Below are 525,399 nucleotides of genomic sequence, written 5' to 3'. Positions count from 1 at the left end.
GTCTCTCTCTGTTGCCAGGCTGGAGTGCAGTGGCGCGATCTCAGCTCACTGCAACCTCCAGATCCCGGGTTCAAGTGATTCTCCTGCCTCAGCCTCCCAAGTATCTGGGACTACAGGCGCATGCCACCATGCCCAGCTAATTTTTGTATTTTTAGTAGCGACGGGGTTTCACCACGTTGGCCAGGATGGTCTCTTGACCTCGTGATCCCCCCACGTTGGCCTCCTAAAGTGTTTGGATTACAGGTGTGAGCCACTGCGCCCAGCCTTTTACTAAGTCTTAAAAAAAAATAAAATTGACACAAGAATGGTACATATTTGTGGGGTACAATGTGATGTTTTGATATGTATACACATTGTGTAATGATCAAATTAGGGTAATTAGCAAATCCATCTCAAACGTTTCTTTGTGGCAAGAACATTGTAAGTTCTCTCTTCTACCTATGTTGAAATATACAATACATTATTCAAAAAATAACAGATGCTGGTGAGGTTGTGGATAAAAGGGAAGGCTAATGTACACTGTTGGTGGGAATGTAAATTAGTTCAACCATTTGGGAAAGCAGTGTGGCGATTCCTCAAAGAGCTAAAAACAGAATTAACATTTGACCCAGCAATCTCATTACTGGGTATATATAGGAATATAAATTGTTCTGCCATAAAGACACATGCACTCATATGTTCATTGCAGTGCTATTCTCAATAGCAGAGACATGGAATCAACCTAAATGCCCATCAGTGGCAGATGGATAAGGAAAATGTGGTACATATACACCATGGAATGCTATGCAGCCATAAAAAAGAACGAGATCATGTCTTCTGCAGGAACATGGATGGAGCTGGAGGCTGTTATTCTAAGTGAAGTAGCACAGGAATAGAAAACAACATTCCGCATGTTCTCATTTATAAGTGGGAGCTGAATGATGAGAACACATGGACACATAGAGGGGAGCAATAGACACTGGGGCCTAGATAAAGGTGGAGGGTGGGAGGAGGGAGTGAATCAGAAGAAATACCTTTTGGACACTAGGCTTAGTAGCTGGGTGAGGAAATAATCTGTACAACGAACCCTCATGACACAAGTTTACCTCTATAACAAACCTGCACGTTTACCCCTGAACCTAAAATAAAAGTTAAATAAAAAGAAATACACAATACATTATTGTTAACTATAGTCAACTCTGCTGTGCAACAGAATACCAGAACTTATCCCTCCCATCTGACTTTAACTGTGTACTGGTTGACCAATCTCTCATCATCCTCCCTCCCCACTCCCCTTAGAGAGTGATTCCCTTTTTATTTTATTTTATTTTTCAGAGACAGGGTCTCACTTTACTGCCCAGGCTGTCGTGCAGTGGTGCGATCATTGCTCACTGCAGCCTTGACCTCATGGGCCCAAGCGATCCTCCATCTCAGCTTCCTGAGTAGCTGAGATTGCAGGCGTGCACCACCATGCTTAGCTAATTTTTTATTTTTATTTTTTGTAGAAACGGGGTCTCGCGACGTTGCCCTGGCTGGTCTTGAACTCCTGGGCTCAAGCAATCCTCTCACCTTAGCCTCCCAAAGTTCTGGGATTACAGGCATGAGTCACCACGCCAATTTGAGAGTGATTCTTAATCACAGGCCACAGGATACTGCTCTTGCCCATTCCTAGTTTGTTCCAGCTGTATCAAACTGTTGGCTGAGCTGTGCTGCTCGTGGTGCTGAGCCAGACAAAGCCTGGTTGGGGATGTGTAATAAGGACACTGCGTAGCGAAGCAGCCCCAGAGACATCCAGGCAGCCAGAGATGGCGCACAAAGCATAAAGAGATAAACAGATAAATGCAAGGGTCTTTACATGTCGCTCCCTGGCCCTCCCCATGGCCCCGACTCTCCAATAAAGGAAATCAAGCTAAAGCTATGATGGGAGACAGAGGATAAAGCAGCAGCACCTGCCAAGAAGATGATGCATTCTGTATGAATCAGCCCAGTGACTCAGCATCTGATAAAGCTTATTTGGAGTGTTTAGGGCAAGGGAAGGAGTGATTCTGCTCTGCTTTGTGTGCTCAGGCCCCCAGGCATTGGCTGGCCCAAGGCTCCCCGCTGACATTGGCTGGCCCAGGGCTGGGCCAAGAGTTTCAAGAGAGATGAGGTCCAGAATGCCAAAGGGCTGGGGAAAAGTCTGCAAACCATGGCAAGGCAAGGAGCTGCAAGCTTGGAGGTCACTGGGAAAAGCAGACTAAGTTGCCTTCAAATATCAGAAGGGGCACTATGGGAGAGAGAAGCTGGATTTTCTCTCTGTGGCTCCAGAGGGCAGAACTGGGCTCGGGATTGGCCCATACATGAGCCAGACTGTGACTCAATCAAAAAAGGCCCCAACTTTATCAAAAGCTTTACTAGATAAATGATTGCACGGAAGGTAGTGAGCTGCCTGTTATTGGTGGTGTTCAAACACGGGCAGGATGACCACCTGGTGCAGATGTTGGGGATGGAGTAGGAATCAGGCAGTGTGCAAGTCCTGAACCAATCAATCTCTATGATCTACTTAGAATATTAAACATCTGGTGATGCATTTATGGCGCTTTCAAAATTCACCCTTTTTTTCCCTCAAAGTTTGATCTTCTGAACCTTGTTTGATTAGTAGTGGGAATAATCAAGTAGTTATTCCCAAGGGATCAACTGTGACTCTGTGAATCATGCTATGTTCTCCCAAATCCTTTCTTCCTCTCCTCCCTTCCCCTAATTCAGATGGCTAAGGCAGATCTCACTGACTGACCTCCAAAGTCTAATTTTTAAAAATATAACTAGATTTATGCCTCCTGTTCCGGATGCTGGGGGAGCTACAGAACAGAAAAGTTACAAGGAGCGAGCTCAAAAACAATTCTGCTAACCTCAGGCATTGATAAGGAGGAGGCGCTGTCCACAGAAAATGTAGCTGTTACTGATAATTAGACTTCCTTTTTTTTTTTTTTTTTTAAAGAAAAATAAAGTGAAGCTTCTTCTGGGGCATTGTTTTTTTCTTCTGGGCTAATGTTCTTATACTTGGTTTGGCACTAGGTTAGGTTGCAGGGAGCCATGGAGATGATACATTCCCGATTCTTTATTGTCCAGATGGAAGAAACCAAGGCCCAGGGGCAAAGTGATTGGTCCAAGGTCACCCAGTGTCTCGGGGCACACCTAGGACTGTAATCAGGCTTTCATGGACCTGGTCCGGGTTCTCCCACTTTTTCATGGACCTCAAAGATTCCCCCAGGCTGCCTCCTGAAAAGGGCTGGGGTCCTAGCGGCCCTAGGACATTGGGCAAACAAGGCGCTGGGCCTCCATGTTGTGCTTCCATAGTCCTGATCCTGAACGGGAAAACTCAGCCCCTGACCACACAGCTCTCCTTTAAGCCCCTTTGTTTCACACGGTTTTCAAAGTCTGCCACCCCCAGTGGGGCTGCCTGTGCCCACCCTGTCGACCCATTGCCCCAACTGTCAGCCCCTTGACTTCTCTCCTGGGGCTCAAACATCCCTGGCTCCAAAATGGACGGCTCAGTTTCTTCCCCAAGAATTAGCTGCACCTCCAGGGTTCCTGGATTTCCCCCTCCTTGTCAGGGGTTGGGGTGGCTGCCACAGGATTCTCCCTGCTCTCAGCAGAAGGAACTTCAGCAGTTGGAGACCAGCAAACCCCTCTGGACACAGATCTGATTTCTTAATTGGGAAGGCTCAGTGCAAAATAAAAATTCAGGGCCACTGGTTCAAAAACTATGAAGAATTTCAAGACTGTCACAGTAGCCCCTTAAACCAAACGTGGATCTGCGAGGGTCCCACACCCATGAAGCCCACCCTGCTTGGCTGGGTTCCAAGAGGATGGGGACAATGATTGCTTAAGCTCCAGCAAGGAGCCCAGAGAGGCCTTCAGGCTCTCCAGGTATCTGCTCTGATCACTCCTAAACACAATTCTGTTTCTTCCAGGCCTGGCGGCTCAGTCCAGGGACCTCATCAGTGTGATGTTTCCAGGAGAAGGCGTTTCAATACCTCCTGTGCCCTCTTCTCCAGCACAAGGCCCCTCTCCATCCCACCCTCTTTATGTCTGACTCTTTACTATTTAAATGGGCCAAGTGGCGCGTGTGTAATGTGAAGGTTAAGTTCAATGGGGCCAGGGAACTGTGAGACTGTGTTTTGGACTGGGACAGAGGGCCGGGCTAACCGCGTGAGAGGGGCGCCCAGCTGGGCAAGCGAGTTCAGGCTCTTCCCTCCCGGGAGCACCAAGCGGCCGCACCTCAGGGTCTCCCCTGGAGCCAGCACAGCCATTCGCGGTGATGATGCGCCCCCCGGCGCCCCTAGCCCGGTGCTGCACCGGCCCCCACCTCCCGGCTTCCAGAAAGCTCCCCTTGCGTTCCGCGGCATTCTTTGGGCGTGAGTCATGCAGGTTTGCAGCCAGCCCCAAAGGGGGTGTGTGCCAGCCGACCGCTATAAATACGGCGCCTCCCAGTGCTCACCACGCGGCGTCGCCAGGAGGAGCGCGCGGGCACCGGGTGCCGCTGACCGGTGAGATGTCCCCATCTTCCCTACCCTTGCGCAGAGCTACACCGGGACGGAGGGGCGGGCAGGGTTTGGTAGCCAGGCAGAGAGGGATGACAGAGCTCGCAGTCACAACCCTTGCGCTTTCGACGGAGCCCAGGAAGCCAGGGAGGGGAGGTGGCCGAAGCCCCATCACCAGGCAGCTGAACCAGGGGCCCCGGCGCAACCGCTGCCTGAGCGCACGAGCTCCAACCACAATTCTGTGGGGGATAAATAGAGCGGATATAATGATCATCCTTTCGCAAAGATGGGGAAACTGAGACTTGGAGACCTGCCGCGTTGCGGGAGACCCAGGCTAGCAGGTGACGGAGCTGGCCTGCACGGAGCTCCTTCCTGCAGCATGTCCCCTGCGAAGATGCGGATCTCTCAGTTGTGGCTCTCGGCTTGCATGCATGAGTCATCCAGTCTTCTTCTAAATTCTCTAGCTCTCTGGACACTGTGCCTGTAAGTATGAGCCTGCGGATTTAAGCATATGCTGCAACCACCGAAATCCTACTTTTTCTGCCTCCTAATGCATCTGAGGTGCATCAGAGAAAAGTCACACAAGCTCCACCAGGCCTCAGACCTCTGATTCCACGGTTTCATTTTACAGATGATAATCTGAGACCTGGAGAGGTTTAGGACTGGTGCCAACACTAAACAGCAAATAAGTATCAGAATTGGGATTACAGCCAAAGCCTCCTGACCTTCCAGAATTTCTGGACCTGGTTAAAAAAAAAAAAAAAAGAAAAAGAAAAAGAAGCTGATTTTTATTTTTATTTTTTAAAGGGAGAGGTTAGGAATTTAAAGGTAAGTACAGATACAAAAAAAAAAAAAAAAGATGCCCATGAGAATGTAAGTTATAATAGTAGTGGGGCATTGGGCACAACTGAAACGGCCAATCTTGTGAGAATAGTAAAATAAACTTGGGTCCGTGAGAAAGTGGAGTATTACATAGCCACAAAAGTACATTGTTAAAGAATATTGAAGATGGTGAATGTGAAGGATCTGATTGTATAAACTGCATGGAAGACAGAAGGAAATATACCACGGTGCTAACATTTGCCTCTGGGTGGTATGAATTACAGGTGACTATTTTTCTTATTTTCCTTTTGGTTTAGTTTTCTCCATTTGAAGAGGCAGATAGGAGCCGGGGCTTTGGGATTAAAACCCTCACCAGCCGTTGCCCTCTTCGCTGTCTTCCCATCCTCCCCATAGCTCCCTGTTCATGGTCATTGATTTTCTTTCTTTCTCTTTCTTTCTTTCTTTCTCTTTCTTTTCTTTCTTTCTTTCTTTCTTTCTTTCTTTCTTTCTTTCTTTCTTTCTTTCTTTCTTTCTTTCTTTCTCTTTCTTTCCTTCTTTCTCTCTCTCTTTTTCTTTCTTTCTTTTTCTTTCTTCTTTCTTCATTTCTTTCTATTATTATTATTATTATCATTATTATTTCTGAGATCAAATCACACTCTGTTGCCCAGGCTGGAGTGCAGTAGCACGATCTCGGCTCACTGCAACCTCCGCCATCCAGATTCAAGCAATTCTCGTGTCTCAGCCTCTGAGTAGCTGGGACTACAAACACAAGCTGCTACACCCGGCTTATTTTTGTATTTTTAGTAGAGACAGGGTTTCACCACCTTAGCCAGGCTGGTCTCGAACTCCTCAAGTAATCTGCCTGCCTTGGCCTCCCAAAGTGCCGGGATGACAGGCGTGAATCACTGCACCCCACCAGGTCATTGATTTTCTTAAGCCTCCAGCCCTGCCCTGCTTGGAAATGTTTTGGGAAGTTGCTCAGTTCAAAGCTCCCAGGAGAGTGTGCCTGGAGCAGAGTTGCTCTCAAAGTCAGCCTGCTCCCCACCCCATCTCCTCCTCCTCTTCACCTGCACAGCCCCTTTGTCCACAGAACTGGCCTTTTCTGGTAGAAGGAGCAAGGCCAGGTGGTTTAAGCCTTCTTAGGGGGAATAAGGCTGTGTGGGAGTGCTGGGGACTCGAGGGCCTTGGCCTTGACATGGCTCTTCCACCCAGAGCAGCTGGCAGCCAGGCTCCCAGGAGGCAGAGGAGATGAGGGGGGAGGTGAGTCTGAGCAAAGGAAAGGAGGTCGGCTCTGTAGTCATGGTTCTAGAACATTCCTCGGATCAGCAGCATCCACATCACCTGCAGACTGGCTGAAAAAGCCGATTCTGACTCAGAACCAACATTATAACCAGCCCTGCAGTGATTCATAAGTACGTTAAAAAGTGGTCAATCATTTCACCAAAGCAGAGCCACACAGTCCGGGGGACCACAGGTGGCCTCTGTGTGCTTGTCTCGGTTTTCCTGCCCCTCTCCAGACATGTTGATTAGACACTGCCAATGCCCAGCCTCAGACCTCAGTCTAATTTTGAAGTAGTCAGAATTTACTATGATTACATAAGACCCTCTTGTTTATAGAACACATTCTCCTCTCTGAGGTGTGGATTAGATCCATTTTACAGATGAAGAAACTGAGGCTCAGATATTTAAGTGACTTGGAATCAAGGAAAGAACACTGGACTAGGGGTCGGGAGGGCTGGGAGCTCATCCTGGGGTTACCATGAGCATGCTGTGGGCCCTATGGAGTCCCATGCCCTCTCTGGGCTTCAGCCTCACTGCTAAGGTGGAGGGGTTGGGTGAGAGAACGACCCCCTTCCCAGCTCTGAGCTGGATGGCTCACCAGGGACCCCAGGCTCTCTATGCCCGCTGCTGAGTCTGGAATTCCTTTCCTGTATCTTGCCTTTGGCTGCCCCATTCTTCAGGGCCCAATACCCTGTCTTCTGGTCAGAACCTAGTTCTGAATGGGTTTTTCCAGAAGTTGTTGCTTTCAGGGGCCCCTGGCCGAGATGTTTCTGGCTGGCTTTTTCTCTCCGGCATGACAAAGGCTCTGTTCCTGCTGGAGGCATTTCAGGGCTCAGTGGGCAGCTGGGGCAGAGCCCGTGAGACCACAGCCTTCCTGATGAGCCCGGTCTCCACCACCCACCCCGTCTGTGGGGAAGGCGCTGACCCCATCTCGTCTCCCACGCTGCTCCCTGGCTCTGTGTGTCTGATTACTTCTCGTGAGAGGCACTCCTTGCTAATGTGCTACTGAGTGTCCAGATGGGCCTGCTGAGTTGAGCGGGCTTTGGATGTGAACCATTTCAGGAAGGGGAACCCCACCTTCCTGTTGGTTTTGTTATGGGAAATGGGTGAGCTCAGATAAGCAGTTCTTAGGAGGGGAGATGGTAGGGGTGGAGTGCAGGGGGAGGGGTTTCTGTTTTATGCAACAGCCTCAGCTTCTGGGAAAGGGTCCATTGTGTAAGACCGGGGCTGTGGCCTGTGCCCCCTGGCTCAGGGCAGCCAGCCCAGTGGTGGCAGGAACACTGGCAGGGCAGCCTGCTGTGGGCTTAGAGGGGATGGGCCGTGTGGAGCGCCTGGCAGAGCAAAAGGACTCATCCTTCCAAAGGGAGTTTTCTCTGGGAAGGTTGCTCCTCGGGCTACTGCGAACTCGCTCTACTCTCTGAAGGGAATTGTCCTTCCTGGCTTCCACTACTTCCACCCCTGAAAGCACAGGCAGCCAGGTCCAAGCCTCCCACTAGGGATGCAGATGGATTCGGTGTGAAGGAATGGCTGCTGCTGCCTCCGGCTCTTGAAAATCAAGTTCAGGTGGTGCTGAGACCCCCTGGGGGCTGCAGCGCTGTGGTGGATGGGGAGTGTCTGCTGGGGTGAAGATTTAGATGCACAATGCAGAGGACGTGGCTGGTCTGTGGGATGCAGTCCCTCTGTGGAGGTGGCATGGGGAGGGACGGATGCGTGACCTAAGGCGGGTATTTTCAGTGTCTGACATGATCGATACCACTCTGGACAAGGAGGCCAGGATGCAGAAAGCCTGTGTGCCTCGCTGATTGCGGGGGAGGATGTGGCTTGGACAAGAGCCTGGCTCCTCCAATGCCAGGGTTCTTGTTTTGGCCACTCAACGTTGCTGTCCTGCAGTCCCTCCCTCTCTGCACCTCCTGCCTTCGCTTTCATTTGAGGTGTCCATGGCAAGTCTGGTTCTTTCCCCCATTTCCTCAGGAATAAAAGTGCAGCAGTGCCTGCTGTGGGGACAGCCGAGGGCAGTGAGGCCCTGGGGAGCTGCTGCAGGCGGCAGGTGGGCGGGACGCCAGCAGGCTGTCTAAGCTGTTCCCATGATGGTCTCCTGTTCTCTGCAAACAGAGGCGTGCGAGGACTCCAGAATTGGAGGCACGATGAAGACTCTGCTGCTGTTTGTGGGGCTACTGCTGACCTGGGAGAGTGGGCAGGTCCTGGGGGACCAGACGGTCTCGGACAATGAGCTCCAGGGTGAGTACACCAAGCGTGATGTTCCTCTGGCCACAGGGTGATGAGGTCAGAGGGCAGGGTAGCCAACTCCGCTCAGTGCCTCTCTATCAGGCCCCAGTGTTACAGACTGTTTTTATCTTTTGCACTGGGTCTGGGTGCCTGTGTCTGGGCCCCCTCTGAGCCTCTGCTCCCAGGCCCCTGGTTCAGGCTCTGCGTGCATTAGACTGCCGGCATTTGCAGGCATTTCCCAAGCACTTTCAGCTGCTGCATTTCATTCAGCTGTTCCCTTTCCAGGCCCCTTGGCCCAGCTCCCAGGCCTCCTCCACGAAGCTGTGTCTGGACCACTGGAGCTCTTATCCCTCTCCCCTTTGGAGTGCCCAGAGCTTGTCCCTCCTGTGAGCTGACTGCTTCTGCAGGATCATTGTTAAAAACCCAGATCAGACATGGGTGTGAGTCTGTTTCACCTCTTCTCAGCTGGGTGACTTTGGGCCACTATCTTGATCTCATGACACTTCCCCCACCCCCCGTTTTATTGAGATACAATTAACAAATAAAAATTGTGTGTATTTAAGGTATATGACATGATGTTTTGAAATGCACGTACATTGAAATGATGACCACTTTGTATGGTGGGATGGTGGGAAGACTTAAAATCTACTCTCTTAGCAAATTTCCAGTTATAATATGGTGTTATTAACTATAAGCACCACCTGTATGTTAGACCTCCACAATGTACTCCTCCTACCTGATTGACACTTTGACCCTACCTATCATATCACACTTCCCATGTCTCCCTCTGCGAAGTGGGCATGGTAGGGGGCTGGAGCATTATGTAAACTGCACATGAAGTGTTTGGCGCAGTGCTTGGCATGGGATAAATACCAGTGAAGTAGCACTTACGTGACACAGTGTTTCACTGCATTTGTTATCAGTGCTACGCCTTATTTACTCATCTTATTCCTGTCACCTGGCACTGCATTGGAACAAAGAAATACACATGTCTGGTTAAACTGAACTCTAGAAAGATTTGTGTCCAAAATGACAAATTTTATATTTTGATGCTTCAGAGCTGACACTTCTGGGTTTTTTTTTTTTTCCTTGACAAGTTTCTTCTGCACCCGGCTCATTCTCCAGGGGCTCATGGCAGTGGTTGGGCATAGCTCTGGGTGTGCCAGCTCCCATGGTCTGCATTTCTGAGCAGTAGGGTGTAGTCAGCAAGGAGCCTGTGATGGGAGCCTGTGCCAGGGAAAGGCTGGGGCCATGCTGCTGCCTGCCGGCGGGGGTGGGGGTCCCAGCCTTGACAGCCCCTGAACTGAACGGGCCTTTCTGGCCATTCCAGCTCATTCCAGGGTTACATCCCGAGGCCACGTCTTCCTCTTGCCTCATGCTACCTCTTGCACTTCTCTTGCAGAAATGTCTGATCAGGGAAGTAAGTACCTCAATAAGGAAATTCAAAATGCTGTCAACGGGGTGAAAGAGATAAAGACTCTCATAGAAAAGACAAACGAAGAGCGCAAGACACTGCTCAGCAACCTAGAGGAAGCCAAGAAGAAGAAAGAGGTCAGGAGAAGCCACGAACGCCGCCCTGCCTCGACCATCCCACTGGAAAGGAGGGAGGGGGTCACTGCACGGTGCCTTGCTGGGTTGCCATGGTGACCCGCGGTCCTCCCAGGCTGTGTCAGCTGATGCTGGGGCTGTAGTTAAGAAGTAGGAAAGGTTCATTCGCTTTTGAAAGCATCAGGGAGTGAGATCTTGGATCAGGTTTTGTTATAAGCCTGGCCCAGGGCCTAATGCCCAGATTCATTTCAATAGATGCTTCTAAACCCTGACCACGTAGTAGTTCCAAGCAGGCTCTGGATGGGGTGGCGGCGGGGGCCCAGACGGGGGTGGTGTCCAACCTTCAGGAAGCTTATCTAGTCGGGTTGATACGGTTAGGGTTAAGGCAGGCACACTGCACCCCACGTCTTCCTAGAGTTCTGGACTACTTCATGAAGAAACATCTTAAGCCCAGTAGTGGATATAGCAGGTCTAGCCTGTGCTTAATGATTCGACAAAACTAAAACACTATAATTCAATGAACAACTTATTTAAGAAATCAAGTCTCCTTAAGAGTATCCTACAAACCTCCGCTCACGGTCGCCCTACTTCAGATGCTAAGATGTAGCTACCTGCCAGCTTCATGATCCATCATGCATGTTAAAAGCATTTCAAAGGCTCTGAGATGTTGTGCAGTAAAGAAACCTGTGTAACTCCATGAAACCCAGAGTTTTCCAAATTGACCAGGGAATTCATTTTTTTTTTTTTTTTTCTGGCTGCTTTGAGCACAGCTCCATGGAAGCCACTTCAGGGAATGCTGGCCTGGATGCAGCTCTACCTTTTTTTCAAGCTTCATGCCCTTTCTTGGCCTCAGTATCAGTTCTCACCGTTCTTTTTTTTTTTTTTTTCTTTTTTTTGAGATGGAGTCTTGCTCTGTTGCCCAGGCTGGAGTGCAATGGCACAATCTCAGCTCACTGCAACCTCCACCTCCAGGGTTCAAGTGATTCCCCGCCTCAGCCTCCTGAGTAGCTGGGATTACAGGCACGCGCCACCACACCCAGCTAATTTTTTGTGTTTTTAGTAGAGGTGGGGTTTCACCATATTGGCCAGGCTGGTCTCGAACTCTTAACTTTGGCCTCTTGGTCTGCCTGCCTTGGCCTCCCACAGTGCTGGGATTAACAGGCCAGTTCTCACCATTCTGTGAGAATCCTCAAATAGCTCCTGGGGAAGGAGCATGTCTCATGCTCACACTTTTGTGGTTATCACTGGAGTTTGACCTTCAACAATTCTGGTTTTATAATAAAGCACATCACATTTGGAGAAAAGAGCGTGTCTCAAAGAGCTACAACTAAGAGCTACTTCTTAGTTGAGGAGTAGGTGAGCCAGAAGGAAAGGAAGTAGGCAGCATGGGTGGCACTTGTGTCTTGGCTCAGAGGGAGGTGGGCTGTCTTTGCCCAGCAGGGAACAGGGGATGATGGAGCAGGACAAAGACCTCACGTAACTCTGGGGTGTGGATAGGCTAATTTTTTTTTGAAGACTAACACACTTATTTATAGAGACTTTAATATAGAAAAGTAGAAGAGGAAAAGTTTTTCCATAATCCTTTTGCCCAAGGACAAGTCACTGTTAACATTTGATCTATTTCTTCCTATTCTTTTCCTCTGTGCTTTTTTGACAGTGGCTATGCACAAAATTATGAATTTTTCACATAAACAGTACATATGATAATATTCAAAATGGACTATAAACATCCTTTGTAATGATGTACCATTTACTCTTTGTAGGAACCACAGTTTGTTTAACCTGTCTCTTTTAAGCATCTGGGTTGATTCTGATTTTATTTTTTTTGCCATAAGTTAATACTGTACCGAATATTTTTAAGCATCTTTTTCTTTGTCAGGGGATTCCTTTGAGATAGAGTCTTTGTTTTGTTTTGTTTTGTTTTTTGAGACAGAGTCTCGCTCTGTCACCCAGGCTGGAGTGTAGTGGTTTGATCTCGGTTCACTGCAACCTCCGCCTTGCGGGTTCAAGCGATTCTCCTGCCTCAGCATCCCAAGTAGCTGGGAGTGCAGGTGCGCACCACCACACCAGCTAATTTTTGTATTTTTAGTAGAGACGGGGTTTCACCATGTTGGCCAGGCTGGTCTCGAACTTCTGACCTCAAGTAATATGCCCGCCTTGGCCTCCCAAAGTGCTGGGATTACAGGTGTGAGCCGCTGCACCTGGCCTGAGATAGATTCTTAGAGAATTATTGGGTCAAATGGCAAGGACCCATTAGAGAATTTTGACAGCTGGTGTGGCTTTGGTGTTGAAAGCCTGCCATTCCCTTTGCATGCCAGGGGGCATGGTTGCAATAGAAAGATAAGATTCAGGGAGTCTGCAGCCTGCTTTGGAAGATGAAATTTAAATACCAGAAGCAGAGAATAGAAAATGAGGCTTCAGTGAGAGGGTAGTCACTGAGTAGATGATCAGCGCACTAAATCGGAGAGAGGTGCTGTCCACATGGGTTCCAGGAGCTGGGAAGCTTCTAGGAGTTAGGGAACAGTTGGATCTTAAAGGGTGAGTGGATTCTTCAAGCCGGTGGGAAGGGGATTCCAGGTGGGTGAATGAAGGGAAGCCTGAACTGGAGCAGGGGTGCACACTTGCATGCTGGGTGGCCATCCTGTGGGAAGGCCTGCCCTGGGCAGAGGGCCTGGCACCCAGCACCTCCTTGAGTGTGTGAGCCTGTGGTCTCTGTGTGGCTCAGCCAGCCTCGTGTCTTCCTGTAGGATGCCCTAAATGAGACCAGGGAATCAGAGACAAAGCTGAAGGAGTTCCCAGGAGTGTGCAATGAGACCATGATGGCCCTCTGGGAAGAGTGTAAGCCCTGCCTGAAACAGACCTGCATGAAGTTCTACGCACGCGTCTGCAGAAGTGGCTCGGGCCTGGTTGGCCGCCAGGTGAAAAGGGACACATCAGTGGCCAAGGCTGAGTGGGGAAGGACGGGAGCCTAGTGAAATATGCTTCATTCCACATGCCAGATGCAATTGATTAGTATTGGCTGGCTGCATTGGGTCCCAGAGTGCCATGCTCCATTGGTGATGTCTGGCATGAGTAGTGAGAGTGGAGTCATCAAAAGGATGTAGGCCAGGTATCTACCTTCTCTTAGAAAACTCATGCAGCAGTGCTTAGCTGGATGACATAACCACTTTGTGGGATGGCAGAGCCCTGTGTCCACTTATGTGGAAGGATTTAAGAATTTTTTTTTTTTTTTTGAGACAGGGTCTCACTCTGTCACCCAGGCTGGGGTGCAGTGGTGTGATCATGTTTCACTGCAGCTTTGACCTCCTGGGTTCAGGTGATCCTCCCACCTCAGCCTCCTAAGTAGCTGGGACCAGAGGCACACACCACCATACCCAGCTAAGTTTTGTATTTTTTTTGTAAACATGGGGTTTGGCCAAGTTGCCCCGGCTGGTCTCAAACTCCTAAGCTCAAGTAATCCTCCTACCTCAGCCTCCCAAATTGTTGGGATTACAGATGTGTGCCACTGTGCCCAGCCAATGTAAGATTTTTTTAGTGTATTAGTATTGCTCCTGTCCTCTGCTGCAGGGCTTTTTTGATTGGGACTCAGTGAATTGCTCCAGTCCCTGAAGTCACATCAGTTGGCCCTTAGCTGAGCAGGGGGTGGATATCATTGGTGGCCAAAGATGACCGTGGATGAACCTGAAATGTTGGGCCTTGTGACTCTTATGGCCTCCCAGGTGTCTCAAAACTGTCCCCCATGGAGGGAGGTAAAAGGAAAGGGCGTGGACCTGACAGTTGGGGTGCTGGGGGCTGGTCCCGCTGGGCTGTTGGTCACTTGCTGTGTGACTGTTACAGCCATGGGCAGGGCCTGGCCTGGCTCCCGAGGGAGTGGGAGGCCAGAAGGCCATGGCCTTGGTGAGCTTCTCCTAATTGTGCCCATGCTGGCTGTCCCAGCTCGAGGAGTTCCTGAACCAGAGCTCACCCTTCTACTTCTGGATAAACGGCGACCGCATAGACTCCCTGCTGGAGAACGACCGGCAGCAGACACACATGATGGATGTCATGCAGGACCGCTTCAGCCGCGCATCCAGCATCATGGACGAGCTCTTCCAGGACAGGTTCTTCGCCCGGGAGCCCCAGGACTCCTACCACTTCCTGCCCTTCAGCCTGCCCCACCGGAGGCCTCACTTCTTCTTTCCCAAGTCCCGCATCGTCCGCAGCTTGATGCCCTTTTCTCCCTATGAGCCCCTGAACTTCCACGCCATGTTCCAGCCCTTCCTTGAGATGATACATGAGGCTCAGCAGGCCATGGACATCCACTTCCACAGCCCGGCCTTCCAGCACCCGCCCACGGAATTCATACGAGGTGAGAAGGGGTGGAAGCTCACGGCCTTTTGAGTAACCCGTTAGATGCTGAGAACCATGCCGAGGGCTCAGTGGGTGTCATCTCGATTTTTCCCCAGCAATATCACAAGGGTGATATTATCCTTATTTAAAGAGGAAGAAAACTGAGCTGGGCATGGTGGCTCATGCCTGTGATGCCAGCACTTTGGGCGGCCAAGGCGGGAGGATCACTTGAGGCCAGGAATTTGAGACCAGCCTGGCCAAGACAGTGAGATCCTCTCTCTACAAAAATAAAAACTTAAAAAAATTAACCGGGTGTGGTGGTGCACACCTGTAGTCCCAGCTACTTGGGAGGCTGGGGCAAGAGAGTCACCTGAGCCTAGAAGTTGGAGGCTGCAGTGATCTATGATTGCACCATTGCACTCCAGCCTGGGCAACAGAGTGAGACTCTGTCTCTAAATAAAAAATAAATAAAAATAACAATAGGAATCAGTGGGTTCCATCTCTGCATGGCTGGATGACTGACTCTTCTTCCCTCGTGTGTCCCCAGAAGGTGACGACGACCGGACTGTGTGCCGGGAGATCCGCCACAACTCCACGGGCTGCCTGCGGATGAAGGACCAGTGTGACAAGTGCCGGGAGATCTTGTCTGTGGGTGAGTCGGGGTCCAGACCACAAGCTGCCCCTTCCTATACCTTTTGTCCTGGGGTCACTGGGGCCTCACTGGTACTGCCTTTATGGTGTCAGACAGATAAGCGTTTGGATTCCAGCTCTGCCGCCTTTGAGCTGTGACCTGGGGCAGGTCCTGAGCTTCACGCAGCTTGGGTTCCTCATCTTAGAATGAGAGGATGATGCGAAGCTGTCCCTGAAGTCGGTGAGACGTCGATAGAGATGTAAAAGTGCCCTCCACCCCATCGGGCCCGTGTTGAAAAAAGCTTGTCGAAAAAAGTCATCCCCCTGGGACTCCCCAGTGATTCTGTTCCCAAGTGCCAAGCATTGTAGGCATCTTCATTTTCCTCTGCAGATTATGAAATTGCAGACAGTATGTATTTTGTTTAACAAAACTGACCAGAGGCCAGGCACTGTTCTAAACACTCGACATACATTTCCTCAGAATGACCCTCTGAGGAAACTGAGCCGTAAAAAGGTTAATAACTTATCCAAGATTGACCCCGACATGGGTGAGCTGGGCTTCAATCCTAGGGCACTGTGTTCTCTCCCAGGGCCCCTCGCAGCCTCTGGCCACAGAAGTCACAGATCTCAGTACCTGGGAATCCAAGCAACAGTCCCTTTGGTTGGCTGGTTGGTCCCCTAGGCAAAGGGAATATTTCCCTTCAACTGTCTCCCTCCGTTTCATCAGCTCTCTTTATGGGTTAACTTCTTTCCACTTAGAGATAACAGCTGTGACAGTGTTCGGACTAGTTCCTGGTACACAGCAGTTCATACTCAGAAAGAGTTAATTGTTTCCCCTTGTAAACAGCTCATCGGTCTGGTGGCTTTGCTCTTACTTAATGCTTAGTTTGAGTTTCCCATGGCAGGCCGCCAGGGTCTAGTTAAACATTCCTAGCCTCACTCCTGTAATTTTAGAAGCCACTGCAAAATAAACAGTCGTGCTTTAAGAGGCTGAAGTGTAAGTCGCTGCAGATGAGTGCACAACCAGGCCTTGGGGTTTTTCTATAAAAATATCATAGAGTGGCATCAATTACATGGTACCTCACCACAAGAAAGTTAGTCACGTTAGGGCCTGAAGAAAAGATGTCCAGATGCCTGGGCCCAGGTTGGACCTCTTGTGCTGATTTTTACTCTGTTGTTGCAGGCTGGGCTCAGGTCTGGCGCCAATCTTAATCGTCATTGATTACAGCTGAGAGTGCAGCTGGTGCCAGTCTTACCAGTCATTGATTATAGCTGGAGTACAGTGGTTCTATCTTGGCTCACTGCAACCTCTGCCTCCTGGGTTCAAGTGATTCTCCTGCCTCAGCCTCCCCAGTAGCTGGGAGTGCAGGTGTGCACCACCACACCTAGCTAATTTTTGTATTTTTAGTAGAGACAGGGTTTCACTTTGCTGGCCAGGCTGGTCTTGAATTCCTGACCTCAAGTAATCTGCCCACCTCAGCCTCCCAAAGTTCTGGGATTACAGGTGTGAGCCACCGTGCCTGGCCTGAGATAGATTCTTAGAGGATTATTGGTAAGAGTAATTCTGTAAGCTGAGCTAAATAGTCCACACTGAAGAGGACTGCCTACTGTTATTTAAGGTGCTTGCAACCATATAAGCATGTACTGCCTGGGACCTCTAGATCAGGATTTCTCAATTTCAGTGCTATTGATTTTTTTTTTTTTTTTTTTTTTTGAGACAGGGTCTCTCTCTATCACCCAGTGGCTGCAGCCTGATCCACCTGCCTCAGCCTCCTGAGTAACAGACTACACGGGTGCGCCACCATGCTTGGCTAATTTTTTTATTTTTAGTAGAGATGGGGTCTTGCTATGTTGCCCAAGCTGGTCTCCAACTCCTGGGCTCAAGTGATCCTCCTACCTCGGCCTCCCAGAGTGCTGGGATTACAGGTGTGAGCAGTGCCGACATTTTGGGCCAGGTCATTCTTTGTCGTGGGGGGCTGTCCTGAGCAGTCACGGGTGTTTGGCAGCACTCCTGGCCTCTACCCACTAGAGGGCAGCAGCTCCCTTCCCTTCGTTGTGACAACTAACTTCAGAACTTGCTAAATCTCCCTGGGCGACAGCGTCACCCCAGTAGAGAACCTCTATTCTAGACTAATCCTCGGCTCTCAAGGATTTTTCTTATTTTATTTTATTTATTTATTTTTTTTAAGACAGAGTCTCACTCTATCACCCAGGCTGGAATGCGGCAGCACAGTCTTCACTCACTGCAACCTCTGCTTCCTGGGTTCAAGCGATTCTCCTGCCCCAGCCTCCTGTGTAGCTGGGATTACAGGTGTGCGCCACCATGCCTGGCTAATTTTTGTATTTTTAATAGAGACAGGGTTTCACCATATTGGCCAGGCTGGTCTCAAACTCGTGACCTCAAGTGATCAGCCTGCCTCAGCCTCCCAAAGTGCTGGGATTACAGGTGTGAGCCACCACGCCTGGCTGATTTTTTTTATTTTTAAATTATTTTTTGGTAAAATAGTGAAGATTATTCATTACATGTTTATTTTCAACCTGGCATCTTGTTAGTAATTCTGTTTCTTTCCCCACCTAACATTTTATTTTACTATAAATAATTGCAGTCATCATCCTAAAGCATAGGCACAATCTCCCTTCCCCTAACTCACATCTGATATACCTGCCTCTGGATATTTTTGAAATAACTTAGGGGGAGAAAAATAGTAGTTTTAAGAGCTAGTGGGCAGTTTCCAGCTCTTAATGAATCTGGCAACCTGCAGCTCAGGGCCAAGAGGAATGAATTCTCTTTTCCCTGCCCTCTTGATGAACTCAGTGACCAGCCATGGGCGGGCAGGTGGGCGGGCAAGGACCCCTGGCCACCAGGTGCCAGTGTGTCAGCTGCATGAACTCTTGGCACCGGAACTGCCACCTCTGCAGACATGCTCAAAAGACAAACTTGGACTGGGTGCATTGGCTCATGCCTGTAATCCCAGCACTTTGAGAGGCCGAGGTGGGCAGGTCCCCTGAGGTCAGGAGTTTGAGACCAGCCTGGCCAACATGGTGAAACCTCGTCTCTCCTAAAAATACAAAAAAATCACCCGGGGGTGGTGGCAGGCACCTGTAATCCCAGCTACTCTGGAGGCTGAGGCAGGAGAATTGCTTGAACCCGGGAGGTGGAGGTTGCAGTGAGCCAGGTCATGCCATTGCACTCCAGCCTGGGCAACAAGAGTGAAACTATCTCAAAAAAAAAAAAAAAAAAAAAAAAAGACAAGCTTAGAGGATTGTCCAGAACCACAGACCCAGGGTAGGAAGAGCCCAGGCTTTGGAGCTGAAGACCCTGGTTCGATCCTGGGCCCAGAGATCATTTCTTCTATGGCTGTAGGTAAGCTACTTATTACTACTTCTGTGGGCCTCAGTTTCATTATTGGTCAAATAGGAGTGCTAATCCTTAAGTCAGAACAGATCCAATTCTTAGGGAAAAAGGATATCCAGAGAGAACTTTCTGTGGTGTCTGGGACACAGGTGGTACCACACAAATGGCAGCTGTGAGTAATATTCCTCCTCTTTGGAAATGATTCCTGGGAGGGACTAGGGCAGTGAGAGCCACTCCAGATCTGAGAACATGGAGAACTTGAGATCAGTGCTTTTGGAAGTGTGGTCAACACAGTTTGTCACCAAAGAGATAAAGGTCTGGCACCCAAAGATAAATCAATGATGTCATGAAGCACACTGTTTAGGTCAGTTGACATATTTTTCCAGAGCAAGGCTTCTCAGGCTGGGCATGGTGGCTCACACCTGTAATCCCAGCACTTTCGGCAGATTGGTTGAGCCCAGGAGTTTGAGACCAGCCTGGGAAACATAGAGAAACCCCATCTCTACAAAAAATGCAAAAATTAACTGGGCATGGTGGCATGTGCCTATAGCCCCAGCTACTCAGGAGGCTGAGGTTGGAGGATAGCCTGAGTGTGGGAAGTCGAGGCTGCAGTGAGCCAAGATCTCGCCACTGTACTCCAGCCTAGGCAACAGAGCAAAACTCTGTCTCAAAAAAACAAAAACAAAAACAAAAAACCCAAAAGACTTTCTGGATGATGGAAGCAGCATCTAGATTCATAGTCTGAGGCAAAACCTTTATTTTGTTGTGGACAATTCCAGTTTGTGGCCCTTCCCTTAGGGAAGCACTGCTTTTGTTCCCGGCTGCATGTCCTGACTTCCATTCATTCATGCTTCTATCCCTTTGTAGCCTTTCCTTCACACCTCTGCCTTTCATTTCTTCCATCTCTGGGCAGACTGTTCGGCCAACAACCCCGCCCAGGCTCAGCTGCGGCGGGAGCTCAGTGAGTCCCTCCAGGTCGCTGAGAGGTTGACCAGGAAATACAACGAGCTGCTGCAGTCCTACCAGTGGAAGATGCTCAACACCTCCTCCTTGCTGGAGCAGCTGAACGAGCAGTTTAACTGGGTGTCCCAGCTGGCAAACCTCACGCAAGGCGAAGACCAGTACTATCTGCGGGTCACCACGGTGAGCTGTGTCCCAGCCACATGCTGTGGTTGGGGACCCTGAGCTGTGATCGGGAGCAGGGGCACGTGTGCTTTTGACCAAGCATTTCTCACACGGCAGGAAATAGAACTAACGTTAGGTGCCCTTGTTGCCTTGAAGCCTCATCACCCACTCAGGGAAAATATAACTCTATTTTACAGAGGAGCAAATTAAGAGAGGTTCCACAGCTTGGCCCAGGTCCAAGGTGTGACAGCTGATGGGTGACTTGGGTGGGTGTTCGAACCTGACTGCCTGACTGCCAAGCCTGTATTTTGTTGTTGTTGTTTTTGTTTTGGTGCACAGACCTATGAATAAACCAGAAGCCTCTGTTCTTTCCTCAAAGCTACATGGCTGCCCTCTGGCATGTAAAATGGCTTGTGAATTAGTACATCATTCTCTGCCAGTGATAAAAACTTCTCTCTCGGCCAGATATGGTGGCTCATGCCTGTAATCCCAGCACTTTGGGAGGCCGAGGCAAGAGGATTACTTGAGGCTAGGAATTTGAGACCAGTCTGGGCAACATAGCAAGATTCCCTCTCTACAAAAAATACAAAAATCAGCCAGGTGTGGTGGCACACACTTGTAGTCCCAGCTATTCAGGAGGCTGAGGTGGGAGGATTGCCTGAGCCCAGAGGTGGAGGCTGCGGTGAGCTGTGATCACACCATGGCACTCCAGCCTGGGTGAAGAGTGAGACTCTGTCTCTTAAAACAAACAAACAAACCAAAAGAAAAAACCAAAATAAAATATAAAATAAAAAAATCAAATAAAAAACACTTATTTCTAGTACTGGGCACCCTTCTTTTTCTTTTCTTTCTTCCCTCCAGGTCCCCTGGATTCCTTTTCTACTCTAGTCTGACCTACTCTAGAGTAGACATCTACTCTAGTCAATGGCTGCCCAGAGCAAATGTTTGGAAACCACTTTTATTCTTTGGGGTGCTCCCTGGGCTGGTCATTTGCAGATGGCATTTGCCCCAACACATGAGTGTCTGGGAACCAGCTCACTTGTCCACTGAGCTGTAGTGATGTCTAGATGCGTAAGAAGCACTGGGGTCAGCGCTCTGGGTTTTCTCAGAGGAGCGGGAGGACTTTCCTATCAGAAGCCTGACTTCTGTTGCAAAATGCACACATTTTGACCACAGTGTTTCAGCTCTTTTCTTTTGTTCAATTTAGGTGGCTTCCCACACTTCTGACTCAGGTGTTCCTTCCGGTGTCACTGAGGTGGTCGTGAAGCTCTTTGACTCTGATCCCATCACTGTGACGGTCCCTGTAGAGGTCTCCAGGAAGAACCCTAAATTTATGGAGACTGTGGTGGAGAAAGCGCTGCAGGAATACCGCAAAAAGCAAAGGTGAGCAGGCGGGCCTTTCCTGCCAGCCTGCAGGGCCCAGTGAGTCTCTGGGAGCCAAAAAAACAAAAACAAAAAACCAGACGAAGTGCAGACTCCATAGCCTGGTGGGAATGACTCCACCTGGAGCCAGAGCCCAAGAACAAAGCCAGGAAGTTACTGGGAATTTTATTTTTCCTTTGGAGGATGTTTTATTTGGTGGATAACTCTTTTTTATTTCAGGGAGAAGTGAGATGTAAATGTTGCTCTTGGACCTACGGGGGCATCTGAGTCCAGCTCCCCCGAGATGAGCTGCAGCCCCCCAGAGAGAGCTCTGCATGTCACCAAGTGACCAGGCCCCAGCCTCCAGGCCCCCAACTTCGCCCAGCCACTCCCCGCTCTGGATCCTGCACGATAACACTCGAATCTGCTGCTCATGGGAAGAACAGAACTGCTCCTGCATGCAACTAATTCAATAAAACTGTCTTGTGAGCTGAGTGCATGGAGGGTCCTCTTTTTATGTTGAGTTGCTGCGTCCCGGCATGCCTTCATTTTGCTACTGGGGGTGGGCGGTGGGGTGGGGGGGTTGGGGTGGAAAATAAGTAAAAACAAAAAAGCAGTGGCTAAGATGCTACAGGGACTGTCATACGGTGGAGAATAAAAGGGATATGATGACAAGGTTGATCCACTTCAAGAATTGCTTGCTTTCAGGAAGAGAGATGTGTTTCAACAAGCCGACTAAAATATATTCCTGAAAACTGAAGCTTTTCTGTTCTATTATAAAACTGTCGGCCGGGCGCGGTGGCTCAAGCCTGTAACCCCAGCACTTTGGGAGGCCGAGACGGGCGGATCATGAGGTCAGGAGATCGAGACCATCCTGGGTAATACGGTGAAACCCCATCTCTACTAAAAAATACAAAAAACTAGCTGGGCGAGGTGGCGGGCGCCTGTAGTCCTAGCTACATGGGAGGCTGAGGCAGGAGAATGGCGTAAACCCGGGAGGCGGAGCTTGCAGTGAGCTGAGATCCAGCTACTGCACTCCTGCCCGGGTGACAGAGCAAGACTCCGTCTCAAAAAAAAAACAACAACAACAAAACTGTCGATGTATTCTGACCAAGGCGTGGCAATCTCCTAAAGGAATATGCTGAAAGTTAAGGTGAAGAAGCAGTAACAGTAAGGTATACTTGGTATTATAATGCAAAATTGATGTTTTCCTTGTGAAAACATTTGGTGCCCAGAAGTCCAAATGACCAGTTTTATTTGTAAGAGCTGTTACTTCTGCAGCAGTTTTATTTATAAGAGCTGTTGACTGCGAGTTGTAAGAGCTCAGCATCCCAGGGGCACCTTCTTGACTGGCATTTCCTGTCCACTGCCAGTTTATATGGTCTTCCTATCTTTCCCTGGACCACAGCAGTTTCTCTGCTTTTAGTCTGAACCATAGCTGGGCTGCAGCACCCTACGCTGCCAGCAGGTGGCCATGAGGCCATGACTACTCATGGTACCAATCTCAGTCTTAAAGCTCAGGCTTTTCGTTCATTAATGTTCTCTATAGAATTCTGGTCATCAGACGTACTGCAATGGAACAAAACTCATCTGTCTGCATCCCAGGTGTGTAGCAAAGTCCACATGTAAATTTATAGCTTAGAATATTCTTAAGTCACTGTCCCTTGTCTCTCTTTGAAGTTATAAACAACAAACTTAAAGCTTAGCTTATGTCCAAGGTAAGTATTTTAGTATGGCTGTTGAGGAAATTCAGAGTAAAGTCAGTGTGATTCACTTATTGATATACGTTAATTAGGATTATGGGGTCAGAAGTATTTGTTTAAGTGATCATAATTGTAAAGTATATGTCACATTAATGTCACACTGGTTCAAAAGTTACTTTCTCTCTTCCATTTTTATGTTACTAGACTCTGGCAGTCACTATATTCAGTGGGGTTTTGGTTGCTGCTTTTTTTTTTTTTTTTCGAGACGGAATCTCACTCTGTTGCCCAGGTTGGAGTGCAGCATGTGATCTTGGCTCACTACAACCTCCAACTCCAAGGTTCAAGCAGTTCTCCTGCCTCAGCCTCCTGAGTAGCTGGGACTACAGGCACATAACACCACACCCAGCTAATTTTTGTATTTTTAGTAGAGACGGGGTTTCACCATGTTGGCCAGACTGGCCTCGATCTCCTGACCTCAAGTGATCCACCCGCCTCGGCCTCCCAAAGTGCTGGGATTATAGGCATCAGCCACCATGCCCAGCTTTTATATCCAGTGTTTTGGATTTTTTTTGTTTGTTTGTTTTACACTCTTATATACTAGCACCCTGAAAGATCCCAGAGCTGGTTCTGAGGCTTCCTGAGACCCCTTCTCTGCACCTCCTCCCTCTGCACAGTGACCTGGGCTTGGGGGTCCTTAGATGTCCCTCCGTCCCTGACAGAGGTTCCAACCTGAGGCACTGGGAAGACTGAGTCATGACATGACTTCACCAAGGTGTGGGGATGAGATGAGGCTCATTCTGGCTGGGGGACTGCGGACTCTGAGCCCTCAGTGTCTGGCTTCTAGGACTCTTGTGGCAAAGCGGGAGCAGGGCTTGATGTGCTGAGAAGAGAGGGATCTGACATCTGTCTGGAAAGGGAAGCAGCACCAACCCTGCTGAGCCCCTATGTTGACACTTGACTGTCATCTGCCAGAAAATCGTAATAAGATACAATCTCGCATGGATACAAGGTGAAACGGCGCTGGACTTGTGCAGTGCACGGTGTGCACAACTGTAACAGTGGCCCTGGGCCAATTACTTCACGTAATTTCACTAGGTTCCCATAATTCTCTCCAAGGCAGGGGTTATTTTCCCCACATTACAAAGGCTTCCCAGAATAACCTGCATCAGATAAGTGTCTTGTGGCTAGTAAGGCCAGAATGTGGGAGTGCCACCCCAAGCCTCTGTGGCCCACAAAGGCTGCTGAAGGGACTTTGGGGTTGCCCGCCCCTCACTGTGAAGTGGCCCAGAGTAGGAAAGGGGTGAGAGCCGGGAAGCCACCCAGGTGTGCAGAGCAGAGCTCTGGTGTAGAATCGGGGGCAGCAGAGTGGGAGGCAAAGCGCTTTGATGTGGAAATGCCTGACAGTCTCAAGCAAACGGCTTGTTCTGTTAACTGTGGAGTTATCTGGAAGTCATAGAGTCTGCTTGAGATGTTACCAGGTGATGGAACACTGTTTAAAGTGAATAAAAGGTTCACATTTGTGTCTTCAAATGAGCTGAGCCTCCACAATAAACCGGTCCCAGGAGCTGTTATCCACAATGAAACATGAGGCTGAGACATGACGCATCACAGGGCGAGGTCACTGTGAGAGAGGCTGGGCTGTGGGAATAACAGGGACCACGTTTTTGCAGTTGTGCCACTGGTAAGTGCTGAAGCTAGTAATGAACCCAGGTCTGACTCTGAGGTCACAGGGCCTCATTAGAAAATAGGATAGTGGCAAACCCAGGAAGTACACAGTAGTTCTAGAGACAATGCAGAGGGCTTGGGTCTCCAGGGTTTATTAAAGAACCAATGATTACTAAGTCAGCCGATGTGATAGCAACGAAGGCCAAGCCTGGGGACACATTTACAAGGTTAATAATGAACGCTTTGTTTGCTCTTCTCCTATGCTGATCTGGTTAATCTGTAATCCCAGCTCCTTGGTCCTAATCCTCCTAGATGACAGCATCTCTCAGTGTTGGCTGGGGCCACGTCGCAGTGTGGACAGCTCCTCCTGCCCCGGCCCCCACCATCCCACGCTGAGGGCTAGCTCACTGGGGCTCCAACAGCTGCCACTAGCTAGCTCTGGTCCAGCCCAAGGCAGGGTGGGGACCTCCTCAGGGTAGGACAGGGGACAGGGAGAGGTATAGCAATACTACCTGCCTGTCCTCATTTGTTGCCATCAACACCCAGAGGAACAAAGACCATGGCCTTGAACTGGTACCAGACATTCTCCCAGAACCCCACCTTCACCCCTAGTCCTACTCAGATGCCCAATACTATAACGACTAGCCCCCATCCTTCAGGTTAATCATGAGGAGGGGGTGGCAGGGGGACACTTACTCCAGCCTCACATTCATAAGAAGACATTGACGTATTTACAAATGACTTCATGAGTATAAAACCACAGAGATGCACTGACACCGTCAAAGGAAGGCATTTGTTTTCCACATTGAAACCTGTGCCCTTCACTAGCCCACATGCTTAGAGAACACGAGGTATTTTTGTTTGTTTGTTTTTAAATAGAGATGAGTTCTTGCCCTGTTGTCTAGGCTGGAGTGCTGTGGTGGAATCATAGCTCACTGCAGCCTCCAACTCCTGAGCTCAAGTGATCCTCCTGCCTCGGCCTCCCTAGTAGCTGGGACTACAGGTGCACACCACCACGCCTGGTGGTACTGGTTTTTAAAACTGTAATTGCAATTACCTCGAGCACAGCACAAAATCATCTCTGTGTGCGTCAGAAATTTTCAACCAAAATGTCAGTAAGTCTGTTTTAGAATTTTCTGGAAATGTCTGGACTTCTCTTAATCTCTGAAAACCCCTGCCACATGGGGAAGAAAACCAGGGTGGAAACTAAGATACACCACCAGGCTCAGATATTTATTGCGTCTTTGCTGAGATACTGCCTTGAAGTTCTTCCTTTTTACTGACTCAAGGCCCCACCCTGGACTTTGTGGTGAGGGTACTCAGCTATTCTTCTGTCTTCCATTCTTCCATTTTGGGAATAGCTCCCAACTTTGGCCTCATTCTAGTAACCGCAGACCTGGCCGGGCACGGGGGCTCACGACTGTAATCCCAGCACTTTGGGAGGCTGAGGCGGGTGGATCACTTGAAGTCAGGAATTCGAGACCAACCTGACCAACATGTGAAACCCCGTCTGTACTAAAAATACAAAAATTAACTGAGCATGGTGGCGGGAGCCTGTGATCCCGGCTGCTTGGGAGGCTGAGGCAGGAAAATCGCTTGGATCCAGGAGGCGGAGGTTGCAGCGAGCCGAGATTGCGCCATGCACTCCAGCCTGGGCGACAGAGCGAGACTTGGTCTCAAAAAACTAAACTAAACTAAATAAAATAGTAACCGCAGACCTAAGGATAAGACCTTTCTCGCAGGGGACTCGGAGACATCCCTTCCAGTTTGAAACCAACTGTCCTGTAGCGAACTCTTCCTTTTCGGCAATTCCCCTGGTGCCTGCCTGGGGGTCCGCTCCCGTCTCTGTGCCATTCCTCAATCACTTTAGCGTGGGGCTAGCAGGCTGTGCAGGGTTGAGGTCGGAGGCCGGGGCTTGGTGTCCTCCTGTGTGCCTCGCCTGGGTTCAGGCAGCTGCCACCAGGGGCCACCTGAATCCCCCCGGGCAGGGGCCAACAGGATGCTACCCCTGTGAAGGCCCAGAGTGAGATTCCTTCAGCTGAGCGGTGACCCTAGGGATGGGGGCTTCACTGGCCCCTCTCCCCCGTCAGCCCGACCTACCCGCCTTCCTTAGGTCACAAAGCCTCATCTTACCCCGGGGCCCCTCCCATGCAGGTGGCCAGGTTGGCTCTGCCGAAGTCCGGCTATCCCCACCCAACCCCCACTAGCGAAGTGAGGTGGCGTCTGTCTCCAATTCCCAGTCTTTGTATTTTCGTGGGGGGGGGGCTTTCTGAGTGGTGGTCAGGTGCTGTATACCCCGGGACGCTCAGAGCTCACCTGGACCCCTCCCTTTCTCTGCCCTGCACCTGAGGAGTGCGGGGGCCAGGTGGCCGCCTGGAGGGGAGAGGCCACTCACTCTACATGGTGAGATTTGCGCATGTCCTGTTGGCAGGCGACCTCTCACCTCAAATTCAGCTTTGAGAGCCGCTCACGGCCAACAGTCTCAATGCTGTGCTGTGGTTGAGTTCCACGCTAGCCAGGGAGGCGCCGTTCCCCATCCTTCCACGCGATTGCAACTTCTTGGATGCTACCCGCAGAAGCCGGGTTATGCGCACGGACCCCCTCCCAGCCTGGCCGCCACGCGTTCCCGTTTCCTGAACTGGGAAGGGCTTTGGCCACAAGGGGGCAGCGCGGGCTCACGGCGCCTTGGGCTTAGATGGGGACAGCAGCGCTGGGAGAAGCGAGGGCCTGGAAACCAGGAAAGGAAGCGGCCTGAGGACGGGGAGGCAGGTGGATGGAATCAGCTATGCCCCTCAGCGCCCAACTTAGGGTCTCTATTCACGCCGCTCTATATCAAAAGATCTCTGCAAGGAGAACTCTCTGGAAAGACGATCTCAAGCACCAAAAAAATCCCACATCAAAGAAAGAGTGTCTTATATGCCTCTAAAAGCTGAACCGAAAGTGCATTGGTTCTGGAAAGTCTATTTCCAGAACATTCGATTGCCTTAGGCTTCTAGGAATTGAAGTTTTACTGAGCCTCAGGGTTTCAGGCTTAAGCCACTGTGCTGTGCGTCCCTGCTGTCTTCACTACTTCCATCGGGTTGGCGTGCGGGGTCAGAAGGCCGCGGAACAGGCGTGGCACTCCTTCCTAGAGCAGAAATGTTAGGGAAAACGATTTGGAAAATAAAACACTACTTAAAAATGGAAAACGCAATAATATAATGGAATAGAATGCAAAATTCATAGACGTTTAGAAATTAAAATATAAACTATAGAAAACACACGGCTACCAGGCACTCTTTGGTGGAGAAGTGTGAAGACACTGCCTTTCCTAACTTGCTGTGTGACACTGGACAAGTTTCATCACTTCTCTGAACCTTGGTTTCCTCATATGCAGAACATCCGGGTGATTTGGACTTGATGATTTTCAAAACCTGCTGTGCTTTTGTTTTAATTAACTTCACCAATCCATTTTTCTTTCTTTTCTTATGTATCAGTCAGGGTTCTTCAGAGAAATGGAACCTATATATATTTCTATTAAGAGAGTTATTTCAGGGAATTAGCTCGCATAATCTTGCAAGCCTGAAATCCGTAGGGCAGCCCCAAAGACTGGAAACTCAGGCTGAGTTAGTGCTCTGGTCTTGAGGCAGAATTTCATCTTCTCCTGAAAACCTAGATTTTTGCTTTTAAGGCCTTTTAACTGATTTCATGGGATCCACTCACAGTATCAAGGGTAATTTATTTTACTTAAAGTCAACTGATTGTTAACGACATCTACAAAATATCTTCACAGCAACACGGAGATGTGTGTTTGATTAAATAACTTGGTACTGTAGCCTGGTAAGTTGACACAGAAAACTAACTGTTACAAACCTCCCAGCCAGGCTGGCTTCATGAGGGATGACCTGGGTAAGTGCTCCAAAGGACCCTGTACTCGGTCTCATGGGGGATGGCCTGGGGAGTGCTCCAAAGGACCCTGTGCTCATGGGGGATGCTCCAAAGGACCCTGCACTCGGTTTCATGGGGGATGACCTGGGTAGTGCTCCAAAGGACCCTGCACTCAGTTTAATGCACTGCTGTCACCCTCTTGAAATTCTTAAACATTTTGGAACAAGGGCTCCTCCATTTTCATTTTGCACTGGGTAGGCCTGCAAATTATGTAGCCGGTCCTACTGCCCCGATAGAAATAGAGAAATATATAGAAATACAGAGAACCTAAATTTTACCATCGTGAGCACTCTAAGCATACAGTTCAAGGACTTTAAGTTCCTTAGAACTATTGCACAACCATCACCCCCATCCCTCTCCAGAAAATGTTTTCATCTTCCCTAACTGAAGCTCTGTACCCATTAAACACTAACGGCTCTTTCCCCAACACCCCCAGCCTGTGGGAACCACTGTTTACTTTGCTTCTGAATTGGACTCTTCTAGATACCCTGTATAAATGGAATCACACAGTATTTATCTTTTTGTGTCTTGTTTATTTCAGTCTGCACAATGTCCTCAAAGTTCATTTTGTTGTTGCATGTGTCAGAATTTCCCTCCTTCTAAAGCCTGAATAATACTATTGTATGAATATACCTCATGTTGTTCCTCCATTTGTCTGTTGATAGACATTTGACTGTTGTAAATAATGCTGTTATAAAGATGGGGGTACAAACACCTCTTTGAGATCCTGCTTTGAGTTATTTTGAATATATATCCAGAAGTAGAATTTCTGGATCATATGGGAATTCTGTTTAATTTTTTGAGAAACCACTGTGCCATTTTCTACAGTGGCTGCCCCATTTTACATTTCTGCTACATTTCCATTACATTTGTGCTTTGAGGGAACCCCCAAGGCAGAAGAGTTCCAGTTTCTCCATATCCTCACCAGACACTTGTTATTTTCTGTTTTTTTTTTTTTTTTTTTTTTTTTTTTTTTTATTCTAAGGAGTGTGGTCTCTCATTGTAGTTTTATTTGCATTTCCCTAAGATGCTCAATGATGTTGAGCATCTTTTAATGTGCTTTTTAAATATTATTTGTTTATCTTCTTTGGAGAAATGTCTATTTTGAATCTTTTCCCCACTTTTTTTTGATTGGATCATTTGTATTTTCACTGGTGAATTGGAATTCTCAATTTATTTTGGATATTAATCTCTCATGAGATAAATGATTAGAATATGCATTGCTTGAGGGTAGGAGCCTACCTTAAGGTTCTTTTTATTCCCCTCAAGCACTTGCTGCATGGCCTGTGATCAAGGAATGCGCTCCATGAAGTCTGCAAGGCATGGTAGATCAGAGGCAAATTGAAATGAGGTTTGAAAAAAAGGGATATGCAAAGCATTTTCTAGGCAAGTCCAAGACTGGTTACCCTAGGAGGGAAACCTCCTGGGGTAATCAGTGAGCCTCCTGCTTCCAAAGAATGACCTTGGAGGTGCAGAGGAGGAGACAGGAAGGGAATCAATTCTTGGTCTTTATTAAGAAGAAGGTGAGAAAAGTCCCATTCCCCAAACACCCCTGAAATAGACATGCTGCTGGTCAGGCTATGGGAGAGCTGATGTCCAGGCAGACCCCGCTGGCAGAGGGCAGCCCCGGGCAGGTGGACTTTCACCTGAGCACCTGAGAGACCCTCAAGGGTGAGAGAAATCAGAGCAGGGTGCACACCACCCCTGTGCCCCAACATTTGCCAAGAAGCCTCCTTCCAAAGAGGGCTGGAGAGGGAACCCCCAAGGCTACAGACCCTGCGAATTTTACTTCCACACCCGGGTGGAATCTGTGAGTGACTGAACCCCTGACCTCCTAGTCAAACATAACACATCAGGGCTCCTCTTTCTCCTGGGAAAACAGGAGGATGTGGCGATTGCAGGTGACTGCAGAATGGGGTGCCTGTTGAAGATGTAAACAGGGATGTGGGTGCCGGGCCACCTCCAGCTGCGGGGATTGGGAGGATGAAGGGGGCCCCTATCCAGGACCTAGTTCATCACTGTGGGGTTGGGACGGGACATCTGTTCCCCCATCATTGGGCCAATGGTACGCTGGGGCTCCAGCCTTATCAAGGGGGGCCTGGGGAGAGGCGTGGGGGTGGCTTGTTTTCTGCTCTGACTTCAGTAGAACACCTTATCCAGATGCAAATTAAGGAACATCCCAGTGGGGTCTAGCTTTTCTCAGATGGCACAGAACTTTGGGAAGGCAGGATGCATTTTCTCAGAGTTGTTTGGGGTACAGTGTGGCACCTGTAGAAGCAACCAGGTGCAACGGGCCTGGTCCCAGGGCTGGCATGTCAGCAGGGCTGCAAGCCAGGCACGTATGCGTCCAGGACCCTCCATGTGCGACACTAGTACCCTGAGACAAACATGTGTGCACCACACGCACACACAATGTAGAGATCCCAATAGAACGGAGGAGCATTTTTGACAGTAAAGAAGGGGGATGTTAAAATGCAGTATTGACCTCCCTATTTCCATTGTAACCAGCAGTGTGATACATAGTGGAGGAGGTTCTGGCCCCAGTTCCACTGCTAATTAATACATAAGTCCTGTCCCCTCTGAGAGACCTTCACTTTCCTATCTGTTCAATGGGCTCATGATGCCTTATCCTGCTCATTGGGTTTCTATGAGAATCAAATAGACTGAAAGATGAGAAATTTCTCTGAAAACTCTGAGTGCATCGCAGTCACTGCGCTGTTGGAACAAGAACGCAAGAGAGGGGAGATGGGTAGCTGGGGCTCAGCCCCGTATCTCCCAGGTAGTGGGTAAGGCAGAGGCTCAGAGAAGAGCAGTGCCCTCTGCTGGACATGGCAGTGCATGGTGCACCGCAGCTGCCCCGCTGCTCCACGAGGCTCTCACCTGCAGTCCTACCTGGGTGCAGTGGGGCTGGCCCCTTAACCCTGCCTTTTTCATGATCAACTTCTTTTTTTGAAAAAGGGTCTTGCTCTTTCTCCCAGACTGGAGTGCACTGGCACAATCATGGCTCACTGCAGCCTTAACCTCCTGGGCTCAAGCGATCCACGTCAGCCTCCCTAGTAGCTGGGACTACAGGTGCAAGTCACTGTGCCTAGCTAGAGACAGGGTCTTACTATGTTGCCCAGGCTGGTCTCGAACTCCTGGGCTCAAGCAATACTTCTGCCTTTACCTCCCAAGGTGCTGGGATCATAGGTGTGAGCCACGGTGCCCAGCCAAGATCAACTTCTTAAATGACCCGGGCACATAAGCCTCATCTGGGAGAACACTGCCTAAACAACTGGGAAAAGAACACAGTCAAGGGCGTGGGCATAGCACAGGTGCAGGCAGGGCTGGCTGATGGGCAAATGAGTCCGTGATGGGCACCTGGCATTGAATGTGATGGTCTCTTCTGCTGAACTTCAATCTGGCCCCAGAATCCTTCTCAACACAGCATTCCAGGCTGTCAGGATCACTGACTAGAGGAGGTACATGAGATAGAGTACATTTGTCATTCCAGCATATCAGCTTCATAAATGGTAGCTATTCCTATTATCTATGAATTCATACGATTTTTATATTAACACAATACAGTCTGGAAATGGTATGTGAAGGAAAGGTCTATGGAGCAGAAGAGCTATAGAAACTCAGAAGAGAGAGAGACTGTCCCCAGCTGCCAGGATCAGGGAAGTTCCCCTAGAGAAGGTGACATTAGAAGTGACATTGAGGCCAGGCGCAGTGGTTCATGCCTGTAATCCCAGCACTTTGGGAGGCCGAGGTGGGTGAATTGCCTGAGCTTAGGAGTTCGAAACCAGCCTGGGCAACATGGCGAAAACCCACCTCTGCTAAAAATACAAAACGTTAGCCAGGTGGGGTGGTGCACTCCTGTAATCTCAGCTACTAGGGAGGCTGAGGCAGGAGAGTTGCTTGAACCCAGGAGGCAGAGGTTGCAGTGAGCCAAGATCGCACCACTGCACTTCAGCCTGGGTGACAAAGCAAGACTGTCTCAAAAGAGAAAAAGAAGTGATACAGAAAAATTGGAGAAGGAGAGGGGTCCGTTCAACTCTGAGGGCTGACTCCCAGGCCTATCTCCACTTCCCAGTGAGCTGTCACCTGTACAGGTTGATGTTCAGGTAGCAGCTGTTCTGCTGGAAGCAGGGGCTCAGTATGATGTCATCCCTTGGGTGAAGCGCACCCCCACCGGTTAGTGGGACACCACCTCAGGGTGGGCCTCCAGCATGGCCTTCATCTCCAGCAGGGCCCCTGTGGTCTTCTTTCTGCATTCAGCCCAAGGGGACAGAATCCAGAACTCAGGGTGGGAAGGGATCTCTGGGAGCCTTCCCTCAAGACTCTGCGCAGGTTCCCAGCTTCGGAAGGCCTCAGCCGCCCTTGGACGTGGCTGTGACAGGGGCTCCCAGCTCTTCCGAGGCCCCTTCCTCATAGCAGCAGAGCCTGTGGGGGTGTCTCCCTGAAGATCTACCTGTTGCTCATCTGGCCCCCGGGGCCCCATGGAATCCGGGGCTCCCTTCGGATCTCTGGCCACAGTTGTCTCATATCACTAGGCATCCTCCTCTTCAGAGGAGAGTCCCTCTGTTCTAATCCTCCTTCTTCCTAATATTCCCACCTGAAGATCTGGAGGGCCTCATCCTTGAACACAGTGACAGAGGCATTCCCCTGAGAGTCCCAGGCACCACCCTCTCCTCCCACGGAGAAAGAGACAAGGAGAGGAGAATTGAGAGAGAAAGCCACAGGGAACCAGGCTCTGGGCCTATCCTTAAGTCTTTGCTGGGGAGTCCCTCCCAACACAGAGTACCCGGTCCCTAGCACGCAGGGTGGGGAGAGGGATGGGTTCTGTGTCTATTTTCCTCATGATGCCAAGAGGTGTGGTCCCAGGAGCTCTGCGAGAGGACTCAGGGCCCCTGGTCACCCACAAAGAGTGGGCAGGACTTGGAGCCGGGTTTGCAAATGAGACCTGGTGTTCTGCCTGCTAGGGCCACATTGGGGACCGCCCAAACTGACCCCGTAAAGTGGGTCCACAGGGAGGGATGGTTAAGGCATCAGGTTCTGACTCCCTGCAGTCCAGCCTCAGGGCAGAGCCCCCCTGGGGATGAGCCAGTGCTAGATGTGCTGCTTGAAGCGCCACATGTGGGTGAAGATCTTGGGCTTGAGGTTGCTGTTCTCCTGGCAGGCAAACAGGAGTCAGAAACGAAAAGCCATTGATCCAGCCCACGAGGCACTGCAAGAAGATGCTGCAGGGGACAGGGTGGAGGAGGGTGTGGGGCCAGGCAGGGTGGGGGTGGGGGACACAGTCATCTTGATACCTGACATTGATTGAGTGCAGGCTCTGAGCAGAGTTCTTTACAAACCAGGGCCTCATTCTCAGCAGGCTGTGCCCCTTAGCTCGCCTTTGTGGCTTCCCTGTAGCTTGGGAGTCCCTCCGGGCCATGCAGACATTGCTGGAGGTCATTCTTTCAGTGGCTGTGTGGAAGTCCAGGCTGGGGAAGGCCCACAGGCTATTCCACCGTTTTCCTCTCGGTGTTTATGCGGGATGTTTTCAGTGTCGCGCCACCACACGCCACACTATAGCAAATGTCTTAATCCCAAAGCCTCTCCAGATTGTTGGGGCAAAGGGAAAGTGGAGTTTTAACTTCAGCAGGTTCTTGCCAGATTAATTTCCTTACAGACAGTGCTAATGCATCTCCTTCTACACCTTGGGAAGCCTTGATTGTTTTAAGGGTTGAGCGGCCAATGGGGACTAGAGTTCTGGGTTGGGGTCTGTGGTCACAGATTCTTATCCTTAGAAATGATGGCAGAACTGCCCCAGTAATTGCAAAGGGAGGGCTCCATGCTTCTTGGGCCAGGAAGAAACTCACCTACCAAGGCACGACCATCCAAATCTACACCTACACACACACACTGAAGCTCTCCTCCCACTACCCCCTTAATAAAAGAACTAAATGTTCATTATAGATATTTTGAAAAGCCAAGACCACAAAGTCAACATTCTCAATGCCAGTGCAATGTCAGACCTAGCATTTGTATCTGCATTTTTGATGGATGGAGTAACTAGGGCATCGATCCCAGCCAGGTCTGCCTGACACCCAGAAGTCCAGGCTCTCACACTATTGTACATGCACTCGGGGAACAGCGACATGGGAAACATGGTGAGGATCATCCAGGGAAGTGAGCAATTCACAGCTGTGTCCTTGAAAATGTAACGTCTTCTGCATATTAAGGGCGGAGAGCTGAGGCTGTGAACAGAGAGGCTAAAAGGCAGCCTCAGAGAAGGTCAGCCTCAGATTTGCAGCCAGGAACTCTAGGGTCAGGGGACAGAGGGGACAAAGTCCAGTGGCTTGTTGTGGGGATGTTTGGGTGAAGGGACAACTGATAGGAGGCCCATCCAGCCATCCCATTCATGAACTCAGCTCCTGTCCACTTGGCCCTGGGGAAGTCCAGAGGGACAAAGGCCAGCTCAGGCCTGCTGAGTGGAGCTGGGGCTAATCCCCTCCCATCGTGGCTCCTGCCTCTCCTGGAGCCACTGACGACCTTGTGCAATAGGACTGGGACTGGAGCTGGTGGCCTCCGTGGCTTGGTTAATATGTGAATGCGTTGCTGCCTCATCTGGGCCTGCATTGCCAGTGTCCAACCCCTCCTCTGGATTCACTGGCGAGGTCGTTCATCCCCTCCCACCCCACAGGCCTGTCCCGCTGTCTCATCCCTGCCATCTCACTGTGTGCCATAAACCAGATGCCCAGGGCACCTCCTGTGGGGTTTCGGATGACACCAGAGGTGGGAGTCTTGTGTGGGGAATGAGGAATCTTTGTTTGCCATCGTGAGAAGGGAGGGCACATCTGGTGAGCACCCTTCATGAGAACTGGACACTGAATCCTCCCAACCTCAATTGTTGCTACCAGCTCTACTTTACATATGGGCAAACCACAGCTCAGAGAGGCAGAGTGATTTACCCAGAGTCACACAGCAGGTAAGTGAGGGGCGAGGATCATAGGTTAGGTCCACTTGAATCCACAGCCTGGGCATCTTCCACTGTCCCAAGGGGCCGGAGATTCCAGGCATCAGGTCTGGGTAGATGCAGAGTACACGCTGGGGAAGGGCACTTGTCTCTCTCTAGGCAGACGCTCTCTGGTGTCTTGGGGACAAGCTTGGCCATGGCAGAGCTTCCACAGGCCCCACGGCACAGGGTTATTCTAACCACAGGCGCTGAGTGTGTCTGTGGCCTTGGCTCACTTCCCAGAGACAATTCGCTGAAGCTGCTAGGCCGGAGCCATGTGGGCTGAGCTCAGATGCCCTGGAGCTCTCTGGGAGCTTCTGGCTGTTCGCCGGAAGGTGGCAGCTGTGATTTAGAGTTTAATTTATTGGGACGCTCCCTGGCTCAGCTCCGGCTCCACAGACACAGGCACATAAAGCTGTCAGCTGCTGTGACGGAGCTGAGGCTGCAGAGAGAAAGCCTGCGGGGCACTTTCCATTCTCACCCCAAATCTGTAACCCAGACAGAGCAAGGGCCTTTGGGCTGGTCTCCCTCGCTGCTCTTTGGCCCTTCCCTGCCCAGATCCGTTATGTGGCTTCTTCTGTTTCACTTCCCAACACCTTTCAGGCAGTTAGTCTTTCTCGTGGTTTGTTTAGTGGGGGGTCCCTCTGGTGCCACCTGTTGTCCCCCTCCCTTGGGGAGAGGCCGATCCTCTGAAGGAAAGAGGCTGACTTGTCCCTTGATTCCTGGTTCAGACCTAAAGCGAAACAATTTCAGCCACACCCAGAAATGCCATGAACTTCCAGCAGGTCCCCGAGGTTCTGCTGTTGGTGCAGACTCTGTCAGGCTGCCTGGCTTGGGAGAAAACACTACAGCCCAGCCCAGGGCTCAGCTGGAGCCAGCGAGGCCCGTGGTCTCATCCTGGCTGCTCATCAAGGACCCTCTGGTGATACCTCTGTGAGCCTCAGTTTCCTCATCTGTAAAGCAAGGGCAATGTGCCACTTTCTAGGGATGCTGCAAAAATTAAAAGGAGTGAAACACCCAGTGCAGGCCTGGCATACAAAGAACACTCGGTACATGTAAACCCTTAGCTGCTGGCTGGGTGCAGTAGCTCACACCTGGAATCCCAGCACTCTGGGAGGCCGAGGCGGGAGGATTGCTTGAAGCCAGGAGTTCAAGATCAGCCTGGGCAACACAGACCTTGTCTCTACTAAGAAAATAAATACATAAATAAATAAATAATAAAAAAAATTAGCCGGGCATGGTGGCATGTGCCTGTGGTCCCAGCTACCCAGGGGAGGCCAAGGTGGAAGGATCGCTCGAGCCCAGGAGTTCAAGGCTGCAGTGAGCTGTGATTGCACCACTACACTGCAGCCTGGGTGACAGAGTGAGACCCTGTCTTTAAAAATAACAACATAAAAAGAAAACAAGAAACTCTTTACTGCTGCTGATGGCTGCTGCCCACTGGTAGAGTGTGGGGGACAGGGGCGGGGACAAGAACAGGCGTTAATAGATGTTTGCAGCCTCAGTTGATCTTGTGAAAAGGAAACTACGATGTGCGTTCTTCTCCACCAGGCTCAGTGCCTCAGGGCTGGACTGGGCTTCTGCTTCAGGGAAGCAATGGTTGGCAGTGTCTGGGTCTCAGTAAAGGAGAAAGGAAAAGGGGCTCTACTCTGGCTCTACTCTGGCTGGAGAATTCCCCTAGATCAGAGCCCAGACCTTGGCCTTTGGCTTATCCCCTTCGATTCCACATTTCTTTGAGGCTGTAGCAACATGAAGAAGCACAGTATCATGGAGTAGACCAGGCCCCTGGGGGAGGGTGTGCTAGCTCTGTTTCACCACAAGGGTGCAGGTCCATTGTCATCTGTTGGATTTATGCAAAAAAAAAACACTGGGAGGACCTTCGGGTTAAATCATGTTGGCCAAGTAGCATCTGGGACTGAACCTGAAGGCAGAGGCCTCTCAAAGCAGGGCTGTGGTGTCTCTGAAGATGACACAACTGCATACCATTGCCTGCCACCCCCAACAGAACCTTCTCTTGTTTTGTCACACCCTGGCTTTCTAAATTCACAGGGTGGCACTTGTGACAATGCCACAAAGAAGTGGTTGTCTGTATATTTTTCTAATCATCATTCTAAATTCCAGAGCTAAGATTCAACCTGTTGAGCTGACACTGACTATTTGGTGAAATCTGGAAGTTCCTCCTAAGTTGAGTCCCCCTGGAGTTTCCCCATTGCACATCCATTTCTTCCATGGGTCCCAGATATTTCACCTGTTTATGCTTCCATTTCTCTGAGTGGTCCTTTGGTGCCAGGCCTTGTGCTGGGTGCTGGCAATACCAAGATGAAGTAGGCTACCTCACTGACCTTAAGGAGCAGGAAGGAAAGGCCTACAACTTTGGTGCAGTGGGTGGCTTTGTGGTTTACTACAAAGGTGGGAAACACAGAAGAGGGATAACCATATGACTTGAGAGGCTCCAAGAAGTTGGGAAGTTTTAGCTGGGCATTTTGGGATAACTGAGAATTCATCAGGTCAAGAATGGAAGGCCTTCCAGGCAGAAGGAAACACAGCAGTAAATGTTGATTTTGTCCCAAGGCTCGCAGAGCAAGAGGGGAAACGGATGGAGAGAGTGTGGGCTCAGATTGACTCACTCCCTGATGTAAACACTTACTGCAAAGCTACAGGAATCAAGATGGCTGGGTAGTGTGCTAAAGACTTACATATAGGTCAATGGAATGAAATTAGGAGCCCAGAAATACACCCTTACATTTGTGGCAGTTGATTTTTGACAAGGGTAGCAAGACAAATAAATGAGGAAAGAAGTCTTTTCAACAAAGGTGCTAGGACAACTGGATATTCACATGCAAAAGAATGAAGTGGGACCCCTACCTCACACCATGTACAATAAAAACAATGTAAGAGCTAAAACTATTAATCTCTTAGAAGAACACACAAGTGCAAATCTTCATGATCTCAGGCTGGGCAATGGTTTCTGAGAACTGATACCCAAAGCACGAGAGACAAAAGAAAAAGAGAATAAGACTTCATCAAAATTAAATTTCATTGTGCTTCAAAGGACACCATCAAGAAAGTGAAAAGCCAGCACACAGAATGGGAGAAAATATTTGCAACTCCTATCTCTGATAAGGGATTGGTATCCAGAATGTATAAATAACTCTTACAACTCAGTAATAAAAAGACAACCCAATATTTTAAATGGCAAAAAAACTGAATGGACATTTTTTCCCCCAAAGAGACTGACAAATGGCCAATAAGCTCATGAAGAAGTGCTCAACATCATTAGTCATTAGCAGAATTCTAATCAAAACCACAATTCACACTCATTAGGATGGCTTCAAAACAAAACAAAAAAAGAGCAATAAGTGTTGTGAAGTTGTGGAGAAATTGGAACCCTCATACATTGCTAGTGGGGTTGTAAAGTGGTATAGCCCCTTTAGAAAACTGTCTGACAGTTTCTCAAAATGTTAAGCATAGTTACCGTGTGACTTAGCAATTCCACTTCTAGGTATATACCCAAAGAATTGAAAACATGCCCATATACAAACTTATTTGTGAATGTTCACAGCAGCATTATTCAGTATTGCCAAAAAGTAGAAGCAACCCAAATGCCCATCAATTACTGAATGAATAAACAAAATGTGATCTATCCATATAATGGAATACTATTCAGCCATTAAAAGGCATGAAATACTCACGCAAGCTACAACATGATGAATCTTGAAGACGTTATGCAAAGCAAAAGAAACCAGTCACAAAAGACAACATATTGCCTAATTCTATTTTTATGAAATGTACAGAACAGACAAATCCATAGAGACAGAAACCAGATTAGCAGTTGCCAGGGGCTAGGGTAGGAGGATGGGGAATGATTGCTAATGGGCTAGGGCTTTCTTTTTGGAGTGATGTAAACGCTCTAAAATTAGATTGCAGAAATGGTTGTACAACACTGTGAATATAAGAAGAACCACTGAATTGTATATTTACAAGGGTGAACATAAGGTATGTAAATTATACCTTAATAAAGCATCTGTTTGTCTTTAGTCAGGAGATGACATGATCTGATCTGTCTTTCGGAATGATTACCTTGGCTGCTCCGTGGAGAGTGCAGGAGTGGAGGTGGGAGGCGGGGAAGGAGCCTCCCTGTGGGAGGCCACAGGGAGCCAAAAGAGAACATAGCCAGTGTGCAGCAGAGATGAGAAATGCATGCATTTCAGATCCACGTGGCAGATGGGCTGGATCTGACTTGAGAACCATTCAATTGCAGGTGTCCTCCTGCACAGCTGACCTGGCTCTGCAGGGTCCTACGAGAGCTTTCCTCTAGCAAAGGAGACACAGGGGAGGCAAGAGCTGAGAGAAATGGAAGAAATGCAAATGGCTACACTTGTGGCAAAGCATAGATGATACCCTCCATGCACCAGGTGCTGTGCTAAGAGCTCCATCTGATGTCACTGAGTCCTTGCAACCCTATCAGGCTGATAATCTTACGATTTGTTTCACAGAGGAGGAAACTTAGGCATGGAGAGATTATACAGCTTGCCCCAGTCCTCCCAGGTGGTAGAGCAGGAACCTGAAGCCAGTGAGTTGGACTGGCTGGAAAGGTGCTGGGAATGAGAGAGGTCAGAGTGGGGTTAGGACTTGGCTCTCCATGGCGGAAGGTTCTGAGATGCCCACGGTGGGAGAATGTAGGCTCAGCCCTCAGAGGTGGATCTTCTCTTACAACACAAGGACCCACACAGTAGTTCCCAGAGCTGCAGCAAACACCTGCCAGAAAGGACTTAACTGTGATGGTTGGAGAATTTGATGGAAACTGAGAGGTGAGGGCCAGGCAGGGATGTAAACTCAAGGTAAAGTTCCAGCAATGGGTTAAGAGCAACCAAGATGCTTCTGAAAGTCAACAAGGTGGGGGACTTGTTCTAGCAGATTTTAAGCCTTCTTATACATTTAGTCTGCCTTCTGTATCTGCAGGTTCTGAATCCATGGGTTCAACCAACCACAGATAGAAAATATTCAGAAAAAAATTCCACAAATGTCCAAAAAGCAGAGCTTGAATTCACCATGCACCAACTCCTACATTGAAGCCACGCACATGAAGTGATGTGTAAGTATTGTGTTAGGCACCCTGAGTCATCTAGAGATGATTTAAAGTATATGGGAGGGCCAGGCACAGTGGCTCACACCTGTAATCCCAGCACTTTGGAAGGCCAAGAGGGGCGGATCATGAGGTCAGGAATTTGAGACTAGTCTGACCAACATGGTAAAACCCTGTCTCTACTAAAAATACATAAAATAGCCAAGCGTGATGGCACGCACCTGTAATCCCAGCTACTCAGGAGGCTGAGGCAGGATAATCACTTGAACCCGGGAGGCGGAGGTTGCAGTGAGCCAAGATTGCACCATTGCACTCCAGCCTGGGCAACAATAAGAGTGAGACTCCATCTCAAAAAAAAAAAAAAAAAAAAAAAAAAAAGCATATGGGAGGATATGTGTAACTTATATGCAAATACTACTTATTCTATATCAGGGACTTGAGCATCCATAGATTTTGGTAGTTGTGGGTATTGGTCCTAGAACCAATCTACATGGATATTGAGGGATTACTGTAGTGATGATGACAGTGTGGTGTTGGGAGAGAGAGAGAAGGAGAGAACAAACTAAAGACAGAGATAGAGAGCCCAGTAACCATCTGACATATACAAAGACATGTTGTATGTGACAGGAGGGATGGCAGTTCACTCATGTAAAAATTAAGTGTTGGCCAGGCGCAGTGACTCACGCCTGTAGTTCCAGCACTTTAGGAGGCCGAGGCGGGCGGATCACCAGGTCAGGAGATTGAGACCATCCTGGCAAACACAGTGAAACCCCGCCTCTACTAAAAATACAAAAAAATCGCTGGGCGTGGTGGCGGGCACCTGTAGTCCCAGCTACTCGGGAGGCTGAGGCAGGAGAATGGTGTGAACCCAGGAGGCGGGGCTGGCAGTGAGCTGAGACCGTGCCACAGCACTCCAGCCTGGGCGACAGAGAAAGACTCCGTCTCAAAAAAAAAAAAAAAAAAAATTAACTGTTAAATAGACAGTGTCAGGACAATAGGTTAGCCACTTGGAAAAACTGAAATTGCTTTGCTACTTTAAACTATAGGCATACACCAACTCCAGGAGACTTACATGAAAAGGCACAATTAAAACTTTAGGGAGAAATACAATATTTTATGACCTTAGGTTAGAGAAGAATTTCTCAATAAGACCCCAAATTTCCAAAGATAACATATTAGATGGGTAGATTTGAACTGTATTAAAATAAAATACATCTGCACACCAAAAGACACCATAAAGATGAAAGGCGAAACACAAACAGAAAGAAGATGCTGTAATACCTACAACCAACAAACAACTAGTGTTCAAAATATATGTAAATAAAACCCTGTAAAACAGTAAGAACGAGAAAAACAACCCAAATTTTAACAGGGCAAAATACATAAATAGACACTGCACGGGAGAGGAAACTTGAATGATCAATAAACTGAAAAGATATGATACCTTGTTCATCACCAGGGAGATAAGAGTGAAAAACCAGAATGAGATATTGTTTAAAATTCATCAGATGAAAATCTGAAAGTCTGACAACTCCAATTTTGACAAGTGTGGGAAGCTTGTAGTGTTGGGGGTCAATTTGTTGTAAACACTTTGGAAAACAATTTGGTTTCTGATAAAACTGAAGATGCTCCTGATTCATATTCAGAGGGCCCAGGGATGCCCTCTGAATATGTCCTTGAGACAGAGAACGTGCCATACAGTTCCCAAGAATGCTCACAGTGACATTATATACAATGGCAAAAAGAAAAAAAATCCTGAAGCATCCCCACTGTCCATCACAAATACGCCATGGTAAATATTTACAGTGAAAAATAAATAATTAGAACCATGCAGTCTTCCCTCTCAGCAACATGGATAAAACTCACTCACAAAGCCAAGCTAACACATTTGTTATTTGGGGATTCATAATACTAGAATACAAACAGGTGCAGGCAGGCTCTGCAGCTACCTTGCTGGTGTGGTCCTGGTGGATGGCACTGACGTTCTCGCTGTGTGGGAGTCCTCAGATTTCTTCCAATGCTGTCCAGGCTATGGAGGACCTGACCTCAGCATGAGGAAAAGGGAGAGCCTGCATTGGCCATAGGAAGGTGGTGGGAGTAATGGCAGCCAGGGCCTGGGTGTGCCTCAGTTTCTCTTCATCAAAAGGAAATACTTAAAGATGTCATAACATTGCAAATAGCATGGAATGAGTCTTATAAGATGCTGGGCATTCAAATGGTCCACTTACATGAGGACTTTCCCGAGTAGCTTAGAGGACAGAAGTGATTTCTTCTTTGTCCTGGCTTGAGCAAGTACTAGCTGTATGAGTCTGGGCAAGTTATCTAATGTCTCTGGGCCTCAAGTGCCTCATCTGTAAAATGGGGTTAATAACAGTACCCATGTCAGGATTGTTATGGAGAGTAAATGAGCTAATGCCTAGAAGGTGTTTAAAATGGTCAGGCACATGGTAAGCAATATATAGGCATCAGCTACTGCTTCTAGTGCTATTATTCTTTTTCTTTGAAAGGGCTGTCTTGCTCTGTCACCCAGGCTGGAGTGCAGTGCCGCAATCATAGCTCACTGCAGCTTCAAACTCCTGGGCTCCTTCAGGTCTCAAGCAATCCTCCTGCTCCAGCCTTCTGAGTAGCTGGAACTATAGGTGCACAGTACCATGCCCAACTATTCTTATTTTTATTTTGTAGAGATGGGGTCTTGCTATGCTGCCCAGGTTGGTCTCAAACTCCTGGGCTCAAGTGAGCCTCCCACCTCTGCCACCCCAAATGCTAGGATTGCTGGTGTGAGCCACCGTACCCAGTTCTCTAGTCCTATCCCTCTTACGTTGTTGTCATCATCATCTCGTATCCCCTGACCGATAGTGAGTCCTTAATAAAATGAACAGGAGAGTCTTGCTGTGTTAGAGCTAATCACTGCACACATCCACGTAATATCACAAAGCAAATCATGCCTCCCTGAAGCCCAGCAATCTGTTACAGGATGAGTGTGGAGCCCAAGTATAGATTTAGGGTTTGTCAGGCAGCTGTGGGGTTGGAGAAGAGCACTGTTCTTGGAATAACTCCTAGAATCAAGTCTAGGATCCCAGCAGTAACCATAGGGGCGCCCCCTTCTCAGCTGCAGTTCAGCTTCGTACTTGGGTAGTTCTACTATGTGATAAGCACTTAGAGCTAGATTAGGCACAGTGCCCTCCACGGCCCCTGACTTAGCACCGAATGGTTGCTAAGGCCCATCCCATTGTGAATTTAACCCCCTCTCATCGGGGTTCGCAAACTGTCTTGTCTGGGGAAGGGCATTCCCTGGGCTCATGGAGTTCCCTGGATCTGACTTGTATCTCCTGGGGACACAATCAAGGGAGATTCCTAGAGGAATGAACCAACAAAGCTGGCGTGTCCCCAGCTCCAATCCTACTGCTGGGGTGGGGGGGCCGGGGTGATGCAGGCAGCCAGCTACACTCGCTGCATCATGTCATGGTTTGGGTGGCATAAAGGTTGACAACGATTTCTAAAATCCCCATCTTCCAGCTGTGATTCCATACTGACCAGACCACCCAGAATTGGTAATGCTGAGAATCTGTCACAAAAAGCCACAAGGCAGCCTCGATCTCAGCACCACCTTCACAAAACTGAACTAGACGTCTGTCTTCACCCCACTGCCCTACATCTTGAAGCATGAATCCCAGCTCTCTCTGGGGTCTGAGAATGATCCTTTTCCTTAACAGGGCTTTGAGTAGCACTCACAGTCATACTGAGATGCGTTTAATAGACTCAGTACAGGGGAACGTGGACCACAGACAGCATGGGTGGGAGTACATGGGGACTGTCCCAGAAAACCATGGATTTTTACTCAATTATTGATCAACTGACCATTGAGTCTTCTTAGATTGAGAGTACTTAGTGGATCCTGAGGAGTTAAAACTGCCTCAGAGAAGACTTCCGCCCCCCAGAAACTGACCATCCAGCAGGAAGACGGAGGAACAAATGCCAGGAGGAGGTGACAACGTTCTTGAGCAAAATGGACACGACCAGCACATCCAGCCAGGAAAGTCCAGCATTGACTCTGATCCTAGAATCCACACAACCCCACAGAGCCTGGGCCAGGTGTCCGGCATTATCTCCCGAAAAAGTCAGAGGTAGAATTGCGGGTTTCTCTCTCTGAGGCTGTCTGTAAAGGGCAGCAAGACAGCGGATCCCTGTGCCGTCCTCGCTCTCAGCCTGACCAGAGTCCCAGGAGGACAGCGGAGCTCTCATTCACCACGTGGGTGAGGAATCCAGGCCCCAGAAAGGCTGGTGGACTTGTGCAGAGTGACAGCAGGTTGGTGGGGACCAGATGGTCTGACTCTGGAGATGCGATCCTCCCCCTGCCTCGACTGCTACACTGAGGGAGAGACCCCTCCTGATGGGCCTCCTGGGGCTCTTCCAGAACTTGGGGCAGAAGATCCACTGTAGTGATTCCATAGACATGTGTTAGATGGAAGGAAGGAAATGGAAAAGGAAAGGAAGGGAATATAAGGGAAGAAGAAATGGCTGCAGAGCTGAATCTTCAACCCTAACTACATGAGCAGGAAGCAATCATCATGCCTCCCTGTCCAGGCGTCTGTGCCCCTCACAACTTCCTCCCGTGACTCAGAACCCGCCTGCCCGGAGAGCTTGGCTGTCAAGACAGCAGCTCTATGCTAAAGAGAGGACCTGGGGCTGGGGAGCTGTATGCTTCCCGTGGTAGCATACAGCTACCTAGATAGAGCCCACATGGGAATTTTCTGATTCCTGACTTAGAAATCTATCCTTCCCTCTCCTCTATGGGGTTGTTTCCTTTGTAGGAGCAAGGCCTGTGCTGTGTTTGCCCATCTTCAGCTTAGCTCTCCCCCCTCCCACCCCGCCCCCTCCCTGGTGCATCCCAAGCACTCTTAGCTTCTCGCAGATGCCCTTTACAGGCTGCTCTGAGTGGCAAGCAAAAGGCAATTAACTACAGAGCTATTTATTGCACACACCCCTTGCAGTGAATCACAGGGCTGAAATTGCCACCCACCCTCCGTGGCAGTCCTTGTTTATGGCCTGCCAGTGGAGGTGGGGAGGGCAGGGGGGAGTGACAGAAACTAAGGATGGCTTCTAAGACTAGTGCTGGGTCTGCAAAGCAGGGTACGGCAGCAGCTGCCACTTCAGGTGCAGGGAAGAGAATCCATCCAGAGTGGATGGATGAGTGAGCACAGATGAGTGAGCAGGAGAGCAATGTCCTGCTCCATAAGCCCTTTGGGATGAGCTGAGGTCAGCAGTGGGGACTGCAGGGACATTCCCAACAGGGTTCACGTCCTCCTCAAGGATAGCCCAAGAACTTTCACCAGATCTTCTAAGGAAGAGAAACAGTAATGCAAGAGATGGCCTTGTCTCCAGGGTGGAGCAATAAGGTTGGGGGGATAGTTTTGCATCCTAGCGCTGTGCTGGTTTTCAGAATGTCAGAGCTGAAAGTGACCTTAGGGATTATCCAATCCAACCTCACTGTTAAAAGACACAGAAACCGAGTGCCCCAAAATTGGAGGAACTTGATCAAGGTCACACAGAGTCAGCGGCACAGCAGGGCTTGGGGATCTGCCTCCCTTCCCAGAGTCCCTGCTGTCGCACCTTGCTGAGAGTTTTTGCTTGTGCAATTGTGTGTGGGTGCACACATGCATGCAAGTGTGTATTTTGTCTTCTAGGGGAGGAGATTATAATTGCTATTTCTCATGCATCACAGCCTTCTAAAGTTAAAGAAATTGGTAATTTTGAAAAGGCAATCTATTGCCTAAGAGTCACTTTGAGTTTTCAAGGATGTCATGTTTGAGAAGCCTCCATGTCGAGGTGACCTGGAGGGCACAATCTTGAGCTCTGAACAGACAGAAAGGTCAGTTGTGTGTGTGCGTGTGTGTGCGCGCGTGTGTGTACGTGTGTGCGCGCGTGTGTGTGCACACGTGTGTACGTGTGTGCTGTGTGTGCGTGTGCATGTGCGTGTGCATGCATGTGTGTGTGTGTGCGTGGTGTGTGTGCATGTGTGCACGTGCGCATGTGCGTGTGTGCGTGTGTGTACGTGTCTGCGTGTGTGTGGTGTGTGTGTGCCATGTGGTGTGTGCACGCGTGTGTGCGTGCATGTGTGCGTGTGTGCGTGTGTGGTGTGTGCATGCATGTGCACGCATGCGTGTGTGCGTGGGTAGTGTGTGCATGTATGCTCGTGTGCATGTGTGCCTGTGTGGTGTGTGTGTGCAGAGTGTGCGTGTGTGGTGTGTGCATGTGTGTGTGAGTGCCTGTGTGTGCGTGTGCACGTGTGCGTGTGTGGTGTGTGTGCATGTGTGTGTGTGCATGTGTGGTGTGTGTGCGTGTGTGTGGTGTATGTGCGTGTGTGCATGCATGCGTGCAGGTGTGTGGGTGTGTGTGCACACGCACGTGTGTGTGTGTATGCATGGCAGCCGAAGCTTAGGCTCTGATAGATACAGGATTTGGCTGTAATCAGTCAGCCCATCTCAGCCAGGTCAAAGAGAGGGTGGAGAGAGGGTGGGCAGGTACCAGGAGACTGTCCATCTTCCACCCACTTCTAATATCCTAGCGGGAGAGTGGGGGCCAAAGCCAATCCTCTGGCAAAAAGAAACATCCCTTTATCTCTGAGTCAAAACATTCAGCTTAAAGATTAATACATTCTGATCTGAGTGTGAGGTAGGAAAATTGATTCTATAACTAGGCAGGGTTTTGGCAAGAAAGAGGTTCTGCCACCCGTCTTTTCCTGGCTTGTGATGGTCATTCACCCCTCACCCTGCCCAGTGCCCCACTCCAGCTGTTCTCGCAGAGAAAGGTCAGCAATGGCTGCGAATAATCAGCTCCTGGTGCAGGTCCCTGATTCCCTGCAGCATTGACTGATGCTCAGAGTCTGGGATGGCTCCAGGTAGAGCCGTGTGGGCCAGTGAACATCCAGCCTCCCTTCCTCATTCCAGTGTCCTCCTCCCTGCCCCTTTCCTCACAGGGCTCCGTGACTCAGGCATGCCTTTTCACAGCCCAACAGTTCTATGGAATGCTCTTGTCCTGAACTTGCCCCACTCTCTTGGGCTAAGACATCAGGCATCTCATTTGCTAAACGATTTCTGCAGGCTTTGCATTGGCACCTCAGGGATCCTTGCTGTACCCCGGGAATTGTGGAATCACTTTTTCAGCCACCAGTTGGGAGTTCTGGGTAAAGATTTTCCCCAAAGTCATGCATCTGAGGAGGGGCCTTCTGGAGTGAAGGTATTTGCCCCAAGTCTTAAAGTATTAGAAATTCCAGTGGGAAGGATTTTAGATTGGGGGCCAGAAAACAAGTTTCTATTTATCACCTACTGAGTGCCATGGGGGGCATGTTTTAACACTAAACTAGATGCTTTACATGTATTATCTGGCTTAATCCTCAGATTTAATACTTTAAGGTAGAGATTATTAACAGTCTCCATAGATGAGGAAACTAAGGCTCAGCAGGATTAAATGACTGGCACATGCTCACAGCTTAGAAGTTGCAGAGCCAGCATTCAAGGTTGGGTTCATTTGATTTCAAAGCCCATGATCTTCATCATGTTGAGTCAGTACTGCTTACATTATTGCCAACTCCATCTGCACAGAGGATCGGCTCATATTGAACAAGGTGATTAGAGAAGAGCCCAAACTTCAAGGAACTTGAAATCATAGATTTGAATCCTATAGCTTAGTGAATATGAAGAATGGATCTAGGATTCCAGGCACTTCAGGTATGCTGCATACCACCCACCCATCCATTCATCTCTTCATCTATCCATCCATCCATCCATTCATGCATTCATCCATCCATCCATCATCCATCCTTCCCCTTATCCATCCATCCAGCTATCCATCCATCCATCCATCCATCCATCCATCCATCTCTTCATCCATCCCTCCAACCAACCATCCATCCATCCATCCATCCCTTCATCCATCCCTCCAACCAACCATCCATCCATCCATCCCTTCATCCATCCAATGATACATCCATCATCCATCCATCCCTTCATCCAACCATCCAGCTATCCAGTTATCCATCCACCCCTTTATCCATCCAACCATCCATCCATCCAGCTATCCATTCATCCATCCATCCCTTCATCCATCCATCTATTAATCCATCCATCCCTTCGCCCATCCCTCCAACCAACCATCCATCCATCCATCCCTTCATCCATCCATCCAACCATCCATCCATCTGTCCATCCATTCATCCATCCCTCCATTGATCCATCCATCCATACATTCATCCATCCATCCCATCATCCATCCCTCCAACCAAACACCCATCCATCCATCCATCCATCCATCCCTTCATCCATTCAATCATCCATCCATCAATCCATCTATCCTTCCCTTCATCCATCCCTTTATCTATCTCTCCACCCATCTAGTCCTTCATCCATCCATCCATCCATGTAGCCATCCATCCATTTGTCCATACAACACTGTTTTTCATTCATTCAAAAAGCACTGCTATAAATTACAAGCCCCCCATTATCCAGATCCAAATACCCTGCATGTAACCTTAAGCAGCCAAATAAGCCTGAAAGTGACTCCACCCATCTTGCTGCGAAGAAACCATTATAAAGGGAATCCCAGGCATATCCTCTGGGGCTCAGTGCAGCTGACGGTTAATGCCCTCCCAGGAGCGGCAGCTCACACCAGCCCCATGTCTCCTGTGGCAAGTCTCTACTCAACCCCTTTTCCTGCCCATACCTCTGCCACCTCCTACAGTTCCTCCAGGTTCACTGAGTTGCTCAGAAGAGTCCTGGCCACAGTGTCCCTAGGGCCAAAGAAGGGGTGGTGAGGTCATCTCCTTTGCCCCAATTCAGGGGACCTGAAGAGCCAGGGTCTACTGTCACATCCCGAGGGGTCTTATTGTCATGAGAAAGAGGAGTGGAGATGGGGAAAGGGAGGCTGTGTTTAAGTGGGCATCAGTCCCCTGCAGGGGGTGGGCCCAACACTGCATGAGGGGACCTGGATTGTCCTCCCAGAACTGCTGCCCACACATCCTGTGGGCCTCACAGTCAGGATGCAGCGAGGCCTCCTCTGCCCAGGGCAGCTCTAAGAGGAGACTAGGCTTCAAGGAGCCATGGGTTCCTGGGGGAAGGGCCTTGGGAAGACAAAGTGGAATGTGTGTGCATCTGGCGTCAGGCCAGCCCAGGAGCCAGGGTCCCAGGCACTTCTCTGCCTATTGCTCTTCCTGGGCAACGTGTTGGCCAAGCTGTCCCTCCCCTCATCCACGGACCCATCCACCTGGGGAACTAGATCCTCCCACTCAGCCACACCCAGCCAGATGCCTTTGGGTTTCTGCAAAGACCAGGGTGTCCAGTAGAAATCTAATGACTGACTTCCACACCTTCCCCTGGCATCTCCAGAGAAAACCTCTCTTGATGCTGTTTAAACACTTCACAGTCCGCTACCTGCTAATTTGGATGGAAATTGCTTTTGACATGTGCAGTTGGTGGCCAGGAGCTTGGGGCGAGAGAATAGATAAAGCTGAACTAATTCTCATTAACAGTGAGCAAAGACCAGAGATGGGAAATTGGCAGAAATGGGGCATGGTGGCCACCTGGGGAGCGGGGTGAGGGCATCAGAATGAGTTTTACAAAAGCTAGCTTTTGTCTAAGATGCAGAGAAGCGAATGAGAGCTGGCCTGCAAAACACTTCCACAAGATCCAGGAACCAATCCACAGCAGGGACTGTCTTTGCTAGCTGTATGACCTCGGGTGTGTTACTCAGCCTCTCTGTTTCCTTGTTTGTAAAATGGAGATAACAGTTATAACTACTGAGGTAAGGATAAAATGAGGGAATATCAGGATAAAGTGTGAAAGAAAACAGCAGCCCCTTCCACTGGCTTCCAGGCCTGCCCAGCTGGGCGCCTAAGAAAAGCCAGTAACTCTTGTGTGCATTTTGATCTGCGGCCACTCAATGACTTTCTTTTTCTTTTTTATTTTTATTTTTATTTTATTTTTTGAGACAGAGTTTTGCTCTTGTTGCCCAGGCTAGGGTGCAGTGGTAAGATCTCGGCTCACTGCAACCACCATCTCCCAGGTTCAAGCAAGTCTCGTGCCTCAGGCTCCCAAGTAGCTAGGATTACAGGTGCCCGCCACCACACCCAGCTAATTTTTTTGTATTTTTAGTAGAGTCTGGGTTTCACCATGTTGGCCAGACTGGCTTCAAACTTCTAACTGCAGGTGATCGCCCGCCTCGGCCTCCCAAAGTGCTGGGATTACAGGTGAGCCACTGCGCCTGGCCTCAGTGACGTTCATACTTTGCTGATCATTTGTAGAAACTGAGGCAACCGGTTTGACATAAGTCCTGGATAGTGGACTAGGACTGGGGCCAAATCTTGAGGAAGGGGGTGGCTCTCATGTCATCCTTCACCCTCAGCTACCACTGGGCTCCCTTGGGCAGTGAACCCAGATTTGAGGAGGAAATGAGAATGTCCATGCCGGACTCTGGCGAATCAGGACCTACGCATCCCTCTATGCTTTGCTGCAAAGCCTCTTACCTGGGAGGGCGCAAGAATGATGGATGTGAATGGCCTCGGTCCTTCCCCTTCCCCAGCCCCATCCCCTCAGATGCTCCCCTTCTGCCTGGTGATTTTTTGAGGACTTTGTGGTGAAAGAGGGAGGAGGAGAAGGGCAAGGAGCAACCAGGGTGTGTATGCGAGGCCCAAGAGAAAGCAGAGTGAGTTTTAAGGAGCAGTCACTGGGAATTAGGTTTCCCTTCACAGAATTCAAGAAATATAAATAAAAACAAAGTGCGTCCCCTAGAAATTGCTTTTGGGCTGTTTTTATTTATTTACTAGAGACAGGGTCTCATTCCGTCGCCCAGGCTGGAGTGTAGTGGCATGATCTCATCTCATTGCACTCACTCTCGTGGGCTCAAGTGATCCTCCCACCTCAGCCTCCCAAGTAGCTGGGACTACACTGGGACTACAGGCATGCGCCATCACACCTGGCTAATTTTTAAATTGTTTTTTTGTAGAGACGGGGTTTTGCCATATTGGCCAGACTGATCTCAAACTCCTGGGCTCAAGTGATCTGCCCACCTTGGCCTCCCAAAGTCCTGGGATTACATGCATGAGCCACCACGCCCAGCCTTGGGCTGTTTGCTTTTGGTCTCAGTGCTGCTCTGAGCCTGGACTACCTGAGTCAGACTCCTAGAAGTCAGTCAAACAGTGCTTGCTTGGCTACTTGCCTTCATCAGAACCCCTGCACAAGGCAGGGTGTGCTTGGTTGGGAGGAAACATATGCAGAGTCAAGAGGAAATTTGTGTAGTCGAGAGGAAACTTAGATGACCCATGTGGTCTAATCCCTGGCAATGCTGAAGCTTCTAAGACAGCACCGAGTGTGGGCTCTGGAAAAGGCCTTGTCTTACAAGCAAAACCGTCACAAACATTTATTGGGCACTAACAGTATACACTCTTCTAAGTCCCTCACATGCATGGCTATCCTAAGCATTCCCATTTTCCAGGTAAGCAAACTGAGGTAGCCAGAGGCAAAGAGACCTGCCCCAGGTCACACAGACAATAGTGGTGGAGCCCCAGTGCTTAGCCATGATGCTCCAGGGGCCAGAGACACACAGCCCCTAGTGCAAATGCGCTCACGCAGGAGAAAGAAAGCACAGCTGAGTGTGTGCACCGCTGCACCGGCACAGGAGTGTCTCGCACATCCCCGATGAATGAGCAGCCAGCCTCTGCAAGCACCCCAGCACCCTGCTCCAGGGAGGCCCAGCCTGGCAGAGAGGAAGCCCCACCTAACATTCAAAGCTCAAGGTGATTGCCCTCCAAAGGTGGCTCCTGACACAGGCATCCTCTGAAGTGTCCTCTGGTCGGCCACACGTGTAACATGTGCTATCTCAGTTCCTCTTCGAAGAGCTGAGGATTACTCTCCCCATTGGGGGTGATTCTTTTTTACAGAGATGTCCAGAGAAGCTAAGCAACCAAATGTGCATTCCACACCCAGTGGGTGGTGGAGCCAGGCTTTGAACCCAGGGCTGAGCCTCAGACTTGTGCTCTTAACCAGTTCCCCAAATGGTCTCTTGTGAAGTGTAAGAAATGCTTTTCAATGACTATACGGCAGGGGTTCCAGGTCCACAAGCACCGGACTCCTATCCTGACCCCTCCCTGCACCTGGTAACCTGGACAGCCCCATCCCCTGTGCAGCTCTGGCTCAGATCTTCAGTGGAGACGGCACCCCTTCCCTGCACCCCATCCCTGCCCATCCCTTCCCACAGGGTGGCTGTGAGGATCCTAAGAAGCGAAGGTGGGAGGGCACTGTGCAACTGGCAGAGCACCGACATGCAGGAGGGCCCCTTCCTCATCGTGACTGTCAGCCGGAGAAGGCAGTGATGCACCTGGAGGGCACCTGTCACATCTCTGCCAAAGGGGGCCAGACGGACTGGGTGTGAGGCCCCCACAGAGCTGGGCCAGCACTGCAGGGGAAGCAGGTGGACTCACGTGGGTGGCCAGGGTGCCAGGCCTGATTCCCGTGTTTTGCATTCCAGACCCAACGACGCCAGCTGCCGTCACGTCTAACACCAAGCCCAGGCTGGGCTCAGCAAGAAGCAGCAAAAAGGACACAAGAGACCAGTTAGGCTTTCCAGGACAGCAGGCACACTCCCAGGCCCATCAGATTGAGGTGCGAGGCCCCTTAGGGCAGAGAAGTTTATTCGGCGCCTGTCTGGGTTCTCATCCCAGATCTGCCACAACTTAGCTTGTGTGACGTGGCCTGCCCGTCTTCTCTCAGGGTCTCAGTTTCTTCATCTAAGTGGCTTGTTAGATGAGCCAGTGGCGACATGGTTCAGGGCTGAGGGGAGGCCTGCCTGCCTGGCTTTGGGGGTCTCTGCAGCCCACAACACCCCTTTCTTCCTTTCCTCCAACCTCCATCTGCCAACAATAAATACGCTCTCCACCAACCAAAGGCCAAAATGCTCCTGCTGAGGCTTCTCTTAGGTACCCAGCCTACCAAGGCCTGCAACATCCTCATGGAACCAACCTGGTTCAAATCTCCCAAATAAATAACACGGAAAGGTTTGGGGAGATAAGAAAGGAGGAGGAGGTCCTGCCACCTCTCCTGCTCAGAAACCTTCAGGGGCTCCAGGAGAAAGGCCTCATGCCTCAGCCTGGCGTTCCAGGCCCTAGAAGGAATAACGGGAGGCTTCCATGTGCACAGGAGGACGAGATCATGAAAGGATCACAGTACCCCTTAGGAGGCATGCACCACGGGGGCTGGAATTAGAAAGAGCTGCCAATCTTAAGGTCAAGGATGAAGAGCGGATCCAGAGTTTAAAAAATCTTACTTCCCAGGAACTTTCTGAGTCACCTCAGCCCTAACTTAAAGGAGAAGGAAACAGGTATTTTCTGAAGACCTCCAAGGGCTCAGGCGCCTGGAGCTTCACAAGCTGTGAGACAGCTTCTCGAGAGCCCAGCTGTCCTCAGCTCACACACAGTGCTCTACAGGTAAAAGATGGGAGGGCAAGGATGTGGCAGGTTCCTCCAGTGCAGACCAAGGCCCCTTGAGGGAGGCTGGAGGACACCAGAGGCTCCACATCTCCCACTTTCAACCCAACATGACAGTGATTAGGAAATATCACCTCATGCCTTCCCAGGGAGAGAAGATGAGACCTGGGGCTGCCCTGGCTGAATGAGGAGAGGGTGAAAGACACATAAGCCTCTTCTAGCCTTCCCTCACCCACCTGCTCACCCTCCTGGCTACTCTCATCTCTTTGTCCATATTGGTGGGGTTAGTGGGTGATAATGCCTCTTCTGAAAATGGCAGAATGTAAAAAGATCTCAGATATTTCTGAAAAGAAGACACACACGGCCAACAAATATACAAAAAATGCTCAACATCACTAATTATCAGAGAAATGCAAATCAAAGCCACAGTGAGATATCATTTCACCCCAGTTGGAATGGCTATTACTTAAAAGTCCTGGCTGGGTGCAGTGGTTCACACCTGTAATTTCAGCACTTTGGGAGGTTGAGGCAGGCGGATCAGGGGGTCAGGAGTCTGAGACTAGCCTGGCCAACATGGCAAAAACCTGTCTACACTAAAAATTAAAAAATTAGCCAGGTGTGGTGGTGCACATATGTAGTCCCAACTACTCAGGAGGCTGAGGCAAGAGAATCGCTTGAACCCAGGAGAAGGAGGTTGCAGTGAGCCGAGATCACACCACTGCACTCCAGCCTGGGTGACAGAGCAAGACTGTCTCAAATAAATAAATAAATAAAAATAAAAAGTCCCAAACAGTAGATGTTGACAATGATGCAGAGAAAAGAGAATGCTTATGCAATACTGGTAGGAACGTAAATTAGCATAACCTCTATGGAACGCAGTATGGGGAGTTCTCCAAGAACTGAAAATAGAACTACCATTCCACCCAGCAATCCCACTACTGGGGATTACCTAAGGGTAAAGTCAGTATATTAAAAAGACACCTGCACTTGTATACTTGTTGCAGCACAATTCACAATTGCAAAGTCATGGAACCAAGCTAAGTGTCTATCAATGGTTGATTGGATAAAGTAAATGTGGTACATATATACTATGGAATACTATGCAGCTGTAAAAAAGAATAAAATTATGTCCTTTGCAGCAACATGGATGCAGCTGGAGGCCACTATCCTAAGTGAACTAACTCAGAAGCAGAAAATCAAACATTGCATATTCTTGCTTATAAGTAGAAGCTAAACAGTGGGTACACATGGACATAAGGATGAAGATAATAGACACCTGGAACTCCAAAAATGGGGAAGGATGGGGAAGGGGGAGAGTTGAAAAATGATCTACTGGGTCCAATGTTCAGTATTTGGGTGATGGGTACACAAGAAGCCCAATCCCCACCATTACACAATATACTTATGTAACAAAACAAGCACATGTGCTCCTGAATCCAAATTTTAAACAATGATTAAATAGAAGAGGACCCTAGAAATTCTGCCCTAGGAAAATACTCCAGTACATGGCAGGCACACATGTGAGGATGTCCCTCACAGCATTGTTTATAACAGTGAAGAATGAGAGTGACCCAAATGCCAACAAAGGGACAGTGGGAGCTTCTCTTCTCCATGAAGTGTATGAAGACTAAAAAGGAAGAGGGAAGATGCTTAGGACCCTGTTAAAAGACAGAGATAAAAGCGAGGCTTTCAGCAAAAAGGGGTCAATTGGAAGGAAAATTGGACTTCGGTCCCTGAGAGGGTGGAGATAACAGTGGGAGAAGAAAGCCCATGTCCGGAGTCCCCGGATTGAGGCCTTGACAGAACCAGAATGAAGGAGGCTAACGTTTACCGAACCATACTACGAGGGGCATCTCTAACTCAACCAGCCCTCCGAATACCCCTATTTTAGAGACCTGTTTTCTAAGGCAGGACTCTGTGGCCCCGACGCACAAGCACTTGCCTAACAGCTGGTGCAAGGTAGAGGCAGGCTCGCGCCCAGGCAGACTGCTCCCAGAGCCGGGCTTCACCATCACGCTGCCCTGCCCCGCCTGGCACCAAACATACGGGGTCTCAGAGCCTTCCAGCTGCATGACTTTGTCAGAGGCATGTGAACCAGAACGACTCCATTTTGAATAGGAGCTGGGTAAAATGAGGCTGAAATCTACTGGGTTGCCTTCCCAGACAGTTAAGGCATCCTAAATCACAGAATGAGATGGGAGGTTGGCACAAGATACAGGTCATAAAGACCTTGTTGATAAAACAGGTTGCAGTAAAGAAGCCAGCTAAATCCCACCAAAACCAAGATGGCAATGACAGTGATCTCTGGTCGTCCTCACTGCTACATCCCACCAACGCCATAACAGTTACAAATGCCATGACAATGTCAGGAAATTACCCTATATGGTCTAAAAAGGGGAGGCATGAATCATCCACCCCTTGTTTAGCATATCATCAAGAAATAACCATAAACATAGGCAACCAGCAGCCCTCGGGGCTGCTCCGTCTGTGGAGTACCCATTCTTTTATTGCTTTATTTTCCTAATAAACTTGTTTTTGCTTTATTCTATGGACTCACCCTGAATTCTTTCTTGTGCGAGATCCAGGAACCCTCTCTTGGGGTCTGGATCAGGACCCCTTTCCTATAACATCTTTGGGTAAGACTCTGGCTTCTGTGTCTGTAAGTGAGACTCTCATGCTTTCCCTACAAGGCTGGTGTGACAGTGAAACCAAAGAGGGCATCCAGACTCCACATGCAGCCTTCCTCTTCCTGACAGCGCCCCAGCATCCTTGGAACTACAGTCCCAGGCAGCCCCCTAGGACATACAGGATGGGACACCCCAGCTGCCTTTGGAGAAGCAGATGGGCCCCATCCCAGGAGCCACTTGAGGAGGACGGGGCCCCTAGGGGAGGACAGGGACACATCATAGACGGGCAAGGATGCTTCAGGGCCCAGAAGCTGATGTCTGTAATTAAGAAGAACACATTTCCTCCCGTTAGTCATTGGTCACGGGCTGTTTCCACTGTCTGCTTCCAGGCTCCGCACACCTCACACTCTGTCCCTCTCCTGGGCTTTGCTACTGTGGCTCCCTCTGCCTGGGATTCCTCCCTCCTCTCCTCTTGCTGGTTAATACCTAATCATCTTTTGGGGCTCAACCTGGGGGTCCCCCCGAAGGGATCCTGTTCCTATGCTCACCGTCTCACACATTCCCCTGCCTGCCAAAGCTGAACTTGGGCCCCAGGCTGCCCTGAATGCTCCACTGACATCGAACCTATTGCTCTGTGTGATGCCTGCCAGTTCCTCATCTATGTGGCTGCTTGCTGGGAGCTCCTTGCTTGTGGGGTCTGGGATTTGTTCATCTTTGCCTCTCCAAGGCCTGAACAGGCAGATATTCTATAAATGTTTGCATTGCCATGGCCCTTAGAGAAGCCAGAACAGAGGGTTTCCAGAGTGCAGAGGAATCATGATGCCCCAGGCCCTGTGATAAGAAAGCTAAGGTGTGCAGACCACCCCCACGTGAAAACCAACCACAGGTTTCCATGGCTATGAGTTCCAGCTGCAAAGACAATGCTTACACCACTGTTCCAAACACCTGTCACCCTGTTTTTAATGGTAGAAATTCCACAGTTAGAGATTCACTCCTTTGGCTGTGTTTGGCTCCTATTTCAAAGGAAATCCCCTGATATTAAACCTGAGCCATCACTGATACCATGTTTGGATGGAGGGACAAGTGAAGCCATGGATAGGCATGCCAGGAAACCCTGTGGCTCAGTCATCAGGGTCTTCTGTTCCTCTGAGAGTTTATTTGCATTTTCTTGTGTTTGGATCCCTGGAGTTGTTTGTTGCAAGTTTTCAGAATGACTTAATCCAGGGTTGTCCCATCTCTGAGACTGTTATTTAATGCTTATCTAATTTCTGGCCCATTTCTTTCTATTCCCAACACAACAGCCCCTGAACTCATAGGGGATGGGAAGACAGGCACCCCAAGGGGGAAGAACAGGAGCCTAGAGAAAGGGGTGCACATTGGGAGGCGCTCCTCTGTGGCTCCTGCCAGATCCTTGAGTGTCCAGCCAGGCCAGGGTGGGGGATAGGCAGGCTGTGTTGGCCCACCCAGGAATGGGAGCATGGGCTCTTACCTGGACAGGGCCAGGCCATGCTCATCCAGCTGTGGGTGCAGGTTGGCCAGGAGGATGCCAGCCTCCATGGTCACCTGCTTCTCCTCATCCACCTGTAAGAGACCAGTGCAGGCCGGGAAGAGCCAGGTGGTTGCCCAGCCCTCACTCCTGCTGCCAGGCTTCTTGGGAGCATAAGTGGGTCTGTCCCAGCCTGGGGTCAGCTTGAGCCACGTCCTCTGTGGGAGTGTGAGAATGCTGGAGCTTTAGGAATATTCTGGGTAATGCGTTCTGTTCGAAGGTGAAGATGAGGCACCGGGTGGAGGAGAGATTGGCCCAAGTTCACTGGGCTGAGCCGGGTCTAGCATTCCTCCACCCCTGTGCTCCCACCACCACTCAGACTGGGAAGCCAGGATTGCTTTGTGTAGTTGCACAGTCACCAACCAAAGAGGGCGTACTCCTGGAGGGTCTTGACTTTGCTAGATGGACTTCAAATTCTCCACTTATTCTCACCCTGGGAGGTGCGAGGACCTAGGCAAAGACTAAGAGCTGGAAGGGAGAGGAGGAGACGTAATGTCTGTTTGGTGCCTGCCATGTGGACTAGGGTACTATGTCATGAGATCCCCATGGCAGCCCTGGGCTGTGGGAATGGTCTCTTCACTTTACAGGGAGGGGACTGAGGTCTGGGACTTGAAGTCACTTGCCCAAGGTCACACAAACATCAGTGGTGGAACTGAGATAAGAAGGCACATCTGTCTTACTCTAAAGCACCAGCGCATTCCACGGACCCGGGTCACAGAGCTTAGTGAAATCGATTGCTGGAGCCCAATTCTCACTAATGAGCAATCAGAGTTCATTGCCACCATGACTGATGTCTCGGCCGGGACGTTTTCTACAAGTTAGAGACCATCAGCCTGAGCAAATAAGGAAATAGCAGAGAGAATCCCAGAGCCTTGCTGGCAGGCATAGGAGAAGGGGAGATTATCTGGCAAAAATTACAGCTGAGGGGAGCTGGCCCCAGCAGGTGAGAACCGGAGCCCTAACATGCAGCACACCTGCTCGGCACGCTGACACGCTGGCAGGCACCTGGGGGCACTCACCAGGTACTGGTTCAATTGCATGGACAGTAACTGAGCACAGAGCTGGCATCAGTCCTGAGTCTGTGCCCAGCCCTACTGCTGATTGGCTCTGTGACCCCAGGCAAATCGCTCACCCTCTTTGATCCTTAGTTCCTCATCTGTAAAGCCAGCTAAATGCCACTTTGTGCCTTTCTGCATCTGTCAATGTGAGTCTGTTTTTTGGGCCTTGCTCACTGCTCTTGCTCCTGAGAAGCGGGGAGGGGTCTCTGGCAGGAGAGGCAGGTGAGCAGCATTGAGACAGGCTCCACTTAGGCAGGATGAAGGCCATAAACAAACAGCTGCTCAGGCCTGACCCCCGCCCTGGGCTCCCTCTCTGAGGGAAGGTGGGAGGGCAGGGTTTAGCTCTCTGAACTCTGACCCCAACCCTAGGGATTCTGGAGCCAAAGGACACCCCCAGCCTCTAACTAGGTGCTTAACACCACAGATCAGGGGAGGCTGTGATGTTGGGGCTGCTGGGGGGTCTTGATGTGGGGCTGCCAAGGCACCCTGGGCTGGAGGAGGGCGCAGGCCTGTGCAGCTGAAACCTGGGTCCCTGCGTGTGTTCATTCCCTTGCCAGACCCGGGGGGTGACCAAGGCCAGCACCCCCCACTGTTAGGGAGACAGGACAGGATATTGGTGGCTGTAGCACCAATATGTGGAGGTAGGGCCCTCGTCCAACATGACTGGTCTCCTCATAAGAAGAGCTTAGGACACACACACGGAGGAAGACCATGAGAAAAAGACTCAGGGAGAAGGTGGCTGCCTACAAACCAAGGAGAGAGGCCTCAGAAGGAACCAGCCCTGCCGACACCTTGATCCCAGCCTTCCAGCCTCCAGAACTGTGAGAACACAAATGTCTCTGTTTGTTACCTGATCTGGGGGACTTTGTTATGGCAGCCGTAGCAGATCGTGTCTGCATGCCAGAGAGCCTGGGGTCAGGGCCTCAGGAGAGAAAAGGGCAAGGCCAGGCCTCTTCCCTTTGCATATGCACACTTGGGGCTATCCCTGAGGGAGGGGCAGGGCTTGCGGGGCCCCAGAACTGCCAGCTCCACGGCCCAGGGGTAGACCGCAGACTCCCCGCTGGAAAAGGCAGGACTTGGGGTGCAGAGGCCTTGGGGCTGAGACTGGAGAAAGCAGTTGTTAGGTTGGCAGCTGTCCCTTCTCCACACTCACTGTTCCAAAGTTCTGCAAGGGGCCCAGGGGCTGTGGCCAACACAAGGACTGACTGGCATCAAGTCCTGGGGACAGAGAGGCGCCTGGCAAGGGGGGAGGGCATGTTAGAGGTGTAGCCTGGTATCACCCCAAACCAAGAACTTGCTTCTGCAGACCCTAAAGGAAAGAAGCTGCAGCGAAATTAACCTGAGTAGAGGGTTTATTTGGGTCAAGCTTGCAGATTGCAACCTGGGAGCATAGATTCAAGTTGCCCTGAATAGACGCTCTGATTAGCAGCAGTTACACATGGACTTTTAAAGGCAAAAAAGGGGGACAGGGAGTGGACTGATACAAAATTGTTTGTCAGCATTTCTCATTGCTTTACAGAAATAACACTGATGAGTTCGCTAACAGCTAGGCATTGTTAAGCTATAGGGTATGGGTCCGAGTGTCCAGGATGGCACTGTTAGGTTAATTTATAGGTACCTGTGGCAGAAGCAAGCAGCTTCAAGAGATGGAGACAGAGCTCAAAGCCGGGAGGAGGGCATGATTGCTGTATCGTTTTAATGTGTCTTTGGGCCTGGTCATTAAAAGGATTGTGTTCCTCAGATAAAAGTTCTTTTCTTTTCTAACTCCCCTCTTCCTTCTCAAACCCTGTCCTCATAATTTCAAGGCAAGTACATCCTCCTCTCCACCCACAAATTCTGCTTTCAGCTGTAGTCCAGTCAAAGCGCTCCTCTTTTTGTGACTACATTTTGAGCCTAGTGCTTGGGGGTGTGGGTGGGCCTGGTCTATTCCACAGCCCTGGGACCCTTGTGGACTCCCTGCCCTCCTCCCCTGAAACTTCCAGAGCCTGGATCCACGCAGGTTTCCTTTCTTCCCCCGGCATTACTGCCCTTGGATGGAACGCTTCTACCCCCACCCTAAGCCAAGCACATCAATTTTATAAACTGCCTTTATTGAAAAAAATAAAATTACATGAGAATATGAAACTCAGCAAAAATAGCGTGAATCAGTTCATTGGATCTGTGTTGCCACCCTCCCATGATTGTGGTCGAGGGGTTATTTATTTCTCGTCTAAAGGACTCAGCCTGTTCTGGGCTTGCTGAGTCTTAACTTTTACAAACATTTCTTGGCAAGGAAAATGAATGTTACTGCCTTAGTGGTCACCGAAGGGCTTGTTTTTAGATCTTTTCCCCTGCCAGGCTTGTTAATCATTGAGAATGCCTCCTTAATACACCATTTGTACCTGGGAACCTAACATATTTCTGTGAACACCCGTGTCCTTACTGTGGACATCATGAAGGGTGTTTAACCATTTCTGGTCTGCAGGTCTCCCTTCCCTGCCTCATTCCACCAGCATGTTCTCTTTAAAATACAACGTAGGGCATAACATTCCTTCAGCACATGAGACAAAGTAGACGAGGCTGCCTAAAGTACTTCGGACTTCTTTTTCCATCTGAGTCCAAGATAATTGATAAAGATGATAAATACATATTTATCCTTTAATACATTCAAATGAAAATGATTATCACTGCTTGGGGCTTTCTCAGGAATTCTCTTACTTTGAGTCGCATAAATAAAAAGTTGTTTCTGTTGGGCTGGGCGTGGTGGCTCACGCCTGTAATCCCAACACTTTGGGAGGCCGAGGCGGGTACATCACCTGAGGTCAGGAGTTCGAGACCAGCCTGGCTAACATGGTGAAATCCTGTCTCTACTAAAAATACAAAAATTAGCTGGGCATGGTGGTGGACACCTGTAATCCCAGCTACTCGGGAGGCTGAGGCAGGAGAATTGCTCGGGAGGTAAAGGTTGCAGTAAGCCGAGATCATGCCACTGCACTCCAGCCTGGGCAACCGAGTGAGACTCCATCTCAAAAAAAAAAAAAAAAAAAAAAATTGTTTCTGTCTTTGAAACTCTGACATAAGCCCAAGTCACATTGGAAGGGCCTTAGAGCATGGGCTATTGGACCTTCTCCTGCCAATGAGTAGATAAACACAATGTGGTCTATATATACAATGTAATATTATTTGGCCTTAAAAAGAAAGAAAATTCCCACACATGCACATGTGACAACATGAATGAACCTTGAGGACATCAGGCTATTTATAGAGATGGAATTTCCCTCATGTCACCCAGGCTGGAGTGCAATGGCATGATCTTGGTTCACTGCAACTTCTGCCTCTGGGTTCAAGTGATTCTCCTGCCTCAGCCTCCCAAGTAGCAGGGATTACAGGCGCCCGCCACCACACCTAGCTGATTTTTGTATTTTTAGTAGAGATGGGGTTTTGCCATATTAGCTGGGCTGATCTCGAACCCCTGACCTCAGGTGATCTGCCCGCCTCGGCCTCCCAAGGTGCTGGGATTACAGGTGTGAGCCACCATGGCTGACCAAATTTTAATTATTTTAACTTGAAACTAATGCATTTGTCCATTCATCCATTTATGCATTTACTCTCCAATTTATTCAGCAAATGTCTAATGAGCATTTTCAATATGCCAGGCCAGTGCTGAGTTGGGTTCAAAGACGAATTACTTAAGACAGGCAGCCTCCGATCTCAGGGCCCTCACAGTCTAACAAGGAGACAGACAGTTATACATTTGGGTGCAGGAGTTGATACTCCACAATTTCTCAGGCAAGAAAGTATTTTATCATTTGTGACCAGATGGATTCCTCTGAACAGTGAGGCATAGTATTTGTCACCCAATTCCTGTTGGAAAAAACCCTTTGAGCCTCTGACCTAGATATTTTAACCATTGTTTGCTTTTAATTTGTGTTGATGGTAATGTGGCTGTGAACGATATGGAAACTGGCGGACAGTCATGTCGAGGCCTAAAACCATGGATTCCCTATACCCCAAGAGAGATGGAAATAGTTTTTTGTCCTGCCTAGCCTAATAGACTCACTTTTTAGAAAATGGGTCTCCTGGAAACCTTAGATGTTGCTAATTGACAGCCACTAAGTGGTCCTTCCTTGACAGACTATATGAGTGATCTCAGCCTCCTGGGAGCAGCACAACCCACTGATGGAGGGTGTGAAAGAGAATATGAAGACTGTTGGACCTCTTTTTAAAGCGCCGATTTCTTTTAGCAGAGGTGAATATATTTGTAATCTATTCCCTTTGTAATCATGACATAAAAATAACATGTTTTTTACTATTCAGCCACAAAAAAAGAATGAAATCTTGTCTCTCGCAGCAACATGGATGGAAATGGAGAGCATTCTGTTAAGTGAAATAAGCCAGGAACAGAAAGTGAAACACCACATGTTCTCACTCATATGCAGAAGCTAAAAAAAAGTTCATTTCCTAGAAGTAAAAAGTGGAACAGAGGACAGGAGGCTGGGAAGGGCTGGGGGAAGAGGTGGGGGATAGGGAGGGATTTGTTAAGGAATGTCAATTCCAGCTCGGTGGGAGGAGTAAATCCTAGCGTTGTATAGCACTGAGCAATGACTACAGTCAACAATGATACATCGTTTCAAATAGCCAGAAGGAGGTTATTAAATGTCAACAGAAAAATGATAAACGTTTGAGATGACAGGTGTAATTACCCTGATCTGATTGCTACATATTATGTGTATCAAAACATCACTATGTACTCCATGAATATGTGCAACTAGTATGTTAATTAAAAATTTAAATTCAATCCCAAAATATAGCATTTTATAATTAAATCATTTTGAACACACTCCTTGCCATTTGTACTTAAAATGGCATCTGAAAATCTTCCCTGCTTGTTCCAGGGAATGCCCCGATACCACCACTGCAGCAGGTGATGTGTGGCCCAAAGGTCCTCAAAGCAGACCAGGAAACATAGCCCTGGACATTCCAGTATCTTCTTGAAAAACCTAAAGACCTCCTCTTCCAGTCCACTGTCCTTTATGGCCCTTGATATGGTTTGGATTTGTGTCCCCACTCAAATTGTAATCCACGATGTTGGAAGAGGGGCCTGGTGGGCGGTGACTGGATGGTGGGGGCGGATTTCCCCCTTGCTGTTCTCATGATGGTGAGTTCCCACGAGATCTGGCTGTTTATAAAAGTGTGTAGCACCTTCCCCTTCTCTCTCTTCCTCCTGTTCTAGACACGTAGGATGTGCCTGCTTCCCCTTCACCGTCTGCCATGATTGTGTTTCCTGGAGCCTCCCCAGCCATGCTTTCTGTAAAGCCTGCAGAACCGTGAGCCAATTAAATCTCCTTTCTTTATAAAGTAGCCAGTCTCTGGTAGTTCGTTATGGCAATGGGAGAACAGACTGATACAGCCCTCAATCTGGTATAACTAGTTATATTTTTGTGACAATGCTATGGACTGGAGTTATTCAACTCTTATCTGCTAAAGGAGCAGAATTTCTGAGGCCTTTTTGATGGCTGATGGAGATGACTGGATAGAACATTAAAAGCGAGACTTTTGGGAAGACAGGTTTGCTGTTTGTGCTCCTTCTAGTAAAGGACACTCTTAGGTTTTGATTATTTCCTTTCCCCCAACTGCTCCCTTACAAATGAGCTTGAATACACCCAGTTAGGAAAATCATGTGATCTGGTGTAAGCCTTTCCCCCAGGCCCCATGCTTGCCTTTAAATTCTCAGATGCAAAAGACTGAGATGGTGGTGGCTTGGCTCGAAATGGAAAGCCCTTATAGGTCTTGTCCTAAGAGAAGCTGGAAATCTTACAGCTGATACTTCTATAGCACTTCCTCCATGCCAAGCACTGTTCTAGAACTCTGTGTATATTAACATACTCGATACAACCACCCATGAATTAGGTCCTATTAACATCCCCTTTTTTATAGATGAGGGAACTGGGGCACAGACCTCCTTTTTCAAGGTCACACAGTGAGTATGCAGCAGACCAGAGACCTAACCTAGGTGGTCTGCCTCCAGATTTAGAAAGGATAACTTTTTTTTCGTAAAGAAAGCTCAGCCTTAGGAGCCAGAGAGCCTGCTTCTGAATCCAGGCTCTGCCTCCATGTAGCCAAGTAGTCCTGGGCAAGTTATCTGAACCTCAGTTTCCCTTTCTGTCAAATGGGAAGGACTCTCTGGAAGGATCAGAGGTGGTGCATGGAAGACTCCAGGTGCGCTAGGGCAGTGAAGAAACGCCAGCAGTCTCCATTTCAAACCTCCCCTGGCTTTCTCCCCATACACAGACACTCAGGCCCTTGTGGCCTGGCCAACTCATGCCCGTCAGCATGCCGAACTCAGCTTGGAGGGGCCATTTCTTCAGCAAGCTTCCCCTCGCAAGTGCAGCGAGGCCATTGTGTGTGCATCTGTGAGCCTGATAACCATGCAAGGCGGGCAGGGAGAAAGGGCTCGGGACCCAGCTTATGGGCTTGGAGGAGGTGGCAGGAGGAACATTCCAGGCAAAGAATGAGTAAGTCGGGCAGAGGGTTAAGGAGGACCAGCACCTGCGAGTGTGCTGCTGGAGGGCAGTTAGGAATTGGAGGGTGATGGGGCCGGGCTTGGGGTGGGCAGGGGCAGTGGGGGAGGCCCTGCAAGGTTCAGGATCCAACCACGTGGGCGGCAAGACCCGTGAAGAGGCTGCTGCTCCAGCACTCTGGGGCCAGAAGCAGGGCAGGGGAGAGACCACTGCAGGAGACACATCAGTGAGACAGGCACCTAACTGGATGTGACAGGAGGGAGGAGAGGGCAGAGGGGAAGACGGGCTGGATCTGCCTGAGCCTCATGGCAGCTGCTGCTATTTCACTTTAAACTCATTAAAATTCAATGGAATTTAAAATTCGCTTCCTCAGCCTCACTAGCACATTTCGCATGCTCAAGGTGCGCATTTGTGCCTGAGCAAAATCTGCTAGGGAAGCTGGGAGAAAGGCAGGTGGCTACCTGTAGCCAGTGGCTGCTTTAGGGGACAGAGCACAAGAGACACTGCCATCCCCGTAGAAGTGTCTCCTGGCCAGCAAGGCCTAGATCATGCAGCACCTCGGAGCCCAGAACAGGGCTCAAAAGCAGAGAGAAAGGGCTCATCCCAACGCCATGCATTCTCCTTGAACGGTCACTCCACCTCTCCAAGAACAGCGACCAGCAGCATAGTCATCTTAGCTTTATTGAGTAACGCATCCCAATCTCTACTAAGATTCTTCTCAGTGAATGGCTGATTTTTCTGCAAAACTATGGATTGGTCAGTTAAAGAGAAATCACCACCTCGCCACCCCATTCTGTCCCCCAACAGGACACTAAGGGTTCTTAGAGATAAAGGGACGATGCATTCATGCTTGGAGAACTAATCACACCTGATTTCTCTGGGATCTAAAATAATGTCAAATTTGATTCGCTTTAGGTAATGAAAATCTTTTTTTTTGCAAACCTCTTCAAAGCAATGCTGCCATCCATGAGAGATGTGTGTAAGGCCACCTCTGTATACTAAGAATGATGCCCCAGCAGGCGGAAGGACGGCACACCTGCTGAGCGTGGATGCACGCTGCGTGCTACATCTTTGAGACCACCGGTGGGTTCCGGGCATCAGACTCCAGCCACTTAATGAGGATCTGATTCACCTCGGCGGGCCTGGAGGAAAGGGAGAAGAAAAAAAACAAAGCCATTCACACTTGTCTGTGCCTACCCACCCAACTCGAAGGCAGAGGTAAGTGATATGAGTGGCTAAGCCAGGCCAAAGCCACCACAATGAAACCAGGAAAGCTTTTATGGAAGGTGAACAGGGGGCCCTGCTCTCCCTGACCCCAGGAGCCCCCAACCTCCTTACTTGTCCATCTGTGTCCAGTGCCCACAGTCCTCAATGTGTCCCCTTTTCAGGTGGGGAATCTGAAAGGAAACCCCATGCAGGAAGGTAAATGGAAGAATGCAGATGGGTGTGTCTCAGGTTAGAGCAACGGGAAATGGACGCCTTCTCTCTGCTCCCCGCAGGCCACCCTGCCCGAACCCTGCATGACTTAGGAAGGGAATAATGAGTGAACGAAACCCCACATCCATGCAGGGGAAAGGAAGGCACAGTCACGGTTGCTGCTTGCAAGCGGGGGACAGTGATGTTACTGAAGTGCTTCAACTGCGGTCCCATCCACATGACAAGGTGTATCCTCTGCTGCCATCTTCCCTCTGAGCACCCTTGCCCGTGCCCTCTCCCGGGGGGCACCGATGACCCCTGTGCAGGGCCATTCCCTCACCCAGTCCTCCATGTGCTTGGACATCTGAGGAACGAGCACGAAGTCCTTCTCCGCCGTGACCATCAGGGCCGGAATCAGGATCTGGGGAGAGAACAGGAAACAGGAGTGGCTGGCACTCCACAAGGGAAGCCCTCCCTTCTCCCATGAAAGACCCCTGCCCACCGCCCTGCTGTGGTCCTGACGTTGTATCTGCCAAACTTTGCACAACAGACTCATGGTTATTACTGGAGATCTTTAAAATGACAGCTTCAGCAGTGCAGAGGCCAACATGGGTCTGGTGTGTGCAGACGTGTGTGAGTGAGAACGTGTGCAGAGCTGCGTGTAACTGGGAGAACTGAATCGACCGCACCAAGAGGGAAGACACCCTTGAATGAAGATCAAGATTCCTCTTCTCTGAATTAAACAGACGCTTAAAAGGGGCAGCCAAGGTTCCAGAGAGAATGGGGGCAGTCACAATAGTTATCAATGTGACATGAACAGCAGCAAAATGACTTCCCTTTTAACTGCAGGCAAATGAGTTGAACGCAGGGAGGCAGGCACAGGAAGGCCAGGAAACCTCTGTGTTTTTTTATTTGTTCTCGCTCCACCATTACCCTAGTTTCCAAGCACCTTTGACCCATCCCTGGTTGAGGAACTTGCACTATTTTCATTTACACATGGACTGATGGGCGTCTCTCCGCACCCCTCCCTCCTCCCATAACCAGGAGCCAGGAGAAGGTCAAAAATGATTTTGTGGCTACAATGAATACTGAGGCTTCTATGAGGTTTGTAAACTCTAGAATGTTCCAAGCTAAAATGTGAACTGGGTAGGGGGTGGCAGGGGGGCGGGATGGGAGGAGGTGGGGGAGGAGAGAGGAAGATCCGACCGGAAACTGCGGAAGAGAGGCTGGGCGCAGTGGCTCAGGCCTGTCATCCCAGCACTTTGGAAGGCCGAGGTGGGTGGATCACCTGAGCTCAGGAGTTTGAGACCACCCTGCCCAACATGGTGAAACCCTGTCTCTACTGAAACACAGAAAATTAGCAGGTTGTGGTGGTACACTCCTGTAATTCCAGCTGCTTGGGAGGCTGAGGCAGGAGAATTGCTTGAACCCAGGGGCAGAGGTTGCAGTGAGCCGAGATCACGCCACTGCACTCTAGCCTGGGCAACTGAGCAAGACTGTTTCTAGAAAAAAAGAAATTGCGGAAGAGGAGGGTTTCTGACCTTAGCACCATTGGCATTCACCTTTCCAGTGCCTTTGTCAATATTTTCCTCCACGCTTTGAGAGATTTTGTCTGTCCAACTGCAGTTTGGTCATTTTCGTCAGTCATATGATGACAATGACAAGGAACACTAATGGAGCTACTAGGTTCCCAGTACTGCTTGTAACAGGTCATGTGCCTTCACCCATTTCATCCTTACACAGCTCTATGAGGGAGGCACTGTTCTTGCCACTTCCATATTGCAGAAGAAGCAACAGTGGATCAGAGGGGTTAAGTACCTTTCCCAGGGTCACACAGGGATTAGACTCAGCCCATGTGCTTCCCAGCCTGCTCTTAACCACGATGTTATCTACTCTAGTGCCTCAAGACCTAACTTCGGGAGGTCAAGACCTGGTCTGTTTACACACCATGGTATCCCAGGGTCTCGCAGGAAGCCTGGCACGTAGCAGTGTGTTCACTTACAGAGTGAACCAACAAGGTAACCAGGGTTACTGAGTGAGCTGATGAAGGCCTGGTGACCTGCGCAATCACACTGGGGAATAATTTGACTTCCCTTAGATTTTTAAACATTTTGAATGTAAACTGGGGACCTCTATTACTCCTTCTGCAGACCCAGAGATTGGAAACCCATCTTCTGCTTGACAAATGAGGAAACTGAGACTCAGAGATTCGCTTGTGCAAGGTGACTCAACCAGAGGCTAAAGTCACATCTCTGAGAGCGCCTAATGCTCCTCCGGGGCTGGGAGCTCCAGTATCCACATCGCTTCTGGGAGGCGCCCTGGGCCATCTGCAGCCCTGGCTTGGGGTATCACCAGGGGACCTGGGGATTCCGGATGGATGCTGCAGTAACCTGGACACACCCCACCTCCATCCCCAACGTCACCCTCTACCATCCCAAGGGAAATACCAGCAAGAAAGATCCTAATGGGAAACCCCTGAAGGGAGTCACTTCCCAAACCCCAAAGGGAAAGGAGGTAGCCAGCAGTTCTGTCCATGACCAGCTGTGGCCCAGGTCATATCAGCTCAGGCCAATGGGAAGCCCCATGGGTGGGTTCTGGGGTGCAGAGGAGACCACACTGAACCTGGCACTCACCTTCCGCCCCAAGCTTTTGCAGGCCCACTTCCAGTTCCTTTCCATGTTTCGGTACCAGTTTAGAGGACCTCTGGGGAGAGATCAGAAAGTAAAAAGAGGGAGGCGGTAAGTAGACGGCTCTGCTACACACACCAACAGAAACCTGCTCTGCACGGCCAGTCATCCTGGGAAGAGCAAAGCCTCCTGCAGGGGCAAGAGAATAGAGCCCAGGACCCACGCCGTGCTGTCGGGCGCAGTTGCCAGGCTCTAGCAGCGAGGCCTTATGCAAGGACACAGGACTCCACTGAGTGAACTGGCAGCCTCTGGGTGGTCTTCTGGGACACACAGAAGCCGGCCCTACAGGACTGTCCAGGGAATGTCATCGTGTCGCCTTGGAGGCTGGGGAGGTTGCTGATGCTGGGGACCTTGGTTGAGCAGCCTCACCATCCAGAGGCCGCTCGCCTGCCCCAGGGAGCCCACTTGAGAGGGACACAGGGAGGTGGAGCAAAGATGCCCCCTCCTAATATGACATCGGGAAGTAGGGCAAATGCACCAAAATGTATGCACTTTTTGAGTTTATGTGGATTTTTATGTTTTTCTGAAGAAAGAGCCGAGTTGCCATCTGATTCTGTGAGGAGCCATGACTGAAAAGTAGTTGACAACCTCTGCCCTATGGGGGCTCCGCAAGCATAAGGAAGAACAAGCTGAGTGTCCCAAACTAGAGCAGGCTGAGCGCCATAAAGTAGTGAGCCTCCTGACACTGGAGGCATTCAAGCAGAGGCCAGCCTGGCACCCATGAGGGCTGTGGTGGAGGAGAACTGGGCCTCACCCTCCACCCTGAGGGCTGAAGATCACTCTCTGTCGATCGTCTTTCATCTGTGTCTGGGCCCTGCGCTCTCTTTACCTGAAACCAGACTTCTTGAACTGCTGCACATAGAACTGGATTTCCTCCTCGGTGACCATCCTGCTGAGGCTGGGCTCTTCTGGGGTCCTTACAAAAAGTCCTCCTGCAAAAAAAGCCACCTGAATGGGGAGGCTGAGGCAGGAGAATGGCGTAAACCCGGGAGGCGGAGCTTGCAGTGAGCCGAGATCCGGCCACTGCACTCCAGCCTGGGCGACAGAGCGAGACTCCGTCTCAAAAAAAAAAAAAAAAAAAAAAGCCACCTGTTGACTTTCCCGTCCCCGGGCCAGGGTTCTGCGTTTTAAGGCCTCTAACGGAGGCTGGGTACCTCACTGCCTCTCACAGACCATCTGAACTTGCGCAAGGCCTTGTGAGCGCCTCCATCTTTTGTTCCCTTATCCTTTGCCAGAGTGAGCCCACCTCCTCGAAAGCTCCAAGCTGTGATCTCACGGTCACACTGCAGGCTGATGTTCCCTCCCACCTAGCCATGACATCACCGGCTATTATCACAGCTCCTGGACCAACCACAGTCGCCGGCTTTTTCAGGCACACAGCAGCTATATCCCAGACCCTACCAGCCCCCAGATCCTGCTCTCCCCCCGTCTAAACCTTTCCCAGCCAGCTTAACTGTGACCCTTCGGAGATATTGCCAGAGATTCTTGGAATTTTCCTACGGGCTTGCTCTGTTTTTCCTCTTAGGCAGGAAGAGAACCCAGGCCAGAAGGCTGGATCCTGTCGCCTCCCGCGCGCTGCACAGACCCTCTATGGTATCCCACTGTGGACCCCTATCTTGTCTTCAAGGTGCTGCACAGTCCCCCCAGAGGATGGCCTGTGATGACCCTTGGCAGCCCAGGGACCACTGCAATTTCACAGGGCACAGCCTCAGTGCTGGTGCCTGAACAGGGCCAGTCGGCATTTTCAGATTCACGAAGACCCAGAGGCAGAGCAGCTGGCCATTCCAGGCTTTTGTGAGACATATCAAAGGGGTATGTGACCAGTGTGTCACCCTGTGATGAAACCACCCTAAGCCTCCCCACTAGGCGGGTGCCCCAGGCTCACTGTACCTCAGGGCCCCTCTGCGTGCATCCCAGCTGCTCTGCCTCCCATGAGACAGTGGGCTCACCCAGGGTGGCCACGCTGCTTCATGTGTCTGGGTGTCTGAGCATGCAGCCCTGGCCTCATACCCAGCGTGTGCTCACAGCATTTGAGGAATGAATGAATGGGTGAATGAATGAGTGACAGACAGGGTGAAGGAATAAAGGAATGTGGGTGTGGGGGAGGGAAGGGAGATGTTCTTTGAGCAGTGACAAGAGCATGGCCTGCAGGGTCAGAGGAGTTTAATCCCAGCCCAGCCACTTTGGACAAGTTACTTAACCCTCTGAGACCTGTTTTCCTCTTTGGAAATTAAAAATAGTAGCACTTTTCGGAAAGCTTTGAGGATCATAAATAATTTATCTAAAGGGGGTTAGTCCAGAGTTTTATACAGATGGTCAGCACGTGCCCAGACAAGTGACAGTGGTCATCATTATTCACAAAAATACAAGTGAATGATGTCAAGGCCACAGTGCTGCAGCAAAAATAAGGTCTTGTGGGAAGAGTGCTGGATCTAGGGGCCATGGGGATGAGCTCCAGTCAAATCTCAACTCTGACCCTTCACTCATACCCAACCCAGGAGGGAGACAAGGATGGGCTCCATGTGGGGGAACTGGAAACGTGGCACCTGGATGGAGAGGGGCCAGTGGACTGCAATGGAGGAGACCTGGGCATGGGACCCACCCACTCCACCTGTATACACCGGGTGACCCCCGTAGAGGTAAGATCTCAATCCTGGGGTCCTTATCAGCAGAGGGTGGATTTTGCCCTGGACAAGCTCTAAGACTCCTCCAAGCTCTTACTGTTTAAGATCTTGAAGCCACAGCTCCCTCAAGAGTAGGAACTCCAGGCTGTGTGCTCAGGCCTGGGGTTAGAGTCAGCCCTATGCAGGCCAAGGAGACCCTGGTTGGGCAACTTTAAGTTCAGAGCTGGAGGGCTCAGGCCTTCTGCCCATAGCAGTTACAGGCAGAAACATCCATTTAACATTCAGCTGGTTCCCAATGTGGCTCTCCCAAGCATGTCTCTTACCCATTTCACAGACTTTATGCATGGATAAAACACTCTGTAGGAAGAAAAGAGAAGAGTTACAAATGACGTCATGGGTGATGCAAAGGAAATATGCTCATCTGAAAACGCTGTTACGACAAATGACCTCTAAGTACCATGCAGACTGTAACAAACACATGGAACTCCCAAGAGAGCCAGGGACCCCCTCACAGGAGTCAAGTAAAGAGGGAGCTCACAACCAAAGCTCTGGGCTGAGACTGCCCCAGGGCCCTTGCAGACCTTGGTAATGTGAAGACCTAGGTTTATCAACCAATAGGAACAAGAAAAGAGACCTTAGGCCTATGATGAGAAGTCGGAGATGTGATATTCCATGCCACTCCATGGTAAAGCCAGTAAATCTGGGGTCTCTGACATGCTATACCTTCAGTGAAAAAATTGATGAGAAAAAAAACCCCTCATGATGATAAAGATGTTAAAGGAATTCGTCTGTTTCAGCTTGGTACTAAGAGGAAACCAAAAGACACCCCCTTGGGAATTCACAGCTCTAGGCCTGCCTTCCCAACTGCTTGGATTTGAGTTTGCATTCTCTGCATGATCTGGAAACCCCCAAGGTGTGAAGTAAACAAGAACAACAACAACAACAACAAAGTGAGCCTAGGCTGGTAATGCTCCCAGGATGCTTGGCAGAAGAAATCCTTAACCACTCAAGGAGTCATTTCCTCAAGCCCAACTGAAGCAGACAGGTACAGATTAAGTACTGCTGAAGATGAGTTTATAAACCAAATTTACAAAACCCACACTCACATAACAAGGCCCCACAGCAAAAGGCAGCAAAAGGAGCAGTGAAATATGACTCTCCAAAAACATCAAATAATAGAGCTTGCAAGAGGGAGAGAGAGACAGAGAGAGAGAAAAAAAAAAAGAATTAGAAATGAATATACTTCAAATAATTGAAGACATAAAAGGAACTGAAAAATAAGAATACAAGACTCTATCAAAAGAGATCAGAATGATTTGAAAAAGAACCAAATAAAACTTTCACAAATTAAAAAAAACTATTTATTGAAATTAATACTTCAAAGATGGGTTAAACTGCAGATCAGACCTGCAGTGTCCAGGATAATTAATTGGCTTAGACAATTAACATACAGGGGGTTAGACCCGAGGCTGACTCACAAGCAAAGACAGAATTTTCTAAAAGAAAACACCCTAAAATTCTATACTCAGATAAATGATTCTTTAAGATTAAAATTAAGATGTCTTCAGGCACCACAATCTGAATTTACTACCAACAGACTCTTATTGAGAGAACTACTAAAGGGGATGCTTCAGGAAGAAAGAAACTGAACTCAATGCAAATGAGTGAGATGCAAGAAGTAATCAGTAAAGAAAGTGGAAAATATGGGACAGGGAGCAGGAATTGACTGTATATAAAACAACAATAGTGATGATGACTCCTAACACGTAAGACAGGAGGGTGCAGGTTACAGAGTTAAAGGTTTTTAAACTCCTCTGCTTCAAGAAGAGAGTTGGGGACAGCAATTAATTTTGGACTTGGGTAAACCAATTATGCATGTTAAAATGGTAATGGTAATAGCATAATTTCTAAGCTATCATTATTATAATCATTCTCTGACCTTGTGTGTCAGTGGGGATATAAATTTTCCCACTAAGGACGGACCAGGAGAGTGGGGACCTCAATTACCCTGACTACAGAAACGAAAGAAAAGGAGGCCAGATTGCTACTCCTGGTCCCTGCCACACACTAGGTACCCTACTTCCTTCACAACTGCCCCCTCCTGTTTTTCTGCCCCCGTCCCCACCCCTCACCTCATCGCTTGCTCTGAAGAGGCTTTTGAAAGTCCGACTCAGGTTCTGTTCCAGTTCAGCCTCAGCCACTCCCTAAAACAATCAAGAAAGCAAAATGAAGGACCCTCTAGAAATTGTGGAAACTGTTCCCCTCCTTCATCTGACTGAAAGCAAGAAGCCCCTACTTGTGCCCCATCTAGCCCAAGTCTCATCAGAATAGCATCCATTTGAATTTTCATCTTAAAACATTTTTTAAAAGGTTAACATAAAATACAAGATGCTAACTGTAGTTTCCCATGGGAGGCAGATTCATAGATGCTGCTTTCTTTGTGTTTTTCAATATTCCTATAATGAGAAGGTACTACTTATAAGAATCTCTCAAAAGGAGTTGGGAGGAGGCTGGTAGAGGAACGGGTTGGAGGCTGACTGGTGGTAAGAAGAAGAGCGGGGCTCCAAGGATTCTGAGAAACCAAGGGGAAAAGCCAAAAACTATAAGCCAAATGCTCTTCCATCCAGGCATCTAAATTTCGCTATATTGAGGCCAGGAGTTTAAGACCAGCCTGGGAAACATAGGGAAACCCCATCTTTACAAAGAAATTTAAAGAATTTTTTTCTGCTCTAGAAACTTCAAAACCAACTCCTTTGATTTGGGTCTTAATTGTTACAGACCATTAGATTGCCGATGGATTATATTCCACAAACAGGACAGCGAGGTTTCTACTGTTAAAGAGCTGGGACACGTAGCCTTTCTGGTGACAAATGACCAGGTTCTTCCAGTTCTTGAGAGCGGTATGGCATTGAATTACCCAGTCGACACACAGTTCTCTGGCTGTTTCCAGGTCTCTGGTTTGTGCATGGGGGGAGTTCTCTGACCTGAACTTGCTTCATCAGTTCCACAGACACTGAGCTCCTTCTCTGGCAAACTGGACCAAGAGATGCCAATGTACAAAATACGCTTCAGAACCTTCTTGGTGGACCAGAGGATGGGGGAGGGGCTTGGATGAGGACTAAAGTGAAGTGTCCAGGTCACTGAATGTCATGTGCTGAGGGCTAGAGAGGAGATTCCTACTGGAGACTCAGGGTGTGGAGTCTTCCTCTCCTGCTTCCCCTCTCCTTCCTACCCCAACACCCTCCAGGAACACTTCAGCAAAGCAGACACCAAGAACAGGGGCATGGCTGGAAGGTGATGAGAGATCCATCCATGGATCCTACTCTCCTAGTAGGGGTAGCCTGGTTCATGGAGCATAAGAGGACAATGTTAATTCAATCTGTCTTTTCCAGAAGTTGAAAGACGGTGAACCTGAAAGCTATTCCAGATGCACTTTAGGAGAAAACAGCTGTCCTGGAGGCAGAGATCCACTAGGGGCAACCATTCAGAAATAATAAAGATCTTGGCCGGGCGCAGTGGTTCACGCTGTAATCCCAGCACTTTGGGAGGCCGCGACAGGCAGATCACCTGAGGTCAGGAGTTCGAGACTGGCCTGGCCAATACGGTAAAACCCCATCTCTACCAAAAAAACAAAATTGGTCAGGCATGGTGGTGCACGCCTGTAATCCCAGCTACTCAGAGGCTGAGGCAGGAGAATCACTTGAACCCAGGAGGCAGAGGTCACAGTAAGCCAAGATCTCACCATTGCACTCCAGCCTGGGCAAAAAGAGCAAAACTCCATCTCAAAAAACTAAACTAAACTAAACTAAACTAAACTAAACTAATTTCTGCAACACAGCTGCTGCTGAGGGACTAGTGCTACAGGAGGGAACTGAGTTAAGTGTGGTAATGCCAACTGACTCTCCTCTCCTTCCTTCTAACCACCCACCTGCACGCACCCAAACACCAGCTGAACTGGTCTGCAGGTGTTTTCTGAGCAGGCTTCCTACTTGCTGGCCTCCCTGGTTTAACACATTGTGACCTTCACCAACAGCATGGACTTCTATCAGTTTGGCCTTCGACACCAGACCCAAACGCTGCCTTCTCCATGAGGTTCCACCTTTCCCACCACCAAGGGGTAACTCTGCTTTTCTTGGATCCTGCAGAGCCTTGAGTGTGCTCTCCTGGGATCCCCTTAGGGGCAGGGACTCATCCTGTTCTCAGCAGCATCTGTGGCTACCCTTGAGATAGAGTCAGAGGAGAGGAAGATCCTAAGGCCACATACACGAAGCATTCGTTCCAGCGACCTGCAGTCCTCAGTGCTTGCACATGTTGAGAGGTTACTTTTTTTTTTTTTTTTTTTTTTTTTGAGACGGAGTCTCGCTCTGTCGCCCGGGCTGGAGTGCAGTGGCCGGATCTCAGCTCACTGCAAGCTCCGCCTCCCGGGTTTACGCCATTCTCCTGCCTCAGCCTCCTGAATAGCTGGGACTACAGGCGCCCGCCACCTCGCCCGGCTAGTTTTTTGTATTTTTTTTAGTAGAGACGGGGTTTCACCGTGTTAGCCAGGATGGTCTCGATCTCCTGACCTCGTGATCCGCCCGCCTCGGCCTCCCAGAGTGCTGGGATTACAGGCTTGAGCCACCGCGCCCGGCCTTTTTTTTTTTTTTTTTTTGAGACGGAGTCTCGCTCTGTCGCCAGGCTGGAGTGCAGTGGCGCGACCTTGGCTCACTGCAAGCTCCGCCTCCCGGGTTCACGCCATTCTTCTGCCTCAGCCTCCTGAGTAGCTGGGACTATAGGTGCCCGCCACCACGCCCGGCTAATTTTTTGTATTTTTAGTAGAGACGGGGTTTCACCGTGGTCTCGATCTCCTGACCTTGTGATCCGCCTGCCTCGGCCTCCCAAAGTGCTGGGATTACAGGCATGAGCCACCACGCCCGGCCGAGAGGTTACTTTTTTTAGTTTTTTTTTTTTTTTTAGATGGAGTCTTGCTCTGTTGCCCAGGTTGGAGTGCAGTGGCGCAATCTCAGCTCACTGCCAAGATGGGTTCAAGAGATTCTCTTGCCTCAGCCTCCCAAGTAGCTGGGATTACAGGGGCCCGCTACCATGCCCAGTTAATTTTTTTGTATTTTTAGTAGAGACAGGGTTTCACCGTGCTGGTCAGGCTAGTCTCGAACTTCTGACCTCAAGTGATCCGCCTGTCTCGGCCTCCCAAAGTGCTGGGATTACAGGCGTGAGCCACCACGCCCGGTGAGACATTACTTTTTTTTGTTCTGCTCATCACTCCTCACGAGAGCTCTGGATCTGTACAGTGGCAGCACAGAAGAAACGGAGACGTTGATCATCTGGTGGTGCTGGATCTAGGGTTGGAGATTTTCTGATGAAAGCCATGTCTGCCTGTTAATGACAGTTCCCTCCATTTTGTAAGATTCAATTATAATGGTGTCAATGGCAGCCTTCTGCAACATGATGATGAATGCCACAGTGAGAAATAGCCATGGGAAGAAGCACATTTAAGTGATGGATGGAAGCCCAGGTCAGCTCTGTGTGTGTGGCTGTCGGTCATCATTCCTATTTACTGAGAGCAGTCCTCATCACAGAAACAGCTGCTGTTCATGAGCTCAGGGGTGCATTTCAGTGTTTGAAGGAACCCATGGAAGCCTAGAGAGGGCTTTGCCTCAAATGACCCTTAAAAGGGCAAACGATGTCAAAAAGTCAGTAAAGAAAATCAAAGAGAGGCTGGGTGGGGTGGCACAAGCCTGTAATCCCAGCACTTTGGGAGGTCCAGGCAGGAGGACTGCTTGAGGCCAGGAGTTTGAGACCAGCCTGAGCAACAATAGAGACCCTGTCTCTACAAGAAAAATTTCAAAAATCAGCTGGGCATGGTGGTGCATGCCTGTAGTCCCAGCTACTGGTGAGAGTGAGGCAGGAGGACTGATTCAGCCCAGGAAGTCAAGAACGCAGTGAGCTACGATTGTGCCACTGCACTTCAACCTGGGCAACAGAATGAGACCCTGTCTCTTAAAAATAGTCAGAGAGAAAAAAGGTAAATAAATCTGTTCACTCACATGAAAGTGCAGCAGAGCAATGGAAAGAATAAGATGAAGCTGGGAGCCAGAAAGGAGAGAAGATGACAGAAGATAACGTTTGTCCTCTGCTTATGAACTTAGCTGAGACCTTCCGACTCTCTTTAATCTACAAAGGTAAGACTATATCTTTAAATCCTACAGACCAATGACAAATTTCCTGTCTGCCCTGGATAGGGGCTCCTCCTTTTATGTTTCTGTGCACAGAAGTTAAAGGATGGACTTTAGAATCCAATAAACATGGTTTCAAGCCCGAGTACTGATAGTTACGAGCTGGGGAATTTCTTTCCCTAGAGCCTCAGTTTCCTCATCTGTAAAATGGGGATTTTGTAAGGATTAAATGAGATAATGCCCATATCTTACAATGCCTGACACGCAGGAGGCATGCCAATAAATATTAATATCACTACCTCCATTATTATTATTATTTGTTTAGAGACAGGGTCTTGCTCTGTTGCCCAGGCTGGAGTGCAACCTCAAACTCCTGGACTCAAGTGACACTCCTGCTTCAGTATGCTGAGGAGCTGGGATTACATGTGCGTACCACCATGCCTGGGTAACTTTTAAAAAATTTTTGTAGAGATGGGGTCTGGCTATGTTGCCCAGGCTGGTCTCAAACTCCTGGCCAAGTCATCCTCCCACCTTGGCCTCCCAAAATGCTGGAATTATAGGCGTGAGTCACTGCACCTAGCTGATTTTTAAAAATTTTAAATTAATATCTAATTAGGGCTCTTTAAATGATATCATCTTGGCTTTAGATTGGGCCCTAGATCTAATGACCCGTGTCCTTATGAGAGAAAGAGGGAAACTGAGACATACAGAGACACAGAAAGGAGGATGCCACACAAAGACGGAGGCAGGGACGGGAGGGATGCGTCTACAAGCTGAGGAACACCAGGAATTGCCAGCAACTGCCAGGGGCTGGGAGACAGGCATGAAACGGACTCTCTCTCAGGAGCCCCTAGAAGGGACCAACCCTGCCAAGACCCTGATTTTGGACATCTAGCCTCAAGAACTGTCGAGAATTCACTTCTGTGGTTCTAACTCACCCAGCTTGTGGTACTTTGTTATGGCAGCCTCGGGAGTGGGAACACAAAAGGAGGAGCCCCTATCCAGAGCACACAGGAAATTTGTCATTGGTCTGTAGGATTTAAAGATATGGTCTTACCTTTTGTAAATTAAAAAGAGTCAGAAGGTCTCAGCTAAGCACGTAAGCAGAGGACAAATGTTATCTTCTGTTATTTTCCTCCCATTCCTGGCCCCCAGCTTACACTAAAGCATGTCTCCAGGGAGTATCTTGATGTGGGGGCTGAGGGGAGAGGGTGAGGAGGGAAAGGGGCCAGGGTCTTCATTACCCTGGGCTCAGAGGGGCCAGGCACTGTCCCCAGCAGCAACAGGCAGCAGGTGTGCCAACCACAGGGTGGGGTCTGGAGGGTCCCAGGATCCAAGATGCCCTGGACTTCCTCATCCCCTCAATTTACTTTCCATGTGCGTATTCAGCTCGCTGTCAGAGGAGCCCCCAGAAATGCAGGGCGCCACCAAGAAGATGGAGCTTTGTCTAGACTTTCCACTCAGCGCTGGTAGGGGCGGCGCTGTCAGTCACCTAATTTGCTAGGGAGGTGCCCCCACATCGGTGGGGGGCACAGGATTGCCTCCTGTGCTCAGCCCTCCTAACAGGGAGCGCTCCCCTCCACCATCCCAGGAGTTTCTCCTCTTTAATCTTCTCTTGTGTCCTTTCCAAGGTAGAGAACAGGTCTGCTGAGAGACTGCACTTAATTGTGGCTATTGTTTCGTGGGTGAGACAACGGAGGCAGCTGTTGAAGCCAAACTGCAGGTCCACGAAGCCCCCGCTCAGCCCTCCTGCCCTTTATAATTAATGCCAAAGGACGCCATCCAGGAGGGGAAGTGAACCCTCCGCTGGTCAGCGGGCTGGGCCAGTGATTCCGTTTCATGCTCCGTCTACCTTGCCAAAAATGACTCCAGTTCCTCTGGAAGTCTGCACCAGTGTTCTCCAAGACAGGCCAGGAGAAACAGTGGGGTGGTTGTCCCTGAGGTCAAAAACGCCAGTGGCTGGAAGCATCCGAAATCTGGGCAGACAGCAAACGGTGGACCTTTGACTCTCTGCGGTGTGGCTGGCCAGATGAGAGAGAGGTGTAAGACTTGGAGGGCTCTACAGGGACCCAGGGCACTGGGGGCCGCCTGCCACGTGCTGATGGTGCCAGCTCTTTCTGTCCATAACAGCACTGAGCTGGGCAGCCCATTTCACAGAGGAAGACGCTCAGCTCAGGGGCCTTAAGTGCCTCGTTGAAGGTCAGACAGATTATAAATGAGAACATCGGACTCCAAACCCCTCCATACTTGGTTCTTTTCACCACAACCTAACACAACACTGCCGATTTAAGACAATGAAAATAACCCTGCCAAGGGTTTCCTCCATAAAGGGCATAAAAATTAAAATAACGGCCAGGCATGATGGCTCATGCCTGTAATCCCAGCGCTTTCGGAGGCCGAGGCGGGCAAATCACCTGAGGTTGGGAGTTCGAGACCAGCCTGACCAACATGGAGAAATCCTGTCTCTACTAAAAATACAAAACTAGCTGGGCGTGGTGGTGCATCTCTGTAATCCCAGCTACTTGGGAGGCTGAGACAGGAGAATCACTTGAACCCAGGAGGTGGAGGTTGTGGTGAGCTCTGAGATCATGCCATTGCACTACAGCCTGGGCAACAAGAGCGAAACTCCATCTCAAAAAAAAAAAAAAAAAAAAATGTTAAAATAACAATAATTAAAGCTCGGTGTGTAAGGTAGCAAACAGTGGCACTTTCTTTTAAACTATAATTATTTGGCTGTAAAAAAAAAAATCACAATAATGTCCCTTAACAGAGGATTACATAATCCATAGTCTACCTGTTACAAAACCCCATGCAGTCATTAAAAAGAATGAGATAAATCTATATGTGCTGACAAAAAAAAAAATCTGTGCAATATGTACTAAAGGAAAAAGCAGCATGATTCCATTTATATGAAAAATCATATGTGTGTGTGCGCTCATACACACATGTATTTGCTTAAAAATATTCAAAAATAGTTTTAAAATATTTCAAAAAATGTCTGGGAAATACCAGACTATTAGTAGTAGCTACTAGTAGGTTGTCGGTGGGCAAAGGGGGATTCAGCTTTTTCCTTTACACAACTCAGGACTTTTTTTTTAATAGCAAGCATGAATTACTTCATAATTTCAAAACAAAAACAAAACCTAAAAATTAAACTCTGTAATTAATCACCAGCTGTCCCCATGGCCTGAAGGAGCTACTGTGTTCTAGAGACTAAGAAAGACTCAACAATTAGGCTGGCATGGCGGCTCTCACACCTGTAATCTCAGCAGTTTGGGAGGCTGAGGTGGGAGGATCAGTTGACACCAGGACTTGGAGACCAGCCTGGGCAACACAGCAGAAAAAAAAAAAAGAGAGAGAGAGACTCTCAATGTTTTGAGGGGAAACAAAATCATTTGTGGATGATTTTCAGCCAGGTAAAACTTTCTGCCTGTAATTTTTCTTTTCCCACATTTTCTCTCTGATCCTTAGTTTCTCATCTGGTTAAATACTTAAACAAAAGGGCTAGGTTTTTTTCTTCCTTTTTTTTTTTTTTTGCTCAGGTTGGAGTGCAGTAGCGCGATCTCGGCTCACTGCAACCTCCGTCTCCCAGGTTCAAGAGATTCTCCTGCCTCAGCCTCCCGAGCAACTGGGATTACAGGCACGCACCACCACGCCCAGCTAACTTTCGTATTTTTAGTAGAGACGGGGTTTCACCTTGTCGGCCAGGCTGGTCTTGAATTCCTGACCTCAGGTGATCCGTCTGCCTGCTGAGATTACAGATGTGAGTCACCACGCCCAGCCCAAAAGGGCATTTCTTTTGCCTGAAATCTGCCTCTAGCTTGCTATATGGTTCCAGACACATACATAGGTGCCTGCCACCCAGTCTTCCTCAAAGAAATACAAATACACACGTGCGGTTTCAGGAGGGAGAGAGCAGGGTTCACAGGATATCCTAGGCACATTCTGGTATGGGGGGCTGAGGGGGCGTAAGTATCCCCCAGGCCAAGTGAGGACTTTGGGAATCCTTAGAATTAAAACATGGAACAACTCAGCTGAAATGACCCAGCCGATTCCACTGGCCTTCGCTGTCAGAGCTGCCTGGTCTTCATGCTTTCTCACTATACACATGGAAAGCTGTCACCTCTTCTCTGAGAAGGAAAGAAAAACACGCCTTCTTTGTTTCCAGCAGACTTGGCAGATTCCCAGGCCAAGACTCAGCACATTGGCTAAGGGTTCAAAGAGCTATATTGGAGCTGACTCTAAACTTGGGAGTTAATCTAAGCCTCACCCTGCAGTGCTCAGCAGAGTTGAGCCAGAAGTGGGGAAGACAGGGCTGGATGCAGTGGCTCACCCAGCACTTTGGGAAGCTGAGGTGGGCGGATCACCTGAGGTCAGGAGTTCAAGACCAGCCTGGCCAACATGGTGAAACTCTGTCTCTATTAAAAATGCAAAAATTAGCCAGGCATGGTGGTGGGTGCCTGTAATCCCAACTACTTGGGAGGCTGAGGCAGGAGAATCGCTTGAACCCGGGAGTTGGAGGTTGCAGCGAGCTGAGATCGTGCCACTGCACTCCAGCCTGGGCGATACAGTGAGACTCGGTCTCAAAAAATAATAATAATAAAAAAATAAGTGGGGGAGACGGGTGTACCCACGGCACAGAAGGAGTCTTCCTTAGGCTGCCTGGGTCTGGAGCAGCCTCAGTGCTCCTAGGGAGAAGGAGGAGATGTCAGAAATGCCTCCTTCTGGCCAGGGAGGGAGTGGGTTAGGAGGTGGCAGGAAGGAGTAACTCCCAGCACCCACTATGCATCCAAGAGCTGTTCTCCACGTTATCGGCTTTATTTGCTGGAGTCAGCCTAAGTTTGACCTGGAGTCAGCTTAAGTTTGAAGCTATTACTTGTTTGAAAACCACCCAAAACCAACCTTTTGCAGATGAGGAAACTGAGGGTCAGAGATGGGAAGTACCTTTGCCTAGTCATTCCTTAGGGAGTAGGTACCAGGCAGGCTGGCAGGAACCCCTGCGAGTGATTTCTCCTCCAGTCCCAGTTCTGTGCCTGTTGAGTGGTTCCAGTGGCTGGATGCAGCCCAACCTGGTTGCTGGGTGTCTTTCTGTGGCCAGATCACAATTTGAATATCTAACATTTCCCTGCCAAGGCGCTTTGTTCTTAAGAACAAAACTGTCCCCGAAACTCTCACTGCAGATTTTAAACCCAGCTGCTACAACAGAATAGAGGTACTGATTTTTCCACAATAACTGTTAACAACCTTTGAAACAAAAAACTGTGCCTTGACGAGGGCTCTAATTACTAAGCATCTTTCTCCTAAGGTCACTTTTGCCATCAGGATTTTGAGCTTATCCCGATTTATCCCTCCTCTCTCTGCTTGACTCCCCAGAGCACACAGAACAAAGCCCAAGCTCCCCGCCAGCACAGCTTAGTTGGAGGCATGGGCTTGGGAGTCAAACAAGCCTAGGTCGATATCCCGACCCAGTTATGCACCTGGTCTTGGGCCAGTTGGAGTTAAGCCCTCTGAGCCTCTGTTTGCTTGGCTGAGAAGATAGGAGAGGATTCTTTGTGTTTCTGTGAAGATGAGAACCATGTGGCATATGAGAGCTCAAAACCAGCTGTAGCTGTAACCCACTGACAGATGACTGGATTAAGAGAAGGTGGTCTCTACACACCATGGAATAGTATTCAGCCTTAAAAAGGAAGGCAGTTCTGGCCCCTGCTACAACATGGGTGAACCTTGAAGGCATGATGCTAAGCGAAAGAAACTAGTCACAAAAGGACAAATACGGCATGCTTCCACTTATACGAGGTTCCTAGAGGAGTCAAAATCATACAGACAGAAAGTAGAATGGGGGCTGCCAGGGCTGGGAGGAGGGGAGATGAGGAGTTAGTGTTTAATGGGTGAAGAGCTTCAGTTGGGAAGATGAAAAAGTTCTGGAGGTGGATGTGGTGATGGCTGCACAACAATGTACATGTGCTTAATGCCACAGAACTGCACACTTACAAATAGGTAACATGGTCAGTTTTACATTACATGTATTTTACCACAATTAAAAGTATTTTAGGCCATGTGCAGTAGCTCACACCTGTAATCCCACCACTTTGGGAGGCCAAGGCATGTGGATCACCCGAACCCAGGTGTTTGAAACCAGCCTGGTTAACATGGTGAAACCCCATCTCTATATATTTACGCCTGTAATCCCAGCACTTTGGGAGGCCGAGGTGGGCAGATCACAAGGTCAGGAGTTCGAGACCAGTCTGGCCAATATGGTGAAACCCTGTCTCTACTGAAAATAAATAAATAAATAAATAAATAAACAAACAAACAACAACCAAAAACAAAAAACTAGTCAGGCGTGGTGGCATGCACCTTAGTCCCAGCTACTTGGGAGGCTGAGGCAGGAGAATCGCTTGAACCTAGGAGGTGGAGGTTGCAGTGAACCGAGATTGCGCCACTGTACTTCAGCCTGGGCAACAGAGGGAGACTCTGTCTCAAATAAAATAAAATATAAAATAAAATAAAAATAAAAAATACACACACAAAAAGTTAGCCAGGTATGGTGGCATGCACCCATAGTCTCAGCTACTCAGTAGGCTGATACAGGAGAACCATCTGGGCCTGGAGAGGTCGAGGCTGCAGTGAGCTATGATCACACCACTGCACTCCAGCCTGAGTGACACAGCGAGACCCTGTCTCAAAAAAAAAAAAAAAAAAAATTTTTAATGGCTAAATACTGTACGAGGACACAAGGACTACCCACAAACCAAGGAGAGAGGCCTCAAGAGAAACCAACTCTACAAATACCCTGATCTTGAACTTCCAGCCTCTAAAACTGTAAGACTATGAATTTCTGTTGTTGAAGCTGCCCAGTCTGTTGAGCTACCTAGCCTTTGTTATGGCAGCCCCAGTAAAGTAATATGCCCTCTACACCACACACCATACCCATAGTCTCACCATCGAGACTGTCTTACACTAATGAAGGACATGGTGCTTTCATTCAGGCCAAAGGAAGCTCGTGGATTCCCACACCGCAGGCTGTGGCACATCAGGGCCCAGGCCTCCCCGCAGGATGCGGCCATGTGGGATGCGATATGTTGAGGTCTCTTCAAAATGCTGCTGGGAGCTTTTGGTGAATGAGTCCAGTTATTGCCTGAATCGCAAAGCTCCTTTCACACAGATGCTGTCTCATTAATGAAAATAATTGTTGGAGAAGAGTTACTCATTGAATCACAACTGGGATGGTTGTGGTCTTGCTGGAAATGGTCCCTTCTAAGAGGATAAGAGGTGGAGGCTGGGAGAGGACCTGATTAATTAATTACTTCCATTCCTCTCTCTCTGGAGTGTGCAGGAAACATCTTTTATTCTCTCTGGATAATTCCCGCAAGTGGATGACCACAGAAGAGGGCAGATGCAGCGGGGGCACCAGGCCAGGTGACGTTGACTCCTGATGCTGCTCTCAGTGAATTCCAGTTAACGGTGGCAGGGATGCCCCAATACACATATCAGCCACGTCCAGGGGCATCTCTGAAAGGCATCTTCGTGGCACATATATTAATACCAAGAAACTTCTCAGATTCTTCAGAGCACACGTGGGGCCTGCTGCAGGACTCTTTGACCCTGGTGCCATCATCACCAGCCTTTCAGCCAGAGAGCCAGGAGCGGTGGCTCTACCTGAGCACTGAGCCCCCAAACTCTGCAATTGCAGAGACACTGGAGAAGCCATCCCCCCAGGGTACAACATCCCCCAGCCCTTCACCACCCAAACACACACGGAAATGTGCCATTGCCTGGGAAGGACCAGCTGGGCACGGCAGCCAGTTTCACCTGAGCCCATCTGTAAAATTGTTTCTGACTAATGCCACATAAAATTGAAGGGGACAGAGATAAAGCAAACGCGAAGGAGATAGGCAGGGGAAAGGCAAACACGAATGCTCCCATTGTTGCCCTTGGTGCCACACTTACTGGTTCTTGGAAGTAGAGCTGGTAATCGAATACCGGGTTGGCTTTGATACTCTCCAAAGGGGGCACGTTGGGATTTGCCGGTATGAAGGGAGTATTCAAACTGGCCACCGCCCTACAGAAATAAGAGGCAGCAAGATATAGCCCCTGTAAGAAGACAGTCTTACAAAAGCCAGAAAGGACTTTGAAGTTCAAAACTGAAGCTCAGAGTGGGAACATTCTATGCACAAGGTCACACACTAGCAGTGAACGGGAGAATGGGATCAGAACATCAGAACTCAGGATTTTCTATTCCTAGTTCAGTGCTTTCTTTTCCCCCACTAAACTGCAGTATTTCTCACCAACTTGCCTTAGACACATAGGAACATGCACACACACACACACACACACACACACACACCCACTACACATACTATAGCAACCCTGAATAGAATATGGAGACATGAATCTCTCTCTAGTTTTAAAATATGCATTCATTTTTTTCCTCCCTTTATTCACTCATTGTGTCTCCTCTGGATTGAGCATAATTCTATGGTATATACTAGAGGAGAGAAAATGTAAAATGAATAAAAATGTCATTTCTATCCTCAAGGAACTCATTATAATTTAATAAGGAGAAATAGAAAAACACACAATGACGTTATGAGATGACTGTGACATGAGCCATAGAACAGCACAAAATAGCATGGGAGTTGGAAGGAGATAAGAACTTCCTGAACTGGGCGCCATGGAGGACCCTGTGGAAAAGGGAGCATTTGAACTTGGCTTTTCAGAATGGGGAGAGTTGGGGAGGGGAACAAGGCCTGGGAGGGGAACAACATGAGGTAGCCTAAGCAAATTCTAGAAGGGGGCAAAGCTTGCAGCTGTGTTCAATGGAGCAGAGTCAGAATGGTTAGAAGCCAAGCGTGGAATGGGATATGTTGGAAAATAACAGCAGAAAGGCAGTAGGGAGCCTAGACATGAAGGGCCCTGAGTCTGAATTTGATGCTGTAAGAACCAAGAAAACCATGAGGGCTTCTCAGAAGAAGGGAGGGTGGATTCGAGTTGCAGTCAGGATGATTAATCCAGCCCTTAGAGACCACGTGGACACAGAGGGAGCAGTCAGGAAGATTAATCAAGCACTGATAGACCATATGGACGCACACAGAGAGGCCAGAAGCCAGGAATCTAGCCAGTAGACCACTGACTTATCACCCGAAGATGGAATAGAATGCTAACAAAAGGAATAGAAAACATGGACGGGCGTAGTTGTCTCATGCCTGTAATCCCAGCACTTTGGGTGGATCGCTTGAGGCCAGGAGTTCTAGACCAGCCTGGCCAACGTGATGAAGCCTTGTCTCTACTAAAAATACAAAATTTAGCCAGGCATGTTGGTGCACGCCTGTGGTCCCAGCTACTCAGGAGGCTGAGGCAGGAGAATCACTTGAACCCAGGAGGCAGAGCTTGCAGCTACACTCCAGCCTGGGCAACAGAGTGAGACTCTGTCTCAAAAAAAAAAAAAAAAAAAAAGGAATAGAAAAGGGGGTGAATTTGAGGGGCAAACACAGCTCATTGCTATCTTTCCTTTTGTTCACTTTAACCAGTATGTCGTGCAGTCTGTAGGGTAACTTTTTAGTGAACCCAATTCTTAAGAATCAAGCTCTTATTTCCACTTTGAATGAGAGAGGGGACAGAGAAAGAGAGAGGGAGAAGCTAGAATATGCCATGTACCCACAAGAAATTTTTTAAAAACATTTAAAAAGCTGGAGAGATGAACATAACAACAGCATGAAAACTTTAACAATATTTTAGGAAACATTTGATTCTTTTTATTCTTTGATATAATCCTATCATTTGAGCCAGGAGAGAAGCAGAACAGTTTCCTGGTAGTTCCAATCTCAGAAACTTAGCCAAATACAAAATAACTGGGTTAGTTAGGGAAATTCAGATGGGAAATGAGGATGATGTTTCTTTTCTTTTTTTCTTTTTTTTTTTTTTTGAGACGGAGTCTCGCTCTGCCGCCCAGGCTGGAGTGCAGTGGCCGGATCTCAGCTTACTGCAGGCTCCGCCTCCCGGGTTCACGCAATTCTCCTGCCTCAGCCTACCCAGTAGCTGGGACTACAGGCGCCCGCCACCTCGCCCGGCTAGTTTTTTGTATTTTTTAGTAGAGACGGGGTTTCACCGTGTCAGCCAGGATGGTCTCGATCTCCTGACCTCGTGATCCGCCCGCCTCGGCCTCCCAAAGTGCTGGGATTACAGGCTTGAGCCACCGCGCCCGGCCGATGATGTTTCTTTAACTTGCTAAGATCAGAGGCTGAAATGGGAAGTCAGGTTTAACTGCAGCTCACCAGCTCAAACGGCCAAAGAGACTACAGAGTCTCTGGGCCCAAAACCTGCCATCTGATAGCTCTCACTCAAGCCATGAAATGCTGGTCTAAGAATGATTATGAATGAAATGGTGGGGACCATGACATGCTGGGCTCACTGGACATTTGCACAGCATTTTCTGGTTGTGGAGTCAGGCAGGAGTTACCATTACCACTTTGTGGTTGAGAAAGCCCAAGCCTAAGAAGCGCAGTGACGTGTCACACAGCCGATCAGGGCAGATTGAAGGCCACACTTACTGATTCTCAGTCCGGGACTGAAGGCACACCTGTTGTACCCCTCAAGCTCAGCTATTATCCTCCTGCATTCCCACTGGCCACTCGGGCCCTGAATTATCTGTCCCATGGCCTGTAAGTGGAACAGGTGCTGCTTCCTAACACATTAGCTCATTAGGCCCCTTTTTTTTTTTGAAACGGAGTTTCACTCTTGTCGCCCAGGCTGGAGTGCAATGGCACGATCTCGGCTCACTGCAACCTCCACCTCCCGGGTTCAAGCGATTCTCCTGTCTCAGCCTCCAGAGTAGCTGGGATTACAGGCACCCACCACCATGACCGGCTACTTTTTGTATTTTTAGTAGAGACGGGGTTTCACCATGTTGACCAGGTTGGTCTCGAACTCCTGACCTCAGGTGATCCACCCACCTCAGCTTCCCAAAGTGCTGGGATTACAGGCATGAGCCACCACGCCTGGCTAGGCCCTCTTTTCAATGTGTCACCAGATACTAAAGAGTGAAGACATCACCTTCCCAGATTACCTACTTGTTTTTGAGAAGTTTTCTGGGGTTAAAGATCTGAGGAACAATTCTCACAGGAGCCCAAGTCCAGCCTCCCCCAAATCCTTATTGCCCGAGGCCCAATTACCTCACTCTCTCGGGGTAGAAGAGAGCCATGTACCACACCAGCACACCTCCCCAGTCATGGCCAATGAACACTGCTTGAGAGAGGCCCTAGAGAAGGAAAAAGAAGGGAGGCGCATGTGAGGAGGTTTCTGGAATGGGGTGCTGAGAGGTTCAGCCCTCAGCCAGCCCCTTGACACCAGGGCCTCCTCCCCCAACCCACAGCAGCTCTCCAAATGCCCACCCTTCAAACCTCTCCTCTCTCCACCAGCCACAGACCCTCAATACAAATAGCCAGCCTTTTACATCTGCTTAGGAGACCGAGGCCACAGGCCATGGGTTCCTTCTCCCTCTCCACCTTCTCTCAAATCAAATTTTCCTTCGTTCTTTTCTCCTTTTTCCTCTCTTCTATCTTAAAAGAACTATAACTTACCTCTTCATGTTCCAAGTACATCTTTTATCAAATGATTATGCTTCTACCCCCCAAAACCCTACTTTTTTTGGAAGCTCTCCTCCCTTAAACAACCATTAAAAGTCCCAAAGCATCTTTAATCTCTCTTTTTCTGCTGCAGGTACTGACAATGACAACGTCAACGCCTCTTCATGGAGCAGCTGTAGCCACGTGTCGCTTAACAAGGGAGACACATTCTCAGAAATGTGTCAGGTGCTTTCGTCACAGAGCAAAACCTAGCTAGCAGAGCCTATCCACACCTCCCTCCACACTGACTCCGCCGGCAGCAACCACAGAGTCACTCTCTTAACAATAAGGGGCACCCTTCTAGACAGAAGACTGTACAGAGTCAGGACTGGATGGCCACTCTGGGCCATGCCCTGTTCCCTGTCCCCATCACACACAAGAGTTCCAAACCTAATCCCAGGAAACTGAGAATCCGCAGAGGGCAGGGACCATGATATCCTCACAATCTCTTCCCTGCCGTGTCAGGCACAGCGCCCCGCTGGTGAACCAGAGGTCAGCGTCCTAGATCCTCTCTGACTCCCACATCCAATTAAGAGGCCCTAAGTCCCACAGCTCCACAGTCCTTCCCTGTCCTCCACTGCTGCTGTCCTGGCTGAGCCTGACCCCTCCGTCCATTCCGCCCCGCTGACCTCACTTGGGGAAGGGGAGGCTGTTATACCACGCAGTCTTGGGAGTGGGAAGTGTACTCAGCCAAAGCACATTCTCAGCTCACTACTGCTGATTTGCTTTCATTCGGTATCATTGAGTTTGACATTCCCGACAATGTCAAATGCAAGCAGTCGGTTCTAGGAGTTTCAGAAGGGATGAAAGTTTAAAGAGATGGGAAATATTAGCCTATGGGGTATTTTCCAAACTTCTCTACCTGATACTCAAGGCTGTCCTCCCTGGTCCCATTCCCTGGAACCTGCCCTTCATTAAAGGACAAAGAAACAAGCTAATCTCCTCCTTGCTCTTTGCCATCTGTTTCTGTGATTTTCTCTGCCCATGTCCACTCTGCCCTCGACTGCCCCCAAATGTGCCCTCCCTGCCCGTGCACCTCTGCTTGAGGCTGACGCCTTTTCTTTAAATACCCAGGTCCCAAAGGAATTCTCCAAAGATATCAGTTCAAAATAATGACTTACCAATTTATCCAGGAAGGCTACCATCTCCTAAGAAAGAAGACACACATAGGCAAAATCAGCAACCGCACCCGCCTGCCTCAGCCTTTATGATGGGCTGAACTGTGTCCTCCCCAAAACTGCTGTGTTGAAGTCCTAAGCCCCAGGGCCTCAGAATGGGATTGTTTTTGAAGATACAGCCTTTAAAGGGGTGATTAAGGTAAAATGAGATTATATGGGTGGGCCCTAATCCAACATGTCTGGAGTCCTTATAAGAAGAGGAGATTAGGCCGGGCACAGTGGCTCAAGGCTGTAATCCCAGCACTTCGGGAGGCCGAGGTGGGCGGATCACAAGGTCAAGAGATCGAGACCATCCTGGCCAACATGGTGAAACCTCACCTCTACTAAAAATACAAAAATTAGCTGGGCGTGGTGGTGCATGCCTATAGTCCCAGATACTCGGGACGCTGAGGCAGGAGAATCACTTGAACCTGGGAGGCGGAGGTTGCAGTGAGCCGAGATCGCACCAGCCTGGCGACAGAGTGATACTCCATCTCAAAAAACAAACAAACAAACAAACAAACAAACACCCAAAAATTAGCCAGGCACGGTGGCAGGCGCCTGTAATCCCAGCTCCTCAGGAGGCTGAGGCAGAAGAATCGCTTGAACCCAGGAGGAGGAGGGTGCAGTGAGCCCAGATCGTGCCACCATACTCTAACCTGGGTGATAGATCAAGACTCTGTCTCAAAAAAAAAAGAAGAAGAGGAAGAGATTAGGCTGGGCGCAGTGGCTCACACCTATAATCCTAGCACTTTGGAAGGCCGAGGCAGGAGGATCCCTTGAGCCCAGAAGTTGGAGACCAGCCTGGGAAATACAGGGAGACCCTGTCTCATATTTAAAAAAAAAAAAAAAAAGAAAGAAAGAAATGAAAAGAGAAGAGGAGGAGATTAGGACACAGACACCCACGAAGGGACGAGCATATGAAGACACAGGAAGAAGGCAGCATCTACAAGTCCAGGAGAGGCCTCAGAAGAACCAACCCTGCTGACACCTTGATTTTGGACTTCCAGCCTCCAAAACTGTGAGAAAACAAACATCTATTTTTGAAGCTGCCTGGTCTGTGACACTTTGTTACAGCAGCCAGGCTGAGTAGTGCAGCCATCCATCATTCAGCAGCCTTCATGACATCACCCTTCCCTTCCTTCCTAGCATCCTCTCAGGAACCAAGCTGACTCCAAACATGCACAGTGAATTATTCAGTGTACACCAATACATATCCCTAACTATCCCATCACCACTGTAAGACAGCAAGCCTGGGCTCTTCCCTGGAGGGGGATGGAAGACAGCTGCCCTGTAGAGCTTGCGCCCGTGCTGCTGCAGGGGAGCAGTGAGAGGCTTGTTCCATCCCGGGGACAACACATTCCTGCCCCCACTACCCACGGTCCTGACACAGAAACTGGCTTCTTTTGCTGAGCATCATCTTTTGAGGGTTCATTCCTGCTGAAGCTTGCACCAGCACGTCATTCCTCTGTACCCAACTGAAGAGTGTCCCACTGTAGGGATAGGCCACATTTTATTTATCCATTCATCAGCTGATGGACATGTGGGTTGTCTCCATTTCTGGCTGTTGGGAATAATGCTGCTGTGAACATTTGTATCTGGGGTTTTTTTTGTGGACATATATCATCGATTTTCTTGGGTAAATACCTAGCTGTGGATGTACTCATGATTTTTCAAAGTTGGAACAGGAGGATGGGAGCACCATCTTGTTTGTTTTTGGTTAAAGGACTTTCTTCAAGAGACTAGTTCTCCTAAGTGACCCAATGTGCCTGTCTCAAGAATGGATTTTGATGGAAATAAGCAAGGTCCAGGTTAGAGGACAACAGCAGGATAGGGGCTCCTGGGGTCACTGGTGAGACCTTGGTAGGACTTTGGGGGAGACACTTGGGATCAGGAGCAGCAGAGTGCAAGAGGCAAAGACTGGGAAACTGAGGAAGGAGGAGCAGCCCTGCCTGGAAACGGAACTTTTACTCATGATTGCTTCTGAGATGCCAAAGCCAGCACATGAAGCTGGGGGACACACATGAGGGGCAGGAGCCCCCCCCAGGGCTGTGACTCAGAGATGGAGGCTTTTGTAATCCCCGTGTTACCAGAAGCATTACTAGTTCCCCAGCCAACCTGGGGACTGTTTCCTCCCCTGGGCTCCCCCAGCCTTTGCTTTTGCTCCTGAGCTGCATGGAGGTTTGGGACCCAGTCTCTCCTCACCTTGGCCTTGGCCTTGGCCTCCCTGCCAGTACTGAAGTGAGGGGCCCCTCTACAGGATGGTGCTTACACCCGTCTTAGAGCAGGAACTCCATGCTGGTCACCAGTCTGCAGAGGTCTGGCCTAGGTCTGGCCAACAACGTGTTTACCAGAATAAAGTGACTTTTTTCAATGCTCTAGATGGTGAGGCAATCGAATGCAGTACTGCAGGCTTCCAAAATGGCTCTACTGGCTGTTGACCTCAGGCAACTACCTTTAACTTCCCCTGACTCAGTTTTCTCTTCTGTCAATTGCTTGAAGGAAGACCTGGCACACAGTCAATGCTGCATACATATTGGCTCTCAATCGGAAATACTGTTCTACTTTCAGTAGGAATTTATACCCAGAGGCTGTGAAATGATGCTTCCCTAAAATTTGAATGGATACCCCAGCTTTGGGTTCATAGCAACAAAAAAAAGCAGGATGGGGAAGATGTTACCCAAGATCCTTCTTACCTTACATAACACTTCCATGCAATATTCTTCTATTTCTGCAATTAAAAATAAAAGAAACATATTTAATTCACATTACTTAAAATATATCAACACATCAAAAGGGCCGTTTTGCAAAGAAAACCAAAAACCAAACAACAACAACAACAACAAAAAACCCACAAAAACTTACTAAAGCCTTAGTGTTTATTTTTGCTTTTGTTGCCTGTGCTTTTGATGTCATATCCCTCCGTGAAATCACTGCCAAGACCAATGTCAAGCTTTCCCCCTGTGTTTTCTTCTAGAAGCTGTACAGTTTCAGGTCATACATCTAAGCCTTTCATCCATTTTGAGTTGACTTTTGTGTGTGGTGTAAGATAAAGGTCCAATTTCATTCTTTTTCATGTTTCCCCACCACCATTCGTTTGAAGAGAGTGTCCTTTCTCCACTGTGTATTCCTGGTACCCTTATCAAAGATCAGTTGACCACATATATGTGGATCGACTGCTGGGCTTTCTATTCTGTTCCACTGAACTACGTCTGTCTTTATGTTTGTATCGTACTGTTTGTATCATACTATAGACTTGTAATATAGTTTGAAATCAGGAAGTGTGCTTCAAATGCCTCCAGCTTTTTTATTCTTTCTAAAGGTTGCTTTGTCTATTTGCGGTCTTTCGTGGGTCCATAAGAACTGTAGAATTGCTGTCTCTATCTTTGTAAAAAATGCCATTGAGATTTTGACAGGAATTGCATTGCATCTGTAGATTGCTTTGGGTCATATGAGTACCCAAATCAATGGGTAGTATGATTTTTAAATAATAGCAATTTTAACAATAACAGTATTTTAACAATAGCAATTCCAGAAAGCAAAAAGAAAAAGAACAAAAATAGAGAAAATCCAAGAGAAAAAAATATCAAAGAACTAATTCATGAAAAGTTACAAGAACTGAAAGATAAATGTACCCAGCAAAGTAGGTCTCTACTAAAAATCCAAAAATTAGCTGGGTGTGGTGGCACACATGTGTTATCCCAGCTACTTGGGAGGCTGAGGCAGGAGAATCACTTGAACCTGGGAGGCAGAGGTTGCAGTGAGCCAAGATCACGCCATTGCACTCCGGCCTGGGTGACAGAGTGAGACTCCGTCTCAAAAAAAAAAAAAAAAAAAAGAAAGGAAATTGTGGTGCCATCTGTAACATGGAGGAAACTTCAGGACATTACGCTAAGTGAAAGAAGCCAGGCACAAGAGCAGAAATACTGTATGATTCCACTTATATGAGGTCTTTAGAGGAGTTAGATTCATAGAGACAAAAAGTAGAAAGGGGTTGCCAGGGGCTGGGAAGAGGAAGAACTGAGGACTGAATATAGCCTTTCAGTTTTGCAAGATGAAGAATGTTCTGGAGATGGATGGTACATTCTATGTCCGCCATCCTCCATGATCAGTGGGAGATCCCTTGGAGCATGGGTCTTTGGGGCTGCTGTATTCATTCAGAGTGTGGGGGCAGGGGCATCTGAGGCCCAAAGTGCAGAGACACAGGGCACTGTAGGAGAGGAAAGAGGTGAAGTCAGATTCCCTTAAGGGGAAGGCTACTCTGATCTGGGACCAGGGAAAGCACTGAGGCGTGGAGCGCTCAGGCAGGTAGAAGGCAAGACCAGCACAAGACAGCTGCAAGACAGCGCACCCACCAGGAGGAGCAGACGACTCTCCATAGCCTTTCATGTCCATAGCTATGACCCGGTAACCTGCCTGGGCCAGAGCAGGGATCTAGAAAACAAACAGGCACACTCCAGCACAGTCCCATTAGTTCTAGGCGGATACTCCCTCTTTGCTTCCCTCCATCCCCTTCTTCCTGTAAATGGCTCAAACGAAAGAGCCACAAGGCACTACCTAGTATATTTGCCACGGGGCTGCAATGAGCCCATTTATACAGGGCTACTGTGGGTGGTGGCGGGGCTTGTGCACCGGAGAAATGCCACATCTAAGAGAGCATCTTTCCTGGCAAAGCTCTTGCAGCTTTCTATACTCATTACAGAGAGTTGCCAGCAGGGGGCATGGAATGTCTTAAAGAAGTCTGCCCTTTTCTAATCTGCAAAGGTGCCTCGTGGCCTAGCACAGCCCTGAGGTCTGGAGTCACCCTCCTGCCCTGACCTGGTCACACTTTGGAGACAATGCTCCACTGTAAGGTTTCAGCTTCCTCACGACAGTCCACATCAGGCCACACCATCTAGACCCCCTCCACCTCACCCTGACCGGCTGCACCTTCCCCCAGCTTTCCTCACCTGGTACCTCCAAGAATACCAGCTCTCGGGAAATCCATGGCAGAGGCACACAGCAGGGCCGGAGCCCAGCTCCACAAAATGCAGACGGACCCCAGGCTGTGGAAGGGAAAGAGGAGCGGGCAGTGACGAAGCACCAGGCCCAGTGGACCCAGGCCCCACAGCGTCTACAGAATGCCAGGGCCATTTCAGTCCATTGCTGGATTGCGTATGACCCAGATTTCTCAGTGAAGGACCCCAGTGTTAGATGAAAATGGCTGAGAAGAGGCCCTGGTCAACCTACTCAATAAAAACAAGTGGCTCTCACTACAACCTAAGAACTCTGCAAAGATTATGATGTTGGAAAACAAAACAACACACTTCCCTTTCCTCTCTACAAGCCCCCATACTCTCAGAATTTCTGGTGCTGTTGTGATGCGTTTTCAGTATATTAAACAGGGGGCTGATATTGTGCAGAGCGTAATATTCATGGTCATGTGCAGAATACCATTGCAAGACTTTTCCTTAGTTCAGCTAAAGACGGGGTCCTTGTCCCACGGTCATGAAAATATAGGCTTGCAGACAATTTGAAGCGTGAGTCAACAGCAGGGTTTTATTGGGTGAAAAGGTGAAAAAGGGGGAACAGGGACTCTGCAAAGCCAGAGTTCCCTGCCAGAGCACTTCCCGCCTCACTGTTGGAATCCCAGTTTCCACACAGGAAGAGGAGGGGCCAGGCTCCTCCCTGCTGCAAAGGGCAAGAACTTCCTGAGGCTCCACCCCAGTGCGCAGGCTGTTTGGAGTTTCTCTGGGGACCCCCTCCCACCTGGCTATCTCAGTACCATGAGTGTTTCATTAAGAGCTGTTTACTTCTTAAATATGAAATCTGTTCAAGCTTTGCCACACCCACAGTCTTTTTGGGGGCTATGGGTGTGGGAGAGACTGCGAGGGCTTGAAAAGGTCTGTGTTCCCTCTTCTTTCAGGCACATGGTAGCATCTTGCAGAGCACCTCCCCCTCCTACAGTCGCTGTGGCCATACAACTGAGCTCCGGCCAGTGTCTCCCAGAGGAAATGTGACTCTGATTGTTCTTTTGCATTTCCTTTAGGATAGTGGAGATATGTAATTGGGGTAAGAACAGGGCACTTTGATTATTTGGTTCATTTGGCTGGATCCCACCATAATAGTCAAGGCTGGTTAGTGGCTGTAACAAACACCCTGCATCCAGGAGGTTTGATCCAGAAGGTGCTGCATCCAGGGCTCACAGGAACCTCCTGTGCGTGGCCTCTCTCCCTTCGCCTGAATGACATGGGCCTTGAGGAAGGTGGAGGCAGCAGAGAGAAGGAGCCTGGTGGTTTGAATGGCTGCATGGACAGAGCCCACCGCACTGCACTGTGCTGTAGGCCAGAAACACATTTGGTGTGAAGCCACTGAAAGGAACAGGGTGTTTGTAACAGCCACTAACCAGCCCTGACTAGTATGGTGGGAGCCAGCCAAATGAACCAAATAATCAAAGTGCCCTGTTCTTACCCCAATTACATATCTCCACTATCCTAAAGGAAACGCAGGAGAACAATCAGAGCCACATTGTAGAAATTCACGGGGAACAATTTCACTTGGCTGTATCTCAGATGACTCCAAGCTGTGCCCTACACTGGAAGTTTCTTTTTTGGACAGTGCAGGGACATGGTCTCACTTTGTGGCCCAGGCTGGAGGGCAGGGGCATGATCATAGCTCACTGCAGCCTCAAACTCCTGGGCTCTAGCGATCCTCCCACCTCAGTCTCCCAAGTAGCTGAGACCACAGACGCGCACCACCACCCCAGCTAATTTTTACATTTTTTTGTAGAGATGGGGGGGTCTCACTATGTTGCCCAGGCTGGTCTCAAACTCCTGGCATTAAGTGATCCTCCTGCCCTGGCCTTCCAAAGTGCTGGGATTACAGGTATGAGCCATCACACCTGGCCCCACACGACGTTTCATTCATAATTCCCAACAAGCTATTTTGCCCAAGAAAACATTAGGTGGGCATCTGGCAGTCCCTCTCACAAACTAGAGTGTTTATCAGAGTTGGTTCCATAGTCTTTCCTTCAGCACTTGGCAAAAGTTGACTTTAAATTTGATCTACCTTACACTGAGAAATGTTTCACGTTCTAGGATCAAACGATCCTAGTTCGCCTGTGTTCTAGCACAGATCCCAGCTAAACAGCTCACTCTTGAGCTTTATCATCTCATTAGGAAGCTGTGGATACTGAGGCTCACAGCTTCATACTGACTCAGCCGAGGAGCCCAGCAAACACATGTCCTTTCTCATCTCATTTTTTTTCTGTGTTAAGAAAAATGTCCATAAAGCCAGAACACAAAAACATCTATTATCAACCCAGTTTAGGATTCAGTGGCTATCAATGTACCAGCCCCCTGAGAGCCTGGCGCAGCTGGGACTCCCCAGAAATTCACTGCCTGCTCTTAAATATGGGGTGGGGGAAAGACAAGGCGGGGTAAAGCGATTCTGATCACACTCCTTCAAGGTCAAATAATCTCTTGAAACTGGCTGGATATGCAAACCCTAAGGGAATTACAAGACTAACCCTGTCCACGGTTACAACCCAGCCCCCAACTCTGGGCGAAAAGCCCCTCACTCCTTTTTAGCACCAGAGAGATGAGACCTGAAGTCCCTGATTAAACATTCACCCCTTCAGGAGAACCCAGAATTATAGAAGGGACGTCAGTGATGCTGAGCAGTAGCTTTAAGTCCCAGAAAAGCCTTTTCTTACTATGCAAACCCACTCATGCTTGGATGCCCACTTTACGTTTATGGTGGCTGCCTCCACCCTTGCAGAACCCATTCTGAGCACAGATCCCATGCTGAGCAGACACCTCATCCTTGCTGTAACCAAACCACCGAGGCTGTGAATGTAAAATCCCTGGGGCCACGGAAGATCCTCCATTCATCTCAGAATTTCTCTCTGAGGTTCTCCTCCAGGACAGCAAAGGTCCCCAAGGTCTCCAAGGCCAGCACAGCCATAGCCTCCAGCTCTCCTGTTTGTCAGCTGCAGTTTATGGAGCACATGGCTGTTGGATACTATGCCCTGTGGTCTGCATATAACATTTCATTTAATTTTCACAGAAACAGCATGGAGAGAGATTGTCATTTCATTATAAAGGTGTGGATACTGATGCTCAGAGGGATAAGACGTTTGTCCAAGGCTGCAATCTCAGTTAAATGGCAAAACGTAGATTCCAGCTGGGTCTACCTGGCTGCACAGTAGCTGTCTGGCCTTTTTTGCTGATGAGTTGGACCCACAGATTTAGGTCCTTTCACATTTAAATGAGGCCAATGACAAATGAGGAAAAATCCCAAAGTGAATCCATGAGGATATACTAAACCCCTGCTCTGCGTCAGAAAGCCAAGTTAGATCTCCCAGCCAGGTCATAAGCCAGGACCCTCTGTGTGTGGCCTTGGCCTTACAATAACCCTTTAAAACAAAAAGAACATTTTAATGACCCTTTCCCTCTCTTTGCCCTCAATGTGGGCAACTTGAGGACAGGTCTGTCTTGATCATCACTGCACCCCTTGTATCCGGCCTGTGCCTGACACAGAGGAAGTGCTTGATAAATGCCTGTTGAATGAAAACATGTTCTCCCCGAACACAGGCCAGCTGTGTGTGTGCTTTAGCCCCCCAGGCTGCCCAAGCCCCCTAGCCTGCTGTTCTGCAGGGGTTTGGCCACATCAGTCACACTGCTTTACAGAATCTGAGGCAGGGTCTGTCTTTCGTTGATATCTGAGGAATGAGATTTGCAGGAAATATCATCTCCTTATAAATAGCGGATGTTCAACCACCCTCGATATTTAACAAATGTCACTGCTGGTCACTTTTTCTTTTTTTTTTTCTTGAGACAGGGTCTCACTCCATCACCCAGGCTGGAATACAGTGGTGTGATCATGGCTCACTGCAACCTCCACCTCCCAGGCTTAGGTTCCGGTGATCTTCCCAGCTCAGTCTCCTGGGTGTCTCTGCTGGTTGCTTTAGGTGACCTGGTGGGACAGCACTCAGCTGACTGAAAGACAAAACTGACTCACCTTTATTGTCACGTACCCATGGCTCATGTCACTTGGATTGCAACAGGTCGGCAGAGGGGCCGGGGTATTGAGAAGCTGTAAGCAGGAAAGGTACAGTGAGAGAGACTGCCGCAGCCTCCTTCCATGAGAGGCTCTCCCGAGTACTGGTGCCAGGGGAGGCCTCAGAGATCACCTTTGCCGCTCCATCCTGAGCCCAGCTGGCGACTGACCAGCCCATCTCCCTCTCCTGCCAGCACAGCCAGACTCCATTATCCCTCCTGCCTTCGGGTTAAGTGGAGCCCCAGGACTGAGTTCTGGCCAATGGACGCAGATGGAAGAGTGCAGCCTGGCACATTAAAACCCCCACACAATTCTCTACATTCCTAACTCCCCATCTTCCGGCCAGGTGTCCAGTGTGACCTCGAAAACCACACGTAGAAGACAGTGCATCCTCCATCACCCTGATCCCCAAATGACTGTGTGAGGCAAAGCCCCTGGCCACTGCCCACTGAACTTCATATAAGCAAGAAGCAAAAATCACTTGCTCTAAGCCAGAGAGTTTGGACTTTAATTAATATTATTCGCTTCTGTGGCAGCTCCTCAGATGGTCGCCCAGGCTCATGTGGGACACCATGCAAAGCTCACAGAGCAGTCACTCCATGACCGCTCCCCTCTGTCGAAAGGTCTCTCCTTCAAGTTGGCCAAAATCAAACTTTCTGGGCCTTTGTATTAGTTTGCTCCGGCTGCCATGACTAAATACCAGTGTATGCGGTTTCAAGAACAAATATTTATTTCCTCACAGTTCTGGAGGCTGGAAGTCCAAGATCAAGGTGCTGGCGGGGCTGGTTTCTCCTGAGGCCTCTCTCCTTGGCTGGCAGACAGCCGTCTTCTCCTTGTGTCTTCACATGGACTTTCCCTTGTGTCCTCATGCTCCTGGCACCTCTCTGTGTGTGTCCTAATCTCTGCCTCTTATCCCTTTTTTGGGAGTCTCTGCTCTGTCATCCAGGCTGGCATGCACTGATGTGATCACAGCTCACTGCAGCCTTGACCTGCTTGGCTCAAGGGATCCTCCCACCTCAGCCTCCTAAGTATCTGGAACTATAGGTGTGCACCACTATGGCCAGTTATTTTTTTTTTTTTTTTTTTAAAGACAGGATCTTACTATGACGCCCAGGTTGGCCTTGAACTCCTGGCCTCAAGTGCTGGGAATGCAGGAGTGAGCCACAGCTCCTGTCCTTAATCTCTGCTATTTCTAAAGAGACCAGTCACATGAGATTAGGGCTCAGCCTTGTGACCTCATTTTAACTTCATTACCTCCTTGAATGCCCTTTTTTCAGACCCAGTCACATCCTGAGGTATTAGCGGTTAGGACTTCACTGTATTAATTTTGGGGGACACAGTCTAGCCCCTAATAGCCTTCCACCAGCAGGTCCCAGGCCTGTTCTCAGGAGTCCTTGAGGGCTTAGACTAACCCGTCTCAGTAAATAGGAAATTCCTGAACAAGCAGTCCTTATGGTAGCTTTTGTACCTTACTGGAATCAGTTTCCCTGAGGCAGAAATAACAAGGAGCCTGCTACTGAGCACACGTGTGTGAATATCACCTTACATGTGAACTCTGCTGCCAGACACGCTGTCAATCCTATTGCTGGAATGGTCACTTTTAGTCCTAAAGGTATAACCCAAGAAAAAATTCATTCTCCTCAGTGACTCGGTTTTGTTACCTCTAAAATGGGGACATAAGCTAAGAAACCTACCTTCTCTATAACCATAGGAGACTCTGCCTGGGTGTCTGCAGAGGGGGACACAGGAGATGAGTCTCCCCACCTCTGTGGCATCTGGAGAAGACTTGGGGGCAGGGAGGTACTCAGCGTGATGGGGGAGGGCATCCTGGTGTCCCCTGATGGTCATGAGTCCATAGTCAGGGGGAGCCAAGGCCCGTGAGCAGGGCTGGTGCCCCTTAGGGCCCCTCCTGCCATGTGTCCTCAGTTAGCTAGATCACACACCAGGGGATGCCTCTGCTTTTGGGGGTGAGAAAAGTGGGGGATTCCTACTTTAATGATCCTCTTGTATGTTTGTGCAATTTACAAAGCCTGTTCATGACTGATGCCCACTGCCTTCCTCTGAGAGAGAGACATAGTCTCCCCTGTTTAAAAAGGGGTGATTTTTCTGTGGGGATATAAAAGGGTATAGCTGCTGTGAAAAAAAGCACAGCATTTCCTCAAAAATTCAAAAATAGAATTTTGGCCAGGCACAGTGGCTCACGCCTGTAATCTTCATGCTTTGGGAGGCTGAGGCGGGTGGATCACATGAGGTCAGGAGTTCAAGACCAGCCTGACCAACATGGGGAAACCCTGTGTCTATTAAAAATACAAAAATTAGGGCCGGGCGCGGTGGCTCAAGCCTGTAATCCCAGCACTTTGGGAGGCCGAGACGGGTGGATCACTAGGTCAGGAGATCGAGACCATCCTGGCTAACACGGTGAAACCCCGTCTCTACTAAAAAATACAAAAAACCAGCCGGGCGAGGTGGCGGGCGCCTGTAGTCCCAGCTACTCAGGAGGCTGAGACAGGAGAATGGCCCGAACCCGGGAGGCGGAGCTTGCAGTGAGCTGAAATCCGGCCACTACACTCCAGCCTGGGCGACAGAGCGAGACTCCGTCTCAAAAAAAAAAAAAAAAAAAAAAAAATACAAAAATTAGCCAGAAATCACTTGATCCCGGGAGGCGGAGGTTGCAGTGAGCCAATATTGTGCCACTACACTCCAGCCTGGCCAACAGAGCAAGACTCCATCTGAAAAAAGAAATGATAATAATAAATAAAAGAAAAATAGAATTTCCATATGATCCAGCAATTCCAATCCTAGGTATACACCCAGAAGCATTGAAAACAGGGCCTCAAAGAGAGACATGCACACCCACGTTCATAGCAGCGCTATTCTCAATAGCCAAGAGGCAAAAGCAAGTCAGGCGTCCTTGAATAGCTGAGGGGATAAACCCAATGTGGTCTATCAATACAGTGGAGTAGTTAGTATTCTATCCTAAAAAGGAAATTCAGACCCATGCCAGGACTTGGGTCAACCTTGGAGACATTATGCTAAATGAAGTAAGCTGGTTACAAAAAGACAAATATTGTGATTCTACTTACATTAGGTCCCTACAGGAATCCAATTCACAGAGGAAAAAAGCAGGATGGCAGGTGCCAGGGGCCGGGGCAGGGGGAATGGAGAGTTCGTGTTTGATGGTGCAGAGTTTCATGTGGGGAAGATGAAAAAGTTCTGGAGGTGAATGGTGGTGATGACTGCACAACAATGTGCATATTCTTAACATCACTGAACTGTCCACACACACACACACACACACACACACACACACACACACGTGGTAAATTTTATATTATATGTATTTTTCCACAATGAAAAAAATAGAAGGGGGATGATGTTCATTTTTCCTTCTATCTTCCTCTTCCTCCTACCCTGAGACAAAGAGAAGTGAGATATGATTTACTTTCCCAGTTTCACAAGACAGGTATCTGTGGCTCAGGTATGCTGAAGGGACAGACCTAGCAAGTGACACAGGCACATGGGTTCCCTGACCCCAAGTCTGATGCGCTTTCTTCTCTGTTGCCTGAGACTTGTAGGTTTAAAGAAGGAGAAATGAACAAAGCTTGGGCAAGATACTTTAAGGTTATGGAGTCATTGGGTGTACATTTTAATTTATTCATTAAAGACAAAAAAATCAATCTTATCATGGGCTGAACTGTATCACTCTCAAAATTCACATGTTAAAGTCTTAGTGCCCAATACTTTTTTGTTTGTTTGTTTTTGGAGACAGAGTCTCGCTCTTGTTATCCAGGTCGGAGTGCAGTGGCACAATCTTGAATCATTGCAACCTCCACCTCCTGGGTTCAAGCTATTCTTGTGCCTCAGACTCCAGAGTAGCTGGGATTACAGGTGCCCACCACTATGCTTGGCTAAATTTTTATATTTTTAGTAGAGACGGGGTGTAGCCATGTTGGCCAGGTTGGTCTCGAACTCCGGACATCAACTGATCCGCCCACCTCGGCCTCCCAAAGTGCTGTGATTACAGGAGTGAGCCACTGCACCCAGCCTTAGCCCCCAATACTTTAGAATGCGACTGTATTTGGAGATGAGGCCTTTACAGAAGTAACTAAGGTTAAAGGAGGTCATTAGGGTGGGCCCTAGTGCAATCAGACTGGTATCCTCATAAACAGAGGAAGTTCGGAAGCAGAAAGACACAGGGAAAAACAAAGTGAGGACACAGGGAGAAGGCGGTCATCTGCAAACCAAGAGGCCTCAGGAGAAACCAACCCTGCTGGCACCTTGATCTTGGACTTCCAGCCTCCAGAACAGTGAGTGAATACGTGTCTATTGTTGAAGCCACACAGTCTGTAGTACTTTGTTATGGCAGCCTGAGCAAACTAACTCAGTTTCCTTTGAGGCAATGGCTGTGCATCCTTGGATGTGTGGCAGGCTCAGCTGAGTGCCAGCTCTCTCCTGCCTCTTCCTCCCTGTGCTCACAGGACGAGGGTGCTGTACTTCTGCAGGAGGCTGCGGACTAGGTGAGATCAGCGATTTTAGGTCAACCCAAACAAAGAAAGGTGCCTCAGACCTGGAGGAGCAGGCTAATACCCAGGCAACCCCAGGGACATCATGACGGCTGTCCCATCCACCTCAGGGAGGGACAGGCTTTTCTTAAGAGGCTTCGTTCTGAGCTGGGTGGAACTAAAGGGCTGCACCTGAGTGCCAGCAGCACACTCGGGCATGCCAGGTAGGGGCCCTGAAGCTTAGGGTAAACGTTCTCCACACTTACTCTCAAAAGTGAAGTCAGGATGGCCTTGAACATCCCACTCTTGCTGCCAGTTATCTGGCCCTGGCACTAGCACTAGTATAAATTCTTGTCTCCCTGTTCACTGACTGCAGAGAAAGAGACAAGATGCTCCTTAGGGACATCATGCTGACTGCACGGCGAGTGACGGACTTCCAACTAGCAGCACCCGAGAGTCATACATGGACTCCATGGACAGCAGTTTCTCTGCTCGTGGTTTTCTCCTGAGTCCAGAAACCACAGACAATTGCAGGAAGCTTGGCTCGCTCGGAAGTCAAATTACCTGGATTCCAGTCACTTTTTCCAGTTCCCTCAGGGCTGTGTCAGTGTCCTGGACCAGGATGGTGACCATTCCCAAGTCACGGGCTGGCTTCAGATTAGACCCCACGTCATCCAAGAAGACAACCTAAGCCCAAAACAGCATGGAAGAATTCCAGAAAGAAACTCACCAGAATGCAAACAGGGGCTATTTTATGATGAGATTAAAAACTCTTTTTCTTTTGTAACCATCTACTGCAAAAATGGAAAGCATTTAATGACATCACATACGCATGAAAACACAGGTACATACGACCCCACACAGACCTACTGGCTTCAGCCACTTCTGAAATTGCAAGAGGATTAGGAGAGGATACACACTTATCAAGGTGACATTAATTCATCTGGGAAAATGAACAGGCATCAGTAGACCAAAAAATGTGTCTGGAAAAGAACTGTAGTGAGTGAGGGCTTAGAGTCAAACAATTGATGAAGTTACAAAAGGTAGAAATTTGGCACTAGAAAAGAAACAGACATACGTATGAAATAGACTCAAATACACATAAGAATTTAGTTTCTAAGAAAAGTGTCATGTCCAATTGGTAAGGAAGATTGTTTAATGGCCTTGGTATGACTGGTTAACTGTTCAGGGGAATAAAGTAGATCCTTACTTTACATCTTACCCCCAGATAGATTTTTAATGAATCAAAAATTTGTATGTAGTAAGAAAGTGCTAGGCTTGGTGGCTCACACCTGTAATCCCAGCACTTTAGGAGACTGGAAGGATTGGTTGAAACCAGGAGTTCAAGACTAGCATAGACAATATAGTGAGACCCCTCGTTACAACAAAAAGTAAAAAATTAGCCATGCATGGTGGCATGAACCTGTGGTCACAGCCACTTGGGAGGCTGAGGCAGGAGGATCACTTGAGCTCAGGAGTTTGCGGCTGCAGTGAGCTATGATCGCACCACTGCACTCCAGCCTAGGTGACAGAGTGAGACTCCATCTCTAGGAAAAAATAAATTAATTAGTTAATCAATAAAAAGAGAGGAAAATCCTGGAAGTCATAGAAAGCAGGGATGCATGCATTTACCATCTTGGACAAGGGAAGTCTAGAATTCCAAGCAGCTCATCCAACCTGGAAGCCATCGATAGGAAGACTGATATATTCCTGTGCAGGCATAGATTCATAGCCCTGCTCTGAGGCTGACTGCAGGCACTGAGAAGAGCAGAAGCAAAGTCCAGGAGGAGAAAGGGGAGGTCCCAGGATGGAGCATGACGAGGACTCCAAGGTTTGCTCTGATCAGCTTGTGGGGAGGTGGAGGGTTGGAAATGTGAGGGAAAAGAACTTAATCTCCATCCAATCACCTTTTGCAGATTAAAGTAGGGACACCCAAAGAGAAGAGAGCTTTAGGATAGGTGATCTCTGGAGACAGGCTCAGGGCACAGGGTGTCTGGTGGCAGACCGTGGCTATACCAGAGCCCATCCCCACTCACCCTTTGTGGGGATGAACCTACTACTAGTCTTGTGGCCTTGCAAGTCTCCTAGGATCTCCATTTCTTTGTAAGTAAACTGAGGCAACTGGGCTAAAACAGCTTTTACTGATGCCTATTTTGACCAAAGTTCTGTAAGAGCTATACAGTGGAGCCAAATGCCCACCTCTGGGAGAACTTTCTAGATCAAAGAATGGGTAACAGTCTTTTAGGAGAAGCCATGGTCTGGGAGAAGTGGACTCAGAGCTGTCCTGCCAGGCCCGAGATGTATCCCACCTGCTCACTCCTCAGTTTTTCTCTGGTTGCAATATCTCTGAACACCCTTCTCCACTGTAAGGAAGTGTCTCCATACCTCACTGGGGCTGGCCTTCAGGGTGTCCAGTAGAAACCTGTAGATCTGAGGTTCAGGTTTGACCATTCCCACCTGACACGACTCTATCAGGAAGTCAAAGTGCGTCTTCAGCTCACACATCAGTTGGGCCAGGCCATCTCTCTCAGCACGGTCATCCAGCCAGGTGTTGGTGAGGATGGCAGTTGTGAATCCTGAGCAAAAAGCCACCAGTAGATGGACCAGCTATAGACCTTTGCCCTGAGATGCTCCAGATGCCCCCAGGGGACCCCAATGATGGGCCAAGCAGGTTGTGCTCACTTTTATCAATCTCTTATGCCCAGCTTTCAACCTACAAATTGGAAAATAATCATTTTGACCCATGAACACCTCTGACAGACACAAGCATGAGCTGCATTCATTCAAGGCCTTCAGAAGCCCAGATGGAGACACTACCCTCCTTCCTCCTTGACAACAGTGGAGCAGCACTCTTACATTCATCAGCTCGTTTGATCTCTACCACCTCAGGGGTGGACAGGGCCGATCTTCCCCTCCCAGATTCACAGATCAGCAAACAAGCTCAGGCAAGTTAGGAGCCGCCCAGAGCCACACGGCGAAGGTCCAGCGTTCTTTCTAGTCCATGCTACCGAAAACTCTGCTTGACTAAATTCCAGAATACCTGCCTTGGCAATCAGGGACTAGGTTCCTATTTCAAAACTAGAGAACTGTACGTAGAGATAGGATTATCCTCTGGCTTTATGTGCCTAACCAGCGAGGGTGAGAACTAGGCAATGCTGGAAAGAAGACGCAATAGGAGGGAGGAATTGCAGACACAGGATGGCTCAGCCACAACCAGGTAAGTCTACTGATAAGGGGGTGGAATGGTTTCAAGTATGCCTATGACAAGAGTCAGGTGCTCACACCAAGTCAATGCCTACGGATGAACCTGACCTCATGTCTTAGACTATGTGACATAATCTGAGCCCATGTCAGCGAACTCACAGCTCGGGCACTCTGATACCCAGAGGCTGAGAAAATCACAGTTGCTAAAAAGGCCTTGTTTTTTAATCACTGTAACAAAAGATCGTGTCATTTGGGTCATTACTAAAGTGCCATTGAAGGGGAGAATGATGCTCACGAGGCAGTCATGGGCATCAGTTGCTTTATTAAATAAAATTCTGCCATTTTTCCAGCTATTCTAATGGTGCTGCTTTTGCCATTGGATAAAACTTGCTCTGGGGCCATGTTTAAAGAGGCTTTCCATCATAGCTCAGAAGATCTGTGATCTTAAAACTCACTTCTATGGATTCTGACCTAATGCTCCCAAGGGTTCTGTGTGGTCAGGTCTGAGAATGGCCAGTATCAGATCCTTACCTTTCTTCCTGAGCATGAGAGCTGCCTGGAGCATGGGGCGGTTGATCTTTCTGGCTGAAATCGCCTTGCCAAAGATTTCATTTACAGAGAAATTCTTGGGGAGGCTGACTTCAGAGGTCTCGGAGCACTTCCTGCAGTTTTCTTCCATGAGTGGTATCCACTGTCAAAGTGAAGTGAGGGGACAATTTGTACAGCCATTCAGAAAAGCTCTGGCAGGATCTACTATATCTAAACATATGCATTCCCTGTGACCAAGCAATTCCATTCCTGGACACATACCCACTGGAAATGCCAACATATATTCTCCAAGAGACATGGCCAAAAATGTTCATAGCTGTACTCTTCCTAGGAGTCCCAAACCAGAAACCACCCAAACGCCCACTAACAACCGAATGGACAGACTGTATTATATTCACCCACAGTCATAGCAGTGCTATCCCTAAGAGCCCATCTCAGCTGCTATACTCTTAGCCCATCTCAGCCGCTATAACAAAAGACCAGAGTCTGGGTGGCTCATAAACAGCAGAAATTTATTTCTCACAGTTCTGAAGGCTGGGAAGTCCAAGATCAAGGCTCCAGCAGATTTGGTGTCTGGTTAGGGCCTGCCTTCTCTTTCACAGATGGCACCTTCTTGCTGTCTTCACATGGCAGAAGGGGCTCGATAGCTCTCTGGGATCTCTTTTAAAAGTGCACCGATCTCACTCCTGAGGGTTCCACCCTCATGACCCAATTACATCCTGAAGGCCACACCTCTTAATTACATCACCTTGGGTTTTAGGATTTCAACATAGGGATTTTGGGGGGGACACAAACACTTGGACCATAGCAAGCCCCAAACTGGAAACTACCCAAATGTACACTGTTATGGGCTAAACTGTGTCGTCTAAAAATTCCTGTGTTGAAGTCCTAACCCCCAGAGCCTCATGATGTGACTATATTTTGAAACCAGGCCTTTAAAGAGGTATTTAAGGTAAAATGAAGTCATTACGATGAATCTTAACCCAGTATGACTGGTGCCCACATAAGAAGAGGAGATGAGGACATAGACACACACAGAGGGATGACCATGTGAGGACACAGGGAGAAGATAGCCAAGAACTTGCTTTTTTCCCCTCTTTCTCTGCTTTCTACCATGTGAGGATACAGTAAGAAGGTGGCCATCTGCAAACCAAGAACAGAGCCCTCACCAGACACTGAACCTGCCAGTGCCTTCATCTTGGACCTCCCAGCCTCCAGAACTGTGAGCTATACACGTTTGTTGTTTAAGCCACACAGTCTATGGCATGTTTGCTGTAGGTAGCAGCTGAAGGTGCTATATAAGACACAAATACAATCGTATTAGCAAACTAATACACTCACTAATAGCAGAATGGATTGTGATATCTATACATCATCATAGCAGCACTATTTGTAATAGTCCCAAACTGAAAACTACCCAGGCCCCCATCAATAGAAGAATGGATAGATTGGGGTATATCAAAGTGATGGAATGCCATGCAGCAATGAGAATAAAATGATCAATGGCAGCATGCAACAACTATGAGTCTCACTCATACAATGTTGAGCAAAAGATGACAGACACAAAAGGGCTGATCTGCACCATGCCATTTACATAAAGTCCAAAACAGGTAAAATGTTCTGTTGGGATAGAAGTCAGAAAGGTACTACTCTTGGAGGGATGGTGTCCAGAGCGGGGATATGTGTTGCCTACAGCACTGAGAATGTTTTGTTTCTTGATCTGGGTGCTGGTGACAGCGGTATACTCAATGTGTGGAAAGTCATCAAGCTATACGCTATGTGTACTTTTCTGTCTGTATAGTATATACTTTTCTGTCTGTATAGTATATACATGTATATGTATATACATGAAAAGTTAAAAGATGACATTCATTCCCAAGATAAGACTTTTTTTTTTAAGACAAGTCAAGTGTAAATAGACTTTAGCATGATATAATTTAGTCTTCCAGGCTTCTTCCCTCTAGCCATGCCGGTTTCCTAGAAGTTACACACAGACTATCAGAAACCACTAAAGGAGTCTAAATGAAACACAGGATTTTCATAGCAATTACTAGAAATTCACTCTAAATTCTGTATATTCATTGAAAATATAGGCCGGGCATGGTGGTTCATACCTGTAATCCTAGCATTTTGGAACACCAAGGTGAGCGGATTGTTTGAAACCAGGAGTTCAAGACCAGTCTGGGTAACATGGTGAAATCCCATTTCTAGCAATAATAATAATAATACAAAACAGAGCTGGGCATGGTGATGTGTGCCTGTAGTCCCAGCTACTTGGGAGGCTGAGGTGGGAGGATCATCTGAGCCCAGGAGGTAAAGGCTGCAGTGAGCCATGATTGTGCTACTCCACTGCAGCCTAGGCAATAGAGTAAGACCCTGTCTCAGAAAAAGAAGAAAGAAGGAGAAGAAAATATATAGCATTTCCCTCTTTCTTACCTTCCAACAATATTACTGAGGTTTTTTTATGGATTAAATAAAGTCAATAATTCAATAATGTTCTTCCCAATAGTTTCATCACAGTTTTCATTCACCGGTTGACACAATATATTAGCATGTATGTTTTAAGGTGACTGCAATATTCCCATTAATACCATTAATACAACATTTACCTTCACAGAAAAGGTGGGTGTTTGCTATTATGGTGGGCCCTAAGTTCGGGGAGATAGGCACATAGGCAGAGAATGTCCATCCAAAGGGCTCTGTGTGGTGATGTCCCCTCACCTGGGAAAGTGTGATCTCTCCTCTCATGAGCCGGGTAGTGGCACCCTCCGGGCCCCCTTTATGGAAAGCATCATTCAGAAGGCCTCTGGAAAACACAAAGAACATCAGGAACGTTCTGTGGATTTCGTCATGGCAGCACATGGAAACAGACGCTGTTCATATTCATTGAGAAAATATAGGCTGGGCCACTAGAAAGGCATACTGCCAGGAACCGGAAAATGCAAACGCAGTTCAAATTGGGATCTTTGTCCACAAGGACCCAATCAGCTGAGGATATGAGACCACACAGTAAATCACAATGTGTTCCACGGAGAAGCTGCTCATGGGAAACCACCTGATAGCAGCTTCAACCAGAGGTGCTTCCTACTTTACCATTTAAGGGTCAGAACCAAGAGTGGGCACATGGCCATTACTGTCCTCGTGTGCACCAGGCATGGTCTGGAAGAACTTTTTCATGAGTTCACCTTCTTCAAAAAGAATGGAATATGTTTTTTTCTGGTTTTGATTCTGCCTGTCTAGTTTCTATTTTATCTTAATCTCATCTTCTAACCTTTAAAAAGTTTCCTGTATTAGTCTGTTCTCACACTGCTATAAAGAAGTACCTCAGATCAGGTAATTTATAAAGAAAAGAGATTTAATTGGTTCATGGTTCTGAAGGCTGTAGAGGAAGCATGGCTGGGGAGGCCTCAGGGAACTCACAATCATGGTGGAAGGTGAAGGGGAAGCAAGGCACGTCTTACATGGTTGGAGCAGGAGGAAGAGAGAGAGGGGAGAAGTGCTACACGCTTTTATAAACTAGATCTCATGAGAACTCACCATCACGAGAACAGCAAGGAGGAAATCCACCCCCATGATCCAATCACCTCCCACCAACTCCCTCCTCCAACATTAGGGATTACAGCTGGACATGAGATTGGCGTGGGGACACAAATTCAAACCATATCAATGTGTTAAGTTGTGTGCCCCCATCCCAAATACATACATTGAAGTTCTAACTTCCAATACCTCAGGATGTGACTGTATTTGAAGAGTGGGTCTTTAAGGGGTAATTTAAGTTAAATAAGATCATACAGGTGGGCTCTAATCCAACAACAGGACTGGTGCCCTTATAAGAAGATTAGGACACAGACACACACAGAGGGTCAACCATGTGAGGACACAGGGAGAAGAACACTGTTAACAAGCCAAGGAGAGAGGCCTCAGAAGGAACCAACCCTGCTGACATCTTGATCTTGGACTTCCAGCCTCTAGAGCTGTGAGAGAAAACATTTCTATTGTTGCCATGCAGTCTATGTTTGCTGTTATAGCAGCCCCCGTAAATAAATACACTGAGTAACAGAACAAATGTATTTATGTGTACAAATGCATTTGTTCTGTTACTCATGTCTGGAAAGTAATTTTAACTGGCTTGCCAATTCCAGATGAATTCCAGTTGAATTGGCAAGCCAGTTAAAATTACCAGCCCTGAGTAACAGAACAAATATCCCCATCCCGGGAGCTTTATTTTTGATAATAGTCAAGTATACCCTTTATCAGACAGCCTCTTGCAGGTAACAGTGGTCAGCTCTGGACCAACTATAAGGAGACGTATACCTAATATCTGTGGCCTTGCTCAACTTTTCAATGTCAGCAATGGTTTGCCCATACCTTTGCCAACAGTTTTTGGTTTTTTAAAACAGCTTTCTTAAGGTATAATTACTGCTATGGTTTGAACATTTGTCTCCTCTGAAGCTCATGTTGAAATTTAATCCCCAATGTGGCAATATTGAGAGGTGGGCCTTTAAGAAGTGACTGGGTCATGAGGGCTCCACGTTCATGGATGGATTAATTCATCCATGGGATAATGGGTTAATGAGTTAATGGGTTATCATGGGATTGGGACTAGTGGCTTCACAAGAAGTGGAAGTAAGGCCTGAGCTAGCACAGTGAGCCCCCTCACCATATGATGCCCTGTGCTACCTTGAGACTCTGCAGAGAGTCCCTACCAGCAAGAATGCCCTCACTAGATGCAACCCCTCAACCTTGGAATTCTCAGCCTCCATAACTGTAAGAAATAAATTCCTTTTCTTTATAAATTACCCAGTTTCAGATATCGTGTTGTAAGCAACAGAAAATGGACTAAGACAATTACATAGCATTAAATTTATATATTATGATGATTCAATGATTTGCAGTAAATTTACAGTTGTGTAAGCATCACCACATTCCAATTTTAGAACATTTCCACCTTCTCCAAAAGACTCCTGGTCCCTTTCAGTATCTGCTCCTCAGTATTAAGAAGCAATGTAATAGTCAACTTAACAATCCTATTGAGCATCTTAGGTATGCGAGGCATTGTACTACGTGCTGTGATGCAAAAGTGGAAAAATATGATGCTATTCATAGGAAGCTCACAGAAGAACAAGGGAGGCAAAGTATAAACAAATAACTACAACACACTAGGTGAGTGGGAAAAGAAGGGGAAAATTATTCCTTCTTCCTGTAGAATGGCAGATGATAAAAGAAGAGGAACTAAGGAAAGAATATAACTACAAGCAAGACGATACCACTGAATCTATAAAACAAGGGCAGGTGGTCATTAAAAAAAAAGCAACCTGATACAACAAGAACATTCTTGGTATTGGAAAACATAAATTCCCAATTTTAAGGATGCTTAATGAAGGCAGCGAACAGTAAAATGGCTTTCATAGAAAATGAAATTGTTGAATCAAAGGACAAGGAATGCTCTCTTTGGCCTTTGTTACAAGCAGGCTTTAAAAAAAAGGGAACTAGGAAGGGGTGGATGGAAAGTTATCTGACAGGAATTCTCGCTGGTTTACAGAAACAATATTGGTTAGTGATTGGCTAGGTGGCAGGCCACGTTTCCATTAGCAACCAGAACAGTCAGTTTCCTTGAACCCTTTACTATAATTTTGATGAATGCATAAGTTAAACAAAGAATTGGAGAAACTAGTGCCTGAGTATGAGGGGTAGGTTGTGAAAAGAAACCCATAAAGATCCCGCCAGGATTTTTTCAGACCCCAAAGTCTGACTGAATAATAATAGCATTCTTACACATACACCTCCTATCAGGGTCCACTAAGATTAAGAAACTGTCCAAGACTCTCGGGAAAGCTTTCCAGACCCTACATCCCAAAAATTAGATAGCGATTGAATGAAACACTCCTGCTTGTAGGTACAATCCCACACATAGCATGGAGCTTAAAATGTATATAAGCACTAGAAAAAAACTTGCAACTTTGAGCCTGGTGAGTTACTCCAACCTTCTCCCATAACAGGTTGCAGAAATAAACTCCCTTCTTTCCCAGTCTTGTCTGCATCTTGTTATTGGACCATGGGAACAAGCAGCTGGACCTCATTCTGTTCAGGAACAGCTACACATTTGTGGAAGTTGATCATCTGAATTGATTCTATACTCAACTAAAACAGAGTGGAGAAGTTGATCATCTGAATTGATTCTATACTCAACTAAAACAGAGTGGAGAAGCCAAGGGGAAAAAACATCCAAGGTTCAAAACATTGTTCCAAGAATGTAATTCTGAGAAAAAGAGAAAGGAAGAAACCAGTCAGGCAGACAGTTAGGGTGAGTCCTCCGTTAAATTATTTCAAACAAAAGTGCAGCCAGTGAAATAAAGTTGTAAGCACAGATAACGGAACTTGCCTAAGACATACCCACAGCCGCACAGATAAGAAAGGTTATACAGGTGACTTGGCCAGATATCCCCGCAATGGAAAATTCCATCCCCTGACACATGCACAGTAAGGGCAACAAAGCAAAATGGAGTAACTCAAGCTAAGAGCCCGCAGCTGTACTAGGAGGATGGGGTGGAACTACCAGAAATGCACACCTTATGCAAATGAGACGCCCAGCCCCATATGGATTTCTTACAAAAACCTCTCTATCCAAACTGTGAATCAGCAACCCATTTTTCCAGGACCCCTCTCTGTGGCAGACAGCTTTCTTCTTTCACTTACTAAACTTCTTTCCTTTGTTAAACTTTGGCTCTAACCTCATCCTTGGTGTCCATATTCCTTAACTTTGGTTGTCAGACAAAGGACTCAGGGTACCACCTCAGCTAACAAGAAGATCGCTACATTGTGATGCACTGGTGAGACTGTAACAATTCTCTGCAAGCCCAACTACTAGAACTGCTTGTTCTAACTGGAAACCAGTTTTAACTCTAGCTTCTCAGATAATTTGCTACAACTCTAGGACCAATTTTTCCCATGGCTGTTGCTCACCAATCAGAGCTTGGCAGCTCCCCAAACTCTTAGAGTGCCAATGAACTTTCTCAAAGAGCAATTCACACCATTTCTCCTTTTTCATAAAACCTCTAACTTTGTCTTTGTTCTTGGGACATAGCAAAGACCACCGGATCTGCATGTGTGCCCCAAATTGCAACTCTTTCTTCCCAAATAAAACATTAAATTTAGAGATTAATCTCTACATCTCTATTTTGACTTTGACACACTGTTGAATTATAGGGTGTGAGTTATGGTGTCCAGTGTATGGCATTTTATGGCTACTTGGCTTCAGTTAGTCTACAGCCTACCTAGCCAATGACTTCAAGAAGTAATTAGCTAAAGGCAGAGAGTGAGCTGTGTAAAGCAAACTAAATATGGCCTGAGAAGGACTCTGTACTTCTATATTTGAGTCCTTGTAGACGAACTGCAACCTAACTTAATAGGTAGACAAGACTGAAACCCTAACTTAGGAGTAGCACCTGTAACAATAGCTGAATCTTGGCCAATCCGAGTGGCTGTACGTCAACCATTCATACACTGCTGAGTGTTCAAACTGTGTTCAAATAAGGCAAATGCTGAGCTGTAACTAATCCAGCTATTCTGTACCTCACTTCCAGTTTCCGTAGGTCATTCCCGTTTTTTGTCTGTAAATCTTCTTCTACCACCTGGCTGCGTGGAAGTCTCTGTGAATCTGCTGTAATTCTGGCGGCTGCCCAACTCGCAAATCATTCATTGTGAGACCTGAGGCCAGCTGGACTTCTGGGGACACGGGGAACTTTCCTGTCTTACAAGAGGATTGTAAAATGTACCAATCAGCACTCTGTAAAATGCACCAATCAGTGCTCTGTAAAACGCACCAATCAGTGCTCTGTACAATGCACCAATCAGCAGGATTCTAAAAGTAGCGGGGAAGATTGAAAAAAGGGCACTCTGATAGGACAGAAACGGACATGGGAGGGGACAATAAGAGAATAAAAGCTGGCAACCCCAGCCAACAGTGGCAACCTGCTTGGGTCCCCTTCTACACTGTGGAAGTTTTGTCCTTTTGCTCTTCACAATAAACCTTGCTACCGCTCACTCTTTGGGTTTGTGCCATCTTTAAGAGTGGTAACACTCACCGCAAATGTCCGCGGCTTCATTCTTGAAGTCAGCAAGATCACGAACCCACCAGCAGGAACCAACTCCCGACGTATCTTGGTGGCTCGTCTAGGATATCACCATGCAGTAAGTACCATCAGACCTCTTTTGCTTGCTATTCTGTCCTATTTTTCCTTAGAATTCAGGGGCTAAACACCAGGCACCTGTCATCCAGTTAAAAGCAAGCAGCGTGGCTGTCAGACTAAAGACATGGGTGACAGGCTTTCTGGGAAAGGCAAGGGTGCAGGTTTTCGAGAATGCATTGGTGAGGGCCACTAAATCTGACTTTCACTAAATCCGACCTTCCTCGGTCCTCTTTGTGGTCTGGAAGGAAAACAAGTGCTTCTGCTGCTGCTTCGGTGAGTGCAACTATTTGGAAGAGCAGGGCTCAGGGACCATTGCAGGTTCTTGGGTGGGGTGGGCATGGGGAGCAGACCAAAACTGCAGGCGGTATTTTACTTTCAGATGAGAAACACTCAGGCATCAACAAGCTCACCCTTGAAATACATCCTAAGCCATTGGGACTAATTTGACCTGCAAACTCTGAAAAAGAAGCAGCTTATTTTTTTTCTGCACTATGGCCTGGCCCCAATATTCTCTCTCTGATGGGGAAAATTGTTCACCTGAGGGAAGTATAAATTACAATACTATCCTGGGGCTTGACCTTTTCTGTAAGAGGGAAGGCAAATGAAGTTAAATACCTTATGTCCAGGCTTTCTTTTCATTAAAGGATAATCCACAACTACGCAAAACTTGCAATTTACATTCCACAGGAGGAGCTCTCAGCTTACCTCCATATCCTAGCCTCCCTACAGCTCCTCTTCCTGTTAATGATAAGCCTCCTCTAATCTCCCCCACCCAGAAGGAAACAAGCAAAGAAATCTCCAAGGGACCATAAAACCGCCGGGCTATCGGTTATGTCCTCTTCAAGCTGTAGGGGGAGGGGAATTTGGCCCAACCTGGGTACATGTCCCCTTCTCCCTCTCTGATTTAAAGCAGATCAAGGTAGACCTGGGGAAGTTTTCAGATGATCCTGATAGGTATACAGATGTCCTACAGGGACTAGGGCAAACCTTTGACCTCACTTGGAGAGATGTCATGCTATTGTTAGATCAAACCCTGCCCTTTAATGAAAAGAATGCAGTTTTAGCTGCAGCCTGAGAGTTTGAAGATACCTGACATCTTAGTCAAGTAAATGACAGAATGACAGCTGAAGAAAGGGACAAATTCCCTACCGGTCAGTAAGCCATCCCCAGTATGGATCCCCACTGGGTCCTAGACTCAGATCATGGGGACTGGAGTTGCAAACATCTGTTAACCTGTGTTCTAAGAGGACTAAGGAGAATTAGGAAAAAGCCTATGAATTATTAAATGATGTCCACCATAACTCAGGGAAAGGAAGCAAATCCTACCTTCCTTGAGCAGCTAGGGGAGGCCTTAAGAAAATATACTCCCCTGTCACCCGACCCCCTTGAGGGTCAATTGATCCTAAAAGATAAGTTTATTGCCCACTCAGCCGCAGATATCAGGAGAAAGCTCCAAAAGCTACCCTTGGGCCCTGAACAAAATTTGGAGGCATTATTAAACTGGCACCCCCAGTGTTCTATAATAGGGACCAAGAGGAACAGGCCGAAAAGGAAAAGTGAGATGAGAGAAAGGCTGCAGCCTTAGTCATGGCCCTCAGACACACAAACCTTGGTGGTTCAGAGAAGACAGAAAATGGAGCAGGCCAATCACCCAGTAGGGCTTGTTATCAGTGTGGTTTGCAAGGACACTTTAAAAAATATTGTCCAACAAGAAACAAGCTGCTCCCTCACCCACGTCCACTATGCCAAGGCAATCACTGGAAGGCACACTGCCCCAGAGGACAAAGGTTCTCAGGGCCAGAAGCCCCCAACCAGATGATCCAACAACAGGACTGAGGGTGCCTGGGGCAAGCACCAGCTCATGTCATCACCCTCACTGAGTCCCGGGTAAGTTTAACCATTGAGGGCCAGGAAATTGACTTCCTCCTGGACACAGGTGCAGCCTTCTCAGTGTTAATCTCCTGCCCCAGATGGCTGTCCTCAAGGTCCTTTACCATCCAAGGAATCATGGCACAGCCTGTAACCAAGTATTTCTCCCACCTTCTCAGTTGTAATTGGGAGACTTTTCTCTTTTCACACGCCTTTCTTATTATGCCTGAAAGTCCCACACCCTTATTAGGGAGGGACATATTAACCAAAGCTAGATGTATTATCTATATAAATATGGGGAACAAGTTACCCATTTGTTGTCCCCTGCATGAGGAGGGAATCAACCCTGAAGTCTGGGCATTGGAAGGACAATTTGGAAGGGCAGAAAATGCCCGCCCAGTCCAAATCAGACTAAAAGACCCCATCGCTTTTCCTTATCAAAGGCAATATCCCTTACGGCATGAAGCTCATAAAGGATTACAGGATGTTTTTAGACATTTAAAAGTTCAAGGCTTAGTAAGAAAATGCCGCAGTCCCTGCAACACGCCAATTCTAGGAGTACAAAAACCAAATGTTCAGTGGAGACTAGTACAAGATCTTAGACTCATCAATGAGGCAGTAATTCCTCTATATCCAGCTGTACCCAACCCCTATACCCTGCTCTCTTAAATACCAGAGGAAGCAGAATGGTTCATTGTTCTGGACCTCAAGGATGCCTTCTTCTGTATTCCCCTGCACTCTGACTCCCAGTTTCTCTTTGCCTTTGAAGATCCCACAGACCACACATCCCAACTTACATGGACAGTCTTGCCTCAAGGGTTTAGGGACAGTCCTCATCTGTTTGGTCAGGCACTGGCCCAAGATCTAGGCCACTTCTCAAGTTGAGGCACTCTGGTCCTTCAGTATGTGGATGATTTACTTACGGTTACCAGTTTGGAAGCCTCATGCCAGCAGGCTACTCTAGATCTCTTGAACTTTCTAGCTAATCAAGGGTACACGGCATCTAAATTGAAGGCCCAGCTCTGCCTACAACAAATCAAATATCTAGGCCTAATCTTAGCCAGAGGAACCAGTGCTCTCAGCAAAGAGCGAATACAGCCTATACTGCCTTGTCCTTGCCCTAAGACATTAAAACAGTTGCGGGGGTTCCTTGGGATCACCACCTTGGGATTCCTGGATACAGCGAGATGGCCAGGTCACTCTTTAATCAAGGAGACCCAGAGGGCAAGTACTCATCTAGTAGAATGGGAACCAGAAGCAGAAACAGCCTTCAAAACCTTAAAACAGGCCCTAGTCACAAGCTCCAGATTTAAGCCTTCCCAAAGGACAAGACTTCTCTTTATATATCACAGAGAGAGTGGGAATAGCTCTTAGAGTCCTTACTCAGACTCATGGGACAACTCCACAACCAGTGGCATACGTAAGTAAGGAAATTGATGTAGTGGCAAAAGGCTGGCCTCACTGTTTATGGGTAGTTGTGGCAGTGGCCATCTTAGTATCAGAAGCTATCAAAATAATACAAAGAAAGGATCTCACCGTCTGGACTACTCATGATGTAAATGGCATACTAGGTGCCAAAGGAAATTTATCGCTATCAGACAACTGCCTGCTTAGATACCAGGCGCTACTCCTTGAGGGACTGGTGCTTCAAATATGCACGTGTGTGACCCTGAACCCTGCTACTTTTCTCCCAGAGGATGGGGAACCAATCAAGCATGACTGCCAACAAATTGTAGCCCAGACTTATGCCAGCGAAGAGGATCTCTTAGAAGTCCCCTTAGCTAATCCTGACCTTAACCTATATACTGATGGAAGTCCATTTGTGGAGAATGAGATACGAAGGGCAGGTTATGCCATAGTTAGTGATGTAACAGTACTTGAAAGTAAGCCTCTTCCCCCAGGGACCAGTGCCCAGTTAGCAGAACTCGTGGCACTTACCCGAGCCTTAGAACTGGGAAAGAAAAAAAAATAAATGTGTATACAGATAGCAAGTATGCTTATCTAATCCTACATGCCCATGCTGCAATATGGAAAGAAAGGGAGTTCCTAACCTCTGGGGGAACCCCCATTAAATACCACAAGGAAATCATGGAGTTATTGCATGTAGTGCAAAAACCCAAGGAGGTGGCAGTCTTACACTGCCAAAGCCATCAAAAAGGTGAAGGAGAAAAGGCAGAAGGAAACAGGCAGACACTGAGGCCAAAACTGCTGCCAGGTGGAACCTCCCATTAGAAATACCTAGGAAGGACCCTTGGTATGGAACAAGGCTCTCCAAAAGATTAAGCCCCATTATTCCCCAACCAAAACAGAATGAGGACTTTCACGGGGGCATAGTTTTCTCCCCTCTAGGTGGTTAACGACAGAAGAGGGAAAGGTACTCATACCCGAAGCCAGCCAGTGGAAAATACTTATGAACCTCCATCAAACTTTTCATATGGGTATTGAGAACACTCATCAAAAGGTCAAATCCCTATTTACAGCGCCAAATCTCCTCCAGACTGTCCAACAAGTAGTCAAAACCTGTGAGGTGTGCCAAAGGAATAATCCCTTGGTCCATCATAAGGCCCCTCGAGGACTAGCAGTTAGACTTCACCCATATGCCTAAGTCAAGGGGATTTCAATACTTGTTGGTCTGTGTTGATACCTTTACAAATTGGATAGAAGCCTTCCCCTGAAAGACAGAGAAGGCTCAAGAAGTAGTTAAAGTCCTAATTCATGAAATAATTCCTAGATTTGGGCTTCCCCAAAGCTTACAAAGCGACAATGGTCCGGCTTTTAAAGCCACGGTAACTCAGGGAATTTCCAGGGTGCTAGGGAGACAATATCACCTTCACTGTGCCAGGAGGCCACGATCTTCAGGAAAAGCCCACACAAGACCCTGTAACCATGAATACCATCTTAACTTTCCAAGCCCCTTTATGCATCCAATGCAACCTGTTACCAGGCCTGCCCCTGGGGCACCTACTATCCCATCAGTGTAATTACACCCTATAACTTCAAGCCCCAACTGATCATACCAACTCCCGAGTCACCCAAACAGCTCCATTCAGATGGCTTGTCTGCTTCTCAGGGCCCCCAAAAATCATCACCTCCTCCCTGCTTAACAAACAGTCCAGGTTTTGTAATGGCAAACATACTCCCTGCATGACCATTCACCCCTGGACCCCCTGCAGCAGCGCCCCCACCACTAGTGAATGCCTTCGTATCCCTCTTTCAAATACTCTCTTGAATGGTTCCTAGTAGACACAAAACGTTTTTTTCTCCAATGGGAAAACAGAACACATGGAGCCACTCAGTTTGCTCCCAACACCCCTTTCTAGCCGCTCACGGGGAGCTACCTTGGCAAGTACTCTAGGAGTGTAGGAAAACGAAAACAACAAACTCACCTACCTTTTTAACATACACAACCAGTGTCTACCCAGCCAAGGCATATTCTTATGTGGAACTTCAACCTATATCTGCCTCCCCACCAACTGGACAGGCACCTGCACCTTAGTCTTCCTAAGTCCCAACACTGACATTGCCCCAGGAAATCAGACCCTATCAGTACCCCTCAAAGCTCAAGTCTGTCAGCACAGGGCCATACAACTAATACCCCTACTTATAGGGCTAGGAATGGCCACTGCTACAGGAACCAGTATAGCCAGTTTATTTCATTATCCTAATACCACACACTCTGAAAGGATTCCTCAGGCAGTTTGCAAGAAATAAATCTATCCTTACTCTACAATCCCAAATAGACTCTTTGGCAGCAGTGACTCTCCAAAACCGCGGAGGCCTAGACCTCCTCACTGCTGAGAAAGTAGGACTTTGCACCTTCTTAGGGGAAGAGTGTTGTTTTCACACTAACCAGTCAGGGATAGTAGAAGACACCCCTTGGCATTTACAGGAAAAGGCTTCTGAAATCAGACAAGGCCTTTCAAACTCTTATACCAACCTCTGGAGTTGGGTGACATGGCTTCTTCCCTTTCTAGGTCCCGTGACAGCCATCTTGCTATTACTCGCCTTCAGTCCCTGCATTTTTAACCTCCTTGTCAAATTTGTTTCTTCCAGGATCGAGACCATCAAGCTACAGATGGTCTTACAAACGGAATCCCAAATGAGCTCAACTCACAACTTTTACCAAGGACCCTGGACCAACCCACTGGCCCTTTGGCTGGCCTAGAGAATTCCCCTCTGCAGGACACTACAACTGCAGGGCCCCTTCTTTGCCCCTATTCAGCAGGAAGTAGTTAGAGCAGTCACCCAGTTCCCAATAGCAGGTGGCGTGTCCTGTAAGGAGGGGGGATTGAGAGGTGAGGCCAGCTGGACTTCCTTGGTTGAGTGGGGACTTGGGGAAATTTCCTGTCTTACAAGAGGATTATAAAATGCACCAATCAGTGCTCTGTAAAATGCACCAATCAGTGCTCTGTAAAACGCACCAATCAGCAGGATTCTAAAAGTAGCTAATCACAGGGAGGATTGAAAAAAGGGCACTCTGATAGGACACAAATGGAACATGGGCGGGGAGAATAAGGGAATAAAAGCTGGCCACCCCAGCCAGTAGAGGCAGCCGGCTCAGGTCCCCTTCCATGCTGTGGAAGCTTTGTCCTTTCCCTCTTCACAATAAACCTTGCTACCACTCACTCTTTGGATCCGTGCCATCTTTAAAAGCTGTAACACTCACCACGAAGGTCCATGGCTCCATTCCTGAAGTCAGCGAGACCACGAACCCACCGGTAGGAACCAACTCTGGACACAACTACAGCCTCGAACTCCTGGGCTCAAGCAATCCTCCTGCCTTAGCCTCCCAAGTAGCTGGGGCTACATGCATGCACTAATGTCTAGCTAATTTTATTTTTATTTTTGGAAAGACATGGTCTTGCTATTTTGCCCAGGCTGGTCTTGAACTCTCAGCCTCAAGTGATCCTCCTGCCTTAGCCTCCCAAAGCACAGAGATTACAGGCCTTTCCCTCAAGCTACTTGCCATCTCATCTTCCTTACTATATTAAAAGCAAAGGCTCCAGACACGGACTGCTGAGGTTGGATTTCTGGCTCTGCTCTTTAACAGCTATGCGATCTGGAAAGCTGGTTTCTTTCTGTGCCTCAGTTTCCTCATATGTAAAAGGAGGATATGAACAATGGCTTCCATGCCTGGTCTTCTTTTTTCACTTTATAAATAAGTGTACTTCTTTCTGAATGCAGGAATAATACATTGTTTGTTAATTTAAAAGTTGGAAACTACAAAAAAAAAAGAGAGAGAGAAAGAAAATCATTACATTATTCCTCATCCCATTTGATGTACTTTGGCCTACTTCTTCCACGCATTTTTCTGCATGTACCTTTTTTCCATAGTTGAAACCATATTGTATAAACAGCTTCAGATTCTGGTGGGCTGTTTTTTTCATGTAGTAGAACAAGTATTTTCCCAAGTCCCTGAACTCTCACTCTGCACACCCCATCTACCATTTCCCAGTGATGTGGCTTTGGGCAGTTGCTGCAGTTTGCTATTACACAAGTAAACCTGCAACCCACACCTGGGGAGAGAACTTTCTTCTCTCCTGAATCTCAGCGCGCATGTTTAAGCGCCTCACCATTAGACAGGACGCAGCAGCAGTAGAAAGCTCCGTAACTCCTCTCCCTTTTGGAAAAGTTCACAGAGAGCAATTTTGGAGTCCTTAGCAAGGTTTAATTATGAACGTTTAGAAAGACAACGGATCGCCTCATCCGCACTGGGACTTCAGGGCCAGGTCTTCAGTTTCATGATTCGCATGAATCGCAGGGCTCCGGTACAGGAGCCATCTGAAAGCAGGGCTGCAAGCCCAGCCCGGCCTGCCTCCTGAGGCCCCGACCCATTGCGGCGGTGGCGCTGGGCCCCCTTACCTGGGCAGCGCCAGGGCCTCCTCCGTGCGGCCGAGGACGCCGAAGACCGCTGGCAGCGCCAGCACCCCGTCAAGGTCGAACACCGCCGCGCGCAGCGCCATGGCGGCGGGTCTGCAGCCTCGCACCCGGACACGCAGCTCACCCGGGTCCGGAGCGCAGGACCCGCCCAACTTGGCCCGGCTCTGCCCCGCCCCTGCCCTGGCCGCGTCTCCTCCCCAAGCCGCCTTAACCTGGCTCCGCCCCCTGCCCGGGTTAAGGCTGGATTCTGTCCGGCCGAGAAAGAGGCAGGGGGAGGGGCATGGGAAAGGGAGTCAGAGGGAGAGGTAGAGGAGACCAGGAAGGCGGGGACCCCAGGCTAGAATCTCGCCTCCGGTTGTAATACCTTCTACTGTCCCAAAGGAAAGTCCAAAGTCTCATATGCCCCCTCCCCACGCCCCTGCAGTAACTGCTTGAAGAGGCAAACCCAGGCCCGGGCCTTCCTGGACGGGCTGACATCTCCCTGCGAAGTTGCCAGACTTGGAATGCCTGGAAAAGAGGCCACAGACCGTGTGTGTGTGTGTGTGTGTGTGTGTGTGTGTGTGTGTGCGCGCGTGTGTGTGTGTGTGTGTGTGTGTGTGTGTGTCTTGGAATGCCTGGAAAAGAGGCCACCCTGGAAAAGAGGCCACAGACCGTGTGTGTGTGTGTGTGTGTGTGTGTGTGTGTGTGTGTGTGTGTGTGTCTTGGAATGCCTGGAAAAGAGGCCACCCTGGAAAAGAGGCCACAGACCGTGTGTGTGTGTGTGTGTGTGTGTGTGTGTGTGTGTGTGTGTGTGTGTCTTGGAATGCCTGGAAAAGAGGCCACCCTGGAAAAGAGGCCACAGACCGTGTGTGTGTGTGTGTGTGTGTGTGTGTGTGTGTGTCTTGGAATGCCTGGAAAAGAGGCCACAGACCGTGTGTGTGTGTGTGTGTGTGTGTGTGTGTGTGTGTGTGTGTCTTGGAATGCCTGGAAAAGAGGCCACAGACTCTGTGTGTGTGTGTGTGTGTGTGTGTGTGTGTGTGTGTGTCTGCGCGCGCGCAGACCGTGTGTGTGTGTGTGTGTGTGCAGACCGTGTGTGTGTGTGTGTGTGTGTGTGTCTGTGTGTCTGTGTGTCAGCACATCCAGTGGCTTTTCTAGATTCAGAACATAAGACCGTGTGTGTGTGTGTGTGTGTGTGTGTGTGTGTGTGTGTGTCGGCATATCCAGTGACTTCCAGATTCAAAACATAAGACCCTGTTGGGGTGGCAGGGAGGGGGCATATCCAGTGACTTTCCTAGATTCAGAACAAAGGATCACAGATCCCTCACTATTCTGACCACTCCTCTAGGCACGCTCTTCTTTGCCAAGGCAAATGTGTTTCTAGAATAAAATGTGATGTTCCAGCTATGGTGTGCCAGGCCAGAATACTTCGATTTCAACCTCTTGTGGAATGAGGCTTAGAAGGACTAACTGTATGCTATTATTTTCCTTTTGTACATGCTACTTGTAATAATTCTGTCTAAAAATGTGCGAGGTTTGTTTTTAATCACCGATTTCCACACTACTGGCTCATTTATATTCCTAGAAAAACTAGAACTTTGGCTGGGAGTCCTTGAGCTGTTGTAGTGCAGCTCCATGAATTAAAAACCATGTCTTTGGTGAAGACCAGACAGAGTGAGTGAGGTCTCCAACAGCGGAGAATTTACTCTTGAATGTGTCTCTGTGGATTTATCCAACATACCCTCTACCACGGAGCTTCAAGAACCTCGTGAGAGGTTGTCAGATACGTCACTGTAACTGGGAGGTCTACAACAGTCTCTGGATCTAGCAATCAACAACAGGATTGACCAGAGCCGTGGGTTTCCTCTGGGCTGTTTGCTCTTGGCAAGCTATGCTGTTGCTTCCTTCTCTAGCTTGGTAACCTCTTCTAGGCTCCTGCCTGGAGCAGTTATTAGTGTGTTCTGAGATTCTTGTCAAAGAAGCAGAGAGTGGCCAACACTGCCAAATGTTACAGGAAGAACTGAAAACAAAAAACTGTCCAATTTTGAATTTGGATGACACTGGATGTTTCAGAACAATTTTTGTGGGCCCTTTGTGGTAGGAACTAGATTACTCTGGATTTGAAGACTGAAAGATTGGCAGAGAATGGAATACAGTAAGCTAGTTCTCATGAAGTTAGTTGATCTCAAAGGTATAATTGAATTTAAAAAATAGAAAGCAAATTGCAGCCTGACCTATATAGTATGAAACCTCTTAAATCTCCAGATTGGGCATGGTGGCACACACCTGTAATCCCAGCACTTTGGGAGGCTGAGGTGGGAGAATTGCTTGAGGCCAGGAGTTAGAGACAAGCCTGGGCAACAAGACAAGACCTCCTTTCTATAAAAAATAAAAATAAAATATTAGCTACGCATGGTGATGAATGCCAGTAGTCTCTGCTATTCAGGAGGCTGAGGTGGGAAGATCACTTTAGCCCAGAAAGTGGAGGCTGCAGTGAGCCATGACTGTGCCACTGCACTCCAGCCTGAGTGACAGAGCAAGACTCTACCTCCAAAAAAGAGAAAAAAAATTAAATCTCCAGCTTAGAGTTTCCTTTGGGCTCCAGACTTGCCAATTTCTTACTCAACATCTTACTCAACGTCAATCCAACTTCTTACTCAGTATCTTCTCTTGAGTGTCTAACAGGCATCTCAAATTTATCATGGCTAAAACGGAACTCTTGCTCCATTTCTACTTCCCACGTCTGTTCCTCCTAGTGTACTCCCTATCTTACAAACTGGCATCCCCATTGACTCAGTGGCTCAGTCCCGAGACCACAGAGTTGCTTCCAGATCCCTGGCTCCCAGCCAAACCATATGTTCGTGTTTCTAGTGGTGGGCCGCTGATTGAGGCAGAGATATGGTTCTATGGTGATGTTTTCTGGGAGTCCTTCCTAAAGGCCCAGTCTGGAGCTCACTCCTCCATTCTGTTCAAAGATTTTGTAGGTTTGTAGTCTCTCATCTTAAATCCCTTTCTTCTCTTTCTGTTTAAAATAGCTACAGTGATTTCTGTAGCCTGCATCTGAATTCTGCATCTAGCACAGTATTGCTTATGAATACATAAGTATATTTATACAAGCAATAAAGTGTAGAGGAACAACATACCTACAGAACTAGATTTCATAAAGCCCCCCTTTGAGACAAAAAATTTAAAAACGTAGAAATATGAGTTTTACTTCCCTCTTTGGTTAAGAGAAAGCCATGAAGCTATCACATGAACTTTTATTTATTCAGGAGCGATTAACCTGTAAATAGCTCTAGTGTGGAATGTTTTATAATGCCTTGTGAGTTATAGAACTTTCTGGATGAATTGCTTAGGCAAAGATTAAAGGTTTTGATTGCATTTCACTGCACTTTGCCCTTTTTCATGGGTCGTGCTTTTCCTGTGTTTTCTGCTACTAAGGTAGAGAGATAAGTGCTTACCCAGCAGGGCTATGGGAACTGGGTGGCTTTTTGAAATGTAAATCCTAACCCCTGTGTCTTCTAATTTTAATATTTATGAAATATGTTTTAGGTGATAGCATGAATCATAAAAGATAGCTAATGTAGTAGTGAAAAATTATAAATTACACCTGATTTCAATCACTAAATTCATAATGAACGTACAGTGACCTCATTAAGGTTTATTTTGGGTTTCCTGCCATTCCTATGCCTTCCCTCGCTTCCTGCTAGTCCTTGATTGTCCAACCCTATTTTGTAAAATCTATTTAACCACTAGGGTTTGAGAGGGAAGAATTTACACTGCTGCTTCTCTCTACTGTAGATACTTTAATCAAATTCAAAGTAAAGCTACCTCTGGCAGTTTTCTAAAACTACAAACCACTTGAAATTTTGTCCTTTTTTCAATGCAGTAAATGAACGAGTGTCTTTAATTCCATCAACAAATATGTATCAAGCACATTCTATGTGCCAGGCACTGTTCTAGGCACTTGGAATCAATTGTTAAATAGATCAGACAAATATAGGGGCCATCAAGGATCTTCCATTTTAGTGGAATAATGAATTCAAATAGTAGTGGCTCGTGGCTTCTGGGGCAGTGAAAAGAATGAGATTGGGAATAGTGGTGGCGGCTACTTGTCATTTTTCTTATTTGTCCTTTTCCAGCTTCCCAACATCTATAACATTTTCTTACATACAGAAAATTCCACCTGGGCATGGTGGCTCACGCCTGTAATCCCAGCACTTTGGGAGACTGAGGCGGATGGGTCACCCAAGGTCAAGAGTTGGAGACCAGCCTGGCCAACATGGGGAAACCCCATCCCTACTAAAAACACAAAAATTATCTGGGCATGGTGGCACACACCTGTAATCCCAGCTACTTGGGAGACTGAGGCAGGAGAATTGCTTGAACCCAGGAGGCAGAGGTTGCAGTGAGCCAAGATCATGCCACTACACTCCAGCCTGGGAAACAGAGCAAGATTCTGTCTCAGAAAAGAAAACAAAAGAAAAGAAGAGAAGAGAAGCGAGAAGAGAAAGAGAGAAAGAGAGAGAGAGAAAGAAAGAAAAAGAAAGGAAGGAAGGAAGGAAGGAAGGAAGGAAGGAAGGAAGGAAGGAAGGAAGGAAGGAAGGAAGGAAGAGAAAAGAGAAAATTCCACCTGGCAGTGATGAAGTTCTGCTTCAGAGATACACAACATCCTTTGAACATCTTCTATTTTGATAGTTCTCAGTGTTTGAGAGCTACTACTGTTTTGAGTTCTACCCTCTCACAGTAGAATCCACAAACAACATGTTGTCCAGGCACCCTTAATGCTGGCCAGGTGCACGGGCTCTGCCAATTGGGGCACACACTCGCCAGGGATTTGGAGATGGAGATGGGCAGCCCAAAGCCACAGCTGTGTGCGCGGGAACTTTCTTTCAGCAAAGGCAGAAGCAGCAGCCTCTAGTTTTTCTGGGGAGGCTGTGATGGAGCTTCTCCACTCTGGTCCTGAGTGTACTTGGTGCCCGCGCTGGGGCACAACGGTAGCTTTCTTAAAATTGCACTAAGGGTGGCCTGCGGTCACTGTGCTGTTCTTGGCTATATAGTTTCCAAAACTGCATCTCTTGTCCTCCCTGAGATTCTGTGAGCTGTTAATGTCCTATGATAAGCCCCTTTCTGCTTATATGACCCAGAGGAAGCTCTGTGGTTGTAATAAAAACCCGATAACGCATGCCCGCCTCATGAATGTTGGTAGAAGGAAGAACTGCATGCACTGTAGAATTTGGAAATGCCGTGTGCCCACTCCCCAGCCTGCTTGGAAGTGAGGATGAAGGCCCATGAGTTCGACTCAGCAACTCAGGCGCACCAGCCCAGCCTTTTACAGTGGGAGCAGGTGAGGGAAACAGGCCAGAGGAGAAGGGCATTGGTCGGCGGTTTGAAGGGCAGCAGCAGCAGCGGCCAGGGTCCCCGACTGGCAGGGATGGTGCAGGCCCTGAGGTCCTCAGCGCCCAGCTACAGCAGTGGTGTCTTCACAAGTCCATTTCTGTGCTATGAATTTGGCAATGGCCTTGCTCTTGTTTTCCAGGCTTAGTTCTCCAAGCTCCCAAGGGCCCTCACCGATATCCTGTCCTTAGATGCTGTGCTTACGTCAGTCAGAGTAGACACTTCTCACTCTTCACCAACTCCAAAAACTCTTCTACTGTGCCATCTGGAACTTTCTGGAACTTGGGAATATCATCAGCAAAATTCACCATTTCCTCAACTTCTTTTCCATTCTCTTCCCCTCCTGCTGTACCTGAAATCTGGCTCTGCCCTGAGGAACCTGCTTCCACTTCAGTCTTTTTTTTTTTTTTTTTTGAGATGGAGTATCAGTGTGTTACCCAGGCTGGAGTGCACTGGCATGATCCTAGCTCACTGTAGAGAGCAGCAGGAGGCAGCCAAACGCCTGGGCAGATAGGAGCGGGTCCCTGGTGAAGCCCCAACTCCAAGCCGAAGACAGTTTAAAGCCTCAGCACCAAACTACAAGTTAAATCCCCAGACCGGATTTGTCTTCCTGTTAGGCACACCTTCCTCTGACTGTTCCCACCCTGCACCTATTAGACATATACCTACCCTTTCCTAATTTGTTTTCTACACTGTCATGCCCACCTTTGAGTGGTGTCTTCACTTTACCCTTTTTTGTATACTCACAAACCAATCAGCATGCACTCCCCATTCTGAGTCCATAAAAGGCCCCAGACCCAGCCACACGAGGGACTTTCCCACCTTTGGGTAAGGGGACCACCCCTGTGTCCCCTCTCTCCTGAAAGCTGTTTCATCACTCAATAAGATTCTTCTCCACCCTTCTCACCCCTCAATGTCCAGCATATCCTCATTCTTTTTGGGTGCAGTACAAGAGCTTGGGAACCACCAAACATGGGTACAAGCTATAACACAGGCAAGCTGGGGCACGCCAGCTTAGCCAGCGGGGCCTGGGTGGGGTGTCACTGGCAGGAAGTCCCCAGCTTGCAAAGTGATCAAGAAGAAAAATCCTACATCACTGTAACCTCAAACTCCTGAACTTAAGCGATCCTCCCACTGTAGCCTCCTGAATAGCTCAGACTACAAGCATTAGCCATTGTGCTTGGCTAATTTTTAAATTTTTTGTAGAGATGGGGTCTTGTTGTGTTGCTCAGGCTGGTTTCAAACTCCTGGCTTCAAGCTCCTGCCTCGGCTTCCTAAAGTGTTGGGATGACAGGTGTGAACCACCATGCCTGACCCCCACGGCACGCCTGGCCCCCACAGCAGTCTTTGCAAATGCTCAGTGTTCTCTCCTCTCCTCCCCTGTGCCACTGGGCAAGGACAGGAAGCTATGCTTCTTGGCCCTCATCACAGCTCCTGAATTGTCCCTGAAGACCCACTAATTCTACTATTCTTCTCTAATCTGTTTTCTCTCCTAATCTCCTAGAAGACTATGTAAGCTCCCTTCTCTGCTTGCATCTCCAATACTCTCTCCCTTATCCTTACTCTCAGCCAATACCTTTTCTTCCTATTTCTTTGAGAAAATTGGAACAATCAGAAAACCCACTGGATCGCAGCCCCCTGTCAACCCACCTACCTGCACCTAGGCAGATTCCCTGCTGCCACAATGTCCAGGCCCCACCACTCTTAGCCGAGGCCAGCTTTCTACTGAGGCAGTAGATTTGGTGTGCCTGTAGGCAAGAGGACAATCCCCCATCTCCCACATTGTTGGTTATCTCCTCTACGGGATCATCTCATTCTCATACCAACAAAAATAACATATTGAGCCCACATTTCCCTCCAGTTACCATCGTATTTCTCTCTTTTAAAGGGAAAGTCTGTGAGAGAATTGTTTCTGCTTTTTATCACTTAGCCTTCTTGGCCCATTCGCCCCGAACTCGTTGAAATCATGCTTTTGTCTTTACTCCTAGCTGAAAGTCATCTTGCCAATGTCCCAAAAAAACCTCTACATGGCTAAATCCACAGGACAATGGAAGTCCTCATGGCACCTGGCCTATCAGCAGCCTTTGGCCCAGCTGCTCCTCTCTCTTCCTTAGCAGGCTGTCTTTCCTGGCTTCTGAGATCCTTTCCTCCTCTCCCCCGGGCTGCTCCTGCCTGATTTCTTTTGCAGGCTCGTCATTGTACCGATCTCTAAATAAAAAGTTCATCCTTGGATCTCTTCTTCTTCTTATCTACAGTCACCCTTTTGGTGATCTTGGCCAGTCTCTTCTTCCTAAATGAGTTCTTTTGTAGTCTTCCTCATGCGTGTCCTCTGGCCACAGTCAACTGCAGGCAGATCACGTGGGTCTCTGGTTTCCATGTCAAGAGGGCCTCAGAAAGGGGACAGCCTGACCAACATGGAGAAATCCCATTTCTACTAAAAATACAAAATTAGCCGGACATTGTGGCGCATGCCTGTAATCCCAGCGACTCGGGAGGCTGAGGCAGGAAAATCACTTGAACTCGGGAGGTGGAGGTTGTGCTGAGTCGAGATCGCACCATGGCACTCCAGCCTGGGCAACAAGAGCGAAACTCCGTCTCAATAGCAGCAGCAACAACAACAACAACAAAAGAATTGGGAAGGTTTCCATGATAAAAGCCATGGAGACTTCCTTATCAATGAAAAATGTTTCTCTTTCTCTGCCTCGTGAGCCTGTTCCTGCCTAAGCTGAAATTCCTATCATATCCTTGCCTGAAGGATATACCACACACCCCAGGTAAACCCATTTTCTTCATGGTTCACCCCTCCCTGCCTCCGGACTTGAACTAGAGTCAGATCCCCACATGTCCTGGCAGGTGGGGCATGGGAAAACCTGATAAGAAACATAAAACACACCCCAAGTCTGAAAGGTGCTGCTTGTTTGTGGTCACAATCTGGTGAACATACACAGGAATGGACTCTTAAGGTCCTAGACCAAGGACAGAAAGTTGAAGTAGAGTTTGGCTAACTTCAAGTAGGGTGTGCTTTCTTAAGATTTGGGTTTAGTCTATAAAGTCAAACAGCTGAAGGAAGTACTCACAGTTTGCTCAACTGGTAGTCCATGCAAAGTGAAGATGAGATACCAGAAATTAGTTCAACGTAATGGAAGACTTTGAGGAACAGGAATATTGGAATGGATTCCTTAATATATGATCTGCTCGCCTTCCTCTTGATATGGAAGGACTCATCAGAGACTTCTTTTTCTAGGACCTTGAGAGGTACGTTGGTGAGGAAGAACCATCATTTCAATTACTGGAAAGTGCAGGAAGTGGTTTGGACCTTCGGTCCCAAGCTTAGAGTTAGGGAAACTTCTCAGTACATGGCTATATTAGTCCATCCTTACACTGCTGTAAATACCTGAGACTGGGTCATTTATAAAGAAAAGAGGCTTAATTGGCTCACAGTTTGCAGACTGTACAGGAAGCATGGCTGGGGAGGCCTCAGGAAACTTACAGTTATGGCAGAAAGCAAAGGGAAAGCAGGCACGTCTTCACATTGCTAGAGCAGGAGGAATAAGAGAGAAGGGGGAGATTAAACACTCTTTTAAACACCAGATCTTGTGAGAACTCATTCACTATCATGAGAACAGCAAGAGAGAAATCCACCCTCATGATCCAATCACCTCCCACCACGCCCCACCTCCAACATTACAATTTGACATGAGATTTGGGCGGCAACACAAATCCAAACCTGTCAATGGCACATGTCTATCATCCATCTGCTGAAGGAGGAAGCAAGAGGAAGCTGTGTAGTGCCTCCTACCCGACAAAACCATAAATGCAATTAATACAATATCTCCAGAAGAATCCCAAGAATTAGGGCCACCAGCAAACACTGTAAGGATGCAGAAGTGGTAATTTTGATGATCACCAAATGCTACCTTAGGTAGATGGGTCTCAGACTGTCAGTGGTTCATTGTAAACTTAAGTGATTCCGATTACAGGAGCTGTTCCCAATGCGGCCTGAATGCTCATTTTCCCAGCAGCAGTGGCAAACCCTGGTTTCTAGATGTGCTGGCAGAGCCCAGAGGTTCAAATTATTCACTTGGTGGCAAGCTGATTGTAGTGAATGCCTTACATGCTTGAGAAGACAGCAAACTGGCTTTTATGGAATACCGTAGATGCTTATTCTGGAGAATGGCTGGAGGGGAAAGCAATACATCCCGACCCTAACCTCATGACCTATTACTACAATGAGCACTGTACCTGTCTGTATTTTCTTACTGACTTTGCAATTTATTTCATTTTCTGCCCACCCCATTACTTTCTATGTGTGTGTTTTGGGTGAACGTTGTCATTTACTCCATAGAAAACAGGATTTCAAGATGGCCCCAGTGTCAGGACTAGAGCAAGAATAGAATTAGAGCAGGAGGCTGGACTTGGAGCTGGATGGTCACTGGTGAGACTTGGGATTCTATCCCTGTGGAATTAGGGTGGGGTTAGGGGGAGCCTTTTTGCTTGTGTGAGGAATGGTTACATTCTGTTAGGTTCTGTATTTGTCTGTTTGGCATCCACTATGTGCAGAGCCAAACTAACAGCCAGCATTGTTTATATCTCCCGTGCAACCAGCTTTTGCAGGTGCACTAAAGTTACAGTACAAGCCCTCTGCCTAATCTTGACTCAGTATCTCCAACAACCCTGTTTGTCTAACTCTCACACACTGAGCCAATATTCCTCCTGCCCCAAATCACCTCAGAGCCAGGTACTGGGCAATCACAGACCACCCCTATAGCCCAGAGCCCACCAAGATTATTCAAACCATCTCATCGCAAGCTGCTTCCTTGCACTGCCCTGGCTTTCCCGGGAAACCTCATGAAGGCTGGGGGCCAGGCTTCTCGCATTGTGCCCTCCACCTCCTGACACTCCCTGGTGCTGCTCTGTGTGACCCTGCGGGGATGTGCCACCCCTCCTGTTTCTAGGGATCTGTCAGTATAAACTTCTTCCTTTATGACAGTCACTTATGTGTCTGCAAATCTTACCACACCTGATTAAACAATTTTTTTCAAGGTGTGATGATGGAAAGTTGAGTGTGCACTGATATTAGGAGCCAAAGAGCTAGATTTCGGGTGTCGGGGAGGGGGGCTTTCCAGCATTGAAACAACTTTCAAATATTTCAGGAATGTCCCCCCTCTTGAAGTGGGCAGAGCCCACCTTCCACATAGAAGCTCAAAACCCCAGATTCCTGCTTCCTTGGCCTTCCTGGCATCTGGTTTGGGAGCACATGCTTTAATCAGATGCATCTGTTTTAACTTTTGTATGCAGAGCTAGTGACACAAAGGAGCAGGGCTGGAGGAGAATTAACTGTGGCAGCAGCGGCAGCAGCAGGGACGGCTGCTTCCAGGGACAGCGGTGACAGCGGCACCCGTGATGGTGCCAGGTTCTCATGCAGCTCTGTAGCAGCAGGACCCACCACGCTGGCCGGGGGGCAAAGGCTTCCCTCTTCTTCCTGCTCTCCAAGCAGCCCCTCCAGCTTTCTAGGTGCTTCTGTGGACCACCCGTTTTCCCTCAATAAAACCATTCTCCACTTAAAGTAATTGGTAGGTTTTATTGCTTGCAACCAAGAATCCTGATGGATACGATCTGTGATTTTCTTTTCTTTTCTTTTTTCTTTTCTTTTCTTCCCTCCCTCCCTTCCCTCCTTTCTTCCTCCCTTCCCTCCCTCCCTCCCTTCCTCCCTCCCTCCCTTCCTCCCTCCCTCCTTCCTTCCTTCCTTCCTTGCTTCCTTTCTTTCCCTCCTTCCTTCTTCCAGTCTCCAGATGGAAAATGTATACATCTAACTTTATATATGTAAATATGGTGAAATATTAACATTTATTAATTATGAATAGTGGAAATATGAGTGTTTATGGTTTTTTGGTATTTTATGTCTTTTAATTGTCTCAAAAGATGATGCTAACAATCGCATGCACATGTGTACACACAATGCATGTGTGTGTTTGTGTTTATTTGTGCTAATTGACTCCTCATAGTGAACCTATGAGGCGGGAGCCATTGTTCACATCTTCTTTTTACATCTGAGGAAACTGAGGCATAGGAGGCTGAAGAGGCCTGTCCAGGATTATGCAGCTGTTTAAGAGCAGAGCTAGAAATTCAGTCTCAGCAGTTCGTGGCCGGGGCAGGTCCAGGGACTTTGCTTTTAACAAAATAAGGGAGAAGAGCTAGCAAGTAACTTGAGGGAAAAGCCGAAACCAAATAGCGTTTTTAGGATTGGGGATAAGCTTAGTTAGGTTCTGAAGGGAATGAACAAGTGGGGAGGAGAGGGAGGGTCTGAGAAAACCCGGGCTGTTAATAGATGGGGTGATGTCAAGATCACAGCGGGCCAGGATTTGCCATGCACAGGAGGAGACAGGAGTCCCGATCTGATGCTGGAGAAAAGGAGACTTCTCCGGAAAATCAAAGGCAAGGTCACCTGCAAGGAGGCTGAGGGGGTGAGAAGGAAGCAGCCACACTGGGTGGCCACGCGAGTGACTAGTGGTCCTCTAGGGTGGTGGGGGGAGGGGTCTCACAGGGGAGGAGGGCAAGGAGAGAACTGTGGGCTGACTGGCCAGCAGCTCTGTCCTTACTCCAATTTTTCCGATGCTATTTACTGACTTAGCAGGTAAATACTTTCCAAGGTTCTTCAATTTCTTTACAGCTGGGCTTGTTCCAAGGCTGGAATTTGTGAAGTGGATTCCTCATTTCAAAACTCTACTGCTATATTGACAGACAGACCCAGGACCCAGGACCCAGAACCTGTGTTTGCATTCAGGGGCCCCAGGCAGTGATCCTGACTCAATAACATATTGAGCCCACATTTCCCTCCAGTTACCCTCATATTTCTCTCTTTTAAAGGGAAAGTCTGTGAGAGAATTGTTTCTACTTTTTATCACTTAGCCTTCTTGGCCCATTCGCCCCTGAACTCATTGAAATCATACTTTTGTCTTTACTCCTTGCTGAAAGTCGTCTTGCCAACATCCCCCAAAAAACTCTACATGGCTAAATCCACAGGACAATGGAAGTCCTCGTGGCACCTGATCTATCAGCAGTCTTTGGCCCAGCTGCTCCTCTCTCTTCCTTAGCAGGCTGTCTCTAGGGGTCCAGAGAGCAGGGAAGGGAGCGTCGTGGTGACTGGACAGAGGGAGGGCAGAGCTGCCACTGTCCCCACCAGACACAGGCTGGAAAGTCACAGGCTCCTCCTCCTTCCCCTCCAGAGAGGCTATGTGTGTGTGTGTGTGTATGTGTATGTGTGTGTGTGTGTGTGACAGAGAGAGCGGCGTGAGCCTGTGAGCTTGTGTGCTGAGTGCTGAGCCCTCATCCCCTCCTGGGGCCAGGCTTGCGTTTCACCTGCTGAATCGCTTGTGCTGGGCTGCCTGGGCTGTCAGTGGTGCCCGCATGAAGCTGCTCTGGCTGCCAGAGCTGGACAGCCCCAGGAAAACCCACCTCTCTGCAGAGCTTGCCCAGCCGTCCCTGGGAAGCCAGCTGCCTCTCACGTAAGTCCTCCGCTCGACGGGGTGTCTCTAAACCCTCACTCTTCAGCCTCTGTTTGACCATGAAATGAAGTGACTGAGCTCTATTCTGTACCTGCCACTCTATTTCTGGGGTGACTTTGTCAGCTGCCCAGAATGTCCAAGCCAGGCTGGTTCTCTGCATCCTTTGAATGACCTGTCTTCTTCTGTAACCACAGGTAAGAAAGGTGCCCAAGGCTTATGTTGCGGGTGGCATGCATGTGGAGAGATTGTGGATGTGGGGTCAAAGAAATACTAGCAGTTTCTGGGTACTCAGGAGAAATACTAGCAGTTTCTGGGTAGCAGTTTCTGGGTACTTATGTCGGAATGCTGGATGTCACCTGCTCCTAGAAATATTTTAGTCTCCTGGTTGTCCCTGCTGAGGCTGTCCACAGCCAGGTGACGATGAACACCTCCTGGCTAGGATGGCTAGCCCAGTCTCAGGAATAGTGGCTTTATTATACTGTATCTGCTCCTATGTCTTTATTACTGCTGTCTGTTCTTTTGTTCATTTATTTATTCATTCAGTAAATTGTCTATGTGCTTTAAAAGGGCTAAAAGACACCAATGCTATTTACTCACTTAGAAGGCAAATACCTTCCAAGGTTCTTCAAGTTCTTTACAGCTGGGCTTGTTCCAAGGCTGGCGTTTGTGAAGTGGATTCCTCCATCAGCTGGTGTGGTAGTTCAGATGACCTTCCAGATCCCACCCAACCTTGAGATGTTAAACTTCTGTGATTGAGCAAAGCAGATATAAAAGCTAGAAATATACCCTCTAGCCCCTAAGCACCTCTAGTGAATTTATTGGGAAGAAGAAACAGTACCAGTTGGAGGGGCTTCTTTGGGAGTGTAGTGTTGCCAGTTGTGAAAAAGCTGAGACCCGTATGCTTGGGGAGGTTCTGGACGGTAGAAAGGAACCAGATGGGATGGAAGCAGCCTTTCGGGAGAAGGAAGTATTAGTAAAAAGAGGAGAATGTGGGCTGGTGGGTGGGAAGTTGAAAACAGCAGTAGTAGAATCATGGGCAGGGAAGTGAGCTCAAATCACCTTGACTTCCATAGAACCAGGATTCAAGCAGGCTAGAGATGCTGCAGTGAGTGTGGGGGTGGGGTGGGGGTGGCTGGCACTGGTGTACATGAGCAGCGACACAAGCCCAATGGGGACACTGATGTCCGAGCACTTTACATATGCAATCTCTTTTACATAGGCTTCTCTGTACACCCCATTCACCTAGACCCACTTTACAACCAGGGACCTCATTCCATTCTCTCCTCTTCCCCAAATCTGCCAATCCAGCCACTTAGAGGGTCAAAGTGTGCAGCTCTTTTTCTTTTGACATCTTCCTAACCAGAGGTGGAAGTTCCCTCTAATTACTGTCAATCACCTGGAACAATTCCTCCTTTGGTTTCCAGTGATAAGTTAAATGAAATGATATAGTGGGCTCATCACAGGGGGTGCAGATTTGAGGCATCTTGCTGGGAATACATCCTCTAGAGTCACCGCATCTTATTTGCACATTCTTCTGGGGGGTCCAGGGTGGCTCTCCTTGGATCTCTACATGATGCAATTTTAGTATGCCTGGATTCCTATCCTCACTAATGGAGAAAAAAAATCTCCTTTTAAAAAAATGCACTTGGTTAAAAGGTGAAACACATGATAGCTTTGGAATTTGCAACGATATTGATTGGCTGGATAAGAAAGTGAATCTGCACTAGAGGAACCTCCTAGAATCTGGGATCCAGGTGGACCTAGCTTTGGGGTGAGGTGCCTGTTCCCTCTCCTCACTTGTCCTCAACAGACCTCAGTCCTGATGGCGGCTTAACAATGACAGACACAGTGCTAGGGTCTACAGAACACAGGTGAGTACTGGCTGAGTTGCTTATATGAAATTGCCCCCCTAGTTAACACCACATTATAATTTATCACATTCTAGTTTCGAAGCTAAAGATCTTAGCTTGAATCTCAGCTTCATCACTTTTTATCTATGTGGCTTTGGTCAACTTCTCTGAATATCAGTTTTTTTCTTTTTAACTTACATGAAAGAGATAATAATATCTCTTCCCCACACCCTCCTAGGGGTCATGTGAGGCCCAAATAGGTCAAAGCTGCAAAAGTACTTTGTAAATCTGAAAAAAACATAAATGCATGGTGTTCTTAGGAAGACCTTTTAGGAATTAACATCAGGGGGGATTCTGAAATCCTCATTCCCTGCACCAAATCAGCCCTGTGTTCTAATATCTAGCAAAAACTTTATGCCTGTATGAAAGTAGACATAAGCCATGGAATTTCACAACTCTTCTTTATTTTAACTAGCAAATGAAACTTCTAGATGGCACTGAGTCACATGTAAATGGGCATGAGATCTTTGAGGATCTTAAATCCTCCAGGGTAGAAAGGATGAAAGAGACAAGAGACAAGGAACCAGAATGGCAGCTTTGTGATTATCAGGTGTTTGAATGATTGTGGAGAGCAGAGAAAAAACCTCACCTCCTCTGCAGTTTCCCCTGGGTGTTAACGAAATTTAATCTCTGATGACAACACTAGGGTCTCTAAACTCAAGTCAACCCAACTCAAGCATCTCTCAGACGCTGATGCAGATTCAGACTCCGGGAAGAGCTTCCCAATGTGGAGAGTTGTAAAAAGCCTGGAAAGGATGCCTTGGGGAACTTGGGACCTCCCTGGATGGCTTTGGAAGCAATGGGGCTAAAGGAATAAAATCATGCCCCACATTAGGGGTGGATGAGTGGATGAGACTCTAGCATTTTCCTTCCTTTTGGTTCTTCTCTATTCAAGTTCACTCAGTTCCCTGTCCCTGGTGCCTGGCACACTGTTGGCCCTGATGTAGAATGAGGCAGTACATTCTCTTACAGTCCAAGCATGAAACAACAACAACATCACAAAATGAATGAGGTAGTGGAAAGATAAACAAAGAAAAGAGTCAACAATCACACTATGAGTGCAAATGTTTGACGCCGTGCTGCTCCCCAAATTAAGTGACAAGCCTTGGTCTCCTTCTTCAGGCTCTCAGAGCCCTCCTCCTGCCCTGGGTACCTTTTGCAGGTGGCTCTGAATACGTGGAACCCACAAAGTGGGCTGGGGCTTTGCTTGGGGCTGGAGGGAAGAGGTGAATAAGATACAGTGGTCACCCTTAAGGAGCGACCTCACGACAGGAAGTTCCACTTTTCTCTGAAAGCCCCCATTTGACCTTTGAGATCAATGTGGCAATCCCATTTCCCGGGCCTCAGCCCTAAGGTGATTCCAGATGAACACAGCTGACTTTTAAAAAATTATTATTGTGGTAAAATATGCATAACATAATTTACCAGTGTAACCATTATTAAGTGTATATACTTCATCGTGTTAAGAACATTCACATTGTTGTGCAGACATCACCACTGCCCATCTGCAGATTTTTTCATCATCCCAAACTGAAATTCTGCACCCATTGAACAACAGCCCCTCACTCCCCTCGCCCTAGCTCCTGGCACCCCCCCATGCTACTTTCTGTCTCTATGAATTTGACTATTCTAGGAACCTCCTATAAACAGAATCACAATGTCTTTGTCTTTTTGTAACTGGCTTATTTTACTTAGCATAATGTCCTCAAGGTTCATCCGTGTTGTAGCATGGATCAGAATTTCTGTCCTTTTTGAGGATAAATAATATTCCATTGTATGGATAGACCACATTTGTTTAACCATTCATCTGTCGCTGGATACCGGAGTTGCTTCCACTTTTTACACAGCTGATTGATGAACTGCACTGCATTCCGACGGAAGAGTGGAGTCAAATCTACAGAGTTTGGGTGAGCTCCTGCTGCTGTGAGAAGAGGGGAGGGTGCGTAAAACACACCACAGGTATTGCTGTCCACTTGAAAATTATTCTGATATTAAGTAACCGATACATGCTGATAGTGGGAAATTTGGAAAATGCAGAAAACTGTCAAAAAGAATAATATTCGCCTCTAATTCCTGTGCCCAGAGATAACACAGGTGATCTATTTATATGTAGAAAAGAGATTAAAAGAGAAAAGAGCAAGATGGTAATGCTAGCCCTCTCTGGTAATCAGGTAGCTGTGCTGTTTCCTTTGCAGTGGTCTGCTTGGGGGAAGTCCCTTGGGGACAAGCCCCTGCACCTTCGAGGGCCAGAGATCCCAGACCCTGCCACTGCGGTTCACCCGAGCCACAGAAGCTGCTGATGCCCAGGCTGGGGTGGGTGCTGTACAAGCATTCTGCATAATTTGCAGGGCGATGTGAGTTTAAACATTATATAAAGCTGCACTCCTGAATGAGAGCTCTTGTGGGGCTGTGTATATCAGGCCTATCTGTGGAGAAACTTCCCACTGCCAGGACTCCCTGCTTCTTCCCCATGGAGGCACCGTTCTGGGAGAGCTTTGGGAGGCTCTCTCGGGCAGCTTATTCCATATGCTGGGAACCACCAGCCTTTTCCACTTGCCAGCTGGGGATTTTCAGAGCCAGGTAGGAACCAGGAACCTCTAAGACTGAGACAAAGTGAGGAATCCCAGGGCAGGGTGGGGTGTAGGGTGGCACGGAAGATAAGGGCAGCGGGTGGACAGGGGCAATATTCTCCCAGATGTAATCCTCTATTTCCAACAAGTCTTTGAATTGAAACCTTCTGGGGAAATTGATGCAGGAGGGCCCTTTTCCCCCCAAACACTCTGGTGTCTGTGCTATAGTCAGTATACGACAGCAATTCCAACACATGAAATCCTTCCCACATTCCTCTTCTCCTACTTGACACAAACTGTCATTGTGCGATGCCACTGGGTCATGGGCCCTGACAACCACAAGAGCAACCTGTTCCCTGATCAGCCCTCTGCAGTTCCCCAGGGACTTTCATGGACACAAATGACCCCGTTTGCTCCCGTCACTCCTCCCACAGGGCAGAAAGTGTTCGATCTTTATCTTAAGACAAAATCCCAGGGGGATTGAGTGACCTTTCACAGATCACCACCAGCCAGTGGTGGGGCCAGGACTCGAAGCCACGTTTGCCAGCACCAGCCCTGCTCTCATCTCCTGCCAGGAGGGTAGGATGGGTTGGTGCAACAGGCCCTGGGAGAGATGGAGGATTAGTGGCACCAGAAACACTGTTGAGAGGCTGGGTCAGGGTGGGTGGGAGGATGAGAATGACCAGATAAAAGTGGTTTCACAACTCCATGAATAATAATTCTGATTCTCTCATACCTGGTGGTTTACTTTGATTTTTACTTTCTTTTTGAGATGGGATTTTGCTCTGTTGCCCAGGCTGGAGTGCAGTGGCATGATCATAGCTCATTGCAGCCTTGATTTTCCCAGGCTCACGCGACCCTCCCTTCTTAGCCTCCCCAGTAGCTGAGATCATAGACACACGCCACTATGCCCAGCTAATTTTTAATTTTTTTTGCAGAGACGGGGGATCTCACTATGTTGCCCAGGCTGGTTTTGAACTGCTGAGCTCAAACACTCCTTCTGTCTTGCTCCAAAAGAGCTGGAATTACAGGCATGAGCTACTGTGCCCAGTCCTTGGTTTATATTTTTAAAGCCACTTTTACCCTTATTCTTTTTTTAAAGTTGTGATTCAGTACACATAACATAAAATTGATCATTATTGGCATTCAGTACAACTGGAACAGTGTGCAGCCATCAGCACTATCTAGTTCCAGAACATTCTCACCCTCCCAAAGGAAATCCTGCACTCACTAGTTGTACCAAGAGCCATTGTTATCTCCCTAGACCGCACACACGATGTGTCCCTGAACACAAGGCCTTGCTCTTCTCCCCATGGGGGGCTGTTTCAAAAAATGCTAATTTGAATGTGTAAGCTTGTAAGGCAATAATGTTATTTTAGTGATATATATATATGATTTAAATCACACACTATATAAAATAATATTTTAAAATACTGCTTTTCCCGACTTTCCCAATTATGAAACATTCATTTCACATGAAACATTATGTTTACCCCGATCTTTGACATCCGTGTCCTTCTGGTCACTAGAACCCTTTGTGTATCGATTCTTCATGTTTGGCAAATATCATTGTCACCACAGTCAAGAGAGGTAGCTGCTGCTGCTTTTTTTTTTTTTTTTTTTTTTTTTTGAGATGGAGTATTGCTCTGTCACCCAGGCTGGAGTGCAGTGGCATGGTCTCGGTTCACTGCAAGCTCCGCTCCCGGGTTCATGCCGTTTTCCTGCCTCAGCCTGCCAAGTAGCTGGGACTACAGGCGCCCGCCATTACGCCCGGCTATTTTTTTGTATTTTTAGTAGAGACAGGGTTTCACCATGTTAACCAGGATGGTCTCGATCTCCTGACCTCGTGATCCACCCGCCTCGGCCTCCCAAAGTGCTGCGATTACAGGCGTGAGCCACTGCGCGCCGGCCTAGCTGCTGCTTCTTAATCCACGAGGTGTTTGTTTATTTTTTAATAAGTTTTTTTGAGATATAATTAAAATACCATAAAATTCACCCATTTAAAGTGTGCAATTTGGTGAATTTTAGTATATTCACACATCTGTGCAATACCACACCATCTAGTTCCAGAGCTCTCTTATCCCCTCTAAGGGAAACTCAGTGATCATTAAGCAGTCACTTCCCATCCCTCCCTCCTGCCACCCCACAACCACTAATCTACGTCTGTCTCTATAGATTTGCCTGTTCTACATATTCCATATCAATGGGATCATACATTGTGTAGGAAAAACCACAAACTGTTTTTCTCTGCTCTCACTCCACAACAATCAACACGGAAAACTTCTGTGACTTCTCCCCACCCACAAGCAAGCAGTCAGTTCTGCAGCAGAGATCAGCTGGGTGCCTTCTAATTCAATTCAGACACCATCCACCTGGAGACAGCTCAGATCCCACACGTCGAGGGCTCAGTTCCCAACACTGCCCCCCAATGTCAATGCCGATCACAAGTCCTGGGTTGTTTTACCTGTGCTTCCAACCCACTGGCTATAAATTGGGGTTCCCATGACCCCCTCCTTGGGTTCGACTAACTTGCTAGAATGGCTCACAGAACTCAGGGAAACACTGGTTTACTAGCTTATAAGAGATAGTGTAAGATACAGGTGACAAGATGCATACAGCAAGGTTTGGCAAGGGGCACAGAGCTTCCATACCCTCCCTGGGCTCATCACCCCTCAGGAACCTCCAATGTTCTGCTACTTAGAAACTCTTTAAAACCTGTTCTTTCAGGTTTCTATGGAGGCTTCATCATGCAGCATGATTGATTAATCCAGTGGTCATTGGCGATCAGCTTAACCTTTAGCTCCTCTCCTGTCCCTGGAGGTTTGAGGGGCGGGGCTGAAAGTCCTAACCCTATAAAGCCTGCCTTTGTCTTCCTGTGACCAGCCCCATCTTGCAGCTGCCTAGGGGCTGCCAGCCACCGGTCATGCAAAAAGACATCATTTTGCAGATTCCAAGTATCTTAGGAGTTGTATTCCAGGAAATAGGATTGAAGACCAAATACATATTTTACATATCATCTTCAGTACGTGGCTTTTTACCACTGGCTTCTGGTACTTTGCAGAATGCTTTCTAGGTTCCTCCATGGTGTAGCAAGTGTCAGCACCTCAGTCCTTTTTACGGTGGAATCATGTTCCGTTGTAAGGATTTACTGCCTTTTGTCCATCCATTCATCAGCTAATGGACATTTGTTTGGACAAAAGGCTGTTTCCGCCCTTTGGATCTTGTGAATAGTACCCTGATTCTTTTATTGATCACTCTTTGCAGTATGATTATCCCCATTTTACAGATGACCACTGAGGCAAAACAATGGGGACCTCGGTCCCATCCTGTGCCCTCCTTTGTCCAGCAGGTCAGGGCTGGTCTTAGGGCAGAGTCGCTGGCTGACTGGAGAAAGAGGAAGAGGCTGATTCCTCAATAAGCCAGGGAGAGCCCAGGAGCGCTTAACTGCTGAGAAGCCTGCTGAGGGCCTTTTGCTCACATTTCATGCCTGTGTAGAACGTGAGAAACAGAAATATGCCTGTGTCAAGGATACACGACCCTAAGAGCCCTTTCTTTGGCTTGCTCAGGTTTGGTGGTGAGAGGAAGCCTCGCAGAATCCAGCAGCAGCTCTGCTGGGGACATGGTCTGAGGTGCAACCCACAGTGAAGCCCTGACCTGACCTCCTGATGCTCAGGGGAAGCCATGGGCCCCTCCCGTCCTGCGTTCCTGTCCTTCACAAAGCTCAGTCTGTGGTGGCTCCTTCTGACCCCAGCAGGTGAGTGCTTGTCACCTGTCATTGTAAGACTTCATCTCACGCCTGTTGGCTCACAAACTGTAGGAAGGAGTCTGCAGGTGGACTCGTTGCAACCGTCAAAGCTGCAGGGGACTTCAGAGGCCATCAGCCGGGTTGCTGGTTCCACTGGGAGAGGTGGAGGGGCGGTCACAGCTCTGACGTTAGCATCTGTGTCACCTTAAATGTCCCCAAGCTTCAATGTCCTCAGCTGCAAAATGCAAATAGTATTGTGTACCTCCCAGGCCTATTGTGAGGATTAAACGAAAGTTTGTGACCAGAATCCGGGATACAGGAGGCACTCGGGATGCAGCGCTTTCTGTCCCAGATGGTGCTGACACGTTTTTCTGGGATTTGGAGCTGTAGTTCTCGACTTGCTTGGACAGCAGAGCCCTGAAGGGGTGAAGCTGTTTGCTGAACACAGTGAAAACTGACACGAGTGATGTCATAGAAACATTTTGAAAAGCTTTGTTTATCTGATAGGAAGTGGCACATGCCCACGGTTTAAGAAAAAATTGGGGAGGATCCCAAAGCGGTCTATTTCCCTGTTAGCATTAATGGTTCATCCAACAAGCGGGTGGGAACGGGAGACCGCTGACCCTGGCCAGGCTCACTGCAATGCCGGAGCCCTTCTCCCTGCAGCCCCCGACTTAGACCAGGCATCTCTTTCACTTCCCTGTCTCCGCAGGGGCTCCTCCATATGGGGCTGAATCTTGTCTGTAGATTCATGTTTCCCTACTTCCCTGCCTCTGCCCCTTCCCCTCGACCCCTGCAGCACTAGTTCCCACTCCTTTCTTCTCCAACATCACAAAGCAGTTGACCTTTCCTGAGCTCCCACGACCCCACAGCCTATCATGCTGTGCTCAGCTCTGATAGACATTATCATCTGCCATCTTCAACGGTGTTTTGAGATAGGTTCTGGATAAGTATCCCCATTTTACAGATGAGCAAACTGAGGCTCAATGAGGCTGAGTGGCTCTGATTTGATAGCAGGTGGAGAGGAAGCCAAGCGCCCACCTCCCAGGGCTCCTGGAGACCCCCTCTCCTCTCCCAGTCCCACGGCATTGCCGCAGGGAGGATCCCATACCCAGGCTGAGGACCAGCTCTTCAAACACCTCTTCCGGGGCTACAACCGCTGGGCGCGCCCGGTGCCCAACACTTCAGACGTGGTGATTGTGCGCTTCGGACTGTCCATCGCTCAGCTCATCGACGTGGTGCGCCTGTCCTCCCACCCCTGGCCCCGGGGAAGGAGATCCCAGACCACCCACCACTTCCCGCCACCCCCAACCTCTTCCCGCCCCGCTCCCCCTTCCTCTACCCCGGCCCAGCCCTCACGCACCGCAGTGACCTGGGGTGGCGGCGGGGACGGCTCTTCCCGGGGCTGCTACACCCTTCCCTCTCCCAGCTCTGGAGCTCCCTCCTAGGAGGGCATTGATTGGCAGCAGTGCCTGTGCGATCCTGGAGAATCTGAGTCAGTGTGGGGTTTCAGAGCGGATGGTGGGCGGGATGGGCTTGGAGTGTCCTATCAGAGGGTCTGAAACAGCCCATCCCACTCCACCCTGTCTTCTGGGACTGGGCCAACCCCTCTAATTGCTCCTGTCTGTCTCTGGGCCAGGATGAGAAGAACCAAATGATGACCACCAACGTCTGGCTAAAACAGGTGAGGGCCCCTCCTCCCGTCCAGGCAGGAGCCTACTGGGAATCCATGGACCCCAGACCCCCCTAGGACTTCTTCGCTAGTGAAAGACCAAGGGACAGCAAGACCCTGAACTTAGTTTACCAAGCAGATGCCACATGGGATGTTCCCAAAGCTGACTTTTTCCACAGGGCCTGTGTTCTTGGTGGCTAGACTTGAGTCTAGTGCCTGAGAAGGTTGCCTCAGGCACTAGAAAGCCACGTGGTGCTCTCCTGGGAGCAGGCATCCATTCATCCCTGCTACTTCGGAATCCTCCCCAAAGCCCGAGGAGGGGTTCATTCTGTCCATTTTACAGCTCAGGAGAGCAGGAAGCAGAGAGCAGCTGGCCTGGAAAAGGGGGCCCAGCTGTGCCTGACTCCGATCCCCAGGCTCCTACGAGAGAACGCTGAGTGCTTAATGTCTATGCTGCCACCCAAATACCCCCAAACTTACAGGCTCACAGCAGCTCCTAGCTCACTGTATCTTATGGCTTTATGGCCAGGAGTTTGGGTGGTTTCTTCTGCTTCACATGGTGACCACTAGGGTTACTTGGTGGTATTTGAGTGAGGGTTCATCTGGTCTGGAGGGTCTAAGACAGCTTAATTCACACATATGTCCCTTAGCGGGGATGTCCAGAAGGCTCTGGAAGGTGCTGGAAGGCTGGACTCAGATGGGCCCCTCGTCCCCTTCAGGCACCCTCAGGGTCTCTCCAGCAGGGGAGTCAGATTTCTTGCCTAGTGGTTCAGGGAATCCAGAGTGAGGGTCCCAAGAGACAGGGAGTAAAAGAAACTGGGCCAGCATTGATCTTGTTGTATACTACTGGTCAAGACAGTCATAGAACCCAGTTAGACTCAGGAAAGGACGCACAGATCCCGCTCAGGTCGGAATCTTCCCTCCCTCTGATGCCATAATCCAGGAGCTGTTAGGGGTCACTTGGCTCATCTTTACGGATGTGACAACTGAGGGCCAGAGGGAAGCAGGAACTTGGAAGCTACCCAGTCATGTGGTGTGTGTGTGTGCAGGGAGGCAAGACTAGAACTTGGGTTGACCCAATTGTCCCCATGGGCTGGTCACCTGGGTTTCAGGGTTGGGGTGGCAGGGCAAGGAAGGAGTACTGGAGTATGAGTCAGGCCAGTCAGCAATGCCTCTGATTAGCTTGTGATACTGGGTGAGCTACGTAACCCCTCAGAGCCTCAGTTTCCTCATCTGCAAAATGAGGATAACGCAGTCTACTACCACATGCCTGGGAGGATTAATGTACCCCAATTTGGTGTGGGTGCCTCAAAATGTTGGTTGGACCTGAAAACTTGACAGATGGAATACAGAGAGAATATGAACCTGATGGAGGCAGGGGGACTGACTTGGACCTGCCTTGGTGGAGGCCTTGGAGGCAGGGCTCCGATTCCATCTCTGGTGGAACTCCTGTGGGGCACTTGGGAGTGCAGTTGGAAGGTCCCAGGGTAACTCCCCTGCCTCACTGTATGCCTCTGGCAGGTTGATTTTCCTGTCTCTGGTCCTCAGTTTGCTCATCTGCTAAATGGGGGAGGTGCTTTCACTTGCTCTGCATTCCCTGCTTAGCTGTCCCATGGAGGCTTTTGCTAGATGGAGAGTATAAAACAAACCATAAACTCTGATGCACTAAAAATGAGAGACTTCACTAGAGATGAGTGAGGTGGCCCACCAAGGTCATCCAGCCAGGGATTGGCAGAACGAGGACTAGAGGCAGGACAAGGGTGAACTTCATGTGCCCAGGACCTTGACTACTAAAGTCCAGGCAAAGCGAGAAGGTTGGTTACTCGCTAAGAGCCCGTTCCCAGCACCGCAGCTCCCTCCACTATTCTGGGCTGGGTGGGGAGCCCTGGCTGCTCCAAGGGGGCTGCTTGGCCCAATTCTGGGCATCCCTGGGGTGTGCTAGCTTTGCCCTAGGCTGCTCCCTGAAAGCGAGGTTGACACAACTTCCTCCCCACGCACAGGAGTGGAGCGACTACAAACTGCGATGGAACCCCGCCGATTTCGGCAATATCACATCTCTCCGGGTCCCTTCTGAGATGATCTGGATCCCCGACATTGTCCTCTACAACAAGTAGGAAGCCACTGGGGTCCTGGGGGGATGAGGGGAGGCCAACTGGCAGGGGCCGGGTCCATGGCCTTGGGAGGGGCACCCCTGGTGTCAGCTTCCTCGCCTCCTTCTCGACTGCTTTGCTGAGCATGTCTCCCCCACCTCTCTCTTTATTCTTTCATTTCTTTTCTTTTGTTCTCACTCTACACCAAAATGAATGGCAGATGAGCACCTGTTAGGTATCGATGCCTGGCACTGTGCTAGAGGAACAGAGATTTGTCAATACGGAGTATTCTTTGAGAAATGTGGTGCAGGCTCTAAAAACAATGCCTTGGGGTTGAAGTTGTGAGGGGTGGCAGTGTTGGTCAGACAGGCAGGCAGCATCGGCCAACACCTTCAAAGGCCATGCACTTCCTTGGCGTGCAGTTTCCTTTTTCCCAATCACGTTATTTTGTAGTTGTCTTCAAGACTAAAAAGGAGTAATCTTTGACCGCAATGTCAAGAAGTTAATTGAAGGCAGAGGAGTCTAAAGAGAGCCCCAGTGAACAAAAGAAAAATCAACAAAAAATATTTTGATGGAATAAATAGACATCTATAATTTCATTTCTGTATTTGGTATCAGGCAATTCTTCCCTTAGAAGTTAAGAAGTTAAAATGAAAAGATGTTTGGTGTTACGTTCATCTAAAAATGTTTTCTAAGGTGGGGCTATAGAGCATGGCTTCTTTGAGTTATAAATAGGTATGAAAAAGGGTTCTGTGGTCAAGTAATTTTGGATAACATTGCATGTAACACCCACCCCCATCCCCACCCAAGTCTTTTGGAAAATGGCAGAGCACAATAGCGTTTTAAAAATGTTATTAGAAGTCCTGCAGCAAAGACATCCACCCAGCCCAGCATTTCCCAATTCATTTGATCCTACTTTGGAAATGCTATTTTTAAAGAAAGAAATAAAAGGAAAAATGACCCATTTCTGGATTGTTTGTCTTCAGATGGGTCAGATGGTTTTTTTACACTGTCCAGTTCTGGTCAGAACTAAGCCCTTTCACCTAAGTCACTTTGGTGAACACGTGTTCATCCTGAGTTCTCACACTGGCAGCTCTCACATCTCAGGTGCCTAGTGTTTGTAGCTGCTGCGGGACTCACGAACTCCCCACCCTGTCATATCTCTGTGCCCCATAGCTGGCACCCAGGATCCTCTGGTTTCTGTTTTCTTTAGGGGTGGCAGAGGTCAGGAGCAAAGTCCTACATCAACTATGACTTTGAGTTTGAGGGTTACCCAATAAGACTTCAGCTAGTGTTACTTGATTAATTACAAGAAATTTTTTTTTGGGGGTACAAAATTCCAAGCCAAAGTCCTGCTGACATTTAGAAAAGGCTCCCCTCCACCCAGATACCCCACTCAAGGTTAACAGGAAGGCGTCAAAGAGTTTGCCAGGTTCCTTCCCCCAAATGAGCACATGTTGCCATCTAGTGGTCATTGTGTGTGACACAATGCTTTAAAACAATTTTGTTTTTGCCTGGGCGCGGTGGCTCACCCAGTACTAATCCCAGTACTTTCGAGGCCGAGGCGGGCGGATTACGAGGTCAAGAGACTGAGACCATCCTGGCTAACATGGTGAAACCCTGCCTCTACTAAAAATACAAAAATTAGCCGGGCATGGTGGTGTGTACCTGTAGTCCCAGCTACTCGGGAGGTTGAGGCAGGAGAATCGCTTGAACCCGAGAGATGGAGGTTGCCGTGAGCCGAGATCACACCCCTGCACTCCAGCCTGATGACAGAGTGAGACTCCGCCTCAAAAAAGAATTTTTTTTTTTAACTTTTGTCTCAAGGTATTTGTTACTCTCTTACAAAGTTCCTATTTCCAGCCTGCCTATATCTCTACCATGGAACTACTCCATGGGGGAATAAGGCCCCCTGTTCCCAAGGACTCCTCTGATTTCTTGGATTTTAGAATTGGCTGTGGGAATTAGAGGGGGAGGGAGGATGGTTAAAGACTAGAGCAGGAGTCCACTGAGCCACCTCCTGGTGGAATCAGGGGCTGAGGCTTCCAGGAAGTGCTGCCTGACTGGTCACCACTATTCCAGTGTCCCCAGACTCCTTGTGGGCCCTTGAATGCCTAGTCCCACAATACCCCTGATTCACACTCTCTGTCCCTGTGCGAGCCTCTACCGGAAAGCTCTCTGCCCATGTCTCAGCCAAATGCTACCATCAGTCAAGGCCTTTTCCAAATGGCAGGGTTCTCGATGACCCTGCTCACCTCCCAGATTTCCCCCAAAGGGCCCGAGGAGCACCCAGACCGCCCTCCTAGTGTTGCCAGCTGCCTCCCTGATGTTGCAGTGGTTCCTGGAGACGTCTCATCTCCTCATGGCTCCTTAAGGGCAGGGACCTTTCTCATATTCCTCTTCTGCACAGCTCTGGTACCGGCCCTAGTGGATGAGGGGCTCAAAAACGCATGTTAAATGGATACATTCAAGGGAGTATCTTCACCCGCAAAGATGTTAGGTCTCTTCTGAGCAAGGATGATCCCAGGTGGAAAGGGATCGCCCTCCTGAGGGGCTGACTCATCATCTGCTAGACTCATAGATATCACTCTGAAATATTAAATGTTCAGCGCACAGGAGGACAGCTTTGACCCACTGCAATATCATCTCTGCCCAGCCAATCAGCAGCAAGCACCTGGCCACACCCCCCTTCCCCAAAACTGCCTTTGAAAAACCCCTAACCTGCGAAGTTTGGAAGAGATGCTTTGAACGCTATCTCCATCTCCCCTGTGGTGTGGCTGGCCTTGTGTCTATTCAACTCTTTCCTTACTGCAAATGAAATAAAATATTAAATGACTAAAAATAGGCAATCAAATGGCATATACCCCATGATCACAAATATATATGATTGTCATATATTGATAATGTATATATAATCGTTTTACATTTTATATACACATATTTATCATCAAAATGTTATTAGTGGTTGTTTTTAGAATTCTTGGTACTTCACTCTATTCCTCACAATTCCTCCTTTTGTATTTAAGAAGGTAGTAATTGACAAGACAGCTCAGTGGCTATAAATGTGTGTGCCGGGGGAGACTTACACACTTGTATAAATAAACCCCACCAGGGTGGCCGGGTCTGACTTGGTTCTTGGGGTTCCCCTGCTGCCAGCTCTCTGAGTAGCTTGGCTCAGGCAGGTGGGTGTGCAGGGGTCTCCCCAGCTCCTCTCCTCTCCCCAGTGCAGATGGGGAGTTTGCAGTGACCCACATGACCAAGGCCCACCTCTTCTCCACGGGCACTGTGCACTGGGTGCCCCCGGCCATCTACAAGAGCTCCTGCAGCATCGACGTCACCTTCTTCCCCTTCGACCAGCAGAACTGCAAGATGAAGTTCGGCTCCTGGACTTATGACAAGGCCAAGATCGACCTGGAGCAGATGGAGCAGACGGTGGACCTGAAGGACTACTGGGAGAGCGGCGAGTGGGCCATTGTCAATGCCACGGGCACCTACAACAGCAAGAAGTACGATTGCTGTGCCGAGATCTACCCTGATGTCACCTACGCCTTTGTCATCCGGCGGCTGCCACTCTTCTACACCATCAATCTCATCATCCCCTGTCTGCTCATCTCCTGCCTCACCGTGCTGGTCTTCTACCTGCCCTCCGACTGCGGCGAGAAGATCACGCTGTGCATCTCGGTGCTGCTGTCGCTCACCGTCTTCCTGCTGCTCATCACCGAGATCATCCCGTCCACCTCGCTGGTCATCCCGCTCATCGGCGAGTACCTGCTGTTCACCATGATCTTCGTCACGCTGTCCATCGTCATCACCGTCTTCGTGCTCAATGTGCACCACCGCTCCCCCAGCACCCACACCATGCCCCGCTGGGTGCGGGGGGCCCTTCTGGGCTGTGTGCCCCGGTGGCTTCTGATGAACCGGCCCCTGCCATCCTTGGAGCTCTGCCACCCCCCAGGCCTGAAACTCAGCCCCTCTTATCACTGGCTGGAGACCAACGTGGATGCCGAGGAGAGGGAGGTGGTGGTGGAGGAGGAGGACAGATGGGCGTGTGCAGGTCACGTGGCCCCCTCTGTGGGCACCCTCTGCAGCCACGGCCACCTGCACTCCGGAGCCTCAGGTCCCAAGACTGAGGCTGTGCTGCAGGAGGGTGAGCTGCTGCTGTCACCCCGCATGCAGAAGGCACTGGAAGGCGTACACTACATTGCCGACCACCTGCGGTCTGAGGATGCCGACTCTTCGGTGCGTTGGGGTTGGGAGAGGGGCCAGCCTAGGTGACCCCATCTACTTAGCGGGGAACCACCTTACCACAGAGTGTGAGCTTGGGCAGCCCAGGCCCCTCCCGTGAGGACCCACTTCCCTCAGTCATGGTCCTTAGAAGTATGGAATAACGCGGTGGCTCAAGCCTGTAATCCCAGCACTTTGGGAGGCCGAGGCGGGCGGATCACAAGGTCAGGAGATCGAGACCACGGTGAAACCCCGTCTCTACTAAAAATACAAAAAATTAGCCGGGCGCGGTTGTGGGCGCCTGTAGTCCCAGCTACTCAGGAGGCTGAGGCAGGAGAATGGCATGAACCCGGGAGGCGGAGCTTGCAGTGAGCCGAGATCGCGCCACTGCACTCCAGCCTGGGCAACAGCGTGAGACTCCGTCTCAAAAAAAAAAAAAAAAAAAAAAAAAGAAGTATGGAATAAATAGTGAGAGAGCACATGTAGCTGGCCCCTCTGAGGACATTTATTGGCAGGTGGCAGTTTACACACCATGGGGTCAGGCATGAGCAGCTCAGCCTAATAGGGAGCCTGAGAGCCAGAGAGGGAGGACCCCAGATGCTGAACCCCATGCCTCCCTCAGGCCGCCAGCTCCCACCATTGCCTTGGAGGTGGCGGGAAGCAGGGGGAGCATTTCAGGAGAGACCTAGAAAGTCAGCTGCTGCAGCGTCAGCCTTTGTCTTTTGTCTTGGATGGTCTCTTCCTCTGCTTTCTTGTTTATGGACTCTTGAGGATCTTGCAAACTTCACTCTTCAACCACAAACCCTGCAGATTCTTGGTTGTGCCAGGTGGACTCCACTCCCCTGCCCCTGCCATGGCATTGGCCACACCCTAACCCCTGCCCCAGCCCCTGTCTGCCATTGTTACATGAGCAGGCCACTACTGTAGCACAGGCCTCCTCCTGATGGAGACAGGCACAGGGAACAGGGTTCCTGGGGAGGAAGGAGGGCGGAGGGAGGGAGGGAGGGAGGACAGGCTGAACCAGATGAGTTTGAGTTGGGTCAGGGCCACTACTCTACCACTACTCTTATCAGCCTAGGGAAGGATGAAAGGCTGGGAGGTTATTATGAGTGGCCTTGGTGAATAGATAAGGAAATTAATCATGATGTCATCCAGGAGCAGTGAAGAATCCAGGCTCCATTGTCTGGGCTGTGAGCCCAAGTTCTACAAAGCCCCTGCTCCACCCCCAGCCTGCCAGGGGTCCCAGCCACCTTCGCCTGTTTCCCTCTCCCCAGCTCCAGCAAGTGGGTGAGGAGGCAACCTGTGGGCAGCAAAGTCCGGTGTTGCATTGAAGTCACTGCAGACTCCCTAGAAGGGCCCATGCCCCTGGGTGGTCCTGCCGCCTCCTTGCGTCCCTCTAGCCTCCTTTACCTATAGTCTGGGAGCAAAACATGGACATGTGAAGGGGCTGGGATGGGAGGGGAATCATCAGGGGAGCCTTGAAACTGCCCGTCCCTCCCCTCCACCCACCCTGCTCCGTGCGCTGACCTTTGCTCCCCAAGGTCTCTGTGGGGCAGTTACTGCTGCCCCCAGTGGCCATCTGTGCAGGGGCTGTGCATGGGGGGAACCCATCCCCTTTCCTGGGCCTGGGCCCCGTCACTGTGTGCTGTCTTCCCCACAGGTGAAGGAGGACTGGAAGTACGTCGCCATGGTCATTGACAGGATCTTCCTCTGGCTGTTTATCATCGTCTGCTTCCTGGGGACCATCGGCCTCTTTCTGCCTCCATTCTTAGCTGGAATGATCTGACTGCACCTCCCTCAAGTTGGCTCCCAGGGCACCCCCGCTGGCCATCTTTTGACCATCTCTGCTGCAGCTGCTTCTAGTGTCCTCTTTGGGGTGAGCAGGTGTCTCTCTGCGGAGTCTGGACACTGACCCAGGCATTGCAGGCTTCCATCCAGCTTAACATTATTGTACCAGGGCTGAGAGCCTGCTGGGTGCAGACTCCTGTTTTGGATACTGAGGAGCTAGGGAAGCTCTGCAGAAGGTCACAATAGTGTGGTGACCAAGTGGGGCAGAGTAAGATTCTCCTGGAGGAGCAGTGCAGACCCTAAGTGACAGAAGGGTCAACCAGGGGGACAGTGGGGCCAGGGTGACAAGGAAGGGAATGCAGACCTCAAAGGAGGGGCCATGGGGGCAAAGGGGAGGGTTCCTTGGGGGTGGAAGGGCTCTGAACAATGTTTAGACTTGGGAATGAGCCCGAAGTGCCAGGGAGAACAGCCAGGTGAGGTAGGAGGTTGGAGAGCCAGGTGGGGTCTCTCTCAGCCAGGCTGGGGATGAAGTTCGGAGTCTGTCCGAGTTGCAGGGTGCTGAGCTGTACGATCCAGCAGGAGAGTAATAAGGGCTCTTCCGGAAGGGGAGGAAGCGGGAGGCAGGGCCTGCACCTGAGGTGGATGTGCAGGGCAGATCTTCCCTACCGGGGAGGGACGGATTGTTGGATACAGGTGGCTGGGCTATTCCATCCATCTGGAAGCACATTTGAGCCTCCAGGCTTCTCCTTGACGTCATTCCTCTCCCTTCCTTGCTGCAAAATGGCTCTGCACCAGCCGGCCCCCAGGAGGTCTGGCAGAGCTGAGCCATGGCCTGCAGGGCCTCCATATGTCTGTACATGCGCAGCGGGCAAACGTGAAAGCCCATCCTGAGCTGCTCCTGACCCAACTCAAACTCATCTCGTTCGGCCTGTCCTCCCTCCCTCCCTCCGCCCTCCTTCCTCCCCAGGAACCCTGTTCCCTGTGCCTGGCTCCATCAGCATGAGGCCTCACTTGGGAGTTGAAGATCTTTGCCTTTAGTTCCTTTGATTCTGAACTTCTCAAGGGCAGGACCTCTGCCTGTTATTTTTCCCATCCCCAGCACCTAGCACAGCACCGGGTGAGTGGGTCAGCACTTAAGGCGTTTGTTCTGAGTGGCTGAGGGGAGCAAGCTGGATTGTTTGGGCCCCAGGACTGCTATGTAGATGGCAAAGCTGTGATCCCATCCCTTATCAGCCTGGCCCGTCTCTCCCAGAGCCCCAGGGTGTGTTGACCTGCTCTGAACCCCTCAGAGCCGCCTGTGTGTGCACTTTGGAAGGCACCACCCCAAAGCCTGAGGCTGCACCCGGGATCCCAGGCCTAGCTGCTGCTCCTGGGATCAGGCAGCAAACCTCTCCCCAGCTCTGTCCAGACCAGAGGGTGGGACCTTGGCAGCTAACAGATGTGGGCACTGGCTTCTTGGGACAGTGTGGAGGCTCCAGGCAGGAAGCCGACCAGGGCGAGCTTCCAGTTTCCTTTTGGTCCTAGGGGTCCCCTCCTTCCAAACCCCGAATATCTCTCCCTGACACTCCCAGCCTGCCTGTGACACCCTGGCCCACGCCCTGCCATGCCTCATTCCTCTCCCACTATCCCCTGCTCATGGCCCATCTGGTTTCTGTCTCCTGTCTACTCCTATGCATGCAGCCCCCAGCCTCCCCTCTCCTCCCGCTTGCTCTCCGGAGGCCTCAGGCTCCCAGACCCACTCTCCTGAGACAGTGAGGTTCACTCCTGTTGTCCACATCTCCCATCCGTCTTGCATGTGAATAAAGAGATTAAATAAAGCTGCACCTACTGCTTACTCAACTGTGTGGCCCCCTCCCTGCCAGCCACACTTCAACATCACCAGTGTCACCCAAGCCCCTCTGGAACCTGGGTGGTTTGGGGGCCCACTGAGAGAGAAATGACATGGCATTCCTCATGTGGCCATGGAGGGGACTGCTCTGGGTCCCTCCTGGAAAGTCGCCCCCCACGGCCCCTGCAAGGGCAAAGAGGCCAGCGCACACCCCTGACCCACTGCCGGGCATCGCCGTTTGTCCCTCCTTGGCCGATGCCCAGCGCTGGACGGCCCTTGATCTCCATCCAACAGGAACACAATCGGTTTCTTCCAAGGCTTGGCTCACAGTCTCCATTCTCCCACAAAGGGCGGGTCAAACAAACAAAACAAACCGCAAAGCAAATGGGACAATTTTAATTCAACCACAAGTCAAATAGAAAGACGTTAAAAGAATGTTTATGCAAACACGTGAGAAAATGGGGTGCAGATGAGAATGGGGGTCGGGGGGAGAAAAAGGAGGAGTAAGAAAAGAGGGAAAAGAAGAAAGGGAAAGTAAAGGAAGAAAGAGAAAGAGGGGCAGGAAGAGAGTGGATTTGGTCCAAGGTCCTATCTTGGCCGCATCTCTCTGCTTCTTCCCTCTGATGCTTGGTTTGCTGACAACACAGTGTCCTGTGCCTGGACTCCCATTAGGTTGTTCCTGGACTATGCCCCAGGTCCTCCCTCAGGAGGGCACAGGCTGTCAGTCCAGACCAAACTCACATTAAATAAATTCCAATATACACTGTACAAGAATGCCAGGCCCATCCCTCATCTCACTGGCTGCTTGACCCCCAAAACAAAGCTTCTCCCCAGCTTCTCTGTGCATCAGGGGACATCTGAGGGCCGAAGAGGAAGGAAAAGGAATAGCTTGGTTCCCAAATCGGCCTGCCATGTCCATATATAAAGCTAGGGGCACCGCGTGACACTCCCCCACCCCCAGGAGCCCTCTGCACGGACCAGGCTGGCGTAGGGAGGAGTGGCCAGGCAGCAGCAGTGCCCCCTCCGAGCCATCTTTGTCACCCTCACCCTGTGTCCATAGCCCAGAGTCCCCTCTGTCCAGCTGCAGCCTGAGCAGTACAGCCTGGGGTAGGGGTGGGGAGAGGGGGTCGTGCAAAGTAGCAAGGGAAGGTGACTCCCCTCGGCCTTCCCCCTGGAAGACCCACATGACCAACAGCAAGGCAGGGGAGGTACACGGCAGGCAGGGGCGGAAGATGCAGGCAGGTGGCCCCCACCCTCCGTCACTCTGCAGGCGGGTGGGCCAGATTGGCCAGAACCTTGGCCTGGTCCACAGCGTCGAGCAGGTTCTTGGCGTCCACGGCCAGGGTGTGTGAAGCCGTCAGCATCTGCCTCTTGCACTCCTCACTCAGGGAGGTCACGGCGTTCTGCTGGGCCAGCCGCATCTTGTTGATGAGCTCTGCCAGGTCTTTGTTGAGCAGTTTCTGGGTACCCTCGATCTGTAGGAAGATCACACAGGACAGGTTGAGGGGCCACAAAGTCTATGCCTGGAGGATAGGGAAGCCACAGAGGTGTCCACCTGCGTGCTGGCCAAGGCAATCAGAAGTTCCCTGGAAGCAAATCAGACTTAGGAGTGGGCTGAATGCAACACCTGGTGCAGGGTGGAGTCAGGTCTACAAGGACTAACATCTCAGACCCCAGCCGACCCTGTGTAGGCCCAGCCTGACCATCCCTTCATGGAAACATCCTCTCATGCTTTCTAAAATGCGAATCTGATCTTTTTTTTGAGACTGAGTTTTGCTCCTGTCGCCCAGGCTGGAGTGCAGTGGTGCAATTTCAACTCACTGCAACGTCCGCCTCCTGGGTTCAAACAATTCTCCTGCCTCAGTCTCCTGAGTAGCTGGGATTACAGGCACTTGCCATTATGCCTGGCTAATTTTTGTATTTTTAGTAGAGATGGGGTTTCACCATGTTGACCAGGCTGGTCTCAAACTCCTGACCTCAGCTGATCCTCCCACCTCGGCCTCCCATAGTGCTGAGATTATAGGCGTGAGGCACTGCTCAGCCATCCACTGAAGCCTTGAACCTCTCAAAATCATCCATGAGGGTTGGAATCAACTTCTTCCAAATGGTTAATGATATTTTGACCTCTTCCCATGAATCACAAATGTTCCTAATATTATCTAGAATGGTAAATCCTTTCCAAAATATTTTCAATGAACTTTAGTCAGATCCATAAGAGAAATCACTATCTATGGCAGCCATGGCCTTAGAAATGTATTTCTTAAATAATAGAAGTTGAAAGTAGAAATTACTCCTTGATCCATGGGCTGCAGAATGGATGCAGTGAAAACATTAATCTTCTTCTATATCTCCATCTGAGCTCTTGAGTAGAGGCATTGTCAATGAGTAGTAATACTTGAAGATAATCTCTTTTTTTTTTTCTGAGCATTAATCCTCAACAGTGGGCTTATGATATTCAGTAAAACATGCTGTAAACAGATGTGTGGTCATCGAGGGTTCATTGTTCCATTTATAGAGCATAAGAAAAGTAGATTTAGGTTAATTCTTAAGGGCCCTAAGGTTTTCAGAATGGCCAATGAGCGCTGGCTTCAATCGGCATTAGCCCCTAACAAGAGAGTCAGCCTGTCCTTTGAAGCTTTGAAGCCAGGCATTGACTTCTCTTCTAGCTATGAAAGTCCTAGATGGCATCTGCTTCCAATAGAAAGTCGTTCATCTACACTGAAAAATCTGTGGTTTAGTGGAGCCATCTTCATCAATGATCTTAGCTAGATCTTCTGGAGAACTTGCTGCGGCTTCTCCATCAGCACTGGCTGCCTCACCTTGCACTTTTATATTACAGAGGTGGTTTATTTCCTTAAACCTCATGAACCAACCTCTGCTAGCTTCCAACTTTTCTTCTGCAACTCCCTGAACCTCTCTCAGCCTTCATAGAATTGAAGGCCTTGCTCTGGATTAGGCTTTGGGAAAAGGGGATGTTGTGGCTGGCTTGATCTTCTATCCAGACCACTCCAACTTTCTCCATATCAGCAATAAGGTTGTTTCACTTTCTTATCATTCATGTGTTCACTGGAGTAGCTAACTTTTCCTTTGCATTCACAACATGGCTAACTGGGACAAGAGGCCTGTTTTTTGGCCTATCTTGGTTTTCAACATGCCTTCCTCATGCAGCTTAATCATTTCTAGTTTTTGATTTAAAGTGAGAGGTGGGCGACTCTTCCTTTTACTAGAACATGCAGAGACCACTGTAGGGTTATTAACTCGCCTAATTTCAATATTGTTGTGTCCCAGGGAAAAGGGAGGCCCAAGGAGAGGATAGGGGAATGTATGGTCGGAGGAGCAGTCAGAACACACACAACATTTATTGATATGTCTTCTGTGGGCACAGTTTATGATGGCCCCTCAAAATGATTACAATACTAACATCGCTGATCACCGATCACCAGTCACCAACCATAACAGTTATAATCATACTGAAAACATTTGAAATATTGTGACAATTACCAAAATGTGAAGAGACACAAAGTGAGCATGTGCTGTTGGAAAAATGGCACCAATATGCTTGCTCATTGTACGGTTGCCACAGATGTTCAATTTGTGAAAAATGAGATATCTGGGAAGTGCAACGAAAGCAAAGTGCAATAAAATGAGGTGTGCCTGTTTGTAGCTGGTGCCCAAGAGGTATTTACAAATGAAGTAGATGAATGAATGAATGGGTTGGCATCCCAAGGGTAAGGAGCTCTTAACTGAGATAAGACAGCCCCACAGCCCCACCTAGGGCTCCTGCATGGGTTGTCACTGCCCCTGAGAGAGAGGCCAGGAATTGGCCCAAAGTCTCCTGCCTTCTCCTGCCTTGGGCAGCCACTGACAGTAGGGACAGTGGCGGGATGTGGTAGTCATCTGTGCTGCAGGGCTGGCCGCTGGGAAGCAGGGGATCAAAGGGCTCCAGGCGGACAACCAACAAACGTCCCATGGCACTGTATTGTGTGCCTATGGCTTTGACAACTAATTACCAGAAATTTAGTGGCGCAAAACAACACAGATTTATTGTCTTATAGTTCTGAAGGGCAGAAGTCTGAAGTGGGTCCAACTGGGCTAAAGTCAAAGTGGCCACAGGGCTGGTTCTCCCTGGAGGCTCCAGAGGAGAACCTGTTCCTTGCCTTCTCCAGCTCCAAGAGGCTGCAGCCTTCCTTGGCCTGCGACCTCCTTCATCCATCACATCTGTCACTCTGACCGTGTGTCTCTTGTCACACACTGCCTCCCTCTTGTTTTATTCATTTATTGTTTTGAGATAGGGTGTCGCTGCTGCCCAGGCTGGAGTGCAGTGGTGTGACCATGGCTCACTGCAGCCTCCACCTCCTAGGCTCAGTCTATCCTCCCACCTCAGCCTTCTGAGCAGCTGGGACTACAGGCACAGGCCACCACATCCAGCTAATTTTTGTATGGTTTTGCCATGATGACCAGGCTGGTCTCAAACTCCTGAGCTCAAGCAATTCACTTGCCTTGGCTTCCCAAAGGGTTGGCATTCTAGATGTGAGTTGCCACACCCAGCCAGTGTTGTCACAGAGATCCCGGTAAGATCAGGACCCCTGACCCCGGGATCTCTGTGACAACACTGGGCCCAGTCTGATAACTGAGCACAATCTCCTAATCTCAAGGTTCTTAACTTTATCACATTTGCAAAGTCTCTTTTGCCATGGAAGGGGGCATGTTTCCAGGTGCCAGGGCTTAGGATGTGGACATCTTTGGGGGCCTTTACTCTCCCTACCGCAGGTACCATCTCGTGGAGCACCAAGACTCTTGTTTTGATTTTCAGTGATTGTTTCTCATTTAAATAAAGAAAATCAGATTAAATAATTAAAGAAACCTTAAGTGCTATTTCTATGACTCATCCATGTTAATCTTAACACAGACGGCAAGGCAACCAGACAAATGATAATAGGAGGGGGGAAAGGAAGGTGTGTCCCCTTTAGCATAACCTCAGTAAGAATTCACTGCCATCATCTGGAGACCTGAACTAGGAAATTCCCGCTAGCATCTGGCCAGGTCCCTGGGTGCCCTCTTAGCCCTCTGGTGGTAGCTGATGGGATGAGCCACACAGAACCCACCTGGTGGGGACTCCGTGGACAGACATGACGTTGCCCAGGCAGCCCTTGTGAGCCTCTGATGGAAGCATAAGCAGGAATAGGTGGGGGTGCAGGAGCAAAGCAACAGCCTTTGGCGCTGTCTGGGATAGGACACTCACCTCTGTCCGTGAAGACGACGGCAAGGAAGGCAGGAGATCGTCCACGCTCCCGATGAGCTTCCGCAGGGTAAGCCCCACGTTCTGAGGAGAGAAAGGGGCAGGATGGCTGCCACTCGTGGCTTTTGGAGACAGCCAGGTTTCCCCTGGGGAGAGCTCTCCTGGGGTGGTGCTTGGCCCCATGAGTGGCCTGGGACTCAATTCCCCTGGCCCAGCTTGCTCTAACAGGATCTGCTGGGCCAGCCAACAGGAAGCGCAGTTCTCCTTCCTTCAGGGCAGAGTTGAGCTGCCTCCACCTCCCCGACCCGGCCCTGCTCTCACCTTCACCACTACCACATAGCCCTCGGGAGGCAGCTGACAGAGCTCATTCTTGAGCTCCAGCACAGCCCGCACCAGCTCCATGACATTGAGGTACACCAGGTCATCGGTCCGGTCCAGGTTAGCTGTGGGCTGGATGGACTGAGGGGAAGACACAGGTGGCCAGTGAGTGGAGGAGAGCCAGAGCGTGGCACCATTCTCTCCTGGGCAGGCACTACTGCGGCCACCTCCACCACCAGCCCGATTTGAAAGGACTATTCTCTAGAACAATCATGCCCTGTCCCATGATGCAATGCCCCTGTCCACTTCTGGGGCAGTTTCCAGCCAAGGAACCTTAACAAAATACTAGTGGTAGCCTCACAACAGACTAATAGAACCACCGCCTGGACATAGGGTGCAGGTAGGCTTTTTTTCTTTCAAGAGACAGGGTCTCACTCTGTTGCCCAGCCTGGAGTATAATGGCACAGTCATAGCTCACTGCTGCCTTGATCTTCTGGGCTCAAGCAATCCTCCCGCCTCAGTCTCCTGAGTAGCAGGCATGCCACCAAGTCCAGTTAATTTTTAAAAACAATTTTTAGTAAAGACGGGTTCTTGCTATATTGCCCAGGCTGGTCTTGAATTCCTGGGCTCAAGCAATCCTCCTGCCATGGCCTCCCAGAGTGCTGGGATTAAAGGTATGAGCCACTGCACCTGGCCTGTGCAGAGGGTTTCAAAGTTCCTTGGGTGATTGTAATGGACAGCCAAGGCTGAGAATCACTGTTCCAGAGGAAAGAAAGCCAGCACCACCCCAGATGGATGTAAGAAAAATGGATGCTGGAAACCAAGTGAGGAGGCTCAGAAGAGGGAGGGAACCCACATCCCTTTCCCTGAGGCTGGACCAGGGAGTTCTACTCCAAGTCTGGTAGGGGGATGAAGGGTGGGAGATTGGTTCTTCCTCTTGCTTTTTCATGAATTAGCTGTGTGGCCTTAGGCAAGGCACCCCACCCCACTCCCCCTGCCCCGGGCTTCATCTGTGTAATGAGGACACTGCACTGCATTCTGAGAACTGTGAAGCTTTCATAGTCCATGGTCTTCAGTCTTGTGCAACTCTCACTCTCATTTCTTATCAGTTTCAGCAGAGCCAACACATACCTGCGCGCCCAGCCTTGGGGGCTTCTGTGGGGGCCCTGTGAACTCCACTGCAACAAAAAGAACAGCAAGTGGGGGGCAGTTCTCAGCACTCCAACCCTTCCCTTCGTACCTGCTGACATCAAATGAACCCCCTCCCCTCTACCACCAGGAGACCTCAGGGAAATTAACTCTGAATCCAGGAAGCAGGAAGGAGAAAGAACCTCCTGGTCTCTCTGGTTTCGCAGTCGTCAGGGACAGCACTGTTGTCCCTTTTATAGGAAGAAAAAGGCAAAGTCCCAGCAAGATGGGGGGATTGCAGTGGTGCCCCAGCTCTGGCTTGGGGTTCCTGCCTGATGGACACAAGGCCTGAGGGACAGTGCTGGGTAATCTGAAGGGAAGAAACCTCTCTCTGAAGCCAGCAGGTGCCTGTGGTGCCCCCGTCCTGGGGAGACAGCAGCTCATGGAGTAAATTTGTGTGGATTCTCTAATGGTTTTCCCGGAGTGTTTGGGGCTGAAGGAAGCAAAATTGCAGCAGAAGCATGCTATTCACTCCCACTTTGAAGAGCAAAGACATACACAAGTCCACTCAGCACACTTTGTTCCATTTTTTTTTTTTTTTTTTTTTTGAGACAGGGCTTGCTCTATCATCGTGGCTGGAGCACAGTGGCGTGATCACAGCTCACTGTAGCCTCAACCTTCTAGGCTCAGGCAATCCTCCTGCCTCGGCCTCCTGAGCAGCTGGGCTTGCAGGCATGCATCACCATGCCTAATATTCTTAATCTTTTGTAGAGATGAGGTCTTGCTATGTTGCCCAAGCCAGTCTCAAACTCCTGTGCTCAAGTGATCCTCCCACCTCAGCCTCCCAAAGTGCTGGGATTACAGGTGTGAGCCATCACACCTGGCCTTCTATTCTCACCTCTGCCACCAAAGAGCTCTGCGACCACCCCAGGCAGCTCACACTCCCAGGGCCTTAATTTTCATTTGTAAGATAAGAGAGTGAGCTCAGAAGGGACCCTAAAGTCAGAAGACTTGGGTTCAAATCTGAGCTTTGCTAACTATTAGCTGTGTGACTTTGGACAAGTTACTTAACCACCTTGTACCTCAGAAGATAATAAATGGTCCCAGGCCCATGTCTGACTTGTGTCCAGTTCTGTGACTGCTGTCATCCTGCTCCTCCTCAGTGCCACCCCTCCAGGCCCCGGGCTTACTGCTGGCTCTTCCCTCCCTGCCTTCAACAGGGTCTTCCGGAGAGAGCCTGAGGGCTCAGCTGCCCCTCCCACTTTCTCTCCTCTGTCCCTCAGGCCTACAGAAGATGAATCTGAACTGGGAGAGGCAGGTGGCACTGCTTAACTTTCCCCGCAGGAGCCTCTGACAGAGCAGGAAATAAGGAAGAGAGAATTCCCAACTCCTCAAAACTAATGCAGGAGGGGGATGACTTGAGGAGGGGCCTGAGGATGTGGCCGCTGAGAGAGAGATGGGCAGGGCGCTGGACAGGGAGAGGAATGGGGTGGAGGGAGCAGAGGAGAAGCTGGCCCGCCCCACGTGCTCTGAATTAAATCACGGCTGATGCTACAGGAAACGCAGACAGACTCTTCTGCTCCCTGCCCTGGGCGGTGGGCAAGGATGGCGGTTCTGAGCAAGGTGCCAAGTGGAAACCCCCCGAAGAAGGGCGGGAACACTCACTGTAGCCGACCTCCTTCTCTGGCGTCTGGAGGAAGGAGGAAAGAGAGCGTGAACGTCACTCATGCGGCTCTGGAGACAGCCCCCTCCCCTGTTACCCATTCCCCAGTCCCTCCACTGTGTGTTTAGAGATTACAGCCGTGGGGTCAGGGGTGCTTCTGGGAGCAGCTTGTGACCCAAAGCTACCATTCTGGGAGGCCGAGGGGCCTTGGGGAGGGCCACAGACAGCGTTAAGGGTGCAATCACAGGAGACTTCAGGAAAAGGGCCACGTAGGGGTTGGCGGAAAAGGAAAAGACACCCTCCCAACACGGGAAGCCACTGAGGAGGAGCTGGGCAGGCCCGGGGGTAGGAGCAAGGGTGGGGTCCTATGGTGGACGAGGCCTTCCCAGGCCTTGGCATGAAGGAAGAGGCCTCTACTGGCGACTCACCAACGGGGACTTATCATTCATATAAACCATGGGGTCCTGCAGAGGAAGAAACAAGAGCAAAGGACTTAGAATTCTGGAGCTGAAAGCACCAAGAATGCAGGGGACCCTTGCCCCAGCCACCTGGGGAGGTGGAAGAGGACACAGATGGGTGCAGGGCACCGACATCCTTCCTGGGTGCTCACCAGGGACTTCTCCTCCTGCCTGAGCCACTGGTAGTCCTCCACCATCTGCTTCTGCTGCTTGTCCAGGATTTGTCGCATCTTGATCTTCTCGGCCTCCCACAGCTGCTGGGCCTCTTCTCGGCTGCTGGGTCGGATGAAGTCCTCCTCCTAGGAGGACGGCAGAGAGAAGGGAAAGGATGCAATGAGCCGTGCTCTCAGACTCAGGCAGGGACAGTCCTCTGAAGAACCTCATGGCAGCAGCAAGCCTTGGCCCGGCCAGCTGCTTTTTTCTCATAAGTTTGTTCTTAAACCCAGAGCTATATGTGCAGATGGTTACCGGATATCAACCCGAAGCATACGCCTGTGTTGCAATGTGATACCAAACCCAAGAACCCATATTGCTCAACGTGCGCTGTATTCAAATGATTACATGATCTGCTCATGATATTTTATCAAGTGACTGCTCTACCATTATCTCAGTATTTGTGATGGTTGCTCTCATTTAATAGATTTAAAAAAGAAAACTATTATCTCAATGTTTGTGATGGTTGTTGTCATTTAATAGATTTAAAAAAGAAAACCTATTAAAGTCTATTAAAATCTACTTTAAAATCTACTAAAAGCATCCAAAGGGTTTCCAAGGGGCTGGCTTTGCTTAGTTGGAGAGCATCACACCGTTCTGATGCTATCTCCACCTAAGGACCAAGGTGGCAGGTCTGGAAGCTTTGAGAGACAGGGGTGCTGCCTCTAGCCTCACGGTGTGCAGTCCCACGTGTGTCCATGAATGAGCAGAGCCTGAGAGAACAAGCAACAGCATGCACCCACCAATCATGCCTTCCTATTAAGACATACTCTTTATTAAGATAATAGCTTGGGTTATTTAACTAAATGTTAGGAGAAATGCATGAGCTAAGGGATAAAATAGGAACAAAATTTCATGAAATACAGCACTACAGAGATAAGATAAATGCAATCATAGCTTGAGTTATTTAACCAATGATTAGAAGAAATGCATGAACTAATAGATAACATGAAAAACAAAATTCAAAGAAATATAGTTTGATAGAGATAAGATAAATGTTTCCTCTCCCTAGATCTAGTAATCTAACTCTTGCCTTAACTTACCTCTAGGGCATTGGACCTATTCATAGTTTTAGCTGCTAGTTCCTAAATAGAAAGTATTCCATGTCTTCCTATTTTCCTTCAATCTTCCCCCATGGTTCATTTGTATAAATATCTGCTCAGTGCCTCTAAACTATTTTTCTCTTGTTGTGCAGCACATGGTGACCCTGACCTCCTGGACAGATGGAGGAGGAATATTATTGGCATCCTTTTCATTGCACAAAACCCAGGAGTTGCCTTTGCTAGGGCAGGATTTTTCTGTGACATCTAAGCTGGCAGGTCTCTCAGTTCCTTGCCTTTGAAGTGGCCATTTGCATACAAGTCACTTGCAGAAGATGCTAACAATTATCTCTATCTACTTTTAGCAAGCAATAATCCCTACCAAGCCTCTTAAAAGACTTTCCTCACTAAGCTCTACAAAACACACTTGAATATTACAATATGGTTTAAAAGTGGTTATATTGGGATGTTTTACTTAGTGCACACTGAGCCTCAATTACTAACCTCAATTTCTAATCACACGTTTCCCCACAAGTTAGGTTCCTTGCTGAAATATTCTTTATTCATTAATCTATTCAACAATTATTTATTAAGCAACTACTATGTGGCAGGGCTGGGTGCTGGGAGGACAGTGATTTTAAACTGTGCAATATTCTTGTTCTCATGAGGTTAAATAAATACTAGTAAGACCAGGGCTCCTCAACCTAAGCACTGTTGACATTTGGAACCAGACAAGTCTTTATTTCCAGGACAATTTCCTGTACATTGTAGGATGCTGAGCAGCATCTCTGGTCTCCCCACAATATATGCCTATAGCACCTCCCCAGTTGTAACAAAAATGCCTCCAGACATTGTCAAATGTCCTCTGAGAGGGAAAACAACTTAGCTGAGAACCACTGAGCTAGACTTTATTTTAGGAAAACAGATTCCAGCATTTAAGAGTATTTTATAATCATGGAATTGATAAAAATGAAATAGGTTTTGTTGATCAGAGGCTGATACTCCAAAATGAGGACATTTTAAGGCCATAAAAATCCCCAGTTAAATGTCAACACCTGCAGACACAATGGCATGGCTGCCCCAGGCTGTTGACAAATAGTGACAAACAGGAACTCAGTGTCAAAAGTTCCAAATATAGAGCTAGGGATTTCTGGATGTGAGAAAAATGTATGGGTTAAGGAAGAATATGATACCAGTACTCTTCATATCAGTATGGTACTTAATATACTGGTTAAGTACCAGTGGGATGCGTTACTAGAATCAAGAAAATTCTACAAGCATTTATAAGTATTTGTAAGTTTATAAGTGTTGAGAGAAGATTCCACCACTAAAATGCCTAGCATGCCCCAGGCCTGATCATACCATGTATTTTAACAAACACAGATTAGGAGACATCCTGATGCCTTCCAATTTCATAATAAAACTCAAGGAGAAAAATGAACACTTAAAAAAATGGAATCTCTTTGAGGTTGGTTTTGCTGAAATGCGTCTCCAATATTCTTATTAGATAATAGATACTTACATTGCTAATTACATTCTATTCTTAAAAGGAATTGGGTACTCATGGTGTTTTAAAATGACTCTTGTAAGTCGTGACACCTTCCATAATTTGGCTATGACCCATCTGTTGGCCTTATTTCAACATCCACAAGTACCCTTCCTGTTGTAGTCCAACAGTTCTTGCACTTGTCCTGTGGTTTCCCACCACTCAGTCTTGGCTCCTACTGAAGCCTCTGCCTCTTCTATTTCCTGAATCTCAGTTTCCTCCTGTCCACATCTTTCCCATCTTTCAAGGCCCAGCTTTTAAATAGAAGCTGGAAAGGGTTATCCTCCTCTCTGAACTCCCACTTTGTGATACCCACGACCTTCTGGCTTGCATCACAGGTAAGTGTGTACCTGGCCTGATCCTTCTGGTCGACTGTAAGCGCTTTGAAAGCAGAGCCTCCCTCCTTCAGCACCGAGGACAGCGTCCACCAGTCACAGCAAGCCGTACTGTTTATTGAATTGTATTATTTTTATTTTTATTTTTATTTTTATTTTATTTTATTTATTTTTTTGAGACAGAGTTTTGCTCTGTTGCCCAGGCTGGAGTGCAGTGGTGTGATCTCAGCTCACTGCAACCTCTGCCTCCCGGGTTCAAGTGTTCTCCTGCCTCAGCCTCCCGAGTAGCTAGGATTACAGGTGCACACTACCACACCTGACTAATTTTTTGTATTTTTAGTAGAGACGGGGTTTCACCATGATGGCCAGGCTGGCCTCAAACTCCCGACATCAAGTGATCCACCCACCTTGGCCTCCCAAAATGCTGGGATTACAGGCATGAGCCACCGTGCCCAGCCTTGAATTGTATAATTTTTGTGAGGTCTTCAAGAGAGAGACTGCTGCCATCCCAATGCTGGTATGGCATCCCACAGACTCCCTGATGAGTCAGGCTATAGAGCCACTCAGTAGAAAAGTTGTTTTTCTGGGAAAACCACCTCTGAATTTTTGTTAAATGCTTCCAAATGCTTTGTGAGGAGCCTATTATACCTTCTCAGCATTCTACCTGGAAGAGACTTTCTCAGTGTTTCTGATCTGTGTCATAAAATGGAGCTTATATTTTTAACTTTTTTAGGTTTGTTTATTTAAAGACATGCTCATTATGTTCTTTTCGGCAGATTTTCCTTATGGCAATTACTTCTAAAGCCCTGATACAAAAGGTCTTTTTTCCTACTACACAATCTCTTTATGGAACTGAACAAGGTCCTTGTGGAGAAGCAGAAATTGGATAAAGGCAATGCTACCCATCAAATGTGCAAATAGCTTCATTCTAAAATAACACAATTTAAAGCAAAACTTACTAAAACAATCAATTATGAATAGAGAGTCAAAGGCAGGCGGGTGGAGGAACTGAACACGGCCTAAATTATAGCACATGCTTAAAAATGCAGTTTTATTATTGTTAAGCACATGCAAAGACAGAAATTGGTTAAATTAATATAAAAGAGAAACACGAGGTAGGTCAGAGGAAAATTTATTTCACAAAAAATCTTAGTGCCTGGAATTCTAAGTTATCATGCTCATTTCAAAATTCTACTAAATTAAGCATAATGGCACGAAAGTAATATCAGCATACTTGCCTGTATCTTCCAAATATGTTATGATAAACGTCTAATTTTTTTCAAAAAAAAGTTTAGTCATGTTCAGTGAGCCTGAAATACTATGCATGTATGCAGAGTTAGAGCTAAAATAAGTGTTTTAGTTGGTTTAGTAACATAGATTAAGTGTTCATGACAACTGACCACCAGGGGCCATTTGTATGGAAGAAGGTGGTTGGTGACCAGTGGGCATCTGGTTATAAGCAAAAGTGTCTTTTTCACACAAGACTTGACAATCAGAAGCCAGCCATGAAGCACTCGGGGCTTCACCAGCAGTTAACAACACCCAGTGACAAAGAGCTAACAAGAGAGGTGGCTTAGGCCCCTGCTTTAGCCAGTTAATGAGCCTGTATTCCCACTAACCCTAAACTCCTCACCCAGCAGCAACCTGAACGAAAGCAGAAGGGAAAAAAGCCACAAGGAAGCCTTTCCTTTGACTGAGGAGAGATTTCATACCCAAAGCCATCAGGTAGGAAGGATCCTTTACTCAAGCACCACTAAGCTGTGCTGTGCCCTGCCTAGGAGCCTCCATGCTGCCACGGATCTCCCTACCCCTGGGGCTCAGGAGAGGGAGAGATTTGTATATCTCTAGCCATAGCACCAGCATGGCCAAGGGCAGGTTAGGTCCAGCTGGTGTTCTCCAGAGCAGGGCCTGGTGTGGCTGCCAGCCTCTGATGTGTTTGCAAAAGGAAGGAAGTCAGAGAGTTCCTGCTTGGTGGCCTGACTGGTGCAGGGGAGCAGGGAGGGCCCTCCTGAGCTGAAGACGTGGGGTTTCCAGTGTCCCCGGCCACCTCCCTCCAGCAGCCTCCTCAGTCCGGGCAGGGACCAGCATGCAGAGCCCTCTTACCCGCATGCTGTGGCGTTTGAAGACATTGTGCCGGTGGAGAGGTGGGGTGTGCAGTGAGTTAACGGGAGATGGATACTCCATAGGGCTGGTGAGCGTAGGAGAGCTGGCACACAGACCCTCAGGGACCTATTCAGGAAAAGCAAAGAAGCACAAGGCACGGGACAAAGCGAGAAGGTGGACAATTAGCTGCTACAAACATGAGCACAAAGAAACCACACATGAGCACCATGGGGGATAGGGCTTGCTCTCCAGGAGTTAATAAAGAACACGACGTGGGCCTTCCATTGCTCCGAGAGAGATGGTGGAGCAGCGTGGCCTCTCATTCATCCAACATTCCCCTATGATGCTCTGCACACAGTGGGGTCCACGCTGGTTACTGACCCGCTGAGACCAGGGTTCCTCCCTCAGGACTCTTTCAAAAACAGTTATGTTTCAGTTGCATGACAAACTGACTGATGTGGTTAACACACCGATTTATAGAGATATGTATGAATTATTTTTTAAAAATTCAGACAGGCTCTTGCTCTGTTGCTCAGGCTGGGATACGGTGGTATGATCATAGCTCACTGCAGCCTTAAACTCTTGGCCTCAAGCCATCCTCCTGCCTCAGCCTCCCACATAGCTGGGACTACAGATGCATGCCACCATGGCTGCCTTGAATTTTTTTTAAATTAAAAAATAATTGTATCACAATTTTATTATTCTTTGCTTTTAGAGATGGGGTCTCACTATATTGCCCAGGCTGGTCCCAAACTCCTGAGCTCAATCAATCCTCCCATCTCACCCTCCTTAGTAGCCAGGACTACAGGTGTGTGCCACCCCACCTAACTCTCTGTTTTAAATATCACATATGGGTATATTTCTTTTTTTTTTTTTTTCCAGAACATGTTTCCATCTTCTGAATCAAGCTTTCTCTTCACATGAAGAGGATTTATCTATTAGTCCTTAGATGGTCTTGTTTCGGCACTCAGGCATTTCCTTGAGAACAGATACAGGACCATGGGACACCACCTTTCTATAAAGGGCACCAACTAAATGGACATTATTTCTAGTGGTGGAGGGGATTGGTTTTTGAGCAGTGACTCTGAGCTGGGGGATGCAAGAGAAGAAATAAGAGGAGACTGTACTCCCTCTCTCCTAGAGGCAAGAGAGACACAGAACAGAGACGTTCAGGGTCAGGGACCCATAGCCTGGGAAAGAGTCATGGTTGGGGATAATGGAGCTGGGAGAAAGCTCAGGTAAAACCCTGCTGTCTCTTCAGTGGCCACCCAGGTTCTGGATGGGGCCTCTTTGGGGAGACCCATGGAGCCACTCCATTTGCTGGGGAATATTCCCTGGGATTCCTTTTGGGAAGGAGGCCTGGGAGGCCTTATATGTGGGGAGAGAGCAGCAGGCAGGCACACAAAGCAGCAGACGCTGTAGACAGAGGGATGGGGCTTAAGGCAGGTCTCAGCTGAGCACAGCCTGGGAGACCAGTATTTTAATTCTTGTGATCTGAGTCTGCATTCTGTTCTGGATGCCAAAGAAGAGTAAACCTAGGCAATCTCCATCACCCAAGTGAGTGACAGCTGCTCCTCTAAGGCACAAGAATGGAGTTTCAGGAAGGACCTGGATGAGAGGCAGACCTGAAGTTCCCATCATCTGGTTCTATCTTTACCTGGAACTGCAGCTTCGGAGCCAGGAGGTTGGTTTGCGGAGGGAGTCTGTACTTAGGTCGGCTGGGCTGGAGAGAGAACACAGATGGGTCAGTCTCTGTCCCTCTCCTTGAGTGAACACAACTCACTAAGGGGAACATCAGGTCAAAGACACCTCAGACTTGTTCTGAAGGAAGGAAAGTTGAGGGACAAAGCTGTCATAAAACTCCTTTTGCATCCATTTATTGAGCACTGATTATCTACTGAGTGGTGGAGGGTACAAAGAAGCCACCTCGCTGCCCTCCTGGGGCTATGGCTAATTGGAGGGTTAATGATCGGTACATTGTTGCCTCCCTATATGCGGGAGCACCCGCCAAGTCAGAGCTCCAGAGCACAGGCATGCAGAGGTAGGAGCTCACCAGGGGCTTGGGCACTCACAGAAGCCACATGGAGGAGATGAACACTGAGCCAGGCCTGAGGGGAGGGGTGGGACACGCCAGGTAAGAGGGACAAGTGAGAAAAGGCCTTAGATGGGATCAGACATTGTTATGGACTGAATATTTGTCCTCCTTTTCGATCTGCATGTTGAAGCCTGAACCCCCAATGTGATAGCATTAAGGAAGTGCAGGTTTTTGGAGGTAATTAGGGTTCGATGAGGTTATGACGATGGAGATAGGATTAGTGCCCTCATAAGAAGAAAAAGAAAGATGACTCTGTGTCTGCCAGGTGAAAACATAGTGAGAAAGTGGTTGTCTGTAAGCCAGGCAGAGAGCCCTCACAAGAAACCAACGCCTTGATCTTGGACTTCCCAGCCTCCAGAACTGTGAGAGATAAACATCTGTTGTTTAAGCCACTTGGTCTGTGGTCCTTTTGTTGCAGCAGCTCCAGTTGACTAGGACAGGCATGGCCTCTCAGACCTACCCACCTAATGGCAGCAGGGCCCTGGTTCCTGAGCTCAGGGTGGCCATGGGGGGTATAGATGTAGGGACTGGACCTAAAAGACCCAGGATACTTCCCATCCATGTGTCCTCATGGGGATCTCATTTGTTCCTAAGAAAACACCTAGAAGACAAGCCCAGCCTCTCAGGCAACACTTTTGAGGAATGATTCTTGACCCACAAGGTGGCTGCTATCTCTAAGTCCACCTGCCAGAGCACTGATGTGACACACCGATAGTGATGGTGGATGCCAGGTGAAGGACTGAGAGAGGGCTGTAGGGGGCATTCTGCCTGTGCAGTAAGGGGGGCAAGGATCAGACAGGGACCTGGCTCTGCTTTGACTCACAGGATCCATGAGGCCACGGCTTGGCTTACCTTGGGTGGGGGTTCCTGGAAGGCTGTGGGCTCCAAGATTTTAGGGGTTCGGTAGCGAGCATTCCTCTCTTGCTCCATGGCAATGTCCTTCTCCATCTGATAAATGTCACTGCAGTGAGTCAGGTCAGATAAGGAGAGAAACAAGGTCAAAGTGAGACGCTCCTTGGGGTTCCTCTTTGTACTCCGTGGAAGCCCAGAGAGGCCTGGGCAAGGCTGCTAGGTCCCATTTCTGTTTCCATCTCCACTGCAGAGTGGCCTGGGGAGAGCCCCCTGAGACAGGCTTGGATATGGGCCCTGAGGCCACACTGAAGTTGGGAGGATCACAGGAATAGATCCAAGGTGGAAAAGCATCCTTGTTGAGCCAGTCCCAGCCCAAACATGCAGTAGGAGCTTGACTGCAGCCCCACTCCCCAGGCCTTGTGCCCTCCTGGGCTTGTGATTGGCACCAAACCCTTATGTAGATTTCCAAAGTCCCAGCCAACTTCATGGCCCTGGCCTAGAATCTACATCTCCTGTTTCTCATGAAACATCCCCCAACGCATCCCAGGTGTGTGCTAATGAGGCATGTGGGTTCACTCCCAGGCTAGCCATGTGCACGCCTCTCACCTTTCTTACCCAATCCAGTGCTCCTAACCTGGAATCACAGACCCCAGAGGACTCTGGAATTATTACTGCCCATGAATCCACATGTTCATATGGGTAGCAAGTATTATATACTACTGAATATGTGACACTTAATATTATATTTTCAAGTGTGTATGTATTTTAAAATGCATTATATAGCCCACTATATTTTGTTCAGCAAAAGATTTTAAAAATATAATTATTGTTACACAGAGACACTCAAAATTTGAATTAGAAGGGTCTTTCCTCCCTGGAACGATTAGCAAACACTGATCAAATCCCTTCTGAACTCTAAGGAGGAAGTGTCAGGTGGTGGCCTGAGGAAGCAACCTGGGGTCTTCTGAGTTTTTTGGTGTTTTCCAGACCACACCAGAAACCAGCTCCCACCTCCACTTGGGGCGGGGGCCTGGCCAGTGCCTCTGATGGGAACACCTCTCAGCCCAGGAGATCATGGGAACACCTCTCAGTTCAGGAGATGACGGGAACACCTCTCAGCCCAGGAGATGACGGGAACACCTCTCAGCCCAGGGGATGACGGGAACACCTCTCAGCCCAGGGGATGACGGGAACACCTCTCAGCCCAGGGGATGACGGGAACACCTCTCAGCCCAGGGGATGACGGGAACACCTCTCAGCCCAGGGGATGACGGGAACACCTCTCAGCCCAGGGGATGACGGGAACACCTCTCAGCCCAGGGGATGACGGGAACACCTCTCAGCCCAGGGGATGACGGGAACACCTCTCAGCCCAGGGGATGACGGGAACCCCTCTCAGCCCAGGGGATGAAGGGAATCCCTCTCAGCCCAGGGGATGAAGGGAACCCCTCTCAGCCCAGGGGATGATGGGAACACCTCTCAGCCCAGGAGAGGCACCTGCACAGCTCCCTGTGGCTCTCAAGGCCTCAGAGTGAATCAGAACCCCCAGCTCCATCCCCCCAGGGCTTTTACCCTCCCAAATTACATCTTTCAAATACTTTTATCCTGCAGCCCTTTGGCTTCTCAAACGTCCCATACAAGGGACCAACAGAGGAGTCTAGAATTAACTGGGAGGCTCACTGAAGGGATAGACAGGAACAGAGAGGCCTTTTAAGCCAGAGGTTTTGCAGATGATGTTGAAGGCCCCGCCCCACAGAAAACATGCAGGGTCACCCCCAGTGCCCCTGGCCTGGGCATTGCTGGCATCCCCTGGGGTGCCTCCCCACCAGGCAGTTTTCAGGGGCTGTTTTCTCGCCCTAAAATTGAACAAGGCAACATGTTGACTACAGTATTTAAAAATCACAATATCTCAAGTCAATTAAGTTCCAGACTCCCTAAAGTAGGGTTCAGCAAATAAGAGCCCAGAGGGCAAATCTGGCTTCTCATCTATTCTTGTATGGCCTCAAATGAAGAATGATTTTCACATGGTTTCAATGACTGAAAAAACTAAAAGACAAAAAATATTTTATGACACATGAAAATTATTTGAAGTTCAAATTTCAGCATCCGAAATGACACTGGAGCCCAGCTACACCCATTCATTGATGTATGGTCTATGGCTGTTTTTGAGCAGCCATAGTTAAGAGAGTTAGCAGTTCTGGCAGAGACTTGCATAAACTGCAAAGCCCCAAATATTTACTATTTGGCCCTTTATAGAAAATGCTTACTGACTCCTACCCCAGAGGAAGCCAAAAGAAGTCAGATCTCCCGCAGGAGGGCTAATGGCAGGCTTGCCACCAAGAAAACTGGAGGACCCTGAACCTCCGAAACAGATGACCTTCTTCCCCAGTGACCTCCCCAGACCTAGGGAATCATGGCTCCTAGGCACCGACGGGTCCTCAGGTCCCTTATCCCCCATTCAGAAGGGAGAGGTGGCCCCTGGGTCATAGTCTTGAATAACAGGTCAAAGATCACTCCCTTCCTTGCTATCTGGGAGGAAAGATCAAAGTCGAGAGATGAGGCGAGAGGAAAGCAGGTGGGACGCCTCAATACCACAAAGAGCACAGGCACTTCAATGAGAGTCTGGCTCAGGCTTCTAAGTCTAACCTAGAAAATATTTTCTGAGCACATCCTATGAACAAGGCTCTGTGCTCTGTGTTGACAGATGCCCAGATAAGCCAGACTTCCCCAGGGCCGCCTTATCTCTAAGCTCATATCTGACAGTGAACCTGGCTTCAGCCTCCCATCCTTGACCCTGGCCTGTCTCATTTAGGGAGATGCGGTGCAAATGTCTCTGTGTGCTGGTCTTGCTCCCTGGTGCAGCCGGGTGGGCCCCCAGCCCCCAGCCCACACTCCATGCTTACCTGAGGCTGCACACTAGCTCGGTGAAGCGGGGCCGGTCACTGGGGTCGTAGTCCCAGCAGCGGGTCATGAGGGTATAAAGGACTGGTGGACAGAGGTCGGGCTTGGGCAGCCGGTCCCCTTTCTCCAGCACCCCGATGACATCCTTGTTCTCCAGCCAGAAGAACGGCTGCTTCCCAAAGCTCAGGATCTCCCACATGCACACGGCTGGGGTGGAAGGGAGTGTCAGGTCCCGGGTGGGGAGACCAGTCCCTCCCACCCAGGAGCACTGTCACCATTAGTGCTCGGTCTTGACCAGAAGCAGCTCCTGTGGTCCTTCCTCCCCCTCCAGCACCGTGGGGTCCTGCCCACCATGGTGGTCTGCCCGAGGGACAAGTGACCTACATCTGCAGTAAGTGACCTAAGACTTTGCTCCCTAGACCCTTGTCAGGGTACTGCAGGATCAACAGGTGGCAGTCATGGCATGTCATTGGGACCACAAGTGTCTTCTCTTGGGAGGGAGGGGAGCCACTGCTTAGTAAAGCTGGAATTGGAAGCCTCGCACCAACGCTTGGTGCCTATGTGATTGTGGGCAGGCTCCTGACTCACCTGAACCTCAGTTTTCTTAACTGGAAAATGAGAGTAATAATAATATTCTATGGGGCTGACTGCGGGAGAACTAAGTGAGATGGTCGGCGGGAGGTGTTCCCTAAGGAGCTGTCTCTACACCTGCCTTTGCTCTCTCCCCTTCCTGCACCTCTCTCAGAACCAGTCACAGAGTTCCATCTTAGTTTCTGGGGCTGGTAGGTGGAGCACACACGTCACAAGAACCTCTTCCAGGAGGATGAGCCTGCACAGCCCAGGCCAGTCCTTAGCCTGGGTCACCCCCCTTCCTACCCCTACTGGCCTCCCTCACTCTGAGACTTCTCAGGGGCCACAGAAAAATTGAACCCTGGGAACGGGAGGTGGAGGTCACACCCTGCTCCCTGCACCCACCCCCTTAGCTTGGTTCAGAGGTGAGAATCTGAACTCTTTTTCATACCCTCCCAAATCAGCACTCACCAAACATCCAGACATCACTGGCTGTCGTGAAGCGTCGGAAGTTAATGGACTCTGGGGACATCCATTTGATGGGGAGACGAGTCACAGAGGCTTTGGGTGGGCAAAGAGGTTAATTTTTAGGGAAGAAAGATCAGAATTATCCAGAAATACATCCTACTTTCTGAAGACCCTTAGGCTGGGCTGTCCAACTGTAGACTTCCTTCTTCTAGAATTTTTGGCTTCAGCGACCCCTCCAAGGCCAAAGCAGAGGCTGGGAAGTCCTCCTCACCTTTGTAATAGTCCTCATCCTCAATGTACCGGGAAAGACCAAAGTCCCCCAGCTTCACACACTCAGGGGAGGCCACCAGGATGTTCCGGACAGCAATGTCCCTGGAAATAGGGCATCAAAACCAGGATGAGTCACTGCCCACCCCCATGGGAGCAGGAACACTCAGAGAGACGGACAGACAGATTGAAAAAGAGACCAAGAGTGTAAGCCAGGGACTCAGCCTCCAGAGCAGAACTGGGCAGCTTCTGTGGGTCACTGTCTCCCCCGAGTGGTCTTGCTATAGCACAGCTCAGGTAGGAGCCCAGCTGGCCCCTCTGCACCCCAACATGCACAGGTGCTTTGCCATCTCCTTCCCTCTTGCTGTCGGGTTCTGTCTCCCATCACCCCTTCATGCATCTCCAGCTTGAAGCCTGGCTCAGATTCCTGGCATCAGCTATACTCCACTTCTGTGCTGTTGCCTACACTGTCCCCCATGCCAGGGAGGCTGTCACCTGGTGATTCTTTAAGGATAAACTCCAACCACTTCCCTGAACACAGGTATTCTCTCTCATCTGCGTTTCCACAGTACGGGTTAGGCCTTTGGTATAGCAGGAGTGGCAGCGGCGGCACAGCTAACTCTGATGGGGCACTTAGGATACTAGGATCGCACGAGAGCTTCACACACCATGAGTCATGACAGAGAGACCCTCAGACCCCCCTGGTGCAGGGGAGGAGACCGGACCCAGGGAGCTGAAGGAACTTGCCCAGCAGGTCACCGGTGGAAAAGGGTGTTGCCCAGGTAGGCTACTCCAGAGCTGAGCTCTCTCTCCTCCCAGGAGACGCACCACTGACTCAGTTTACCCTGTGTTCTTGCCATCACTCCCAACCCCAAACTAGTTTGCCTGCTTGCTTCTCACAGGCAGGCTCCACTTTCTAGTGTTTGTTTTATAGTTGAAATGATGACTTAAAAGCACGGCAACTTCAAATGAACAAACCAAAGAAACGAATCTATCCTCCCACCACCTTTGTCCTGACAATTGATTTCTCTAGTTTGACACTCATGCTAGAAGGTAAGCTTCACAAGGAAAAGGAGTTTTGCTTGTTTTCAATGCGACTTTGTCCCAGAGCCTAGGTCAGTGCCTGGCACTGAGAGGTGTTCCATAGTGCTTGTTGGACGGATAAATGAATGAACAAACGAACGAACAAATGAATGAATGCACGTTTTTATACCCTGATGTGGCTTTCCATAGAATCAGGCACAAGGCCACAGAGCCAATGTCAATGGTTGGTAATGTCCAACCACTAACTCTCTCGGGGGTCAGGCTCTCATGGCAGGGAATGGGAACAAAGCCAGGTAGAACAGCGGCCAACTCCTGGGCGCGGTGGCTCAAGCCTGTAATCCCAGCACTTTGGGAGGCCGAGACGGGCGGATCACGAGGTCAGGAGATCGAGACCATCCTGGCTAACATGGTGAAACCCCGTCTCTACTAAAAATACAAGAAAATTAGCCGGGCGAGGTGGCGGGCACCTGTAGTCCCAGCTACATGGGACGCTGAGGCAGGAGAATGGCGTAATGCAGTGAGCTGAGATCCGGCCACTGCACTCCAGCCCGGGCGACAGAGCAAGACTCCGTCTCAAAAAAAACAAAAAAACAAAAAAACAAACAAAAAAAAAAAAGAACAGGGGCCAACTCTGCCATAGCCACAGGGAGGCTTGGACTCGGCAGGCCAGGGGTGCCAGGAACCAGGATGGTGTTCGGGTCAGGATTTTTCTGGCCCTGCTCCAGCCCAGTCCCTTCTTCCTGGGCCACGTGCCACCAAGCCGGTGAGCTGGAGGTGAGTGAGCTCTAAGGAAGGTTGGGGGCCATTTCCTGGCACTCCCAGGGGAGGGGCTAGAAGGTCTTGAGCTATAGACAGACACCTCAGACTTCAGAGTTACTCCTAACAACCCCATGAGGTACATACAGTACCTGCAACTTTACAGATTAGGAGACAGAGTCAGAGAGGTTGCTCAAGTGCTCGAAGCTGCTGGCACAGGCAGGGCCAATGCTGGGATTCCAACACTGCTCTGTGTCACCCACAAACCCTGCTTCTACCCAGATGCCTTGAGGATCCGGTGAAGGCCTGGCTTCCACACCACTGGCCACCCCCTCCACCCCTACCTGTGCACGCAGTTGATGCTCTCCAGGTAGGCCATGGCTTTGCAAATCTGCAGCGAGTATAGCACGAGGGTGAGCACCTTCAGGGAATTCTTGTTCCGCTCCAGGTAGTGGCCCAGCTGTGGGAATGGGTAGGTGCCATCAAGACCCCTGGTTGGTCCCGGCACGGAGCCAGGGGGCCAGGGTGCTGGCAGCTCCTGACCCTTCCCTGGGGGTGGCGGGAGACAAACCCAAAGCTGGCAAAATGTTCCAGCAACTTCCTTGACAAACAGGGCCTCTGGCTTGTTCCAGCTGAATACAGAAGCCAGGAAGCTGGGAGGCATGGGCTGTGCTCTGAATGCCCCCCAATGCTGCAGCTCAGGGGTCACCGCAGAGTCCCTCTTCTACCACCTCCAGCTCACCTCCCCGTAGGGATACAATTCCATGATGATCCAGGTGGGCTCCTCTTCAATGATGCCGATCAGCCTCACGATGTGCGGGTGGTCGAGGTTCTTCATGATCACTGCAGTCGGGGGGCAAGACGGACGGGCGGGGCGGCTCAAAGGTCCAATTCAGAAAAGGCCTTTGCTCTTCCAGCAAGGGGAACGGGGACCCCTCCTCCAACATGGTCCCTGCACTGCTCACCCCTCCCTTCCCAGGTCCAATCCCCTCCCATCTTGGAGGCCTGGTTGGTCTCAGGGGTCCCTACCTGCCTCGCTCATGAACTTCTCCTTGTTGTCCAGAGTGCAGTCTTTCTTGCAGGTCTTGACAGCTACGTTGATTTTCTCCCCTTTCTGTAACAAGAGTGTGTTCAGGACCCCTTGGTCCAGCCCAGCGCTCAGCAGAATGTTCCCTCCTGGCCTCCCCATGGCCTCCTGCAGACTTTGCCACCAGCCAAGGTCCTTTTCTCCTACGTCTCTCTTCTTCTCCCCTTTGTCTTCCTCTCCTCTCCTTCCCCACTCCCCTTCTTCTTGATCAGGGTCTGTTAGAACTGAAAAGGGCTTTAGTGGTCAGATGAGTCAAGCCGCTCTTGACTCATCCATCCAGATGAGGACACTGAGACTGAGGGGCTGTGTGACCTACCCAAAGCCAGAAGCACCTGCAGGAAATTATCAGGCGTGGAGGCTGGGCCGTTTTCTTTCTCTCTCTTTATCGTTGGATTTTACATTCTTGCTGCCTCTTTCTTTTTTCCCCTGGGCCTGCTAGAATCGTGACCACAGTGGTCAGCCTTGCCCTCCCCCGTCACTGGCCTTGACACTAACTCCAGATCCTGCCTCGCCTTTTCTCAGAACTGTCTTTATCCTGCCGCCCCCTTTGTATTCTCCCACCAAGAATCAGTGACCCTTCTCCAGGTTCTCCCTGTATCTCCATCCCTGGTATTTTGCTACCCTTCTTGAAAATGACTCTTGACTCCATCATTCTTTGAGTATTTAATAAATACCATCATGCCCAGTGGACAAGGGGCCCTTAGAGACAAGGGGCCCCAAGTGGATGAAGGCTGTGCCAACTCCAACCTGCTTAGATTCAAGCTCTGTCTCACCCTACCGACACATGGAAAAGGAGCGTCAGGGAAGATCCTGGAACTCACGTGATTTGTGTAGACACCTTCATAGACCTCCCCAAAAAAGCCTTCCCCAAGAATACGATTCAGGACCACATCTTCACGGGCAATGCCATACTGTGAACCTGCACAGATGGAGAAAACAGTCGCAGATCACAGAGATCGGTGGTGCCCCGCAGGGAACCTGAGTGTCTGCAGGCTCCAAAGGCAGGCGTCACCAGATCTGTAACACCTCAGCCAAGATCCAGGGGCTGGGCTGGGGAAATGGGGGTCTAGAGTGTTCCACTGTCTCAAGGAAGAGCCATCCCCCTGCTCCCTCTGAAGGCTGGGTCCCAGATCCAAGTTATTAGAATCCCCACGCAGCTCCATGGGCACACAAAAGGGCAATCAGTATAGGGAGAAAAAAAAACATCTCAGCTTTCAAATCCACGGCATCTCAGGTTTGCCATTGTCTAAGCCTAGCACGAAGGGAGGATAAAGGAGGAAAAGAACATTCCCTGTGGTGTCACCAGAGTCCTTGCCGTGTCATTTCACAGGGCCTTGACTGCAGTCGCTGTGGCGGGGTTGACAACCTACCTCCAGGCCTTCTCAGGGTTTCGTCGGGAATCTCTGCGTAGATGTCTGACTCTGGAATGACAGGAAGAAGCGCAGACGTGGACAAGATGCCCTTGGTGGGCACTGCCAGGAATCAGGTGTGAGGCTCCCCGGTGGAGACCAGTGGAGACCAAGGGGATAGGAGGAAAAGCCAGGCAGGTCCCGGGCTCCCAACCCAGGTTTTAGAGTGGCCACAGAGCCCAGGGCACCTTGGCTGAACTCCCTGCTCTCTGCTTCCCAACTTGCATTGTTTAGGGCAAGTTGGTTAATCTCCCTTAATCTCAGTTTCCCCTTCTATGAAATGAATACTGGGGGATGCTGTAAAGATTGAATCATATAATACCTGTTGCATGTTTAATACCACTAAGGACTAGATGTTTGTGTACCTCTCAAACTCCTTTGTTGAAGCCCTAACTCCCAATGCGATGGGATTAGGAGGTGGGGCCTTTGGGAGGCGGTGCAGTCCTGAGTGTGGGGCCCACATAATGGGATCCGTGCCCTTATAAGCAGAAGAAGAGAGGCCAGAACTCTCTCTTCATCACGTGAGCCCACAGTGAAAGGACAGTTATCTGCAAATGAGGATTAAAGCCCTCACCAGATGCAGACTCAGCCAGCACCTTGATCTTGGACTTCCAGCCTCTAGAACTGTGAGCAATAAAGTATCTGGTTTTAAGCCACACAGTCTACGGTATTTTGTTACGGCAGGCCAAACTGCCTAAGATAAACATGGTGCCATGTACTAAGTACTCAATACACACTAGTGATTACTATTCATGAATTTTTTTTTTTTTTTGAGATGTAATCTTGCTGGGTTGACACGCTGGAGTGCAGTGGTGCGATCTCAGCTCACTGCAACCTCTGCCTCCTGGGTTCAAGCTATTTTCCTGTCTCAGTCGCCCAAGTAGCTGGGACTACAGGCACATGCCACCATGCCCATACAATTTTTGTATATTTAGTAGAGATGGGGTGTCACCATGTTGGTCAGGATGGTCTCGATTTTTTGACATCATGCTCCACCCACCTTGGCCTCCCAAAGTGCTGGGATTACAGGCGTGAGCCACTGCACCCAGCCACAATTCATGATATTTTAAAGCCATCATTGAGAAGTTACGGGGGAGGATCGTTTTCCTGTAACTTGGAGGACACCCTCGGCAATGTCATGAGAGCAGGCAGCGGGGAGCAAGCAGACGGGAGGCAACTGGAGCAGGTGGAGGATGCAGCAGGCAGCTCACCTATGCTGCAGCTCTCTGAGAAGTGGGACCGCCGGGCCTCCAGGTTTCTGTAGGAGGTGAGAGGGCAGAAGCCAGGTGAGCTCAGAGTCCAGTAATGCTCCCCTGGGTAGCCTCAGCCTGCCCTCTCCTCCTGCCCCCTGGAGAGAAGTAGTCTGTCCAGATTAGCAATGACCTGGGAGCACAGCCAAGGCTGCCAGGGGCTGGAGTTGGGGGACAGCAGCAACCCCCCAGCACAACACCAGGTGGCCTGAAGGCAAAGAAATATTCCTGCAGGTATTTACTGGGAGGGAAAGATCATCTTTTTTCAGGGTTCTCCTGGGCCTGAAAACCAGAAACTATGGAGGTGGGGACTCCCAGTTTCTTCTTCCTCTTAGTAGCACAGGCTAAGCTCAGGGCCCTGTCCTCTGTACCCCACTGTACTCACAGCATGGGGATCTGGGGCAGGCTGTTCCGCTTCTCGCCATCTAGGAAGAGAGGAAGAAGGAGGAGGTTGGAGCTGGGGACACAGGGGCCTAAGTGGGTGACTGACCTCCTCACTATTCCTAAAAGGGACTCTCCTCCCACCCCAGCCCCTGATTCCATTCTCTTCCAGCCTGGGAGCGAGGGAGGCCTTGGGCCAGAACTGGAATCTCCTTGGAGGCTGCCTCAGGCCAGATTTCGCCTGCTCCAGCTGGGACCCCTGCTTCCTGATTAAGGAAGACCCAAGACCCAAGACCCAAGATGGAGACACACACAGGCGGGACCAGCCTTGTTCTAGCGATGGCTTTGAGCTTGCTGGGGCTAAAACGCTTCTCCTCCAGAAGGTGCCTCTCTGTGGACGTTGACTAGCAGGGCTGTGGGTAGGTGGACCAGCCAGGGCTTAAAGCCCAAGATGGGCCCACTGGAAGCTTCCCGCTGGGCTGTGGGGGAAGCCTCCTCATTCACTTATCCATCAGCCACTTAGCTTCTGCCACTCTGCCTCTGGGGACTTGGGTGTGCTGCCACCCATGGTCCAGCCACTTTACCTTTAAATGGAACCCACCTTTCCTAGGATGGACGATGAGAGAGCCTTGGTGCTCCCCCTGCAGCCGGCAGTAGCCATCTATGAGGTCAGCCATGTTCTCAGCCTCTGCCAGGGACGAGGTTTTGATGGACAAGGCCTGAGGAGCAGAGACCAGCCAAGGGTGAAACCCCAGAGCGTTAGCTAGAGACCACCCCCAGGGCTGGCGAACAGATGGCAGGACCCCTGCCACAACCCTTGCCTGGATGCCAATGTTGTCTGCACCTCTCCTGGGGCCCTACCCTGGAGTCCAGACTGCATTCTGTCACCCCTTTCACCTGTACGTCCATGCTCTCCAAAGGCCAGTCCCAGGCCTCACTTATTTTGGCCTCTGAGCACACAGCACAATGCCTGGTATCTAGTCGGTGCTCAATAAATAGAAGCAGAAACTGAGAAAATGGAAGAGGGGGCTGGGCGCAGTGGCTCACACCTATAATCCCAGCACTTTAGAAGGCTGAGGCAGGCAGATCACCTGAGGCCAGGAGCTTGAGACCAGCCTGGCCAACATGGTGAAACCCTGTGTCTACTAAAAGTAAAAAAATTAGTTGGGTCTTGTGGCATGCATCTGCAGTCCTAGCTATTCAGGAGGCTGAGGCAGGAGAATCTGTTGAACTCAGGAGGCGGTGGTTACAGTGAGTTGAGATTGTACCACTGCACTCTGGCCTGGGCGACAGAGTAAGACTTTGTCAAGAAAGGAAAGAAAAGGGAAGGAAAGGAGAGGAAAGGAAGGAAGGAAGGAAGGAAGGAAGGAAGGAAGGAAGGAAGGAAGGAAGGAAGGAAGGAAGGAAGAAGGGGAGGCAATGGGGCAGGGCACAGATGGGTGAAAGGAGAGAGAGATGAACACTCTGCAGCCTGAGGTCTCTCTGGGTGTTTTACCACAAAACAAAACAAAACAAAGCAAAACAAAACAAAACAAAACAAACAAAAAAACCCCATGTTTTTGAGGTCTTGATGTCCACATCATTGTTCTCTTCGTAAAACTTAGGCCTGTGATTTATACCTGACTTCTGCTCACCTTGAACATTCCTCTACCTGAAAACCTTCCCAATTTCTTTCCTGACATTAAACAAATTGTTTCCCGAATTTTCCTACAATTTATCATCATCCTGGTACCTTTTGTCTAACAACTTGGTGCAGTTTTCTTAACACGATCCCCAAAGCCAGGAAGCTCCTGGCCTCCTGCGTGCCATGGACTTTTGGTCTGAGCAAGAGCTCCCAACTTGCCATTATATCCCCTGCAGAGCTGCCAGGTGCCCAGAGACACTCACCTGGGGGGCACCTTCAATGCCCAGCTGCAGTACCGCCTGGCCCTCCTCCAGTGGCAGGCACCTGATGGACCTGATCTGCTTGAACTCGGCCAGGCAGGTGGGCTGCGGGAAAAGAAGGGGGAGCTTCAGACCATCCCACTACCAGGACTGGGCCATGCAGATTGGTCAGTATGGGGGAGCTGGGGTGAGGAGGAACTGGGAGTTTCTCTGGGAGATGAAGAGAGAATCAAAGACTGGTCAGTATGGGGGAGCTGGGGTGAGGAATCAAAGACTATTAAGGCTAGACGGACCCCCTAGTTCAGAGGTGTCCAATCTTTTGGCTTCCCTGGGTCACATTGGAAGAAGAATTGTCTTGGGCCACACATAAAATACACTAACACTACTTGAGTGTAAAAAAAAAATCGCACGAAAAATCTTATCATGTTTTAAGAAAGTTTACAAATTTGTGTTGGGCTGCATTCAAAGCCGTCCTGGGACCACAAGCTTGATCTAGACCAAGTCCCTCCCTATGCCAAGGAGAAAATGAGGTCTAGAGAAAGCCAGGACTTGCTCAAGGTCATGTGCCAAGCTGGCAGTGGAGCCAGGACTGGACCCAGGTCCCCTGGCTTCCAAGGGAATCATGCCTCATATTGTTGCTGAAAGGGCAAGACTGCTGAGCTCTGTAAGTAATCATAGCGGCCCTGTCTCCCCCCCGCCACCTCTGTGTAGATGACAGCCACGGGGATGTAAAGGGCCATCTGCCCCACGATGCCATCTCCAAACGCTCTCCACTGCTGCTCACACCAGGGCATGGCCTTAGAAAGGACTCTGCTCTCAGCAACGGGGGCAAGAAGAACTGAAGTGGCAGACAGAGCAGGAGGCAGCAGAGAGGGGAAGGCCTCCCCACCTGGGGCTGGGTGGGGCCGCCTCCAGTCTTTCTACCTTTGCATCCTGACTGGTCAGCTGGCGGATCCCTTTAGGGCCAATGACCAGGTCCACAGTAATGTTCCATCCTTGCTGGAATAAAAGGAGAGGGGACTGTTGTCCCAGAGCTGCCCTCCCCATTCTTCGGAAACTTGAAGAAAAGCTCCCTAAGCTAGACACAGGCCACCGTTTCCTGGGTCTCCAGCTCCTTCCTGCCGAAACCCTGGCCATATGGATTTTCCCCTCCTGACACCTTTCCTGTCCTGCCCACCTCCCAGAGCTGGAGGCCAAAATTTCAGTGCCTGCTTCAGGCAAGGGGATGTTCGTGACTTCCACTGTCAGCAGGTCAGCGAGGCTCTGCTGCCTGAGAATCTGCAGCAACTGCAGCGTCTCCCTGCCCCCTCCTGGCCCCCTTTCCCGAGAGGCCTGGGATCCAGGTCAGGGAGAGGCTCAAGAGAGCCTGCCATTACAATGAGTTCACAGCGGTAGGTCTCCTGGTCGATGTTGGCGAAGCCCGCGAGAGTGTTGAAGAACTTCATGACGCACTCCTCCTCCCTGAGCGAGGCGTACTGCTGGAAGGTCTGCTGGATCATCTTCCGGAACTGTTTGGGCTGGGGGAGGGGATGGGCAGTGTGAGCAAGGCCAGCTCCTCCCAGGTCTCACTCCTTCCCTTAGGGTCTCACTGAGAGACTGCCCGCTGCTCAAAAATGATCCCCAGTGCCTTTGCCCCCAAAGCAGCTGTGATCTATGACCTAAAACACACATCCATTGTCTCAAGGGAGACTCCCCATACCCCTATGAAGGCAGTGGAGGGGGCAAGGGGTAGCTTCCCAGTACTGGGGCCAGAGAGCTGATCAGGCCTGGATGCGGAGCGGGAGCCCAGGCATGTCACAGTTGGATCCCCAGCCCCAGAGAGGACCCCTGGGTGCATTTAATAGTCCTGTGTCCAAATGCCCAAGGCCATGCAGATGCCCTGGCTTCTCTGAGTATCCCCAGTCTCATCCCTTCCACTCTAGTCTTGGGAATCAGCACAAAGAGGTCCTCGCCCATTGGTTTCCTCACCTTTAAGTTCTCCTGCATCTGCTTTGGGAAAAACAAGTCCAGCCCCACTTCCTTTCTGCAAAAAGGAAGAAAAAGGCAGCATGTGACTCCCCCTGACCCCCATCCCAGGACTGCGGGCCAATCAGGAAGAGGTGAGACGGCTTTGGGACCTGGAGACGGGCCCTGTGGGGCTCTGGTCTGGGGAGGGGTGGAGGAGAGGGTGAGGAGGAAAAGTACGCATGGAAGGACAGGAAGGGAGGGGAGGTGGGTGACCCCAGAACTTACTCTAGGAGCTCGAAGTTGGACTTCTTGTCAAGGGCATTGTGGGGCATATCCTTGAAGAACCGCCTGGAGAAAGAGGTGGTGGAGGGGGGGCTGAAGGCTGGAGAATGAGGGAGTCAGACCCAGGGCACCTCAGGCCACTAGAAGCCCCCTTCCCCTGCCATATATGGGAATCACCAGGAGAAAGGAAGTTAGGAAAGTCATAAAATTTAGTATTTTGACCTGTGAGGAAAAGGAAACCCCCACAAATTTCATTCCAAGAAAAGACTCCAGCCTTGGATCCTAGGAAACTCACGCTAGGAATGGGCAGATACTGGGCTGAGGAGGAAGATGGTGGCTCCATCTGTGGCCTCTCAGAACAAAGGCCCAAGGCAGCCAAGGCTTGAATGATCAGCCTAGGAACACCGACCTTCACCTGCAGGTCCTGGGGGACTCTTGTGATTTCCTTTTCACTTATTTGCTATCTCTGAGATATTATATGTGTGTATGTTTGTGTGTTCATTTAGATACTTGCTAAATGTAGCACTGTATATATACAAACTTGAGGACTTATAGAAGAAGAAAATAAAATTATTCATAGTCTAACCAGAGGAGACAGCTATTATACTTTACTCATATTCTTTAAGTCTCATTTCCCCTAAAAATGTATGCTTTGATAAATACTTTTATGTAATTGTGGCTTAAGCTGAGACCAAATAGCTAATGTCCTCACATGTGCCAGCCTCCCTTCCCTGTCTGGGTCACTGTGTCTAGTAATTTCATTGACTGCTGCAGACATTATCCTACTCCTGATCTTATATTAAAGTCATTCAGTGTTCCTTTAATTCAGCCATCCTTATAAATATCTGGTAAAACTTTTGTGCAACTAATACTATAAGCAGAGTGAGGGAAGTAACTTATGATTCAAAAGCAATGCCTTTTAGACAGTTCACTGTGTTTAGAAAATAGTAAGGTTAGGTCAGGCGTGGTGGCTCACAACTGTAATCCCAGCACTTAAGGAGGCCAAGGCAGGCGGATCACAAGGTCAAGAGATTGAGACCATCCTGGCCAACATGGTGAAACCTTGTCTCACTAAAAACACAAAAATTAGCTGGGCGTGGTGGCGCATGCCTGTAGTCCTAGCTACTCGGGAGGCTGCAGGAGAATCACTTGAACCCAGGAGGCGGAGGTTGCAGTGAGCCAAGATTGCGCCATTGCACTCCAGCATGGGAGTGAAACTCTGTCTCAAAAAAATGGAAAAGAAGACACTCATGGCATGAAATCATAGAGGAAATACCCAATAAAAATGTAAAACATAAAATGCTATATCCTTAACAATTTTTAATAAATGGTGTCTTTGAATATATTGTCAAGCAAAATAAGTAGTTACCTCTTAAGAAATATGGTCCCAATTTTGCACTCTGTGCCCTAGCCTGAGACACTGGGCAATGTCTGGAGATAGTTCTGGTTATCATACCTAGTTGGAGTAGGGGGCTGGTAGTGCTACCAGCCTCAAGTGGGTAGAGACCAGGGATACTGCTAAACATCCTTCAATGCACAGGAAGCCAACCCCCAACACCCCCTAACAAAGAAGCATCCAGCCCCAAATGTCACTAGTAGTGAGGCTAGAAAACCCTGGGAATTTGATCCAAGAAAAGACCTTAGAAAACTAAGAAGATGGGTCCTTCCCTACCCTTACTTCTCTGTACTGGGTATCTGACAGAGGGAGGTAAGCAATGGTGCCTGAGATGGGATGTTCTTGCTAAGGGCAGATGTGCAGAATTGGAAACCAGAAGAACTGGCAGATAGGAATGACATTCAGATGTAGCGAAGGTCCCCAGCCCCCAGGCCATGGACCGGTACTGGTCTGTGGCCTGTTAGGAAGCTGGCCGCAGAGCAGGATGTGAGCAGTGGGTGAGTGACCGACGTTTCATCTGTATTTACAGCTGTCCCCCATCACTTGCTATATTGCCTGAGTTCCATCTCCTGTCAGATCAGTGGCGACATTAGATTCTCATAGGAGTGTGAACCCTATTGTGAACTGTGTATGAAAGGGATCTGGGTTTCACGCTCCTTATGAGAATCTAATGCTCAGTGATCTGTCACTGCCTCCTATCACATCCAGATGGACCATTTAGTTGCAGGAAAACAAGCTTAGGGCTCACACTGATTCTACATTATGGTGAGTTGTACATTTATTTTATTATATATTACAATGTAATAATAATAGAAATAACGTACACAATAAATATAATGTGCTTGAATCATCCCGAAACCATCCCCCACCCCAACCCCAGTCCATGGAAAAACTGTCTTCCACAAAACTGGGCCCTGGTGCCCAAAAGGTTGGGGGCCTCTGAGGTATAGGACATGAGAAGCCTACCCAGGATTCTCCCCTGGATGGAAGCTCCTCCTCCTCTTCCGCCTCCCACTTGAAGAGTGCCTGCAGTTAAGATCCCCAAATTCCATACGATTGACCATGGCAGCTTTAGAAAACGTTTCAAGCCAGTGTTACCTGCTCGACCTCCACAGTAATAAGAAACCTCAGGGTGATTATAGGTAGCTTGGTCATCTGTAGTTCCCCTGGGTTGAGTGAGCCATAAAATATACACCTAGGTAACTGAACACATTGGCTTGCTGTACACAGCTATTTAATTCTAACAGAATAAATGTTGGCAAAGGTCCACTGAGGAAGAAGATTTCAGTTCTTTCAGAGTTATCCATTCATTCAACTATGTATTGAGTTCTTATGTGCCAGGCAAAGGCAGCACCCATTCTGACTCTAAGGATTTGACAGAATTTCACAATCTGGTGCACGGGGACATGTCATTGCCTCACAGAGCTCTGCGCAAGTACAGTGGTATTGCAAAGGAGGATGGAGGAGGTCAGGATGGGGCAGAAAAGGCTTCAAGATGAAGAGACCCTTAGGCTGGCTTGATGAGAAGAGCAGATGGTCACACTGCTTGTAATTGACACCTCATAGGCTCACGCTGAGGTTTCCTGTGTATGTAGAGGACAGGCAGGTAACATGGGCTCAGTACATTTTCTAAAGGTGCCAGAAGATAGAAGAGTTTACTAGGCTGGAAAGGGAAATGAGAAGACTGTGCCAGGCAGGAGGGATGCATTGCCCACCCATGGGGTGAGATCTGCTTCCCAGCCACAAAGGAGAGTGGTTTCCTAAAGCCACTCCAGGCTTACGATCTGTTGTTGAATGAATAAATGAACTTTGAGACTTGTGAAGAAAGAATTTGGAAGGCTGGGATATTTAAATATTACATTTTTAAAAACAGAGTTAGCTAAATGAAAGGGTAAACACATTTTGAAATTAACACTGAGCAATTAAGGCACAAAAAACCCCAACATTTTAGCATGATCAAGGTGGTAGTGAATGGAAAAATGTTTTATTAGGATAAAGGAAGCTCAGCTAGCACATCGAGGTCGCCCCAAACTCCTGAATCCAGCTTGCTTAGCCCACTCCCTGTGTCCCAGATGGCCCTTCTCTCAGGCATAGAAGATCATTTACATAGTCACCATCGACAAAAGTGTCCAATCACTCAGATGTGCCACAATCTGGGTGTTTCTAACATTTGTAGCAACTGAACATCTTGGGAACGTCTGGGAGAACTAGTAACCATCACTCAAGGGAGACGCTGCTCTCCCCAGCAAGGTAGCTCCCCAATCTTCTGTGCTGAGTCCCATCTCAGCTGCTCTCCAGGGGCACCCAGGTCTCCCCAATATGCCTGAACTGCCATCACTCAGTGAGGCCGTGCCTACCTGGAGTGCCCTCTAGTGCCTGACTGGTCCTTCCAGCTCAAGACTGCAATTTTGAGTAGCTAACAACAGGTGGACAGCGGTGGAGTCTATAATCAGATACAGGCCTATGACTGATACCCCGGTAAGGACAGCAGAAAATAAGGAAGCAACCAAATCAAATCCAGTTGGTTTCTTTTTTTCTTCTAAACATCAATAGAAATTAACTACAAACCAAGATACCTTTTGATGCAAAGCAAGCTGTCTGTTGTTTCTCTAATCTTTATTTATTATCAGTTACTTAATTAATCTGGGGTTAAACATTCACTCTGTGTTGTTGTTGTTGTTGTTGTTGTTTTAGGGCTCTGCTGGGGGTGGACAATAGTCCTAGGTATCTCAGGTCAAGGGGGAGAAGTTATTTGGTTCCTCAAACTGGGCAGGTACTGATTTCTAGCATAGAGGCCCTGAATTTCAAACTTTCATTTAGAGGCATTATTTAGATCAAACATTTGGCATTTATAAAGCACCTCCAATAAATGAATAAAATTAACTAGGCATCATTCCCGCTATATGAGATTCTGGAAAAGGCAAAATTATGGCAACGATAAAATGATCAATGGTTGCCAGGGTTAGAGGGAAGGAGGGATGGACAGGTGGAGTATGGAGAAATTTCAGGGCAGTGAAACTACTCTGTGCAATACTATAATGGTGGCTATAGGTCATTATTCATTTAGCCAACCCATAGAACATACAATACCAAGAGTGAACCCTAATGTAAACTACAGGTTTTAGGTAATAATGATGTGTCAATGTAGGCTCATCAATTGTAACAAATGCACCACTTTGGTGGGGAACTCTGATGGAGAATGTCGATAGTAGGGGAGGCTGTGCATGTGTGGGGAAGAGGGTATATAGGAACTCTGTACCTTCTGCTCAATTTTGATGTGAACCTGTAACTTCTCTAAAGAATAAAGCCTATTCAAAATAAATAAATGAAAGAAGGGTAAAGAGAAAAAAGTAAGTAAAATAAAATAAATAATTATTGAATACTTTGGTCCCTGCCATTGCTCTAATTACTTTAAATACATTAACTCATTTATTATTCATAACAACCTTGCAGGTTTGTTATGTTACTATTGTATAGTATGCAATACTATACAATACTATACTATAGTATACTATGCAATACTATACAATAGTAACATAACATACATATTATATAGTAGCATATATGTTATATAGTAGCATATATGTGTTACATAGCAACACATATGTTATATAGTAACATAACATTGTTCTATGTTATATAGTATAACAAATGTTATATGATAACATAACATGTTTTATAGTAACACAATGTTACTATAATGTTACTATTATCATTCCTATTTCACAGATGAAGGAATCCAGGCAGAAAGAGGGTAATCAACTTGCCCAGAATAACTCAGGAAACACAGGACTCCATGGAGGATTCATTTCACTAATCTCGTATCCAGGCATACATCATACCTCTTTTATAAGCTGAAATAATACAATTTTTTTTTTCCTGGAGATGCTGTATATCTATAGGCAGGTGGCATAATCAATGATGTTAATAGGACATGGGATTATTGCCCATGATTTGTAGGTAGCCCCACACTCTGGGACAATTTTAGGCAAGAGCCACAGCCGTAGAAAATTCTGCCTAATGGCCTGATTTTCTGAAATGTGTCCAATTCTCTCTGGGTGAGAAATAGTTCTAACTTGACTTTAAAATGGCTCATCATAACAAATAACTGCATTCAACTTTAAAAATTATTAGACCTGCAAATCTTCTATTCGGTTTACAAAATAGGTGTTTTCCATATTCTCTCCCTAATATCATATACCCCACATTTCAATGGTCAACCAGTAAGAATAGGAACATCTCTCCGACTCTGTTCCTCACACTCAGGAGATGTGAAACAATACGTCTCTTGCACAAAACAAGCATGGCTTTTAGAATCATCCTGCACTGGTTCTAGCAGATATCAGCAGTCACACTCTTGACAATACTACCTACAGGTGTCATGTCGGATGCCTCGCCCTGTCCTCCAAAACATCAGTGCAGTGCCTGGAGCTTAGGCCACCACCAGTAATAGTCTGGGGATGATTGGAGGATATAATAAAGTAAGATAGAATGTTAATGGGTCTTTGTGATGCTGTTTTACAACTAAGTGATGACTGCTTGACAGGTGACAAGTGATAGATGTCTCAAAGTGACACTAGCATCCTGTCTCAAAGTGACACTAGATCCATAAATAAAAAGGTAAAGATAAGCTTTTTCGACTTTTCTAATTTTATAGGGGAAGATGAGACTGTATAGGAGGATGTAATGCAGGTCACAGGAGCCAAGAAGTCTGAGAAGGGATAAAAGGCATAGATAATAAAATAAACTTTGCAGACTGTCCCTGGTCTGCCAGCACTGAGCTCCCAAGATTATTATTAATGGCAGCGAGCTAGGATGCCTTCTAAGCAGCTGCAGGGATGGCAGGCCTCCTCTGTGCAGAAGACTCAAATGCTCCCTTGCTTCTTGAGACAAAGTCACCAAATGTGAAGCCCTCGAAGCTGCCCTTGACCTATTCTGTCACTAATGCCAACAGCCTCAGATGCTGAAATCAAAGTGGGACTCTCCCTTTGCCACCCCACTGCCCCCACCAGAGGACCCCAGAGCATTCTCTTTGACTGAGACTAACAACGGAGCCAGAACTCCCCAGTGACCCCCGTTCTGTAGAAGTGGCAGCAGAGTTCTACTCTCTATTAACCATGAGGTCACAGATAAGGCTCCGGAAATGCAGTTCTAGAAAACAGGAAGTAATCCTTGGCCAGTGATTTCCCTGGCAGTCATCCTGAAAGTCCTTCCATCAACCCATATGACTAATGGTATTCAAGTCACCTAGGGGGCTGGTCGAAAATGCCTATGACAAGGTCCCACCCAGGCCTGCCAAATCAAATCTCCCAAGGGTAGGGCCAGGATGCCTCCAGTTTATTAAGCTCCCAGGTGATTATGATTTGCAAGCAGATGTTAAAACCACTGCTCTAAGACAGAGAAGGGGTAGAGAGAAGGGAAGGAGAAGGTGAAAAGGTGGGGGATGGTGAAACTCAATGGCGCTGCCCTGGTCAAGACAGGGCTAGAGCACAGGTCAGTCACATCACCCTCCTCAGTCCCGAATGGCAATGACCCCCTGGCAGCCAAGAATAAGGCCTAATTTTTTAGACTGTCATTCTAATTGTGCCATTCTAACAATATCATTCTAATGATAACATTGGACTGCCATTGTCCGGATGGTGTCTTCCACCATCAGCCCCAACTTACCCCTCCAAACTCACGATTTGCCAGTCTATGCTTTTCCTTCCACTGATCCCTGGAGTGTATCTCCCCTGACCCTTGTTCTCTGCTGATTGAAATCTTTCTCCTCCTTTCAGGAGCAATTCAGATACCCTCTTGCTGGTGCTCTCAGGCGGGATGGATGGCTCCCACATGGAAGTTGGTGCCATCCTCGTTCTGCCTTGTATTGTGATTAATTGTATACACATCTGTCACCTCCCCAACATGGAAGCGTGAGGGCCTCTCTGGATGATGTACTAATTTCACACATATTGATTAACTGCCTACTGGAGATGGGGATACAGCAATGGACAACACAGATAGACATCTCTAGGCTCAAATGTCCTCCAAATCCTAGTCTGGTGCTCAAGAAACATTTGCTGAATCGCTTGAACAGCAGGAGAGGTGGTTGACAGATGGAAGAAGCCAGCAGCCTGCAGGCAAGAGCAGTGGTAGCAACGGAAGCCAGGAGAGTGAGACTAGGGAGGGGGCTGGTCCCCCTACCCCTACCATCCCGAGGACCCAACACCCAGCCCCTCAGAGCCTCACCTGCTGCTGGTCACCACCTCTCCCCTTCCTGGCTCCCACACACTCAGTCCTGCTTCCCATCTTGGACATGGGGAAAGGCCGGGCCGGCCCAGAGCTCAGCACAGTGCCCTCCCAGCAGAGACCTCAAGGCCACATACCTGAGCTCCAGGCAGCCCAGCTGCAGGGCCATGCCCTCGCTGACCTTGCTGGCGTAGCGCTGCATATAGTCGTTCCGGAGCTGGTGGGGAGAAAGGTCAAGCATTAGACTTGCACCCTCACCCCCGACTTCCCAGGACAGAGGCCTCAGAAGAGGAAGGGCCTCATTCTGCCTCCCTGAGCGACAGCCACCCACCCGACTACAAACAAGCATGGAGCAGGGATGGAGAGCACACGGGGAAGAGGTGCCTGTGCCTCCACAGGCCGAGGCTGTGAGGTTTTTGAGATGCTTTTACAGGCATTCTCTCCCTGCTCCATAGGCAAGAAGTTCAGATTTCCCTCCCCTGCCCACCATTTTGGATAGAAGGAAACTGAGATTTTGCAAGGAGTCAGTAATTTATCCAAAGGCCTGTTGGTAAGTAGTGATAAATGTCATTAACAGGCCAAGAAAAATCTAGCTCAGTCTCTGGCAAACCAGGAGGGAGATCTTGGAGGGACCTAGGACCAGACAGAAAACAACAACGGCCACTCATGTTGATGCTGTGCTTTGTTCTGCACCTGGTGCTGGGCTTCGCTCTGCATATGCATTCTGTCCGGGAAGTCTGGGATGCTCAAAACAGCTCCTGAGAGCCGGTTATTAAGTTTTCAGAAGTTTTGTGAGCAAGTAGGTATCCTACTGGTAGCTTCAAACAGGCCAAGTATGTGGGTGGTATTTACACCATAGAAACTGGCAAGTGCCATAAAAATGAATGAAATAACGGCATTTGCAGCAACCTGGATGGAGTTGGAGACCATTATTCTAAGTGAAGTAACTTCAGAATGGAAAACCAACATTGTATGTTCTCACTCATAAGTGGGAGCTAACCATGATGATGCAAAGGCATAAGAATGATACAACGGACTTTGGGGACTCAGGGGAAAGGGTGAGAGAGGAGTGAGGGATAAAAGACTACACACTGGGTACAATGTACACTGCTTGGGTGATGGGTGCACCAACATCTCAGAAATCACCACTAAAGAAATTGTTCATGTAACCAACACCACCCGTTCCCTCCAAAAACCCATTGAAATAAGTAAGTAAATAAATAAACAAATAAATAGGCAAGTGCTACACATAACGGAATTTTTCTTTGGAGAGTCAATTTAGCAGCCAATGATATCATCTGGTTCCTACAACAACCCTATAAAGTAGGTGTTATTATTATGATCCCCATAATAATTTTATAGCAGAGGAAACAGCTTCATGCAAGTAAATGAGGTCCCCCAGGGCTATCAGATTAGTGAATGGCAGAGCTGGATTAGTGGACAACAGACTGCAGAGCTGTGTAGTAAGCACTGCAGGATTCACCTTGGACCTGCTCTTGCTGCTTCACTAGTCAGGTCTCCTGGGCCACCAGAAAAGTCCAAGAGGAGTTGGGAGCACACGGGGCAGTTTAGCCAGTGCTTAAATACTGAGAGAGAAGCGGGGTTGGAGCCGCTGACCATAGACCAAGGACCTTCTTTAAGAGAAGCTTCCTAGCCTGGGCCCTCCATAATCTGGGCTTTGTCTTTCCATCTCCCTAAGACAGAATGGTTCATGCTTGGCATTTAAGGTGCAATGGGAGCCTCAGGGCAAGAAGATAAAGTACTTTTTACCTGTTGGTAAAAATAAAGCAGCGTGGTCCTGTCCTCCTTCAGGCTCTCCATGAAGTCTTCCGGCAAGTAGCGGATTTGAAGGTCATACCTGCAACAGGACATTCAGGCTCTGGTTGACACAGAGAAGCTGGTGTCTGAAGAAAGGAGTAAGACCCCAAGGGCAGAAGCAAGTCCATCCCCCAGTGCAAAAGGAAGGGCTGCCTGTGGGTCTCGTGGCCACTCATTCAGGGCTGGTTTTGCTCTTTCCCTCCTCCGTGGTTGGGCAGGGGACCATAAACGGGGAGGTGACTGGCAGGTGGTCAGAGCTAGCCCTGACTCTCCACCTTTCTCCTTCATGGCAGCTGTTTCTCTTAGGTTCATAGGCTAGCCCTGGACCTGGGCTTTCCATCTGCCCCACCCTTCTGTCTCTCTTCTACCCTAGCACTGTCAGCATCCTGTTTAGGGTTATCTTTAGGTGTCTGCTCTGGGATGGGGATAGTCTATGAAGCCCAGGTTAGGTCTTGGAAAATACACGCATTTGATACTGGAGGAAGACTAAGCCTAGAATGCCACTCAGGTTTTGCTAGAAGTTTCTGAGGCAGGGGAGTGCTCTAAGGGAGGAACTCCCAGGGCCTCCCCACCCTAAATTCCTCTCCTCCCCACTTTCGAGCCCAGGAGTCCACTCCTACCTCCACTCGGCTTCCACGTGCAGACACTCATACTTGTCCTGCACCTCACCCACCGTCATCTGCGGGTGCAGCCAGTGGATCTCATCAGACTTCATGTGCTTCAACCTCAGCCCATAGCACTCAGCCAGCTGGATGTTGGGCCCAATCCGTCCGCTCAGCAGGATGGAGGTGATAATCTCCTGCAGAAGAGAAGAGAGAGGCTCGACTCAGGGGTGCCCTCCTTTGGGCTCCCACAATTCTCACACAGACCTGAAAAGCGTGATTCTCTAGGGTGGGATTCTGTCTTCATGTTCAATTTGTCTCTCATTCTCTAGCACTTAGGGGAAGATTTGTACACAATGGGCTCTAGCTGATAAATTGACAAATGGGTGAAATGAGGCAGAGATAGATGAACTGAGAGAGCAGAAGTGAAGGAGAAAATGCAGAGAGGCAACGAATACCAGAAATTTGCTTCTGCACCTCATTACAATCTAACCAATTAATAATTACCAATTAGTAATTACCAAAATTACCAATTACCAATTAATAATAGCATCCACCATGTGAACAGCATCTTCTGAGTGGCTTGCAATTCAGCCAGCATCACTGAGTTCCTATACCAGGCACTGCTAGGCCCTTTGTAGACATGATTTCATTGAATCCACACAACACAGGGCAGCAGGTGTTACCATCCCCGTGTGGCTGATGGAGAAACTAATATAGGTCCCACAATCCACGGAATTAAACTAGGATTTGGAATCCTGGGTCACTAGAATCTGAGGATTTCTTCTAGGCCAAGCTGATTCATGGAGTGGTGAGGCTGGACAAGATAAGGACAAGATTCACTTGGAAGGATTAAGTGCCACAATCCCCACATGAGCAGGGACACAAGAAATGAGTGCTGGCAAGAAACCGGTGCCCTCTTGTTCCTGCTTTCTTGTTAACCAGAGGTTAATAGACTGCCTGTCTCCCAGCCTGATGCCACAGCTTCCTGGCCTAGAGCCAGATATGGATTAACAGGTGGGCCAACTGGGCAGCTGCCTGGAAGTCCATCTGTAAGGCTCTGCCTAGTTCTGAAATCACTTTGGTGCCATTTTTTTTTTTCTTGAGATGGAGTCTCGCTCTGTCACCCAGGCTGGAGTGCAGTGATGCGATCTCGGCTCACTGCAACCTCCGCCTCCCAGGTTCAAGCCATTCTCCTGCCTCATCCTCCTGAGTAGCTGGGACTACAGGTATGCACCACCACGCCTGGATAATTTTTTTTTTTTTTTGAGACGGAGTCTTGCTCTGTTGCCCAGGCTGGAGTGCAGTGGCCGGATCTCAGCTCACTGCAAGCTCCACCTCCCGGGTTCACGCCATTCTCCTGCCTCAGCCTCCCGAGTAGCTGGGACTACAGGCACCCGCCACCTCGCCCGGCTAGTTTTTTGTATTTTTTAGTAGAGACGGGGTTTCACTGTGTTAGCCAGGATGGTCTCCATCTCCTGACCTCGTGATCCACCCATCTCAGCCTCCCAAAGTGCTGGAATTACAGGCTTGAGCCACCGCGCCCGGCCCTTGAGCCACCGCGCCTGGCCGATAATTTTTGTATTTTTAGTAGAGATGAGGTTTTATCATGTTGGTCAGGCTGGTCTCAAACTTCTGACCTCAAGTGATCTGCCCACCTCGGCCTCCCAAAGTGCTGGGATTCCAGGCATGAGCCACCGCGCCTGGACTTTGGTGCCATTTTAACTCAAGTTTCTTACGTAGTTCCACATATTGTTGGTGAATTGAACTCACTCCTGACAGAGCTGAGAGTCCTATGGGATATAAATTTAAAAACCTGAAGTACTGACCTATCTCTGTTGGATATGTCTGCAATGTGCATGCCACCAAGCCTACATCAGCCTAAAGACTGAATAATGCATAATAGGTTGCTGTCAGACCAAAAAGAGGAGGAACACTTGATTAGATTTTACATTTTCTTAACATGCCTCCCAAGACGGTTTCTAATTTGGTAAATCAACTATAATCAGTTCCTTAATTGGAATGAAAAGGAGGCATATTATATTTCTCAGAAGGAAATAAATTTATTTCTCTCTCCACTAGGAAAATGTCATGCTAATATTTAGATAATCCTGGTTTGAAGGAATGTCCAGTTATTTGCTTGCCTGGGCACCCATGTGTCTCGGGCCAGCTGCCTCTTGCTAGCCCTTCTGGACTCCAGGGAGTTGTGAAACTAGAAGACCCTCAGCCTGAAAAATCCCTTCCCCTTTAGGAAAGAAAATGCCCGTCACAGAGGGTGATGACTGCTCTGTGAGATAGATGGGGAAACGGAGGCACAGAATGCACTTGTGAACAGTTGTAACTAACCAGTGCAGGAATCAGAATTGAGGCCCTGGAGGGGATGAAGACTGGGATCAGTGGCACTCCTACAGTGAGAGGGACATCTGGTTGGGGGAGGAGTGCCAGCCTGTGAAGTCAACCATTTTGTCATCCTCTCTACCCATTTCTCCTGTCCCTGACCTTCTGCCCTGCTCTGTCCACTGTCATCCTGAATAATGCATTACTAAGAGCCCCCACGTCACTCCCAAGTCCCTCCTGGAGCCCCCACCTCTGGTGCTTTTGAACTTATAGTCCTCTCCTGCTCCAGCTGAAACCTACTTGGCTAATATCTAATTTCCTCAGGGCTAGAACCCCTGTGCTGTTGATGATCAAAAATCTCAAATATATACAAAGTAAACAGAAGAGTATAATAAACCCCCACGTACGCATCACCCAGCCTCAACAATTACCAACCTTCTGCCTTCTTGCTTCATCGATATCACCACTCACTCCCCAACTGTGACTCAATTATTACTTGTTTACAGTTCTTATTTAAATGTAAAATTTATATATATTAAAATGCATAAATTGTAGCTATAAAATTTTGACACATGAATACAACTGTGTAACCCACATACCAATTAAGGCATAGAACTTTCCAGATCCCCAGAAAACTCCCCCATATCCCTTCGCAGTCCACCCTCATGGCCCACTCCCTCCCACCTCTCCAGGCAACCTTACCCTAGCCCCACCACTTTCAATTGGTTTCGCCTGTTCTAGAACATCATATACATGAAATCATTTAGCATACAATTTTTTTGTGTCTTTTTCCACTCAGCATAATGTCTGAGATCCATCATGTTGTTGCATATATCAGAAATTCTTTCCTATTTATTGATTGGTAATATTCTGCTCTGTAAATGAATCACAATATGTTGATTCAGTCCTCTGCTTCTGGACACCTGGACTATTTCTAATTTTTGGCTATTGTGAATTAAACTACTATGAACATTAATGTACAAGTATTTTTGTGAATACACATTGTCATTTCCTGTGGATAAATGCTGAGAAGAGGAATTACTGGATCAAAGATAGATGTATGTCTGACTTGATAAGCAGCTGTCAGGATTATTCCATTTTATATTTCTCCTGTGTCATGAGACTTCTGTTACACCACATCTTCACTAACATTTGGTGTTGTCAGTCTTTTTAATATTAGCCATCTCAGTGGGTGCGTGGTGTCTCATTGTGCTTTTAATTTGCATCTCTCTGATAACTAATGATACTGAACATATTTTCATGTGTTTATAGGCCATTCATATACCTTCCTTTGGAAAGTGGTTGTTTGAATCTTTTCTCCATTTTTTCTGTTGTGTTTTCATTTGTAGGAGAGTTGTAGGAGACTTTTATACATTCTAGATAGAAGTATTTTGTATGATGTATTTTATGAATATTTTTTCCAGGTCTGTAGTGTGCTTATTCTGCATTGCCTAATCTATGTCTTCTGACAGCATCTAACTTGTCAAAATTTTCTTTCATGGTTAGTGCTTTCTGTATCCTAAGAAATCTTTGCCTGCCTCCAGGCCATGAAGATATTCTATGTTTTCTTTTATAAGCTTCATAGTTTTAATTTTTAGTTTTGTGATCTATCGTGAATTTTTGTATATGGTATTCATTTTCAAAAATATAGATCTATGGTTGTTCAGCACTGGTTGTTGACTTTCCTTTCCCAAATGAATTGCTTTTGTCAAAAATCATTTGGCCATCTAGGTTTATTTCTGAACTCTCATTTCTTTTCTATTGATCTTTGTCTATACTGTACCAATATCAACCACACTGTCTGCATTACTGTAGCTTTACATGAGATCTTGAAGTCAAATAGGGTTAAATCTTCTGCTGTTCTCCATCCCCCAGATTATTGGGCTAGGTCTTTGCATGTCTACATAAATGTTAGAATCAGCTGGCCACTTTCTTTTTAAAAAGTCTGCTGCATTATGAGTGGGACTGTGTTAAATCTATAGCTTAATGGGAGAGAATTGGCATTTCTTTTAATGTTGAAATTTTTATAGAGTTTGGGTCATGCTATGTTGACCAGGCTGGACTTGAACTCTTGCACCTCAAGTGATCCTCCCACCTTGGCTTCGCAAAGTGTTGGGATTATAGGCATGAGCCACTGCACCTGGCCAGAATTGGCATCTTAACAGCATTGATGCCCGTAATACATGAACATGGTATATCTCCCTATTTATTTAGGTCTTCTTTATTTTCTTTTAGTAATGTTTTATTGTTTTCAACACATATATATTGTGCAGGTCTTTTGTTAAATTCATTTCTAAGTAGTTTGTAAATTTCAAATTTATAAATTTTAGAAATTTGCTTCTATAAATTATTTTTTAAAATTAATGTTTTATTTTGGGGCTTACTGTCTCCATGATTTTCTGCTAATCTTCTTGCTGCTCTGCCAATCCCAAATTGTATCCTCTGACCCTTTAAGCTAGTAAGGCTGCAGATTTTTGTCCCTGGAGCCCTCTTCCAGACTGGAAAGCTCTCTCAGGCAAAAAGCAATAAACTTGCAGATCTCATTCATCACAGTTTAGCTCTCAAGAGTAGGTTTCCTTTTAGTTTATGCTTGCTATGGGCACTCACCAATGCCTGCAGAGAGTTCACTTTTATATTTCGTCCAGATTTCCTCATTGTTATCTGGAGAAAGATGAGTTTAGCCAAGCTATCCCATCATTTTTGAAATCTTTGTGCTATTTTATTAACAAATCTGTGTTCTCTGCAAATGGGAGAGGGTTGGGGATCAGAGAGCTCCTTTTAAGTCATGGATAACTGAAATGCAGACTAGCAATAGCCAGGAGCACAAGCCCTGGTGCCAGGCTGCAGCAGTGCCCCATCTACCCACCACCATCACCCAGCTGGATATGCTTGGATATATATTAAAGTTCTCTGGATTTGGTTTTCTCATCTAGAATATGGACAAAATAATAGTACCAATTTGGAATGCTTTTGTGAGGATTAAATTAGATAAAACTCTATAGAACGGTGCTTGGGCCAAGGTAAATACTCAAAAAACAAACAAACAAACAAAAAATAGCCCCCCAAACGACAAAATATTAGCCTTATTTTGACACAGCAATCTCCTACACAGGCTGGTGCTCTGTAAACCAGACTGGGAAAACAAAGCAAAATTCATCCTATTTTTCTCTCTCTCTACCTTTCTATCCTCTTTTTCCTTCCTTTGGAGGTGGTGGCAGGATTGGGGGTCAAAGGCCAAGAGAGATGATTGGAGTGATTAGGAGATTGTAAGCAAACAGGGGGAGTAAGCAAAGAACCAAACAGGGGGAGGGAGCAAAGAAGTAACCAAACAGGGGGAGTGAGCAAAGAAGTAAATGTATTGAGGATAATGGGAGACTCTTAAGGAGATGGGGAGCCTAGAGAGTCTAGCCAACCTATCTCATCACTTTTGAAATCTTTGGAGGTGAGGGATTGGAATTGGAAGTACTGGTGTGACTCATGGTTTTATAGATAGAAAGAGATACACACACACACACACACAGAGAGAGAGAGAGAGAGAAAGAGAGAGAGAGAGAGAGAGAGAGACTGAGCTTCATTTATAGAAAGGACTTAGAAGCAGTGACAGCCCATAGTGATTGCACACCCAGCACCAAGTTGCAGTTTTCAAATATCCTTCTCCTTTTAAAGAATCCAAAGCTCCTTGTAGAAATGGCTGATTCCAGGGCCAGGGGCAAAAGGACAAGATGAGAATGTTATTTTGTGTCATATGAAAACAAAGTGTTTAGGGAAAATTGGGGACTCATAACAACAAATCAGGATTAGCCTGAAGGAACTCACATGGGGCACATCTAGGATAACTTAAGTATTAAAATATATGATAGGAATGAGTTACATCCTGCCAAAAAAAAATAGAATCTAAGACAGATAAATAATTGGGGAAGAAGAAAATACTCTTCCATGTGTAGAATGCCAAGTAATAAATGTAGAAGAAGGATGGAAATAGAAAGTCACCATTTGGCCACAAACTTAGTGTTGGTTGATTCAGGCAGGATTCATCAATGGGTGATGAAGCTGGAGGGTGGAGGTTTGATGATGAATAGGACATTGACATGGTCTCAGTGCTTTCAGTCACAGAATGTACTAATCAAATGCACACACACATAAAAAACCTGGCAGACACAAACAACCAGATCATCACGGTTTACATCCCGAGTGGTGGAACAGGTAAGCACAGTGGGCTTCCTGCCTCGATGCACCAAGAAGAGAGCAGCAAGGTTGCTTAGATCTTCCTGCCATGAGTCTGTGGCCTGATCTCGTCATGAGACCAGAGACCCAGGATGAGGAGCCTCCTCGGGGACCTATAGAACAAAAGGACTGTACTCTTTTGGATTGAGAAACTCTCCCAGATTGGAGGAGACTAAAGGGATATGACAGCTGAGTGCAATGTGCGCTCCTGGATCAGACAGGAAAAACAGACACTGCTGGGACAGTTGGTAAAATCTGGATGGCATCTATGGTGTGGATGGTAGTGTTATAGCAATGCTGACTTCCTGATTTAGATGCATGCAGCATATCTTCTGTAGGAGCATGTCCCTGTTTGGGGAGATAAACCCTGGAGCATTCTGGTGATGGGGCAGCACTGCTCCAAGTTGCTCTCAAATAGTTCAGAAAAAAGAATAACAATAATGGGCATATTTGTGTATGTGTATGCATGTATGTCTGCTTATGAAGAGATACAGCTGGTAATACAGAAAATGATAAATTTAAACCATTGAGGATTCTGGGAGAAAGCAATATGGGAGTCCTTAGCCCTGTTTTTTTCCAACTTCTTAAAAAGTTTGAAATAATTTCAAATTGAAAAGAGAGAAGAGACTCTGGTGAGGGAGATTCCCAGCCACATGAGAAGTAAAGGCACCATATCAAGGGGTTGAATAAGACTTGTATCAGGCCAGACATGGCCTTGCATCTTCTCTCCCACCCATAGTTTCTAAGAGGTGTCAGACTGAATCCAGCTAATGGTTCTAGTGATGAAATTCTCCAGGACACTGCTTGCACAATTTTTTTTTCAGATTTCCTTCTAAGAAGCAACCAATTTCTGTTGTAGACATGGTGGAGAAAAGTTTAAATCGAGGTCCTTGGGGTTGAAATTCATTAAGAGACTCTTTACCCAATGTATCCTCATAGGAAGACAGATTTCAGCTTCAGGTAAGGAAGACCTTGGGAGCTTTCTAAGCATGAAACGCACTATTTGGGAGGTGCCTGGTGCTGGGCAGATTCTTATCAGTGGTGCATTCTTTCCTGGGGCGGGGGGGAACCCGAAGTTCTTGGGAGAGAGGGAGCTTTATCAGATGGCACTTGCACCTGCCACCAATGTCACCACTGCTGGTTACTGATGGTGTATCATAAAGAATCTGATGAGTCTTTGTCCTTGGTTCTGCAGAGGAGGTGTTTAAACCCTTGGAATTCCCTAAGAGTTAGGATGGCCTTTGTATTTCACTGTAGGTTCCTCAGACCACACCTGGATCTACACTAATGAGGTGATTCATGGTGCGTCCCTGCTAGCCTCAGGATGGGGACTGCAGTGCTGGAAAGACCAACTGGGTAATTAGAGAGTTGAAGCTCTGAGCCACATGGTTTAGCCTGACCTCCAGGGAGGGAAGGGGAGCTGGATATTGAGTTCAATGATGTGGCCAATGATTCAATCAACCAACCAATCAATCAACCATGCCTGTAAAATAAAGCCTAATAAATTCCCAGATACCAAAGCTCAGGTGAGCTTCCTGGTTGGTGATGAACATCTTGTTGGTTTGTCTGGAGGGCAAAGCCTTCTGAGGATATGAAACCTTCCTGGTGGGGGTCCCTCAGACCTGTCCTCTCTGTTTCTTCATTTGGCTGGCTCTAATTTATATGATAAAACTGTAAGGATAGCACTTTCCTGCATTCTGTGAGTTCTTTTAGGAAACCGTTGAAACTGCTGGGATAGTGGAAACCCCCAAATTTGTAGCCAGTTGATCAGAAGTGTGAATGGCCTGGGAATCCTGGAGCTTCCAACTGGGGTGTGAGGGGAGGGGGTCTTGTGGAGGATGCACCCTCAGCCTGTGAAGTCTGAGCTAACTCCAGAAGTGCATTGTGGCAGGACTGCATTGCAAAGTGTGCCAATCCTTTAGGCACACAGAGGCGAGGGGAAACAAGGTGTTTGACCATGAGTGACACAGAAAGAGCTCTAACTTTGGAGTCATACAAATGAGGGTGAGAACCCAACTTTGACATGTACTTCCAACAGGATGACAAGCTCCCTGAGCCACAGTCCCCTCCCTGCAGCCCTCCAGCCTCATCATGCCAAGCTGCAGAATGGCTTCTTCATTTAAACCATCAGCAACTGTCTATGACACACTCACTACGCAAAACAGAGCTAGGGGCTCTCGTGCACACACATAGACCCTTGCCCCAAGGAGCTTCTTACATTTTGTAGGTAGGAGGAAAGGTATGGTGTAAATGCAGTGGGGGTGGCCAGATTGGGGTAACAGAAGGGTCAGTGCTGAGATTTGAAATGTTCTCACCTGCACTGGCTCTTGCACAAGCACTGCCTTCCTCAGCCTGAATCCTCTTCTCTATTATTCTAATATGTACACAGCTTCTCAGCAAACAGTGGGGGCAGCAAGATCAGCACTCTACCCAGAGCTCCTCAACTGCTACCACTGAGTCAATGCTTTCTCTATTAATAGATCACTTTAAAAAAATGACAGTATACAATGATTACTTACTAGATTGCCATATATGCCATGATTTTTAAAAACTGTCTTAATTTTATCAGTTGCTATTTAGGTAAGCCCAGGACTCTTTTTGCTACAGGAAGACCTTTGCTTCTTCCCACAGGAGGGCTTCCAGGCTCTCTGACTGCCCATGGCTCACAGCCTGGTTATTAAGAGTCTTTGAATGCTTTCTGGCAAACATTAAAATGTCTATAGCTTTTCCTCCTGCTTGGCTAACACTGATTTAGTTGCTTTATCAAATAGTGTAAAGACTTCAAACTACCTTTGTCTCTCTCCCTATTCTCTGGCCTTTCTTCCTGTAGGTCAGAAACAAAGAAGCAACGAGACCGGATGTCTTGTCTCTGCACTCTGGATAATCTACTTCCAAAAAGGGAAAGATGGTTGAAGGAATTAATTACTCAACTCACTTTCCTTCTCTTTTGTCAGTGCTCATCCATTTATAACTTTCTTCAGTGATCTCTATTGTCTCACTATTTTCTCAGGCTCACCTATTTCTAATAAAATACCTCGCCTTTTTGGCTTTTTTCTTAATAAGCTTATTAAACATGTTTGATGTCAGTGGCTGGGTTTTTGGAAACAATATGACAGCTGGGTCCCTTACTGTCCTCCACCAGGATTGCTCTCACTCAAAGAGTGGCCCTTGCCTAAGGTCACACCCTTCCTGGGGGCCGTCCATATCCAGTGACTGGTCAACTCAAGGTCATAATACCTATGTCCTTTCATCCTGATTTGGGATAGCTCTTCTGGGCTCCAGGGCTCCATGTGGAATGGGCTGAGGCCTTTGCTCTGGCTGCATCCCAGCCCAACTTTTCCCTCTGCCCTGTCCTGCTTTCTTCCTGCCTACTAGCTATGTGACTTGGGAGCTCCCATCAACATGCTTCCTTCATGCAAGCCTCCCACCCAGGTCTGCTTCCCAGGAACCCGACCTGGGACAGTGGCCTGCAAACTGCTTCCCAGGCTTAATTCAATTCACCCTCCTTACTCTTTCCAAAGTATTCTTTTTTGTTTGTTTGTTTGTTTGTTTTAGTAAGATGACTATACTTAACATTTTAATAAATAAACTACACTTAAGCTTTTGTTGAAAAATGTCTTAGGCCAGGAGTGGTGGCTCACCCTTGTAATTCCAGCCCTTTGGGAGGCTGAGGCAGGAGGATCACCTGAGGTCAGGAGTTCGAGACTGGCCTGGCCAACATGGTGAAAACCTGCCTCTACTAAAAATACAAAAATTAGCCTGGCATGGTGGTGCATGCCTATAATTCCAGCCACTTAGGAGGCTGAGGAAGGAGAACCACTTGAACCCAGGAGGTGGACGTTGCAGTGAGCCAAGATCGCACCACTGCACTTCAGCCTGGGCCACAAGAGCAAAACTCTGTATTAAAAATAAAAACAAGTCTTGCTTAAATTTTATTTAAGAAGGTGTCACTCTGAGGTTGAGGACAAAATCAATGCAGGTGATTCTGGTGGAAAGTCCCTCATTGGTTCCTCATTTTCTGTACAATCAGATAAGACCCAAATTAATGAACACGAGGCATAAACCTCCCTTTGGGGTTTTTTTCCCACACGTTCTTTCCAGTCCCATCCCCTCTGAACCCACAGTGTGCTCCGTGCCTGGTCTCCAAAGTTGCTCTCTTTCTTCCCCCAACACAGCATGCTCTTGCTTTCCTCTGTGCCGAACACATTCAATTCTTCCTGCCTGGGGGACCCCTGGCTTCCCTCTCCCCCTTGTCCTCTCCTCCTGGTGAACTCCCAGTTATCCTTTCAGGCCCAGTGAGCACTATGATGGCCCCTGGGAAGCCTTCCCTGACTCCCCATGATAAGGTTTTTGTTTCTTCCCCTGGATTCCAAAAACTTTACACGCCTATCTAGTAAGATACCATTATGGGTTGAACTGTGGCTCCCCAAAAAAGATATGTTGAAGTCTTAACCTCTAGTGCCTTAGCACGGGACTTTATAGGGTCTTTACAGACTCATCAAGTTAAAATGAGGTCATTTGAGTGGGCTGTAATCTAAAATGACTGGTGTCCTTATAAAAAGGGGGAAGTGTGAATGCAGACAGAGACGTGCACACAGGGAGATGATGTAAGATTTGAGTGATGCAGCTGCAGGCCAAGGAGTGTCAAAGACCACTGGCGAATCCCCAGCCAGGGAGGGGCAAGGACGGGTTCCCCTATGGGCTTCAGAGGGAGCACGGTCCTGCTAACACCTTGATCTTGAATTTCTAGCCTCCAGAACTGTGAGACAATACCTTTCTGTGGTTTCACATCACGCTGTTTGTGGTGCTTTGTTGCAGCAGCCCTAGGAGACCAATACAGACATGGACCAATTAGAGCTAAAACAACTCTCCATGTCTGACCTTGGGGTAGACAGACACAGACAGCTGTTTTACTTTTAACTGGTATATGGTTATGAGAATTTTAATAAATTTTACTACCTATCTGGACAGCGATTCCCCAATGATATCCCCTGTGGGGGCCCAGGCTTTTGGCTTCCTAAAGGTTCACTGAAAAATCACTGAAATGAGGCAGATTGATTAAAAGGAGAAAAGGCATACAAATTTACTCAATATGCATACACAGGTCCCTTCAGAATGAAGACCCAAAAACAGAGGAGAAACTGTCCATTTTTATGCTTAGGTTTAGCAAACAATGGATAGTCATGTAGAAATATGATCGGAGGAGAAGGGTCTGATCTAATGTTAACAGGCTGAGTGGGGAAACCCAGACAGGCCTGTCTGTCTAGATTCTTCTTGGCCTCTCTGAGCAGTGTTCCTTCCTGCTGGGTGCAGGGCAGGCCCTCTCTGGAATCAAGGTCTTATGACCTATAGTCAAACAATGTAGGTCAGATAATTTCTTTATGGCCTGTTTCTACACGGAATATTTTTAGGTTTTATGGCTGGCTTTCTGTTAGGGAAAAGAGGTTCTGGTTTCTGTGACCCACCTCGGGAAGACAATCCTAGTCAATCCTAGTTTCTATGGCGCCTCGGGGCAGAGTGGGGCTGAGAGACAGGGGGCAGGAGAAAGTAACAGAAAAGCTTTTGCTGCTGAGGCCTTCATTTGGGGGTATTGTTTTCTGAGCCCCAACAGTTCTCTCTCCTCAAAGAGATTATAGGAAAGATTTAAATGGATTTCCAGTTATTTTTAGAGGACAGACTAATATATGTTGGAATGTGATGCTATACTGAGACTGGCTTCAAGGTCAGAACAACTGACTGCCTTTATGTGGGTTACAGACACATAAGAGCCTAGCACAATGGTAGGTGCAGAGCAGGTGCTCAAAAAATGGTAGCTAGCACTGTGATGGGCAAAGGGGGAAGGATGAACACGGCTCAAGGGTCAAGTCAACCTGAGGAGATGATTAACCCAAGAAGTCTAGAATTAAGACATGAAGATGGGAGCCGGAAATGGAGTCTGGGGTCCTTGGGCCAGAGGCACCTCCCTTGACTGGGTGGGAACTGACGCCTGGGAAGACCCACCTCCTGGGAGCAACTGTACAGTAGTGGCTCTAAAGGCTTCCAAAGGCTGAGCCCTGTAGAGGGGTACAGGCAGTTGAAGGAAGAAATCCCTGAAGAAAGGGATCTGAGGCCCTTTGTGAGCTGGAACCAGCACCAGCAGCCGGTGGGTGAAGTGCAATCAAGGAGCCTCATAGGACGATCAGGTCATGACCACGCCCGATCCGGCCATGCCAGTGACCCGGGGTGAACAATGCAAAGAAAAACAACTTCCTTCTGCTTGGAGCAAGAGAATCATGAAGGATTTTATGTTCCCAGGGCAAGAGCTAGATAGCAGGCTCTTCCCTTGCACCTTCTGCTATGTGTGAAGACGGGAAGTAGAGCTCTGAGAAGGTAGAAAAAAGGCTGAAAAGGTAACAAATGGCCTTTTCTTTAATCAACTTGAGCAGAATATAAGTGTCTCTGAAAAATAAAAATGTTCTGTTAAAAATGAGACCATTCGGTCAAAAATTCTGATTTACCCATAAACTGTAGAAAGGGCTCTTGACGCCACGCTGAGATTGAGGAGGGATGAAAAACAATAAAGATCAGTTGGGAGAATACCAGGTGGCTTTCGTAGATTTTTTTCCCCCTCAAAGCCCCCTACTAAAATATCTTTTAAAGCAGTTACTATACAGTTCTTTCGGGTGACCTGCAGTGTTTGCCTCAGAGCAGGAGGGGCAGGTGTCACTCCAACATGACAGGTAAAGTTTTATTTTTCGCGTGGGGTCTGGGTTCAGAGCATTCGTTGTACCGTAATGCTTCCTAATTCACATCAGTGAATTTCAGCAGGGTCCCACTGGCACTTGGGGCAGGAGGATTCTTTGTTGTATGGGACCGTTCACCCACGGCAAGAGCCCACCCACCAAATCCCAAGCCCCAGCCCCAATCATTGTGAGAATCATGACAATGTGCCAACTATAATGGGCCCTACACATTTCCCAATGCTGACTTCCAGGAGGTGTGGAACGGTTCCCAGGGAGAAGTGCTGACTCACATATTCAGTGAGCCTCTATTTTCTTCTGCACATACCCCCTAATGACATAATAAAAGCTTTTAAAGGGACAAAGGGTCCACTCATTGCTATACATCTGGGTACACTGGTCTGTGTGTGCCTGAATGGGGGTACCAGCAACAGATACTATGATCTGAACTGATGGTCATAATGGGTCGAATGGTGGCCCCCAAAAGATATGTCCAGGTCCTAACCCCAGAATCTGTGAATGTGATCTCATCTGGAAAAAAATGGGGGGCATTTGCAAAGCCTAGAGCCACCAAAAGCCTAGAGCCACCAAAAGCAGGGAGAGGCAGGGAGAGATCCTCCCCTAGAGCCTTCAGGAGAACTGAGTCCCTGCTGACACCTTGATTTGGGGACTTCTGGCCTCCAGAACTGTGAGAGAATCATTTCTATTGTAAGCCACCAGGTTTGTGATACAAAGGCAGCCATAGAAAACCGATACACTGGTTATATACATTCTGAGTTCGCAACACATGTAAGGGATCATTCTAAAAACAGTGATTAAAGAACAAAATAATACAAGTGAGCATAACTTAACACCCTGAAAGCATTCATTTTGAGATGATAAAAGTCTCTAACAAGGACATTCAGCAATGCAACTACCAGATTAAAAATAGAAACGAAAGCCCAGGCACCTGACTACCAATTTGTGGATGCAATGAATGTGAGCGTGGAGATCCACAGAGGCCCAGAACCTGTGTGTCTGCCTTGTGCTGGCCTCTGTAGGTGTCTGTGTGGGGGTGGGCCGGACTGCAGAGCACACACAGGAAACAGGGAGGGGGTGCAGAAGCAGGAGGTCCTTGTGAATATACCTTTTTAAATATCGTGGCACTGGGTTGTGGTTTCCTGGTTGAACTCTTTCCTCTTTTTCAGGGACTGTTTTCATGCATGGGAGACTAGCCTTGTGTGCTTCCATTTATTCTCTCTAGGGTAGTCTTTGTTTCAAAAATGGCAACTTAGCAGGACAAGTAACCTCCTCCTCCCTACCTCTTGCACTGAGACCTTGGGCCCTACTCTAGCAGCATCTGAAGGAGGGTGACAGATATTGTTCCAGATACAGAGAACCTGAGCCAATGGACTGTGGGCCAGAGACTGCTCTTCCAGGCACAGGGAACTGCCGGCCTATGTCCCGGTCATCTTGAGCTGCTCTAACAAATCACCCTGACTGGGTGCCTTAAACAACAAGCATTTATGTCTAAATAGCTCTGGAGCTGGGAGTCTAAGATCTAGGTACAGCAGACTTGGTTCCTGGTGCGAGCTTCCTCATTTACAGAGGAAAGCCCTCTCCTTGTGTCCTCACGTGGCTGAGAGACAGACAGACACACACACACACACACACACACACACACACACACACAGAGAGAGAGAGAGAGAGAGAGAGGAACCTAGCCTCTTCCTCTCTTTTAAGGACACTAATCCCATTATAGGGCCCCCACTCTCATGACCTCACCTAAGCCCAATTACCTTCCAATACCCCTACCTTCAAATACCATTACATTGGGGGTTAGGGCATCAACATATGGATTTGGGGGTGAGGGGACATAAACATCCAGTCCATAACACCCTGTGCACCCTGTGTCTGGTTGAGTAACAATTGATTAAACTCAAAGCTAACTGGGATAAGTGTGTGATGGGTGCAGGGAGCGAAGGGCAAAGCCAATGGGTTCTGACATCTGCAGTCTGCCTCTGGGGATTTCTGGAAAGGAATGTATGATCACTGAATGCACGCAGGTGGTGGTGAGGACAGGCACGTGTAGACTAGGCTGCATTTGGAACTGGACAGCTCTCCTCATGCAATGCCCAAGGACACCCCTGCAACCTGGAGTCCCTGCTGCGGGCAGGAGGGATGCATCCAGACTGGGTGGGAAGGGCACAGGATAGCTGCAGCCTCTGCCCTTCCTGGGGATGTGAATGTGAATTCTGAGTGGGGTGATACTTCAGGACAAAACAAGGATGAATCTTGAACCCAGGTTTCCAGCTTGGTAGAAACTGGCTGAGGGAGAAGGTTTTGGATGTAGGACCCCATCGGCACCTCTGAACAACACCATACCCCAGATGAATATCTCTTCTTCTGCTTAATGCCTTCCTGGGTGAGAAAAGATGGTCTCGTGACAGGAAGAGATGAGCACATGAAGAGAGTGGGTCAACTAGAGGAAGCTGGAGGGAGAAAACACCACGAGCCAGCTGGTCAGTGTGCCAGGCAGGGAGAGGAGAGAGCAGAGCCATGTCATTATCATGTCATTATCACCCATATCATGATACATTTGAGACTGGCAGGGGCACTGAAGATAGTCATCCCTGGACAATGTAAGAAAACTGGGGCTGAGACAAATCAGGACATATGACTTGAGAAGAAGAGAGAGCAGAGGGAAAGGAAGGAGAGACAGAGAGAGAGAGGAGGAGGAAGAGACATAGGAGGAAGAGGAGAGAGAAGGAGAAGGAAAAAGAGGACGAGGACAAGAAGAAGAAAAGGAAGAAAGAAAGAAGGGAGAAAGAAGAAAAAAGAAAGAGAGAAGAAAGAAGAACAAAGAAGAAAGAAGAAAAAGAGAAGGAGGAGGAGCAGCGGCAGCAGCAGCAGTGAGAGCCAGAGAGCCGCCCTGTGTGGGCACGTCTGGGTGCCGCTCTGCCAGTTCTTTTCAGAGTGTCATCTTACCCCTTTTCCCAGACAAGCAAATTAGCACGTTAGAGAAAAATATAATGATATGAGCCTCTGTTTGCTCCAGAAATTCAGAGTTCCTAAACAAACACAATTTCCTATAAATATCAAACAAAAAGGAAATAGAAAATCCAGAAGAGCAAAATCAATTTCTCATTGTTCTCTGCAACACCTGCCTAATTTCTTTTAGGTCCTAGGCACAGGGGCCAGCGCTTATTCACAAAGCTTTTTATAACATGGAGAAATCACCATGAAGCTACTACATCTGCAGGGAAAAAAAAAAAAAAAAGTAGAGAATAAAGACCAAAACATGAAATCAGCAAATATGCATGGAGTAACTATGTTTTGGAAATGTGTTGCCATGTGGATTGTGTCAGGGCGATTTGCGACTGCTTCCATTTGATCAGACACTGCTATGTGGGGGTGTCAGGATCTCAGGAGCGTTCTTGGGGAAGGACATGTGCTTGGCAAATTTGAAAGGGCTGGCAGCATTCTGAGTACTGGGAAAATGAGGAGAGGAAGATACAAGGATGGAAGTAGAAAAATCCATCAAAGGATAAAGCCAAGCTAGGAAAGGAGACCGCAAAAAGAAGTCAGGAAGCAGAGAGAAGGGCTGCTCCAGGAGAGTCCCAGACAAGGAAGTTGGGCTTGGACTCCCACCTGGACACTGCATCCCAAACAGGCACTGCACAGCAAAGCTATTCCTCTGCATATAAATCCAGTCCCACTCTCACAACCTATGAGTGACATAAGATTGTGCTTTTTAAAGATAACTTGGGATACATAATGGAAAATACACTGGAGAAAGGCAAGAATGGATGTGGGGAGATGTTATGTGGCTATTACAGTGAATCAAATGAGAGATGACAGTAGCTTAAATTAAGGTTGTAGCCATGGAGATGATGATGGTGACCTGTTCTCACAAGACCTATGGTTTCCTGTAGGACCATGTGCTTCAGATTGAGAAGGTTCATTCATTAGTGTGAGTCCATGTCAGTCTCACTCTTGGCCAGGAAGCCCTATGAAAGCAGGGAGAGCAATGTGTTTTGGGATATGCTAATACCCTAGGTCATACCAGCATAGTGCCAGGCACATGGGAGGATCCAACAAACATTTGTGGAGTGGACGATGGAGTAATTCAGAACCCTTTCCCAAATGATCTCATTCACAGCCATGCTTCAACCACCAGATGGTTGGATTGACCTCACTCAAATGTCTATGACCAACCTGGTTCCCTCCTCCAGAATTACGTATCCAAGGATCTACTTAGCATTTCCATGTGAAGATGTTAATGTGTCTCAATTGTACTCCACAGGGCCAAAACTGGGCATGTGAACTCCTCACTCTCCAGTGGATTTCTCCTCCAGTGTTTTTCATCTTAGGGAACGGGACCCTGGCCACCCAGACCAGGGCTGCCATTCTTCACACCTCCCTCTTCCTCATTTGTGAATCTCCTGTCATCACAAAAGCCTTTCATCTCCTCAATTCTGTGGATTATAATCACTTCTCTCCATTGATGACAGTGGTTAAGAGTGCAGGCTTTGGAAGTGCATCGTTTAGGTTTAAAAATAGGCTTCACCCCTTACTGTCAATTTGCTTAAATCCTCTGTGCTTAGTTTCCTTATATATGAAGTGGAAATAATCATAGTTTGTTCTTTACTGGGTTCTTTTGAGAAGTCAATATGATGGTGCATATTATTGCTTTCCAAAGTGCTAGCTGCCATCACCACTACTGCCATCATCATCACTAACATCACCACTACTGTTACCATCATCATCATCATCACCACCACCATTACCATCACTATCTCCATGGCTATAATCTTAACTTAAGCTACTGTCGTCTCTCATTTGATTCACTGTAATAGCCACATAACATTTCCCCACATCCATTCCTGCCTTCCTCCAAGGCATTTTCCATTATGTAACCCAAGTGGTCTTTAAAAAGCACAATTTCATGTCACCCATAGGTATAAATTATATCAGTGGCTTCCCACAAGAGATGGAATAAAAACCAAAACGGTTAACATGGTTTAAATAGCCAAACTTAAGCAATCCTTAGTCTCAAACCTGCTATGTGCCTTCCCACTTCAGGACCTTTACACATGCTGTTCCTTCTGCAGTGAACACTGTTCCTTTAGCCTTCCCTTCTTTCTTTTTCTTCTTGGTCAAAACCTCTCTTACATGTTACTTATACTCACTGTCTCCACTATAATTCATTGTACAATGTGTTCTGCCTCCATCTCTCCACTAAAATTGCCCAAACAAAGATGATTCCTGGCACCTGCTGCTAAAGCCATGCACTTATTTCTAACCTTATCTGCTGTCCTTTCTGAGCATCTGACACTACCAGTCACTATTTCCTTAAAGCCCCCTCTGCCTCGGGCTCCTCAGATTCTGTCCTCCTGGTTCTCTTGCTCCTTCTTTGACTGATTCTTGTTTTTCCTTCATTTGCTGCTCTTTATCAGCCTTTTAGAAGTTGATTTTCCCAGGTTTCCCACCTGGATCTCTTTATTTTTTGAGATGGAGTCTCACATTGTCGCCTGGGCTGGAGTGCAGTGGCGCAATCTTGGTTCACTGCAACCTCCGCCTCCCAGGTTCAAGTGATTGTCTTGCCTCGGCCTCATGAGTAGAGTAGCTGGGATTCCAGGTCCGTGCCACCACACCCAGCTAATTTTTTGTATTTTTAGTAGAGATGGGGTTTCACTATGTTGGCCAGGCTGGTCTTGAATGCCTGACCTCGTGCTGGATCTGTTTTTCTTCTGTTACACTCATTCCTTGTGGGTGATCCTACCCATTTGCGTGACATCAATTGCATAATGACACCCAAATTTGTCTCTAGATTCTTTCTCCCTCCTGAGCTCCAGACCCACGTTCCTTCATGGGGGTGTTTCATAAACACTTTAAACACAACACATGTAAAGTTGAAATCTCAGAACGCCCTCCCTTTCTCTGTTTGGATTTCAATGAATGGTACCAACACCCATTCAGTCGCCCAAGCAAAAACTTGAGTCATCCTTCTCTCCTTCCTTTCTTTCCCTCCCTATATCTAGTTAATCATCAAATTCTATTGACTCTGCCTCCTTAGATACACTCAATTATGTTGATTTATCTCTATTCCTAATGCCATTCCCTTAGTCCAGGTCCTCATCATTTTGCTTTTGCAGTATGACCACAGCCTCCTAACCCATCTCCCATTCACCAGTCTTTTTTTTTTTTTTTTTTAATATAGTCCTCTTCTCTCTGCTGTCAGAGTTTAGGGGGAAAAGTTCCCTAAATGATTGTCCAGAGATCTAGTGGTTTAAAAGAAGGGGGTTTTTTTTAGGCAAATAAGAAATTGTTTATTTAAGAAAATATCACCTCTGTGGCCGTTCTTAGTGATTTATCAGGTATATCAGCCTATTTAAGGTTCTGAGAAGTCTTACTGCAAAAGAATCTGTTCAGAATTGTTTAACCAAACATTTCCCAATCTTTTTGACCACACATTCACTTCCTGAGGGCACACTTCTTAACATCTTGCAGAACACCATGTTGCTGTTTTAAAACACAAATTTGATCATATTATTTCTTTATTTGAACATAAGACAGATACCTGGATAGACACCAAAGGAAGACAATTTGCACTTTCTTCTCTGGGCAATTAGAGGCCTTTGGAGATTCCTCAGCTGGGTAATAACCTAATACCCACACAATCAATAGCCTCCAGTTATGGACACTGCTATGTGCTTTGTGCTTCTCCTCCATCATCTCCAGTCTTTACAGCATGATCCCCGGGTGAGGAGACTGAAGCCTAGATCAGTTAATCATTAGGTCCCAGGCCACACAACCAGTAAGCATGGAGCAGAACTTGGCTAGAAGTCTAGGTATGGCTTTAAAGCCTCAGCTGTTTGCAATAAGCAGGTGACATTTTGCCTGCAGGAGACACTGGAAGCAGGAAAAATCAGAAGGCTTGGACATATTCCTAGAAGTCAGTCACTTCTGTTCTCCACCTCTGTTCCCCACCAACCCCAGATAATGCCTCAAGCCATTCTTCTTAAGCCTGGGTCTCACTGCCTTCTCCATAGGCCCATTGTGTACTTTCATCCGTTAAACACCCAGCAGGGTATATCATACAACTCCAGGAACATCTTGCCCCTGCTTAAAAATATGTGTTCTTCCCTAATGCCTGTCCATTTCCAGATTTCTCTGCCTGATATTCTAGGCCCTTCATTCTCTGCTGTCAACTTTCCTTTTTGATCTTGACTTTAGATACTTTTCTAAATATAATCCATACTCCAGTCAAACTGAACTACTTACTGTTCAGAGGCCTCCCTGCCTTTTGACATGCTGTTCTATCCTCTTGGAAAGTCTCTTCCTGTCCCCAGTGTCACTGCTTTAAATCCTACCTCTTTTTCAGGACCTTTTCACTGCTGACTCCATGGAACCTGTCCTAATCTGAACTAACCAGCTGCTCTCTGTTTTTCAGCACAAAATAACAATGAGGTGCTCCTCCCTAAACTTGGAAATCAGGTTAACTTCTGAAAATTAAACTAGTAAAATTCACAGTGGATGGCATCAGCTCTTTGCAAAAATGATATACCCAAAGGAAGACTCACGAAGTGGATAAAGAGATAGGAAAACATCCTCCTGGAGGAAGATGACCAGGGCTTACTCTCAGGACACAATTGTGCCTCTATATCAGAAACCATAAGATGAGCAAACAAGGCCCTAATCGAATCAGTTACAGGAAACAGAGAGAGCCAATCAAACCGTAATCAATGGTGATAACTGGCCATGACAGTGACGTAATCAATTACACTGTGCTCTGGTATGTGGAAGCACAGCGTGTGCTATAGCAGACGGAAGGCAGCCAGGATGATGTGGCCAGGGCACAGCAGCACTAACCAAAGGAAACATTCATGGAGTTTAGGGACACTGGCTTTCAGGACATGGGAAGGGTTGGCTATGAGCTGGAGTTGGCTCATCCCATGTCCTCAGACCTGATTAGCTTTCCCAAAAGTTCCTGCTTCCATTGTTCAAATTACCCACTAAGCAACCTTCCCAGAACCAATCTGGCTTTCCCTCCCATCATCAGAAAGGGGTGCTCTGGGCAGCGGAAAGGTATGTCCTCAGTGTATCTACTCATGGGAATGCTGGGAAGATTTAATGGAATAATGTGTATAGAGGGATTGGCCCAGGCTCCACATAGCAATTGTTCAATAAATGTAGGTGACTGAAATTAGTTCAGCATGTTGGAACTCTGCTTATGATGACAATCTCATATACATTTGGTTAAGGTGAACTGGCATACTGGTGTCCAGGTGCCCTGATGAAGGTGGATACCTGGACCTGCAAAACAGATGTTGTGATTCTGGGTAGGAGTGAGCAAAAGGATGTGTTGCCAGGTAGGGCTTGTTAACCCTCCACCTGGCCCAAAGCACCTCTACTTCATTATCATCCTCTAAATGCCCCACCAGCGCCTTCCTCTACATGCACAGCACACAAGTCATACCAGTTTTGTTCTATTTTTAATGCAATCACTTGTGTATCTCTAATTCCTATTTCATCAGAGTGTGAACTCTTTGAGGATAGGAGATTTTAAGTCCCTTGCAGAGCTTCAAGTATCATAAATACTTAATAAGTTGAAATGAATTGAATCAGAGGCCAAACAAATGATCTGGGGTTCAAGCAAAGTCTACAACATGTGTTTCCCAGGCTCCTAGAGAAGTAGTATGCGCACACCTGGAGAGAAGGCCTGGTGATGCAGGCTGAGCACATGTCTCTGATGCCACCTCACCTGTTCCACCCAGGGAGAGCTGCAAGGCTGCAGGAGAGCTGCTCAGCTGCCCAGGAAGAAGACAGAGGGACAGACAGATGGACAGAGCAGATGCCTTCACACTTACCCGGATCTCCGTCTGGACAGTGCATTTGACCAGTTTGAAGTTCTTCCCAGGATTGAAGCTGTTGCTATAGAAGCAGACCTTCAGGATACGCACGTCTTCCTTTTCCACATCTACTGGTACCACCACCATGGGCTCTGCGGGGCCTTCAGGCCGGCGTAATGTGCCCACCTTTACTCGGCTCAGGGGCTCGGACACCCCAGACATCCTCTCAAACAGCAGCTAAGACCAGCACATCGCAGTCCTGCAGAGACAGCAGAGGGTCAGCCCTGAAAGAGCCCCACACAGGCCCACACACCTCATGCCCCAGGGACAGCACCCACCAAGCTCCAAGACAGATACAAATGCTATATATTCTCCCATTCCCAAAAGCTCCCCTGCAAGGCACCTGGCTCTCTTGACTGGGAAAGCTGCAGGTATGAAATCCAGACTTGGGGCTCCCAGGGGTATGAGCTCTGTCTCCTGGAAGCCCCTCTCTCCGACCCATTCCTCCCTCCATCCTGGCACCCAGGCAAGGGGCCCACCCTTAGCAAAGGCAGCTGTGAGAGGAGGCGGTCACAGCTTGGTTCCAAGGCACAGCTGAACAGAAAAAGCAAAGAGCGAGACAGTAGAAAATAGCAGGAGAGGAACAGGGACCAGAGGGAAAATCTGAGAAGAAAGAGAACTGGAGAACAAGTGGCCCCAAGGGAACAGGAATGGAGAAGGCAGGAAAGGGCCCAGGTGGAGGGCCAGGCTGTCAACTGATGCTGTCTGTCCCCATCCTCAGCTGCCAGCAAAAACTTTCAGGGTGGGAAGGCCTCCGTCCGACAGGAGCTCATCACATAGACATCACTCATCACACGCAGGAGGATTCAAGAGGAACAGAGCTCTGCCCAGCAGCCCCACAGGGAAGAGCATTCTGCACGTGGTAGGGAGCTGAGCTGGGACCCTAGAAAACCCAGCCCAGTTCTGCTGACAGCCTGGGTTGACACAGATGTAGACGATAAGAATCCTAGGAATCTGCAGTTCACCTTGAATCTCAGCAACATTGGTCCCGGCCTCTGGATCCAACACGACTCAGTAGAGTAGGGTTTATCTCCCACTGATCTAAAGCAGGGAATGCCCAAAGGAAGAAGTGGATGGGTTCCAGATGGATGGCATCAGCCTTGGCTCCACATCATCACTTGGGATGCTTTCAGAACCCTAAACCAAGCCCTATCCTCAGAGACTGCTGTCAAACTGGTCTGGGCTGAGCATTGACATACTCATTCCCTAGGATTTTTCTAACGTTTGGCCTGGGTTGGAAACCACTGTTCTACAATGAGCTTAGCTCTTATCCTGAAACCCCTTCTTAAAGAAAAATATCTCCTTTCTAAGAAGAGACTGTGATTTTAGAGGGAGGAAAATTCCTTGACCAGGAGTTGGGGGTAAAATGATGGAGTTGGCAATGTTAAAACACCAATGTGGAGTCATATATTTGAAAAGTGGAATCATAGCCTATATTTATTTATTCACACTGTGCTGGACAATAGAAAAGAAAGATTTAGATGGCCATTAGCTTCAAAAAGCCATTCCTTTTTTAAAAAGTGAATGTGTATTATGAAGATGCAAAAGAGAGGCAAGGATGAGAGAAGGAGCTGGGCATGTCCTTCAGGTCAGGGGCAGGCAGACAACACGTAGCACCAAGCTCAGAGTCCACAAGGGCAGCAAAACATGGCATGAGACCTATGGAGAGAAGAATATGCAATCTGCTTTAAGATGTGTATATATATATATATATATATATTCTTATCTAAAAGATATGTATGTTCTAGAAGTAACTGTCTATTCTAGAGGTATCCATACCATTTTCCAACAAACATCTGCTGGACATGTCCTGCATGCCAATACTCTGTTATGTAGTGAAGATGTATCCCAGATCCCCTGACCTTCAACAAGGAATCCAGGGGGAAGTCGTTTGAGAGGTAACCCCAGGAAACATCAGAGAAATGACAGGGAGGGGAAAACAGCTAAAAAGAGTGATCTAGTGAGTTATCACTTGGACAACCACAGTTTAATCCTGCTGGGAACTCTAGAAGCCAGGACAGAATGTACCCCACCCAGAGAGGGAGGGATCTGGGGTATTTATACACCACTCTTACAGTCATTGTTCTAGCACATCCAGTCAGTTCTGCACAAGGGAGAGCTGAGAAAGTCCTCAGGCACAGAGGTGCAGAGCTGGTGGCAGGCGGGTAGAAGAGAGGATTGTACTGAAATGGCAGGGCGCAGGGGACACAGGAGGGAACAGTGCCAGCCCTGTTACAGGGTATGAAGATGAGAGAAGCAGGTCCTTCCCTAAAGAGCACACACTCTAGTCAGAGAGACAACAGGCAAATACACTCACATAGCACAATATGGCATATCTAATAATGTTTCAGGCAATGGTGGACCGCATATACGATGGTGGTCCCCGAAGAGTGGAACAGAGCTGAAAAATTTCTCTCACCTAGTGACATCATAACTGTGGTAAGGTCACAGCGCAATGCATGACTCATGTGTTTATGGTGACGCTGGCATAAACAAACCCACCACACTGCCAGGAATACAGAAGTCTAGCACACACAATTATGGGTGGTACATAATACTTGATAATGATAATAAAGATTATGTGACTGGTTTATGTACTTACTCTACTATACTTTTTATCATTATTTTAGAGTCTACTCCTTCTACTTATAAGAAAAAGTTAACTGTAAAACAGCCTCAGCCAGGTCCTTCAGGAGGTATCCAGAAGAAGACATTACTCTCACAGGCAATGACAGCTCCATGCCTGTTACTGCCCCTGAAGAGCTTCCAGTGAGACGAGATGCAGAGGTGGAAGACAGTGATATTGATGGTCCTGATCTTGTGTAGGGTTATGTTAATGTGTGCGCTTGTGTCTTCATTTTTAACAAAAAAGTTTAAAAAGTAAAAAAATAAAAAATTTAAAACTTTAGAAATGGAAAGCTTATAGAATAAAGATATAAAGAAAGAAAATATTTCTGTACAGTTGTACAATGCACATGTGTTTTAAGCTAAGTATTTTTACAAAAGAGCCAACAAGCTTTAAAAAAAGTTTATAAAGTAAAAACATTACAGTAAGCTAAGGTTATTCTATTACTGAAGAAATACAATTAAAAAAAATAAATTTAGTGTAGCCTAAGTACACCATGTTTATAAAGTCTATGGTAGTGTATAGCAACGTCCTGGGCCTTCACATTCACTCACACTCACTCGCAGATTCCAAGAGCAACTTTCAATCCTGCAAGCTCCATTCATTGTAAGTACCCTAGACAGGTGAACCATTTTTTATCTTTTACACTGTATTTTTACTGTACCTTTTCTATGTTTAGATACATAAATACCTACCATTGTGTTACAATTGCCTACAGCATTCAGTACAGTAACTTGCTGCACAGGGTTGTAGGAGCCATGCACTATACCATATAGTCTAGGCCGTACCATCTAGGTTTGCGTAAGTAAACCAGAGAAATGATGATAGGGAAGGGAAAACAGTCAAAAAGAGTGATCAAGTAAGTGATCACTTGGTTAACTGCCATTTAACCCTGCTGGGAACTCTAGGAGCCAGGACAGAATGTACCCCACCCAGAGAGTGAGGGATCTGGGGTATTTAGACCCTCCATTGTGTTACAGTTACCTGCAGTATTCGGTACAGTAATCTGCTGTACAGGTCTGTAGGAGCAATAGGTGATACTATATAGTCCAGGTGTGTAGTAGGCTGTAGCATCTAGGTTTCTGTAAGTACTCTGATATTCACACAACTGCCTAATGATGCATTTCTGAGAATGTATCCTCATCCTTAAGTGACAGGTGACTGCACATGCAGCTATGGAGGCACCACACATGCAGCAGGTCCCAGCTTCAGGATCTACTGTATCTAGTGAGCCTATGGCCCTGAGGACCCTGGACATCTTTGGTGATCATGATGTGTCCACACAGGTTCATGGACTGTGACAAATGCTCCACTCTGGGGGGTGTGGGATGTTGATAGTAGGGGAAGCGGTGCCTGTGTCAGGGCAGGGTGCATGTGGGAACTCTCTGCACTTTCGACTCAATTTTGCTGTAAACCAAAAACTTCTCTAAAAAGAAAGTCTATTAAGAAAAAAATGTAGCAATGAGAAACCACAGCCTGATAGTTGTCCTTCCATCCCCCAGCCTGGCTGGGCAGGGTCTAGCCTACTCAGGAGCCAACTCCCATATCAGTCTCAACCAAAGAGAAAGATTCACACCGTATATCAGACACAGTGCAGCCCACCCAGACACCATTATCAGCGTGCTTGGAGGACCCTGGTGTCTTATCTTCATCAGACTCCCTTGGCCCCTGGTTCAAGAGCCACCAACTGCAGTCACCAACATAGCTCAAGGAGAAATATTTCAGCAAAGTCATTTCTGTCACCCAGAATCTACCTCTACCTTCAGCCTGATGCAAGTTCCTCAGTTCTCCCTTTAGCCCTTTGCAGCAGAAACTTCTGATGTGGATGCTCATTCCAAAAGTAATTGCAATTTAAAAACCTATAAAGAAACACAAGTGCTTTGTGCAACAATCCTGGGAGGTGGGCAGAAGTGAAGATGATCATTTTACAGATGGTAACACACTCAAAAAGGTCTAAGCCAATTTGGTCAAGGATTCATGCCTGCTAAGTAGCAAACTTAGATCCCAAAAACAGGTTTGAATTCCAATTTGTCCCACTTCCTCAGCTGCCCTGGAGGAAGGTGGAATCCCCTAAAGGCAGCACAAACTCCATGAAAGATAAAAGTGACAATTAGCATCGAATATCCCTGGTCAGTGAAGAATCCTGAACCCCTCCTGGCTTAGAGATAATCACCCTTCTTGTGCCAGGACTTTGTCTTGAGAGGTCCTGGATGGACTCAACACTAGAACATAGGTTTGATCAAAAGCCTCAGGCCCAGGTAGGTGGTGCCCATGTCTCTATTGACACATGGCAACTTCCCCAAGTGCACACAAAACTCTGATCTGTAGACACAGATCTGTAATGAACACTCAGAACTATTTGAAGCAAAGCAAATGAACGGTTCCATGAAAGGAAGGCATCCGCCACCCCTCTTCAGGGTCTTGGGAGAACATAGCTCTCAATTCCATGCCATCTTCCCTCATGCTCACCCTGCCTGTGTTCTGCTCCCAGCTCATTTTCTGACTGGCTCTAAAATCTTGTGCAAGTAACTTTACCTCTCCTGGCCTCATTTTCCTCCCCTATAAAGTAGGGTAATGCTGCCTACCCTGTTTTCCTCATAGAAGGGTGGTGAGGATGAAGTGAGAAAACAGAAGTGAGAGTTCATCGTAAACAATAAAGCGGGACACCAGTGAAAGGCTCTATCATCATGACTATTTTCACTTTCCAAAATCTTGTCTGATGACCTGTATTCCCTGTATCTTGCTCCTCCTGTCAGTAGTGCTCCAGGAAAAAAAAAAAAAAAAAAAAAAAAAAGCTCTACTTTGCAGACCTTGCCAATTTCTGTAGTGTAAAAATTCCCACTGTGACTGACCTTCAGGTACCAACGCACATCACTGCTGAATGCTGAGTTAGGAAGAGATGACAACAATCTGCTGACTCCACCTCCTCTTCTTGATGACAGAACTTGTTCACGCCTCTAAATATTGTCTGATTATTTGAACTACTCGTCAATAGCGTATCTCTGGCCTTTAATGATCACAAAATCCTCTGATGCTCAACTCATGAGCCAAAAACTGCCCCTTTCTCCAGACCTCCTTCCTGGCTCTCCAAGCCCTGGCATTCCATCCTCCCTGCTTCCTGGTCTGCCCCAGACCCTCAGAGTCAGAGGAGACTACATCCCATGGCACTAGTGAAAACCCTGGCTCTGAGCCATTCTGGGCTTCGGTTTGCCTCCTGGCCCCCAAATCTGCCACAGTCAAAGTCAAAGAATAACAAACACAAGGAAATGGGCTCAAATTAAAACAGGAAAAGTTCTGATTGGCTGTAAGAACTTCTTGGCCAAAATCTGCAAAGGGTACTATAGGAGGATGGACAGTCTCTGAGTTCTTAAGATCTTCAGGAAGAAAATAAATTATGCTCTTCCTGAATGGCAAGACATTGACCTGCCTGCAGGAGGGGGAACTGAAGCAGCATTTCAGTCCCTTCCAGATGCACCAGGCTGTAACTGTACCTAGGACTGTGCTTCTGGCACAGGGGAGATGCTAGGGTTACAGGAATAAATATCACAGGAAAACTTAACTCTGGCCCTTGAAGACATCGTAGGGTAATGTTACACACGTTGTGTTCAATAAATAGCTTAGCCTCTTGGGGAGGCAGACACCAAAGGGGATGCTGGGAGTCCCAAATGTAAAATGCATGGTCTTGAGGACTGAAAGTTCTGTTCCTGGCCAGGTGTGGTGGCTCATGACTGTAATCCTAGCACTGTGGGAAGTTGAGGCAGGCAGATCACTTGAAGTCAGGAGTTCAAGACCAGTCTGACCGACATGGTGAAACCCCATCTCTCCTAAAAGTACAAAAATTAGCTGCGTGTGGTGACGCGTGCCTGTAATCCCAGCTACTTGGGAGGCTGAGACAAAAGAATCCCTTGAACCCAGGAGATGGAGGTTGCAGTGAGCCGAGACTGCACCGTTGTACTCCAGCCTGGGGGAAAAGAGTGAAACTCCACCTCAAGAAGGAAAAAAAACAGTTATATTCCTGATTTGAGAGAGTGTGGAAAGGGGACCACTAGTCAGAAAGGGTGTATGATCTCAGGGAGAAGGCGCATACATCTAACTCATTCAAACCTGGATTTAAACCACTTTCTTCGGGGCTGGCAAACCACACAACTGGGCCATTACTCGAGTGTGGCAACATGGCAGCCTTAAGTCTCTGCCATGGACCTGTTGTGTGATTTGGACAAGACAATCTCTGCAGGCCTCAGTTTCCTTCACTGGGGCATGAGGTTACTATTACTTATCCTGCAGAATTTTCTGGAGGATCAGAGGTTACTTCTGTAAACTCCTTGGCACATTCATTTTTTAAGTGTCTGTGACTTGGCAGAAGAAAGAATTGGAAATATAATACTAAGACCCACCTTTTAATTTTGAAATTTAATTTTAATTATTATTATTTTTTAGAGATAGGGGCTTGCTCTGTTGTTCAGGCTGGAGTGCAGGAATGTGATCATAGCTCACTACAGCCTCAAACTCCTGGACTCAGGTGATCCTCCTGCCTCGGCCTCCCAAGTAGCTGGGACTACAGGTACCTGCCACCATGCCTAGTTCAATTTTTTATTTTTATTTTGGATAGAGATAGGGTTTCTCTGTGTTGCCTAGGCTGGTCTTGAACTCCTGGCGTCAAGTGATCCTTCCTCCTCAACCTCCCAAAGTGCTGGGATTACAGGTATGAGCCACCATGCCTGGCCTTTAAACCTTACTTTAAAAAAGTCTAAACTGACCTCCTAAGTGCAGGATCAGGTGGCTGTGGCAGCCCCTTCTACCTCCAGTGCTCGGTGCACCAAGGCTGCCTTTTCACCGAGCCCCGCCTCCCTCCATGCACCTGCCCCACCTCCACAGATCACACTTCCCTTTCCTCTGCTCCTGCACAGCCCCATTGCCTGTCCTCAGAGCACCACAGGCGCCTGTCCATGGAAGGAAGCCTCCCAGGAGACAGTCAAGCACAGCCCTTTGGATCTAGTAGTAGTCAGAATGTCACGAGACACACTCCGCCTTTCCACTCCGCCTCTGAGTCACTTCCCTTTGCTGTTTCCACATCAACAAGATGGAGAACACAGCCCTTTCCTATCCCAAAGGCCTGCTGAGTGCAGGCACTTAACTAATTGCAACGACCTTGCAGTCTCAGGGAACTGGTCCTAGGTTTCTGGGCAAGGCTGGGTCCTGCTGGCTCCTCACAGCGCCCCCTCCGCAGCTGGAGCCCTCTCAGCCCTCAGTTCCCGCAGGGCCAGCATTCTGCCTGCTCCAGGGCCCTCCAGTCCAGCATTTGCTAAATCACCTCCCTCCTCTCCAAGCCTTTCTCCTATTACCTTGTGAAAGAGAGAACCAGAAAGGTTGTGATTATTGCCAGCTATAATTGAATGTAATTCAAAAAGCATTTGTTAAAACTTTACCACATTTTCAGCTCCCCACCCCCGCACCCATTACCCACCGGGAGTCCCTCTGTTGCCAGCTCCTGCCAGCCCAGAGGCCAGCTGACCTGGGGGGTCTTGCAGGGCAGGAGGGGAGCAACAGGGATGCATTACCCTATGCTTTCTTGCTAAGGGAACCTCTTCTCCCCTCAAAGCCTTTGATCCCTGCAGCTAGCCAGATTTTTCTTATCTCCTATTTGACTTCCGGGCTCCACTCTTCTCTCAGTTCTTCAAAAATCACACTCATCTTGCTCCTTATTGGCCAGGTCATGAATGCCTTTTGGTGGAGTGTCTTCCTGTCTTCCCTCCTGTCTTCCTTCTTTCCTTCCCTCCCTCCCTCCTTTCTTCTTTCCTTCCTTCCCTCCTCTCTCTGCCTTCCTATGTTTCAGGAGCTATAACGGACCTGTAGCTATGAAGATAAACAGAAGAGGGAAGAAGGTCCCCATCTATTAGATCATAATCCAGTAAAAAGAAAAAAGGTAAAACAGAACAAAACACACAAAAACAGCCACAGCCTGCTACGGTCTCTAATAGAAATCTAAGCATGTGACCAGAGGATCACAGAAGAGAACCTGCCTACTGGGCCTCAGGATCTTAGGAAAAAGTGACCCAGAAAGATCAGGACACCCCATGACATGCTGCCTATAGGGCTGGTGAAGAGGGTGGGCGAGGGGTCATTGGGAAATGAGACCAGAAGGTGGCAATCTGCTAAGAAATTTTTGAATATCATCCATGGAAAAGCAGATTTTCATTTTAAAAATATAAACATGGCACAAGGATACAGCACAGGTGTGAGCTGGGAGGCTGCAGGGGCAGCGAGAATAAGTGCCTGGTGTGTGTTTTGGCCACTGGCAATCCAAGAGAAGGATGCCTTGATTTGTAGCACTTGCCAATTTCTCTGGTGTAAATACTTCCATTGTGGTTGATTCCAAGCCACCAGCATGATGGTACTGAAAGGGGAGTTGGGGAGAAATGGATGCCATTGGCTTGTGAGAGTTGGTTCCAGCACACCACTGCCTGAACAGTGACAGACTCTAGGCAAAGAGGGCAGATCTCAGGGTCCCTGGTCTCAAGCCACCTCTGACCCTTGATGTCCCACTTGTTGCCTGTAGTGGTTGCACCACCCAGCACTTCAAGATAACAATGTACAAGGTGCATGGAGGCATAACATCTTACCATGTACCCCTTCCTCCCAAGAGCTTCTTTTCTCTTACTCTCCAGTCCTCTGAAAGTTGTTATTTTCAAAACCACACTCTTTGTCATCTTTAATCTCAAACTAAGTTATCCAACAACTTCTCCTCTTAAGATTTGTCATCTTTAATCCCAGACTAAGTTATCCAACAACTTCTCCTCTTCAAATCATGATCTCAGCTTTTTCCTTCCCTCTCAACCTCCAACTCCTGCAAATCTCATGTCCCTCTCCAGGTGGGTTACAAAGTTGGCTGCTGAGCAAGGAAATTTGGTACCATGACAAATCAATGCTTCAGTTTGTCTGAGTTCTTCCCCATTTTCTTGAGAAGTTAATAAGGAGGTCAGATGATAGCAGGTGAATTCCTAGCTGGTCAAATGGTTTTTTCTAAAGACTGCTAATCAAATGTCTACATTAACCTGGATGGAAGACTGTTACTTTAATTGCTTCTGTTCACACCTTTTAATTGGGTATGAAGGAGCTTGTGGTTATTAAACAAGAAGCATCAAGTTGAGCACAGGATTGGGAGAGATTATGGCTTTAACATAGGATCAAAAAAAGTTCCTGAAATCCTCGCAGGCTGGTAAGTCATGCCAAGTTTAACAAAATGCAACTTGTGAAGTGGGATAAATGAGCCATTCTTCATGTAGATTAAAAAAAAAAAAAAGAAAAAAAGTCTTCCCCAGTCTAGGATGAGAAAGAAGCGGTTTAGCAGCGATGGATTAAAAAATAGGATTTAGGCTAACTGTAAATTCACTGTTAGTCACTACGATGTGGCTGCCAAGAAAAGTTAATGTAGTGTTGGGATTACCAGAAAACCCCTAAGAAACGACGGTGATTTCCCTCCGGGCTCTGCACACACGATCCCACCTCAGCGGTGCAAGCTGAGGGCCTGGGGTTTGACAGGCCGTCTACAGGCCGTCTGCTAGGGCAAGGGCATTCAACAAAGCCCTATCACCTGGTGCAGACCCCTAAAACCAAAGAGAGAGTCATGGGAATGCAGGATGGATTGCTGGTTTTGAACAGTTGTAGGACTGCCCAGTGAAAGATGGATCTGACTCCTTCCTCCAAGTCAACGTTAAGAAGAAATGTAACAGCCAGAGGAAGAGGAGCTTCACATTTGCATATCACTCGCTGAATCTCCCTTCATAGCGTTTGCACCCTTGCTACCTCACTGATACCTCCCAAGGCAGGCTGCTCTCCCATTTTGAGGACGAGGAAAAGTGACTGACTGGGCAGCTTTCCTGGGGTCCTCTTTCTTCAGTAGCAGAGATAAGACCAGAGCTCAGATTTCCCACTGTACCCCAACAAACACAGTCCACGGCCTACATCCCAGCACTAAGTGCCCCCCAACCTTCCCTCCGCCCCTGCTCTGAGCTTGGTCTCCACACCTCAAGCTTATTTCTGCGTCAAAGAGTACAGTCCAGATGAACCTGCTTTTCTGAGGTAGCCCCCAGAATTCTGCTCAAACACAAATTCCTCATACATGCATGGAAACGAATGCAGACTTTTGACATGTTAATATGTATATAGTCATGGATACGTAGGACTTGATTAAGGTATGTTTTATGATACATGTAATAAACAGAAAAAAAAAGTTGGTGATTAAAAAAAAAAACCTCAGGTACTTTTTTTTTAACTAGAAAGTATAAACCCAAGTCTAACTGTACAGATGTAGCACCCCTGTCTCTCACCACCTTAAAAGCAACAAAACCATCCTCTTGAACAATCTTCTCCACCTGCCAACCCCCTAGTCTGCCACTCTCTGCAAACCTAGTATACACCAAACATTTGCTTTATGTAAACAGATCTCAAAACCATTAAACATGACCAAGCCCCCACCTGTAGACGTATTCAGCTTTCATTTTAATGCGAATTGGATAAAACAGCAATTTTAATGCCCCTTCCAGCAAACAGGATGCCACCTGTGTGTGAAAAAGACTTGAGAAAATTAAAAATAGATGGAAAAGCCCTCAGCAGTTGAAAATGCTAATAAAAACAACTTTAAGGAACCACCATAAACCTACTAAACAAGCCAAGTTACCTAGGGAAAAAAAAGAAAAACTTATGTTCATTGACTTGAAATGAACTAGTACAATTGCCAATTACTCAGAATTGGCTTTCTGAAGCAAGGAAGTTAAATACAAAATAACTCACATGTGTTGATCTTGCTACCCAACGTTGGGAAACATACCGCATCTATCCAAGGCGAGGGGTGTGAAGCATTTGCACAAAGATGTTCCTAGCTGTACTATTTATAGTAGTGAAATAATGAGAATCAAAACAAAATGCTCAGGGGGAAGTTTGAGCGCTAGCAATAATGATAAACTATGATAAAAATATGAGTAGTGCATGAAAAGATTTATATAAAAATGTTAAGTGACAGAGAATGAAATTTACATACTGATTAGAACTACATAAAAACACAGTCCACATTTAGAACTGCATGCAGTTAGAGATCTTAAGTTACATCGGTTATAATATTGTTATTTTGGTTAAATATATTTTAGAAATGTGTAAAGTCTGTTGCACAAGGATAAAAACTGGACCTCTCTCCTATGCATCAATCTCTAGCTCCTCCTCAGACACAGTTTTTTTTGTGTGTGTGTGTGTGTGTGATGGAATCTCACTTTGTTGCCCAGGCTAGAGTGCAGTGACATGATCTTGGCTCACTGCAACCTCTCCTCCTGGGTTCAAGTGATTCTCATGCCTCAGCCTCCTGAGTAGCTGGGATTACAGGCGCCCGCCCCCATACGCAGCTAATTTTTGTATTTTTAGTAGAGAGGGGGTTTCACCATGTTGACCAGGCTGATCTTGAACTCCTGGCCTCAAGTGATCAGCCCACCTCAGCCTCTCAAAGTGCTGGGATTACAGGTGTAAGCCACTGTGCCCGGCCGTGATACAGTTTTATTTTCTGTACTCCACGTGGCCCACACAGAGGGGCTGATCTTCTCCCCACCAAGCTAGATAAGGAAGCAAATAGGTCCCTGAAATTCACCTAGATTTCTGGATCCTATCCAAAATTAGGCTTGGATTAAATAGGATAGACAGATATCTCAATGAAATGACAAGAGAAGAGATGCCTAGGATTACAGAAAGTTATCTCCAACTCTGAACAGTTCTCCAAGAGCCCAGAGTGTCTGGCAGTGCCTTGAGGTTCTTTGCCACCCCACGATCTTGATTTCCTCTTCAGCCCTGAGACCTTGAGCACACGTCTTATTCCTCCAGCTCTCCATGACCGCCAAAGGGCTCATTTCTGAGAAACAGCAGAGGTAACAGAGTGCTTCCCCAGCCCAACCCTGGGCTAGCACTTTCCATGCACAATGAGCCCAGTGCATTCTAAGAGAAACCCAAAAGGTAGGTACCGTTATCCCCCATCTCATGGATGAAGTCTCTGAGGCTGAGCAAAGTAACTTCCCAAAGGCCACACAGCAAGTAGAGAGCAGAACTGTGATTTGAGTGGAGTCAGAAGGGGCTGCAGGTGTGGGCTCTTTCTCACTGCATCCTGCAGTGATGAAGACTCTGGTTATAATTCACAGTACAGACCTACCCAAGAAGGAGGCCTCATTCCATAGACACCCCCACAGTAAGGTCCTCTGGGGCTCTGGATTCCAATGGTAAAATGTTGCTGTTAGATGAGCAACAACCTCAGACAGCACTTGGTCCCTGCGTTCTTCACCCTGTCTACCTGCATGTCGGCATTGCTGGAATATATAGTGTAAATATCTCTAAGACTTAACCTGACCTAGTGCATGGAGACCTTGGGGGTTGGGGCCTAGCCATCTGTATTTCTCAATAACATCTCAGGTGATTCTTTATAAAAATATTTTTAACTGAAATTGTATATATTTGAGTTGTATAGCAAGTTGATTATTACAGTCAAGCTAATTAGCATATTCATCTCCACAGTTACCTTTTCTTGTGTGTGTACTGAAAACACTTAAGATCTATTCTCTAGGAAGTACTGATCAGTGCAATTAGGCAAGAGAAAGAAATGAAAGGCATTCAAGTTGGAAAAGAGGGAGTCAAATTGTTCCTCTTTGCAGATGACATGATTTTATATAAACACCTAAATACTCCACCAAAAATGGTTAGAGCTAATAAACAAATTCGGTAAAGTTGCAGGGTATAAAATCAACATATAAAAACCAGTAGTGTTTCTGTATACCTATAACCAACTAGCTAAAAAAGAAACAGAAAAAGTAATCTTGGCTTGGCACAGTGGCTCATGCCTGTCATCCCAACATTTTGGGAGGCTGAGGCAGGAGGATTGCTTGAGTCCAGGAGTTTGAGACCAGCCTGGACAAATAGGGAGACCCTGTTTCTACAAAACATTTAAAAATTAGCCAGGTGTTCGGCCAGGCGCGGTGGCTTACACCTGTAATCCCAGCACTTTGGGAGGCCGAGGCAGGCAGATCACCTGAGGTCCGGAGTTTAAGATCAGCCTGACCAACGTGAGAAATCCCGTCTCTACTAAAAATACAAAAAACTAGCTGGGCATGGTGGCTCATGCCTGTAATCCCAGCTACTCGGGAGGCAGAGGCAGGAGAATCACTTGAACCTGGGAGGCGAAGGTCGCGGTGAGTCAAGATCATACCATTGCACTCCAGCCTGGGCAACAAGAGTGAAACTCCATCTCAAAAAAAAAAAAAAAAAAAAAAAAATTAGCCAGGTGTGGTGATGCGCACCTGTGGCCCCAGCTACTCAGGAGGTTGAGGTGGGAGGATCAGTTGAGCCCAGGAGGTCAAGGCTGCAGTGAGCTATGATGGTGCCAATGTACTCCAGCCCAGGCAATAGCATAAGACTTTATCTAAAACAAAACTAAACAATCTCATTTATAATAGCTACAAAAATCGTAATAAAATAGGAATAAATTTAATAAGACAGGATAGTTTTTAACCAAGAAAGACCTTTATGATGAAAACTATAAAACACTGATGAAAGAAATAGAAGAGGCTGGGCGTGGAGGCTCACGCCTGTAATCCCAGCACTTTGGGAGGTCGAGTTGGGCAGATCATGAGGTCAGGAGCTCGAGACCAGCCATTTTGAGACCAGCCTGGCCAACATGGTGACACCCCATCTCTACTAAAAATACAAAAATTATCCAGGCGTGGTGGCATGCGCCTGTAATCCCTACTACTCGGGAGGCTGAGACAGGAGAATTGCTTGAACCCAGGAGGTGGAAGTTGCAGTGAGCTAAGATGGCACCACAGCATTCCAGCCTGGGTGACAGAACAAGACTCCATCTTGGGTGGGGGGGTAGGGGGGAAGAATTAGAAGAGGACACACACACAAAACGAAAAATGTTCCATGTTCATGGATTGGAAGAATTAATATTGTTAAAATAACCATACTACCCAAAGCGCTCTACAAATTCCATGCAACCCCCATCAAAAGACCAATGACATTCTTCACAGAAATATAATAGAAAACACAATCTTAAAGTTCATGTAGAATCACAAAAGACCCCAAATAGCCAAAGCAATTCTGAGCAAAAAGAGCAAAGCTGGAGGCATCACACTACCTGACTTCAAAAATACTACAAAGCTAAAGTAACCAAGATAGCATGGTACTGATATAAAAACAGACACATAGACAAATGAAACAGAATAAAGAACCCAGAAATAAATCCACATATTTATAGCTAACTGATTTTCAACAAAGATGCCAAGAACATACATTGGGAAAAAGACAGCGTTTTCAATAAATGGTGCTGAAAAATCTGAATAACCATATGCAGAAGAATGAAACTAGATCCCTATCTCTCACTGTACACGAAATCAACTCAGAATAAGGACGAAAATGTGAGATTCAAAACTATAAAACCATTAGAAGAAAGCAGGGTAAATCCTTCAGGACATTGTTCTGGGCAGAGATTTTGCAGGGAAAACAAAAAATTTTGCAGGTAACAAAAGTAAAAATAGGCAAATGGGATTTAAAAAAAAAAACAGAGACAGTGTCTCACTATGTTGCCCAGGCTTATCTCGAACTCCTGGCCTCAAGCAATTCTCCTGTCTTGACCTCCCAATGACAAATCGGATTTTATCAAGCTAAAAGCTTCTGCACAGCAAAGGAAACAATTGACAGAGTGGACCAGGCAACCTGTAGAACGGGAGAAAATATGGGCACACTGTTTATCCAACAAGGGACTGATATCTAGGATACATGAGGAACTCAAACAACTCAATGGTAAAAAAAAAAAATAATTTTTTTTTTAATGAGCAAAGTATCTGAAAGGACATTTCTCAAAAGAAGACATACAACCAGGCGTGATGGTTCACACCTGTAATCCCAGCACTTTGGAAGGTCAAGGTGGATGGATCACTTGAGGTCAGGAGTTTGAGACCAGCCTGGTCAACATGGGGAAAGCCCCTCTCTACTAAAAATTCAAAAATTAGCTGGGCGTGGTGGCACACCCGTAATCCCAGCTACTCCAATGGCTGAGGCATGAGAATCGTTGGAACCCGGAAGGCAAAGGTTTCAGTGAGCCGAGATTGCACCACTGCACTCCAGCCTGGGCAACAGAGCGAGACTCCATCTCAGAAAAACAAAGACATAGAAATGACCAACAGATAAATGAAAATATGTTCAATATCACTAATCATAAGAGAAATATGAATCAAAACTACAATGAGATAGCATCTCACCCAGTTAGAATGGCTATTATCAAAAAGACAAAAAATAACAAATGCTGGTGAGGATGTTGAGAAAAGAGAACTCCTAAACACTGTTGGTGGGAATGTAAATTAGTATAACCATTACGAAGAACCGTATGGAGATTCCTCAAAAAACTACAAATAGAACTACCATATGATCTAGCAATCCCACTACTAGGGATTTTTCCAAAGGAAATTAAAATCAATGTGTTGAAGAGATATCTGTACGTCCACATTGATTGCAGCACTACTCACAATAGCCAAAATAGGAAATCAACTGAAGTGCCCATCAACGGACGGAGTGCTATTTAGCCATGACAAAGAACGAAATATTGTCATTCACAACAACATAGATGAACCTGGAGGACGTTATGTTAAGTGAAATAAGTCAAGCACAGAAAGAGAAATACTATATTTTCTCACCCATAGGTAGGAGCTAAAAAAGTTGAGTTCACAGAAGTAGAGAGAATTGTGGTTATTAGAGGCTGGGAAGGGCAGGGTGGAACGTAGATGGAGAGAGGTTGGTTAATGGATACCAAATTAAAGCTAGACAGGAGGAATAAGTGCTAATGTTCTGTAGCCCTGTAGGGTGACTAGAGTCAATAATTTATTGTATATTTTAAAATAGAACAGAGAATTTTGGATGTCCCCAACACAAAGAAATAAAATGTTTTCCATGATGAATATAGTAATTACTCTGATTTGATTATTACACAGAGTATACATGTATTCAAATATCACTCTGTACCCCATAATACATACAGTTATTATGCATCAATTTAAAAAATTACTAAAATTTAAAAAATCGACTCTCTTAGCCAATCTGAAGTATGTAATTCAGCATGCTTAGGTACAGTCACCATGCTGTACATTAGATCTCTGGGACTTATTCATTCTACATAAATAAAACTTTGTCCCCTTTGACCAACACCTCCCTCTTTCCCCACCCTCCTAACATCTCAGGTGATCCTGGTACCCACGTGGTGAGGCTGAAGAATCGCTGGCTTGGCCCTCAACTCACTGTGAGAACTGAATCAAGAGAGACTCATGACATGGTGAGGTCTCTCCACTGGGACACAGGTCTCCCAGTTCCCAGGCTGCAGGCCTCCCTCCCAGGATGGAGCTCAGCAAACATTTGGTGCCGCGATGGATCTCAGGGAGTGATAAGTCTTAAAGGCAGGCCCTTCCTGGGTGTCTCAGAGTCTCTTATTTTAGAGCAGAGTTGTGGTTTCAGTTTTAGTTTCTTGTCATTACCCAAGCCTTTTATTGGGAAATGGGCGCTTGGGTAAAAAGAGAAAAAAATAAAATAGGTGGTTTCAATCATTCAGAGTTCAGAAAATTCAGGGGAACTTTGGCCTTTAAAACTCCAGCCACGAGGCCTCCAAAGTAGGGAAACCCTGAATGCGGTAGCGAGAAATCCCCCTGTGGGCAGCTCTTCTCTGGCAAGTCTCCCCAGCACAACTCACATGGTAGCAGGAGTTTTCCTGCCTGGTTAAAAGCATCCAATAAAATACAAAGGGAAAACCCAGCTGAAAATTTCCTGAGCAAGGTCCCAAAATGACTGTTACCCTTTTAGAAGAACGGTAGGAGAAAAAGGTCTCAGGGATCCAAAATCAGACATGAACACAGCACCAGGAAGCCAGGGCTGGGCAGAGAAAGACCTGACCCTGAGAGTCTCCTGTGGATCATAATATGAGTAGCAAGGCCCTGAGAACAGGAGCTTATAGACAGAAAGCTCAGCAATGTGCCGTCGAAACAACAACAAACAACAAAAACAAAAACAACATCAAAAAAGCACAGGGCCAGGTGTGGTGGCTTACACCTGTAATACCAGCACTTTGGGAGGCCGAGGCAGGTGGATTGCCTGAGCTCAGGAGTTTGAAACCACCCTGGACAACGTGGCGAAACCTTGTCTCTATTAAAATACAAAAAAATTAGCCGGGCATGGTGACATGTGCCTGTAATCCCAGCTCGAGAGGCTGAGGGGGGAGAATCACTTGAGCCCAGGAGGCGGAGATTGCAGTGAGCCAAGATCGTGCCATTGCAGTCCAGTTTTTTTAGACTCCATCTCAAAAAAAAAAAAAAAAAGGGCACAGGTTTTCCCTCCGATGCTGTTCTCACCTGGATGCAGAGACTCACTCGTAAATTAACTTGTGTGTGCTAAAAGGTAAATAATAAGGAGACTACTTAGGTAAATTCAATTAAGGGATTATGAAAACTTCAAAGATTATATGCAAATTATCTATGGAAATATGCTCCTATGGTTACAGCTGAGTTGTACACTGAGGGAAAACAGAGAAATTAAAACAGTTGTGGTAGGCCGGGTGTGGTGGCTCACGCCTGTAATCCCAGCACTTCGGGAGGCCGAGGTGGGTGGATCACTTGAGCCCAGAAGTTTGAGACCAGCCTGGGCCACAGGCAAGACTCCTATCTCTACAAAAAATTTTTAAAAAGACCCCAGCATGGTGGCATGTGCCTGTAGTCCCAGCTACCCAGGTAGGTGAGGTGGCCCAGGAGTTCAAAGCTCAGTGAGCTATGATCGTGCCATTGCACTCCAGCCTGGGCGACAGAATGAGACCCTGTCTGCAAAACCAAACAAAAAACGGTGGTTGTAGACAGGAAATTAAGTGTTTCCTTTTAATGTTGGTTTGATTTCAATGATACATACTCTAAAGACTCACTTCGGCTACCTCTTTAAATACATTAGACCTAAGTCTGAAAAGAATGAGAAACCTGCGACCTACTTCCAGCTCCCAAGCACTGACATTCCCCATGCAGCCACGTTGGGAACAGGGCAGTCGGAATCCTGAATCCTGGGTTTCATCTCTATAAAAATCAGGCATCCAGCTCCCCCATGTCGGATGTGAGTCTATGTTTGGCATAACGGTTCCGGGGCCCTTTCTTCCTTTAGCTCTTTGTTCATTGAGGTTTCTGAAGCACACAGGAAGTCAGAAAAAAGAACAGCAACCCACTTCTCCACAGCCTCACCGCAGACGAGAAGCAGCAGGGAGAAGACAGCCAGTGAGGAGGGGAACTGTGTGCTGCTCTCCCCCAGCTCCTCTAGGGGAAAGGGAGCAAGATGAAGCCGGTAGGAGGGGAGTGTGCGGGTTATGTCTACACCCCAGTTTTCAGGAGCCCCAGAAGGAACCAACTTCTACTTTTCTGCTTCTATTGACAGAATGTTCTGATTGCCTTGTGTACACACACACACACACACACACACACACACACGGATAAGCTGTAAGATTTTACACTCTTTTGAATCACATGCAACTTAAACCCCAGAGCGACACTCGGGTAACTTGGATCCATCACCTTATATATCTGAACTCAGCTTTTCTCATCTAAAAAGTGAGGGGATTAGGTGAGAGGGATGTTCTTCCAACAAAGTGTTGCACATATGAATATTTCGTACCGTTTAAAGTGATCGTTCAGCTCCTGAAGTGGTTTATTTCTTCATTGTTTGGCTGAAAATACTTCCATAATTGCAGAACCCCCTTGAATCCCTCACCATAGCCCTGGATTCCTTAAAGTCTGGGCTAAAGCCCCTGGACTAGACTTGATGCTTCCAGGATCGTTGTCTTGGTCTGTAATTCTGGGAGCTAAACTCATTAGCTACAAGGAGAGACCTTGGTTGTTGAGGGAGATATGAAACAGTGGAGGGAAAAAAAGGTGAGGGAGAGAAAAGCAGAAAAGAAAGAAAAAGATAGGAGGAGATATTGATAAAAGAGAAAAGTAACAACTAAGATTGTAAACTCACCAATGGTAGGAACCAGAGCTAAAGGGTATGTCAGATAATTTGTTTTTACTTCCCTTGGTTTTACAAGTGAGGGAACTGAAGGTAGGGATGTTCCCTTCCCCAAAGTAAATGCCCTCGGGGGTGCTAGCTTTCAAGTAATCCCTCGAGGACTGACTACGCAGGTGACGCCAGGAATAGTATTAAGTAGAGGAGAAGGTTTACATTTTCCAGAACCTTCTCCACTTGCACCCAACACCTCCTGATCTTTACCTGTGAACTGTGTAATGGGAGAGAATCTTTCCAGCTAGAGCTAATGTGCCCACCTGTTTAGAAATGGAGTCTCCATTTTAATGTAATGGCACCCTTCAGTAAAAATACCCTCCTGTGACACAGGCAGTGCATGTGACAGAGAGCTCACAGAGCACTAGCTCTCTGTCTTCTCTCCTCCCTCCAGAGGTGGTCCTGGCCCCTTTACAGGAAGGAGACATTGGCTCAGAAAGGGTTAAGACCACACTCAGCTGGAGACAGAATCAGGCCCAGAACTAAGACCTCCCCATGGCAGCCAAAGAAGGATGCCAGGTGCGCAAAGTTCTTATCACACTGGCATGAAACAAGCACATTTTTGGAGCTCTGTCCTGGCCCAGTCAAATCATCTGGGACAAATCCCATTACCTCCCTGAACCTCAGTGTACTCACCCATAAAAGTTGGGCATGTTAGCACTATCTTTCCCAGAACTGTTGTGAACATTAATGAAAATAATATCTGTAATGTACGTGGTAAACTACACATCCCCAACTCTGAGTGTTGGCCGTAATCACAGATCACCTGAGTTCCTCTGGTTCCTTCAAGCATCTGCATATTTCAGTGACAGGGGCCCCTTTTGGCAAAAACAACCTATCTATTCCATTTCTGGATGGTTTTCAGTACCAGAGAGGTCTTTCCGAGGATATGTTAAAGGAGTTTTTCTACACTTTTTACCCGCAGGGGTCAGCTCTGCCTCTGGAGCTGTGAGACATGAGTTGCACCCTTCTCCCTCCCACTTTACAACAGCAAGTCTCTGGTTCTAAACACAGAAGTGAAAATGTTATAGGAAAGGGGTCCCGATTCAGACCCCAAGAGAGGTTTCTTGGATCTCACGCAAGAAAGAATTCAAGGCGAGTCCATAAAGTGAAAGCAACTTTATTAAGAAAGTAAAGGAATAAGAGAATGGCTACTCCATAGACAGAGCAGTCCTGAAGGCTGCTGTTTACCCATTTTTATAGTTATTTCTTGAATACTTGCTAAACAAAGGGTGGATTATTCATGCCTCCCCTTTTTAGACCAGAAATTTTAGACCAGGGTTATTTCCTGACATTTCCATGGCATTTGTAAACTGTCATGGCACTGGTGGGAGTGTAGCAGTGAGGATGACCAGAGGACATTCTCGTCGCCATCTTGGTTTTGGTGGGTTTTGGCTGACTTTTTACTGCAACCTGTTTTATCAGCAAGGTCTTTATGACCTGTATCGTGTGCTGACTTCCTATCTCACCCTGTGACTTAGAATGCCTTAACCGTCTGGGAATGCAACACAATAGGTCTCAGCCTCATTTTACCTAGCTCCTTTAAGATGGAGTTGCTCTGGTTCACATGCCTCTGACAAAAAGAAACATGAGGGTTTGCATGGTTCAAGATCATTCCAGTCCAGGTCCACCTGCTGCTCAGACACATTTCAGTCCCAACCTTGAGAAGCCCACAGGAATCAATTTGGACAAGATCTGCTGACACCAGTAATGATCACCAGAAGTCTCCAAAGACTGCTCCCTCTGAGAAGGGCCAATGGCACTAGTTGGGGTGGGGGCAGCCAAGTCTATTGCTTCTGCCCAGATTGGCCTGGCCTGAACCCACTCTGCAGCTCCCTGCTATCTGGGTCTAGGTCTTGGGTTCTGAGGACTTTAGACCTGAATGGGCTTTGAAGGTAACACACCCCTGGACTCTCTCCCACGGCTTTGCAGCCCACACCTGGGGCTCCTGTCTGATGCTTGGTACATTCTGAGCTCTGGTCTCTGCTCAGCCTCGAGCTGAGGTGGCAACCACAAACCTCTTCGTCCCACAGCACTGCTGAGCAGACTAACCTCCCACTCTTGGGTTCTATTCTTGGCTGTCAACATTGGCATCATGTGTCAAGTGCCTAATTGCATGGCCGTGAGCCTGGTGAGGGGAATGAAGGCTCCAGAACACAGGGTACCCTGCTCACCAGTGCAGCCCACGACCCTTCTGAGAACAAACAGGTCGTACAGGCAGAATACTAAACCAGACATGAGTGGACACGACACACTTCTATATAGCTGGGTGCACCCGTGCATAACTGGGGAGGAGGGAGGTGCCCGCTGGGGAGAGGCACATGGGACAGGGAAAGAACACAGCCCCTGGAGGCAGGAAATGTGGGGTCTGGTTCCCAGCCCTTCACTACCTAGTAGCTTATGACTGGGAGGCAGTCAATCAGAGCATTGTAGGATTTAACACTGGAAGGGTCCAGTGGATTCTAGGACCTGGATGCTCCTCAAGGGAAATCATTAGAAACACATGTGTTCTGCCCTGGACCTACAGGTCAGAACTAGGGGGTGGGGCAAAGGGATCTTTATTTGAACAGAAATGATGATGGCATGCTTTGGAAATGACTGGATGACCATTGGGAAGGGTGACACCAGAGAGGAAAACTCAACTGCCCGAGTCAGACACTTGGTTCAGGGCAAAGCTGAGACCAGATTGTCGTCTCCTCATCCCAGGCTACATCCTGGCTCTAAGACCTTAGCCTCTGAGTTCCCTACATGTCCAGGACAGGGTAAGGGGACTCGAGAGGGCCTCACTGGTCTGGCAGGGACTGTGCTACTGCCCACATCTTCCTTCTGCCCCAGAAATGCCCTATGCTGCAGCCTGGGCACTCCTGAGCCCATGTCCCCCTCGTGATTGTGAGATCACATGGATGAAGATGTCGTGCCACACCCATCAGCCCCTTCCAGCCTCACAGGATGGTGGGAAAACCTTGAGTTCCAGTCCCCATTTTATAATCCATCATGAGACTAATCAAGTTGATTCAGCTCTTTGGACTCAGGTCCCCTCTGTTCAAAGAGGAGATAAGGCTGGACTCTCAAGTCATTTCCAGCTCACTGTGCTATTAGATTTACAGTGTCTCAGGGCTGAAAGGAATCGCAGACATCACGTAGTGCAGTGCTTCATGTCTGGCGCACCTGGACAAAATCATCCCCTCAGCCCTCAAGGGCATGTGGGCCAGGCTTTGTAATAACCACGCTTTCTGGTTTCTACATTTGATGCTTTGACGTGGGGCCCCACTGACCCTGGAGGGACTGCTTCTCCCAGGGCCAGCCAGTTTCTGACAGCTGCCTTTCATATATATGTAAACCAACCCATCCACAGCCCACACTTGCAACCGCCTCTTGTCACACTCACACTGGAGGTCACTATCCATCTGTCCTAATCACCCCAGGGTAGGTACCAGGTAACTGGGGACAGTGTCTATGCGAGAGCCCAGAGCCTGCTGAAATTATTCAGATGAGCCAATCCTAAACCTGCTATGCTGTTTCATGTTCCTTCCCATGGAAATCACAATAAATGCTCTTGCTTACATTTTTTCTCACTCTCTCTGCCTCCTGACCTACCTGTACTGCCCCACGGGGCCCTGTATGGTGTGCTGGGACTCCTGTTGTGAGGGGTCTGTGAATGTGAACTTCTTCCTTCATGACAGTCATCTCTGCATCTGCATGTCTTACCATACTGGATTAAAACAAATCCCAAGTATACTCAAAACAGGCCAGCCATGGTTGGACCTGTTAGGTCCATGGTTGGAACCTTTAGGCTTAAATGCAGTCCCCTTTAGGGTTTCCAATCCCTGCCAGTCTACTTTTTGTGTGCCCTGCAAACACTTCTATTGTCTATGTGTACTGCGAATGCAAAAGGCTTAGAAGCCCCAATGTGCAGCCCCTGCTGCCCCTCAGCCTGGCGATTTACCCCCTATGTATGGGCGTTCCCACTTCCAAGGAGCTCTCTTTGGTGGAAAAGCCTGCATTATACTCACCGCAAGCCTGCTTTCTCACTGCTGTTGGTCCCTGCTTGGACTTCTGCCCTCTGGGGTCATGCAGGGTTGGTTCAATACCTCCTCCTTGTGATGTCTCCTCAGCTTTTTATAAGCAGCAGCTCTAGGTTCCCTAGAGGCTTTTCTTCTCCCACCTAAACACCTCTTGTTCAAGAGGCATATTTTTCACTATTCTGTGGCTCTCGAAGATCCCATACCAAGGCTCTTCTCTCAGGGCCTCTCCTGCTTTAAACCAGAAGGAGAAGACACCCTGCCCTGAAAAGATGCCTGACCTCCATATGATCACTGCTGGTTTTTCATGAGAGTTTTAATGTGAAATCTCCAATTAAAAAAAAAATTATTTTAGAGACAGAGTCTCGCTGTGTCACCCAGGCTAGAGTGCAGTAGTGTGATCATAGCTCATTGTAACCTCCAACTTCTGGCCTCAAGTGATTCTCCTGCCTCAGCCTCCCAAGTAGCTAGAGCTATAGGTGTGTGCCACCACACCCAGCTCTATGTTTGAAATGTTGGGATAAACTTACACAATATAGAGGCAGGGAGGAGCAACGGGCCCTCTCCCAGCTGCTTGCCCAAGGCCAATTCTCTCCAGTTGTTTAGCTACTTTCCAGTTGGAGGGGACAGAGTTTTCCCACCACTGCCCAAGTCCCCTCCCCAGGCAAAGAACTATGCGAAGACTCTGGTCACAGAGAACACTTTAGACAGCAGCTTGTTGGAGAAGTCTGTGCGGGGACTAGGGAGTAAGATGTCTGATATGTGCTTTGAACACAGGATCATGCTGCCTCCCTGCTGTGCTCCCACAGAGAGAACACAGCATGCTGCTGCCATGGGCTCCCCACTGTGGCAGGGGCAGGGCCCTGATGTTTGGGCCTGGGTGTCTTTTCTCCTAAAGCAGCAGCAGTGGTAACGTGCATGAGTGAAGCCCATCAGGCATGGCTGGTGGAGCCTAAGCCAATACGACAGTGGGTATCTGGGCTAAGGGGGCAACTGTGGCTTTGGTTCAGCTGATGCTTGCCTTGTGAGAATGGATGCTTGATCTCTATGGGGCCACTTCTAGTCTTTCAAGAGAAGCTGGAAATTTAGACTTTGTATATAAACTCTCTAATCTTTAAATGCTAATGCAGATTTACAAAACAGTATAAGCTAACAAAAACACATCTTTGGATTGGATCAAGTTCCAGGACCACTAGTTTGCATCCTCTGTCCCAACCTCAGCTGGGGTTACCCTCCCCTCCAGAACAGGGTGGTTGCCAGCACAGCCCAGGTGTCCTCAGCTCTCCTCTAGGCTGTCTCAGCTATGATGTCCTCTGGCCATTGCTCCCTGTGGTGGTTAACTTTCTGTGTCAACTTGACTGGGCTATGGAGTACCCAGATATTTGGTCGAACATTATTCTGAGTGAGTCTGTGAGGGTGCTTTTGCATGAGATTAGCTTTTGAGTTGGTAAACTGAGTAAAGTGGATCGACCTCCCTAACAAGAATGGGCCTCATTCAATCAGTTGAAGGCCTAAATAGAACAAAAGGCTGACCCCCCTGCTGAGTAAGAGGGAATTCCTGCTGCCTCAGGGCCCTCCAACTGGGACACCAGCTTTTTCTTGCCTTCAGAATCAAACTGAAACATTAACTCTTCCTGGGTCTTGAGCCTGCCGACTGTAGATCTTGGGACTAGCCAGTCTCCATACTCCTGTGTGCCAATTCCTTATAATAAATCTCTTTATAGACATCTCTACATCTTGTTTGTTCTGTTTCTCAGGGGAACTTGGACTAATACACTCACTTTAATCAAAAGATAGTTACACCTTTGAGGAAGAAACTGAACATTTTATCAAACGAAAGTTCCTCTTCTGGCTCACTGACCACATTTATATCATATTTCTAGCGTAGAATATAACAACAATAGCAACTACTATTTATCGAGTGCTTTGTATGTATCAGGCATGGGGTCAAGCAATGCATATGTGCTTTCTTATGCAATCCACATAATACCCTGTTCCCCTTGCAGAACATATGAGTATCCCTAGCTCAAGAATCATATTGGTCCTTCCCAGGACACGCGCCTCTGCCTAGATCGGTGCCTGGCACAGACGAGGTGCTCAGTAGATTATTCCTGAAATCAAGAAATGAACTCTTCTTTAAAAAAGATTCTGTTGGCCGGGCACAGTGGCTCATGCCTGTAATCTCAGCACTTTGAAGGGCCAAGGTGGGCAGATCACCTGAGGTCAGGAGTTCGAGACCAGCATGGCCAACACGGTGAAATCCCATCTCTACTAAAAATACAAAAATTAGCCAGGCATGGTGGTGCATGCCTGTAATTCCAGCTACTCGGGATGCTGAGGCAGGAGAATTGCTTGAACTCAGGAGGCGGAGGTTGCAGTGAGCCAAGATTGTGCCACTGCACTCCAGCCTGGATGTCAGAGTGAGACTCTGTCTCAAAAAAAAAAAAAAAATATATATATATATATAATAAAAAGAGATTCTGTTTATATTCCCATATTACAGATGAGAAAATGGAATCTCAAGGACAATAAATAACCAGCCCAAGGTAATAGAGCTAAGAAATGGTAGAGCTGAGACATACCTCCAAGTCCCTTGAGTTCAAAACTCACATTCTTCACCCTATGCCCACTCCCAGTGTGCATGGAAGAACCAGGTCCGCCTCCAGCCCCCGACCTTGGCATTCACAACTACAACTCTCTCAGTCGGCAAGAATGCCCTCTGTGTAGCTCCCTCAATGCTCAGCAAGCCCGAGCTACCCCCAGGCTGACAGTTTTACTCCTGGACAGTCCACCAGGGCTTATAAAGACTAACCTGGGGCCAGGTGTGGTGGCTCATGCTTGTAATCCCAGCATTTGGGAGGCTGAGGCAGGTGGATCACTTGAGGCCAGGACTTTGAGAACAGTGTGGCCAACATAGCAAAACCCGGTCTCTACTAAAAATATAAAAAATAGCTGGGTGTGGTGGTGAGCACCTGTAGCCCCATCTGCTTGGGAGGCTGAGGTGGAAGGATCATTTGAACCCGGGAGGCAGAGGCTGCAGTAAGCCGAGACTGCACTACTGCCCTCCAGCCTGGGCAACTCTGCCTCAAAAAAAAAAAAAAACAAAAAACAAAAAACAAAAATAAACTAAAAAGACTAACTCGAGAGTCTCACCACAGTTTTCTCTTTAAAAATAGGAGAAAATCAAGAGAGGAAACCCACTGAAGTCTCAGATCATCCTCTTTTCATAGAGTTGCTTTCAGGTAACACGGGGAAAAGGTCTGATGCACAGGCTGAGACGTGAGACCACAGAGCAAGATGAGGCTGACCACACTTTGACCTGCGTAGAGGAAGGTCGTGAGGCAACATATCCAGTTTCCAGGAACTCCCTGTCCTTGCATTCTGCATTGCTCTTGAGCCTCATGTGGGTGAAGCCACACAGCAGATCGGCAGATAGAGGATGGGTGGTGAGTGGAGTTAGGCACATTTCACAAAAGGGAAATCATACCAACCACAGGTAAGGGACAAGAGAGGGGAAGGATGAAGGCCGTAATGGAAGGGCGCTGGATAGACCAGAGGAGGTGAGTGATATGCATGGGCCTTCGCACACTGTCAGACTTACTGGTTTACAAAACAGTAAGCTAATCACTTGGCCTTGAATGTGGCCATATATACAAGTCTCTTCATTTGCTCCTTAGTGATTAAACCTTCCCACCCACTGGTATCTGGAAAGCATCCCTGATTGCCCTGTTCTTCCTAAAAGCCATCTCAGTCCATAAATCCACCGGGTAGTGCACATCTGCTTTGTCCAAGACAAACAATGGTCTGATTTCTCTCTCTTGCAGCATCGAGCTCCCTTTCACTGATTTCAATACAACACAGCTGTTCTGATAATGATATAGCCAGGTACGAGGAAAACTGCATAGAATGTTATGGCTCCTGCCTGAACTCCCAGGAGCTCTGAGACCCTGAGCCCAACACATCCTCAATGGAGACCTCTGTTGCCTCACTGAAGCAGAATGCTGGACCAGCTCTGATAATCTCTGACTTAAGTTCTTTCTTTCTTTTTTGAGATGGAGTCTCACTCTGTCACCCAGGCTGAAGTGCAGTGGCATGATCTCGGCTCACTGCAACCTCCGCCTCCCAAGCTCAAGCTATTCTCCTGCCTCAGCCTCCCAAGTAGTTGGGATTACAGGCACATACCACCATTTTTGGCTAGTTTTTCTATATTTTTAGTAGAGAGGGGGTTTTACCATGTTGGCCAGGCTGGTCTCAAACTCCTGCCCTCAGGTGATCCTTGGTCTCTCAAAGTGCTGGGATTTCAGGCATGAGCTACCACACTCAGCCTTGACTTCAGTTCTTTTGTTTTTGAGATGGAGTCTCATTCTGTCACCCAGGCTGAAGTACAGTGGCATGATCTCGGCTCACCACAGCCTCTGCCTCCTGGATTCAAGCAATTCTCCTGCCTCAGCCTCCCCAGTAGCTGGGACAACAGGCATCCACCACCACACCAGGCTAATTTTTGTATTTTTAGTAGACATGGGGTTTTGCCATGTTGGCCAGGCTGGTCTCGAACTCCTGACCTCAGGTGATCCACCCGCCTCGGCCTCCCAAAGTGATGGAATTACAGGCGTGAGTCACCACACTCAGCCTTAAGTTCTTAATACATGAACTCCTGTGTCACTTGGCATTGGGTTCTTTGCAGATAGAAGCCCCTGGAGCCCCCAAGCCCAGCACAGGGCCCGGTCATCTCAGGTCCCCCTATGTGCCAGTGAAGGGATCCTGTGATTCTAAGAGGGTAGAAGGTAAGCTGTAGGGCAGCGGGTGTGGAGGTCGAGGTCTTAGGGCAAGGCCTTTAAGAAGAGGGAAGCGGAGGTTGGAAAACATGGGGAAGAGGGAGGGCATAAGGAAGAGATGTTATTCCATTCTGCTTTCAACACAATATCACAGCTCTGTTTATTCTGAGAAGCAACCAGCTGCAGCTCCAAAATAGTGATGCCGAGAAACGCCTCTGATGACAGAGACTGCTGCTGAGGGAACAAGGTTAGAACAGCCCTTCGCAAGGGCTGGAGTGAGAAAGGCCCCGAGAGGGGAGACATTCCTGGATCTCTTTCCACTTCTGCCCCGCCTGCCCCTGCTTCCTCCTTCCTAGCCCAAGGCAGCCCTAGCTCTTCTTTCCAGGATCTCCAGGACCCAGGGCTGGCACATGACAGAGCAGAGTGTGGCCCTGCCGTCACTCCAGGCCCCAGCAAGAGTGGTCAGTGTTCCTGGACAGAAGCTCCATGGCCAAGTGGCACAGATGGCTTCCTTCTCCCTGGACCCGAATATCCTTTTCAAGCAATGTTGCTGGGAGCAGGAGAGATAATGAGACAATGGGATGGAACCAGCGGGTTTGCTAAGTGTCTGTGTTAAGAGCTTGTGTGTGCTTGCACATGTAAGCAGGAGCAAAATCACACCAGGTGAAGTTAATCAGGCAGGAAGCCTTGTTTCCAGGTTATTGCAATAGGGCCAAGGCTATTGCAATAGGGGAGGCAGACTGAACTCACTTCCGACCACTAGGGGAACAGCTGGCGATTCACAGCCAGTGGGCAGGGTGAGGGAGTCAGTGGAGGGACAAATACTAAGGGGAATTTGGTTAGGTAGCGATGGTGGCGGGGTAGGGGGTCAGGGGGTGGTTCTTGCTGGACTTTCTGGCGCTTAGCAGGCCAAGGAGCAGGGCTGGGGAGCCAAAAAGAGGGCCAGAAGAGCCTGCCTAAAGTTCAGTCAAGGAAGGGAAGGAAAGCAAAGAGAACAGGATATTTAGGGACATAGCTGTTCCCCTCCCTCACCCATGTGAACATCAGTTCTAATTGGAGCCACCCATCCGTCACGTACTCACTCCATGGCAGAGAGAAAGGATGGTCCTAGGCCATCTGGCATCTGCTAACAAGGGCAGCGTGAGTTTGGGCCCATAGAGGCCCATCCCATCCCCAAAGCAGGCCAGCCTGGGCCTGACCGCACAGCCCCCTATTCCGTGGGGCCTGCTTTGTCCCCTGGCTCTTATGGAATCAAAGAGACCCTGATACAGTTTAGATGTTTATCCCCTCCAATTTTATGTTGAAATGTGATTCCCAGTGTTGGAGGTGGGGCCTTGTGGGAGGTGTTTGTGTCATGTGGTGGATCCTTTATGAATGGCATGGTGCCTTACCCACGTAATGAGTTTAATGAGTTCATGCGAGATCTGTTGTTTAAAAAGGAGGCTGGCACCTCCCCTGCTTCTCTCTTGCCATGTGAGACACAGCTCCTCTTCCCTTCTGCCATGATTGGAAGCTTCCTGAGGCCTCACCAGAAGCCAAACTGATGTTGGTGCCATGCTTGTTCAGCCTGCAGAACCATGAGTTGATCAAGCCTCTTTTCTTTATGAATCACCCAGCCCGGATATTCTGTTACAACAATGCAAACAAACTGATACAAACCCTGAAAGGACTTTCCCCACAAGGCCCCACTGCATTTGCCGGGGACTAACCTGGGGTGACTGAGAAGAGAGGCCATCGTCCTGGGGGCCTGTCACCTTCCTCCCTATTGAAATGGACACTTGGCTAAACATGGACAGGTGGGCAAGCCCAGACACCCTGCACCTGGGCTGTTCAGTCCCTCACTATCCTCAGCAGGACCAAATGGACCCAATCCACATGGACTTTCTGGACTCTTTGTTCAACAGCCCGGAATACCCTCCAGCTGCCACTGTGCCCACTGGAGGGTCTCTCCGGCAGGGCTGGGCTGCCCCAAAAACCAGGATGGCCACTTGGCTCAGGCCTCACAGGACAAAGAACCCTTGACATTATTTCCAAATGAGTCCATTCACGTAGCCAGTGTGTGTGTGGCATGTGTGCGTGTGTGTTTAAAACTATTAATTGGTGAAAGTAAACATTTAAATGACATCATAATGTTTGCTGCCCTATTTGGCTATTTCTCTCTCTCCTTCTTCTTTCTTAATCCAGAGAGACTCCAAACATGGAAGGGGCCCAGGCTTTTCTAGAACTCTAGTGACCCTGGTCTCAGGCACCTTCTACCTCCTCACATTGAGCATTCCAGTGCCAGCTGAGCCACCACACTCGGCCTCCTCCTCTGCCGCATCCTCTTTTCTCAGTCCAATTCTGTGTCTGAGGCTGCAGCTCCTCCCTCCCCCTGCACCCTCTCCTCTGCACCCTCTCCTGCCCCAGCCCAGCATTGCCCTTTGCTCTCCACACACAGCCACTCAGCCACAAACACCCCTTGACATGCTTGAGTGGGAGCCTCAGAGCTGGTCCTCTCCCAGCCTCTATTGTGTGTGCTCAGAAATTTCAAAAGGGACTTCCTGCCTCCGGGGGGAAATGGGCTGGGTCACAAGAAATTTGCATACTGTAAAGACTGACCTGCACAGGAACCCTGGCTCAGGAAATACCTTCCTGGGAGCAAGAGGCCAGATGGTGAGAGGAAGAGGCTAGAAGTTGTTGCCATGCCCAGATGCCTGCTCAGCTTCTGCCTAGAACTGACTCCATAGGATTTTGGGCAGATAATGGTCTGGCTGGTGGAAAGACTTCCTAAATTAATTAGGCAAAGGACAACACAGCACCACAAGAACCCTGGGCACCCACATCTAGAAGCTGGATGTTGCCTGGTGATTGCTTTGTACACATAGGAGACAAACAAGATTAGCACAAAACCTCAGAAGATGGGAACTGGGGGCATTAGTCCAAAGCCCTAAAAGAAGTAGACAGCCGCCCCCTGGGGGATAGAGAAATGGAAGGGGTGGGAGGTACTGGGGTGGATCTGTCCTCAGGGAGGCTGAACTAATTCTAGGATCAGCACTGAAGTGAGATTTTCTAGTGACTTGTGCCACCCCAAGACCCAAGAGCCATGATTTGCTTCTTTGGGTTTCAGAATTTCCTGTCAATCACAGGAAGTAGCGCAGGTGGGTCCTTCTCCTATTTGACAAGGAAGCTTCTTTGAAAGGTGATGTCAAGAAGAGATGAGGCAGGTGTGCCAGGGCTGGCTGCCAGAGGCCTCCTGTTTCTGGGGCAGTGTCAACAGAAAACAGTAAAAACATCAGGTATAATTAGTGGTTTTGTTTGAAATGCTTCTGTCAGGACTGGCTAAGTCCGAAGTCCTTCATTGCTTTATTTCATACTGAGGAGCAGTTTTACAGCCTTTGAAAGGAAGGTAAATTACCAGCAATGTCTGGCTGGAACAGTCCCCATCACCACGGTCATCTCAGGCCCTCCTAGCTTTAAGGTGTGTGCATTTTGCCTTCTAGGAGGGAACACAGGCTACTACTCATAATAACTTTAAAATAATAAATATCTTTGGGGTATTTTTAATGAGCAGTGACAAATGTTTACTCATTTAATCCTCAAAACAAAGAAGTTGGTATTGTCATTCTCCTACCATGTTACATATGGGGAAACTGAGGCATAGGAGATTAAAGGAACTCTCTCAGTGGCACAGAGGTAAGAAATGGCAGATCTGTTTCCTATTTCCTTAACCAGTATACCACACTGTCCCTCAAGGAAACATACGGGACTTTGCCATATTGCAGAGTAAAGGAACCAAGGCTTAGGCAGGTCCCTGTCTTGCTAAATTCTTTCTTTTTCCGAAGAAAGAGGCCAAGGTTAAGGTGTCATGGGTCTACTGCCTTCTCTCGGGCTAGGGATGAACTGCGGGAATTGTGACTACAATCAATTCAACAAACACCTTTGAGTACCGACCCAGTGGGCAGACGAGAGAGAGTACAAAAGGAGAAATTAGTGATCCAGGGACTGACAGCCAAGTTGGAGAGAAAGATATCGCCACCAAATAATACCACACAGCACAGTGTGGTCAGTGTAAGAGAAGGGGACATGAAATTTTGTCTGGGGAGTAGCACGGGTGAAGGAAGTTAATTTCACCTCATGGGAAAGGCAGGATATGAGTTGGACCTTCTAGGCTGGCTAGGTTTGTAAACAAGAAGAGGTGGATTGAAAGCTGTTAGCAAAACTTAGAATGCATATGGGCAAAATTGCAGGAAAGCCTGAGGCTTGCTGAAGATGTCATCAGAAGTGTCAAGGTTTACAGAGGTGACTACCCACAGCTATGCATAGGACAGATTTGCAGGAAGAAACCCTGGGGCAGCAATCGAGTGACCAATGCATTGATTTTGGCAAGAAGAAGTAGTGTCTTACTCAAGATGGGGGCGATAATGAGGAAAAAGAAGTAGATGAAGGAAGATGTCCCAAGGTGGAATCCACAGGAATCGATAGCCAGTTAGAAGAACAGCAAATATTGCCTACAGTCTTCTCCTGTCAATGGGACGTTGGTGAGGCCACTCATCAAGTCAGGATGAGAAGATGGGGTTGGAAGGTTCTGGGATCATCCATATGCAGGTAGTCAAAGTGGGAAGGTCAATAATGCTTGCTTAACTGTAGCTCAAGAATTCATGGTAAAATTCTGTTCAGTCCCTGCGGTGCTGAGCCTAATGTCTCCCTGCCCCACATCTCCATATCTCTGCCTGTCTAAGGCTCCTCTTGGTAAAGCCCACGTCAAATTTCACCTTCTGAAAGCTTTTCTTCATGGCTGCTTTTCCCTTTTCAGCACATCTTGGTTACTGTAAATGTGCTATGTTTACCCTTTGGGGCTCCAGGTTTCTGGTAAGCTGGCAATAGTGTGTTAAGCACTGTTTTCCCAGTTGTATTTAGCATAGGCCCTGGAATTCACGCCTCCATCATTCACCCAGGAGTATGGAACCGAACTGCCCTGGCTGAAGCCCCTGAGGTGCATTCTCTGAGCTGCCTGGGGTGCATCGCATGGAAGGCACCTTAGAGCCTCTGGTGGCAGTCAGTGGCACAGAGGGCAGAGCTGAGCACAAGCCACAGCTCTATCCCTTGCTAGTCATGCACAGACTTATTTCCAACTATCCTGAGCCCTGGCTTCTTCCTCTGTAAAACGGGGACGCTGATGCAGCTGTTTCAGCACTGTGGTGAGGACTCCTTGCCAGGTGTTTGTATGTAGAATGTGTGGAGAGCCCCGGGCCCTGGGACTCAGCTGGTACACAGGATCTTAACTGGGGGGAGCTGCTTGTGCGCATGTGTCAAGACAGGAGGCCGGGCCCTGGTCTAATCTTAGCCCTGCAGCGCCCTGGGTATTTCCTCACTTCCTCATCTCCAGTGCATGGGAGAGTAATCGTGGCCCACAGGACTGGGGGTGGGTGAAGCCGCCGGTGAGAATTCACATGAACATATCCCCGGAACGCCAAGTGACTGTCACAGCCCAGCACATGGCAGGTATTTCTGGGGCTTCAGCCAGTCAATAGTCATCATGCAGCTACCCAGACAGGACATGGGTGAGCCCCTGAGTCTCTGCCTGGCTCAGAGGAGGAGGTCCATGATGAAAAAAAGAAAGACTTGCAAGAAGGGCAGGGTTAGACCCAAATCAGAATCACAGAGGCTCAGAGCAGCAAGAGCAGTCAGAACCCATGCTCTGCATCCCAGACCATGCGGGCACTCCCTCTTGGCCACTTCTTGCTTGATTTCTTCTAGTGATAAGGAACTCACTACCTCAACATTTCTGCAACCTGTCCCATTGCTCAGAGCTCTAATTATTAAAAAGCCTTCCTTTATATTCATCCCAAATCTACTTTTCTGTAACTTCCTGGGCCTGCTTGTGGAGATGCACAGAGCAAAACCCATCTCACTTCCACCTCGTGACCTTTCACTAGTGGAAATCAGCTCCTCTGCTCTCCCAGGCCTTCTCCAGTCTGACCTGCCTCAGTTCCTCCAAACACTTCTCACAAGATGTCATCTCTGACTCCCCTCTCTCCCTCAAAGCTTCGCAAAAGCTGGTTCAAGAGGGGCCCTCAGAACTGGGCTGAAGACCACAGAAGTGCCCTGGCCTGACGGGATGGGCTGCCCCTTGTCCTAGTCCCTACTTCAATGAGGGAATTTGCCCAGGGCCAGTGGGATAGCTTGAGTTTTTACTCATTTTCCACCATGACGAGAACAGGAGGGATGCTATCCAACGAGCTGCTTCCACAAAAATTCCCAGCTGTCTCTGGCCATGAGGGTATCCCTGTTCGTCATAAAGACTTGGGAAGATGCTCCAGAGAGGTGACACTGCCACACCTACTGAACCTCATTTCCATCCAGCAGTTCTAGATTTCATGTGGGAGCAGTGCTAGATTTTGCGTGGGAGCAGTTCTAGATTCTGCGTGGGAGCAGTTCTAGATTTCGTGTGGGAGCAATGCTAGATTTCGCATGGGAGCAGTTCTAGATTTTGCATGGGAGCAGTTCTAGATTTTGCATGGTAGAAGTTCTAGATTTCACGTGGGAACAGTTCTAGATTTTGCATGGTAACAGCTCTTTGCCTGCCCCTGTCTCTGTCTCAGAGACAGGCTCCCGAGGCTGGGTCCCTCCTGTCTCTGCTGGAAGGGGAGGCTGCTACACAGGGGGTTTGGCAAGGCCAGAGGGTCCCAAGGAAGACTTGGTGGGGGGAAACAAAACACTGCTGGGGTCAGGGTGAGGGTGGGGGTGGGGTGTTGCTTTGCCAAAGGCCCACAGGTGTTGGGAAGGAAGATGAGTAGTTCTCAGAGGAACAGAGAACCCTGCTCCCCATGGTCATCTCTCAGCAAAAACAGAACACCTTCCCCCCGCCGTGAGAAATTCATCCTAACACTAAATCCCTAGGTCAACAACTTTGGAAACCCTTAGCCCTTCTCCATCGGGCTAGAAGAGCCACAGTGTGGGGGGTGCTACCACTGGAAGTCTGGGTCTCACCAGCATAAGGAAATGACACATACCTGCCATGCTGATAGGGCCTGCCTGTGAGTCACGCCCAGGAAGTGGAGAGGGGAGGACAGGTCAGCCTAGGGGAGGGAGAAGGGGAGGCCCCGGAAAGTGCAGGCTCCTGGTGCTGCCCGGAGGCTCTAACTTTTCAACTCAAGCCCTGCCTCCAGGATGACAAACTGGGTCAGCAAAATGACAGGAGGTTCAGGGCCAGACCTGGATTAGGACAGGCCTGCCCAGACAGGTCAGCGATTTGTGTCCATAAAAGGAAGATCCAAGGGAAACGAGGCCTGCCCTTCTCACCCACAGACCCAGTCAGGTTGGTTAGTAAACATCAGACAGGGCACGCTCAGCGCGTCACCTCCAAACACATAGAGTGTGCTTGCCTGGCACATGGGGCAGGGCTGACTGCAATGATGAATAGGAGGATGAGAAAAATTCCTGAGGGACGCCGTCTGCATCATTGGGATTATCAGTGAAGAGCAGTGTGTGGGTGTGGAGGGGAGCAGGAGGGCTGATAGACTCCACAGCCCAGTCCATCCACATACAGAGGACCCCAGGACTGTACTTCATTGAGAGCACCAGAAAAGCAGGCAGTGGGCCTCAGCCACACCCACACCCCTGGGGAGACCACCTTGGATACCAGAGACAGAAGGGCCCTCCAGCTCCCTTAGTATGACCTAATTTTACAGAGAAGGTGCCTGGAGCCCATGAGCCCCCTACCCAAGGTCCCTCCCTGAAGTCAGAGGGAGAGCTGGGCCATTTTCCCACCCTGCCCAGTCCAGGGCTCACTCTTTCCTTTAAAAAGCCAAATCCAGGCCAGGTGCGGTGGCTCATGCCTGTAATCCCAGCACTTTGGGAGGTGAAAGTGGGAGCATCGCTTGAGGCCAGGAGTTCAAGAACAGCTGGAGCAACAAAAGGGAGACCCCCATCTGTACAAAAAGTAAAATAAAAAATTAGCCAGGCATGGTGGTACGTGCCTGTGGTCCCAGCTACTCGGGAGGCTAAGATGGGAGGATCACCTGAGCCCAGGAGTTTGAGGCTGTAGTGAGCTATGATTGTACCACTGAATTCCAGCCTGGGCAACAGAGCAAGACCCTATATCAAATAAACAAACAAAAAGGAAACAAAAAAGAAATAAAAAGCTAAATCCGGAGCTAAATAATTTGCACATATGGACATAGAGTGTGGAATAATAGACACTGGAGACTCAGGTGGGAAGGGGGTGAGGAATAAGAAATTACTTAATGGGTACAATATACAGTATTCGGGTGATGGCTGCACTACAAGCCCAGACTTTACCACTATGCAATGTATCCATGTAACAAAATCACACTCACTTGTACCCCTTAACTTTATACCAACAAAAAGCACAAATCCTACCCACCCTTCCCTACATCACCCCACTGACCATTTGAAAGACCAACACATTTTATTTAGAGAATAATTGGGGGCCCTTCCTGGCTGTCATCTGGAAGGAGAAGAAATCTCCACATCTAGACCTAGAGGGCCAGAGAAATGCAGTTTTGGGTCTTTCTCCCCATCTTGCAAGTGAAAAGATCCCAGGTGCAACATTTGCACAGAACTCTTTCACATCCTTTTCTGAAAGTTCACAGAATATACGTGTCATTTGATAGTTCACAGTGTTTTGGGGCATCGTACCCAGGGACATCCTACCCTCTCACCTACGGCCACCCCTTTGTGATTGCATCGCCATGGGGTTCTGCCACGGGATCAGATGTCAGCTAGCTCACAGGTCACACTGGCTTCCACGGTGAAGGAACGGGGCTGGAAGAAGGGAGGGACCTGGAAGGAGGCAGGGCACCAGAAACACTGACTGTTCTTGGGCTGTCCTCTGGCCTCTGTGACAGCTCCCTGTCTCTATCCCTCCCTGATCCCTGCCCGGGCCAGGCCTCCTCTGAGCATCAGCCGTCTCCCATCAGCATGCCCTTCCTTCTCTGCGGCGCTTGCCAGCATCACACATGGATTCCTTGGGTTGTCTGATGCCAGCCCATCTCCCATTCTGGATGTTAAGTTCTGGGAGGTCAGGGAGGACTGTGTCTCTTTATATGTCACCCTAGCCCTAGATTTCTAGTTGGCTCAGTGACATTTGTTGACTGAATAAATGAAAGTGAGCTTTTGCCAATGTGAGAGCATGCAGATGTATGATTTTTCAGTCGCTGTAATAGACAGACCTAATGTTGACTGGGCCCTTCCCCCTTCCCATGCATGGTATGCTGAATAAACCATAACAAAGACACCTTAATCACATCCGAGTGGTAAAGAAGAAATTCTCAGGTGTCAGAAATATCCGGAAAAATCTAAAGCAGTGTGTGGGCACTAAAGCTATGGAGGCCACCCAGGTATCAGAGGATGTTGGCCCAGGAGCTGGGGCCGGGGGTTTAACGTTCATGCAGGGTGATTTCTTCAGGCTCCAGACCCTTGTGAGGCAGGGATTAACACAGCAAATACCATCCTGACTACGAGGTGGGCACTAGAAACACTGTTCATCAGCCCTGGGCATGAAGAAGCTTGATCTCTGTCTGGGTCCTACGAAAGAAAGAAAGAGAGAGAGAGAGAGAGAGAGAGAAAGTAAAACCCAAAACCTGTGTCATTCTACTTACATGCAGTGGGAATTCTAATCCAAGTAATTAAAATAAAAACAAATCCAGAGATGGTGACAAGTGATTAAAGCAGAGGAAAAAGCAGAACTCTGGAGGGCATTTCCATAAAGCAAAAGCACATAAATACCCTGCTCCTCCTGCCCCAGTCCACAGTCACGATCCATACAACCAAACAACCCACCTTGAGAAAGCGGCAGCAGATGTACATTGTAGATCAGAAAATCAAGAACTGAAGTACGTGAAATAACTTAGGACAATTAAAAGTATATTTGCGAGGCCAGGAGCAGTGGCTCACACCTGTAATCCCAGCACTTTGGGAGGCAGAGGCGGGCAGATTGCTTGAGGTCAGGAGTTTGAGACCAGCCTGGCCAACATGCTGAAACCCTTTCTCTACTAAAAATACAAAAAAGTTAACCAGGCATTGTGGCGCATGCCTGTAGTCCCAGCTACTTGGGAGGCTGTCGCAGGAGAATCACTTGGACCTGGGAGGTGGAGGTTTCAGTGAGCTGAGATCACGCCACTGCACTACAGCCTGGGTGACAGAGCAAGACTATATTTCAAAAATATATATATTTGCAATATCTAAATAGAAAAAAAAAGGTATGCAAAGTCCAAGATGATAATCCTAATGGCTAAAATGGGGAGGGGAGATGTTGAAAAGAAGATAACGCTATAATCCCAATGGACAACAGTTTAGGACATGAGAAGAGAAAGATCAGAGTCAAAGTGTCATAAAATCCTTCCAATCTGGTGAGGAGGATAATGATATTGATTAATCTTAGACCTTAAATTCAAGTATGTGTTAAAAAATTAAAATAATAGAAACCCATTATTAGGTTTTATTTTTAACCAATTATTTCCATTAAAATAATAGAAACCTAATATATAACTTCTAAACCAATAGGCTACAAGACGAGAAAATAATAAGCACATAATCGATACAGTGAAAGGCAAGAGGTGAGAAAAGGCAAAGATGAAGCATGGCAAACAAAATAATGTAGTATACATATACTAAATATATTAGAAATCTTAATAAATAAAGAAGCTTAAATTGCCTGTTAAAAGACAAAGATGCTTAGACTTAATTTTTTAAAAAGCCGGCTATCTGTAGTTTACAAGAAGCAAACCTAAAAACATTAAGATATCAAAAGTTAAAAATAAAGAGACAGAAAAATATAAACCAGTTACTAAGTGAAAGTTGATACTGATATATAAAATAGCAAATAAGATTTGAAGAAAAACATTAAAAATATGATTATGAGGAATCATGTTAAAAAGGAAAAATTTGCCAAGAAGTTACAATCATAAGCTTATATGCACCAAAACACAAAGAATTAAAAATATAAAGCAAAAATGGATAGAAATGCAAAAAGAATTGCTTCTTTTCTTCTTCATGGTTTCATTTGGCCTGAGTGCTACAAAACTGTGTAGCAGTCAACTCAACTGAGGATGGCTTAACTCAGCTAAACCTACAGCAGAGCTATGTCCACAGCCCTGTGCTGCCCTAGGGGAATTTAGATGGTTCTAACAAATCTACCAAGGAGAAGAGGAGCAAAGAGTGAGATAACTAATGAGAAAAAGGGAACATCTACTATGCTTAAGATACTATGCTAAGAACTAAGTAAACCTTCTTATTCAACCTCACAGAAATCCAGTGAGGTTGGATTGGTTACCCCAGTTACTATTAGTAACCCCAATTTACAGAGTAGAAACCCAGTTTCAAAGACATTAAGTAACCTTTCAGAGGTCACATGACTGGGGAACAATAGAGTTTACATTGTAGTCATCTGACATAATCTCCATGAGGCCAGGGACCATATTTTCACTCCATATCCCTAGTATGTAAAACTATGCCTGGCACAGATCAGGCACTTGATAAATATCAGATGAATGGATGAATGCAGCTGTAATTCCAAGCCTGTGCATTTTCTATTATGCCAGAGCACCGACTCTGTTATCTCACTTACTCTTGGCTATCTATATCTTTATCTCACTCAGATCTCCTCTTCAAAAAAGGCATCTCCTCGCTCTAGCCTGACCCATTTCCCCTCTCTCATTCAGAGTTGATAAAGGAGAGAGAAGAAAGCCCAGTTTAACAACAACAGACCCAATTTCCTTCAAAGCTGGTGGTTGGCAAATGATGCTCCTGATAGCGGTTAAGGGAGACAGCAGGCAAGGGGTGGCCCCCTGCACTGGACATTTGCAAGAAAAAGAATTTCCCATTCTCCTCTGCTGTCGGTTGCTGGTTACCTCCCTATCCTACAAGATCATGAGAAGACCCCTGGAAATGATGTGAGGACCATAACGGATTAATATTTAAACACCAACTGAAGTGGCTCTGGAACCATACAAGTGGTGAGAAAATTCTTGGAGACAGAAGAAGTGCCAGAGGAATTTTAATTTGTCACTATTTTTTTGTACTTTTTATTTTGAAATAATTATAGACTCATAGGAAGTTGTACAAATAGCACACAGAGTCCTGAGTACCCTTGACTCATCTTCCCCTAATGGGAACACCTTGTAGAATAATATTAATACCAACACCAGGAAACTGACATTTGTATAATACTTGACTGAACTACAGACCTGATCCCACTTTCACTATTTTTTTACATGGATTCATTTGTATGTGTGGTTGTGCGTGGTATATATGTAGCTCTATGCAATTTCATCCTGTGAACACACTCATGAGACCATCACCACAATCAAGATACAGAACTGTTTCATCACCCTGAAAAGACTTCCTTGGGTTACCCCTTTTAGACACACTCATGCTGCCATCCATCTCCACAACCCCTAGTTTGTTCTCCATCTCTACAGTTTTATCTCTTAAAGGATGTGATGTCAATGGAATCATACAGCATGTGACTTTTTGAGATGAACATTTTCTTCATTCAGCATAATACCCTTGAGATCTATCCAGGTTGTTGCCCATGTCAATAGTTTCACTTTCATTGCTGAGTATTATTTCATGGTATGAATATACCAGTCTCCCATTGAAGGACATTTGTATTGTTTACATTTTTCCACTATTGACTGCAGCTCTTTGACAAAAGGGTCAGTCCTGCTTCAGGTTGCAGAGCCTTCAGAATTCCTGGTGAGCAGTGAGGATCTATACTGCATTCCATGAATTCATTGGCTTTTCAGCTGCAGTTCATTCTTATCAATCCTTCAAGTTTTAAGTAAAACATCAACTTTTCTGCGACGTCTTTGCGTTGATAACCATCTCCGTGGCCAGACTCTTGCAGCTTCCTTATAATCCCATAGATGTCCTTTACTCTTTGCCCTCAGCTCTGGCCCAGGGCCCAACACGGTCAGTGAGCATTTGTTGAATCAAGAGATCAACAGCAAAGCTGTCATCACAGTCTTTTCCTAATACAGGCCACCCCCACCTGTGATCATAACACATTGCTGGAAGCCACATAGAGAGGGACTGTCATCACTAAGGGGGCCACGTTTTCTTACTTGAACAATGTTATAATTACAATATAGATAGGGCCACCAGTAGGACTTTCAGATGGTTCCAAGGTGTTACTATTCTATATAATACTGGAACTTTTCTTGTTGTTGTTTTTTTTTGAGACAGTCTTGCACTGTCACCCAGGCTGGAGTGCAATGGTGTGATCTCGGCTCACTGCAACCTCTGCCTCCTGGGTTCAAGTGATTCTCCTGCCTCAGCCTCCCAAGTAGCTGAGATTACAGGTGCCTGCCACCATGCCCAGCTAATTGTTTGTATTTTTAGTAGAGACAGGGTTTCACTATGTTGGCCAGGCTGGTCTCAAACTCCTGATCTCGTGATTCGCCAGCCTTGGCCTCCCAAAGTGCTGGGATTACAGGCATGAGCCACCATGCGTGGCCTCAAACTTCTTAATATATAAGTGTATTTCTACAGATCTGATTATTTCGCTAGGAGAGAAGCCTAGAGCTAGAATTGCTCAGTCAGAAGGAATACGCTCTTATATTTCTTAGTACATGCTGCCAAGTTGCTCTCCAGAAAGGTAGCTGTATTGGTTGCCTACTATTGCTGTAACAAATTACCACCGATTTAGTGGCTTAAAATAACACTAATTTATCTTACCATTCTGGTGGTCAGAAGTCCTAAAACCAAGGTGCTAGCAGGGTTGACTTCTTTCTGGGGTGCTAGGGGAGAATCCTTCTTGTCTTTTCCAGCTCCTAGAGGCTACAACATTACTTGGCTCGCCGTTCCTTCCTCCATCTTCAAAACCAGCAGCATAGTCCTTCCGATCTCTCTCTTTTCTCTCTTCTTTCCTCTCTCTTTCTGACTTCTGCTTCTGTAGTTGCACTGCCTTCTCTTACTCTGACCTTCCTGCCTTTCTCTTAAAAGGACCCTTGTGATAACATTAAATCCAACCGGATAATCCAAGATAAACTCCCCATCCCACTATCCTTAACTTAATTGCATCTGCAAAGTCTCTTTGGCATGTAAGGTAGCACACACACAAGTTCTGGGATTAGGATGCAGACATCTTTGGGAGGCTGTTATTAGACAGCCTGTAGCAGAATATTAGAGCTAATGCTCCTTTTGAACGAGAACAAAGTATAGTCTAGGGAGTTCAGAGGCAGAATCAAAAATTGCTGCTTACTGTAAGAACATCATTCCCTCAAGACTGAAGTGCAAGGTGGTTTTCAGCTCTAGACATAAGCAGTATAATAAAAATATCATTCTTGAAAATCAGGGATGATTCTGTGGAAAGACCATCCACTAATACTGACATTGGGATCCAGCCCCGGAGAGACAGAACAAGAAGCAAACACACAAATTGGTTGGTGAGATCCTACAAGCAGGCCAACAAGACAAGGAAGGCAAGTTCAGTTACCTTCATAGAATAACAATCGTCAAAAAGCCAGCGGTATGTAAATGATTTATTGACGTATACTTCACACCCTCACTACCTGTTCTTTCTGCAAAGTTTTATTTTGTTCCCAGCAATAACATAATTACACGCTGCCAATTTTCAAGCACTTCGGATGTCACTGTTTTCCTCTGTTTTCCAAGTTTATCAGTCCTCCCAACAGTCAACGTACCTGCTGGCCACAAATCACAAACTGCTTGCACATAGATTGCAGGGGACTTCAATTGTTTCATCTGTCTGCAACGTTCTTTCCCTGCTTGGAAGAATTTCACTGGCTTTCTGTGTGAGACTATTCCTCCTCCCAGGCCATCCTTCTGCTGCTAGTGGAGATGGCTCATCACAGAGCACCATCTCCTTTTCCTCCCCGTCCTGGCCTGGACCACAGGATGGGGCACATTAATCAAGAGGAAGTAAACACAATACCCCACCCTTTTGGCTGTGGAGGTTAGTCCAGAAATGGACACATGATCTTAGCCAAACTAATCAGAGTTCTTCTTTGGCATTTTTTAAACTTTAGCTTGGGGAAAAGGGCTTTTCTCTGGGTGATGGGGCTATGGCTGGGAGCTCAGACACCATTAGCCACCAAGTTCCTTGCTTTTGGCACAAGTTGTTCTGAAAGAATTAAGCCAACATGTCATGACAATCAGAGATGTGAGAGACAGAAACAGAGGCAGAGGGGCAGACCCAGAGATGCCTGAGGTTCTGGGATGAGGTCCTGGTTCCCACCATGCCTGAGTTCAGCTGCTTCCTGGATCTTCACTTAATTTGAGTATGTGAGCCAAGGTGAATCCTCTCTTTTGGGTTTCTGTCATCTGCAACTAAGAGAGTGCTGGGGCAATAAACAGGGGTGTGAGGCCTGCCTTTCCCTGCTTCATCTTCAATAGCAGGCCCATTTCTGCTGATGCTCTTTTTCCTCTGCTCTTGGGAAACATCTTACAAAGCCACCCGTAGTCAGATCTAAGTGACTGATAAGGTTTATGGAGTTGGTGCTCCAGGCTATTAACTTCATGCAGCTGAGCAGTGGAAATTGTGCCTCCTGAGCAGCCTCCCCTGGGAACAGCCCTACCCTAGTTGCCTCATCTGTTCAAGTGCTGTCTTGGTCTGCCATTACTAGGTAGATATAGGGCTGTGTTATGGTGACCACAGGATCAATGTGTGTGTGTGTGTGTGTGTGTGTGTGTGTGTGTGTGTGTGTGTGTGTGTGTTAAAGAGAGAGTGAGCACGCATGAGTGAATGAGTTAGGAGCTGTGTTTACTCATACTCACAGATCAGCATGTGAGGGCAGTTAGGCCAAGCTGGGCCTTTCCTATCCCATATGAAGAAAGGACAAGGAGAAGAAAATTCCACAACAGATTGGTAAGCAACATACCCTGCATCTGAGATGTCCTAGCAAAAACCAGCACTTTCTTGGACAAGGAGTGCCATCCCCAAAGCCGAGGGTGATGGACTAGCCTGATGTAGTATCTCCCTATCCACCCCTACTGCCCTTGAGTATTGGAGAAAAACACGGCCCCCAACATTAACAGCCCAACTGATATGTAGCTCATGGCAAACTTACACCATAAATCTTCCGGGTCCCTTCTGGAGTGGATGCTAAATAAATATTTTTGGATTGCTAACTAAATATTTTTGCAATTAATCCCCTTTAATCCCAAGACTAGATGAGCAGTCCTGTGAAAATGTGGCTCTCCACTTCTCTGTATCCTTTAGGTGACTGTAGCCTGGGCTGGCTTAGGTGAAGGAGACCCCCATACTTCTTAGTCAATCCTTTGTAACTGTTCTCGTTATGCAAAATGCTATGGTACTTCTTCTAGAATCCATCCCCTTGAGTTCAGAATAATAATGTATTAGTCCGTTTTCACACTGCTGATAAAGACATAACTGAGACTGGGCAATTTACAAAAGAAAGGGGTTTAATTGAACTTAAAGTTCCACGTGGCTAGGGAAGCCTCACAATTATGGCAGCAGGCAAGGAGGAGCAAGTCACATCTTACATGGATGGCAGCAGGCAAAAAGAGCTTGTGCAGGGAGACTTCCGTTTTTCAAAACCATCAGATCTCATGAGACATATCCACCATCATCAGAACAGTGTGGGAAAGACCTACCCCCATGATTCAATTACCTCCCACTGGGTCCCTCCCACATCACGTGAGAATTCAAGATGAGATTTGGGTGGGGACACAGCCAAACCATATCAAATAATGTGCATCCAAATAAGTAAAAGCTCCTTTCATAGCTGATTCTATAGCAAAAAGAAGTTTACAACCGTGGGCTGGCCCAGATGACCACTCCCCTCCAACCCTGAAGACATTAAATAGATCGTGGTCTTGCTCCAACAAGCATTTAGAAGAGGTGAGATGGTTGGGAGGCTTTTCCTGTCTTTTGCTTTTGTTTTTTGCAGGAACACATGTTGGCCTTTCCTTGGCCTTCCATGCGTCATGCCTACACTGGAGACTATGAATTCTATAGGTGAGTAGGTGGGTGAAAAAAGCACTTTGGCAGCTTATCAAGATACGTGCACAGCACTGCTTTAGAAAAAGTAATGGGGTGAGGGGGAGCCACCAGCCTTATGAATTGGTGAGAACTTTGAAAGCTGAGAGAGTCAGGGACAGCAGTGCTTGGAAGAGCAGAAGGGTGTTGGTTGGCTGGGGAGAGGACAGGCAGCCCCCCTTCCGTGGGGCCCCTGAGTCAACCATGATGGGCACAGCAGAGCCGCTGCTGTCAGCTCCCAGCCCAGAGGAAGTGAAGCCCAAACAGCAGACTGAGTCATATTTATTGAAGAGACCACGAGAACAAAAGCTGTAGACAGGAGCTTCTGCGGGGGATGGCATTCAAACTGCTTTTACCATCCCATTAGCAGTTTCTCTTTCCCTTGAGTGGATGGGCTACGTGGGAAGTGGGTTACAAATATCAAACAGAGGTTCCATTTTCACATTGCCCTTCAATGGGCGGTTTTAACCCTACATAACCAGGTGTGTTTTGAGAGATTTGCAGACTGCTGACATTTTAGGTGTAACGTTTCCCCATAGATAAGTCTATGTTTTATTCAAAAGATAATGTTGATGAAATTATCCTGGAGATTGTGAAATGTTGAAAATGGAAAGTTTTACATTGCAAAGACTAGTTGGAGGCATTAGTACACTTTTTTTTTTTTTTTTTGGCAAAGGATATGTTTGGAAACTCAGTTCTAGCCTCAGATGGAATCCACTGGGACCAGTAGAGGGATAGAAGTCAACAGATTCAGGGTCTAGACAAATTCTTTGTCTGTGTGGCTGTGGAACCTTAGGCAAGTCACTTTTATGCATTCTTATTTTTGTATTTTTATTTTAAAGGTAAATGAAACATTTCTACAATCCCAAATTAATCACTTCTAACATCTTGGAGACCATTTTCTCACCCGTGATTAAAGGGGTTGGACCAGGTGATTATTATGGTTCCTATCGGCTTAATATTCTTTGATTCCATGACTTTCTATTCTATGGGTCCAGGAAGAACATAGATTAAATCCCACTGCTCCTTGTGAAATATCTATCTATCTATCTATCTATCTATCTATCTATCTATCTATATCATTTTTAGACACACGGTCTTGCTCTGCCACCCAGACTGGAGTGCAATAATTATAGCTCATTGCCGCCTGGAACTTCTGGGCTCAAGTGATCCTTCTACCTTAGCATCCTGAGTAGCTGGGACTACAGACTACAGGTGTGCACCACTGTGCCTGCTCCAAGTATGTACGTGTGTGTGTGTGTGTGTGTGTGTGTGTGTGTGTGTGTGTGTATATATATATATATTTTTTTTTTTTTTTTTGAGACGGAGCCTTTCTCTCTCCCCCAGGCTGGAATGCACTGGTGTGATCTCGGCTCACTGCAACCTCTGCCTCCCGGGTTCAAGCAATTCTCCTGCCTCAGCCTCTCGAGTGGCTGGGATTATAGGCATGTGCCACCAACACCCTAATTTTTGTATTTTTAGTAGAGACGGGGTTTCACCATGTTGGCCAGAGTGGTCTCGAACTCTTAACCTCAGGTGATCCACCTGCCTTGGCCTCCCAAAGTGCTGGGATTACAGGCACGAGCCACCTTGCCCAGCCCCAAATACTTATATTTTTTAAAAGTTAGTTACAACTGGGGTTAATAGTTCGCACTTGTGTTATGTCTGACCTCTTGCAACTTTATTATGAAGCAGGAGTTCCCCCGCTTATTAACAGGAGGCTCTACTGATCTTTGCCCTGAAGTCACGGGACTGGAGAATGTGTAACAGCAAGGTCCCTGAGTGGGGTTGCACCCCTCTCCCCAAAGGGCATTGAAATGGATCTTCCAGACACATCCAGAGCTTTGAGAGCTCTGAATCTCCTATCTTATCTGCTGAGATGCTGTTATTTGGAGACCCTATCATTGCCTGGGGGAAGTCTCTCAGAAGAGAATGCAAATGTCTCTGAATGTTTGCTCATCCTTGGCCAGACTCCCAATCTACAAGGTCTCAATAACATGCGAATTCTATTTGTTCATCCCTCTGCTATTTGACTTACTGTGACTGACGTTATGCATTTTTCAATGTATTGCTTAATGTATCCTCCATTTGCAAATTCTACTGTCTTTTAGGCTGCTACCAAACACACAGCCACCATGGAAGTAACCATGACATAAACTTCAAACACCTACACCAGCGATTGCTTCCCTGTACCTTTATCATGCTTTGAGTATGCTCTGACTCATTTGTTTTCCTTACTGAAAGAACAGAGTTATATACATTTCCGTGCTAGGATGAGAAGACTGCAGAATGTTACTGGGCTGAGGTCTTGACTGGGTGATAACCAGCCACCTCGGTCAAGGGGCCACTGTGAACAGAGAGTAGAAGTATTGCTGCAATCTATCCTGACAACTTTAGGACAAAGACTGCCTGTGATGAAGAAGTCTGTTCTATCTAGGGTGGCCCTTGATGGGCAAGCAACCATCACCTCTCAGTTTGTCACAATATTAGGATTTAAGGGGGTTTTAGACATTTTGGAATCTCATTTCATTTTACAGGTACAAAAATGGGACCAGGTTTGTCCGAGAAAATTATTCTAAAATTTGTAAAACATCTTGAAATGTGTACAGGATATCGATGCATATTATTTCCTTTGAGCTTTTTAGCAACTCTGCATGAGACATGCCAGGTGCTCTTCGCTCCATTTTACAGGGGAATGAAAGGAATCTCGGGGCTGTTGGGTGTGGGGCCCAGGATCAGAGCTGAGGTCTTCAACCCTGCCCCGCGTTCCTGCCAATGCACTGTGCTGCCTTCTAAGAATCCAACTCCAAAACTGGCTTTAGCTTGAGGTTTGAAAGGAAGAACAAAGAGGCAGAGATGGAAGGACAGGAAGAGGATATTTAACGGGTTCTCTGACTGTATGCCATGTGGTTTATTACAGAGTTCTATTTGTACTTTATGTAATTGCCATCTTTGCCCTGTGAGGCAAATATTCCAACCCCTCTCGAAAATTAAGACTTAAAGAGGTTAAAGGAACTTGACCTAAGTCATACAGTTAAGACCAAAAAACAAACAGAAAAAGGGATCTGGGATTGGAAATACACTTTTAGACTCTAGACTCTCTGGCCTTCTCTGTTGTTTTCTGGGTGCAACATGACACCCTGGAAACTTCAGTTAAGTCACAATGATCCAATTTCTAATAAGGACACCAGAAGAGAGCAGGAGGCAGGCCTCAGTCCCCTCTGTTTCGCATCAGACCCAGTTGTCTGAGGCTGGGATGCACAGGAACATGAGAAATAGTAATGAGGGAGAAACATGCCTGATGGGGTGTTGGAAAGACAGAGGCATAGGTACTGGGAGGACAGGTTAGCTGCAAGGTGGAGGTCCATGCAGTGTCAGGGCATGGAAGAACAGCCTCCAAATGGAAGAGGCAGTGGTGAATGGCTTGGGATGTGGGGGGATGTGGCTTGGTACAGGGCAGGGCTGCGTGGGAGCAGAGAGGATTCTGCAAGCTGCCCAGCCTGCATCACTGGCATCCTGAGAACAAGTGCAAGCAGAGAGATCCGGCCCTTCAAGAACCACCTACCCAGCCACCCCCACAAAGATATTGCCCAATGCCAAGTAGAAGCCAAGCAACAACCAATTTGGGCCCCCAGATGATGAGCCACTATCTCTGGAGCATAATGCTGGCCACCTCTGACAATTACTTTCCTCTAGCTGCAAAGAGAACCAGGGAACTGTTTGTATTGTCTGCAGTGCTTCACATACAGTGCTGGGAGGTGCGATCGCACTTCTCTTACTGGTTGCTAAGCATATCGTTACTAGGCGACGGCATCAAGATGATGCACAAGGCTGGAGTTCCAGGAGGTGTGTGTGCTGGAGTGTGTGCACGCCAGGAAGAGCTGGAAAGTGGAGTGGGAAGAAAAGGGGGTTCTATTGATTTTGCTTTGACTGAGGGGTCTCGGCAAGCGAAATTTAGGAGAGTCCTGCCATGCAGAGGAAACAGGGCAGAGATCACGCTACTCCCGCACGGCTGGAAACAAGCAAAGAAACATCTGAATATTCGTAACATAGGAAAAGGGCCAGATCTGGCTTAAAGCTGCTCCCCAAGAAGAGTCTCTCAGAGTAGACAGACTTTAGACATCCAGTTTCACTGGCTTTCAACTTTGGGGATATTTCTGTTTTTTCCCATATGCTACTCGGTTCTCATTTTATCTAGAGGTCGTTTTATTTATCTGGAGATTGTTTTATCTGAATTGAAAAGCACCTTGGGTTTGTGAAATGTGAGACCTCTCCAGGTCCACATTGCTAGGGTGTGATGCTGTTGAAGCCAGAAGAATGGGCTGCTGCAGAGAGAAGGAGCTCCCCATCTCTGTGGGTGTTTAAACAGACTGGACACCCGCTTGGCATGAGAGCTTCTTGGAAGAGCAGCTTTGAAAGAGAAGCAGGGGAGGAAGGCAAGAGGTAGTGGGGCCAAATGCATGAGAGGTAGAGATACAGTGATTGCAGAGACTAGGTAAAGTCAGCTGGCTAGATGATGGCAAGGCAGAATGTTCTGGCTGAATTGTGTCCCCCAAAATTCCTATGTTGAGGTCCTAACTCACAGTACTTCACAATGGGACTGTATTTAGAGATGGGTCTTTAAAATGGTGATTATAATGGGACCATTAGGATTGGCCCTAATCCAGTATGGCTGGTGTCTTTATAAAAGGAGGAGATTAAGACACACACACAGAGGGATGACCATGTGAGGACACAGGCAACAGACGGCATTTGCAAGCCAAAGAGAGGCCTCAGAAGAAACCAGCCATGCTGACACCTTGATGTTGGACTTCCAGCCTCCAGAACTGGGAGAAAATAAATTTCTGTTGTTGAAGCTGCCCAGTCCATGGTACTTTCTGATGACAGTTGAACAAACTAACATAAGAATGGCTGGGCACATGGTAGCTCATGCCTGTAATCCCAACATTTTGGGAGGCCGAGGTGGGTGGATCTCGGCTCACTGCAACCTCTGCCTCTGGGATTCAAGTGATTCTCCTCCTTCAGCCTCCCAAGTAGCTGGGATTACAGGTGCATGCCACCATGCTCAGCTAATTTTTTATTTTTAGTAAAGACGGGGTTTCACCACGTTGGCCAGGCTGGTCTCGAATTCCTGACCTCAAGTGATTCACCCACTTCAGCCTCCCAAAGTGCTTGGATTACAGGCATGAGCCACAGTGTCCAGCTCAGCCATGACTTTTTAAGATGGCAACAGAATAACTGATCTAGAAGTGGAGAGCCAGAAAGGCACGACATCCGAAAACCCATCTCATGCAAAGAAGAGGGGAAGTAACTCTTGATGTTAAGCCTAGATCAGGGGATAATGGGGTGGGTAGCTCCCTATCATTGAGGGCTGTCAAATTGCAAAACAGTCATCATTCTGGGCTATTGCCAAGCGCAGTTCAGCACCAAAGGAGCATGAGTTTCAGAAAGTTTGGCTCAGTGAAAGAAAGAACCTTTCAGCCATGCATTATCCAACAACTGGAATGAGGTGTTGGGATGAAACATTCTCAACAGGTGCTCAAGGAAAAGACGACCTCTCTCCATGAGGAGGAGTTTGGGCTGGATGACTTTTAGTGGTCTATCCCCACTTTCCCCCCAAATAATTTGTTGTTCAATGGGGATATTTCTGGTCCTTCACGATGTTCCATTTTTCTCTGATGAAAGGAGACTGCTCGTCACTTTCTCCATCGCTCTCAGTAGCATGAAGAGCAGAAAGCAAACTTTTTTTTTTTTTCCCCCCTTCTGAGACAGTGTCTGGCTCTGTTGCCCAGGCTGGAGGGTAGTGGCACAATCATGGCTCACTGTAGCCTCAACCTCCTGGGCTCAAGAAATCTTCCCACCTCAGCCCCCTGAGTAGCTGGGACTACAGGCGTGTGCCACCAGACCAGGCTAATTTTTGTGTTTTGTACTTTTTTTGTGTGGAGACAGGGTCTCGTCATGTTGCCCAGGCTAGTCTTGAACTCCTGGTTCAAACGATCTGCCTACCTCAGTCTCCCAAGTGCTAGCATTACAGGCAAGAGCCACAGCACCCCACAAAGAAAGCAAATACCTTTAAGAAAACAGAGTGAAAACACAGATCCACATAACCTCTTTTATGAGCTCTTCCCCATCTGCAAACAGAAAACTAGCTCAAAGAGGGCAAACTACCTGTAACATATGCCATAGTCCTGAGCAACCAGACTTGTAGTTGAAGTCTTAACTTCAACTTCAAAATTGCAAGAGGGAATGAGGAACATTGGGGTAGGAGAAACAGCTCTTCTGGCAGAGGGGTGAGACATGAATCTTCTCTGGGGAACAAGGAGTTTAGACACCTGTGATCTGGTGTCTCAGACAGGCTCAGTCACTTTGTAGCCAGTGGTGTGAGCATCTCCTGCTCCTCTAAGTTCCTCACCATGGCCCCAACCCCTCACTGTGGCCTCCAGGATCACGAGGTCCTGGTTTCCATGTGGCTGCTGGATCTGGGGCTTGTATACACATTTTTACCTGACTTGCCTTCCCATTAATGTCATAGGTTTTATGTGTTTTCCATGCCTGGAATCACCCATATGTCATAGAAGCTGCCTGCCTCTCATTTCCTCCTTTGATCAGAAAGTCAGCATAGAAGTTCTGCACAGATAGGTTGCTGGGTCCCATCATCAAAATGTCACATCTGCAGGCTGGGGAAAGCAAATACTTCCCAGAATTCATTCACAGTCAGAATCATCCACACCCCACTCCTTTGCAGGGGAATCAGGAGGATTCTCCAATAAAGGCTGTTCTCCAGGCCACTAAGCCCCTCACTCAAAGCAGCCCCACCATTCCCCAGGGACAGGCAGGTCCTCACTGTGGCCCAGATGTCAACATGGGAAGCTCGGCCCCAAGGATGTGGCATGTGTTTAAACACATATAAAAGATGAAGAGGAGATGGTAGCAGAAGTCCTCCTAAGAAGAAAACCATTTAGAAACATGCACCTGCTAAATCATTGCAGTTAGAAGATGAGGCCCGAGGAAGCTGGGGTGGTATAATTCGTTCATTGCTGTGGGAAAAGAGGGAGAAATAAAAGCAAAGAGGTGGCCAAAGTAGTAGTGGAATGGGAATACCCCATGATCTGACCCTCTCCATAACACTTTTTGAGACACAGTCTCACTGTCTCCCAGGCTGCAGTGCAGTGGTGCCATCTTGGCTTAGTGCAACATCCAGCTCCTAGGTTCAAGTGATTCTCCTGCCTCAGCCTCCCGAGTAACTGGGATTACAGGTGCCCACCACCATGGCTGGCTAATTTTTATATCTTTAGTAGAGACGAGGTTTTGCCATACTGGCCATAAACTCCTGACCTTAAGTGATCCGCCTCTCTTGGCCTCCCAAAGTGCTAGGATTACAGGTATGAGCCACTGCGCCTGGCCTCTTTCCCTAATACTCTTCCTCCCTCCTTCCTTCCTCCAGGAAAAAATCGTAAGTGTTATGTATGGTCTGAGACTTCTTGGGGTCATTGGTGAAGGGGCTGAGGTGTGTGTCCTGGAGTGACGTGGCTAAACAAGATGCAACAGTACAGAGGTGGCAGAAGCATGAGGAAGTGAGTTTACACCTGGACAGACGCTTAGACAGACCAAGGGAACCCTGGGCTGAGGGACTGAAGTTTCTGCCAAGTTCCATAGAATGGATGAGGGATGGGGCCCTGGGTGACCTTAGTTATCTGTATTTCTGTCTTCTAGTAATATACGCCATCAATACAAGTAACAGCTACATGGATTGAATACTTATTACATGTAGCACACCAATGAATGCTAAGTGCTTTATATAGGTATGTGTATGATCCCCTTTTAACCTTTGTAATATCCCTTAAGGAAAACACCGGGGTTGTCACCCTTCAGCATGCAGGAAAGCTGAGGATGGGAGGGGTCAGAACGTGCTGAGGTCACGTGGCTGGGAAGTAGAGGGGCCACACCTTGAGAAGCCCTTGGGACCTAACCCTTGCTGACAGAGTGTAATTGTGTGCAAACCGGATGTTTGTCCTTCTCCACAGGGAGACATATTGCTCCAAATTTAAAAGAGCAATAATATCAGTTCCAACCTCATGCTGGGGAGGGGAGGTCTTGGGGAGAGAGAAGTGGGAGAGGGCGCACAAATACATGGGCTGAGGTGTGTGCCATTTCCCTGAAGAGTAAAATACGGGCAGGAACTGAGTCTAGGAGTCCTTTCTCCAAACTTAGTGCATTTTCCTCTAGTTACAGCACTGATGAAAAAAATTTTTTTATTTTTTATTTATTTATTTTTTTGAGACAGAGTCTCACTCTGTCACCCAGGCTGGAGTGCAGTGGCGCAATCTCGGCTCACTGCAAGCTCCGCCTCCTGGGTTCACGCCATTCTCCTGCCTCAGCCTCCCAAGTAGCTGGGACTACAGGCGCCACCACCACGCCCGGCTAATTTTTTTGTATTTTTAGTAGAGACAGGGTTTCACCATGTTAGCCAGGATGCTCTCAATCTCCTGACTTCGTGATCCGCCCGCCTCAGCTCCCAAAGTGCTGGGATTACAGGCGTGAGCCACCACGTCTGGTGAAAAAAAATTTTTTTAAAGGAGAAAGGCGGCCGGGCGCGGTGGCTCAAGCCTGTAATCCCAGCACTTTGGGAGGCCGAGACGGGCGGATCACGAGGTCAGGAGATCGAGACCATCCTGGCTAACACAGTGAAACCCCGTTTCTACTAAAAAATACAAAAAAATAGCCGGGCGAGGTGGCGGGCGCCTGTAGTCCCAGCTACTCGGGAGGCTGAGGCAGGAGAATGGCGCAAACCCGGGAGGCGGAGCTTGCAGTGAGCTGAGCCAGCCACTGCACTCCAGCCTGGGCGACGGAGCCAGACTCCGTCTCAAAAAAAAAAAAAAAAAAAAAATAAAATAAAATAAAATAAAGGAGAAAGGACAGAAGGCAGGCGACATGGTAACAGTGAATGAATAAGGTAAAGGTTGAATGGGGTTGTCAAGAGCACTTCTGTGGCATTGGGCTGAGACTGGCTGAATGTGCATTCTGTGAGCTGGGCATCCCTTCCGGGGTGACGGGTCATTAGACAGATGTAAAAAAGCAACAAAGGGCAGTCATTCCCAGACAGGTATCTGGAACACTCCAGGGCTTTGGGGACTACATGGGGTCCCCAGGTCAGGGGACTCCATGTGCCTGGAAAACACCAGTGGCTTCATTTCAAAGTCATTTGTGATTTTCACAACAAAGTAAAAGAGCAAGACCTTGAGCCAGGCTTGAGGGAGAGGAACCACGTTTGGAAGTGACTTGAGAGGGGAAGGGAGCAATGGGAGGGCTTGGCTGTATGTCAGCTGAGAGATCCAAAAGAAGAAGGTGGATCTGGAAGATGTACAAGAACAAGCAAAAAACAAACAAACAAACAAACAAAGAAGGATCAATCATAAAATGAAATTCCTGAGGCTGACTTGGATGTCAAAGTCTGCACATTTTTTTGCCTGAGGAAAACATTCTTAATGCAGCTCTGGGGGTGGTAGTTCCCTGAGCGATGCTGATTAGTAATCAAATTATTTTCAAGGCTGATGAGCACATTGGACCCTGGCACTCAGCGACATCAGCTCAGGGGTGGCTTCACAAACGCCTCCTCTTCTCTGCTACCCAGGCCTTGGTAGGTGTGTTTCGAGAGCTGGTGGCCAGCAAGGGCCAATGTAAACAGGTCTCTTGTTTTTCAGGCCCTTCTCACTGCAATTCAGCAGACATAGATGGAACACGTCTTCTATGTGACCCACTGAGGGGGGACACAGGTGCCAGGACTCCATCCTCAGGACTATAGTCTAAATGGGGAAGGCACACGTCCAATGAAAGCTAAAGTAAGGCAGAAGGAAAGTCCTAACTGAGTCAGGAAGAAGAGTGTGAGATCAGAGGAGCACAGATGGGATGAACCCGGGGCGCTGGGAGAAGGGCACAGCAGAGGTGGCACAGGGGGAGGGTTTGAAGGAATCTGAGAGGTGGGAATTTAGAAAGCCTGGGAGAGGCAGTCTCGCCTTTGAGAACACCGGGAACGAGGACAAAAATCTGGGGAAGCCAACCAAGTCATCAGGGCGCCGTGGGCAGGAAAGGAAACATAGTCGTTGTTTCAACCAGGGTGGGCACCAAAACTATTTTTGAAGCATTAAGAACAAAGCAGGCTGGGCTCAGTGGCTTCTCAGGAGGCTGAGGTGGGAGGATCATTTGAGCCGGGAGGTTGAGACTGCAGTGAGCTGTAATTACACTGCTGCACTCCAGCATGGGCAACAGAGTGAGACCCTGTCTCAAGGGGTTCGGCGGCGGGGGGGTGTGCGGAAAAGAACAAAGTAAAGCAAAACCAAAGAGAATAAGAAATGACTGCCTGGGCACAACAGCAGACAGGCACAGAAATGTCTTAAAATCTCACCTGTGAGGTAGGGGGTTCTGATACACACCCCTAAGGAACAGAATTGCAAAGGTGCTTGAGGGTACGTCCCTGTGGGGGAACCTCCACTGCAGTGGTTCTCAAAGTGGGGTCCCCAGGCCAGCAGTGTCCACATCACTTGTAATCCTGTGGGAAGTACAATTCTTGCTCTCCCCAGATGCACTGTGGCAGAAACTATGGAGTTGAAGCCCAGTTTAAAAGCAGTGCAGCCAGGTGGGGTGGATCATACCTGTGTAATCCCAGTACTTTGGGAGGCTAAGACAGGAGGATCACTTGACCCCAGGGGTTCAAGACCTGGCAACAGAGCAAGACTATCTGTACAAAAAAATTAGCTGAGTGTGATGGTGGGTGCCTGTAGTCCCAGCTACTAGGGAGGCTGAGGTGGAGGAGATTGCTTGAGCCTGGGAGGTAGAAGCTGCATTGAGGTATGACTGCACCATTGTACTGGAGGCTGGGCAACAGAACAAGACCCTGTGAAAAACAAACGAAAAACGCACAAAACACCCCCACAGCACCGCAAGTGATTCTGATGCCACTGACTCCATGCTGTGCTGAAGGACTGCAGTGAGTCCAAGGACTGTCCGCCTTGGTCATGACACACACCTCCCCTTGGAACATTCTCCACTGAGGTGGCCACATCCTGGGGCCAGGGAGTCCTCCACTCACTCAGCTCTTTTGGGAGTAGATGAGCTTTTGTGGGTCTTGTTCTTGTCTGAATCTCTCTGATGCCCCTCATTTCCACAGGTATCAGAGATCATCCCAAAACAAGCACTTTTTCCTCGAATCTTTCCCCTAAAAGTTCTCCGCATCTGAACAAATGTTTCCACAGTGTGAGCTCCATATCCTGACATTTGCTAGATTATGATTGGGAGACAAAGGGGCACAAGACGGGGGCCCGTCTTTCCTTCATCCCATTTAGCAACACATGTACTTGTGAAAAATAATTTTATCTCAAGAAAACATGTGCCAGGCATAAACGGATGGTACAGCCAAGAGCTCTGGGAGGAGGGGCACTGGGGGAGGTAGAACGTGAGGACGCCCTTCCCTCCACCACAGTGCCTTCTAGTCCTGAACATCCTCTATGTGCCATCATCCCGATGGAATAGCTGAGCCCAACTGTTGGGGCAAAAATAGCTGCCAGGCCATCCCCTTGCTCTCCAGGTAGGTATCCCCTTCATCTGCCTCTCCCTCTGCACCTCTTGCTGACAGCTGGCTGGTTCTTACCCATCTGGCCAAGCCCTGTCTGCTCTGTCTGCCCCCCTCCCCACTGCACATATGCAAACAGCAGCAAGAGGCAGGAAGTGGGTTCTTCCTTCACCAGCCCTGCTGGCCAGCGGCCAGTGTGGCAGCTTCAATGCCTGAGCAGCAGTCAGCAGCCTGGGCCATGCCCCTAGAGGGCTGGCACCTCCCGCTTGCTGCACCAGCTCAGCCCTGCCTGCAGCCCTGGCCACTCCCCAGACATGCCTGTCTGCCCATGCCCAGCCAAGGCTTCTCCATGCTTGGTGCAAGAGCTCCTGCAGCCTGGGGCCAAAGTCCTCTTTAAACAAAAATCTGCCTCTCTTCCCTGCTTACAAATTCCTGCAACTGTCTATCCTATCCTATCTATCCTATTGCTTCCTGTCACTGGAGAATGATGTCCAACGCTAAGCCACCAGGATCAAGGGTCTCTATAGCATTCCCGCCTTATCTCCACTGTGCTCCTGCTAGACCCAGCCACCCTCAGATGTTCCCAGCTTCCCAAACAGGCCCCATTTATTCAGTGCCTTCTTATCTTTGCATATGTTGTGCTCTCACCCGGTAAAGCACCTCACCTCACCACCCTTTTTCTGTCTGGCACACTCCTATCTATTCTTCAAAACCCTTCCCAGCACCACCTAACTATGAAGCCTTTTGGGCCTCCCCTTGGTAAAGTTGGTAGCTCTGGCCTTCCTGCCTCCATGGCATCTGTTCTACTGTCATGCAGAACATCTGTTCTCACTGTGGCTGCCTGCATTACTTTTCATCTTGAGAATAACACTCCTTGTTCACCTCCGAAACCACTAATGCCTTGCATGGTACCTGGCCCATAGCAGGTGCTAAGTGATGTGGAGCTAGGCTTTAGATTCACCATGTCAAAGCCACCAATTCTACATTCTCAAAAATAGGAAATATGGCTTCAAGGAGGCACATAGACTCGTTCCTTGCAGATGTTTAAAGCTGAAAGGAAAACAGCCACCTGCTAGGACAGGTGAGACTCCGTCCTGACCAACAGGCACAGAAGAAAGGACTAGGTGTCGCTGTCACTGGGAACACTGGGATCCTGCCCAGGAATGGACTAAAATTCTATGGAAGGGATCTGGATGCTTCTCTGATAGACGGTGACCTGAACTCCTAATTCTGAACCTGCCAACCACCATCAGTAAAGGAAAGGAGTCCAGGCCATATATGTCCACACTGCTATGTACTGTCCCTGGTCCCCTGATCCCCAACTCCAACCACATACACTCCAGAGTCAACTACGCCGGAGCCTGCCCGCTATGTTACCACCCTGCTGGTCTTTCCATTGTCCCAACTTCTTCCCTTTCCAGGGTCTGAGCCTTTAAAGGTCATCTCTCAAGCTTTTGCCCATGTCTCCGTGCCCATGTCAGGCCACAGCTTCCTTTCTTATCTTCTTGCCCAATATTCTTCCTCTTTCTCTCTCTTACCCCAAACTCTAGAGTACCATTTGCCAGCTCACACATTTTCTTAAGAAAGGACCAATGGTAAAGGATGGGGAGGGGGCTGTTACTCTCTGCAGTTGGTGGCGAATCGTGGTGAGTGTGGCTTCTGAGATGGATCAGACTGTTTCATCGCAGAGAAGGTAGAAGGAGAGACCTCCAGAGCCACCACACACAACACCAGCAACCCAGAAGCCTTTGTGCTGATGGAAAGAGCAATGAAGAGCTGGTGGGCCCACCCAAGAAAACCCTTGTTATCAGGTCACGTGCCCACAGGTCCCACTCTGGTGACTTACAACTCTGGACCAAGGCCTACAATCACATCACTTGATGTCTGAGTTTCTCGACTGCCTCCAGGACCCTGCGCAGCCTTAGTTCCTTCCCATTTTTAAGGAAGATGATAAAGATACTCCAGGCGACAGAAAATAGTGTCTTGTTTCCAATCTGTAACTGCAAACTTGTTCTTTAAACAATTTTATATATGGTTCCATAAAATGTAAATTAAAGACCAAGGCTGATTTACTAAGTGGGGATTAGAAAATCCTAAACAAAGAGGGAAAGATTGGTCTGGTTGCTTGATTGGTTTACTTGCTTGCATTTCTTCTTTTGTTCATTCATTCATGAGTCCACTGTCCATCCATCCATCCACTTATTTTTAAATATCACGTTTGCTTGAATAGGAGGTAAAGCTCTCTACCTTCCCAAATTATCTGCCGGAAAAGAGAAAGTTTATATCCAAGCCCTTACAGAATCTTTCATATTATGGGTTGCTTTCTCAATTATCTTATTTTGAACAACAATATACTGTTTGGGAAAAGTATTAGCACTCCAATCAAGGCTAGTTTGGGATGCTTACGAAGGTTACTTAAAAGAATTGGTTTTTATGAAAAAAAAAAAACCCACCATACTATAATATAGATTCAGCAATTTTGCTTTTCAAAATTTTTTTCTTTCTTTCCATAGGTTTTTGGGGAACAGGTGGTGTTTGGTTACATAAATAAGTTCTTTAGTGGTGATTTCTGAGATTTTGATGGACTTATGCCACTGGAGCAGTATATACTGTATCCAATTTGTCTTTTATCCCTCACCCCCCTCCCACGCTTCCCCTTGATTCCCCAAAGTTCATTGTATAATTCTTATGCCTTTGCATCCTCATAGCTTAGCTCCCTCAGCAATTTTTCTTGAGGGCATAACCTCAAAATTTCAAGTGCTAAATGTTGTAAACAAACCTTTAAAAGATCATTGTCTAAAAAGCAGTGTACTGAGTCGTTATACTGTTGACATAAAAAATAAATACTTTATAAAGGATTTGAACAGACATTTTTTCCCAAGAAGACATACAAATGGCCAATAAGAACATGAAAAGATGTTCACCATCATTAATTATCAGGGAAATGCAACCAAAAACCATAGTAAGATACTACTTAATCCCCACTGGAATGGCTAACATCAAAATTACAGACAACAACAAGTGTTGGCAAGAACATGGAGGTGTTAGAACCAACAAGTACTGCTGATGGGAATAAAAAATGAGGCAGTTGCTGTGAAAAACCATTCAGCAGTTCCTCAAAATGTTAAACAGAGTTATCACAGGACCCAGCAACTCCACTCTTAAGTTTGTAGCTCAGAGAAATGAAAACATATGTCCACAAAAAAACTTGTACGTGAATGCGTATAGCAGCATTATTTACAATGGTCAAAAAGTGGAAACAACCCAAATGTTTATTAACTAATGAAGAGATAAACAAAATATGGCATATCCATACAACAAAATATTACTCATCAATAAATATCAATCAAAATGAAACGAAGCACTAATAGATGTTACAACATGGATGAAGTTTCAAAACACTGTGCTAAGTGAAAGCAGCCAGTCACGAAAGGCCACAGTGTTGTATGATTCCATTTATATGGAATGACCAGAAAAGGCAGATCCATAAAAATAGAAAGTAGATAGTCTTGCCAGGGTACGGGGGAGTGGAGAACAGGGTGTGACTGTTGATGGTACGGGGGTTTCTTTTTGGAGTGACGAGAATGTTCTGCAATTAGATAGCAGTGACGGAGGGCCAGGCGCGGTGGCTCACGCCTGTAATCTCAGCACTTTAGGAGCCCAAAGCGGGCGGATCACTTGAGCTAGGAGTTCAAGACCAGCCTGGCCAACATGGTGAAACCCTGTCTCTACTAAAAAATACAAAAACTAGCCGGGCATAATGGCAGGTACCTGTAATCCCAGCTACTTGGGAGGCTGAGGCAGGAGAATCGCTTGAACCAGGAGGGAGAGGTTGCAGTGAGCAGATATCGTGCCATTCACTTCAGCCTGGGCAACAGAACAAGACTGTCTTAAAAAAAAAAGAAGCAGTGATGGTTGCACAGCTCTGTGAATGTACTAAAAACGGTTGAACTGCACGTTTTAAAAAGGTGAATTTTATGGTATGTGAATTGTATCTCAAAAAATATTACTCATCAATAAAAATCAATTAGCGATTATTAAAAAATAAACTGGGGGAGGGGGAGCTGGGCTGAGGCAGGAGAATCACTTGAATCCAGGAGGCAGAGGATGCAGCAAGCTGAGATTGTGCCACTGCACTCCAGCCTGGGTGACAGAGTAAGACTCTATCTCAAAAATGAAAAAGAAAGAAAGAAAGAGGTAAATAAACTCCTTTTGCATCAATATGAAACAGCCAACTCTCTGCAGACCATAGGGACTATGATGAATGCAGAACATGAAGAGCTGATGCAAAAAGTGTTCTGGTGACAAGGAGGACACTGATGTCAGAGACGGGAGTGAACAGTTACAATGTTTCCTAAACTGGGAGAGTTGGGGAAAAGCAGTATTTAAGTTAATGTATTATGTTATTAGCGTGTGATTGAAAATGTATCGCTAAAATAATTTTTCAACATTATCCTACAAAGTTTACATATGAAAATCAGCTTTTTAATTTTTTTTTTTAGCAACCCTCCTTATTGGGAGAACAGAGCCGCCTTATGTCAGGCACACATAATATGTACCCAATGCCAGTTGTGTGTCAGGCACCAGGCTGTGTCCTTGGGATATAACAGTGACTCTCCACACAGATATGGTTCTTTCCTCAACAGGGCTTATGGCCTAGTTTGTCTGAATTAAAAAGGAGCTCAAGTTTGAGGTCATTTTTATGAAAGGTTTGTAGAATGGATGATAATATCTTACAAGAGATGTTCTTAATCTTTTGGGGTCACAGGTGCCTTGGAGAGTCAGATGATAGCAATGAACTTTCTTTCATAAACATACGCATTTGCTCCGTGGTGAGAATTACACATCTTTCAGAGAGTTCAAGTCTACAGCCCCTCCTGCCACTCACACATACATAAACCTGCCATGCCCCAGGCTGGACTTCCAACTTTGAGATTGTTCTTTTCCAAATCCATTTGCACCTACAGCCATTCTCCAGCTCCCATGACACATACACAATGAGCACCTCAAGAGCCTGAAACCCGGAAAGAATTCCAGATGACCTGCACCCCAGGAGGTCCATGGAAGGGATCTGGGCCTGGTAGGTACCTCGCCTTCTCACTCCAACCTTGGACAGGAATATTTCTCCCTGGTTTATATCGGGCACTTACCTAAGATCTGCTTTGAAGAAAGCTTTCCACTTGCTAAAAAGTCCCCACACCCCCTGATTGCACATACAAATAAAAAAACAGGAGGCTTGAACAGGCTTACCCAGGGGACTCACCCCATAGCATGTGATGGGATATGAAGGAGGCAATGACTAGCCCAGGGCTCCTAGGCTCAAGGCAGCTCCTGTGCCCTCTTCTGGGGTCCCCGAGGGCATGAATACAGGCGGGGACTGAGTGTTCAGTGTTGGGTGCAGAAAGCATTTTTCTTTTCTCTTTTTTTTTTTTTTTGAGACAGTGTTTTGCTGTTTTGCCCAGCCAGGCTGGAGTGCAATGGCATGATCTTGGCTCACTGCAACCTCTGCCTTCCAGGTTCAAGCGATTCTCCTGCCTCAGCTTCCTGGGTAGCTGGGAATACAGGCATGCACCACCACGCCTGGCTAATTTTGCATTTTTAGTAGAGACGGGGTTTCTCCATGTTGGTCAGGCTGGTCTCAAACTCCCAACCTCAAGTGATCTGCCCACCTTGGCCTCCCAAAGCGCTGGGATTATAGGCGTGAGCCACCACGCTTGGCCCAGAAAGCGTTTTTCTATACAGGGTCAAGTAAAGGGGGGGAGAGGGCTCAGAGGCTACACTGGTGATAATGCAGATAAATGAGGTGATTGTCGACCAAGTGTTTGCAAATCTTGAGCTTCCCAGGGCCAGAAAGCTCAGAGTCCAGCAGCCATGGCAGGTGCTATGTTTGTGTACACTGGAGGTCAAAGTCCAAGTTACTAAAAACTGTCAATCTGTGCCTTGTAAATCTTTCCCATTTTCCCAGAGCATTGTACCCTCTGCCGAGGATGCCTAACTTCTTTCCTCCTCCCCTTCTTTCTCCTCTCATTCAGCCTGGCCTACCTAGTTAGACTCAACAGCAGGAGGAGGAGAGACAAGGGAAAGGTAAGACTCGTAGAGATTAGAGAGAGTTAGGAGTGGTTTAGTAAAGAAATGATGAAGTTCCTGCCCTACATTGCTGACTCCCTCTTTCTGGGCTGTAGGAAATCTCCACCTTCAGGACAGGCAAGAAGGGCATGCTAACCACAGGGCAAGAATTCAAGAGGCTTGGGATGTGGCCCCTATTCTAGTTGCAACTGGCTGTTGCGACACCCACTGTGGGGAATGAGGAAGCGCTGTCTGGCTCACTGCCTGTGAGCCAGGCGTGAGTGTACAGGGAAGGAGGGATCCCTTTTCACAGGCCCAGGGAAATACAATTTTCTATCCTTGGAATTTGAGGGTATAAGGAAGAAGAACAAAATAAAAGGCATCTCCCTGCTCTGGAGGAATGTAGCATCAGGTTGAGAAATAGATTCTGGGAGATCCCAGGATGCAAAGAAGCCCAGAAGTTGCCATGGGGAGCTCAGATGTCCTCCAAAAGGGTGGGTCACCAACTGAACCTTAAAGGAGTAAGTAGGACTGGTGAAGTGCATGGGGCTGGCATTCCAAACAGGACACAGGACTTGAGTAGAGGCTTACCAGAGACTGGGGTGCACACCAGGCTGGCTGGGGCTTCATTTGGAAGGTATGGGGAAAGTTCAGTTAGAAGAACAGATCAAGGTTGGATTACGGGAAGCACTGAATGGTAAATTTAAGGGGGCTGGATTTGCCTGGGGGCATTGGAGAGTTTCCAAAGGAACCAGGGATAGGACGAGGCTCTTGGGTAAAAATATGAAGCAATATTAGGTAATATGATTTGGGTCGGAGTAGGGGCCACAGAAATGGGAAGGAAGGAATGAAAGGCATGAAGAAAGAATCTGCAGGATTGAGTGATGGGCAAGATACGAGCAGAGAAAAGTGGAGGCGTGGAAAAAGGGGAGGCAATAGCAAGGTTTCTGACCTGAGCGTGTGGGAGAGGAACAACCCCATGAAGAGGAGAGAAGCCAGGAGGAAGAGATGGTTTGGCGTGAGAAAAGGAGGAGTTTAATTTCTGAGATACAGCATTTAAGAAAACAAGCTCTTCAAGTGGGAATATCTTACAGACTCTTAGAAGCGAGGCCTAAGGGAGGGAGGGAGGGTCCTGGGAATCATCACATCTGGGTGGTCACTGGAGACATGATGGAGAAGGGGCCTGTGGATCTAAGTGCATATTCCTGACTTGAAACTTCAAGGGGCTGCCAGACAGAGGTTGGGACAGGCTGGCATTTAACACACTCCTAGCAGAGGGGAGGCCCAGGGGGAAGCGGCTGGGCTGAGAATCAAGAATATGGAAGACAGAGGTGAAGAATGGTGGGTTCCTCACGGATGTTCTCATAAGTCCTGTATCTCTCAAATTCATCAAAGAACCAATTTCAACTCAGAGAAAGAAGCCTCCAGGGGCTGCCTGGATGCTCCATGGGACCGCAAAGCATCTGAGTTATGCAATTTATTCAGATGTGTGAGGCCTGAACCATTACAACACTCTCTTATCTGCTCCCCTGGGAGTTTGAGCTCTCCTCACTCTCATCCACTCTACAATCCGGAATCTGACCCTGGCACCTCCATCCAAGTCAGTGTGGTCAACAGCTCCCTACTGCCTTCAGAATAAAGCCCCACAGCTGCCTGGGACTTCCAGAATAACTCTCAAACACATTGGCCTCCCTGTCCAAGCCTTATCTTCCTTTCCACTCCCATCTCTGATTCCCTTTTGCCACTCTTGACTCCACCCAAAATGAATCACTCAAACCACACCTCTCCATCTCTCTGCTGTTATTTATACTCTTCTTTGACTACAGCCACCACCTCAAGTTCCCACAGTGTATCCTGTCTATCCTTTCAGAGTTTTGCCAAATGCCGTCTCCTCCAGGAAGCATTCCCAGAGTCCATAGCCAGAAGGAATCTCTGTCCTGCAATCTCATAGCACTTCATGCCTCTTTTATGGCACAACATTATTTACCTTTAAATAACTTAGAGTTAAATAAATACCATACAGTTCTTTATCTTCATGTATTGCCTCCCCTACCATACTATAAAGTTTGTGAGGACAGATATAATTCCTCAAATTTTGGGGAAGAAGTGGTGGTTCATGCCTGTAATCCCAACACTCTGGGAGGCCGAAGCAGAACTGCTTGAGCCCAGGTGTTCAACACCAGCCTGGGCAACATAGCAAGACATCATCTCTAAAAAATTTTAAAAATTAGCCAGGTGCAGTGGTGTGTGCCTGTGGTCCCAGCTACTCAGGAGGCTGAGGCTGGAGGATTGCTTGAGTCCGAAAGGTCAAGGTTGCAGTGAGGCGTGATTGCACCACTGTACTCCAGCCTGAGCAACAGAGTGAGATTCTGTCTCAAAATAAGATTTAAAAAATTGGGGGAAGAAAAACTATACCTTGAGAGTAAAGGGGGTGATGGGGAGAAACATTCAGCAAGTGCCTAGAACAAATTACAAATGAGCAAAGTAAGGCTCAGAGAGGTTCTATCACTTGGCGATGTCAGACAGGCAGAGTGTGACAGAGTCGAGAGTCAAACCCACCACGTTCTGATCCCAAATTCATTACTTTTCCTGGGACAATGCCTGTGATGTTTCATGGGGGATTTTCACACAGTCAAGTATTTCTCTCCATGACCCTACTAGGGAGGCAGTACTAATTCTTCATCTTCAAATGAGAAAAGGGAGGCTTAAAAAGGAAAGAGATTTAGCCAATGTCCCCCAGTTAACAGGTGAGAGGATCTACACCAAAGCCCACGCCTCCTGCCCTCTCTCTTGCCTGTCACCCAGGCTGAAAAACTGCCTGAGCTTCTGCCTGTAATGAGCTGGGGGCTGGGATTCAAGCTTGCTGTGAGTCACTTGCAGCTATCTCAGTTGGCACTGCTGTCTGCCAGCGCCAAACATCTGCCTAAATAGCAGAGGGGATGTGATCGGATGCTGCCGAGAGCCTCTGCAGAGGTGCAAAGTGCAGCAGCATCAGATCTCTCATAACCTACCTGGGGCGGGACCTGGGGGCGGGGACTGTGTACACCCAAGCTGGATGAGAGGGGTTGGGTTTTGACTGCAAATGCTCCCAGAGAACACAGAAAAGCACTTGAGGTTCCCAGAGCAGTGGGATGGACATAGTACATTAATTGAGAAATCAGAAAATGGGCTGGGTGTGGTGGCTCATGCCAGTAATCCTAGCACTTTGAGAGGCTGAGGGGAGTGGATCACCTGAGGTTAGGAGTTTGAGACTAGCCTGGCCAATATGGTGAAACCCCGTTTCTACTAAAAATAAAAGAATTAGCCAGGGATGGCGGTGGGTGCCTGTAATCTCAGCTACTCGGGAGGCTGAGGCAGAAGAACCTCTTGAACCCGGGAGGTGGAGGTTGTAGAAAGAAAATAAGCCAGGTGTGGTGGCATGTGCCTGTAGTCTTGGCTCATGCCCCTGCGCCCAAGTGAGATTTCATCTCAAAAAAAACAAAGAAAGAAAGAAAGAAAGCAGAAAATGATGGTGCTCCAAGTGGCCAGAACCACCACAGGGGCCATTCTGTCCAAGGAGAGAAGGGAACCCCCAGAAAAGCAAAACCCAAACTCAGGTCAGAATTCCCAGTAGACCACCCCCCGTCAATCACCCCCATATACACCAGTGGGACTGCTATGGCTTGTGGGGGGGCAGGTTCTCACAGAATCAGGTGCAAGGCCCTCAAGAAAGGAAGCACATTAAAAGGGGGTCTGCCCCCACAATTACTGGGAGAATTGGCCGAATTTAAAGGAAGACAAATGCAGGAGATGCGAATTAAACCCGGTACCGAGCTCTAAACCCTAGGCGAGGTGGATTCTTTGAGCGCCCCTGTCTCTAGTGAGTGATCTTGCCAGATTCTGTGTGGGTGGATTTCAGAACATAAAAGGAAGAGAGAGAACTGGAGAGGGGGAAGATGTTAGTGAACAGAGCCAAGCTAGGAAACAGGAAGGCTTGCCTCCCGCAGGTATTGGCCATTGCTGATCTTGGTTCTAGTCACACTGACTGGCTGCCTCATAAAAGCAGCAACCACCTGAGCGCTGGGAAAAGGTAAGAGTCCACGAAGACCACAAAACTCAGAGCAGTGTCCAGTCCTGCAGCCTGCCTATAGCCTACCTGGAGGGTCTCCCGAAAATTAAACTCCGCATTCACACCAACCTGCCCATTGCATCTAGGTGAAAAGTGCATTGGAACATGCAGCTTCAAGTCTGCTCTCTTAATAAACTGTCACTATGAGTAATAATTCTTCCTTGAGAAACAGCAGAGTGACTCAAAAAGCTGTCCCCTCCCCCTCTGCCGCCCCCTCGCACAGCTCCCAGCTTTGTACACAGTATTAGGAGGCCTAGAAAGTGAAGCCACCATTTCCTCCTGCCTGTCAGCTCTCTGAACACTTTAAATGACCATCTGGACTTCAGTGCTGGATGGGCATTCGTAGACAGTCTCTTTGCTGTCTAAAGAGTTAATTAGGGCTGGCTGTTCCCCAAACACAGTGAACTGAGAGTGGCGCTAGGCAGAAATAAACCTCATTGAATACCTGATGTATGCTTGTGAGACAGTGCTCAGGGGAAACTGCCTGATGACTCGCAGAAGAGGCCCTATAACCTCTGGAAAAATAAATGGCGCTGACCCACCAGCTCAGATATGGCCATACGTGTAAAGACACCGGAGAGCTCACACTTATTGGATGTGTATCATCTGCCTAATTATGGGACTGAATGTTTTATTGTACTTTGACTCTATTATTATTAAGTGGGTGCATAAGACGCTATTATTAAGCGGGTGCATCTGGGTTGTTGAAATATCAAAATAGTCCATCCTCGTTGGAAATGTCCATGCTACAGCCCCCCAAAGGCCTGTTTCTTCCACCCCCAGACTCCCCAAGATGCACTGACGGGGTAAGCCTGGCATGGAAGGGGGCTTCTCTGATGCTGCTCAGGGTAAAGGTGGTGTCTGTTCTGTTTGATCTATACTCAGGCGTTAGTAGCTGTATTTTGAATATCTCTCTGACGTATACTACCTCATGCCACCCTCACCCGAAGCCCTGTTGTTGTCTCCATCTTGCAGATAGGAAGCTAGGGCTAACTCACCTACCTAAGGCTACTCACGGGGTCCCAGACCTGGGCTGGAACCCAGGCAGACTGACTCTGAGCCCGAGCTCTTGAACATCTGACTGCTTGGACAGATAAGGCATATCAGTGTTGCAGAGTCACCACTATCCCTGCTCTTTCTCCTCGACCCTGGAACTGACCTATACTCTACAAGAAACTCTTCATCCTCAAGCCAGCGAAACTTATCTTCATTACCACACTTTCAGCCCCAGGCACGTCGCAGCTCTGCACCTCTACTCCATCCCCCGATGTGGCCATCTACCTGGGAGGCCAGAGTCACGTGGTCCTGAGACATATGGGTCCCAGGCAGGGGAAACTAGAGATTGAGTGATCTACCACGCAGGGTAGCCCCAGGGTAGCCTCCCTCCCCTCCCTAGCCTCACCATCAGTTTCCTTTGTCCTAGCAGTATTTGGGGCACATGGAGCTACTGTCATCACTATGCAGAGCTAAGTGCCAAGGGACTTGGACTTTCTCCAGAGTCCTCTGCATGATAAAACATGGCCAGAGCTGCAAAGGGAAGACTGAGGCTGACACAGGTGGGAGTTTGTGTCTCTGAAGGATGCATGATGCTAGAAAGGTTGCATATAGCCAGACGCGGTGGCTCAGGCCTGTAATCCCAGCACTTTGGGAGGCTGAGGCGGGTGGATCACGAGGTCAAGAGATTGAGACTCTCCTGGCCAACACAGTGAAACCCTGTCTCTACTAAAAATACAAAAATTAGTGGAACGTGGTGGTGCATGCCTGTAGTCCCAGCTACTTGGGAGGCTGAGGCAGGAGAATCACTTGAACCCAAGAGGCGGAGGTTGCAGTGAGCTGAGATTGCACCACTGCACTCCAGCCTGGGCAAGAGAGTGAGACTCCACCTCAAAAAAAAAAAAAAAAAAAAAGGTTGCACACAAGGGCTCCTTCCTTGAAGATCTTCTCTAAGTTGGACACTGCCTAGTCTAGAATGAATTAGGTCCATCCTGGCTAGCGTTATGAGAAGGGCTATGTCTTCTGAAAGACCTGCTTGGTCCCCAAACTGCGCTCACATCAATCAAGGTTCACTCAACGTGGAGTGCTGTTTCCCTGAGAATCTGCATGGGCTCTATAGCCATACTTAGGGAATGACATGTGTCTTTTTATGCAGGACTGATCATAACCTTGCAAATATTCAAGACACAAGTCCAAGTGCAGGCTCATTTGAATGTTTCATAGAAACGTTAGGTGTTCAGTGGAACACCTCTATCCATCTCACACCATAGGATCTTTCATAGAACATAGGTATTCAGTGGAACACCTCTATCCATCTCACGCCATAGGATCTCTCTCAACACCACCTGGGCAAACCATCTAAGGACCTGGGGACAAAATGTTTATCACAGGGGGATGGGGAGGTTCAGCCACTGGAAAGAAGGACCATTTTTAACCTAGCCGTTCCCACAAAGGAAACACACTTTCCATTTCCTCTTTCTCCTAACGAATTCTAACTTCCTCTAGGTTCCCTTTTAGGAGGACCCTAATTTGTTGTTACACATGCTCCCATTAAAGTCAAAATCCAGTTCACAAGGCACCCTCGCTTGCTCTATCTCTTAGCACTACTTTTCTAATAAGGAACTCATCCTAAAACTGGGACTCATGACAGCCAAATTTCATGGCCCATTTGTCTGCACTGAATATTTTATGTGGATTCTCTACTTTAATTCATTCACATTTCCCTTCAGTTAATTCTACTTTGAGTCACTCTCTGCCCACCCACCATCCCTCAAGAAGAGCGTTATATCTCCACCCCTTGAAGCAGGTCATATGGGAAGGGAGTAGCAAAGCTAAAAACATAATGTAGACTCTGCCCCCAACCCAAGGGCTAACCCCAGGTGTTCTCACTGGACGCAGAAACCCTACCCTGCATTTTGCCTGAGACCTCCAAGTGCTCACTTGTGGAAGTAAATGAACCCAAACACTCTGTGGCTGTTGTTTTGCTCACCCCTGTGAAGGTGTTGCAAAATTCAATATGCACCGTGTTTCCTTTAGTACTCACTAGGCAATTTACATACATTATCAGGGATCCTCCCAACCACCTGCACAGATATTCTTGCCCTCGTTTCAGAAAAGAGGATTCTGAAGGTCAGAGAAGCTCACCAGTCTACACGGATTTGAACCCAGATCTGTCTGGATTTAATGCTGTTTCTTTCTGAGGTACCATACTCCTTTCACCTGTATAGATGAGTAAACTGACCAAGGAATTGATCTTTTTTGTCTTTTAAATAATAGCGTCAATCAGTGAATGAGCTCAAAAATAAAATCCAGGAGGAATGGTTACAAGATAAACCTGAGACTGTTCTCAGAGTGCCTGGGCAGTTTCCAGCCCTTACTTCCCAGCATTGCGCCAACCTTAGCTTCTCCTAGAGTAGGGTTGCCAAATACAGGACACCCAGTTACATGTGAATTTCAGAGAAACAGTGAATAATGTTTGAGTATAAGTATGTTCCACATAGTTCATGAGACATATTTGTATTGGAAAAAAAAAAACCTTGAGTGCTTATCTGAAATTCAAATCTGAGTGTCCTGTGCTTTTATTGGCTAAATCTGGCAACCCCTTTCTGCTGGGAAGTCTCCTGCCTGGCTCCAGGTCCCAAGTGTTGCTCCAACAGAAGTTGCCATGGCAGCCTGGCAGGCCTTCCAAAGCCTTCTAGAGCGGTCTCCACTCACCCCTGCAGCTTCCCCTCGCCCCTGCATGTTCTAGGCTCCCAACAAGCCCAGCTACTTTCATTTTCCTGGATGCCTCCCGCTGCTTCCAGCCTCCTGCTGCTTTTAGCCTCTGGTCTCTGCACTTGCTGTTCTTTCCCCTCTTCTCTTGCCTGGCTAATTTCTAGTCATCCTTCAGCTCTCAACTTGGAGTCACTTCTGCCAGGAAACCCACCTGGCCATTGCTGATTGGCTCCCCCCACAGCCCTCTAGTGCACGGTTGGATAGTACCCTGTACCTTCCCCTGGCAGCCTCCCTCAACCACCCCCTATCCCACACTGCCCTGGTGAGCAGAGGCCATGCCACACTCACCTTGTCCCCACACCTTGCACCTGCACCGGGCCACAGGCGGGAAGCCAGTGAGTGCCTCCTGAATGAATGATGCTGGGGCTCTCCAGTGTGACTACTTCCTTCCTCCCTTCTGTCTTTAGTCACTTTTTCATCAGTGTCCTCCTCCCCCTCCCCTAGAGTGGTTGTGAAAGACAGGGCCATCAGTAACAGCACTCGGGGTGAACAGAGAGCATCCTACGTGGAGGGGCCTCCCAGCACCCACCACCGGGTCACGCCAGGTGCACGGCCCCAGTGGGCTCAGACCCAACCACAGCGCAGCTTCCGAGTCCCTCTTGGCTAAAGCCACCTCTAGGCACAACTTTCTGCTCTTGTCCTCCCGCTGGCCCCTTAAATGAGCGGACTTGGGTTTTGCTCCCAGTTTGGGGTATAGGGAGATGCCGGTATCATGTGGTCGAGGCTTAGGGCAGGTGGCAGGGCTTGCAGAACATCACCCATATGCCGCTCCACGCTCACCCACCCAAAGCGGTGCCCACGCTCAGCCTGACAGCAGGCAGAGGCAGCTCCAAACTTAACCCTTGAGTGGTACTCAGGAGGCGGCTTCTCAAGGAACCAGAGTGGCCAGTGTTGACTACACACACACATACACACACACACACACACACACACACACACAAGAGCTCCCCTGCCCCCCAGAACACCCCTGCTTCCTCCAGCCAGGGCTTGATTCAGAAGATGACCTCTCAGGGGCAAGGAGTGGCTGCAGGAGAGTTGGGGTGGGCTGTGGGTGAGACTATGACCCCAGGGGCTGCAGAAGGGCCCAGGAGGAGCGGGGAGCGGGGCGGGAGCAGGCAGAGGTCTGAGGCAGGATCTGAAACCCCGTGGCTCCCTAACCTGACCTTTAGAGGCAGCAGCCTGCCTGTGCCCTCACACTGTCACCCCTAGCGTCCCCCAGCCTCCCCTGTCTGAATATGTTGAGAGGACAAAGAGGGAGAAACACCCTATAGTGTCAAATTTACTCCTAAAATAGAACCCCTCTTCCCCGCGGAAGGCTGGCGAGCTCCGGGCGTGTGCACAGCACCCACGGTTCCGATTTCCTGGGTCTGGCTGTTTTTCCGGGAACTCCCAGCTCAGGTGCCCAGGATCCCGGAATTGTCGTCCCCAACCCCTGCCATTCGGTCAAGCCTCCAACTTCTGCCGGGCACAGCGCTCAGCCCTGGCTCGCGGGAGGGACTCACCCAGGGAGGCGCGGACTCCGGCGATTGCTCCCTCTGGCCCCGCCAGGTGAGCCGGGACGGCGGCAGGTACAGGTAAGTCGGCCGGGCAGGTAGGTGTGCAGCGGCTCCGGAGGCTGTGGCTGAGTAAAAGGGCTGACAGGTTAGATTCCCCCTCCTCCTCTGAGTTGTTAACCACACCCCTGCTGCTCTCCTCCCCACTTCCTTAAAGGGTGGGGTGTGTTGTCTGTGTGTGCCGGCTACAGCCTCTTACCATAAACTCTGAAATAGAAGCTGCCACCAATTCCCTGAGCGCCAGGCAGACCGGAGGGGCGATCTCTGCCATCCCCCCGGCCGCAAATGGGATCCTCAGATGTTATGTGCCCCTTGTGAGCAGCTGATTCCCCAATTCCTAACACCCCTCCATCCTCTGCCCACTCCACCTGCAGCCTTTTGGAGGCCAAAAGGTGTGTGTAGGGAGGTGGGGGCAGGGCGGGCAGGGGAAACCAACTTCTCAGGCTGGTTCTCCCCCAATCCCCCCGCAGTGGGAGATATTACCTACATGGTACTCTGAGCACCTGTGTCCTAATCTCTCCATGTCCTAAAGTGGCCCCAGTCCCTTTGCAGGCATGAAAAATCATAAATATCACCAGGGATTTGGGCAGAACCGGTCCAGGTCCCTGAACACCGAAGACCAGGTCCCCGAGCTGTGACCAAGTAGGGTCTGAGGACAGCACAAAAATAGTTAGAGAATCTGGACAGCCCCTTCCAGGGCCCTGTCTCCACATCAGTCCACCTGGCTGCCCAGAGGCTGGTCCCCTCTTCCTTCGGGTCAGTGAGATGTGAGCAGGCACTCAAGGGCACTTAGCAACACTTCTTCCCTATCCCTAGAAAAACTCCAGACTTGCTCTTGAGTAGGAGGAGGAAGTTACCTGGACTTGGCATAAGGTCAAAAAAGTGGAGGGTACTCAGCATCACCCTCATCCTATAATGTCCTCTCCAGAGCCCCTGTCCCAAGCTTCTTTATTCTGTGTCCTGTGCAGGACTGGAATCTGATTCCCAGGGCTGCTCTCTTGCACAATTCTAGAGGATGCTATTCACAATGTACTTTCCGAGAATGGCGCCCCCTGGAGTTGTGCTGAGGAAGCAGTTTCCAAGAATGCACTGACTCCTTCCCATTTCTGAAAAGAAGCTGGAGACTTAGATTAATTAATGAAGCTAGGAAGTCAATGTTTCGCAAAGTGTAATTGGTGGACTACCTATAGCTATTGGCTGGATGCCACTCTGGGTCCACTGAAGATCACACTCTCTGCAGCTGAGGCCCACCTGCCCAGCACAGCGCTCACAACCTATTGATGGTCACTGCCAGCCTTGACAGCTGGAGCCCCCAACCCTTTCCCATTCATGCTATTCACAGATTTGCCACATTCCCAGCACTCAGTGTCTTGGAGGTAATCTTGGTGACTACACAGTGGTCAGCACGTCAGAAGGTGGCCAGGTGGGAGAACTTGGCCACGGATGGGAGAAACTGAAGTTAGCAGGGAAGGTGTGGGGATGAGGCGGCAGGCAATTGACAACATGGCAAGGACATGGTCAGAGGGCATCCGGCAGTCGGTGTCCCTTCTGTATTCTTGCCCTTGGAAATGAAGTGATGAAGGCCAAGTGGCACGAAAGTTAGATACCCGGGTGAGCTGTTAAGAGTCTGTACTAGGAGGTGGCAGTGGGAACTAAAAGCAAAGACAATCAAGACCTGTTCAAGAAAACGTGAGTTTGTGTGTGCTGCCCCTGTGTGGCCACATAAATGAACTACAATCTTATCTTGCTGGGACAAATTCCGGGAAAGGTGAGTTTTCAGAGGTTGAATTCTTCAGCACTTTACAAAAAATCTCCCAAATCTACCTCATAGAATCATAAAACCATAGGTTTTTAAATGAAAAAGACATTGAGAAACTCTCCGGGGTGACCAACTCCACGATTAGGTCTCCCTAGGTTCTGTCCAGTGTCATGTACAAGCAACCCAGGTGACAGCATCATGCATTTCTGCCTGTTATCACCTTTTAAAAAACCCATTGGAAATGCCTCAGGAGCCCTCAGATTCCACTGAAATCCCTAAAAAACGCTATCCATGGTGATGCTGTCCATATGGCATAGGTTGCAATAATGATCCACCCCAGTTAGAAAAGTACTTCCCTTCTACTTCTGTATCTCAGGCTGACCAAGTGTCATGTGGGAGGCCCTAATTGCGGGGGTGTCAGGAGGATGTGTACCTGGATCAGCAGAAGGAGAAAATTGTGATGAAAAAGGCCTTTGAACAAATGTCCTTTCAGCTGCTTTTTTCCATTTGGATGTTCCACTCTTACCCCAAACTCAGGTCTATAACCCTGATTCATCTTGCTCTTCAAACAAGCCCTGTTCCAGCCCTCCCCGTGAATGTCAACAAAAGAGGAGTCACCTTTGACTGTCCCTCTCCCACCTTACCCCGCAGCCATACAGTCTCCAATCTCTAAGTCCTGGGAGTCCCCACAAACATTTTTCCTATTCCTTGTTTTCTTTCCTGTCCTATTGACCCACCCCGGTTCAGGTTCTCTCTCTTATCTTTTCACTAACTGCAGATCACAAAGGTGGTTAAGCTGGTGATTAACGTTTGGGATGGCATTTGAAACCACGAGAATGGATAAGCTTGTCTAAGGCAAGAGTGAGAGACAGCAGAGGACTTCAAGTCAAGCTCTTACCAGGAGCAAATGAATGAAGAGCCACAGGTCAAGTGGGGTGGGCTGATAAGTAAACTGAAAGTAAACACGGAGGCAGCACGTGCTGATGAGTCCTGGAAAGCTTGGCTACCAAGGACAATTGAGACCAGGGAGTATTGGAGGGTCTCGTGGGTTGAAAGAGGACTGATTTGTCATTCAGGATGGTAGCCAGTAGAGCAGGTTTCAATGCTCATAGGAAGAGTCCAGGCAAGAGGGAAGAGGTTGTGACTTCAGACATGCGAATCCATCTTTCTGAGCTTATATTTCGTAATGTAGAAAAATAGAAAAATAAGTATTATCGGCTCTGTTTCCCAGGGTATTGTGAAGCCCAAATTAAGTGATAGGTGTACAAATGCTATGAAAAATTCTATGGCTATAATTTTTAGAAATGATAGCAATTAAAGTAAGCTTCATGGGTAGATAGTACATACATATCTGCCATATAATTTATCAAGTGTTCACTCTGTGCCAAGAACTTTCATCTGTCGTCTAGCTTGTCTTCACAACCATCTATGATGTAGCTAGTCCTATTCCTGGTTGAGGAAAGGAAAAGGAAGCTTGGAGAAGGTAAATAAATTAGTCACAGCCTCACAAGTGGTAGCAGGACTGAATCAAAACCCATCATTGGCAGGGCTGCGATATTACGTAATTGACATCTCTCCATTGTAAATGATGGAATTTAAATTACATCATGTAAATTTACTATTATGTAGAATACATTTTATTTTAAAAGAATAGTATGGTTATAAGTAGTCCAACAAAAAAAAATGGACAAATACAAAAACTAGCTGGGCATAGTGGCATATGCCAGGAGTCCCAGCTCCTTGGTGGGGCTGAGACAGGAGAATCACTGGAACCCAGGAGGCGGAGGTTACAGTGAGCTGTAATCGTGCCACTGCACTCCAGCCTGGGTGACAGAGTGAGATTCCATTTAAAAAAAAAAAAAAAGGACAAAGAAAAACTTATGGGTACAAGTACTAGAAAAAGCACTTCATCACCAAGGGATGTCTACCTCTCATTTAACCAGACATTACTATGTTTAACAAGTGGGCCACAGTTGAGGCCAAAATAAGTTGAGAGTATGGCTTGAATGGAACTCAAAATCATGCCCTCAACTTAAAAAGAACCTTCTCTTTTCTTTCCTTAATAATGGAGTCCCTGACTTTTGGATGGTCACAGGCTGCCCAAAATAAAGACTACATTTCCCAGTCTCCCTTGCAGCTGTGACCAGGTACGACCCTGTGATTAAGTTCTCAGCAATGGTTGAAGAGTAGAAGCTATGCACAAAACTCCAGAATCATGCCCTTTAAGGGAATGAGCACATCCTCCGATATTTTCCACTCTATCTTTTCCACCTCCACCTGACAATGAAACCTGGAGCAGCCATCCAGTCTATGATGTTAAGAATCTGGGTACCTAATGCCATCCAGCCACCATGCTTACCCTGGACATAGTCTGAACCTAGTTTAACTTTTACATGAGAAAGAAATTTAAGGTGCTTGGGTTACTTCATTTTGGCCTTTGTTACCACAGCCTGAACTGCATCACTGATATTATGACATAATAAGAAATATATATTTGGTCTCTGACCCTGCACACAACTTCTAAAACCCTTGGAACTTCTGGGGTATTAAGAATGTTTTTTTGAGGCCAGGCATGGTGGCTCATGCCTGTAATCCAAACACTTTGGGAGGCTGAGGCGGGAGGACTGCTTGAGGTCAGGAGTTCGAGACCAGCCTGGCCAAAGTGGCAAGACTTCATCTGTACAAAAAAATACAAAAATTAGCTCAGCATGGTAGTATGCACCTGTTGTTTTAGCTACTTGGGAGGCTGAGGCAAGAGGATTGCTTGAGCCCAGCAGATTGAGGATGCAATGAGCTATGATTGCACCACTGGATGAATTTAGCCTGGGCAACAGAGCAACACCCTCTCTCTCAAAAAAAAAGTGCCTTTTGTGTGCCAATGAGATGCCTGGTGGCTTAGATATCTTAGATCCCTTAGATAGCTTCAGGATGAGGGCTGGTCATCAGAAAGACTGAGGCATGATGAGAAGGCTGAACTTTCAGCCCTACCCCCAAAACTCGGGGAAGGAAAGGGGCTGAAGGTTGAGTTGATCACCCATGGCCAATACTGTAATCGGTCATGCCTACATAAAGAAGCCTCCCTAAAAACCCAAAAGAACAGGGTTCAGAGCTGAACTTGCAGAGGTTCTCAAAGGGTGGCACTTTAAGGGAAGGCATGAAGCTCCACGCCCCTTCCCACAGACCTCACCCTGTGCATCTCTTCCCTTTGGCTGCTCATCTGTATCCTTCACAATATCCTTTTTAATAAAGGACAAAAGAGAGAAAAGTGTTTCTCTGAGCTTTGTGAGCCACTCTAGCAGATTAATCAAACCTCCTTAGAGGGGGTCATGGGAACCCTGATGTATAGCCAGTCAGGCAGAAGCACAGGCCACAACCCGGGACTTGCTACTGGTATCTGAAGCTGGAGCGCGGTGGCAGGGTGGGGGAGTTGGGGCAGTCTTGTGGGACTGAGCCCGTAACCTGTGTTATCTGATGCTATCTCCAGGTAGATGTTGTCTGAATTGAGCCTCAGTGTTATGGGACTTTTCCTTAGGTTAGCTAAAGACGGGGTCCTTGTCTCATGGCCATGAAAGATTAGGCTCACAGACAATTTGAAGGGTGAGTAAGGCAGGGTTTTATTGGGTGAAAAGGGAAAAAAATGGCAACAGAGACCCTTCACAAAGCCAGAGTCCCTATGTGCTTCCTACCTCATGGTTTGAATCACAGGTACCACCCAGGAAAAGGAGGGCCCAGGCTCCTCCCCACTGCAAACAGCAGAAACTTCTGTGGCTCCACCCCAGTGCACTCCTCCCAGCACACAGGCTGACTGGAGTTTCTCTAGGGACCCTTCCCACCTGGTTGTCTCACCAGCTGGTGTTCACTGGCGAATCAGCTGTTGGTGGTGAGAGACTCCTGTGCATCCAGCATCAGACATGACTGTTGAGTGGTACATGAGAATACAGAGAAATAAGCAGTGCTTTTCTTTTCTTCAGAGCATCCTAGCTAATACACCACCATTTAGCCTATTGTCTTTTAGACACAAATTAAGGCAGAACCTCAATTTCCTCATCTATAAAATGGGATTAATTTACCTTATGCGATTGTTAGAAAAACTAGAAATTCATGTGCATTTCCTCGCTATTGCTATAGCTCATAACTGACCATTAATGGATATTATGTCCTGTTGTAACTTTTTTTTTTTTTTTTATATAGTCTTGCTCTGTCACCCAGGCTAGAGTGCAGTGGCGCAATCTCGGATCACTGCAAGCTCCACCTCCTGGGTTCATGCCATTCTCCTGCCTCAGCCTCTGGAGTAGCTGGGACTACAGGCGCCCACCAGCACGCCCAGATAATTTCTTTGTATTTTTAGTAGAGACTGGGTTTCACCCTGTTAGCCCGGACAGTCTTGATCTCCTGACCTCGTGATCCACCCGCCATGGCCTCCCAAAGTGCTGGGATTACAGGCATGAGCCACCGTGCCCGGCCCTGTTGTAACTTTTTAAAATGGGTTCTTGGAGAGAAAAAAAAAAAAAAAAAAAAAAAGGTTGCTTTAAAATATTCCACCTCCCCCATCAAAAAAAAAAAAAAAAAAAAAAAATCTGTGGAGGGGAGAGATAAAACGAAAAAAGGAAAGTTGATAATAATGCAAGCTGAATGATGTGTATGTGGGGGTTAATTATACTGTTCTCTCTAAAATATTGAGTGTATTTGAAAATGCACATAATGAAAAAGTTAAAATAAATGAACAAAATAAGATCTTTCCACAGAAGAAAAAAAAGGGCCCCTGGAAATAATCCAATGTGAATCTCTTTGGGAAAAATAAAGACATAGTTAAACCATTGAAAAATTGATTTCGGTCCCAAAGAGGGAGGGAAGGATGGAAAACACAGAAGAGCATTTTTAATTCTTCCATTAAAGAACAACACACAAGGCCAGGCACAGTGGTTCATGCCTGTAATCCCAGCACTTTGGGAGGCTGAGGCAGGAAGATCACTTGAGGTCAGGAGTTTGAGACCAGCCTGGCCAACATGGTGAAGCCCCGTGTCTACTAAAAATACAAAAATTAGCCGGGCATAGTGGTGCATACCTGTAATTCCAGCTACTCTGGAGGCTGAGGCAGAAGAATTGCTTGAACCCTGGAAGCAGAGGTTGCAGTGAGCCGAGGTCATGCCACTATACTCCAGCCTGGGCAATAGAACAATACTGTCTCAAAAACAAACAAAAACCATGCAGAGAAAGCCTCATTGCCACAGAGGACACATGGTCGCCATAGAGGACACATGGTTTCTGCAGCTATTGGGCACGCTTCTGGACTTCCGTAACTCCCCAGGTCGCTGCAGGGCTGGCCTGCAGGGTACTCCTAGAAAGAGTGGCTGCCTGGAAGAGGAGACTGCCCTGATGCCCTGCCGACTCTGAGTCAGCTCTGTGACTTTGGTCTTCTTGGCTCTGAACCCCTAACCCCCATCTGTGAGTGGGCTCTGCTGGTCCCCCACATCCCATGGATAAGCTCTGAAGCATTGAGTGACTGCCCAAACCTTGCTTGCCAGTGTTGAATTCCATAATTCTAACAAGCATGGTGATCTGGTCCCAGCCCGCCGTGTGCAGGAAACATCAACTAGGAAGTGAAAGCAGGTTGCTGCAGGCAAATGCATTGTTAGCAGCAAGAAGAACTTCTAGATAGGAAAAAAATGCCTAGCATGTGCAAGAGCCCTCAAAACACAGGCATCTGTGGCCATTTACAGGACAGAGGCAAACAACCCTGCATACTTCATTAACTCCTATTACTTTATTAGCCAGCACAGTAGAGTATTACTGTCTATTTTGGTACATCATGAGGTATGATTTATATTACATTCTGCATGCTTTAGAGAAAAAAAAACCACAAGATATATTTCTGAAATATTCCCATCCGAAGTGTTTCCAATAAAATAATCGAGTGCTTCAATATAAATTTCAGGAACATGGAAAATCAGCTTTGTGTTGTGTTCAGTTGCCAAGTTGACTGTCTATTCCTGTACCACTCCAGTGTCTTTATAATGAATTGCAGCAATGTGTAACTTCATGTGGATGATCTAAACAAGAGGTCGAAAGCTGAAATGCCTACAGGGGCCAAGCAGGGAATGTGAGGGAAGCTGGCTGGATAGGAACTGTGGCAAATGGGAGAACAAATGTCCCTCCTACAGCGAGCAGCTGCTATTCAGCTCAAAAGTCTATTGCCATGCAGAAAAGTAAGCTTAATGAAGCCAGATCCTCCTTTTTTCAAAACGCAAAGGCAGACAGTGAACTATCTGCAAAGGAAGTTAAGAAAAAACAATTCCATTTACAATGACATCAAAAATAAGATACTTGGAAATAAACTTAACCAAGGAGGCAAAAGTCTTGCATGATGAAAACTACAAAATATTGCTGAAAGAAATAATAGAAGGCATAAGGAAATGGAAAAGACATCCTGTGTTCATGGATTGGAAGACATAATATTGCCTAGGTCACTGCCTATCGAATGAAAAATTTTCCCTCTTTTATAATAAATAGCAGAGCCACTAATGTATCTCAGGTAATCACCTTCATCACATGATTCAGGTAAATTCTGATTAGCTCAAGTCAATCATGATGGTCTTATTCCCCTTGCCAGTGATGAATTTCGAAGTGAACATGTGACCCAGTTCTGGCCAATAAGATGCGAGGGAGTATTCTGGAAGGTTTTAGGAAAGGTTTCTTAGCTCTAAAAATGAGACACACAGGGAGAAATGGCCTTATTTCATTTCTAGACATTGGTTCACATCAGGATAAGATGCTGGAGTTGCTGCAGTCATTTTCCAACCAAAAGGAAGCCATAGGGCTGACCAGAGAGAGAGGATGAGTCTGAAGTCACTGACATAACCACCAGTGGATGCCTTTTGCCTCCAGATTTCCTGGTATGTGAGATAATCCACCCCCTTATGGCTTAAATCATTTTTTGTTACATTTTATCTACATGTAGCTTAAAAGATCATAAATGATACAGATGAAAAAAAGTAAAGGTCAAATAAAAGATGTTTGCAGTCAAATATGACCCAGAGGTAGGCAGTTTGCTACCCTCAGTGTTTCCCTAGTTACTTGGGAACACTATTTCTCACAGAAGTTCTCCCTGCATTATTCAGATCAACTGAGAGCTCCCACCCTCCTTGTTTCTGTAGTTTAGGCCTCAGGAAAGGTATATCGGACTATAGTGATTTCCTCAAAGATTTACTTGGTAACTCTGACGAACAAGGTCTATTATGTCTGCAGTGCCAGGATGCCTGTTTCTGAAGATGCTGCTGCCAGCCCTGTGGCTGACTTTATTTAGCAACTGTTGTCCTTATCCCAATATTTTGTTATCTGAAATCTGCTTTGTCTGATATTAACATAGCCATACCAGTTTTCTTTTTATTAGCATTAGCGTGGTATATCTTTTTCCATCCTGTTAGTTCGATCTGTATGCTTACATTTAAAGTAAGTTCCTTGTAGCCAGCATATAGCTGAGTCTTGCCTTTTTATGTAATCTAACAATCTCTGCCTTTATTTGCAGTAGCTACTTTCTAGTTCACTGTTTCAAAAAGAAAAAAAAACAAGGCAATTTTCTCCTTTACTCTCTGTACCTGGGAATTTATTTTCTTAACAATTTAAAAAGTTATTCCTTACATAAATTTACATGGTGATGGCAAAGGGTTTGGAAATCTGGTAGTGCTTGGCAGGGCATTTGGGATGTGGGATGCAGGACTTTGAGATTATGAGAACTTTTGAGTAAGCTCTTGCAGAAGATTAGCTAGTATACACAGGACTTGAACATCAATAAGGACCTTTGAATAAGGTCTTTTCTACTGAAAGGAGAAACATAAATTGGTGACAGATTGGTTCTAGTCACCAAGATTTCTCTTTCCTGGTCTCTGGCTAAGTCTTAGTCACCCTTACCCACCCACCCCCGCCCCTGCCCCTGCCCCCCACCCCCATATGCAAAGAATAAAACAATTTCAGAGCATCTGAGTTGGTAAGAACTTGGAGCAATTAGTTTCATCTTTTCTTTTACAGTGGAGGAAAAGCAAGTTAGAAAAGTGAAATAATATGCCTCAGGTCCTGCCCCTGGGTAGTGGTGGAGCTTGGACTAGAACTAAGTCCTGTCTGGATTTCCAGAATGACTGAAGAGTCTTATTGGTTTAATGTTAACCTTTGTATTGTAGTTTAAAAGATACAGTTTCTACTCTTCCTTCTTGTTTTTGATTTGTGGCCCCATTCAGAATATGAGAAAAAAACCCCAACAAAATAAGGAAGATCAGGTAAGAACAGAATGAAACACATAGACAGCAACACATATCAATTCACAAAGCAACTGGGACACATAGATAAGAACACAATGAAAGAGAATGAGACAAGATAAGATTCTCTGCTGGGGGAGGTGAAAGGGCTATCTGGAGTGTAGCGTTGTTAGCCCCATCTTGTGGCTTTTTTGGATATTGCCTCTAAGGTTAATTTTTGAACCACTAACCATAGCTGGAGATCCAACAACTTATTGGGTGAATAGATCTAGGATAATTGCTCTCAAACTTTTTTGCACCTGAGAATCACCTAGCGTGCATGTGAAAATGAAGATTCCTGGGCCTCACTTTCCACAACAAAGATGAGTAGATTAAAGTGGGCTGAGGAAACTGCTTTTAGAAAACTCCCCAGGTAATTGCAGAAGAACTATGAACCACAGTTAAGAAACACTGAAGGCATTCAGAATTAGTGGTATTCATCCCTTGTCATTGTGAGGAAAGGACTATTCTGAGGAAAAGTGTGGAAGGAAACTGTTAAGAACTTTAAAGGTCTGAGATTTTACCCTACTTGCAAGCTAATGTGTGGGCCAAGGGAAAACGTCTCCTCGCCCCTTGAAGTTTCATGGCAAATCACTGACAAAAAGGTTAAGAAGAGGAAAGGGATAGAAATTTATTTATTTATTTATTTTTGAGACAGGGTCTGGCTCTGTCACCCAGGCTGGAGTGCAGTGGCACGATCTCAACTCACTGCCACCTCCCGGATTCAAGCGATTCTCCTACCTCAGCCTCCAGAGTAGCTGGGACTGTTAATGGTGGAGGGTGTCCAGGTTCTTGGCATCTTGAACAAAGAATTGGAAAAAACACACAAACTAAGCAGGGAAGGCATGAAGGGTTTTATAGAAAATGAAAGTACACTGCACAGTGTGGGAGCCGGCCTGAGAATAGGGGCTCAAAGGCCCCATTACAGAACTTTCGGGAGTTTAAATACCCTCTAGAGGACTCCATTGGTTACTTGGGGTACGCCCTATGTAAATGGAGAGGGTATTTCCTGTTGCAGCTGAAGTGTGAATTGCCCTTATGTTCCCTGCCTCCAGACCCTATTTTCCTGCCTCAGACTATAGGTGTACACCACCACACCTGGCTTGTTGTATTTTTTGTAGAGATGGGGTTTTGCTACATTACCCAGGCTGCTTTTGAACTTGTGAGCTCAAGGCCTGCTTCGACCTCCCAAAGTGCTGGGGTTACAGGTATAAGCCACCACCGGCACCTGGCCTGGTCTGATCATAGTTTTATGTGACATCGGAGCCTTCAGAATGAAGATCGAAAGATACAGGGGAAATGGCTCATTTTCATGCTTAGGTTCAACAAAGTATGAGTAGCTGTGTAGAAATATGATTGGACAAAAGAGTATGAGCTAATGTTAATAAACTGAGTGGGGAACCTAGGCCTGTCTGTCTAGATTTTTCTTGGCCTCTACGAACATGCATTTCTTCCTTCCGGGTATGTTACATGTAGTTAGACAGGCATGAGCAGGGCAGGAGAGGGCTCTGCCCGCCCCAAACCCCTCAAGCAAGAATGCCAGGTGATGGTTCTGCAGTTATCACACTGCCTTTCTAAAATGGATAATTTGGCAGCTGGACCAGAGACAGACAATTCCCTGATGGTCCACAGTTGTCACACTAAAGTGTTAATTGATATTAATTGATATTAATGCAGGTGCCAGACATAGGCAATTCCCAAACAGATAAAAACACTTGAGATTGGTAATCAGCTTCCAATACAATTTCAGAAATTGGGTGAGTGAGCTTGGGCATGCACATTAAGAGACAAAATAGTGGAGTATGACTTTCAGGGGGCATTCCACTGGAAAAGGGAAGAAAACCTCAGATGGACATGTGTACAAATTCCAAAGCACACGGTGCATGCTCAGCTCCCAAGCCTAAGGAGGGCACTGTGCATTCGGGCAGCTCATGCTGAGGGAAGAATGAAGGGAGAGGGCAGCAAGACCCCAGAAGTGGGCCAGCATATGAAGTCCCAGGATCAGGGTTAAATGCCACACTTGTCCCTCAAGTTGCCTGCTTGGGTCTCTTCCAAGTGTACTTTCTTTCCTGTCCTAAAACTTTTTAATAAACTTCCACTCTTGCTCTGAAAGTTGCCTCAGTTTCTTTTTCTCCCTTATGCCCTGTATTAGTTCATTTTCACATTGCTATAAAGAACTGCCTTAGACTGACTGGGTAATTTATAAAGGAAAGAGGTTTAATTGACTCACAGTTCCGCATGACTGGGGAGGCCTCAGAAAACTTACAATCACGGTGGAAGGTGAAGGGGAAGCAAGACGCCTCCTTTGCAAGGCTATAGGAAGGAGAATGAACATAGCAGGAATTACCAAACACTTGGAAAGCCATCAGATCTCGTGAGAACTCACTCACTATTAGGAGAATGGCATGGGGAAAACCACCCCCATGATTCAATTACCTCTACCTGGTCTCTCCCTTGACATGTGGGAATTATGGGGATTACAATTCAAGATGAGATTTGGGGTGGGGACACAGCTAAACCATATCATGCCCCTCAGTCTAATTCTTTCTTTTAAGGAGGCAAAAGTTGAGGTTGCTGCAGACATACAGATTCACTGCTCGTAACTCAGACACCTTCTACTCCTAACAGGTATGGGGCAGGACCCTCTCTGGAATCGGGCTCTTATAGCCTACAATCAAACAAAGTAGGTCAGATAATTTCTTTATGGACAGTTTCCACAGAAAGGCAGAGAGAAAGTTAGACTAATATTTTAAGGTTTCAAGACTGGCTTTAGGAAAAAGGGGTTCTGGTTTCTATGACCTGCCTTGGGGAAAAAGAATTCTAGTTTCTATGGCTATTCTTGGGGACTGAGAGATAGGAGGGCAGGAGGGCAGAGAAAAACTTCTGCTTTTGAGGCCATCATTTTGGGTTGTTCTTATTTGAGTTTCAACACTAACAAGTTTGCATGCCAAAATTTCATGAATACTGGTAAAAGATATGAGACTCCTGGATCAGAGACAAAGGACAATACTAACAGCAATAATAGTAGTTACAATATTATCATCGGGCCAGTTTCTGAGCCCTAATTCTTGCAAGACTATGTGATGAAGGCCACAGTAGGTTGCATTATAGGAGAGCGGCCCCAAGTTTAGGAAACTCAAATCTCTTATAATTGGGAATAAATCTGCCAGATCTTTGGAGAGCCAAGAATTCTGCCTTCCTGGGCTATTCAATGCAGAAACATCCTTGAAAAGATAGTTGGAAAAAGGCAGTTAGTGCCTCTGCTCTCTCAAGACATGCAGGAACATGACACATGTGAATTGTCTCCCAACAGAACAGGAATGAAAGTGCATCATGTGAAAAGTATTCTGCATCCGGAGGCTGTAAAGTGATCAAACTGAAGCAGGAATGAGGATTTGAAGGAATCATCCAGGCCTATTGTACCGGGCAAGAACTGAGCATGAACTCTAGTTATCTCAGCTAAACTTTGCAGAAGTCCTCAATTTCACTGCTTTAACGGGACTTGCCCATTAAAACAGTGCTTGTCATGAGCACTTTCCACATTTATTTCACTTGAATCCTCACATTTCATGGAAACATAGATATTACAGCTATTGTACTCATGAGTAAATGGACTTTGAAACATGATCACTTGTTCACTTTTTCAACCACAGGACAAGAATCAGGTTTTCTCAGAGCTCTTCTGCCGCCTCCCCTCTCTTGTTTCTCCTTACCGCGGCAGGCTAGAAGACTGGCTAAAATAAGTAAACGACTAATGCAAGAGTGGCATAGGTCCTCAAAAAGGCGCTGTAAACCTTAAGTGGTAATTGCACTCACGGTGCTTTAAGACCCAGCCACTACTTCGGAAGCAGGAAGTTGGGATCTCTGGTTTCTCCCAGCCGCGGGCCTGAGGTTCCCGGGGATTGGTTAAGGAACGGCCTCCTTTTCCCATTTCCAGCCGGAAGTAGGTTTCCAGTGACACGGAAGACCTACCGCGCCGCCTGGGAGACCCTTCCGTGCTACCCAGGCCAGGGACCCGCCCGGACCCGAGCAGGCGGGAACTGCGGGCACAAGGCCGATCCCGCTCTCCCAGGATTTCTTGTGCACACCGGAAGTGGGTGGGGCTCCTCCGGGCGCCTCGCCTTCCCCCCCGCCCCGCACGATTGGCCAGCGCCGTTGTCTCTCAGCGTTCTAGGGGAAAGGACTGGGCGATTCCCAGCACTCGGGCTGCGGGCGCTGGCAGCCAGAAGGGTGGGAGGGGCCGGAGCAAAAGTTCCGGGAGCCCTAGCCGGCTGCTCGTGCCATGGAGCGGAGCCCCGACGTGTCTCCCGGGCCTTCCCGCTCCTTCAAGGAGGAGTTGCTCTGCGCCGTCTGCTACGACCCCTTCCGCGACGCAGTGACTCTGCGCTGCGGCCACAACTTCTGCCGCGGGTGCGTGAGCCGCTGCTGGGAAGTGCAGGTGTCGCCCACCTGCCCGGTGTGCAAAGATCGCGCGTCGCCCGCCGACCTGCGCACCAACCACACCCTCAACAACCTTGTGGAGAAGCTGCTGCGCGAGGAGGCCGAGGGCGCGCGCTGGACCGGCTACCGCTTCTCGCGTGTCTGCCGCCTGCACCGCGGCCAGCTCAGCCTCTTCTGCCTGGAGGACAAGGAGCTGCTGTGCTGCTCCTGCCAGGCCGACCCCCGACACCAGGGGCACCGCGTGCAGCCGGTGAAGGACACTGCCCACGACTTTCGGGTAAGAGCAGCGGTTTGCACGAGGCGGCCGAGCCGGGACTGGAACCCGGAACCCCTTGGCTCTGCTGCTCCCGCTTGTCCTGCCTGCCAGAGCCCAGTGTGCCCGCGTCTCGCTCCCAGCTTGCAGGACCCCACCTCTCCGACCCAGGTTCCCTACAGGGCCTGGCTGCTTCTTCAAGGTCGGCCCAGGGGTCCGTGCTAGGAGAAGAGAATGCAAACAGAAAGTGAGAGCTGAGGTTACATGATGTTCCCAAGACATTTGCCTCTGAAGGGCCCGGGCCATGCATCCCTTGTGCCAGCCGGGTGTGGCCCAGGTCCCTTTAAGCGGCACGGAAGTGGGTGCAGCCCACGAGCCCTGTAGCTTGGTACACTCAGTTTAGAAGTGGAGGAGGAGCCACAGACCTGGCCAGGGATGTGGAACCTTAAGATTTCCCCCAAACCAGTCACCTACTTGCCAAGCTGATCCCACGGTTTGTATTATCTGGGGGAAAGGCCACTAACCCTGGCTGGCTGACTGACTTATTCTGGTTTGTAAGCCAGCATCTCCATACCTACAGTTCTAGTGGCTATACATTAACCCAGGAGCAACTTACAGGACAAAACTAACATGGAGAATTCTTCGGTATAGGAAGGAAAAATGAACAGAAGATAAGGGTTAGCCTAAGTCAGCATTTTCCAAAACGTTTAATCTTAGCCCATAGGAAGCAGTGCATTTTCCTTTGTGACCCAGAACATATGTATCAGTTGAAACAAAAGTTTTCTTAACATGTCCATGGCACTCTGGCATTTTCTGTTACTTCACTTTTTTTTTTTTTTTTTTTTTGAGACCTCTGTCGCCCAGGCTAGAGTGCAGTGGCGTGCTCTCAGCTCACTGCAACCTCCGCCTCCGGGGGTCAAGCTATTCTGGTGCCTCAGCCCCCTGAGTAGCTGAGATTACAGGCATGTACCAACACTTTTTTTTTTTTTTTTTAATTTCTAGTAGAGACAGGGTTTCACCATGTTGGCCAGGCTGGTCTGGAACTCCTGGCCTCAAGTGATCTGCCCACCTCTGCCTCCCAAACTACTGGGATTACAGGCGTGAGCCACTCCGCCTGGCCTCTGTTACTTTACTTTTAAAAAATTACCCAGCATGTGAAATATTGAATTTATTTCATCACCTGCTAATGCATGAGTCATAGCCCCAGTTGGGAGAACACTGGGTAGCTGGCCCGAAGCTGCATGGACTGGAGAGGAGGAGCTGCCCGAGTCCCCAGTGCCTGGTCTCTGGGCCCCTCTGCAGCCCTGCCTTTTTTTTTTTTTTTTTGCAATACCTGTTTAAATACAGAAGTCTGTTACTGCTCCATATGCATTTGACAAAGTGAAGGGGAATGTAAGGATGCTGTCAGTACGCATGTCTCAGTGAGTAATCCTTTTACTCCTGTCACCGTTTTTGCTTAACATGGGTCCATGTCAATGCTTTTCCTGTTTCCACTGGCGGAAGTAGCAGATCCTGATTTGGGACAGCTGGAATAAGTGCTGGCCAGCCTGGGGTCTGGGGCCCAGGTCAAGCAGGGATCATGGTTCAGGTCTTGACTGATCCCTATTTGGCTGGCCAAAGTGCTGATCAGGAGATGGGCGGGGGTCAAGGCTGAGAATATCCAGGCAGAGCCCCCAGGTTGGGGCCAAGCTAGGATTAAAGAGCAGAGAGCCATGCACCAGCAGATGCCTGCTACTGCAGGGTCCCAGGGATACTGCAGGAGGCAAGATAGACAATTTCCAGCCTCAAGGAGCTTCCAGCAGAGACCCAAGGGAAGAGAAGGTGTCAGCCAGGTGAAAGAGCGTATTTCAGGTAGAGGCAGCAACATTTGGAAGTGGGAAAGCCTGACTTTCCAGGCACCGAGGGAATTTCAGGGTAGTTAGAATGAGGATGGAAGTGCAGGAGGATCCAGGAGGCCTGTGGCTCACCCTTGCTGTGAACAGCAGCTGGGGGTTTTAACAGAAGAACGATGGTGTCAAGTCAGTGGACACTCAGGATGATGTCAGGGGCTGAGTAGTCTAGTCCCAAATGGATCTGAGAAGAATGAGAGCCAAGCGTGGTCCGCCTGATGCAGGGTACAAATCACTCATTTACTAGACAAATGGGTACTGATGGCTGTTGGGTGCCGTGGCCTCTTCTTAGCTTCATGGAATTCTCATTTGAGCAGGGGGCATAGACAGTCAATAGACAAGATGTAGTTCTGTGTGATTCAATGTAGGTGGTTGTGGGGGAGCAGTATGGGAAGATTCCCCCCAGCACTTGGTAAGAAGGGACTAGGTAAGAAGCTGTGTGCCTCGCTGAGGGAGTTTTCAGCTGTGTGCTGTGGGGAGCCCTGAAAGATTCTAAACGGGGGAGTTTGTGATGGGATGTATGCTTTAGAAAAAGATTACTTTGCCAAAATCATCCCAGCAGACACATTTCAGTGCTCACCCTGTGCTAGATGCTTTTCAGCGTTCACACGTCAACAAATTTAATGCTTACAAAAACTTATTTTCAGGTCCTGTGTTAGTTTTCTGTTACAGTCGTAATACACAGCCACAAATGTGGTGGTTTAGAATAGCACAAGTTTGTTCTCTTATGGTTCTGGAGGTCGGAAGTCCTAAAATCGAGGTGTCTATAGGGCTACAGTCCTTTTGGAAGCTCAGGGAGAATTTCTGTCCTTGCCTTCTCCAGCTTACACAGGCCCCCTTCCTCCAGCTCTGAAGTGTGTCTTTCCATTCTGCGTCTGTTGTCACTTTGCCGCCTTTGACCAGTTCTACTACCTCCCTCTCATAAGGACTCTGTGATGACATTGGGCCCACCGAGGTAATCCAGGATAACCTCCCCACAGCAAGATCCTTAATTTAATCATCCACACAGTCCCTTTTGCCATACAAGGTAACATATTCACAGGTTCTGGGGATTAGAATGGGGACATCTGGGGGGAATAATTATTCAGCTTGCTACAGTTAGGTGCTATTATCCTCATTTTATAGACAATGATAGAATCATAGAGAGGATAAGAAACTTGTCCAGAGTCACAGAGCAAGTAGCTCTAAAGATCACCTGGAGCCTTGTTCAGTTCACACTGATCCTGGACATTGAGAGAGGTTTCTCTCATCTCAGACTTGTGTGGGCAGCTGACTGTGTGTCAGGGGTTTGAGTGGCTGTTGACCACTGTCAGGACGGCAGAAGGTACTGGTTGTGTGCCAGTACTGCATGTCCAGTACAGGGCAGGACAGTCCTAGACCTTGCCTTCGTGGGCATGGTTGTATCATCTCACTAATAATTACATAGTTTCAGCTCAATGTTCCTGTGAAAGACAGTATAGGATGTGGTGGGAGATTGTAAGGGGGAGGCTGCTTTTGTTTCGTGGAGCGTGGGAACGAGTCTCCAAGGAAGTGATTTCGCTGAGAGGAGCTGATTGAGGGGCGGCCAGGAGTGTGTATGTCGGGGGTTGGGGAGCGGGGTACAGCGTTGGGGTGTGCAGTGACCGAGAGATGTTTCACGTGGGGATGAGGGAGTGCAGGACAGATCCCGCAGGACACAGAGGGCCGTGCTAAGGAGCTGGGATTTTTGTCGTAGGTGCAGTGGCACATGATGGAAGGACTGATGAAATTTGAGAATCTGGCATCATGCTTGCAGCAGAGCTATAGCAAGGAACAGTGCTTAGAAGAACCTTCCGAAATCCTAGTGCGGTGTTTCTCAAACTTGAACAAGTACACATTCTTCTTAAAGGAAAAAATAGTCCAGCAGTGAGAGTTAAATTATCTTTTTACTTACATGCATACAAACGCAAACCTGGTATACATAGCACTTGCTCACGCCACATATAAGCAATAAAACCAAAGGAAGTGAACAGATTGAATACAAAACTAAAATCAATAACATTCCACTTAAAATACTAATTCTAAAGTTTTATTTTGCTGGAACAAAATCTCTACTCCTGGCCAAGATACTTCTGATTCTCCCATTACTCTGTTCCAAGTGACTATTTAATCCACCCAAATTTCTCTGAAGAGCTCTGGACCTTTCTTCTTACGAGATTGGCCTTCATTTGGGTGTGGCACATTCTTTACCTGCTATGTGTATTTCTCTTCTTTCCTTATCAGGACAAGAAAGTTGTATGGCTTGATATCAAGTAAGCTGTTAAGAAAATACGAATGGTGGACGGGCATGGTGGCTCATGCCTGTAATCCCAGCACTTTGGGAGGCCGAGGCAGGTGGATCATGAGGTCATGGGGTTCGAGACCAGCCTGGCCAGTATGATGAAACCCCGTCTCTACTAAAAATGCAAAAATTAACCCAGCATGGTGGCGGGTGCCTGTAATCCCAGCTACTTGGGAGGCTGAGGCAGGAGAATTGCTTGAACCTGGGAGGTGGAGGTTGCAGTGAGCTGAGATCGTGCCACTGCTCTCCAACCTGGGCGACAGAGCAAGACTCTTGTCTCGAAAAAAAGAAAATACAAATGCTGGTGCTGAAGTTGTGAACTGAAAGCATGTGTCAGTGCTGTTTATTCTGTGACTTGGAGTTGGATTGTCTTAGTATTGGTTTAGGTTACCATTAAACGAAAATATCCTCAGACACAGACTGTTCGTCATTCCATTGTGACGGTTTAGGTTACCATTAAACGAAAATATCCTCAGACACAGACTGTTCGTCATTCCATTGTGACGGAATGGTTACATCTTGTGAGGAAATGGTTACATCTCAGTAATGAGAGGTGGATCAAGGCCACTGTGTTTCATGCCTGTAATCCCAGTGCTTGGGGAGCCTGAAGCAGGAGGATTGCTTGAGGCCAGGAGTTCAAGATCCTGTACCAAAGCAGAAGAAAATTAGCTGGGTGTGGTGGCACATACCTGTAGTCCCAGCTACTCGAGGGTTTGAGATGGGAGGATTGCTTGAGGCCAGGTATTCGAGGCTGCAGTGAGCTATGACTGGGCCACTGCATTCCAGCCTGGGCAACAGTGCAAGACCCTGTCTCATACATACATACATAAAGTTCTAAGGTCAGAACTCAGGATTCCTGCCTCTCAGTCCAGTGCTCTCCAGCTTACATCTTCAACAGAAGCCCTGTGCTGAGCTGCCTTGTCCAGACCCTTGTCTTATCCAGACCTTGTCTTATCCATCTCACAGGACTGGCATGATGACCGCTCTTTGCCACAGCCTCTCCCTGTCCCAGCTCCAGCCCTCTCTCCCCTTCTGGGGTCAACATCTTAGAGTCCATCTGGCTGGATCTAACCCGAGAGTCCTCTCGATACCTCTTGAGCCACATTCCAAGTCTTCCCCCTTCCAATGCTTTTCCCCATTTCCTAACCACTCACCCCATCCTGATCGCCAGCTTTTAGGCAAGGACTTACCAGCTCTTCGGTTGCACCAGAGGACGTTGCTTGCTTGTCCAGGCCTGTGCCCAGTGGTATTGGGAGATGGGGACAGTGGGGGGTGTCTCACTAGACTCTGCACACTGAGGCTCCTGAGTGATGGCCTCCAGCAGTGGGCCCCATGGCAGACACCTGCTTCGGAACGAGGTCTGAACACATAGGGGAAAGACAGATCCGGGAGACTGAGTTGGAGTTGCATAAGAAAGGAATTTGGATGAGCTCAAGTTATCCTCCATGCATTTTTTGCTGTTCATTTAAGAAACGTGGACCATATCCAGCAGGAGAGTTAGGTTACCTAGCATGTAGGTGGCACTTAAAAGCTATGCCAAATGCACAGCATGTGCCAGCCACCCTCGTGTAAGCATCTTACAGGTATTGACTTGTGGAGTCCTCACAGCAGTCCTTTGAGTTTGGTAGTATTTTTTATCCCTCTTATCCAGATGAGGAAATGGAGGTGCAGAGAAGTGAAGGAACATGTTCAAGATCACCTGCTACTAGGTGGAGGTGCTGGGATTTGAACCTGGATGGCCAGGTGCCAGAACTCTTGGCTGCTGCATCAATCTGCGTGAAAACAAATGGTGAAATTTGAGAGACTGTAGAAACTTCTCTGCCTTCATTTTTAAGGTGAGGAGCCTGATAGCTGAAGAGAGAAGGAACTTTTACCAACTCACCAGCGGGTAGCGACAAAGACAAGGCTCCTAACCAGCCCTCCTAACCTTCAGTCCAGGAGGCACGGTGGTATAGCAGAAAAAACACAGGCATTCCATGTACTCATTGACTGGGCAGGTGGTTAACTGAACATCTACTTTATGCAGGCACTTGGATATGCAAGGGACAACACAAAGTCTCTCACTTTGCAGAGCAAGCATTCCTTCTGCAGAAGCGTACTGAGCACCACTGTGCGAGGTAGGGAGGACCTGGAGAGTAAGACCTGCCCTCAGGAAAGAGAAGCTATTACCCTGGATAATGAGTGCGGAGACAGAGGTGTCCAGGGTGCTGTGAGCCCCTAGAATGGAACCAGAGCTGGCAAGATCAGGGGGCTTCCTGGAGGAAATGAGGGGTACTAGAGCCGAGTTTTCAAGGTGATGTTGGGTTAGTTGGAGGAAGCAGGTAGGAACCAGGCAGAGCAACAGGCAGAGCAACAGAGTCTCACAGGACAGAAAACCTGGCTCGGACCAGACAGAGCTGGTTTCAAATGCAACTCTAACACTTTTGGTAAGTACTTGCAAAAGGGCTGTGAAGACCTTGTACAATGATACTCATTCTTTCCCTTGCCCCTACCTTCCTACTTCCAGCTATACCACAGAGCACCTGCCCTGTTAATGAAAACTGTGGGTAACATGTTAATGAAAATTGTGGGTAGCATATTAAAGTATTCAATATGCAATTGAAATTTGATGCTTAAGGAATCAATTTGTCATTTTTGGGAAATCATGTAGTCTATATGATCACATTCTGAATCCTTTAGTATGAATAAAAACCTATTTTGTGTGTGTTTATAACTAAATAATCTTTAACCCCAGCACTTTGGGAGGTCGAGGCGGGCGGATCACCCGAGGCCAAGAGTTCGAGACCAACCTGGCCAACCTGGTGAAACCCTGTCTCTACTAAAAATACAAAAATTAGCTGGGCGTAGCCTGTAATCCCAGCTACTCGGGAGGCTGGGGCAAGAGAATTGCTTGAATCTGGGAGACAGAGGTTGCAGTGAGCTGAGATCGCGCCATTGCACTCTAGCCTGGGCAACAAGAGCGAGACTCCATCTCAAACCAAAAAAAAAAAAAAAAAAAAAAAAAACCTTCAATGTTATAACATGATGCTAACATCAAGGCTTGTTTGCTCTCTTGAGCTTGGGGCTGGGGGATGTTTCAGATCTGTCTTGGGCCCCTGCTACTGCCCATTCATATGCTCCTTGGGCTACAGGCAGGTCCCTTGAGTGGTAGTTCTATTTGTAATCCAAGCATATTTAGGGTTAAAATTAATACCAAAAGCAAACAAAAGAATATTGTTTAGATGCATTCAAATTCACACTTCTTACATGTCATATTTCCTAGGTTAACTACTAGATGCACAGAAGGGGAAAAGTGGAGTAAAAAAATGTGTAGTAAATTTTAAAAAAGGAAAGGAAGAAAAAGAAAAATAGAATAAGCAAGACAAATAGCTCAGAACAAGGTGGCAGATTTAAATGCAAACATATCGGTAATTGTGTGTTAAATGCTCCAGTTAAATGAAAATGTTGATATGACTGGATAAGAAAACGAAACCTAATTCTGTGTTGCTTAATGTAATTATCTCAGTGAAAAAACATTTGATAAAATTTACCATCTTTTTGTGATTAGAAAAGCAGGAAACTAGGAATTGAAGGAATTTTATTAGTTTGATTAAGGATATCTAGCAAAAAAAACAGCGAATATCACATTTAATGGCAAAACATTGAAAGCTTTCTTATTGACATCAAGAAAAAGACAGGAATGCCCATTATGACCAACTCTATTCAGTTTTGTGCAGGATAGCCTTGTCAAGGAACTAAGGCAAGAATTATAAATAAAAGATGTAAGGTTTGGAAAGAAGGGAAGAAAAACTGGCGTGTAGATAATACGGGTTGCGTATTTTTGCACTGAGATTTCTATGTGTAGAAAATAAAGATTCTACAGTTAAATCATGAGTATTAATAAGTTTAGGCGAATGCTGAATCCAAAATCAAGATACAAAACCAGTTGTATTTCTATGTATCACTAGCAAATAGAAAATGAAACATAGATGGAGGTTCACACCTGTAATCCCGGCACTTTGGGAGGCTGAGGCCAGAGGATTGTTTGAGCCTAGGAGTTTGAGACCAGCTTGCACAACATAGCTCTGGCTCTACAAAAAATTAAAACAAATTAGCCAGGTGTGGTGGTGCATGCTTGTGGTCCCAGCTACTTGGGAGGCTGAGGTGGTGGGAGGATCACTTGAGCACAGGAGGCTGCAGTGAGCTGTGATTGCACTACTGCACTGCAACCTGGGTGACAGAGGGAGACCCTGTTTTGGTTTTTGTGTTTTTTTTAATTTAAAACTATGTTTACAATAATATAAAAAATAAGATATCTAGGAAGAAATTAACAAAAAATATGCAAAACTCTGATAGGGAAAAATATACTTCATTGAGAGATATCAAAGAACATTAAGTAACTGGTGAGATATATTATGTTCGTGGATTAGTAGAGTCAGTATTTAAGCCTTTCAGTTTTCCCCGAATTGATCTATAGAGACAATACCGTACTAATCTAAATCTCAACACGATTATTTTTGTGTAACTTCACAAACAGATTCTAAAATTTATATGACCCTCCAAGGGCCAAAAATTGCCCAGACATTCTTGAAGAGAAACCCATCAGAAATCCTCTTTGTTACAGCTACAGAAATTAAGGCTGTGTAATATTGGCACAAGGATAAACAGATGGGCCACAGAAACAGATGGAGAGAACCAAGTAACAGATGTATGTTTGATTTAAGACAGAGGTGGCTCTGCAGACCAGTGAGCAGAGATGGTCTTTTTAAATAACGGTGCTGAGACAATGAGCTACCTGGGCACACCATGTACAAAAATAAACTCCAGGTATCCACATCAGACCTAAATGTGAAAGGAAAGCTATAAAGCTTTGAGAAAATAATACAGAGCTATACAGTAATAATACAAAGCCATAAAGCTTTGAGAAAATAATATGATTGTTTTTGTGATCTCAGTGTAGGGAGGTGTTTCTTAAAATTAGTGTACTAATCCTAAAGGAAAAGACTAATACATATGGCCATATTTCAATTAAGAAAGATAAATGATGAAGTAGAAAATACCCATTACACCTCTAACTAATCAAGGACATACATTGTGTGTATATAATAAATTCCCACACATCAGTTAGGAAGATGGCAGGCAACGTAATGGAAAAATGGGCAGTACTTTACTGAGTACTTAAAAATAAACATCGAAGTGGTCAATAAACATTTTCCATTAACATTGCTCTTGCTGTAAAAATTGGTACCACTGCTTTGGAAAACAATTTGGCATTACCTACTAAAGTTGAAGACACATCTGGTGGCCCAGCAGTTTTATCCCCAGGAATATATTACAGAGAAACGAGTTCACATGTGTCCCCAGGAGGGTTACTCCTCTGGGTCTAACTTGATCCTCTGTATAGTTGGACTCACAGTGCTTACCTTACAGGGAGAATTCAAATTAAATAATTGAATTAAATAGAATGTTTGTAAAGTGCATAATTTAGTGCCTTGTGTATAGTACATGCTTAACAGTAATTGCTTGCTAGTAATAGTAATGTAATTGTTGGTTAGTCTCATCAACTGACATCTCAGAGAAGGGCCATTTTAGGATTGGTCTTTTCTGAAGGAAACCAGAACTCTCTTAAGTGGTTGAAAAGTTTGAGAAGATCAAGAGAGTATTCCCTTTCCATCCTTATTGTCCCATGACTTCCTAAGGGCCAGGGTTGAAGGGCAGGGGCTGGGCTGTGTTGTTTTGGGGCCTGCACACCTCTGGGTAATGCATATGGGCAGCTGCTTCACTCCTGTCACTTACACTAATTTGGCAAATCACCAAATTGTCCTTTTGGACTCTTACATGATTTTGTGTCAAAAATCTCATTCTATAAAATAAAACATTGGAATGACATTTCAGTGGTTTCGTGGGGGCATTCATGCAAACTATAGATGATATACTATAGAAAACAATGTTTAAAAATCTTAAATATTCTCACTTAAGATGAGAAGATCGAAATGAGTTGAAAATAAAACAGAACTGCAGGAAATGAAATCAGTAACCATTTTGTTTTCTGTACTGTAAAACTTAAAAGGAATGGGCTACTGAGTGGGACCAATGGGCCAGTTCTCTATTTCCTAGTAAATTGCCCCAAAACTTAGCACCTTAAAACAGACATTTATTATCTTTGAGTTTCTGTGGGTCAGGAATTGGGCTTGCCTTAGCTCTGGGTGCCTCTGCCTCAAAGTGTCTCATGAGGGGCTGCAGTCAGGGTACTGTGGGCTAATTCTAGCCAATGGGCTAGTTTTCTATTTCCTAGCAAATTGCCCCAAAACTTCATGCCTTAAAACAAACATTTATTATCTTTGAGTTTCTGTGGGTCAGGAATTGGGCCTGCCTTAGCTCTGGGTGCCTCTGCCTCAAGGCCTGTCATGAGGGGCTGTAGGTACAGAGCTGTGGTCTCATCTGAAGGCTCAGCTAGGGCAGGCTCCTCATTTACACTCACATGTGTAGCTGTTGGCAGGATTCAGATCTTCACTGGCTGTTGGCCTGAGAGCATGAGTCCCTCACTGGCTGTAGGTCAGAAGCTACTCTCAGTTTCTTGCCCCAACAGTCACTCCCAGGGCAGATGACCACATGGGCAGCTGGCTGCCATCCCAGTGAGCAAGCTAGAGAGAGCAAGGCAGGGTGTGCACAGCCTTTGTCACCTAACCTCTGAGGTGACTTAGTATCACTTGCCACATTCTTTTGGTCAGAAGCAAGTCACTAGCCCACAGGGGAGGGGATTTCACAAGGGCATGAGTACCAGGAAGTGAGGGTCACTGGGGCCACTTTAGAGGCTGCCTGCCTGAATCTGCCCTTTGCCCACAAGGAGTCATGTCCCTCCCACATGCAAAATGTACTTGCCCTCTCCCAAGCTCCCCAAACATCTCATCCCTTTACAGCATCAGCCCGAAGTCCAGATTTGTCATCTAAATCAGGTCCAGATGGGAATAAGGTTTTGGGGGACACATCTGTATAATTTATGGCTGCATAACCAGTCACCCCTTGAAACACTCATCTCACAGGAGGGAGGAATCACTGGGTGCTCACTGGGTGTCTCAGCAGCTGCCTCCACAGCTGTCCAGGTTCACGTCCTGACTCTTCCACGTACTAGCTGTGTGCCCTTGGGCTGGTCATTTCCCTTCTGTGCCTCACTTTCTCATCTGTAAATGGGGCCAGTAATATAACTTATCTACTAGAGAGGAGTAATGATTAAATGACATAAATTCTCAAGTAATTGGCATAGTCCTTGGCACAGAGTAAGTGCTGAATACATGATAACCATTTATAATTGTTTGAATTATTTTTCTTAAGAAAAAACTTCAGACGCTTTCTGAGAATGTAGATCGAAAAGGATAAAGAGGGAAAGAAAATGATAGGTCTCAGATACAAGAGGCAGGAATCCAACATGAAACACTGTCGTGGTTCTTCAGGTCGTCCAAGAACATCAGAAACAATCATTAAAGTTTAAGAAACAAAAACTACTAAACGAAAAATATTTGTGCTTGCTGATTAAAGTATTCCATGCGATCCAAGCAGTGTTAGAATGTCAGGATGCGGGAGGGGTATGGAGGGCCATGTTGAGGTAAGGCCTCATGGGAGGTAACTGAACCCCATGGGAAATGACCGGCTCCACCCCCATTGTCAGTCACCGCCCATTAGAGATTGCAGACCCGTTCAGTTTAGGAAATTGCAAAGGGAACCTGTGACCACACTGTCTGCAGTTGTCTGCACAGCTCAGGGATTCAGACCCAGCATGAACCAGCTTTTGGCCCTCATGGGACACTCTTCTAGCTGGTGCTGTGACCAACATGAGAGCAGATCACTTCTCAGCCCCATCTCCCAGTCCGTACCAGGCTGGACTAGAGGATATCTGAGGGCCCTTTATCCCATAGATGTCTGATTCAGGATCAGGACTGTACTTAACCATCTGTGCCCACAGCACTTGGCATGGCTGGGGTTCGGCAAATGCATTTGAGTTACACTTGTGTTGAAGTGGAGTCCCAGTTGTAAATGTGATGTGTCTGTCCTCCCTGCCCAACCTCCAGCCCTAACCTGTCTTCCTCTCATTCCCACATCAGGCCAAGTGCAGGAACATGGAGCATGCGCTGCGGGAGAAGGCCAAGGCCTTCTGGGCCATGCGGCGCTCCTATGAGGCCATCGCCAAGCACAATCAGGTGAGTGAACGATGGGGCTGGGTGGGGAGATTGGGTCCACTCAGGGCAGTTGGGGGAGGATTGAAGTTGCGTCAGCCCTGACTTTGTCTCACATAACCCACTGGGTAGAGGTGGGCTCCCTTACCTGTGATGGTCCTGTGCAGCCACGTCGTGGATGCTGACCGTGGCTTCTCTGCCTTGGCTCCTCTAAAGACCCAGGTGTGATCATGCCATCAGCCACAGGAGTGACTTAAAAAGCTACCAACACCATCTGCCCTGTGGCACATGCATTGTACCACCGCCACCTGTGCGTTCAGTGATGACCTGGGACTCATGTAATTTCTTGTTTTCTTTCAGTTCCCACATCCACTCCATCAGCAATCCTATTCCCCCATCTCTAAAGTACATTATTTCTGCCAAACTCTCTATGTTCTGGTCCAGGTCACCATCATCTCTCACTGGGCCTCCTGCCTGTGCCTCGTGCTTTCATTCTGTTGTATTCTGCTTTCCACGGACTGGGGTGATCGTTTAGTAAAACACACCAGCAGTGCCCCTCCTCTGCTTAAAACTGCCAGTGGCTTCCAGTCACCCTCGGTACCACCCAGATTCCTTACCATGGCCTCCGAGGCCATTGCCTGACCCTGCCTATCCTCAACCTCATTTACTTCTCTGCCTCATCTTCTTTCTGTCCCTTAAGCAAACTAAGTCTTCACCCCAGAATGTGAGCCCAGCATCTTTGCCATTAAAATCTCAGATGTCCCCTTCAAGAAACTTTTCCTGATCACCCTCCTCTGTTACTCAATGGCATATTTACCTGGTTTATTTCCTTGATGACACTTCATTACCTGTAATTACCTTTGGTTTTCTATCTGCTTTTTATCCCTTCCCATCAGCATATAATGAAAACAGGGCACACTATTGCCAATTAACTAGAGGAGTTCTTGGCACACAATAGGTGACCAATAAAAATGTTTGTTGATTGAGTGAAGTGAGTAGGTGACCAATAACTTAATCAAATGAATGAATGGGCTTCCTCTGTGCCCACTCCGGTTGTTCTGCCTGGCACCCTCTCTTCCTCCAGGTCCCGTGTGGATTGGCAGGCTTGTTTCTGACTTTTGATCTTGGCTCTGGTCTTTGGCTTTCTGAGGTGGCTGCCTCTAGTAATTACCACTCTGTTAGACTCGTGTTAGCGACAGCTGAGCCATGCCTGGTCCGGTTTGCTGGGCACTGTCCTCAGGAGCCTGTGGTCCCCTCCACTATGTGTCCAAAGCTGAGGATTAGGCCCAGGAAAGGGCCTCATTAACATCTGGCTGTGGAGTTTACCCTGAGCCACAGAGCTGGTGGAACAGAGTGGAAGAAAGGACTGTGTGACACACTGGGCTCCAGGGCAGTAACCGCAAAGCAGACCTATTTCCAAACCTAAGCCCAGTTCCCCAGTGGATCCCTCAACCCCCTCCAAGCTAATCCCCTCCTCTAAAAAGAGGGCAATTCCCTCTTACTAGGATTAAAAAAAAAAAATTCAGATAAAATAATGCATATAAGTGCCCAACAGAGAGAAGTCGTTAACATTTCTGATGTCTAATAGACTGACAAACTGGTGGGAGAGAGTTTTCACTTTTTCAGTGGATTATTTTGTCATCCGATGTCAGAGCTATAAATACATGTTGAAATTCCAACTCCAAATAGCAATTACGAACCTGCTGTTGCTGGAGTTTGTTGAGTTGTTTTTCCAGTAGTCATCGTGGAGTCATGTAGCTTCATCATTGTTCTCTTACTTGGTTTCCTTTTGTGGCTAAAGCTATATGACTGGCTTGCCTTGTCCAGGACTGGGTTGGGGATACTTGGGGAGTGTCTGTCTGTCCATGTGGCAGTATGGCCTGCCCACCCAGGGAGTGTAGGAGTCCTGAGCTTTTTGCTGAGGCTGAGGGTAATGAGGTCACGTGGGAAGCCCCTAGGATTCCAGCCTGATTAATACTTTGTCTGTTAAATTCAGTTTATCAAGTCGATGAGAAAAGTGAAAGTTCTGGTGTTTATTCCTTTACAGTGAGGCCGTCATTGCCCACGGTGAGTGGGCAGGAGTTGACCTTGCACTTGCTGGTTTTTTCTGCCATGCTCTATTCTTGATTTTTCTGTGTGATAAGAATTATCGAGGAGAGGGAAAGCGTTAAGATAAATAGCTAATGCATGCAGGGGTTAATACCTAGGTGATGGGTTGACAGGTGCAGCAGACCATCATGGTGCACATTTACCAATGTAGCAAACCTGCACATCCTGCACATGTATCCTGGAACTTAAATGTAAAAAAAAAAGAGAATCACCCTGGATTCTGCTCTCTCCAACGCAGACATCAGTCTTTTCAGTCTGATGGGTTAGCTGTGCTGTTTGTCCTCATTTGCATTTCTTTGATTATTGGTAAGTCTGTACATGTTTTCACAAGCATAACGGCCATTTATGTTTCTTCTGTGAACGCTAATTCACATTCTTTTTTTCCCTTGGAATATTTGTCTTTTCTCTCAGTGGATTTGTAAGAGTGCTTTGTACATTAAGAATAATAGCCATTAGTCATAAATGTTGCAAATATACTTCCTGTTTGTCATTTCTTTTTCAGTGGGTCATTTTCAATTTTTTTGGCCATTTTCACTTTTTCAGTGAATCCTTTTGTTACATTTTCAGAGCTATAAACATACAAACAGTCCCTGGCTTATGATTTTTTGACTTTACCATGGTGCACAGGCAATGTGCATTCAGTAGAAACTGTACTTTGAGTACTCATACAACCATTCGTTTTTCCCCTTCAGTACAGTATTCAATAAATTACATGAGACACTCAGTGCTTTGTTATGACGTAGGCTTTGTATTGGATGATTCTGCCCAACTGTAGGCTAATGTGAGTGTCCTGGGCACGTTTAAGGTAGGCTAGACTAGGCCGGGTGCAGTGGCTCACACCTGTAATCCCAGCAGTTTGGGAGGCTGAGGCAGGCAGATCACGAGGTCAGGAGATCGAGACCATCCTGGCTAACATGGTGAAACCCCATCTCTACTAAAAAGGTACAAAAAATTAGCCGGGCGTGGTGGTGGGCACCTGTAGTCCCAGCTACTTGGGAGACTGATGCAGGAGAATGGCGTGAATCCAGGAGGCGGAGCTTGCAATGAGCCGAGATCGTGCCACTGCACTCCAGTCTGGGCGACAGAGCAAGACTCTGTCTCATAAATAAATAAATAAATAAATAAATAAGGTAGGCTAGGCTAACCTATGATGTTTTAGTAGTTTAGGTGTATTCATTGCTTTGACTTAACTGTTTTTCAATTTATGATGGGCTTATTGGGATGTAACCCCATCATACGTTGAGGAACATCAATATTTAACTTTCAGTCCAAAGATGAGATTACTAACCTACCATTGCCACAGCACACATTTTGAATGGTTTTTCTAACAGTTGTCATGGAATAATATTTTTGTCTTTAACTTTATGAATAGTCTCTTGCCATACACACCTCTTATTTTTCTAAGTATTCAGTTATCTCATTCTTTCTTCGAGGCTTCTCAGTTTTGTACTGCGCCAAGGAATGTCTTTCTTATTCCAAGCTGAGAAATATTTATTTGCTTTTTCTTTAATTACATTTATGGTTTCCTCTTCCCTTTGAAAAAACTTTTTGTGAGGACAGGCACGGTGGCTTACGCCTGTAATCCCAGCACTTTGGGAGGCCGAGGCGGGCGGATCACCTTAAGTCAGGAGTTTGAGACCAGCCTGACCAACATGGCGAAACCTCGTCTCTGCTGAAAAATACAAAACTTTGCCAGGCGTGGTGGCACACACCTGTAGTCCCAGCTACTTGGGAGGCTGAGGCAGGGAGAATTGCTTGAACCCAGGAGGCAGAGGTTGCAGTGAGTCAAGATCACACCACTGCACTCCAGCCTAGGTGAAAGAGTGAGACTCAGTCTAAAAAAAAAAAAAAAAAAAAAGAGGAAAAAAAAAAACCTTTTGTGGTTATGATTAGGAGTGTGTATATTATTTTAATGATTATTTTAAAATAAATACTTCCTACTGCTCCTTTGGTAAAGCCTCTGGATCAGACAAATTTTAAGTCCTAAGATTGGAAGGCAAATACTTTAGAAAAAATCATTACTATTTGCAGCCATTCATTTCTATGATTCAGGACTTCCTTGTTATGGTGCAACCTAAAGAAGGAACTGAACATTGTATGTAGATGAGATTATAGTACTACAGTTGCAATCTATAAGCTGTGATTTTATTTTTAAAAAAAACCCTATCAAAACAACCTATTATTAGGTTGTTGGACTTTCCCATTTGAAATCTGAACTTAGAAATGTGTGCTTATAAACTATTATGTTGATGCTTATAAACTATTATGTTGATATTTTATCTATAGGAGTTCTATACATGATTTCTTTGAACATAAAGTTCCTTTGCTAAAAATGGGAAAGTTGCTGGGCTATGGAGGTTCCCTCTGTATCTGACCCCTGACTCCCTCCCGCTCTCTGCCGTAGGTGGAGGCTGCATGGCTGGAAGGCCGGATCCGGCAGGAGTTTGATAAGCTTCGCGAGTTCTTGAGAGTGGAGGAGCAGGCCATTCTGGATGCCATGGCCGAAGAGACAAGGCAGAAGCAGCTTCTGGCCGACGAGAAGATGAAGCAGCTCACAGAGGAGACAGAGGTGCTGGCACATGAGATTGAGCGGCTGCAGATGGAGATGAAGGAGGACGACGTTTCTTTTCTCATGGTAAGGAGCTCAGCGTCTGGATTCAGTGACAGGACCAGATGTTCCGGCACCAGCTGGGAGCCACAGCCCACCAGCCCTGGCCAACCTCATCTTCCTGGAGCTTCCTGGGTACTGGCCTGGAAGAGCTCACAAGTGACCTGCTCTGCTTGTGTCATAAAGCTAAAAAGACTTACCAGGGCGGAGTTCCTTGAAACCCTCTTATTTCTTCCTCTCTCTTCTTTTTTTTTAGAGACAGGGTCTTGCTCTGTCACCCAGGCTGGAGTACAGTGGGTGATTATAGCTCAGTGTAAGCTCAAACTCATGGGCTCAAGTGATCCTCTCTCCTTAGCCTCCTGAGTAGCTGGGACTACAGGCACGAGCCACCATGCCCAGCTAAGTTTTTCATGTATTAACAGTCAGCTGGGGGTGAGGGGGTCTCACTATGTTGCCCAAGCTGGTCTTGAATCCCTGGCCTCAAGTGATGCTTTCACCTTGGCCTCCCAGGTAGTTGGACTGCTGGCGCTCCACTGTGCCCAGCTCCTGTCTCTTCTTTCCTCCTTTCTCTTGCCCTCTCTCCTACTCTCATTTTTTTCCTGTCTCTACCTTTTTGTTTTGTTTTGTTTTTTTGTTTTTGATACAGAGTCTCGCTCTGTCGCCCAGGCTGGAGTGCAGTGGCGCCATCTCGGCTCACTGCAAGCTCCGCCTCCCGGGTTCCCGCCATTCCCCTGCCTCAGCCTCCGAGTAGCTGGGACTACAGGCACGCACCACCACACCCAGCTAATTTTTTTTTTTTTTTGTATTTTTAGTAGAGACTGGGTTTCACCATCACCGAGGATGGTCTCGATCTCCTGACCTCGTGATCCACCCGCCTCGGCCTCCCAAAGTGCTGGGATTACAGGCGTGAGCCACCGCGCCCGGCCTGTCTCTACCTTTTAATAAAATGAATTCTTTTAAAATCATTCAATTATTTAAATTTTTTATTTAAATATGATGCCTTGGCTTTCTGTCTTCTTAAGAAAAAGATGATTCTGTTCTCTCTTTTAAAGAACAGTATTATTCATTTTTTCTTCCTTTTATTGATATATTTCCTCTCCATGAGCCATCGGTCCTTGCAAATTTCCCGCAGGGAAATTTCTGGGCTTGAAAGCTGGTCTGTAAACTGGCCAGGGTGGTGAGGTGTCTCCTGTCCCCGGAAAACAGCTGACTGCTGTGGAAGGGGTGTCGCTGTAGAGCGGAGTGGGAGGTGACAGGGACGGTTATCTGTTCAGGCAGTGTCACCTCCTGGGTGGGACCTTTAGGAGTTCTCCACCTCACTCAGAGCCTCGAACCATGAAGCCTTCTGTCTCTAAAATGTCCCTGATTATGAAATCATTCTGTGTTCAGAGCTGTCTCTAAAAAGAAAAATGAAGGAGAAAAAAAAAAGATAGAAAAACCATTTCGTGGGATCTAAAAGCTGTGTGTCTCGTGGATTCTGTTTAGGGAACTGGGAGTATTGTCTTGCCCAGTACCCAGAGTGCTTTCAGGGATGATTTTGGTTTGTGACTCCTTTTTATTTTTTATTAGCAACTTTATTGAGATATAATTTACATGCTAAACAATTCACCCATTTAAAATATACCACTCAGTGATTTTTAGTATATACAGAGTTGTGCAACCATCACGACAATTTTAGAACATTTCATGCCTCCAAAAGCAGCCCTGCTTTAGCTGTCACTCCCCAGTTCCTCCTCCCACATAAAAACTGTTACCTAAATTGAGTCTAACAGAGTGGTAATTACTAGAATTAGCAGCCCCTGGCAACCACTAATCTACATACTATCTATATAGATTTACCTATTCTAGACATTTCAAATGCATGGAATTATATAACATGTAACCTTTTGTGACTGCCTTCTTTCAGTCGGCATATTTTGAAACATCATTCGTGTTGTAGCATCTATCAGTACTTCATTCCTTTTTATGGCCGAATAATATTCCATGGCATAGATATACAATCATGCATTGCTTGGTGATGGGGATATGTTCTGAGAAATGTGTTATTAGGCAATTTTTTCATTATGCAAATGTCATGGAGTGTGCTTACATAAACCTACATGGTGTAGCCTACTACACACCTAGGTTATATGGAATAGCCTTTTGCTCCTAGGTTACAAACCTGTGTAGCATGTTGCTGTACTGAATACTATAGGCAACTAGAGCCCACTGTTAAGTATTTGTGTATCTAAACATAGAAAAAGTACAGTAAAAATATGGTGATGTAATCTCATGGGACCAGAGTCATATATGTGGTTCCTTGTTGACTGAAACATCGTTATGTCGCACATGGCTATATTACATTTTATTTATTGATTTATCAGTTGGTGGTTGCTGTGGTTTAAATATGTTCCCCAAAATTTATGTGTTGCAAATTTAATCCCCAATGCAACAGTGTTGGGAGGTGGAGCCTAATAAGAAGTGATTGGGTCCTGAGAGCCCTCATGAATGGGTTAATGTTGTTCCTGGCAGAGTGGGTTAGTTATTGAGAGAGTGGGCTTGTTATAAAAGTGAATTTGGGCCCCTCTTGCTTGCTTGCTCTTGGTCTTATGTGTGGTCTCTTGCCCTTCTTCCTTCTGCCATGGGATGACACAGCGTGAGGGCTCTCATCAGAAGCCAGTGCCTTGCTCTTGGACTTCCCAGCTTCAGAACCACGAGTGAAATAAACTATTGTTTATAAATTACCCAGTCTGTGGTATTTTGTTACAGCAGCACAAAATGAACTAAGACAGTGGTCATTTGGGTTGTTTCTATTTTGGCTATTATGAATAATATGGCTGTAAACATTCAGGTAGCAACTTTTATGTGGACATATTTTCATTTTTCTTGGAAATACGTCTGGGAGTAGATTTGCTGGATCATATGGTAACTCTAGGTTTAACTATTGGAAGAACTGCCAGGCCATTATCCAGAGCAGCTGTATCATTTTATATTCCCGTCAGGAGTGTATGTGGATTCCAGTTTCTCCACATTTTTGCCAAAATTTGTTTTTTAAAAATTATTGCTATCCTTGTAGGTGTGAAGTGGTATCTCCTTGTGTATTGTAATGTCATCATTTCCCTGATGGCTAATGACCTGGAACATCTTTTCATGGGCTTTTTGATCATTAGTACATCTTCCTTGGACAAATGTCTATTCAGATCCTTTGCCCATTTTTAACGTGGGTTGTCTTTTTATTGTTGAGTTGTAAGAGTTCTTTATATAGTCTAGATGCAAGTTCTTTATCGGTTTTAACTCTACAGGTAGGTCTTTGATGCATTTTGAGTTATTTTTTGTATATGGTATAGTAAGGGTTAGTCCAACTTCTTTTTTTTCTTTTTTGTTTTGCATGTCAACATACAGTTTTCCCAGTACCGTTTGTTGGAAAGACTATTTATTCCTCCATTAAATCATCTTGGCACTCTTGTAAATGATTGATGGTAAATATGAGGGTTTATTTCTGGACTTTCAATTCTATTCCATTGATCCCAACGCCTGTTTTTATATTAGCACCACATATCTTGATTACTGTTGATTTGTAGTAAGTCTTGAAATTGGGGATTATGAGTCTTCCAATGTTCTTCTTTTTCAAGATGGTTTTGGCTGTTCTGGGTCCCTCGAAATTTTGTGTGAATTTTAGGATCAGTTTTTTAGTTTCTGCAAAGAAGCCAGCTAGGATAACGGATTACACTGAGTCAGTAGATCAACTTAAGGAGTGTCTTAGTATGTTTTCTGTTGCTATGACAAAATATCACAGACTGGGTAAATTATAAAACAGTCCAAGTTTATTCAGCTCATTGTTCTGGGTGAGGCCAGGAAGTCCAGGAACATGATGGCGCTGGCATTTGGTGTGGGCCATCTCATGGCAGAAGGAGGAAATGAGTGCAAGACACAGTAGTTGCTCATTGTTTTATAGCAATGCAGTTATAACTAAACCGCTTCACAGTAATGACAGTAATCCATTTGTGAGGGCTCTGCCCTCATGACCCAGTCACCTCTTTTTAGGCCCTACCTCCCAACACAGTTGCATTGGGGATTCAGTGTTCAACACATGAACTTTCAGATAATATGTCCAAATCATAGCAGAGATGTTATTGTTAACATCTTGACAATATTAAGACTTATGATCCATGGAATGCATGACTCCTTTTGAGGTCAGAAACGTATATATTTCCTCTATATCTGTGTCTCTGTGTTGTTATTTTTTTATTTTCATTTTTTTCAGAAACACAAGAGCCGAAAACGCCGGTAAGTTGCCAAAGCGGGTGGAGGGGAGGGCAGGAGTGGGCAGAAATACCAGGGGTGCAAACTCCAGTGGCCCCGGGGCAAGCAGGTAACAGCCAGCTGGGTGCACCAGCCCACATGAGCTACTGTGCCCTGGTTTTGAGAGGGAGTGGTGGACAATGGCCAGGTGGAGAGAGCCCTCTCACAGCATCCAGTTCCAGTTGGCTCTGGGACAGTGTTGTTCTCCTGAGCGTGGAGGGTCCCCGCCTGCCGTGCAGGGAAGGAGAACACCGTCCTGTACATGGCTCGCGTTTCTCGGGGCCAGTCAATGTCAGGCTTGTTTCTTGGCCAGCCCCCTCCCTCTGAGAGCCTTAGGCCACAGTGGTTTGTGTTGATGGTTGTTGGGTTCACAGGGATGAATGAGGAAGAGCTGTGTCCCAGTCAGAGCTATCCAAAGATGGAAGAGAGTGCTTTTGGAGGGAGTGAGTTCCCTGTGCTCACTTCCCACTGGCAGTGTGCAAGCAAAGGCTGGAGGACACCTTGGGACCGTTGGACTAGAGCATCCTTAGGGTCCCTTCCAACTCAGACATCCCGTGAGCCGGATGTGTAAGTGTGATTTCTGCCTGCAAGGATGGCAGCCATGTTACAGAACCTCCTGTTTGTATTTCTCCTGGGGCAGGGTGAGCCCTCGGACTGAATTCTGAAGGGAGGTAGCAGCCCTGTTGGCCTTGGCCCATCTCCCATCATAGCCCAGTCTAGTCTTGTCCTGGGGAAGGTGGCCAGGAAACTTGGGCCTGAGGGAAGGGAATGAGTCCTGTTGCTGGTTTCCAGTTGGCCCAGTTTGGCCCAGGATGCATGACTCTGGCCCTGCCTGCCATACCCCATTGTACTTTTCCAGACTCTTCTGCACCATGGAGCCAGAGCCAGTCCAGCCTGGCATGCTTATTGATGTCTGCAAGTACCTGGGCTCCCTGCAGTACCGCGTCTGGAAGAAGATGCTTGCATCTGTGGAATCTGGTGAGCGGGGGTGTAGGCAGGTGTCCCAAGCATGGGTGGAAGCCCTTTATGTTAGCAAAGAGGCACCAGGGCTGGTCTCTGCCCACCTCCCACCTCCTCTCAGAGGTCCCCTCCTCTCTCAGGTGATCCCCCTGCCAGGCCCTTGCAGGCGAGTTCCCGTACCCTGGTCTTCTCCACTCTGCCCAACACCTCCAACCCTCCTCGTAGTATGCCTTCTCTCAGGACCTTGACACTTGGTCCCCTCTTCAGAGAGGGAAACTGGCTTCCTTGTCTATTCAGAACTGTATTTTGTATGATAAAAGACCTCCTCCGTCCGGGATCGCCTCTCCCAAGGCGACTGCAGCCCACACGAGCCACAGTGTCCTGGTTTTACAGGGAGGAATATCAGACTCAGGGAATGGGCCATGCTGTCCTAACATCCCTGGGTCGTGTGAATGTTGAGTCTCTGCCTGTATGAGTTCCTGTGGCTGCCATAACAAAGGACCCAAACTGGAGATTGAGAGAAGTCGATTCTCTCACAGTTCTGGAGGCTAGAAATCCAAAATCCAGATGTCGGCAGGGCCAGGCCCCTCTGAAGCCTGAAGAGGGGAGTCTTCATTGCCTCTTCCGTCTCCTGCTGCCTCCTGGCCATTCTTGGCCTTACTGGCTCCCCCTCAGCACTTTGATCCCCACCTCTGCCATCACACAGCATTTCCCCCTGTGTGTCTGTGTCTGTCTCCTCTTTATTATAAGGACACAGGTCATATTGGATTGGGGACCCTCCTCCAGTCTTACTAACACATGTATAACCACCCCACTCCCAAATAAGGTCACACTCTGAGGTACCAGGGGTTGGGACTGCCACATATCTTCTGGGGGATACAGCCCAACCCCTGCCACTGCTCCAGCCCTGGGCCGCTCCTTGCATGGACTTGGGGCCAGGTGGGACACAGTGGTTGGTTTGTGGGGCTAGAGATATCCACGTGTGGCCTAAGGGACCTCAGGTTTGCTGATTCCCCATTTCTGCCCCTGCTCGCAGTACCCTTCAGCTTTGACCCCAACACCGCAGCCGGCTGGCTCTCCGTGTCTGACGACCTCACCAGCGTCACCAACCACGGCTACCGCGTGCAGGTGGAGAACCCGGAACGCTTCTCCTCGGCGCCCTGCCTGCTGGGCTCCCGTGTCTTCTCTCAGGGCTCGCACGCCTGGGAGGTGGCCCTGGGGGGGCTGCAGAGCTGGCGGGTGGGCGTGGTGCGTGTGCGCCAGGACTCGGGCGCTGAGGGCCACTCACACAGCTGCTACCACGACACACGCTCGGGCTTCTGGTACGTCTGCCGCACGCAGGGCGTGGAGGGGGACCACTGCGTGACCTCGGACCCAGCCACGTCGCCCCTGGTCCTGGCCATCCCACGCCGCCTGCGTGTGGAGCTGGAGTGCGAGGAGGGCGAGCTGTCTTTCTATGACGCTGAGCGCCACTGCCACCTGTACACCTTCCACGCGCGCTTTGGGGAGGTGCGCCCCTACTTCTACCTGGGGGGTGCACGGGGAGCTGGGCCTCCAGAGCCTTTGCGCATCTGCCCCCTGCACATCAGCATCAAGGAAGAACTGGACGGCTGAGCCGGCCCGGGGCTGCCCAGGTCTTGTGCCACGGCACTGTTTTCTTTCTGCCCTCTTCCTAATGCCCACATTGCTTGGGCACTGCTGTGCCCCCACCTCCTTGCCAGGCTCTTCTTCCTGTCCCGCCTGGTCCTTTTCCGTGACTCTAGGCTGCGCCTCTCTCCATGTTTAGTCCCTTCTCTGTCCACAGTCAGGAGCTATCTGGGTGGCACCTCACTGGCCAGGCTCTCCCGAGTCGTGGCACCTCCACAACGTGAATTTTCTGAATCCCCATTCCAGGATTTCTGGGAATAATGTTTACTTCTAGAATGGGCCTGTTGTAAGCCATCTCATCCAGGTGTGGTAAAGCCATTGGATGAGGCGGGGACTGCCATGGAAAGGAGAGTTTGTTACTTATGGTTCCAAGAGGAGGGGCCGCATAGGAAAGCCCCAGGGTGGGTCAGAGGGAGGAAGGAGGGAGGGGAACAGGTGGGCAGGAGACTTCCTCTGGTTTTCTCAGGAGGAAGTGGGCAAGGCAGAGTAAGCAGGGGAGACAGGTTTAGGGGTAGCTGACTTGAGTAATTTCAGTGGCTCTCAGCGTAGGGGCTGGTCTTTTTGTCTGATACCTGGCCCCAGGATAGTCAGGACAGGTGAATGTTGGCCTGGGGTGTGACAGCCCTGGGAGAGCCACGTGAAGGAGGCAGCTGGCGCCATCCCTCCGGATTAGTTGGTTTCCGTAGGAAAGGTGTGTGCTCAGCTGGATGCTTGCTATCTCCAGCGATTAGGGGATTGGCTAGCCTGGGAGGAGCAGTCTGTCCAGGTCAGCGAGGCCCCAGATATCAGAGCATCAAGAGTACAGGAAATACAGTTAATGCAGGGCCTCTGTATTAACCATCCCCATGGTTAATACAGCTGTATACCCCGTCCCCATCAGATCAGCTCTTATTGATCTGTTCTTGCACAGTTTCTTCTGAACCCAGGGTTCCAGAGCACTTAGTAGTCGCTGTGGAGGAAATTCCTCTGGTTAATTCTCATCAGCGTCTGCAGAAAGGAAGGAAAGAGGGCACCCTTTTCGGTTGGGAAGAAAGGAGAGGGGTGGCGCCGTGGACGTGGCCCTAAACGCTGTGGGAGAGGGAAGAGGAGACTGGGCCTCGCTGCCCTCTTCAGTCTGCTGACTTCAGCCTGGTCATGCTTGCTCTACCACTTGCGATTTCATCCTGAATTGCTTCCTCCACCGTGCCTGCAGACTTTTCCCTAGGCTTGTTTTTTCTCCCACATCTCTGAAGAGAGTTTTTAATCGTCAACTCACTATGTCCCAGGAAGTGGCATCATAAAAGGAAATATTTTTTCTCCTAGGAGCAGTGTTAAAATCTGGGTCACATTCCTGACCAAGGACTCAGCATCCCACTTTCTGCCCATCCCCTCCAGTTCACAAAAACTGACATTTTAAACAAATCATGACTCATGTCTGTTAGTTGGTTATAAGTATATTGTGTACACTGGTTACATAAAACTTACAGCCACAAGGAGGGCCCAGGTAGGCAATGCCAGTGTGTGAAGGGGCTGGGTTGGGTGTGGTGAGGATGTTGGCAAACCAGCGCATGCACCTGGTTGGAAGATGCTCAGCCTCACAAAAACTCCAAGCCCTTTGGGAGCCAAAGTGTCTGAGAGTGTGACACTCCTCTAAAGTATTTATCACACCCATTAATATAATTTCTATATAATAAACTTGACCTGAAATTACTTCATTCGTTATATTAAAATTTTAAAAATGTTTTTTATTTTCACTCTAGATAGGGGAAGAGTTTTTTGTTTTTTTGTTTTTTAAACAGGATAACTTGAGCAGGCTAGGCCTCTTAAAAAATGTATTTGAGCTAAAACTCATTTTTCTTTTGGCATTTTCTTTTCAACGTTCTTACAAGCAAAGTTCATCCACGTTGTAGCATGTGTTCAACTTTATTTTTTCATCGGCCAATATTCCATTGTATGGAATGATAGTACTACATTTTATGTATCATGCATCGATTGGTGGACATTTGGGTTGTTTCTACTTCTTGACTATTATACATAATGCTGCTAGGAACACTTGTGTACAAGTTTTTGTGTGGACATATGTTTTCATTTCTCTTTGGTATCTGCCTGGGAGCAGATTTGCTGGATCATGTGGAAACTGTTTAACCCTTGAGGGACTCCCAAGCTGTTTTCCAGTGTGGCGACACAATTTTATATCCCGTCAACAGGGCATGAGGGTTCTGATTACTCCACATGCCTCAGTGCTTTTTATTATCCATCTTTAGCCGTCCTAGTAGGGGTGATGTGGCATCTCATTGTGATTTTGGTTTGCATTTCCCTGATGGCGAATGATATTGAGCATCTTTTCATGAGCTTATTGGTCATTTGCATATGTTCTTAGGACAACTATCTTTAGATCACTTGCTCCTTTTTTAATTGGGTTATTTGTCTTTTTATTATTGAGTTGTAAGAGTCCTTTTATAGCCTAGCACAAGTTCCTTTAACTGGTATATGATTATAAAATTTTTCTCTGTGAACTGTTTCATTTCCTTGATGATGTCCTTTGAAATACTAAAGCTTTTAATTTTGATGATGTCCAGTTTTTATTTTTTCTTTTGTTGTATATGTATCCTAGAAATCTCACTTTTGATACCGTCCTCAGGTCCATGTAAGTTCTGGGTTTTGGCTCAGGGATGGGGCAGTTGTTCTGTTGGCAGGAAGCCCTAGTCCACGAGTTCATTAATTCTTCCCTGAAGTCCCTCTCCTGCCCTCGCCTTCCACTCACCCCGTCACTCTCCTTCTCATTACTGTGTCCAGGCTCAAAGCAACAGCTCCATGGGAAGGTCCCCGTTCTCCAGTTTCTCCCACTTTTGCATCCATTCCACATGCACCATCGTTCATGTTCCCATCACCCGGAGGGACCCCACTTCCAACCCGCTGCAGTGCATTTCTCCAGGGCAGCTCTCAGGGCATGTTGTCATCGTGCTCTGCCTTTTTACCTGGAGTCTTCTCAGTCTCTTCACACACCGCTGCAGCCGGACCAGGCTCCCTTGCCCTCGCCAGGGGCCCATTGTCACTGAAATATCCTGACCTCAGTTGCTCTGGCTCTCCTGGTCATATTGACTCTGCCACTTACATGATATCTCCTGGGGCACGCTCTGCCTGCCTGAGCTTATTTCCTCATCTGTAGAAGTGGGGCCCCTCCCCACCTCCTGAATGTCTCAGCAGTGTGAGCACCTCAGAAACCGGAGTCTCAAGAGCATGCAAGAGCCTCAGTGACCTCCAGGCTCCCAGTCACGTCCATGTCAGCCACCTGGTATCAACTGGTCAGAATTGGGTGCACAGGGACCATTTCCTTTTTCGCTTCCTCTTGTGGGGGTTGAAATTTCTCTCAACAAAATTTGATTGCTCCATATCACAATAGTGGAAGTCTTTCATGACCCTTGTGATGAGTGATGGGAAAGTGACAGGAGATTTCCCAGCTCCAGCGTGACATTCGAGACCCCTCCCTGGCTGGCTCCTGCTACCGTGGTCACCACTGTTTACACAGACCCTGCCCAGCCTTCCTGGGTGCAGGGTCCCATTGTTCCTCCTGCCTACAGCACCTGTCACCCTCCTTTTATTGTCCCTCAGTCCCCCTTCTCAGCTTGGCGGTGCCTTCCCAGACCTGCCTGGGGCTCCCTGCGCTGCCACTGCATGCTGTCCGTTTTGCTGGAAGAGCACCTCGCTGTCTTTTCTGCTTGGAGACCTGGGAGTGCAGGAAGCATGTCATCTTCCTCTTTCAGGCCCCAAATCTGTGAATGTTGCTGGACCATAATAAATGATTGTTGAGGCCAGGCGCGGTGGCTCATGCCTGTAATCCCAGCACTTTGGGAGGCCGAGATGGGTGGATCACCTGAGGTTGGGAGTTTGAGGCCAGCCTGACCAACATGGTGAAACTCCATCTTTAGTAAATACAAAGTTAGCCATGCGTGGTGGCGCATGCCTGTAATTCCAGCTACTTGGGAGGCTGAGGAAGGAGAATCGCTTGAACCCAGGAGGCAGAGGTTGCGGTGAGCTGAGATGGTGCCATTGCACTCCAGGAGCCGAGATTGTGCTATTGCACTCCAGCCTGGGCAACGAGTGAAACTCCGCCTCAAAAAAATAATAATAAAAATAAAAAATAAATAAATGATTGTAGAGTGCATGTATGGTTAGAGATGTGCACTGCGGGGCAGGAAAGCTGCCCTTGAAAGTGCCACAGACCAACTGGTGGCATTTTGGTAAGGAGAAAGTGGCATGAAGCCCACAGTCCAGATTCTGGATCCAGATGCAAGCCCTGTGATTTCTGGGCTGCCTGAATCTTCTGACCCTCTGCTCCCTCACGTAGAATGAAGATGACAATATCTACCTCAGGCACTTGTGGGGATTCAATGAAGAAAATGATGGTAAAAATGTGAAGTATTGTGTTCTAAACTTAGGACAGGATTAATACACATTGGCTAGTTCTTCAGAAATGGGAGATTCTGAATATAGAATTGTGATTCCCAGTGATGACAAATCCCAAATAAAAGTGAGAGATTGAGAAGCAGAAGTTACCTGTGTTGGGAGTGCTCCGATTTCTTCAGATTTTTAACAAGAATGTTTGCATAAAACTCATGTTCATGAAAAACTTTCAGTAGCATGAGAAAATGGTTATGTTGTAAGAACCAAAAAAATAGGATTCAAAGCAGTAAGTACAGGCATGCAACCACTCACAACAAGCAGGAGCCTGTCTTTAATTTGTGTTGTTTGATTAGATAATCCGTTTACATGGCTGTGAGTTCCAAAGGTACAAAATGTACTAGAACAGTGTGTCTCCTTCTGCCCCAACACTCAGCAACCCCTCTGGTAGGCAACATATATTACCAGTTTTTTTCAATCTTCCCAAAGATGTTTTATGCATAGCACATATCCTGTTGATGGGTATATTCTGTTCACCCCAATACATTATAATTTAGAGCAGACAGCTCTAGCTGTCATCCCTGAGCATCCCAACCAAGAGGCAAAAACCCCAAAGATGTTATTAAAATCCTTTTCTCTCAAGGGGGCGGTTTGTACTGATGTTTTCATGCAGTCCGTTCAGTGGATGGATTTGACTTTTTGTTTGTGTTTAAATACTTCACCTTAAGGTTTTAAAAGAAAGAGAAAAAGCAAAGCAGAAACCTTAAACCTGAGACCTCAATACACATGTCACCCAGGCTGAAGTACAGTGGTGCGATCTCAGCTCAGTGCAACCTCCACCTCCCGGGTTCAAGCAATTCTCCTGCCTCAGCCTCCTGAGTAGCTGGGATGCATGCGCCACCACACCTGGCTAATTTTTGTATTTTTAGTAGAGATGGGGTTTCTCCAGGCTGGTCTCAAATCCCTGACCTCAGGTGATCTGTCCGCCTTGGCTTCCCAAAGTGGTGGGATTGCAGGCATGAGCCACTGTGCCCGGCCTCAATGTACATTTTTAAAATCTAAATTCACTAGAACCCTTACAAAGGTTTCTGGTGGTTAAGAGGCTGGGATACCAGATTGGACAACCTGGACCTAAACTCTGACTCAACCGCTGTGTGACCTTGGGGGAGTTACTTGACCTCTCTGTGCCTTAGTTTCATCGTGAGGAAAATGAAGACAGTAAGAGTTCCTACCTCATAGGGTGGATATGAGGTTAAATGAGCAAATGTGTGAAACACTTAGAAGAGGATCTGGCACAGTTGGGAGTTTACTGTTGTCTTACCTGGCTCTGCTATTTAAATAGCTGCAAGATTGATATAGCCATTGTATTTTTCTATAAACAGGGAAATTTGGACATTTGCATGTGTTTTCCAGGTCATTCCATTCTAGCATCCTGTGATTCATAATTTATGTCACTAGCAAAAGCCTATGTCTTGTGCACAGTAGGGATTGCTGACTCAGGGTGCTGCTGCTGGCCAATATTCCAGAACCTGGGATTGGGAGCAGAAACTTTGTCTCATGTTTTGACCCTAGGGTGGAAAAAAGACTAATGAGTCATAATGTTTTAGGCATAAGAAAGGTTATTCTGGAGAGGAGTGAGATCTTTAAAAAGGTTCATAAAATTAGTAATCGATTATGCACAATGAAATCATGTTGTTATGTTCCAGAGATGACATATGCACTTGTATGTATGAGATTAAAGATGATGACAAATACTGACTCATGTCCACTGTGAAGGTGACCTTAACTTCCAGTAGCAGTGGAGCTATTTGGACAAAAATGATTGTTAGCGATGTGAGACGCTGGGATTAGCATCTCCCTTCCAGATTTCAAAAAGAAAATGCAGCTTCTTGCACTGGCCTGTGCCACTCACTCCTTCTCCCAGCCGTGACTGGAGGACCTGACAAATGCCTTCAGGAACTACTAAACAATAAGTACTGAAGTCTGATGGCCCAGGGCATGGGGAAGCTCCCCTTCTCTGGGGCGCTGTTTGTCCTTGTTTGTGGGTGTCACCTGGGTGGGATTCTTCTGCCAGGGAATAGGCTGAGGAAGATGGGAGATTCTGGTTTCTATGGATACTGGGCTAGCTGGGATTTGCATAACAGTTCAGAGAACAGACAGTCTGGGAACAATGTGGACCCAGGAGGAACATCAAGGCACATGGAAACGAGTTGGAGGGTCTGGGCAGCCGTGTTGCATACAGCCCCCTTCTAGGGACACGAATCTGTGTCTTCCCCTGCTCTCTGGATAGGCAGCAGTGTGGAGCCCCGAGGATGGAGGGAGGCTGTGTGTGAGCAGTGCCTCAACCAGGGTATGGCACATACTTGGGGCTCAACAAATATTGGTGCTTTTTACTCTCCACCCCCTCTTAAATTGGCTATGGGCATGCGAAACCTCCCTTGTTTACTTAACAAAGCATCTCATGTAGGCTCTGTTGTAATCCCTACTACCTGAGCACCGTGTGAGATAGGCTCCAAAAAGGGGTCAGAGGGCTTGTTCAAGATCACAGGACTAATCAGTGACAGAGCTGAACCTCAGACCCTAGTCTCCTGGTGTTACTGTCCCTAGATCTCAAAAACATCTGGGTTTGCAGCAGTAAATGTGGTATAATCCAGGCAGTTCAGTTGATGAGGGGCTGAACTAAGATAGAGGGTGTGGGGGTAAGGCAGGGGATGTGGCGAGAAGTGGGCGGTTAGAAATCCTGGTGGAGGTGGGATTACCAGGCAGACCGTGTACAGACTGGACCGGGTGAAGAAAGGAGGCTGCGAGGTTTCTGTCCTGAACGACTGGTGCTGGTCACTGGGACGTGGTGAGGTCAGTGCAGCGTTTGGGGACATGGGATGGAAGCGCAGGGAAGGCCATTAGAGAGCTCTGGAGTCCAGGATCTGCACGGGAGATACGGAGTCGTGCGGCACAGGCACATTTTAGATGGGGAGCTGAGGATTCAGGTTAAAGACCTATGAGGAGTGAATAGAGGCAGAACTGCAACCAAAGGAAGGCGGCGTAACAGATGCAAATATAAACACGTTGAACAGCAGTGCCAAAAGACCCCGAATTCAAGTACAATGGGGGTGGAAAGTAACACATGGACTCGTTAAAGGCAGCATACAGCCTGCAGCCCCCAGCATGGCTTTGCCCAGTACCAGGGAAGACAGAAGCAAAGACGAAAACACCGACGACCAACAAAAAGTGATGGATGGCCAACCTACTGGCAGAAATTGGGGAGGATTTCCCTTAACTATGAAGCCCATGGAGCCTGAGTTCCAGCAGCCCCCCAGACACATCGAAAGGTGCTTTGTCCCTTCCTCCCTCTCCCCTGTCTACACCGAGGATCAGACGCCACTGAGGTTCCGATGTTGGACCTTTGGGGTCTAAAGAGGTGGTCTGGGTGCTGCAGAGTCGTGCTCCCGGGTTACTCCTTGCAGCCTGCCCTTTTGCTCTCTGAGAGCCTGGTCTCGGTTGTAGGAAGTAAGGGAGGACTCCCACTGTGGGGCTCCAGGGACATCTGCAGCATGTGACGGGTGGTTACTGAGCTTGACATTTGTTGAGTGAATGCCTAAACAATTGAATCAACCCCCAGGGAGAAACCGAATTTGGGAAATGTGAAAGGGAAATAAATCTTGGAGCCCCCAAATCACCAAGCTAAAGGGCAAAGTCAAGCTGGGAACTGCTTAGGGCCAACCTGCCTCCCACTCCATTCAAAGTCACTGAGATAAATGCGTATCTCTGCTCACTGAGATAAATGCATATCTCATCGCCTTCTTTGGAGAGGCTAATCAGAAACTCAAAAGCATGCAGCCGTTTGTCTCTCATCTACCTGTGACCTGGAAGCCCCCTCCCTGCTTGAGTTGTCCCGCCTTTCCAGACAGAACCAATATACACCTTACATACATTGATTGATGTCTTACATCTCCCTAAAATGGATAAAACCAAGCTGTGATGTGACCAACTTGGGCACATGTCATCAGGACCTCTTGAGGTTGTGTCCCAGGCGCACATCCTCAACCTTGGCAAAATAAATTTTTAAATTAACTGACACCTGTCTCAGCTTTTCGGGGTTCACAGAAACAAAGATTGAGGCTGTGAGATCTAGCCATTCTCCTGAGCATCGGGGCATTGTTTTAATTAAGGGAGTTTCCTGACATGTCCTAACTCTCTACTGTTCTCCAGCTGCTTTTTGAAGTGGCCAGGAATACTGTTTTCTTCTGTCCTTCATCCTACCGTCACCCACGTCCGTGTGAACAGACCACCAAACAGGCTTTGTGTGAGCAACAAGGCTGTTTATTTCACCTGGGTGCATGCGGGCTGAGTCCGAAAAGAGAGTCAGTGAAGGGAGACAGGGGTGGGGCCGTTTTATAAGATTTGGGTAGATAAAGGAAAATTACAGTCAAAAGGGGGTTGTTCTCTGGTGGGCAGGGGTGGGGGTCACAAGGTGCTCAATGGGGGAGCTTTTGAGCCAGGATGGGCCAGGAGAAGGAATTTCACAAGGTAGTGTCGTCAGTTAAGGCAGGGACCGGCCATTTTCACTTCTTTTGTGATTCTTCACTTGCTTCGGGCCATCTGGGTGTATATGTGCAGGTCACAGGGGATACAATGGCTTAGTTTGGGGTCAGTACCCATCCTAGCAACTGCAAGCTCCAGGAAGCAACTGGGCAGAGAGGAGGGGGTACTGGCAGCAACATGGTGCATCCTGGGAGGTGGAATTCCTATAGGACAGTGCGGCAGGGATAGGAAGCACCTTTTGCAGTGAGCATGTGGGTTTGTAGTTTCTTGTTCTGTGTTTTTGTCAGTCCTCATTTTCATAGTTTCAGGAGAGCTATAGGCATAGAAGATTTCGCCTTCAGACAGCAGAGCCACTCCACTTTGATGCTGAGAGAGGCTGGGAGGGTGCTGGCAGCTGGGTCACCCCAACCACTGTTCGTTGTACCCGTCTCTCCTGTGTGGGTTTTATGTGGAGCTGAGGGAATTTAGGATTTAGATTTCACCTCCTTGGTGTTGAGTCTATTAATTAAAAACAACAGGCTCGGCGCAGTGGCTCACGCCTGTAATGCCAACACCTTGGGAGGCCAACGAGGGAGGATCACTTGAGCCCAGGCATTCCAGACCAACCTGGGCAACAAGCGAGACCCCATCTCTCCAAAAAATTTTTTTAAAAATTAGCTGGGCATGGTGGTGTGTGTCTGTAGTCCCAGCTACACGAGAAGCTGAGGTGGGAGGATCTCTTGAGTCCAGGAGTTCGAGGCTGCAATGAACTGTGATTACACCACTGGACTCCAGCCTGGGCGACAGAGTGAGACTCTGTCTCTTAACATAAATAAATAAAATAAAAACAACATGGGGACATGACAAAATACCACAGAACAAAGGGGAGGAATTATCCTGAAGATTCTCTGGAAGAAAATAATTTCTTTAAAAGGCCATCTGCAGTACCTGGAAGGAAGCTTTGGCATCCTTAATAAGGAGTCGTCTCTTTAAGCAGCAACGGACAGAGGAAGAGGACAGGAGGCTGAGTATGAGAAGGGAGTGAGTGAGATAGAGCAAAACTGCAAGGAAACTGAGACGATCACAGCGGACTTGAAACTCGTAGAAGAGACAGTCAAGAACAGAGCTGTAACCAAGACAGAAAAATGGAGTAAGCGACATGGAAGATAAATTTGAGAAACATTGCCAGAAGACAGGGAGAGGGGAAAAAGAGGAGGGGAGGGAAGGGGAGGAGAGGGAGGGCAGAGGAAGGATTAAAGTCTAACAAAAATTATAGGAAAAAAATAAGAACAAATTAAAACTGAAATGACTGATAGAATTGAAGATTGGAAGTGCTTGTCACATTCCAAACAAATTCATGGCAAATACTTTCAATTATAGGATACAAAATAAATTATAATAACATCCAAGACTACAAAGCAAAACAACACAACACAACAAAAACCTAGCAATTACCAAGGAATAAAAATCAGTCTGCTTTGCCAAAAGACAAATGGGAAAATATGTACAGAATTTTGAGAAAGATTGTGAATCATCTGGAATTTTGTACCTTTGTGCAAAGGTAAAATAAATGACATTTTCAAAATGCAAGGATTCAGAAAATATGCCATAAGTGAACCCCACTTGGAATAATTTGATTGAATATGTGTTATATTGCAAATGTCAAAAGTTCTTGGAAGAGATGATATATAATGTTAAATAGAATTTGACAACAGTGATCATATTATATAACTCCAGATTATAGTAACCAAACCCAGAACATTTGGAGGCAAGGGAAGTAAAGTTTCTTAAATCCCCATATGGAGGAAAAGAGGTGGGAAGGAACAGAATTCTTTTGTAAAGTATTGTTTTACTATGTATTTCTGATATTGAAACAAGTATATGTTGAAAGGTTGCTTTCAGGGACCACTGAAACTAGGAGACTTTTAAAACAGCGTACATTTCTTCCAAAACATGAAAAAACAGAGAAGGAAAAAGATAGTCTATGCAGAAAGAATGACAACAAATGAAATAGTAATAAAAGAAAATGTCATCATTGCTATGCCGGCAGATATACATTATCTAAATATTCTTATTAAAAAGTAAGATTCTCAAATTTTAAAAACCCTATAATCGGCTTCTGATAAAAAATATCTCAAACTAAATGACCAACTGAATCACAGTACCAAGGAGTCTCGTTTCTAACAAAACAGATCCAAACAAAACAGGATGGTGATCATTTCAGGCAGGAATTCAAAGGAAAAGGGCAAAATGAGATATAAAGAGATTTTTTTTTTTTCCTGGAAAATAAAAAAGCCATCAAATACCTGAGGCAAGTTCTTTGATATACACTGAAAGTTTGGTGGTGTAATGATTACCTAGAAACTCAATAGAATCAACTGATAATAAAAGACTTGGTGAAGTGAATTCAAATGACATTAGTTTATAAATATGAACACTTGATATCAGCAATATTCAGGAAGAAAATATGCTGGAAATAAGACTCCATAATGGCAACCGAAATATAAAACTACCTTGAATTAAATTTTAAAACAGAACTATAAAACTTCACTGAAATCTAAAAAACTAATTAGAATAAGCAGTCATAACTCGAAATACCTAGAGGTCTGGTTTTAAATTAGACAAAGTGATTTTTATTTAATTTGGAATAAGCAAAAAAAGCAAAATATTTTTAGGAAAACAATAATTTCACTAAGATGTATCTTTTTTTTTTTTTTGAGATGGAGTCTTGCTCTGTCGCCAAGGCTGGAGCGCAGTGGCATGATCTCGGCTCACTGTAAGATTTATCTTAAGGAAATATTCAGATATTAGGACAAGAAAATCTGTACAAACGATCCGTCGTTCATCATGGAATTATTTAAAATAGAAAATAGTTGAACGTAATCTAAATATCCAACAGTAGGGGAAGAGTTCGGTGCATTATTCCATATGCTGGAATGCTACGAAGCCACTTAAAAAACAAAATTAAAAAAACAAGAATATTTAAAGACATGAGGAAATGCTTACTTGGCTAAAGCCAAACCCAAACTATAGTCAATGCGATGCCAAATTTGTAAATCTATCATATTTTAGATACTGTTAGCCATGGATATCTCTGGATGCTGTTTACACTTTTGTTGACCCCTATCCCCCCCTCCCACTCCTCCTCCTCCTCTGTTTTCTAGAATGAGAAGCGTGACATTTATAGTGAGAAAGGGTCGCGGTATGAAGACGCCAGTCGGTTAGGTTTGGTTTAGTACGTGCTTCTTGGTGCCCTGGACACAGGGTTTTGTTTTAAGAGCTGCGAGGCTATGAGGAAGCCTCCCCACAAGCGAAAGCGGGCGTAACCCCTGGGCTGGGTCCCAAGAGAGAGGAAGACAAAAATATGGGGACAAGGGAAGTCGCCGCCTTGACTCATTAGCAGGACGGAGTCACCTGCTGAGAAACAAGCGGCGAAGTTCCCCGGAGAGAAACCGGTGACGCCCTGGAAGAGAGGGGCTGGGGGAGGAACTAGAGTGGGAAGAGCCCTCGCTAGGCACAGCCTAGAAGGTCCGGGTATGCAGGGCGGGCGCCCACGGAGCCCAGCCGGCCGCGTATAGAACGGCAACTACTACTACTACCCAGTGGGTGCAGGAGGCTCATTAAGGCATCCGGGGCTTAAGAAACTTCGTCGGCAGGGGCGCTGCTATTGGCTCCCGCGACTGGCATGATGTCACTGTCATCCAATCTGAACTCAGTTGCTCCTCCCAGTCTAATGAGTTAATTAGGAGTTAATTAACTCTTCCTAAGCCATAGGGGCAACAAAAACAACCCTCCTCAACTCTTCGCTGTACTTTGCCAGATAGAGGAGTAAGAAGGTGGAAATGGAAATCAACTGAATAAGAGCAGACGGGCAGGTTTTATAGATAGAAGGTGTGTGTATACGTGCACATATATACATATATACACCTTAAATCTATATAAATATATATGGTGTATATAAATATATTTACATATATACCATACATAAACTTATATAAATATATATTTACATATGGCATATAAATTTATATATAATTTATATAAATATATTTAACTATATAAGTATAGTTAAATACACATACTATATAAACCATATATAAAATATATCATATACCATATGTACATTATAATATATACCATATATTTATACATAAAGTAATGTATGTTCACTCAGAAATATGTATAAGGAATCACCCAGAATTCCACCATCCAGAGTTAATACTATTAAACATTTTCATGCAGTTTCTTTTTATATGTTTAAACTCAAAAGCTTGAGATTTCTACAGAAATTAGATCACACTATATTTTTGTAGCCCTTTTATTCACTTACTGTTTTCTTTGCTATTTAATATCTTCAAATGTGTAGGATTTAGTGGCTGTAAACCTTTTCAACTAAATAGACATTCCATAAGTGTACCATTTTCCTTTATGGAAATCTATGGCATCAGTTTTACTGGCTCCAATGATTTGTACTGGGTATATCATAATTGACTTCTAAAATTTCCAGGACAAGTCTGCGTACCGTGGCTCACGCCTGTAATCCCAGCATTTTGGGAGACTGAGGCAGGTGGATCACTTGAGGGCAGGAGTTTGAGACCAGCCTGGCCAACATGGTGAAATTCCATCTCTACTAAAAATACAAAAATTAGCTGGGCATGGTGACACGTGCCTGTAATCCCAGCTCCTCGGGAGGCTGCGGCAGGAGAATCACTTGAACCTGGGAGGTGGAGGTTGCAGTGAGCTAAGATCATGCTACTGCACTCCAGCCAGGGTGACAAAGCAATACCCCATCTCAAAAAAAAAAAAAAAAAAAAAAAAAAAAAAAATCCCCAAGTCACCGTTATAAGCCGTACTGCAACTGACACACTTACACATTTGCATACACATTGTATTTTAGGAGTCCTGTTCAATTAGGATAAATTCCTAGAAAGAAAACTCCTGTGTCAAAGATGAAAATAAATGTTAGGCCCTTCTGTCCAAGATGGTAGACTGGACCCAGGTTTCCCTCCTCTTTCTGAGACACCATAACAAAGTTAGTAAAGTTACAAACCCACAACAACAAAGTCAATGGACCATGATGGGGAAGAAATTTGACAATGCCTTTTTCTGATTTTGGTCAATTTTCATAATCTCCCTAAGAAACAGAGACCCAACATGAAATAGGTCCTCAGCACTGTAGGCTCCTCCTCTACAGAATCCCGTGTAACCTCCCTCAGAGTCCATGAAGGTGGATCTTAAATTACAGTGGTCTGGGTCCTAACAGCTCATCTGGGGGATAGGTGTTCAAAACTTGAAATGCATTACCCAGGAGATAGTAAGTTTGCTTCTATATTACTGCGGAATAACTCCATCTACAGCTTTTGTCCCCAAGAGTACTCTTCTTTGTTTCCTTCTTCCTGGGATGTTTCCTACATTCTGGGCTCAGAACCCTGCTGGATGAATCCCCGATACCTGCACTGCCCATGGGTTTCTGTTGAAATGCTCCACCCAGTCCAAGGAAAAAAAGGAAGCAGACAGAGACAATGCACTGTCTTCCTTCTTTCTTCTCTTTGGACTTTTGAAGAGCTGTGGCGATCGTCCTTGAAAGGGGCCTTTGATAGGATCAGCCCCTTCATCTTACAGTCTGGGAGCATGAAACCCACTTCCTTTCTCCATCCCAGACAACACCTAGGACCTCAAGTTCTGCAGCCAAATCCTCAGGCCCAGGTTGGGATAGTCAAGGGCAGTCTGTTTCCTGTTTATTTATTTGTTTGTTTATGTTTTTTTCTTTTTTCATGACTTCCCAAATTTCACTGTGTTTGAGCCTCTGCCAGGCACTGAGATACATGCAGAGGATAAGAGGATAACAGGACATGGTCCTCGAACTTGAGAAGCTCATAGTCTAATGGGAGTAAAAGATATTGTGCAAGTGCGGGGACAACATTCGGTTCAAGAACTGAAAGGAACAGTGGAGTGGGGAGGGGAAGGCAGGGCTTCCTGTGAGGAGGAAGGCAGGATGAGTAGAAGAGAAGGAGCATGAGGTAACGTCTGCCCCATCTAGGCTGTACACTCCGTGAAGGCTGACATACAACCATGAATTTTACTTTCATAATATCAACCGACATAAAGTATTTACTCCTGGGTCCAGTGCAACATAGAGTCTTGCAGTCAGAAAACTCCAGTTCATCATTTGCCCCCACCATATAGCCATGTGACCTTGCCCAAATTAGTTAACCTCCCTGAGGCTCAGCTTCCTCATGTGGAAACTGGTAATAGTCATTCCCACCAGACAGGTTTATTGTGGAAAATCTATGTCAAGAACTTAGCAGAGGACCTGGCCTGTGCAAGAATCGGTGTCTAGCAGCTATTGTTGTTATTGTTTCAGGCTAAGATTCCAAGAAAACAGGATGCACCCCTACCACAGTCTAAAGTGAGGAGTGGGACCCCAAATCAGGGTATCCAAGGAAGGCTGACAGCCTGTTTTGCAAATCTCAGTGGACTTCCCTCTTCAGCCTATAAAAAGTTAGAAAATCAAAGGCAGAGCTAAGGTTAGAAGGTGGATTTCTTTTCTTTCCTTTTTTCTTTTTTTTTTCTTTCCTTTTTTTTTTTTTTTGTTTTTTTTTTTTTGTTTTGTTTTTTGAGATGGAGTCTCACTCTGTCTCCCAGGCGGGAGTACAATAGCGTGATCTTGACTCACTGCAACCTCCGCCTACGGCGTTCAAGCGATTCTCCTACCTCAGCCTCCCGAGTAGGTAGGATTACAGGTGTGCACCACCACACCCAGCTATTTTTTGTATTTGTAGTAGAGATGGGGTTTCACCACGTTGGCCAGGCTGGTCTCGAACTCCTGACCTCAGGTGATCCACCTGCTTCAGCCTCCCAAAGTGCTGGGATTATAGGCGTGAGCCACCGCGCCCAGCGAGGGTGTTGTTGGTATGCTGTGATCTCATCCTTCCTCCCAATCCCACCATTCCAATTCCTTCCCACCCCAAGTCCAAGCTTCCACAACCATGAAGAATGAAGGACGTGTCTTTCTCTTCCTCCAACATGAATGCACTACCGGAATACTTGCTATGTGACCCCTGGAGCTGGGAGGTCACAGTGGGCCACCATCTGACCATTGCTCGAGCAATTCAACAGAGAGTGTCCACGCTTGGCTGACTGCTCTGATGGCAGATGAAAGGGAGGCTGCTGCTTCAGGGACAGTCTGCTAGCTTTGTCAGAACAAAGGGCATGTGACAATGCCCTGAGGAGCAGATGTGGCTTGTGTGTAATCCCATCACTTTGGGAGGTTGAGGTGGGAGGATCACTTGAGCCCAGGAGTTCGAGGCTACAGTGAGCAATGGTCACACCACTGCACTCCAGCCTGCATGATAGTGCGAGACCCTGTCTCTAAAAAATATTTTTTTTAAGTAAATAAAAATAAGAAATGGGTGGCAGGTGGAGGGAGGCTCTTTGAAGAACTCTCCAAAGTGCTACAAGGGGAAAAGTAAGCTCTAAACACCTACAAGGCGCAGAGAATGCCAAGGTCATCATCATGACCATCAGAGCCTTGGACGACCTTTCTTTCCCTCACTCTCCTTCCTATCCCCTGTATCACATTCTGGCAGATGGGGCAAGAGGGGCAGAAAAGGAGCTGACGCCACCCACAAACATGCCCAGGCTGGAGGGGGGCCAGAGTGGTAACGTCAGAGTCAGAAGTTTCCATGGGATATATTGATCATTGAACTGAAGCTGCTTTGGGGACTGAAAAGATGATATTCCATTATCTGATTGAAACAAGAAGAATCAGGCAGGCCAGGCACAGTGGCTCACCCCTATAGTCCCAACATTCTGGGAGGCCGAGGCAGGGGGATTGCTTTAACCCAGAGTTGAAGACTAGCCTAGGCAACTAAGTAGGACCCTGTCTCTACAAAAAATACAAAAATTAGCTGGGTATAGTGGTGTGCACTTGTAGTCCCAGCTACTTGGGAGACTGAGGCAGGAGGCTTGCTTGAGCCCAGGAGGTCGAGGCTGCAATGAGCGTGATCCTGCCACTGTACTCCAGCCTGGGCGACAGAGCAAGAGACCCTGTCTCAAAAAAAAAAAAAAAAATTGCTGTGCTTGCTTGAATTTGGTGTATGTATATCTGAAACTGGTTTTGAACCCATTGAGCAGAACGAGGCCGACCCTAAACTACAAAGGAAGAGGCATGAGAGTCACAGCAGTGTTTTGTTAGCAGTCACAGCAGACTGTATGCATTTCTTCCTATTCCACCCCTTTTTAAAACCTACTTTATGATTTTCCAAGTCCCTAGTGTCCTTAAATCTAAATCCTAGGGGACTGGGGAAGGTGGACCAGTCCGGCCCCTTCCTCGTCAAGTGCTCCTGAGTGCGGCAGGGAGGGAATGTGCTGGGTGACTCCAGAGCTGATTCCAGATTCCTGCTTCCAGCACCTTCAGCACATAAAAGCATGCAGCAGATAGAACTGGACAGCTGAGGAAGAGGTCGCCCTCTTTCCTTCCCTCCCAGTCTCTGGCCCTTCTGACAACCCATGTTAAAAGACTCATTTGTGCACACCCTGCTCTGACATCTCTAGGGGTGTTCAGCCCCTGGGGATTCTGCAATGGGGAGAGGCAGCTGTAGTGCTAGAGGTCAGGATACTCATAAGGCAAATCGTTTTCCCATCCCCAGCTTGCCTAACCCAATTAAAATGTTCCACCACTGGCAATGAACTTAGGTTCAGGCATTTTTGTAATGAGCACAATATTACCATTTGCTTTTTAGTTGCTGACCCTGATGGAGCACACATGTGGGGTGTCTGCTGGGCTCTCCGTTACCCTCCCCCCAGAACAGGACCCCTACCCCATACAGATTTGCACAATGCAGGCCACCCCCTGGTCAAAATCCTTGGCACCAGACACACACACCTGACCTAAAGTGAGCCAGACGGATTCTCTTGCCTGGACATTCTGAAATCAGGATGGAGAGAGGGCTAGTCTGTCTCTCTGTCACCCCAAGAAATGTGGGCTGGCCACTGCTTGGAAGCAGAGAGGGGATCTGTCTTGGAGATGGAAGATGCAGATGCAGAATAAGGTGGGGGTGAGAGAAAGGAGAGGGAGGGAGGGACGGAGGGAGGGAGGGAGAGAGAGAGAGAGAGAGAGAGAGAGAGAGAGAGCTGCTGCTGATTCCTGATTCCAGCCAGCTGTCCTTTTTGTGTTGGTTTCTTTGTGATATCTTTCTTGAATGAATTTCCTGTTTTTGCTTATGGTAATTTGGAGTAGATTCCTGTTAATTTGCAGCCAAATGAACTCTAAATAAGATGCAACCTGGTACTAGGAAATGAAGCTGCACATAACCACATAACTGACCTGTTTCAGGGCGTGGAGACAATAGGATCCCATCATTCTGCGATGGGGGAAGCTGGCTGCCTGTCAGTGATATACAAACAGAAACAGCTGGTGAAATCAGTGTTGCTGGTTTTTGGAACTTGGACAGTTTTTCTACTGAGACGGAGGCTTTAGGGGATTGTAAGGCCATGTTGAAGGATGTCAGGCCGTGCTGGTGACTGGGATTTCAGTAAAGTGCATGGGGTCAAGTCTGAGGCTGTTGGGCTTAAAGTGGATGGGGAAAACCAGGAAAACTAGGTCAGTTATGCAAACTCTGCTCCTGAAGTCCTTTCTGCTCATAGTATAGGATCTGAGACCACTTAGGGTCAATTCTCGAAGTTAATCACAGGACTCACAGAGCTGCAGCAGTTACACTCGGCAGCAACCTACATCGAGAACTAAATTTGGTGCACCAATTATGAAACAGTGAGGTTCTGGCACTTGGAATAAGGACATTCAGGAAAGGCCAGGGGAGCTGGGAAACCCTGAATCTTCCAAACTTCTTCCGGTCCATTTTTCTGCACCCTCTTGCTGGACAAGATGGGGGGTGCCTCCCACTGTGAAGCACCCTTTGGAACCAGGTTTGGGATGATCTACAAGCTAACAAGGTGAAGGTGGGCTTTCTCAACTGCCCTTCGCACCCTAAGGCGAAATCCATGAAGCGGAGAACCCGGGCCCTCCGCCTTCCTTCTAAGAAACTGCAACCCCACAGGCAGGGCCCAGCTCGGCTGCTCAGCTTCGCAAGCTGTCTAGAAACAGCTTTCAACAAATGGAGTCTCCCTAAATTAAATTGACGGGCTGCCAGTTAAGGTTTTATAGGTGCTGTGCTGCCAAAAAAAACCTCAAGCCCAGAGAACAGGGTCTTCAGATCAACACAAATCAGCCACACACAGGGCGCCTTCATCCCTCAGGCAAGCTGCAGGCCAAGGCCGAAGGCTGCCAGCTGCCTTCAGAAGGCATCACATGACCACAGTCAGTTTCTTGTCAGTCTCCTTCCAAGGTGGGCCCGGAGGACCCTGGACAAGGGCAGTATCCCTGTGGGCAGAGCCTATAGTGGTTTACTGGCTCACCAAGGAACTCTGTTGGGTGTCAGCTGGAGTCACCATGCAGGGGGCCACAAGCTTCATTGTGTGTCCCGTGGGAGGCAGTTCACACTTGACACTGTAACTGCCTGATGAGCTCTTCCTGCCCAATGCAGAGACAAAAGCAATTCCTGGAGACCATGGTGTTTCATTGGCCTGAGGCCTGTCACGTCATGGGGGAGACAGAGTTCTTACTCAAGTCAATCTTCCTGAGCATTTAGAGGCTAGGGTTTATCAAAGGCAGTTTGAAGGAAGGGGTGGAGGTAGTGAGGCAACGGGTGGTTGCTGCTGATTGGTTGGGGGCGCAATCATGGGGCATGGGAAGTGTTCCTCCTGCACACTGAGTTGCTTCCGGGTGGGGCCGCAGGAGCAGTTGGAGGGCCCAGGTGGGTCATCAGATGCGCAAAAAACCTGAAGAGATACCTCAAACGGCCCATCTTAGGTTCTCCAATAGTGATGTTACCTGTAGGAGAGACAGAGGATGTTGCATATTGTGTGACCTCCGAAATAATGGCTGGCAGTCGTTTCTGTCTGCACCTTAGCCAAATTCAGCCTCCTCCTAGCCTGGCGATCTCTCATTAACTTTACAATGGCTAAAGTTTTGGGGAAGGGTTGTTATTATTTCAACTTTATTATTTATTGATTATTATTTGAACTGTAAATTAAATCTCTCCTAAAGTTAGCTTGTCCTAAGCCCGGAAATAATTAAGGGCAGCTTGAAGGCCAAAGGCAAGATGGGTTTTGGCTAGATCAGATCTCTCCCACTGCCATAATTTTCTCACTGATAATAATTTTTGGAAAGGTGGTTTCAACACCAGTAGCCTGCCCAGGGGCTTCTGTCTTGAGGGTCCTTCCTTCTTTGTGTTTAAGTGGGAAAGCTTTATGGCTACTGGCCAGCCTTTCTCCCAGTGTTCTGTATCAGGTTATAGATGGTGGGCTTTTGTCATTTGCTTTATAGACCCATCCATCTGGGACTGATCTGGAAGAGAAAGGGGCGTTACCTGGGATCAGGACCTCACCTCTGTGTAGAAAGGAGGAAGTGACCATATTCCCGGAGGCAGTTACATCTGTACTGTGCGACCCCACTGCCATGGGAAGAGGCATGGACTCCAGGCTCAGGCAGGGTTAGTGGATTTTGTTTTCCTGAGAGCTTTGAACTGAATCTAAGAGAAGGCTAATGAGTTTCTCTGTGTGGCCCAACTACAACAAACGCAGTACCACCAAAAAGCACTGGCATCCTTCATGGCTGTGAGGCAGCCACATGCAGGAGCAGCACAGAAGGTGGTCTGCAAAGATGAATGACGCAGCTTTGCAGAGAGAGGAGATGCAGAGAAATACAGAAGGAGAGAGAGAGAAAGAGAGAGGGAGAAAGAGGGGGAAAGAGAAAGAAAGGGAGAGAAAGAAAAAGGAAGAGAGAGAGGGAGAAAGAAAGAAAGGGAGAGAGAGAGAAAGGGAGAGAGAGAAAGAGGGAGAGAGAAAGAAGAAGATAGAGAAAGAGGGAGAGGAAGAAAGGGAGAGAGAAACAGGGAGAGAGAGAGAAAGGGAGACAGAAAGAGAGGGAGACAGAAGGAGAGAGAGAAAGAGAAAGAGCAAGAGAGAAGGAGAGAGAGAAAGAAAGGGAGAGAGAGAAACAGGGAAAGAGAAAGAAAGGGAGAGAGAGAAAGAGGGAGAAAGGGTGAGAGAGAAAGAAAGGGAGGGAGAGAGAAAGAGTGAGAGAGAGAACAAAAGAGGGAGAGAGAGAGAAAGAAATGACTGACTCATGATTGCTTTCCTGACTCTTCTTTTTTGGAAGGAACCCTCTGTTTTGGGTTCCATAAATTATTCCCAACTCCCCTTTTCTCCCCTTTTCTTTTCTGGTAACTATTTATTTTGAAATAATTACAGATTCAGAAGAAGTTGCAAACATAGTATAGAGAGGTCCCACCTACCCTCTACTCAGTTCCTCCCATGGTTACATTTTACAAAACTGTGGTACAATGTCAAACCAAGAAATGGGTGCAATGTGTTTCTATAGTTCTACGTCATTTTATCCCATGTGTAGACTGGTGTAACTACCACCACAATCAAGACACACAACTGTTCCATCCCACAAAGATTTTCTTTTTGCTACCCCTTTTAGAGTCATCCTTCCTTCTTTCCACCACTCCTAGCTCTTGGCAACTACCAGTCTGTTCTCCACCTCTATAATCTTGTCCTTTTGTGAATATTCTATCAATGGAATCATACACTTTGTGACCTTTTGAGACTGGCTTTTTTTTTTTTTTTTTTTTTTCTCAGTTTGATTCCCTTGAGATCCACTCAAGTTGCTGTGTGTATCAGTAGTTCATCCCTTTTTGTTACCAAATAGCATTCCATGGTATGGATAAACAACAGTTTGTTTATCCGTTCACCTATTGAGGGGCACGTTGGTTATTTCCAGTTTGGGGCTTTTATGAATAAAACTGTGATGAATATTTGTGTACAGATTTTTGTGTGAATATATTTTCATTTCTCTTGGAATCATGCCCAGGAGTGCAATTGCTTGGTGATCAGGCAAGTATATGTTTAGTTAAGAAACCCCCAAACAACTTTCCAGAATGGTTGTACCATTTTCCGTTGCCACCAGCAATGCATGAACTACCTAGTTTCTGTGCATTCTCACCAGCATTTGGTATTGTCACTATTTTTTTTTCTTTTAATGAATAGAGACAGGAGTCTCACTATGTTGCCCAGGCTGGTCTTGAACTCCTGAGATAAAATGTCTAGGCCTCCCAAAGTGCCGGGATGACAGGTGTGAACCACTATGCCTGGCCTACTGGTTTTTTTTTTTTTTTTTGGTTTTTTTTTTTGAGACTGAGTCCTGTCTGTCTCTAAGGCTGGAGTGCAGTGGCACAATGTCGGCTCACTGCAACCTCTGCCTCCTGGCTTCAAGTGATTCTCCTGCCTCAGCCTCCCAATTAGCTGAGGTTACAGGCACGTGCCACTGCACCTGGTTAATTTTTGTATTTTTATTAGAGATGGGGTTTTGCCATGTTGGCCAGGCTGGTCTCCTACTCCTGACCTCAAGTGAGGCCTTATCATGGTCTTAAATTGCACTTGCCTTATGGTAGTAATGTTGAATATTTTGTCATGCATATGTTTGCTATCTATATATCCTCATTGGTGAAACATCTCTTCATATCTTTTGCCCCTTTTCTAATTGGATTGAATGGGTTTTGTTTGTTTTTGTTTCTCAAATTTTTTTGTTGTTGTTGAGATGGGGTCTCGCTATGTTGCCCAGGCTGGTCTTGAACTCCTGCGCTCAGCAGTCCTTCTGCTTTGGCCTCCCAAAGTGCTTGGATTATAGATGAGAGCCACCATGCCTAGTGAATATTTAAAATTTGTTTTACTGTTAGATTTTAATATAAATTGTCTTTTTTTTTTTTTTTTAATAAACAGCCTTGGAATGTGCTTCTGTTACTTGCAAACCTAAGATTCATTTACAGTCTGCTCTTGTATTTAATGACATCATAATAATAGCTAACATTTACTGAGCCCATACTGTGTGCCAGGCACTGTTCTAAGTGATTTACAGGTTTTAGCTCACTTGATAAATATTGCTTTTATAAACATCATATGTTGTGGTTATAAATATTAACCGCCATTACAATTTAGTTAACAAATCTAACCATGGGCATAAACAAACAGCTCTAGCAATCCAGCTTTGCTTGGCTTCAAATCGGTTGCGTTGATTTGTGTTTTAATTGGTTGAAGGAAAATCTAAGCCACTAGTGTCTCCAGAGCATATGAGTCAGGAGAGCCACTCTTCAGGTGACATAACATAACAGAGTTCACATTTTTAAAATTAGACAGTGCAAACGTGTTTTTACTTGTTTCAAGTCAATAACTGATAATGTTCAACTCAACAAATTCTACAGAAGAAAATCCCACAAACTGCAATTTCCCATTGATAAATTCCCGTTGATGTTCTATAGTTTTTACAAACCACATCGGTGTGAGTGGAAGAGAGACGCATGTATGGATTAGATACTATGAATTCCCATGTGAGACTAGGTCCGCCTGTTCTGAGGGTTGGGAAGAAATCCCAGGCTCCATGAGGGTCTTCAGGGTGACTTCCCAGCTGGTCCTATGGTAGAACTACCTCTGAGAAGGGCAGGGGCCCCTTCCTTTGTGCCTGAGAAGGCTGTGAGTGTGAGTTATTGTATGGTGAAGTCAAGTCACCGAGCAGTGGCTGCCCTGGGATTCCTGGGCAGAGCTATAGGAATCGGGTCCCCATGGTGCAGCCAGGCAATGCGTGGGGATTCAGGGAATGGCCGCACACACCCCATCCAAGTATTGGTGCTATAGTGCAACTTGGGCTGTGAGAGGTGGTGTCTGCAGAGGTGATGTTGCTGATCTGTGCGGTGTGGGACCTATGCTCCTTTGATTGAAGTCCAGCATTTGAGTAGATTGATCACAAGCAACAGGTCTAACCTGAAGTTGACTTGGCAGGTCCAGGGCCAGCCCACCTTTCTCAACGGCGCTCACAGGGGCCTTCCATATAGACGTGTGAGGAGCACAGCGCCCACCTTGCCTTCCCCTCCATCTGCTCCCTGATCGCCATCCCATCCTTCTGAGTCTCCTAGTTTTGACCTTGCTGATTTCTTTTCTGATTTTGGTCTCTCCTCACCCTTGGTTCTATGGACTTGATTCTTCGTACATTTTCTTACCATCACTGTGTTTCTTGTTTTAGCAACATATTGCTTTATGCCATCTCAGGGAAGTCCCAGGAACTCTCCCACCCAGTAGGTCTTTGGGGCCGCGGCTCTACCCTGCTTTCCTTACTCACTCTCTCACCAGTGTCTCCCGCATCCCATTCCCCAGAGTTCAAATCTAGGCCTCGCTACATGACAGGCAGGCTGTTTGAGGTTACTTTTCCCATCAGAGTCTTTTTTTTTTTTTTTTTTTTTTTTTAAATAAATGGGGTGGGTAATCCCTTTCTCACAGGGCAGTTGTGAGATGTACTGAGTGTGTGTGGTGTGTGCGTGTGTGTGTAACCATCACAACCTAGTACCAAATGGAAACTATGTAATCCTAGAAATAAAGCAGCCCTCCCCATGACTCCTCTCCCCCACCTTGGTCTCTGCTGTTAGGCAGTGATGTCCCATCTCTTTCTCCCCCATCCCCCATTCCAGCCCCACCCTCCTTCACAGTTAGTGAGGGGGACTCAGACTGAACTTGCTCCTCCCCTAGCAGCAGAGGATCTCTGATTGGCTGCCGTCACCATGGCAACCCACTGCCTTCTCTCCCCATCCCTCACTTTCCAGAGCCAGCAGATTTGTGGAGTTCCAGACTTCTCAGGGCTGGGAGGGAAGATACTGGGGGAGGACAGAGAGGCCCCCTTCACAGCCAGGACAACCATGCATCTGGGGTTTGCTTGGACTCCAAATTCCAGCCTCGTATGCAGTGTGGCCTCTCCTGTCTCCACATGTTGAGGGAATGACTTTCTGATATCCTTAGTTGTCCTGATTCCCTCTGAAATGGCTCAGCTTGGTGGCTGAGGGTCCTGGGTTAGTGGCATGTGGCATGAATGATAAGTGTGTTGTTCAATGACACTCACTGAATGTCAAACAGCACAGTGTTCGTCCTGCTGTCCTTGCAGCCCTGCTGAGGGGATTACGCCATAGATTCAGCCCTGGTGTGCTTTGAAAACCTCAAAGGCTGTAAGGGCTCATTCCTCATGCTGGCCACCCCTTGGCCAGGAGCTGGCAGCCTAACTGGGGCCCACCCCTGCTGATGTGAAGTGGGGGCTTGGAGATGTGTGTCTACATGAGGCCTCCTGGAGAATCACACGGGGTGCTGCGGTGAGATGCCAGCCTGCAGATCCTGGCAGTGGGGTGCAGGTCAGGGGTTCGTGCCAGAGCTTGAGAATCTACTTACTCCCCAGCACAGTCTGCAGGGTGAACACGTGACATCCATGCATTAACTATGATTTTCAAATGCTCATTGATGCTGTTGTAGTTTAAAAATAATAACTTCAAAGCATGGACTGAATTCAAGGCAACTTTTGTTATTATTCGTGTTCTCAGTCAATAGGGGCATGGTGGTAGAAGGTTAACAAACCCTCCTAAAATAGGGTGAGGTGCCAGGCGTGGTGGTTCATGCCTATAATCCCAGCACTTTGGGAGGCCAAGGCAGGTGGGATCCCAGAAGTTTGAGACCAGCCTGACCAACCTGGCGAAAACCTGATTCTACAAAAAATTAGCTGGGTGTGGTGGTGCATGCCTGTAGTCCCAGCTACTGGGGAGGCTGAGGTGGGAGTATCACTTGAGCCTGGGAGGCAGAGGTTGCAGTGAGCCATGATCACGTCCCTGCACTACAGCCTCAGTGACAAAGCAAGACTTGGTTAAAAAAACAAGGAGTGGGGGGAGCAAGGTGATGGAGTTCTCACACATGCCACAACATGGATGCTCCTTGAAGACATGCCAAGTGAATGAAGCCAGATACAAAAGGACAATACTGTTCGATTTCACTGATATGAGGTGCCTAGAATAGGCAAATTCATAGAGACAGAAAGCAGATTGGGGTTAGCTGGAAAGGGGAGTTATTGCTTACTGGTTACATATGAATATTGGAGAAGATGCAAAAGTTCTGGAGATGCAAAGCTGTGATGGCTACACAACAATGTGTGTGCACATGAGGCCAGTGAGCTGTACACTTCAAAACAGTGAAAATGGTGAGTGTTATGTTGTACATGTTTGGCCACAATAAAATTACCCTTCCCTGGCCAGGCGCGGTGGCTCATGCCTGCAATTCCAGCACTTTGGGAGGCTGAGGCGGGCAGATCATGAGGTCAGGAGTTCAAGACCAGCCTGACCAATATGGTGAAACCCTGTCTCTACTAAAAATACAAAAATTAGCCAGGCGTGGTGGTGGGCACCAGCTACGTGGGAGACTGAGGTAGGAGAATCGCTTGAACCCTGGAGGTGGAAGTTGCAGTGAGCCGAGATCGCACCATTGCACTCCGCCCTGGGTGACAGAGTGAGACTCTGTCTCAAAAAAAAAAAAACCAACAAAAAAACCCCAAAAACATTACCCCTGCCCTCCAAGAAGAACACATGAGGCCAGGCTGGATGGTGGAATGTGGGGATGATGGACACATCTTGGGGCGCTTTAATCTTTAGAGGTGTTCTGGAGGAGAGGGTCTCGCTCCACAGCTGCCTGGCTCCTCTCCTGCCTCACCCTGCCCTCTCCAGCTCACTGGCTGAGGGCAGCAGCCCGTGAAGGTTATGTTAGTGGCCCCCCCATTCCCTGAGGGAACTACAGAAGGCACCATCACTGACCCGTCATCTCCGCTCAAGAGTTCACCATATGGAAATGTAAACTAGTACAACCACTATGGAAAACAGTGTGAAAAATTTTTAAAGAACTAAAAGTAAATCTACCATTTGATCCAGCAATCCCACTCCTGGATATCTACCCAGAGGAAAAGAAGTTATTGTACAAAAAAGATACTTGCACATGCATGCTTATGGCAGCACAATTTACAATTGCAAAAATATAGAACCAGCCCAAATGCCCACCAATTAACAAGTGGATAAAGGAAATGTTTTTTATATATATAAATATATATTATATTATGTATTTTATATATTATATATAAATATATATTATATTATATATTATATTTTTATATATTATATTATATATTATATATGTATATATAATATAATATATATTTTATATATATATATACGCACCATTCCATGGTGCGTATATATATACCACGGAATACTACTCAGTCATAAAAAGGAATGAAATAATGGCATTTGCAGCAATCTGGGTGGAATTGGAGACCATTATTCTAAGTGAAGTGACTCAGGAATGGAAAACCAAACATCACATGTTCTCATTCATAAGTGGGAGCTAAGATATGAGGGCGCAAAGGCATAAGAATGATACAATGGACACTTAGGAGACTTGGGGGAAAGAGTGGCAGGAGAGTGAGGGATAAAAGACTACACACTGGGGACAGTGTACACTGCTTGGGTGGTGGGTGCACCAAAATCTCAGAAATCACCACTAAAGAACTTATTCATGTAACCAAACACCACCTGTTTCCCAAAAACCTATTGAAGTTTTTAAAAAATCCACCATATTTAGGAATCACCAGTGTAATGACCAATCCACCTTCCTACCTGTGGCTCCCTCTGGAAGGCCCAGGAGGGCTGGATGGGAGGGGCAGTGAGGACCCACTAGTGTCAGCAGAGATGTGGCTGATACCTTTGCAAAGGTGGCCAGAGGGAAGCCTTACTCTCCAGAGACTCCAGTGCAGGGCCCTCATCAGCTCCCAATCCTAGGGTTTTTGCAGTCCCTGCAACCCCCCGCCTTCTGAGTCATCGTTCAAACCCACCAGCCCTTCTGACAGAGCTGGAAACAGGCACCAAGCCCTCCAGGAAGCTATTTTTAGGGTTCATCTGTTCTTTTTTATTTCTTCTCTGGATTCCATATTCTCTCACCCCCAGATTTAAAGGACCTAAAGATTCTGGAAATCATTCATTATCCCCTCAGCTCACAAGCTGTGGCTTCCCCCCAACCTTCCCTGTACCACTCCCTCTTTCTTTCTTCCTCTCTGCCCTCACCCCTCTGGTTCTCCAGCTCCACAGGCAGCAGAGAAAGCAGGCTCTTTGTCTGACATCATCTTCCACTCCCTGGCCTGCTAAGAGTTACTCACTCAGGCAATCCCTGCTCCACCAGAGGAGACTGTCCAATTGCCAAGCAACCCACTGCTGGCCAATCACAGAGCTTGGAGGTGATGTCATGGCGAGAGCGAGCAGTGGTGCTGATGTTGAGAGAAGCCCAGGGTACCACTAATTGAGGGAGTGAGGAAGAGAGCAGCTCGCTTCTAACTGGACTGCACGTAAGTAGAAATAAAATGCAACTAATTTGAGGCTTTTCAGGCAAAAGAAAAAACAAGACAGCAGCTACAGTGGGGAGAAGCGAGGGGCCTAGCACCTATTGTGTCACCTTTGGTTTTACTCAATCATTTAAACTTTGTCAGATCTTGGGGGAAAGGGGGTGAGGCAAAAAGAATGGCGCTCGGCCAAGGGGTGAGGGTAGGCTCCAGGTGCCACTTTTATTCCAGAGCTCAGGAGAGGCAGGATGGGTGGGAATTGTCAGATGCTATGGTGAGTTATTTCTGCATAAAAATGTTTTGTTGCTTAGAGAGAAAGGTTTTGTGCCAAGTCTGACTGCCCCTGCAGCTGGCTGTGACCTGAAGATCCGTTTCAAGTGGGAAGCTCTCCTGTGTTTTTACCTTTTCTTCCTCAGACACAGCTTTTCTTGTCTCCCATTCCCATTTTTATCACCCATCTTTTCCTTCAGCTCTATGCACGGGTTACTTATTTCTCTTGGTTCTCAGGATGCAATGAGATCATCACCTCCTCCTGGCCCCGCCCCACCCTGAGGTCAGCCTAATCCTACCTGGCCAGAGGTGGCTGGCTCCAAAGCTGAAAACTGCAGACACCCAGAACTGCCACGCCCTGGCCACTGACTGGGACCCTGGCCAGCGCCCCCCTCCTTATGCAGCCCACCACCCTCGCCAGGAGTTTAGGCATCATTAATTTCTCATCCTGGGACCCAGGGTCTTGATGTCCAGCGGCCAGCCTTCCCCACGTGGTGGTGCTGTCTTTGTTTTATTTCTCCCAGGAAGACACAATCAGGTGTGGTGGAGTCTTGTTGTCCTGAACATGGGCAGGTCTCCAGAATGCTCTGTGTGTGTGTGTGTGTGTGTGTGTGTGTGTGTGTGTGTGTATGGGGGTGGGAGGGAGAGGTTAGGAATGTTCATGCGCCCTTGTCTGAATACCCCAGGAAGGGATACCCCTGGTCTCAAGACCAAGAGAATACAAGGTGGGAATGGCCAGAGGTGGCCTGCTGAGGCTTGAGGGATGGGTGGGAGGTTGAGAGGGAATATGAGGGAATCTGTCTCAACCTGAGGCTGAGCCCCCCACCTCCCAGGGGGAGGAAACCTCTCCCACAGGCGGGTGCTAGGGGAATGAGATCATCCTTCAGATGAGGAAATAATCATAGTGCTGGAGCAGTGAGAAGGCAGAGGGGAAAAGGTCTGATCGGCAGCTCCACGGAAGGAAGCCACAGTTTCCCAGCAATGCTGCCCTAGTCTCCGGCTCACCCCAACCCTCCACTTTGCTGCTAGGAGCTGTACTTTCACCCCACTTGGAAACCACTGAGCACCTGTCAGCTGGTCCCAGCCCTCCTGGCATTCTCAGCTCCACCCAGGCCACTCCTGGAACAGCTCTGGAGTGAGCAGGATCTGAAAATGCTAGATGGATCTACCATAGAGCACGCTGCCCTGTAGGGAGTGAGTTCCCTAACACTGGAGGCATTCAAGCAGAAGTTGGATGGCCACCCACCAGGGAGGCTTTGGAGGAGGTTTTTGCATTATGTTAGGGATTGGTCTAGGTTAGTGTTTTAACTGCAGGCTGAGACCCATTAGTACACTATGAAATCAATCTATGGATTGTAAATGGTTTTTTGTTTTAATAAAATGAAATAAGATAAAGTAAAAAATAATTAGAGCACATCTCACGTAATAGGATAAATAATGCTTCCTATGCTGTCTTCAGTTACATATCAGTTATGTGATATTTGTCTGTACAAATGTACATATATGTCTGTATCCATAATCATACATATGTGTATATGTCCGTATCATGACATATACATACTGGATCATAATATACAATGTAGCACTTTTTGTGAGTTTCAGTCAAAAAAGTTTGAGAAACATTAGGCTAAGTGACCTCTAATTACCTCTCCTCACCCTGAGACTACAAGCCTATGAAAAACTCCCAATAGATAGTCAACCTTTTTTTTTTTTTTTAATTTTTAACTGTGGTAAATACACATAACATAAAATTTGCCATTCTAACTATTTTTAAGTGTAAATATCAGTAGTATTAAGGTTTACGTTGTTGTGCATCCAATCTTCAGAACTCTTTTCATCTTGCAAAACGGAAACTCCATACCCATTAAATACTAACTCCCCATTCTCCTATGCCCCAGCCCCTGGAAAATCCCATCCTACATTCTTTCTCTATAAATTTAACTCCTCTAGGTACCTCAGATAAGTGGAATCAGTACTTGTCTTTTTGTGATTGGCTTATTTCACTGAGCCTAATGTCCTCAAGGCTTATCCATGTTGTACACTGTGTGTCCCTATTCCCAGGCAAAAAATAAGTGCCTTTAAGTTGCAGTTAAATACAAATACTGTTTTTTATGGGAAGCTGTCCTTCTTTAGTGAGTTACTTCATTCTAAAAGACCTATCAAAGATGGAGAAGTTTGGTCTCATATTGTCCATACTGGCCAGGTTGTCGACTGGAGGTGGAGGGACAGTGGAAGTGTCCTGCATTTTTGGTTGGATGGCTGCTTAATAGCTAGATTTCACTTTAGTTCAATCAAAGAAACGCAAAGGCCAAGGGACTGTCTTCTTTCACTGGACTAGGCCATTTTAACCACATTTTTCCTGTAGGGGGATGTGGGCTGATTGATGACTTTTAAAATAGAGCAACAAAGATTGACAAATTGAGGTTCAGAGAATAGGGTACTTGAGCAGGGAAAAGGAACATGGGACAAAGAAATTAGGAAGGTAAGAGAGAGATAAAGAAAGGAGGAGAATAGTGTCTATATTAAACCAACTGTGTAGAAGGAATGGAAAAATTCAGATCTTTTGTGCTCGTGCTTTTAAATAATAAGATATTTAATTATCAAGATCATAATCAAAGAAAGGCTTAATTTTTCAAGAACCCCTAAGATTATCTCCCCTGCTCCCTCTGATATCTTTATATTATTTCATACTTACCTGGAGATTCTCATTTGGAAACAGAATTCCCAGAGATTTTGAAGACACGGATGGGGAGAAATGAAACTGCTTTTGTGGGAGGAGGGATAGAAATTTTGGGGAATTATACAACATGTAAAGTGTAACTTTTGTAATGCCACTTAGGAAACTAATCAATTTTTTTAAGCTTGAGAAATAAACATGCATCATGTATAATTTGGTTTGCTTATTAAATTAGCATTTGCTGTATTTAGAGATGTGACAGCCTGGGAAAGGTTGCTTTTTCTGTTTTTCTTTAGGGACGGATGGATACCAAAAATTCTTCCCTGCCATTTGAAAATTGGTTTTGTTTTTTTTTTTTCAGGGTTTTACATCTCTAGTCCCTCTAGGAAGACAAATGAATACATGCACACTTGCCCCCTTCCCACCTACATATGCATGCACACACGAACCCCCACATCTGAACACTCCCACCCCATCCCTACACACACATATGAGTGCTCCCACCCCATCCCTACACACACATGTGAGTGCTCCCACTCCATCCCCTACACACACATTTGAGTGCTCCCACTCCATCCCCTACACACACACAGGCATACCTATCCCTCCCCACTGAAGCCCAAAGCTTGCTGGCCTTTCCATCAAGTAAAACTGAGAGCTGCGTGTCCACTCCCCTAGGGTCCTGCTGTCAGAGGCTGGTGGTGGGAGGCAGGAGAACAGAACAGATCAGAAAAGGTGGGAGCCTGGGGCTGGTTGGCCTGATTCATGGTGGGCTTTAGGCAACTCGAGAGTTTGGATAACAAACTGCAGAGTATGAATCCAGAGAAAGGAGCTGAGCTCAGATCCAGGATGAAAGACCCAGTAGGGGAGGATGAGCAGAGTGTCAGTGGACCATGTGGGTCTGTGCCTAGACAGCCAGACTAGAGAGAGAAAAGTTCACACTGAGTATGCAGAAAGAGTTGGATAGAGGGTAGCACCTTTCAGGAAGGCTCTGTCTGCCCACAACACAAACACAATTCAGCTATTGATCCTGGACAGGGTTGTCTAGCATTTGCACCTGCATCAAACCAGATGCATAAGGACTTAAGAAACAAACCATGGGCTGGGCATGCTGGCTTACACCTGTAATCCCAACACTTTGTGAGGCTGAGGTGGGCGAATCACTTGAGGTCAGGAGTTCAAGACCAGCCTGGCCAATATGGTGAAATTTCATCTCTACTGCAAATGCAAAAATTAGCCGGGCATGCCGGTGGCACATGCCTGTAATTCCAGCTCCTCGGGAGGCTGAGGCAGGAGAATCGCTTGAACCAGGGAGACAGAGGTTGCAGTGAGCTGAGATTGCACCACTGACCTCCACCCTGGGTGACAGAGGGAGACTCCATCTCAAAAACAAAAACAAAAACAAAACATGATCCCTTTCTGAAAAACAAGAAAAACAAGAGTACTCCAACAAGTACTCTAGCTAATAAAAAAAATTATCAAATGAAAGAAATAAAATAAAACAAAAAACCCTACATGGTGTCAATGATGGTCATAAGCAAAGAAAACACGAGAATTTAGAGCCATTGCCTAGTTAAAATTGGTATATTTATAAAGCTCAATGCAAATGTCAAACATCTTGAGGCTAGGGGATGTGTCTGTAAGATCATCACTGTATCCCTAGTGCTTTATATAGTGCACACAGTAGATCCTCAATCAATATTTGTTGGATGAATAATGTAAGAAAGAACTTAATAATGATAATCCAGAACTGAAAATCCAGATCTTTCTGACAAAACCAGGTTTGTACAGAGAGGTTTGTTGCTAAACCTTTCATCTCACACAAATAAAATCATTAGATACTCTTTCATTCTTAATGTAGTGAAATATAGACATAAAAGATTTTAACATAAAGCTAAAATTAAAAGTAATACATAAAATTTACAAAGCATTGGAGAATGAAAGAATAAAGAAAACAAGAGCAATATTGCAAAAGATAAGGAATTTCTGTCAGTGTAGTTGAATGTGGGCCAGAAGCTTGGCTCTGTTCTCTCTGAAACCTCAGGCAAGGCACTTCTTGGGCTCCCTGTCTCCTCCTCTGAAAAGAGGGAGGAATGGAAACTCCAGAGAGCTCCATGGCTCCTACTAACTCTGGGACTGCAGAATGGGCAGAGAGCTGGACCTCTGGGAATTTCTACAAGTTTCATTGCTTGTCCTCTGCTGATATGAAGATGAGTTAATTTAGTACACTTGATAGGTCAGGTGTGTGCATTTTAACAGGGACTCTCTGAGGCAATGCCTGAGCTGAAGGATAGATAGAATGGTGAGAATTTTAAGCATGGAATGCACCCATAGAAGGCAGGCTGATATGGGGTATTCGCTTGCCCTTCAATCACATGCCATCAGCAATCATCCATTGCACTTACATCTAGGATGGCCTTGGATATGAGGACATAGCATGGAGCTTTCTCAGAAATTGCATGGGCTTTGATATAAGAAGATTTCAATTCAAATCCCATTTTTACCACTTTCTACTCGTATGACTTTGGGCAAATCAAGTCACTTACCTAAATTGATGATCTATTAAGTGTGTATAGGATTTGGTGTGGGGAATAAAATGATAAAATGTATATGCCCTGGCCAGACACGGTGGCTCATGCCTGTCATCCTAGCACTTTGGGAGACTGAGGCCAGAGGATCACTTGAGCACAGGAGCTTGAGGCCAGCATGGGTAACACAGTGAGACCCCATCTCCATCTTTAAAACATTTTTAGTGTAGATTCCCTTACTTCTGTAAAAGCCCTGGTTCCTTGCTTATGTAAAAATAGTAGACAGAGGGGAAAACAACCTAGAAGAAAATGCCAATAGCATAAAGTAGCAAGACAACAGGGATTTATTTTCTTTTTTTCTGTCACATAGAATTTCTAAAATATAATGTGAATATGTTTGTAGTTAAAGCATTACTTATAAGATGCACATATGCCTATAGATGTAATCATAAAGCATTATTCAATTGCATTGTTGTTATTGGGAGTAAGATTAAAAGGGCTTGCCCTATATATTGATGCCTTCATGTGCTTTTAACCCAGGACCTCACACGGCGCTTGGATCACATGCCTCGCACACTCTCCAGCAGCCCAGAATGGAAGTCTGTGCCCCTAAACTTATCTTCTGTCACACTAATTCTTCTGCATATACATATATACACACACATATATGTGTGTATATACATCTATACACATCTGAACACTCCCACTCCATCCCCGACACACACACGTGAGTGCTCCCACCCCATCCCTAACACACGTGAGTGCTCCCACTCCATCCCCTACACACACATATGAGTGCTCCCACTCCATCCCCTACACACACATAGGCATACCTATCCCTCCCCACTGAAGCCCAAAGCTTGCTGGCCTTTCCATCAATTAAAACTGAGAGCTGCGTGTCCACTCCCCTAGGGTCCTGCTGTCAGAGGCTGGTGGTGGGAGGCAGGAGAACAGAACAGATCAGAAAAGGTGGGAGCCTGGGACTGGTTGGCCTGATTCATGATGGGCTTTAGGCAACTTGAGAGTTTGGATAACAAACTGCAGAATATGAATCCAGAGAAAGGAGCTGAGCGCAGATCTAGGGTGATCTGGGACTGCAGAATGAGCAGAGAGCTTGACCTCTGGGACACCCATCATCTCTTCCTCTTGATGCTCTTGGAAGCAAGAGCCTAAGAGGTGATTAAACAATGCCAATTTCCCCAGACCCAGTGAATCACACACTGTTCTGTTTTGCCCAGTTTCCCTCCGTATGTCTCACTGGTTCCTTCTTCGTCTGTGCTCTAATTCCCACTCCTTCTCCCTTTATGGCATGGTCCACATTATCGCGGCAGACCATGCTGAGGCCTGCAGAGCATCTGCAGAGCTTCCAAAGGCTCCAATGGCTCTAGATACCCACCCAGGGACCTGTTTTACTTTCCCACCAACAAAAACTCCTGTGGTTATTTTAGGATCTGGCAGAGGGCTTGGCACAGAATTAAATACTCAATAAATACTGTAGAAAGAATGAAAACCACATTCATGAAAAAATAATTTATCTCCTTTTGATTTTAAACCCAAAGAAGACACATGGCTGCCAATCAGAGCCTTTTAATCAGCATGAAATAACCAGGGGCACTGTTCTGAGCTGACATGATTCTATCCCAAAGCAAATAAAGTGGCATTTAGATAGCTTATGCAGCTAACTTCAGGTAAATATATAACCTCAACTGGATTTTGAAGAAGATTGGCAATAGGGCACAGACTTAAAGAACCACCTTCCTGTACTGCTTGTGGCTAGAGGACCTTAGTCAGAATTCATTGCCCCCACAACCATGAAGTATTCATCCTGATTCTTGGCCAGAGTTTCTAGATTTGTCTTCTGAAACCCTTTCCAGGTACAACTCTATTCAAGCCACTGGGACATGCATTATCTGCTTATCCCTCAAAAATAGACCACATTCTGCAAGCATTCTTGGGGTATTTCTTCCAGTGACCAATAAAATGCTTGTTCACTCTGTCCTATGGGCAGTCAGAGGCACTAAGAGGTCAGGCATACACCCAGCAGGTGGCCACGGGTCATCTGAGAGCTTGGTGCTTATCTGTCTGCCCCTGGACATCAGCTGAATTACCTGGACATCAGCTGAAAGCCTTGGAGTGTGGGTTGCAAGCAAGTGCCCTGCTGGGGCCTCCCTTCTGCATATCCACTTTCTTATTCAGAGCTGCTCTGGTGACCATGTGGGCTATCCCCTCTCATCCAGGATGGTATGTAGGGGCAGAGAAGGAACAAGTATAAAGGAGAAGGGCATTGACACTGGAATCCATCCCATCTCTGCCAGGAGTTCTCTGCGTGACCTCAGAATCTTTGGTCACCAGGAAGGAGGCTATTGGCATTTTGGAAGGGACAGTTGTTTATTGTGTGGAACTGATGTGTACAATGCAAGACATTTAGACTCCACAGCCCCTGCCCACTAAATGCCTGTAGCATCCTCAGTCTCATGACCGTTGAAAGGTCCCATGTAGTTTCTGGGAGTGAGACTGCACTGAATTGAGAACCACGGGCTTGTGATTGCCTTTTCTGTCCATCTCTGACATTCAAATGTTCTGGGTGAAATCGAGGACTCTGATCTCGTCATTTTAAGCACCTTTTTCTCCCCACTATCCCACTGTGAGATCCCTCCTCAGTCAACAGCCTACAACTTCACTCTTAGCCATGTCTGCCTCCAATCAAAACTTACTCATTCCGTGTTTCCTTATGGCTGGCTCTCTGCTTGGTGGGATTATCACCCACTAATTTATTTCTTAACAATTATGCTAATGGTTCAAGCCATCAACAAAAAGCTCTGGTTCCTTGCTTTTCTGTACAGACTCTTAGATGCTGGTGCTGGGGGAAATGTATGGATCAGTTTGTAAATGGAAAAATAGTGCTGGGTGAGATGTGAAAACTTCAGAGTAGAACTCAATCCAGCAGGTCCGACCCACACTTTGTACCCATACTGCTATTTGGCTGCCAGCCTTTCCCTCCTAAATTTTTCCCCAAACGAATGCTGCCAGATGAATATTTTTACACTAGAAGCAGAACCTAAAGAGACAGAGACAAGCTTTCCAGTGAAACACATGAGGACCTAAATCCCAGCTCTGCCCCTACCTACCTGTGTGATGGTGTAATTTACTTAACTGCTGAGATTCAATGTCCTCATTCTCAAAGAACCTAATAGAAAAATGAGATAACAGTTGTGCTTTTCCTGCCCAAGAATGGTAGTTGTTATTATTGCTATTATTATCAGCATCACTGTTCCCTTCTCCCCTCATTCAAAAGATATCGGTGGTTTCCTACTGGGTGGGAGATAAAGCACAAAGTCCTTCACTGGTCTGGAGGGCTTTGTGATCTTTCAGTTCCTATTCTAGCATTCTGTCCCACTGCACCCTGCATGCAGCCCAGTGGGCCTCCTGCATTCCTGAGTAAACCCGGTCCACATCCCCGGCACACAGTCAGGTTCAGAGTCATTGCAAAGTGATAGGCACTGCAGAACCTCAATTGCATAGTAACCTCATCACAGCCTGGGATGAGGCCACACTCGAATCTTTGCCATCTGAAGATCTAGCAGAGGGCTTGGCACAGAATTTACTAAACAAATGAATACGTAAATAAATTGAGTCCTCTCTCTACCTGCTCTGCTGGATCAATCCCTGCCAGCACAGGGGCTCAGCCGCACAGGGAGACCTTGGCTCTTGACCAACCAGTCTGTGTCCATCAGACGTGCTTGAGAGTGAGCCCCAGGCAGGAGCTGGAGGGCCTGCCATCCTGAGCTCTAGCTCTCGTTCTGGATATTGACTGAATGACTGCCACATTGACCTTCCAGAGGGGGCTCCTTTGATCTTTGTTGCCGCTGGGTGCAGTGAATTTCCTCTCGAAGGGCTAGGATTGGCTTTCACCTAACAGAAAACACATAAGGAGCCTCTGAGGGGTGGGGATGGAGGTTTGCCTCTGCACTGGGTTTTGCCTTACATTGCTTTGCTGGCTGACATCTTGGCTAGAATCTCCCATTGAGGACTTGCATTCTTGGCCTCATGCCTCCTATGGCCTCTATTGTCTCTTCATTTTCATCATGCCCACCTGAATCCCTGGCACTCTGTGTGCTCTGACCTTGGGCATAACAACCTTACTGTCCTTCTTTGACAGTTACAGGAGAGGTTTGGTGGCCCTTGCTCCATTGTAGGCTGTATTTTGCTGTGGCATAGTAACACGACCATGGCCATTTAACAAACCCCACAAGACAACCTAACATCACACAACCAGGCCAGGTGTTGGGGAGGCACATGTGACCGGCCCCACTGGGCACAGATGCTGCAGGTTATTAAGAATAAAGTTGGGTCTCCTGCCATGGCTGGTGCCCCCCAGTGGCAAAGACTCCTTGCATCTCTGTGCTCTCTGCTTCCCACCTTTTTATCTTCTGTGTCCTTTCTCAGAATGTCCCCCGGGCATATCTTTTGGGTCTTGAGTGCAAAAGAAATGATGTGACTGTTGGCATGAGGATTTATAAGGGCCCCATGGACCCACAGGCACAAGTATATAGATCACTCTTTTTTTTTTTTTTTTGAGATGAAGTCTCGCTCTCTCTCCCGGGCTGGAGTTCAGTGGCGCAATCTTGGCTCACTGCAACCTTCGACTGCTAGGCTCAAGCAAGTGATTCTGCTGCCTCAGCTTCCCTAGTAGCTGAGACTACAGGCACGTGCCACCATGCGTGGCTAATTTTTGTATTTTTAATAGAGATGGGGTTTCACCATGTTGGTGAGGCTGGTCTCAAACTCCTGACCTCAAAGAGATTCACCCACCTCAGCCTCCCAAAGTGCTGGGACTACAGGCATGAGCCACCGCGCCCAGCCACACAGATCATCTTGAGGAACAAGTCAGCCCATGAATGAATGCTAGTACCTGAGGTGAAAAAAACCATGGGGTTGAGCCCTGGCTTAGGTACTTCCTGAGGGCATTAGTTTCCCGGGGCTACTGTATCACATTACCACTAACTGGGAGGCTGGAAGTTCAAAGCTGAGATGTCAATGGACTGAACTCTGTTGAAGACTCCAGGGGAGGATCTGTCCTTGCCTCTTGCAGGTTTTGGCGACCCCAAACATTCCTTGGCTTGTGGCTGCCTTGCTCCCATCTCTGCCTCTGTCTGCACATGGCCTTCTCTTTTCTCTCTGTCTCGCTTATAAGGACACTTGCCACTGGGTTTAAGGCTTTCTCAGGCAAGCAGGAATGATCTCTTCTTGAGATCCTTCATTAAGCCCTTTTTCCAAATAAGCTCATATTCACAGGTTGTGGGGGTTAGGATGAGGATGTGTGTATGTAGGGGACATTATTTAACCGACTGTACTGAATGGCCTTGAAAAGGCCCGTAGCTTCTCTGAGCCTCAATTTCATTCTCTATAAAATGGGGATAGTAATTCCTACCTTATGAGGCTATTATGAAAATTGAAGTGAGTTTATCACATAGCAGCTGCTCGGTAAACACACATTTTTAACATGCAGTCCGTACCCTGTGACACTGAGAGGTCTCCATTGCAAATCCCTTGACCATGACCATGCATACCTCTGCCCACCTCTACAACATCTCTTGTTTCCTGCCCTGGTTGTCTTTCTCTGGCTTTCCGACCTTCTCTGTGTTCCTAAAACTCCTAGCCCATGTCCTTCCATGTAGAAAGCACTTACTACATATTTTAAAGTTAACTCATATCCCCAGGCCAGGCTGGCTTTCTGTGAGTCCTTAGGACCACAAGAGAAAGCGTTAGTGAGTATCTAGTTCTTCCACTGGTTACAGTGGAAGAGCTTACAAGTTGAGAGACCTGGAGACTAGACTCAGCTCTGTACCCTTAGAGCTGTGTGACCTCAGGCAAGCGTCTTAACTTCTCTGAACCCCAGATTCTTCATCTGAAAGCAAAGCTGTGATGCCTGTCTTGTCAGCTTAAGCCAGCTTCATGCAAAGTTTCACTAGGATAATGTGGTGGGTATAGAGTGCTCCCTGAGCACAGGGTCCTATCATCATTTCTAGCTTGGGCTGGGGGCACATTCCATGACTCCAACTGCCTGCTCCTACTCAGTCTGCCTTCTTTCTCAGGCATCCCTCTCTACCTCCCCTCCACCTATCTGCGCTTCCACTTCTGATCCTTTCCCCAGGTAGAAGTCCAAGGCCACTGCCTCTCTGGCAAGGGCTTACTCACTGTGACTTGTCAGTCAGCCTGGCCATGAGCAGAGACTGTGGGATGGGGTGTCATGACCAGGGAAGTCGCATGCAGGCACCAGGCTTGCCTCTCTGTTCAGGGACTCACTGGTACCGTCAGGACCAGTTTAGTTCTGCAGAAAGAAGACCCATTGTGCTGCAATGACAGGGGCCTCTGGCTCCAAAGCACAACAACGAGAACAAGGAGAACAAAGCACTTTAAGTCCAGCTGGACCTCGGTTCAAATGGGCACTCTAACTTGCTAGCTGCATCATCCTGAACAGGCACATAAACCCTCCGAGCCTCAGTTTCCCCATCTGCACATGGAAACAACAGTCCTTACTTGCGGGGCCAGAGGTAATGGCTCTGAAGTGGGCGTGTGGCACCTGGTAGCAGCTCTGATGCAAAATACAGGGCAAAGAGACTAACATTTATTCAGCGCTTCCTGTCTGCTGGATGCTATGCATGGGCTTTTCTCATTTAATTTGTACAGCTCTGTGCACAGTTAAGATGGAGAAAAAGACTAGCGAGAGCTGGTAAGAGAGGTGACGCTTGTGTTTGACCGCACACTGGTCTAGCCCTAAAGCCAGAGTTGAGTTCACTGCCCCATTGCCGCCTCCTGCCAGTCCCCAGCCAGCACAGAAAGGCAAGGGGCTTTAAGTGGGTCTCAGAGTCTCTTTGGCTGGCGAGGATGCAGGCAGTGAGCTTGCTGGCTCTCGCCACCCTCCCCTGGCACAGTGACCACAGAGGGTGACCGAGGATCAAATGGTCCTGAGGATGGCCACTCACTGCTGGCCGTTCCTCACTCTCTTGGTAGTAGCCTTCGTGGGGTTCCAATCACCTCCACTCTTCTGATCCTCCCAGATCTGCTCCTTCCCTGCCTCTCCTCTTTCGTCTCCTGCCCCGCCCCCTCCTCTTCCCACTTTCTGGTCTAGTGTCAACCAGCTCGACCTGATCCCATGGACACTGAGCGGTGTTCTCACCCTGACCCTTGGCCATGATGTTCCCTTGTAGAATGCCCTCCTACTAGCTCCTGTCTGATTCTAACTCATCCTCAAGGCACCGCTCAGGTGCTACCGACACCAGGGACCCCTCCCAGGCTTCCGGGGGTGTGGAGCCCTATCTCTGTGCCCCACAGCAATTCCTCATGCTGATTTCTGGCAGTGTGCTGGCCCCATAGTGACGACTGGACTCCTTAATGTTTTTCTTTCCTGTGTCCCGGATTGTCTTAAATAGGGTCAAACACAGCTTAGGTCAGTCATCTCAGGAAAGGGAAGGTGAGAGGTATCTGAAGAGGCCTGCTAACATCCTATGTCCAATTCCTTCTCATCCCATATCAGAATTGGCCCAAAGAGTTCTGGGGCATATGCAGGGAGAAGTTCAGGACACAGTTATTTTATGAATGCCTCCCAGCTGATTCTGCCAGAGGATTTGCCTCTCACTCTAACCCTTGAATTGCGCCAGGTTCTTGAGCTACGGAAGGAGACAGATGAGCACCCTGTGATCCATACGTTTTCGGGAAACTCATGCTTGCATGTGCTGGGGGGCTTGAGATTGGAAAGCCAATTATGAAGTATCATTAGTGCATGGAATCTGAGCTTGTTTAGTGTCATGTGGGAGGGAGGTGGGGTGGGGGACCCCCAGGAAGAGTTGGTGGGGAGAGGGCCTGGAGGAAGAGCAAATGAGGTACCCCTGAGATTCCCTCCCCAGTGTATGAAGACCTTTCTTATGAGAATAACCTGTCTAATCCATCGATGGTAAAATCCTGTCCTCCCCTTTTCTCAGGTTGGCAACAGCGTCCTAAGCTGGTGACAGACCCACTCTGTGACTTTCAGCTAGATTCAGCCACCAGATCCCAGAAACATGACCCTTGCTGGTAGGTACAAAAACCATGTGTGATGGGGCATAGGTTATTCCCTCTGCCTTCACCCAACATGTACTCACAGAAGCAGGGAAGTACACAGCTGGCAGGAAGCACACGGGGTGGGGGGGGGGCGGTGCAGGTAGTGATGGGAGGCATGGGAACATGCAGGCAGTGGCAGAAGGCACGCCACTGCTTGTCACCATAAGCGACAAGTTGAGCAAGTGGTGGGGGATGTGTCACAGCTAAGATTTTCTTCCTTTTGCTCATCTGTATATGTGGTGTTTTTTTTTAGACTTTATGATGCCTATATATTATTTTTGCAGTTACATGTATTTTCAAATTTGTAAAAGGAAGCCAGGTGTAGTGGCATATGCCTATAGTCCCTGATATCAGGAGTCTGAGGCACGAGGATCACTTGAGCCCAGGAGTTTGAGTCCAGCCTGGGCAACATATTGAGACTCTCATCTCAACAAAAAATTGTACAAGGAAATGAGGATGGGGGGAACACCTGCGCTGTGCTAGGTAGGGGTCAGCTAAGGGCTGTAGTCGGAGCAGCCAGACACACGGGCCCCAGGGCAGTAGGGGGAGGGACTTTTAGGAGCCAGGGCAGCTCTGGCCCCTAACATCCCAAACACAGATAGACTAGAAGGTGGGGGGATATGTTCCAACTTTTGGGGACACCAGCGACCCCCAGGCTCTGGTGCACTGTGTTGGAAAGGTCAGAGAAGGCTCACAGCCTGACCTTATGAGGGGCAGACTAGAGGGATGGTGGTGAGGACGGCCCCCTCCTATCTAGCTCCTTAACCCCGCAGGCCAGCGCTGCCAAGTGTTTGGAGTAGAATGGAGTGTGGGTCTCTTGTGTCCTGGAGAAAAAGAATCCGAATGTCCTGGAGCAGATGTTGGGGGATAGAGAGCTGAGGCACTGCTGCTTGGGACCTTTCCATGAGTGCATTTTGCTTTCTGGTCTGGAAGGGGAGGAGACATCCTGTGGAGAAGGATCTGATGCTCTGGAAGGCTCAGGTTTCGCTAGGAGACAGGACGGGGTTCGAATCCCACACAGGAATCCTGAACAGCACGGCTCAGGGCAAAAGGCCTGGATCCCCAGCCTCGGCATGGGTCTGCGTGGTTTGAGTGCCTTTGTGGAACCCTGGGCTGCTCAGAGCCCCAGACCCGCGGGGACGCTGGCTTCTGAGGCTAGGAGAGGCGTCATCCTCACCTGACTTGATGTTTCCGCAGCCTACAAAGAGAAGATGAAGGAGCTTCCGCTGGTTTCCTTGTTCTGCTCCTGCTTCCTGGCCGATCCCCTGAATAAGTCTTCCTACAAATATGAAGGTCAGTGAAGGCTCAGCCAGGAAAGTGAGGGGCGGGGGGGCCCTGTGTCCTGTCCTTATGGATCCTGCGCCCCGACCCCAGTTCAGTGAAACTCTCATCCCCAGACACGGTTTCCTTCCCAGTGCAGATGAAATCACAGCGGGTGAGCCTGAGGGTCTGAGCTGCAGTGGTGCAGCCTGGGCACTAGGGGGAGGCCACGAAGGTCTGCATCAGGCGCCCCCAGAGTGCACTGGATCTTGTCACCTCTGTGCATTCGTCCAGCATATCGGGACTGGGGGGTATGCAAAGCTGAGCCAGACAGAGATTCTGCCTGTGGGGAACATCTAGACCAGAAGAGAAGATGAGACGATGTGAGTCAGTTTCCAGGTCAATAGGTCTCCTCTGGGAAGGGTAGAGAATGCTCTGGGAGAGTCCAGAGGTGGGAAGAGGAAGTTCTGTGACAGCCATGCTGTGTGGGGCCTGTAGTCCAGACAGCCCCAAGACACCAGCAAGGAGCACTGGGTGGCCACGTCCTCACCAGGGGTGCTCGGGGACCAGGTCACCTCCTAATGACCTGGTTAGAAGCAGGGATGGGTTTGGTTTGGTCTGGCACCGAGGAACAGGCATGCTCGGATGACCTGAGGTTGTTTTTTCTGTCTAGGCTGGTGTGGGAGACAGTGTAGGAGGAAGGATGAAAGCCAGCGGAAAGACAGTGCTGACTGGAGAGAAAGAAGAGCGCAGGGTAGGAGGGAGGCAGCGGAGGGGTTCCGCAGGCCGAGCGTCAGATGGGCAGTGGCCGGGGGTGGGCGGGGCTGAAATGCACCCCTGCCTGTCACCACAGATGATAAATTGAGCAGCTCAGCAGTCAGAGGAGGCTGGTGGGGGAAGCAAAGGCAAAAGCAGCCAGCGTCGTAGGAAATCACATTGCCTGGGGCCCCCTACTCTTGGGGGCTGAAGCCTCACTGTGGCTGCAAACTCCTTCAGCCCCGTCAGAGGCCATCGCCCTTAGGTACTAGGGTGCAGGACTGAGCCAGACCCCAGTCTCCAGCTTGCTTGGGGCCCCAGCTCTCCCACTTCCGTGCGCATGCGCTGCGTGCTGGCTGGGTGCCTGTGCATTCTTCAGGACATGAGCAACCCCTTCTCTACCCTCTGTAGCAGACACGGTGGACCTGAATTGGTGCGTCATTTCCGACATGGAAGTCATCGAGCTGAACAAATGCACGTCGGGCCAGTCCTTCGAAGTCATCCTGAAGCCACCCTCCTTTGATGGGGTGCCCGAGTTCAACGCCTCCCTGCCCAGGCGGCGAGACCCATCCCTGGAAGAGATCCAGAAGAAACTAGAAGCGGCTGAGGAGCGAAGGAAGGTACATGCTGCCCTTTCCTTGTTTCCTCCCTCTCAGCATAAAGGGGAGGGAGGTGGAGAAGACAGGTGGTGGAACTGAGCTGGGGTAAGCTCATCACCAATCTGCAGTATTTAGGGAGCATCTCCCGAGTGCGCGGTGGAGAATGAGGCACCATTGAGGGAAACAAAGAACTAAACGCCCTTGACCTCTCGGCGCTCACAGTTTGGTTAGGGGGATAGGACATTGCACCACCTTCCTCCAAGAGGTGGCGCTATATGCATGGTGGCAAAAATAAGACTTTGACAAATAGTAAGGATTTAGGGAAAGGCTAGGGAATTAAGGAAAGAGCTTCTTCATTGGAGGAGGGAGAGTAGATCATGGTGTAGTGCATCTCCAGGCCCAGGATGCCTTCTGTGTCTTCTATGGATTCTCATGGCTTGATTCTGATGCCATATTCTACGTGTAACTTTTCTTCATCTTTCAATCAGAAAATAATCCCCTATCGTGAATTCCTTCAGTGCATCCTGTCTACACCCTAAGGCATATGTCTACACTAGTCTGGGTTTTAGTGATTTATATATGTTTTATCTCTATGAGACTTTTTTTTACCCCAAGCTGTTAGACCAGTGCCTGGCACATAGTATAAGATCATTTAGGGTTTGCGAATGAATGAATGAAAGAAAGAATGAATGAATGAATGAATGATGGCAATGAGCAAAAGGGCCGTGAAGGTATTTAGGAAAAGGCTGGGGGAAAAAAAAATCAAAGAATATGGAAGGCTCTGAAAGTGGCGGGGAGAATTTAGGAAATGTCCTTGCTTCCTGCTAATGGGCTGGGGACCAGGCCCAGGGAGGCCAGTGTTCCGGGTGTGCAGCTTTTCAGCCATGATGGTGAAAACAAACCCCGGCGCACTCACTGTGAAGGGCCCCCTTCTGCCTTTATGCTTCCCCAGTACCAGGAAGCGGAGCTCCTGAAACACCTAGCAGAGAAACGGGAACATGAGAGAGAGGTGATCCAAAAAGCCATTGAGGAAAACAACAACTTCATCAAGATGGCTAAGGAAAAACTGGCCCAGAAGATGGAATCCAATAAGGAGAACCGGGAGGCCCACCTGGCTGCCATGTTGGAACGGCTGCAAGAGAAGGTGAGGGGTCCCTGGCTAGAGAGGAGGTTCCTGGGACACGCTGTTTTCCTTCTGCAGCAAGTACACAGGGACCTACTGATCATCTCAGGCAGGAAGCAGCCTCGGGCAAAAATTGGGATCTTTCTCTTAGGCAGGATCCTTAGAGAGTTCCGAAGGATGATCCGGGAAGTCAGAGGCAAGAAACAGGAACCAGACTTAAGGTTTCCTTGGGGGATATTCTGCACAGTTACACAATTAAAATCCTTCATTGCCTTAGGGAGAGTATATGTCTGATTCTCTAGAAGAAGCCTATCTAATACAAAGGAGTAGAGATAGACAAGCAGGTGTGCATTCCTAGCTTCATCCCTGAATGGACTAATTCAATGGAAGGAAAGATGCTTTCTTGAGCTCTCGGCTCTAAGTCATGGGTATGATGAGCTGAGATTCCCACTGAGCAGGAAACATGATTCTCTCTAAACCTCTTGACACAGACCCAGTGAGTCAAAGGTCCTTCCAATGTTGCCTTTTGTCAATAAATGGAACGGTGTCACCTAAATATGAGAAACGTGAGGCCGGGGTTGGTTCTGTGTGTCAGCAGAATATCAGCCCGTTCTGCTGAGAACACGTTGGCCTCATTTCCTGAGTCTCAAGGCCGCCCCAGTTTCTCCTGCAGCTCCTGGGAGAGCTCCAGCTCTGTGTTTTATTTCCAGGAACCGCCTGCTGCGCGGTGACTCCCGGGACCTGATCGGTGGCCTCGTCCCATGGTGAGCAGCGTGGTCCCCGCTCCTTCCTGCCCATCCACTTAGAGTCTCAGGCCCTTGGCAACAGGTCCTAGAAGGATCTGGTTTCTTCACGAGGGGTCTGAATGTTGCATAGGCCCTGGAACTGGCCAGCACGAGGCAGCCCCTGTGCTCTGATGCACCAGTCTGCGAAACTTGGCAAGGCCTCCACCAAGTGCCACATGGGAGGGAGGTGATCTGGGTCGGCCCTCAGGCTTCCCCAGTTATGGAGGGATGACCTGGAGCAAACTCTTAACAAAAACCTGGGGTTGAGCTAAGATGGGCATGGCCCTGAGACCAGACCCAAAACAAATCGCTGAGGCTCCACCTGACCCAGGATATAGCACGTGAGAGACTCTGCAAAACACTTTCATTTCCTCTCGCCAGTATCCTCACAACAAGTCCCTGAGGCAAGCTGGACAGGTGTTATCCTTATTTTGCAGATGAGAAAAACATGTCAACAAAGGTCAAATGACTTGCCCAAGGTCATGAAACTAATAAGCAGTGAAGCTAGGACTAGCACTCAGCTCTTTGGCTCCAAGTCCAAGTGGTTCAGGGAGACCAGCCCATGATTGTCCTGCCAGCCTTTTGTCATCAAGAGATACTTTGGAGGCCAAGGAAAGGGAGTGCAGAACCTAGGGCTCTGCCCAGTGAGCTCACCCAAGAATGGAGGTAGATTCAGAGGCAGAGAGATCAGCAGATTCAGAGGCAGAGAGGTTGGAAAGGTCCATATTGTAGAGTGATAGCTGTGGAGGTAGGGTAGACTCAAGGAGGTGTGATGTCAGAGCAGACATTTGAGGGAGCAGCATCCCTCTGGGACCTCGGCCCCCTTTCTCCCCTTTACCCACTGGTGGAGGCAGGAGGTTGGGTGAGAGTTGGGTGTATGTTTTCTGCCCTGTCCACCTGTGCACCAGGCCACAGACACCTTCAACAAAGCCTGCTATGCCAGTGTTTGTGTGGGTCACTTACCCCATGTACCAGACTCGCTTGGTATGAAATTTAAAAATACAGATACTTGGATCCTTCCCCAGAATACTAACCCTGGCTGTCTAGGGATGGTGCTTTCTGGGTCATGCTGATACGTACCAAAGTTTGGGAACCCCTGCCCTGTGCACACCACTCCTCACTCCTAGGCCACGGAAGGTTCTAGGGTGTCTGCAGGGACAGATTTGTAGTTTATAGTTTATCCTGAAAACCTGGGCTGTCTCAGTGGGTCTACTTCAGGCTGATTCTGTCATCTGGATGTGATAGTGCCAGGCTCTGGGAGGAACAACATTTGTTGAGCGCTTGCCATCTGTAAGGCGCCATAGTAGAAACTGGGAAATACCAAGAAGAGAAAGATGTGGTCCCTGCCCACAGGAAAGTCACCGTCTAATAGAGAACCCAGCAATCTGCACAGTGAGCAGGTGAACACTAAACATCACAGAACTTGAGGGGTGAAAGAGCCTCCTGTCTGTGCCCTTCTCTTTAAAGATCAGAGAACTGAGGCCTGGTTGGAGAAGTGAGCCAGCCAAGATCCTCCTGCAGACGGGCCTTGGAAGGCAGATACCATCCTTTGGCTGCTCTACCCTGTGAAATAAAAGAAGGTTCTCTTAAGATAGGTGTAAGAAAGTCCACTGTTTGGAGTTGGGCAACATTTTCAAAATTCTTCTGTCGATTTGTACTTTAAGAGTCCACACCTGGGCATAGTGGCTTACACCTGTAATCCCAGCACTTTGGGAGACAGAGGTGGGAGGATCATTTGAGGCCAGGAGTGAGAGAACAGCCTGGGCAACGTAGCCAGATCCCATCTCTATTTTTGTTTAAATAATAACAAAGTAAAATCAAAGAGTCCTCATCTTTCACCAGGAGGGATAAGACAATTCTCGCAAAGGAGATGGATGAGAACTAGAAGCAGCAGGCAAGTGCATGTGACTTGTAGGAGATGCTTGCAGTGAGGCCTGTCTGTTCTGCCTGCTCCTCTGGCACAAACTACCCCCAGCAGCTCCTTATATTAAGTCAAGCTATACAATCTAATCCAAACCACAGAATGGCCAGGTGAGGGAGGGAGAGGCTGGGGGGTGCCCAGGGTCACTGTAAGGTGGGCCCCTGCCGCAGTTTGACACCCACAGGCCCCTGAGCTCCCTGGGGCAGCACCAGTAGGCTCACCCCCTGCCTCCTGCCAGCCTCACCTGCCACCTTCTGCCCCTCTCAGGATGCATTTGCAGACACAGCTCTTCACTGCCTGTGGTGGCCACTCTTTGCCTTTGGTTCTCTTGCCCCTTGGCCTCCCTTTTTGTCCCCGGGGCAGCCTTGTGTGACCTGCCCTTTTCCCTCCCTTCCTTTCCAGGACAAGCATGCCGAGGAGGTGAGGAAAAACAAGGAGCTGAAGGAAGAGGCCTCCAGGTAAAGCCTAGAGGCCAAAGAACTTTCCAGGTCAGCCGGACAGCTCCAGCAGCTCCACGTTCCAGGCAGCCTCGCCCGCCGGCTGCACTCCCAGCACTGGGGTTTGGGGGGAGGGGGGTGGCCAAGGGGCGTTTCCTCTGCTTTTGGTGTTTGTACATGTTAAGAATTGACCAGTGAAGCCATCCTATTTGTTTCTGGGGAACAATGATGGGGTGGGAGAGGGGAGAGGAGAGAGTTTGGGAAAGGGAGATGGAGAAGAGCTCAAGGACGTTGCAACCCTGCCCAGCACAGATCTGATTTTCACATCTCTACCTGGACATTGAGCCTCCAGGTACCATGGTGAGGGGAGATGAAAACCAGGGCAGTAGAACTTCAGGGTGAAGGACAGAGTCTTGGGTGGGGCAGCGGCTGCAGGGCGCACCAGAGAGCCCAGCCAGAGGGTGTGTGAGGACCAGAGGTGTCGCTTCCGCCCTGCAGCAGGTGGGATGAGGTCTGTGTGTGTGTGTGTGAACCATCATTTTTTGATCATCATGACCAATGAAACATTGACTCCAAGTGTCCAGTGCTTTATTTCCCAAATGTGTCCTTTGGGTAATTGTTAAAAAGTTCTCGAAATCTGGTTTTCATCCATCTGATGGCAGATGCCCCTTTGCTTCCTTAATTTTGCCATTCGAGCGTCTGGAGCCGGGGGGAGGTGGGTTGAATCATGCCAGGCTTTGGCATAATTGAAAGGTTTTCTCTTTTGTTTTTTAAAATCCCCCCTGTGGGCTAATCTTGATTGGATAGCATGCACTAAATTGACTAGAAAAGAAACTCAATCTTCCTTTCAATGAACTCACATCCTAATATGGTCCCCAAGATGCATTGTAAGAAGGAAGTTGTCTTAGTCACAACCATTCAGACTGCTATACAAAATACCTTAGACTAGGTCATTGATAGCAGAAATTGATTGCTCACAGTTTTGGAGGCTGGAAAGTCCAATATCAAGGCACCAGTAGATTCAGTGTCTGGTGAGGGCTTGCCATCTGCTTTAAAGATGATACTTTTTGCTGCGTCCTCACATGGTATAAGGAAAGGGCAAAAGGGCTTCCTCAAGCCTCTTGAAGGCACTAATCCCATTCATGAGGGTGGAGTCCTCATGATTTCACCTCTTAAGGCCCTATCTCTTAAGTCTGTAGTGTCGGGATTAGGGTTCAACCTGTGAATTGGGGGAGCCAGCAACATTCAGACCACAGCAGAAGTTCCTCCATGCTTGTTTGGGGGTTTGAGATTCTAGGTAGATTAGAAAATGCGAGCAAGGAAATAAACTGTTTGCTAGTAGAAGGCAAAGGAGGCATCCAGACCCAGCAGTCTTGGTCTCCAGGACACTGAACCATGGCTGGAAAAGAAGCTCCTCTCCTCCCTTCGCCGGCAAACATGAGTGCAGGGGCTGCCTGTGTTAACCGGATCGCAGGGCCTCTTCCTACTCTGCTCTGCACACTATGTAGTTTGGTACAGCTTTGCAAATAAACCCTTTGGTATAGCCTTTTTTTTTTTTTCCTTCTCACCAGTGGTACTATTATTTAGCTTTATTTTAAAATAAGATAACAGGAGGATCAAAGATGATGATGATGATGATGGCAGCAGCTAACTTAAGCAGCACTTACTAGATGCCCTGCACTTTTCTGGACTTTTACATCTATATTATCTCACTTATCTTCACACCACCTGTAGGAGGTAGGTACTCTTATCATCCCATTTTGCAGACAAAAAAAATTGAGGTCTAGAAAGGGTAAGTAACTTGGCAAGGTCACACAGGCAGTAAACGGGAGAACAGGGACTTGAATTGGGTGGTTTTTTCCCAGAGTCCATATTCTTAGCCATTGGAGTGTGCTGCTTCTTGACACCTCCAAACTAGGATTTGAGTCCCAGAATAGGATTTCTCAAGCTGTGAGTGGTGACTCACTGGATCTTGATATCAACTTAGTGGATCCCACCCAACCTTTCTTTTTTTTTTTTTTAAGTGGATTAGAATAGAAAAACACAATATCAAAATGGATGACAGGTGATAATGGAGGCATTATTTCATGGAAATTGTGTTTCAATTTTACATTCTGTGTATGTATGTGTCGGTCACAGCATAAAGTTCATTTCTTATCCGGGGATGGCCGTCAAAACCCTTTGAAGGTTACTGCCTTAGAATCAACGTGGAGACAGAGCCAGGATCCAGGCTGCAGCCCAGGAGGCTTTAGGAAGCTGCTGTGGTTGAGAAAGCAAGAGAGGCTGTGGCCTTTCCATCAAGAATCAACTTTTTCTGAGCAAACAGAGACAAGCACATGGATGGCCTCAAGAGTCTATTTTCACAAATTTACCCATAGCATCTCCATTTCCCCACTGGAATACTCCGGGCCAAGAGGAAGCCTTGTTCCCAGCACTCTGTCTCATCCATCTCCTGCCCTTGGCCATCCATTCTCTGATAAACCATATTGACTGACACTCCCATTCTTTGCCCTTGCAGTTCCCTTGCTTGGCTTGCTCTTCGCTGCCTGGTTGAATTAATTACTACTCCTTCTTTTAAACTCAGCCCAGATATTAAGTTTCCCGACTCTGCCAGTGTTTCTGTATTTCTTATATACTTAGGTTATGGTGTAATTATTTATGTACCTATCCCTCCCATCTCTTAGATATGATGTCCCTTGAAAACAGAAATCAGGTTTATTAATCTTCATGTTCAGGCAGTGACTACTCCAGAATGACCATATAGGATGGGATTAAGAGCAGCATTTCTGCGGAAAGAGAGGTTGGGGTCTTATCTGAAAGCTTCATTTGTGAGGACTTTACTGCGGCACCGAATGTAAGACTCAGAATGGAGATGGCTGATGAAGATTATACAGGAGACTAAAACCCACATCCGAGGCAGCCCCAGAACTGGAATCATCCCCAGCTCCTGACACTAAAAACTGAAAACTCTAATTATGTGCTCAGCATGGGGCTAGCTTCCAAGCATTAAAAAGCAATTCTTGCACTGAAAGAGTTTACAAATCAGTTGAGACACACATGAAACTACCAAAGCCATGGCTCTTAAAATTTCAATTTACATCAGAATCCCTCTGAGAGCTTGTTAAAGTGTAGATTTCTTTGCTTCGGGTGTTTGGGAAAGGAAATAATCACCCAGAGTTATAGTATCTTTTGAGGGTGTTGCCCTGGACCCTACAAGTAATTCCCCAGGCCCTGGACCCTACATTTTAGCAAATCATTCCCCAGGTGTTTTTTTTTTTTTGTTTTGTTTTTTGTTTTTTTTTTTTTTAAGATTTAATAAGCTTTAACCTCATTTTCAATTATTTTTGGTCATTGGCAGAATTTATGTCAAGTTGGTATATGCCAGGGTGGGCAAACTAGTGGTTTACAGCTATTGTCAGTCTTGATTCATCCAGTGTCCTTCTGCTTGGCTGATGACCTTGCCATTCCAGCTATGCAGCCCCTCCCCTGGGAGTCTCTGTGCCTCCCCACAATCCAGAAAGACTACAGGATTCAAACTTGGTGCCACAGGGGCCCCCAAACCCTCACTTCATGGTTGCTGTAGCACAGTGGGTTCTTCTTGCCTGCTGCACAGATAAAGTCAGTACACTGAGACGGCAGGCATGTTGCAAAAGAGAAAACACTTAATTATCGCAAGGCAGCCCAGAAGGAGGATGGGAGATATTTCTCAAATTCAGCTCCCCAGGAGCTTGGAGTCTAGGGTTTTTGAAGGATAATTTGGTGGGCAGGGGGCTAGAGAAGGGATGCTGCAAACTGGATGGGGGATGAAATCATAGGAGTGTTGGAATTGTCTTCACGCACTGAGTCAGTTTCTGAGTGGGGGTCATAGGCCCTGTGGAGTCAGCTGTTTGGCATGAGTCTCAGGTTCAGGTCTAGCTGCTCTCAGTTGGTCTGCCTGAATGCAAAAGTCGGGAAAATGTTTCAAAGACCAGTCTTAGGTTTTCCAATAGTGATGTTATCTATAGGAGCAAGTGGGGAAGTCACAAATCCTGTGACCTCCAGCTACTTGAGCAGTAAGCAAACCAGGGAACAATGGCTGGTTATCACTTAACTATGCAGAGTCCAGGCTTCTATCATGATTCTAACGTTGTGGCCCTTCATTAGTTTCACAAAAGCAGTTTTGGTCCTGAACAAGGAAGGGGTTAGTTTCAGGAAGGAACTATTATCATTCTTGCTTTAAAAGTTAAACTATAAAATGAATCCCTCCCATAGTTAGTTTGGCCTACACCAAGGGCAGTTAGCTTATGAAGTTGAAGCAAAATGGACTTAGTGATGGTAGATTTCTCTCACTGCCATAATCTTTGGGAATGCAGTTTCACTATGGCTGGCATCCATTCCAACTGGTTGTTAAACATCTTATTTATTTATTAACATTGGCAGATTAAATTATACATATGTATTGTATATGACATGATGTTTGGACGTAGATATACATTGTGGAATGACTAAATCTAATCACAGGTTTTCGGAGGCCCATCATGACCACAGTTTGATGAGTTCTGTACAGTTAAGAACTAAGCCTTAGGCAGTGTCTCCAAGGGCAAGAGGAGGGACAGGTCACTGTCAGCTGAAATGCTTGGAGGAGCCTTAGGGGAGCAGGCAGAATCTGAGCTGGGCCTTGGAGGATGAGCAGACTTTGAATAGGCACAAAGGGCGAAGCAGGGCTGGAGACGTAGGGGTGGGCATCGGAATGGGCATTAAGGCCGTGGCTGCAGCCACAGGAGTGGTTGGACTCATCATCCAGGAAGAGTGTATACAGAAAAGGGCCCTTGGATTTCCCTGATGATGCAGCAGGATGAGGAAATGGGGACAATAAAGGGCAAAATAAGCGAGGCATATTTTAAATCCTTTGATCCTACACCAGTGGCTTTCAGTGGGGATGTAATGCTTCCCACAGGGGGCACTTTGGAAATGCGTGGCAATAATTTCGGTGGACACAAGGAGCAGGCAGCCACAGTGCTTCCAGTGAGTGGGTGGGGACCAAGAATGCTAGATGTGCATGAAGAGAATGTTTCATGTCACTCTTCACTTCTGAATGTAAATGAGAAACCTGTTCATGATGAGCTAATCCGAGAACCTAGCTCAGTTTTACATATAAACACAAAGCTTTTCTGCAGTTTAAATACACACTGGCTTTTCCAGGAATGCAAGTCTTCAGCTTTGCTAGTCTCTGATCTTTGCTCTGATTTGGTTTACTGCTTTGTGCCCTCTCCATGGCTTGAGACCTGTTTCTCTTGGTTTACTTTCTGTCCTTGGATCTAACTCTATTCTCCTACTCAGTGCCTTCCCCCAGCAAAAAGCTACTTTGGAGTCACCCCAACAAAGCTTAAAAGTGAGCCTTGAAAGAATCAAAGTGTGTGATGGTTGATTTGGGGTGTCAACTTGACTGGATTAAGGAATGCCCAGATAGCTGGTAAAATATCATTTATTCTCAATTATTGCACTAATTACTCTCAAAGCTTCAGTAGGCACTGAACCCATCCTCCTCCTCCTGTTGAAAGAAAAACCCAGGTGTTTTTGCTTCTGATTAGAATGATTGGGCTGCCCTGGGTGTATCTGTGGGCTGTTTCTAAAGGAGGTTGTGTGTGAATCGGTGGACTGGGTGGGGAAGATCCACCCTGAGCATGGGTGGGCACCATTCAATTGACTGGGTGCCTGGATAGAGCAAAAGGGTGTAGGAAGGATAACTTCTTATTCTCTCTCTTTTGGAGCCTGGACACCTTCCTTTTGCCCTGGGACATCAAAATTCGAGGTTTCCTATTCTTTAGACTTCAGGATACACACCAGCGGGCACCTCTGCTTGCCCTACTGCCTCTCGGGCCTTTCCCATTGTACCAAGAGTTACACCATCAATTTCCTTGGTCCTAAGGCCTTTGGACTTGGACCAAGCCATGCTACAGGGATCCCTGGGTCTCCAGCTTGCAGATGGATTATCTTGGGACTTAGCCTCCATAATTGAGTCAATTCTCCTAATAAATCCCTTATCTTTCTGCCTATATATATATCTCTCTTTGATGAGTTTTGTCTCTCTGGAGACAAAGTCCAAATCAATTTAAAATAATCTAACAAAACCCAATACCCAACAACGTAAATATCAAAATACCTGGCATCCAGTAAACATCTATTACACATACAAAGAAGCAGAACAATGTTACATATAGTTAGGAGAAAAATCTATGGAAACAGATATAGAAATTACACATAAAATGGAGTTTGCAGGCAAGGATTCTAAAACAGCCCTTAAAAACATGATACAAGTGTTCAAGGAAGTACTGGAAAACATAAAAGAAATGGAAGACATAAAAAAGAGCCATCTGGAACTTCTAGAATAAGAAATACAATATTTGAAAGAAAGTGTACCGGATGAGATTTACAACAGGTTAGCTACCACAAAAGAACACTTGAAGACAAAACAATAGCAATGACCCAAACAAAGCAGAGAGGGAAAAGGACTAAAGAAATGAAGAAAGCATTGTAGCTGCCCAATGGGTTTACCTTACCTACTGCACAGACAGAGCCAATTTATAAAGAGAGGGGAACTGCAATAGAGAAAGAGTAATTCATGCAGAGTCGGCTGTGTGGGAGATGGGAGTTTTATTATTACTCAAATCAGTTTCCCCAGGCATTCGGGGATCAGAGCTTTTACAGACAATTCGGTGGGTAGGGGAAAAGTCAGAGAGCCAGGATTGCTGATTGGTTAGTTAGAAGATGAAGTCATGGGAAGTTGAAGCTATCCTCTTGTGCTGGTCTGGGTGGTGCCAGCTGATCCATCAAGTGCAGGGTCTGCAAAATATCTTAAGCACTGATCTCAGGAGCAGTTTTGGGAGGGTCAGAATCTTGTAGCCTCCCACTGCATGACCCCTAAACCAAAGTTTTTAATCTTGTGGCTACTTTGTTAATCCTACAAAGGCAATCTAGTCCCTAGGCAAGAAGGAGGCTTGTTTTGGGCAAGGGCTGTTATTGTCTTTGTTTTAAACTATAAACTATAAGCTAAGTTCCTTCCAAAGTTAATTCAGCCTACACTCAGGAAGGAACAAGGACAGCTTGGAGGTTAAAAGCAAGATGAAATTGGTTAGGTTAGATCTTTCACTGTCTCAGTCATAATTTTGCAAAGGCGGTTTCAGCATTGGTGACCTGTGGAATAAGACAGAGTGCTTTAACTTATGTGAAATTTGAGTTCCAGAGGTGAGAACCCTGGGGGAGGGGTCAGAAAAATATTTGAAGTAATGGCTTATTCAAAATATTCAAAATTTAAATGGCTTATTCAAATATTCAAATTTTGAAAAAAATATAAAGCATCTGATTTTAAAATTCCAACAAAAAGAATAAACACAGAAAAGAAAAACACACATACAAAGAATACTAAAGAACATCCCAACCAAACTGTTGAAAAACAGTGATAAAGAGAATTCCAAAAGCAGCTAGAGAAAAAAGACATTACTACAGAGGAGTAAAGCTAAGAGTCACAGCACATTTTTATCAGAAATAAATTGTTATAGGTTGACTGCATATCCCCAAAATGCATATGTTTAAGCCTTAACTTCTGGTACCTCACAATGTGACTATATTTGGAGATAGGGTATGTTAGTCCATTCTCATGCTGCTAATAAAGACATAACCGAGACCGGGTAATTTATAAAGAAAGAGGTTTAATTGACTCACAGTTGCACGTAGCTGAGGAGGCCTCAGGAAACTTACAGTCATGGTAGAAGGCACCTCTCCACAGGGTGGCAGGAGACAGAATGAGTGCCAGCAGGGGAAATGCCAGATGCTTATAAAACCACCAGATCTTCTGAGACTCATTCATTATCACGAGAACAGCATGGGACAAACCATTGCCACGATTCAGTTACCTCCACCTGGTCCTGTCCTTGACACATGGGGATTATTACAATTAAAGGTGAGATTTGGGTGGAAGCACAGTGCCAAACCATATCATAGGAGTTTTAAAGGGGTGATTAAGTTAAAATGAGGTCATTAGGGTGGGCCCTAATCCCATATAGTTGGAGTTCTTAAAAGCAGTGGAAATTAGGACATAGACACATAGATTGAAGACCGTGTGAAGACACAGGGAAAAGATGATCATCCATAAGCCAAAGAGAGAGGCCTTACAAAGAAACAACTCTGCCAGCACCTTGATCTTGGATTTGCAGCCTCCAGAACTGTTAGCTAATAGATTTCTGTCGTTTAAATCACCCAGTCTATGAAAACCCTAGCAAATTTATACAGTCATGAAGCCAATATTTAAAATACTGAAAGAAAAGAACTGGACAATTTAAAATTCTACCTCCAACAAAAATATTTTTCAAGAATAAATGTAAAGACTTTTTTTTAGACCATTTATTTACTTACTTACTTACTTACTTACTTATTTATTTATTTTCTGAGATGGAGTTTCACTCTGTCTCCCAGTCTGGAGTGCAGTGGCACTATCTCAGCTCACTGCAAACTCCACTTCCCAGGTTGACACCATTCTCCTGCCTCAGCCTCCCAAGTGGCTGGGAATACAGGCGCCTACCACCATTTTTAAGTTTTTAATGAAACTGCCTTTGCAAAATTTATGACAGTAAGTGAAATCTGACATAGCTGATCCGTCTTATTTCCAGCCTCATAAGCTAACTGTCTTTGCTTATTCTTGGGCATAGGCCAAACTAACTGTGGGAGGAATTTAGTTTATAGTTTAAAACAAAAATGACAACAGTCCCTTACTGAAACTAACCCCCTTCTCTGCTCAAGGACTGAAACCGTCTTTGTAAAACTAGTCAATTAGCCACAGGGTTGGAATTATGGCTCAGTAATTATGTAGCTGGAAGTCACAAGATTTGTAACCTCTCCAATTGCTCCTATGGATAACATCACTATTTTAAAACCTAAGACTGGTGTTTGAGGTGTCTTGCAGACTTTGCATTCTGATGAGCTGGCTAGCATCACTCCAACTGGTGGTCCATACCAAGAAACTGGCTCACCTGGTCTTGTGATCCCCACCTAGGAACCAACTCAGTGCAAGAAGACAGCTTTATCCCCCTATGATTTCATCCCTGACCTAACCGATCAGCATTCCCCATTCCGTAGCCCCCTCCCCACCAAACTATCCTGGAAAAACTCTAGCCTCCAAATTATCAGGGAGGTGGATTTGAGAATTATCTCTCATCCTTTTGCTGGGCTGGTCCTATGATTACAAAACTCTTTCTTTGCTACAAAACATACTGTTCTCAGGGCATTGGCTCTTCTGGACAGTGGGTAAGAAGAACCCAGCAAGCACTTATATCAATATCTGAAAGAATTCATTGCTAGCAGACTTAAACTGCAAGATGGTAATAAAAGTTCTTCAGGCAGAAGAAAAATGCTATCAGATTTATATAAAGAGCTAAAAAATATCAGAAATCATAAATATTCAGGTAGATATAAAGACATTTTTTCTTGTTTTTTTAAATGTTTAAAGTAAAGTTAATGACAATGCACTGTGGGGTTTAAAATGTACTATATTAAGGGGCAAAAGGAGAGAAGGAACATATAATGTATAACTTGTATACATATATACATATAGCATATAACTTCCACATATTGTTGTAAAGTCTCTCACTATAGGTGAAGTGGTGCAATGTTCAAAGATAGACTGAAATAAGTTGAAGATGTATATTGTAAACTTTGGAGCAACAATGAAAACAACAGTAACAACAATAAGCAAGATGAAAACAAAAACAAAAAGTTATAGCTGATAAGCCAAGACTGGAGATAAAGTGGACTACTAAAAAAACCAAAACAAGGCAGGAGAGAAACAGTGAAATAAAAGGAAACAAAGAACAACTGGAACAAATAGAAAATTGCAAGATGGTATATTTAAATCTAATCATATTGATAATTACATTAAGTTTAAGTTGTCTAAACACTCCAGTGAAAAAGGCATAGACTATCACACTGGAAAAAAGCAAGACTCAGCTATCTGATGGACAAGAGTTACCCGTGTTACATATAAATACAAAGATCGGTTAAAAGTAAAAGAATGAATAAAGATGTATTCTTTATATTCACCAATAAAAAAAAGTTGCAGTGGCTGTATCCACATAAGGCAAAGTAGAGTTCAGAACATGGATTTTTACCAGAGATAACAAGGGACAATTTATAATGATAAAGGAATTGATTCATAAAGATATCATGACAATTCTAAGAGTATGTGCATCTAGTAACAGAGTTTCCAAATATTGTACATGACGCAAAACCCGATAGAACTGAAAGGAGAAACAATTGACCAACTTGACCCACTAGAACACCACACTCTACAACAGCAGAATATACTTTTTTTTTTTTTTTGAGACAGAGTCTCGCTCTGTCACTGGAGTGCGATGGCGTGATCTCAGCTCACTACAACCTCCATCTCCTGGGTTCAAGCAATTCTCCTATCTCAGCCTTGCAAGTAGCTGGGATTACAGGCACGCACCACCACACCCAGCTAATTTTTTGTATCTTTAGTAGAGACGGGGTTTCAGCATGTTGGCCAGGCTGGTCTCGAACTCCGACCTTGTGATCCGCCCGCCTCAGCCTCCCAAAGTGCTGAGATTACTTTACAGGAGTGGCCCAATATATGTTCTGTTTTAAGTGCACATGGAACATGTGCATGGAACATCATCAAGATAGATCATATTCAGGCCTATACAATAAATATCAAAGAAATTAAGAAGGTAGAATGCACACACATTGGGTTCTCAGACCATGATGGAATTCGTAACAGAAAGAATTCATAGAATTCGTAACAGAAAGATACCTGGAAAATCCCAGACATTTGGGAATTAAGCAACATACTCTAAATAACTCATGGGTGAAAGCATGTATCACAAGGAAAATTAGAAATATTCTAAACTAAATGGAAACAAAAATAAAATACATCAAAATTTATAGGACGCAATTAAAGAAATGCTTAGAGGGTAATTTAGATCTTTAAATGCCAGATTAGAAGAGAAGGAAGATTTTAAATCAATAATCTGAGTTTCCACCTTAAGAATTTAGAAAAGGAACCGCAAGGCTGGGCGCAGTGGCTCAGGCCTGTAATCCCAGCACTTTGGGACGTCGAGGCAGGCGGATCACGTGAGGTCAGGAGTTCGAGACCAGCCTGACCAATATGGTGAAACCCCCGTCTCAACTAAAAATACAAAAATTACCCAGGTGTGGTGGTGTGCGCCTATAGTCCTAGCTACTTGGGAGGCTGAGACAGGAGAACTGATTGAATCCGGGAGGTGGATGTTGCAGTAAGCCAAGATCACGCCACTGCACTCCAGCCTGGGCGACAGAGTGAAACTCCGTCAAAAAAAAAAAGAAAAAAAAAAGGAAAAGGAACAGCAAGTTAAACCCAAAGTAGAAAGAAGGAAATCATAAACAGCAGAAATCTATGAAATTAAAAACAGAAAGACAATAGAAAGAAATCAATGGGAACAAAAATTGTTTCATTGAGAAGATTAATAAAATTGAGAGAATTCTGGTAAGTTGATTATGTTAACAACAGTGAAGACACAAATGACCAGTATCAGAAATGAAAGAGGAAATATGACCATGGACATATTAAAAAGACAATAAGGGAATATTACGATGAACTTGATGCCAATACATAATAGATGAAATAGACACATTCCTTGGAAAGACACAAACTACAAAAATTCTTTCAAAATAGCAAGTTCATATAGAAAAATGGAATATACTTGTTGAATTCTTTTGGATTTTCAATAAGGTCATCCATAAATAGTATTAACATTTTGTCCTTTCCAAATTTTTATTTCTCACCTTTAATTTCTTTTAGTACAAAATAGTACTAATTTGGAGAAAAGAAGATGGGCAGACATGATATGCTTTAATTATAAGCTGTGTTGATCCTGGAAAACAAAATTCCTTTGAAAAGAAGCACTCTAAGCCAAAATAAAATCAGAATATCAAGCTTTTTTCTTCTCATTGGAGAATCTGAACTCTGAAAAATGTCCTTGGACTATAATTTTTAATAAGAATTCTGAGAACCTGAGAAACTTTTCAGTAGCATGTGTATTAAGAATGAAGAAATATAGCCTCAGCTTGACTATGAGAATAGTAGTTCTCAGGAGAGATAGAGAATGAGGAATCTACCAAACTGGTGTACAAATGCATGCATGCACACACTTGAGGGCACACACACATGCACACTGTTCAGCTACAGGCAATCATCTCTCTTTAAATCAAAGTCTCACTCTAGTTTCAAACATAAAAGTAACTTGCTGATGGGAGGCTTGTTCCAAGCTGAAATCATGCTGATGCCTGATCAAGTAGTTCCTGGGTATTCTGGTTTCTCATCTTGCTTTTAGCTATAAGAGTCCGTTAAAAATCTGAGGGACAATGTCCTTGACAGCCATAGCAAAGAATTTTGGGTCAAGAGCATATAGCTCAATAAATTATCCTTAAAATATACAAATCCATTATTAGGGTCACCAGGCAGCCTGCAGAAAGTTGGTAGAGGGCATTCGTCTTCCTACTTCCTATACAGATAGAATGTATTCTACTATCAATTATTTGATTTATCTTGGTTAGTTGCAAGCAAATACAAGCATTTTAACTATATGAACTTACATATCTGGAGACTCAAAACTATGCCATGCTAAGAATGCTAAATATTCAAAACATAAGGAGAAATACAACATAAGTGGAAGTGCTAAAGCATAAAATATTTCATAGGGTGATTTCTCTCTTGCTCTCTTTTTAGTACCATTAAGGCACAGGTCTTGAAAGATACCCATCGGACTCCTGGGGTCTTCTGGAAAACCCTCCTGTCCTATTTTCTACTACTCTTTCCTTACAGAGTGTATACCCATTAGTGGGATTGCTGGATCCTATGGTAATTCTACTTTTAATTTTTTGAGGAACTGTCGTATTGTTTTCCATAGCGACTGTAAAAATGCACATAGATTAAAAGCAAAATGAAGCTTCTAGGAATTCCCTTGCTTATAGACGGCTAGCTTCATCTGTACCCCACCTACCCTAAGGATCTGCTTTCACTATTTTTTACCATTAAATTCACCTTGATGGGAAAGTTTGGGAAGTCCTGGTGTGGTGATTAAGACACAAGTTTTAGAACCAGTGCAAGCTGGATTTATGAATACCAGAGCTGCTACTAGTGACCTCTGTGACTAGGTAAGTGATGACAGCTTTTGAAGTCTTAGTTATCTATCTGTGAAATGAAGATTCAAAAACTCATAACACAATGTCTGGCACACAGTAAACACTCAGGACCTAGTAGTAAGTTACTCTATCATTATTCTCAAAATCTGCTTCCTCTTCCTCATGACGGTGTTTCAAATATTTGAAAAGATCTGCCTCAGACTCCCAGGATACCAGCTGGATTACAGGCATCCAGCTCAACGCCTGGCTAATTTTTTTATTTTTAGTAGAGACGGGGTTTTACCACATTAGCTAGGATGGTCTTGAACTCCTGACCTCAAGTGATCCACCTACCTCAGCTTCCCAAAGTGCTGGGATTACAGGTGTAAACCACTGCACCCAGCCCCGTGTACCTTCAATGACTGATTGTATGTTACGCTTTACCAATTCCTCAAATTCTTTTCATTCTGTGGTAGATGCTTTCTGGTTGGCCTAAACCTCTTTCAAAATGAGATGCTTGCTCTTATATACTGCCTGTGTGAATCCAAATGGGTTTGGTCATTTTACTAGCTTGGTGCACAAATAATTAAGGTTTTTGCCGTTACCTTTGGACCCGCCTAATAAAACAAGCCTCAAAAAGGGTCCATATCCATTGACTTACTTTTTGTCTTTCTAGAAATTATGCTTCCTAACAATCTATTCTAAATAAAATATTCTGAAACACAAATATTTATGAACAATAAAGTTCATCAAAGTATTAAATACAATATCAAAAAATGCAACAAATGCAAATGTACTTCAATAGCGAAAATATTCTAAAAATATAGGACAGTTATACAATAAATGTTGATTAAAAAATTTTAAGACTATAGGGAGAGCTTGACTCACTAGCCTGTATAAAAATTTAAAAAGATTATTATATAATTTTCATTGGAAAAAACAGAATATCAAATTATACATTCAGTTATTCTCAGCCATATAAAAGTATGCACACCAGAATGATAATTTGTTTGTTTTTGCATTTTATTGAGACCTTATGTGTTAGGAATTGGCAAGAGGCCTGGCACTGTGGCTTATACCTCCAATCCTAGTACTTTGGGAGGCCACGACAGGAGGATTGCTTGAGGCCAGGAGTTTGAGACCAGCCTGGGCAACATAGCAAGATGCTCTCTCAACAAAAAATTTTTAAAAACTAGCTGAGCATGGTGGTATGTGCCTGTATCCCTAGCTACTCTGGAGGCTGAGGCAGCTGGATCTCTTAAGCCCAGGAGTTTGAGGCTGCTGTGAGCCAGGATTGTGCCACTGCACTTCAGCCTGGGCAGCAGAGCAAGACCCTATCTTTAAAAAAAAAAAAGGAATTGTGCAAGGATCTGAGGATGCAAATAGAAACAAGGAAAATTTCTTGTTTTCAAATATCTTGCAATCGATAAGATAATTTAATAGAGTTTTAAAATAATGTGATAAGTCATATAATAAAAGCATATGTTTTATGTGAGTGGACTGGAGGAAAGGCCTTGTTTTACAGGGGCGTGGGAGGCGGGGAGGCAGAGGAAGTTTCACAGAGGAATGATGTCTAACTGAGCTGACTTTTGAAGGATAACTAGGGGAGATCAGGCAGGCAAAGAAAGAGACGAAGGAATTAGGGGAAGGGAGTGAAGAGTCTTCCAGATGGAGAGGGATCAGCACTTGCAAAGTGAAAGTGACAACGGTTTCTCAAAGGACAGTATAAGGCATCAAGGGGATGTGCCAGGAATTGGAGCTGAAAGGATTGGCAGGATCCAGGATTTTCACTTGGCCAGCAGAGGTGGGAGTTAGGAGCATGAGTATAGAATTAGTCAGGATTCGCTAGAGGAACAGAACTAATATGATAGATGATAGATGTATATATATAAAGCGGAGTTATTAAGGGTTCTTGACTCACACGATCACAAGGTGAAGTCCCACAATAGTCCGTCTGCAAGCTGAGAAGAAAGGAAGCCAGTTCCACTCCCAAAACCTCAAAAGTAGGGAAGCCAGCAGTGCAGCCTTCAGTCTGTGGTCGAAGGTCAAAGGTCCAAGAGTCCAAAAGCTGAAGAACTTGGAGTCCAATATTTGAAGGCAGGAAGCATCGAGCACGAGAGAAAGATGCAGGCTGGAAGACTAAGCGAGTCTAGTCCTTCTTTGTTCCTTTGCCTGCTTTTATCCTAGCCTCGCTGGCAGCTGATTAGATGGTGCCCACCCAGATGGAGGGTGTGTCTGCCTTTCCCAGTCCACTGACTCAAATGTTAATCTCCTTTGCCAACACACTCACAGACACACCCAGGAACAATACTTTCCATCCTTCAATCCGATATTAACCATCACAGGCATGATCCTGTGTGTGTTAGGGAGGATTGAAAGCAGGGCAGCAGCACACTTGTAACTGGTGGGCATTCCGACAGCAGTGAGGAGGGGCTGTGACCAGAAGCAGAAAGCCCAGTCAGGGAAGGTGTAGCAGACCAGGTAGGCGAGGACTGAACAAACACTCTGATAGTGATGGAGCAACCGAAAGGATTGGAACAGGAAGAATCAACAGAATTTGGTGATTGAATGGAGAGATTTCCAGGTTTCTGACTTGACCTGCTGGGCAAATGATGACGCTACCTCAGGATGAGAATATGGGAGGAGGGTAAAGTTCTGGAGGAAAGTATTCAGTTGAGGGCATGGTGAATTTAAGATGTGATTTCCTTAGGTAATATAACTAGGTCAAGTTCTTGATTACAATTAAGTTATATAACTCACTCATGAGTTGTTTTTCATTAACACCATCAGGGGAGTAATGGAGCTCTATGTTTAACAACCAAAGCTGGGGAGAACAATCTGCTAAAAGTAGACATATGCAATCTCAGAAGCAGTGACTGCAGTAATATCCTAACACATGATCCAGTTAAATTTATGTCCTAGCTATAAATATGTATGAAAGTATATGCTTGAAGATGAAGTAACTAATGAATGCTAAACGTATTGCACCTTAACTTGCCTTCAGCATAACTTCAAATGATTGCAAGTCTTGGTGGCTGGAGGAAGTCTGGTTCATGAACCTGTGTTTAATTAGCATAATGAAACTGTAAAGATTAAAGACTCTACATTTCCCAGCCTCCGCTCCTGCGAGGTATTGTCATTTTACCGATTTCTGAGCCAGAAGTGGAAATGGTATATACAACTTCCAGGAGTGTTTTTAATGTAATCTTTTTCTCTTCCCTCTCATCTGCTGGACTGAATGTTGATGTGATGGAATCACAGTCTTGGATCCAGAGGTGAAGATGGGAGAAGAGGCCTGCATGGAGGTGCCAGGTGGAGGAAGCCTGGATCTCTAACCCCAGGGAATCCAAATTCACTCCAGACTTGCAACCTCAGCCTTTGTAACAGAGAAAGAAACTTTTCTTGCCCTTCCCACATCCTGAGATTGTAACAATGCATCAAAAGCTCTGGGATGATGGATATGGGGGAAAAAAAAAAAAGACCCTGCCATCATGAAGCGTACACGGGCATGACTTGCTTTATCGGGCTTCCCAGATACTGCTTTTTTTTTTTTTTTTTTTTTTTTTTTTTGAGACGGAGTCTCGCTCTGTCGCCCAGGCTGGAGTGCAGTGGCCGGATCTCAGCTCACTGCAAGCTCCGCCTCCCGGGTTCACGCCATTCTCCTGCCTCAGCCTCCCGAGTAGCTGGGACTACAGGCGCCCGCCATCTTGCCCGGCTAGTTTTTTGTATTTTTTAGTAGAGACGGGGTTTCACCGTGTTAGCCAGGATGGTCTCGATCTCCTGACCTCTTGATCCGCCCATCTCGGCCTCCTAAAGTGCTGGGATTACAGGCTTGAGCCACCGCGCCCGGCCCATACTGCATTTTTTACAGATTGAAGGTTTGTGGCAACTCCGTGTCGAGCAAGTCTATTGGTACCATTTTTTTCCAACAGCATGTACTCACTTTGTGCCTCTGTGTCACATTTTGGTAATTCCCTCAATATTGCAAACATTTCCCTTATTATAATATCTGTTATGGTAATCTGTGATCAGTGATTTTTAAATGTCACCATTGTGATTGTTAAGGAGTGCCACAAACTGCGTCCATATGAGATGGTGAACTTATGGATGAACGCTACGTGTCCTGACTGCGCCAACCACTGGCCTTTCCCCTGTCTGTTTCCCTCTCCTTGGACCTCCCTATTCCTTGAGACATAACAATTTGAAATTAGGCCAATTGATAACCCTACAATGGCCTCTAAGTGTTCAAGGGGAAGAAAGAATTGCATGTCTCTCACTTTAAATTAAAAGCTGGAAATAAGTAAGCTTAGTGAAGAAGGCATATTGAAAGCTGAGACAGGCCAAAAGCTGGGCCTCTTTTGCCAGTTAGCCAAGTTGTAAATGCAAATAAAAGTTCTTGAATGAAATGAAAAGGGCTACTCCAGTGAACAGAAAAATCATAAGAATGTGAAACGGCCTTATTGTTAGTATTCACCATAGAAGGATCCACCATTCTAAATGCTGTGAAGAACATTTGTGATTCATGGGAGGAGGTCAAAATATATATATTTTAAATTTTAATATTTTTTGCCAATTGGGCAGCCTCCTGAACCAGAATAGGTTCAGAGAGACTCCCTAAGGAGGTCAAGATATTAACATTAACAGGAGTTTGGAAGAAGTTGATTCCAACCCTCAGGAATGACTTTGAGGGATTCAAGACTTCAGTGAACAAAGGAACTACAGATATGGTAGAAATAGCAAGAGAATTAGAATTGGAAGTGGAGCCTGAAGATATGACTGACTCGCCACAACCTCATGATAAAACTTGAATGAATGAGTAGTTGCTTCTTATGAATGAGCAAATAAAGTGGTTTCTTGAGATGGAATGTACTCCTGGTGAAGGTGCTGTGAGTTGTTGAAATGGCAGCAAAGGATTTACGATATTCCATAAACTTAGTTGATAAAGCAGCACCAGGGTTTGAGAGGATTGACTCCAATTTTGAAAGAAGTCAAGCATTTTTCTGTGGGTAAAATGCTATAAAAAAGCATCACACGCTACAAACAAATCTTTCATGGAAGAGTCAATCAATGTGTCAAACTTCATTTTTGTCTTATTTTAAGAAATAGGCCACAGCAATTTCTTAAATGCCTCAACCTTCAGCAATCACCACTCTGATCGGTCAGCAGCCGTCCATATCAAGGCAAGACCACTTACCAGAAAAACGATTGCAACTCACTGAAGGCTCAGATGATCATTAGCATTTTTATAAGCAATAAAGTATTTTATTTTATTATTTTTTAGCAATAAAATATTTTATATTTTATTAGCAATAAAGTATTTTTCAGTTAAGATATGCACATTGCTTTTTTAAACATAATGCTACTGCACACTTACTAGACTCAGTGTAGTGCAAGCATAACTTCTATAGGCACTGGGAAACCAAACATTCATGTGACTCACTTTATTGTGACATTTGCTTTATTGTGGTCATCAGGAATTAAACCTGCAATATCACTGAGGTCTGCCTGTGTTCTACTGGAGAAGACTTGCATTTCACCAACCAAAACAATGGGTGATAGGCTCCATTACTTGTTGTTTTCAAGGGGCACAAAAGAGGGAATGCTTAGCCTCACCTGTGTGAGGGTGACATTGAAAATTAATCCTCAGCATTTTTATGCTATCATCGGGTAAAGAAGTGGGGTGGGTGAAGGCATCTCAAGGAGCTTATGTATGGGTAAATGCAATGGTATGCACAATTTCCAGGCAACATTCCCTGAAAGGCTGTTGTGTTCAGGGAACGGTACATTATCCAGAGTGGCCAGAAGACCATGTACAATGGGGTTGGTAGAAGATACGCCTGGAATGAATGGACAATTAGGAAGGACACTGAATGTCAGACTGAGAAATCTGGACTTAATCTACAGGTAATTAAAATGATTTGCAAATGATTTGCAAAGACAAGAAATCTGTTCACAGCCTGTCTTGAAATGATCACACATTCTCATATTCAGAACTTCACAGTTTGTTGCCAGCAAAGTAGTGAAGGGCGTCTTTACAGAATTACATTATAATTACTTTTTTTTTTCCCAAGGGACTAAAAGTATTTTATGGGCGGGATGCAGGGGGACGGGAGAGAGAGACAAAAACAGAAAGAAACAGAGACAGAAGGACAGAGAGACAGAGAGAATGTGTACATTGTGCATGTTTAATAGACGCTCCAGATGGCAGATAAGGGAGAGAAGAAAGCCTGAAGACTAATATCAGATAAGATTTCAAAGGAATAGAAGGGAAAATCAAAACAAATTTCGAAAAGTGTAATTAAGGCTGTGGAACATTTTTGCCTTAGGGAAGGAGAAAACTGTCTCTAAATTTATTTGTAATGAGATCTTCACACTTTCTCCCTTGGTCTGTTACGTGCCTTCTCTATGGGTTAATGGTAATATATATTAAATGTCTTTTTGGTTGAATTCCTAGTGGTATTATTTGAGTGGAATTACTTTAATTTGAGATTCATTCTTTATAAATACCAAAGGAAAATTTTATAATCTTAAGATTGTATTTCATACTGGAAACTGGAGAAGAAAACAAACACGAAGTTCCCACTATGTGCCTATTCTACGGCTGGCATGTAGCTTATATTACCTCATTCAGTTTAATCATCATGAAACCCTAGGAGGTCGGCATTATTGGACCCATTTTAAAGAGCAGCTGAAGATCTCAGAGACTGAGTGTAGATTTTTCTAAGTGGCAGAACCAGGATTTAAATTCTAATCAGCTTGACTCTAGAATCCACGATCTTTCCAAAACACCAAGAACTTTCTGGCTGTGCCTCCCACAGGCTGAGAGAACTTGGGTATGTTGTGCATACTCAATGAGGTAAACTAAGATGTGCTTCAAATACCCAAAGGAGATGCTTCTAGGAACTTTAAGATTAAGTATATGAGTCATTGCAGGCTAAGTTTCTCATGGGAAGGAAGTATAGCCTTCATGTGTCTCTTCTTCTTGGTAATTTTATTTGGATTCCTTGAATCTATAAAGAAGGGAGTCTTCTGAAGCCACTTGAAATGCCCTGTGCTCAATGATACAGAAAGAATAACTGAGCAATGCTAAGCCTCTTTAAAAGTCACTACATCTCTTCACATATATACCACGTGCTTCAGTGAAAGGGCAGGAGTGAAATACCCTTACCCATATGGAAAGCTTTAAGAACATAGGTATACCTTGCTATCAGGCTACTTTTAGTTAGTTTCAGAAGTCTTGAATATCTCAAATAAAATGGGACATTAATCTTTTTAAATTTCTAATATTCAAGAAAAGTATTTGAACACTCATGGTAATGTGCACTTAATTTTCTTACCTTCTTTTTTCCTTGGTTATTTCAGGGGATTGTTATGTACTTGGAGGTAGAAAGACAGTCTTATGAGCATAAATCTTGGTTGTCAGGTTATGGGACTCTAGAGAATAGAGATAGAAATGGATTGGAATAGAAAATGATTGGAAAATGGAACATCTTGTATTGCCCTACAGTCTAGATTCAAGAGTTCACACATTCCTGCATTTATCTCACCAATCCTAACTTAATATTCCTTTTTGCAAAGCTCTTTTTCCTACAGAGTAATCTACTTACAATCTGTCTCTTGCGAAACACATATTCCCAATTTTTTGTCTGTCCTCGTGCTTGGAGTGTGCTCCTCTTTCATCTACCTGCCTATTCCCTGCTTTTGTTTCATAGAACAGCTCAAATCTCATCTCCACTGTGAAGCCTTTGTAGTTTTAAAGTCTGCCCTTCCCTTGGAATTTACAATTCTGCTACTTTGTGTTGTTTTTAATCTCTTAATTTATTTGCCTCTAATTAAACTATTTGAGAACAATATTTGTGGTTTCTTCTTTGTATTCTTAGCATCCAGTATTTATTGAGTGCTGAATAAATGACTGTTGATGAATGACAGGTCCTGGGACAGCTTAGATAATGCCCCTGGGAAAGATTCTTTTTTCAGCTGCATAGAAGGTAAAAGGAAGTGGAGTGGAACCACTCAAGACCTCTACCTCTTCTCTTTAATGATCTCCTTCTAATCCAGCTCTCTTCTCAATCTTATTTCTGATCTCTCCTATCCTAATTCCCGGCAGTCATCTGTTTGCTCACATATTGCCAACCATCGTCTTTCTCCTGATGCTGATCTTTCAGATCCCAGTGACTCTTGACACTGGATTTCTACTGTATCCTTGCCTTCCAACCTGGTATATCATGGACTTAATCTTTGAAATACCTGCACATGCAGCTTCTCTGGTTCTCAAAAGGATGAACAATTTTAATGCCTGCATCTTTTCTGTAAAATGCAGATACTAATACTTCATAGGGGCATGAGAAATTACTGATGCCACCTGGAATGCTTTATTATAGTACAAGACACATAGTAACCACTTAAGATGTTAGTGTTAGATATTACTATTAGCTTCCTTCATATTTCTATGCTGCCTCACACCTGGGATTACTGAGGCTAAACCTCATAGTTTATTTCTGGCCTCTTTTTTCTTTACTCAGTCTAGATCTAAAGAAGGAAGTATTGTGGTACTTTAAAAATCTCTCTCCATTGTCTTCTCTTCTGCATATTTCCTAATGCGAAGTCTGCTGTTAGTCTTACTCTGTTTCTTTGTATGCAATGTGTCTTTTTCCTCTGGCTGCCTTCCAAAGTTTTCCTTTATGTTTGGTTTTTGGCAGATGTGTCGAAGTGTGTGGTGAGTTTTTGGAGAGAGGAATTATTTATCAGCTTTGGGTTCTCTGAACTTCCTGAATCTGCAGTTTGAGGTTTTCCATTATTTTTCAAAAAACTTCAGGTATTGCCTCTTCACTATGAATACCGCCTACAAGAAACACTCTTTAAATATAAAGATACAAAAAGGTTTAAAGTAAAAGGGTGAAAAAGACGTATCATGTTAGTGCAAATCTAAATAAAGCTGAACTGGCTTTCTTATAGGTAGCACATAGCTGAGTCTGACATTTTTTACCCAATCTGATTATCTGTCTTTTAATTGGGAGTGTTTAGATGATTTATGTTTTAAATACAGTTTTATTGAATATAATTGGCCCACAATAAAACTGTACATATCTAAAGTGTATAATTTGATAAGTTTTGACATAAATGTACAAGTATAAATTTATATCCACAATTTTCCAAAGTTTCCCATGGCCCTTTTTACTCCTTTCTTCCCACCAATCTCCTCCTCCTCACGCCCAGGCAAGCACTGATCTTCTTTCTGTAACTACAGATTAGCTTGAATTTTCTAGACTTAATAGGAATCATATAGTATGTACTCTTTATTTTGTCTGGCTTCTTTCATTAAGCATAATTATTTGGTTTCATATATGTTGTTTCCTATGTCAATGGTTCATTGCTTTATTTTATTGTATTTGTTTGTCTATTTATTACTAAGTAATATTTAATTAAATGGATTTACCAAAGTTTATTTGTTTACTGGTTAATGAATATGTGGGTTGCTTCCAGTTTTGGGAAATAAAAATAAACTGCTATGAGCATTCATGGACAAGTCTTTGTGTGGACATACGCTTCCTTGTCTCTTGGTTTTATACCCAGGAATGGCACAGCTAGGCCATATGGTTAGGCATATGTTTAACTTCTTAAGAAACTGTTCGACTGTTTTCCAAAGTTGTTATAACATTTTACATCACTATTAGCAATGTATGAGAGTTCCAGTTCATCCACATCCTCACTGGCACTTGGTATAGAAAGTCTTTTTAATTTTAGCCACCCTAATAGGTATGCAATGGTATCTTATTGTTGCTTTTAATTTGCATTCTCCTTATCATTAATAATGTTGAGCATCTTTCCATGTGCTTACTTCTCAATTGTATATCTTCTTTGGTGAAGTCTCTGTTTACATCTTTTGCCCATTTTTTAAATTGGATTGCTTGTTTTCTTATTGTTGAATTTTTAGCATTCTCAGTATATTCTGGATACAAGTCAATTAGCACATTTTTTGCACATATTTTCTCTCAGTCTGTGACTTGTTTTTCTACTTTCTTAATGGTTTCTTTAGAAGTTTTTAATGTCGATGAAGTCCATTCAATGAGTTTTTTTTCTCTCATAGATTGTGCTTTTAGTGTCATAGCTACAAAATTTTCATCTAATTGGAGGTCACAAATATTTTTTTCCAATGTTGTCTTCTACACATTTTATAGTTTTAGGTTTAAATTGAGGTCTATGGTCCATTTTGAGTTAATGTTTTTGTATAGCATCTGAGTATACATTGATGTTCATTTTTTGCCTATATATATTCAATTGTTCCAGCAACTTTTGGTGAAAAGACTATCATTTCTCCACTTACATTTATACTTTTTGTAATTGTCTCACAATTCCTGGATATTCTATTCTGTGTTTTTAATATATATTTTTTAATCTTTGCATTCAGTTTTAGAAGTTTCTATTGAACTTTCTTCAGACTCACTGATGTTTTCCCTTTGCAGTGTTTAGTCAATTTATGAGCTCGTCAAAGGCATTCTTAATTTCTGTTACCATGTTTTTTATCTCTAGCATTTCCTTGTGATTATTTGTTAGATTTTTCCATTTCTCTGATTACATTGCCCATATTTTCTTGTATCTTTCCACTTTCTCCATTGGAGCACTTAGTATATTAGTCACAGCTGTTTTAAATTCCTGGTCTAACATGCACACGTATGTTTATTGCAGCACTATTCACAATAGCAAAGACTTGGAATCAACCCAAATGTCCATCAGTGACAGACTGGATTAAGAAAATGTGGTACATATACACCATGGAATACTATGCAGCCATAAAAAAGGATGAATTTGTGTCCTTTGTAGGGACATGGATGCAGCTGGAAACCATCATTCTCAGCAAACTATTGCAAGAACAGAAAACCAAACACCGCATATTCTCACTCATAGGTGGGAACTGAACAATGAGATCACTTGGACACAGGAAGGGGAACATCACACACTGGGACCTATTGTGGGGAAGGGACAAGGGGGAGGGATAGCATTAGGAGATATACCTAATGTAAATGACGAGTTAATGGGTACAGCACACCAACATGGCACATGTATACATATGTAACAAACCTGCACGTTGTGCACATGTACCCTAGAACTCAAAGTATAATAATAAAAATAAAATTAAAAAAATAAAACAAAATAAATTCCTGGTTTAACAATTCCAATATATCTGCCACATTTGAATCTGGTTATGGTGATTGCTCTGTCTTCAGAATGTGTTTTTGGGTTGCAGTATACTTTGTAATGATACTTTGTCATGATTGTAGTACTTTGCTTGATAGGATTTATTGGGTAAAAGAAACTGTGGTAAACAGGCTTTTAATGTGAGAGTTTATCTATCGAGGAGTTATACTGTGTTTACTGTTTGTTATAGTTGTAGGTGTCAGAGGCTAAATTTCTTCTGGCATCCTTGTTTTCTCTCCCCTGCTGTCTTTAGGTTTCCCTGGAGACTTTTTCTTAAATAAGGTCTGAGATATGCATTTCTTCCATGTGTATCCGCCTGTTGTTAAACAGGAGCTCTATTGACGTATTGGTGAGGTGTGGAGGAAAGGGGAGTGCTTGTTGTCTTACAATTAGAATTCAGTCATGTAGTGAGCCTGTACCCTGGGCTGGGACCTACACAAGTGCTTCTCATTCCTCTCCTCCTTAGGTGAGACAGGAAGGATAGAGGGGTCTAGACTTTGGTATTTCCCTTTCCCCAGATTGGTTAGGCTTTAGTAAAACCCCAGTCAGTTAGGATCTGGTAAAATAGCTTATTTTGAGAGTAGGATTTGTTATGAAGAACAGAATTCTCTGGGCATACTTCAAAATTGCTATTTTACCTCCCTGCTGGAAGCAAGAGGGGATTTTTCTCTGACTTTCACTATGAGAAGCTGATAGAGATCCTGGAGGAAAAATTCACAAAACACGGGAGCTCTACTAAGACTAGCCTCCCTTGGAGTTTTAAACCCTATGACTTGTTCTTGCTGAGTCCCCAGCAATCTTTCAGCTACAGTTTAGATTTTGCTACTCCAGTACTGGTTCCTATAGAGGTTTCTGCTCTGGTAAGTTGTGATTCTCTGTATCAGTCTGTTTCTTCAATTTTGGGGGCAGTGGTTTGCCCCATGACCTCAATTCTCTGATGGATCTATGAAGAGTTGCCGATTTTCAGTGTGTTCAGTGTTTTTTTTTTTGTTATGAGCATAGCCAACAACTTCCAGTTCTTTATACACTGAACCAGAAACTGGGAGTCTGTCCTGACTAGCTGTTTGGCAATTGCATTGTGGCTTAGTATAATCAATATTTCAGTTTGTTTGAGTTCAATAGGCTCTGGCTATAAAAATATCCTGCTTGGCTTTCATAACAAAGAGAGCCAGGCTATTTTAATTTCCATACTTTATGGAGTTGTATGTGGGCATCAGATAAATAATTTGTTTAAAAGTATTTTCTAAGATTTTTTTCTAAGTATTTTTCTAAGATATTTTCTAAGTATTTTAAAATATTTTTGTTTTATTTTCCAGAATTACTTTTTTCCTTTTTCTTTCCTTTCCCTCCCTCCTTGCCTTCCCTTCCCTCCCTTTGTCCCTTCCCTTCCTCCCTCCCTTCCCTCCTTCCTTCCTTCCTTCCTTCCTTCCTTCCTTCCTTCCTTCCTTCCTTCCTTTCTCTTTTCTTCATTACATCAATCTGACACTAAAGTTACTTCTCTGTGATAAGAATAATGGATGTTATTGCCAACATTTTATGAATATGTGAATCTACCTTTCAAATGACTTGCCTCAGGCCATCTCACGGGTCCCTGGCTGAGAGAAGAGTGGAAAAGTTAACTTCCTTCTTCAGCTCTCTTTAAACTTTTTTCAGGATGAGCCCAGAACCTATTGTGGGGAGAAAGAGCTCAGAGATATTTTAAAGGAAACGTTGCTCGTTCATATTTTTATCCCATGCCCTCACCATGTCTCCAAAGTAGGTGCTAAATATAATATTTTAAGTAATAATAGCTATGATTTATAGCAGAACAGGTATTTCTTTTTTTTTTCTTTATGGAAATTATTTTTATTCCCCCCATTCTAGGAATGTTGGGTTCAAAATGCACATTCAATTAACTTTAAATATCCATATAATCATCACAAGGCTAATAATAATAAACTACCTGTTTTAAGATATTTTTGTTTTTCAAAACTGAATACTTTCAGATGATTGGTTATTTAAAAATAATACCTTATTTAATACCAAATACCAAATAAAACAATAAGATGGTCCAGAATTCTTGGTATGAAAAGTAAATATTTTCAAATTTAACCTTATGAAATACAAAACAGATACTGAACTAGGATTTTAAATTAATGTCTATCTTTTTACCTAAAACAACGATTTTTCAAATTTAAAAATTGCCTATAACACAATTCAAAATGTCATTTTCCCCAGTTTAAAAGTAATAGAAAAAGAGCTAATTTTGTCTACTAATTTTATGTAATACATAATGTAAAACACATCTATAATGTTTTTATTTTATTTATTTATTTATTTTATTATACTTTAAGTTCTGGGATACATGTGCAGAATGTGCAGGTTTGTTACATAGGTATACATGTGTCATGGTGGCTTGCTGCACTCATCAACACAACATCTTGGTTTTAAGCCCTGCATGCATTAGCTATTTGTCCTAATGCTCTTCCTCCCCTTGCTTCCCACCCCCCGACAGGCCCCAGTGTGTGATGTTTCCCTCCCTGTGTCCATGTGCAGAACAGGTATTTCAAATATACAATTTGTGTTAATCCTCCCAAAAATAAAAGGAGGTAGACATATTTCCACTTTATTACTAGTGAGAAAACTAGGGGTAACTCCCTCAGGGGTGTGCGGAAGTATACAGGATGGCCATTCATTAAGTGCTCATCAGATTCTAACGTTGTTCTTCTTTGAGCCGTACAAAACTGCCAAGCTCTGGGGTCATTGCCATACAGTGGGCTCTACTTATTTCCCTGCTCACTGAAGGGAAAATAGAAAACTAAAACTCAGATCCCCATCTAGAAACAAGAAGCATACATGCAGTCTACTTGGGAGGTAGCCCCAAACCCTGAATTCTATGAATACTGCAACTGGATGTTTGAGAGAAATGTTTCTTGCGTCCTTGTTACAAGTACATATCCAATATAAGCCATTTTTTCTTCAGGCAAATCTGATATGTGAAAATCCCCGTTTGCAGAAAAGATAAATTAGAGGATATTTGCTTTGCCCAAGAATTTCTTTGAATCGCAGATCCCGTTGCCTTAAAATGTAACACAATGGAAACAAATCATTCCATAGTTCATTTAGCAGCACCAGGACTCTTGCTCACAGCAATTCTCCAAAATATTTTACTCTCTGTTGATATGCCAACAAAAACGTTCTGACTTCAGTGAGGATGAAGCAGCATTTTTACACTGAGTTACTGTATTAAGGCACGGTACTGGGTATCAGCAGGAACTCTCACAAGAAATATGAGTGCAGTATGATAGTTCTCATTTTACAGATGAGCAAACCAGGACTCAGGGAATTTTAAGTAATTCACCCAAAATTATACAGTCAAGTGTATGAAGAACAGGCATCCCTCAGTATCCATGGGGGATTGACTCTGGGATCCCTGAAGATACCCAAACCCAAGGATGCTCAAGTCCCTGATAGAAAATGGCACAGTATTAGAATGTAAACTGTGCAAGACCAGCACAGTGGCTCATGCCTGTAATCCCAGCACTTTGGGAGGCTGAGGCGAGCGGATCACTTGAGGTCAGGAGTTTAAGCCCAGCCCGGCCAACATGGCAAAACTCCATTTCTATTAAAAATATTAAAATGAGCCAGGCCTGGTGGCACGCACCTGTAATCCCAGCTATTTGGGAGACTGAGGCAGGAGAATCACTTGAACCTGGGAGGTGAAAGTTGCAGTGAGCTGAGATCTTGCTGTTGCATTCCAGCCTGGGCGACAGAGGCTCTGTCTCAAAAAAAAAAAAAAAAAAAAAAATTAAAGAAACATATAAAAAAGCCCAAAACAAAAAGCTGCACATTCTCCGATATACTTTAAATCATTTCTAGATTACTTTATGATACCTAATACCACATAAATGTTATGTAAGTAATTGTTAGACTGTATTGTTTAGGGAATAATGACAAGAGAAAAATCTGTACATGTTCAATGCAACCATCCTTTTTTTAGAATATATTTTTGATCTACAGTTGAATTCATGGATACAGAATCTGTGGATGCGGAGGGTTGACTGTAATTGCTAGCTTTAAGGAGCAGCTACTCTACCCCAGGCATTATCCTAAGCACATTATATGCTAACTCATGAAAGCCTCAGAACAGCTCTTCTGGTAAATACCAGTAATAGCCTCACTTTACAGAAAAGGGAACCAAGGTAGAGTGTTTAGTAACTTTCCTTAGATCCCAGCAGTAGTAAGTGGTGGATGTGAGTTTTAAATTTAGGCGATGTGGTCAAAGTACATTCTCATATTGTTTCCTGAATGGATGTGTTAAATAAGAACACAGTGCAACCACTAATTTTAAAGCATATTTACTTTAATAGACCCCCAAATTTTGTTGGTCTGCACAACACTGAGAGGAAATCCAAACAACCAACAAAGGCCCTATGTATTTTGATAGCAAGAGGTAAACCAGCTGGAGTGAATGTACCCTATGCTAGAAAGGCGGGCTATAAGCATCTCAGATACAGAATTCACAGTTGGTTTTGTTTTTCTCATTCGGAGGAAGGTAGTTCTAAACGTGGTTTGAAGGGCTTAATAAGATCATTAAAAATCTGTATTAAAAAAAAAATTCTGTTCTGCCTTCCTTACTGCATTGGCTTCCATTTGGGTTGGTTACCTCATGGTCACAAAGTGGCTGCTGTTGTTGCTTTGAGAATTATATCCTCACACAACTGCATCCACAAGCAGGAAGAAGTTTCTCCTGCTCACCTCTTCTTCTTTGGGAAGAAAACTTCTCTTCAGGTCTTTTGGCCTCATGCTGTCATGTTCTATGTTCAGGTTGCCAGGCTGGTAGAGGGTAGGGAAGACTTCCTCCAAAAGGGCCAGGCTGCAGTGGCAGGCTGCAGGTGTGTCACATCTGTTCTAACACTGCTGCTCACCCCTTGACATTCTGTGCTGATTACAACACATGGCAGACGTGGAGCTTAAACTGGAAAAGGACTTTGCAATGTCTCCAAAGGGCTGTTGTCACTGGATAGAAGATCTCTTAGATTTGTGGCATTCCAGGTCAAAGGTTTGGGTAGGTGGCTAAACCAGAAGACCAAAGAGGTATTTAGCAGGTTGGGGAAAAGAAGGCGGAGATGGGTCGAGAAAAATAGGTGGTGGATTTTTATCTGACATGAGTTAGGCTAGAGATGGCAAAATATTTTCATTTCTTATGCCAACTTCAATCACTGGAGCTATCTGTAGGCTCTGGGGACCCTGTTTTGGGAAGAATTCTGCTGGCAGAGGGAACATTGGCACTTCTAGTCTCTATATTGAGAATGAAGTAGGAGATCAGGCTGTCAGTAAGGAAGATGCATGAAACAGCTATTGAGTAGGAAGCCAGTATAATGTCTCCCCCACTAACAAAGCTTCCAGGTCTCATATTCAGGACTAGACTGTGACTGAACCTATCCCTGCAAATTGGCAATTCTGAAGCAGTTATTATTCCAGATATTGCTGATTAAATGGGGAGCCCAGAATGTTCATCATTCTCCAATCAAAACTATAGTGGGCCAGGCACGGTGGCTCACGCCTGTAATCCCAGGACTTTGGAAGGCTAGGCAGGTGGATCACCTGAGGTCAGGAGTTCGAGACCAGCCTGGCCAACATGGAGAAGCCCCATCTTCACTAAAATACAAAAATTAACCAGGCATAGTGGTGCTTGCCTGTAGTCCCACCTACTCAGGAGGCTGAGGCAGGAGTATTGCTTGAACCCAGGAGGTGGAGGTTGCAGGGAGCCAAGATCACGCCACTGTACTCCAGCCTGGGTGACAGAGCGAGGCTCCATTATAAACAAACAAACGAACAAACTATAGTGGCATAATATCCTGACATGTTCTTGACAAATCTATTGACTTAATGTTTCCTTCATTTAATCACAGACTTTTGGGCTAGACAATCCCTTAGAGACCATTAGTCCATACCCCTCATTTGTCAGATGAGGAAATTAATGCCTAGAGAGAGAATGTGACTCTTCCAAGATCATACAGATCACACAGTGGTACAGGCAACATTTCAGTTCAAATCTCTTAATTCAAAAGTTATTTCAGATTGCCCAGACTGCATCTTCAAAGAGCAAAGCAGGCAACTTAAACCACGAAGAAATACATTAGAGATGGTAGATCAATAGGATGGAAGGATCACAGGGTCTGGTAACTGTAGCCTCCGACATCCTCCCCTCTTCAACAGAGGCACTCAGGTGCAGCCTCTGCAACTTGTTCTTCCACTGCTTCCCCTCCCATAATTGGTGCTATGTAACCTTTAATAATTCAGGTGTCTGACTGATGACATATTGATGAAAAGCCAAAGATGTCCAGCAAAGCCTAGATCCTTCTGTGCTTATGCAAACGGTATCACTGAACGCCACAAGTTCACTAGGGAAAAATTGCATGGCGGGTGGGAGAGTATCTCAGAATACAGGGAAACCAAACAGCATTTTGAGTGCTGTTCTAGACATTGTGCTAGGTGCTGAGAGACAATGCTGGGTAAATACAGTTGTGGCCTTTGTTCATGGAGCAAAGACACTGGAGGGGAAGACAGAAAAAATACCTGAAAATTAGGCTGGAATAAAAGTGATAAGTTCTCTGTAGGGAAGGACATGGTGCTAAGAGGATGTGCACCTGGGAGACCTGACCTAGTCTGGGAGGGTAGGAAAAGCTTCCTCCAAAAAGGTCAGGCTGCAGTGGTAGGCTGATGTGTCACATCTGTTCTAACACTGCTGCTCACCCCTTGTCATTCTGTGCTGAATGCAACACATGGCAGAGGCAGAGCTTAAACTGGCAAAGGACTTTGATATGTCTCCAAAGGGCTGTTGTTGCTGGATAGAAGGTCTTTTAGATTTGTGGCGTTCCAGGTCAAAGGTTTGGGTAAGTGGTTAAAAGAGAAGACCGAAGAGGTGTTTAGCGAACTGGGGAAGGAAAGGAGGAGATGGGTAGAGAAAAACAAGTGGTGGATTTTTATCTGATGTGGATTAGTCTGGAGATGGGAATATATTTTCATTTCTTATACCAGCTTCAATCACTGGAGCTAACTGTAGGTTTTGGGACCCTGTTTTGGGAAGAATTCTGAGACTTCATCTGGACTCAGTGCAAAAGAACCCTGTGATTGATGGGAGCCGTCTGACGTGAGTACAGGAGGAGAAGGAAGTGGTGAAACACCTGCCATGTATTTGACATTTCTGACATGGGCAAAACCATATCATCAAAACTTAGTACTGTTGAAAAAAGATGAGTTTTGGACTTGCATTAAATCTTAGCTCTAAAAATGTGTAGCTGTGTGATATTGTGCAAATTGATATCTCCAAGTTTTACCCTTCTGTAACATGGGAATACCATCTCAAAGCATTTTTGCTACATCTCGTGCTGATAGAACCAGATTGAAGGCAGGCACTGAGGGTTGACTTGAAGCTCCCTTCCCAAGAAAAGCTGCACAACCTCAACTCAAGAGAGCAGAGGGGATTCTAGAAGTAGCCCACGAATACATCCTGTATTCATTTTCTCTTGCCGCTGTAACTCAGCAACTTAAAGCTCTACCCATTTAGCAGCTGTGGTTCTGTGGTTTAGGATTCTAGCCTGGGTTCTGCTGGATCTCTCAGGGTCTCATGACATTGAAACCAAGGGGTTGGCTAGGCTAGACTCCTATCTGGAAGTTATGGGAAAGGTCCAGTTCCAAGCTCATTCATGTTGGCAGCTTCCGGTTCCTCCTGGTCGTAGGTCTGAGGTCCTTGGTTCCTTGCAGGCTGCAGCTGGGACCTGCTCTGTGCAGCTGGAGGTCACTCTCATTCCTGCTTATGTGGGATCTGCATTTTCAAGCCAGCAAGGACCCATCTAATCCTTATGCTTCAAATTTTCTGCCCCTCCCTTCTGCTTTAAAGGACTCCTGTCCTTAAATCAGCTACACCTGGATAATCTCTGTGGTGCTGTTCTAAGGATAGCTTCGGGTCAACTGATTTGGGAGTTCAATGACACCTGCAAAATCTCTTCACAGCAGCAGCTAGACTGGTGGTTGGTTTAAGAACCCCATTTCCATTGGATGGGCATCTTGGGAGGCCATCTTTGGGGTTTTGCACACCACACACCCTAACTTGGAGAAAGGTGGTGGCAGGTTCAGGAACACAAGGAAACACATGCTTCTTGAAATTCCTCCTGCCAGTGAGGAGCAACCTAATCTGAAAGCAGCAGGAGGAACTGGAGGCTGGGGTCTTGCAGGGCTTTTTCAGGCAGAAAGCCAGAGCGGCCCTAGGGGCTCTCCCTCCACTGTCCTAGGAAAACAGTGGTTCCAGAAACAAAGCCAGGGAAAAAGCCAGGCACAGCCGCCTGGGAACCTTGTAGTGAGGTCAAACCATAGACAGGATTTGATAGGGAAAACTTCAGTAAAATATGCAAAAGAGACTGCACAGGGGTAGATTTTGCCTCCTGGGGCTCCCCAAGGATTTTTTCTTTTCAGTCACCTCCAGCCACTGTGTCACTGAATGGTAATGTAGATGATTACCAGCCAGTCCTTTAGCTTATGTTCTGTCATAAGGACTCCACAGAAACAAGAGAGACGCAAAATGGCCCCAAAGAGACTCACCGATGCCAGTGTCATGTAGAATTGTCCTTGTTCAAGGACGTGTCAACAGGGAAAATGCAATCTGAGACTGAAAAGAGACAAAAGCACAAAACAAGGCTTTCATAGCACTAAATCGCATAGGAATGGTTGGTATTGCTTTGAGAAATGTTCATTAGCATAGAAAAGAGAAATATATTTTAAATAGCATCTGCTTTGTCTCAATAAAATTCCAGAAGCTATGGACCAAATTAATGATAAAAGGTAAGAAAATAGATTTATGTGAAATGGGCTGAGAAGAGAAAAAAAATATAAGAAGATCCCTATGATATTGGGAAGTATTTCAGGAAAATAAATATGTATCAGAATTGAGACATGCATTAGAATTGGTTATACATATATATACACACATTTTTATTTATAAGTGAGTAAATAAGTAAACTCACCATGAATAAAATAGTCAAACCAAGGTGGAAAATTCTGCCAGAATCCAGAGGAAAAAGACAAATGGAAACTTTAAAGCGAACAAGACATGAACAAAATGTATGATGTATTAATAAGTATTCTTTTGGTATAGATGCTAGAAACTCATCTATCAAATCAAATGAATTTAAATATTAAAGGGACTTTATGGGGTCACAGAACCAGGCGGGCTCAGAGTGCTTTGACTTCAAGGGTATTGCTGGACTGCTGTTTCATAATTGGCTATCTTAAACTATTTTTATGTTTATATTGATCAACTTTTATCCCTTGCGGCATGGGGAGAAACATTCATTTTAAAGGTTATATTTATCTACTTATTTCCTCACTATTCATTGAGTACTAAAGTAGATAAAGTGGATCTCATTAAAGAGTTCATGAGGGATATTTATTTTCCAGATCAAATGCATTTCTTTTTTTAAAAAAATTTATTTTATTTTATTTTAAGTTCTGGGATACATGTACAGGACGTGTAGATTTGTTACATAGATAAACGTGTGACTTGTTGCACCTCTTAACCCCTCACCTAGGTATGAAGTCCCACATGCATTAGCTATTTACCCTGATGCTCTTCCTCCCCTCTCCCTCAAATCCATTTCCTGAAGACCAAATTTATGCTTCTATTTCTACTTTCTCCTTCCTACTTTTCCATCTTGGTTTTCTATCATGTATCGAGAATTTCCCACTAGGCTTGGGAATTGTTTTCCATTGAGATAAGGATGGAGGTTTATTTCTGTGCCAATTCTTTATAGTCACGCTATTTCTGAGAATGGGGAGGATCTATCTGTGCAGCAAGGAAGTCTTGGTATTCTGAGCGCCAGGCATTGCCCCTCAAAGGGGTCTGGGAGATTGCAGGAGAGAGTTATGCCCACCAGGTGGTGCTCTGGCTGTTTTCTTTCCTGGAGCTTGAGCAACAGTTCTGCAAAAGTGTATACTTTCACAAGAAAGGCTGTTACGGTTGGTAATTGGGATAGGGTTGCTATAGTGATGAGAGGCTGTTGGGATGTTTATGGCTTTGGAAGAGCCGATGCCTGTGAGCTATCAGATTATATCCTTTGATAATAATGGCTGGCATAGCAAGGTCATGAAAATCCGCCAAGATTGTGCAAACTCCAGTGGTCGCTATTCTTTGCATGTTCTTCTGTGATTTATAAGCTGTAACTGGAGTGTTGAGAGTGACAGAAAATACTTCTTTTAACATGCTTATCTTATTCCATAGTGGATTTTTGCCATTTTCTGTTCATGTTTTATCTCCACCACCAACATTTCTCAGTGTGGTTTTCATAAAAATGCTCCACGAAGAAAGGTTCCATTGGTCCAACAAGCGTGGGAAAGATTGCCTGTTAATGCTCTTGGAGATTGACCACACACAACAGCATATTAAAATATATGAGAATCCTGTTTCATCCCCCAGATTCACATGACAATCAAACCCTTCCAATGGAATAGTCACTAACACATAGGGAATCTATCTTCATTTTCTTCCTTTAAGGTTAATAAATATTATGTTAAATACAGGTTCAATTGTAATTTAATACGTTTATATAGGTCTCCCCAACAAGGTGTTGAGTTCTTTTTTCTTTTTTCTTTTTTTCAGAGTCTTGCTCTGTCACCCAGGCTGGTGTGCAGTGGCACGATCTCAGCTCACCGCAACCTCCACCTCCTGGGTTCAAGCAATTCATCTGCCTCAGCCTCCGGAGTAGCTGAGATTACAGGCGCCCGCCATGATGCCTGGCTAATTTTTGTATTTTTAGTAGAGACGAAGTTTCGCCATGTTGGCCAGGCTGGTCTTGAACTCCTGATCGCAGGTGATCCGCCTGCCTCAGTCTCCCAAAGTGCTGGGATTACAGGCCTGAGCCATGGCGCCTGGCCAAGTTCTTTTTCTTTGGCACTAACCTTGCAAAGGCTTAGTGCATGAGGGAGGCTCAATAAATATTAATTGTTGTTTTGGGGCGTCTAAGAAATATTTTCCAATTGGATTATCTATTCATGAATACTACTGATTGCAATTATTCCTATAAATGATCTTTAATGATAAATTTTAATGGATAAATCCATCCAGCATCCAAGACATGGCTAACAACATTAGTAATAAGTCATTTGTACCTTAGCCCAGGATTATTACCATATTCTCAAAAGATTGAAACACTTTCACTTCTCTACTCTCCATTAATTTTCTACTTCATCACATTTTCCCCGATGTTTTAGGATCAATATGTTGCTAGCCATTTTTCAGAAAAACACATTTCTTCTTGTGAATAATCAATTTTTGATTGATGATAAAATGTAACCCATTAAAATCCCACCAAAATGCAAGAACACTGAGTGTTTGCTTGTATATGTTTTGTCTCCCCAGGGAGTCATCCTCACTAACGGTTTATTGTGTGTATGTTGCCATGTCTCCTGCATTTTTTGGGAAAGGGTCACATATGTCTGAACCTCCTCCTGATAGCCAAAGAAGAACAATAGCATGGCACACGAAGGGGATGCCCTGTCACAGTCAAAGCCTGTGACAGGGCACGACATGGAAGGTATCTGACTCCTTTCCTCTGGGTAACATTATGCTATTTCCATTCATGGGCGTCTTCAAATTTGGCAGCCCCTGTTTGATTTTGGATTTAAACAGATCTAGGCTCAAAAATGTTTCCCTACAACTTACAAGTTGCACGAGATGAGCGAAGATACATCTGAGTCTTTGTTTTCTCATTTCTGAAATGGGGATGATAAAACTCACCGAATGGGGTACTTTGAGAATCAAGTGTAATAATGTATTTACTAAAACAGCAAAGTGCCTGATATGCAGCTAGGTGCTCAATAAATGTTACTTCTCCGTTTACTTTCTTTTTCCATTGTTTGCCTTTCTCCCAATGTCACTGCAACAAACAACAGTGGAATTCTGGGGTGCAGGGTGGGAAGAAAATAACAGGGAAAGACACCAATATCTAGAGTGGGATTTAAACATCCTCACTTTTAAATTTCTACTCTTTCCAAGCTCCACTTGGTGAATCTGGAGCTGACAAATCCTCCCACCTCTCCCTCTCTGCTTTATATTCTTTTATTTCCAGCACACACAAGTACTGGTATTTTAGGCTCACAAACCATATAAATCTAGCAAAGGTGTTTTGGCTGGCAGTGCTCCTAGGGTCATAGGTGGAAGCTTACTTCGTTATAAAATAGAAGCTTTCACAATTTTACCTTGTTCATGCTCAATGGCCACTTTTTGTTAGGTGATTAAGGTTCGCGTTCACCTGTTTTTCTGAGCTCATTTATCTTATCCAATTCCTTAGCATCCATTGGCTCAGCTACCATCTTGTCTTGCTCCTATAACATGGGCTGACTTTTTCCTTGGTGCTTATCTATCCATATATATATATATATATATATATATATTTTTTTTTTTTTTTTTAAGACGGAGTCTCGCTCTGTTGCCCAGGCTGGAGTGCAGTGGCCGGATCTCAGCTCACTGCAAGCTCCGCCTCCCGGGTTCACGCCATTCTCCTGCCTCAGCCTCCTGAGTAGCTGGCACTACAGGCGCCGGCCACCTTGCCTGGCTAGTTTTTTGTATTTTTTAGTAGAGACGGGGTTTCACCAGTTTAGCTAGGATGGTCTCAATCTCCTGACCTCATGATCCGCCCGTCTCGGCCTCCCAAAGTGCTGGGATTACAGGCTTGAGCCACCGCGCCCGGCCTCCATATTTTTTTTAACTCTCCAGTTGATGCTAAATTGACAGATTCCTTTTGATCAAGCCTACAAGTTATTTTACCCAAAGGTGGACAATTGACTTCTACTTAGGATATTTTAGTTACAAATTAATATTTGTCCTAGATTTCATTGGTAATCAATGCATTATTCCTTTTCAAACCTAGTGGATCAGCTTAATGACTTTAATTATCAGCCTAAATAAGAATCAATGAGCCACACATTTACTTATTCCAATAGAGTATTTGACTGGAGGGAGGGCTGCATAATTATAATTTTTTTTCCCAAAATCATTAATTCTTAGTTTTACAGTACACAATCTTATAGACATATATTTTGGTTTTTATACTAATAATCCTCATTATAAATCAGGCAGAAATATATCTGAGATCTTTTTCAGTTAGCTGTTTCAAGTTCACAAATTTACTGCAGTTTGAAAGAATTTGAGGATAAATATTACAAAGAAGTTTCATGTATACAGATTGATAGTATTCAGTTGTGAGTTACCTTAAATATTTCTTTGTGAATTTTAGGCCTATTTTATTTCATTTCCCAATTGGGTGGGTTATGGGAACCATATCTCATTTAGTAACACGGCGCCCAGCCCATGTTGCTGCACTTCCAGGGAATAGTAAATGAATGAACTGGGTGTCCATCTGTTACCTGTTCAAGTTTGCTTTTACTTTCCAGTCTAAGACTGGGGATCTTCTGGTTCCTTTGGTCCCTGGGGAAGAAAAGGCCTTTCTTTCTAAATGTAGCTTATTACTTCATTGTGCTTCAAAACAGTGACCCATTCCCAAACTCAGTGGTACTCAGGGTCTGCTGACTGACTCTGAGGGCACATCTCTGGTCCCTGTGTACCCAGTGCCCATTCAGTTACTATCAGTTGTGGCTTCTCTTCACTCTTCTTCCCCTGAAATCTCCCAGGTCCTCCAAATTTTAAGATCTTTCATGTCTTTCTTCCCAGGGTTTACCAACTAACCATCATTGCTGAATGACCACATGCCTTATCAGGGAGTAATTTATTCATACACCACCTTCTGGTCATTATCAGGCCTTGAACAAACATTACCTTGGCATCAACAAAATTATCTTCTTTGTCTGAGACACAGTTGCTTTCTCTATAACATGGCGCTAATAGAAAATACTTCTTTTTAAGAGTGTAATGAGCATTAATCACATAACCTATGCAAAGTTCCTAGCACATTTTGGGAAATGTTATGGGCATTCCAAGAATGTTAGTTTCCTGTTCCATCCTTATTTTCTTTCTCCCTCTTTCATTATTTTCTTCCATTATTTTCTTTCTCCCTCCTTCCCTTTCTGTCTCTCTTTTTTCTTCCCTTCCTTCTTTCTTTTCTGTTTTTCTCCCTTTGAACTATACATGAATCTTTTTGGTATCTCTGAAGACTATGTGTCTCTTGTTCCTCTTTCCATTCACTCAGAAGAAGAGAAAGAGGAGAAAGGAAGAAGTTACACAAAGATTTTCTTTTATCAGAAAAAGTCCAATAAAATGATTGCCTTAAGTCGCATTAGGGGGAGCTCCAGGCTTTCTCCTGGGTTCCACCCTTCTTTTCGTTCTGGGAGCTGTGCCCCTGCATCAGGCACACAGGGACACATTTAGGACTTTGGGTTAGGAGTTGGTGCTCTCAAGGGAGAAAAATCAAGAAATCAAAAATTACTCCCACTTGGGATTGCCTCCTTGTTTTTCTTGAGCCAATTCCCCTTTCGGACTGTTTCTCTTTGTAATTCTTTTCTAATTTGGCCAATGTAGGATGGTGTGGTACTTTCTCTTACTTTCAAGAAGGCAGCACTCCATAGTGCCCTCCATCTCTTAGAAGACAAAGTGGTAACCAAGTTGGAGCCCAGAAAGAAGGGTCCTGAGGCAGACAATTTAGGCCTGTCTATAAACTGGATGAAAAAGAACTCTCCCCAGTAAAAGTAGCCCAAGTTATCTCAGCAGAGTATAGAAGTAGAAAAAGTAGCTTAGCCAAAGTCCCAGCATGGATTATACTGTTCCTTTTAATCAAATATCCCCAAGAAAAAGAATATATGTATGTATGTGTGTGTCTATATCTATATCTATTTGCCTTAGGGTGCTAGTGGGTGAATATAGTTATGAAGGATGCTGATTCAGAGCTGGGTTCAGGGTTCTCTTCTGCTGGATACAAGAGGAACTGTTACTTGAGAAAGGACTTTAGCAGATTGGAGGGCCTGCTATGAAAATAGAAGGCTGATCATTTGGAAGAAGAATCACATAGGTGACTGAAACTGTGTAAATAACTACAAATCAAGTGCACAAAATCCCAAATGAGCAAATATGGCTCATGCATTAAGGGAGTTTCTCAAGCTGTTACCTGATACTGGTGGGAAAAAGATACATTTAATTCTCCTACTCAGCTGGTCTCTAGCTGTGGGACTGTGTTGGGAAAATTTTATTTTTTGCCATAGTCTTGTTTCTGCAAACTTCACTCACCATAGCTTTATGCCTCCCCCTCACTACTTACCAAATGTGACAGCTGATTTTAGATTTCTTAAACATGTTGGTAAGTTTTCTGCTGTACAAGTTTTGCTCACGCTATTCTGTTAACTTGTATCCAGAAGTGATATTCAAACATTTCAGTATGGCAGAGGCCCTCCAATTTGGCATGATCTCCAGCCAATCATAATGGACATCTGGCAGCATAAGAGGAGGACTAGGCATGCATTGGCCAACAGCAGCCCAGCCTGGACCCTCTGCATGCCCTCATCACAGATTATATTCTTTCTCGTCCTTTGGGTCCCAGTTGAGATGCTGCCTCCTCGGAGAGGCAAGCCTTCTTTTTCTATTTAAATAAGTATCTTTTTTCACTTTTGCCCCATCACTATATTAGCTATGTTGGCATTTATCACAATGTTAAAGAATTTGTTCATTCATTTGATATCTCCTTCAATGGAGTATACACTCTGCAAAAGAGAAACCCCATCGGCTTTCTTTCACAATTTCTACCTAGTGCCTAACGTAGTGTCCAGGAGAAAGTAAGTGCTCAATAGATATTTATTGAATGAATAAGTGATCGAATGGCCAGGACAGGCTCACTCAAGGTGCAAACATAACTGTGGGTCTGGAGTAGATCATCACAGGAGAAGGATGTAGGATGCAGTATGGTTGATCCTTTTCTAACTTGATGGTGGAGTCACCCCTAAATATACAGAATTTTGAACTGGAGAGCTTTGATTTTAAGGGGTTGATACTTTCTCTAAATTATGCAGATTTAAGGGAAATCAAGTCATGCTCCACTGTAGCTGGATAAAAGGGTCTTAGAGGATATCTGTGCTGTAATTAGTGCAGGTAAGGTGTCTAAAGTTCTGGGGATTACTGGAAGGTTGCAACTTGGAACACTTGGCAGAGGAAACACTGTTCTTATGAATCTCAGAAGCATCAACAGTAGCTACATGGGGACAGAGGGAGCCTTGGGGTGGAGAGCTATTTTAAAAATGAGCTTTGAAGAGTGGGAATGTATGCTCACTAATTTCCTTGGAATGCTAACTTTTAAAAGTGGATGTCAGAGTCACAAGACAGAATTGTGAACAAACTCATATTCAGTTTATGCTTGGAACATGCAACCCAAGGAAAACCTAAAGGAAAACCATGAGTTTAAAATATAGGAGTTGGGGGTGGAAGTTGCACAAAAATGACCTGGAGACTGGGAATCCCATTTTTTAAAAATGTCCTCCTAGGATTTTGTCACCTAGGTTTTCCCATGGGACACAAATGTAAATTCCATATGCTAAGAGAAATCAGTTTGGACAAATGATAGACTTTGCCTCTCTCCCTTCCTGCTCGGATGCTGTTATTGTCACAGATAGTATCTATAGGAAAGACATTTTTCAAGTGAATTAAAATTTTTAATGTAACTTTTACTGACTTTTTAGAAAAGCAACACATTTATTACACGAAATTTGGCAAGTATAGATAAGCAAAAAAAAAAAAAAACCTAAAAATAATCCTACCTCTTAGGTAAAAACAGTTAGCATTTTATTTGATAGCTTTCCAATCTTTATTCTATGCATGCATACCTATCTTTGCATATATATTCTAAAGTATTTCTAAAATTGAATCATTTGGCATATACATTTTGTTATCTGCTTTTTCCATTTGAAATTGTGTCATTAACATTTTTTCATGTTACTAATTTTCCTCTTATAACAGTATATTTTAATGGCTGTATTAATATTCATTTGTAAGCACATATCATAACTAACCAAATTAATTTTTTGGGGCAATGAGTATTTTGACTGTTTCTTTCTCAAAATGTGTGTACTGACTTACAAAAACAGTGAGGGGATGTTTACCCATAAGGACAAGTTTTTTGCATACTTTCATGATTAATCCCCTAGGATACATTCCAAGAATTGTTAGCTCAAAAAAGATAGAAAATCTAAGACTTTTGAAATATACTGCCAAACTACCTCGCATAAAGTTAACCCACTTCACACTTTACACCAACGCTATACCATTTTCTCTACCCTCACCATTCCAGGATAGCATCATCTTTTCAAACATAGATTCCAATAATTGGATTTCATTGGTTTTATTTGTATTTCTTTCATTATTAGTAAGATTAAACACATTAAAAATTTTTTTTTTGCCTCTATATTTCTTACTTTGTGAATTATCTGCTAATGTCCCTTACTTATTTGTTCTATTGGAATGTGTACATTTTTCTTATTAATTTACACTTGCTCTTCATATCAGGAGGCTATTTAACTTTTGAAATAGTTTGGGACATATTTCCCCAATTAGTTGTATTTATTTATTTTTGTTTTGTTGTTTTCTAATACACAGATATTTTAAAATTTTATTTAGTTAAATCTAGTATTTTTTTTCCTTTAAGGCCTCTGCTTTTGGTTTAATGTTTGGAAAAATTTCCCCTACCACACAGTTCTATAAATAATTTTCTATTATTTCTTCTGATACTCTTGGATTTTATTTCCTGCCCTAAGTTTAACTATTCCATCTGGAATTCATTTGGATGTATGGATTGAGGTAAGATTCTGATTTTAAATTATTACAAACCAGTTATTTGTTACTATTTTTGCATAATCCATCTTTTGTCCATATTGAATGTTCTAAACTGCTTTAACACATAATACATCCTTGTGCATATATTACAGTTCTGTGATTTTATTTTCTGTCCCACTAATCCATATTTTCATACCTGTTCCAGTATTATTTTAATAAATATACTTTTATGCTTTAAAATCAAATAGAATGACTCTTCTAAAATAATTTTTATTTTGGCTCAAATTTATCATGGCCAACCATGAAGTTATCAATCCAGAACAAAAGAAAAACTTTAGAAACAATTTTCTAGGTTGTTTCCAAATTCTATTGGATATTTTATTGGAATTGAGGAGGACTGAAATTTTGACTCATTGAATATTTTCATGTAGGAATAGAATGGCGTTTTTCTACAATTATTCAACTCTCCTTTATGTTCCTCAAGTGGTATGCTCTAAATCCACTAGCGTCCAAGCTGAGGCCAGGCTTCCCCCGGCTGCTCCCAGCCATGACAGAGCAAAGCAGGGATTCTAAAGCAGTCCAGGTTCTGAGATGCCTGGGGCTCCTCTGGTGAGTGCTCTCCTTCCCTTGAGGACTCCCATCAGCCTTGCCCAGACTATCTCATAACTGCATTACAGTCTAAGGCTCATTCTGTTCCAGTTTCCTTCCTCCCTCCCTCCCTCCCTCCCTCCCTTCCTTCCTCCCTCCCTCCCACCCTTCCTTCTTTTCTCCCTCCCTCCCTCCCTTCCTCCCTTCTTTCCTTCCTTCTTTTCTCCCTCCCTCCCTCCCTTCCTCCCTTCCTCCCTTCCTCCCTTCTTTCTTTCCTTCTTTTCTCCCTCCCTCCCTTCCCTCCTTCATTCTTTCCTTCCTTCCTTCCTCCCTCCCTCCCTTCCTCCCTTCCTTCCTTCCTTCTTCCCTCCATTCCTCCCTTCTTTCCTTCCTTCTTTTCTCCCTCCCTCCCTTCCCTCCTTCCTTCCCCTTCTTCCTTTCTTCCTTCCTTCCTTCCTTCCTTCCTTCCTTCCTTCCTTCCTTCTTTCCTTCCTTCCTTCCTTCCTTCCTTCTCTCCCTCCCTCCCTCCCTCCCTCCATTTCTCCTCCACAGGAGTCAACTCTGCCCCTCCATGTGATGACTTTCCTGGACTTTTTCAACACTCTTTCGTTAGCCTTTCACAGGTGTTCTCCCTCAATAAATCCCTTGTATATTTAATCCCACCTGCAATGTCACTGGGCTTTTGAAAAACAAATGAGAAGACAGTTGTCTGCTGATAGAAAGTCTTCAGTAAATGTTAACACATGAAAGCAGTGAGTATTATATTTTATTGTAACATTTAATTTTTCTATATAGATATATCCACTTTCCCTTTCCTTCTTTATATAACTATGGACTTTGTGCTTTTACTTTTTCTCTTGAGTAGACTAGCCAGAAATTTTTCCACATTATTTTCTTTTTCAAAGAACTAACACTTGTATATATTTATAAATATATTTATTTCAACTCATTAATATAATAATTTAAAAAATATTTAAATATTAAAAAATTAAAATTTATCAATATCATCCCACTTTGTTGAAGTTTGTTTTGGGGTTCACTTTCTAACTTCCTCAACTGAATGCTTAGTTCATTTATTTCATTTTTACGATTTAGGAATGAAAATGTTAAGGCATTCAATTTTCCTGTGAGTATATCTTTGGTGGATAGTCACCCATTTTGATATATCATGTTCTCATGTCTTCATTTTGTAAATAATTGGTAATTGCAGTTTTGATGTACTCTTTGATCCAGTAATTATTTGGGAAACGTTATTTCTACTTCTCCATTAGTTATTAATTTCCATTTTTATTACAATAATTTTACAAACACATCCTGTACAAACTCTCCTTGAAAAACACATTGAAATTATTTTGTGGCCTAATATATGACAAGTTAATGTAAATGTTCCATGTTTGCTTAAAAATACACATGTATGATTTAAAGTTTGATACATAGTATAGCTATTGAGTCAACCTTAATTATATTACTTGGCCTCTGTAATCTTTTCAAGTTTTTGTTATTTTGCTATTTAAAATTCCTCCTTACTACTGTTTTCTATAAATTTCTCTTTCTATTTCTAATACAGTATAACTTATTCATTCCACCATTCAAGACTCTTTATTGAGTACCCAATATGGGCTAGGAACTCTACTAGTTCTTAGTCTAGTAATAGAATAGATAAATAATTCCTGGGACTTTTCATTCCACTGGAGGCAGACAGACAATAAATAATATAAATAAGTAAAACAACTTGTATGCTAGGTGGAGATAAGGATTATAAGGAAAAATAAGACAGGGAAGGAGGACAGGTTGTTGTCAGGGGAAGGGAGTAGAAACCTTAAGTTGGGCGGTCAGTGAAGACCTCACTATCAGACAATTGCTGAGCAAAGATCTGAGGAGGTGAAGGTGTCAGCCTGCAGCTCTCTGAGGCTAGAGCAATCCATGCAACAGGAACAGCAAATGCTAAGGCCCTGAGGCAGGAGCACTCCCGGTGTGTTCACACAAGAAGTAAACCAGTGTGCTTGGAGCAGAGGCAGCTAGAAAAAGAGCAGCAGGAGATGAGAGATCCAGCACATAATATTCATAATACGTGTTCATTGTGAATTATACCTTTTACCAGTGTAAAGTGGCCTTCCTGGCTTATTTCACATTGTTTGCATTAAACTCAGCTATGATATTAATAATATAACCTCCATTTTTTTAGCTTATCTTGCACAAATGACATATGATCCATAACTGTTAAATATTTGATGTCACTATCTTTTAAATATACCTCTTAAAAACATGATAGGTACATTTTATTTTTGGTAGAATTTAGCTGTTTACTTTTAATTTCCCCCAATGTTTTGTTAATTGGCAGAGGTGAGTAAAATGGTATCTTTTGGGCACCATGCCCCTTCAAAACAAGGAATTAAGTTCAGCTATATTCTCATTTCTCTCCTAATAACATAAATAAGCATATAAATAGGGGTTTTATATTTAGATGATATTGCGTATGAGTATCTGTATATCTTATAATTTTAGTTGTTGTTAGATCAGAAATGACTTTCACTTTTGTCCCACCTTAGGCTCTTGTATCTTGACAGTGCCTGTAACTGTTTCCAGCGTGGCCCAGTCTCGGTGATATACACAATACACTCCCCTTCTTCTCTCCCCTTTCACTCCTCTGATGCGTCTGTCCTCAGTGATATTCCCCCAACCACTTTCTCTAACATGTCAAATTAGAATCAGGATGTATTGGCTCAATTTATCAAATACTTTATTATGCATTCCCCAAATTAGTAGGTTTCCAGAAGTTTCAAAGTCAGACCTATCTGACTTTGTGGTCTAGTTTGAATAGCTTTTTCCAGTCTCGAGGTATTTGCCTAATCTCACGTTTTAAAACTCACTTGTTATACGGGATGAATGCTGATCAGGCAGCCCTTGTACAGCCTTGCTGCAATTATTAATTTTCCAAAACTATCTGGTTTACTCATCATTCTATACATGCACTATTCCCTAGTTATGTAGACAGGAAGGAATATGTATATGTGTGTGTGTATATATATATATCATATACATGTTATATATATACACACACATATATGTATACCTGTTGTTCTCACACACACACACACACACACAATACATATATAATATAGGCTTGATAGAAAAAACATTGCCAGGCACAGAGGCTCATGCCTGTAATCCCAACAATTTGGGAGGCTGAGGCCGAAGGATTGCTTGAGCCCAAGAGTTTGAGACCAACCTGGGCAACATAGTGAGACCCTGTCTCTACAAAAAGTTAAAAAAAAATGGCTGGGCGTTGTTATGCACCTGTAGTCCCAGGGAGGCTAAGGTGGGAAGATCACTTGAGAGCAGAAGTTCAAGGCTGCAGTGAGTCATGATCACACCATTGCACTACAGCCCAGGTGACAGAGCAAGAAACTGTCTCAAAAAAAAAAACAAAAACAAAAACAGAAAAAAAACCAGTACTAATGTCCATCTACAGAGAAGTGTATGGCTATACTCTACAGACAGTTTGAACTTGATAGACCTAAACAACTGTATATTTAAAATGCCATCTCATGGAGCTTATAATTTAGTTGGGGAAATAAGATATAAAAAATTAAAAACGTTAGGAGCTACCAGATGAAGTTTAAAACAATAATAAGGCAGACAACACAAGGCAATGCCTAGTATAAAGAGCATAAAATTTGGTGTGAAACAGACGTGAGTTTGAGTCTTGGCTCTGTCATTAACTGTGTAATCTTAGATGTGTTATTTAATATTTCTAAAATTTAATGTCCTCAAATTATTGTGAAGGTAATAGTAATATTCCCTTACAGAGCTGCTATGAGGATGAAATTTAATGGAGTAGGCATCGTATACTGCTGACATTGCAGTTTTTGACTGTGGTGGTGCACTTTGTAAAAGCCCATCTTTTTGCCCTTGTTGGGTAACATAGTGACAAAACTTGAGAATGGAAATAGATTGTAGATGGATTTCTTAGTCTAGGGTCTAATATGATTTGGGGGTTAATTTAAGTGAAATGATAATTACAATCTTAAAAGAGCTTCTGGGAAATGATCAAAAAATGTCAACAGACACTTCACAGAAGAGGAAATGAACATGGTGTTTAACATATGGCCAAAAAATGCTCAGCTTTGTTCATTGGCAAGCGTGGGAAATGGACAGTCTAACACATTGCTGATGGGAAGTCAGAATGGTGTAACATTTGCAGAGATGAATTTGGCAGTATCATAGCATCAAAGTATCATAGTCACTGATCATTTGACTCTGCAATTCCAGTTCTAAGACTCTATCCCAAAGACATTACGGGAAAAGCTATCAAATAGCTAATATTCAAGGTTGTACACTTGAACAATTGCAACACCACAAAAATATAGCATAAAGGACTTGATGATGGATGGCACATTCATAAAGTGGAAAAGTATCCAGTCATAGGTGAAAACGAAAAATGCGTGGGGTAGATTTGGAGGTGAAACGTCTCTGAATATGCATTTTGTTATGTAATTTTGGCTTCCAAAACCTATATATGTATTACATACTTAAAAACTATATCTAAAAATGAAAAACAACCTAAAGTGAACACTAACAACTAGTTTTTAAATAAATCACAGATAGAAAAAAGTTATTTCTGTCTTAATATTTAAAACAGTATTTTGACTGTACATTTTTAGTGAAATATATAGTAAGGAAACATAAAAAAGCAAAATTATATTAAGTTCCATTCCATAGTTTGTTAGGGGTAACATTGGAATTATTATTTTGAATATCTTTTATGCATAATATATTACAAATAATTATATTAGGATTATTTGAAAGCCAAATTTTCAGTGTAAAAAGGGAAGTATAAGGGAAAAATTAGAGAATGTAAGTAAAGCTCTATAATACCCGAATAGGAAATATTAGTATGAACCTTTGGAATTTTTATTTCAAAATTACATATTTTCTACATTTGTCCATTGAAAAGGCTAAAAAGAAATGACAGCCCATAATCAGTGGGTACATTCCATTGACTGAGACTGTGATCTTAAATACTGCTGCTATTGAAGAACACCAAGAACCCTGGAGAATAACTGAATGCAGTTGTGAGAAAGGAAATATACATTAAGACCCTGGAATGTTCCACTGGGCCTAAAAGTAAGCTATAAAAGATGCACAGTACATGTTCAAAACACACAGGGACCAAAAAGAAGGGGCTCCCATTGGCCAAAGATGAGATATCTGAATATTAAAAAGAATAATGAATGCAACTGGTTGAAACATACTTACTGTATAAAAAGCCAGGGGTTCAAAATGATACTTATAAAAAACTCATTGAACACCACTGGAAGGAACAAAAGTAAAAGTAACTTGTCTCAAAAGCCAGGAGCTAAAAGTAAAGAATTAGACATTTATTCCATCTTTTCTTATGACCTGTATTTCAGAGTTATCACAAAGCCCTAGATGATGAGATAAAGAGTCCATTATTAGAGAAGAGCTCCAGCTAAAGCAGTGAAGGCAATCATGAAATGAAGACTCACCATTTTGCAACAGTTAATGATCACCAATAGATGAAGCACTAGGTGAAAGGTTGGTGGGAAGCTTTGTAATGGGGGAGGAGAGGAGATCAGACTGCCACCTTCTGAATTCATTGATCCATCATACATCACTAACTGTGGAATGTCTAGAGATTGTATACCTCCTGGTGTGATGTGATATGAAGCTCACAGCACTACTGATGAAGGATTCCTACAAAAAAAATAATTGAACCTAAATCTAATAAAGCTTGCAGGGTTAAGTACCATTTACAGGAAACACAAAGAAGATGGAGAAACAAGCAAACACCACAAGGATACAAATACAGAGTTTGAAACATTTTGTATGCTGTTAACAGTTTCTGCAACATGTCAATGACTGGCATAGGAAAAACTAAGAAAGAAAAACTCTAGATTAAAAGAGAACTCAGACATAACAATCAAAGGTAATGAGTGGACCTTGTTTGGATTCTGATTTGAATCAATTAAATGTAATTGACATTTTTGAGACAACTGGGAACATTTTTTATGGACTGGGTATCACAGGAAACAAAGGAATGACTGTTAACTTTATTACATGTGATAATGGCATCATGGTTACATAAGTAATGTTAGAAATGCCTTTTGAATCATGTACAGTGAAACGACTTGATGTCTGGAATTTGCTTTAACATTCTTCAATGAAGAAGAAAAAAGAAAGCAAAAAAGAAATAACTGAAGCAAATGTGGACAAAATTTTAATAATTGTTGATCTAGGTAAAGACTATATGGAGGTTCTTTATTTTCTTAACTTCTGTTAAAAGAGAAACTTAGGCACATTAAAATCTCAGTGAGTTTATTTGTGCATTCAGTGATTGATGAATCAGGCAGCACCAGACCCCAAGTGGTTCAGTGCTCCTCTGTAGGAGTGTGAAGGGGGAACTTTTATAGGATGTTCCTGGAAGCAAGATGAAGGACTTTGGGAGGCCAAGGCAGGCAGATCACAAGATCAGGAGATTGAGACCATCCTGGCTAACACAGTGAAACCCCATCTCTACTAAAAATACAAAAAAATTAGCCGGGCGTAGTGGTGGGCACCTGTAGTCCCAGCTACTCGGGAGGCTGAGGCAGGAGAATGGCGTGAACCTGGGAGGCGGAGCTTGCGGTGAGCCGAGATTGCGCCACTGCACTCCAGCCTGGGCGACAGAGCAAGACTCCGTCTCAAAAAAAAAAAAAAAAAAAAAAGAAAAAGAAAAAAAAAGAAAAAAAGAAAGAAATAAAGGAAATATTTGATTGGTTAAAGTGGAAAATGCCTAATTAGAGGTTAGTTGGAGGTTCCTGATTGGTAAAGTCTCCAGTTAGAGGTGAGTTGGAAGTTTCTGATTGGTTAAGCTCAAGTTTCCCTTCACTGTTTACCTTCAGTTGGGTTTTGGTGTGCTTATGTGGGAACCCACGGTGCTGGAGCTGTCTTAGCCTAATGCCTCACCGCCCCCCCCCCCCCAATTAATCATTTTAACACTTCTAAGTATGTTTGAAAATATGCCTAATACAATTTTAAAACCAAAAGTTACTTTGGAAAATAAAATATTTAAACAGCTTCTGGGGAAAGCATCAAAGAGTCATTTGAAAACCATCTTGAGATACTGGTCTTAGAACAAAGGGAAAATATTGGAAACAGTTTCACTTAGCTGCAGGTTTAAAAATTTTTTTTTTTTTTGGAATTTTGCTGATTACTTCCTGAATGGAAGTACCAGCACCTTTGGTAGACTTTGGATCTCACTCCTTATATTAAGAATAAATGCATTTTTTAAAAAAGAAGTGCAGGGAATGAAATTTTCATGCTATAGCTGTTGGGAGGTGGGGGGTGCTTAAAATTTCTCTGTCTATTACTCTTGTACTAGGAAGGATTTGGTTGTACCAGTCAGCAGTCTAGAAACACCTGCTTATTATGGGCTTTCTGGGAGAGGAGTCAAGTGGTTAAGTGTTCCTTCTTCTATATGGCTTGCTTTCTTGGTTCTTAGAATCTCTTTGCCCATTTAGATAGCTATTTCTTATTTTGGAATTTGTTTCATGTGACTAGGGAATAGGAAAGCATTTCATTTCCTCTATTTAAGCCACATAGGGAATCAAGGTGAGATACAGGTGGAGGGGCATGGGGCAGCCCTTAGACCAGCCTTTCATATAAACCAGTGCTTTTCCAAGTGTAGTCCACAGAACCTTGTTGGCAGGGGTACTTACCGGAACCCTTTCAGAAGGATCTGTTAAATAAAACTATTTTCAGTATATACCATGAAATTTTTTATCTTTTCCAATGTGTTGACATATGTATGCACTGAATGGATTTGTTGCCAATTATGCAATTCAAACTATCAAGAGAATATTTAGACATTAGAAAAATGGAATTTTGAAAACCTTACATCCATCACTGTTAACTTGACAGCTGCCCAACATTAAACACATTTCTGATGAGACCAGAAGTGATAATAACAAATATGATTTTTTGTTACTGTAATAGGGAAATGTGTCAACATTTGGAAGACATGAATAACTTAGTGAATCAATATTTTCCAAACAACTACTGTGTGATGCTCTGAAATCAAGCATGAGTAAAAGATCCATGCAAAATGCAAAATAGACCATGGATGTTAAGCCACATTAATGAACAAAAAGTTAATTGACACAATTTTATATCTTTTTTTGCCTTAAGAAATTACTATTTGTTGAACTTTTGTGGAGCAGTAATAATGTCCAGAATTATCTAAAAAAGATATTTACAGACTTCTTTATTTTGCAATTAAAAATATGAGTTTTTTCATATAGCTTAACTAAAACAACATATTGCAACAGATTGAATGCAGAAGCAAATATGAGATCCTAGGTGTCTTCCAGCCAGATATTAAAAAGATTTGCAAAAATGTAAAACAATGCCATTGTTCTCACTAATTTTGTTTTAGAATCTGTTCTCATATTTGATAAAAATGTGTTATGTATGTTTATATATGTGATGGGTTTATTGTTATTTTTAAATGAATCACTACATATTTAAGAATTTTATTAGTTCTAATTTCTAGTATGGTAAATATTGACAAATACAGCTCTCATAAACAAAAGTTTTTTGGGGGCTGTGAATCAATTTTTAAGAATACAGAGAGATCCTGAGGCCAAAAAGTTTTATAAGCCACTGATCTAGTTATGGATTGTGGTTCAGCATGGCTTGGGCCTGACCCTTGGGTTTGGACCCAAAGCTCTAACTAAGAATGGAGGATTTCTTTGCTTGTAACGTCCCCTGTGTGGGTAAACATGTGTCAATAAATACCAATCAGGACACCGAAATAGTTCATGACCTTTCAGAACCATCTGTTGGTTCAAGGGACATGGCCTTGAATTCAGAAGCATCTGTTTAGAAGCACCAGGTAAATCAAAACTTGCCTCAATTGTGCAGGAGTTTAGCTGGGGCTCAATCTCTTGCTTTTTCTTTTTCTTTTTTTCTTTTTTTTTATAACCAGGGTTTTGGTTAATTTCCTCATGGGCTCCTGAACCAAAGGACTTGCAATGAAATATATTTGCAGGCTGAAGATGGTTTCTTCTCATGAAGAGCTGGAATTAGGACTAAATTTGATATGTGAAATTGGGTTGAAACATTTAATTACTGCCTCTAATTGTTTTAACAGATTTAACAAAGGGTAACCTTTGTTCCTATGCAAGTGCCTTTCAAAAGTCAGATGGTAAGTTCCGAATTTAGACTTGACCCCTTATCTTGGCTTGACAATCTGTCCAGGGTTCATGAAATCCACTCCCTTGAAATCCAGAGGCCGCTTAAACTTCCAAAGCACAATATCCACAGGCACTTGCTGACATGCTTTTCCATAGTCTCCTTCATTGGGGTGAAGTTTGCAAAACAACTATTTTCAGTTTGCCCTGTCAGATGATAGCCCCCAAAGGGAATCATAATGTATCTTCAGGGGGCTGGAAAAAAGCAGTCATCCCTGCCCTGCCATGGATCATATGAAGGGGAACTCCTTGCTGGGAAGGACTGAGGCACTCTCGGCATAGGGTGGGGGCTCTCTGAAGGCTGTGCTGGTTTAAATTTAAACTGCCCCCTCTTTTGGGTGGTTTCTCCTTTGACTTGCATCATCTCCCTTGCTTGCAGTTGCTGAAGCTTTCCTGAGAACATGCATGATGGCATTTTCTGGGCTTACCCTTAGTCCAGAGAGGCACTTGTGTCTCCAAACTCACATCTTGAGCAAGAGGCTCTGTGGAGTCCTCCTGAGTTCTTCAGATCTCCAAGTGACAGCTGGGCCATTCCTGGAGATCTCGGGATGATGCAGAGGGAGCTCGAGGGATGAATTGCCCAGGCTTTTGACAGATCCTATGAGCACCACACACCCAGCCCCCTAGCTTGGTGCCACTGTGCCTCCATGTGGAAGGCTGAATCATTCAGATCTAGTCCCAAATCATGGTGAAATAGAAAAAAATATTAAAGTAAGTGGTGAGGGTCTATGCTTACTTTTGCTGTAACAGCTGAGTGACTATGGGCAACTCATACCACCTCTCTGAGCACATTGTCTCCTCTGCAAATGGATGAATCAGGCTCACATCCCTAAAATTTCTTCTGGCTTTGGCATTCATGAGACCGTTTCCCAGTTATAATGGGGAATGGCCCTCAAGAGAATAAATAAGCACAAGAAATCACTATTTTGGCTTCTTCCAATAGCCCTAGTCCTGGTGTGTTTTCCTATGAGGAAGGAAAAGCCATCACTCCCAGCAGCCCCAACATGGATATCTAGTGGGCAGTGTATTGGAGTACATATGGAGAGCAGCTAGTAGCAGATTTTCCTGGTGGAATATTAAAGCTCCAGGGATTTCTGTGCACTTGACACCCTTCGACGTGCTTTGGGTGAGTAACTCAATAAAGCCTCACATTAAGCCTTTGAAGCAGAAACTACCTACCATCCCCATTTTACAGACGGAAAAAGTGAGGCGCAGACAGGTTAAGTGGCTTCTCCGGCATTACACAATGAGTGATGGGCAGAGCTAAAATTCAAAGCCAACCAGTCTAGCTTCTGAGTCTAGACTCTTAACCACAACTACCCCAATCTCCTGTTTCTCATCTGTCTTCTCAAATCACTCCTGCTTTGGCTGCATGTTTAGAATCTTCTGGGCCTGACCCTTATACATGTGGGTGCCATTTGAATGTCTTCCCAAATTGGAATCCCATCACTGGTCTTTGCCTTCCCCATGTCACAGCCCATGGGTGACAAATGTTCTGCCAACACATGTATCTATACATCATGTACTAATCAGGTCTGTTGTCATTTAGGATAAGAATTAGCCACTGGCCTACATGTAGGGATAGGTTTGACTCCACCCTTAGCCCCACCCGACTTACAGCATTCAATTTTGGACGGAATGGGGTTATCTCCTTCAAATAAAACATTTTTTGTTTGTGTTTGATGAAAAAAATGTAACTCCAAAGCCTACGAGAGGATGGTAATCAGCATGTACAGAGATTAAAGGGCTGTGATTAATATATTAAGTCCTATGAGCTGGCTGTCATTCCAACCAGTATAATAACAGTCATACTCAGGTAGTTTCTGGCTCTCACTCACTAAGTAATCACATAATTCATTGGTCTGACTTTTCTTATTCCACGTTTGACCTCTTTTTGTTACATAAGCATTGATGATGTTGAGCTGAGATCATTCCTTCTAATCCTTCACTCCATATTCACCCTCTCCTCTGCCTGTATGATTGTCAATATATTTTCTCTCAATTAGATTGCTCTTTACTGAAGAGCTGTGGAAGCACCGCGTCACAGACACTCTTACAGGCTGTCAGAAATCATTTCCTATCTAGATTATGGGTTTGAAAACACCCCCATTTCGGAGATTAAAATGTTTGGCTATTTTGGAAATGAAAGTAGCCTCAGAAAAAATAATGTGAGATTGTCCCCAATGTCACAATGCCAGTGCATTGAAAAATGCATTTTGAAAGAAAATGAATTTTGAAAATGTCACAATGCATTTTTGAAAGAAACATGTAGGATGGTTTAAAGGAAGATTCATTTTATTTTTCCTGATTTTAGACTCTCCTGTAGTTTATAGAACAAGCAGTGAAGGAGACTTTTGTTTTCGTTGTTGCATGAGTACCTGATAGCAAGAGCCCTGGGCATCCCCAATGTGCTCGTTCATCACCTCATTCAGTATTATTATTATTTTTATTTCGTTTTTGTTTGTTTGTTTTTTTTGTTTTTTGAGACAGAGACTCACTCTGTCACCCAGGCTGGAGTACAGTGGCACAATCTCAGTTCACTACAACCTCCACCTCCCAGGTTCAAGCGATTCTCCTGCCGCAGCTTCCCAAGTATCTGGGACTACAGGCACCTGCCACCACGCCTGGCTAATTTTTGTATTTTTAGTAAAGATGGGGTTTCACCATGTTGGCCAGGCTGGTCTAGAACTTCTGGCCTCAGGTGATCCACCCACTTCGGCCTCCCAAAATGCTGAGATTACAGGTATGAGCCACCGCACCTGGCCTCAGCATTATTCTTTTCCAGTGATTCTCAATAAGGGGGAAATGTGTTCCCTCCATCAGGGGGAATTTGGAAATTTCTGTGGTGTTTTAGTGGTTTGTCACAACGATGGAAGAAGTGCCACTGGCATTTAGAGCTGGGGTGGGTGCTTGTGGGATCAGTTCTATAATGTCTCAGGAAGTCTTTTTTTTTTTTTTTTAAAGGCTTTATTGAGATACAATTCACATACCATTCAATTCACACACTTAAAGTATACAATTCAAGGCTTTTAGTTGTGCAGCCAATCAATCAATTTTAGAACATTTTTAGTATTACAAGAATAACAACCATTATTATGCCCCACTTCCCCCCCTTATTCCCAGCTCTAAGCAACCACAAATCTACTGTATTTTTCTATAGATTTGTCTTTTTGTACATTTCACATAAATGGAGTCATACAATAAGTGGTCTTTTGTGACTGGCTTCTTTCACTTAGTGTAATGTTTTCAAAGTTCATCCATGTTGTAGCATATATCAGCATTGTATTTCTTTTTATTGCAGAATAATATTCTATTGCATGGATATACCCCATATGTTGTTTAATACAATCTTCAGTTAATGGACTTTGGGATGGTTTCCATTTTTTGACTCTCTTGAATGCTATGTATGTTATGAGCATGCATTGAAGTTTTTGTGTAGACACATGGTTTCATTTCTCTGGGATATGTTCCTAGGAGGAGAATTGCTAGGTCATGTGGTAACTCTATGTTTAACATTTTGAGGAACTGCGAGGCTGTAGAAAAAGCAGCTACACTGTTTTACATGCCTACCAGCAGTCCCTGAGAGTTCTGATTTCTCCATATTCTCACTGACACTTGTTATTGTGTTTCTTTTACTATTGCCATCCTAGTGGATGTAAAGTGGTATCTCATTGTGGTTTTGACTTGCATTTCCCAGATGGCTCATGATGTTGAATGTCTTTTCATATGAAAATTGGCCATTTGTGTATATTCTTCAAAGAAAAATCTATTTACGTCCTTTGTCCATTTCTGAATTTGGGTTATTTGCCTTTTCGTTATTAAATAGTAAGACACCTTTATACATTCTAGATACAAGCCCCTTATCAGATACATAGTTTATAAAATTTTTCTGTCATTCTTTTATTTTTGTTTTTACTTTCTTGATGGTATCTTTTAAAGTATAAAAGATTTTAATTTTGATGATAGAAAGGCAGTCTGAACAATAAATTATCCCCCCAGAATGCCAATAGCACAAGCACTATTAAAGGTCAGGCTAAAGGTAGATGATTTATGTTAGTTTCAAACTAATGCTTTTGATGCTTATTGAATTCTCTATATCCACAAAAGTCTATTTTGCCTTTTCCTTTTTAAAAATATAGCTCATATTTGCAGTGAGACTTTTCTACTAAAATATTTTGTTTATATTACTCAGCAGAGAACAGCTCAGATTTAAGTGAACTATTTTTTGCCCCCCTTGCCATATTTTATTTCTTACTAAACCTCAGGCTTGAAATGGATGAGATTGATGTTTAGCTGGGAGGTATTACATTATGATTATGTCCTAACATTTTTGGAACATGTGGTGTGCTTATCTATGTATGTGCCAAAGTCCAGAGACATGAAAAAAACATGGTATTTAGAGAAAATAACAAGAAATTCAACATTCATAGGCATTGCCCATTTGAGCAGTGGGGGCAGGTAGTAAAACAGAGGTCTGAGTAGGGGAGGAGAGGAAAAGCTATGAGAAGAGAAAAGGGAAAGTAAAAGAGAATGAATAAATATGGAGAAGAAGAAAAGAAAGAAGGAAGTGGGAGGAAGAAGAAATGGTAGCATAGGAAGAAACAGAAAAATAGAAAAGACAGAAAGACCTCTCCAGCATGGTCTAGGGGCATCTTGGGCACCTTCCTCAATCTCTACTCAGTGCCTACCTTCCCATCGCTGCACCCTCTGTAAATCTCTAACCGGTATTTACCATCCAGCATGATATAGCGAAGATGCTGTATTAGTCCATTTTCACACTGCAGATAAAGACATACCTGAGACTGAGTAATTTATAAAGAAAAAGAGGTTTAATGGACCAACAGTTCCACGTGGCTTGGGAGGCCTCACAATCATGGCAGAAGGTGGAAGTCACGTCATACATGGTGGCAGACAGGAGAGAATGAGAGCCAAGTGAAAGGGGTTTCCCCTTACAAAACCATCAGATATGGTGAGACTTATTCACTACCACGAGAACAGTATAGGGGAAACTGCCCCCGTGATTCAATTACCTCCCACCAGGTTCCTCCCAAACACGTGGGAATTATGGGAGCTGCAATTCCAGATGAGATTTGGGTGGGGACACAGCCAAACCGTATCAGATGCCTCTCTTCTCCCTTTAATGTGTATTGGAAGGCACAGAGTGTGGCTTTTATATCTATCCTCAGCCCTAATATAGTGCATGGGCATAGTAGACCTGAGGCATTATAGGTGTAAGAGCTACTGCAGTCCCTGAGCTGTGGTATGACTTGTAACTGCCCCTAAGGGATCTGGATCCTGCGTGAGGCATGGCTGGCTTCTGAGAGCTGAGCTTATCACTCAGGACCCAACCACATCCTGACACGGATTTGTTTTCTCCCAGTATGGTTGCACTTTAAATGGGAAGTGTTAGAGTAGAATTTTAAAAATTGGAGCTTAATTGAAAGTCAAGAGTCTGTTAAATGTGTTTAAAGGAAGGGTAAAAGATAGGCAGGTGGGTGAAATAGAAAACCATTTACTATTTCGTTGTGTGTGACCCAATCGTGCAAGAGTGCAATCATACCATAAGTTAGTGATCTCTGGTCAACACAACCAACTAATTAAAAAATAAAAAGAAAAGAATGAGAGGACTTGTTCCTTAACACCTTTACCTGCGTCCCAAGTTTTAAGCCACTATTACAGGCCACCTGACACTCCTGATGGGTTTGTAATTATCTCATGAAGTCTACAAAGTCTTTCTTTAGACAGTTCTTTAGACACTTCTTTCTTTAGACACTTCTTATTGTGAAATGATGATGTGAAAATAAATCCAGCAACCATAATCCCTCAGGAACAGAGTCCTGGGAAAGATGCTGACATCTCCATTTCAAAGAAAGTAAGAATGTGGGAAGTCCATCCGTGGAAATGTTCCCACAAGAGATTAGTCACTGGATATGCATTTCTTATTTTGTTATTTGCACTAATATTTCCCATCAACACAAAATGTAACTGCTTCTGGTTATTGTTGCTACTTTCAGATATCATTTCCTACAAAGGAGCCTAATTTAGATAAAGCCAGGCAAGGCATGAATGCCTGTGTTCAGGCAGGCCAGCATGGAGGATGTGAGAAGTGACAGCCCAGCTGTCATCTAGTGGAGCTTAATTATTGCCATTTATGCACATGCTGTGTGAGCAGCCCAACCAGCTTTGGGCATGGACTTGTCACAACTCTCTGTCCAGATTCTTCTCCATCTACGCAGCAAGAAGCTATTATCAACCCTCACAGGACAGCCTCTTACTGGTTGCTCGTGTCCTTGCTTCATTGCTCTGCTGATTGTAAGACTGTGGATCAGTGTTTGGAATCACCGCTGCATTCAACAGAGCTGCTTAGAAGTCAATCAAGAGCATATTTTTAATTTAATTACACCTGCCCTTGCCCAATGTGAAAAAAGCATGGTGGATTAGTTCTTTCCTCTTAAGTAAAGAATTTTTTCATAAAAATGACACCAGTATCATGGTATGTATGTGTGTGTGTGTATAAATGTATATGTGTGTGTGTGTGTCAGTGTTTTCCAGAGAAACAGAACCGTCTCTCTCTCTCTAGAGAGAGAGAAGTGTTATAGGAATTTGCTCATGTAATTTTGGAGGCTGCGAAGTCCCAAGATCTGCCACCTGCAAGCAGGTGAACAAGGAAGCTGGTGGTGTAATTCAGACTGAGTCTGAAGGCCCAGGACCAGGAAGCCCTTGGTCAATGGTGGATATCTCATTGTCCCAGTGCAAGGCCTGAGGCCTGAACAAGAGGGAGGAGAAGCAGAGGAGGAGGTTTGCGATGTTGCAAGCCTCTGTAGGGCTGGGAAACAGGATCTCAGATGTCGGAGGGCAGGAGAAGATGGATGCCCCAGCTCAAGGAGAGACAGGACAAATTTTTAACTCACGCTGCCTCCACCTTTTTGCTCTATTTGGGTCCTCATGAGACTGGGTGATGTCCACCCACATTGGTGGGGATGATCTTCTTTACTTAGTTTACCAATTCCAATGCTAATCTCTTCCAGAAACACCATCCAGAAATTATGTTTTACCTGGGTTATCTGGGTATCCCTTAGCCCAGTCACACTGACACAAAAAAGTAATCAAACACATATATAATACATATATATGTGTGTATATGTGTGTATTTACACATATGTAAAATATGTATTTATGTAATTGGGTAATATGTTTATATATTTACATAATATAATTATGTAATAATTATGTAAATATGTAACTACATATATGTAAAATATGTATTTACATATATGTGTATATATGTACATAAACAGATATGTGTATATATACACATAAACATATATTTGTGTGTATATATATACGTGTGTATGTGTATATATATATTTGATCTCAGCCAGCAAGTCATACTTCCATTGTTATTGCAACTTACTACTTTGCTTATTTAAGCCCAAGTGGAGGGAAAACATAACAGAGAGCTCAGAACAACTAGGATCCCTCAACTCAAGGCATTTGACAGCTTTCCAGCATGTGGGAAATGTGGTCAGTGAGTTGAGCAGTCTTAGATGAAGAGAGTAGGTCCCCATGAATGGGCTGGGCTCCCTCTTAGATCTATTTCTGCATCAGTAAAAGCACTTCAATTGTCAAAACAGTATAAGTGTGATACCTCACACTAACAGAGGCACATGATATGCGATCTCTCTTTTATCTTTTTTTTTTTTTTTTTTTTTGAGACGGAGTCTTGCTCTGTCGCCCAGGCTGGAGTACAGTGGCGCCATCTCGGCTCACTGCAAGCTCCGCCTCCCGGGTTCACTCTATTCTCCTGCCTCAGCCTCCTGAGTAGCTGGGACTACAGGCGCCCGCCACCTCGCCCGGCTAGTTTTTTGTATTTTTTAATAGAGACGGGGTTTCACCGTGTTAGCCAGGATGGTCTTGATCTTGTGATCTCGTGGTCCGCCTGTCTCGGCCTCCCAAAGTGCTGGGATTACAGGCTTGAGCCACCGCGCCCGGCCTCTGTTTTATCTTTTACAGGATTTTTATGTTAAACTCCAAGTTCTTTTCCTGTCACTTGAGAAACAGTGGCACAGCTACGAATTTCAGTGCCCTGGCTAATTTAATTTGTATTCCATAACTTGTAGCTCTTACCTTTGAGTCTTTTACTCCCTTCACCCATAATCTGTCTCAGTAAAAAGCACAGAATATACACACTTAACTCATGGGAATTTAATTGCACACTTGTGGAAGGAAACCAGCATTGGTAATTTCCATTGTCATGCTCCTCAGTGAACTGATGCCCACCACACCTCCCTTGCCATATGTACACTGAGAGGTGTAATCTACTCTTCCCTAAATGGTCTCAGTTCCTATTTGTCTCTTGTAGCATCAATGTGATTTTAGTGTTTAGATGTGCATTTAAAAATATAATATTACCTCTAAAGACAGGTGTGGTGGCTCATTCCTATAATCCTAGCACTTGGAGAGACTGTGGTGGGAAAATAGCTTGAGCCCAGGAGTTTGAGACCAGCTTAGGCAACATGACAAAACCCTATCTGTACAAAAACTTCAAAAAGTTAGTAGGGCTTGGAGGCATATGCCTGTAGTCCCAGCTACTTGGCAGGCTAAGGTGGGAGGATCACCAGAGCCTGGGGAGGTAAAGGCTGCAGTGAGCCATGATCTTGCCACTGCATGCCAGCCTGGGTGACACAGTGAGACCCCTTCTCATTAACTAACTAACTAAATACATAAAATATGATATAACCCTTAAATAGAAAGCAAATACTTTGGTGGTCAACTTAAGTTCTATTGTTGAAAGAAAAACAGACTTTTTTAGACCTATGAAGAATTGGAAAATCAGTCTCCCCCTAGTTATGCATACTCTCCTTTTTAGCTACTTAAGGGCTCTTCAAGAATATTTTTCTACAGTCTACCAGCCTACGTGTTATCTTTTGCCGTAGACTTCAGAACCTGACCCTGTGTAATGTGTGACTGTGGCATGGACAATTGAGCCAAGATCCTGTCGTTCCTTGCTTTCAGTCCTGCCTGTAACTTTATCAGATAACAAGTCTTGATAGAATTCTCTTTTTTAAAAAATTTTTTTTTAATTTTTTTTTTTTTTAAGTCGGAGTCTTGCTCTCTTACCCAGGCTGGAGTGCAGTGGTGTGATCTCGGCTCACTGCAATCTCTGCCTCCCGGGTTGAAGCGATTCTCTTGTTTCAGCCTCCCGAGTAGCTGGAACTATAAGGGTACGTCACCATGCCTGGCTAATTTTTCTATTTTTAGTAGAGACGGAGTTTCACCATGTTATCCATGCTGGCCTATCCTTTGGAAAAATATAGATGTTTGCTGATGCTAACCTTTTTTATGTTCCGTCTAAATTTACTCGTCACAACAAGATTGTCCTCTGGTGTGTGCCATGAGAGTCGTGGAGTTATGAAGTGTGAGCGAGAGGACACCAAGCCCTTTTTACAATCCCCATAAGATGGTGACTCATCCAGTGTCCGACAGCAAAGTGCAGGCAGATCAAAGACCTTTGTTAAAAAAGATAGATTATACATTAGCCACATTCTACTAAATAGGATTGAATTCCATGTCATACAATTGAAAAAGTAGTTTTGGAAATTAAACTAATGTTACTACTCAAGGGAGAGCTTCTCATGAAGAATGAGCTGGGAGAGCAAGGCTCTGATGAAGGCAGAAAAGTCCAGAACAACAAAACGCACAAGGAGAAAGAGTCCTAGCGAAGGGCCGCATGGAGGGGTGTGGTCTGGTCTTTGGGGATGGCACGGGGTCAGGGTCTTCTCCAGAGACAAAGACACTAGATATTCAGGACCTGTCCAGAGAAGGCTATGTCCCAGGGGAAGGGGCAAATGAGGAACAGGCTACTGCTCACAAAGACTGAAGAATGGCCTGGTATCATCCCAGCTCCTGATTGGATAAAGGTACAATTTCTCATCCTCACCTGCCTGCTGGAAGAAAGATAAACCCTCCTCGAAGTAAGATAATATATTACCATCCAGAGCCTCTATAGTTTTTTATACATAATGCCTGGCACTCAAAAAAAAAAAATTTACCTGGCATGCCAAGACACAGAACAATATATTAGAAAAAAAGGAGAGAAAAGGCAATATGTACAAGCCCATAGGTGATCTAGATATTGGGATGATCAGAAGTAGATTTTATAATAACCATGATTAACATGTTCAAGGAAAAGATGACAAGATGGAAAATTTCACTGCAGACCTTGAACCTATAAAATAATCTAGAACTTAAAAATACTATAACTAAAATTAGAAATTTAATCATGGATTTAAAAGCAGATTAGACATTGCTGAGAAGAGAACTAGAGGAATGGTCAGTAGAAAGCATACAGACTGAAACTTTGAGAAAGTCAAAAGGGTATAAAATAGAAAAGGGGTGTAAGAGACACATGGAACCCAGAGAAAGTGCTTGTGTGATTGTAATACCAGATGGAGAGAGAGCACATAGGGCGGAAGCAATATTTGAAGACGATTAGCTGAGATGTTCCCCAAATTGATGACAGACTCAAGTCACATATATGATAAGTGCAACAAATCCAAAGAGGTGTGATAGAAGAAATCCATACCTAGGCCCCAAGCAGTAAAATGTTTAAAGTCCAAAGATGAAAAAATCTTAACAGGAGACAGAGAAAAATGACGTATAAACCTCAAAGTGCAGGTGACTTTTCAACACCAACAACTCAAGCCAGGACAGCAAGGAATGACATCTTAAGCATTGAAAGAAGTCACTGCCTATGTGGAATTATATCCAGTTAAAATGCTTTTCAAAATGAAGAAAAAATATAGAAGATATTCTAGACAAATAAAAACTAGAAGAACTTGTCACTAGCAGAAGTGCATGGAAAGAAAAACTAAAGGTTGCCTTCATGCTTTCCAGCTAGGCAGCATGGAAATTTAGGAAGATATAAAGAGCAATAAAATAAGTATATACAAATGAATATTGACATATAAGACACTGACAAAAATGTCTTGTGGGGTTTCAATACATGCAGAATAAGAACACATTATCAATAGCACAAAAAGTTTAGGTGGTGGTAAATAATGAGTTCTATGATCCTTTAATTTAGAGAGGTGATAAATGCATGAATTTATATTATAGTATACTAAGTCAGAGCTGTGTGTTGTACCCTCTAGGGTACAGATTAAAACAACATAGAATTAATGAGTGAATGGAGAAAAAAACAATAAAAATAATTAATCAAAAAAGGATAAGAAAGAAATAAAAAACAAAGGAACAAAGAAAAAACAAAGTAAGATGATAGATTTTACTCAAAATATTAATTACCTTAAGTTTAACTGATAAAATACTCATTATAGATAAACAAAAATCAAAGATTGTCAGACTGGATTTTAAAAAACTATCTAAATGCTGCTTACAAGAAACTCTCTTTAAATATGAGAATATGGAAGGCAAGGAAGTTCAAAGTGTTAGTAAGAAAGATTCAAATGATAGGTTGTAGAATTTAAGCAAAATAAAGAAGGGATTAAACACAAAAAAGCCTACAAATAGGGAGGAAACAGATCAGATGTTCTGCCTTGGCTACACATTAAAATTATCTGGGACAGTTTTTGGTGGTTTGTTTTTTTTAATTAAACTTATTTTGAGGTAATTGTAGGATCATATGCGATTATAAGAAATAATACAGAGAGTTCTTGTGTACCCTTTACCCAATTTCCCTAATAGTGGCATCTTATGATACTAACATTGCACAGAACATTTCCATCAGCTCAAGAATCCTTCAAGCTGTCCTTTTATGGCCATACTCATTTCCTTCCTGTCCCCATCATCTCTTTGACCTGAGCAATCTGTTCTCCATTTCTGTAATTTGTCATTTCAACAGTGCTATGTAAATAGAACCATATAGAACGCAATTTTTTAAATTGGTTTTTCCATTCCGTGTAATTCCCTGGAGATTCATCTGGGTTGTTGCGTGTGTCTACAGTAGTTCCTTCTCCTGGGAAATGGTAGTCCGTATGGGTGTGCCACAGCTTGTTTAACTGTTGACCCACTAAGGGACATATTGGTTGTTTCCAATTATTGGGTTATTAAGAATGAAACTGTTATAAACATTTGTGTATAGGTTTTCTTTTTTGTGAACAAGACTTTTTATTTTTCAGGGGAAAATGGGAGTACAATTGCTTAGTTATATGATAGCTTCATGTATTTATAGAAATTGCTAAACTGTTTTCCAGTGTTGCCGTATCATTTTATATTCAGATAACATGTTAAGAAACATATTCCCAATGTTTCTTACATTTCTTTACATCGTAGGAACAAATTATCATAGACTAATGAATTGGTGCTCTGACTGGCCAATCTTGGGTTATGTATGTGCGTGCCTCTGGGAGGAGGAAGTTCAGTTCCATCCCAGCTACATGGCCTAAGGCTCCTCAATATAAAAATAACAGCTACAAGGCCGGGCGCGGTGGCTCAAGCCTGTAATCCCAGCACTTTGGGAGGCCGAGACGGGCGGATCACGAGGTCAGGATATCGAGACCATCCTGGCTAACACGGTGAAACCCCGTCTATACTAAAAATACAAGAAAATTAGCCGGGCGAGGTGGCGGGCGCCTGTAGTCCCAGCTACTCGGGAGGCTGAGGCAGGAGAATGGCGTGAACCTGGCAGGGCGGAGCTTGCAGTGAGCCGAGATCGCGCCACTGCACTCTAGCCTGGGGCACAGAGCAAAGACTCCGTCTCAAAAAAAAAAAAAAAAAAAATAACAGCTACGAAAACTCATACTTGATTACCTACAAGATACCAGGTAGTGTTTAAGCACTAATAGATTGTATGGTTTGGCCCTGTGTCCCTATCCAAATCTCATCTCGAATTGTAATCCCCACAAGTCAAGGGAGGGCGTTGTGGGAGGTGATTGGATCATGGGGGAAATTTCCCCCATGCTGTTCTCGCGACAGTGAGTGAGTTCTCATGAGAGCTAATGGTTTAGAAGTGTGGCACTTTCCCCGCCTCCGCCATCTTGTGAAGAAGGTGCTTGCTTCTCCTTCTTATGCCGCCATGATTATACGTTTTCTGAGTGAGTTCTTCCCAGCCATGCAGAACGGTGAGTCAATTAAATCTCCTTTCCTGATAAATTACCCAGCCTCAGGCGGTTTCTTTTTTCTTTTTTTTTTTTAGAGGGAGTCTCGCTCTGTTGCCAGGTTGGAATGCAGTGGCGTGATCTCGGCTCACTGCAACATCTGCCTCCCGGGTTCAAGCGATTCTCCTGCCTCAGCCTCACAAGTAGCTGGGATTACAAGTGCGTGCCACTACGCCCAGCTAATTTTTGTATTTTTGGTAGAGATGGGGCTTCATCATATTGGCCAGGATGGTCTGGATACCCTGACCTCGTGATCCGCCCACCTTAGCCTCCCAAAGCGCTGGGATTACAGGCGTGAGCTGCCGCACCCGGCCTCAGGCGATTCTTTATAGCAGTGTGAAAACGGACTAATGCAATAGATTTGCGTTCATCCTCTCAGCAATATAGGTGCCATAGCTCTATTGTAGGGATAAAGCCCCTGAGTCCCCACGATTAACTCACTTGCCTAAAGTATTCTGGCAGACAAGATTCCAATTCAGCCAGCCCAGCTGCAGAACTATGTTCTTCTCCACTCCACCATGCTTCCCCTAAACAAGGGAGAAAGGTGGCCGGGCAGGGAAAATTAACATAATTCATAAGAAGGTCCTTCTTGTTTGGGGGTTGCCCTCCCTTTGTCAACTATTTTTACTTTTCCTTTGAAACACGTTCCTTTCTCCCACCCTCCACCCGTTAGAATTTCACATAATCTGCCTGCACAGAAATGCTGTTGCCCTTACTCTCGCAGGGATGGTGGTGGGAAATCAGATGCTGACAGAAGACGAATTCCCTACCCCTTATTAGCTCGCTCTTATAAAGACAATGGAGGACACTTCGGGAGGCTGAGGCAGCAGGATTGCTTGTGGCCAGGAGTTTGAGACCAGCCTGGGTAACATAGCCAGACATCGTCTCTGCAAAATAAATAAAAATAAATCAGGCAGGCTTGGTGGCACATACCTTTAGTCTCAGCCACTCAAGAAGCTGACATGGGAGGGAAGCTTGAGCCCAGGAGTTGGAGGCTGCAGTGAGCTGTGATTGTGTCACTGCACTCCAGCCTGGGAGACAGAGAGAGAGACCTTGTCTCTAAAAATAAAATAAAAAAGAAGAAGGAGAAGGAGGAAACCTCAAAGCAGAAGGCAAGCTCTCCAGTCTTTCTGGATTAATATAGCCTCTCAGATTTCAGTGAGGACGAATATTCTTTTCCAGTAGGATAGCAGCTGTCTAGCAAGGTGGCTGCTCTCTCACTCCCAGCGTGTGCTGGCTCAGGCTCGGATGGAATAGCATTATTTTCTGCTTAACTTTCAGATGACCATGTACAGCCCACTGTCAACACCTCTTGGAGGGCTGGCACAAGCTTTATTCATTCACTCCATTGACTTTGCTTAGCTTGGATGCCAGCACAATTCAGTTCCAAAAACAGTATCAAGCATTCACCGAGCATGGACTAAAATCAATGATTTGAATGTTTGAATTTTCCAAAAATCAATAAAGACATTCACCTTCGCGTAAGGGTAACAAAACTTCCTTCCAGGAGCTATACAGGGGGCCTGGAAAAAGGAAGTAAGGGGTTTAGAGTGATCTTCAGCCTTCTCAAAGCTCCCTTGCAGGGGCATTGGAGATGGGAGGAGGAGGCTTTAAGAGAGGAGGAAGGTGATGGACAGATAAAGGTGGAAAAAGAGGAACACTAGAGAAGAGAATTCAAGTAGGGCACGGTTGGCTGAAGAGAGACAAGGAAGTTCACTCATTCTGATCTTTTTGTTCTCTCCTTTCACTGTCAAACCTCATCACTGGCACGTTTCCTCAGCTGATAATTTGGACATAAATTCAAACCCATGATCTGACAGTGGAATGGGCTATTTGAGCTTGGGTTTCTTTTGGAAATAGAGAGTAAGTATATGATTGACATGCTCATGACCCCCTATTTGTGTTTTCTTTACTCTCTTCTTGTGAGGGACAAATCATGTGTAAATTATTTATGTTGTTACTATAGATGCAGATATGGCAACAGCTAAAATGTGCCCACTGGTGAGGTTTTTATAGAAAGAGGTTTTTCACGTCTTACAGGCTGAAATAGCATTTCATTATCGCATCACAGATCCATCTAACTGTTCTTTATTATAACTCTGAAGCAACATTTTAGTGACTAAACTGCATGCTCATTAGATTTCAGTCCCATCGTAAATGATTCTAACAAACATTCAGCACTAGTCCTTTTTTATTCTCTTAGCAGTATTTTTTTGTAGGGAGAACCCAAATAATCAATTGACTCCACAAAAGGCAACATCAGAGCACAATGATTTTTTTTACCTCCTGCAATTAAGGTAAATTTAACTCTTTCCTGAATATAAACCATTTAAAAAGTATGCTGCATCTAGGCTGAAGATTGGAAATAATGTAGGAGGCGGGACTTGACTCCAGAGGCTTGGCTCTGACACCAGACCAGATTGAGGACTAGCTAAAACAAGGCCAGGGCAAAGCAACTTTCAATCAGACATGCCCGTCAGTGTGCCATGTCAATTTACCGTTGCCATGGCAACACTGGGGCGTTACAGCCCCTTTGCGTGGCAATGAACCAAGGACCCAAAAGTTATTACCCCTTCCCTAGATATTTCTACGTAAACAACCCTTTAGTCTGCATGCAATTAAAAGTCAGCATAAATATGACTGCAAAAGTGCTCTGAGCTGCTACTCACTGCCTATGGGGTAACCCTGCTCTGCAGGTGTAGTCACCAAACTGTAACACTTCAATAGGCTGTTTTCTTCTGCCTCTGGCTTGCCCTTGAATTCTTTCCTGGGCCAAGCCAGAAACCCAGTGGGCTAAGCTCCACTTCAGGGTTTGCCTGCCCTGCATGAGAAATACCTGATGGAAGCAGGATTCTATTCTTATTTTAAAAAAATACTTATTTTTATCAAAGGAATACATGTACTTTTTTTTCTTTTTTCTTTTTTTTTATTATACTTTAAGTTCTAGGGTACATGTGCACAACGTGCAGGTTTGTTACATATGTATACATGTGCCATGTTGGTGTGCTGCACCCATTGACTCGTCATTTACATTAGGTATATCTCCTAATGCTATCCCTCTCCCACCCCCACAATAGGACCCAGTGTGTGATGTTCCCCTTCCCGAGTCCAAGTGATCTCATTGTTCAATTCCCACCTATGAGTGAGAACATGCGGTATTTGGTTTTCTGTTCTTGAGATAGTTTGCTGAGAATGATGGTTTCCAACTGCATCCATGTCCCTACAAAGGACACAAACTCATCCTTTTTTATGGCTGCATAGTATTCCATGGTGTATATGTGCCACATTTTCTTAATCCAGTCTGTCACTGATGTTGCTATTGTGAATAGTGCTGCACTAAACATACGTGTGCATGTGTCTTTATAGCAGCATGACTTATAATCCTTTTGTTATATCCCCAGTAATGGGATGGCTGCGTCAAATGGTGTTTCTAGTTCTAGATCCTTGAGGAATTGCCACACTGTTTTCCACAATGGTTGAACTAGTTTACAGTCCCACTAACAGTGTAAAAGTGTTCCTATTTCTCCACATCGTCTCCAACACCTGTTGTTTCCTGATTTTTTTAATGATTGCCATTCTAACTGGTGTGAGATGATATCTCATTGTGGTTTTGGTTTGCATTTCTCTGATGGCGAGTAATGATGAGCATTTTTTCATGTGTCTGTTGGCTGTATGCATGTCTTCTTTTGAGACGTGTCTTTTCATATCCTTTGCCCACTTTTTTTTTTTTGAGACAGAGTTTCACTGTGGCTGCCCAGGCTGGAGTGCAATGGCACGATCTTAGCTTACCGCAACCTCTTCCTCCCAGGTTCAAGCAATTCTCCTGCCTGAGCCTCCCAAGTAGTTGGGATTACAGGCACGTGCTACCACGCTGGGCTAATTTTGTAATTTTTTTTTTTAAGTAGAGATGGGGTTTCTCCATGTTGGTCAGGCTGGTCTTGAACTCCCCACCTCAAGTGATCTGCCCACCTTGGCCTCCCAAAGTGCTGGGATTACAGGCATGAGCCACTGCGCCCAGCCTACATGTACGTATTTTTGAAAGCTGAATAGTAGCAAAATGTTTACGATGACAAAGAGCAGTCTCCTAAGCCTTTCTTTCCCACCCTAGATATCTACTTCCTAGAGGCAACCACTGTATATACCTTTTCTCTTGCTATTTAGATTAATCTAAATAGATACTTAAATTACTATTTCTTGACTTTTCAGTTTTCTATCATTAAAATTATCTGGCGACTTCTAATGATGGAAGCCAAGGATTTCACATTTTTACACCATCTCACACACACTTATGCACAGATATCCTCACAGCAGAATTCTAGCACATTTCTGCTTAGATCAAGACTCAGTGTGTGCAATACTGTGAAAATGTGAATATTGCTCCCCGATTAGCTAAGTTGGATGTTTTGTTCACATTTCTGTGTCAACTTCTTATTTCCCAAAGCAGATTTCCTTGGATTATTTTTTCTTGGCTTTGTTAGAATTTCTTGCTGTTTATATATCCTCCATTAGCAATGCAAAATACTGCTTGATCCAGTTTTTCACACAATCTCACCAGTTCCCACCCATCCCCATCTTTTTTTTCCTTCTGATGTCGTCCCTTCTGGAGCCCTCTGCCTTCATTTCTAATGTGGACTAACTTTGCTCTCTTGACCACTTCCCAGTTGTAGTCCTGGGACCTCCCTTTGCAATTCATCTGGGAATTCCCATTGCCCTTCCCCTGCATTGGATCACCTATTTTATGCATCCCTTGGCTTTTCTTGGTTTAAGATGATACTAACTGCTATTCAATATAACAAATATGCCTCAAAATGTATTGGCTGAATGCAATAGAAGTTTATGCCCGTCTAACAGCCTGATGCGAGTTGAGTGTGTCTTCCACAGAGTGACTGAGGTGCAGCAACTCTCTTCATCTTGAGGTTCTGCTGTCCTTTAGGATCTTGATGTATTTTGCTTCCAGCTTGTAGAAAGAGAAGACAGGATTGTATCTGGGAGGATTTTATTCCATTGGCTAGAACCCAATCAATCAAAATAGAGAATTTTCCAGAATTGAAGAAAGACATGAATCTTCAAGTTGAAAATGTTATTTTGAATTCTGAATCCTCTGTAATACAAATGAAAATAAATCCACATTTAGACTCATTATGGTGGAAATGAAGGTCATTGTGGTATTGGTTTATTATCACAGCCCCCGTCTTTTTCATCTCCATACTTGATTTTGATTCATGATTCAGTTGGCTGCAATATATTCTTAAGTAATTTTTCCCCTTTAAGACTGGTGTATCTTACATGACTTGAAATCTGAACATGGCAGTGTCGTTCACATATGAATGACAACTTGGTGGCTATATCCTTTTTGTTCTCAAAACTGTAGACCAGTGTTTCTCTAAAGGAGGCAAATCCCCCATTCCCCGTACTCCAGAGGGATATTTGACCAGGTTTGAAGACATTTTTGGTTGTCACAATTGTTGGGGGTTGGGAGTGCTGTTGGCCTCTAGTGGGTAGAGGCCAGGGATGATGCTGACCAACACCCTAAGATGCATGGCGCAGCCCCTCACAGGCCCCAAAGTCAACAGTGCTGAGATTAAGGAACCCTGTCCTAGACATTGCCTCATTGTTTTTGTTGTTTTCTGATGATGAAATGTGTGGCGTGTCTGACATCAATCACATTTTTAAAAATTTGTGATTCAACTTTGTTTCAGCCCAGGGGAATTTTCAGTGGTTTGTGTCCTGCTACTGATGAAGAGGCTGGGTGAATGAGATCCTGTAAGTGATCTGACTCCTAGCTTTGCCTACAACACACTCATCTAACTGCACACCTAGTCCTGTTTGCTACCAGAATTAAAACCTCAATTTGTGTAACATGTATGTATAGTATATATCCAATGCCTAGTGTTCCAGGTACGGATCTAGACTTGGGATGCAGAAATAAGCCAAACAAAACAAAATCCTTACTTTAATATAGTTCATATTTTTTTGGAAAAAATGTGCATGGTCATGTGACTGCTCTTTTCGGTACCTACCTCTGAAGTTGGGGTGATATCCCACAGCTTTTACTCCATTTGGTTCAGACATTTTCATGTCTCTGCTAGCTCCAAGCTGCTGAGGTCTTAGTATGCCTTGCCAAAGTAAATAGTGAGTAAAAATCAACACAGATAGAAAAAGAAGCATTATCAGAAATTATATGTCTGCAGCTGGGCTGGGGCTAAGTGGATTAGGGTGAAGGTTAGAATTCTAGTGCAGACAAGTCTATATCCTGTCCCCAGTGGTAATAAGTTTATCGGGGTCTTGTTCAACAGCTTGCAAGCTGATTATAAGCTCCCAAGAGTATTGTAGTTTCACAGATTAAGATCCAGCAGTATGGTTTCAGTTTGCTTAGCTCAGGATACAACAGGGAGACAACATGAAGGTTTGCACACAGTCTCTGATCTAAGAGGCTACCAAGGGCCTGTTCCAGGCACTCTGTCCTTTTATTCCAAGACATCTATTGCCACCCACGAGCATCTTCTTTCAGGAACTAGTCAACAGCAGTCTAGTTAGCCTAAGAGGACTTATTTAAATATGTTTTGCCTAATAGAATATATATGTAACATATTCAACATATTTATATTTGAATGACAGATTTTCTGGGTTTTACCATCTGAGCTTATCTTCTAGGTCAGGACTCCCCAATCTTTTTGGCACCAGGGACCAGTTTCATGAAATACAATTTTTCCACATCCGGGAGGATTGGATGGGGAGTTGGTTTGGGAATGATTGAAGCACATTACATTTATTGTGCACTTTATTTCTATTATTATTACATTGTAATATATAATGAAATAATTATGCAGCTCATCATAATGTAGAATCAGTGGGAGTCCTGAGCTTGTTTTCCTGTAACTAGATAGTCCCATCTGGGGGTGATGGAGACAGTGACAGATCATCAGGCATTAGATTCTCAAAAGGAGCTTGCAGCCTAAATCCCTTGCATGTGCAGTTCACAGTAGGGTTCATGTTTCTGTGAGAATATAATGCCACCACTGATCTGACAGGAAGGAGAGCTCAGGTGGTAATATGAGTGATGGGGAATGGCTATAAATACAGATGAAGGTTTGCCCACTTACCTACTACTGACCTCCTGCCATGTGGCCCAGGGGTTGGGGACCTCTGTTCTATGTGAATTTCTACTCCACCCTATGTAGATTTCTGCAGTTGCTAGTGAATAATCCACTTATCTCAGCTGAATTTCACTCTTGATTTTTCAGCTGCCTTCCTAAGGGAGGAAAACTATCTTTGTAAAAAAAAAAAAAAAAGCGTTTCTCTGGAAGTCACATGGCAAATCAAACTCTATGAGTGATGCTTGGCCAACGCCTTGTGTATCTTAGAGGCTCCTAAACTTGTCTTTGCCTTTATAGATCACATACTGTGTCTTGATGAAGTCCTAGGGCAATACTTTGAATTCAGCATGATAAACAGAAACTACTGCTTTCATAAATAACAGCAAAAATACAAGCTGGTGATGTCATTTGTTCATATGGCTCAGAAAAAGTCCTATAATGTTAATATGGGAGTCCTTTATGATGAGAACAGGCCTTGGAAGGAGGCAAATGAGTTAACACAGTGAGGAAATTTAACTAGAGTTAAAGACCCAAGATGTTATCACACTTTCCTTACCAGACCTTACCAATCTCCTTGCACAGCAAGCAGGAGCTTCATCCAGAGTAGACATCCTGGATAAGACACAAGAAGGCAAAAAGGTAAGCATTGTATTTAGGACTTTTGCATCTATGAATATAAGTAGGATTTGTGTATAATTTACTTTTCTGTTCTTGTCTAGTTTTGACATAGTACTAACCTTATAAATTAGCTCATAAAATTAGTTGGGTGGATGTTTATCTTTTCCTTGTCTCTGAAACAGTTTAATAAGAGATGGGTTATTTATTTGCTCCTTGAAGGTTAGAAAAAATAATTTACAACACCGTCTGGGCCTGGTGTCTCGTGGGTGGATGGGTGTGGGGGAAGATTTTCAGCACTGATTGAATTTTTAAAATGGTTGTTGACTTACTCAGGTCTTTTTATCCATCATGGAGTCAATTTTAGAAATTTTTATATTTCAGAAGAAAATCCATTTCGTCTAATCTTTAATATTTCTTGGTATAAATATATTCACAGTATCTGCAATTATGGTTTCTTTTTCATTCTTGGTATATATATGTTTTGTGCCTTTTCTTTGTTTGCCTTTTTTTTTTTTGGTGTTGACTAACCCTGTTTATTTATTTAAAGTACGGACTTTTGTTTTGGTGACTGCGCTGCAAGGTGAATCTTTTCTGAGTTTCTCACTGTCACATCAGGTGGGTCCTCATCTGGGTGTGGGATGAATTCCACAGCGTTGCTAGAAGACATGGGTTCAAGAATAGATTTCACAGAAAAGACTTAAGAGTTCAAGGTTAAGTAAGGGGAGAAAAGCTGGGGGTACCACACCACCTCCACCCTTCCATCACCCACAGGGATGCCTGCAGGATGAGCTGCAGCTGATCCACAGTGAGGGCCTCCTGTCCAGTGGGGGGATCCCTTCCCTTTGTGTCTTCCCCTTTTGTTGGATGAGAGCAGGAAAGCAGCTTTTCTGTGGAGAAGTAAACAGAATACTAGAGGCCAGGCTGTCTGGATTTGGGGCAAGCTGTCTCTGGGGTTGTTGGCAGTGTTAGCACCTGGTACTTGGGGACCTCCTTATTGGCCTGCCTATGGGGTCCATGAGTAAGTCATTATTTCCTAGGGAAGTTGAGTTCAGGTGCATTCCTCCTGCTGAAAGGAAAGGCGGAAAGACCCAATTTTGTTTCAGTGAGTGCATTTCCAGACAGCTCTGAGCCAGCACCCAGATCTCTTCATCTGCCTGATCACTCTGTTCCTGCTTGAGGTGCCTGACAGTCTCCTACCTGGATTTCAATCATGTTGATGCTTCCCTGCAATTGGGTCGGATATTGTTATGTGCATGTCAAGGTTATATGCGTGATCACAAAAGCTCATGATTACTCTATCTTTTTTGATGGTTTGTTCCTCTTGTTATTATGTAGTATCCCTCTTTGTCACTATTAATATTTTGGGAGGGAATTTTGTTAGAAAAAACTATGTTTCAGCAGTTTTACATTTATAAAAAAATTGCAACAATAGTACAGAGAGTTCCTATATATATACACCCTCCACCCAGCTTCCCCTATTAATAACACTTCACATTAGTATAGGACATTTGTTACAGTTAATGAACATATATTGATTAGTATTAATTGAAGTTCGTACTTTTATACTTTATTCAGATTCCTTAGTTTTTCCCCTGTGTCCTATTTCAGTTCTAGGATCCCATCCAAGATGCCATATTGCTTGTAGTTGTTGTGTCTCCTTAGGTTCCTCTTGGTTGTGACAGTCTCTAAGACTTTCTCTGTTTTCGATGACCTTGAGGTTTTGAGGAATGCTAGTCAGTATTTTGTAGAGGGTCCCCCAATTGAGATTTGTCTGATGTTTGTCTCATGCTTAGATGGGGGATGCAGGCTTGTGGGAGGAAGACCACAGAGGTAAAACACCATTCTCATCACATCATATCAAGGGAACATACAATCAGTGTGACTTATCCCTGTTGTTGGTGTTGAGCTTGATTACCTAACTGAGGTACTGGTTTTCAGGTTTCTTCCCTAGTAAGTTACTTACTTCTTTCCCCTTTCCATAACCACACTGTTTGGAAGGAAGTAATTATGCACACTCCACATGTAAGGAGTAGAGGGTTACACTCTACCTCCTCAAGGGCATAGTATCTACATAAATTATTTGGAATGCTTTTGCACAAATTTGTCTGTTGTCCATCTTTCCTTGTTTATTTGTTTCTTTCTTTCAATTATTCAATTTATTTATATCAACATAGACTCATGAATATTTATTTTATACTTTTGAATTATAATCTAATACTACTTTATGTACTTTGTTTCTCTAATTGTTCCAGCTTTGGCCACTGGGAGCTCCTTCGGTTGGCTTCTGTGTTCCTTTGATGTGCCTCCATCAATGCAGTTTTCTGTTTTTGTTTGAGCACTTCTTTACTTTCTGAGATGCTCCAGGCTCATTTCTGTATTATGTTTCCTTCCCTAGTCCTAGAAGCAGACATTTTCCTCTAAGTATCTCCAGTTTTGTTTATTGGGGGACAATATGAGGTGCCAAAATCTGGGTACTAGACTCAGGTGGCATTGCTTCTGGCCCTTTCAGCTGACAGAGCAAGGAAATACAGTGTATGTGTGTTTACTAAGTCATATGTATCTATATGTAAGCACTATTTATAAATATTCCCATGTGAAACCATCCGTGTCTATATGAAGCTACACTTGAGTTCATACTGATGTCATTGACTTTAATCCATTATTATGCACATTGTCTAATCCATTGTTATCCAGCCTTCTTCCCTTACTTATCTGTAACCTTCCACTCCAACAGTGAGAAACATAGCTTGCATCATCTGTCATCCATTTTTCTAATCCTTCAGTTTCACTATACATGTGCAGTGCTATCAGAACTACTTACCTATGTTCCTGTGGGAAACACTTTTATCAACTGGACCACAGTGCTCATGTGCAGTTTCTTTTGTCTTACAGACTCCACTCATTTCCAAAGCCAATTAAGTCCACACCTTTGCCCTTTCAGTGAGTTTGTTTCATACATTTGTAATATAATTAAACTGTTTTGTTGTATTTTGCACTTCTTCCTTCTTATTAAGGTTTTAAAAAATCAATTTTATTGAACTATAATTATGTACAATAAATTGTATCAATGTAAAATGTAATTCAGTGAGCTCTGATAAGTGCAGAAAAGCATTGCCACACCCAGGAAACCACTGCCACCATCAAGACATAGAATGCATCCATCACCCTCAAAGCTGCCCCAGCTCCCTTTGCCATCTTTCCTCTCTTCACCCCTGGCCATGGGCTACCACTGATACTCTCTTTTCACCATAAACCAGATTATGGGTTTCTTTTAGTAGTTTTGAGATTCATCCATGATTTTGTATGTACCAATTATTTGCCCCTTTTAAAAAAAACCTGACTACTACTCCATTGTACAGATATACCTCAGTTTACAAATCTTTATTTTACTTAACATCTGTTTATTTAGCATCTGTTGAGGAATATTTGGTTCATTACAAGTTTTTAACTTTTGTGAATGAATGAAGCGACTACGAACATTTATGCCCCAGTCCTCGTGTGCATATAACCTTTCTTTTCTCTTGGGTAAATAACTTGGAGTGGAATGTCTGGGTCATATGGTAGATGTAGGTTTAACTTGAAAAAAGGGTCACTTTTTCAAATTAGTGGTGACATTTTAATTTCTGCCAGCAGTGTGTGGGAGCCTTCACACATCCTGCTCTCACTCTGACTCTCCTGGGTCTCTCTTGTAGTGACCCTTGTGATTACATTGGGCCCACCCAGAAAATTCAGGACAATATCCCTATGGCAAGATCCTTAACTTAAAAAAATAGCTTTATAGAGGTATAATTGATATGCAATAAAGTGCATATTTGATATATACAATTTAATAAGTTTGGACCTAGGCATATGCCCAAGAAATCATCACCACAATCAAGGTAATAGACATGTTCATCACTTTGAAAAGTTGTCTCGTGTCCCTTTGTTTTTGGGATTCTTAACTGAATCACATCTGCAAAATCCTTTTTGCCCTGTAAGGTAATGTTCACAGATTCTGGGAATTAGCATGTAGACATCTTTGGTGGGGTGGGGCAGTCATTATTCAGACTAACACAGACCCCTACTCCTCAATCAGAACAGTCTTAAAGAACCTGTGACCGTATTTCATCTCCCACTTCACCACTCATAAGGAACAACACAGGGATGACGAGCATTTTTTCATGTGTCTGTTGATTGTATGCATGTCTTCTTTTGAGAAATGTCTGTTCATATCCTTTGCCCACTTTTTGATGGGGTTGTTTGCTTTTTTCTTGTAAATTTGTTTGAGTTCTTTGTAGGTTCTGGATATTAGCCCTTTGTCAGATGAGTGGATTGCAAAAATTTTCTCCCATTCTGTAGGTTGCCTGTTCACTCTGATGGTAGTTTCTTTTGCTGTGCAGAAGCTCTTTAGTTTAATGAGATCCCATTTGTCAATTTTGGCTTTTGTTGCCGTTGCTTTTGGTGTTTTAGACATGAAGTCCTTGCCCATGCCTATGTCCTGAATGGTATTACCTAGGTTTTCTTTTAGGGTTTTTATGGTATTAGGTCTAACATTTAAGTCTCTAATCCATCTTGAATTAATTTTTGTATAAAGAGTAAGGAAAGGATCCAGTTTTAGCTTTCTACATATGGCTAGCCAATTTTCCCAGCACCATTTATTAAATAGGGAATCCTTTCCCCATTTCTTGTTTTTCTGAGGTTTGTCAAAGATCAGATGGCTGTAGATGTGTGGTATTATTTCTGAGGACTCTGTTCTGTTCCATTGGTCTATATCTCTGTTTTGGTACCAGTACCATGCTGTTTTGGTTACTGTGAGATACCATCTCACACCAACTAGAATGACAGTCATTAAAAAGTCAGGAAACAACAGGTGCTGGAGAGGATGTGGAGAAATAGGAACACTTTTACACTGTTAGTGGGATTGTAAACTAGTTCGACCATTACGGAAAACAGTATGGCGATTCCTCAAGGATCTAGGACTAGAAGTACCATATGACCCAGCCATCCCATTACTGGGTATATACCCAAAGGATTATAAATCACGCTGCTATAAAGACACATGCACATGTATGTTCATTACGGCACTGTTCACAATAGCAAAGACTTGGAATTAGCCCAAGTATCCATCAGTGATAGACTGATGGATGAGTTTGTGTCCTTTGTAGGGACATGGATGCAGCTGGAAACCATCATTCTCAGCAAACTATCGCAAGAACAGAAAACCAAATAGCGCATGCGCTATTTGGAACAGAAAACCAAATAGCGCATGTTCTCACTCATAGGTGAGAAATGAACAATGAGATCACTTGGACTCGGGAAGGGGAACATCACACACCGGGGCCTATTATGAGGAGGGGGGAGGGGAGAGGGATTGCATTGGGAGTTATACCTGATGTAAATGATGAGTTGATGGGTGCTGACGAGTTGATGGGTGCAGCATACCAACGTGGCATAAGTATACATATGTAACAAACCTGCGCGTTGTGCACATGTACCCTAGAACTTAAAGTATAATAATAAAAAAAAAAAAAGGAACAACACAGGGATCAGTGTGGCTGGAGCGCAGGGTGCATGGATGAAACACAGGAGATGAGATTCAAAAGATTAACTAGGCAATCTGATCATACAGCTCATTTTCAGCTAATGTGAGACCGCTGTCTTCTACTTTGAGTAAGACAGGAAGAAATTGGAGGATTTTTGAGCAGAACGAAAAACGATCTGTCATATTTTAACAATCTTACTCTGGCTATTGTGTCTAGAATAAACTAAAAGAGGGTAAAGTGGAAGCAGGAGAAGAATTAGGAAGTTTTTATGGCAAGTAAGAAGAATGGCTTGAATCAAGGTAGAAGCAGCAGTGGTGGTAAAAATTGGTTAGGTTTCTTGATATCATTTGGAGATATGGCCAAAGATTTGCTGGTGAATTAAATATGGGATGTGAGAGAAAAAGAGGAAGCAAGGATAATTCCAAGTTTTTTTGTTCTTTTTTCTTGAGCCATTAGAAGGATGCAGTTAAAATTTATGAAATGTGGAAAGCTGCTGGAATGGCAGATTGAAGGGAGAAGATTAAATTTAATTTTATGCATATTAAATTGAGATGCCTAGTAGACAAGCTTATGGAGAGATTAAAGAAGCAGTTGGAGTTTAGGAAGAAGGCTGGACTGAGGATGTAAATTTTGGAGTTGTCAAAATATAGGTGGTATTTCAAGTTATAAGACTGGATGAAATCATCAAAATGGTGAATATACAGAGAATATACAAAGTTCTACAATATTAAGAGGTTGGGAAGGTGAAGAGTACCCAGAAAAGTAGACTGAGAAACTACAACTATTGAAGTAGGAGGAAAACCAGGTGAGTGTGTTTTCTTGGAAGCCTAGTGAATAAAAATGTTTCAAGTAAGGTGCAGATTGAGAACTGATCTCTGAATGTAGCAACGTGAAGGCCAGTGGTGACCTTATAATAGCAATTTTGATAAAGCTGGGGTTGGGGGCACATGCAAAAATCGGATTGGAATAGTTTTGAGCATGGAGAGAAGATAATTGAGAGATAGCAATCACTATCAAGGCGTCAAACTCTAAAGGAAGGGAACAAATAGGGTGATACCCAAAGAGCATAGGGAGGTCAAAATATGGTGGTTGGTAAGCTAGAAAAACAATGTTTGGAGAAGACCTAATAGAGAGGGAAGGATTCAATATAGAAGGGGAAAGAACAGTGGAGAAGAGAGAGGAAACTACTGCTGGAGAGGTGTCCTTGAGTAGCCAAGAGGAATGATCACAGGTTGGTCCCAGCTAGGAACTGGGTTGTAGGTGCATAAGGTTGGTTCTAACTAAGAGCAGAGAGGGCATTCACAGTTTGATTCCATTTGCTCAGAAAACCCACATCATTAAGGCATTAACCTACTCACAGGAAGCCCAGCACCTTAATTTAGAAAACTAGATCTTAGTGAAGTTAAGTGGCTTGTTTATATTTAACCCATAATTTTTGTGGCTGCCTCTTTTCCATGATTTTTTCTTTTAATTTTCAATAGCTTCTATAACAGAGTTTATAGAAAAGCTAATTTTAGAAACAATAATTAGCACAACTAATTTCTTGCTGTTAGGAATTTTACTAGGGTAATAAATGAAAAAGCTTCAGATTGTCCCCAATCTGTCATTGAGGAAATACAATTTCCCCTCAAACATGTGAGTTGTTTTTCACCGAGAACATATGGGAAGGGCTCTTTCTTAAAGTTCTCCAGACAAAAATCGAAGGAATACTAGAAAACTACAAAGATGTTCTTGCTTTAGAAGCCCAAGTACACCCAGACTTCTTATAGAGAGCTAAAAAGTTTCAGAGCCTGCTTGGTTTCAACTAGGAACAACCTGTAATACCATCATGTATTATCCCCCATGAGATCATCATTTATTGGAGCTAAACTCAGGGGCAGGACAGACATCTCTTGGAGTTAATTAAGTAGGAACTTTAAGGGGATTGCTCTTCCCTGCTGGACACCAAAGTGAACCTGTACAAACATCTCAGGCCTTTCCCTCTCCATCTTGATTCCATTTGTCAAGATGTCAGGTCTTGTAAAAAGTCAAGGAAAACTCTGAGAACTTAGGTTCTGCCAATCAAGCTGGCCTGGGAGAGACTTGTTCTCTCAGTAGTTAGAGGAGTTAGAGTTAAGTAACAGGACTATACTGTATATGGAAGTGGACACTTCTACTCTTTTATGACAGATGACTTTTTCTCAGTCCTCTTCTGTCTTCCCCTGATGACCCAGTTTGGTGATAAGATAGGTCCTGGGGTCTCTTGTTGGTGACCCTCAACACCTTTGGGAGGCCAAGCACGCTTATTCTAGAGCCCAGGATAGAGGACACAGAGTTGGACACAGCCTAGTTCTGCCAGAGGCTTGGTAGAGTGTGAATGTCCTTTTCCATCTTCAGTTCCTTCTGCCCTGCATCGTATCCCCTGGATGGTGTGGACCTAGGGGAGGAGAAAACTATTACAATCTTAAGTGAAAGATGTAAAAGAACTTCTAAGTCACATGTGTGTTCCAACCCAGTTCACAAGTTAAGAAGACTAATAAATTTTAGGGACCTATAGCAAACATCTCTTGTTTTACCTGTCAAAATTGCACTTTCTTCTGGCAACAATGATACTCTTCTTTTGGGAGCTGTATCTCCTTTCTCCCTCATGCCTGCCTTCTCCTCTCAATCCGTCATGTGGGATAGTCCCATTCTTACATGACTCAGCTCATCTGCCCATTGTCAATGAGGTCAAGAAGGAGCATTTGACCCTTGCTGATTAATCACAGCCCCTCCCTGGAATTTTGTCTTGTGACTAAAACCTGTTCATCTCCAGTTCTGACAGCAAAAATTCTAGGAGCCATCCTTGTTTCTTCTTTTTCTCTCATCCTACATCCAAATTCACCAACAAGTCCCATCAAGCCCATCTCTGAAAGCTATCCTTTTTGCATCTTGGTTATCACCTTGGTTAAGATACCATTATCTCATCTGGATATGGTGCCTGGGCCCTTGCTAACTGGCTTCTTTACCTTAACTCTTGTCCCATTAACTTCTGTGCTCGACACAACAGTCAGGGTGGTATTTTTAAAATAAAAATATGATCATGTCATTTTTCTGCTTAAAACCTCAATAGGCGTTAGTGTTCATAGCACCACTATTCACAGTAGCCAAAAGGTGGAAGCAGTTCAAATGCCTACCAATGGATCCATTCAAGCCTACCTGGTACATCTCTCTTGCTCACAACAATCCAGTCACTCTGTGTACCTTGCTGTTCCTATGTGCTGCCTTATGTCATATCTTGCTGGGCACCTTTTCTTCTTCAAAACTCAGCTTAAATAGAACCTGACGAAGAGGCCTTCTTGTCCAGCCTATGTGTGACAGGTACCACTCCACCCAATTTCTCTCTATCACATAGTCTTTTTTATTTTCTTTATGGGACTTATCACAGCCTATAGTTACTTGTTTTCTTATTTGTTTAAAGTTTGTCACCTCAAATAGGGTGCATGATCTTGATAGCAAGATCTTTTCTAGCTTGTCTATTTAATCTTTTATTCCTGGCACAGTTTGAAACAAAATAAATTTTCAATGTGGTTTGCTTAAGAAATGAAAGACAGCACCCCTGTGACACTGCCCTCTGTGTGAGGAAGACGCTAGTGCACATTGACGAAAGGTTGGAAGGACATGCCGGAGGAAACAGAGTCAGGAGTCAGGGGCAGCATTCTGGGATAGTGATTCCCATTGGCTGAGGGCTGGCTGCAACTTTGCCCTTCTTGGGTGGGGATAACTGCTCCCTCTTTGGATTTTGCTATCTGATCATCTCATATCATGCCTAAGCCACTGTCAAAGATGAAGAAAGTTGGACATTAAAGGCAGTAAAAATAGATTTCATTCAGTAAACTATAGCAGTGGGGGAAAGAGCTGAGCTCCATTTGGATTTGCACAGAGGTGACTAGGTAATGTAAGGGGTCAATCTATTCCATGCTGTATCTGTACCACATTTTCTTTATCCAGTCCGCCATCGATGGACATCTAGGTTGATTCCATGTCTCTGCTATTGTGAATAGTGCTGCAGTGAAACATATGTGTGCATGTGTCTTTCTGGTAGAGCGATTTATTTTCTCTTGGGTATATACCCAGTAATGGGATTGCTGGGTTGAACTGTAGTTCTGTCTTAGGTTCTTTGAGAAATTTCTGGGGCCGGGCGAGGTGGCTCAAGCCTGTAATCCCAGCACTTTGGGAGGCCGAGAAGGGTGGATCACGAGGTCAGGAGATCGAGACCATCCTGGCTAACACGGTGAAACCCTGTCTCTACTAAAAAATACAAAAAAACTAGCCGGGCGAGGTGGCTGGCGCCTGTAGTCCCAGCTACTCGGGAGGCTGAGGCAGGAGAATGGCGTGAACCCGGGAGGCGGAGCTTGCAGTGAGCTGAGATTCGGCCACTGCACTCCAGCTTGGGCTACAGAGCGAGACTCCGTCTCAAAAAAAAAAAAAAAAGTCAAAGAGAAATTTCTAAACTGCTTTCCACAGTGATTGAACTAATTTATATTCCTACTAGCAGTGTATAAAAAGAACAAAATTATGTCCTTTGCAGCAACATGGATGCAGCTGGAGGTCATTAATGCAGGAACAGAAAACCAAAGACCACATCTAAGTGGGAGTTAAACAGTGAGCACACATGAACATGAAGATGGGAACAACAGACACTGGGGCTACTAGAAGGGGGAGGGAGGGAGAGGAGGGAGGGAGAGGAGCGAAGGTTGAAAAACCAACTATAGAGTACTGTGCACAGTATCTGGGTGATGGGATAATTTGTATAACAAACCTCAGCAGTGAGGAACTTACCCATGTAAGAAACCTGCTCGTGAACCCCCAAACCTAAAATAAAAGTTGAAAAAATAAAAGGGAGAATGAGGGAGTAGTGAGAGGGAGTGAGGGGACTTGAACAGAGTCAGGGAAGTAAAAAATTAGAAAAAAAGGATTGCTCAGTGTAAACACAATTAGGCCTCTGTGTCTGCGAGCTGGCACTTAACGGAAGTCAAGGTTCTCCCTCCCGTAGAGATGAGACTGGGACACGGATTTATGTCTTTTTTTTTTTTTTTTTTCCTTTTTTTTGAGTCAGGGTCTGGCTCTGTCGCCCAGGCTGGAGTGCAGTGGCTCAATCTTGGCTCACTGCAACCTCTGCCTCCTGGGCTCAAGTCATCCTCCTACCTCAGCCTCCTAAGTATCTGGGAGTACCAGCACATGCCATTAGCCCAGTTAATTCTTGTAGTTTTTGTAGCAATAGAATTTTGCCATGTTGCCCAAGTTGGTCTCGAACTCCAGAGGTCAATCAGTCCACCTTCCTCAGCCTCCCAAAGTCCTGGGATTACAGGCACGAGCCACTGCACCTGACCGGCTCTGTCTTTCCTGATGGTTACATTCCAAAGGAATGTCCTTCAGTTCCTTGAGAAAGACACTCCTGCATTGTTGGATATACACAGGCATCTCAAAAGGACAGAGGAAGTATTTACAATGGTAAGCTTTTTAAGTAAATGATCTTAGAAAGGGAGATCAGTAACTTATCTTTGAGTGCTAGCCCCAACAAACAGTACCTTCTTTTGACAGCCTTGAGCTTTTCTAGAAAAAAACTCATGGGTACTGGTTTGTCCCAGGGTGACAAGACTTTAGGCTGCCAGAAGCCATGTTAGAATTTGGTCAAGCCTCTTAGTGCAGGGGTTTGCACAGGGTCATTAATGGAAAGACTTTTGTCTTCTCACCATGTAAATTGATCACCTGTCACTTAAAATCTAGAGTTTTGGTGTATAAACGTTAACATTTCTCGATGGCATTATATAGCAGGCACTTGCTAGGTGAGTCCTCTGTCTGTCATTCAGGAGGATATTAAGGGAGGAGGTGATCATTGGGGGTGATAGATTGATGAATTAGAGCCAATTACTATTTAATCCTCTTGTCCAGACCAAAGAGGTCAACAAAAAGGAGCATATGTGGCTCAACCATGGGAGGTGTAGGAGAGCACACACATCTGTTTTTATCTATGGAGCCTTGTATTTTTCTCTTATTTGGTTTTGAGATGTCTCTCTGAAGAGTGGCTATTAGACTCTAGCTCTGTGCTGGGAGGGATCCAGGAATTTGGTCATGAATGTTCACAGTGAGCTTTCCATGGGATTCTTCTTTATCCCAGTGGACCACCTGATGTTTAAGTGCTAAACTTGTGATCAGGTGTCCCTACCACAAGAAGCTTGTGTATCCTGGCAGACACCCTGTGGCTCTCGTCTGATCTATATCCAGTTTATTCCTACCAAGATAGCCATTCCCTAGCACTGCCCTGGTGGGGAAAGAAGTTAGGTCCAATCTGTTGGGCGAATGAGAAACATATAAGGCAACTCAGCAGAAGACATAAAATGACAGAAGCAGTTTATTACTCACAGATCTTGGAGAGAAGAGGCAGCAAGCCTCACAGGCCAACTGGAGTGGGGAGCCATCTGGGACATGCAGACTCAACCAGCCAGTGGAAAACAAAATAGAGAGAGGCCTGTGGGCCAGAGACTATATTAGGATTTAGGGGGTTACTCAAGCAAGTTTTCCCCCAAGGGATTCAAATTGGCAGGTTTACAGCAAGCAGGTCCAAGTTCCATGAGTCACGCTATGACTGACAGTAGGTTGCTGCAGCATGTCTGTACAGTCCATGCAGGGTGTAGGGTCAGTGGGACAGGTCAGGTAGGTTGCATCCAGCTGTCCCATAGGGAGGTGGTCACCGGGAGGCAGTTGTATAAAGCAGATACCTGCATCGACCACATTGAGGCACTGGGAGGAGGCAGAGAACTGGAAACTGTCAAGGGTGACTAAGTCTTGCCTCTGGTATGAGAAAGTCCAACTTATATTCAAAATGGAAGCCAAGGCAACATAAAATTATAGTATTTCACTACAGGCCCACACTCCGTCCCTGGTCTGCTGTTTTGTTGCCCAGCATGAGGTATCTTTAATGGAGAACAAACTCTCTCTTCCTGTAATCTGACATGATTAACAGTCTCTGGTCCTTCCTGTGTCCCTAGTGTTTCTTGTAACATTGGATTGATCATTAAGTGTTCCCCTTGGGAGTTCAGCAGCAGGACATTCTGCAAAACTGTATGATGAGAAAAGACTACAATAATAAAACCTAACTTTTTTTTTTTTATCTGTAAGTGAAACTAGAGAGGGATTATCTCTTAAATAAAATATTTATAGATTTTTTTTTCCTTTTTTTTTATGGAATCTGCCTGAGATGGAAGCACAGACATCCTCATGCAGTGAGTGTCCCTCTGATAGTAGTGTCATTGTTGCTGTTCTGTGAAGGCATTTTGAAGGCTCACATGTCATGCATTGTGCTGAGAACTTTATCAGTTAGTTACATACATAGTTCAACCATGGGACTATAATCCTTAACCTTTTTTAGAGATGGGACCTTTTGAAAATCTGATGAAAGCTATGGACCTTGTTTCATAGCCTATGCTCATAAATATAACATTTTGCATATCATTGCATAGATCCTCTGAAGCTAAAGAAACCCTGTTTTGGAAACTTATGCAGTTGACATTCACTGATACTCCCTGATCATCCACCCTCTGAAATACAATGCACTGGGCATTTGGACTGAAACAGGGATGGAAAGTCCAGGGCTCCTGTCTCAGGAGTTTATAGTTTTAAGGAAGAAGTAAACATACACTGAGGATAGGGCAAAATTAGTAAGTCCCATAAGAGAAATATTTACACTGCTTTAATGTTGTGTAGTGGCTTATTTTCTGAAACATTCAGTATGTAGCCTTTTCAGAATGGCTTCTTTTACTTAATTACTTAAGTTTTCTCCAGGTGTTTTCATATCTTGATTACAAAGTTAATGTTAATTCCTGCAAGATGGTATGAATATGCTTGGTTAATATGTGTCTTCCCCTGTTAGAGCTTTTTGAAGTTGGAGATGTCTCATTTTTATGATTTCGGATTTTTTTATCAGTTCCTGGCATAAATTAATAAGCAGTTAATGTTAGATGGATGACTTAATAAATTAATGAATAAGTGGATGGATAGATAGATGGATGAGTGTATGTATGTATGTACAGATGGATGGAGACACAACTAGGTTATGGGTTAAAAGCCAGATTTCTTACTGCGACACTCAGGATCCTTAATATGGACAAGCCTGCTGGATGGTTTGCAAAAAGACAGGGCCCAGCCAGATTCCTAACATTCAAGGTACTTTGGAATTTTAAGAGGCAAAAAGAGAAACACAAGAAAGACAACTCATGGACTACCAATCCCAATGTAAATTTTTGTGCACACTTATACTTACAAATACTTTGAAATTTTAGGGAGTGTGTGTGTGTGTGTGTATGTGTGTTTAAATTACAACTTTCCTTTTATTTCTTCCACCAGGAAATAAAAACTTTAATTACAAAAGCTAACCATGTTAGGTTTTCTGACATTGAAAATGCAGCCACCATGTCCATTGCCCTCAGGTGGTGCCTAATCATATGCATGAGACCTAAAGGATAGTAGGGACATTGCACAAGCACACAGAAATGCAACAAAAGCTCTGTGTTTTAAACAGCTGATCCACATAAAAATAAGAGTAGACCCCAGAGATAGGAACTTGGTCTGACTTGAGATCAATGTCTTCTTGGAACCAAACATAATACCACACAAGTAGGAGCTGATAAATAAATATTTGATGAATTATAATAAAATGTGAGATCAGTGAACATGGCAGTCTTATAATTGTGAGAGGCATGTGGTATAATAGAAGTGGCCCTGGGCCAGGGCACCTGTATTCGATATTACTTGCTGCCCCTCCATCCACTCCCGTCCTCCATGACTTGCCCTACACTGGCTTCCATGGAAGTGCTCTCTTGCTTTTGGCTTTTGATGGGTCTGGCCAATGGCGGGCAATGACAAGACGTCAGAGGGAGGGAAGCAAAGAGAGGCCGGAGCACCGAAAGCCCTGGCTCCCTCCCTGTGGTGTCTCCAGGGCTGGCTGTGTTTCTCAAAAGTCAGAGCTTCTGTCACTCCATTCCCCTTTCTGTCACTATTCCAGGCCTAGGGGTGGAGAAGTTGATACTATCCCAAGAGTACTGCACTATTCCTGTGGTTTCTTTATAAACACTCATGCCTTTGTAAATAGACCCTTGAGGGGCAAGGTGTGTGGCTCACAACTGTAATCCCAGTACTTTGGAAGGCTGAGGTAGGAGGATCACTTGAGTCCAGGGGTTTGAGACCAGCCTGGGCAACATAGTGAGACTCCATCTCTACAAAAAAAGAAAAAAAAAAAAGACAAATAAAATAAAATGAGTTAGTCAGGCATGATAGCACATGCACCTGTGGTCCTTTGAGCCCAGGAGGTCAAGGGGGCTGTGATCACACCACTGCATTCCAGCCTAGGAGACAGAGTGAGACCTTGTCTCACACACACAGAAAGACTCTCCATGAAAGCCTTCTCAAATTGCCTAATTTGGACACTGCCACCTTTTCTTTGGCCCGGACAGATACACTTGTTATCAGGGTCAATTTGGCTTCGTATAATAGAAACCCACTCGAATATGTTAAAGAAAAGAAAGCAAGTCATGGGATGATGCAGTATAGGACCTTCTGTTAGTAAGGTCAGCAGAGCCTCTCTTATTAGGGGCTGGAACTGGAACTGGAGGGTCATTGAGAAGCAAGACAGCCATGCTCTGTGCCCTTCTGAGTCCAAATGGGTGTTTTCCAGCTGCTTCCCTCTGAGTGTCTTCTCTCTCTCCTTTTCTCCACCTCCCACCCCTCAATACAGTCCTCATGTCAGGCTTTCTGTGCTTCCCTGTGCACCTGGTGGAAGATGGTCCCTACTTGATCACCAGTTTACATGTCCTCAACTCAAATTACTCACTCAGGTTCACTATGGCTCTTAAATCTTAGAAGAACAATTGGGTTTCCCCAGATAGGGTCAGCACTCCATGCTTGTTTAAGTAGCTATGGCCAGGGGATCCATGTCATGTAGTACAAACATGAGTACCCTGAGTGTGGGGGTAAGTGGCCCACAGAGAAGAGAAAGCTGGACTGGACAGGCCCTATAGAAGGTGTCGGCTGGAAGAAAGATGAAGATGGCTCATTCTGAGCCCATGCATGCACAGTCTCATTGTCATGTTCACTCATAACTGATATAGGGAAAACCATGATTGGTGCAGGAAAGAATTACATTGTGCTGGTGTGAGATCAAAGAAGAGTTTCTTTTATTTATCCATCTAAAAGGAAATCTTGTAAGGTAATGCAACAATGCATAAGTTGCTCCTTTGATGAAATACATATTTTAGAAATAATATTCTCTTTAGAATGCTAGAAAATTGCAAAAAATGTATCCCTTCATTGTCCCATATATGCTTGGCTGGTACTTACCAAAATAAGGGCTTAGCTGGCACTGAATACAGCAGAATCTCTGTGTTAAGACTGCTCCTCATTTAATGATGACACTACACCCAAGTTAACAAAAACACTTCTTCAAATATGTGGGGTATTTCTCTATTTGCCATAGAAACTCAGGTTTCCTATTTTAGTTTAATTTCACCTTCTTTTCTTTTTTTTCTTTTTTTTTTTTTTTTTTTTTTGAGACGGAGTCTCGTTCTGTCGCCCAGGCTGGAGTGCAGTGGCCGGATCTCAGCTCACTGCAAGCTCTGCCTCCCGGGTTTACGCCATTCTCCTGCCTCAGCCTCCCCAGTAGCTGGGACTACAGGCGCCCGCCACCTCGCCCGGCTAGTTTTTTGTGTTTTTTTTAGTAGAGACGGGGTTTCACCGTGTTAGCCAGCATGGTCTCCATCTCCTGACCTCGTGATCCACCCGTCTTGGCCTCCCAAAGTGCTGGGATTACAGGCTTGAGCCACCGCGCCCGGCCTTTCACCTTCTTTTCTACCTCAAGATGAATAAATACTAATTTGGAAATAAAAATTTCAGTTTTAGAAATTGGGGTAAGACGGATAACTGGTAAATTCTATAAGATGAGCTTGGCAGGGGCTTAGGTGCTAGAGGAGGAGGTGGTAGTTGTAGGAGCTATGTGGTGGGGAGGGCACATAACTAGACTGTGAGGTCTTTTCCATCACCTGTAGGCCTACAGTAGTGAGAGGAGAGAGCTGGGTGGAGCTGGTCCATGGATAGGTCCCTGATAGGCAGCAGAGTATTTCATTTTGTATTCCTATTCTTAGAACAATGATTGACACACAAAAGGCACTCAGTATATGTCTGTTAAATGAATCAATGTCCTCTAGTAATTCAAGGTACAGTTAGGGAGAGGAACTACATACACAATATAAAAACCTATGGAAGTTGAGGAAGGATTAGACATCAAGATCTTAACAGTGGTTATTTCTGGGGGAGGGAGAAGGAAAGAATTATTGGTGTCTTATTTTCTTTAATTTTTGCTTCTGTATTTTGGCTTTTCTCTACAAAAGAGCATTTATTTATTTTGAATTTAAAAAGGGCAATTGTTGTAAACAATAAATATTAATGTGTTCGTATCGTTATATAAGACAGAAATCTGAGGATTCAGATTCTTTCTGTCTCTCTGTTCTATCAGTGTATGAGTTCCCTTGGTTGCCAGGGTGCTCAAGAAGGCTGTGGGGTACAATTGTAGATACAGGTCTCACTGATACTCCTATTGAGGTAAGAGTTGGGACTTTACTCTGGAGGTGGGTCTTGGGCACTGGACCAAATTGAGGACTAGCTAAAATAGGTCCAGTGTGGAAGCAGCTTTCCTTAAGACATCGGTATGCCATGTCAGTTTACCATTGCTATGCCAACACCTGGAAGTTACTATCCCTTTCCATGGCAATGACCTTGACAACCTGGAAGTTACCACTGTTTTTCTAGAAATTTCTGCATAAACTGCACCTTAATTTTCATATAATTAAAAGTAGGTATAAATATGAGTGCAGAACTGCCCTGAGCTGCTGTTCTTGGCACCTCTGCCTATGGGGTAGCCCTGTTCTACAAGGTGCAGTATGTGTGCTGCTGCTGTACCCTGCCACCTCAATAAAAGTTGCTGTTTAACACCACCGGCTCGCCCTGGAATTGTTTCCTGGGTGAAGCCAAGAACCCTCCTGAACTAAGCCCGAATTTCAGGGCTTGCTGCTTCTGCATCATTGTGCCTCTCCTCTCTCTCAATGCGTTTTCAAATTATGTAACATTTAGACATACAATTAATGCATATAATATACATAAAGGTCATGAAACATTTTTAAAAGTACTGTGATGTCACTGACGAAGGTAAGAACCTCAAATTTACCAATAATGTGAAGTTATCTGTGTGCTTCAACTCAGTGCCCCTGCCTTCCTCCTCTGTTGAAGGAATATACTGCCTTGATATTTATTTTGTTATTCCACAGCTATGTTATTCTGCTGCATAAATAAATTCATGCATTGCTACGTAATATGTCTCAGATTTGTTCTTGAGTCATAAAAATATTCTGTATGTGGTTCTTAGAGACTCACTGTGTCCATTTTACATTATACATCTAAGATTCATCTATGACAAAGTGTGTTGCTATATTTCTTTGACTTATGCTGAGATAGAAATTCTATGCTGTGATTATACAAAACTTATTTATTCTTGATTTATGGACATTTGGGTTGTTTGTTTTATTGTGATGCAGAAAAATGCTATGATCATTCTTGCATAAATCTCCTTTTGTATGTGTGAAGGAGTGTCTCAATAATTACCTGGGGGTGGAATGGTTGGGTAATATGTTATGCATATTCAACCTTACAAGATAATGCCTAATTATTCCACAAACGGATGGTACCCATTTATAGCTTCACCCACAGAGTATAGCTACTTCGTTGCTCTCTAACCTAGTATAGCTCTGACAGCTAACAATATTCAGAATATTATTAATATGTTTATTGGCCATTTGTGTTTCCTGTTTTCTGAGTTACCTGTTTATCATTTTTGTTCATTGTCCTCATTTTTGGTTGTCTTTTTTCTTCTAATTTATATAAATTTCTTATATATTTATGGATGTGAATGCTTTATGACACTTATCTTTTTCTAATGTGAGACTTATCAGTGGATCTTCATGTATAGCTTGCCACCTTTTAGCAAGAATATGGTGGAAAATTTTTATTTTACACTGCTACCACATTCTATTCATTATAAATAAGTCATGAAAAGCCAAGCTAGTACACTTTTATGGAAAGACAGCTAATGAATTTGGGGTATGTTTAAAAAATATTACTGGGACTCCTTTGTAGATATCTTTGATGGTTACTCATAATGTCCAGATTTACACTAAGCATGGAAATGTCCCAGGTCTCAGTCCTCAGGCATTTTCTGTCTATTCCTATTCCTGTAATAATTTCACCCAGTCTCCTGGATATACACTATTTTTAAAATTGAGGGCTGGGCATCATAGCTCATGTCTGTAATCGCAGCACTTTGGGAAGCTGAGGTGGGTGGATCACCTGAGGTCAGGAGTTCAGGACCAGCCTGACCAACACGGCAGAACCCCATCTCTACTAAAAATACAAAAATTAGCCGGGCTTGGTGGCGAGCGCTTGTAATCCCAGCTACTCGGGAGGCTGAGGCAGGAATTGCTTGAACCTGGGAGGTGGAGGTTGCAGTGAACTAAGATTGCACCATTGCACTCCAGCCTGGGCAACAAGAACAAAACTCTGTTTCAAAAAAAAAAAATTGAGATATAATTTGCACACCATAAAATGCCCCCTTCAAAGTGTATATTTTAGTATAATGACAAAGTTGTGGACCATCACCACTACCTCATTCCAGAACATTTTCGCCACCTCAGAAAGAAGCCTTACATCCATCACACTCCATTCTCTCCTCCCTCCAGCACCTGGCAACCATGAATTTGCTTTCTGTCTCTATGGATTTGCTTATTCTGGACATTTTCATATTGATGGAATCATTCAATATATGACATTTTGTGTCTCATTTTTTCACTTAACATGTTTCCAAGGCTTCATTCCTTTTTAAGGTTGAATAATATTTTATTGTATGTATACAGTGTCATCCCTTGGTATCCATGGGGAATTGATTCCAGGAACTCTTCCTGATGCGGACACCAAAATCCAAAAATCCTCAAGTCCCTTATATAAAATGGCATAATATTTGCATACAATCAACATACATCCTCTTGCATACTTTAATACTAAAAACAATGTAAATGCTATCTAAATAGTTGTTATATTGTATTTTTGACTTATTTTTTTTTGTATTGCTATTTTAAATTATTTTTCCTTTTTTTCTTTTTTTTTTTTTAATTTTTAGTGATTGTATCTTGTTGTGTTGCTCAGGCTGAACTCAGACTCCTGGGCTCAAGCGATCCTCACTCCTCAGTCTCCTGAGTAGCTGAGACTACAGACATACACCCTGGATAGTTATTCTTTGAATATTTTTGAATAGTGGTCAGATCCTCAGCTATGGAACTCTAGGATACAGAGTGCCAACAGTACCTCATTTTGCTTATTAATTTATTAGTTGATGGACATTTGGGCTGTTTTCACTTTCTGGCTACTATGAATAATGCTGCTATGAACATTCGTGTGTATGTTTTTGTGTGGACATATGATTATAATTCTGTTGAGTCCATACCTAGGAGCAAAATCCTGTATTATATGGAAAATCTATGCTTAATGCTTTAAGGAACTAGCAGACTGTTTTCCAAACTGGTTCCACCATTTTACATTCTGAAGGGCAATATATGAAGGTTCCAATTTCTCCACTTCCTTGCCAACATTTGTTATTGTCCGTCTTATTGATGATCGCTACTACAGTGTGTAGGTAGTGGTATCTCATTGTGGCTTTTATTTGTATTTCCCTGATGACTAATAATGATATTGAACATTTTTTCATATGCTTATCAAATATTTGTATATCTTAGAGAAATATCTACCCAAATCCTTTGCTGATTTTTAAATGAGGTTACTTATCTTTATTATTGATCAGTAAGAGCTCTTTATGTACTGTATATAATAGGTCTTATTAGAAATATGATTTTCACATATTTTCTCCCCTTTTGTTGGTTGTCTTTTCATTTCCTGTGTCAAAAATAAAATCAGATCAAATTTTAAAATTGCAGAGTTTTATTGTGCATATGAAACAATAATTCTAGAACCAGGACAACTGAAACTGGAAGTGGTAAGAAACTCTACACAAAGTAGTTATTTGCAAAGGATAAATGAGAAAGTATTTTGACCTTTTTCTGGATTGGCTTTTATACATGAACATTCTTTTTTTTTTTTTTAACTTGTTTTCTTTTTTTCTCTCCCTTCTCTCACCCTTCACCCTTAAGTAGGCCCCAGTGTTCCCCTCTTTGTGTCTTCTAAGTTAGAACATGTGGTATTTGGGTTTTCTCTTCCTGCATAAATTTGCTAAGAGTAATGGCCTCCAGCTCCATCCATAACGAACATTCTTTTTAGGGCAAGTAGAGCTGTTTAAGCTGATTTGTCTATCACTGATTGGTTTCATTTCACTGAAACATTCTGACAAGGACATGTGCTTTATTTATAATTAGAGTTATCATTTAGGGGAAATATTAATAAGGGGTTGTTCTAGCCTTATTTATTATGAATAGAGCTAGAGTTGTTCTTTTATATGACTTTTTGTAGTGCTTCCAAATTCCTTAACTTTAGTAATTTTGGAATTTATGAATAAGAAATCAGAATTTCTGAAATCATAAGTTGTGTTTTTCATTACATTTTATTTATATTTTAAAATAATAATGAAAGGCCATAATAAAGATTCAATCACTTGTTTTGTAACAGGGTTATACTGAAAGTTCCAGAGGGTTTTTTTTTTTTTTTGGTTTAAAAAAGTATGTAATACATGCATGGTTAATTATTATTATCAACCAAGATATTATGACAAGATTATGTATTTTAATACAATGTAAATATATTATATACCTTATAAAGAATTTGACACCAGAAAACATTAAAAGAAGGGATTATGAACACAAAAATTAACGCCCAATAATCATTTTAAAGGTTGAAAGATAATATCACAATTATTCTAAAGCTATTTTACAAATAAAGATTTTAAACATTCAGTCTTGATTTTTCTCTCAGGTAATATTGATCTTTGTTTTATGAGAAATATCAAAGATGTATAGCAATTTCTTTCATTTTTGTCATGGCACTGGCTGAATCATTGATTGCAAGCAAAAGCATCTTTAGTTTGGCTATTGGGATGCATGTTGCTTCATATAAGCTTATTTTTTAAAATGAGGAAAATATTTTGTCTGCCTGCTGTGATTTTCATTTTATTATGGAAAGTGCTATCATCTTTGCTAGTTCAGATTTAGATCAGTTTCTGATTCCATGTTGGAGTATTTTGTAACATTCACATCTTCTATTTGTCTTTCTTTTGGTAAAATGTTTACTTAGAACTGAAGCCTATAGCCAATACTCAGACACTGAAAAGTGCCAGCAAACATTATTCAGTAGTATTCAAATACCATGTAGATCTCCTTGAAAGGTTAACAGCGCTACACAGAATCACATGTCAATATTGACAATTTAGGACTTATTTTGTTTTCAAAATTTTTTGTTTCTTGGGACATCCTCCCAGGATTTATAAAGTATTATATTAATCTACATGTACTAGTGTTTATTTTATTTGCAAGAGTGCATACAGGGCCATGAACACAGACTTGAACATGGCCGCAAGTACAAGCACTGCTAATTGATGAGATCCTGACCATTTCTTACCTACATGCTCCTGCACAGGCCCAGGAGACATTGACCTTAACCTTTGACTACTATTCTTGCCTGTTTCTGTTCTTGCTTCTTACCTCACTCAGTGAATTCCTTCCAGTCACTAATGTCTCTATGTTAATTGTGAAGCTTTAATTTTTGCAAGAGAATTAGAATACTTTTTCTCATCTTTCTCAACTAATTTTCCTCAGAATTGGAAAACATGTATTTCCCAGTAAATGCCAAGGAGGAATTTTTGAATGGACAAGTTAGCTTTTTGATGCTTGTATGCACTATTTTCCCTTTGGTATATATTCAGGAGTGAAAATGATGGGCTGTGGGGTAAACTTTCAAACCCTAACCATTTCCAGAGTTGCAGTTTTCATTTACACTCCCAATAATGATGTAAGGAAATTTTATTGCTTTATATCCTCAAAAAAACACTTAGTATTTTCAGTCTTTTAAAAAAATCTTATAAATTGATATAATTATACACGTTTTGGGGGGTACATGTGACATTTTGATACATATTCAATGTGTAATGATTAAATCAGGGTAATTGGGATATCCAGCACCTAATAGTGTCATTCTTTTTCATCTTACCCATTCTGATGAACAAGTTGTGGCATCTCATTATAGTTGTAGACTTACATAAAGTGGTAAAACTTGGAAACAATGTACATGACTAAAATGGTATCAGATACTCAATAAGTTTATTCTTTCCATAACACTCAGCAGTTACTCTGCCTTTTAAAATCCAGAAAACATTAGCTCAAATGTCCATTCCTTTCCATATTCTATTGAAGTCTAATGCCTTCCCTAACATTTCTGTGAATTTCCAGGTAAGATATGCTTGATGGTCACTTTTGGCTCTGATGGTCTGCCTCTTAGAAAATGTTAATTTTCTGCTTCATGTTTTGGTGCAATTTTTTCAGTGGCCTTGTCATTGACTCCAAATGGAACTGAGTCCCTTTCCTTGCTATGCACACAAAGCCACTCAGACAAGCCCTTTTGTAACAGGTGTATGAGGTTGTGAGAACTGCATCTCGAAGTAAAAATGACTTAAAATTGAAAATCAAACATTCTTGTTCTTAGAAGTCTTTGGCTACTCCACCATATAATTTGACCCTCTTTTCTTTCTCTTTTTATTTTTTATTTTTTTATTTTTTTATTTTTTTTTTTGAGACGGAGTCTCGCTCTGTCACCCAGGCTGGAGTGCAGTGGCCGGATCTCAGCTCACTGCAAGCTCCGCCTCCCGGGTTCACGCCATTCTCCTGCCTCAGCCTCCCGAGTAGCTGGGACTACAGGCGCCTGCCACCTCGCCCGGCTAAGTTTTTGTATTTTTAGTAGAGACGGGGTTTCACTGTGTTAGCCAGGATGGTCTCGATCTCCTGACCTCGTGATCCGCCCGTCTCGGCCTCCCAAAGTGCTGGGATTACAGGCTTGAGCCACCGCGCCCGGCCTTCTTTCTCTTTTTAAAAATCACCTTTCTTGTCTGATCCTTTTTTTTCAGTAACACAGAAACAGAAAATGTTTTCTCATTTTCTTGTGCATAAAAATTTAACTCTCTCCAGGCCTTTCTCTTAAGCACATTTACAGAATTCCCTTTGCAAATCCAAAACTATGGCAGAAGCTTAGAAACTAACTGACACTTGTAGGGACCTGATGAGGTTCAGAGACAAAGCACCACTATCGTTCCCAATTTCTTTTATAGAAGCAGATAGTAGTTCTATTTTTTTAATTCAGTAAGCATTAAAAGAGGAAAATAAAAGGATATTAACAACATCTTAATACTTTTATCTCTGAACGATGATCACTCTAAAGTTATTTTTTATTTTATTAAATTTCACTTTCTATGCTGTCTAAATTTTCTAGATAAACATGTCATGTCACATTCTCTTAGACACAGGTCACTTTAAGAAATTTCAATTTTATTAAATTTCACTTTATATAATTTCTAAATTTTCTAGGTGTATTAGTTCATTTTCACACTGCTATAAAGATATTATGTTGGTGCAAAAGTAATTGCGGTTTTTGCCATTATTTTGAATGGCAAAAACCGCAATTACTTTTGCGTCAATACTACCCAAGACTGGGTAATTTAGAAAGGAAAGAGGTTTAATTGACTCAGTTCCACATGGCTGGGGAAGCCTCAGGAAACTTACAATCATGACAGAAGGTGAAGGGGAAGCAGACCTTCCTCACATGGTGGCAGGAAAGAGAAGTGCAAGCAGGGGAAATGCCAGAAGCTTATAACACCACCAGATATCCTGAGAACTTACTCATTATCACAAGAACAGCAAGGGGGAATCTGCCCCCATGATCCAGTCACCTCCCACGAGGTCTCTCCCTTAATGCCTGGGGATTACACTTCAAGATGAGATTTGGGTGGGAACACAAAGCCTAACCATATCACTAGGTAAATGTTTAATGTCAGATTCTCTTAGAGACCCGTCCCTTTAAGAAACGTGTCCCTTCTTTGGGAATAGTGGTATCAGTACAAGTGCAGCACAGAGGTTCAAACCTTGGGAATCAGATAGATCTAGGGTCAAAGCCTACCTCCATTACTTACAAATTGGGTTTCCTTGGGCAATTCATATCACCTTTCCTCATTTAAATGGAAGATGCCTACAGCATTAAATCAGACAATGTATGCTAAATGCTTAACTACAATGTCTGTCATATATTGAGATAAGTCTTTGGACCTAAAAATAACAATGTTAGTGGTTTTCAAAGGGTGACATGTTCAGTTTAGTAGTGCCATGTATAAGAAATAATTTATTACCAGTTATAATCAAAGCACAAAAGCTTGTAATTGATTATTGACTTAAATATGTATATTCAATCAGTTTACTTAAAAATATACATGTATACATGAAGTGGCTCTAAAATAATCCCTATAGTCACGTGGCTTGTACACATTTGATTTCAGAATTCCTTCTTAGTGGAAGAAGGTGGAACTATATTAAAAATTTCTGGTAAGCCCATTATCTGTGTTCCATCTCATTTAACTCTCACTCACTGGTTGAAATGGTTATAAGTGATTAAATTCTCTGTGATTTGTGATTGTATAACTATTTCAATCTTTTATTGATTTTTATTACCATGAGTAAATTTTAGTAAGAGAGAAAGCAAGAGATTAATTAAGAAGTTTTAAGTACTGTGCTTATATAGTATATGGGAGAAGGATGCAATAAAAATCTTTATTAGGAGCTTACAACAATCAGGATGATCAAATAGGAATTCAAAATGATGGTCAAATGACTTTGCAGTAATACTTCTATTCTGATAATTTATTACATTTGGCTGATTTCATTGTTCTCATGAAAGATCAAGCATGAACCGCTATTTACTTTATTTCAGCCCAAATTATTAAGTTGCCACAGAATGCTTCTAATACATGTTTTGAGGGGGAAAAAAGGTGAAACCTACTACTTTAGGATTTCCCCAGCCTGTTCTATTTGAGATCTGCAATTGCATGGTCCACATTGCAACTGCAATTGCCTCTTTTGTAGCATAAAGATCTTTATGCAACTTCTCTTTCTCTTAGTTTTCTCTGCTCATGTTTGTTTCTTTCCTTTCCATTTCTTTCCCTTGGTTTTCTTATTTCATACAGCAAGAATTGTTTCATAATGAAACTCAGTTATTAAGTGTTCAGCTATTCAGAAAGAGAACTAATTAGCTGTTAAAAAAGATACTTTCCTGGAGAAGGAAATAAAGGATGGGAAAGGAGATATTCTTGTAGGCGAGCTTTCAGGAGTTCCGGTGCAACTATCATTATTGAAAATATCATTTTCAGTGGATCTGCCAGAAGATTACTAATTGATGCAATGAGCATTTAAGTTTGGCTGCTTTTTGAGAAAAGGCTGGCAAAAATGCAATGATGCAGATTAAGAATTTAGAAAACCTAAGGTACTTTATAGTATATCACATATTTTATAGCAAATATAATTTGTTAAGATACCTGTTGTCTATGAGCAGAAACTTACTAGAATTGTGTAATAAAGCCTCCAGCAAATCAGCATCCCCTGTGTTCCCTGCAGGGAGCACAACCATCTTCACATTAATTAGGAATTAGAGAATGAGGGAAGGAACTGATGAGCAAGAAGTCACCAGTGTCTCATGTTAGCGTCAGAGGATCCCACTGCATCAGTCACTCGGTCTTTCTCGTGGCTGATCTAAATGGGTAGCCATTGGTGTAACTTCTGCTATAAATTAATTAAATTTTATAAATATGCAGAAATTACAGTAAAATGATGTTTCTCTCATAGAGGTCATGTTCTTATGGCATTTTTCAGGTCATAGGTCCTCAGGGCAGTGGACTCTGGTGCCGATTTCCAGGGTACCAAGTCCAAGTGACAGTCGTGGGAAGGGTCCCTCTTTCTACTTCTGCCATTAACTTTCTATGATTATTTAGGATCCATCTAATATGATGACCCTTCAAATGGCTTTGACTCTGGTAAAGCGATCTCCCTTAAAGTTTTTTTTTTTTCTTTTAAGACTGTTTGCATTTGCTATTCTGTTGTGAAAGAAGAAAGTAGGCAGAATGTCTTGTGCTTCTATATGAGGTTGAGCTAAATTAAAGATAAGTTGTTTTTTTTCCCCCATTCTAGTGAGCAGTTCCCTTGTAGAATGATTTGCTGTGTTTTGTTTTGAGACTTGCTTTGCCTCCTGCCCGTTGTCTGACTGAGCAGTTAACTTTTAAGACCTCATTCTTCTATTCTTCGTAATGAGGAAGTTTCATTCACTCATTCAACAGATGTAAACTGAATCTTGACCATATGCCAGGCATAGTAAACGCACATTGCTTTCCAAATTCTTCACCATACAGGTTCCCCCTTATAATATTTTCTCCATTTGGTCCTTTTATTTTGAAAGATATGATCTACCAAATGGACTGTGTGTTAAGTAATATAATTTTTATTCTCTAAAAATAGAAGACATTTAGAATTGACAATCACAGCTTCTGATTAGCTAGCGATAATGATGCCAGCCAACAAAGAAAACTCACTCCTGGGGTTAGCTTTTAGAGCTGTACTGCCAGTAAATGTGCTGTTTCCATTAGGGATTAAAAAAAGTTAAAATAATTCTAACTTTAATCACTTTGTTAAAAAGAGTCATCTGCATATAGGTGCATTATCCTATCTGTTCTTTCATGCTTAATTCATGGTTCCTGAACCCCTCTGATAACCATTTCTGGCATAAAGAGGAGACATAGGTAATTTCAGTTGTCATATCAATGGGATTAATATTTCTAGGAAGTCTTGTTTTCGTGGGGTCTTTTCCATTGTTTTTTCTAAAATATTGAAAATGGTTCAGAGTTAGGAATCCAGGAACTTCAAAGTAGGATGTGTGGGATGGTCTTTGTTCTAAATCACTATGGCCCGATAATTCAAAGGATAAACAAACAAAATAATATCATTGAGCATGGAGGTTTTGATTCTGAATTTGTTAGCAGATGCTCAGCACAGCAAGAAATCACCTCACATCCACTGTGTAGATGCTTGTGGAAAATGATTTATCCTTCCAGGAAATAAATACCCTTGACATCTTCTTAATGAGCCATGTCCTCTTTTGATCATGGGCCAAATAGTTTGAGAGATCAGCTCACTAGTTAAATCACTGGGCTGAGATGGGAAAACGTGCATTTGAAAACAATATATTATATTAACAGTAGAAGGCCAGGGAAAATGATGTTCTCAAAACATGCTCGAACCTTTAGATTCAACTTAATTGAGAGCTCACTGTTCTCTTCTCATGCCATCTGATCCCTCCACCCCAAAGCTGATAATATCCATTTCCGTTTATTCGGTGACCCTCTGGGAACAGGTAACATTTGGCTGATGACTGGAAAATATTTATCATGGACCTAATGTGTGTGAGAAGCACCTCGGCGCACAAAGAAAGAGGGCTTCTACATATTTCTTCACTTAGAATTTGATTTAACATTTTTTGAAGATTCTTTTATGGGCCAGGAGTTGTGGAGCATAATAACTTAGCTGTCTTTTCCCCTGTCCTTAAGAAGTGTTCAGTGAAATGGAGACATGATAACATGACGCATGGAATCAACAGTTATGCCATTACTGTAGATAAGACAGTGTAGGACAGGAGACCACCCTGCTCAGCTTCTGACATAGATGCTCCAGGCCAGCCATTTTTAGGAGGGGTGCAGTTGATAGCAGTGGTGTTACTCTGAGGCTTCAGAAGAGTGACATTTAAGTCAGGCCTGGAAACAAGGTATAATTAGGCAGGAAAAGTTAAAGAACATTTAGCCTAGAGAAGTAGCAAGAGAAAATGACCCAATCATCCAGAATAAAACGTCCTTGGGAAAGTCATTTTTTCTGGTTGGGAGAACCAGATCTATTTTCCTAAACACCTTGACCTTTGACTTTGAAATCTGACTCTGTTGAAAAAAAGAATCAACAAGGTCCACTGCATTTTCTCTGTAGTACAGTTTAATTTTGTATTCAAAGAAAATGAATCCCAAAGGCTTTATTTTTAACACACAGAGCAATTTCAAAAGCTTTAAGATTCCATTATTGTTGGAAATGCTTGTCACATTTCTTTTTATTAGAATGAATTGCTAAAGCAGCACAGTATAAAAACTAAACTTTGGGGGAGGTGTATAGTTGATAATGCTAGAAACTAATACTTAATGATAGAAATTAACATTTATCCAAAAGGTATTTGTCAGGCATTATGCTAAAAGTTTACACACATAAATTCATTAATCTCATAAAACCTTATGCAGTAAGTACTAGTTTCATGATTTTACCAAGAAAAATGAATGCTAAGAGAGGATCAGTAACTTGCCCAAGGCCACACAATTAGTGTGTGGCAAAGTCAGAACTAGTACTTGTTAACACTCTTAAGCTTATCTGTATACACAGTTGACTCTTGAACAACATAGGGATTAGGGACCCCCTGCATAGGTGAAAATCCATATATATATATATATATTTTGTTTGTTTGTTTGTTTGTTTGTTTGTTTTTTGAGGCAGAGTTTTGCTCTGTCACCCAGGCTGGAGTGCAATGGCATGATCTCAGCTCACTGCAACTTCCCCCTCCTGGGTTCAAGCGATTCTCCTGCCTTAGCCTCCTGAGTAGCTGGGATTACAGGCGCCCACCACCACACCTGGCTGATTTTTGTAGTTTTAGTAGAGACGGGGTTTCACCACGTTGGCCACGCTGGTCTCAAACTCCTGACCTCAGGTCATCTGCCCCCCTCGGCCTCCCAAAGTGCTAAGACTATAGGCGTCAGCCACCATGCCCAGCCCCACAGATAACTTTTGACTCCCTCAAAATGTAACTACAAATAGCCTACTGTTGACCAGAAGCCTTCCTGATGATATAAATAGTTGATGAACACATAATCTGTATGTTTTATGTTATACTGTATTTCTGTATTCTTACAATAAAGTAAGCTATAGAAAATAAAATGTTATTAAGAAAATTATAAGGAAGAAAACGTGTTTACTATTCATTAAGTAGAAGTGAGTCACCATAAAGTCTTGATCTTTGTTTTCTTCATATTGAGTAGGCTGAGGAGAAAGAGATAGAGGAGGGGTGGGTCTTGCTGTCTCAGGGGTGGCAGAGGCGGAAGAGAAAGGGGAGGTGAAAGGAGAGGCAGGAAAGGCAGGCACACTTGATGTAACTTACCCCCAAAAATTCTGTGCATGACTGGACCCACGCAGCTCAATGTTGTGTTGTTCAAGGGTCAACTGTATACACATTTACTTGACATTTAGATAGTATCAAGCTGAAAGATGAGAGCAAGGTGAACTTGAGAATGCCAACTGTGCAACCTGGGGAAATTTTATCTTCATTCCTATAGTAAAGCCTCAATTAACTAGTGTATGCACTTGGGGAATGGGCAAATAAAAGTTCTAGTTAACTAAGGATTATGAAGAAAACCTTCTCTAAAGAAGCCTCACAATGGACAAGACTGAATCCAGTCTTTGATCCATGAGGAGCTGTCAATATCACAATCCAATATGGCTGATATTAATTGAGCACCAAGGGACCCAGCCGGCCACTTTGGGCATTCTGAATATAAAAGTTGACTCTGCACTTCTAGCAATGTGACAAGTGTAGGCTTGATATCTTCAACAAGCCAATCAGGAAATCTGACTTTTGATGGGACCAGATGCTAGAATGGCGCTTCTTGTTGCTGAAGTTTTGTTGCTTTGAGTTTTTAAAGAGAAATTTATTTCCTGCTCAGGAATTTCACTTCCTCTTTCTACATAGATTCCATCTCCCCTATTTTTAAGGAGTTACAGAAATTAAAACAAGATCTTCCAAATAAAATATGAAGGCTTTTAAAGTATTTTATTTTAACCCAAGAATATTAAAATCACATGTCATATGTCATTACTTTCCTTAAAACCTTTTGGCTGGGTGTGGTGGCTCACACCTGTAATCTCAGCACTTTGGGAGTCCCAAGCGGATGGATCACCTGAAGGTCAGGAGTTCAAGACCAGCCTGGCCAACATGGTGAAACCCCATCTCTATTAAAAATATAAAAAATTAGCCAGCTGTGGTGGCAGGCATCTGTAATCCCAGCTACTCGGGAGGCTGAGGCAGGAGCATCGCTTGAACCTAGGAGTGGCAGGTTGCAGTAAGCTGAGGTCGCGCCATTGTACTTGAGCCTGGGCAACAAGAGTGAAATTTTGTCTAAATAGCAACAACAACAACAACAATAACAATTTTCAATGTCTCTCTGTTCTCAAGACCAGAGAATTAAGTTCCACCTCCTTAGCATGACAGCCAAGGCCCTCCACGTGGGGCTTCAATTTATATTTTTAGCCGTACATTCATCAGCATCTTTGCACCCCGTGGAGGTACTGTTTTATAAAAGGCATAAGCTTTGGGATTGAATTTCACCTTCATCGCTTACTGGATGTAATCTTGGGCAAGTTCTAAGTTTCTGTTTTCTCATCTCTAAAATGGGAATAACCATAGTCAAGTCTCTCCTGTTCTTTTCTTCTGTCACGCTTTTTTGCTATGGGCCAAGCACATGGGATTTCAGCCCATGATGATGGAATCAGTCCTGGAATGTGTTGCATGCAGTGTGTCTCAGGCAGCTCAGTCCCCCAGGAACCACAGGGTCCTTATATTTAGACGGTCCTGTGGAAAATTGGCTTGGGATTGATTAGAGACTTTTGATCATCATGGGAAGTTGCCAGTGGCTTTCCAGTTGAAGAGTGGATAATTTGGAATACAGGGAAATCATCTCGATCTTGATTAAAATGAAGGTGAAGGGAGCCCTGGAGGAGGAACCGGCCTGTGGCGTTGGAAGGACAGATTCAGTTTCAGAAAAGTGAACAAAGTCATCTTAGTTCCAGAGCTGAAATAGGGGGATGAGATGGGGGCAACCACAGCCACACACCTAAGGTGATTTGCTGGGGTCAGGGCTGCTGTGCAAATATCGTCATCTTCTTTGTGTCCTAGGGCCTAAAAAAGTTGGCAAGCATTCATTTAAATACCACTTGTAAACCTGAAAAGTTAAATTTATGAGAATACTTTTCTCCTCTTAGATATTCCAATGCTGTTTATGGGTTTAGTAAAATACTCTTCTGCCTTTCTGTTAAATTAATTTATTAAATGTGGTAGGTGGCAAAATGTCCCATGTCCGAATCTTTGGATCATGTGAACATGCGATGTAACATGGCAAAAGGGAAGATGCAGACGTTGTATCCTAAGATTGCAGACCTTAAGATGGGACGTTATCCTGGGTTATCTGAGTGGGCCCAGTCCAATTACCCTTGAAAATAGAAACTTCTTCAGCTGGAAGTGAGAGCTGTGAAAGAAGCAGAGGCAGAAGTGGAGGTTTGGAGACCCTAGAAGCATGAGAAGTGGCTTCTTCCACTATTGCTGGCTTTGAGGAAGGCAGGAGGGAACCACAAGCCAAGGAATATGGGCAGCCTCTTAAAGCTGAGAACCATCCCCGTGAGGCAAAGAAACTGGGATGTTAGTCCCACAATTGCACAAAACTGAATTCTGCTGGCAACCTGAATGAGCCCAAAGCAGATTCTTCCTCAGGACCCCAGCAAGGAGCAAGGAACACAGACCTTCTGATATTTTTATTTTAGCTCAGTGAAACCACTGCCAAACTTCTGACCTACATAAACTGAAATAATAAAATGTGTGTTGTTTTAAGGTGCTAAATTTGCTGTAATTTTTTAAGTCAGCAATGGAAAACTAATACTCAAAACGCTTCTAAAAGTAAATTCAGAGGTTAATAATTTGTCACCTTGTCATCCGTGTTATATAAAGTACTCCAAAAATCAATTTATTTTATCGTGCCTGTAGTTGATTCTTAATCTTCCTGGATTAAGGACACTTGTACGTTAAGGGCATACTTTGCCATGCAAAGCTACTTGGGACCATCCTCCCAAGTACATTTAAATTGCCTTCTTGCCAGCTGAGGCCGCACAGCAATCAGAGATTTTGATCCATTCATAAGATATGAAGTTATAAACCCTTAGAACACCTTCCCTATGACCCAGGCATCTAATCTGAACTCCTTTTATTTGCCGTGGGGCATCTGGGGATTCCAAGTTTCTACTGTGTAAATAGGATTGGTTTTACAACTCAAGTCTCCAGAGTTCAAGATAAGCTCTTGCCTAATTAACCTTTATCTCTAGATTGGAACTGATGAAGCTCTGAACAGCCAGCCCCGTTACTTCACTGCTTAGATTAGACTCAGCCAATCAATATGCTGCTGCTTTCTGAGTTCTTTCCAGATTCTTCCTATCTTGCGGGACCACAACACTTATATTTAAATGACATTGAATTGTAGCCTGCATATCTGTTAAGGTTAGGGCACTCTGCAGTTGCAGGACTAACATCACATTGGTGACATAAGTCAGCACTTTTACACATTAGCACAGCTGTCCAGCTTTCCACAATCATTACCATTTGTAACTTTTTAAAACAACCATGGAACACCGATGCCCCAGAGAAAATTTTGTATTTCTCTAGAAAATTGAAATAGCAGAAGAGTAATATATGTCTTATTTTCTTAATGTAGGAAACATTTTACATTTTGAAAAATACCAATATAAATATAAATGCATCTGCAACACTGAGTTTTTATTTCAAAGGAAAATAAACTTGGGGTCTTTCTATAAAATACTTGCACTTAGCAAGATTTATCCAGTTCCTTGTGGAAGCAGCACTAGTCAGTGCTGTAGAAAATACAAGTCAAAGAAAAAGTCACAGCACACAAATAATTTAAGACCTAGAGAAATACATAAGGGAAACGTGATCAAAACAACTAGAAAAGATGGAAAAATTTACTTTAGAAATTATTTTAGGAAATACATCTAGGTGTGAAAGGAGAGCAAAAGAAGTAAGAATTTGTACCAAAACAGGGTTATTTAAGGGAAGGAGGAACATCTTGAAGATTTATAAATGTTTTAATGGATATAAAATGGCATAGACACTTTTCTGGAAATACATACACTTGGTAATAATATTTTGTATTTTGTTTTTGTTTTTTTTTGAGATAGAGTTTCACTCTCTCACCCAGGCTGGAGGGCAGTGGTGTGGTCTTGGCTCACTTTAACCTCCACCTCCCAGGTTCAAGTGATTCTTCTGCTTCAGCCTTCCTAGTAGTTCGGATTACAGGCAGCTGCCATCACGCACGGCTAAATTTTTTTTTTTTTTTGTATTGTTAGTAGAGACGGGTTTTCACCATGTTGGCCAGGTTGTTTTCAAACTTCTGACCTCAAGTGATCCACTCACCTCGGCCTCCCAAAGTGCTAGGATTACAGGTGTGAGCCACTGTGCCTGGGCGGTAATGATATTTTGTGTTTTAGAATCCACTATTATTTTGTCAAACAGGTGTCTTGAAAAAAATGTAATGTTGTTTGGAACAGTTCAGATCCATCTAGTTCACAGCTTCATTCTTTTCAAAATGTCAATACCTCATAAATAGAATACATTATGAATATGTGCTAATTTGGTTAATAAACACATGAAGTGCACAGGTGCACAAAGTGGAAAACTAAAACAGACCTTGAAGAATAAGATATGAGGAATAAAAAAAAAATTTGACAAATATTGTGTGAAATATCTCATTTTAGTTAGGAACGTACTTCCAGGAACCTAAAGCTTGAAAGAAAGCACATTTAGGCAAGCCAAAAAAAAAAAAAAAAAAAAAATCTGTAAGACTAAGTGATATAGAATGGGATACCCAGAATAGTAAGTGATCCCATGTTTCAAAAAGCTACTAACAATTTTTAGAAGTACAAAATCAGAAGTGCTTTTATGTTTATATTCATATTTGGTTTAAAATGACAAAGCTTAATCCAAAATTTTAGGCAAAGTGACCATTAGTCAATTTGATCATTAAGGGAATTAAATCTCAGGGAAATTTGTTTTATGTTTAATGGCTGTGTTACCACTCCAGACAGAAAGACGAGCATTTGTGAGCATTAGAAGAGGGATGATGCTCTCAGAGGATGGAAAGGAAACCAGCCTTGTTAGAAACTAAGGTATTTGACTGTGGGATTCGAAGACTGGGTGAGGGAAGGGTGTATGTGAATAAATTGATAAAGGACTTTTCTAAAAACATGCAGATGTGATGATAGTAACAGAATACACTTTGATCTCTCAATTCAAAGTCACAGTAGTGTCTGTAAGAAATCACCTGAAGGACTTCAAGGGCATGGTTTGTTTTAATTAATTAATTAATTAATTTTTTTGAGACAGAGTCTTGCTCTGTCACCCAGGCGGGGGTGCAATGGCACGATCTTGGCTCACTGCAACCTCTGCCTCTGGGATTCAAGTGATTCTCCAGCCTCAGCCTCCTGAGTAGCTAAGATTACAGGCATGCACAACCATACCCAGCTAATTTTTGTATTTTTAGTAAAGGTGGGGTTTCTCCATGTTGGCCAGCCTTATCTTGAACTCCTGGCATCAGGTTATCTGCCCACCTTGGCCTCCCGAAGTCCTGGGATTGCAGACGTGAGCCACTGCACCTGGCCAAGGGCATGGTTTAGAATATCCTGTTTGAAGGATGTTTAATTGACACCGAATTGAAGAAACATCTGTCCATGCTGCAAGACTGCAATATTGTACTGCACTCATCAGTACTGGCTCATAAGTTTTTAAAATGAGCCCCTTGACCTTCATCTTTTTCACTGTTTAGGCTCAGAGGATTTAGGCTTTCCATTATGAGATAAGTTCCAAATCAAATAAGCACTCTTCTTGTGGACACTTAAAACCTGTTTTAAAAATGTACAAGTAATATATGTTAAATAATGAAAAATGAGAAAATCTGGAGAGCCATGAAGAAGAAAATACAAATCATCAGTTATTGAACTTTCAGAGATGAATATCGTTTTAGTTTTCATCCTTCCAATCTTTCCTCTTTGTATATATTTAACTGGCATATAGAGGAAAGGCATCTCATCTCAGTGGCAGGATAAACAGAAAGCTGTTCAGTAAGTTTAGCTGGGTTCTGTCAACATCGTTTCTGGTCTCTTAATACCATCTTAGACAGATTCCGTAACTTTCTGGTGAAAATTGAATCTTCAACGTTGTGTGTGTGATAAAATGTTACTCTCAAATCTGATTGAGAACACTTCTTGTCTCTCAGTATAGATCCAGACTCAAGGCTTAGAGGACATGATATCCTTTCCCCTTCTCATACCTTTCCTTTTATAGTCCTGGGGCAGTGGGATTGACTATAGGCTGATTCTGCATGCTTGTAGCAAGCACTATGGAAAGGTCTGGCTCTACTTGTAGGTGATCTTTCCAGAATACTGGAGACTTAGTATCTCTGTCTTCAGCTTTGTCCTCAACAGTAGTTCTGGGGAAGAGAAGTCTTGCTCAGTGGTCAATTACAGGGATATATTTATCTTTTGTTACAAAATTTGCACATGTATACATGGTACTTTATTCTTTGCTGTTTTATACTTAAAAGAATATTATGTGACCAAGACAGTGTAGACACACCATTCCTATTCCTCTTGCTAAGCACCACTGAAAACACTGAACATGATATATGAAACAATCAAGTGCTGAAAGGTGGAGAGAAGGCAGACCAGCTGGGCTCCTGGAGACCCAAAGATTAACATGACAGTGAGTTTGCTGGGTTTCTTTTTATATATGAGTTTCTTCTTACCTCATATATTCTGAACTAAAGCAGGGAACCTGGAAATACGAACAGGCACATACAAAAACAAACAAATAAACAAAACAAAACAAAACAAAAGCCTACTTTCTCTAGACAAAAGACCAGGAAAGAGGGAGCAGAACAGAAACCCTCTAGACAACAACTACCCTACCACAGTCAAACATTGTAGAAAAGTCATAGCCACATATGTCTCTGTCAAGAAAGACCAAGTAGAGAGAGCAGACTTCCACTATGGCCAGCTGTAATGAGGCACCCCTCTTCTCTTCCCCTCTCTGGGGTGGTGTCAGTGGAGGCTTATTGGATAGCCTGAAATCCCACCCGTGCCTAGTAATAACAAGGCAATCCTCCTCTCAGGGAGTCAAAAGTGGTTGTGTGGAGAACCTACTCCCATCTGGCATTAATGAGGTGGCATTCCACTTCCTCCATCAGCTGGATGTGAGAGAAAACATGCTAAAAGAGAAGATTTAAATAATATCTAGAATCTAATAATGTAGCCCCAAATGCCGAGACATAATTGAAAATCCCTCACCATATAAGGAACCAGAAAAATCTCAACTTGAATGAGAAAAAACAATCAACAGATGACCATAATGAAATGACACAAATGGTGGAATTAGCTGACAAGTATTTTAAAGAAGCCATCATGAAAATGCTTCAATAGCAATTACAAACATGCTTGAAACAAATAAAAAGCAGAAAGTCTCAGCCAAAAACCTAGAAAACCTCAGCAAAGAAACAGAAGCTATCAAGAGGAGCCAAATGGAAATCTTTTAACTGAAAAAAGACAATAACTGAAATAAAAATCTCAATGAACAGTCTCAATAGCAGAATAGAAGAACAAAGGAGATAGTGAATGTTAAGATAGAACAGTAGGAATTAAACAATATGAACAACAGAGAAAAAAAGTTAAAAATTGAATAAAACTAGAGTGACCTGTGAGTCTATAACAAAAAATATAACTTTAGTTTCACTGGAGTTCTAGAAGGAAAGGAGAAAGAGGGATGGAAGTAGTATTAAAAGAAATAGTGGATGAAAGTTTCCCAAATTTGGAAAAGCAAATCCCGGCAAATTCCCCAAAATCAAAGCTCAGCAAATCCCCCCAAAATAAGTCCAAACAAATCCATGCTAACGCACATCATAAACTTTTGAAAACCAGAGACAAAAAGCCCCAAAGCAGGTACATCTACATATAGGGGAAAAACAACTAGAAAGGCTCTGGATTTCTTGTTAGAAACCAGAGGCCAGAAGAAAGGGGCACATCATTTTTCAAGTGTGGAAAGATGGGAACTGCAAACCCAGAATTCTATACTAAGCAATTTTTCAAGAATGAAGAGGAAATAAAGACATCTTCAGATGAAGAAAAACTAAGAGAATTTGTTTCTAGCAGACCTACCCTAAAGAATGGCTGAAAAAAGTTATTGAAACAGAAAGGAAATGATAAAATAAGGGATCTTGGAACATCAGTAAGAAAGAATAAGAACAGCAAAAGCAAAAATAATAGGCTTTCCTTCTCCTCCTCAGTTTTCTAAATTGACCATTGAAACAAAGCATAACATTGTCTAATGTGGCTCTCAATCCAGTAAAGAAAATATTTAAGACAAGTGTATCATAAACATCACAGGGTAAAGGGATGTAAAAAGATGTAACATTTCTACACTTCATTTAAACTAGCAAAATGTCCACACCAGTAGAGTGTCATACATTTGATATATATAATGTAGTACCTAGAGTAACTGCTAAAAATCTATACAAAGAGATACACTCAAAAAACTATAGATAAATAAAAATGAAATTCTAAAAAAATTTGTGGCAGGAATGCAGAAAAAAGAAAAGGGAGAAATGAAAAACCAAGAGAACAAACAAAAAAAACAAAAAGAAGTGAAAGAATTGAACAGATACCTCACCAAAGAAGATATATGGAAACAGAAATATGAGAAGATGCTCCACATAATTTTTTATAGGAAAATACAAATTAAAATGAGAATTGGACACAGCTATATACCTATTAGAATGGCTAAAATTTAAAAAGACTGACTATACCAAGTGTTAGTGAGGAAGTGGAGGAAACAACTCTCAGACACTGCTGATGGGAATGTAAAATGGTACAACCACTTTGGAAAACAATTTGGCAGTTTCTTAAGTTAAATAGAAACCTAATTTATGACCCAGAATTCCAACTTTATGTATATTTATCCAAGATAAATGAAAGCATATGTCCATACAACGACATGTATATGAGTATTCATAGTAGCCTTAGGTGTAGTAGTGCAAACCTGAAAATAACCCAATTTTCCATCCACAGGTGATGGATAAACAAGTTGTGGTACATTTATACAATGGAATATTATTCAACAATCAGAAGAAAGGAACAAGTGATATACAGCAACATGGGTGAATCTCAATCATGCTGCATAAAAGAAGTCAGATGAGAAAAGAGTATATGCAGTATGATCCCATATATATGAAATTCTGAAAAGTGCAAAGTAATTTATATTTACGGAAAGTTTATCAGTGGTTGCCCGGGAATGGGGGGGGAGCTATGTAAGAGTGGCACAAGAATTTTTTTGGGGGGTGATTGATATTATTTTGATCATGGTGATGGTTTCATGGGTATGCATATGTCAAAATGTTTCAAATTTTATTATTTAATATGTGCAGTTTATTATATGAAAATTAAACCTCAATAAAGGTAGTATTAAAAAAGAATATTATGATAACCTCACTGTATCACTAAATACCCTTTAATAACAGTTTTAAATAACTATTTGGTACTCATTGTATGGAAGCACTATAGTTTATTTAATATTTTATCTATAATTGAACTTTAAAATTGCTCCTAATTTCTATTGTAATAAATGGAGCTGTGGCTAAAACCCATATAGATACATGTGTAGTGAATATAAAATACACTCTACAGTCTCCAGTTTGAAAAATTTTATTTTTTCGTGACCTTTTAAGTCTAATTGTGATTCTGCATTTAGGCTGGTAAGAAATTGAGTTTTTTTTCTTACTTGGTTCTCCCAGAGTGAATACTTCATGTCTGGAAAATGGGAGAAGCCCACTGATTTGATTAGTTTACACCACTGTTTATGTTACACATGGACATTTCATCATCTCCAATGGTAAATTTATTGTCTATATATAAGAAAATGGATGAGAATCCATTCCTATCTACTAATAAATAGTAAATATGTTTTCACGTGATTTTCCTAACATTTTCTTTTCTCTAATTTTATTGCAAGAATACAGTACATAATACATGTAACATACAAAATTGTGTCAATCGACTGTTATAAGTCTTCTAAAAGGTCAGCAGTAAGCTATTAGTAGTGAAGTTTTGGGGGAGTCAAAAGTTATATGAGGATTTTCAACTACGTGGTTGTCAGAGCCTCTAACCCCTGTGTTGTTCAAAGGTCAACTGCTCATCCAAAATATTATCTTGCAACTTGCCATCAATATGAAATACATTAATTAGATATTTTACATTCTTATGTTTTTGTTTTAAGTTTTCAGAATTTGGAGTGTATGTTATGCTTACAGCACAACTCAGTTTGAACTAGTCACATTTCAAATGTTCGGTGATCACAGGTGGCCAGTGACTTCCATAATGGACAGAGTAGCCCCAAATGCTGCTGTTCTCAGACCTCCTTCTCCAGGGTCACAGCAAAATCTTTTATCAAAATTAAGAGGACCAGCACCTACTTACAGTTTCTACTTTTCAAGCCTGTCCCGTGAAAATCATATTTCATTATGGCTTTAGTTTCTATTTCTTTGATTATAGGTGAAAGTGGACATTTTCTCACTCTTGATGAGCTCTTGTATTCAATCCATGTGAAATGACTCTCTGTCATTTGCTTATTTTTCTACTGGGGTATTCATCTTTTCCTTATTGATTTGTGATACTCTATATATTAACCTTTTTAAACCAGATATTGTCAATATGTTCCAATTCTTACTTTACCTCTTAATTTTCTTTATTGCATTTTTGCTAAAGCAAGGTTTTCAATTTGTATCTATCTAAATCTTTTAATATTTTATTTACAATTTTTGCCTTTGGTTTTCTCACCCCAAGATTATGAAAATATTCATCTAAATTTTTGAATAGTTCTTTTATTTTATTTATTTAACTTTTCATAATTGACTCTTTAGTTTTTGGAAATTTATTGTGGTAAAATGATGTAAAATAAGAATCGTTATTTAAAAAAATAACTAATGATCAAGATCAGTTTATTTAGTCGTTCATCCTCATGCTACTGACCTGAATTCCACCTTTATCATGTACTGTATATGTTTGGGTATATTTCCAGGGTTTATTTTCTGTTGCTTTAATTAGTTTGTCTATTCTGGTGAGAGAAAGCCATTGGTTTCATCACCATAGATTTAAAATATGTCTATTCATCTTCTAGTGTAAGTTCTTTTTCATCGTTCTCTTTACCCTAATGGTTTCCTGTTATTTTTGCTCAATTGTATCTACAAATTAACTCTAGAATCCCCTTGAAAATTTGATTAGCATTGCATTAAATTTATACATTAATTTCAAAAGAACTCTTATCTTTTAAATACTAGATGCTCCAATGCAGATGCATGATCTCTGTATTTCTCTCTCTCTCCCTTTCTCCTCTCTCTCCCTTTCTCCTTCTCTCTCTCCCTTTCTCCTTCTCTCTCTCTCTCATCTTCTCCTTCTCTTCCTCCTCCTTTTCCTGCTCCTCCTCTTCCTCCTTCTCCTCCTCCTCCTCTTCTTTCTTAATACCGGTACAGCATATTTCTTGTTCAATTTACTCTTGTCTAGTTTATACATAGTATTGCCATTGTGAATAACACTTTTTTTCTTTGTATTTTTCATCTGGTAAGTATTATACTGGGAAAACTTTTTGTACATTTATTTTGTAATTGCCAACTATCAAATTTTGGTTTAAGTTTTTATACCTTTTTCAGTAGATTTCTTTGGAAGTTCTGGGTTAATAATATTGTTACTTGTGGTTCATAATAATTGCCTTTTCCAAAGAGTTTTTTTCTCTTATATGTTTGTCTCCTCATTGCAATGAGCAGAATTTCCAGAACAATGGTAAATAATGGAGGTCGTGATGCTCTTGTTGCTTAACGGTTTGTTTAGTTGGGGATGTTTCCAGGGGCGTATTTTAGCCTGCCTTGAGTTGTCTTCTCCTGCCCCCACCATTGTCTCCCACTCCTCCATCATCACCCCTACACCATCATCTCCTGCCCCTCCATGTGTCCTGCAGCTGGAATGACTGACCCAGGCTCTACTTCTTTCTTTTTCTTTAATCTAGTTGTTGTTTTTGAGACAGAGCCTCACTCTGACACTCAGGCTGGAGCGCAGTGTTGATTACACTCACTTGCGGCCTTGACTTCCCAGGCTTAGGTGATTCTCCCGCCTCAGTTCCCTGAGTAGCTGAGACTATAGGCATGCGCCACCACACCTGGCTAATTTTTATAGAGACAGGTCTTCACTATGTTGCCCAGGCTGGTCTCAAACTTCTGGGCTCAAGAAATCCTCCTGCTTTGGCCTCCCAAAGTGCTGGGATTGTAGGTGTGAGTCCTTGTGCCTGGCCTCTACTTATTTTTAACTTCTATTCCTTGCTCCTCTCTCTGTGCATTGTAGGACCCTCATCTTCCTTTATGGAAAGGACCTGTCTTATTAAAGAGACTTCAGGAAAGCCCAACCACAGTGCATTTTCATTTGTAGGTTGCAGCATCACCAGCAACTCCACCCTGGGCTTGCCTGCCCCCCAGGCACTCCTGCTCTGTAGCACCCATCTCAGCCTAGGCCTAGAAGAGTGAGATGACATGAAGGGCAAGGCTGTCAGATGTCCAGTGGCTCTTGGCCATAAGAATGCTTCTTTTTGCCCTCTAACACGCAACTTTCAAAAGCTAGGTTTTTTCAGGTCTAATTTACCTATCATAAAATTCACCCATTTCAGCATATAGTTCTATGAATTTTGACAAACGCATACAGTTATGGAACCACCACCATAATCAAGATACAGAACACTGACATGCATTTTTAAAAACAAGTATTTTGATGTTTTTTTCTGATTTACATAATAACTGTCCCAGTGCTTTGCTTTGTCTTCACGAAGAAAAAGTCAAGTTGCAAAATTTGAACAAATATATTTTCCTCCTACCCAAATTCACATGTATACTGGATCTATAATAAGACAGTGAAAGAACAAAGATATAGTTATCTGCCTTTCCATTGGGAGAGGCATGGCCAAGTTTATAACAGAAACGAGCCAGCAGCCACTTGAAAATTCAACAGAATGAGTTTTAGAGTTGGAAATAGAAGCAGAGTAGAAGCATATGCATCCACATCAGGCATGGAGTTACACTGCCCACATATGTGTTTCCAACCTCAAGATAACTACCCTCAGTCACAAAGGAGCAAGTCTAGCTTTCTTCCTTACAGCTTCCTACCTGTGTCTATGTTCAGTGGTCTCAGACCGCCAGATGATCTGTCTTATAGCCCAGAACATGATGTAGTGAGGAGAACATCTGATTTATGCTGTCAGGCAGAAGGACTTTTAAACTGCCACTAAATCTCTTGGAGCTCGCTCTCTAAATTCCAGTTTCAATCTAAGGTGTAGCTTATCCAAGGCCATCAGGCAGCATAATGATGGCTAATAGTCACGGGAGCCTAATATTATCATCTTCCTTTTCTGCCCTAGGTTTGTAGCACTCGCCAGTTCAGACGGTTCTATGATGACTCAAATAGTAAATGTATGATCAATTTAGAGCTTATCACGAACTGCATTGGGCCAAAATCCTAGACATCTGATATACCTGGAAGAACAACAGAAAAGCTCTCCCCACTGGGCTCTAGTAGTTCAGTGGTTAACAACATGAGAATAGGTTGTTGAATCTCTCTTTTGACTCATTTCCACATCTGGAATATGCAATGATAAAAATAGTACCTACAATCATAGACATGTTGCATAGAATAAAAAGATAATATGTGAAAAAGTGAAAAATGGTGCTGGCAGTCAGGCTGTGATGGTCCTAACAGAACGTAAACATACTCTGGCAGACAAGTAAAGCTCAGAAAAAGCCATTCCAGGATCATGAGTAAACAAGCCAGACATAAGGCCACTCTACAACCACAAAATGACTAAACAGCCCCCTCTTTCAACTTATGCATTGGTTACTGCTTGTTTACTTGTTTGTTTCTTAAAGTAAAAATCTTCATTACTATTTGAGCTGAAAACGTCATAGAAAGTATTTATTCTTGCCTTGAATCATAGCTTCATAATTCACCTTGCAATGTGTGTTACTGCTCCTTCTGAATCAATACCAATTTGTTCTCAATCTCCTGCCTCCAGATAAATAGACCCATCACCAGATTGTTTTTACTTCTAGACAAAATCCAGTCCAGAACTGGCCCCCACTGCCTTAAACTCTCATTAGAACCACCCAGAATGCACTGAAATCTAGAAGAAGCCCCCACCCACTCCCTCTTCCTGAGATGTCCAATGTGTCCTGTGGGATGCATTTCCCCTTGTGGAAGAAAGCTAAACAAACTTACCTTTTCTGTAGTGAGCAAAGTGTGTTATTTGTGCAGTGCCTTTTTGGCTACTCAGAATCTGTTTTATTTCTAATAACACATCTAATTTGGCAGACTCTTATTGTCAGCCAGCCAGCCCCTCAATCTCATTAGGCTTTCTCAATCCCCAAATAGAGCTATTTGGGGAATTTCCATAGTAAACCAAAGAGACTTCTGGTTCTAAATGGTGCCTGGCTAACAGCCTCCAATCAGCCTTTCCAAACCCCTTGCTGAGATGTCCACAAAGCCAAAGCAAAGCCAGTTACAAATGAAGACTGACAACTCAGTGCCAGAATCTTGGAAGAAGTGACAATAATTATAAAGCAGATGGAGCTGGGCTGAGAATAACCCACCATGCTTTTACTTACGGCACACTCAGGATTGGCTCACAAATCAGATACCATCTGCAAAAGCAGAGATGAAGATGGTTTGCACCTCCCTAACAAATGTTCTCTGGCTCATGAACCCAGGCTCAGAGGGACCATAAAATAGGCAGACAGGTGTTCTCTATGCCATGTAGGCTTCTCTGGAAATTGCCCGAGTTTGATGGTCCTGTTTTCATCTCCACCTGTCTGCAACCCATCGCCTTTCTAAATTCGGGCAGAGATGGAAAATTCCAAAAAACACTGGAGACGACAAGGGAGGAGGTGAGGAGATGGTGAAGGAGGTGAGAGACTAGGGATGTTGTACCCAGGGAATAAATGAGGAATCAGAAAGGGTCTTAGTAACAGTGCATTCTGGGGGTTGTAGTTTTCATGTATTACATTTGCTGTATACAACAATGTCCATGGGGGCACAGGCAGAGAATATTAGAAGTTTTATATCTATTTAGTTTTTGTTTAAAAATTTTAAAAGACATTAAGTTTGTTGATAACAATAAATCCATATTGTTTCATTAACTGATGTATCATGTGTAATGAACAAGATTAATAATGGGGAAACTAGGTGAGGGTATATGAGAATTCTCCTCTGTCTTCCCAATTTTTCCATAAACATAAAACTGCTCTGAAGATAAAAATCTGTCAAAATACTTGAAAATAAAGAAACTAAGATTTATTATTATTTAATGTGCAATAATACTTGCACCCCAATTTGTGTTATGTGTCAGGTGATCATTGTCACCTCCCATAAATGAGGGAGAAGTAGAAATTCAGCAACATGGAGGATTGACAGAGGCACCTTCACTAGGTCACTTATTTCTAGCATTTGGCAATGTTTTGTGGTTTATGCATGCTTAATTAAATAAATGTGAATTGCACTTAATTAAATGTGAATTGCAACATCTGGTTTTATGTAAGCTAATATTCCCAAACTGATAACTGAGTTGAAAAGACTCCTGCAAAGAAAACATGGGTTACATGTAATACTAGTAATGTTACCATAAATAAATAGCAAGAAAATGGCAGATGTGACTCCTGGTTTGGCTCTTTCTTTTATTCACATAAGTAAAAACAGTTCTTCAAGAAAACCATTCAAAATATTATTAATAACACATTTTGTCTATTATTAAGTACAACATTACGAATCATAAAACTTTTCCTGTGTGTTTGTTATACCTTTCATATTAGCTAATTAAATATAAAACTGCCATCATTAGCAAGACATTTAAAAACTTTGTCTTAACCAAGACACAAAGACAAACTTCTACATCTTTCTCTGTGATGTTTAAAGGCCTGCCTTATGCAATGCGGAACATCATTAAAGTGTACGAAGCATATTCATACATATTTAGCATCTGCTTTTGAGGTTTCTGACTTAATAAACACAGTCTTATGTCATACAAATGGCCAAGAGAAATATAAAAAAATGCTTAACATCACTAATCATCAGAAAAATGCAAATCAAAATCACAATGCGACATCTCACCCCAGTAAAAATGGATGTTATCAAAAATACAAAAAAATAACAAATGCTGGCAAAGATGCAGAGAAAAGAAAACTCTCACCCATTATTGGTACAGCCATTATTAAAAACAGTATGGAGGTTTCTCAAAAAACTAAAAATAGAATTACCGTATGATGCAGCAATTTCAATGCTGGATATTTTTCCAAAGGAAAGAAAAGTATACCAAAGAGATTCCTGCATCCCCCTGCCATGTTTATTGCAGCACTATTCACCATAGCCAAGATATGGAATTAACCTAAATGTCCATCAGTGGATGAATGGATAAGGAAAATGTGGTACCTATACACAATGGAATATATTCAGCCATAAAAAAGAATGAAATTCCGTCATTTGTGGCAACATGAATGGAACTGGAGGGCATTACGTTAAGTAAAATAAGCCAGACACAGAAAGACAAATAGCACATGTTCTCACTCAAATGTGTGAGCTAATACAATTTACCTTATGAAGGTAGAGAGTAGAATGTTGGTTACCAGAGCCTGGGAGGGTGAAAAAGAGGATATAAAGAAAGGCCAATGGATATTAAACATACAGTTAAATAGGAGGAATAAGTTCTAATGTTCAGTAGTAGAGTAGGGCAACTATAGTTAACAATAATTTATTTCAAAATAGCTGGAAGAAAAGACATGGAATGTTCATAAAAGAAATGATAAATGTTTGAAGTGATGGCTATTCTAATTATCCTGATTTGATCATTGTACATTACACGTTGTATATACCTGTATCAAAATATCACATACACCCCATAAATATGTACATATGATGTATCAATAAAAAAGAAAAAGAAACAAACAAAAGCTAAATCTAAGCATACTTGATATGGCTTGGCTGTGTCCCCACCCAAATCTCATCTTGAATTGTAGTTCCCATAATCCCCACATGTTGTAGGAGGGACCCGGTGGGAGGTAATTTAATCACGGAGGAGGTTATCTTCATGCTATTCTCATGATAGTGAGCGAGTTCTCATGAGATCTGATGGGTTTGTAAGGGGCGTTTTCCTCTTTTGCTCAGTACTTCTCATTGCTGCTGCCATGTGAAGGAGGACATGTTTGCTTTCCTTTCTTCCGTGATTGTAAGTTCCCTGAGGCCTTTCCAGCCATGCTGAATTGTGAGTCAATTAAACCTCTTTCCTTTATAAATTTCCCAATCTCGGGTATGTCTTTATCAGCAGCATGATAAAGGAATAATACAATACTTTTTTTAAAAAGTCGTATGCCATTGAGGAGACAATATGCCATTGTTTTTCCTGCTGTAATAAAAATAGCTGAACTATTAGTTGAAAACGAAGTGACAAACTAAAATCTGTTTATTGGACAGGAGATACTGGTGTAAATATACCAGTATTGCCAAGTATTTGAAGAAATGTATCAGGATTAAGTCACATTTTAGAAAGCTTACTATGTTATTTTGTCATAAATTGTAGAATCTTCTAGATTCTGTTTTCATAATGAAATGCAGAAAGAAATATTTCTTGCTGTACTTCACTGAAGAAGGATATTCCGATGATGACATATTTTGGGGATTAAATTTTTAAATGAATGTAATCTTTGATGGGGAAATTATGCAAGTGTTACCATTGATGGAATGATTTCTGCAACTGTGGTAAAGAAATAATTCTGGGGGAAGCTTACAAAGCTGGCATCTCCTTGCAAATTTATTCACCGTGTCATTTATACGCAAGCTCTTGAGGCAAAGAAATAGATGCTAAACATGTGCAAAGGGCTGTAGCAGTTCTTCAATTCCATTTCATTTACATGTGCATTTATAAAAGCATGACTTTCAAATTAGAATGCTTTTAATGAGATGGGTTGTGACGGTGCAGGTCTTTGGTATTACACAGTTGGTGATCATTAATAGCAAAGTACCCAAAGAGTTCCATGTAAAGAGGAGACATTCATTTTTCTCTTCTGAAGTACTTGTGTTGATTTTTTCTGTTTTCTACCTAGCAGATCTTTTTGAGGAAATGAATTATCTGTCCCTTAGGGGCAAAGTTGATATTTGAAACATATGGAATATAATCTCTGAAAGAACCGTGTGGTGGAAAGTGCATTTTTAAACATTTGAAATTGTAAGAAACATAACAAAACTTACCATCTTAATAATTTTTAAGTGTACAGCTCAATAATGTGAAGTATATTCGCATTGTTGTGCAACAGATCTTTGAATACAGATATTTAACAGTTACCTCTGGGTAGGAGGATTTGTTTTTGTTCTATTTTGGCATTTTTCAGGTTTTTTTTTTTCCAATTATGCATTGCCTTATAATATCAAAATCAAATTATTTTTAAAAATGTATATGACAAATAATTGGCACTCTACAAAAGGGAGATCTCCCCACCGCCCCCCCAAAAAAAAGTCCGGGTGCGGTGGCTCATGCCTGTAATCCCAGCACTTTGGGAGGCAGAGGTGGGCGGATCATGAGGTCAGGAGATCGAGACCATTCTGGCTAACACGGTCTCTACTAAGAATACAAAAAAAATTAGCCGGGCTTGGTGGCCGGCGCCTGTAGTCCCAGCTACTTGGGAGACTGAGGCAGGAGAGTGGTGTGAACCCTGGAGGTGGAGCTTGCAGTGAACGGAGATTGCACCACTGCACTCCAGCTTGGGCGACAGAGGGAGACTGTGTCTCAAAAATAAGTAAATAAATAAAAATAAATAAATTAAAAAAAACGCAAACCAAAGCTCTCGTCTGATAACTGGAATAAATAAAGCCACAACAAGCAGTATCCACGAGAGAGCTCAGTACTTTTGCTAGGGCTGGTTGTAAGTGAGCTAGAATCTTTCAGTAGTTGTTTCTTCCTCGGTTATACTGGTTATATTCTCGGTTATACTCGGTTATATTCCCCTGTGTGTGAGAGAACGAATTTGAAGTCGTTTTTCAGTCATGGGATCTGAGGCTGGACTCTATTTGCTCTTCTGAGAGCTTTAGTTGATGAGCAGTTGGAGGGGAACTGGAACCCTAGGAGGTAGGCAGTCCCCAAAGACCACGGCAGTCCCAAGGTCAGCGTGAAGTTCTCAGTCAGATGGAACTCGGATGTTGCTGGCCTAAAATGTGAAACTGTTCAGAAGAGTTTGGTAATGCAGCGAGCTGCCAGCTTCTCCCATCCAGAGGAAGCACAGTGGGGAACTGGAAGGGGCACAGCCCGGGCTAGCAAGCAGCAGGAGAGGACCACCCGAGACCCTCACCATGCCTGCACGCTCTCCCAACCAGGGGCGGAGTGGTCCTGTGGAGTCGTGAGTCCTGGCAAGGCTCACGTCCCCTCAGGAGGGGACATTTCCTACCAGTCCTTCCCTGGAGTTTAAGTGAGTCAAATTAGAATGCAGGAAATACTGAATTTCCCAAGCCATCCCATTTAACCAACAGTTTCTTTTTCACTTTTCCACTGGAAAGAGTTGATGACCAATCTCTTTAAAAGGAGAGAACATTGGTGCTGTGAGTTTAAATCTCGCGGCTATCACTTATTAGCCACTCTTGGCATCAGTATCCTCATGTATAACATACATCATAATAAACTATGTAATACATAGTAATATGTATTATTAAATCGTATTAATCGTTAAATACCTGTTTTTAGAGATCGGTTCCACAACAATGTGAATATACTTAACGCTACTGAACACTTAAAAATGGTTAAGATGGTAAATGTTATAATCATATAAAACACATAATACATAATAATAAGCCTGCTTCTAAAACTGATGTGAATAGAAATAAGAAGACATAAAGCTGATAACACAGTCTCTGGCCTATAGTAAGTACTTAATGCAGATTTATTACTATTGGTTTTTTTTTTTTCTTTAAGAGACATGGTCTCGCTCTGTCACCCAGGCTAAAGTGCAGTGGTACAGTCGTAGCTCACTGCAGCGCAGAACACCTGGGCTCAAGCGATGCTCCCATCTCAGCCTCCAGAATAGCTAGGACTACAGGTGCAGGCCACTACACCTGGCTAATTTTTTATTTTCATAGGGACAGGGGTCTCACTATGTTGCCAAGGCTGGTCTCTAACTCCTGGCCTCAAGTGAGCCTCTCACCTCAGCCTCTATAAGTTCTGGGATTACAGGCATGAACCACCATGCCTGCCCTGCTATTGTTATTTGTATTAGTATTTGTTGTCATTATCATCACTTCCTCCCTAGTCCCTGGTTCTTCGAACCTAGCAGGGATTTACCCTTGGATGATGCCTCCGTCTTGGAGTGTGCCCTTCTTTCCCAGGAAGATATATGTGATCTGAATCCCAGTTCTGCACTTAGGAACTGGAATTGTTCAGTGTTAATTCTAGTGGTGGCTAAAACTGTTTGTAATGGTCAATTTTATGTGTCCATTTAACTAGGCCATGGTGTTCCCAGATACCTGGTTAAACATTATCTCTTGATGTATCTTTGAGGGTGTTTCCAGAGTAAGTGAGCATCTGAATTGGTGGGCTGAGTAAGGTGGATTGCCCTTCCTACCCCAACGCCCATGTGGGTGAGCACCATTCAATCTATTGAGAGCCTGAAAAAACAAAGAGGTGGGAGAGGTTTGAGTTCTGTCTCTGCCTGACTGCTTGAGTGAGGCATCCATCTTCTCCTGCCTTCCAACTAGCACTTACACCATTGGCTGTCCAGGTTGTCAGGTCTTCAGAGTTGGACTAGAACTCACACCATCAGTTCTTCTATTTCCAGACCTTTGGACTCAGACTGGAACTACACCGTTGACTTTCCTGGATTTTCAGCTTACAGATGGCAGAATGCCGGGCTTCTCAGCCTCCATAATCATATGAACCATTTCCTTATAACAAATGTCTATATCTATGACTTTATCTATACCCTATTGCTTCTGTCTTTCTGGAGAACCTTGTCTAATAAGCTGTTGTTAAGCTTAGAGACGCCACCACAATCATTAGCCCAGTATAGGCTGGGGCAGGTATGAAAAGATCATGATACTTACTCAATCACATTATCCACATATGGCTCCATTTTTGGAATTTATTTGATTGTAAATAACAGACAGTAACAATGCCTTCATGCAAAGAGATGCCTCTGACAATTCCATGACCATATAAGGGTCATCCTGGGATGGCAGAAAGATGATAATTCACCCTGCTGAGTGCAGGTAGACAGCTGTTTGTGGATGGGTGGTTCTCTGGGCCCTGAGAGTGGAGTGGAGGAGTGGGGAGTGCAGGTGCTATTATTGATTCCTCTTCTCTACTTTCCAACACAAAACAAACCTTCTGCATCCCTTACTTAGACTGTCCTTGACCCTGGGGTCCTCAGGCTGGGTAGGGAGAGAAGGTATAATGGATTTCCTTTTATTCTTTTCCTCAACCCCAAGTGTATAACTCTCATTTATTTTATTTGTTCTTCTCTTTGGTCTGTAATGACAGGACTACAGTGATGCCTGGCATCTTAAAAAATCATTTGATTTATTTCCTATTAGGAAACCATAAATTCCTGCTTTTTAAATTAAACAAAAATTTAAATTAAATAAAAATTAACTTTTAAACACTTGCAATCTTTTTTACTGATGTGGACAGTTTTATCAGTGGTAACTTGGAAAACCAAATACAAAGTGAGCCATGGATGTCTGATAATCCCCGGTAACTGGATCCCTCCTATGGCAACACTGTGATGTGGCATTTTTTGCACTCCAAAATACCTGGATATAATCAGACTCAGGGATTTTTCTCTGTTTTCACTTGTGTACTATGAAGAACTTTATGCCTCTGTACTGATTGCAGAGAAAAAGCTGCTGATCATCAGACATGGCATCATAGAGATATTTTCCATTTGGAGATCTTTGTCTTCAGTTCCAGTGGGCAGTGGCCTTAGGAAACTAGGGGTGCCATGATGGGTGCTTTGAAAAGGGCTTGCTAGTGGTAAGTCAGGACTACAGCTTCTGAGGTAGAAAACCTGGGTTTGAATCTCTGCTGTGACCCTTTCTAGCAGTTAGCCTTGGCAAATTGTTACCAAAACACCAGGGGTTCTGTCTAGGTCCTGCCACTTGCCACACAGAAAGCCAATCACTTAGACAACAAGTATTGCCAAGGAAGCAGCTTTAATCAGGTGCCACAGCCAAGATGGGACATCAGTCTCAAATTCATCTCCCTGACTGGCTAAATGTAACCATGTGTGGGAAAACAGGAATTAGGGAGGGGTAAGGAAGAGAAGTTGGTTCACAGGAAGCAGGTGGTCCATCAGGCAATCATGATGGGTTAAGGGGTCTGGCGTCTCATTGTCTGCATGAGGTGATGTGGCAAGTTTTAGTTCCTTGATACTATCTGGGAGGCCTAATGCTTGATTTCCTGAGAAAGGAACGTAGATAAGACAAATGTAACTTTTTTAAGTTTTAAGACTGAAAAGGTCAATTTTAACTCATTTAAAGAAACCATAAACATTAGTTTTATGGGACAATTGGGCCATTTTCAAAACCAGTGGTGTTACTGGTGGAGGGTGTCTGGGTTCTTGGCGTCTTGAGCAAAGAATTGGACAAAACACACAAAGCAAGGAAAGAGTGAAGCAACAAAAGCAGAGAAAATGAAAGCACACTCCACAGTGTGGGAGTGGACCCAAGCGTAGGGGCTCGAAGGCCCCATTACAGAATTTTTTTGGGTTTGAATACCCTCTAGAGGATTCCATTGGTTACTTGATACACGCCTTATGTAAATGAAAAGGAGTTAACAAAATCATTTACTGGGCATATGCCCTATGAAGAGGCTATCTCCTGTCATAGCTGAAGTGTGAATCGGACTTATGTTCCCTGCCTCCAGACCCTTTTTCCTGCCTCAGTGGCATCAACCTCACTTTCTTCTTATGCAAAATGAGGACGGTACCCCAAATGAGGGCAGTATCCACTTCCACAGGATTGCTGTAACCATTAAATGACAAAAAGGAGGTAAACTGTTCCCAGCCCTCAATTTGTCAATAATTTGGAGGGAGAGTCCCTCCCCTGGCCTTGTACCATTTTCTGAAGTGTGTTTGTGCCCTCCCTCCCTCTGGCTAAGTCAAGGAGAAGTCCATAGCAGCCTAGAGGAGGCAGAGCAACCCTGCAGCTTGGGCTTGCTGGGGGAAGGCAACCAGGACTTCAGACGACAAAAGTGTTGGCAGAGCTTGGAGTGTCCATGGAGACAGGAGCAAGGCCCACGGGCTCCCATTGTAAGTACTGCAGCCTCCTCCCCAGAGCCCAGGCCGTGGGCATCCTGAGCAGGGTTGCTCTTGCTACCTCTTCCCTCTTCACTCCACATTGGGCAACTTCCCTGCCCTCAAGACTTCAGCTCTCATTCCAAAGCTTATGCCTCAGTGGGGTAGCCTCTAATTACTCTGTGGGGATAAATTATGTTGTGTTTTGTTAGTTTAGCTCTTTACAAATTTTAATTAATTAACAGGTGTCAGACGATTATTTCTAATTTTTTAAAATAATGCATGTTTTCTTGTCTGAATACAAAATGCATGCTCATTGTAGAATATTTGGAAAACAATAAAGAAGGAAATGGAAACCACCCAAAGCTATAGTATATGGAGAAAAACCTGACTTCACCTGTTGTTACTGAACATTTCAAAACACCCTTTACAGAATGGTCCTACTACGCATGACCATTTTCTTGCAGTACCTTCACCTTGTTCAGCACTGTCCTCTCTCTCTAATCCTCTTTCCCCTGCTTTATCCAGTGGTGCTTTCTGATGTGATTCTTCTTGTCTTCCTGTTGAACTCCCATCATTGTCAGTTTTGTGTTTTTTTTGGGTAAAGTATGGAAGTCTATTATAAAGTAAAGTTTTGATGTACCGGATATCAGGTAATACCTGATGTCAGGTATTTTTACTGTGTATCTATCCAGAGGAAAAGAAGTCATTATATGAAAGGATACTTTCTGACACATATGTATAGCAGCACAATTCACAATTGCAAAAATGTGGAACCAGCTCAAATGCCCATCAATCAATGAGTGGATAAAGAAACTGTGACATATATATATCATCTATATCATATTATCATATACATATATATATCTCAGTTATCATATATATAATATATATAAATACTACTCAGCCATAAAAAGGACTGAATTAATGGCATTCGCAGCAACCTGGATGAGATTGGAGACTATTATTTTAAGTGAAGTAACTCAGGAATGGAAAACCAAACCTCGTATGTTCTCACTTACAAGTGGGAGATAAGCTATGAGGATGCAAAGGCATAAGAGTGATACAATGGACTTTGGGAACTCAGGGCAGGGAGGGGGAAAGGATAGGAAGTGGGTGAGGGATAAAAGACTACAAATTGGATTCCGTGTATACAAATTGATTCAGTGTATCCAGTTGATGGGTGCACGAAAATCTCACAAATCACCACTAAAGAACTTACTCATGTAACCAGATACCACCTGTTCACCAAAAACCTATGGAAATAAAAAATAATTAAAAACAAATTTGAAGTCAATAAATGTTTCAGTTGCAGAGAACAGAAACCCATTCACAGAAGTTCAAGGGAAACAAGAATCTCTTTAAAAGGAGTATCCTGGTCAGGAGATCGAGACCATCCTGGCTAACACAATGAAACCCCGTCTCTACTAAAAAATACAAAAACTAGCCGGGCGAGGTGGCGGGCATCTGTAGTCCCAGCTACTTGGGAGGCTGAGGCAGGAGAATGGTGTGAACCTGGGAAGTGGAGCTTGCAGTGAGCCGAGATGGCGCCACTGCACTCCAGCCTGGGTGACAGAGCCAGACTCCATCTCAAAAAAAAAAAAAAAAAAAAAAAAAGAGCATTCTGAGCTCAGTTGCTGGAACAACAGGCGGGCATCACAGGAGGCTCTTCTCAACTGTCTAAATGAGGTGCCTGGTGGCTTTGCCTCTCTGCTCATCCCTGTGTGTCTGTTGCATTCTACTCTTTCACACTTGTTCATCACCTTCTTTTTGTGGCTGTCCCCATGTGGTGGAAGGCCTGGTGGTCCTTCAGCTCAATTTCCTCCTCCTCTCTGTCTCTAACTCTGTTTATTCAGCCCAGTGAGATCAGACCAGTTCAGTGGGTCAGACATCTGTGGCTGGAACGGAGAGGGTGGGGACTGCTATTCCCTCCAGAAACGTGGATGGGATGGATTCTTTAAGAAGCGAGTCTGAGCCAGGCACACACCCTAGAAGATACCGTTAACAGTGTGGGGGAGAGAATAGATAGACCAGATAAAACAAGCATTTCAAAGCCAGCCAGATTCCTCAGAGACTCACACTAAACATCACTTCAGTGCATCTTCGCTGACTCTCTCCGGGAAGCTAATACCTGTTCCTACCTCGAGTTCCTTTCTTGCTCTAGCATTTATAATGTTGTATTTTAATTCTCTCTCTACACACCTTACTTTTCTGCATAGACGGTTAACTCCCACAAAGCAGAAACTATTTTCTCTCTATTTATCTCCACGTCGACACTCCTATTCCAGTGTCTAGCACAGGATATTCTGCATCAATGTTTGTGGAATTCATGCAAAAAGAGTAGGAAGTGAAAAAGTAAATAAGAGAAGGAATAAAGGCTGTAAGGAATTTCTAAATAGAGAAATTTCTTAAAGGAACACACCTTTTCAGGAGAACATTGGTTGGTGTTATTTGAAGAACTAATCTCTCTGTTTAAAACAATAGTTCCTGTGTTCCTAGCTTTGCTGGCAGTCTTTCTGAAGGCTTTTAAGCAGGATGCACAGCAGTACATGAGGGTTTTGAGCCTTACATGCTGTTTTTCAAAAGACTTGACCCTGAACTTTCAGGGCTTGGTGATGGCTCCAAGGCTGCCTGGGAATGGGATTAGGTTGAGTGTCTGATTAGACTGGACTGTCTTTCCCATTTGTGGTTAGGTATCCTGGATACTTGTGGATACTTGGCAGGCTGCAGAGCAAGGAAAACTAAAAATGTCCCCAGTGAGTGAGAGAGAAAGCTTGAGAACTCGGTGGAAATTTCAGGTTCCATGGATTTTTTTTTTTTTTTTTTTTTTTAAAGATTTTGATGTTATTTTCTCAGATGATTACAGTGGCTTGGCAGACAGTCACATATCCAAGAATGATCATCAGAGAAATGGCTTATGTAAAATGCTGGTGGGGATGAGGGGAGGGACCATGGTAACTTTCATGAACAGTCTTAGGAAGAGAACCCTGGAAATCAAGAGACTTGCACCTCAAATCTACCAGTCAGCTGTGGCATTTTGTGTGAGTCTCCTAAGTAAACTTAACACTACACTCTAATATTAAGGGTAAAATCAGGGTAGGGAGTTGCCTAAAAGATTTGTATCATCCCCTTTTGCCTGGTTTTTACGTCTCATACTCTAAGTTTGTAGAGATGGCCATAGAACAAGTTGTAAGTTGTTGCAATTTGGTTTTGAAACCCGTGCATCCATCTCAATGCCACATTCTTCTTCCTCAGTTCTCTCAGGTCTGTGCGTATCCTCACAATGTGTTTTCTCACTGCACGTTCTAACCTGGTGGACTGAAGTTCCCATGATGGAAGTCCACCCAGACTAGCTTGTTTTTAATGTTTCTCATGATCAAAAATTATCTCTTGTGCCCCATTTAGCCCTCATGAAATCTTCTGCTACCTCAGTTTACCTTATCTTAGGTACTAGAAGGCATTAAGTATACATGAACTAATTCACCATAAGGCATGCAGGACTGGTAGGCAGTTATCCATGCTCTCAAGATGAGTACACTCTTTGATATGAGAACATATGAAAACTTAAAGAAATCTCTAGTTGGTATAAATACCAGTGAAGATGTCAGGCAGTATACTAAGTTTAAGAGGTGTTTGGAATAAAGATCTTCCTTGTGCCCCTTAAAATTTTACCATGCAGACAATCACCAGTGCTGCCTCTACATATCCTTGACTCAGATGAAGACTCAAAATCAGCTTCATATCAAAAACGCAATCCTTCTTTGGCTTCAGTAATAACCTCTAAAATAACATGGATCTCACTCCTTAGTTACCACTATTGTCTTCTTTCATAACTGTTGTTCAGTAATCGAGCCACTGCACATTGAAGTATTCATTCCCCTGGAAATACTGCCTACTCCTGCAAATGAGGCTGCAGTGATCTGTTCTTTAAATAAGCCTAAATCTGGCAAACAGTAATCTTCTTGCTAATTGACCAATTCATTTCCAGTTTTAAGTGCACTATTCATTGACCACTCTCTGTCACTCAACTGCATGCTCTTCATTTATTCAAAGGATGTGTTTTCAACTCGATTCTGCCCTCTCGACGTTTGGCATATCAGTACATTCTCTTGGTAAGCTTTATAGGTGCCACAGACGATTTTTTTTTTTTTCTGTGTAAAGAGATAATTGCCTTTCAGTAATCTTGGTGCATTCTTTCCGTTTCTTCACATACAATGTGAGTAATTAGGCTCTCTGAGAATGAATTGAATTAGGCATTGAGGAGTCAGAAAGAGCTTTTTAATGTTCAAATTTTCCTAGACCTCTATAATACGTTTGCTGGACTCCCAGAGGCTAGACAGTTTTATTCACTAACTCTTCAGGGTCCTGATGCCCTAGAGAGATGTTCTTTATAGCCATCCCCAACAAATTAAACAATTATTATTCAGTCCCGCATTTCCTGTCAGGGTGCATAGCAAATGTTTTATAGCCAATATTTTAATAAGGTTGATCCACAGTCCTGAAGTGGCATGCCATCCACAGAATACTTTTCTGTTTAGCTATTTATTTGCAAGAGATGCCATTGAATGCATTCACTCAGACATATTTCAAGAAGACTTTTCAGCTGCAAAGAAGGGAGGCTGCTTTTCTCCTTGAAGTCAGTGCTAGCAGAGCTCCAGTGGGAAATGTTGATGGGGACTAAATGGCATTTTCTGATTATTGATTTGATGTGAACACCTGGGCCATGTCTACAAGACATCGAAATAGGTTATAATTGGTTTCTGAAGCACAGCATACGTCTGGTAAATTATGGCACGTTTTTAGGTTCATTAACTCTTTCCTTGGGTGTGAATTCAATTTTATTATTAGCATTGCTCTGGCATGGAAATGTTATTTTAAATCCATATAAAATTTAATGTTTTGAATAACAAAACAGGTTCTCTGTTCTGTTCTCTGTTACTGCAATGTTGCTAGGTGACAATATACGATTTTGTAAATTATTTGTTCATACGCAATAACATGGTAGACACATGTAATAACTTTCAGAAGTCTCAGAATCATATCATTCAGAGTGTAGAAAAAAATTAAACCAACAATTTTTTTGGCCTCCTAAAAACAAGCCAAAATTGACACCTGTAAACATGTAAGGAGCCAGGCCCTGTGCTAAGTTCTTTATAGCTACTACTTCATTTAATATCACTGCCGTATGAGGAAAGTGATTGTTTTATCCTTCATTTTGGAGATTGAGACATTGAAGCAGAGAGAGATTAAATGGCTTACCAAAGAAACAAGCTTTAGAGCCCAGGTCTGAGCAGAGAATTCAGATTGAGAACCTAAATTCCTAATGATGACATTGCCTGGACTACACATGAGGAGAGGTGCCTAATTAGCAGGGCATGGAGCCTGAGAAAACACACCAGCTACGGGGAAAGGATCCAGGATGTCTTTAAAAACAACGGGGTAAAGAGACTGTGGTATATCCAGACAACGGGATATTATTCAGGACTAATAAGAAAGGAGCTACCAAACCATGAAAAAACATGAAGAGAACGCAAACGCGTACACTAAGTGAGAGAAGCCAGTCTGAAAGGGCTACATACCGTATGATTCCACCTGTAGGGCATTCTGGAAAAGGCAAAGCTATGGATATAGTAAAAAGATCAGTGGTTGCCAGGGCTGGTGGAAAGGGAGGGATGACTGGTTGGAGCACAGAGGATTTTTAGGGCAGTGAAACTATCCTGTGTGATATTACAAAGATTGGTACATGTCATTTATGCGCTTGTCAAACCCACAGAACGTACAACACTAAGAGTGAATCTTATGTCCGTGACTTACCACCAGTCCATGTAAACTGTGGACTTTGGGTGCAGTGACGCATTCACATAGGCTCATCGTGTGTAACAAATGCACCACTCTGGTGCAAGATGGTGATCATGGGAGAGGCTGTGCATGTGTGGGGGTCAGGGGTATATGGAAACTTTCTGTACTTTCTGCTTAATTTTGCTGTGAACCTAAAACTGCTTTGAAAATAGTCTTTTTCCTTAAAGGAGCTTAGTACAGTGCCTGGTACTTAGAAAACTATGAAAAGTTTTAAAATAAAATACCTTTTCTTTGTAACAGAAAAAAAGACAACAGGTTGAGAAGAAAAGATGCAGGGCGGAGGTGAACAAGAAGGGTTGGAAACGTAGGAAGCACTGGGAGGGAGAAGAGGCTCAGCCCAAGAGCAGTAGAATGAGCTGTGTCGGCCACATGTTATGGGCTGCCTCTGGTCCCTCAGTCTCCCCTACCTCCTGGTACCTTGGCCACTTTGATTATGGAGAACCCATGCTGCTGCTGTCACTGTAGCTTCAAACTTAGCTTTTTCTACCTCATCTAGCCCCTCTGCCAGCAGCTCGCCTTCTTCAGAGTAGACTGAGGGTCTGCCAGGGCCTTTTGCATGCCCATCTCTCAGGAGGAGCCCAGCCTGACCAGAATCAGAGGGGCTCCAGCTTCTTCCAGCACTGCCAGACATGGGCATGGGACTGGTTTCTCTGGAGGATGCAGTAGGGACAGGAGAACACTCGGGAAGTGCAGGGAAGTTCAGTCCTTGTATTAGTGGACACTAATACAGCCTAGGGCTGCTATAACATGGTACCATACATTGGGTGGCTAAAAGCAACAGAAATCTATTTTCTCACAGTTCTGGAGGCTGGAAATCCAAAAATAAGGTTCCAACAGGGCCATTCTCCTTCCGAAGGTTCTAGGGAAGAACACTTTCTTACCTCTTTGCGGATGTTGGAGCCAGTCCCTGGAGTTCCTTGGCTTGTAGACACATCACACCAACCTCTGCCTCTGTTGACACATGATATACCTCCTGTATGTCTATGTCTCTGTTTTCTTTTCTTATAAGGACACCAGTCTTATTGAATTATGACCTCAACTTGATTATGTTATATCTGCAAAGATCCTGTTTCCATGTACAGTCACATTCATGGATACCAGGAGCTAGGACTTTAGCATGATTCTGGGGAGAAGACTCAGTTCAAGCCACAATAGTTGCTAAGGTAAATCTTAACCAAAGTCTTGTTCTGTACCTCGTTCTGATGCTCCAGTAGTCTGAGGAACAATGAGAAGATAAATATAAGACAACTTTAATTTTTTTTTCCTTGGGATTCACCTCCAAATAAGCCTACCTCTTTGTTGATGAGATAATTTTAATCGGTTCTTTATTCTTTAACAGATACTGTAAGCATTATATTGAAAGTGAGCCGTTACTTTCATATCACTGGAAGCTTTTTTTGTTTCTTTGTTAATTTAGGTTTAATCATTATAGTTTAAAATTTTGATAAAAACTGATCTGTATTAATGTCAATATTGTTGCATTTACATTTCACTGGTTTAAAAAGTCTTTGAGCTAGAGTAAAAGTTATTCTTGCAATATAAGCTGTCATTTGTTTGTCGTCATTGCCTTCCTTCTCTTGAGGATTGTCGTGGCATAGAAGAATGGTTTCTAAGTGAGAGCGCCTTTGTTCGATTCAGAATTTTCACAAAGTGTCTAGTCTCTTTATTGAAAAGAGTTTTGTTCAGCAAGCATTTTCATAAAAAATTGCACAGCAGCAATTGTAGGAAGAAAGTTCTTTAACCTGTCAGCTTATAAACACAGATCCCCCCTCATCCCAATCATTCCTCAATTAATGATGAAAAAGGAGACAAGTTTGCATATTGAGGTTTACATAGGCTTGCACCTGTCCAGACTGGGATAATGGGAGGTGTTTTGTGTTCTTGCTAAACTGAGAAATTGAATCATTGATCTTCATTTCAAATGAATTATCTTTACGTCAGATTTTTAGAATACCAAGATAACGGTATTACCATAACATAAATATTGGTATTTATTGGTACTTAAAGTCAAATAGCATGGAAAACTCGATTACACAAATGACAGAAACTGTTACATCAATCACAAGCTGTAAGATCTGTGAAATGAGTTGGCAGTGTTTCTCCTTCCTTGCAGCCCCAACTTTTTACTGGTGGTAGATTTTACCGTGCAGAAATTTTTATTTATATGAAATCTAATTTTTCAGTCTTTTCATTTATAGCTTCTGGGTTTAGTTCATGCTTTTGAAGACTTTTTCCATTCCTAGTTCCTACAAATATTCTCCTGTTTTCCTCTAGTACTTTAATGATTTTAACTTTTATGTTTCAATTTTTAATCCAGGTGGAATGGTTTAATGAATAAGATAAGGATTCAGCTGTATTTTTCTTCCCAGATGGATACTCACTTGTTTGGAAAATCTATTGAGCAATCTAGTCTTTCTTCACTGATATGCTATGCCTGCTTTTTCATATGCTAATTATCCGTATGCTTTTTTGTTTATTTTTGGATTTTTCTTTTAATCCATGTTCCTCTGCCCAGTAAGACAAATCCAGACATCCACCTGTTTTTGCAAAGAAAGTTGCATTGGAACGGAGTCATGACTATTTACTTATGTGCTGTCTATGGCTGCTTTTGTACTACAATGACAGAATTGGATAATTATGAGAGACTGCATGGCCCATAAATCAAAAATATTTACCACGGGGTTCTTTACAGAAGAAGTTTATCAACTCCTTTACTAATCCATCGATCAGTACTGCACTGTTTTAATCACAGTAGTTTTATAATATATTTAAATGTCTTCTAGAGTTAGTCATTTACCATCCCTCTTCTTTTTCACAATTTTCCTGAGTTTTCTCACTTTTTTCACATATGAACTTAGTATCAGGTAATCTATTATGTGTACATTCTTGTTGACATAGTTTTTGGTGTATAGGTTACCTTGAATTTATAAGTTTATTTAGAGAGATTTAGTTTATTTATTTATTAATTTTTGAGATAGGGTCTTGCTGTGTCACCCAGGTTGGAGTGCAGAGGCACAATCTCGGCTCACTGCAGTCCCTGCCTCCCAGGCTCAAGAGAGCCTCCCATTTCAGCCCCCTAAGTAGCTGGGATCACAGGCACATACCATGATGCCCGGCTAATGTTTTGTGTTTTTTTGGTAGAGATGGGGTCTCATTATGCTGCCCAGGCTGGTCTCAACCCCTGAGCTCAAGCAATCCACTCATCTCAGCCTCCCAGTGCTGGGATTATGGGCGTGACCCACCACACCTAGCCGATTTCGTTTATATATGGTGCTAATCTTTCTATACAAGAAAAGGACATGCCTCTCAATTTGTTTACATTTGATATTTCACATATTTTTAAACTTAAGTAAGTTTTTGCACATTTGTTATATTCCTCGTGATTTTATTTGGTAGTAAGCATAAATATTATATTTTCTTACATATTTTAAAATGGTTTGTATTTAATAAATAACAGGAATATAGATTATTAATTCTATTTTTTGTTCCAGCCAACTTACTGATTTATTTATTTATTTATTTATTTTTGAGACAAGGTTTCACTCAGTTGCCCAGACTGGAGTGCTGTGGCATGACCATGGTTCACTATAGCCTTTGACCTCTAGGTTTAGGTGATCCTCCTACCTCAGCCTCCCAAGTAGTTGGAACTACAGGTGTTTGCCACCATGCCAAGCTATTTTTAAGCTTTTTTTTTTTTTTTTTTTTTTATATAGAGACAGAGTCTCATTATTTTGCCCAGGCTGGTCTCAAACTCCTGGGCACAAATGATCCTCCTGCCTCAGTCCCTCAAAGTGTTGGGATTACAGATGTGACCCACTGAACCCAGCCTGAATTTTCTTATTTGTTTTTCAGGTTAGTATCTTGGATTTTTCACATATCTAATTACATGCCTGTAATCCCAGGTATGCTGGAGGCTGAGGCAGGAGAATCACTTGAACCCGGGAGACGGAGGTTGCAGTGAGCCGAGATCGTGCCACTGCACTCCAGCCTGTAACAGAGTGAGACTCCATCTCAAAAAAAAAAAAAAAAAAATTGCAGTATTTCTGGGTCAATGGATGGAATAGATTTTTTAAATAGAAATGAAAAATCTACACGTCTAGAAATCAGATCAGTAGAATACAATTTACTGGTAAGATTCACATTTATATGATAGTCATTTATAAAACACTTTCCTAAGAATTACAGTCCTTTCAGACTGCCATTTGAGTTATTGTATAATCACTTAAAAATATAAACAAAGCCAACAGAGAAAAAAAATACAAAATTATTGTAGAAGAAAGACAAAAAAAATCCTATGACGATTCTGGATTACTCAAGTGGATTTGTTAACAATAACAAAAACCCTAAACTTACTCTACCTACAAATAGCATAAAATGAAACATTTGACTTACAGAATGTGTGTTTAAATCATCTACATTTGTAACACATTATCCAAAGAGTTATAATCCTACCACACTCCCATTTAGCCAAAAGACCGCTTTTAAAATAAAATTTGGCACTTCCGTAAATTGTAGACTTTGGGACTACTAGTTTCACATACTGTAGTCATCTGGAAAATTATGCCAAGTCATTGGAAGAACCTCAAGATCACAGAATACAGGAACCTTAGGTTGGCCTTGATATCTGGAGTCCCTACTTGTTATTTATTTATTTAGTTATTTTACTTTAAGTTCTGGGATACATGTGCGGAACGTGAAGGTTTGTTACATAGGTATACATGTGCCATGGTGGTTTGCTGCACCTATCAACTCATCATAGAGGTTTTAAGCCCTGAATACATTAGGTATTTGTCCTAATACTCTCCCTCCCCTTGCACCTCACCTCCCCGACAAGCCCCAGTGTGTGTTACTCCCTTCTCTGTGTCCAAGTGTTCTCATTGTGCAACTCCCACTTACGAGTGAGAACAAGTGGTATTTTGTTTTTTGTTCCTGTGTTAGTTTGCTGAGGATAATGGCTTCCAGCTTCATCCATGTCTCTGCAAAGGACAAGATCTCATTCTTTGTTATGCCTGCATAATATTCCATGGTATGTATGTGCCACATTTTCTTTATCCAGCCTATCATTGACAGGCATTTGGGTTGGTTGCATGCCTTTGCTATTGTAAATAGTGCTGCAATAAACATATGTGTGCTTGTGTCTTTATAGTAGAATGATTTATATTCCTTTGTGGAATCCTTACTTCTCTGGAGGACAGGATTCACTACACATGATCAGCAGAGATGGAAATGGTAGAAATCGCTTATTTAATTTCTTTTTTTTTTTTTTTTTTTTTTTTTTTGAGACGGAGTCTCGCTCTGTCGCCCAGGCTGGAGTGCAGTGGCCGCATCTCAGCTCACTGCAAGCTCCGCCTCCCGGGTCTACGCCATTCTCCTGCCTCAGCCTCCCGAGTAGCTGGGACTACAGGCGCCCGCCACCTCACCCGGCTAGTTTTTTGTATTTTTTAGTAGAGACGGGGTTTCACCGTATTAGCCAGGCTGGTCTCGATCTCCTGACCTTGTGATCCGCCCATCTCGGCCTCCCAAAGTGCTGGGATTACAGGCTTGAGCCACCGCGCCCGGCCCGCTTATTTAATTTCAAAGGGATGTGTGATTTAAAACATCATTTTTTTCCAGCAATGGACTACTTTGATCCTAAAGCATTGAGATACATCTGATATTCTGTATTTAAAAAATTTAACATAACATTTTAGAAGGCAAGGTTGTTTTTCTAGCTGTCATTGGCAGATAGCAGGTGTAGAATTAGTAACATCCAATCCTCGTGATTCATTACATGAAGACTGTTGTACCTTTAACTCGGGTGGGCCAGGTAAAAGGAGGTACGTGATCCTTGGACTTCCTTTAAAATAATACAACAAAAAACAAGGCAAATAAATTGTGGTGTTTATTTACTGGTAGAGTCCACAATACAACAGTAGGAAGGTCAATGGACTCAGCACATCAATTGTAAAACAAGTAGGTATCCACATAAGGCCAGTTTGAACTGAACAGCACTCTTTCCTTTCACTTTTTCCTCCAAGAAACCATTCTAATAACCCCAGTCAATAATGTTCTTTTCCTTCCCTGAACCCTATTCATACATTAGTGAGACCTTTATCTTACACTACCTTGTAATATAATTCATTGTTGACAGTGCTCAATTGTTTAGCTCCTCTTAAGTACAAGGCTTCTTTACCCAAATAATGTTTCAAAGTTCTTTGGAGCAGGAACTAATTATTTTATCGTCCATAGTAAGGAGTAAGTTATATTGCCTAAAAGGAAACTCTATAAATTATAATTTATTTAAGTTCATTCTAATGTCTTCCATTCTTACTTTCCTAGGCTGTCAAGACCCAAACACATTTTTATTAAGTCAATTGTTAATTCAGGCGTATATATGTTTATTTTTAAGAGGTCTGCCTTTGGGCAAGACAGTTTCTGCCTGCTCCCTTTCACTGAACGTATTGCCAAATGCATTCTAATTCATATTTAATTTATATGATTGTTTCACATGCATCAATTTTGTCTCCCAATTTTATTATCAACTCATTAAAGCAAGGATCATTTATTTTACTATAGCTGCATAACAATGTGATTTAGTGATTATTAGATTTACAACTGCCAAAATACTTTCAGTTAAATCTGCTTTGGATTGTTTAGTACGGCGTTTTGGAGTAAAGAACGACCATATTTTTTCTGACATTTGATGAAGATTTGTTTGGTAACTACCATGTACCAGGCAATGTTGGAATTGTTGGGCACACAAAAATTAAAAACAGAATTCCTGCCCTTGAGGAATTCATGGTCTACAGGAAAGATTGTGTATAAAACTAACAACTACTGGGCAAAATTATTTATTCATCCAACAAAGATTTACTGAGTGTCTACTATGTCCCAGCCACTGTTCTAGGAATTAGGGAGCCCTCAGGGAACAAAGCCAAGATCCTGCCCTCATGGAGTTAACATGTTGGTAGAGGGAGAATTTCAATAAACGAATAAGCAAATTAAACCTAATATAATGACAGATTGGTGATAAATATTATGAAAAATAAAGCAATATAAGGGATAGATAATGATGGCAAGGGTACTACTTTAGATAAGATGCTCAGGGAAGAGCTCACTAATGGAATGATATTTGAGCAGAGATCTGAATAAAATGAGGGAGAAAACCATGCAGAATTCAGAGGAAGAGTGTTTAGGCAATGGGAACAGCTAGTGCCAAGGATCTGAGCCAAGTGCATGCTTGGCATATTTGGTGAACACTAGGGAAGGCATAGGGTCTAACATGAAGTGAAGGGAAGATATGAAAAATGTGGTGAAGAGGAACCAAAGGTTTGATGACGTAGACCAAGAAAAGGGCTTTGCGTTTTATTCTAAATGTTTTGGAAATCCACCAGAGGATTTAGTTTAGGGTCGTGATCTATCTTATGTTGGCTGTATGGAGAATAGGCAATAGAGGACAAATGTAGAGACAGTGAGGTAACTTCGAAGATTCAGAAGTCCAGGCTGATGATGATGGTGACTTGGATTATGGTGTTAGCAGTGGGGGGTTAAAATGTCCAGATTCTAGTTCTGTTTTAAAGATAAAACCAATGGGATTTATGATAAATTGGATGAGTCGAATGATAGAAAGAGAAAAATTAAGGATAAATGTCGAGAAAGTGCCATGACATATAAATACTTTGAGTGTTAAGCCAAAGGAATTTAGAAACCGCTTCTCCATGAGAGTATTTACAAGTGTTTCTTGTGCTTGTTTTCCTCAAAAACCAAAACAAAGCCTGAAGATGTCTTCCATGAGCAGCATAAACATAAATAAAACATTTTTTACTCTGCCTTCAAATCTCATTTTTAAACTGTTTATTAACCTGGGTTAAGCAACCTCAGCTATTTGGTCATGTAGTCTTAATGATAAATTATCACTTCTATTTTCTGGTAATACGGTAAATCAGAGAGCCCAAATATATTCCCGGTATGAAACATCTAGGAATTATGCAGGATGTAACAGAAATAATTTTCATTGCAAACCTGCAAGAAGAATGGGAATATCCAGCAGCCAAAATGAAGAGGAACTGAAAACTAGAATAATGAGTTTGAGCTAACAGTACAGAACTATAGGCATGTTGGTAACTTGGTAAACAAGAAAGTGAGATTTTAATAGACAGAAAGGAACAGGAAATACGTGATTGGGTCTTCATAAGGAGGTTATAACCTTCAGCAGACATGTTGAATAGGAAAAAACACCCTATATATAGGCATAAAGAGATGATAACTGACTTTTCCATCTATGTCTAATTTGTGGTATAGAAAAAAGCTCTCCCCTAAGGCATGTAACTATAGGTTTATCCTCTTAGAAATTTAGGAGGGAGTCAATGTGCAATTCCTGCCCAGTTCAAGAAGCTCCAAGCTAGTAATAGCAAGATCCATCATTTTTACTACCTTTTGGATTTTTAAGTAGCAGACACAACATTCAGTACAGAGCGATACAACATCTTCCCAGGTCAAGCAAGTTTCCAACAATGAAGAACTAACTGATGATAAACTCACAATCCAAAACTACAACACACTAATAAATAACCCACCGTGAACAAAAGCAGAGGAAACAGTCTCCTTTGGGGACTGAGCTACAAAGGACTTGAAATAATAGAATCATCAGAAAATGACAATAAAACAAATATGCTTAAAATGAATAAACACAGAAATTAAAAAATCAAAAACATGAGTAAAGATTGAGGCACTATACAATAATGACCAGAAGATTTGAAAAATGACCAAATGGAACTTCCAGAAATAAAAATGAAAAATACAATATATGAATATAGTATTGAATAATTGGGTTAAACATTATATTAGGCACAGCTGATATGATTAATAAATGAAAAGAGAGATCTGAGCATATTATCTGGTGACAGCATAGAAGGATAAAAATAAGAAAAAGAATTAAGGGGATTTAAAATACATGAAGATGGAATCAACCTAAATGTCCATCAGTGATAGACTGGGTAAAGAAAATGTGGTACATGGCCGGGCATGGTAGCTCATACCTGTAATACCAGCACTTTGGGAGGCCAAGCAGGTGAATCACTTGAGGTCAGGAGTTCGAGATCAGCTGGCTAACATAGAGAAAACCTGTCTCTACAAAAATATGAAAATTAGCTGGGTGTGGTGTCATGAGCATGTAATCCCAGCTACTTGGGAGGCTGAGGCAGGATAACTTGAACCCAAGAGGCAGAGGCTGCAGTGAGCCAAGAAATCTTGCCACTGTGCTCCAGCCTGGGTGACAGAGTGAGACTCTGTCCCAAGAAAAGAAAAAAGAAAAAAAGGAAAGAAAATGTGGTACATATATACCATGAAATACTATGCAGCTATACAAAGGAGTGAGATAATATCCTTTGCAGGGACATGGATGGAGTTGGAAGCCATTATCCTCTGAAAACTAATACAGGAACAGAAAACTAAATACCACATGTTCTCACTTCTAAGTGGGAGCTGAAGAATGAGAACACAGGGACACGGCAGGAACAACAATACTGGGACCTGTTGGAGAGGGGACCTGGGGGGAGGGAGAGCCTCAGGAAGAACAGCTAATGGATGCTGGGCTTAATACCTAGGTGATGAGATGATTTGTGAAGCAAAGCCTCATGGCACATGTTTACCTAGGTAACAAATCTGCACATCCTGCCTGCACATGTATCCTTGAACTTAAAGTAAAAGTTGAAGAAAGTTAAATTAAATACATGAAGAGATACTCCACTGCATTCTGTCACATAGGATGCAGCATAATTGTTTATCCAGATTGCTATGATGAACAGTTAGTTAGATTGCTATGATTATCTGTTAGGATTCTCAGAGAACCTCTGAGAATTCTTTGTGTGTGTGTGTGTGTGTGTGTGTGTGTGTGTGTGTGGTGCGTGTTTGTGTAATTATAGCTATGGTGTAAATATTTGTGCTCCCCAAATTCGTCAAAAACCTGATCACAGTGTGAAGGTATTAGGAGAACGGCCTTTGTGGGGTGATTCGGTCATGAGGACTGTCCTCATGAATGGGATGAGTAGATTAGTACCCTTACAAAACAGCCTCAGAGAGCAGCCTTGCCCCTTCCACTGTGTGAGAACACAGCAAGAAGGTGCTGTCTATGACAAAGCAGGCCCTCATCAGACACCAATGTGCCAGTGCCTTGACCTTGGACTTTCCAGCCTCTAGAACAGTGAGACATAAATGTTTGTTATTTGTAAGCTACCCAATCTACGGTATTTCATTAGAGGAGCCCAGACAGACCAAGACAGATAGATAAAAGGAGATTTGTTATAGGAATTGGATCACATGATTATGAAAGCCAAGAATTCCTACAATCTTCTATCTGCAAGCTGGGGAACAAGGGAAGGCAGTTGTGTAATTCTGCCCAAGTCCAAAGGCCTGGGAATCAGAGAGTGATGGTATAAGTCTAGGTCTGAGTTCAAAAGCCTGAGAAGCAGGAGCGTGGATGTCCAAGGGCAGGAGAACATGAAAGTCACAGCTCAAGCACAGAGAATGAGCTAGCCCTTTCTCCACCTTCCTGTTCTATGCAGATCCTCAATGGATTGAATGATGTGCACCCTTACTGGGGAGAACCATTGGCTTTACTCAGTTCACCAATGCAAATCCTGATCTTTTCTAGAAACATCCTGATGGACACACTCACAAATATGGTTTTACCAGGTACCTAGGTGTCCTGTTGAAGTGGCGTTGTTCGTCTGGATTAATACTCGAGGTTTATTGTTCCATGTCAAGGAAATCAAGGACATGGACACATAAGGAATAAGGTTGAGAACAGAGGTTTAATAGGTGAAAGAAAGAGAAAAGCTCTATCCTGCAGAGAGATGGGGGTCCTGAATGGGTCCTCCAGTCCGAGGTTAAGTGCAGGAGGTTTTATAGATGAGCTTGAGGAGGTGGTGTCTGATTTACATAGGGCATGAAATGTTGGTGGGACCAGGTGTGCCATTTGAATAGCGCTCGAAGAACTGGTTAGGACTAGGTGTGCTGTTTGCATAGCGCATGAATAAGCTGGTCGCCCCACCCTAATTTTTTTTTTTTTTTTTTTTTGAGACAGCTCTCACTCTGTCTCCAGGCTAGAGTGCAGTGGCACGATCTTGGCTCACTGCAACCTCTGCCTCTCAGATTCAAGTGATTCCCTGCCTCAGTCTCTCGAGTAGCTGGGACTACAAGCGTGTGCCACCACACCCGTCTACTTTTTTTTGTATTTTTAGTAGAGTTGGGGTTTCACTATGGCCAGGGTGGTCTCGAACTCCTGACCTCGTGATCTGCCTTCCTCGACCTCCCAAAGTGCGGGAATTACAGTTGTGAGCCACAGCGCCTGGCACACCCTAATCTTTTATTATGTAGATGGGTTCTCTACCTGGCTGGCACCATGTTGCCTGCCTCTTTACTATACCTGTGGTGACAAAGAAAACGGACAGTGGAGCTTCCATGTTGGATATGCCCAGCCCTCAGGTGGCCCTTTCCTATTGGTGCAGCTGCTGGCATTCACCCGTGCAAGTTTCCAGCTTGTTTATTTATGTTTGCGGCTCGATTTTTCAGGCTGCTTTATTAGGAAAAAAAAAAATGATTCGGGGGCTGCTTTTTGTTCAAAGGGAAGCCTTGCCGAGGACTCCTTTACCCTCACTATCTCCCTAAACAATTTCTTTCTAGCTCCTGTATCACTATAGGCCAGTCAAATTGATACATAAAATTAAATAACACAGGTTGTTTCTAAAATGTTTTGGTTCTACAAAGAATTATGCAAAAAATAACATTGCACAAACATAATTTTGCCCGTAGGCATGTACAAAATTTCACTGATTCAACGCATATTTATTTTTATATGTCAGGCACCATTTTAGGCACTTGTGTGTGGACACAGTAAAATAAATAAATAAAACCAATCCCTTGCCCTCATTGAGCTTATATTCTAACTGGCGAGACAGATCAACAACAAATAAAAAGTAAAATATTGTATGTCAAATGGCATTAAGTTTTACTGAGAAAAATAAAGCAGGATAAGGGTGAGAGAATTTTGGTGGCAATGCCAGCTGTTTTATGTAGGGTTATAAAAAATATTCTTGAGAAGATGAGTGAATAAGTCATGCAGATATATTGTTAAGTACTTTGCAGACAGAAACAACTGCAAAATCCCTAAGATGGAGAGAAGAGAGCAAGGAAGGGAGTGACAGGAGGTGAAGTGAGGGAGAGCAAGGTGTTAAACCTCATGGAGCATGGTAGGCTTGTGCAAGTGCTTTGACTGACTTTGAATGAGGAAAGAAGGTATTGGAAAGTTTCAAGCAGTGTGATGATTTTCAAAGGTCATTCTATGAGTATATGCATAGGGTAAATTTCTAGAAGTGAAATGGCTTGGTAAAGAGTATATGACCTTATAATTTTGAAATATATTGTCAAGTTGTTGTCCATATTAGTTGTAAAACTTAAACTTCCACTGGAAATTTACAGCACATTTATAAACAAAATATTGATTATTTTGTTGATAAACAAAAACTATTAACAATGAAAACAGAAAAAAACTGACATAATGTTTTAAAAATACTAATAGGCAGTAACAAGTTTGAATTCTGTACTCAGCTGGAATGTCACAGAAGAATATCTGCAAAATAAAAAATAGTTTTAGACAAGGAAGTGCTAAGTATTTGTTATTAACAATCACTTAAAAAAGTTCCAAAATGTGCTTTAGAAAGAAGATTGAATCTAGGAAAAGAGAAATAAGGGATGCTGAACAAAGAAATAGTAAACACGTGAGTAAATTAAAGGAAGCATTTCTGCTAAGACAGTAATAATGGTGATAATTAGGATAGTAGTGATAATAAATATTTTGGAACTATAAAACCAAGTATTCATGAAATACTTTATAACAATGTTCTGAAGAATGGTGAGGAAAGATGCAAGATGGGGAATTGAAATGGAAGTATTCTAAAATCCTTATGCTCCCCAGGAAGGTAAAGATAGAGATTAAAATTAGATGTTGAAAAGTTAAGTACATGGGAAAAATTAAATAATCAGTTAAAGAATAGAAATAGAACATCTACATTTCAAATCTGATGAAAAAAATGTGGATCAACCAAATAGAAGGAAAAAAAGAGAAAGATGTAGCTTAGAAAATCATGGTTAATAGAAAGCCAAAGTAAGATGATAGAAATACGTCTAAATACAGAAAAAAACCCCACAA

The 525,399-nt window shown here is 45.4% G+C and overlaps 6 protein-coding genes and 3 long non-coding RNA genes across 66 annotated transcripts; 5 read left to right on the top strand and 4 right to left on the bottom strand.

Moving 5' to 3' along the window:
* Positions 1 to 4,469: 4,469 nt before the first annotated feature.
* Positions 4,470 to 21,674, top strand: CLU (clusterin). 2 transcript variants are annotated; one of them, NM_001195474.1, is given in 9 exon segments: positions 4,470 to 4,508; positions 8,718 to 8,843; positions 10,234 to 10,382; positions 13,127 to 13,297; positions 14,316 to 14,727; positions 15,256 to 15,360; positions 19,607 to 19,836; positions 21,026 to 21,201; positions 21,421 to 21,674. In NM_001195474.1, coding segments are annotated over 8 exon segments (1,347 nt in total). In that variant the 5' UTR covers positions 4,470 to 4,508; positions 8,718 to 8,749; the 3' UTR covers positions 21,431 to 21,674.
* A 44,736-nt stretch (positions 21,675 to 66,410) lies between these two features.
* Positions 66,411 to 124,784, bottom strand: EPHX2 (epoxide hydrolase 2). Of its 11 annotated transcripts, none has more exons than XM_077943296.1 (22): positions 124,641 to 124,784; positions 123,445 to 123,998; positions 116,805 to 116,892; positions 116,293 to 116,466; positions 111,442 to 111,526; positions 108,703 to 108,862; positions 107,353 to 107,543; positions 105,532 to 105,654; positions 100,427 to 100,501; positions 96,376 to 96,471; positions 95,782 to 95,860; positions 94,123 to 94,157; positions 91,391 to 91,417; positions 89,817 to 89,902; positions 86,596 to 86,707; positions 74,605 to 74,676; positions 72,796 to 72,829; positions 70,678 to 70,780; positions 69,795 to 69,864; positions 67,502 to 67,582; positions 67,084 to 67,142; positions 66,411 to 66,887 (listed from the first exon to the last, which is right to left on the bottom strand). In XM_077943296.1, exons 5-22 carry the CDS (start codon positions 111,466 to 111,468, stop codon positions 66,809 to 66,811), a joined length of 1,509 nt encoding a protein of 502 aa, XP_077799422.1. In that variant the 5' UTR covers positions 111,469 to 111,526; positions 116,293 to 116,466; positions 116,805 to 116,892; positions 123,445 to 123,998; positions 124,641 to 124,784; the 3' UTR covers positions 66,411 to 66,808. The 11 variants fall into 11 exon arrangements, 10 of the variants coding, with proteins under 10 accessions (XP_077799422.1, XP_077799425.1, XP_077799423.1 ...); XM_077943299.1 differs by having other exon boundaries at positions 116,293 to 116,470; positions 123,762 to 123,998; XM_077943297.1 differs by having other exon boundaries at positions 123,762 to 123,998.
* On the bottom strand, positions 101,173 to 105,522 carry LOC144330761 (uncharacterized). The gene is made up of 2 exons (XR_013397218.1): positions 105,234 to 105,522; positions 101,173 to 104,978 (listed from the first exon to the last, which is right to left on the bottom strand). It is a non-coding gene; the product is annotated as an uncharacterized LOC144330761 (long non-coding RNA).
* Positions 124,785 to 137,212: 12,428 nt separating the features above from the next.
* Positions 137,213 to 157,369, top strand: CHRNA2 (cholinergic receptor nicotinic alpha 2 subunit). Of its 33 annotated transcripts, none has more exons than XM_028852491.2 (9): positions 137,232 to 137,730; positions 141,294 to 141,353; positions 141,642 to 141,759; positions 145,583 to 145,770; positions 146,779 to 146,999; positions 147,401 to 147,445; positions 149,434 to 149,543; positions 152,884 to 153,762; positions 155,408 to 157,369. In XM_028852491.2, exons 8-9 carry the CDS (start codon positions 152,893 to 152,895, stop codon positions 155,531 to 155,533), a joined length of 996 nt encoding a protein of 331 aa, XP_028708324.2. In that variant the 5' UTR covers positions 137,232 to 137,730; positions 141,294 to 141,353; positions 141,642 to 141,759; positions 145,583 to 145,770; positions 146,779 to 146,999; positions 147,401 to 147,445; positions 149,434 to 149,543; positions 152,884 to 152,892; the 3' UTR covers positions 155,534 to 157,369. The 33 variants fall into 33 exon arrangements, with proteins under 33 accessions (XP_077799433.1, XP_077799438.1, XP_015000511.3 ...); XM_077943320.1 differs by having other exon boundaries at positions 152,753 to 153,762; XM_028852487.2 differs by having other exon boundaries at positions 152,748 to 153,762.
* A 374-nt stretch (positions 157,370 to 157,743) lies between these two features.
* On the bottom strand, positions 157,744 to 293,434 carry PTK2B (protein tyrosine kinase 2 beta). Of its 10 annotated transcripts, none has more exons than XM_077943286.1 (32): positions 293,305 to 293,434; positions 292,091 to 292,242; positions 220,776 to 221,016; positions 198,662 to 198,840; positions 197,994 to 198,081; positions 196,361 to 196,440; positions 188,603 to 188,665; positions 188,339 to 188,393; positions 187,747 to 187,887; positions 187,295 to 187,369; positions 186,374 to 186,475; positions 185,088 to 185,205; positions 184,491 to 184,530; positions 184,067 to 184,113; positions 182,817 to 182,867; positions 182,268 to 182,365; positions 181,389 to 181,473; positions 181,102 to 181,202; positions 180,704 to 180,819; positions 178,564 to 178,664; positions 178,296 to 178,385; positions 177,257 to 177,461; positions 174,354 to 174,462; positions 173,064 to 173,129; positions 171,407 to 171,532; positions 166,322 to 166,468; positions 166,140 to 166,175; positions 165,714 to 165,738; positions 164,052 to 164,098; positions 162,924 to 163,061; positions 162,606 to 162,686; positions 157,744 to 158,838 (listed from the first exon to the last, which is right to left on the bottom strand). In XM_077943286.1, exons 3-32 carry the CDS (start codon positions 220,977 to 220,979, stop codon positions 158,623 to 158,625), a joined length of 3,030 nt encoding a protein of 1,009 aa, XP_077799412.1. In that variant the 5' UTR covers positions 220,980 to 221,016; positions 292,091 to 292,242; positions 293,305 to 293,434; the 3' UTR covers positions 157,744 to 158,622. The 10 variants fall into 10 exon arrangements, with proteins under 10 accessions (XP_077799412.1, XP_077799414.1, XP_077799418.1 ...); XM_077943288.1 differs by lacking the exon at positions 292,091 to 292,242 and adding an exon at positions 281,632 to 281,727; XM_077943292.1 differs by lacking the exon at positions 171,407 to 171,532.
* On the top strand, positions 262,246 to 268,312 carry LOC144330760 (uncharacterized). Its single transcript, XR_013397217.1, has 2 exons — positions 262,246 to 267,225; positions 267,384 to 268,312. It is a non-coding gene; the product is annotated as an uncharacterized LOC144330760 (long non-coding RNA).
* A 9,565-nt stretch (positions 293,435 to 302,999) lies between the features above and the next one.
* Positions 303,000 to 307,497, bottom strand: LOC144330759 (uncharacterized). Its single transcript, XR_013397216.1, has 3 exons — positions 307,219 to 307,497; positions 305,633 to 305,715; positions 303,000 to 304,201 (listed from the first exon to the last, which is right to left on the bottom strand). It is a non-coding gene; the product is annotated as an uncharacterized LOC144330759 (long non-coding RNA).
* A 126-nt stretch (positions 307,498 to 307,623) lies between these two features.
* On the top strand, positions 307,624 to 332,866 carry TRIM35 (tripartite motif containing 35). The gene is given in 6 exon segments (NM_001257556.1): positions 307,624 to 308,119; positions 320,362 to 320,457; positions 324,947 to 325,177; positions 329,394 to 329,416; positions 330,291 to 330,409; positions 331,428 to 332,866. Coding segments are annotated over 6 exon segments (1,482 nt in total). The 5' UTR covers positions 307,624 to 307,684; the 3' UTR covers positions 332,006 to 332,866.
* Positions 332,867 to 360,191: 27,325 nt separating this feature from the next.
* On the top strand, positions 360,192 to 381,265 carry STMN4 (stathmin 4). 6 transcript variants are annotated; one of them, XM_015145014.3, is made up of 8 exons: positions 360,192 to 360,245; positions 373,697 to 373,787; positions 375,012 to 375,107; positions 375,748 to 375,828; positions 376,242 to 376,450; positions 377,382 to 377,573; positions 378,263 to 378,316; positions 380,661 to 381,265. In XM_015145014.3, exons 2-7 carry the CDS (start codon positions 373,775 to 373,777, stop codon positions 378,281 to 378,283), a joined length of 612 nt encoding a protein of 203 aa, XP_015000500.1. In that variant the 5' UTR covers positions 360,192 to 360,245; positions 373,697 to 373,774; the 3' UTR covers positions 378,284 to 378,316; positions 380,661 to 381,265. The 6 variants fall into 6 exon arrangements, with proteins under 6 accessions (XP_015000500.1, XP_077799459.1, XP_015000502.1 ...); XM_077943333.1 differs by lacking the exon at positions 375,748 to 375,828 and having other exon boundaries at positions 376,245 to 376,450; XM_015145016.3 differs by lacking the exon at positions 375,748 to 375,828.
* The last annotated feature ends 144,134 nt before the right edge of the window (positions 381,266 to 525,399 follow it).

This window comes from Macaca mulatta, chromosome 8 (assembly GCF_049350105.2).
Source record: "Macaca mulatta isolate MMU2019108-1 chromosome 8, T2T-MMU8v2.0, whole genome shotgun sequence".
NCBI classification, from domain to species: domain Eukaryota; kingdom Metazoa; phylum Chordata; class Mammalia; order Primates; family Cercopithecidae; genus Macaca; species Macaca mulatta.
The sequence above is the reverse complement of the archived record's forward strand: the minus strand, read 5'-3'. Positions and strand labels throughout refer to the sequence as shown.

Excerpts from the sequence above, each read along its gene's own strand:
- CLU (XM_015144999.3), top strand. The coding sequence starts at position 8,750 with ATGAAGACTCTGCTGCTGTTTGTGGGGCTACTGCTGACCTGGGAGAGT. Across the intron at positions 8,844-10,233 it reads CTCGGACAATGAGCTCCAGG|AAATGTCTGATCAGGGAAGT; the intron begins GTGAGTACACCA and ends CTTCTCTTGCAG. Across the intron at positions 13,298-14,315 it reads CGGGCCTGGTTGGCCGCCAG|CTCGAGGAGTTCCTGAACCA; the intron begins GTGAAAAGGGAC and ends TGGCTGTCCCAG.
- EPHX2 (XM_028852492.2), bottom strand. The coding sequence starts at position 124,741 with ATGGCGCTGCGCGCGGCGGTGTTCGACCTTGACGGGGTGCTGGCGCTG. Across the intron at positions 108,863-111,441 it reads GAGAGATCACACTTTCCCAG|TGGATACCACTCATGGAAGA; the intron begins GTGAGGGGACAT and ends TCACTTTGACAG. Across the intron at positions 67,583-69,794 it reads GCAAAAGCTTGGGGCGGAAG|ATCCTGATTCCGGCCCTGAT; the intron begins GTGAGTGCCAGG and ends TTCTCTCCCCAG.
- CHRNA2 (XM_015145025.3), top strand. The coding sequence starts at position 145,698 with ATGGGCCCCTCCCGTCCTGCGTTCCTGTCCTTCACAAAGCTCAGTCTG. Across the intron at positions 145,771-146,775 it reads GCTCCTTCTGACCCCAGCAG|CAGGTGGAGAGGAAGCCAAG; the intron begins GTGAGTGCTTGT and ends CTGATTTGATAG. Across the intron at positions 147,000-147,400 it reads TCGCTCAGCTCATCGACGTG|GATGAGAAGAACCAAATGAT; the intron begins GTGCGCCTGTCC and ends TCTCTGGGCCAG.
- PTK2B (XM_077943286.1), bottom strand. The coding sequence starts at position 220,979 with ATGTCTGGGGTGTCCGAGCCCCTGAGCCGAGTAAAGGTGGGCACATTA. Across the intron at positions 196,441-197,993 it reads TGCTTTATTTTTACCAACAG|CTCCGGAACGACTATATGCA; the intron begins GTAAAAAGTACT and ends TCTCCCCACCAG. Across the intron at positions 188,394-188,602 it reads TCCAACTTCGAGCTCCTAGA|AAAGGAAGTGGGGCTGGACT; the intron begins GTAAGTTCTGGG and ends TCCTTTTTGCAG.
- STMN4 (XM_001108715.3), top strand. Across the intron at positions 375,108-375,747 it reads GTCTTCCTACAAATATGAAG|GCTGGTGTGGGAGACAGTGT; the intron begins GTCAGTGAAGGC and ends TTTTCTGTCTAG. Across the intron at positions 376,451-377,381 it reads CGGCTGAGGAGCGAAGGAAG|TACCAGGAAGCGGAGCTCCT; the intron begins GTACATGCTGCC and ends ATGCTTCCCCAG.